The following is a 576,716-nucleotide window of genomic DNA, read 5'->3' as shown; positions in this document are numbered from 1 at the left end:
CCAAGACCCAGGTGCAGCCAAATAAATACATAAATATTTTAAAGAAACCCACAAAATTTGGGGACCTGAGAGGGACCCTGTCTTCGTAGAAACAGGCCTACAGCTGGTGAGTACCAGCCATAAGCTCCTGAGTGTCACACCCAGTGCTGGGAGAGCTATGGAATGTGCCCATGGAGGTATCATTTCTTACAAACACCTGCAATCTTGCTGAGGTTTGGGTTTCAACCCTTTTCCTAGACTCCATTCATTGTTCACTCTAGGTGGAGAATTTTGAGAATTAGAAAGTATCCAACTAATATCCTAGTGTTATTCTAAGGAAGACCAAGAAGACAAATTAGGAAGTTCTAAGCCAAGAAGTCAAGGGAAGCACAGTGTCTTGTAAATTGTTCTAATGGATGTATTCAGAAAGAGTAGTTATGAATTCATTTAGATTACTGAGGAAAAATGATCTAGCAAATCGGATTCCAGGTGGAGCAGGAAGGTTCACAGTTTGGTCAGGGCTTTGCTAGACACTTAAGATATGTGAAATATTGTCTTATTTCATGTTTCTTTGATAACTAGGGATATTTAATATCTCATAATGTTTATTTATAGACCAGGTGCGTTTCTCTGTTGTACACTGTCCATATTTTTACCTGTTGACATATTGGGGCATTTAGAGTGTTTCTTATTTGTTTGAATGTTTTAAATATTTTGTTTCTTAATGTTATGCATTTTTAATATAGAGAGGGTTTACATTTTATCAGTTTATAATGTAAATTTTAAGGGATTGTGATTTATCTTGTAAAAGTCCGCACATCAATTAGAACAAAAATACTCCTTAGGCAAAATTTGGTCTTTTGTCTAGGCATGTGCTATGTAGTTACATACCTATCTTTTTTTTTAATAAACTTTTTAATTTTAAGATAATTATAGATGAACATTCAGTTGTAAAAAATAATACAGAGAGAACCTGTGTACCAGTTTTTGCTTATGGTATCTTTAGTAAAACTGTAGTCAGTATCACAAACAGGATATCAACATTGATACAGGCAGGATGCAGACCATTAGCATCAGCACAACGCTCCCTCAGGTTGCTGTTTTGTACCCAAACCCCTCTCTCCCAGTCTTCCCCCTCCCTCGTCGTCAACATCCACGAAGCTGTTGCTCATTTCTACCACTTTTTCATTTCAAGAATCTTGTTCATTTGCCAAGTTGTGGCCGACTCTTTGGGACCCCATGGGCTGCATGGGCTTCCCGGTCTTTCACTGTCTCCTGGAGTTTGCTCAAACTCATGTCCAGTGAGTCGGTGATGCCATCCAACCATCTCATCCCCTGTCTCCCCTTTCTCCTCCTATCCTCGGTCTTTCCCAGCATCAGGGTCTTTTCCCATGAGTAGGTTCTCCGCATCAGGTGGCCACAGTATTGGCAGCTTCCGCATCAGTCCTTCCAATGAAAGTTATACCAATGATATTGCGTAGTATGGAATGTAAGACTGGCTTTCTTTCATGTGGCATAACTTTCTAAAGATTTATTCAGATTTTCTGTGTATTAATAGTTTTTCTTATTCAGTTTTGGGGTAGACAATCACACAGTTTCCTTTCTTCCTTGTATATCAGTATTCCCCTTTCTTGCTTTATTACACTGGGTAGAACTTCTAGCACTATGCTGAATAAGAGTGGTGAGAGGGGATAGCTGCCTTTTCCTGAGCTTGGTAGGAGGAAAGACTTCATTCTTTCATCATTAAGTATGATGTTAGCTGTAAGTTTTTCATAGGTGTTCTTTATCAAGTTGAGGAAGTTTGCCTTTATTCCTGTTTTGCTGAGTATTTTTTTCATGAGCAAGTGTTGGATTTGGTCAAATCATTTTTCTGCATTGATTAAAGTGACTCATGTGATATTTCTTCTTTAGTGTTAATATTGCATATTCAGTTCAGTTCAGTTCAGTCACTCAGTCGTGTCCGACTCTTTGTGACCCCATGAATCGCAGCTCGCCAGGCCTCCCTGTCCATCACCAACTCCTGGAGTTCACTCAGACTCACGTCCATCGAGTCAGTGATGCCATCCAGCCATCTCATCCTCTGTCATCCCCTTCTCCTCCTGCCCCCAATCCCTCCCAGCATCAGAGTCTTTTCCAATGAGTCAACTCTTCGCATGAGGTGGCCAAAGTACTGGAGTTTCAGCTTTAGCATCATTCCTTCCAAAGAAATCCCAGGGCTGATCTCCTTTAGAATGGACTGGTTGGATTACCTTGATTCATTTTTGAATATTGAACCAGTGTTACATCCACAAATAAATCTCAGTTGGACATACTTGTTTAATTCTTCTATGTACTGCTGAATTCTATATGCTAATCTATCTTATGGAGAAGGAAATGGCAACTCATTCAAGTATTCTTATGTGGGAAATCCTATGGACAGAGGAGCCTGGAGGGCTACAGTCCATGGGGTCACAAGAGTTGGACATGACTTAGTGACTAAACCAGCACCAATCTGTCTTTAACAATTTTTTGTGTGTCTATATCCATGAGAGATATTGGTCTATAACTTTCTTTTCTTATACTTGTTATTTATGTCAATTATTTTCATAATTTTATTTATCTTTTTTATTTTTTAATGTGTAGAGGTTTGCATTTTAGCAATTTATAAATTTTGGTATTAGAGTAATACTAGTTTCATGTAATGAATTGAGACATGTTTTTTTCCCCCTCTATTTTTTCAAGGAGATTGTATAGAATTGCTTCTAAATCTTCTTTATATATTTGGTAGCATTCTCAGGAAAACTATTTGGCCTTGGAGATCCCCTTTTTAGGACTTTTTAAGTCATGAATTCAATTTTTAAAATTACTTATATGGTTATTTATTCAAATTATGTATTTCATATCGAGTGAATTATAATAATTTGTGGAGTTTTTGTCTAAGTTGTCAGACCCATGTGTAGAGTTATTCTCTTATTATGCTTTTGATGTCTGCAGTATTGATTTCTGGTATTGGAAAGTTGTGTCTTTTTTTTTCTTTGAGCAGCTTATTTAAGGTTTGTCAAGTGACTGATTTTTTCCCAAAGAACCAATTCTTTGTCTCCTTCTCTATTGTTTTTTCTGTCTTCAGGTTCACTGATTTCTGCTCTTATCTTTATTCTCTTGCTTTGGTTTTATTTATAACTTAGATTATTGTTACGAGACCGTCCTCTTTCCTAGTGTACACGCTTGGTGCTGCCGATTTCCCTTCTACTTCTTGCTTCTGCTTTAAATGTCTCCCTCAAATTTTGATATGTTTTGTTTTTGCTTTCACTCAGTTGAATATACCTTTTATGTTTCCTTTGAGGCATCCTCTTTGACTCACGTGTTATAAAAATACCTACAGTTCAGTTTCCAAGTGTTTGGAGATACTTCTTTTAGCATTCTGTTATTGATTTCTAGTTTGACTCTTTAGTGGTTGGAGAACGTGTTCTGTAGCATTTCAGTGCTTTTCAATTTGTTGAGGTTTAATACCCAGGGTCTATTTTGGTGTATGTTCTGTGAGTACTTGAAAAGAATACTTATTCTGCTGACACCGGGTGGAATGTTCTGTAAATATCAGTGAGACCCCACTATCTCATGGTGTTGTTGAGTTCTTCCATATTCTCGATGTTTTTTCCTGTGCAGTTGTTTTTTTAGTTGTTTAGTAAGGAATGATGAAGGCTCCACCTGGAGTGAGTAGCTTTTGGATTGCTATGGCTCCTTCCAGATCTATCAGTTTTGCTTCACGTATTTCCCAGCTCTTTTGTTTGCAGCACACTACTTTATAATTGCTATGTCTTCTGGGTGGATGGACAGTTTTGTCATTCTGTAATGTCCCTCTCTGTGGTGTTGGAGAAGACTCTTGAGAGTGCCTTGGACTACAAGAAGATCCAACCAGTCCATCCTAAAGGAGATCAGTCCTGGGTGTTCATTGGAAGGACTGATGTTGAGGCTGAAACTCCAGTACTTTGGCCACCTCATGCGAAGAGCTGACTCATTTGAAAAGACCTTATGCTGGGAGGGTTTGGGGGCAGGAGGAGAAGGGGACGACAGAGGATGAGATGGCTGGCTGGCATCACCGACTCAACGGATATGAGTCTGAGTGAACTCCGGGAGTTGGTGATGGACAGGGAGGCCTGGTGTGCTGCGATTCATGGGGTCACAAAGAGTCGGACACGACTACTGAGCGATTGAACTGAACTGAATGTCCTTCTCTGTTGCTGGCAGTTATTCTTGTTGTAAAGTTCACTTCAATATTAATATAGACGTTCTTGCTTTCTTTTTTTTTGATTAATATTATCATGATATATATTTTTCCTTTCTTTTATTTTCAATCTGAGTATATCATTATTTTTAATGTGAGTTTCTTGTCAGCACCATATAGCATCTTATGTTTTTAAATTCACTCTGCCAATCTTTGTCCTTTAAGTGGTTGCTTTAGTGATTACATGGTGTGTGTGCAATTTATCTTAGTCTACTGGTGTGTCATTTTACCTCTTACCTCATGTTCCTTTACCCTTTCTCATTTGCAATATAATTGTCTTAAATCTTCTGTCTGCCTACACTTAGAACCATACCAGACAGTGTTATAATTTTTACTTTAAACATCAGTCATAATTTAGAAAATATAAGAGAAGTTCCAATACTTTGGCCACCTCATGCAAAGAGTTGACTCATTGGGAAAGACTCTGATGCTGGGAGGGATTGGGGGCAGGAGGAGAAGGGGACGACAGAGGATGAGATGGCTGGATGGCATCACTGACTTGATGGACGTGAGTCTGAATGAACTCCGGGAGTTGGTGATGGACAGGGAGGCCTGGTGAGCTTCGATTCATGGGGTCGCAAAGAGTCGGACACGACTGAGCAACTGAACTGAACTGAACTGAACTGAGACCTGTTGTATTTACCCAAATATTGCTTCCCATGTTCTTTCTTCTTTACTGAAATTCCAAGATCCCTTCTATCGTCCTTTATTCTGTGTTCAGAGAACTTAATTTAGCCATTCTCTTTGGGTACCTGTGCTGGTGACAAATTTTAAATTTTTTTCATCTTTGAATGTCTTGATTTTCATCTCATCCTTGAAGGATATTTTCACTGAGTACAGGATTCTCTATTGACAGTTGATTTCTTTCAGCACATAAAAAATATTGTGCCACTTTCTCCTGGTCTTCATGGTTTCTGACAAAAAAATCTGTCCTCATTCAACTTGTTTCCTCCTATAGGTAGTGTGCATTATTTTCTGGCTACTTTCCATATTTTTTACTTTTTCTTCAGTGCTTAGAAGTTTAATTGTGATGCCCTCTGATGAGAATTACTTTGGTATATCTTATTTGGACTTCACCTAGTAGGCTACAGTCCATGGGGTCACAGAGAGTCAGACACGACTGAGTGACTTCAGTTCAGTTCAGTAGCATCTCTGTAGGTGCTCCACCGGTGGCTCAGATGGTAAAGAATCTGCCTGCAATGCAGGAGACCCGGGTTCAATCTCTGGGTCAGGAAAACCACCTTGAGAAGGGAATGGCAAAACCCACTCCAGTATTCTTGCCTGGAAAATCCCATGGACGGTGGAGCCTGGTGGGCTTGACTGAACAACTAACACTTCACTTTAGCTTATTGAATCTGTAGATTTAACCCTCTTGCAAAATGTGAGACGTTTTCAACCATTATCTCCATCAAATACTTTTCAGCTCTTCCCCTTTCTCTTCTGTTTCCAGCAACCCGATGACGTGAATATTAGATCTTTTGTTGTAGCTCCACAAGTAGGAAGCTCTGTTCATTTTTCTCCAGTCTATTTTCCATCTTGTTCAGACCTGGTAATTTCTGTTGCTCCTTTGCCCTGTGGTCTTGCCTCTGTCAGTTCTGCTCTGCTGTTGGGTCCATCCACTGAGCTTTGAATTTCAGTTATTGCATTTGTTCCAGACATGTTTGTAATTGCTTGATGACGGATTTTTACCATGGCTACTTTAAAATCTTTGTCTAATAATTGTAACGTCTTTGTCATCTCTGTGTTGGAGTCTGTTGACTGTCTCTTTTCATTCAGTTTGAGATCTTCCTCATTCATAGCATGACAAGTCATTCTTGATTGAATCCTGGACATTTTGTATCATGAGACTCTGGCTTTTATTTAAACCTTGTGTTTTAGCTGGCTTTGTCTAACACTGCTCTGGCAGCAGAAGGTGTTACTTCCAGGTGGAGGTAAAATCAAGGTCCCTGTTCAGCGTTGTTTGCACCTAAGTGGGTGGGCTTGGGGGGTGTTTGCTGGGGTTGGGGTTGGGGGGTAGAGGGTGGTCCTTGTTCCTGCTGGACAGGCTTCATATTCTATTCTTAGCAGTACCTTTACTGACACTATGGTGGGGCTGATTTCATAGCTGAAGGATGGTATTACATCCTGACTCTCCAATTAAGCTATTAATACAACAAACAAGGCAAGAATATACAATGAGGAAAAAATAGTATTTTTAAAAAGTGATGCTGGGTAAACAGAAGCTACTTGTAAAAGAATGAAATTAGAACATCTTCTCACACCATGTACAAAACAACAACAACAACAACAAAACTCAAGATGGATTAAAAACCTAAATGTAAGACCTGAAACCATAAAACCCCTGAAACAAAACACAGGCAGTACACTCTGACATAGCTCTTAGCAACATCTTCTGGGGCTCTGTCTCCTCAGGCAAGGGAAACAAAAGCAAAAATAAACAAAATGGGATCTAATCAAACGTAAAAGCTTTTGCATAGCAAAGGAAACCATCAACAAGGCAAAAAGGTTACCCACTGAATGGGAGAAGATAGAAGGTATTTGCAAATTATAAGGGGTTCATATGCAAAATATAGAAAGAATTCTTACAACTCAATTTCAAAAGTCAACCAACCACCCAACCAAACAAAGACATAATTAAAAAATGGGTAGAGGACCTGAACATGCCTTTTTTTCCTGGAAGATGTACAGATGGTCAAAGGGCACATGAAAAGATGCTAAGCATCAATAATCAGCAGGGAAATGCAAATCAAAACCACAATGAAACATTACCTCACACTTATCAAGATAGCTATGATCAAGATGACAAATATGTGTTGGTGATGCTGGGAAAGATTGAAGGGGGAGGAAAACGGGACGACAGAGGATGAGCTGGTTGGATGGCATCACCGACTCAATGGACATGAGTTTGAGCAGGCTCCAGGAGTTGCTGATGGACAGGGAAGCCTGGTGTGCTGCAGTCCACGGGGTTGCAAAGAGTCGGACACGACTGAGTGACAAACTAAACTGAACTGATGTGTTGGTGAAAATATGGATAAAAGGCATCGTCCCCACTGTTGGTGGAGATGTAAGTTGGTGTAACCATCATGCAGAACAGTATGGAGTTTCCTCAAAAAAATTAAAAATAGAATTACCATATGATCCAGCACTCCCACTCCTGGGTATATATCCACAGAAAACAAACAGTAATTTGAAAACATATGCACCCCAATGTTTAGAGCAGCATTATTTATAATAGCCAACATATGGAAGCAACCTATGTGACCATCAATAGATGGATGGATAATACACACTGGACTATTACTCAGCCATTAAAAATAATACAATTGAATAATTAAAAAAAACAAAAAACATTTGCAGCAACATGAATGGACCTGGAGGGTATTATGCTTAATGAAATAAGTCAGACAGAGAAACATATATATGTATATTTTCACTTAAATGTGGAATCTGAAAAATAAATAACCAAATACAGAGTCACAAATACAGAGAGAAAATTAATGGTTACCAGTGGGGAGAAAGCTATGGGGAGGGGCAAGATAGGGGAAGGGGATGAATGAGTATAAAATAAATAAGTTGTAAGGATGTAATATGCAGCCCAGGGAATATAGTTCATATTTTATAATAACTTTATATGGTGTATAATTTATAAAAGTATTAAAAGTATGACTATGTTGTACATATGAAACTAATATAATATTGTAAGTCAAATATTCTTCAATCGAAATAAAAGTCCTGATTCTCCATTAGGCTTCTTCTGACACCACCAATTAAGGAGAAGAAGAGATAGGACTTCCTGGTGGTCCAGTGGTTAAGAATCCGTCTTGCAATGCAGGGGGCACAGATTGATCCCTGCTCGGGAACTTAGATCCCACGTGTAGCAGAGAAACTGAGCCCTCATGCCACACCTTGCCTGTGTGCTGCAACTAACACCCAAGGCAACCACATAAATAAAATTTTTTTTTTTTTTTAACAAAAAAAGAAGAGATAACTCATTAATGCTGGGCAGGAGTTGAAATCTGGGGACTTCACGGGATCTCTCCTCCCCTGCTGGTAGGGCTCTTTACCTCTCATTGGAAAACAAAAGCCATGGCTCGCTTCTTAGACACGGCTTCTGCAAGATGTCTACAAGGTGGGACACCTTGGTGCCAGCTCTGGGGATGGACGTTTTCATTGTTGTTTTGTGTTTGGCTGGAGTAGATGATCTCAACATTTTCTCTTTCTAGGCTGTCTCTATCTTCCTCCTTTGGATATAGATAACAGGCTTTTGCTGGGGATAGATTTTTTTTTTTTTGGTCTGTACTTGGCAGTCCCAGACTGCTCGCTTCTTTAGCTCCAGTAGTGGGATGTACGAAGCAATAAACAAACAGACAAACAGACTCAAAAAGGCCATTAATGTAACTCACCACCTTATCATTCTGCAGGTTCAGAGATCCCTAGCCTGTCTGCCTTCTTTGTACTTTTCAGAGTCTTCTTCTGTTTGCTTTGTACACAATGTCCAGGATTTTTAGTTGTAATTGGAGGGACGAATAGGAAGAAGTACATTGACTTCATGTTCTCTGAAGGGCAGTTCCTTAAATCTTCTTTTATTTCTTTCAGTTGGTTTGTTAGTACTTTATTTTTATTTTACAGGTGCCCTGTAGTTCTTGTTAAGTCTATAAATAGTATGTGATATTGTTACTATTTCTAAGCTGAGTCTCTGTGGGATCTAGAACACTTGAATCCTCCAGCAGTTCTTAGTTTCTTGGAAACTACAAGGAGAGTCCCAAGAAACACGTGTATATATGAAAAACATTCCAGATAGAATCACATTTTATTATCTGCTGGGGCTTTGACTCCACAACCCGTATAAATTGGTGTTCTGGTGATTGGGGCTTGAATGCATGTGAATCTTTGAAACAGTGGAGGCTTAGTTGTGGCTTCATTAAGCCCAGGGTGAGCTTACAAGGTGCCAGCATACAACCTGGCATCTTCAGTTACTAGCTGGGTGACCAGGAGAAGGTTCCTGAGTGTTTCAGGGCCTCTGTTGATTTACCTGTAAGGTGGAGATAAATGAGTACCACCGGAAGAGAAACCTGCTGTCATTCTGAAATGTTCCTCCCTATAGATAAGGTGTCCATTTTCTCTGGTTGTTGTCCAGATTTTTTTTTTTCTGTCTTTAGTTTTCAGAAGTTTATTTATGATGTGTCTCGGTAAGGAATTTTTTGGTTGATCCTGTTTGGAGTTCTCCCAACATTTTTAAAACTTTGAACTGTATGCTTGGGGCTAGTGCACTGGGACGACCCAGAGGGATGGTATGGGGAGGGAGGAGGGAGGAGGGTTCAGGATGGGGAACACATGTATACCTGTGGTGGATTCATTTTGATATTTGGCAAAACTAATACAATTATGTAAAGTTTAAAAATAAAAAAAAAACAACAACTTTGAACTGTAGCTGATTTACAATGTACACCTGTCAGTTTCAAGTTTAGAGCAAAGTGATGTCATTATATATATTTATTCTTTTAAAATACTTTTCCTTTATAGGTTATTATAAGATTTCAAATGTAATTCTGTGTGCTATGCAGTAAGTTCTTAAACCCTCGTTGTTTGTCCATTTAATATATAGTAGTGTATATCTGTTAACCCCAAAGTCCTAATTTATCTCCCTCACCTTTCCCTCTTGGTAACCATAAATTTGTTTTCTGTGTCTGTGAGTCTGTTTCTGGTTTGTAAATAAATTCATCTGTATTATTTTTTTAAAATTCCACATATAAACGATGTCATATGATATTTGTTTTCCTCTGATTTACTTTGCTAGTATGATCCATCCATGTTGCTGCAAATAATATTTCATTCTTTTTTTGACTGAGATCTCCCTGCTTCTTGACTTTGTAGATTTAAGTCTACAGTAGGATTAAGTGTGTTACTATGCATACAGCATTTATAACTATCTTATAAGAACAATATAAATGTTAGCCATTAACATAATTCGTACTCCTTTTCTCAAGGTAGCGCAGAAAGCAGAAGGCAGTACAGTGTGGTCAAAGTCTACCATATGACCCAGAAATGCCACTCCTGGGCATATACCCAGAGAAGAACATAATTATGAAAGATCTATGCACCCTAATGTCTACTGCAACACTATTTACAATAGCCAGGACATGGAAGCAACTTAAATGTCCATCAACATAGAAATGGAAAAAGAAGATGTGGTACATGTATGCAATGGAATATTATTCAGCCATAAAAAAGAACGAAATACTGTGCCATTTGCAGAGATGTGGGTGGACCTAGAGACTGACGTACACAAGAATGAAGTCAGAAAAAGAAAAACAAATATATATTAACCTATATATGTGGAATTGAAAAAATGGTACAGATGAACGTATTTGCAAAGTAGAAATACTCAGATGTGGAAAACAAATGTATGGACACCAAGAGGGAAAAGGGGGGAGTGGGATGAATTAGGAGATGGGATAACATATATGCACTACTATGTATAAAATAGATGACTATGAGAACTTCCTGGATAGCACAGGAACCTACTCAATGCTCTGTGGTGACAAAGAGGGGATATATGTATCCATACAGCTGATTCATTTTGCTCTACAGCAGAAACTAATGCAAAATTGTAAAGCAACTAAACTCCAATAAAAAAATAAATCTATCCTTCCCTTTGATAGCAGTATCTTCTAATCTTTTGATCGTGAAGACTGTTTATTTTCCTTTGCACTTTTCCTTTGAATATGTGAGCAGTTCCCTAATGTCACTGACACTGAAATCTTCATTATGTGATAAACAAATAAAGATTCTAATTTCTTTGTGGCTGTTCTGTATCTTGTCACCTTACTGCTCTCTCTTATTTACTCTAGGAGCTTTTTAGTTGATTATTTTGCATTTCTGGATGGCCAATTATTTTTTATGTAAACAATAATAATTTTACCTCATATTTAGTAAATATAATTATTATGTAAAATTATTATGAGACTTACTGTGCTGCCCAGACTTTGAAAAACAGATAATTTTCTGTGTTCTCTTTGCATTGATTCTCAATATAGTAAAACATGTATTCTCTCTTTCCATATCAACAACTTCTTTCATGTAATTATCACCTCTTTTGCTTTTCATCCAGGAAAGCATCTCCTTGCTCATGTTTTTTTTTGTTGTTGTTGTTGATCCCAACATTTTTATTGATGGTTTTATTGCTGGAAAGATATCTTAAAAGTAATTTCTGATAATGATGATATGTGGAGGAGACTTATTTTTAGACGTTGATGCTCCTTTATTACAGAATTAGGATTATTAGAGATGATGAGCCAAAATATTTTCCTATCATCTTCTGGCCCATCTGCATTTGTTCTGTGCATAAGTAAAGAAAACTCTACAATTTTTCTCTGTCCAATTCCTTGGGGCTACAATTACTGAAATTTCAATTAATAATCTTTCCTCTCTTATACTTACTTGCCAGCAGAGTTGCAATTTCTTGCCTTTTCATGTATCTTTATGATCTTTCAAGAGAAATTTAAAGATAGTGTATCAAGCATCAATTTTAACACATATACCCTTGTACCAAATACTAACTTGTAACTGTTACTCATCTGTGTGAACTTGAGTTATGTATCTTTCCAGACTCAGTTTTATATCTAAATTGGGGGAGGATGAGTGAAATAAAATTATTTATGATGTTTTCCATTGCTAATGTCCTCTTTTATCATAAGCTTATGTAACAGAAAGAAAGTGAAAGTTGCTCAGTTGTGTCCGACTCGTTGCAACCCAATGGACTGTACAGTCCATGGAATTCTCTAGGCCAGAATACTGGAGTGGGCAGCCTTTCCCTTCTCCAGGGGATCTTCTCAATCCAGGGATGGAACCCAGGTCTCCCACATTGCAGGCAGATTCTTTACCAGCTGAGCCACCAGGAAAGCCTAAGAATACTGGAGTGGGTAGCCTATTCCTTCTTCAGTGGATCTTTCTGACCCAGGAATCGAACTGGGGTCTCCTGCATTGCAGGCAGATTCTTTACCAACTGAGCTATCAAGGAAGCTGAATTATCTATCAGAAGCAAACAAAGGTGGGCTTGTCCGGGATTTGAACCCAGGACCTCTTGTGCCCTAAGGGAGAATCATACCCCTAGACCAACAAGCCACATGTTAATAGGAAATGTTTAAATTGTGAGGTAAATATAATGCAATTTAAGTAATGAAGAGTATATAAAAAATATTCAGTTCAAACTCATGCAACCCCCAAAGCTCAACTCAAAGATAAATACCTGGGTATGGTGTAACAATTCTGACAACACGGTGCAGGTATACTGGAATCGAACAACTAAGTACATAGATAATGGATGGAAAAACCCCATTTTCTCACTGTTGGGGTGGAAGTTTGCAGATAAACAAGAAAAGGAGGCTAGAATGATTCATGTAGTAATAGATTAGCATTAAAATCACAGACATAAACTTGTGTTTAGCTTAATATCAATGAAGATGGTTACAAATAGAAATAGACAGTGATACATGTACACTGTGATATCACTGACAGTGATACAATTTGTACAACACATATATTGGGTTGTCCAAAGAACTCATTTGGGTTTTTCCATAAGATGTTAGTTATTGAAAAATTTGAATGAACTTTTTGGAAAACCCAATATTTCCTTGCTCTGTCAACTGGAAGGGCCTGGGGACAGCACCCTAGGGGCAGTGAGCATATCTAGCATCCAGATTTGGTTTTTAATACCATTCTCCAATAGACATAATCTGGGCTCCTTGGAGAAATGGCTAATTCCAGGATTGGGGCAGAAAATATTTATGATAAGAAACCTGGAACATCTTTTAGTATCAAAATGTAAGGCAGTATAAAAAAAATAAAGCTATAAGGATGAGGGTGCATCAGAAGGATGTGGGAGCTGGACCATGAAGAAGGCTGAGTGCCGAAGAATCGGTGCTTTTGAATTGTGGTGCTGAAGAAGACTCCCGAGAGTCCTTTGGACTGCAAAAAGATCAAACCAGTCAATCCTAAAGGAAATCAACCCTGAATATTCACTGGAAGGACTGATGCTGAAGATCCAATACTTTGGCCACGGGATGGAAGAATGGAGTCATTGGAAAAGACCGTGATGCTGGGAAAGACTGAAAGCAAAAGGAGAAGAGGGCAGTAGAGGATGAGATCATTAGACAGCATCACCAACTCAATGCACATGAATTTGAGCAAACTCCAGGAGACAGTGAAGGGCAGGGACGTCTGGCATGCTGCAGTCCATGGGGTCGCAAAGAGTTGGATATGGCTTAGCAACCAAACAACAAGATCAAAAGGACACCAGCGCCAATGGAAAGATCTCTCAGTGGTCCAAACTGGAATAATTTCTGCAACAAAATAAGGTAATAGAGGATTATAATTCAAAGTATAAAATAAATATCTAAGAGTCCATATTGATAGAAATAAAATATTGAATAGGGAGTCTAGACAAATCTCCCATGCTGAAGAATTCAAAATAATTTATGTAGATGCTCAGCCCTCTAGTAAGTGGCGTGTAGCTCTCTTAAGGGTGGTCTATGGATAGTGACTTCTTTCCAAAGATAACGGTGTGGAATGAGAGGGGGGAAAGTAACTCCACAGAGGAGAACCTCAACAAGGCAACCTCAGCCAGATGATCAAGGTCAAAGTCAACAGTGATGAGTCATGCGGTTAATAGGTGCCCTTGATATGATGTGATGAGAAGAGCCCTTCACCTCTGTGATCTTCCTCCCAAAACACACAACTCCAGTCTGATAATAAGAAAAAACATCAAATCTCAAGTGAGGAAAATTCTACAAAATACTGGATTAGTTAGTATACCTCGAAACTCTCAAGGTCATCAAAAACAAGAAAAATTTGAGAAATTGTCACAGCCAAGAGGCCTCTGAGGAAACAATACAATTAAATGTAATGTAGTATTTTGGATGAGCTCCTGCAACAGGAAAGGATGTCAGGTGAACACTGAGGAACTACCTATAAAGTATGGACTCTGGTTAATAATGCATGCATGCTAAGTTTCTTCAGTAATGTCTGACTCTCTGCGACCCTCCTCTGTCCATGGGATTCTCCAGGCAAGAATACGGGAGTGGGTTGCCATGTGCTTCTCCAGGGGACCTTCCTAATCCAGGGGTTGAACCCGTGTCTCTTATATCTATCTGAATTGGCAAGTGGGTTCTTGACCACTAGTGCCCCTGGGAAGCCCCCTGGTTAATAGTAATGTATCAGTATTAGTTCATTAACTGTAACTAATGCACCATACTAAAGAATACAGAAATAATATTAAATAATAGAGAAAACAGGCTGTGGTACATGTAAAGATTACATTATCTTTGCAGTTTTGTTTTTTTTTTCTGTAAATCTAAATCTATTCTAAAACAAACCAAAAATTTTTTTTTAAATAAGTGAATGGAAGAAACACTAAAGAACAGGAAACAAGGATAGAGATTTTTAAAATATTATATAATGAAGGAAACTTTGTGGAAAATAATAAATTTGATTAGTTTTAAAGCATAGACTAGAATCAATTATTCTTTTATTTTCATTTGCAAAAATAGATGCAAATAGAAGGCAAAAAGTTTGGACACTGTGTAACTAAGTCAGCATGTGGCCAATAGCGTTGATTTCAGTTCATAGCTTATAATCACAATAATCAGACCAGAGCTGATGAGCCAAGCTATTGGAACTATTTTTCCAATAGAGTAATTACTTTAATTCGGACCAGGGAACTATTTGGGGGAGGAAGGGTGTGTGGTTAGGATAGTACATAGACCCACTGAAGTTATTAATTAGTTTACACAGCTATGGCCAAAAAGCAGAGGAATAATGGGCTTTTATGAGGGAAATAAACCAATAAAAAGAGGATATGAGTAGTTTTTCACAATTGTGCTGATCTGATTACTGAAAAGTGTATTTTGAATTCGTTTTGGTATTGAATCATTGCAAAGCAATGCTTTTGTCATCTAATTGTTAATTGCTTTTCATGATGTAGATAAATGATAATCAACTTTTTGCATTTGCAAATATTTCCCAGCAATGTGATGATGAAGGATAGTTTGCATTGTTTCTTTTTGTTAATTTTCAAGGCATTTTTACATGCTTAATGATTTATTTTTTGTCATTTGGAATAAAAGGTTTTTTCCTTTTTCATGGTTACACCTATTAATTATAAAATTTTAAAATATATTGAAAAAAAAGTTAACCATAATCCCATCATGTTAACTTTTTAAATATATTTCCCATTAGGCTTATTTATATTGAACTACAATTGTGACTACATGTATATTCAATTCACGTCTGACTTAACAGTTGAGTATAAGGATTTTCTCATGCTGTTTAAAATTTTTAATAGCCACTATTTTGAGTATGATAAAATATTAAATCACTTGTTACATGATTTATTCACTTATTAACCTATTAGATGTTTACAGGTTTTCCCCAGTGATATTTTATTCACCCATATATGTTCCAATACCAGAAGAAGAGGCCCGATCCACTGATTTTTTTCTGTCTTTGTGTATGCTGTGACCGGAGTAGTCTTACATTTGAAATTCAGGAAAGATAATGGGGTCTGAACAGTCAAGCATGCAAGTAAAATACAAAGGTATTTTTTAAAATACCACCTCTGTTTCAAATCCCATTCATTGAGCCTCCCAAAGATGAGGCATGGATCTGGTTAGCTATGTAATAAAATGGCACACATACTGCGTGCTGGACATCACAGGACAGTTGCCCATAAAACTAGACCTCAGGCCGACACCAAGACAACATTGTAAAGCACCTTTCCCCCAGTTAAAAATACATTTTCAAAAACGCCCAATTTAAGAAAAATACATATTGAGAAAATAAAATATAAACCTAAATCTTAGAATGTAATACCTTAAAATGTAGAACATAGTGTATCAATTTGGGGTTAAAATGAAGATATTTTAATGTTTCAGAGAAATTTTAATTTTGATTGACATGATAGAGAAGAACGAAACTTAAGACACATTCAAAAGAAACAAACCTAGACCTCGGACTTCAGCTTCCTTTACACTCAGAGTCTCGTCCTCTCTGAGACAGCTGTCTGAGCAGCCTCTGTGTTCACACTGAGTTTCTGAAACTGAATCTGTGACTGTGACTGGTGGGCCGAGATCATGCATGCCAACAGACTCCAAGTCAGGATTGTCAGTTTCCTACGAAATCAAAGGATAGTAGTTACTGCTGGCAGAAATCTCTATTACTGAAGATTCTCTTTTCATTAGAGGACAATGGCTTTTTCCTTAATTTCCCAGTCCTTCATATCCACTCTGCTGCCATCCTGGAAGACGGGGGTGTTTTCATGAATTCCTACCCGATTTCTATGCCACTTAGGTGCACCCTTGTTAACCCTTGATGTCACAGAAAGTGTTATAATGGCATGCTGGATTGGGAAGAATAGTCATTTCTCAGGCCACCAATGTATATCTAATGAATTGAATTTAGCAAGTCTCTTGTTGGTATGAAATGCAGGGTAATAGACCTCAGATCAAACTCATCAGTCAAATAATACTTTGAAAATATAGTTTTATCAGTCTTGTCATTACCAACCAATTCATATTTAAACAGAACTTGGGATTCTTTGGCCTTCCCTGGTGGCTCAGATGGTAAAGAATCTGCCTGCAATGTGGGAGACCTGGGTTCAGTCCCTAGGTTGGGAAGATACCCTGGAAAAGGGCATGGCAACCCACTCCAGTATTTTTCCTGGAGAATCCCCATGGACAGAGGAGCCTGGCAGTCCATGGGGTCACAAAGAGTCAGACATGACTGAGTGACTAAGCAGATTCTTTGGGGGCAGCCATCATGATGATTCTTCTGGAAGTGTCTCTTGTTCCTCACCTGGCTAAGTGCAAATGCATTTTTTGCTTGATTGTTTGATTGGTTTTTACATGATCTCTGTTAGTGATGAAACTGAGAACATTTAAAATGTCAAATATTGCAGCATGAAGATGCCTTTGATCTAAAGTTGGTGAACTTTCTTTTGAATTGAAAACAATTCAGTTCATAAATGGATGCCTCATTCATAGATATCTAATTCATTCATTCACAACATATTTATTGAAAACTGACAGTGTGCCAGTCACTGTTCCAAATGCTGTGAACAAAGCAGGTAGGAACAAAGCAGTCATGGAGTGTATCTTTTCACAGCCCAGAATCAATGAACCCCACTGCCTTCTGAGGTGAAGTTGGTAATACGGAGAAGATCACTATTGCTGAAGAAGGAATCTTGACTAGACACTAGAAATTCTTTACATCCCCACTCTGGATTCACCTCCACTTCCATAGAATGAGCAGTTACTGAGACAACAGAGGCATCAAGAGCTTCTGAAATGAGACAGGGAACACAGGGAACAAATTCTGCTGAAGCAAGGCCAATGAACAAATTCTACATTTTGTGTGTTGGGCGCAGGGGAGTTTATGGGCCAGAGGGAGCAAGGAAATTATTTTTCAAAAACAAAGCAAAAAATACCTGCAAGACTGAATAAGATATACTCTACAAAAAAACAAAAAAAAACAGTAATGTGTAAGAAAGAGAAAAACAAGGCTTAGATTTCACAGAGATTTGGATGCAAACCAGAGATTTAAATCAGAACAAGAGCCAAATAATGCTAGACTGGAAACAAATCAGAATGATAGGTTTTATGGCTGCTTTAGAACTATGAAGTTGCTCAGGATTTGGGGATCTTGTTATTAGTTTGGAGGGTGGATGAGTACAAGGAGTCACCAGTACTTCAGAAATTTAAAAAGAGTCACTGGGAGTGAGGAAAACTTATGGAATGTTAAGGACCCAGTACTGTCAGACTGGATCTTTTAATCCAATAAAAGCAATTATTAAATTTACCAGGTTCATCCTCTGCTTCATACTGCCCTTCAAGGATGAGAAAGAGACCAGAGCCACAGCTTTGAAAGTATTCTGTATCTTGTCTGGATGGGAATAGGAAAGCCGTTAGAGAGCCTGCCAAATGTATGGGAATTCAAAGGGGAGCTTAGAAGAAAAGAAAATAGATTGAATGTGTCCAAAGAAGACAGACAAATAAAAGGAAAAAAAAAAAAGAACTAGGGTTGAAGACAGACGTAGAACATATTAACTTGTACTTCTTGAGAAGCTAGTTTCTTATCCCATCCTTGAAGATATTACATGCACAATTTAGCACGATTGTGTTGAAAGAAGACAAAAGGACAGGTTATAAAAAGGGCTTGGGGGAAATTAGGAAAATGTGGAGCTTCATCTATCTTCCCTGTCATTAAAATATTAGAGTTTATTTGGAATGACTGGGAAGCCCTGGTGGCTCAGTGGTAAATAATCCACCTGCCAGTGCAGGAGACCCTGGTTCGATCCCTAGTCTGGGAAGATCCCCTGGAGAAGGAAATGACAATCCACTCCAGTATTCTTGCCTGGAAAACCCATAGACAGAGGCGCCTGTCAGGCTACAGTCCATGGAGTCACAAAGAGTTGGTCATGGCTTAGAGACTGAACAACAGTAATTGGAATGAAGCAAGACGAGTTGTGAACTTGGTTAAATGAAAGGAAATGGATTAAAGTGTGGTTTACTATTTGGTTTCCAGGTTGCCTGTGGAATTTTTGCCAAACTATATGCATGAATTCCCAACGTAATGCTCTTCTAGCAAATTTCTGGAAGACGGTATGGGCTGTGCTCACTGAATATGTCTTGGTGTTCTCTGTCTGCCGTTTATATCTTAACACATCAATAACTGTTTTTGTTATATACTAAGATTTTTACTCTCTTAGATGAGGATAACTCCAATCATTTTCCCTTGAAATTTGAAGTAAAAACATTATAAGGCGTGAATAAGTAATTCCTTCTGAGTTATATCAACTGATGATCTAAATATGCATCCTGAATGTGTGAAAGAGTATTTTGGAAAGATCCATGCCTACAAAACATTGATATGTGAACAAAAATCTCTCTGTTTTCCCCCATAAGGGGAGATCTTTTTAATGGTGCTCTCAAGCTGAGAAAGATAGGAATGGTTTCCTGGTTCATCAGCATCGCATGGATCCAAATATTAGCTGGATATGAAGAGTGAGGTCACTAGATCTGAAACAAGAGGCTTTTTTTTTTTTTTTTCCCCCTGGATCCTTAAGGTCCCACTGTGACCTAAATTACACACAGTCGTACATACATACCATTTCCAATGACATCAGTTGAAACTTCCTGTGAGCAACTGGGAAAGGGACTTGGCCCGGAATTCCAAGAAACCCAACCTGAGGTTTTAAACCATAGGCATTCCCAGTACTTTGCAACTGATTCAATTTCCAATGAAATTATTGTCGTCCCTGGTTCCAACAGCAAACTAAAGGGAGAATTGAATTAGAAAGGAGAAACATTTTGTGGGAAGAAAAAAACAACCCACATTACTTTGTGAGAACATTTCAGGAGGACCCCAAGGAGACAGAACCCCAAGGTGCTATTCCCAAGATCTGTTGGATTACCTGGAAACAGATGTTTCGTGTAACTAAGGTGGTGACTGCAAGTGAGCAGGAGTGGAGAAATGGAGTGAAGGAACCAACACCTCCTCTTTCCTTCAGTCTTCTTCCCACCCCCCTTCCTCCGAAACCCAAGCTTGATTTGCTATTTGGCTCGAGGAGCAGGAGAGGACAGAGGAAGTCACAGTGCATTTCCATTTCTTGTCCAGTTTCCAGTCCCATGTCAGCAGAGCTAAACCTTGGATGGCCTAGTAGCATCCCCACGGAGGGCTGTTTGGCAGAGAAAGGGAAGGAGCTGGCGTTGGAGGACAGCCGTCTGCAGCGCTCAGCCCGCAAGCTGTCTCTCCCCTCTGACCCCTGTCAGTACTACAACGGGGAGAGCAAGATAAAGAACACTCCCGTTCTCATCAAAAAGACAAGAGTTTTGTGTACAGCAGGCAGCAGACACTGCCTCCTTGGCCAGTGTCCAAGCTGGCTACAGAAATTCCTCTGCAACAAAACAAATCAGAGCTGCCCTGTGACTTGAACCGCAGGAAGCCCAAGTCCACCTACACAGCAGCTTCTCCAGGGCTGACGAATGTCACAATTAGTAGATTATGGGGCCAACTATATGGAAATGTATATATATATATATATTATAATGTAACATGGTTTAGAGTCACCATCACTGACGCTTCAGAATGCTTGTTTCTACCAGACTTTGGATTGCATGATAATGTGAAGTCATTCAATGGCCCACATTTATCTACTTTTGGAAAATAGGGTTCTGAATCCCAGGCTGTTGAACAGAATTGCCTGTGGTAAAGCCAGCTATTTCCAAAAGTAGCCAAGCCAGGAATTCAGATCTCTTGCTGGCTATTCCAGGCTTAATGATTCACCTTCTATAGACACGGTGCTTGTCCTAGTGTTGACATGCCGTCCAGAATAGTTTGGAGCAGATTATCCTCAGGAAATTTATGTCCTCAGGTAGGAATTTACTGAGTACCATCTACTGACAGGAGATGAATATGAGGGGCGTCGGTTCCTCAAGCTTTCTAGAGAAATCTGTGGATCTACCAAGGCTTGCCACTGTGTCCAATCAGCCTTGTCTGAAGGCTCTATTTCTTACTGAGGTAGCCTGGACATTTTTTTCTGGAGGAAACACCAAAGAAAGTCTACCATTCTAAAAAATTCTGAAGAATTTCTAGACTTGCAAAGAATATCCGCAGTGTTGTGGAAACTCTGATTTCCAACTGAACTCCTACAGAACTTCTTGGAGTTCTGAGACTTGTTTTAAAATAGCACGTGGCAGAGAGTAAAGTGTAGGCACAGTCTCTCTCTTTTTTTTTTTTTAAAAGAGCTAAGTAATATAAGAAAATTTAAAAAGAAGCTATAAATAATTTTGAAAATGAAATCTGAAATCTCAGTGCAATGGAAATGTTTAGAGTAAAAGATAGCTAGAATGTAGTTCAAATGGGACCTGGGTAAGAAATGAATAAGGCTAAATAATAAAGTAGGATGAATGAGATAGCATCACTCAGTGATTAAGACTGCAGATTCTGAAGTCAGACCTACCTGACTTGGATCCATATTTGGTCATTCATTAGATATGTAGCCTTAGGAATATTACTTAAAACCCTTTCACTTAAGATGTTCATTTGTTAAAGTCAGAGATTAACAAACCAATCTCATAGCTCTTCCTCAGGCTTTTCAAGGACATGAAGTGTGTACAAACTAAATATGAAGCCTAGTACAAATTAAGTGCACAATAAATGTCAGTTAAAGTTATCTTAAAATCAGTCAAAAGTCTGAAAGGAAGTGAAGAGAAGGTGCAATTTATTTGGTGGGCAGTAGCAGGAAACAATTTAGATATAAGCAATATTATGGAAAAATGCCCAAAGATATGGAGCCCATATTATCTGAAAAAACAAATTAGCACACAGGGCTAGAGAGTGGGAGACGTGACGGCCTATTGGGATGGCCATAGAACATCAAGGAAAGGCCATTTCTGCATGAAAGTGTAAATTATATTTGCAGAGGAGACAATTCTTAGGCTGAGGGCTATGGGAAATTAACATCTTCCCTTAGGCTATGATTTTTAGCTAGAGTCAACTGTAAATTACTTCATTTGCTATATTAATGTGGCTCTTTTTCCTTCTTTGCGCGTCGAGATACACAGATTTCGATCATTTGACTACTTGGTAACATTCCACCAAACATACTTAACGGAGAAGAGATGAAAAAGCAACTAACCTTGATTGGCCAGGTGCGTACAATGGCTTCCGAGGAGAAATGGCCACAGCAACCTCCCCATCAGTGTGAGCCCAGATTCTTGGGATTTCTTAGAGACTATGCCTGTCACTTGGTTCTGTCCCAAGAGCATGTGCCCATTTTCATGAAGACTTTGGGGGCTTAAACAATCGTCTCCCCTTTTCCACGGTTTCCCTTTCCTTGGTTTCACATACCGTGCTCAACCACGGTCCAAAAATGTTAAATGAAAAATTTCAGAAATGAACAGTTCCCATCTTCTCTTTTTATTTGGTGGTGTTGGGCCTTAGTTACAGCACACAGGATCTTTGTTGCATCATTTAGGATCTTTCGCTGTGGCGCACCGACTTTCTAGCTGTGGCGCGCACCAGCTCAGAGGTTGCAGCGTGCAGGCTTAGTTGCTCTGCGGCATGTGGGGTCTCAGTTCCCCGACCGAGGATTGAACCCTGGTCGTCCCCTGCATTGTAAGGCGAATTCTTAACCACTGGACCATCAGGGAGATTCCAAATCATACATTTTAAATTGCTTGCCATTCTGAACAGTGTCATGAAATCTGCTGATGTCCAGATCCACCCACCCAGGATGTGAATCATCCCATTATCCAACTCACCCTGCCTCTTAGCCTTCTGGGTTATCAGATTGACTGTGGACCGTTGCTATCACAGCTGGTGTTCGAGTCACTCCTGTTTTATTTCATAAGGGCCCCAAAGCATAAGAGGAAGTGATGCTGGCAGTTCGGATGTGCCAAACAGAAGCCAAAAAGTGCTTCTTTTAAGTGAGAAGGTGAGGCTCTTGATTAAATAAGAAAAACTTGTATGCTGGGGTTGCTGAGATCTCCAATAAGAATCTTTAATCTGTGAAATTATGAAGAAGGAAATAGAAATTTGTGCTAGTTTTCTGTTCCAAACTGCAAAAGTTATGGTTACAGTACAGGGTAAAGTGCTTGACTAAGACGGAAGTGGCATAAAGTTTGTACAGCAAGGTATTTCAAGAGAGAGATCACATTCACATTACTTTTATTACAATCAGTTCAGTTCAGTCGCTCAGTCGAGTCTGACTCTTTGCGACCCCATGAATCGCAGCACTCCAGGCCTCCCTGTCCATCACCAAGTCCCAGAGCTTACTCAAACCCATGTCCATTGAGTCCGTGATGCCATCCAGCCATCTCATCCTCTGTCGTCCCCTTCTCCTCCTGCCCCCAATCCCTCCCAGCATCAGAGTCTTTTCCAATGAGTCAACTCTTTGCATGAGGTGGCCAAAGTACTGGAGTTTCAGCTTCAGCATCATTCCCTCCAAAGAAATCCCAGGGCTGATCTCCTTCAGAACGGACTGGTTGGATTTCCTTGCAGTCCAAGGGACTCTCAAGAGTCTTCTCCAACACCACAGTTCAAAAGCATCAATTCTTTGGTGCTCAGCTTTCTTCACAGTCCAACTCTCACATCCATACATGACCACTGGAAAAACCATAGCCTTGACTAGATGGACCTTTGTTGGCAAAGTCATGTCTCTGCTTTTGAATCTGCTATCTAGGTTGGTCATAACTTTCCTTCCAAGGAGTAAGCATCTTTTAATTTCATGGCTGCAGTCACCATCTGCAGTGATTTTGGAGCTCAGAAAAATAAAGTCTGACACTGTTTGCACTGTTTCCCCATCTATTTCCCATGAAGTGATGGGACCAGATGCCAGGATCTTCGTTTTCTGAATGTTGAGCTTTAAGCCAACTTTTTCACTCTCCACTTTCACTTTCATCAAGAGGCTTTTGAGTTCCTCTTCACTTTCTGCCATAAGGGTGGTGTCATCTGCATATCTGAGGTTATTGATATTTCTCCCAGCAATCTTGATTCCAGCTTGTGCTTCTTCCAGTCCAGCGTTTCTCATGATGTACTCTGCATATAAGTTAAATAAGCAGGGTGACAATATACAGCCTTGACTCCTATACACCTTTTCCTACGCGGAACCAGTCTGTTGTTTCATGTCCACTTCTAACTGTTGCTTCTTGACCTGCATATAGGTTTCTTAAGAGGCAGGTCAGGTGGTCTGGTATTCCCATCTCTTTCAGAATTTTCCACAGTTTATTGTGATCCACACAGTCAAAGGCTTTGGCATAGTCAATAAAGCAGAAATAGATGTTTTTCTGGAACTCTCTTGCTTTTTTGATGATCCAGCGGATGTTTGCAATTTGATCTCTGGTTCCTCTGCCTTTTCTAAAACCAGCTTGAACATCAGGAAGTTCACGGTTCACGTATTGCTGAAGCCTGGCTTGGAGAATTTTGAGCATTACTTTACTAGCGTGTGAGATGACTGCAATTGTGCGGTAGTTTGAGCATTCTTTGGCATTGCCTTTCTTTGGGATTGGAATGAAAACTGACCTTTTCCAGTCCTGTGGCCACTGCTGAGTTTTTTCAAATTTGCTGGCATATTGAGTGCAGCACTTTCACAGCATCATCTTTCAGGATTTGAAATAGCTCAACTGGAATTCCATCACCTCCACTAGCTTTGTTCATAGTGATGCTTTCTAAGGCCCACTTGACTTCACATTATTGTTATAATTGTTCTATTTCTTATTGGTTATTGTTAAACTCTTACTGTGTCTAATTTATACTTTAACTTAATCATAGGTATGTATGTATAGGAAAAACACGTAACATACAGTAAGTCCACTGCATATGAACAAATTCTGTTCCAAGAGTGCTGTCGTAAGTCCAATTTGTCAGTCCAACAAAGTTAACCTAGGTGCCCAACAAACAAAATTGGCTATAGAGTACTGTACTGTAATAGATTTATAACACTTTTTATTCAAATAATACATAAAAAGCAAAAAAATAAAGGGAACATCTTAAATCTTACAGTACAGTATCTTGAAATGTACAGTAGTACAGTACAACAGCTGGCCTATCGGGGCTGGCATCGAGTGAACAGGCAAGAAGGATTATTGATTGGAGGAGAGACAGGAAGTGGGAGACGGTAGAGCTGAAGGATCATCAGCAATAGGAGAAGGAGGGCAAGCTGCAATTTCACTCGCACCTGATGTTGATGACCCAGGTACTGGGTGGGTCTTGCTGGGACCAGATGTACATTTGTCTGTTTGAAAGTTCACAGCTTGAAGGTTCATATGTAGGGGACTTACTCTATAGGGTTTGATACTATCAGTGGTTCCAGGCACCCACAGGCTGGTCTTGGAATGTATAACCCATGGATAAGGGGAGACAACTATATAAGCCTTGTGCCAGGAGCTAACCCCAAACTCCCAATTCCTCCCTCCCTCTGAGCAACCACAAGTCTGTTGTCTATAAATCTGTTTTTATTTTGTAGATACGTTCATTTGTGTTGTATTTTAGATTCCACATATAAGTATTTGCAGTTATTTTAAATCTTTGCCAGGCAGCTCATAGAGCTGTGTTTCTTCTGAGTCCATTTTTGGACTTTTCTTTTTTTCCCTTAATGACCCAGTGGCTCCCTGTTTGTATGCCTTGTAAGTTTTTGTCATGATTTGGGCATTTGCAAAAACAACCACTTGTCCAAGTCTTTGCTCACTTGTTTCACCCAGGGAATGATCTTCACCATCAGCCCCGCTGGAGGTTCTCGGACTTTTCAAACTCAATCTGTTCTCTTACTCACCCTGGCATCTCCTGCGGCTTCAGTCTTGCTCATCTCTGTGTTTCAGCACCTCCTAATCTCTTAACAGTGGTCCCTTCAGCTCTATGAGTCAGGCAAAACAGAACCTAGTTGCTTGGGAAGTCCCCAGAGAAGCCAGAATATTAGACTGGTGAACTACTGTCTGTTCTCAGCCAGGAGGAGGAGGCCTGGTGTGGAAGGCTTCGTCTCACTTACTTGAGGCAATTCTGTGTCACGGAGAGGGGGATGGATGGCCACGTCAGATGCCACGGTGTTCCCTGTCCCTTGTGTTGGAATTCGTTCTGGATTTGCTATCTTCTGGATGCTGTAGCTTCTTAACTGGTCTCTATTGTTCTCAGAGAGGTATTATGCTTCATCTATTGTTGTTAACTTTGGGTCTTTGTTGGGGAAAGAGGACATGTAGCTTACTAGTTCTCCATATGGCTAATGTCACTCGATTAATGAATTTTTGACCAAGATATGAAGGCAATGTAATGGAGAAAACACAGTCTTTTCAACATATAGTGTAGCAACAATTAGGGCTTCCTGGTGGCTCAGTTGGTAAAGAATCAGCCTGCAATGCAGGAGACCCAGGTTTGAACCCTGGATCAGGAAGTTCCCCTGAAGAAGGAAATGGCAACCCACTCCAGTATTCTTGCCTGGAGAATCCCATGGACAGAGGAGCCTGGGAGGTTGCAGTTCATGAGGTCACAAAGAGTTGGGCATAGCTGAGTCACTAAACTACCACCACCAAGGAGAAAAAGAAAAAGAAATTTTGATCTATATATAAAAGTAATTCAAAAGCAATCATAGGACTTCCCTGTCTGATTAAGAATTAGCTTTGGTTTTTCCAGTAGTCATGTATGGATGTGAGAGTTGGACTATACAGAAAACTGAGCACTGAAGAATTGATGCTTTTGAGCTGTGGTGTTGGAGAAGACTCTTGAGAGTCCCTTGGACTGCAAGGAGATCCAACCAGTCCATTCTAAAGGAAATCAGTCCTGAATATTCATTGGAAGGACTGATGCTGAAGCTGAAACTCCAATACTTTGGCCATCTCACGCGAAGAACTGATTCACTGGAAAAGATCCTGATACTGGGAAAGATAGAAGGCAGGAGGAGAAGGGGATGACAGAGGATGAGACGGTTGGATGGCATCACCGACACAATGGACTTGAGTTTGAGTGAACTCCGGGAGTTGGTGATGGACAGGGAGGCCTGGTGTGCGGTAGTCTATGGGGTCACAAAGAGTTGGACACGACTGAGCGACTGAAATGAACTGTCAGTGCAGGGGACACAGATTTGATCCCTGGTCCGGGAAGATTCCACATGTCGCTAGACAACTAAGCCTGTGGCCGCAACTACCGAGCCCTCAGCCCAGAGCCCTCAAGCCACAACTTCTGAGCCTGTGCTGTGGAGCCTGTGAGCCCCAGCTACTGAGTTTGCATGCCCGAGAGCCTGAGCTCCACAACAAGAAAAACCACTGCAGTGAGAAGCCTGCACACCATAATTAGAGAGTAGCCCCCACTTGCTATAACTAGAGAAAGCCCTTGAGCAGCAATGGAGAACCAGGGCAGCCAAATAAATAAATAGCAATCATATACCTAAATGTAAACTTTAGAAAACTATAGATGCGATTAGTTGGTGTATACAACTTCTTGATAATACCATTTATATGGAAATTTAAAGGTCTTGGAATAGTGAAAGCATCTTGAAAAAGAGAAACAATGTTTGAATACTCCTGTTACCTTATTTTGTGATTTAACATAAAGGTGTTAATACTATAGGCAAGATAGTATGGTACTGGTTTAAGGACAGAGAAGTAGACCAAAGAGACCTAATGGAAAGTCAAGTAATAGATCCACACATAGAATCAAAATTTTTTTTTTTTTACAAAGCTGTTATTGTTATCTACTGCTGAAAGAAAAATCTTATCAATCTTATTGTTCCAACTGGATATCTTTGTAGCAAAAAAAGTACACTTTGACCTATATTTCACCCTATACATAAATCTCAACTGAAGATGGATTATAGACCTAAATACAAAAGCTTAAAATAAAAAGCTCTTGGCTACCTGGAGTTTATCTTTGCTACATTGAAGTAGATTATTTAGAATATAAACATCACTAATAATAAATGAAACACTTGAGAGACTGGACTTCGTCAAAATTAATAAACAATTTGTTCATCAAAAAAGATTGTTAAGAAAATGAAAAGGCAAGGCACAGATGGGGAGAAAATATTCAAAATAGACATATGACACAAGGAACTCACATTGAGATTATACAAATCAAAACTTCTACAGATCGATAGCAAAAAGTAAACAACTCATTAAAAATAATAAAAATATTAAAATAGACCCTTCAAAAAAAGAGGATGTACAAATGGCCAATCAACACATAAAACATATTCAACATCTTTAGTCAATATGGAAATGCAAATTAAAAGCACAGTGATTACCAGTACATACCCATTAGAAATTCTGAATTTAAATTGACTATAAATTTCAGTTGTTGAAAAGGATGCAAATCAACTGGTACTCTCATAGAGTATGGTGAGAATATAAAATAGTCCAACAAGTTGAGACAGTTATTAGCATTTGCTTTTATAGAATTAAACATACATTTATCTTGAAAGCCAGCAATTTCACTTCTACTAATTTACCTCAAAGTAATGAAAGCACATGTCCATCCAAAGACTGGCACAAAATATGTACTGCATTTTTATTCATAATAGAAAAAATTGGGAACAATTCAAATGTCCATCAACAGGAGAATGAATAAATTGTGGTACATTCACACAGTGGACTGGTATTCAGCGATAAAAAGGAACAGATTATGGATACATGTGGCATTATAGACAAATCTCAAAAACAACATAGTGAGCAAGAGAAACCAGGCACAGAAGAGTACATACTATGTTATTCCATTTTTCAGTGGCATCTACGATTATTGAAATCCAAATGGTAGTTCATTTGGGCTCTGGAGATGGGGAAGGTAGACTAGAAAGAGATTTGAAGAACTTTTGTAGTATGATGTCAATGCTGTAGATCTTAACTGGGATATTATTTACATGGTTATACGTATTTATTAAAACTTATCACACTAGTCACTAAAGATTTATGTATTTTAAAAATCTGTAGGTGAGTTTCTGGAGAAGGGATTGCCAACCCACTTCAGTATTCTATCCTGGAGAATCCCATGGACAGAGGAGCCCGGTGAGCTACAGTCCATAGGGCTGCAGAGTCAGACACGACTAAAGGGACCTAGCGTGTACTCGTGAACATATGTAAGTTTACCTTCATAAAAATTTTTTTAAAGAAAAATAAAAAATATTTTTAGTTAAGCAAAAACAAGGTAATTCATTACTATCAGATGAGTTCTCATGGAAATACCAAAGGTTATTTTTCAGGCTGAACAGGTGTTGATGAAGATGTAGTTGAAATGCAGGAGCTGCAGATAGCAATGTAAATTGGTACAACTTTAAGAAACTATTCTGCCTTATCTATAAAACCAACAGGCCGGCAATTCCACCTCTCTTTACTGAGAACCATACATTTGTGATTTTTCAACAGGCTATATTTCATGTGTATCTGAAATGTTCAGAGAAGGTGGGAAATTTCAATAGCAAAGTCAAAGTATAAGAAGCAGTTAAGATCACTATTTAGACGGTAAGTCTGGTAGACATACACCTGTGACGGAAGCTGGGCTCCTGAACAGAGCTGGCAGTCAAGGAGGGTGAACCAAACGTAGGATGAAGGGAGGACTACAGACTCATCCCAGCACCACGTGACCTGGCTGGCTGGCTCTAATATTCCCAGAAGCACAACATCCAGCCGACCCCAGCATCCACATAGCCACAGCTCTGCACTCTCCCAGAAATGGATCAACACCTGCAAATCCAAGGCTATGGTGATGCCTCCAACTAGTCTTACTGCTGCTGCTGCTGCTAAGTCACTTCAGTCGTGTCCGACTCTGTGTGACCCCATAGACGGCAGCCCACCAGGCTCCCCTGTTCCTGGGATTCTCCAGGCAAGAACATTGGAGTGGGTTGCCATTTCCTTCTCCAGTGCATGAAAGTGAAAAGTGAAAGTGAAGTCACTCAGTCGTGTCTGACTCTTACCGACCCCATGAACTGCAGCCTACCAGGCCCCTCTGTCCATGGGATTTTCCAGGCAAGAGTACTGGAGTGGGTTGCCATTGCCTTCACTAGTCTTAGTATTTCACTTTGAATAAAATTATTTATTTATTTGGCTGTGCCAGGTCTTAGTTGCAACACACAGGATCTTTAGTTGCGGCGCGTGAGATCTAATTCCCTGACTCAAAGCATGGAACCCCGGTCCCCCTGCTTTGGGAGGGCAGAGTCTTAGCCACTGGACACCAGGGAAGCCCCACTCTTTTACTGTAATTAAAACTCTGTCTCTTCTTTAATGAAACAACAACAAAAAAAGTTACTGATTACAAGTGGCACCTTTCTGTATGAAATTTTTCTACCTAATTCCCTGTCTTTTATTTCCAAACAGTCAATTAGAATTTCCTATGTTCCTTACATTTTTCTGGCACAGCAGGCTCAATGGAGGGTTGCGATGGAAGGACGCTTGATGCGGAGAGAGCAGCAAAGTCAAAGGCCCTGAGATGAAGGAGAAAACAGCATAGTGATTGGGAATTAAAAGTCCTTCCATCTCACTGGGCTGTCTGCAGTCCAGGGAGCTGGCGTGAGAGATGATGAAGCGGGAAAGGGAGGCCAGCCTCAAACTGGAGGAATTTTGCAGATATGTTTGGATTTTCAACGTTTCCTCAAGTGGTCAGGAGTTGTTTGTTTGTTTGTTTTTACTACTTCACTCACAGTTGCAAAGATGAAAAACTCCAATCACTTCCTTTTTTTTTAAATCTACCTAAGATTTTTGAAAGGTAAACGCTCTCTGGATTCTCTCTATATAAATATATTCACAGGAGGACTATAAAGCTGTATTTTGGAGAACAGTGTGGTGTTCTTTTTGTGCTTTAATCTGTGCTCGACATAGAATAGTAAGAAAGGATCCAGCTTCCTCCTGTTGATCCTAGTTCTCGTACCAGAAGCACTGACCCAATTACTCCCAATGCCATTCTCCACAGACTTCATTATCTACTTCCTCTGCGGGTTTGTATTGGAACGTTTTAAACTCTATCCAGGGATGCTTTAGTGAAATGAGGATTTCACTAAAAAGTGAAAATAATTAATTTAATTCATTTGAGTCCTCTCCTGACTAGCTCATTCATTCTTTCACTAGTTTTTTAAATTTTTTTTTAGAGTTACATTTTTAAAAAACTTTATTTTTTAGCCACGCTGCCCAGCTTGTGGAATCTCAGTTCCTCAACCAGGGATCAAATCTATGACCCCTGCAGTGAAAACGCAGAGCCTTAACCACTGAATCGCCAGGGGTGTTCCACACTATTCTTTAACTTCAGAATCTCTAGTACACTGATCTTTCTTTCTTCCAATCCATCTATGACCTTCTGTTACCATTTCTTTTGCAATTTAGATAAGACCTATGAATCATGACTTCAAACTCTCTATGTATCCTTTAGTTTTTCACCCTCCTTGCTTTTTTTGTGTGGTAAAACCCCAATGAACCGCTTCATTCATCCACTGTGTGGATGCCTGGAGGTTGGAAGCCCGCCATGATGGTCTTCTTGTAACCTAGGCAAGAAGTGAAAGGAGCCTGCACTGTGGCAGAGGGACTTTATAAAACACTGGCACCAGATTCCAGGAATATCAAAGAAGTGGAATTATAAGACTTCATTTCTGGCTTTTTCAGCTAGATAGGGGCCAGCTGTTCACTAAGATTGGTAACAGTGAAAGGGGAGACTTTGGTAAAGAGAGAATCCCCTTCAGCCAACAAATGGAAGTCCTTTTGAGGTCTCCAGATGCAGCTTGTCCAGAGTTGAGGAGACAGTTGTGGGGTGCATAGGTGACTTGGGAGTCATGGCAGGTGAACAGTAACTGGGGCCATGGGGTTTAATTAACATACAAAAGGAAAATGTGTTGAGAGAAGAGAAAAGAAACCCAAGGCCAGAACAGAAGAGTCCATTAAATAAATGTGCAGAAGCCAAGGGAAAAGAAAGCATCAAAAAATTTAGTAATGAGATGAACCAAGCTCTAAGAGATCAAGAAAGGGAAAAACAGAAAATGTCTGTTGGATTTAACAATAAAAAGTTAATTATTGACTCAGAATATGAAATTATTGACTCAGATTTTTAACCGGAAATCATTTGCAATAGCTTGAGAAGTGAATAGAGCATGATAAAATGGAGAAAACATAGAAATTGTTGTTCAAAAAGCTCGGCTGAAATGTAAAAGAGCCCAGTTAAAGGGCAATGCATGGATGAGGCAGTACTTTAAAGGTAGTGATCATTTGAATATGTTTAGATGTTGATGGGAAAAACTCGAAGATAAGGAGAATTGGAAGGTTTAGAGTAAGATGGAAGAAATAAGTGGAGTAAGGATGCTGAGAGGTGGGTGGGGATGGAAGTAAGAGCAGAGGCAGGGAGACTGAGACTGAAAAAGATCTCCCTGTTGAACCCTTCTACACTGTTGGTTTAAATGTAAGTTGGTGCATCCACCATGGAAAACAGTATGGAGGTTCCTCAGAAAACTAAAAATAGAATTACCCCATGATCCAGTAATCCAACTCCTGGGAATATCCCCAGACAAATCTATAATTCAAAAATATACATGTACCTGTATGTTCATAGCACAACTATTCATGATAGCCAAGGCTGGAGATAACCTAACATATATCCATTCATCTGTCAATGAAGGGATAGAGAAGATGTGATACATATATACTACGGAATACTACTCAGCCACAAAAAAGAATGAAATAATGTCATTTGCAGCAGCATAGATGCAACTGGAGATTATCATATTAAATGAAGTCAGTAAGAAAGAGAAAGATAAATAGATATCACTTGTAAATAAGATATCACTTATAGCTTCCCTGGTGGCTCAGATGGTAAAGAATCTGCTTGCAATGCCAGGCACCCGGGTTCGATCTCTGAGTCAGGAAGATTCCCCTAGAGAAGAAGATGGCTACCCATTCCAGTATTCTTGCCTGGTGGATTGCATGGAAAGGGGAGTCTGGTGGGCTACAGTTCATGGTGTTGCAAAGAGCAGGACATAACTGAGCGACTAACACTTTCACTTTTTCTATATACAGAATCTAATACATGGTGCAGGTGAATTGATCTACAAAACAGAAGCAGACTCACAGACATAGAGAACAGATTTGTCTTGCCAAGGCGGGTAGGGGACGGAGAGGGATGGACCTGGAGTTTGGTGTTGGTATATACAAACTATTACATTTCGAGTGGATAAACAGCAAGGTCCTAATGTATAGCAGAGGGAGCTGTATTCTATATCCTGTGATGAACCATAATGGAAAAGAATATATATAGGCGTATAACTGAATCACTTTGCAGTACAGCAGAGATTGGCACAATTCTGTAAATTAACTGTGTGTATGTGCTAAGTCGCTTCAGTCATGTCTATTTGTGATGCTATGGACTGTAGCCCGCCAGGCTCCTCGGTCCTTGGGATTCTCCAGGCAAGAATACTGGAGTGGGTTGCCATGCCCTCCTCCAGGGGATCCTCCCGACCCAGGGATCGAACCCATGTCTCCTGTGTCTCCTGCACTGCACGTGGATTCTTTACCACTGAGCCACCAGGGAAGCCCTGTAAATTAACTATACTTCAATTAAAAACAAAAACTCCCTGTTGTTTTGATTTGAAAGGTAAAAATTAGAGATGAACACAGTTGTAGGCAAGTAGGCTGGGGGGATCTGGATTGGAACAGGAAGTAGCTGGAATTTCTTCCCCAAGGCATCTATTTCTAATATCAATTATTTTAAGGAAGTGAGGGGAGAAATTCAAGCTCAAAAGGAAAAAGGGACTAGGACTGAGGGGAAGGAAAACTGAAGGTGAAGATCCAGCTGGACTGGTCAGATTCTCAACTCTGCCTTCTAATAGCATCACCTGAGGAACTTTAAAAAATACTTATTCCCGATTTCCAACCCAAGAGATGCTGATTTAATTGTTTTGGGCAAAGTAGTTTTAAAAAGCTCCATAAGTCAGTCTAACGTACAGCCAGCGTTCAGAAAGTTCTGCTCGGACCCCTTTGTTTCTGGGATTTTGCACCAACTGGGTAGAAGTAGTGAAGGCAGATGGTTGAAGTGACCATAGTTAGAGTTTTGCTGAGCAGGTTTGGAGGAAGGAGAATGGAAAAGCGTTGAAGGCTGGTCTACGAAGTTTAGGCTGAAGTGAGAAAATGAAGATATGAGCTGATTTAAAAAGACTGATAGAAAATAGAGTAGCCAAGGAGGGGTGAACACACGTAGAAAGAGGAAGGGGGTGATTGATCCAGAAGCAATGAAAAAAGTAGAATTCCCTTTTAACTTTCTGATGATCTCAGTCCACTCCTTCAGCCACATGCCCTTGAAAATAGTGTTTTAAAATATTTCTGATCAAAACTATAGAAGAAATAGAAAATAGAGTTTGTAGGGAATTGGGATTATGACAGCACTTGAAGTGTGGGGGAGCAGAAAGTGTAGATGGTCGGGGAAAATTCTCAATTAAAACCTTTTTTTATGATTTCTCTTACTTCTCATGTATCAGTCTGAGGTTTCTTGCTTATAAATGAACACTTAGCACATAAGAAAGTGACTGGACTTTTAAATTTTAGTGGGTATTAGGTAGTAGTAGTATGGTTTGGAGATTATCCCTCCTCTGGAATTAAAGATATGAATAATGTTTTTCTTTAAAGAAAGGATGTGATTAATAGAATTTAGGGATGCTGGCTATATTAGGAATAAGTTATTGGAATGGTCTTAAGTTGTCTGCATATAAGGTTTTAAGTAATAGGAGTCCCAGAGAGGCATGATAAACAACGCATCAGTAGACCTCAGGACAAAACTCATTTACTCTAGATTTCTATAAGAGCCTAGGGAAAACCTCTGAACTATTCTTAACAAAGATGAAGTGGCAGTAAGATGGGGGAAAACAGCAGAGCCTTCACATCCCACAGCCACACAAAATAGAGTCTTGATCATGCCTCAAGAGAAGAGAAAGAAAAACGCATTCTGAGAACGCGCACGTTATTTCACAAGGAGTTTAGAAAAAAAGACGGCTGGAGCATTATTCATTGGAATTCTTTTTTTCCATTGTTCTCATTAAAACTGGCCCTGTTTTATCTTCCCCTGAGACTGCTTGAACTGTAGATTCTGATGTCCTTTGAACTTTGTTCTTTGATAAAAGTTGGGCAAAAAACACATGCCACATACAACTGGGGACCCGAGATTTGAGACTTGTGATAGTTCTGGGGAGGACTTCCTGTCCTATGCCAAAAAAGAAAGACAAGTGTTCAAACTGACCAGGGGGCAAAATATTTCCATAGTTAGTCATTCATATCTACTGAGAAGCATCAATGAACTACAAGTTTTTTTAGATTCAAGGGTTTTTCTTTTTTTTTAATCCTGTTTACTATCCCCATCAAGCTGACAGGGCAGAAGGAAACATCCCCTAGGATTGGTGTCCATCAACACATTTCCACCAAAATGGTGTCTGGGAAAAAACCACACTTCTTTATGTTCCTCCTTAAAAGACGGTGCCTTTTGAATAGCTCAAAAGGAAGCAAAGTGATGGAGTTTTGTTTTCAACTGTTTTTTCCACTCTGACTTTTTTTCTTCCTTCTTGCAAAAGAGTCTTTAAATGGAGGTATTTATGATTTTCAGTTCAGTTCAGTTCAGTCGCTCAGTCGTGTCCGACTCTTTGCGACCCCATGAATCACAGCACGCCAGGCCTCCCTGTCCATCACCAACTCCCAGAGTTCACTCAGACTCATGTCCATCGAGTCAGTGATGCCATCCAGCCATCTCATCCTCTGTCATCCCCTTCTCCTCCTGCCCCCAATCCCTCCCAGCATCAGAGTCTTTTCCAATGAGTCAACTCTTCGCATGAGGTGGCCAAAGTACTGGAGTTTCAGCTTTAGCATCATTCCTTCCAAAGAAATCCCAGGGCTGATTTTATGATTTTAGTATTCTCTTTGATTTGAATACTTTCATTATGGTGGTGGTGGCTCAGAGGGTAAAGTGTCTGCCTGCAATGTGGGAGATAGGTGTTTGATCCCTGGGTCGGGAAGATACCCTGCAGAAGGAAATGGCACCCCACTCCAGTACTCTTGCCTGGAAAATCCCATAGACTGAGAAGCCTGGTAGGCCACAGTCCATGGGGTCGCAAAGAGTTGGACACGACTGAGCGACTTCACTTCACTTCATAATGGTGGTAGCTTAAATTGATGGAGGTCTGTATTCCTTTTTTTTTTTTTTTTTTTCTCTGTGATTTAGTAATTTTATGGGGCTGCTCTATTCCAACTGGCTGGGTTGTGTTGCATTCATGTTACCCCAGATCACTCTTCTTCATAACTGAAATACATAAAAAGCTAAAATATGGCTCAAAGGATTTCAATTGGGTCCCTTCTATTTGAAGGGATTTTTTGAGCACAGAATGCAAAGCTGATCATATTCTCATCATGTGATAGAAAAACAGATTCCAGAGCAGTAATGCTGCTTACTTCCAACGCTAGACAACCAGAGGAGCTGACCCACTGAGCTCCAGTCTAGGGGAAGACAGAGGATAGGATCCAAGGCTGATAAACTTCACTGTACCCACAACCCAGGAAGTGAAGTAATAATGAGGTAATATATGCGGATAGGAAGTCAGGGAGTGAAGTCTGCATAAGGTCTCCATAAGGAAGTGGACCGAACTCCCCTTCTATACCTAATGGTGTAACATACTAGGGCGAAAAAAAGGTAGGCTGGACTCATGAAACATTAATACACTGGAGAAGCAAACACGGAAGTAAGGGGGTAGTGTGTTTCATTTCTAGATAACTGCCAGGAACATTTTTAAGGATAACCACCTCCTGCTGCTACTGCTGCTAAGTCGCTTCAGTCGTGTCCGACTCTGTGTGACCCCATAGACTGCAGCCCACCAGGCTCCCCCGTCCCTGGGATTCTCCAGGCAAGAACACTGGAGTGGGTTGCCATTTCCTTCTCCAATGCATGAAAGTGAAAAGTGAAAGTGAAGTCGCTCAGTCGTGTCCAACTCTTAGCAACCCCATGGACTACAGCCTACCAGGCTCCTCCATCCATGGGATTTTCCAGGCAGAAGTACTGGAGTGGTGTGCCATTGCTTTCTCCAAATCACCTCCTAACTCAGCACAATTAATTGAGTAATTGTCATGTGTTTTTTGAGTTCGCCTGAGAAAAATGTCTTTAACACATTATTGACTGGGGGATTATTGCAGAAACCAATGCATGTGGCCAAAGGCTTGTTATATAAATGAATATTGGAGCACTCCAGTCAATAATGTTTGGGCAGCAAGAAACATATTACTATGTCTCTGGTCAGTAAGTTGTTAAAAATGAACCCACCTGATCTAGTCAAAATTTGCTGTGTTTTGCAAGGCCATCTCATCCTTGAACTTTTATCATTATAGGCTTTAGCAAAGTATTGAATCACAGGGAAAAGTGAAACCAAGTGTCTGTCGCTCATCAAGGTACCCATGCTTTTTTCTTGGGTTTTGATGGTAAGAACCTCATGACACCTTATGTTGTTCAAAAGTGGGGACAACTACACATCCGTGAGAGCAGCTGAAATGAAAAATAGTGACAGTACAAGATGTTGGCAAGGATGGAAGGAAATAGATGCTGTACTTTCCTGGTGGGAGTGTAAAACTGTACGGCCACTTGGGAAAGTCATTTGCCAGTTGCTTAGAAAACTAAAAGCCATGAACCTTATGATTCAACAATCACACTCTTGGGCATTTATCTCAGAGAAATGAAGACTTATCCCCACACAAAGACCTGTGTGCAAATGTTCACAGCAGCTTTATTGGTAATAGGCAAAAACTGGAAACAGTCCAGACATCCTTCAGTGAGTGAACGGTTTAAATAAACTGTGGCACATCCACACCATGGAATACTACTCAGCAATAAAAAGGAACAAATGATTAACACACACTGCAGCTGGGATGGGTCTCAAGGGAATCGTGCTAACTGAAAAAATGACAGTGTAGAAAGTCACATAATGTATGATTCCATTTAAATAATGTTCTCAAACCGGTGGTAGCTACATGAATACACACATACGATAAAATTGCATAGAGCAATAGACACACACACAGGAAATCTGGTGAAATCTGAATAAGCTATGTGAGTTGTAACAGTATCAATTTCCTAGTTTCCCTTTGTGCTGTGGTTCATGTAAGATGTTACCACAGGGAGAAATTGGGTAAGTGTTACATGGGATTTTTCTAATATCTCTGCAACTTTCTGTGAATCTGTAGTCCTTTGAAATGAAAATTTGGAACAAATGCACTATAACATGAAATCAGGGCCACTCTTTGAAACATTGTCTGAAAACAATATGACCAGCTTTATTTTGTGGTGATAAGAAAGCCAGGGTGACAACCTGTGGATAGGTGATGGCTATAAAAATAGAAATCCCCAAATATAAACTGATTTAGTCTATTTTCGTGTTTCTGGTTGCTGAAACATCTGATTCAGTGTGTTTATTGATACACTTTTCTAATTGTGACACGTCAGTTTTTCCTAATGCAAAACATTGCAGAAGACCAAGCAACAACATATACTCCTATACAGCTTCAAGACGCTATTCTGTTGTTGACTTTGAACTCCGGCCGTATCCCCTTTCTGAAGGTGTGCAGCAGCTGATAATAGCCACTGGGGGTCAGACTTCCCCATGGCACCTACTCACACATCTTTCATACCCAGTACAACCGCAAAGTCCAGACTTACAGATTAGTAGGACTCAACCTTTCCTTTCTACTTGTAAGAGCTCACCAAAACAGACAGAAATATTTATATTCGTGGTAATCATCCAGCCTGGAACACAAACAGATCCACGGATAGTGGAAGAGATAGCAGAGTAGTTTTCTATAAATCCCAATTAAATAGATCAAAGTTAATGAGAAATCCAGCAAAGGGCTAGTAGTGTTTGCTCTCACTGGATGAGATACATTCTGCCTTCCAGCAATCTGGGAAAAGAGGAGCCCTACCCTTGGCCCCTCCCATTAGAAGTCCCACTCTGGCTCCCATCCAGCCATGGTCCTCACAATGGGACAAGAATCCTAATTACTTTTCAAATAGCTAAAAAAAAAAAAATGCTAGATTTCTTGCCAGTAGTTAGATATCACTATAGTTATAGTAGTTAGAGTGCAACTTTGATGATGAGCAGAAGATAGTTCTGAAAAAAACCTTAACCTAGAGAAGATATCAGCCTCCTAGGGCTATGGATGGAGGAGCAAATTTTAAGAGGAGAACTATGTCCCATGGGGTCACAAAGAGTCGGACATGATTGAGCAACTAACACTCTAACTTTTCATGATGAATCACAGGAGAAAATAAATCAGGCTCAATGTGGCCAGATTCTAGGCGTTTTGAATTTTTTGATTTTGAGCAGTGTATCACTGAATCTGATTGCCAGGGCATGGCACTGAAATGCCAAAAGCTGAGCTGTCATGTTGCAATATGATGATGCCAAAGGACAGGCACCAAACACCACCGCCAGGCTCACTGATCCAGAAAAGATGCTGGTGATCACCAGTGTGCTATCATTGCCTCCCAGGTAACGCTAGTGGTAGAGAATTTGCCTGCCAATGCAAGAGACATGGGTTCCATCCCTAGGTTGGGAAGAGCCCCTGGAAAAAGGAAATGGCAACCCACTCCAGTATTCTTGCCTGGAGAATCACATGGACAGAGGATCCTGGTGGGCTACAGTCCATGAGCTCACAAAGAATCAGACATCACTGAGCACGTGTGCGCGCGCACACACACACACACACACACGTCATTGTTGGTTGATGTGTGTTGGTTGCCTCCAGTTGGTTCTCTGAAGACAGGGTGGATGAGTCATAAGGGCACCTCCTGTGTTTCTGCCTGTATAGAAAACCAATGACTTGAACCCTCTCCCAGAGGGAGAAGAGATCTTTTATCTTCCCTGGGACTAGGGGTAGAAGTTCCAAGTAGTCAACTTCACAGATCAGGCATTTCTTGGTCTAGACACTTCAATGATCAGATCTCTTCCCTCTCTATATATTTCTAAGTGGAGTTCAGATTCTGGGACATACATGTCACTGAGATAATTCTGGAGATCTGTTCTCAGACTTTGAGAATCTAATTTGGTTTGAACTAAGGGCTTTTCAAGCTTCACTAGGGTCTCCTTTGCACACCTTCCAGCTCTTGCTTTGCAAGGTGGTTCGCGATGTCATCACTTAGGATTCGAGAGCACAAAGTGAACTGTCTAACCACAGATTCAAAGCAATTCCCTAAGATGACTGCCTTGGAGACCTAGGTGGCAAGACACACAGCTTGCATTAAATGGCTGTAAATACAGCGGTGTGCTAAGCGAAGCAATAACAACTAAACCCATCAACTTTAACTGAGGTTGAGAAAACAAAAGACCTTCTAGTTTATGGTGGCCCCATGCCAGGAGACTGCTGAGACTGGAGAAAAATCAGACTGCAGACTGAAGAATGCTATCTTCTAACAAGAATGTGCTCGTGAAAAAAACTTTAGGAGTGCAGTTTTGTCAGGCTTCTTCCAGAATGTTAATCAGCCAGGACTTCAAAGTATTACCAGTCAGGTAAATATTCTCTGGCAGGTGCAAGGAACAGAAACACACACATGCTCCCTTGAGCAAACTTAGAAGAAATAAGATCTGATGTTATATGCTGGCTCTTAATTTTTTTTTCGATAAATTAGCTTGGGATTGATGAAAGATTGAAATATCACCTGGACCTTTGAGGATATACGTAGATATAAGTATAGCTTACGGAGGAGGTAGAGGCAGAAAAGAAAAAAATAAATGCTGCCCTGAGAATGAACTTGGGGTTTTCTGACATACTATAAGATTAAATAAATGTTTCTTGCCACTGGCAAAAAAGTTAATTTTAAGTCACAGCTTCTATGAATTCTCATCAATCTCAAGTCATTTCTTTTGATATAAACTTTCTTTTGAGAGATCAAGTAAAAGATTGTAATTCTCAATAACGTATTTATCCAGCTATGATGAAGTTAAACTCACATGGAGCAGGAAGAGCAAAAATCCATATTTCAAAATTTACTGTATGGTACTAGAGAGGTGGGGCAGGGAGGGAGGGAGGCTCAAGAGGAAGGGAATATATGTATACATATAGTGGATTCATGTTGTGGTACAGCAGGAACTAATACAATATTGTAAAGTGATTTTCCTCTCAAAATAAATTAAAAAAAATCTGTATCTGAAGTCAGACACTGAGTTATAAGGCTTAAAATCTCGTTTTTACATCCCGTGGCATTCAGAGAGGTAAACGTCTCGATTTCCAACACAAAGTTTCCTATCTTGTGTTAACAGTTGTTCAGTATCTTTGAGGCCCCGGAGAGTTGCTGGGTTGGGATAAAACCATGTAACATAGGGGATTCACAGAGGGCTTTGCTTCCAGAATGACTGGGTATTGTTCTTGCTGCACGCACAAGCTGCTGAAGCATTCTGAAACTCAGTTCCAAATCTGCAAATGAAAAGAACACACCTCTCCTGGAGGGTTGTTATGAGAATTAGGGGAAACACAAGAATTTGCATGTAGTAGGAGGCATTCTGTGGATGGTACTTATCACCACCTGAGCAGACTGAATGAACACTTGACAAGTGATTAAACATTTCTTCTGGGGAATGTCTCAGGTCCTAAATTGGATTTGCTGACCTCACTCTGAGAAGCATTTTGAAAACCTCAGAAGTCCTTGTAATTGCATTTTTCCCCCTAGTTTTATTGAAACATAATTGACACACAGCACTCGATACATTTAAGGTGTACAGCATAATGATCTGACTTATGTACATCATAAGATGATTACCACAATAAATTTAGTGAACATCCATCATGTCATATAGATACAAAATTAAAGAAAGAAAAAAATTTTTTTTCTTTCTGATGAGAACTCTGGGTTTACTTGCTTAACAGCTTTCATATATAACCCAGGGATCAAACCCAGGTCTCCTGCATTGCAGGCGGATTCTTTACCGTCTGAGCCACCAGGGAAGTCCATATATAACACACATCAGTGTTAATTATATTTGTGTTAATTATACTAATCACATTGTACATTAACATCCCTAGTATTTACTTATAACTGGAAGTTTGTACTTTTTGATTGCTTTTGTCCAATTTCCCCTCTCCCTAGCCCCAGGCTCTGGTAACCAAAAATCTGATTTCTTTTTCTATGAGCTTGTTTGTTTTTGAAATATAATTGACCTTCAGCAATTTGTTAGTTCCTGATACACAGAACAGTGAGTCAACAGTTTCATACATTTCAAAATGATCACCACCATCAGTCTAGTTACCATCTGTCACCATGCAAAGATGTTACATAATAATTATCGACTATATTCCCTACACTGTACATTTCATCCCTGGGACTCGTTTATTTTGTAACTGGAGATTTTGTACCTTTTAATCTCCTTCACCTACTTCTTTCTTCCCCCTTCCTCTGCTCTTTTTTTTCTTTCTTTCTTTTTTTTTTTCTTTCTTAATAGTGTTTTCACTGGATTGTATAAGCCAGGTATAGAGCTTTCCTTTTTAAGAAATGCTGTTGTATTGAAGAGACTAGTTAAGAAGCATCAGAAACCAGACAACACAGCAGTGGAAGCTGAAATTGAAGTAACCAGAGGTTTCTGTTTATCTGTTTGATACTAAAGGCTTGCAGTATTCATTTATTTTCAAACTCCACATACATGCTTATCACAACTGTGGTTGCTTTTCTTATTGTCTGCCAATTCCTAGAATGGCCCTTTTCTTCTCTCCTCCTTACCATCACAGAAACAAATGTGACCTTGAAGCATTTGTGTGCCATTTCTCTTCTGGTTTGCTCTCGCACAGTCCCTGTGAAGAAGTGGAGGTGACTCCAATTCATCTTTCATTCCTTGTTTTTTGTCCTCCAAACTTGATAATGATTTCCTTCCCGGGAAAGATAAAATTCCAGAGTCTCTCCTCCCATCGACTCTCTCCTTTTCCTTCTGAGCTGTGAACCATCCATAATTATTATTCTTTACATGAAACTTTCCCCTTAGACTTCCTGTTCTTTTATTTGTGCTTGTGGATAAATTGAGCTAGAGGATAATATTATAAAATTCATTTTTATCCGAATGAATAAGGCACCAAAAGAGTTCTAATTAGGGCTACAGGGGAAAGCTGGAAGGATAAAAAAGAAAAAAAATATATATGTATATAAAGAGAGACATGTCTTCAGTAGGAGATCACAGGACTCTGGCCTGAATCTTGTCTTGAGTATTTGAATGAACACAGATAAGACATCAAATTTGCTGATAAACCAAAATGTGGAGAGATAATTAAAATGAAAATTGAAAGATGAAAAAGCCAAATTATTTCAGTGTATTATTGATGAATGCCAAGAGAACAGAATTGAGCAGGAATGTGTGCAAAAATCTGTATCTGGTATTTAAAAGTAGTTGACTGCAGTGTGGAAAATTAATAAAGTGTTTAAGAAGAAACAAACCACAATGGAAATATTTCCATCATTAGACCAATGATGGAAATATGTCTAAAGGACAAGGGAGCTAATTGAAAGAGCTCCCGAAATGGCAGAGCTGGAACAATTTGTACAAGATAAATTGGGTTATAATCCAAAGTATAAAATAAATATCCATGAGTCCCTGCTGATATAAATGATTGACTAACTGGGAGAGAATAGCCTTACCTCGACTATACAACAAAACCAAATTAAAAATTCTATATGAGAAGAAATCATTTATATTTTCATTTTTCCTTGGCACATAAAAGTCTTTTCTAGAATCAGCTTAGATACTAATAAAGTATTCCTGATATTTGCAATAAAAATAATATCACTTGCTTTTGAGAAGAATCTTAATCCGTGAGTTGTTGTGCTGTATGAATTGTATCTATTATTTCTATATATTTCTCTGCTAAAGTCTCCCTCTTATATTTATCATCCATGGGCTTTCCCGGTGGTGCTAGTAGTAAAGAACCCACCTACCAATGCAGGTAATATAAGAGAAGTGGTTCAATCCCTGGGTCAGGAAGATCCCTGGAGGGGGAAATGGCAACCTGCTTCAGTAGTCTTTCCTGGAAAATTCCAGGGACAGAAGGGCCTGGTGGGCTACAGTCCATAGGGTTGCAAGGAGTGGAACATGACTGAGGAACTGAACAACAGCATCATCTCCATCTCTGTCCTGATACATGCTAGCTTTTGCCCGATATTTTTCTTTCCATTTTACTGTATGGGAGAGAGTGTTTATTATTCCTCCAATGTCCACTGCCCAATTGAACCACAGAAACAGAACCCTTGATTTTTACTATGTATGTGACTAACCAAAATAAGCATTGCATTTCCCAGCATCACTTGTAGCTACATTCTGATATTTGGCTTGGTTCTTGCCAATTGGTTGTAAACAGAAGCTTGTGCAAGTTCCGGGAAGTATCCTCTTTCCAGATTTCTGGAATGTGGAAAGTAATTTTTAGAGTTCCTGCAAGCATCTGGGACCTTGAGGTGACTTTGGGGACCGGAAGTCATGCATGCAGAAATAGAAGATAAAGAGAGGCTGAGTTCCTGTCACTGAGGACTAGCATGTCAGCCCTGGATGACTGCCTACAATTTTTCCCCCCAGGGATATCATATTATTTATTTTTCTATAATTTAATTTATGTCTAGCATTCACATTCTTCCCAGCAGAGGAAAATTTAATTAATTCAGAGAAAACTCAGTCAGAACAACATATATAGTAGGCTGCTTGAAATTATAACACAGGTCATTGAAGCTCTGTCTATTTTTTCAGTCCTTTTTCTACTATTTTTAATGATTTTTACTGCATGTCTTTTTGCCCATTAATCTTTACTTTTTCCACATAGAATCCACTGTTAATTCCATCCAGAGTACTTTTTTTTTTTTTTAATTCTAGCTCTTGCATGGTTTGCCTCTAAAAGTTTTGTTTAGGTCTTTTTTTATATTTTCCATGTCTCTCCCTAATATGTTCAAGCATTATACTGCCTTCTTGAACATACAGAATATAGTTATAATAACCATTTTAATGTTCTCATCTGCTAACTGCATCACCGATGTAATTATAAATCTGTTTCTATAGCTGTTTCTCCTTATTATGGGTTATATTGGTCTACTCTTTATATACCTTGTAATTTTTCATTTGATGCCAGACATTGTGAATTTTACATTGTGTTAGATACTTTTGTATTCTTATAGCTACTCTTGAACTTTTCCCCCTTAATTGAAATTAAGTTACTTGGAAATAGTTTGATCCTCTTGAGGCTTGCTTTTAATATTTGTGAAGTGGGACCAGAGCAGCCTATAGTCTAGTTGAGATAATACCCTTCAGAGTACTTCACTCAATGTTCTGTAAATTTGCAACTTTTCCTTTTTATTTTTTTTCTGAAAGAAACACACTATTCCTGGTCCTGTGGAAATTCCAGAGATTGTTAGTTCTTCTCTTTTTAGGTGGTTCTTTCTTTCCCCTCCTATGGTCTCTTCCTCTCATGCCCAGCAGATCTAAGGGGGATCTGCTGCAATTGTGTACCTCTCTCCTCTTGGATATTTGGCCTTATGAATTCTCACTGGTGTCGACTAAAAACGATGTACAATGTGAAAGTTATGAGTTAAGTTTGAGGCAAAATGAGGACTATAGGCTGGGAGACAGCATCTCAGTTAGCTCTGAGAAAGCGCTCTAAAGAGGGGGAAGATCAGTGTATGTGATTTTGGTGAAGGGGGAGTTCATGCAATCGAACATGTATCTTACAAAAGGTTTTTTGCTGGTCATGAGCTGCTGATGTCATTGTGAAGGGATTTAGTGATTTTCTAGATATGGGGAGATGCAAGGATTCGGCTCATAAAATCGGGTCCTAAAAATACGTATCTAGAGACTTGTTCCACCAGTTTTCCTGGAGCACGAAGGGCCTCATTCTCCATCCTGAACTCCCTTCAGGGTGTGTCAAAGGTCAACAGCTACACAGGACTCAGTCCCTGCAGAGGCAGATGGCAAACGCCATTGGCAAGTTCCAGTTAGTAGTTGACACTGGTTTAGCCTAACTCTGTCTTCTTAACTCAGCCAGGACTCTACCTCATTTTCTCTCCTGCACTGCAGCCTGGAAACTCTCTGCAGTCAGTAAACTGAGACATTTTGTTTGTTTCCCCTCTTAGGGGCTTACTGTCTTGTGTTGTCTGATGTCAGTGTCAAAAAACCACTGTTTCAAAGACATGTATAATTGTTTACTTGTTTCAGATAGGAAGGTAAATCTGGTCTCTGTTCAGTTCAGTTCAGTTCAGTCGCTCAGTCATGTCTGACTCTTTGCGACCCCATGAATCGCAGCATGCCAGACCTCCCTGTCCATCACCATCTCCCAGAGTTCACTCAGACTCATGTCCATCGAGTCAGTGATGCCATCCAGCCATCTCATCCTCTGTCGTCCCCTTCTCCTCCTGCCCCCAATCCCTCCCAGCATCAGAGTCTTTTCCAATGAGCCAACTCTTCGCATGAGGTGGCCAAAGTACTGGAGTTTCAGCTTCAGCATCATTCCCTCCAAAGAAATCCCAGGGCTGATCTCCTTCAGAATGGGCTGGTTGGATCTCCTTGCAGTCCAAGGGACTCTCAAGAGTCTTCTCCAACACCACAGTTCAAAAGCATCAATTCTTCGGCGCTCAGCCTTCTTCACAGTCCAACTCTCACATCCATACATGACCACTGGAAAAACCATAGCCTTGACTAGACGAACCTTTGTTGGCAAAGTAATATCTCTGCTTTTGAGTATGCTATCTAGGTTGGTCATAACTTTCCTTCCAAGGAGTAAGCGTCTTTTAATTTCATGGCTGCAATCACCATCTGCAGTGATTTTGGAGCCCAAAAAAATAAAGTCTGACACTGTTTGCACTGTTTCCCCATCTATTTCTCATGAAGTGATGGTCCCTGTTACCTTATTTAATTCTTTTTATTTAAAAATTATTATTTATTACCTATATATTGTAGAATTGATTACAGATACATAAGGAGAACGTGCGTGTGTGTGTGTATGCTAAGTCACTTGAGTCATGTCCAACTCTTTGTGACCGCATGGACTAGCCTGCCGGGCTCCTCTGTCCATGGGATTCTCCAGGCAAGAATACTAGAGTGGATGCTATGCCCTCCACCAGGGCATCTTACTGACCCAGGGATGGAACCTGCATCCCCTGCAACTCCTGCATTGTAGACTGATTCTTTACCTCTGAGCCACCAGGGAAGCCCACGTAAGGAGAATTATTGTATGTCAAACTCCAACATCCTTAAACAGTATGGTTGAAAGAAAAATGTACATGGAAAGTTAAATCAAGGCCCTCAAGAATAAATTATTCTTCTTTAATAATCATTCTTTAATGTCAGTGTTAATTTATTAAAACTCCACAATCCCATCTCAATGTATAGAAAAGATACGATGGCTTTTAAAAGGTGTTTCACATGTAGCATACTTCTCTCTCTTTGTTTAAATAAACTCCTTACTTGTAGTCATTGTCTCTGACTTCCAGGAAGTATTATTTTTTGTCTTTTCCAACTAGATCACAATTATCCACTGAATGAATATTGGCGGGTATTTAGTTATTTTTAAATGAGAGAAATACACTTCTCTATTGTATGGCTGCTGTTGACATAATTCTAACATTATACTTAATTCTAATATTATACTTAAGTTGCATAATCCTCACTAAACGTGCCCCGTAAATTTTAGCTGGATATCTGTTGTTCTAAATAATTATCCAGGGATCAATATATTTGATGGGTATATTTTTCCTGGGTGGAGAAAATAGTCCATTGTGCATTTCTTGAGATGCTGTAGGTTACATAATATTTAGCCAGTGAGGAAAAAGATTTTATTTGAGGACTAATTAACAAATGATCAGCTCCTCTTACTGGGCTGTAATTGGGCTTTTCAGTAGTTAATAGGTTTAATTAGTGAGCTGGTTCTTAGATGTCAATGTTAACTCTCAAACTCTACACACACAGAGTAAAAAACAGAATTTTTTCTCCAACTGGATGGAGAACGTTCACATCATCCAGGCTATATGGTCATATTATTTTGCTGTAAGTTCCATCTTTCCCCTTCTGCAGGCAGTTACTCAAGATGCTTCTTTTTGTGTCTGTCTTTAACATCTCCTATTTTCATGTCTTTTTACTCAGTATAGTCCAGGCTTCAAAGATGATGTAATAAAAGGAAAATTGAAATCAGATCTGAATTTATCAACTACTTGGTTACTGCTTATTATTTCATTACTTAGTTTCATCCACTATTCATCACTTAGTCTTAGTTTATTTCATTTATAAATGGAATATCGCCTACATCATGGAGATGTTTAAAGAACCAAATGAGATAATTTAGTGCATACAAAAGTGTGCACTAAAGTGTTTAAAGAATATGTGTGTTGAGTAAGTGTTGATGGATTACAATTCAGCCTTCCTTTTTCTCTCTTTTACCCTCTGCTTTTCTAAGAGAAGCTTCATAATGAAATATTCAAAATGAAGGAAAATTAACGATTATCTTAGGACTTGAAGGGTCTATAGAGTAAGCTTTTATTTATAAGGATGCTCTAAGTGCATTTTATCACTATCCACTTTGATCTCAAATGCAAATGTCACTCAAATGCAAATATCAGATAAAATAATCTTTAGAAAATGCCAACTCAGAAAGTAAGAACTGTGGTCTCTGAGATAAGCATGCCAGCGTCCAAAAAATCACTTTAGAAACACTTCTGGCTTCTATTAAATCTCTATTCAGTACTAACATTGGCTTACATTTAATGCGGAAGGTAATGATAGCCCATTTGAATTGTCTCCTAAAGTGGCCAAGAACTTTTATTGCTGTTCTCAGAGTAGAGCCAAGAACTTAACCCTCATCTGTACAATGAAGACATTTGATTAGATAACTTCCAGCTGTAAAAATTCTATGACTTAGCTAATTATTCATTATAGAGGTCCAGCCCTTTAAATTTATCTCACATGAATCATGTCACTTTATGTCAGTTCAAGCCTGGTGGGCCTAATCCATAAAGTAAAAAGTTGGTTTTGCATTTTATCTTGGCTACACACCTATTTCACTACAAATAATAACAATAGCACTTTAATAAGAATAACTTGAAGATAAATTTTAAATTTATAGAGCCATTGATAGTTTCCCCAATATGAACTGTGGTTATGAAGTGTGGAGAGAGGGAAAAAGAAGAAAGGAGAAGGCTCAGAATCCTCTTTACCCATCACTTTGCACCATCTTCCTTCTGTTGGCAATGACTAGAATAAAACTTTTTTCCTTTTATGAGAGCCTCCTTTTTATTTTTGATGTGGACAATTTTTAAGTCTCTATTGAATTTGTTACAATGTTGCTTCTGTTTTATGTTTTGGTCTTTTTTGGCCGGGAGGCATGTGGGATCTTATCTCCCCAGTGAGGGGTCAAACCAGCACCCTCTGCACTGGAAGGCAAAGTCTTAACCACTGGACCACCAGGGAAGTCTCGATGATAGTCCTTTTTGGAGACAAGAGCAGACCTCTTATCTTTTTTTTTTTTAACTTTAAACTTTTTATTTTGTGTTGGAAAGCAGAGACATTACTCTGCTGACAAAGTCGGCATATAGTCATATAGTCAAGGCATAAAGTCCATATAGTCAAGGCTATGGTCTTCCCAGTGGTCCCATATGGTTGTGAGAGCTGGACCATAAAGAAGGCAGAGCACCAAAGAATTGATGCTTTGAAACTGTGGTGCTGGAGAAGGCTCCTGGAGTCCCTTGGACAGCAAGGAGATCAAACCAGTCAATCTTAAGGGAAATCAACCCTGAATACTCATTGGAAGGACTGATGCTGAAGCTGAAACTCCAGTATTTTGGTCATTTGATGTAAACAGTTGACTCATTGGAGTTGGGGAAGATTGAGGGCAGAAGGAGAAGAAGATATCAGAGGATGAGATGGCTGGATGGTATCACCAATGCAATGAACATGAACTTGGGTAAACTTCGGAAGACGGTGAGGGACAGGGAGGCCTGACATGCTGCAGTCCATGGGGGTCACAAAGAGTCGGACATGACTGGGCAACTGAACAACAAAATAGCCAATTAACAATATTGTGGTAGTTTCAGGTAAACAGGGAAGGGATTCAGCCACACAGATACATGTATCCATTCTTCCCCAAACACCGCTCCCATCCAGGCTGGCACATAACATTGAACAGTTTTATATGCTATACAATAGGTCCTTGTTTGTTATCTATTTTGAACATAGCAGTGTGTACATGACCTTCCCAAACTCCCTTACTATTCCTTCCCCCGGCAACCATAAGTTCATTTTCCAATGAATTGCCAGTCTCTTTCTGTTTCTTTTTATAATGGTCATCTGAGTTAAATGCACCCGTTCCAGTCCATTTTAGTTCGCTGATTCCTAAAATGTGGACGTTCACTCTTGTCATCTCCTATTTGACCACTTCCAATTTGTCTTGATTCATGGATCTAACATTCCAGGTTCCTATACAATATTGCTCTTTACAGCATCGGACCTTGCTTCTATTACCAGTTCCATCCACAACTGGGTGTTGTTTTTGCTTTGGTTCCATCCCTTCATTCTTTCTGGAGTTATTTCTCCACTGATCTCCAGTACCATATTGGGTACCTACTGACCTGGGGAGTTCCTCTTTCAGTATCCTATCATTTTGCCTTTTCATACTGTTCATGGGGTTCTCAAGGAAAGAATACTGAAGTGGCTTGCCATTCCCTTCTCCAGTGGACCACATTCTGTCAGACCTTTCCACTATGACCCACCTGTCTTGGGTGGCCCCACACAGCATGGCTTAGTTTCATTGAGGTAGATAAGGCTGTGGTCCATGTGATCAGACTGGCTATTTTTCTGTGATTATGGTTTCAGTGTGTCTGCCCTTTGATGCCCTCTGTTAGTGTCTACCTCTTACTTGGGTTTCTCTTACCTTGGACGTGGCGTATCTCTTCACGGCTGCTCCAGCAAAGCGCAGCCACTGCTGCTTACCTTGGACGGGGGTAGCTCCTCTCGGTCGCCGCCCCTGACCTCAGACATGGGGTAGCTCCTCTCAGCTACACTTCTGTGCCGTGGCAGCCACCTCACTACTGTGGGCAGTAGTACTGTGGGATTACTGTGGGCAGGAATTCCTTAGAAGAAATGGAGTAGCCATCATAGTCATCAAAAGAGTCTGAAATGCAGTACTTGGATGCAATCTCAAAAATGACAGAATGATCTCTGTTCGTTTCCAAGGCAAACCATTCAATATCATAGTAATCCAAGTCTATGCCCTGACCAGTAATGCTGAAGAAGCTGAAGTTGAACAGTTCTATGAAGACCTACAAGACCTTTTAGAACTAACACCCAAAAAAGATGTCCTTTTCATTATAGGGGACTGGAATGCAAAAATAGGAAGTCAAGAAACACCTGGAGTAACAGGCAAATTTGGCCTTGGAGTACAGAATGAAGCAGGGCTAACAGAGTTCTGCCAAGAGAATGCACTGGTCATAGCAAACACCCTCTTCAGACAACACAAGACTCTACACATGGACATCACCAGATGGTCAACACCGAAATCAGATTAATTATATTCTTTGCAGCGAAAGATGGAGAAGCTCTATACAGTCAGCAGAAACAAGACCGGGAGCTGACTGTGGCTCCGATCATGAACTTCTTATTGCCAAATTCAGACTGAAATTGAAGAAAGTGGAGAAAACTATTAGACCATTCAGGTATGACCTAAATCAAATCCCTTATGACTATACAGTGGAAGTGAGAAATAGATTTAAGGGACTAGATCTGATAGGCAGAATGCCTGATGAACTATGGATGGAGGTTTGTGACATTGTACAGGAGACAGAAATCAAAACCATCCCCAAGAAAAAGAAATGCAAAAAAGCAAAATGGCTGTCTGGGGAGGCCTTACAAATAGCTGTGAAAAAAAGAGAAGCAAAAAGCAAAGGAGAAAAGGAAAGATATACCCATTTGAATGCAGAGTTCCAAAGAATAGCAAAGAGATATGAGAAGGCCTTCTCAGCGATCAATGCAAAGAAATAGAGGAAAACAACAGAATGGGAAAGACTAGAGATCTCGTCAAGAAAATTAGAAATACCAAAGGAACATTTCATGCAAAGATGGGCTCGATAAAGGACAGAAATGGTATGGACCTAACAGAAGCAGAAGATATTAAGAAGAGGTGGCAAAAATACACAGAAGAACTGTACAAAAAAGATCTTCACAATGCAGATAATCACGATGGTGTGATCACTGACCTAGAAACAGACATCCTGGAATGTGAAGTCAAGTGGGCCTTAGAAAGCATCACTACAAACAAAGCTAGTGGAGGTGATGGAATTCCAGTTGAACTCTTTCAAATCCTGAAAGATGATGCTGTGAAAGTGCTGCACTCAATATGCCAGCAAATTTGGAAAACTCAGCAGTGGCCACAGGCCTGGAAAAGGTCAGTTTTCATTCTAATCCCAAAGAAAGGCAATGCCAAAGAATGCTCAAACTACTGCACAATTGCACTCATCTCACACGCTAGTAAAGTAATGCTCAAAATTCTCCAAGCCAGGCTTCAGCAATATGTGAACCGTGAACTTCCAGATGTTCAAGCTGGTTTTAGAAAAGGCAGAGGAACCAGAGATCAAATTGCCAACATCCGCTGGATCATCGAAAAAGCAAGAGAATTCCAGAGAGACATCTACTTCTGCTTTATTGACTATGCCAAAGCCTTTGACTGTGTGGATCACAATAAACTGTGGAAAATTCTGAAAGAGATGGGAATACCAGACCACCTGACCTGCCTCTTGAGAAACCTATATGCAGGTCAAGACGCAACAGTTAGAAGTGGACATGGAACAAGAGAGTGGTTCCAAATAGGAAAAGGAGTATAGGAGTCAAGGCTGTATATTGTCACCCTGCTTATTTAACTTCTATGCAGAGTACATCATGAGAAACGCTGGGCTGGAGGAAGCACAAGCTGGAATCAAGATTGCTGGGAGAGATATCAATAACCTCAGATATGCAGATGACACCACCCTTATGGCAGAAAGTGAAGAAGAACTAAAGAGCCTCTTGATGAAAGTGAAAGAGGAGAGTGAAAGAGTTGGCTTAAAGCTCAACATTCAGAAAACGAAGATCATGGCATCTGGTCCCATCACTTCATGGGAAATAGATGGGGAAACAGTGGAAACAGTGTCAGACTTTATTTTTCTGAGCTCCAAAATCACTGCAGATGGTGATTGCAGCCATGAAATTAAGACACTTACTCCTTGAAAGGAAAGTTATGACCAACCTAGACACCATATTAAAACAGAGACATTACTTTGTCAACAATGTCCGTCTAGTAAAGGCTATGGTTTTTCCAGTGGTCATGTATGGATATGAGAGTTGGACTGTGAAGAAAGCTGAGCACTAAAGAATTGATGCTTTTGAACTGTGGTGTTGGAGAAGACTCTTGCGAGTCCCTTGGCCTGCAAGGATATCCAACCAGTCCATTCTAAAGGAGATCAGTCCTAGGTGTTCATTGGTAGGACTGATGTTGAAGCTGAAACTCTAATACTTTGGCCACCTGATGCGAAGAGCTGACTTATTTGAAAAGACCCTGATGCTGGGAAAGATTGAGGGCGGGAGGAGAAGGGGACAACAGAAGAGATGGTTGGACGGCATCACCGACTCAATGGACATGGGTTTGGGTTCACTCTGGGAGTTGGTGCTGGACAGGGAGGCCTGGCATGCTTTGATTCATGGGGTCGCAAAGAGTTGGACATGACTGAGTGACTGAACTGAACTGATTGTTTCTAGATTCCACAAATAAGTGATGTCATATGATATTTACCTTTCTCTGTTTGACTTGACTCAGTATGACCCTCTCTAGGTCCATCAACCTTGCTGCAAATGACATTATTTCATTCTTTTTAATGGCTAATATTCCATTGTATATATGTACCACATCCTTGCATATTCCTCTGTTGATGGCCATTTAGGTTGCCTCCATGTCTTGGTTATTATAAAGTGATGCAATGATACTAGGGTGCATGTATCCTTTTGGACCATGTTTTCCTCTGGATATATGCCCAGAATCGGATTTCAGGGTCAAATTGTAGCTCTATGTTTAGTTTGTTAGGGAACCTCCATACTGTTCTCTATGGTGGCTGTACCAATTTACATTCCCACCAATAGTTTAGGAGGATTTTCTTCTCTCCACCCCCTTTCCAGCATTTGTTGCTTGTGGATTTTTTGATAGCCATTCTGACCTGTGTGAGGTGATATCTCATTGTAGTTTTGATTTGCATTTCGCTAGTAACTAGCAGTGTTGAACATCTTTGCATGAGCCTGTTGGCCATCTGTGTGTCCTCTTTGCAGAAATGTTTTTTCACATCTTTTGCCCGTTTTTTCTGAGTGGGCTGTTTGTTTTGATGTTGTTCAGCCTCATAAGCTGTTTTAGATTTTGGAGACTAATCCCACATTGGTCACATCATTTGCAAATATTTTCTCCCAGTCTTTGGATTGTCCGTTTTGTTTATCATTTCCTTTGCTGTGCAAAGCTTTTGAGTTTACGTAGGTTCCATTTGTTTATTTCTGTTTTTATTTCCATTATTCTTGGAGAGGGATCAAAAAAGGTGTCACTATGATTTATGTCCAAGAGTGTTCTGCCTGTGTTTTCCTCTGGGAGTTTTATAGTGTCCACAGACACCTTATCTTCAGGCTAAATTTTTCCCAGTCCTGAGTATTTCCATCTAGATGTCCTAAGTGAAGGAGGAAAGAAGATTATATAGACAATCTCTTTTCCAACATTCTAGCCCCATTTTCAGCATTTCTTCAGTGCTATATCACACGCAGCTTGGTCCTGAACACTTCCCCAGTCTTCTGTATCAGTGAGGAAAACAAAACCAAACAAAACAAAAAAAAACGACTACCCACCTTGGAAATCTGAAAAACTAAGAGGAAAAACATTAGGGAAAATGTTTCTTCAGCAGCCATTCCCTTTCTCTTTTTTTCCTCATTACCTTTCTGGAACAAATTAACTCTGTTACCATTTCTTCTGATTAGTAGTGCTATTTTTTACGCCACTCCAGGCAAGTTTAAGCATTTGGTGACACTGCAGCCAAGCTACATTGAACAGCCACCAGCATTCAATCTATCATTTACAAACTCTCAGAAGGAAAATGGAAAGACGATCCTGATTAAAAATCTGCATAATCCCTTCCTGTGGGGAAAAGCTCTCACAGTTTACCTAAATATATAAAGACCACCCATGGCAATCAATTTAATTATGGGCACAGAGATTATACAGATTGTGTCTCTCTCACCATGACCTTTTTCTTGTTAACCAACATGCTTTTCAATGACAGGGGAAGGATCTTGTTAAATGAAAGCTGCACAAGAGAAATAAAAAATGTCTTAAATCTTTGGGGTGGGCAATTGGATGTGACCACCTGAACTTAAGGTCAATCGTTGTATTTAAAACTACTCCTTTGTGGAAATTTTGATGAAAATAAACGTGCTTATTGGGATACACAAGTGGTCAATCCAAGAGCTTGCATTTTATCTTGAAGCAAAAGATGGCTCTTGAACAGAACTGTGCTATATATTCTTGAGTAGGTGTGGCAGTTCAAACTGCCAGTGTTTCTCTGGGCATTAAAATATATGCTGGAACTGAAGGATACTTGAAAGCACACTTTAATCCTTTTAACCTACAAATATTTATCAAGTACCTATTATGTGTCAGAACTCTTCTCAGCATTGTTTGTACTGTGGTTCGAAAAAAATAAAAAACAAAAATGAAAGCAGAAAAAGCCTCTGCCCTCTGAGAGATTCCTTGTCAAGTCTAATGGGAAAGGAAGGTATTCGAGATTTAAAACCCCCAATACATATAGAATTATAAAAGAATAGGTTGCTGCGAGAGACAGCAAATACAGTTCTCTGATTTGAATCGCTTTGGGGAGGGAGGTCATGTAAGTTCTTTCTGAGAAAGAAGTGTTTGAATGGAAACCTCAAGAATGAGTAGGGTTTCACCAAGACGAATGTTCAAGGGAGGAGTTGCAGGCAGAGGAAACTTTCACACCATTGAGTAGTGCACAGAGGTTCAAGTTTCACCAACAGAATCAGGCATCAGGTGAGAGAATTGCTGTCCTGTGTTTCCTGGATGATGTCACAGAGTTGGGCCATCCTTGTGCCTGGAATTCACAATGAAACTCTCCAGTAATTCTCTTGACTGAATAAAATTTGACATCTATAATGGCCAACAGTAAACTCTATCCAGTAAGACTTGTCCGCCTAATTTCATAGGAATTAAAGCCCCAGCTTCTATTTAAGATTATATTGTCAGACATATAGATCTTGCCAAGAGGGTCAGAAAATCTCAGGAAATACAGAATTAATAACTAGATGATTTCAGATGTGAAGGAGAGCATGCAGACTGATAGGCTTTTAAACAGACCACTTGGCCATTCAAAATCTGTTTTTAAAATGCTCAGTCTATAACATTAAATATTTGTTTTACTTACTTCTTATTCTGATAAAATTTGGTAATTATGCCTTGTTCATGAGTTTCCCAACATCCAGAAACACTACAGTATTTACAGAAGAAGAGTCCAAATTCTGTGGACCTTGATATCAGCTCCCTGCAAGTCATAGAGATTTCTATTATAAGTAAAACAGAACTGCTTGTCCCTTAAATGAGTTAAAGAATTTGTAGACATAATCTTTATTAACTTCATTAATCTTAGAAAAATATTTTCCAGAGTATATTCCATAGAACACCAGATTCAAAGAATATTAATAGATGTTACTTGAAGAAAAAAAAAAGATTTGTAATAGTATGGAAATGCCAAATTAAACAAAGTAAAAGGATTATTTTTTACATAACTCTTTAGATCCCTCAATATACAAGTGTTCATTGAAAATATCAAAGAGGAATCACTATGTAGTACTTCTTAGATGCATTTATCTAAGGAAACTTTTTCCATAGGTCATCAGTGGGGACTGGCATTCTGTGCAGCATTCTTTGGAAGCACTACCTTAATGAAGACATTTAAGTTGAATGAGTAAAGCATATATCTAGGAATCATGTTACATGGAGATTTATAAGCTGTTAGTAAGCAAAGTCTTGCAAGTTTTACTGTTCAAGTGAACTATTTAGAAAAAATTGATATCAATAAATGAATAATGTGCTGTAATTAGTCTCTCAGTCACGTCCTACTCTTTGTGACCCCATGGACTGGAGCATGCCAGGCTCCTCTGTCCATGGGGACTCTCCAGGCAAGAATACTGAAGTGGGTTGCCATTTTCTTCTCCAGGGGTATCTTCCCAATGCGGGATTGAGCTCCCACATTGCAGGCAGATTCTTTACCGTCTGAGCCACTAGGATATATTAATAATTGCTTCAGCTGGGTTCATGCAGACTTAAATAAGGACATATGAGACCATTACAAGATACAAGATGATCTGTGCTGCACCTACTGTTTTTATTGGAATGTAATTGCTTTACAATGTGTTAGGTTCTGCTGTACAATAAAGTGAATCAGCTACATGTATACATAACCCATTCCAGTGTCCTTGCCTGGAAAATCCCAGGGATGGAGGAGCCTGGTAGGCTGCCGTCTATGGGTCAGAGTTGGACACGACTGAAGCGACTTAGCAGCAGTAGCAGCAAACCCTCCCTCTTGGACCTCCCTCCCACTCTCCCATCCCACTCTCTAGGTCATCAGAGAGTATGGAGCTGAGCTTCCTGTGCTATACAGTAGCTTCCCACTGGCTATGTTACACATGGCTGTGTATATATATATATAGGTAGGATGCCTAATGATGGCAGAGTAGAAGGATGTGCACTCATGTTCTCCTGTGAGAACTCCAAAATTGCAACTCGCTGCTAAACAACCATTGACAGGAGAACGTTGTATCCCACCAAAAAAAATACCTCGCATACAAGGGCAAAGGAGAAGCCCCAACAAGATGGTCGGAGGGGTGAAATTGCATTCAGAATCAAACCCCATGCATGCCAGAGATGCTTGGAAGGCTCAAACACAACCTTATGTGCACAGGACCCAGAGACCCCACAGAGACTGAGCTAGACCTGCCTTTGAGTGTTTAAGTGTCTCCTGTGGACACATGGGTCAGCAGTGGCCTGCTGCGGGGACAGGGGCTCTGGCTGCAGCAGGCCTGGGTCACACAGTGCGTAGCATAAGCCCTCTTGGAGGAAGTCGTTATTAGCCCCACCATAGAGCCACTGAGCAGACGACTCACAAACTGCAGAACAATTATACCAAAGAAATTCTCGCACCATTAAGAAAGTTCTAGGACCCACAACAGACTTCCCAACATGGGGTTCTGGTGAAGGGATTGAGAACACCCAGTGAATCTGACTTTGGAGGCCAGTGGGGTTTGATTACAGAACTTCCACAGGCCTGGGGAAACAGACTCTTGGAGGGAACAAACAAAACCTTGTGCACACCAGGAGCCAGAAGAAAGGAGCAGTGTCCCCGCAAGAGACTGAGCCAGACTCGCCTGTGGTGTCCAGGAGTCTCTGGTGGAGGTGTGGGTCAACAATGCCCTGCTGCGGGTCAGGGTCACTGAATAAAATAGTGTGTGCATAAGTCCTTTTGAAGAAGGTTGGCATTACAGTCATTGCCCCTACCATAGTCTGGCCTGTGGTCATGTATGGATGTGAGAGTTGGACTGTGAAGAAAGCTGAGTGCCAAAGAATTGATGCTTTTGAACTGTGGTGTTGGAGAAGACTCTTGAGAGTCCCTTGGACTGCAAGGAGATCCAACCAGTCCATCCTAAAGGAGATTAGTCCTGGGTGTTCATTGGAAGGACTGATGCTAAAGCTGAAACTCCAGTAGTTTGGCCACCTCATGTGAAGAGTTGACTCATTGGAAAAGACTCTGATGCTGGGAGGGATTGGGGGCAGGAGGAGAGGGGGATGACAGAGGATGAGATGGCTGGATGGCATCACCTACTCGATGGACATGAGTCTGAGTGAACGCTGGGAGTTGGTGATGGACAGGGAGGCCTGGCGTGCTGCCATTCATGGGGTTGCAAAGAGTCGGACATAACTTAGTGACTGAACTGACTGAACTGAACTGATAGTTTGGCCTGAGGCCAAACAAAAAGGAGGGAACACAGCCCCGCCCATCAAGAAAAAATTGCATTAAAGATTTGCTGAGCATGGCCACCCATCAGAACAAGATTCAGTTTCCCCCAGTCAGTCTCTCCCATCAGGAAGCTTCCATAAGCCTGTTATCCTTCTCCATCAGAGGACAGACAGAATGAAAACCACAATCACAGAACACTAACCAAACTGAACACATGGACCACAGCCTTGTAGAGCTCCATGATACTATGAGCCATGCTGTCTAGGCCACCCAAGATGGATGGGTCATGGTGGAGAATTCTGACAAAACGTGGTCCACTGGAGAAGGGAATGGCAAACCACTTCAGATTTCTTGCCTTGAGAACCCCGTGAACAGTATGAAAAGTGAAAAATATATGACACTGAAAGATGAACTCACCAGATTGGTAGGTGCCCAATATGCTACTGGAGAAGACTGGAGAAATAATTCCAGAAAGAATGAGGAGACAGAGCCAAAGCAAAACAACATCCAGTTGTAGATGTGACTGATGATGGAAGTCAAGTCCAATGCTGTAAAGAGCAGTATTGCCTAGGAACCTGGAATATTAGGTCCATGAATCAAAGTAAATTGGAAGTGGCCAAACAGGAAATGGCAAGAGTGGACATCGACATTTTACAAATCAGTAAACTGAAATGGACCAGAATGGGTGAATTTAATTCAAATGACCATTATATCTACTACTGTGGGCAAGAATCCCTTAGAAGAAATGAAGTAGCCCTCATAGTCAACAAAGGAGTCTGAAATGCAGTAATTGGGTGCAGTCTCAAAAATGACAGAATGATCTCTGCTCGTTTCCAAGGCAAACCATTCAATATCACAGCAATCCAAGTCTATGCCCCAACCACTAATGCCAAAGAAGCTGAATTTGAATGGTTCTATGATGACCTATAAGACCTTCTAGAACTAACACAAAAAAGATGTTCTTTTCATCACAGGAGACTGGAATGCAAAAGTAGGAAGTCAAGTAATACCTGGAATAAAAGGCAAGTTTGGCCTCAGAGTACAAAATGAAGGCTAACAGAGGGCAAAGGCTAACAGAGTTTTGCCAAGAGAATGCACTGGCCATAGCAAACACCCTCTTCCAACAACACAAGAGTTGGAAGACTCCACACGTGGACATCTCCAGATGGTCAACACCGAAATCAATCAATCAATGCAATATTCTTTGCAGCCGAAGATGGAGAAGCTTTGTACAGTCAGAAAAAAACAAGACTGGGAGCTGGCTATGGCTGAGTTCATGAACTCCTTATTGCCAAATTCAGACTGATGTTGAAGAAAGTAGGGAAAACCACTAGACCATTCAGGTATGACCCAAATCAAGTCCCTTATGAGTATACAGTGAAACTGACAAATAGATTCAAGGGATGAGATCTGATAGAGTTGCCTGAAGAACTATGGACAGAGGTTCATGACATTGTATAGGAGGCAGTGATCAAAACCATCCCCAAGAAAAAAAGAAATGCAAAAAGACAAAATGATTGTCTGAAGAGGCCTTACAAATAGCTGAGACAAGAAGAAAAGCTAAAGGCAAAAGAGAAAAGAAAAGATATACCCATCTGAATGCAGAGTTCCAAAGAATAGCAAGGAGATATGAGAAAGCCTTCCTCAGTGATCAATGAAAAGAAATAGAGGAAAACAATAGAATGGGAAAAACTAGATATCTCTTCAATAAAATTAGAGATACCAAGGGAAAATTTCATGCAAAGATGGGCACAATAAATAACAGAAACAGTATGGACCTAACAGAAGCAGAAGATATGAAGAAGAGGTGGCAAGAATATATAGAACTATACAAAAAAGATATTAATGACCAGATAACAACAATGGTGTGATCACTCACCTACTACCAGACATCCTGGAGTGCGAAGTCAAGTGGGCCTTAGGAAGCATCACTACAAACAAAGCTAGTGGAGGTAATGGAATTCAAATCCTCAAAGATGATGCTGTGAAAGTGCTGTACTGAACATGCCAGCAAATTTGGAAAACTCAACAGTGGCCACAGGACTGGAAAAGGTCAGTTTTCATTCCAATCCCAAAGACAATGCCAAAGAATATTCAAACTGCCTCACAGTTGCACTCATCTCACATGCTAGCCAAGTAATGTTCAAAATTCTCCAAGCAAGACTTCAACAGTATGTGAACCAAGAACTTCCAGATGTTCAAGCTGGATTTAGAAAAGGCAGAGGAACCAGAGATCAAATTGCCAACATCTGTTGGATCCTAGAAAAAGCAAGAGAGTTCACAGAGTACACACATGTAACTCTGTGAACCTCTCTGGGTGTCCCTCACTATGGAGAAACTTTTCATCTTTAACCTAGATGTTTTATCAATAATGCTGTATAGAAGGATAAGTTTTGAGACTACTGCAAGAGAGTTCCCAGAAAAAACATCTACTTCTGCTTCATTGACTATGCCAAAGCCTTTGTGTGGATCACAACAAAGTGTGGAAATTTCTTCAAGAGATGGGAATACCAGACCACCTTACCTGCCTCCTGAGAAATATGTATGCAGGTCAGAAAGCAACAGTTAGAACTGGACATGGAACAACAGACTGGTTCCAAACTGGGAAAGGAGTACGTCAAGGCTGTATATTGTCACGCTATTTGTTTAACTTACATACAGAGTACATCATGTGAAATTCCAGTTGGATGAACCACAAGCTGGACTCAAGATTGTCTGGAGAAATATCAATAACCTCAGATATGAAATGACACCACCCTCATGACAGAAGTTGAAGAGGAACTGAAGAGTCTCTTGATGAAAGTGAAAGAGGAGAGTGAAAAAGTTGGCTTAAAACTCAACCTTCAAAAAACTAACATCACAGCATCTGGTCCTATCGCTTCATGGCAAATAGATGGGGAAACAATGGAAACAGTGACAGACTTTATTTTGGGGGTCTCCAAAATCACTGCAGATGGTGACTGCAGCCATGAAATTCAAAGACACTTGCTCCTTGGAAGAAAAGTTATGACCAACCTAGATAGCATATTAGAAAGCAAAGACATTACTTTGCTGACAAAGGTCCATATGGTCAAAGCTATGGTTTTTCCAGTAGTCATATATGCATGTGAGAGCTGGAGCGTAAAGAAAGCTGAGCACTGAAGAATTGATGCTTTTGAACTGTGATGTTGGAGAAGACTCTTGAGACTCCCTTGGACTGCAAAGAGATCAAAGCAGTCCGTCCTAAAGGAAATCAGTCCTGAATATTCATTGGAAGGACTGATGCTGAAGCTGAAGCTCCAATACGTCACCTGATATGAAGAACTGACTCATTGGAAAAGACCCTGATGCTGGAAAAGATTAAGGCTGGAGAAGAAGGGGACAACAGAGGATGAGATGTTTGGATGGCATCATGGACTCGATGGACATGAGTTTGAGCAAGCTCCGGGAGTTGGTGATGGACAGGGAGGCCTGGCGTGCTGCAGTCCATGAGATAGCAAAGAGTCTGACATGACTGAGCAACTGAACTGAACTGAATGTTGGTGGACTCTTTGAGATGAAAGAGAAACCATCATAAAATTTCAAAGCTGTGCAGAATGGAAACAACAGACTGAAATCTGGAGAAGCCTTAAATACACAGCCAGATGTTACCACATGCCAGTTTTCCCCTATAGGACTTTTCATGAACATTGGGAATCAGAGAAGACTAAGGGCTGAGCTGGAAAGATGGAAAGAAATTCCCTGCATCTCGCAGTGCTTAGAAGTTCTGAGATAAGGAGGGCATCACGATCCAGGTACAGTTCCTGGATATTTGAGGGGGAGTTTCCTGATAGAACCTGGGAGGTTTCAGAGGCTTCCCTCAGTGGTTAAGACTCAGTGCTTCCAGCGCAGCCAGCATCGGTTCTATTTTTGGTTGGGGAACTAAGATCCCATATGTCACTACTAGGCACAGTGAAAAATTAAAAAAAAAAAAAAGAACCTTGGGGTTTCAGAGTGGTAGAGACTAGAGTACAGAGTGACTGCAAAAATATCCCCCAATTTTCACACCTTTCTACATCCATGCCTTTTGCAATGTGATTTGCAGTCCATCCCATAAAGAGATATATTGTACACCTTGAAGACAGCTTAATCTCCTGACTTGCCTTGAACAGTAGAAGGTAGCTCTGTAACAGTGTTCCAGTTCCAAATTTTCAAAATGCCTGTGTATTCCCTCCCTTTCTTCACTCTTGCTCTCTCCTGAACCACTGCCTCTGGCTAGGAGAACAATCAGGGCTAGCCCCAGGAGCCATGAGAGACCACGTGGTGCAGAGCTGACATCCAAGTAATCCTACACCATACCGCCCCCAGCTGATCTGCCAGGTGGCTGCTAGTTCACCAGTGAACTCTACCACAATGGTAACAATAGCTACTGGATATAAATGAAAAGCAATTGAATAGCCATAGAAAGTGAAGAGGAACTAAAAAGCCTCTTGATGAAAGCGAAAGTGGAGAGTGAAAAAGTTCGCTTAAAGCTCAACATTCAGAAAACGAAGATCATGGCATCTGGTCCCATCACTTCATGGGAAATAGATGGGGAAACAGTGTCAGACTTTATTTTCTGGGGCTCCAAAATCACTGCAGATGGTGACTGCAGCCATGAAATTAAAAGACGCTTACTCCTTGGAAGGAAAGTTATGGTCAACCTAGATAGCATATTCAAAAGCAGAGACATCACTTTGCCAACAAAGGTCCGTCTAGTCAAGGCTATGGTTTTTCCTGTGGTCATATATGGATGTGAGAGTTGGACTTTGAAGAAGGCTGAGCGCCGAAGAATTGATGCTTTTGAACTGTGGTGTTGGAGAAGACTCTTGAGAGTCCCTTGGACTGCAAGGAGATCCAACCAGTCCATTCTGAAGGAGATCAGCCCTGGGATTTCTTTGGAAGGACTGATGCTAAAGCTGAAACTCCAGTAGTTTGGCCACCTCATGCAAAGAGTTGACTCATTGGAAAAGACTCTGATGCTGGGAGGGATTGGGGGCAGGAGGAGAAGGGGACGACAGAGGATGAGATGGCTGGATGGCATCACTGACTCGATGGACATGAGTCTGAGTGAACTCCGGGAGTTGGTGATGGACAGGGAGGCCTGGTGTGCTGCAATTCATGGGGTTGCAAAGAGTGGGACACAACTGAGCGACTGAACTGAAGTGAACTGAGTAAGCCCTGTTTACCAGGAGTTTAGTAAGGAAAAACAGTCCTCTTGGCTATATTCTTTACTTACCTTGCAGAACTTCAAACTCCCATTTATTTTTTTCTTGACTTTGTTCTTTCTCTCTCCTTTACTGGTTCTTCTTAATGTTGGAGAGGCCAGAACTGGTCCTTTGCCCTTCTCTTTAATTGTATCCAGGAGCTTATCAATTTCCTCCAGCCACTTGTATTTCAATTCCATCTATGTGCTTGACCTCCACATTTTATATCTTCAGCCTGCATATCTCTCCCAAAGTCCTATCCATTGTCTACTTGACATTACCTATTGGAAATCTAACAAGTATGGATAAGGAAGTTGTGGTATATGTATGCAATGAAATATTACTCAGATGAAAAGGAATGAAATGGAGTCAGCTGTAGTGATGTGGATGAACCTAGAGTCTGTCATACAAAGTGAAGTAAATCAGCAAGAGGAAAACAAATATAAATTAATACATATATATGGAATCTAGAAAAATAGTACAGATGAACGTATTTGCAGGGCAGGAATGGAGCAGCAGACATAGAAAATGGACTTGGGGAAGAAGAAGGTGGGATGAATTGAAAGAGTAGGATTGACACATATATACTGCTGCTAAGTCACTTCAGTCGTGTCCGACTCTGTGTGACCCCATAGATGGCAGCCCACCAGGCTCCCCCGTCCCTGGGATTCTCCAGGCAAGAACACTGGAGTGGGTTGCCATTTCCTTCTCCACATATATATACTATCAGGTGTAATAGCTAGCTGCTAGGAAGCTACTGTATGACACACGGAAGCCCAGCTCAGGACTCTGTGATGACCTAGAGGGGTGAGATGAGGGGCTGAAGTGGGAGATCCAAGAAGGAGGGGATCTATGTGCACATATAACTACTGTTCATGTTGTTGTACAACAGAAACTAATGCTGTACAACAGCACTGCAAAGCAATTATCCTGCAGTTAAAAAAAAAAAAACAATAAAACAAGCATCCCAAACTCAATGTATCCAAACCTGAGTTCCTGATCTTCTCTCTCATTCCTGGTCCATCACAGCATTTCACATATGACTTTATCAGGAACTTGATCCTCCTATCCTGTCCCTATAAAGTCTATTCTTGATTCAGCAATCAGATCAATGGGAGAAATGTCATCAGATTGTAGCAGACCAACATTTGCCAACCCCACAATGTCTTTTTGCAATTGCAGATTATTTTGAGCTGAGAATAACAAGACCCAGAAGACACGATTTTCCCCTTAATTGCCTAACAGAATGTAAACAGCAGTTCCAGGAAGGGAGGATCACCAAAGATCACTATAGTATGAACTGGCTGTGTAGACGGAGAGGAACCCAGCAAAGTCTGTTTGTTAAAATTCCACTCTGTTGTCCTATGGTCTCTGCAGGAGCCAGTAAACATGTGTTTATCAAATATTTGCTTTTTCTTCTTCATGTCAATGTCTTTCATCCCCTTTGATGTCTCAAACCAACATCCTCATTTGTCTTTAGCTGAAGATGCTATTGAAGCTGAGGGTTTCCTCCATTTTGGTGAGTTACTCAGTTCTGCATCTCACCCATGGATAAATGTTATTCAACTTTGGTTTGATTTTCCGCTGTTAATTTGTCTCTTGTGCATTTAACTCTTTAAACAATCAAAAAGACCTAGAAAGGTAGAGGAAAATTTCCTCCTCTTCAACAATGTCATTTTTCAGTTCAAAGTCTTGCAGTTGCTTCCCATTTTACTCAGAGCAAAAAACACTATGCTTTCTGTAGTCTCACAAGCTCCTATGACTAGCCCCCTATGACCACCCTGACCTCCTCCTTCTCTGTGCCAGCAGTTTGCACTCCGTGTCTTGCCTTATATGTGCATGCTAAGTTGCTCCGGAGAAGGCAATGGCACCCCACTCTAGTACTCTTGCCTGGAAAATCCCATGGATGGAGGAGCCTGGTGGGCTGCAGTCCATGGGGTCGATAGGAGTTGGACACAACTGAGTGACTTCCCTTTCACTTTTCACTTTCATGCATTGGAGAAGGAAATGGCAACCCACTCCAGTGTTCTTGCCTGGAGAATCCCAGGGACGGGGGAGCCTGGTGGGCTGCCGTCTATGGGGTCGCACAGAGTTGGACACGACTGAAGCGACTTAGCAGCAGCAGCAGCAGCAGCAAGTTGCTCCAGTCGTGTCCAACTCTTTGTGACCCCATGGATTATAGCCCTCCAGGCTCCTCTGTCCATGGGATTCTCCAGACAATAATACTGGAGTGGTTTGCCATACCCTCCTCCTCCAGGGGATTTTCCTGACCCAGGAATCGAACCTGCATCTCTTCCATCTTCAACACTGGCAGACAGGTTCTTTACCACTAGCACAACCACTTCTTAAATACAATCCTATCTCAGAGCTTTAGCTTAACCTGTTCCGTCTTGCCATTTTCTTTCTGTAACCCATGTTTCTGGCTTAGAACTTTGGTGAACTTTGCCTTCACCTGACCACTCTTCCCTTGAATTTCTATGTGCCTGACCCCCCTAGCACATTCAAGTCTTAGCTCAGATGGGATTTAAAATGACTCAACTAGAATGACACCTTCATAGGCACAGAGAATCTTGGCAACTGAGGTTTTCCTAGCTCTTAGAGCAGGGCTTTCCCAACTGGCCCTCAACAAACATAGGTTAAATAAATGAATGCATATTGTTGTTATTCAGTCACTAAGTTGTGTCTGACTCTGTGACCCCATGGACTGCAGCATGCCAAGCTTCCCTGTCCTTCACTATCTCCCAGAGTTTGCTCAAATTCAAACTCATGCCCATTGATTTGGTGATCCCATCCAATCATCTCACCCTCTTCTCCTGCCTTCAATCTTTCCCAGCATCAGGGTCTTTTCCAGTGAGTCAGCTCTTCATATCAGGTGGCGAAAGGATTGGAGCTTCAGCTTCAGCATCAGTTCTTCCAATGAACATTCAGGGTTGATTGCCTTTGGGATTGACTGGTTTGATTTCCTTGCTGTCCATTGGACTCTCAAGAGTCTTCTCCAACCCCACAGTTCAAAAGCATCAATTCTTCAGCACTCAACCTTCTTCATGGTCCATTTCTCACATCTGTACATGACAACTGAAAAAAACCATAGGTTTGACTATATAGACCTTTGTAGGCAAAGTGATGTTTCTGCTTATTAATATGCTATCTAGGTTTGTCATAGCTTTTCTTCCAAGGAGCAAATGTCTTTGACTTTCATGGCTGTAGTCACCATCTGCAGTGGTTTTGGAACAAGGATGCTTGAAGATGGGATGAATATCAGTGTATTGGAAAAGGGGAAGAAAAACAGCTACTGCAGGTATCTGAAAGTGAAAGTGAAAGTCGCTCAGTCGTGTCCGACTCTTTGCGACCCCATGGACTACACAGTCCACGGAATTCTCCAGGCCAGAATACTGGAGTGGGTAGCCTTGTCCAGGGGATCTTCCCAACCCAGGGATTGAACCCAAGTCTCCTGCGTTGCAGGCAGATTCTTTACCAGCTGAGCCACAAGAGAAGCCCAAGAATCCTGGAGTGGGTAGCCTATCCCTTCTCCAGCGGATCTTCCTGAACCAGGAATATGAAGCGGGGTCTCCTGCATTGCAGGCAGATTCTTTATCGACTGAGCTATATATCAGGGCTCAAATCCTGCCTCTTCTACCTGATGTTTTGTATGTTATTTTAACATGTCTGTGCTTCATTTTTTCTTCCATAAAATGGGGATAAACTACTGTCTCCTTGATGGGGCTGTTGGGAGGGCTCAAAGAGTACATTTATATACTAATTAATTAATAATTAGTACTAATTAGCATAATATACAGCAGATAATACATGTTAAAATAAATAGTGCATTTTTATTATTAATAGTACTTATTTCATAGATTTAGTATAAGGATTGGATGAAATAATCTGTATGAAGTTTTTAATAAATGTGAAATTGATATTAGCTGATGATAGATGTGAGAGCTGGACCATAAAGAAAGCTGAGCACCGAAAAATTGATGCTTTTGAACTGTGGTGTCGGAGAAGACTCTTGAGAGCCCCTTGGGCTGCAAGGAGATCCAACCAGTCCATCTTAAAGGAAATCAGTCCTGAATATTCATTGGAAGGACTGATGTTGAAGCTGAGGCTCCAATACTTTGGCCACTTGATACAAAGAACCGACTCCTTGGAAAGACCCTGATACTGGAAAAGACTGAAAGTGGGAGAAGAAGGGGACAACAGAGGATGAGATGGTTGGATGGCATCACTGACTCGATGGACATGAGTTTGAGTAAGCTCCGGGAGTTGGTGATGGACAGGGAGGCCTGGCGTGCTGCAGTCCATGGGGTTACAGAGAGTCAGACATGACTGAACTAATGATCCAGTTTCTGTGTTTCTGAAAAACACACTTCTCCTCCCCCATAAGGTGTTGAAACTAGCACTCAACTTACAGTGTACAATAGCTTTTAAAAACAATCTTTCCTTTATGAAAACCCATAATGCTCCCCACATCTACACTATTTATGAAATTAGCTAAGGTCTTGTTCCCAGGAATCTTCCTAGTTAATGCTTGTTGGCCAGTTTTCTTTTCTTAATGTACTATACCATGAATATCTGTTTTCTCCTAATATGTCCCTGTTTGTTTCTTTAATGAAGGGGGTGTGTGAGCTTAGTTGTAAAAGTTAACACTGACCAGCAGAGACCTTGAATTCAACAAGATCTTAAAAAAAAAAGAGAGATCCTTAGAATTGTTTCATTATGGACCAGTCTTTTGAATCCTGGAAATTAGCTCAAATTGATGGAGGCAGAATAATTGGCATTTTCTTAGTGTCTTTTCCTTATATTGTTTAGTAAGCACAATGCCTTAGGATACATATTGGTTTTCAGATTTTCTCCTGAGAGAAAAGGGAGGACCTTATTATGCTGCTAACATTCATTATTTTAGACATTATGCTGAGAGAGAGCAGAGAAGGCATTTGGGAGGAATTGCTTTTCTATAGGTCATTGGATCATCTGATTATTGTTCTCTGTTTCATTGATCAGTATGGTCTCTAACTTCGCAGATATGACCAATTACTAAATTCAATGAAAACAAGATTAAAAACCCCACCAAGAACTAGAAAGATGATAATGGAAGACCTCATTTTGCTGGTCCTGCGAAGTTTCCCATGAACTGACTAGTGGGCTCTTTCATCCGTCCCCCTCCCCAAGGCTACCATGTGGTCTTTCTTCCCAGAAGGGCTGAGTGTATGAGATTTCAGTTCCTGGAAACAATTTGCCCAGGCAGCATAACATTTACTACCAGTGCATGACGTTTAAGACACTCGTTTCCTCAATTCCCTCATCATAGTGGACAATGTTGATAACCTTTCTAGAGGGCTCATACCACTGAACAGGGAACTGAATGCTCCGAAATGATCCCAATTTTTAAGTCATTGTGGATGTTATAAATCCACTCCAGTATGTATGTCGATACGAGAACTAGTTTGTTGGCTACATCACGTGAATAGATTATCATTCATAGAAACTCATAACTGAAGGGAGTTTGAGTTTTCCTGCTGTCAACTTTATCACCTTTGTTAACATCCACATTGAAAACACTTCAGCCAGCTGATAGTGTGTGTGTGTGTGTGGTGGGGTGTGTGTGTGTTTTGTGGAATATCCCAAGAAAAAAAGTCAAACTTTTTCATATGTATGTTAATGGATTGGGCTATTCTTGAATCTTCCAAAGATTAGTATATGAATGTAGACTTTAACAATTTTCTTTTTCCACGAGTGAGAACTCAATTCTATAAAAAAGGAAAAAACAAGATGCATAATCCATTTTGTTGTTAAAGAACTTTGAGCTAATTGGAAAATATGGGGTTTTGATCTTTTTTTTACTTACCAGGTGTATGACCCGAGACAAGTCACAGTGCCTCTCTGGAATTCATGTTAGAATGATCTCTAAGAATCCTTTCCAATTTAAAAGTCTTTGATAGTATGATTTTCTGTAGGACTCAGACTTTTTCAGTTCATGGATTTCTTACAATACCACCGTAGACAACCTACTCACTTATGCATGACACAATTTTGGGACAATTTTTTGCTGGATAAGACAATTGATGCTCAAATAAAAGGTTTTCTAAATACATTTTTTTTAAAAATTTCAGTTATTGTATTCTTTACCTCTGTTTCGTTCTTTATATTTCTTAAAAATCTTTGTTTGGTTTCTCACTGTATACATCCATTCTTCTCTTGAGTTCTTTGAGCTTATTTATTCACTGACTACTCTACATGGCCTGTGGGATCTTAGTTCCCTGACCAGGTATTGAAACAATGCCCCCTTCAGTAGAAGCATGGAGTCTTAACCACTTGGGCATCAGGGGAAAATCCCTGGAATAGAAGTTTAATAAATTGATATTAGAAGTTGGTATTAAGTTGTTAAATTAGCCAGAATAATACTTATTTATGGGCTTCCCGGGGGGCTCATCAGTAAAGAATCCACCTGCAATGCAGAAGCCCGCAGGAGACATGGGTTCAATCCCTGGGTGGGGAAGGTTCCCTGGAGGAGGGCATGACAGCCCTCTCCAGTAGTCTCGGCTGGAGAATCCCCAGGGACAGAGGAATCTGGTGGCTAAAAGTCCATGGGGTCACAAAGAGTCAGACCCGACTGAAGCGACTTAACACACACACACACACACACACACACACATGCACATGCACACACACACGCACATATTTATGTAAAATAGCCAGATTTGTTCAGCTTTTAGTAGAAAGGTAAAATATGGCAAGATGATTTGGGTCGATGAGATTTTCCTGAAATAGCCACAGCTTGAAGTCAGTGTACATTAGCTTGGTCTTAATTTTCCTCTAACTGCCTCCTCTATCATTCTTTCTGCACAATGATTATAAATGTTCAGAATGATGACTTCAATATACTGCAAGATCTTCAGACATAAAAAAAAAGTCAAATAAACTATGTTAAAAAGACCTCACTTATTAAGGGAAGGAAGTCATCCCAGTATCTAAACAAATATATTCAAAGACATGTTTTTAAGAAAAAAAAAAAACATTATTTGGTGAAGCAATCAATTGACATATTTATTTAGCATGAGTTTTTCTACATATTACAAGGCATTTAGAAGTTTGATATATATGCTTGTTTGCAAAAAATTAAATATGAGAGTAGAGAACATGACAGTAGTTAATAGTAACGTGTTTACGGTTGTTAAGGCAAATTGCCACTCATTATCTCTTGTACACTGTTAGTGTGGTTTTCTGTGTTAGAGACTACAGAAGTGTAAAAACAACCTCCCCTAGCCTGTTTGAAAACTAGTTCTAGATGCAAGTTAGATTCTTCCAGATTGAGGCATTCCATGAGATTTGTAAGGCAGAAGTGGGAGAGGAGCCTTCCTATTACTGCTTATTTTTGCTTGAAGTAAGGTTGTAAAAATGTTTTTTTCTGAAGTACCATGGCAGTGTCTGGTCACTAACTTTGAGGTATGAAGAGGCATTGAAGAAATGGTAGTAATTCTTCCCAAGAATCTGAATTCCAGCTCCGCAGATAGGTATGGAGCCTAGCAATTCCCTTGGGGTCCTGTGTTTTGAATGTGGCAGAGGTAAATTTTCCCTCTGATGGACCAGTTAGAAACTTTTGTTGGAGGGACTCCTAGGTCCTCAGCCTAAAGCCCATTCTGTGAACCCTTACAAGTCTGTGAGCGTCCTCAGTCTCTGTATTAAGCTCCTTTCTACTTAAAATAGCTGGCATGCTTCGCATTTCCAGCCCCCAAATACTTGTAGACTTGTGAGTGACCCTGTAGTCAGCAGAGGAAAATAAATAGTGAGGACAAGAATTATAAAGTTTTATGGACCAGATGATCAAGCTGCAGCTTGAGGAAAAAATAAATGGACATCTGATAATTCTTTGTACATTTGGGGTAAAGTTTATTCATAAATTCATGCTTGTACTTTATGTATGTAATACTAATTTGGATTTTGTATCAGCATATGAATAAGACCATTGGCCCTAAAAGCCACTACTTTGGGACACTTTGTTTTACTAACTTTAATTTAAAGAGATTCTTAATTTTCCAGGCTCCAGTGCATGAAAGGATTCCCCAAAGAGCAGTTGCTGTTGGTTTAGCCCTAGACCTTTAGAGTAAATTATGAACGATCAAAAATGCATTCCAGATATTTTATGGATAAGGCTAAAGCCAACAAAAGCTGGAAAAGTATGGACTGAAGGATAAAAATACTCTTGTTCTGAAATATTCTAGGGATTTGAGTTTAGTTTTGTGCCTTGAAAGCCTCAAATCATGAAAGGTCAAATTAGGAAGTAGTACTGGGGGATTTTAGGAATGCTGCTGAAATTGACAGAAGCCCCAGTCCTGTTAGGAAGCTTCAGGGCACCGCTTTCATCTTCTTTTCTTGAACTGTTAAAAGAACTTTCTTGCTCCCTGAGATTAGCAACTCCAAAGCAACCTGGTCTTTTACTGGACCTAATTCTCTTAGTTATAGTAAGCATGTGTCCTTGGCTTCTTCTCCACAAGGTATAAAATGGTAAGCATTCCTTCTTTCTACTTAGCCTCCAAGTGACCAACCATCCTTGGTCTGACTTCTTCTTTAAAAATATTTCTTTCTTTATTATTTATGTGGCTGCCACAGATCATAGTTGTGGCACTTGAAGTGTTTTGCTTGAGGCGTGTGGGATCTAGTTCCCTGACCAGGGATTGAACCCAGGCCTCCTGCACTGAGAGCACAGTCTTAGCCACTGGACCACCAGGGAAGTTCCTTGACCTGACTCTTGGGTCCAGGTCTCCTCCTGACATGAAGACATAAAAGACAGACTCTTGATCGTTAGCTTCTGAGATCAGGGTTTTGGGGGCCACTGTGCCTCTAAACCTCAGACCAGTTACACATCGGCAGTGACAGAGCACCTCAGATTAGGTGCTGAGAACATCTGAGAACAGGATGGAGCTAAAGTGGCTTATTGTTCCATTTGCTTTGGACTTAACAACGGGTTGAGGTACAGAAAAGAATTTCTTCCAGGAACCACCAAAGAATCAAAGGATGTATATGCTCTACCTTTCTAGAAAACTCAACAAGTTCCATTCTTTGTCATTTATTGGCCATGCATATTATATCACTCAATCACTAGAACCATTTCGTATGCATACTCTGTCACTTCAGTCATGTCTGACTCTGTGAAGCCCTATGGACCGCAGCCTGACAGGCTCCCTGTCCATGGGATTCTCCAGGCAAGAATACTGGGGTGGGTTGCTGTGCCCTCTTCTTGGGGATCTTCCCAACCCAGGGATCGAACCTATGTCTACCTGCATTGGTAGGTGGTTTCTTTACCACTAGCGCCACCTGGGAAGCCCCTCACTAGAACCATTAGGAGATTTGTAAATGGCAAAGAGAGCAGAAAGTAACTATTGCTAAATAGCCCCATGAAATTGCTAATGTCAGTCCTCATATTCCAGACTGATCTCTCACTCATGGGCTTTCAGTTCTAAGTGGAACAGGAATGTGAGAAACAGATGATGGAGAAGCTGTCCTCTTTCTTCCAGAATTAACCGTGGGATAGCTTTTACAGATCACGACAAGATCACGCTCCCGGAATTCAGAACATGCTCTATAGAGTGGTGGTTTGCAACTTAAACTAAACCTTCTTTACTCTACTGCCTGGAAAGATCTTTGAATCCTGTCATACCAAGGGGGCTTCGCCCTTCTGCTCACAGGCTCTCATGTTCTCCACTTCTGCCTCCCTCCTACTCTAATGAAATCAGTACATTTTAATAAATAAGTGATCAGACCTTGAACCTTGGAGTTCTCCTTGGCGTCTCTGTGGGAGAAAAGAAGTCCACCTCTGGCCTGGCCTCATGCGTAGGTAGTTTTTATGGATGGCAGAGAGAGGCGTGGAAAGATTCAGTCCTCTGACACATCACCCCACTTTGAAGAGGCTGAGGCTTATTAAAACAAAACTAAACAACTGTCTCAGTTTGTGGAACTTTGACTGGCTCACTCAGCATGGTTTTAGTGTTTGTTTTGTTTTCTGATGACCGACGAAAGGAATCTTCCCTTATTGAGTAATAACCCTCTGTTTAATCTCCCTCCCTGCTGAAGATCAATCTCCAGTGAATGAAATTTCTCTTATTCTCTTATGATGAGGAGAGTAAGCATTTCAATAGAAGGAGAAGATGCAAATATATAAGCTTCTCCACTGCTACCCGGGATGAGCGTTTAGGAAAGGAAGAGAGGAAAAAGAGCAAAGGGCATCTTAAATATATACAGCAAGGTTATATAGCTAAGGAAAGTCGCTCAGTCGTGTCTGACTCTTTGTGATCCCATGGACTTTAGCCTACCAGGCTCCTCTGTCCATGGGATTTTCCAGGCAATGGTACTGGAGTGGGTTGCCATTTCCTTCTCTAAATAAAGCTAAATAAAGGAAAATAAAAGAATTTTGAATGGTATTGTCTTTTCTAAACTTAAAAAATGGATGGTAGGAAACATTTTTGTGAGTTAAATTGAGTTGTTTTAAAGAGTTTGCCTACGCTATTTGCTCTCAAAAACTTATTGCAAATGAAAAATACTATGTGTTCATTGCTTGGTGATTTATGTCTTTTCCCATTACTTCAAAGATGAATATGTTGGAAGATATTTAGATTTCTAAAGCTAGCTAGAGTTTCCAGAGAGAAGGTTTATCATATTGGAAATGTTAAAGGTAATGCTGGTTTTTGTGTGGAGTGTGGAAATTCTTTGAGTTGAAATGTAAGTACCAGGAAATCCCAGAGATCACCGCCGCAGGGGAGAAACATTTCATGTTTGTTAAATTAAGAAATGGCATTTGACATTGAGTTTTTCCTCCTTCACTCACAAGCTGCTGGGTTAACTCAAATCTGTACTAATTGGGGGTTGTGTTTGGCTCAAAATTACAGGCTCTTAAAAAAAGGGCACAAATGTCCATATATTATACACCATTTCTAATTATAAAATAAAAATGTCAGTACCGAATTGGCTCAGTTTCCCATTTCAGATATCACGTGTGGTATTAAGTTCAATAATGACAAAATATATTGAAGGTACTAGAAATATAAAACTTTCATTTGTCAAACATGCTTCACATATTTCGTCTTTGAGTTTCTTATCTTAGGTTTTAATGATACAAAATGAAGCCAATTTCATATGTATCCTGTGTGACCAGAAAATGACCCTTCTTGAACTTAAACGACTTCTGGGATTTTGTGACATTGTAACACTGGCAGAGACATTTTATTCTTTGAATACAACTTCTTTCTAGAGAGGTAATTAAACTCAACCAGTATGCCCCTGCTAGAACATGGGACTCAGAAATGGTTCTTTGGTCTTTAGAGAAAAGTATGAAAGGTACTTACCCTTGGAAGGAAGGTTTGATCACACAGCAACAACACCGGGTGTCCTGACCCTATTTGACTGCTGTCAGCAATTCTCTGCTGTTGTGTGGGATAACGGATAATGAAGACATGAGGAATGAATCTCAGAATCTCTGGTTGGGCAATTTATCCTCAGGATCCAATGTCTTGATCTGTTCTGTTATATAGGCTAAAATAAGGATGAGAAGAGTTCACTAACTGACAGTTACTCACTTGTGTGTCTACTGCCCTCCCTCTCCAGAAAATCCTAAGTTTCTGTCAAGAACACAAATCAGTTCAGTTCAGTTGTTCCATCGTGTCCGACTCTTTGTGACCCCATGGACTGCAGCACGCCAGGCTTCCCTGTCCATCACTAACTCCTGGAGCTTTCTCAAACTCATGTCCATCGAGTTGGTGATGCCATCCAACCATCTGATCCTCTGTCCTCCCTTCTTCTCCTGTCTTCAATCTTTCTCAGCATCAGGCTCTTTTCCAATGAGTCAGTTCTTCGCATCAGGTGGCCAAAGTATTGGAGCTTCAGCTTCAGCATCAGTCCTTCCAATGAATATTCAGGACTGATTTCCTTTAGGATTGACTTGTTTGAGCTCCTTGCTGTCCAAGGGGCTCTCAGAAGTCTTCTCCAACACCACAGTTCAAAAGCATCAGTTCAAGAACACAAAGAAAGAGCAAATACAAGAAGATAGAACTGACTGTCATGGGACCATTTCTTTTTGTTCGGGAAAGTCCAAATCCAAAAAGTCAAAGTTTTGGAGTTGTCACCATAGTCTCCTTTTTAAGGAAAAATTTGTCACTTCAGTTATTATTTTCCTCTACCTCAAACCTTCTTTAGTTGAGGCTTATCTTCAGAAACTAGAAAGACTGAACTTCTCTTCATGACACAGTTCTATAGCTCTCTCATCAATCTTGTCAAGGATGTGAGTCCTAGATTCTAAGAGTAAGGAGGAATATTTGAAAGCATCTTCAGTCTCCTAATGTTATACAGCATGAGGCCACCAAGGCTTGAGTATTCAAGTAATGAGTTCAAAGTGACTCAGACACCTAGTAATAGAGACAAAACCAGTTTCCACAAGCCCCTGTTCTGTATCCCCTACTTTTCTATATAACCTACAGTACATTTTTAGTTCTCCAGACTTTTCATATATTAGTTTATTTCTTTTAGAATTGGTCTGCATGAATGGATACCACTATCGGTCATGAACCCTGATAGATTCAATTCAAGCTTTGTGGGGAATCTAGATAAAATCTCAGTGTTGTCAGGGACCTCACTCAGTGTAGTCGGTTTTGGCTTTTTGGTTGTTTGTTTTGCTTTGTTTGCCTGTATCATTGTTGCATATTAGGCATCTGCCCTCTGCTTGAATTACTACAGTATCAGAGAATGCTTGAATTTTGGAGATAGGCCACTCCATTCCTGAGAAACCCTACTCATGTGAAGAATTACGTACTATTTTGAGCAAAACATGCTAAGCAATAAGTTCCACCAACTGGCCAAGGTTTGTTGTCCAGTAAGGGGAAAATGGTTCACTTCTGTACTCTGGTACAATAGAAGAGCAGAGTCTCTCCCTTGAGTCTCAGTACTTGAATCTTTGAAATTTAATAAGGCATGTCCATCCCAGGAGGCAGTCTAAGAGAAATCTCAGACCCAAGACATCTCTTCTGTTCCTGTGAGATTGACAGTTGCCATGGGAATGGAGAGAGAGGGAGGTGCTGTCCTCAGAGCCTCCATGATTTCATCCTAGCACAGTTCCTGCAGGGACCTAAGTGCCTGCTAAGATTTTTATAGAGGCCCATCAGCTGGGCCTTGTAGAGGAAATGCTGGGTCCCTCTGCACCAGAAGAGGGAACATGATTTATTTAGTGCTTTCTGAGTGGCTCTAATGTCCCTGCCTGGCCTCCCTCACAAAAAAACACAGAAATTCTCATTTTTATTTTAACTCCAAGCTCCTGTTTCCAGTTATAATTCTTGGGTGGATTTCAATAGTTTCTAATTAAAAGAAGAGAGCACTGTGATAAACCCTCAGCTGATCAACGACCCATAGGTCCAGTGGATGTATCTAAAGTGCAGATCAGATTCCAAATGGTAAGCCCTTAGTTTTTCTGTGGCTATAACCATGAGGAAAGCAGCTCATACTGGCTTCAGGAGGATCTTCAACGTGACTCACTCAGGCGTGGGAATTTCAGCTGAGGATACAGTTAGGTTAGTTTGCAAACTAATGGGAAGCCCGGCTCTGTCCTTAGAGGGAGACACTACTCAGAAAACCACATGACCATGTGTATGTACATAAAAGGGAGCCTGGGAGCCTGAAAGGGGCTGCCAGGAGCCACCTAATGTGAAATCCAAGGCTGGAGGTTGTATTGATCTTGGAATGGGGCAGTGAGGAGCATTCTATGATAGTGAAAGCTGCGACTCTAGAGACTCCGAGGCACTCTAGGGAGGCCTCAGAACCATCCATCATCATTATTTTGTCAGGAAATAGAATAATTGCACCTATGTTAAGTTCCTAAATAGATTTAACAATATCTTTGCCAGTTTACAGGCAGAACACCAGCACGCATCATCAAAGTCAATACCTTGCCTAGATACACCTGATTATAGCTATGGTCAGGAAGTAGACCATTTCTTAGACACTTCTCAGATATATTCTTACATCCAAAAGCCTCATTCAGTTCTCAGAGTGGCAGTTCTTGGAAGCTTCTAGTAATTCCCTGGAAATTTCAGAATATCCAGTAAAAAGCCATTTTTCTTGAATAATAAAGAGGTTTGTCATGCAGGGTGGGAATTTCCTGAAAACCAGCCAGTTGGTCACTATTAGACCATTGCAGGAAGCCTCTGATGTGCATGCCATATTATGGGTAAAGCTTAAAAAATTAGATACACAGAAAGATATGGTAGTAACACAAAGAACTCTCAAGATCCATAATGCAGCATAAGAAATAAAACATGATCCATAAATTTGAAACCTGTCTATATTACCTCCCCAAATCATCTTCCCAGCACCTTGAAAAGTAGTCTCTGTCCTAAATCATATGCTTCTTATTCTCAAGAATTTCTTGGTAAAATTAGTGCGTAGTATCAACTCAAATGTTTATAAACTTTATATAAAGCATATTCTGCACATCTTTTTCCATAATTTGCCCTTTTCCATTAAACATTATGTTTGAAAGATTCATCCATGTTGGCAAATATAATCTCAGCCCATTCATTTACATTTCTGATTAGTATTTTTATTTATTTTCAGTCTCCTGTTGAAAGATATATGGTTTTTATTTTGGTTAAAGAATGTATACTTTTAATTCTTTTAGATATTGTCAAATTGTTCTTGAAAATTGTTCTTTGTTCAGTCACTCAGTCATGTACAACTCTTTGCAACCCCATGAATGGCAGCATACCAGGCTTCCCTGTCCTTCACTATCTCCTGATGTTTGTTCAAACTCATGTCCATTGAGTCAATGCCATGCGAACATCTCATCCTCTCTCTCCCCATTCTCCTCCTGTGCTCACTCTTTCCCAATGTCAGGGTCTTTTCCAAAGAGTTGGCTCTTTGCATCAGTTAGCCAGAGTATTGGCTTCAGCTTCAGTCCTTCCAATGAACATTCAGGGTTGGTTTCCTTTAGGATTGACTGGTTGATCTCCTTGCTATCCAAGGGACTATCAAGAGTCTTCTCTAGCACTGTAGTTTGAAAACATCAATTCTTTTGGCTCTCAGCCTTCTTTATGGTCCAACTCTCACATCCATACATGACTACTGAAAAAACCATCATTTTGACAATATAGACCTTTGTCAGCAAAGGCGAATATAGTTACACTAATATGTACTCAGATGGGCAATGTATTAAAGTTTCTATTCTTCACATCCTTGCCAATATCTGCTATTGTCAACCCATTAATGTGTTTGCCAATCTAACGGTTATCTCATGGTTTTAATACTCATTTCTCTGAATTCTAGTGAGATTGAGCTTCTTTTTGGGAAGGTTTGTATTTTCAATACTAAATTTGCTCTCCCAATTTCCTTCTCCATTTTTTACTCTAAATATTGCCCTCTCTGGGTATCTCTCTCTCTGTCTCACACAGACACACACATACAACACACACACACATTCATATGTTGCAATACCTTCCACTGGTATGTATGTTCTGGAAGGCAGAAACATAGATATATTCTTCATTCTTAACATCAGATTTGATTGAAATAAAGTACTTCATAAATATTATCTGAAGAAGTAAATTTGTGTTTTTTCAACTCTGAATTCACTGCAGGTCCTGGCCCCAGAAATCACCCAGTCCAGTACTCTGGCTTAAAGAATTTCATGGCCTGAGGAACCTGGCAGGCTATAGTCCATGGGGTTGCAAACAGACACTGCCAAGTGACTTTCACTTTCACTTTGAAGAATATTGACGGGCAGAGTCTTCATCTTTCACACCTGGAGCACAGTAGGAATTGTTGGCTTTTGGATGAATAGATTGTGTTTCTTGATTTCCTGAGGTAAATGTAACATGCAGCATAAACCGAAAACTCAGCTTTAGTACAAAACTGATACAGTCCCTACTAAGGGATTCAAACTCGTGGAGTTTATGATGGCAACTTGCTTTAAGTAGGTACCAGGCACTGTGCTGTATAAGGGGCACGAAGAAAACTGTCCTCAGTTCTCTGTCCTGAAGAAGCTTAGAATAAAAACTAAAAATAAATATTAAATATTAGTTTCTATATTTACCTCTACATTCACACAAAGTACATATGGTTGAATATATGTACATATAATAAATATACATTATGATAATTATGTGAATATTTTAATATCTTTATCTACCTCTACTTTTACAACACGTATTCTACAAGCCCTGTTTGGGCTACTTCAGTTCAGTTGAGTCGCTCAGTCATGTCTGACTCTTTGCGATCCCATGAACAGCAGCACGCCAGGCCTCCTGTCCATTACCAACTCCCCGAGTCCACCCAAACCCATGTCCATTGAGTTGGTGATGCCATCCAACTATCTCATCCTCTGTCATCCTCTTCTCCTTCTGCCCTCAATCTTTCCCAGCATCAGGGTCTTTTCAAATGAGTCAGCTCTTTGCATCAGGTGGCCAAAGTATTGGAGTTTCAGCTTCAACACCAGTCCTTCTAATGAACACCCAGGACTGATTTCCTTTAGGATGGACTAGTTGGATCTCCTTGCAGTCCAAGGGACTCTCAAGAGTCTTCTCCAAGGCCACAGTTCAAAAGCGTCAATGCTTTGGTGCTCAGCTTTCTTTATCGTCCAACTCTCATATCCATACATGACCACTGGAAAAACCATGGCCTTGACTAGACAGACCTTTGTTGGCAAAGTAATGTCTCTGCTTTTGAATATGCTATCTAGGTTGGTAATAACTTTCCTTCCAAGGAGTAAGCGTCTTCTAATTTCATGGCTGCAATCACCATCTGCAGTGATTTTGGAGCCCAGAAAAATAAAGTCAGCCACTGTTTCCATTGTTTCCCCATCTATTTGCCATGAAGTGATGGGACCAGATGCCATGATCTTCGTTTTCTGAATGTTGAGCTTTAAGCCAACTCTTTCACTGTCCTCTTTCACTTTCATTGAGACTCTTTAGTTCTTCTGCACTAAGAACAAGTTGGGCTACTTAGACACCAACTAACAACCAGAGAATGAAAGAGTAGCTGGAAGTCATTCTTCGCTTTTTAAGGGTCAGCTATTTCTTTCATAAGATGATGGACTCACTTTGACGTGAGACTCAGAAAGGACTAAGTGCTGGTAGCTGGAACATTTCTTTCCTTCTTATTTTCAATGATCTGCCCCCAGAATGATGTAAAGCAGTAAAGGTCATTGAAATAAGAAGGTTCATATAGGTTGAAAAAGCCAGTGTCAGGGGCTTCCCTGCTAGTCCAGTAGAAGACTCTGAACTTCCACTGTCGGGGTGACAGGTTCCATCCTGGGTTGGGGAACTAAGATCCTGCATGCAAGGCAGCATGCCCAAATAAAAATGTCTTAAATAAATAAATAAAGTAAAAGATAGCAATTAAAAAAATTCTTTTTAAAAAGCTAATATGGGATGTAGTTACATCCCATACTAGTTTAGTTTTTCCTTTTCCTTTATTTTCTATTGGCACATGCACAATATTTCTTTCTTACTGTTAAAAGCAGGTGCTCTGTGTTGAGGGAAGGAAGAATGAATTCAGCAGAACACTGAGGTCCTAGTTTTGTTCTGCCCACTAATACAAAGGAGAAGTGAAGAAGTGGCCTTGTCCCCTCCTCAAAGGATGGTGAGCCCTAATGTTCTCTAGCTCAAGGAGTCTCAAGTCAGAGGTATGTTTGGTGCACATTATATTTATTGACAAATGCAGTGGCTTTAAGAGTTTTTGTATGTGTATTTCAAGTTTTGAAAGCACAAGTTTTTTTTTCAAATTTTAAATAGGCCCTAGAAACAGTAAAAGAATTCACTTTCATTAACTGCCCTGAACACAAGTTTTCTAAAAGTTTCAATGGGAAGGAATTGGGTTTTCCTGGAGCCTGTGTTTTCAAACTGAGAATTCTTAGCAAGTGGCTGTATGCAAGGTGAAGTCCAAGGGGAAAATAAACAGCAACCCCACTGTAAAAATGTCCATCTAGTTACATTCTGTTCAAAATTCTGAACCCTACTAAATGGACTGGCTGTACATCAAAATGCTGAGTGTCCTTGGTAAATAGTATAGGGAAAGGGAAATACTGTCAGTCATTGTTGAGAAAATTACTTGGTTATCTTGCAAGGTCTGAGACTCTGATGGAATGAAATAGAGAAGTCATTTGTATTTATGATGAGTGTAAAAAAAAAGACCAGTTGTTTTCTGGAAAACACAAGTAGAGATAAGGCATGTGGTATGTGTGGAGATCGTTACATGGCTTCAACACAGAAATGCTTACTTTCCTAAATAAAAGCGGGCTTGTGTAGAGGTTTCAAGAAATCATCTGAAATTAAAGCATCTTTTGTGTCTGTCCTGTTACTATAGACTTCAACTATTGATTCTGTGTCCCAGCCTCCCACAGGAAGAGAGAGGGGAAGGGAAATAAGGCCCACCTCTAAGCTGAGTTGAATCTCTTTAGAAGGAGACTTTTTGGCTGTTTCACATGATAATTCTGCTTTCATCTGACTGGCCAGACCTCAGTAGCATAGTCACCCCTAAGAGCAAAAGAGGTTGTGTAACATAGAGCCTGCACTGGGCATATTATGTTCTGGAATAAACTTAGGGTTTGGTTATTAAAGGGGAGGGGATACTTGATACTGGGCAGACAACTAGCAGAGAAATAAGCAGATGGAACATTAGGAAGGAAGAAGTAGTGCATGAAATTGGACAATAGCTTTTCAGACATCACAAGTTTATGTGTATAAATACTGTTGCTGGTGGGTCATTGAAGCTTCTAGACTTATCTACAGTACTGTGTTGAGTAATGGAACTGAGAAATTTATATGCAGGTCAAGAAGCAACAGTTAGAATTGGACATGGAACAACAGACTGGTTCCAAATAGGGAAAGGAGTATGTCAAGGCTGTATACTGTCACCCTGCTTATTTAACTTTTATGTAAAGTACATCATGAGAAATGCTGGACTGGATGAAGTGCAAGCTGGGATCAAGATTGCTGGGAGAAATATCAATAACATCAGATATGCAGATGACACCACCCTTATGGCAGAAAGCAAAGAATAACTAAAGAGCCTCTTGATGAAAGTGAAAGAGGAGAGTGAAAAAGTTGGCTTAAAACTCAACATTCAAAAAACAAATATCATGGCATCTGGTCCACCACTTCATGGCAAATAGATGGGGAAACAATGGAAACAGTGAGAGTTTTTTGGGGCCCCCAAATCCTTGCAGACAGTGATTGCAGCCATGAAATTAAAAGGTGCTTGCTCCTTGGAAGAAATGCTATGAGCAACCTAGATAGCACATTAAACATCAAGGACATTACTTTGTTGACAAAGGTCCGTCTAGTCACAGCTATGATTTTACCAGTAGTCATGTGTGAATTTGACAGTTGAACTATAAAAAAAGCTGAGCGCTGAAGAATTGATGCTTTTGAACTGTGGTGTTGGAGAAGACTCTTGAGAGTCCCTTGGACTGCAAAAAGATCCAACTAGTCAATCCTAAAAGAAATCAGTCCTGAATATTCATTGGAAGGACTCAAGCAGAAGCTGAAACTCCAATACTTTGGGCACATGATGTGAACTGACTCATTTGAAAAAAGCCTAATGCTGGGAAAGATTGAAGGCAGGAGGAGAAGGGGACAACAGAGGATGAGATGGTTCAATGACATCACCGACTAGATGGACATGAGTTTGAGCAAGCTCCAGGAGTTGGTGATGGACAGGTAAGCCTGGTGTACTGCAGTCCGTGGGGTTGCAAAGAGTCAGACAAGACTGAGCGACTGAACTGAACTGAATAGAATGAAAATAAACAGTCATTTTCACCTCTCTTGGTCTCAATTTATTTACCAAAAAATGAGGGCATTTATTATATTAATAGTTTTCAGTTTTCTTAGCAGCAAAATTCTTTCTTCTAACATAATTTTTTACAGATTCCCAGATAATGCTGCAGAGAAGGCAATGGTACCCCACTCCAGTACTCTTGCCTGGAAAACCCCATGGATGGAGGATCCTGGTAGGCTGTCGTCCATGGGGTCACACAGAGCTGGACACGACTGAAACAGCAGCAGCAGCAGCAGTTAATACTGATGAAAAGGGACACTTATGTAGTTGAAATGGGAGTAGTGAGCTGGCAGCCCATTCCACGGTCTTCCCTTTGTTCTAAATACAGTATGGCCTTGGAGATAGTCGAGAGTGAAAAAGTTGGCTTAAAGCTCAACATTCAGAAAATGAAGATCATGGCATCCGGTCCCATCACTTCATGGGAAATAGATGGGGAAACAGTGGAAACAGTGTCAGACTTTATTTTTTGGGGCTCCAAAATCACTGCAGATGGTGACTGCAGCCATGAAATTAAAAGATGCTTACTCCTTGGAAGGAAAGTTATGATCAACCTAGACAGCATATTCAAAAGCAGAGACATTACTTTGCCAACAAAGGTTCGTCTAGTCAAGGCTATGGTTTTTCCAGTGGTCATGTATGGATGTGAGAGTTGGACTGTGAAGAAGGCTGAGTGCCAAAGAATTGATGCTTTTGAACTGTGGTGTTGGAGAAGACTCTTTGAGAGTCCCTTGGGCTGCAAGGAGATCCAACCAGTCCATTCTGAAGGAGATCAGCCCTGGGATTTCTTTGGAAGGAATGATGCTAAAGCTGAAACTCCAGTACTTTGGCCACCTCATGCAAAGAGTTGACTCATTGGAAAAGACTCTGATGCTGGGAGGGATTGGGGGCAGGAGGAGAAGGGGACAACAGAGGATGAGATGGCTGGATGGTATCAATGACTCGATGGACATGAGTCTGAGTGAACTCTGGGAGTTGGTGATGGACAGGGAGGCCTGGCGTGCTGTGATTCATGGGGTCGCAAAGAGTCGGACATGACTGAGCAACTGATCTGATCTGATCTGAGGGCTTTAAGTTAAAAAAAAAAAGTAAAATTCATCAATTTTGATTTTTTCAGACTTGAACATTTTAGGGCTTAATGACTTACACCAAAAAAAGGAGTTCTGTAGGCCTTTTGTCCATAAGCTTTTGTCTTTCTCTTCTTAGAGACTGGGGAGAAGATTTCAACATTTATTTTTTATCTAGGGAGAAAATAAGATTCTTTTTGTTTATTTTTATTTGGGAAGAAAATAGAATAAAAATGCATATAGTTCTGATTTTGTATTTCTATTTGGGAGAAAAATTTGAGTAGCCTTCAAATATCTGACCCCTTTTTGCATAAAATGAGATATAAAATCTAATTCTGCTCATAGGGTTTCTTTGGAATTTTGTATGCATGTACACGTTGTGAATGCCTTGTTATTTACTAGAGTCATGTAAGTAACTACATCTAGATGTGCTGTTGTCAGAATCCTCTCCTCTCCCCACCCATAGTATGTTTCCTTCCATGAAGTGTTGCTTCTAAAAACCACAAAAGCATATTCCAGATAATCTTATGTCTGATCACACATGATTTTCTCTATATATTTTTAGTTAGTGCTTGGATTCTGTCCAAAGGTGAATATTGAAAGGAGAGCTTTGACTCTCTTCCACGTAGTCAATTTAGTAGAGTCATGGAGAAGGGGGAAGATGTTTTCCTATAGGAATTATAGCCAAAGTGTTGGAGTTTGAATTTCATGTGTGGCTTTTCCTTTATGAGGATTAGCTGCTGTGCAAGTCTGGAAAAAAAAAAAAAAAAACTAGCAAGAAGTAAAACCATGGAGATGGCGTAAAAATGGAGGGTGGTTTTTGAGTCATGCTTAATAGGAATCTAGAACTCTTTGCACTTTCCAAGTTTTCGCCATTCTACTGGGACTCTTAAACTGAAATAATAATCTCTTTTCCCCTTTAAATAATTCTTGTCCTACTTTTAAGACTACTAGGGGAATAAAATAAAACACATGCAAAACTTAACATCAGCATTACTAAAACATATGTAACAGCATGCTGAAACTCTGCAGACCTTGTAAAAAACCATTTAAGACCACAGAGAAAATCATCTAACACACACCCCAAAATGTATTTGAATGCAGAGTGTAGGTTCAGTGGGCAGGAAACTCAGGATTTACTTTTGGCTTTGTCATTGCCCACATCTGTGCCTTCTCTGTGAGCATTCTTATCCACCTGAATTTTTAGTCTCACCCTTTATATTGTTGGGCGATATTTTTCAGAGATACTGGGAATAGTATGGTCATTTTTCCTTAAAGTCTTAAGCCAAATGAGAGAAGATGACTAACTCAAGAGGGATAACTGCTGTGACAAACACTAATGAAATACAAGACAGTCTGGCTCTCACAGTCATGGAACTGGCCTTAACTCTACAGTCATTTGCAGAACATACAATTTGATGATGATCTACTGTTTTCTCTAGATTGTTAGTTCTATAGCCAGATTTCCTTTAGTAGATCTAGAGCATTGAATCTTCCTTTGACCCTTAACATCCTGGCTTTATTTCTTTCCTATTTAACCAGAGATTTTAAAAGATCAACTTCTACATGCAGTGGATTTTTTTTTTTTCATCCTAAAAATCTAATGGATTCCCCTTGTGAAAACTCAAAATGGTAGGAAATGAGGTGCTACAAATCAATGGACTTAAAAATTTCTCTCTTCAATGTTGAGGTCACTGGGGCCCTCTTCAATTCTAATAGTTCCAAGCAGCCAAACAGTCCCTAGTCCTTGACCTTGAAATTTGGGCTTGGGTCCACAATCTTCAGAACTGGGAGTCAGCCCAAGTATAGCTCTTATCTGGCTGCAGCCCAAAAGTTTGGTAAAACTCCTAGAAACAAAATATCTATAAACAAACAAAATGAACTAATATATTGCTTGTATGCCATTTGAATTGAAATCAGAGCAGTTACTTTAAAAATGTCACATAAAACTGTCTCAAGAATTTGCTAATTTGCTAAAAGCAGTTCTTTAGCAAACATGATGGTTTTTAGGAATCTAGCATGTTAGGTTTTAGAGGAAGTTTTGTATGACCTCCCATTAAACTTGGTTCTGCAACCACCCTTGACAACTACACTGTGTAAGGCTGTGGTCAGGAACCGAATCACAAGTAGGCACCCTCTGCAGTCTCACAGGGCCCCATGTGCAGAAGGGCCCCATGCTTGGTTGAATGCTCTATGGTAGCCTTCTTGAAATTGTTGATAATTTTATCTCTGAGTCTGGGTTTTGTAAGTAGTGTTTGATGGGACAGGGAAGCGTGAGCACGAGAAGAAGCACAACACCGTTTTTTGTCTCCCTCTCTGTATGCATTGTTCACCCATGAGCACACAATTTCCAGGGACCCACAGTACATGGGACGTCAGCGATACTCAAAAGGAGTCCAAGCCAATCTTCTTAAGTCTGTGACAGAGTCAGCAAGGATGCTGACAGCCCCAAGAAGCGACACTTTCCATTAGAACCAGAATTTGCTCTGAACTCAGAAACAAAGCACGTCCATCGAAGCAACACTGACAACCAAAGAAGGCTCTCAGATCCCTTCTTATTTGTGTTACCGCTCATCCAGCAACTTAGGCTGAAAATGATGACACGGTAGAAACGGTCGAGTTCCTTCACCTTTTCTTGTAGCTGTTGAGTTGCTAAGTCGTGTCTGACTCTTTGCAACCGCATGGACTGCAGCATGCCAAGGTCCTCTGTCCTCCACTATCTCCGAGCGTTTGCTCAGGTTCATGTCCACTGAGTAAGTGATGGTAGGTACCTGATCATCGTCCTCACCTTTGCTTACTCATTCATAAACCAAAGGTAGAGAGTGTGGGGATCAAGGAGTGAAATTTAAAAATTTGAATTTATTTTGTGAAATCAGGGTTCGTACCCTCCCCTCACTCTTTTTCTTTTCTAGGGGAGGGGAACCCTCAGGGATGGCATCACACACTTAATCATCACTCTCTACTTCTGTTTCTTTTTTTCCTGTTCATATCACAACCAGAACTAACTGCATCATTTGCAGCATCCAGTGCAAAAGTCCTCTTGTTCAAAAACCAGGAAAACATTGCGACAAAAGCCCCTATATGGTTTTCCTTGCTTCTGTGTTCTCTCTCTTGGTGCGGTATACTTTACGTGATGACTATGGATGTTTACCATTCATCTCTATATTTCACAATACCAAATTTTGAATGCAATCATAAGAGCATTTAACTTGTATGGTAACCTGCTCCATTTACACAATTTGGTTTTTGTAGCTTATACACATATATGTATTTTGTTGTTACCAGAACCGTGAAACGCTTCATAAAATGCCTTCCAGCACATTCTCTTCCATGGTGATGCCTCATCTGTCTGTTCCACTGCCAGGAAACAGGCTCTCTTCCCTTTTTAACCAAATCTGACTCAGAATCCAAAGTCCAGCTAACAATCTCCCTTCCTCTCTGATGTTTTTCTTCACTCAGTTGGCCCTCAAAATTGGTCTGTCCTTTTAAATTCATAAAGAATATATACTTATTTTATTTTCTATGCCTCTGCTTGAAATCTGCCTACACTCAGCTTTTGATTTAACATTTAATCATCATACTTTTCCAACATAAGTATTTCTTGAGGGTAGAGATTGTATAATTAAAAATATAGCCTCAATGATCCAAAAGTTCATTTTGAGCAAAGACAGTCTCCCCCCAGTTTTTGAATAAATAATGAACGTGAATAGTTTTTCACTGTCCTGTATCCTAGGATCTATGAGTAGAAGAGTAGGAAACAAATAATAAAAAGTAAAGAAAAATAAAAATTCTGTAGACGATCAATGTAGGTGGTTCATGGGAGGGCCAAATGGTTATGTAACTTCTCTTAAAAATTTTGAAGGTTCATTCATTCTTTTAACAGGTCAAATAATCTTTAGGACTCCATTTTCCTGAAACAGATTTCTAACTCTCTTTTGGTTTTTAAAAACATTTCAGACAATTATCAAACAATTCTGGATATTTGTTTTCCTCATCTCCAAAAAGATCTAAAGGAAATACTATAAAAATGAAATTAGACTACATCAAGATTTAAGGATCTACAATTGAATAAGTTAAATTTTTAGAGTAAATTCACTTTAATAATAAATTGAATTAATGCTCTTTTAAACAGAACTCTGCAATTATCCATGGAGCTGGAGAAAGTAAGTTCTTTCACAAACCTCTCACATATTAAGAAACTAGAGACCAGAGTTCCAAATGTATTTGAATTTCTCAGTTTCTTTCCTTCCCCAGAGAACTCCTATTCAAGCAGTTCCTTGGCATAGTAACCACGTTTAACTCTGGACGTTTTTCATCTTTAAATTTCTATGGAAACTTTCGCTAATTACAAAGCAAATTCTACTCGGCTTTTAAGAAATGATAAAACCATAGTTCAAGGTATTTTCAGACTGGGTTGTTTTTAGGGGACTTTTGACTTGCATTCAGTGGGTGCCTGGAATGTAAGCAAACTCAGCATGAAATGAAAGCTCAAGTGCTCACCAGTTTCACACTGCAGAGTTACAGAGACCACCAGGAGAGGTCCTGCGTGTGTGTGTGTTTGTCATTCAGTCACGTACAACTCTCTGTGGCCCCATGTACTGTAGGCCTCCCAGGCTCCTCTTCCCATGCAATTTTCCAGGCAGAAATACTGGCGTGGGTTGCCATTTACTCCTCCAAAGGATCTTCTCAACCCAGGGATGCATCTCTTGTATCTCCTGCATTGGCAGGCAGGTTCTTTACCACTAGCGCCACCTGGGAATCCCTAGAACAGGTGTTAGAGACACATTTACATTAAATGGGCTTCCCTGAATGGCAATCCACTCCAGTACTCCTGCCTGGAAAATCCCATGGACGGAGGAGCCTGGTGGGCTGCAGTCCACGGGGTCGCTAGGAGTCGGACACGACGGAGCGACTTCACTTTCACATTTCACTTTCAGGCATTGGAGAAGGAAATGGCAACCCACTCCAGTGTTCTTGCATGGAGAATCCCAGGGATGGGGGAGCCTGGTGGGCTGCCGTCTATGGGGTCGCACAGAGTCAGACACGACTGAAGCGACTTAGCAGCAGATAGCTCAGTTGGTAAAGAATCTACCTGCAAAGCAGGAGACCCCGGTTCGATTCCTGGGTCAGGAAGATCCACTGGAGAAGGGATAGGATACCCACTCCAGTATTCTTGGACTTCCCTTGTGGCTCAGCTGGTAAAGAATCCACCTGTAATGCAGGAGACCTGGGTTTGATCCCTGGGTTGGGAAGATCCCCTGAAGAAGGCTACCCACTCCAGCATTCTGATCTGGAGAATTTAGTGGACTGTATAGTCCAGGGGGTTGCAAAGAGTGGGACTGAGCGACTTTCACTTTCACTTTACGTTAAATACAACCAGGCCATCATCAGGATGGAGGCTGCATGTTTTTATAGCTTGTCTAATAGTTTTTACTATAGAAAACCCTATGACCATTTACAAGTTAAAGGTTATATGAGGACATTTCTGTATTTGAAGTAAAAAGGATATACCTCAACCATACATCAGATAGTGTTATGTGTATGGTGGGATCTGGATTCTAAGAAATGAGATTCTGAGTCACCTCACTGGCAACTTAAAGCTGAGAGGTGTCTAGAAAGCACAATAAAGGAAAATCATAAAAAATTAATAATGATCTGGGGACCAGCTAAGGGAATAGAGACTGTAGCTGGTCCCAGTACATCTTTTTTTTCCCCTGGATAAATTTTGCCTGGCCACAACTTGGAAGCATTCTAACACGATACAGTGAACTCAACGTGGACATGAGTGGATGTGAGAAGCATAAAGGATGGATCGGAGCTGATGTCTCTGCTGCCCGATTCACATCAGTTCAGTGCTCAGCATTCCCATAATCATCTGCAGGTTTCTACATCAAGCTCAGCTTCTTATTTGCAAGCACTCTGACTGAGAGCTATTTTTAGGCACCAGAACCTGTTAAGCCCATGGAGGACAGGCTGGAGGGGGCCAGGGCTAGAAGCTTTGTGAGCAGCTTCATTGTCGTCAGTAGACGACATTCAGGAAGGGACAGCTTTGAGAGATGGATTGCCATCCAGAGGTCATCACTGGGCTTGAAAACTAACTGCTCGTGGTGCTTGGCTGATTCTTGCCTTCTATTACCTTCTCTCCCTTCCTTTACCTTTGGAACCAGCACTAGATCCAGCTCATGGTCTGCTTCTATGGGAATGCAAATTTAAAACAAGAGACTTTGGGGACTTCACTGGTGTAGTGGTTAAGACTTTACCTTCCAATGCAGAGGGTGAAAGTTTGATCCCTGCTCAAGGAGCTAAGATCCCTCATGCCAAGACCAAAACATAGAACTGCAGCAGTATTGTAACAAATTCAATAAAGACTTTAAAATGGTCTTCATTTTAAAAAATCTTTAAAAATAAAATAAAGCAAGAGATTTTTAACCTAGGTGCATGTGAAACCAAAGAGTGGACTCATAAGCATTATGCTATCCTGAAAAGTCTCTTAAAATATAACCTATGGAATGACTGCCTTAGGATTACTTGGTGACCATGGTTGAAAATGAAGATTCCCAGGCAAATGGGTCTTGAACACCCTGAAACTTGAGACCCACTTTAGTATTTTGGGTCTCAGTTAAGATTTCCAAGGTTAAGGTGGATCCTCTTTTCATACGTAAAAAGTTCACAGAGCTTCAAGTTGCTTAGACCAGCTCTAATGATTTTCCACATTCTTATTTCTTGTACATACTTCTGTATGTTACTTATGCTGTATGCTTCTGCTTACAGATACATTTCTGTATTTTATAGTAGGTCAAGAGTCTCCTTAGAAAATAAAAAAAATATTTTAATTGTGGAAAACAAAATCCAGGGAGCAGAGAAAATGGCTTAAAGCTAAGGAATTTTTTTTTTTTTTAATTGGAGGATACTTGCTTTACAGTGTTGTGCTGTTTCTGCCGTACAATAATGTGCATCAGCCATAAGTATGTATATATCTATCCCCTCCCTCTTGAGTCTCCTCCCACCCCTCACCCCACCCCTCTAGGTTGTCAGGGCACCGAGCTGAGCTCCCTGTGCTGTACAGCAGCTTCCCACTGGCTGTCTCTTTCACACATGGTGGTGTATGTGTCAGGGCTATTCTTTGAATTGACCCCATCCTCCTTCCCCGACTGTGTCCACAAGACCGCCCTCTACATCTGTGTCTCTATTCCTGCCCTGCAAATAGGTTCATCAGCACCCAAGAGGCCTTGAAAAGACCAGTTAACCTCTTAGTGTCTGTATTTCCGTATGTGTTAAATGGGACTCGTAACCCTGGTGATGTAAGAGTACTAGCAGATGAATTATTTAAGGTTAGATGATCTATAATCTGCCACACAATATTATCTTGAAGATGCCCATCCACTATTCATTGCTGAATGCACTTATCTTACATTATTAGAGTGTGCAGTCCCTCACAAATTTCAGATTATTACACACAGTTTTTAATAGGTGGCAATGAGCTGCATGCTGTGGGCTATTTTTAGCTCAAGTGAGTTCCTCCTAGGTGACCCAGAGGGAGGTGTAGGGATCCATAAAAATCAATGAACCTAACCATCGTGGTAGATGATGAATATTACTGTATTTGTTTACAGTTTGGTAGACCCTTGGCGTTCAGGGGTTTAACATCACGCTTTGTAATCTTCAGAGGTACCTTCCGAGGTTCGTGTCGCAGAGTGATTTGCAGTTTTGTGGTGGCGTGAATTTGAATTGTACGCAGTAAACCTGGAGAAGGAAATGGCAGCCCCCTCCAGGATTCTTTCCTGGGAAGTCCCATGGACAGAGGAGCCTGGGGGAGCCACAGTCCATGGGGTCACAAAGCGTCAAACCGGACTTAATGACCAAACAACAAAAACAAGCCTGAAGCCTGGAGCCTGCCACAGCAGCACAGAGGAAAGTGAGCTGCGTTCTCCTCATCTGTGCTTCATCCTGCCCTGCCTTTCTCTTCTCTCGGATGTAGTAGCTGTGCTTATGTGATAAAACCTTAGTATATTTGTGAAAAATGGCTCTTCTGGGATAAATAAACCATTGCAAGTGCTGGTGATGAAACTGAAAAAGTCTAAGAAGTGCCTATACTCAGCCGGAAAAAAGAGAGATTTTAATAAAGAGTGGAATGTTGAACTTGGCAGATTTAAATCCATGATACAATCCAATCCACCTAATGGGTATAGGAAGACCAGAAAAAGAGCAAGATACTGAAGAGTATTAACAGCAAAGGTGAACTGAAAGAGACCCACTGAGGGGAGTAGAAAAACCTGCTTTATTCCTTCTTGATACAGACCTCCTTTCTTAAAAGAAGAGTTATTACACGAGAAAGGTAAAGCTAGGGGAAAAAAGATAAAGAACAGGCTTTCAAAGGTTAGGGAGCACCGTCAACCAAGTTTCTTCAGCTATTAAAAATGATTTATGTTAACTATATCCAGCTTTTCTTATGAAGAGTATGTAAAATATCCTATAGTTCTCTGAATACAATCCTATGTAAATGTAAGCTATTAGCATTACTTTATAAATTTCGTATGCTCAATCCTGACTCATTCTCCTCTAGCAAATTTCCATTTTTAAATTATGTCCTCGATTTTATGTTGAAGAAGATAATCAGTATGTTCATTATTGATGGAGGGCAGGTTCTGACATGGACAGGACTTTGCAAGAAAAAAAGGGCCTTGTGAGATTAGTTAATATAGTCATTATTACTGATAAGGGTTGTAACCACCAGTATAGTCTTCTTGACTCGTTTTTTAAGAGAAATTAAGCAAATAATTATAACTTTGGAACTATGATGGCCCTTCTTAAAAGAATCAGTACTTACTGTGAAAAGAGGAATAGATATTTTAAAAAATGTGATACCTTGATGAGAAGTTCATGGAAAAGAGAGAAAGATATTAGCTCATAGCCCAACCACTTATCTTCTGTTCATTAACCTCTCTGTTCATGTACTTTCTTATATACTACCCGTGACGTGGGAAATTTGTGGCTGATACTATGGTAGCGATGGTTGGAGAAGTTGATTTCTTTCCTAGACATCATTTCCCTGTTGTTTTGCATTTCATCTATTGTCTCATGACCAGGGGCGATGTCCTGCTGGTAAATAGAGTTTGTGCTTCCTGAAAGCCATCGTTTTAGCTATTCCACAAACGTCTCTAACTTCCTCATGCTGATACAGTCACTTCTGTGGGTGGTAAATAGTGTTTTGGTCATTAAGAGCATGAACTGAGAACCAGGAGAAGAAACAGTGAGGTACTTAATTGAAGCCCGAGGTGTTAAGCCTACCTTGTCATTCTGCAGCTCATTAAGGCATCCATAGACGTGTATTTCTCTAGAAGGAAATGACCAAATGAAATGTCCATTCTCTGCTATGTGTAAGCATCAATTTGTACAACTGGAAAGAGAATAGAAGGGGAAGTGCTGATGGTCCTGGAGAATTTGATAAATTAATCTGCTTATCAGATACCCCCAAACGGGGACATACTTTAAACTTTATTAATTTAAAAAATTAATTTTATTAAAGTGTAGTTGATTTACAATATTGTGTTAATTTCTGTTAGATACCCAAGTGTCTCAGTTATATATTTATATGCATTCTTCTCCATTGTGGTTTATCACAGGATATTGTATATAGTTTCCTGTGCAGTACAGTAGGATCTTGTTCATCCATTCTGTGTATACTAGTTTGCATCGGCTAATCCCAAATTCTCAATCCTTTCCTCTCCCACTCTCTTCCCCCTGGGCGACCTCAAGTCTGTTCTCTATCTGTGGGTCTGTTTCTGTTTTGTAGATATGTTCATTTGTGTCTTATTTTAGATTCCACATACAAGTGATATCACGTTGCAATTGTCTGATTTATGTAACTTAGGATGGTGATCTCTAAGTTCATCCACGTTGCTGCAAATAGCATTATTTCATTCCTTCTATTGGCTAATATTCCATTGTGTCTATGTCCCACATCTTCTTTATCTATTCATCTGTCAATGGACATTTAAATTATTTCTGTGTCTTGGTTATTGTAAATAGCGCTGCTATGAACATAGGGGAGCATGTATCTTTATGAATTATACCTTTGTCTGGATATATGCCCAGGAGGGGGACTGCTGGATCATATGGCAACTCTGTTGTTGTTTTTTGAGGAACCCTATTCTGTTTTCTATAGTGGCTGCACCAATTTACATTTCTTATCAGCTGTGTCGGAGGGTTCCCTTTTCTCCAGTATTTGGTTTTTGCAGATTTCTTAATGGTGGCCATTTGACTGGTATAAGGTGGCACCTCATTGTAACTTCTATTTGCATTTCTCAAGTAATTAGTGATGATGAGTATCTTTTCATGTGCCTGCTGCCCATCTGTATGTCTTCTTTGGAAACATTTCTGTTTGGGTCTTCTGCTTGATTTTCGACTGGGTTGTTTAAAACGGCATGAATTTTATGAGTTTGTTGCAGAGAGTGTGTATAACAAGGAGGGCCATCTCATGAATGAAAAATATTTAGATAAGCAGAGGCAACAGAAGCACAATCATGGCTGTGTGGCAGAGGCACAAACCTAATTTTCTGATGTCCTCCGTCTTCCCCCACCCCCACCCTTTGGCTAACCCAATTTCTTAAGATAAAATGGCTAAGCTGGTTCAGCAAAGACCAAGAACATCAGGGAAACAACTGTAATTTATTGACCTCCACTGTGAGTCACACGGAGTTGCATGTCACTTGGGAAACATATTAATATTTGTATTAATATTTAATTTACAGATCACCTTGAACACTGGATCCTTGCATTCTTCTTATGCTGGAACTTTTACTTTGGTTATTTTACACTTTGTAAGTGCAGTAAACAAAGACTCCACAATCTTAAGTGACTAGTCCTTTGCTTTGCCCCTTCTAAGCACAGAGCTGGGACCCAAATCCTGGGAGGGGGGAGCTCCAAATCCTGTGCTGTCCTTGCCTTCAGCAATTACCAAGGTAGGGGCGGTATGACCGATGTAGAGGCGGTCACGTAAAGTGGATACTGGGGTAAATATCTTCATTCTAGTGTCAAAGCAAAGCTGGTGGGTCCGGATGGCATGTTTGACCATTAGTAACTGACTCTGAAGCAACTCTGAGATTAGCTTGAAGGATTCTTAAGAACCTTATATAATGATACACCCATATGAAAAATACTGTTACTTACATCTGCCAAACATATATTGATTTAATCTACAAGCAGGGCTTAGATTCCCATTGCACCCATTATTAACCCCAGGGTGGATAATGATTCTTCGGGCTCCTTTGATCCTGGCTGTTCTCCACCTCAAAAGATGAAAAAAACCTTGCAATGCAACCTTCTCTTCCTTATGTAGTCAACTCATGTATTTTTAAAAAGCATTATTAAAATGCTTGAAAATTAGAGTATTCAAAAGAACACCCCTTAAAATGAATAACCAACAAGGCCCTTCTGTGTAGCACAGGGGACTCTGCTCAATGTTGTGTGGCAGCCTGGATAGAAGGGGAGTTTGGGGGGAGAATGGATACATGTCCATGTATGGCTGAGTCCCTTTGCTGTCCACCTGAAACTATCACAGCATTGTGAATTATTATACTCTAACATGAAATAAAAAGCTGAAAAAAATTAGTGGAAAAACTGGTGAAGTTCAAATAAATACAATATTTTAGTCAGTAATGTATCAAGGTTGATTTCTTAGTTTTGATAATTGGTCTGTTGGTATGTGAGATGTTATTAGAAGGTGAATGGTGAAGAGTATATGGGAACTCTCTGTACTATTCATGCAACCCTTCTGTAAGTCTAAAATTATCTCAAAATATAAAGATTTAAACATTTAGAAAAAGAAATCCCCCCACTGTGTTCAGAGAATTTTACTGAGTGTTCTCTGAACTTGGGGGTTAGACGTTTGGGACACTGTTTCTTATAACCATCATTGTTCTCTCCTGAATTTTCCCGAAAGGTGTAGGAATTGGTCCTTTAACATTCAGATTATTGAAAGGAATGAGCAGGTTTTCTAGGTAACTCCTTCAACCTGTTCCAAATTATTTGTCAGAGGAAGACATGAGTCTTCTCTCTAATGATAAATGCCAGCTACTGAATCATCATTTCTAAACCATGATTGGAGCTGTCCTGAGAGCTTCATGCCAGGGTCCCTTGGTTTTCTACGTTAGCATATGGATTCTTTGCCCCAAACAAAAGCTCTGTGACAACTTAACTGTCAAAAATATATTTTTCCTCAAGTGGGAGGTCAACAGCATCTCCGTATCCCCGACTGGGAAAAAGAAATGGGGTGACAAGTGAGATTCCCACTAATCATCTGCCTTTCAGGGCTTGATTGGGTAATTTTCTTCAGTATGAAGATGCTGACAAGAAATGCTGTCAAGATGGAAAGGGAGCTTGTAAACCTGCCTGACTTATTATTTTCTTCCTGAAAGCAATAAACATCTGTTTTCTTGATAAAGTAGCCAGGTTCCTATTTGAGGGGAATAAGGCTATTTAGTTGGCTTCCAATTATTGATTCTTCTTGAGAACATTACCCCGAGGGATCTGTGCAGCGAAACATTGAACATTACCCCAAACCCTCTAAATTCCCTCCGGCGGTCTGCCCATAGCCCAGATTCCAGCCCCGGAGGCACTTTTTCATACTAGACAATGTTGGCAAGTCTGTGGAGCTCATAAAGTAGGTAATGGCTGTTCACTTTGAAATATTGGAGGCCCTTCACTTACAGAGATGTAGATGGACCTAGAGAGTGTCATACAGAGTGGAGGAAGTCAGAAAGGGGAAAATACCATATATTAACACGTATTTGTGGAATCTAGAAAAATGGTATGTTGTTGTTTAGTTGCTAAGTCGTATCTGGCTGTTCGCAACCCCATGGACTGCGGCCTGCCAGGCTCCTCTGTCCATGGAATTTCCCAGGCAAGGACACTGGAGTGGGTTGTTATTTCCTCCTCCAGGGATCTTCCCAACCCAGGGACAGAACCTGTGACATCCCTGTTGGCAGGTGAGTTCTTTACCACTGAGCCACGAGGGAAGGAAAATGGTATAGATGATCCTATTTGCAAAGCAGAAATAGACACAAATGGAGAGAACGTATGGATACCACAGGGCAAGGAGGGTGGGAAGAATTGGGAGACTGAGACTGATACATATACACTATTGATACTGTGTGTAAAATAGATAGCTAATGAGAACATGCCAGATAGTACAGGGAACTCTACTTAATGCACGCTGGTGACCTACATGGCAAGGAAGTCCAGAAGGGAGGCGATAAATGTATAGTATGGCTGATCCATTTTGCCGTACAGGAGAAGGCAATGGCAACCCACTCCAGTACTCTTGCCTGGAAAATCCCATGGACGGAGGAGCCTGGTAGGCTGCAGTCCATGGGGTCTCGAAGAGTCGGACATGACTTCACTTTCACTTTTCACTTTCATGCATTGGAGAAGGAAATGGCAACCCACCCAGTGTTCTTGCCTGGAGAATCCCAGGGACGGTGGAGCCTGGTGGGCTGCTGTCTCTGGGGTTGCACAGAGTCAGACATGACTGAAGTGACTTAGCAGCAGCAGCAGCAGAACTAACACAGTGTTATGATCCAACTATATGCCAAAAAAATTAATTTAAAACGTCATTCCTTATATTGTTAGCCCCTTAGGAGAACAGTTAGAAAAGCCATAGATTTACCTGGTAGTGTTCACATCTATTGAGTCATAAAAAAGTATTCTTCTTCCTTTATCTTATTAGAAAAACAATGAGATATTGGAGGACCTCAAAATTTAGGGAAAATTGTCTTTCTCACTTATCAGTGAGTTCCACTTCTGAAAATCCAGAAGTAATTTTTTTGAACTTTGATAAGCAGGTAGGTCTAGAAAGAGATGGGACTTGTGTGTGTGTGTGTGTGTGTGTGTGTGTTATGTCTTAGTCTTATTATCATACTTAGAACACTTGGACTCTTGGTTTTTAATTAACAAAAGTTTATTTTATTATACATCATTTAAAACTGTAACAAAAACTATTCTTTTGTTCACTCATGTATTCAGCAAAACACTTTGGGTATCTCTACATAGCACTCTTTTTTCTTAAAAAAAGACTAGGAAACAGAAGACCATACTCCTCTCCTCCCGGGAACTTATATTCCAGGCAATAAATAATAAGTATAGTGAATAGAGAGATTCCATATTGCGGAAATGGAAAGAGGTAGTGGAAAAATAGAAAGAGGCAGTGAGTAGACAGTACTTGTAATTTTTAAAAGAGTGATCAGAATTGAGGATCATTGAGAAGGTAACTTTTGAGCAAAGGTTTGATGGATATGAGAAAGAAGAACATTCTAGAAAGATGGGAAAGCTTGTGCAAGGGCTAGAAGGCAAGAGTATGCTTGATAAGTTCAAGCAGCAAGAAAGCCAGTATGCCTGAAGAGGAGTAATGGAGCAGGGAGGTCTAGCAGAATAATATCAAGGAGTCAGACTGAAGGACAGGAGAAAGGATGGAATATGCAGAATTCTTTGACTCTATTGAGAACTTTGGCTTGTACTCAGAGGTGAAATAAAGCCTTTTCCAGGGTATTGAATAATGGAGTGTATGATCTGACTTGCATTTTAAAAGGATCACCCTATCAACCTTGTTAAAAGGGACTGTGATTGTTGGGTAGCAAGCATAGAATCAAGGAGTTGTTTCAGGAGGCTACTGCAATAGTCCAAGCAAGAGGCTCAGACAAGGATGGTAGCAGTAGAGGTGGTGAGAAGTGAGGGGCTCCGAATATATTTTGCAGAGTCCATAGGATTTCATGTTATGTTACATGTGAAATGTGAAAGAAAGAGTCAAGAATGGCCTTAAGATGTTTGGTCTAAGCAACTGGAAGGGTGGCGATGCATTAACTAAGATGGGGAAAACTGTGCATAAAATAAGATTGATGAAGAATATTGTAACTTCAGTCTTCAACATGTTATGTTTGAAATTATTAGTTATCTTAATGGAGATGTTACAAAGTCACCTTGATGTGTGGATTTAAGAAAACTCACATTGCTTTTCAGGACATTACTTAATCTCCGTGCAAAAGTTTTCTCATCTTGCAAATTGGATATTAATCTACATTAAACTAATATTTATAATAGAATAAATAAAGGTTTTGGTGGTAGTAGTTGCACGGTAAGTCCCCTACATACCAACCTTCAAGTTGCAAATTTTCTAAGATGTGAACACACGTTGACGTGTCCAATCATGTAAGTCAGGTGTGTGTCTGGCGTCATTGTCATGTGCGTGCATCCTTTACGAGAGGTTGTGCTCCTGTGTGCTTTACCGTGCAGTACTGTATAGAGTACAGTAGTTTAGTGTCTTTATTTCAAGCCCAGGCTGTCTCAAAGCAAATGTAAAGGAGCAGTGATATAGCTGGTTCCACTAAGAAGTGCTCGCTGTCGTACTAACTTTGCAAGGAACTGTACTGCAAGATTTAGAATGTTTACTTTATTATTTTTTAATGTATTATTTGTGTGAAAAGTGTTAAAACCTATTACAGTCCAGCTGACTGTGTTAGTTGGATACCTAGGCTAACTTTGTTGGACTTAAGGAAGAAAATGGACTTAGAAACGTGCTCTCAGAATGGAACTCGTTTGGATGTAGGGGGCTCACTGTATTCACAGTAGATAACATTAACTGAGGAATATATTAGTTGTCCTCTTGGCAGGAAACAGAATCCACTCAGATGTTTTCAGTAAGTGGTTCTCAACCTGTGGAGCTCTTAACGCAGTACCTAGACCTCACCCTAGGCTTGTTGCATCAATCTCTGGGGATCGGGGCCCAGGCACTGGTGGTTTTCAAAAGCTCCCTTGGTGATGTTAATGTTGCAGGAAGAGTTGAGAATCACTTATTTAAGCGAGTAGAGTTTAATGAAGGAACTACTTACAGAGATTTGGGAAGAGTTAAGGAAACAGAAAATGGGATGCTGAAGCACTCAGGGACCAGCAAGAAGAGGGGAAGGCGTTAACCTTCCTGAGCCGCGGGGACAGAGGGAGCAAACAGTGTCACTGCGGCAGTGGAGGAAGGGCCATCGGGTGGGGTCAGTAATGGAAGGGCTGGGTCCCTGCCAGACAAGTGAGCAGGGGCCGAGAAGGAAATTCCTTGTGCCCTCTCTGCTCCTCCTCCCGGGCTCCCTGACGCTTCCTCCCATTGACTGAGCCCAAACTGAAGCTGGAGGCAAGAGAAACTGGGCGCTTGCAGTCCTCCACAGAGGTTCCCTTTCCTGGAGTGGGCCAGCAGAGAAAAGATGGGAGAATGAATAGTGGGAGGACAGAGGGCTGCAGGGGGTCCAGTGGAGAATAATCCGCACAAGCACTTACCCTGGGCCGGGTTCCCTTCCAAGTGCTTTACGTGTATTAACATTTCAGTAAATGGCTTTATTCTTTATCATTAAAACCCAGTACTTTTTTATTGAACAAGGATACATTCCAGGTCAGTTAATTATTGGAGACAGTTAAATATTTCAAAGGCTTCAGAGGCACCATTGCAGAAAGTGCTTCTAGAGCCCAGAGCACAGCATACACATTCTCTAGAGCAGCCCAGCGCACCTAGTAGATTCTTTTATTTTTTAAATTGGGGTAGAGCTGCTTTGGGGGTTCCCTGGTAGCTCAGCTGATAAAGAATCCGCCTGCAATGCAGGAGACCCTGGTTTGATTCTTGGGTGGGGAAGATCCCCTGGAGAAGAGATAGGCTACCCCCTCCAGTATTCTTGGGCTTCCCTGGTGGCTCAGCTGGTAAAGAATCTGTCTGTAATGTGGGAGATCTGGGTTCACTCCCTGGGTCGGGAAGATCCCCTGGAGGAGGAAATGGCAACTCACTCCAGTACTCTTGTCTGGAGAATCCCCATGGACAGAGGAGCCTGGCAGGCTGCAGGCCATGGTGTCACAAAGAGTTGGACATGACCGACAACTAAGTACAGCACAGCACAGTATATATATATATATGTCAATCCTAATCTCCTAGTTTTCCCACCCTCCCCTACCCCCACTATATCATCGCATCTGTCCTCCTTGTCTGCCTCTTTGTTCCTGCCCTGCAAATAGGTTCGTCTGTACCATTTTGCTATACTCCACATGTGTGCTGTGTGCTCAGTCGCTCAGTCATGTCCGACTCTCTGTGGTCCCATGGACTGTAGTCTGCCAAGCTCCTTCATCCATGGAGTGAGTTGCCACTTCCTATTCCAGGGGATCTTCCCAACCCAGGGATCAAACCCATGTCTCTAGCATCTCCCGCATTTGCAGTCAGATTCTTTAGTACTAGTGCCCAGCTCTGTCCTCCCACATCTGCATCTCTCTCCCTGCCCTGCAGAGAGGTTCATCTATACCATTTTTCTATATTCCACATGTATGTGTTAATATATATGTTTTTCTGACTTACTTCACCCAGTAGATTCTTGATAATCAATTAGTTGTGGGAGTAATCAACCTCTGGGTGATGGAACAATTTGCATATTAATATATATGTTTTTCTGACTTACTTCACCCAGTAGATTCTTGATAATCAATTAGTTGTGGGAGTAATCAACCTCTGGGTGATGGAACAATTTGCATTCATCCTAACGACTTGGCTTTCTAATTTGTCTTAGGAAACTGACACAGTGCCCCCGGTTGCAGATCCTGCCAGAATTCCAAGACCCATTACATGAGCTACATGAAGAAGTCTATAAGATCAACTCTGTTAGTTCTTTTGTTCTCTGTTGAAAGATATATTTTTATATAATTAACAATAATCTGGGAAAACAGGCAGGAGAGGGTAACTCGGTGAAGGCCAGATGAGGAGTCCTGGTCAGTAAAGACAGCATAAAGGATAATCTGGGTCACATTTTAAAGCCATTGGCTTAATAGACACAAACCACTATCTGTAAAGCAAATAAGCAACAGGATATACTATACAGCCCAGAGAAATATAGCCATTAGGTTGCAATACCTTCAAATGAAGTATAATCTATAAAAATGTTGAATCACTATGTTGTATCCTGAGACTAATGTAACACTATAAATCAACTATACCTCAATACATTTTTTTTTAAATTAAAAGTATTGGTGGGACTTCCTGGGTAGTCCAGTAGTAAGACTTCCCCTTCCAACGCAGGGGATGAGGGTCTGATCCCTAGTTGGGAGCCAAAGTGCTACATACCTCAAGGCCAAAAAAGCAAAACATAAAACAGAAGCAGTGGTATAACAGATTCAATAAAGAGTAAAAATGGTCCATATAAAAAAGTCTAAAAAAAAAAATAAACAAAGCTATGGGTAAAAAGTTAACTGATAGCATTTTAAATGGTTTTCAATTCAGACACGGGGATTCTACTTATTTAGACCCACTGAGAGGAGGAATTGAAATCAAAGCTTTGTTGGATTCTGGCTTGACTCTGCTGGAACATAATGAATGGAGGGAAAAGGAACATGAGAGCAGGCATCAGGCAAGGCTCATCTCTGGCTCCAACTGCTTTCCTCTGCATTAAAAAAAAAATTGAAGTATGTTGATTTACAGGGTTTCCCAGGTGGCACTAGTGGTAAGAACCCACCTGCCAATGCAGGAGACTCGAGTTCGATCCTGGGTCTGGAAGATCCCCTGGAGGCGGACACGGCAACCCCCTCCAGTATTCTTGCCTGGAGAATCCCATGGACAGAGGAGCCTGGTGGGCGACTGTCCAAGGGGTCGCAAAGGGACATGACTGAGGGGGCTTAGAATGCACACACACGTCGATTTACAATATTGTGTTACTTTCTGCTGTACAAGAAAGTGATTCAGTTTTACACATAAATATGTATATACTATATACATTTTCTTGTATTCTTTTCCATTGTACTTTATCTCAGGATATTGAGTATAATTACCTGTGCTATATAATAGGACCTTGTTGTTTATCCATCCTGTATATAATAGTTTGCATCTGCTAATCCCAAACTTTCAGTCTAAACTGCCTCAGTCCCCTGCCTCTTGGCATCCGCAAATCTGTTCTCCGTGTCTGTGAATCTGCTTCTGTCTCACGGATAAGTTCATTTGTGTTATATTTTAGATTCCACATGTAAGTGACATCATGTGATATTTGTCTTCTGTCTTACTTCACTTAGTATGATACTTTCTAGTTGTATCTACGTTGCTGCGAATGGCATTTCATTCTTTTTACGGCTGAGTAATATTCTTTGCGTATATACCACATCTTCTTTATTCATTCATCTGTCAATAGGCATTTAGGATGTTTCAAAATCCTGCTTCCTTAAAACACCCTCCTTGCATGTCTGTCTGTCCAATGCAGGTTTCCCAGAGGCCTATTTCAAATTTCATTCCAAGTCTCAACCTTCAGAGAAAATTGATAAAATCTTCTTAAAGGTGTGTGTTGACTTATCATTTTTTAAACCATTTTAAAATTTATTTATTTGGCTGTGCTGGGTCTTTGTTGCTGTGTACGGGCTTTCCCTAGTTGCGGCGAGCGGCGGCCACTCGCTAGTTGCGGAGCCGGGCTTCTCATCATGGTGGATTCGCTTGTTGTGGAGCGTGGGTAGGCTCTGGGCTCAGGCGTTTCAGTAGTTATGGCATTTGGGCTTAATCATCCCACGGCATGTGGAATCTTCCCAGACGTGGGACTGAACCCACGTCCTCCGCATTGGCAGATAGATTCTTAACCGCTGGTCCTCCAGGGAAGTCCCCTGGCATGTCATCTTATTAGAACTTTCCCAGGAAAAGAAGAATCTTCTAGATTCATAGTCAATGTCTCCTTCTATACTTATCCAAGCACTGTGACAAGTCTACGGGAGACAGAAATTGCTCTCAAGGTTCGCCAGCACTTAAAACTGCTTAGATTGCTTTCGCAGCCAGACACTGTGCTAAAAGAGTTAATGACGACTGCCTCTCCTCGCTGGTGATGTTTATTTAACATGCACTATCATCCCAGCTGACACTGCCTAATGAGTTTATGGCTGCTGTGGAGTTACAGCTCCCCCACTCAAGAAGCTTCTGCTTGAGTGTCAAAAATGAAACATAGTCAGTCCTGACGCTTAAATGGCCCGTATCGATTCTCCGTGAGTCTGACTGCTGTAGTCTGGGGCCAGTCCTCTAATTTGTGTCCCTGAAGTGTACAGCCTCTCTTGATTTAGATGTCAGAATACGCCAGCCCATCAGTTTAAGAAATCAGCTGAAACATTCTGGAGCATTGGCCTGCATCTCTTCACCTTGCATTGTAAAAATCATTGCTCTTACATAAACAAGGGGCTATATAATATTATTCCCATAGACTTTGTGTGTGTGTGTGTGTTTTATCAAAGGAAATGTCCTCAGAGTCCAGGCTTGCTGGGTTTTGTGCTTTATCTGTACAGCAAATTCCATTTAGAGAAATTTAATGCCAAAGTTGTAAGATCTGCATTCCTAGAGAATGACTACTTAGGGTATTGTCTTCAACTATGAGGTAAACACACAGTCAGAATATTTGTGTGACGCTCTTTCAAGGGCCAGCACGGGCTCACTATTCCTAGGAGTCAAAGGACTCAGACGCCTTGAAGATGCTGAACATGGCCCTGACAAAATTGTGTTTTTCTATCTACTCTGCCTCAGAGAAATCAACTACCATTTCCAATGGAGTCAAAGACAGTAGTGGAAGAACTTGCAGCAAGGTCAGCCAGATTTCTACTTAATGCTGGCAAAACCCAAGGAAAGCTCATTATCTCCTTGAAACTCCAAGTAAAAAAATTCAAATACTTAGAATTATAATCTAGACTTGAGATGCTTTTAAAGCTAGAAGAGTCTTAAAGATCAACTCCTCTTTACGACAAAAGAGACAAAAATTCAAACAATGTAAAGTGACCTCAGCAAGTTGAAGAGCTTGCCAAGAGCTATGGAAAGGACTAGAATTCAAGCGGGGGACTTGACTCTGGCAGGTTGACTTCTTGCTAGAATGGTGTGGATTTACTTTTGTGCTTGGACTCGATGGCTTCAGTTGTGCCCAACTCTTTGTGACCCCATGGACCGTAACCTGCCAAGCTCCTCTGTCCATGGGATTTACCAGGCAAGAATACTGAAATGGGTTGCCATGCCCTCCTCCAGGGGATCTTCCCAACCCAGGGATCAAATCTGTGTCTCCTGCATTGCAGGTGGATTGCTTACCACTGAGCCATTGGGGAAGACCCGGATTTGCTTTTATCTTGTAATTTTTCGGGGAAAGCATCTTTACTTCCTTTCTGTTGAAATTTTGATATTCTTAAAGAGACAATGTTCTGAAAAAGTTGTTAGCAAATAGTTCTTTAGATTTTATGTCCTTAGAAAGCATTCTTTCTCAAGTTTCTCAGTTTATGGGTTCCTTCCAGTTCCCTTGAGATGAGCTATTTTGATAACTGCCATTTACTCTAAAATATTTGATCATGTACAGTGTCATATAAAGGCATAGTGTTAGCCTAATTCATACTCTTGTGGGTCATCAAACATGTAACCAGAAACCCAGAGGCTGCTATGACTGGTCTGCTAGTCAACCATTAGGTTTTTCAAGAAAGAACATTGAGTATGAGAAATGTGATTTCTTTATTTAAAGTAATGGCTAGTCAACTATTGGCTCAGATGGTAAAGAGTCTGCCTTCAGTGTGGGAGACTTGGATTCAATCCCTGGGTCAGGAAGATCTCTGGAGAAGGGAATGGAAACCCACTCCAGTATTCTTGCCTGGGAAATCCCAGGGATGGAGGAGCCTGGTGGGCCCCAATTCATGGGGTCTCGAAGAATCAGACACAACTGAGCGATTAACACACTCACACTCAGTCACCTAGCATAATAAATAGCAGAAATAAATTCTCTGTGGTTTCATAATTTATGAATAGAATAAAATGTTTTGGAGACATTTAAAGGGTATAGGAATGCAGCAGATTCTTCAGGTTTACTTAATAAGGGTGCTGCACTCCCATGTCATTCTGTGTCCAACTGATTATCCAGAGGGTTATGCCCACAATATGTCAGCCAGAAGCTTGATGGCATCTGGCTTCAGAATTCTTTCCTCAGCCACATGTAACTCTTTCCTTCAGAGAGTGCTAAGGCATTTAAAAGAAGAGAGCATAGAACTTTCCTGATGGTCCAGTGGTTGAGACTCTACCTGTCAATGCAGGGGACATGGATTGGATCCCTGGTCCAGGAAGATCCCACATACCACAGGGCAACTAAGCCCACATGCCACAAATACTGAGCCCATGCACCCCGGAGCCCATGCTCTGCAGCAAGAGAAGCCACCACAATGAGAAGCCCCATGCACCATGCCTAGAGAGTAGCCCCTGCTCACTGCCGCTAGAGAAAGCCCACGAACAGCAACGAAAACCCAGCGTAGCGCCCCCTCCAAAAAAAACCGTATTATTTATTTATTTTTTTTTAAAGAAGAGAGCATATTTGTTGTAACCAAAGGTCCTGGTTCACTCAGGACTAAGAAATTTCCTGGATTTGGGACTTCGATGCAAAAATTGGACAGTGCTGAGCAAGCTGGGACAGCTGGTCACCCTCCTTACTGCACGGTCTGTGAATTGTTATGTGCTCGCTTGCTAAGAAATGATGACCTCCGTGTCAGGCTTTGGTTTGACACTTGTCTTAATTTTACAGATTTATGCTAACAAGTTTGTTGTGGAAAAACCTATTCCTCACCTATTCCTAACTGTTGGCGCAACCAGTATCTCTTTTTAAAAACCTGACGGTTTTGTGGCCAAATTGATTTGAGGTCCCTCTACAACACAGGGAGAGGAATGAGAAGCACATTGTTCATGTCATACTGGCCTGGATATTTGTGCATCTATAGCATATACAAATATAAGCCTATACACTCAAACCCAAATACCAACAAAGACAAATGCAAGAAAATCCTCCATAAATAAAGATTAAATAAAGAGTATAAGCAGATGACTCACAGACACTTACCCGACCATAAATTATCTTATGATTTTATGGTTATAACCATCGAGACTTTAACTCTTTATATTATACAAATGTGCAGAGGAAGAAAAACTTCAAAGATCCCTTCAAATGAGGTTTTGAAAGTTGTTCAAAGTGTCTCAAAATGAATATCGATGATCACAGCTTGATTTCTCACAACACAAAGAATCTCCCTCTTCTACTTAATGTAATGCAAAGGTACAATTTGCTTTGCTTCTTTCCTTAAACTGTGATTATTTGTTTGATTTCTGTAACTTACACAGGGATTACAGAGAAAGGCAACAATAAACACCAAAAGAAGTGAGTGAATTTTCAAATATGAATACTTTTTCTTAGGTTTCATTAACTGGACCTGGTGAAATTGTCACTTTAAACCCTGGACAATTTCTGTTCTAATGCAATAGCATCATTTTGTTGTTATTGTTTAGTCACTAAATCATGTCTAACTCTTTTGCAACTCCATGGATTGTAGCCCGCCAGGCTCCTCTGTCCATGGGATTTCCCAGGCAAGAAAACTAGAGTGAGTTGCCGTTTTCTTCTCCAGGAGATCTTCCCAAACCAGGGATTGAACCCATGTCTCCTGCATGGGCAGGTAGATTCTTTACTACCGAGACAACAGGGAAGTCTGTAGCATCACTTACACATTCTAATCCAACATAGTCTTACTTGATCAGGCTGGATGGATTGAAGCTATTTCCTGTGATCCAGAGGGTCCTCTTGCCTGCCTGGCTCTTTCATTGTTTTACTGGTATGGTGTAGGACCTAGAACCCTTAACCCCACTGAAATTTCAGGAATTTTGCTTCAACTCAATGCTGTTAAAACTATTCAGTTCAGTTCAGTTACTCAGTCATGTCTGACTCTGTGACATGGATTGCAGCACTCCAGGCTTCCCTGTCCTTCACCAACACTGGGAGCTTGCTCAAACTCATGTCCATTGAGTTGGTGATGTCATCCAACCATCTCATCCTCTGGTGTCCACTTCTTTTCCTACCCTCAATCTTTCCCCGCAATTAAAATTACTATAGAGAAGATATCACGCTACAGGTTTTGTATACGCTGAAAGGCAGAACAGCTGCAGCCACTCTACTTGCAAATTGAATCCTAGCTGTGAATTTCAGCAAATTAGATGAATTTAGCTAATTGTCTCTACAGTTCATTACTGATGAGTCACAAACTATAGCATCTTTGAGGCATTTTCAGACTCAAGGGCATCTGTTTAACAGGTACCTGCTGAGACCAGACTATATTTTTGAAGTCTTTTGCTAAGCAGGTCACGCCAAGTCCTAGGTGGCCTCCCATCGCATCTTGGGATTTTTGTTCAGCTACTCTGTGAAAAGCGAAGTTACCAGCAAAGTCGCTCACCAAGTCTTGTTTTTTAGGGTTGAGAAATATATTCCATGCCATTATTCCCAGCCTCATCACAGGATGATAGTCTGCATGATGCACCTGATCAATCTCATTTCTCTAATTCATTTAGGCTTTTGAGGATGAAGGAAGAAACAATTCTGGGGGAGTTTCATCCTCATCCTCCCAGGACTTATCATCTCAGAAAAGGCAAGTAGGATGAAAGATGAAATCAAGAATTCCCAGTCTGTGATTGAGCTGGAAAGTTTATTTTCAGACAGAGAAATTCAGGGCTATTAGATGTTTTTCATCCATAGTACTGCGGTTTGGCTCCTCAGTTAGCATGGGTTTTCAATGGGCCATCAGGGAAATAAACCTGGATTCTGTGGGACTAACAGGTCCCACATGGCATGGCAGAAGATGGGAGGAAAACAGCCCTGCCACATACTTTGTTTCCCGACATCCCCAATTTCCATCATCAGGATGGAGCTATGACTATCCACTTCTGCCTATTCACAACATACTACCTCCGCTTCATTATACATGCTCCAGAAGATGTATTTCCCCAGTATCAGCTGTCTGAGATCTTCCTTTTAACCAGATTTCACTGGGACGGACGTATCACTTAATGTCACTTTCTTGGAGCATCTCATACCAGATATGATCCCATTTGACTTTAGTTGCAGTGAAAAAGAATGAGCCACCCACCACACATTTCAGAAAGATGACCTTGTTCTTCATGTTCATAACTCACTAACACATACCAGGCAGAAAAATGAGTCCAAGCAAGTACCTGCTTTTCATTAACTGGGTCACTCCTTAACTCTGAGGGGTGCTTAGCTAAGTGGAGATTTTATATAAATATGTGATCAGGTGGCAGTTATGAGATCTAACTTAATAACACTTGATATCTTCTCCAGTGAGTGGAAACTGAACAGATCAGGGGTTACTATAACTTCAGGAATGCAGTCCTTTTTGAGTTTGGCCAGGAGCGCTTTCTCAGATGTGATGTCTGAAATTGTAATAACTCACCAATTACATTGGACTTAACCGAACATCAACGAAGCTGCCAGTGTTAACATCCAGCGTGCAGCATAGTGTGTTGGCCTGAGAATCAGCCCTGTCTCCTCTGTGGTGGCCTTCCTAGACCTGGATTGTAGAACACCTGACTCAGTCTTTATTCCATGGGCTGATTCACTCTAACACATTTGTTGTCCTGTACGGGACCTGGAGAACACAGCGTCCCACGTCTATCCCAGAGGCCAGGTGGGGCCAACACCCATGTTTGATGTTCTGCAAACCTCTGTGGATGCTCTAGATTCTTTTGAGAGCCTGGGTGGAAGGAGTTCACCAAGGTTCTTCAGAAGTCACTTGGTCTGTTTTACAGACTCCCCTAAAGATGGATCTTACTATATACCAATTGATTCTCCATAGCTGGAAGATTGGGAAATATGTGACATGAGCTCCAGCCACGTTTGAGTTCTGTACCAAATATAAAAGCCTTCTTTCAGGCAAGGTGTAATATATATATAAGTATATTCATATATTCATACATATATATATGAAATATATATATATATTCAATGGAATGTTACTCAGCCATACATAAAAATAATGAAATAATTTGTAGCAACATGGGTAGACCCAGAGATTATTATACTAAGTGAAATAAGTCAGACAGAGAAAGACAAATATCATCTGATATTACTTATATGTGGAGTCTGAAAAATGATACAGATGAACTTATTTACAAAGCAGAAATAGAGTCGCAGACATAGGAAACAAACATGGTTACCAAAGGGGAAAGCAGGGAAGGAATAAGTTAGGTGTTTGGGATCAACAGATACACACTACTGTACATAAAATAGATAAATAACATGGATTTACTGTATAGCACATAAAATATCTTGTAATAAACCTATAATAGAAAACAATGTGGAAAAGAATATATATACACACATATATATAATGAGTCACTTTGCTGTACATCTGAAATACAATGTTGTAAATCAACTACACTTCAATTAAAAAAAAAAGAAACAGAAAATAAATTTTGAAAACTTGAAACACACAGAACAGCCTCCTCAGTGACTGTCTTTCTCTGAAGCTAAGGTGCCTGCATGGATCGTATTAAAAAAGCCACATCTTCCGTACTATGCTGCTGCTGCTAAGTCGCTTCAGTCATGTCTGACTCTGTACTACCCCATAGACGTCAGCCCACTAGGCTCCCCCGTCCCTGGGATTCTCCAGGCAAGCTTTCTTTTCTAAAAAGCAGGCGTGCCCCACAGAACATAAGTGACCCATTCATCTTGTGCTCCATCCTGTATTCTTAAAGTCATTCTTGGCATAATTTGATACTCTGCTCTGTGTTTGAATTTTCTTTTTCTTTTTTTAAAAAATCATATGAAGCATGAAAGTTGGGGTGTCCCCTAGATGTCCATTTAAAGAAAGTTCAATATGCAAAAATTCAACAGATTAGTTTAGGAGTGGTTATACATTGTTAAAAAGGGTTTCTTTACTTTTCAAGAAAGTTTAATAATATTTTTTTATTCATCCAACAACTTTGGTTTACTTTTTCAAATTCCACTTTAAAAATTCAGTTTCTATTAAGTGTTTAAAAATGAGGTCTATTATTTTTGTTGTGATCTAACCAGAATGATATTAATATTTCTTTGAACTCAATGGCTAAACCAAGCAATAGTACAATTAGAATAAAGCAGAAGTATTTCCTCATCTCTGAATTCTATGCTCTTAGGTTAAGTGTATCAGGGAAGAACATTGAGGAATTAATGAATTGTCAGACAATGCAACAGAGGCCAGCAGAATGGTGACCAAATGAAACAAAAAGAGAAAAATCTCTTTTTATGTGTCTTTGATAAGTTTTATCTGCAATCCTGAATATAAGACTGGGTATACTGATGCCAGAAAAATATTAGGTTTACTCAAGGGAGTTAAAAGAACAGGAACATATATGATTAGAAATAGGGAGAGTGATTTATGAGCAAAGACCCACAGAACTAAATACTGTCCATGTAGGTTACTCAAACAGGAGGCCAGGCGTGGAAATGACAGCTCAGTAATTGAAGAATGCAGGAGGGAGAATAATCTTTGAAGGGGGTAGAAAAAAAGGTTAAGTAGGGGCAATGAAATGGAATAAAATGCCTTTGTTTATGTATTTAAAAGACCCTCAGAGACAACCTTCTGAATTCCAAATTAGCTGAGTCATCACAGTGATCCCTTAAACTTAAAAAGATCAAAATACCTAACCATAAACCCTTGAGATGATTGTGTTTGCAGCTCAGAGAAGAAAAAAAGAGGTAGAGAAGAAAAATTCTGGTTAGATGTCGGGAAAAATCTTTCCACTTCCAGATGGTGAGAAATATTAGATCATGAAGGTGGTCCCTGAGGGAATGGACAGAAATCACTGTGAAGCTCTTAAAAATCAGGCTCCCCAAAGCGATAGAAAATCCAGCAGGGAGAGAATGAAATGACTGTATTAATAAAGAGATGAAACAGACTCAGTGAGGCCCTTCACTTCTCCCCTCTTCTAAACCACTGTTACTGTTAGTGGCACCAACATTTCCCCAGACACCAAGTACTTCAATGTCCTTTCCTCCAGTCACTCAGCTGCCAGCTCCAGGTTCCATAGTGCATTTTGGCAATCAATTTCTTCCTTTTCATCATCACCCTTTTTTTTTCAAGTCACCCATTCTCTCTCACAGAGATAACTTATAGGAATCCTGAATTTGTCTTTGCCCCCAGTCATCCTACCTACCTACCCATTTTTCATGTCACTATCAGATTTATTCTCCTAAAGTACAACTTTGATTATGTCACCTTATGCAAAAAACCCTTTTCCTTAAAAGAAGCATTCTGGCTAGTAAATCATGAAAGTATGATGGGATATATTTTTAAAATATATCCTGGAGCCTGTGCTCCCCAACAAGAGAAGGCACAGCAATGAGAAGTCCACGCACCACAACTAGAGAGTCGTCCCAGCTCACCGCAACTAGAGAAAAGCCTGCCCGGCAACGAAGACCCCGCACAGCCAATACGTAAATAAATAAAATAGAAAAGAAGAGAGACAAACTGCGTACTGATGGAAGTATACCACTTAACTTACAGAGAATTCTTACCAGTAATAAAAGCTGAATCTAATCAAATATCTAGATATAACTACCAGTTTCAAGAAAAGATAGGGACACAGAACTGTGTTAAACTAAACCCTGGTGGTGCAATCAGTAAAACCCAGAATACAGAAAAAATTTAAGGGATCAAGGACCCAGTTCCAGTTAATAAAAGGCAAGTTAAATGAATAAGAAATAGATGATGAAGCAGAAGACAAACCATACATACATACAGAAGGGTATAGAAGATTTGCAAAAAGGAAAGATACTTTTCTTTCCCTTGCTGCCAAGTCGCTTCAGTCGTGTCCGACTCTGTGCGACCCCACGGACTGCAGCCTACCAGGCTTCTCGGTCCATGGGATTCTCCAGGCAAGAACACTGGAGTGGGTTGCCATTTCCTTCTCCATTTCTTTCCCTTAGTTTATAATATCTGAGTCTGAAAAGAAGCAATAAAATGTACTGAAATTTTCATCACAGCTGGCTCAGTTTTGGCTCAGTTTTGATGGGTTTATCCATAAGAAAAATTTTCTATGTATTCCTTACTGCCAAATCCTATGTTTATGAAAACTAGAACTTGCTTTTTCTACCTATTATACTGATAAATAAGTTTTTGAATTCTTAACAAGAGGTTATTCTTTATTTTCTGTGTGGTCTGTCCAGACAGCATAGATTCCATAGCTTATCGTATAGTTTCCTTTAAATGTATTTAGACAAAAACATTATTAGAAGATGAGCTTTATGTAAGTTTCCTACTCTTGTTAAGCTTTTGTATTTGTGTGTCTTTGAATAGTAACCCACTACTGCCAAATCCAAACAGTCATCAAATAGGAAGAAATAAAAACAAGAGGAAAATGGGATTTCCCTGGTGGTTCAGTGGTTAAGTCTTCGCCTTCTAATAGAAAGGGTGTGGGCTTGATCCCTGATCAGGGAGTTAAGATCCCACGTCTCAAGGCTGACAAACCAAAACATAAAACAGGAGCGACAAATTCAATAAAGACTTTTTAAAAAAGAGAGAAGATGATGAATTAGGAAATACAGGCTAAAAAGGCAACAGAAATAGGAGGAGTCATTTATTTCTCTGTCTCATTTTGATATGAAGCTATAATTAGTAGCTTTGGGAAAGAACTGTAATAAAGAAAAATAGTTATTACCCATGTAGAAAACCTACTTGCATTTTGAAAGAGAATTTAAAAACAGTAATAGACAATAACACTACTTAGTCCTTAATTTCTTAGTCAATATGGATGTTAGTGGTACATTTGTTTCAGATGTCTATCTATGGCGTAATACTTTATGGAGAGCCAAGAGAAGGCCCTTGGCTGTGTGCTGGAGGAGTGCACACATAATTACTCCCGAGTCCTATCACCACCAGTAAACAGAGCATCAGTGTAGATCATCAAATTCACATAACAATCTGTTGTGCTGAGTTTTCCTGATGCATGTTAAAGGCAAATTGCTTTATAGAAAAATCAGAATAAATGAGAAAGAACTCATGGTTTTCATGTTGATAAATCAAAATTATACCAAATATCTAGAGACTTTCCTGGCAGTCCAGTGGTCAAGACTCCTAGGTTCCAATGCAGGGGGTTCAGGTTCATTCCCTGGGCAGGGAACTAAGATCCCACATGGCGTGCTGTGCAGTGAAAAAAAAAAAAAGAGAGAACGAATGAAAATTATACCAAGTATCTAAACAAACTCATCAGGCTAGTTATATGCAGTTTGGTACATCAATGTCATGGCCACTGCTACAAATAATTGTTTTGATAAATACAAGCTTTTTCACAATAATTTGCTATGCATTTGCCATACTAGATCCTGAAATGATACAAAAGGAAAAAAAATATATTAGATTTCTTTTGAAAGCTAGAGAGATTTTGGAAGATTGTCCTCAACCACTCACATAATAGAAAATAAATGAAGTCCAGAAAAATTAGGCAACTCTTCCAAGGCTATGTAGCTAGTTTTTTTGTTTTTTTTCAACAAACTCCAGAGTTCATTTTATCTGTTCAAATATGGGAGTGAGAGCTATATAAAAGTTTTAAGATGGTTTAGTCCAATAATTTATTTTTTTTGAGAATTTAAAGGATATGACATAACAATCATCTCTTTTCTCATTACTTCAAAACTGGAAATTGTCAACCTTTTCCCTTGTATTTGCTCCTATTTTTCTTTAATACAATTAAACCGTACTAAAGTAAACAATTTGTTAAATATCATTCTGACTGCTACTTCCTCCCCCTTCTGCTAAGGGAACCAGTTGGCTGGATTTGAGATGTAAACCTGTAGCCCAGCACTGTCCATAATAAATATAATAGGAGCCATATATGTAAATTTAAATGTTTAGTAGCCATATTTTAAAAAATAAAAAGGAACAGTGGAATTAATTTTAGAAATATATTTTAAATTACCCAATATGCTTAAGCTATCATTCAGTAGGTAATCAACATCAAAAAAGTATTAATAAACTATTTTTAAATTAATTTATTTTTTCTTGAAGGATAATTGCTTTACAGAATTTTGCTATTTTCTGAGTATTAATAAACTTTTTTGACTTCATTTTTTTGAACTAAGACTTGAAAATTGGTGTGTAGTTTCACTTACCACACATCCCACTTAGGATTAGCTGCTCAATAGCCACATATGACTAGTGGCTAGGAATTGACTAGCCCAGCTCTCATCCGTTTTTAAAGTGACCTTATATATGTATGTATGTATGTATAGAGATGAAGGAAATATGAAATCTTATAGGGGCAAATAAAGGAGGGAGTCAGGAAGAAGGATGCACAATAAGTCTCACAGGATTCCCAAGGGAGGATAGTCTCATCTCACATATGTGAGGGCATCACGGTCCTCCATGGTGAACCATGCTATGCTATGCTAAGTCACTTCAGTCGTGTCTGACTCTGTGCGACCCCATAGACGGCAGCCCACGAGGCTCCCCCGTCCCTGGGATTCTCCAGGCAAGAACACTGGAGTGGGTTGCCATTTCCTTCTCCAATGCATGAAAGTGAAAAGTGAAAGTCAAGTCACTCAGTCGTGTCCGACACACATACAGACATTTATGACGTAGTGTTGTTTCTGTATTGTGAGTTAAATGTTCATAAATAGTGATAGATTGTTGGTATCACTTTCTACTTTTCTTTACTTAACGTTGTCAGTTTAAGACCTATTTGTGATCCTGTGTGTAAGTGAAATTAATATATTTAACCTGCCATATTGTATCTCATTGTGTGAATATAAAGAATTTGATATGTTAATACCCTGATGACATGCATTTACGTTGTTCCTGGTCTTTTGCCTTTTATGGACAAACATACAATGAATGTCATGCGCCCATCTGCAACCTTCACGTTTTGCTGGCTAGGAGAGAGATGCTGAGAGAAATGAAATATCAAATGTCATAGGTCAAGAAGGGACATGACTATATCAATTGCTGACTTTAAGGAACTTAAAGGATAAGAGATTTTAATTTGAGAGGTACTTTTCCAAATTAAACAGCTCCACTTTTTCATATGTAGCCCAGGCTCTAAGCCCCAACACCAGGTAAGATCTACGAGAAGGTGGGAGGTGACTTTGCTTACCTTTAGCTGAACCCTTGGGTTTGACAGGGTTCTGCCCATTCACTCTGCTGCACAGTAGAACCCAACTTAACATTGTAAAGCAACTATGCTCCAATAAAAATTAATTAAAAATAAAATAAATAAAATTAAGTCAAATTGTGAAAAAAAAAAAAGAAGAAAAAGCCTTCCCAGTCGTTTATGTTTTGGGAAATGGCTCACCAAGGAGGACCACAATGCCCTCACATATGCGAGATAGGTCTGTCTTCCCTCGGGAATCCGGTGAGACTTACTGTGCATCCTTCTTCCTGACTCCCTCCCTCACGTATTGCCTCTAAAGATTTCAGATTTCTTCCATCTCCTTTTCAATGTTCCTCATTCATGAATATTCTCCCCATTGCAATAGCCTGAGTAAAATCACCCACTTCATTTTATAGTACGTTTGCCTTTCACAGTTCCGCTGTAATATCTTGAACAGCCTTGTACCTTGCTTTCAAATCCCCGTTTATTCCACCCAAGCCGGGAGGTCTCATGGAGACCTCTAGGCTCCGTTCCCACCTGGGATCCCCAGCAGTGTCTGTGCTTTGTGCGCTTATCCATTGGCAGGGATTTGACTTTGATTCCTTCTGAGTAGTCACTTGATTTCTGGTTTTGGCTTCTTCAGGTTTCATGACCATTTGGTGATTTCTGTAAATGAATGAATGGTTTATAAAGACCTTTCATTTGGGTGAGAAACAGCAGATAATCCGGTTTGTTAGTCTTTTCTGTTTGTCTACCTGTCCACATTGAGCTCAGATAAATTAAAAATTCATACCCACTGTGAGGAGAATGGCTCTTTGATATGGATCAATGAGTTTTGTAATTATGTGTTTACGCTTGACTCATGGCTGAAATTTTAGAATTGAAGCTATGAGGTATTTCTATGCCTGCAAGATTATGCATCTGTAATTCAGAAAGACTTTTACCTCTCATTGTTTGTGTAATATTTCTCTACCTCAAGACGGTATTTCTAAATTAGGTTATCAGATTTCCTAAAGGAGTGCAATCTGATGGCTTAATGCTAAATTAGCATTGTATAGATTGAATATTCCTAAAATTCCCAGAAGTTAAGGAAATTGAATTTCAAATACTTTCAATATACTTAATTTAAAAATATCTTTACAGGAACCAACTTGAATATGTTTTAGGAATTCAAGTATATGTAATTTGGATACAGTTTTGGCAAATAAGAACAGTTTAATACTTTAGGTTTAATAAAAACAGCTCTTCTCTCATTTATTAGGATTAAGCATAATATATACATAGATTTTTATTCTACTTAGGAATGTTCTGTGCAGACATACAGGTTTACAGGTTGATTAAGCTAGCATTACTAGTGTTTAAGATTGTGAATGTTTATAATTCTGAAAAACATAAATTTGTGTTTAACCAAATAAAGGCATTATAATGACAAGTTGCATTTCAACTTGTAATGGTATTTTATAATATGTGGACAGGAAGGTAATTTCTAAGATCTTTGGGGAACTTAAAACCTTAGATTTACGCTCAATTGAGTTGATAGTTATTAATTAAGTACATAGACCACTTCAAAGTAAGATGGAATACTGAAGCATTAATTTATAAGCATCATTTTAAGTTTATATACTTTTATCTTCTTATGTTATATGGTATAGAGAAACTATGTATTTGAGTCTGTCTGTGAATGTGTTCATTTTTACCACTATGAGAAGCTGTACTATGGGTGTGTGTAAGATTATAGATGTGTATCCATGAGCTCAGTTTGCTGAAAAGTATTGGTGTGTGACAGACCGTTCATAGTTATTTGCCTCCCAGTTTTCTTTGTGAAACAGAAGTCGTTGTGGTTAAATAATACATGTGCATGAAACTCTACCAAGAGTAACTGTGGCAGGAGGCACAACTTTGTGTTGAAAATGTGTAGGATGTGTTTCTGAAAGAAGATTGTGGTTTTGTCCTAAGGTAGGTTTTGTCCTAAGGTAGGGCTTCCCTGATAGCTCAGTTGGTAAAGAATCTGCCTGTAATAGAGGAGACCTGGGCTCGATCCCTGGGTTGGGAAGATCCCCTGGAGAAGGGAAGGGCTACCCACTCCAATATTCTGGAGAATTCCATGGACTGTATAGTCCACGGGGTCATGAAGAGTTGGACATGACTGAGCGGCTTTCACTTTTACTTCCTAAGGTAACCCGCCTGGCTCCTCTGTCTGTGGAATTCTTCAGGCAGGAGTACTGGAGTGGGTAGCCATTCCCTTCTCCAGGGGATCTTCCTGACCCAGGGATCCAACTGGGGTCTCCTGCATTGCAGGCGGATTCTTTGCCATCTGAGCCACTAGGGAAGCCCTCAGTCTTTCAAGACAAAATCTGAGTGGCTATAGAGAGTTCATAGAAAAGGAATTTTATTTACCATGGTTAATAAAGCTAATGTATGATGGTTCATTTATATCAAAGAGCTTGTGTTTACATTTGTTTTAGCCAAGAGATTATAAAATATTTCTTTTTTTTTCTGTGTCCTTCTGAGTAATCTGATAAAATGAACAATGATATTCTTCCTGAACACACAGAGAGGCTGATAATATTGAACTTTAATCCTCAGCCCCTTTATGTTCTAGGGAATGACAAAGTAAAAGGACCACTCTGCTCACTCATATTCCAAAAAAATGAAAGGCCTCCACCCTCTTCTCCATCCTGTAAGACTCACTGTCAGTTCTTCCTTATGGCTCTTGTTTACTTTACCTGCCTCTGTAAATCCCAGGTTTTCTCCCTCTTCTTTGAGAATCTTTATGAATGAATAGTCCCCCTTTGAAAAAAATCATAAAATCATATCTTTAGGGACTTCACTGGCAGTCCAGTGGTTAAGACTTCGCCTTCCAATGCAGGGGGTAGGGATTGGATCCCTGGTCCCAGAGCTAAGATCCCACAGGCCACGCAGCCAAAAAACCGAAACATAAAACAGAAGCAATATTGTAACAGATTCAATAAACACTTTGAATATGGTCCACAACCCAAAAACAAAAATCTCAACAAAAATCATCTTCCTACTCATCTAGGGTTACAAACCTTAAATTAAGTGACCTCACAAGTTAATACATGTAGCAGGTAATGCATCTAAAAAAAGATGACAAAATGGCATATTTTGTGGCAACTGTAGAAATGAACTTCAGAAAAAGGGTGACTCTGAGGTGGGGAAGAGGAAGTTTAGCCCACTTGTAGGTCCAGAGAAAAACAAAACCATCTTCCATACGGACCAGCACTAGGGAAGGTCCTAAAGAGGCAGAAACAAATTACTACTGAAATCCCAACACCTAATTACAAATTTTCAAAATATCTGAATAATAGCCTTTACTGCAAGTTCTTCCACAGTATGAGCTGGAATTTTTGATTGAGAAAAAAGATTTATTAAGTTCGAAAGGGTTGTTAGCCACCGAGGACTCACAGCAGAGCATTTATGTCATGAACCACAGAGTAGGGAATTATAAGTAATGATCCAAGAGCAGTTTCCTACCCTAAAAACAAAGGTTCATCCAATGTAGGAAGAATCAGGGGATCAGGAATAATGGGTAGGGTTCCCGGGTGGCGCTAGTGGTAAAGAATCCTCCTGCCAATGCAGGAGATGTAAGAGACAAGTGTTAGATCCCTGGGTGGGGAAGATCCCCTGGAGTAGGAAATGGCAACCTGCTCCAGTATTCTTGCCTGAGAAATCGCATGGACAGAGGAGCCTGGTGGGCTACAGACCACGGGGCGGCAGAGAGTTGGACAAGACTGAGTGACTAAGCATAGCACACACTTTAGAATGAATCCACAGTTGAGGATGGATTGACATAAGCATTGATAGAAACCCTAGGTTCTAGAAGAAAAAGCACATTGCCTGGGCTACCAGGGTGCAGCCTGGGGAACTGGAGGCATCAAAGTAGAGTGCCAAGTCAAGTCTAATGGAAGCTCAGGGAGGTATCTCAGAGGCACGGCATGGTTGTTAACATCCACAGTGTGGCCTGAAAAAGGCAGGTGAGAATTCTCCAGCCCCCAAGAAGGACCACTTTCCTGCTGGGCAGAATGTAGTCTGAGGTCCAGGCAGGGATGTTGATAACCACCATAGATGCAGCAGGGTTAGTAATGGATGGCCCAGACCAGGTGAGACAAGGGACAGGCTAAGAGGATGCAGGGCAGCAAGTGGACCAGTAGCCTTCATCAATCCCAGAAGCATAATTCACAATAAGTCAGCTTCCTTGAAACTTACATAACCTCCAGGAAGAAAGGCAGTGAATTTCTGGATTGTTTCAGTAGGCACAGAAACATACAGTTTTTATCCAGAAGAAAATGAATGACTGAATTCACAGGATTAAGGTTGTACCTACCTGGTGGAAACAGGTACTTCCAAGCTACATTAAATTCAGTTAAAAAAAAAAAAAAAACACATCTTTTCACACTTGCATACGTGAATGTGAAATGTTAAACCCACTGCAAATTATCAGGAATGAGAGAGATTGTTTTTGATGGAAATAAGGTTAATCATAGCATCCATAGCATAGGAATGATTCTTAGGACTTTCTGGATCATTATCCTAGATAAAAGTCCAAGCCGAAGGAATTCTATTTTTTAAAACGGCATGGTGCAAGGTTCATAGATCTCTTCTCTAGGAGAGGAAGCATAGAAGACACAAATGATGGATGGATCTGTTGGATCACATTCTAGTAGATGGTGTTTCTTTTTCTCTGACTCCAGGATCACCCAACAAACCTCTGTAGCTGGGGTGCCTTCCTGAGTAGATAACCTTACTAAAAGCATTGTGCTAGGTATAGGGTTGACATTTTCTGGACATTCTACCAACAATCTAGACATGTAGATCTGTAGAAGTGCATTATGTAGAAGACATGACTTAAAACTCGAAATTCAATATAATCCTTGAAAATCCAGGCTGTCTGATTATTCGACCCATGCAGATAAAAGATCACAGTTCTCTGGCCAAATAAGCATAAATAAGAGAGCTATCAATACCTGCCAATATAGAAGACACAGATTTGATCTCTAGGTTGGGAAGATCCCCTGGAGAAAGGAAACAGCAACCCACTCCAGTATTCTTGCCTGGGAAATCCCATGGACAGAGGAGCCTGGTGGGCTACCGTCCATAGGATCACAAACAGTGGGACATGACGTAGTGACTAAATAACAACAGCAACAACAATCTGATTTGTAGATGGTCCCTTGGATGCTTGGTTTACAAGCATGTGTTTCTGAAATTATTTCCCTTGGATTTTTGTGTAAATTGGAAAAACGATTGGGTTTTTTTGTTGTTTATTTCTCAAAAAATATATATCTGAACACATAGAAATACACACCCACACACACACCCTACCCTGACTGTTGTAGTGGCTTCTTCACTGACCTCAAGTCCATCATATTCTGTAGACTTCGGTCTATAACACCTGCTCTTATAAAAATCTTCACATTGAAACACTGGAGTGTAAATTGCGAACTGTTTGAAATGCACACCTCTTAGGAGGGGAAAAACCCTTTAATAATCACACAATGTGAAACTAAAGGAAGAAATGCTAATAATGAATTAGCGGGCTGCCTCCAAGTAGGTGAGAGAAGTCTCTGGAGACTATAGACTTATCCGGACTAGCCTGAAATCATGCTACCTATTTGGTAACCTCATCCATGAAAAAGTTGGCCCTGGTGGGATCATGAAACTTTTGTCTAGTTAGGGATCAATGTAAAGCTTGTTGGGAATGAAGAGAAAAGTGAAAGAAAGTGAAAGTGAAGTCACTCAGTCAAACTGACTCTTTGCAACCCCATGGACTGTAGCCTGGTAGGCTCCTCTGTCCATGGGATTCTCCAGGCAAGAATACTGCAGTGGGTTGCCATTTCCTTTTCCAGGGTATCTCCCTGACACAGGAATCGAACCTGGGTCTTGCACACTGCAGGAAGACTCTTCACTGTTTGAGCCGCCAGGGGCTCTTATGAAGAGAAAACAGTAGTGCAGTTGATGGAAGCTTGGAAATATATGACATAGAGTATATTAATGAGTCCACTGGTATTCATGATCATTTCCTAAATAGAAACAGAACTTTAAGAAAGAGTTCTTTATGCAAAAAAAACAGATCAAAAGGAACAGTGGTTGGTGGCAGACAACCTAATATAGCACATTTCTATTGGGGCATCTATACAGTTCTGTTGATAGACTCTCCATGAGTCAAGTCCCTCAGTGCAGGCAAGGCAGGCTTCCTTCCTAATAGAAAATTCCATGTCTGTGTTCTCTTGCCTAATGATGGCTTAGCCACAAGTATCCAAACTTCTGTGATCATTTTGATGTGGAAAACTTAGATTTTACTGAAAAAGGAAGAAGATTCCATGGTATCAATAATAATCCTGGTGGCATAAGACAACACAGCAACAGCCCTGGGAGACAGGTCCCATCGCATCGTCAGAACCCGAGGCTGCGTCACTTTGGCTCTGAGCCTCCTGCTCATCTTTCTTTTTTTCCTCTTTTTGAATTACATTGGGAGCCCAGTGCCATTAAAGTGCACTCCATCCGAGCAGCCTGTGACAAAGATGTATAGGCTCCTCGTGCAGGCTAATAATTTAACACTCTGAGCCCGCTAATACACTCACCCCTTCACACTTGTATCCTTGGGTCATTTGTTCACGTTATTTGGAGGAGAGGCTGAGAGCTTCTTGGGGGGAGGTCAGAGGAGGACCCTGCAGCTATGGTCAGACTCTCTGCCTTGTCCTGCACAGTTCTGAGCCTAGGCTTGTACAACTGTCATACCAGCACAAAACCCTAACCAGTCCTGGGCCGTCCCTGCTTAGCAAGGAGTTAAATGAATATCTTAAGTTTCAGGAGCATAACCTTGTGGATTGGAAGGGTCTCAAGCACCTTTCTTAGAGGTTTTTGAAGTACTTGTTCTAACGCCTACAATTCCTCCAGATTAACTCTCCTAGCTGTGTAACTCTGGGCAGTTATTTAACCTCCCTGTGCCTCAGTTTCCTCATCTGTAAAATGGGAATAATAATAGTACCTCCATCATTGGGTTGTGGTGAGATTTAAAGACATTAATATAGTATATGTATGGCTGAGCCCCTTTGCTATCTGCCTGAAACTATCACAACATTGTTAATCAGCCATACTCCAATACAAAATAAACAGTTTGATAAAAAAATAAAGTGAAATAAAACAAAACAAAAGACATTTATATAGTTATATAGTTAATGCCTGGCACAGACTGAGCTACATATGGGTGTTTGCTATTATTAGGGCAAATATTAGCATTATTATTATTATTATTGTTATTGTTAGGAAGAAGAATTGGGGGTAATGGCTTTTTTCTCAACCTCCTTTCATTTCTTGAAATGTTTGGTAATTTTTGTTGCTCCATATATATTTGCATCCTAAATATCTGCTTGACTGGCCCATCATTTAGGTTGCCTCTGAGTCCTAACAAATTGCCACGCAGAAATATTTATGTAAGAAATATGCTGGGGGCTGGTACACTGGGATGACCCAGAGGGATGGTATGGGGAGGGAGGAGGGAGGAGGGTTCAGAATGGGGAACACGTGTATACCATGTATACCTGTGGCGGATTCATTTCGATATTTGGCAAAACCAATACAATGTTGTAAAGTTTAAAAATAAAATAAAATTAAAAAAAAAAGAAATAATTAAACAAGACAGAAAGTACACTCTCTTTTCAGAGCATGGGGCACTAAAACGGTTATACAAAGCCAGTAATCCTTTCATGGGTGTAGGAAAAATTGGGAGAAAACCATTGGTGGTAGCAGAGTGAAAGGTCTTCAAGGGGCTATTTATGAGAAAATAAACCCAACCCTACATATTGAAATACTGACAACGTATGCATCTCTCAAAGGCTAGACTCTTCTCAGTGATGCTGCTATATTAAGAATTTTTTTTTTTTTTTGGAAATATGGACATTTTCAGAAAGCCAAATTGGAAATTGTTTATTAAAAGATCACTATTTTATTTTTTTCCCCTGATTTCTGTTAGGCAGTGGGGCTATTCCCTGTATTCACTGGACTTGTCTCTGAATTTCCTTTGGTTATTTCTAAAAAGCCAGAGGATGGAGAGGCACTTCCACCCCTGAGGCTATCCAAATCCGAGTTCTGAAAGTGCCAGCAGAATTTGAATAAGGATATTTAATTAGTATTTTAGGTTGTGGTATAGAATCTCTTGAATGTTCGTAAGGAAAATGAACTGCCTACTCTTCAGTCATTTTTTCAGCTTTGGATATCATTAAATGGCTACAGTTGACCCTGAAACAACACTGGTATTAGGGATGCTGATCCTCTGTGCACAGTTGAAAATTCCAGTATAACTTAGAGTTGATCCTCAATTTATATGCTTTTCCCCTGTACCCATGGTTCTGCATCCTAGGATTCAAGCAACCTTGGATTCACTGCTGCTGCTGCTGCTGCTAAGTTGCTTCAGTCGTGTCCGACTCTGTGCGACCCCATAGATGGCAGCCCACCAGGCTCCCCCGTCCCTGGGATTCTCCAGGCAAGAACACTGGAGTGGGTTGCCATTTCCTTCTCCAATGCATGAAAGTGAAAAGTGAAAGTGAAGTCGCTCAGTCGTGTCCGACTCTTAGTGACCCCATGGTCTGCAGCCCACCAGGCTCCTCCATCCATGGGATTTTCCAGGCGAGAGTACTGGAGTGGGGTGCCATTGCCTTCTCCGTGGATCCAGTAGTACTGAAATATTTACTGAGCTTCCCTAGCGGTCCAGTGGTTAAGAATCTACGCTGCAATGCAGGGGACACCTGTGTGATCCCTGGTCTGGGAAGATCCCCCACGCTGTGGGACAACTACTGAGCCCGTGCTCTGGAGCCTGTGAGCTGAAACGACTGAAGCCCGTGCCCCTAGAGCCTGTGCTCCACAACAAGAGACTCCATTGCCGTGAGCAGCCCGGGCAGCACAGTGAAGAATAGTCCCTGCTCACTGCTACTGAGGCTTCCCAGGTGGCTCAGTGGTAAAGAATCTGCCTGACAAGGAGGAGACACAGGTTGGCATCCTGGATCAGGAAGATCCCCTGGAGAAGGAAATGGCAACCCACTCCAGTATTCTTGCCTAGGAAATCCCATGGACAGAGAAACCTGGTGGGTTACAGTCCATGGGGTCCCAAAGGGTTACTCACAACTGAGCGACTAAATAACCACCCTGCAACTAGAGACTGTGTGCAGCAACGAAGACCCAGCACAGCCAAAATAAATGATTTTTTAAAATTTCTACTGAAAAAAAAATCCTAATATAAGTGAACCCGTGCAGTTCAAACCCATGTTGTTCAAGGGTCAACTGTGCTTTTTAGGTAGATTAAACTCAGTGACACGTGGTCCTGCCTCGAAAAATGAGCAAAATACAATTAACCAGGTATTTATTTCACAGCAACAGAGTACCTTTTAAAGGAAATAAATATTTGCAAAGTAATTCTGAGTTCTTACTCTGTGCATGTAAACCATCAATATCAAAGTTGGCAAATAACACAGCTGCCTCAAACGGAGGCAGTCAGGGTAAGAGCTTTAAGAGAAGTGTTTAAGGAGCTATTTCTCTTCTCTCCTTTGTGGAGAATAACTTATCCTTTGTACTACCTAGCTGACAGGAATGGAAGCGTGCTGCTCTGGGAATGCTGACTGCATTGCAGTTAAGTCATTTGTGACTATTAAATGGTTTGCATCCTAGCAAGACTGAGACATGGAGAAGGCAATGGCACCCCACTCCAGTACTCTTGCCTGGAAAATCCCATGGACGGAGGAGCCTGGTAGGCTGCAGTCCATGGGGTCATAAAGAGTTGGGCACGACTGCGTGACTTCACTTTCACTTTTCACTTTGATGCACTGGAGAACGAAATGGCAACCCACTCCAGTGTTCCTGCCTGGAGAATCCCAGGGATGGGGGAGCCTGGTGGGCTGCCGTCTATGGGGTCGCACAGAGTCGGACACGACTGAAGCGACTTAGCAGCAGCAGCAGCAGCAGGACTGAGACATATCAGAACTACGTGGGCCCACACATTTCCATGGCAGAGATGCTGCTCAGTGGACTTTTAGGCTTTTGTCGTTATAGCTTTCACCCTGATGAGGTTGTGAGCCAAGATTTGCCTTCAGATTCTGACTGGTATTGAAACCAGGAGCCTATCTATGGTCCTTGCCCCCCATGTCCTCCACCTGCCTTTTGTCTGTGGAAAAACTTTAGTCAAAGAATAAGTTAAATGAGAAGTAAGAACATGCAGAAACAAAGAAAAACATTCAGAAGAGACCACATGGTAATAATTTAGCCATGAAGCAAAGTCAGATCAGATCAGATCAGTCACTCAGTCGTGTCCGACTCTTTGCGACCCCATGAATCGCAGCACGCCAGGCCTCCCTGTCCATCACCAACTCCCGGAGTTCACTCAGACTCATGTCCATCGAGTCAGTGATGCCATCCAGCCATCTCATCCTCTGTCGTCCCCTTCTCCTCCTGCCCCCAATCCCTCCCAGCATCAGAATCGTTTCCAATGAGTCAACTCTTCACATGAGGTGGCCAAAGTACTGGAGTTTCAGCTTTAGCATCATTCCTTCCAAAGAAATCCCAGGGCTGATCTCCTTCAGAATGGACTGGTTGGATCTCCTTGCAGTCCAAGGGACTCTCAAGAGTCTTCTCCAACACCACAGTTGAAAAACATCAATTCTTCAGCACTCAGCCTTCTTCACAGTCCAACTCTCACATCCATCCATGACCACAGGAAAAACCATAGCCTTGACTAGATGAACCTTTGTTGGCAAAGTAATGTCTCTGCTTTTGAATATGCTGTCTAGGTTGGTCATAACTTTCCTTCCAAGGAGTAAGCGTCTTTTAATTTCATGGCTGCAGTCACCATATGTAGTGATTTTGGAGCCCAGAAAAATAAAGTCTGACACTGTTTCCACTGTTTCCCCAGCTATTTCCCATGAAGTGATGGGACCGGATGCCATGATCTTTGTTTTCTGAATGTTGAGCTTTAAGCCAACTTTTTCACTCTCCACTTTCACTTTCATCAAGAGGCTTTTGAGTTCCTCTTCACTTTCTGCCAGAAGGGTGGTGTCATCTGCATATCTGAGGTTATTGATATTTCTCCCGGCAATCTTGATTCCAGCTTGTGGTTCTTCCAGCCCAGTGTTTCTCATGATGTACTCTGCATATAAGATAAATAAACAGCCTTGATGTACTCCTTTTCCTATTTGGAACCAGTCTGTTGTTCCATGTCCAGTTCTAACTGTTGCTTCCTGACCTGCATACAAATTTCTCAAGAGGCAGATCAGGTGTTCTGGTATTTCCATCTCTTTCAGAATTTTCCACAGTTTATTGTGATCCACACAGTCAAAGGCTTTGGCATAGTCAATAAAGCAGAAATAGATGTTTTTCTGGAACTCTCTTGCTTTTTCCATGATCCAGCGGATGTTGGCAATTTGATCTCTGGTTCCTCTGCCTTTCCTAAAACCAGCTTGAACATCAGGAAGTTCACAGTTCACATATTGCTAAAGCCTGGCTTGGAGAATTTTGAGCATTACTTTACTAGCGTGAGCATTACTTTATTAGCGAAAAGCAAAGTCAGGGACATTTAATTCCTTCTCAAGGGCTATAGATATCTTCCCTGGTAGCTCAATTGGTAAAGAATCCACCTACAATGCTGGAGACCCCGGTTCAATTCCTGGGTTGGGAAGATCCCCTGGAGAAGGGATAGGCTACCCACTCCAGTATTCTTGGGCTTCCCGTGTGGCTCAGCTGGTAAAGAATGTGCCTGTAATGTGGGAAATCTGGGTTCAATCTTTGGGTTGGGAAGATCCCCTGGAGAAAGGAAAGGCTACCCACTCTAGTATTCTGGCCTGGAGAATTCCTTGGGGTCGCAAAGAATCAGACATGGCTGAATGACTTTCACAAGGGCTATAGATAGTATTCTGAGCCATATCCTGTGAGCTGTCTTGTATATACTGAAAACCCCACCCCCATTCGAAAAAGTTAACTAACTGATGACCGGACTATACCCATGACATAAGCTTCCACAATTCTGAGAACTGGCTCAAGAAATGGAAACAAACTGTCCCTGGAACTGAAGATTAAGTGTACTTCAAACAATCAAGATGACGTCGATCAGACCACCGATGACCAATTTCAAGATGACTGTCAGAGCTAACTGTACTTTTTCTGCATGTAGCCCCCTCCCTCAGTCTATAAAAGCTCCAGCCCACTGATTGTTGGTGGTGGGGGAAGTTGGCCTTTGGACATGTGTCTGCCCACCCACCACCACCCCTCTGGGTGGCTAGCATCCAAAATAAAGTGAATTTCCCTTTCCACTAACCTGGCCTCTTAAATGGCTTTTGATCGGCAAGCAGCCAGACCCCATTTTCGGTTACAGTGTGAATTTGTGGAAACAAAACAGGCAGGGCACATATATTAAGATGGCAGACCTGAGGAAAATTACAAGCAAAATCCACATCTTCTCATGCCCAACACCGTCTAATTCTGGAAAGTGTGAAGAACATGCATCATTAGACTGCTGTACAAACATGTTGGGACTTGTCTGGTGGTGCAGTGGATAAGAGTCCACTTGCCATGCAGGGGACACAGGTTCAACCCCTGGTCTGTGAAGATTCCACATGTCATGGAGCAGTAAGCCTGTGCACCCCATCTACTGATCACGGGCTCTAGATTCAGGCATGGCAACTACTGAGCCTGGGTGCCTAGAGCCTGTACTTTGCAAAGAGGTGCCACCAAAATGAGAAGCCAGTGTACCACAGCGAAGAGTAGCCCCCCATTCGCTGCAACCAGAAAAAGCCCGCACAAAGCCAGTAAGACTCAGTGCAGCCAAAAATAAATAAATTTTTAAGTGTAAAAAAAGAAACCCAAAACAACAAACACCCAAGGGTTGACCCTTGGAATGGCTATACACTAGCCATAAAGTTGGAGACGCTTCCTCAAGCTGATATATGGCTAATTTTAGACACCGGATATAAAAAGTGCCATCAGTCAGTTTGACTGGTAGGTTATATATTACTCTCTTAAATTAGGTTCTCCCAGATGCAAACCTTTAATGAAGGATTTACATGCATGTCTTTTCTTTGAGAGGTGATTCTAGGCAGGCTCCTTAGGGAAATGGGGAAGTGATATGAAGAAGGGAAGAAAGCCAATAATGCCCACATTGATGAGCAGATTATCTCTCAGAGTAACTGGGGCTCCATCCACGTGCGTTTCTGGGAAACTTACAGAGGGCACTTGTCAAAGCTGGAGTGAGCTACTTGGGGTGTCTGCCACTAACTGACAGCCTTAACTCCCTGGCTTAAATGGCCACAGAAAGCCCTCAGGCAAAGAGCTGAAGGTGCTTGCGTTCTGAAGTCCTGTGGAATGGCGAGTTCCAAAATGAAAAGGGGGTGGGCAAAGATGCATGGGGTTTGCTGCAATTGTTACCCTCATTTCACACACAAGGCAACTGAGGAACAGAGAAACCAAGCGTCTCACCCGGTTATTCGGGGATTATGAATATGTAGACGCTGATAAACACTGTTACTTAGCCCCCAAAATGTGTATGTGTGTTTGTTTAATTTTATTTTTTGGCCTTGCTGTGCCTAGTTCCCCAACCAGGAATTGAACCTGTGACCCTTGCAGTGGAAGCTCAGAATCTTAACCACTGGACCACTAAAAAATATATTTTCAGTGGTGGAAAAGGATAAATGTATTAACTTCTCATGGTGTTTCCTTGTGAACACATTTACTCCCCCTGGTGAGAAGTTGTTTCCATCTCCTCATTCTGCTTTCCTTTCTGTTGTCAGCTCTCAGCTCATCAGCTCTCCCCAGCTTATGGGACACTCCACACAGTCTTCAGAGGGCACTTTCTCTACCTTTTGTAGGATCACCCCCACCGGTTTTAACTCATCACCTCTGTAAAGATCTTTACTCCAAAAAAAGGTCACATTCTGAGTCATGGAGGGTAGGAGATGAACATACGACTCTGGGGGTGATACAATTCAAGCCATAACAGTACATACCTGAAGAAGTAATTTAGACCCATGGAATGATCGTTTATGTTAAATTTAGGAATAATCTTCATTTTTTGGTATTTCAAATGATTGTATATTTCAAAGGATTTGGCATTTTGAAATTCTGAAAGATTAATGTTACAAATCAAATGTAAACCATGTAACTGAGTCATTGATTTTGGATTTGGAATTTTAAGTTGAAAAGTATAAGTCTTTGGCTAAGTTTGTAAATAATATTAGAATGTTTTAAAGAGCTTGAGAGTCCCTACTTTTTAAAGTATAAATTAATAGATGTATATGGAATATCAAAGTATCTGAGAAAGTGTTGCTTGTTGAACATTTATTTTAAAATATGTAAAAATAGGATCTATTATGTTACAGTTATAAATGAAGTTTAAAACATTTTAAGACAGTGTAGCCAAGTTTGTAAACGGTACAGAATATTTAAGAGAATGTAAAGATATTAATCAAAGTTCCTGTGGAAGTGATCATTGAATGGTATTAAGCTTATAACCATAATAACAGTTTTCTAGGTTGAGCTTAAAAGCTTAAGCAAAAACTACATTTTGCAATTTCTCACTTCATTAAGTTGAATATTTGATTTTTAAAAAGCAGCCACCAATAGTATTTTCTGTGTATCAGTCTGCCCTCTAGAACACAAAAATCTCCTATTAGTATTAAGAATATCATGTGAAAAAAGAGTTGCCTCTTTCATTTAAAATTATAATCTTCTCTTATTACAAAAGCAACACATCCCTATTATAGAAACCTTTGTAAATTCTTTCTAAAGATTTGAAAACATTCATAAAAATTGTTACCATCCAGGAGACAATTACGACAGTAAACATCCTTGAAATAATAGTGTCTGCATGTGTCAGTCTTTGCAGTCTGTGGTTTCCAGGTCAGGGCAGCGGCGGCACTGGGACTAGTAAACTCTTTGTCTCTTCCCGACATCCCAGATGTACTGAAAAGATTCTGGGAGTGGAGTCCAGCAATCTGGTTATCATAGTGCTTTCCAGGTGATTCAGCTGTATGCTAAAGTTCGAGAACCACCCATACATGTCAGAATTGTATACTTACAGGATAAGTACCTGGGAGACATATTGTTTGGTCAGTGGAGTATTATTTTTTTTAACTAAACCAAACATTTTATTTAGATTGTACCAATTTTTCCACTAATGTCTTTTCTCTCCTGCGATCTAATCCAGGATCGTATATTAATTACCTTCAGTCATCGCATCTTTTCTGTTTCCTCTGGCCTATGGAAATTTCTCAGGCTTTCCTTGTTTTCATACAAGACCTCAATATTTTTGAAGGGTATTTTTGAGATGTTTGTTGAATGTCCTTTATTTAGGGTTTGTTTCATGTTTTGTCATGATCAGATTGAAGTTATGAGTTTAAGGGAAGAATACCAAAAAGGTAAGGTACCCTTTTCATTGTATCATATCAAAGGGTATGTGATATCATCCTGATTTATCCCTGCTGATGCTACTTTAACCAAATGGTTAAAAAAGTTACTATTCTTCTTTTTCTTTGAAAGCAAGTCACCAAGTCCAGTCAACACTCAAGTGATTGAACATTAAGCTCCACCTCCTAAAAGGTGGTAGTACCTGCATCTGTTGTTCGGAATTGTTCTCCCAAGAAGAAGCTCCTCTTCCCTATTGATTGACTGGTTAGTTAGTTTCTATCAGTATGGATTCATAGTAATTTATTTTATTCTTTGGGTTATAATCCAATACAATGTTTCTTTGTTCTCATTCTGTTCTAGTTTTGGCCAACTCTTTCAGATTGGTTCCTATCAATTTTTTTTTCCAGTTTTATTGAGATATAATGGACAAGCTAAATTTTAATATATTTAATTGTACAATGTTATAAAATGACATTTAATAACATGCATATATATTGTGAAGGGACTCCCAAGATCAACTTAATCAACACATCCATCACTTGACATAGTTACCTATTTTTTTTTCAATGAGAATGCTTAAGAGCAACTCTCTATGCAAATTTCAATTTTATGATACAATGTTATCGGCTGTAGTCACCATGTTATACATTCAGTTCAGTTCAGTCGTTCAGTCCCTGTCATGTCCGACTCTTTGCGACCACATGAATCACAGCACGCCAGGCTTCCCTGTCCATCACCAACTCCTGGAGTTTACCCAAACTCATGTCCATCAAGTCAGTGATGCCATCCAGCCATCTCATCCTCTGTTGTCCCCTTCTCCTCCCACCCTCAATCCCTCCCAGCATCAGGGTTTTTTCCAATGAGTCAACTTTTCACGTGAGGTGGCCAAAGTATCAGAGTTTCAGCTTCAGCATCAGTCCTTCAAATGAACACCCAGGACTAATCTCCTTTAGGATGGACTGGTTGGATCTCCTTGCAGTCCAAGGGACTCTCAAGAGTCTTCTCCAACACCACAGTTCAAAAGCATCAATTCCTCAGTGCTCAGCTTTCTTCACAGTCCAACTCTCACATCCATACATGACCAGAGGAAAAACCATAGCCTTGACTGCACGGACCTTTGTTGGCAAAGTAATATCTCTGCTTTTGAATATGCTATCTAGGTTGGTTATAACTTTCCTTCCAAGGAGTAAGCGTCTTTTAATCTCATGGCTGCAGTCACCATCTGCAGTGATTTTGGAGCCCAGAAAAATAAAGTCTGACACTGTTTCCACTGTTTCCCCATCTATTTCCCATGAAGTGATGGGACCAGATGCCATGATCTTCGTTTTCTGAATGTTGAGCTTTAAGCCAACTTTTTCACTCTCCTCTTTCACTTTCATCAGGAGGCTTTTTAGTTCTTCATTTTCTGCCATAAGGGTGGTATCATCTGCATATCTGAGGTTATTGATATTTCTCCTGGCAATCTTGATTCCAGCTTGTGCTTCTTCCAGCCCATCATTTCTCATGACGTACTCTGCATAGAAGTTAAATAAGCTTAGAGCCTCAGAACTTACCCATCAAATAGCTGACAGTTTGTACCATATTACCAATCTCCCCATCCATTTCCTTCCATCCCCATGACAACCACCAATCTACTGTCTGTTTCTATGAGTTCAGTATTTTCCCCCTAGATTCCACACATAAGTGTACTGTGAGGTATTTGGCTTTTTCTGTCTTCTATGACTTTTGTTTATTCTTTCTTTTTTATGTCATAAGATGCTCCAGACTTCTAAGAATTCCAATTTTTTCAGCCCTACAGTCAACCATTTCTCCATGGAGCCTTGATTCCTTTTAACTGGAAAATTGTGTTTAGTGACCGAGATCTGGGCACTGGGTGTGTTTGTTGCTATTAGGATGTTACTCATCCTAGATCTTCTGAGTGGGCAGAGCTAAGAGGAAGATACTTTTAAGAATTCCAATATTTTTTCAAATTGCCCTCTAATTTTTTTTGAGTTTACATTATACCACTAATATATGATAGAGAAGATTTTCCTATCAAAATTCCTATCAAAGGAATTACATAAATCTTTGTAAAAAATTACTATGATTTATTTTCACTTTATCAATAAGGTGCGTTTTTTAAAATGGTGTAACCATGCAGTTTATATTTCTGTGCCAATTAAATACTATCCATATACTTAACTGGATATTTTGTTTTCTCCTTTCATTAATTTTCTCTTTGTGGCATTTTCTTAATATATGTATATGTATTTTAATTGAAGTATAGTTAATTTCCCTACTGGCTCAGACGGTAAAGCATCTACCCAAAATGCAGGAGATCTTGGTCTGATCCCTGAATTGGAAAGATTCCCTGCAGAAGGGAATGGCAACCCAGTCCAGTATTCTTGCCTGGAGAATTCCATGGACAGAGGAACCTGGCAGGCTACAGTCCCTGGTATTGCAAAGAGTCAGACATGACTGAACAACTAACACTTTCACTTTCATAGTTAACTCAGTGCTGTGTTAATTACTTCTATACAGCAAAGTGATTCAGTTTATATATATATATATATGTATTTTTTAAAATATTCTTTTCCATTATGGTTTATCATAGGATATTTAGTATAGTTCTCTGTACTATACAGTAAGACTTTATCATCCTATATATAAAAGCTTTCTTTATGGCATTTTCTTATTCATTTTTCTACTACTGGTTATTTTCTAACTACTGTAAAATAAAATATTTAAATGTATGCTCTTCAGAGGTTAAGATGACAGAAAATGAACATACTAATAGCCATGTCTAATAGACCTCAGGGCTTAACATATTTAGGGAATGAACGAACAGCCGTTCAGTTATCTGTTTGACCTGAAGCTCACTTGGAAAGACAATTGTTAGAACAGACTCCAGAGTAGAATGAAATACTGCGGCATCTCTGGTTGACCTTCCGCTGCACTGGCCGCTGACAGCAACCACTAACATCTTCTGAGTTTGTATGAAGTATGGGGTGATTTGAAGTTCTTCTCCCCTCCTGGAGAAAAGTCATGGTTTAGCCGATGGCCTCATTTATGAGGATTGGCAGTCTGTACACACTTCTTCTTCTGAACCTACATGGGGCACGTGAATTTTGCTATACCTGCCAAAGAAAGTTAAGTCGGAGTCTGAAGCATAAAAGTGCAGTACAGAAGATCATAACCAGATCTTCATTTCATTTTTATTATAGTGACTTCGGTATAACATACTCAAGGTAATAATAAAATTTAGCATGGGCTTTAAATACGAAGATAATGGGCGTATAAGGTACAAGAACAGGTCCAGAGCCTAGAATAGTCTTATAAGTTTCTCTAGTCCTGAAAAATCAGGCAGTACCTTCTTTAACTTAATTCATCCCCTGTTCTTTGATCCAATTTTTTGTTGTTGCTCTGTCCCTAAGTCGTGTCCAACTCTTTGCAGCCCCATAGACTGCAGCATGCCAGGCTTCCCTGTCCTTCACTGTCTCCCAGAGTCTGCTCAAATTCATGTCCATTGAGTTGGTGATGCGGTCTAACCATCTTATCCTCTGTTGCCCCCTTCTCCTCCTGCCCTCAATCTTTCCCAGCATCAGAGCCTTTTCCAATGAATCAGCTCTTCACATCAGGTGGCCAAAGTATTGAAGCTTCAGCATCAGTCCTTCCAATGAATATTCAGGGTTGATTTCTTTTAGGATTGATGGGTTTGATCTCTTTGCTGTCCAAAGGACTCTCAAGAGTCTCCTCCAGCCCCACAATTTGAAAGCATCAACTTTGGCGTTTCACATGATATACTCTGCATATATGTTAAATAAGTAAGGTGATAATAAACAGCTTTGTTATACTCCTTTCCCAATTTTGAACCAGTTCATTGTTTCATGTAAGGTTCTAACTGTTGCTTCTTGACCCACATACAGGTTTCTCAGAAAACAGGTAAGGTGGTCTGGTATTCCCATCTAAGAATTTTCCACAGCTTGTTGTGATCCACACAGTTAAATGCTTCAGTGTAGTCAATGAAGCAGAAGTAGATGTTTTTCTGGAATTCCTTTGCCTTCTCTGTGATCAACAAATATTGGCAATTTGATCTCTGGTTCTTCTGCCTTTTCTAAACCCATCTCGAACATCTGGAATTTCTTGGTTCACCTACTGCTGAAGCCTAGCTTGAAGGATTTTAAGCATAACCTTACTAGCAGGTGAAATAAGTGCAATCGTCCAGTAGTTTGAACATTCTTTGGCATTGCCCTTCCTTGGAATTGGAATGAAAACTGACCTTTTCTAATCTTGTGGCCACTGCTGAGTTTTCCAAATTTGCTGGCATATTGAGTGCAGCACTTTAAAAGCATCATCTTTTAGCATCAGCTGGAATTCCATCACCTCCACTAGCTTTGTTCGTAGTGACGCTTCCTTCCTAAGGCCCACTTGACTTCACACTCCAGGATGTCTGGCTCTAGGTGAGTGATCACACTATCGTGGGTATCCTAGTCATTAAGACCTTTCTTTGTATAGTTCTTCTATATTCTTGCCCATTTTTCTTAACCTCTTCTGCTTTTGTTAGGTCTTTACCTTTTCTGTCCTTAATCTGCCCATCCTTGCATGAAATGTTCCCTTGATATTTCCTATTTTCTTGACGAGATCACTAGTCTTTCCCATTCTGTTGTTTTCCTCTACTTCTTTGCATTGTTCACTTGAGAAGGCCTTCTTATTTCTCCTAGCTGTTCTCTGGAATTCTGCGTTCAGTTGTGTGTATCTGTCTCTTTTTCCCTGTCTTTCACTTCTCTTCTTTCCTCAGCTATTTGTAAAGCTTCCTGAAACAACCACTTTTCCGTCTTGCATTTCTTTTTCTTTGGGGATGGTTTTGGTCACCACCTCCTGTACAATGTTACAAACCTCTGTCCATAGTTCTTTAGACACTCTGTCTACAAGATCTAATCCCTTGACTCTATTCATCACTTCCACTGTATAATCATAAGGTAGTTGATTTAGGTCATACCTGAATGGCCTAGAGCTAGCTGTAGTCCTGGGACGATGCCAGGTCATGCTTCTGCCTTAAGGCTTTTACACATACTGTGTTCTCTGTCTGGATCATTATCTTTGATTTCCCCCATTTAAAGTATGAAGTTTTAAATTTTTATCAACATTGGAGTAGAGTTGATTGAGGGCTTCCCAGGTGGCCCTCATGGTAAAGAACCCACCTGCCAATGCAGGAGACACAAGAGACACGGGTTCCATCCCTACAACAGGAAGATCCCCTGGAGTTAGAAATGGCAACCTACTCCAGTATTCTTGCCTGGAAAATTCCATGGACAGAGGAGGTTTGTGGTCTACAGTCTATGGGGCCACAAAGAGTTAGATGATTGTAGCCACGAAATTAAAAGACACTTGCTCCTTGGAAGGAAAGCTATGACAAACCTTGACAGTGTATTAAAAAGCAGAGATACCACTTGTCCAGCAAAAAGTATAGTCAAAGCTATGCTTTTCCCAGAAGTCATGTATGGATGTGAGAGTTGGACCATAAAGGAGGCTGAGTGCTGAAGAATGGGTGCTTTTGAGTTGTGATGCTGGAGAAGACTCTTGAGAGTCACTTGGACTGCCAGGAGAGCAAACCAGTCAATCCTAAAGGAAATCAACCCTAATATTCATTGGAAGGACTGTTGCTGAAGCTGAAGTCTAATACTTTGGCCACCTGATGTGAAGAACCGACTCATTGGGAAAGACTGTGATGCTGGGATGGGTTGAAGGAAGAAGGAAAAGAGAGAAGCAGAGGATAAGATGGTTAGATAGCATCACTGGTTCAATGGACAGGAGTTTGAGCAAACTCTGGGATACAGTGAAGACATAGGAGCCTGGCGTGCTGCAGTCCATGGGGTCACAGAGAGTTCCACGTGACTTCGCGATTGAACAGTAAGAGTTGATTAACAACATTGTGTTAGTTTCACTTGTATAGGAAAGGGATGCACTTATGCATATACATGCATCTATTCTTTTTTAAATTCTTTTCCCATTTAGGTTATTACAGAATATTGAGCAGAGTTCCCTGTGCTCTACAGTGGGTCCTTGTTGGTTACCTATTATATATATAGTAGTGTCTATATGTCAATCCCAAACTCTCAATTTATCCTTTCCTCCCACTTTCCCCCTTTGGTAACCATAAGTTTACTAAATAAAAGATCCTTGTTCCTTGGAGGAAAAGCTATGACCAACCTAGACAGCATATTAAAAAGCAGAGACATTACTTTGCCAACAAAGGCCCATCTAGCCAAAGCTATGGTTTTTCCATAGTCATGTATGGATGTGAGAAAGAAAAGTGAAAGTGAAGTCGCTCAGTCGTGTCCGACTCTTTGCGACCCCATGGACTGTAGCCTAACAGGTTCCTCTGTCCATGGGATTTTCAAGGCAAGAATGCTGGAGTGGGTTGCCATTTCCTTCTCCAGGAGATCTTCCCAACCCAGGGATTGAACCCGGGTCTCCCTCATTGTGGACAGACACTTTACCATAAAGAAAGCTGAGTGCTGAAGATTTGATGCTTTTGAACTGTGGTGTTGAAGAAGTCTCTTATGAGTCCTTTGGACTGCAAGGAAATCAAGCCACTCATCCTACACAAATTCAGTCCTGAATATTCATTGGAAGGACTGATGAAGAAGCTGAAACTCCAATACTTTGGCCACCTGATGTGAAGAACTGACTCATTAGAAACGACCTTGGGAAAGATTGAAGGCTGAAGAAAAAGGGGACAGCAGAGGATGAGATGGTTGGATGGCATCACCGACTCAATGGACATGAATTTGAGCAAGCTCTGGGAGTTGGTGATGGACAGGGAAGCCTGGTGTACTACAGTTCATGGGGTTGCAAAGAGTTGGACATGACTGAGCAACTGAACTGAGCTGAATCGTAAGTTTCTCCATCTACATGGTCACAGGGCTCCCTCCCTCTGCTCTCAATTGTCTGCTCACATGTTACCTTCTCAGTAAGAACTCCCTGACCTTGATGTTAAAAATGACAATCCCTTATTCTCAGATCTCTTTATTAATTGGGATTATGTTAGCAGCTATTACAGATACAACCTTAACTCTCAGCAGTTTACCATAATAAAAGTTTTATCCAGTCAAAAGTCCAAATGGTGAATTGCCCTAGAAATCAATAAAGAAAAGAAGGAAACTGATCATTGCAGCTTTTATTTATTTATTTTTGGCTGCGCTGGGTCTTCAGTGCTCTGCACAGGCTTTCTCTAGTCACTGCGAGCAGGGGCTACTTTTTGTTGTAGTGGGAGGGCCCTGGGGTGCATGGCTTCAGTAGCTACAGCTCACAGGCTTGGCTGCTTTGTGGCATGTGACATCTTCCCAGACCAGGAATCGAACCTGTGTCCCCTGCATTGGCAGGCAGATGCCCATCCACTGCACCATCAGGGAAGTACACAGCAGATTTTTATGTGCCAAGAAAGAACCCATTCAGCATCACTCTACCCACATATAATTGGCCTGAATTTGGTCCCATGACTGAATGTAACTATAATACAGACTGACAGATGAAGGCTGGCTGAATGCACAGGAGGAATAGCAAAAAGGATGGATTAACAACTAACTAGAGTCTTCCACAGACATGCTGCTGCTACTGGTGCTAAGTCACTTCAGTCGTGTCCGACTCTGTGCGACCCCATAGACGGCAGCCCACCAGACTCCGCCGTCCCTGGGTTTCTCCACTGGAGTGGGTTGCCATTTCCTTCTCCAATGCATGAAAGTGAAAAGTGAAAATGAAGTCGCTCAGTCGTATCCAACTCCTAGCGACCCCATGGACTGCAGCCTACCAGGCTCCTCCGTCCATGGGAATTTCCAGGCAAGAGTACTGGAGTGGGGTGCCATTGCCTTCTCCGAACAGACATGCTAGGGTTTCTTTAAATATCTCCTGATAGATTGAATAAGGGAATGGATCACGGCTGTGGGTGGTTCATCCCAGAAGGTTCAAAGGGGCTTTGAGAGATTCAATAATAAGCATGATTTCAGATTATTTCTAGGAATTTGTGTTAAAGTGGAAAAAGAACATGTGCTCCCTTGAAAAATTAGCACACCAAGCAGTAGATGAGGAACTAAAGAACTTTCATCATCAGGACCTCAGGAACTCAGAGGAAGGATCTAGCTTTGAGTACTGAAATGGGTTTCCCAGGTGGCTCAGGGGTAAAGAATCTCCCTGCCAATGCAGAAGACGCAAGAGATGCGCGTTTGATCCCTGGGTCGGGAAGATCCCCTAGAGAAGGAAATGGCAACCCACTACAATATTCTTGCCTGGGAAATCCCATGGACAGTGGAGCCTGGTGGTCTACAAAGAGTCAGACATGACAGTGACTAAACCACAACTAAAATGGTCAAAGAAGGTTTGGGAGGAGGTAGGACGCTCACGTTGAGTCTTTACAGAAAGGTTAAGAATTCAGTGAGTGGAGAGGAAGAAGAGGATTAGCCAGGTTAAGGAGAAAGCAAAGAACGTTGAGGACACTGGAAACTTGAGATGGACCTACTTATATACGTTAGGTCAAGAAGCATATCCATCAAGAGAAGCTACGTAATCTTATGGTAATACAACACCAGCATCTCAGAGCTCTTAGACAACAATGGTTTATTTCTAGCTCATATAACATGCCATTGAGGTCAGCTGGGGGCTCTGTTTACTTGCCACTGTCTCCTGCGGGGTGGGCGGGTTGATAGATTAGTCACTCATGGGAACATTGTCAGTCACTGTGGCAAAAAGAAACACAGACTTTTCCAGTTAACAGTTCTGCTTCAAGGTGATATATGTCACTTCCACCTAAACTCATGAGCTAGAACTAAAGTCACGTGGCCTATCCCCAAATGGAAAGAATCTGAATATTTGGCAAACAGCATCAAAGACCATCACAGAGGGCAGTGGAGACTCAGGTTAGATCAGATGTACCAGCATTGCCTATGTCTGTACAAACACCATGATTGGGCAGAAATTAATTCAAGTTGAAAAATCCGGGGAGAATCCCAAACATATCTTTTCACCTAGATCACTTTTTAAATTCTCCAGTTATTGATCTGTCTCCTCACTACAAATCTCCACTCAGGTATGTGTGACTGTTTCAATTTCTCAGTTGATTATTCAGTAAATATTTGCATACCGATTAGGCTAGGTGCTGGGAACACAGCGATGAATAAAGCAGTGATATTCCCTTCCTTGGATGAATGTGATAAACCACAGGTGAGTTTGTGGGTGAAGAAGGCACTGGTGAAAAAAACAAGACTCGTTAGAGGGAGGCACAGCCTCGTTGCTCACGTGTGCGTGGTGACCACAGAAGATGACTGTGCCATCTGTTAGGCAGGCTGGGTCTTACTTTACTTCTTCCACATCCCGTAAGATTCTAAACAGGATCCAAGGCACAGAGCAGATGCTTGTTGCTGCTAACTGTTCCCTCATACACCCTCATTTCTTCTCCTTTTGCTCTCTCCCTTCCTCTCCACCTTTCTCATTCTCTTTACTTGCAGTGACAGCACCATCCCCGATGAAATTCTGTTTTGTGAAAAGTACCGATCATTTTCAGAAAAGAAAAACAACAAAAAAAACTGGCCAAGGATTTTGGTTCAGCCTTTTCATTCCTTAAGTTGGCAGAATGATGAATTTACTTAGGAAAGAAAGTGCCAAAGACAGATTTTGTGGATAATAAAAGTTAAAAGCAGGTGGATTAATTTGGGTTCTGCCAAACACAGATGTCTTGAGGACCTGCCCTAATTCTACAACTCAATGCAGAGGGAGCCATTTATCCAGTGTTAGAAGAGTGGCTTAAAACAAAACAAAACAACAACAGCAACATCGTGACTGGAATTTAGAAAATAAGCTTGCATGGAGAGAAAAAGAACTTGAACCTTATCTCCTTTATTTAGGGAAAAAAATGCTAGATCTCATTCTTTGTCAAATCTGGTGAGAAACCTGAACTTGGTGCCCAATGGCTGATCAATATCGTTTGTTTCTCTGAATTTATGTTCTTGTTTTTATTTCTCATAAGAAGTATTTCCCTAATAGTACACATACACACATTAATACATACTTTTCAAAGGGCTCTTGAAATAAGAACCTAATATGTAATTAGGAACACCATGACAAAGTACCTCCATCCCATCCCTAAGAATCGGTAAGTACTATATTGCAGTAATGTCTTTTGAAGTCTAATTTTACAAAATTTACATTTTGAATTTTAGCCCAAGAGGTTTAGAAAATTACAAACTGAACTTTGCAGTTTTCCAAGATTCAGATTCATTTTCCAAGCAATGCTGTGAGTCAGCAACCTTAAATCTGTCATGTTAGATTACTAGAATATGTATATTCATGTTACTATTGCTCTAACATTAGAGTACCAGTTCCCTGCTATAATGAGCTAAACGTGAAAAACAATTAATTCCAAACAAGACAAATACGCACAACTTTCTAAATGAAGCCCATGCTGTGTAGCTTATTTTCATGGTCACATTTAATAAAATAAATCAGAGCATAAATAAACAGACAAGCAAACATACGTCAGCCCTTATGTTCGAGTTTCAGCAAGAAATAAGGACTTGGGTTGTTTATGGGGTACATGTTTATCCCTGAAAATCCTATAGCAAGGTCATCTGTAATTTCACTCCTCATAGGCAGAGATTTTTGTTTTCTCTTATTTGGTCTAGTTATCTCAGCTTTCTTTACTTCTGTAAAGGTTTTCTGAGCTCTGAGGACTAGTGGGTGCATTTATTAGCAGTGGGCAGTTTTAGAAGTAGGTGCAGTGGAGAAAGAGGTGGACAAGGGACGAACAGTAATGAAGGCTCACGAACCCTCAGCTGAATACAGAGACGGGAGAAGAAAGGAAGGAGCTCAGCGATGGGAAACGACAGGGACAATGGATTGGAGAGGGTTTGATGAGGTCCAAGTACTGTTGGTGGCTTCCCTGGCGGTTCAGTGGTTAAGAATCTGTCTGCCAATGCAAGAGATGCGGGTTCGATCCCTTGGTCTGGAAGACCCCCTGGGGAAGGAAATGGCAACTCACTCCAGTATTCTTGCCTGGAAAATCCATGCACAGAGGAGCCTGGTGGACTACAGTCCTTAGGGTCTCAAATAGTTAGACACAAATTAACAACAAAACAGCATCAACAAAGTACTGTTGAAGTGAAAGGTGCATCGGGAAGGTAGGAAGACAGATGCACGATGTATTAGGGAGTGAGCATCTGTCAACAATTTCAGAGGCAATGAAAGCTGGAGTGCTTCTGAGCACAGATAACACAGCATGAGTGGGAAAAAGAGATGAGGATAGGGTGCCTTCTCTGTGCCATCCTCACAGCTGCTAAAACCATGAGCTGCTGTGGAGAAGAGAACAGTGGCCCCGTGGACCAGGCGTGGGATTCCTCAGTGGACAAGGAGAATGTGTTTGGACAGTGAAAGAATGAGAGGGTACCCCCTGGCCAGGAGCCCTGCTTCTGCATATTGCCCCAGATCCACTTGAAGGCATGACAATAGACAGCATTACTGAGAAATTTCCACAAGCCAGACACTCACCTAAAAGCTTTATATTCATCTTCTCACTTACTCTTCCCAACAATACAAAGCTATATGGGGAATTCCCTGGGAGTCCAGTGGTTAGGACTCTGTGCTTTCACTGCCGAGGCTGCAGGTTTGATGTCTGGTTGGAAAACTAACATCCCGCAAGCTGTTCTGTCCAATTTTAATGAATAAACAAAACTGTTTTCCCCCTCAATTTTGCAGGCTAGGAAAGGGATCTAAGAAAGATGAACTTTGCTCAGTCAACAGGATTACATTCTGGACTCGTAATCTATTCCAGATTCTGTGTTCTTAAGCATTAAGCTGTATTGTCACTCAGGTTGGGACCCCATCTAGGTAAGACTAATGACCTTGAGTGAAAACTTTTTCTGGAACCATCGTGAGAAACTTCAACCGCCTAATCACTTGATCAAGACCAGTTTGCTAGATTTCAGAGGCAGGTGCTTAAACATGAAGCATAAACAGAGACCGTGGTGCTAAATAGTGTCCGTCTCTTTGTGACCCCACGGTCTGTAACCTGTCAGGCTCCTCTGTCCATGTGATTTCCCAGGTCAGAATAGTGGAGTGGGTTGCCCTTTCCTCCTCCAGGGGATCTTCCTGACCCAGGGATCAAACGTGCATCTCCTGTGTCTCCTGCATTGCAGGTGGGTTCTTTACCACTGTGCCACCAGAGAAGCCCTCAAACGAACCAAAGTGCTTTATGATAAATAACGGGAGAGAAGGGAAAACCTGCTTCCCATCCTCCCTGGCAGGCATCACTATTAGCCTGATGAAAGTGTGGGGATGGAAGAGAACACCATGTTGACCAAGGAAATTGCTTAAGTGGCCGTGTGGTTGCTGATTTGGCAATTCTGAGACTACCTGCAGCCCAGAAAGGGAGGAATAGCTGTGGAGGGGCATGGGGAGGGGAGGTTCCCCAAGCTGCAATATGCTCAAGCCTGAACTAGTTCAGGTTATTGCAGAAGATGATATTTGCTGCCCTAATTGATCTCTAAATGGCTATGAAAAGCTGTGGATTCATATCTGAGTCCTATTTTACATCTGTATAAATTTGAGAAAGTCACTCTCTTTTTTTGCCTTTGAAGATTTTTTAATGTGGACTATTTTTAAAGTCTTTTTTGAAGTTGTTACAGTATTACTTCTGTTTTATGCTTTGATTTTATTGGCCCTGAGGCATAGGGGATCATAGTTCCCCAACTAGGGGTGGAACCTGTGCCCCCTGCATGGAAAGTAAAGTCCATGGAAGTCCCAGAAAGTCAGTCTCTCTTAGTCTTCATTTCCTCAACGTAAAATAATAATAATATTGCCTATGGTTGTTGTGGTAGTAGAGTCGTATATGTGAAAGGACTTGGTTTGATGCCTGACACGGAGGATCTTAGACTTTAATTTCAATTTCCCTGCTAGCGAGCAAAATTATAAGTGAGTTTTAGTCAATCAAAATTAATTACTTAATTTGTTGGATACCAACCATCAGAGAAAATACCAGAACTGAGGCTTGAGTCCTGGAGGCCCTGTCCAGTGACCCTACCTCTCTGGCACTAATTTCCTATATGATCTTGAGAAAATTGCCAGCGCTTCCCAAGGTCCATTTTCCTTGCCCCTAAGAAGGTACTGTGTTCTAAATGAACAAGTCTCAACCTAAGGCTAGTTTTTGTATATATGTGCTTTTTAAAACAAGCTCAATGCAAATGTAGAGGACGGTCTTGTAGACACAGCAGGGGAAGGGGACGGTGGGATGAAGTGAGACAGTAGTGCTGACATATGGGCAGTGCTGTGTGCAAAGCAGAGAGCTAGTGGGGAGCTGCTGGGTAACTCAGGGGCACTCTGTGACACTCTGTGACAATCCGAGGGTGGAATGAAGGGGTGGGAGAAAGGCTCAAGAGGAAGGGGATATACATATATGGCTGATTTGTGTTGTATGGCAGAAACCAATACAGCATTGCAAAGCAATTATCTTCCGATAAAAAAATAAATAAAACCTATAGCTGTTAGCCAGTTTTCAAGGAGCTCTGTAATGCAGTCATGGATAGTAGTATCCTAGAATCTACATAGCCTCTAAAATTTCATCTGCTATCTAACACTCCCATTCTAGCCAAGCTCCTAATTGACTCGTCCTTTCGGTTCAGTAGTATCCATTAATATATTATAAGGCGATATAATATTTTATTGGTTATTTTCCAGTCAAAATGGAAAGGTTCTTTCCTGGCCTCCCTTCCTTCCTGCAGCATTCTCATAGCCGCTGGGAAAATGATGTAGTCCTGGTGTTTCTACACCAAGGGGTCTGATTACCCAAGCGGTTTCCTAAACTTGTTATCCTTCTTATCCTTCTTGGTTCATTTTTTTTTTTTTAATGTTCTCTCTTTTGGCTAATTCACCAGAATACAGATTTAATTAAAAGGTGGCAACATATTGCAACTCTCACTGCCAAGATACATGATTAATAAGAGAGCCTGTAGGCTTCCAGATCATTTGATTGTGTTTATTTTGAACATCTTGAAATGCACAAGATCACATTGAGATCAGTGTCAGATTACAACCTCACCATACTAAATAAATAACTGCTAATATTCAAAAGTAAACTGAGGACAAAATACTAGATGTAAATGAATGTGTTAGTAAGCAATATAGTCATTTGAAATGAAAATTACAGTGTTAAACAATTGCATCGTGGAGTTGGAAGAAGTAAAACATTCATTCTGTTAATATTTACCAAGTCAACAATGTGCTTTGCAAGGAGATGTAATGCTGAGCTTGAATCCTCCAAGAAATTAGTTTATTGCGATGTACAAGAATATGGTAAGTGTATGCAAATAACTAAAATATAGTGTTATAAGTGTTAAGTTCTGGCTCAATACTGATAGATAAACTGCTGGAGTTGTCAAAGGTCAGAGACAAAACTTTAAAATGTGGAAAGATCTCAGACAGACATTAGCCGTTGAGCTGATCCTTGAGTCACAGGTTGAGTTTGGACATGTGAAATACAGGTGTCGGCATTCAGATAGAGGCAATACGTGGACAAAGCAAAGAGAGAAATCTGGAAGGTTACAGGATTCTTCAGGATGTGCATTTACTCCTGTTGTCAGTAGTATGTCTTGACTTCCTGGAGCTGGGATTCAGAAATGGGAAGAGGCAGAAATAAGAGAAGCCTCTGTCTACTCATCTCAAAGGGAGACTTTGCTTGTGCTCTCATCTCAAGCGCTCTGATGGGATCCCTGTCTATAGGGACCATTTACATGATGAACTGCCGTGGGGAAGGTATTCAGAGGCGAGATTGTCCCTAACACTGAGAATGCACAGTCTCTGTCTGGAGGTCACCCTTCCTGTTACTTCCTGAAAGGCAGGAGTGATGAGTTAAAGGGACTAGTGACAGTGGAAAACGTAACTCAGGAAACTTCAGCTGAAACTTGAGCTTCTTTTTTTTTTTAATAAAAATCAATTTATTTTAATTGGAGGCTAATTACTTTACAATATTGTATTGGTTTTGCCATACATTGACATGAATCTGCCATGGGTGTACACGTGCTCCCCATCCTGAACCCCCCTCCCACCTCCCTCCCCATCCCATCCCTCTGGGTCATCCCAGTGCACCAGCCCCGAGCATCCTGTATCATCATCGAACCTGGACGGGTGATTTGTTTCACATATGATAATATACATGTTTCAATGCCATTCTCCCAAATCATCCCACCCTCGCTGAGCTTCTTTAAACATAGGAAGAACTAAGGACTTCCCTGGTGGTCCAGTGGCTAAGACTTCTCCCTCCCAATGCAGAGGGCCCAGGTTTGATCTCCAGTCAGGGAACTAGATCCCGTGTGCCCACAACTAAATACCCCACACAACAGCAATGAAAATTGAAAATCCCGCATGCCGCATCTAAGACCCAGTGCAACCAAATGAATAAATACATATTTAAACAAAAATTGGAAGATCTGGGAATTCTGGGAATTTCCCTCATTATGTTACTTCACTGGCCTTTATAGGAATTTGAGGTTTATCTCCGCAAAATAGAGAAATGTGACATCATGTGGGCCAGACTCAGGGGGAAAAACTACATGGAATGGGTGGGCTACGTGTGTTTGAAGACTCACAGGCTGAAAAAAGGGCTCCTGGGGTGGCACCAGTGGCAAAGGAACCGCCTGCCGGTGCGGGAGGCATAAGAGACGCTGGTTCAATCCTGGGTCAGGAAGATCCCCTGGAAGAAGAAATGGCAACCTACTCCAGTATTCTTGCCTGGAAAATCCCATGCACTGAGGAGCTTGACAGGTTACAGTCCATGACGCTGCAAGGAGTCGGACACAACTGAAGCAACTCAGCACATGTGAATTGAAGAAGCTTCTGTGATAAATGGTGAGCAGATCAGATCAGATCAGTCGCTCAGTCGTGTCCGACTCTTTGCAACCCCATGAATCGCAGCACGCCAGGCCTCCCTGTTCATCACCAACTCCCGGAGTTCACTCAGACTCACGTCCATCGAGTCAGTGATGCCATCCAGCCATCTCATCCTCTGTCGTCCCCTTCTCCTCCTGCCCCCAATCCCTCCCAGCAGCAGTGTCTTTTCCAATGAGTCAACTCTTCTCATGAGGTGGCCAAAGTACTGGAGTTTCAGCTTTAGCATCATTCCTTCCAAAGAAATCCCAGGGCTGATCTTCAGAATGGGCTGGTTGGATCTCCTTGCAGTCCAAGGGACTCTCAAGAGTCTTCTCCAACACCACAGTTCAAAACAATCAATTCTTCGGCGCTCAGCCTTCTTCACAGTCCAACTCTCACATTCATACATGACACTGGAAAAACCATAGCCTTGACTAGATGGACCTTTGTTGGCAAAGTAATGTCTCTGCTTTTGAATATGCTATCTAGGTTGAAAAATTAAGCACCTTGGGACATAATAAGAGTAAATCTTCCCTTTCGGTCCACCTTCCATTATAGCTGCTGGCCTCTGTTCCTTCATAAGCAGGCACACTTTCACCATACACACTTCCTATGAACTGCTGCGGCCAGAAATCCTGGCGAAAGTCCGAGTGATCAGACAGTTGTCTGTTGTTTGCCTGTTCTATAAAAACATTCGTCAAAGGCCAACGGGGAACTTTGCTTGGCCCTTGGCAGCCACCATTGATTGCAAACTGCCTTTATTTGCCCTTGGCTAGCATCTCTCTCTCTCTCTCTTTTTTTTCCTTTCTGTATTTTTGGCCTGAAATTCTAAATTTAATGAACATGATTCAATTGTTCTTTTTCACCGCTTGCTTTTTTTCTAATGAATGATTTCACAGCATTCTTTTTTTTTAATGGGGAAATTGTCAAAGTTTAAAACAAAGCTTCCATTTTGCAGATCCATTTTCTAGGTTAATCTCATTAGTAGGTCTAGATAAGGCGTAATATTTGTGTCAAAGAAAGGAAGTCAGCAAGCTCCCGTATCTTAAGAAAATTACATTCTCTGAAAGCAAGTTTGCCTCTATCTAATCACCAAAGACACCTTTTTTTTTTTTCTAGACAACCAAACACAAATTGGCTGATCCCTTGAAAAAAATAATTCAAGGGTTAGAGAAGGAGGTTAGAGTTTATGTAAAATAAAACAACCAGAAAAACACATTGTCATCCAAGTTACCAGTCATCTGAATAGACAGGAAATACACGCACGTATCATCTAGACTCAAATAGTAGAAGTGACGGCCAATATTTAGAAACACATAATTTCTTGGGTAAAAGTCAAAGCTCAGATTCCAAGCCAAATTGTGCTGCACATGTCATGATTTGTTATGGAGTTGATGGGGGGATAAGAAGGGGGAGGTGGTGCTCATAAAGACCCACAACTTCACTGGGAGGAACCTTATGTCATAGAGAGTGAGGAGCAGACTGTAGATAAAGTTGTGATGCTTGGCTGTGGGTTTCCCTGTGTTGATTTTTGAAGATGCCTGCTGGCTGAGTCAGAGTGGAGAGTGACAGCTAGCCACTCGATGGGGTGGGCAGTGCTCATGAAAGTCCAGGCAAACCAAAAGGAAACAGAGGACCAGACCCTAGAGCAGATGTGAGCGACTGGAACAGCCCCACACCATCCAGGAAGGTCCTGACTGCCCTGGGCATCAACTTGTAGGATGTGCTAGTGGGGAAAGGAGGGTTTTGGTCTTTTTTTTTTTTTTTTTTTAAAGAGCCATTCTTTTTTCTTAAATTTTATTTATTTAGTTAGTTTTATGATTTGGCTGTCTTTGTTGCTGCTGGGCTTCTCTCTAGTTTCGGAGAGTGGAGTCCACTCTCCAGTTGGAGTGTGTGGGCTTCTCATTGCAGCGGCTTCTCTTGCTGTCAAGCACAGGCTCTGGGGCCTGCAGGCTTCAATAATTGTGGCACGTGGGCTCAGCAGTTGCAACTCCCAGGCTGCAGGGCACAGGCTTAGTAGTTGTGCATGGACTTAGTTGCTCTGAGGCACGTGGGATCTTTCCGGAGCAGGGATTGAATCTGTGTCTCCTGCACTGGCAGGCGGATTCTTTACCACTCAGCCACCAGGGAAGCCCCAGGGCTTTGGCCTTGGCTAGCATTCACTTCTTACTCTTTCTTTCCTTCCCTATGCTCGTAGGAGCTTCCCCAGTGGCCTGTGTCACTACGTGTGTTACACCAAAAACTTCTGAACACTTATACTAACACTGGTGGATTGTAGCAGTAATAGCAGTCAGTGATATTAACAGCAAGTCCTCATACTGTACCCACTATTTTTTATTCACTGTTCTAATTACATATATTAATGGAGCTAACCCTTGTAGCCACTCCGTGAGAATGGTACAATTTTTATCCCCACTTTTCAGATAAGGAAACATGAGCCCAGAAGTGTTAAGTGACTTACCCAAGGGTGCACAGCAAGATTCACCACTGCGGGGGAAGTGGGATACTAGCTGGGAATATCTAGCCTCTGCCGTCTACACCGTTCACTCAGTTGCCACTCATGGCTGGAGTGGGGGGAGCATGAAGCCAAGCTGATGTCCGTGAGGACCTCAGAGCTCTGTCTTGTCATACCCCTGCCCTCACACCCCTGACACCACCGTCATCTCCAGGGTCCATTGGCAACGTGAGATGGAAAATGCCAGGCCTGGAGAGAGAGCCCTTAAGGGTGGACGGAACAGGAGAACTGACAGGCACGTGGGGGCCACTAAGGATGAACGGAAAAGCAGCGCTCTTGGATGGCAAACAAACACCACAGAGAATGGATTTCATGTGCTGAGAGAATAATTCTGAAGTCTACCGTTCACAGGGAGATCACAAACAGGACATGGTCACGAACAGATCCGAAACAGGACACACGGTTTGAAACAACATCTAAAAATGAATGAAGCAGGATATTTAGAATTGGGACTGTCCCCTCAGTGTCCTCAGGTTTGTTTTTTTTCACTTTATTCTTTTATTGAGAAGCAGACACAGGGTACACAGATTGAGAAGCAGCCTGACACCTCCCAGTGAGAAGCAGGACAACAGTAGCCGGAGTCAGGGACACCGCAGTGGCCAGGCCTAAGCCCAGCTTCCCCAAGGGAGGAGAGGAGGTGGAACCTCCCACCACCACTGTCCTGCCTTCAAGTCACCTCCTGAATGGCTGGCTGCTTTCAGCCAAGGAGCCAGGGGTGCCTGGTAAAGGTATGTATGTATGCATGGAGGCATAGGAGGTTCCAAAGGGCTCAGCCAGCCACCAAACCAATGAGCCAACCAATTAACAACACTCTTGAGAACTTGGGGCTTCCCTGGTAGCTCAGGTGGTAAAGAATCTGCCTGCAACGCAGGAGACGCAGGTTCGATCCCTGGGTTGGGAAGACCCCCTGGAGAAGGAAAGGGCAACCCACTCCAGTCTTCTTGTCTGGAACATCCCATGGACAGAGAAGCCTGGTGAGCTACAGTCCATGGGGTCGCAAGAGTCGAAGACGACTAACACGTTCACACAGTTTGCGAACTGCGGGCTGTGACACACGTCTTTCATTTGCTCTCATAGGCTGTTTGACTCATACTCGCCATCCTCACTGTTGAATCTCTACAAATGTGCAGTGAAAACAAAAACCAGAAGCCAAAGCACTTGCCTCGTATTCATGGCACACGTCTCTCGGGCTTTCGGGAACCTTAGGAAGATTCTTTAATTAATTACGACAGAACAATAATCCTGTCTGACCTCTCTCCCCCTGCAACTGCCTGCGGCTTCCGCCAGCAGCGTTCTGGAGAGCTTTGTCTTCCGATAAGAAGAGACACTTCAAAAGAAACGTCCCCTCTGACATGGAGAAGCGCCAGGGGAAAGTCCCTTCAGAACATCTCCCATAAATGCTTCCATTTCCTGAAACAGGGACAAGAGGCCACAAAAATGAGCTCCCCGATGAGGCGCCATGGTGGCATTTGTCACAATCTATTATCATCATTTATGTGGTTTTCTGTTTCTCCTGCGTGGGCCTCTGTACTAACCTGCATTTCACAGGGTAGCAGGCACAGAAGAGGTACTCTCTGAATTTTTTATCCAAAGGGATGAATGCATTCACTGGTTCTGACATGAAAAAGGATTTTAAGCTCAAGTGAAACATACACACACATGTGCACACACACACACATACATAAGGTACAAAACCAAAATAAATCTTTTACTTCATTAATTGTAAAGAAAGTCAAATTAGTAAACACGATAATTCCCACAGCTATGACAACATTTCTTTCTGGCTTATCTTTCTCATTTATCCTAAAAAAAAAAAAAAAATCCGGCTGATAGCTTTAAAAATTAACTTTTATTGTTAATAGAATACTTCTTCTAAGAAGTCCACAGTATGACTCTTCCACAGGGATAAGAGACTTTCAGCGGGTGCTAACCGATGACAGGTCAGTTCTCATAAAGAAGGCTCAGCTATGTCATTTGGTGACTGAGAAAGTGGGTCTAAGAGACTAAGACAACTTCCTCTTGGTCACAAACTGAAGTGGCAAAGTTGTGATTCAGACTCCAACATCTTTTTTTTTTTGACTTTTTATTATATATTGGAGAATAGCTGATTACCAAGGTTGTGATACTTTCAGGTGGACAGTGAAGGGACACAGCCATGGATATACATGCATCCGTTCTCCACCAATCTCCCCTCCCATCCAGGCCACCACATTGAACAGAGTTCCCTGTGCTATACAGGAGGTCTTCATTGGTTATCTATTTTAAATAAAGCACTGTGTACCTGTCAATTCCAAACTTCCTAACTATCTCTTCCCCACTTGTTACCGTTAGTTCATTCTCTGAGTCTGTGAGTCTCAAACTCCAAGGTCTTGGTTTCATCATTGCAAGATATGTCTTTGCCAGTTTCATAAACTTGCCTTTTTTAATCTCAGAGAAGAAATGAGAGGGAATCAGGAAGGGGTGAGGCGAGGGAGTAGAGGAGTAATCAGAAACAAGAACACTGTCTTGGAGGAAGATCACCTTAATAGGAAGCAGAGCAGACAGTAAGACCTCAAGAGCTAGAGGCCATGGGTCATTTCTGAAACGGCCAAGGAGTCATTTTAGAATGAGTGAATTTTAAACCTGGCCATAAGGATAAAAATACTGGAGTCATTTGCTCCAGGAGGGCACAGGAGAGATGATGACATCAAACAGCATTGAGCCCCAAACTTACTGAATGGTAATTCAAGGGCAGATAGTAGGGCATTGAAGCTGTGTGTTGGCTGGAGGGCTTAGAAACATAAGACTCATGTCAAAAACCTGAAAAGCTCCTTTAGAAGCGTAAGGCACATAAGAACAATCCTTTGGGAGGCAGAGTAAGTAACTAAAACAATCACAGAGGTGCTAAGATATACAGACTTCAGCACTTCTTAGAGACCACAGCTTGTGGGGGGTAACTGGGTCTCCTGCGGGTGGCACTGTCTGATTTTGTAGGTTTGGCCCAGTTGATCTTGGACACAGACACAGGTGGGTTTCAACCTGGTACAATTTTAAGGATGTCAAATGTCAGTTTCCAAGCTCAACTCCCCCCTCCCTCCCGCCCACCAAAGCTTGCTACAGCATTAAGAAGTCCATATCGGGAATCATTGTGGGTTTAAAGTATAGGATGCAAAAAACTTGTGTTGCTTTGCAAATTCCCAAGAGTAAAAACACACTAAATTATTTGCCAAGTAATATGGCCATTTCCAAGCAGAAAGTAAGTTGCTGATGCGACTGGGCAAGACAGGTGGTTTCTGAAAGAAGCCAGAAAGTATCCAAAGTACCCAGCACACAGCTGTGTCAAAGAGAGCAGGAGCCAGGAGAGAGCGTGGAGTGGGAGGCAGCTTAATGCAAATCATTCAGTCAACAGATATGACTGTCTTTGTGCCAAGAACTCTCATAGCACTGGACATATGTAATGGACAAAATAGGCAAAAATTCTGGCCCTCATATAGCTTATGGTTGCTTGGTTGGTTAATCACTAAGTTGTGTCTGGCTATTTGTGACCCCATGGACTGCAGCACACCAGGCTCCTCTGTCCATGGGATTTCCAAGGCAGAATACTGGAGTAGGTTACCATTTCCTTCTCCAGGGGATCTTTCCAACCCAGGGACTGAAGCTATGATTCTTGTATTGGCAGGTGTATTCTTTACCACTAAGCCACCAGGAAGTCCCAAATAGCTTATAACCAAGGATAAATGTAGATAGACCTTTCTTACTTGGCCATTTCCATTTGACTAAACCAACTCCATGATCTCAGAGTCCTTGACAGAGAACACCAATTATAATAGCAAAATCATGTATAAACCTGATCCCCTTTAGGCTGCCAGTGGTCTGTTAGTTATGTATCACCCCTGTTTCACCAAAGAGGAAACCAAGGTTACAGTTCTCATGAGGCTACATAGCGAGCAGAGCTGGAGTTACCTATCAGGACTTACTGGATGGAGAGGCAGCCCAGAGTGGGACATGGACTCTGGGGTCAACAGAACTAGATCTGTGTTCTGGCTCTGCTGCTCACGTGACCTTGGACAATGTATGCATTTTCTCCTTCACTCAGCATCCTGATAGATAGGCATAGTTGGCATGATAAAACCTACTTCAAAGACTGAAGATAAAGCTAACATGAAAAATGCAAGGAAAGTACATAGAATAGCTCTTGGCATGGACTAAGTGCTCAATCAGTGATGGTTATTGTAACAGCACCAATTAATCAGCGTTCCTTTTCTTGTTCATTACTTGGCACTTGGCACCTGGATCAGGGTCTCCATCATCCCCAGACCCACCTTGATCATCTCCCTCTGCTTCTGTGATCTGTGAACCCAGGAGCAGACTCAAATATGCCCAGCCATTTTGAGGCTCCGTTTCCCAGGCACAAGGAATTACACAACATCAGCCAACCTGATGTGCTTTTCTGTGGGCTAGTTTTGAAAGCTTATCCCTTTGAACACACAGAAGTCAGGAAATGCAAAATGAAGGTTCCCAGAGTAACCACAACTCACCCGCATTGCACATCGAGGCATAAATTTCCCAGGAAGTACAATAACATAAAACCCTGAGCTTACCAGTGTGGGTGAAGTTAAGGCTGTTGCTGAAGTCGTAAATTTGAATGTCCTGACTGGGGTGTATTTTCATTGTCACCCATGATACTGCATTAGCATAGTATTCACACTAGAAATGGCAACATAATTCAGAGGCCATTGTGCCTGTGACTGAGATAGTTATCTCTAGGGGGACCTCTCCTCAAACATTCACAAGGATTTCAAGAAAAGAACCCTGAGAAGAAACATTAGTCCCCTGGGGAAATGCAGCTAAATCCACCCAGCATGAAAGAATTGAGCCACATTTATTTTCTAACAAATTCTGGAAGCAAGCAACCTCTTTCTTTGCAAGTGCTACATCCCTGAAAGAAGGTAGCTTACCTGATTGCTGCCTTTATCTGAATCCTCCACCTGGGTCTTGAGGGAGTGTGGGCTATAGATACTCTATCTCCTTGCCTGGGATAAGGAAGATCAACTAAAAGAGAAATAGATAAATTGGTGCATGCAAGTTGATGATTTGTACATTTACAGAGAAATTGATCCAACGTTCCCACAGATGTAAAAATCAGAGTAAGAACTGTGCCCTCTGGTCCTCACGGTTTACTAACTCTGGTGAAGACTCATCGGATCAAGGGATCTGAAAACAAGTCACTACTTCAGTTCCGGCTCTTCTACCTGGGCCTGGGGGCCTTGTATCAGGAGGTCTAATGACAATAATCCTTCATCTTCATAGAAGGAAGAGGTCACAGGCGCTCTTGGACCTATTGTCTCTGTGATCAAATGTTCTTTGATCATAATGTGTTTCTTAACACCCTCTTTGCACAGATTATATTCTGAGACTAGCATATCCCCTAAAAGTTCACTACTCTTTATCTTGAGCGTTCTCTGTGTCTCAGAGAAAACACACACTTCCTTCATAAAGAGAATGCTTATTTCTCTCCGGAAAGACTTTCCAAGAACTCTTAGCAATCAAAACAGTCAATGGGGGTACTTATTGTACTTATCTCAAGTCTCACTCTTCCTTGTTGGATTTTTGTAAGGTTTAAATAAGACAATGTGTCTAAAGTGCCTGACACCCAGTAGAAGCTCAACAAATGTCAATTTCATATAAGTTACCTGCCCCAGGTTAATTAGTTCCTTCTGTACCAAGAGGAGTGGCCTCTTGTTCCTCTTCTGTATACTCCCCTCCCCATACAGAGCATGGACAGAAGAATTCCATACTATACCTTGGGCTTCCTCTGCTCAGAATATAAGCTCATCCTTAGAGGACTTCCAGAATCAAACTCTGTGATAGTCACTGCAGTCCGTTTTGACATTTTCCTCTTTCGTTTCAGTAACCAGAACACAAAATCTACTTGAGATGTACTTTCGGTCTTATTTGCTCTGGGTTCCATCAGGAGCGCACCCTTGGTTTTCATATTCCCTTCCATGACTATCACACATCTGTGCTTCTTGTATAATAAAAAGATGTGACAACTGAATGCTGGTTTGTTTTTGTTTTTTCCTCCAAGTTGCACCTGCCTGAGGACTGGGGCTGCTAAGTGCATTACGAAGTCAAGGAGAGTTCAATCCCTGATATCTCACCCATCACCAAGCACTTTCCCAAGCTCTGCAACCTTCCTGTCCAGCATTTCTCTGGCTCACCCTTTCCTTCTCATTTCCACTGCTCTGCCCCAAGACTGGTCATAAGAGATTTGTACTTGGCTTTTTCCCAGTTTTTTCACATACAGCCTTGTGACTCAAAATCTTCTTCAGATTTTTGGTTTGGGTCATGATACAACGCTTATTCAGAAACGGACAGAGGCTCTTTATTTCCCCTCATGTCAAATCCTGACTCCTAACCCAGTTCTCTGAGGCTCTTCGCTAGAAATAGCCTCCTCCCTAAGGACTGGGAACTCTTAAAGTTGGAGGCAAGGAGGTCAAGGAGTGTCTGAATAGTCATCCTCAAACACTTAGGCACTTCGTATGTGAAGGATGTGTTTTTGCTCAGAAGACATAAGAAGAATGCTTAAATAACCATAAGAATTGCCTTTGGTTGTGATAAAAGAGAGTATCTTGACCCTCAGACGTCCTGTCACTTCCATAAGGGTTTCCTTAAACCTCTAGCTGTCTCCATTTGTGTTTTACTTCATTTGACCTCATAGCCCTTTTCTGCACCATTTATTTTAAAGGGTCTGCCACTTGGCTTTCTGACAGCTCTTGTATTGTTGCTCTGCACACCATTTACTGTGTTCAATATGTATGTTGCATTTCTTCTAGGCATGTTATAAATTTTGTCATATGAAACCTCTCCAAAGCATTTGAGCTGCTGCTGGCTCCCACCATTTCAAATTGCCTTCCACCAAATTCTGTCGCTGTGGACTGCCCAATGGTCCTTAGAACTCCATGTCTGTTTCTTTTCATCCCTCGTGCCCCCTAAAAGCTCATGCACCTTGAGTGTCCTCTTATTAGTCAATTATTTTCTCATCATATACAAAGAAAATGTGAACTTTAAGATTGTGGGGTTTGGGGGAATCCATGAACTATTATGGACCACCTCACCTGAGAATTGCACTTACACACAAAATTTGGCTTCTATGAAGTCAGAAAATACTCTGTGATGAGATGGATCCCAGGAAATGAATGCTTGCTCTGACCCAGTTCCTGCTGATTGCATTCAAAGGACAGTCAAACTTATCTTCCTTCATGATCTCGCCTTTATTGCTTCAGATACTCAAATGGCTTGACCTTCTAAAATATGGTATTCGACTCCTGTCTTTGGTTAGTAAAGGATTTTTCTAATATTAATTTAGTTACTTACTGCATCATCCATATCTTGGCATTGTTTCTATACCTTAGGTCACAGGGAATTAATTTAATCCTTCTTCTATGTGATGTCTCTTCCCATATGTAAAGACATCTATGACAAACTCAGCTGCTTCCATCTCTCTTCTTAAAATGAGCATCCCTCAGATCTCTCATCTTTCTCTGACTCAGTAGTTACTTGTCAACATCCCTCTTAAAAATCGGGACCTACGCTTGATCACAGCATTCTAGGTAGGTTTTGACAGTGTAAAGTGAAGTATGATTCTGTCATCTCTTATGTGAGACATATAATGTCTTAAAATTACTCTGTTTTTCTCACTTGTCCTTCCTATTAAGACACCAACTAGAACTCCAAAGTCTTTTTCACAAGTGTTGCTTTTGAAACACATTTCTCACATCCTGTATTTTTATAGCATGATTCTTTTAAAATTTATCAAATTCATCTTGGTGATTTCCACCTAGTTGTCCAACAGCTAAAGTCTTTTTTTCCCCCTCAGTTTTATTGAGATATAATTGACAGGCAGCTTTGTATAAGCTTAAGGTGTACACATAACAATTTGATTTATATATACTGCTAATGATAACCACAATAGGTTTAGTTAACAACCACCATCTCATGTGAATACCAAAAAATTTCTTTTTCCTTGTGCTGAGAACTTGTATCGTCTTCTCTCTTAGCAACTTTCAAATATACCATACAGCAGTGTTAATTATAGTCATCATATTGTATATTATGTCTCTAGTACATTTTTATCTTATAACTAGAAGTTTGTACCCTTTGACCACCTTCATCTTATTCCCCCAACCCCCACCCAGGAAACTGCCAAAGTCATTTTTGAGTTTTTATTGTCCTTCATGTTTGTGCTGAAGCCCTGTGACATGCCCCTAGGAACATCTTCCGTTCTGATGCTGATTCATTGACCTCTCAGTTCTAGCAAAGAGCTTCTCTCTATGCAACAGTTGTAAAACCAGTTTGTCAACAGACATAGAGTGAAAGAACTTTGCAAGTAGCTGGTGGGAAAACAAATACACCGAAGGCAAAACTTTCTTGGTTTATCAGTTAAGAAATTCTCTCCCCCAAAAAGAAATTGCCCATCTTGTTCTTAGTGTTATTCCTATAATCACCACTTCACATATAATGAAAACATTAATCAATCATTCCTAGAATTTCACAAGAGATCCATTGCAAGCTCCTCAGATAATAGATGTCAGAAATTACCTCCCCCTGACAATTCTAAAATTATTTGTCCACATGTCAGTCTTCTGATACCATTCTCATTCTCCACGAATTCTCAGAAATGTGGTCACTGACCATAAATTCTCATCTGCAAACATTCGGGAAGGCTGGATAAACTCTGCATAGGACCTCTCTACATTTCTTTGTGCGTTCCTGTGAATCTGTAATCATTCCAAAATAAAAATAGTTTCTAAATAAGTCCCATCAGTTTTGTCAATATCTTGGGATATAATATATCTGGACCTAAAGCTTTAGATGTAGCTTTTAATTGAAGTATAGTTGATTTTTCAATACAACAATGTGTTAATTATTGCTGTACAGCAAAGTGATTCTGTTACATGCATATGTACATTCTTTTTTAAGTATTCTTTTCCATTATGGTTTATCACTGGATATTAATACAGTTCTGTGTGCTATACAGTAGAACCTTGTTATTTATCCATTTCCTATATAAAACCTCACATCAACTAATGACAACCTACCGTGCCATCCCTCTTCCAACCGCTTGTCCCTTGGCAACCACCAGTCTGCTCTCTATCTCCATGATTCTGTTTCTGTTTCATTGATATGCTCATTTGGGTTATAGTTTAGAGTCTACATGTAAGTGATGTCATATGGTATTTATCTTTCCTTTTCTGCCTTACTTCACTTAGTATGATCATCTCTAGTTGCACAGTGCAGTTTAAATGTGAGAAGCCTTTTGAAGTAGCTCACTTCTCTGAGGCTTCAGTTTCTTCTTCACCAGGTTTGTTTTCTTCTTTTTGGTTTGAAGGCAATTGTGTTTTTTTAGAGAAGCGTGAACTCCACAGGAGGAGGACAGCCCAGCCCCTTCTATGCCATCCACTCTCCATGCGATGCACCTTGCCTCCCCTGCCCTCAGGATCATCTCTTTATCACTGATTCCCAGCTGACACAAGATGGAAAGGGCTTCCCAGATGGCACAAGTGGTAAAGACCTTGCCTGCCAACCCAGGGGACACAAGAGACGCAGGTTTGATCCCTGGGTGGGGAAGATCCCTTGGAGTAGGAAATGGCAACCCACTCCAGTATTCTTGCCTGGAGAATCCCACAGACAGAGGAGCCTGGTGGGCTACAATTCATAGGGTCGCAAAGAGTTGGACATGAGCGACTTAGCACACAGCACACCCAGCTGTCACATCTTCCAATAACTTTTCTCTCCCTCTGGACCATCCTCTTGACTCTGTTTCTACCTTATTTCATGTCATTCCTTTTCATTTTTTCTTGACCACGTGCTCTTCACTCTGCCCTTGACCTACATACTTTAAAAACCCAACTTCTTCTGTGACTTCCTGGTGCTGAGGACACCGTGACTTACTTTCCAGGTGCCGTGACCTGCTACACCGACTTTGCTTCTCTTCTGTTACCATTTTAGTAACTCTTGGGTAAGGGTTTTCTTTTTATCTGTGCAGTTTAAATTATTTATATGCTAGAAAATTGCTCTGGCTTAAACAAAGAAAGAGGAGATTTTAACATTTTGTCAGTGGGCCAAGATTTAAGGCCTCCTGGAAATGGTAATTTTTTCTTCTGAAGCTTCAGACTGCTTTATCTAGACCCTCTTAGAGACCTGTCCCTCTGAATTCAACTTGTTCATGTGCATGTATTTCTGACTTCATCATTCTCTCTCATTAGGGGTCTGTGAAGCCCAGCTGAGACTCTTTCAAATGATTTCTCTCGTGAAACTGGATGTAACCTATTAGAAACCATCCATCAGGCCGTCCTGCAGCCATACATGGAATACTGAGAGACTTCTTTCTTAGCTAGACTTCTCCTGCTATGATTCCTGCTTTAGAGTGACTTCTCCCAAACATTGAACTGAAATCATTTCATTCCATCCACGTCCCAGTTGGGCTGTGGAATTCCTTAGAGTACATACTAAGGAGAGTGTGAATGGAGAGTTTCTGATAGGCCTTTATCTGAACTCCTTAAGAGCTTGATACTAGAAAAGTACAGATTAACATGTAGCAAGAAAATAGGTTCAGCAAACATAATCCCATCTGCAACTGCCAAAATCTTCCCTTGCTTTACCAACATCCTTGTAATAACATTGTTAAATGGCTCTGACACTTCTTAGATAAGCGCTTCATTCAGCTCCCTGCCTCCTTCCAGGAGGAAACAGGAAAATTCCAAATACAGTCAACCTGGTTATCAAGGTCTGCTTATCCACTCTGTGAAGTAACCAGGCCCTTTGTTTCTCTTCCTCCTCCCTTTGACCCCCTCCATTTGGGATGTATTAGTTCTACTCTGTACCAGCACTTCAGGGCACTTTGAGAGAAAAGAATAGGAGGTTGCCAGAAATGTTTTTATTTCACTTTTTATTAGCATGCCTAATAAAGGGCCGGGTGAGTGAGGTCTTTGGAACCAAAAAGCAAAATGAAGCCTGATGGATCCAAGTAAATTTGACTTGAAAATGCTTGGTTCCAAGATATTGTGACTTAGCAACAATAATAGCTACCCTAAAGGGGCCTCCTTCCCATAGAAATTGCTGGAGATTTTTTTTTTCCCTTTCTCTGCTGTGCCATTTTCTTGCTCTTTTCTTTGTCAGCAAAGATAAACTATGCATAGTGAAGCAAAACTTTATAATAAATAACCCGTGTCATTAGTCTCAAACCCTTGAATGGACTCGCCTGGCGACCTAGTGGTTAAGAATTCACCTTCCAGTTCAGGGAGAGCTGGTTCAGTCCCTGGTTGAGGAGCTAAAGTCCCACGTGCCTTGAGGCCCAAAACCAAACCATAAAGCAGAAACAATATTGTAACAAATTCAATAAAAACTTTAAAAATGGTCCCCATCAAGAAAAAAAAAATCTAAAAAAAAAAAAAATTAAAATAAAATCCTTGAGGATGTGGCCATACGTCAATCAGGCAATCCCCTCAATTTCCACCCAGCTCTTATTCTGTTCTAATTAAGGGATAAATGGAGGGGGCATAAAAGGGATAAACCAAAAGAAGTTGATTAATTCTAACCCCCTCCCACTCCACCCCAGTCCATGTTCTGTGTGATTCTGCAACGGTTGTTGAGTTTTTGTATAGTAGAGGGGGTTTGACCCGTATGTGGTTTATATTGACTTGGGAAGGTTTTGGGTTTCCCCAGGTGGTGCTAGTGGTAAGGAATCTGCCTGCCAATGCAGGAGTCGTGGCTTGAATACCTGTCCTTGGGTCAGGAAGTTCCTCTGGAGGAGGAAATGGCAACCTACTCCAGTATTCTTGCCTGGAGAATCCCATGGACAGAGGAGTCTGGTGGGCTCTGGTCCATAGGCTTGCAAAAAGTTGGACAAGACTGAAGTGACTTAGCACACAGCACATGGAAGGGTTAGGAGAGCCAGAGAGCCAGCCAAACTGTGTCTACCTGTTTCTTTACATAAAGTGTGCTTAGGTTTCCAAAGAAATGATTCATAGACAAAGTCTGGGACACAATTTGTTTATCACATGGAGTCTACGTAGGTGCGGGTTTTTCCTTGTTGCAGCAGCCCCTGTAAAGAGAGAGTCCAGGGCTTCAAGTCCCAGTAGAACTGACTCTGACATGTTTTAAAGAAAAGTTAGAAATTGATTTAGGCAGTTCGTTAGAGCATGCAGGCTAGGATGTTGCTAGAAGTTGTATTGCTTCCTATGGCACCTGGGACTGAGTTACTTTAAGTACATAAATCAGCCTTTTGAGAAATAGTATTCAGTTTCCTGAGCTTAGTTTAAGCTGAATTACAAGTGACCCTATAGAATTATTTTATTCCCCTTTTGCCTGAATTCCTGTGGAAAGGATTAAAAAACCACGTTGTCTGTTTTTATTGGCAAGTTTTCGCTCACCCCACCCCTTTTTAATAACTTCGGCCCTTTCAATCTATATTCTCTATGCAGCATTTTATAGAATTTTGCCAAACATGTAAATGCCCAAAGTGAACTAGGACCTCACTGTTTCTACAAAAACCGGTGCATATACAGAAGATGTGATGGCCCTTGGGTTACCAATAACTTCTCAGGAACATGAAAATGAGAATTGCTGCTTTTGCCAGGATCTCCCAGGGCTTTATGACATCACCAGGCATTTTGTGACACCATCACTTTAAAATACAGACTTTGGCCCTAGACTGGAAGCAAAGAAACATGTTTATTGATGGAGGCAGTGGAGTCAGAACTGGAAATTGGAAAGGAAAGACTCCGAAGGTGCCTGGAGAAATTATCCCAAGGAAAATCAAGACCTGGACACTTACAAACAGGAGCCGAGGCGGGGAAGAGCAGAGAGGGTTGAGGGTTAGGCAACACTGAGTTTAAAATCATCCAGTTTGGAAAATTCCAATTAAATACCAGTGCTTCCTGCTGGTGGTATTTTTGTTTTTCTTTTCTTCCCCTGTTTTAAACAAGACATGTGAAAGTGTCTACTCTGTTACCAGCTCAGATTCTAAAAGAGGCAATAAAAGAGAGGTATCTGCAGTAAAATATCAACTAACAAAAAATCAACTTTGATCTCTCCTCATTCACTCTCCACCCCCGCTCCCCGTTAATTCTAGATTCACTGGGTTGTGGACAGAACCCTTTTCATTGTGGAATTTCTGACCACTACATTCTGTGACCCTCATCAACAAGAATGAGGTTTCCCCTTCCTATCAAACTAAAGTTGAAAGTCTTTAAAGAAATATTGCTTTCCCGGTGGCTCAGATGGTAAAGAATCTGCCTGCAATGCAGGAGACCCAGGATGGATCCCTGGGTTGGGAAGACCCCCTGGAGAAGGAAATGGCAACCTACTCCAATATTCTTGCCTAGGAAATCTCAAGAACAGAGGACGCTGGTGGGGCTACAGTTCATAGGGTTGCAAAGAGTTGGACACGACTGCAGAGACTTAGAAAAGGATTATTTCCTAGAAATAAAAGCTTAAGAATTTATGAATCACATAGAGCACATGCAAACGTGTATAAAGTGTTGGTCTCTAATTACAGTTTTTTCATAAAGTAGCCAAAATTTACCATGGCTGGTAACCATTGAAGAGTATCTGGACTATGAACCTTTTTCTACAACACAGACAAATGAAATGAATATTAAACCAGGTCCAGCCTCATTTTTTTTTTAAACCAGAAGGCAGGTTACAGTTAATGTATCCAGATTTTATGAAAATGTCAGTTTCTCTCATCACATTCTAGATATGATTCTGGATTACGCCACCTATGGAGATGCTGCCACTGAAAGCTCTGTACTGTAGAGAATGGGCCTCCGACCGCTGGGGTAGTTCTTAGACTTTGTGTGTCGTAAAGAAGAACCTCTAAAGTCCCTGGGTCTTTCAGTTACAGACTCAGATTTCTGCCATCTCTCAGTCCAATCCTGAAAACAGGTAACAACGTAAGTATGAGAAAAGATGAAAAACACAATAGCCTCCACACAACACCCAATACTCATTCCCGCATACTTCTTAAATCTGCTTTACTGAGTGAACCCAACAATTCCCTCAGCTGTTGAACCTCAGATAAATCCATATTCCCTGTATTCAAATGACAGGTTGAGGGGGGGGGTCTCCATTTCCATATATGCTAAGTCGCTTCAGTCGTGTCTGACTCTTTGTGACCCCATGGACTGTAGCCCACCAGGCTCCTCTGTCCATGGGGTTCTCCAGGCAAGAGTACTGGAGTGAATTGCTGCCAGGGTCCAGCCCCGGCTGATCCAGGGTATTCGAAGGAGAGACGGCGTCGGCGAGGATCAGGAAACAACTGCTTAATTAAATGTTAATTAAGGATATAAAGAGTAATAGAATGAGGATAGCTCAGTGAGGAAATTCAGTGGAGAAAAGAGGCTGAGTAGCTTGGTTTACGTGGGAGACCAATAAAACTTCAAGACAAGAAGTTTGCACCACTTACGTAGGCCGCAGGCGTCCTTCCATTCTCCCGAAGGAGAGGAGACACTGAGGCCTCCCCGGTCGGATCTTAGAAGCCCAGGCATAATTAGCAAGCATGGCGGGTTCCACACTCCAGATGGAGACTCAGCCAGAATTTGAGAGAGAGAGCGACATGGGGAGACCGAGTTTTGGTGAACAAGGCCCGCACTTTATTTTCCAAAGTAGTTTTTATACCTTAAGTTGTTCATAGAGGATAATGGGGGAAGGGGTGGAGTCATGCAAGGACAGCAGTTCCTGGTCCTAATCGAAGCCAGGCTTTCAAACTTATCATATGCAAAAGTTCAGGTGAATTACATCATCTTCTGGCCAGGAGGCCTGTTAACATTTTAAGAAACTTATCTTTCTCTAAAGGTGATTATTCCAAAGTCAGGCACCAGCCTCCAAAAAGCACTGGACAAAGCTGCATTCCTATAGGGCAAAGGTGAGGTGGGCTCAATCAAGAAAAGAATTAACTCAAGGGTCCAAGGTTACAAACATTGAGGCTACTACTTACATTTCTATACACCCATTATATCAATCAATACACTGCCAAGGACACAGTAGGTAAGGGGTATGGAGACCTAGCAGCAAACATTGGCCCAATAAGTGAAAAACCCTTCACCAATACAATTTCTAATCAATCTTTTAACTACTCAAAGGAATCTGTGTTTAGACAGTTTAGAATATCTCCTGCCTCTCACAGTTGGGAGGCTCTGAACAATCACATGTGGCCGGAAAAACCTATTCAGGCAGGCTAGAGGATTTCCGAAGGAGTTTGTAGGTTAAACACTGTCACACCCAGGAATTATTAACTGGAGCTGTAAGCTAACTCTTTTTTCAGAGAGAGGTAGTGGGGGACAGCCCCCCGTAAAGTCAGAGGTGTAGGTGAAAGCACAAAGCAGAAAGTAGGCAGACTCTGGTTTTGGGGGTAGATGCTTGAGAATTTCCAGGGGGACTCCTGAGGCTCGATCCCGCCTTTGCGTATGCCGAGCCTCCTTCCTCATGACCTTTGCCACTGGCTCCCGGCAGTGATAGAATTCCAGTTGAGCTATTCCAGATCCTGAAAGATGATGCTGTGGAAAGTGCTGCACTCAATATGCAATATGCAATATGCCGGCTCCCGGCAAATTGCCATTTCCTTCTCCAGGGGATCTTCCCAACCCAGGGATCGAACGCACGTCTCTCATGTCTCCTGCATTTGCAGGTGGGTTCCCAGTAGCACCACCCGGGAAGCCCCCATTTCTGTATGGTTGTGCCCTAATCCCGGTCTTACTAACTCATTACTAAGAGACCCCAGCTTCTTGGTGAAATATCAGTGGACAGAAGGAGGGAAAAAAAATGCAGAGCTTTTCAGCCAGTGCTATGAGATTTGTAGTCTGGTTACTTTTCTCCCCTGCAATGAAAATAAACTGGAAAGAGAAAACCGGGTAAGTGAAGTAAAATGATGATGAGGTCTCGCCTCTTGATAGACTATCTTCAGGGAATAATAATGAAATTCACAATGGAGAATTTCATGACACACGATTTCCATTTGGGAAAATCTTTATGCTCCTTGGAGCAACCAGTTTAAGGTTTGTTTGGAGTTATTTTCTTCCTTTTTGAGGGGGAGAGTGAAATGCTGGTCTAACATTGATGTTATAAAATCCTGGGAAATACATAAAGTCTAAGAACCATAGCAATTAGAGATGGAGAAAGCCCATTATATCATCCCTCAGGCCCAGGGGAATCAGTGGAGAGTCTGTCCTAGGATAGATTTTCTAGTTCTTTAGTCTGTTGACTTTCAAACAACTCCTGGGATGGGGTTTCCACCACTTCCTTTATTACATGTTTCCCCAATCTCATAATTTTTGCTGTCATAATTCTTCAGGATGCTGAGTCTAAATCCTCCTTTTCTGAAAATTACAACTGCTCTCTTTACTCAAAGTTGTGTCCACTTGTTGGGATGAACACTTCACTCTTTTGAAGCTGCAAGCATTTTCCTTTTTTTTTTTTTTTTTTAAGCAGGATTCTCTGATTCTCTCTTCTCTACAAACCACTGTAGCGCAGGTGGGGCAGGGAACGTGTTCAAGGAATCTTGGCAAATGGAGTTTTAGCCTGTTTTGAGCTTTGATGTTTCAGAATTCCATCACCAGAGCTCCTCTGGATGCTTCAGGGAGTACGGTGCCAGGCTGAGATTTCTTAGTGCCACACGCGAGTGTGCAGTTCACACTAGCATCCCTAGCATGAACCTCAACAAACGTACGTCGTCCTACATCGGGTAGCTTATCCCTTCTCCAGGAAATCTTTCCCACCCAGGAATTGAACTGGGATCTCCTGCATTGCAGGTGAGTTATTTATCAGCTGATCTATCAGGGAAGCCCATACCTATATCCCCCCTCTTTTTTTTCAGATTCTTTTCCTGTATAGGTCATTACAGAGTACTGAGTAGAGTTCCCTGTGCTATACAGTAGGTCCTTTTTAGTTATCTGTTTTGTAATAGCAGTGTGTAGATGTCAATCCCCATTTCCCAATTTATCCCTCCTCACCCCCTTTTCCTCTTGGGAACCATAAGTTTATTTTCTATATGTGTGACCCTATTTCCGTTTCATAAATAAGTTCACTTGTACCATTTAAAAAAATATTCCACAGATAAATGATATCATATGATATCTGTCTTTTTCTGTCTGACTGTTTCTGATGCCCCACGTCCTGTGCCTTTGAGAGTGTCTTTCCCCTCCTCTGGTACTCAAGTTTCTTAAAGTCTGAAACAGAGAAGTTTGGCAGATAAGAGGTGGCAAGGGAATTTCCACGGAATGACTTTTCCTGCTGGGTTTACTCTTTTTAAATTGTATTTATTTTATCTCTGGTTGTGTTGGGTCTTCGTTGCTGCATGCGGGCTTTCTCTAGTTGTGGCCGGCTGAGTTTCCTCTCTAGTTGAGGTGCACAGGTGTCTCTGGTTGAGGAGCACAGGCTTTAGAGCACTCAGGTTTCAGTAGCTGCGGTGCACAGGCTTAATGGCCGCATGATATCTGGAATCTTCCTGAACCAGGGATGGATCCTGTGGTCCCCCGCACTGGCAGGTCAGATTTTTAATCACTGGACACCACCTGGAAAGCCCATGTTTTTTTTTTAAGTCAGTAGATTTTTCATATACCAATCTGGCTTTTTCAACTCTCCCAGATGCCCCCTGCTCACCTCCTCACATTCGTCTCCATCCCCGCTCCATCTTGTAGCACCATAGCTCTTGCCATCCACGCTGCAGGTACCCAGCTCTCAGATTCTGGCTGTATCAGCTCCTCCTCTTTGAGCAATTTTTTTTTTTTTGTTATTTGCTGGTGAAAGCCTTCTGAACCACTGGCTCATTTTCTAGATGAGAAGATCTGGCAACCCCTAGCCAAAATTTGCTCCTGGCCACAGTGAGCTGGAACCCGTAGGGGCTGCTGGCTGCTCCCTTTCAATGGTCTGTGTGCCCTCCAAACTCGGGGCTCAGTCCTCTCATTTGGCGACTCATTGGCCCTGGGGGTGGATTTTAGTCTCTGACTCCTGGTTAAATGATTACGTGCTACGTGATTTTATACAGTTGATGGATGTAGCACATGTGGATGTGACTCTGGGTGGGCATATTGGGATTCGGTTGTCTATTCAATTAGGGCAAATAGCAAGTTTTTCCTGACATGACCAGGCTGTATTTTTAACTGACCAAACAGACTGGTGGTTTTGGCACCGTGCCGAGGCCGCCTGAGTGAGGCTCTGCTGAGCTTCGTGGAGAACTAGGTGCCAAATCATATGCAAATTTGTGTTTTTCCTGGGAGCTGAGAGCTTTGGTGCTTAATTTTGATTTTTTTTTTCATAGCTAAGTATGTAGCACTGGCCAAGTTCTGCATGTTTAATCCTTTTAATCATTCAACATAAATCATGTTCTCAGCCCCTTAATCATTTTTGGTATTCTTCTTTGAACCTCCTCCAGTTCCCTTACATCCTTCATTGCATAAAGAAGAGTTTTTTAACAGGCCTGTTTCACTTCCAAGAATCCACTCCGTGATGGAAACGGTGGGGGTCCAGAAGATCCAATGCTGGGAGAGACTCCGAGGGAAATTCAAGGTTTGGTGCTTGGAAAGTCACAGACCTTCACGGCACAGGGATTGAAAGGTAACCAGAGCCCACTTCTTTGCCACATCTGACACAGAAAAGTGATTTTTGTATCCTTTTTCTCTTCAGGAATGCAGAGAAGGGTTTGTAGGATGACCCTTGGTGACACAGTCTAACATTTTTCATTGGATCATTTTTTTTTAACTTACTGAGCATCTACTATATGAAGGAGAGCATTGTTGCTTTTCCCATGTTGAGTGAAGAGAGGAAAATAGCTAGTGGAAGAAAAGCCACTTGTCACATATCTTAGGATCAGAGATTTATCATCGATCCACAGTTCTCCCTACAATCTGCCTATTTATCATGGTGCCAGAGAAGAGTCTCTCAGGGAAACTCATGGAGGAAAAAAAAAATAACTCTAGAGGAAGTGGCAGAAAAAGTTGATGGAGAAGGGTTAACATGCACCCACTTTTCCTTGTATTTGCCTTTTCTTCTGTCCACAGATCGTTCCTTGCTTCCAGCTAGAATGCAAGCTCAAGAGGAATTTTATCTTGCTCATCAGTCTATCCCAAAACCTAGAAAGGCATCTGCCCCAAAAGAAGTGCTCAACAAGTGTTTGTAGAATGAATAAACAATTACCTTCAGCTATCAATTTGTACTTTTGAGACAGGGTGGGACCTGGGGCCCATTACTGCAGTGCTTGCACCTGGACGAACGTCTCCTCAAGAAACAAAATACAAAGAAAACTATAACGTATTAAAATAATTGCATGTGTGCCCATTTGGGAAAAATTATGGACAATAAATTACTATGAAAAGACCAAAGACCCTGAGGAGGAGCTGGGAGCAAAAGCAGGGTACTGCATACTGCACTTGTATGCTGCACACAGCAGACCACCTAAACCACCCCTCTGACCTGATCCTGGGCGCACCCCTATCCTTACTCCATTTAAGAAACCAGCTCACCCCCTCTTGGAGAGCTAGGAAGCAAAGGAACCTGTTACTTGTTCTTGTTCCCCCCTGCTGCCACAGGGTCCCCAATAAAGCCTAGCCTAAATTTCTTGTTTGGCTTCTCATCAATTTCTATTGATTCTTAAGAGGCCAAGAGGGGCTTCCCTGGTGGCTCAGCAGTAAAGAATCTGCCTGCAGTGCAGGAGACATGGGTTCAAAATGGTAACCCACTCCAGGATTCTTGCCTGGGAATCTCCATGGGTAGAGGAGACTGGTAGACTGCTGTCCATGGCGTCACAAAGAGTCAGACATGACTTAACGACCAAACAGTGGAAATGAGAGGGCAAGAACCCTGGTTGGTAACAGTTTGATAAGGATAATTGGTACTTAATTTTATGTAAAGCACATTGCAAAATGGAGTTTCAAGACAGTTATGAAAGCCACACTCACTCTCCAATTTACCTTTTAAATTGGATTTTGACCTAAAGATACTCTTACAGAGAAATTTAAAGCCACCACTATCGAAGGCCATTTGGTCCAACTGATGCGTGGATCCCCTTCTTGGCCATCCTGCCAGTTACCCTTCAGCCTTTGCTTGAATACCTCTAGGAACAGAGGCTCATTTTTTTCAAGAGCAGTCTTCTTGTGCAGCTCTGACTGTCAGAATGCTCTTGCTTGAATTTAACTAATTTTTTTTTTTTTCTCTAGTCTTGGTTGTTGCTGCTGCTAAGTCGCTTCAGTCGTGTCTGACTCTGTGCGACCCCATAGACGGCAGCCCACCAGGCTCCCCCGTCCCTGGGATTCTCCAGGCAAGAACACTGGAGTGGGTTGCCATTTCCTTCTCCAATGCATGAAAGTGAAAAGTGAAAGTGAAGTCACTCAGTCGTGTCCGACTCCTAGTGACCCCATGGACTGCAGCCCACCAGGACTCTCCGTCCATGGGATTTTCCAGGCAAGAGTACTGGCGTGGGTTGCCATTGCCTTCTCTGAGTCTTGGTTATTAGGAGCAAATAAATCTTTCTTTCCACTGGGCAATACTTTAGATATCTTGAGACATGTAACACATCCCTCCCAAACTTTCTCTTCCATATGTGAAATGTTCCTTGTTCCTTTCTACACCTAGAAACATACCACAGATTCTCCAACTCAGGAGTCGCAGGTATTCACCTTGAGGACCCACCTGTGAACAGCAGGAATGGCCCTGCTGGGCGTCTGTTTATGGGAAGGACTGAAGAGCGTTATAGGGAAACTGGTAAGTAACTAGCTGACCAAGGACTAGTTATCTGTCCAGAGCTATGAGTCAGAAAGAGGGAGGAGGAATGTTAGAGGCCTTGATTCTGTGGATCAGCTTTCTTTCCTCCAAGAACTGTAAGCAGACAGGGTGAGCGGGTCCCCGAAGACAAAGAATTGGGCAAGGCTTTCTTGACAAAAGAGAAACCATTTTTAGCCTAAGCCATTTTGTGATCTAAGCCTGCCCACACTGATGGCCTTGAACAAGTGTTGGTAATTAAAGATCTTAAGGGAAGCGAGAGAATCCAGTAACAAAGACAAAGCAGTCAAGAAACAATAGTTCAGCGATTAAACAGAGTCCCAGTTCCTCCTCAAGGGAAATACACGACAGTCTGATATATGTCTTTAGGTTCAGTGGGAACAAAAGCCCTAACCCACGTGAGGATGGAAAGATAATGTTGGCCTTTTGTGACCTTCTTGACTTTAATCAACTAAAGCTTGGACTCTGTTGACCTTTACCCCAATTCTATGCTGAATTTTCTATCCTATGCTGAATTCTCCTGTGCTCAAGCCCCTTTAGGAATACGCATATATCCTTAGCCTTAGACTTCTTCAGCCTTGCTGTTGGGGACACACTGCTTTCAGAAAGATCTCCGGTGTTCTCTTTACTGGCCGCCTGTGATAAATCCTTCCTTCTTCTGCTCTTTGGCTTGGTTGTGTCTTTTGGCTCAACGCCCACCAAGGGGTGATTCCAGTTTTTCAGATTCAGGTAACAGAATCCAAAATCTACTTTTCAGGTAATAGAAATAGTGCCAAACTGGGGTAGAGGGAATATTGGGCATCAAAGGACAAAAATCTTTGGTCAACCTTGTGCTGACTTAAAGAAAATGCACAACATGAGAGCTGTGGCTTAAGTTTTCTTTGGATCAAAATGAGGACAATAGCCCGGGAGACAGCATCTCAGATAGTTCTCAGAAACTGCTCCCAAGAGGTAGGGGGAAAGGTCAGTATATATGTGATTTTGGTGAAGGGGGAGTACAGGCAATTAGGTGCATATATTTTTTGCAGAAGATTTCTTCTTGTCAAGAGCAGACATCACCATGAAGGAATTTAGTGCTTTTCTAGATATGAGATGTAAGAGTTGGGCTCATAAAAGCAGCTCCTGAAAACACCTGACTATCTAAACAATGTTCTGCCAGTTTTTCCAGAGCACAGAGTGCCTCATTCCTGATCTCCACCCTGAACTCCCTTCAGGGGGTGTTGAAGGTCGGTAGCTACAGCAGCACGTAATTTAACCCTTGCAGAGGTGGATGGCAAGTACCCAAGGTGAGTGTCAGTGTGTAGTTGACCCTGGGAAGCAAGGGGCACAGTTTTGAAACTGGGTGATGTTCCATACCACTGTAAGTGGAGAAGTGGAAGAGAATGTCAGATCATATCATATTAGAGTAGAAATGAAGACATCAACTTGGCAGCAAGGCGGGAATGAGGATGGAGATGTGGTGGAAGAAATAGCATCACAGCAGCAGATGATGGTTCAGGAACAGCTGGAGTAGGAACGGGAAATGGTGGCTGGGGTGACCGCTAGGAAGAAAGGAGTCTGCATGTGGCAGGCACTGCTGGGTAGGGTTTGAGGGGGTCTGGGGTCCTCATAACTCTGCTATGAGAGATGCTGGTTTGTTACTATTATTCCCCCAGCACTAGGAAACTTGATTATAAGTCATAATGATTCACAGTCGCTTCTATTCATTCTATTGAGTCTGTTTTATGTGGTAGGCACTGCAGTAATGCTGGGGTAACTCACAATCAACCTGTCCTGTAGGTACAATTCTTATTCCCATTTTACAGATGAAAAAAATTAAGACAAGTTATCACAAATTATACAGTGTGTCACGGCAAAGCTGTGAAACAAAGCTATTTTTGCCTAACTTTTAAGCCTGACTTCTGAAATGAGATTTAAAAGTCTTCATTTTAGTACCATTTCCTTGACTCACAGCTCAAACTGCAATAGTAAAGTGTTTATATTTCAGTTAAACACATTTGGTGCCCTAACCAAAGTATATTTTTTTAATTGCTGAATCTAAGTATTTACATACAGCGCGTCTTATGGAAAAACCCAAATGAACTTTTTGGCCAACTTAGTATATTCAGCACGTCGAGAAAAAGACATATGCAGGGAAGTGAGGTTAGTTGGTTTCTATAGGAACTGTTCTCATCAATGGAGAGTGCGGGATAGCCATCCCCTGTCCCTGAGCTCGAGGTTAGTGACGTGAGTTTTCACATCAGTACAGCCCTTTCAGCCCCAGAACTAGCAGTTTGCAACATGCCATTTCTCTAAAGCAGCCTCCGCTTGTTACCAAGGCAACAAAAGGAGGGAGTTAATGAACCTGGTTCCACATCTCACGTTTCCATCACCATCTTCTACTCCGTCAGCGATCCCCTGGACCGAGAACTTCTCGCTCTGGCCTAATGAAATCTGAATCTTCTCATGAGTATTCTGGGGCATCTTATTTTATAAAAACCTATCATGGGACCATAAAATGCTTCACCTCACTGCCTAAGAAGTGAGTCTCAGGAATCTTTCATAACAAGGCTTCATACGATATTGGTCACAATGTAAACTCTGTTTCCCTGAGCTAGACAAGTTCAGTAAATTGGCATTTCCCTGACTGAAGCACATCCAATGTCCTCATTGGATTACATGTGAAAGAAAACAATATTGTTTTAATATTTAAGTTGTAATATGCCTATAATTGTTGAACTTAAAAACTTCACAGAACTATAAAACTTATCATGTAGGAAGTGAATCAGAGATCATTTATTTAGGTCCCCTCCATTGTATGGCCAAGGAAAGCAAGACCCCAAGAGTTTAGATAACTTCTACAACGTCCACAATCTACCAGTAGTAGAAAAGGAAAGAAAAATTATTTTTTAAAATAGGAGAATTCAGTAATAAGACTAGAATTTTCTATGGTTACTTGATAACCATAGTTATCAGTTTTTGAAGACAAGTTTGCTTAGGAACTTCCCTGGTGGCTCAGATGGTAAAGCGTCTGCCTACAATGCAGGAGACGTGGGTTCGATCCCTAGTTCAGGAAGATCCTCTGGAGAAGGAAATTGCAACCCACTCCAGTACCCTTGCCTGGAAAATCCCACAGACGGAGGAGTGTGGTAGACTACAGTCCATGGGGTCACAAAGAGTTGGAAACAACTGAGTGACTTTCACTTCACTTCACTTCACTTGCTTAGGAAACAATGTTTTAATTGCAGATTTTTCTTTGCAACAAGCAGATCCTTTTAAGACTCACATAGTAAGCCAGGAGAGACTCTGGTATACAAAGCAGAAGGTTCTAGACGTGCTGATACTTTACCTGCCAAAGAACACGGCCAATTACAACCCAGAGGTACTTTACTGCTAATGATCTTTGAAGTTAACAAGATTTGCGGAAGCTTCTCCGCATGATTATTACTATTTATATTAATAGCATTAGTGATCCCTTTTATTCTACTAAGACTTAGCACCTCTAATTGGCATCAGTATAAACAGAGGTATTAATGTTCTCCTGCAATGCAGGCAGAGCCGACTCTGGCAGTTTCACAGGTTTAATATGGAAATGTTTGCTATCTAATGAGAACACAAAATGTTAATCTGCAGAACAAATTGTATTTATAGAGAGACTAATTATCATATGCAAATGTGACACACAGCACTTGCAAAATTCCTGTCGCCACTGCGCCAGGCCTCTGTGACCTTTTTGAAATGCCACGCCTTGGAAGCAGTAGCTGATGGTTTCGTGCACTGAGGCTGGTTGCTTTTATTTCCATACAGAAATTAGCTAAATGCGAGAGCCTCGGGATACACACAGCAGAGTCATCCCTTCTCTAGCTATCACTTGCACTCTGCTGATTTTTTATCCCTTCCTTTAAAATTCAGAATTTTCCTGCAGTTTTTTCTGTATCTGAAAAGGCAGATAATACAGACCAGACAGAAAGAACAAATATATAGATACCAAGGGGGAAGGAGGAGGGGGAGGAATTTGGAGATTGGGATTGACACCTAGACACTACTGATAGTATGTATGAAATAGATAATTAATGATATAGTGAATACAGATGCCCAAGGAACTCTACTTAATGCTCTGTGGTGACCTAAATGGGAAGGAAATTAAAAAAAAGAGAGGTTATATGTGTCTGTATGCCTGATTCATTTTGCTGTATGATAGAAACTAATGCAACATTGCAAAACAGTTATACTCCAATAAAAATTAATTAAAAAAAAGAATTATTATTGATCCCATTAATTATGTTATGAACCCCATTAATAAAAGAATTAAGGTGTTCTTATAAATGGAGTCTTATTGGGTAAAACCTATTTTGGTATTATTTCCATAATTAGTTTTGGGGGCATTTTTTGATCTTTCGTCTTCCTTGAATAAGAAGTGATTCTATGGCACAGATGGTTAAATCTAGTGAATATAGTGTTAATGCCTTTTCTTGATACTTTTTCCTCTTCTCTTTCAAATATTGCTGTTGTGTAGTCGCTGAGTCGTGTCCCACTCTGTGTGAGTCCATGAAACATACAGCCCTGCCAGGTAAGTCCTTTTATGGTTCCATTTTATAGGTACAGAGAGGTTAAGTTAGTTGCCAAAGGTCACAAAGTAGCAAGTGGCAGAGCCTTGATTCCACGCAGGTGTCTGGCTGTGCTCTGACCGTCAGGTGTTCCTGCCTTGAAGCACACTGACAAGTCAAGAGTGGTTTGGCAGGTCGTGTTAAAGTAATAGCTAGCATCACCACGTGTGAAATAGATGGCCAGTGGGAAGCTCCTGCACAGCACAGGGAGAGCAGCTCTGTGCTCTGTGGTGACCTAGATGGGTGGGGGGGACCCAGGGGGGAGAGGGGATACATGGATACATATAGCTGATTCACTTCTTGTACAGCAGAAACTAACACAACATTGGAAAGCAATAATACTCGAATAAAAAATAGTCATACCTCGTGTGATTGTTAGGGGAAGCACCCTGATTGAAACCGCCCACCCTGGCCAGGCACCATAGTAACCATTTGCATGAGGTGTTTTATGACAGGAGGTCCTGATAAGGAATAAGGAACTAATAAGCCACTACCAACCGGAGGAGTTTGGGAGAGGTCGAAAGGAGACACCGCATGTCTGTCCACTTCCCAGAATCCCTCTCGCTAGCATCCATCTTGGCTGAGCGATGCGTGCGCCACCAGGAAAGACTCTGAATCAGAGTAATTGGCCAAAGACCACCCAGAACCTAATCCCATCAAGGTAAAACCCGAGACTTCGGGCCATGTGGCAGAGCTGTTCTCCTGGGTTCCCTTACTCTACTGCTCTCCACCCAGGTGCCCTTTCCCAATAAAATCTCTTGCTTTCTCAGCACATGTGTCTCCTCGGACAATTCATTTCCAAGTGTTAGACAAGAGCCCAGTTTCGGGCCCTGGAAGGGGTCCCCCTTCCTGCAACATGATGAGGGTTTGAGAAAATAGGCACTCTCCTTTGCTACCTGTGAAGATGGAAACAAACCCTTCTATAGAGGTTTTAATAATATGTATCTGAAAAAAAATTTTTAACCACATAGTCTTTAATGTAGCATTTCTTTGCTGTTCTTTTATCCTGATGAAGACATTAGGTATGTATAAACATTTAATTGGCTTTTTAAGCATAGCTGTCAAGTTCCTCATAATAGCAAACAATCAAAACAATATTAAAAATGGAAACAACAAACCAGAAGCTACATCAGTTATTTTATATTCATTCACTCAGTGAAAGTCTATGCAGTTATTGTCACCATAGTTTATATTTTAGAGTATTAACAGGAAAAACTGTACTGTATATTAGGAACCAAAAGCAGATTGCCTTATAATATGTAACTGTCTTTTTTGTTTTTAAAAAGTTTGCATGTATGAATACTAAAAACAAGGTATGGCCTGGAAATATATTCACCAATTAAGTGTGATATATTCAAAAAGTGATAGAATTATTAGTTCAGTTGAGTTCAGTCACTCAGTCATGTCCGACTCTTTGCAACCCCATGGACTGCAGCAGGCCAGGCCTCCCTGTCCGTCACCAACTCCCATCACTCAAACCCATGTCCATTGAGTCGGTGATGCCATCCAACCATCTCATCCTCTGTCGTCCCCTTCTCCTCCTAGAGTTATAGGTGATTCTTTTTAAAGAAAAATTTTATTGTTAAGTATCCCTTTATTCAGTAGGTGTCATATAGTAAGAAAAAATAATGTAAATTTAATTAAATGCTCTTTAAAAGTCCTTTTATAGTACAGTTTGAGATCTACATTTTATAAGTTGTTCTGTAAAAGCAGTTCAACTGCATGCTGTGACATCAAGATTGAACTTAGAGTCTGGTGATCCATCCTCTGTCCTTGGCCAGGTTACACATTAAGTCCAAAAAGTTAAAACTGGAAGAGATCCTAGAAATCAAGTGGCCCAACACTTGTGTTTTTCAGATGAGAAAGTAAAGACCACAGGGAGCAGATGACTTTCCCAAGACTGACAACCAGTGTGGGGCTATCCAGGACTTGAAGGCAGGTCTCCATGCTCACAGGTTGGTACCAGTTATCACCACACTCTTTTTCTGGGTTTGAGTGTCTTTAGTTGTGAAATCGGAACCCCGAGTCAACAGTTTCTTGGGGCAGAGTGTGATCCTCATACACAGAGTTCAGGATCAAATAACCCAGTGCAAGGGCTTCCCAGGTGCCTCAGTGGTAAAGAATCCACCTGCCAATGCAGGAGATGCAAGAGATGTGTGTTCCATCCCTGGGTCGGGAAGATCCCCTGGAGAAGGAAATGGCAACCCACTCCAGTATTCTTGCCTAGGAAATCCCACGGATAGAGGAGCCTGATGGGCTGCAGTCCGTGGGATCACAAAAAGAGTCAGACACAACTTAGCGACTAAATAGCAACAATGCATTCCAATGCCAGCTCTTCTGTTTCAGAGAGATCTTAAGCAAGAAGATTGACTTTTTTGAGCCCTTTTCTCAACTGCAAAATGGTGATTAGAATAATCACCTCTTCATTCCACTGTTCTTGCCTGGAGAATCCCATGGATGGAGGGGCCTGGTGGGCTGCAGTCTATGGGGTTGCAAAGAGTGACATACGACCAAGCAACTAACACACACAGTTAGGATATAGTGATGATTCTAATATAATAATGTGTGTCAAGTTTTCAGCACAATATCTGGCTTTCTCGAAGTCTCAAGAACACAAGCTCTTCTCCAGCTATTTGGATCTCTGGGCATGGACCCCTGTGCTGACTCTGTCTTCTGGCAGGAGGAACACTGGAATGATGATTGGCTGCCAGGACCTCGGTCCCACTTCCGCATCTTTGCAGACGATTAAAAGCCTCATCCATCTTCCTTGGTGGAGGAGAAGTTACATTCCGTCTACTGCCCGCCCTCTGGGGAAATCACTTTTGCCCCACCACCGCAGCATACGCCATCCAGATTTACAAGGAACATAATTTATGATATAGAGGACGTCAGCTCCTGGTGTAAATAAGTAATGAGGTTGGCTAGTAAAACAGTCACTGAAGTTGGCGACTCTGGAGAATACAGCTGATGCTGGGGTCACTGCCTGCAGGACCTGTGCGAGTGGATGAGTGGATGAGGGTCCCACACACTCACAGCCCTTCATGCACCCGCCACTCCTGGCTTGTGCAAAATCACAGCAGTAACTGGTGGTCAGAACTAGGGTTACAGGGCAGAAGGGAAAGTGAAGGTGAAAATGTTCTTCACTTCAGTCGTGTCCGATTCTTTGTGCCCCCATGGATTGTAGCCTGCCAGGCTCCTCTGTCATAGGGATTCTCCAGGCAAGAATATTGGAGTGGGTTGCCATTCCCTGCTCTAGGGAATCTTCCCAACCTGGGAATCAAGCCTGGGGAAGAAACCTTGTCTGCTGTTTGGAGACAACAAAACAAAACCAATGTGATGCTATGTGCGCGTGCTCAGTCGCTTCTGTCATGTCCAACTCTTTGCGACCCTATGGGCTCTAGTCTGCCAGGCTCCTCTGTCCATGAGATTCTCCAGGCAAGAATACTGGAGTGGGTTGCCGCGCCCTCCTCTAGGGGATCTTCCTGACCCAGGGATCGAACCTGCACCTCTATGTCTCCCACATTGGCAAGTGGATTCCTTATCACTAGCGCCACCTGAGAAGCCCATGTGATATATCACAGCCCTAACCCTGTCTTCACTTTGCTCTGTTGTGTGGGTAAATCTGGTGACTTGAAGATGCAGGAAGTAGGCTTGATGGTAGAACAAGGCATCTTCTGATCATCTTCTGATCTAACATCTTATGATCGTACAATTCAGGATCTAAGGGTCTGTCCCAGTGCACTCAGAGTATGCCCTGAAGTTAGAGGGCAAAACCCAGTTGCTGTGGAAATGTGGGGCAGAAAATCTCCCTCACACAGTTCCCCAGCCTTTGCTGGCCTGCAGGTCAGATCTGTGCTTCCATCACGGAGAAGCTGGTAGAGTTTATCAGGATCTCAGATTTCCTAATCCCATTAGCCACCTGTCCAAGGATTAGCCTTCATTCTCCCATTGCCCCTTGTCCAATATTTACATGCAATTAGCTTCCGCTTGGTTGACTGTTGAGCTGCTATTTGGAAATGGTGATAAAAAGAACTCATCACATTTGGCTAAGTCATGTTGCAAGTTTTCCAACTGTTCAGTTATGCCTCTTATTGGTGCTCAGAGGAGTCAGAGGCTCACACCACCACCCCCACCACCACCCCCTCTGCAACCCTGTAATGCAACCCTTGACATGAGAGGAAGGAAAGCACTGTGGTCCCTGAACATTTGGGACCTGTTATAACCAGATGACTTCCAGAGGGTTTGGGCCATCAGAACAACTCTACACATGATTCTAATATGTCACAAAGATGCTATTTTTCATGGTCATTTCAGGTTTAGAAGAATTAACTGTTGAACACTTCTGTTGCTTGTCTTCCAGGTGAAATCATCAGTCAGACCCATTGCCTTAAAGCTCAGAAAACATAAAAAACTCACCCCCACCAGAGACTTCCTTGGTGGTCCAGTGGTTAAGAAATCTGCCTTGCAATGCAGGGGACATGGGTTCTATCACTGGTTGGGAAACAAAGATCCCACATGCCTTGAAGCAACTAAGTCCATGTAGCCCGTGAACCACAACGCCATGACGAAAGATCCTAAGACCCGACACAGCCAAATAAATCATTTTTTTTTAATGCACCCCTGCTGAAAGGTGAGCTTTTTAAAGATTCACAAGAACTTATAACCTTCTATTGAACTTCCAAGGGGCAAAGAAGATCAATTTTCACACTTCATGGAGCAGAGCAAAAGGCAAAATAAGTGACTACCTGATAAGTGCCCTTGAAAAATGTTCAAATAAAAGCTAAATGGTGTGAAGACTGCAGCTAATCCCCTTATCAATTCCAAGGTCCCAAATTACTAACATTCTGGAGAAAGTGGTCCAACTAAAGCCATCCAATCCAGGTGAAGGGAAACAGAGACACAGGGTCTCCAGGCCAGCATAGTCATCGAGATGGTCTAATTAAAGAAGACAGTTAGGAGGCTGGCTTCTGTCCTGCCATGATTCCCCCACTGATGAAATCCCAAGGAATGGCAGGGAGCCAGTATTGCTCAAGTGACTTCTTGTTTAACTCAGCCATTTAAGTGCTTGTCAAGTGTTAAATTTAAATGTGTGTAAAGATTATTACCAACTCCACCCCCCAAAAAACCATCAGGGGGAAAGTGGGAATATGTACACACACAGCCACACATATAGGTCAAGGGGGAAATAGCTTCAGGGGTATTTAGAGATTTCGCTTTTAGCAAAAGTCATTTTTCTCCCTCCAGTAAGCCTGTGAGCTTTTAATAGCCACTTTCCTTGATTGCTTTCTAGATCATCGTTTGCTGCCAAGTGGCCCAATATGAACACACAGACTGGAGGTCTTGAGGGGGAAGGGGACTTTGAGAGGCTCTTCAGACCAGAATTCTGAAAGCTTGCCCAGACTGAGTCAACCACGTCACTCTCCTAAATCATGTAATAAAATAAAGTCTTGAATATTTTTTGTTTTGTTTTGAATATTTTTCTATTCTGAGTAGTCCAAAGAAGTTTGGAAAAATGCCCTCTTCCAAGTTCCTTATACATTTCTGAAAATACAATGATGATATTGCAATTAAAATAGTTTAGGAATATCATGAGATTGCCTAGAGAGTGAATTAGTAAAATAATTTATGATCTTGAGAACTCCGGATACTAACGTGCTCTTTATTTTCTTATTAGTAATTTGATTTTGGGAGGGGTAGAAATTATTCAACCTTGGACAGTTTTTTGCTTAGCTGTTAAGTATGTGGTTGAACTAGATTCTGTAATTTGGCCCAGGTTTTTTTAAGAGTAGAGAAACTCTGGCATAATTTTTATTTTTAAAAAATATTTATTTATTTATCGAATTTTATTTATTTACTTGGCTGCACCAGGTCTTAGGCACACAGGCTCTTCCATCTCTGTTGCCCAGACCAGAGATTAAACCCGGCCTCCCTGCATTGGGAGGGCAGAGTCTCAGCCACTGGGCCACCAGGGAAGTTCAGTGTTTGTTTTAATACAAACACCAGTCAGTAAGGAGGCAGGGGACCTACCGAAGATCAAAGGCACAAGTAAGCGAACGCATTATCTCCTCTCTTAGCTCCTCCCCAAAGCACATGACTTACTTGCTTATTGACCACTGGAGAATTCTGTGGACATGCGCTCATATATACCGTTTAGTCCACATATCAGAGTAGGCAATGGCACCCCACTCCAGTACTCTTGCCTGGAAAATCCCATGGACTGAGGAGCCTGGTAGGCTGCAGTCCATGGGGTCGCTAAGAGTCAGACACGACTGAGCAACTTCACTTTCACTTTTCACTTTCATGCGTTGGAGAAGGAAATGGCAACCCACTCCAATGTTCTTGCCTGGAGAATCCCAGGGACTGGGGAGCCTGGTGGGCTGCCATCTATGGGGTCGCCCAGAGTAGGACATGACTGAAGCAACTTAGCAGCAGTAGCAGCAGCAGCCCACATATCACTTCCAGCCGCTCCAATCAGCACTCAGGTGTTCGGATGTGCATCTTATATCCAATAAGGGTTTCCTTGATTGACACTATTATATTCTACCCCTGCTTTGTTTTTTACCAGGACACAACAGGTTGGGCTACAGCAACCACTGTGGTGAAATAATAACCACCTTTGAAGAGTGCACTGTTCTTCCTTTTGAAACACTTGCTCATATTAGTTTGCTATAATCACTCACATCGTAGAAACAGCTAACAATTTTGAAAAGCATTTGGGGCTTCCCCGGGTGGCTCCATGGTAAAGAATCTGCCTGCCAAGGCAAGAGATACTGGTTCAGTCCTCTGGGTTGGGATGATCTTCTGTAGAAGGAAATGGCAACCCACTCCAGTATTCCTGCCTGGGAAATCCCATGGACGGGGGAGGCTGGCAGGCTTCAGTCCATGTGTGCGTGCTAAGTCGCTTCAGTCGTGTCCAACTCTGTGTGACCCCATGGACTGCAGCTCCTCTGTCCATGGGATTCCCCAGGCAAGAATACTGGAGTGGCTTGCCATTTCCTTCTTCAGGGGATCGTCCCAACCCAGGGATCGAACCCCCATCTCCTATGTCTCCTGAATTGACAGGTGAGTTCTTTACTACTAGCACCACCTGGGGAGCCATTCATGGGGTTGCAGAAGAGTTGGACAGGACTTAGCAGCCAAAGCAACCGAAAAGGAAGTCAATATTTGGGTCTGTGTCTTAAATGCTACATTTACTGAATACCTGGCACTAGAATGGGTATTGAGTTTCCTGCCAAAGTATCCTGAAGACAGATCTTACCTTGAGTACAGTTTGGAAGAGGAGCATTACCAAAGCCTTAATAAGAATCTAGCATTGCAAACCAAGGGGCCCACTTCTATTGAGCACATAGTATGTACCGGGTCCTGAGTGAAGCACTTTCCATATATTATTTCTAGTTTCCCCATCAGTTCTTCACAACAAGTTATAAAGGCCACTGGATAGATGAGACAAATTACATTCTAAGAGATTGTGACTTCTCAAATATCACATGGAAGATATCACTGTTAGGATTAAAATTAGGAATATTTCATCCAAAGCTGATATATCCTCCACTATACCCTTGCCTCTACACAGAGTTCACAATTCACTTTCCTATCTGTCCTTTTGAAAAACATCAAATAGTGTAACAAAAAGATGTTTACAATTTTTATTAAAATATTCTAGTTAGGATTTATATACATCAAATCATCGTGTTATACATTTTTAGTTTATTGTGATTTTATTTATCAAATATACTTCAATAAAATTAAAAAAGAAAGTTGAAAATAAAGCTTTATATATGTCACTCAGTAACTGATTTTCAGGTATTGATCCTCAAGCATTGAAGATTCTGTGTTATCCCCAAATGATGGTTAGTTATGCAACCTTCATTTGTTCTCATTTAAAGCCAAGGGTCTTTTGTCCTTCTTATTACTGATGGATGGGAAAAAGGGATTCATCCTTCTGAAATTTTATAAATTGTGTTAATAGGGATGTGACCAAATATTCTAGACTCCTGTTTTGGAACTTAGAACATAAAATAACTTAAATCATTGAGAGGATAGTCAGATACAGGCAGAAACTAAGGTCAGCAACTGTCCTGGGCTTCCTGGGACTGAGGCAAGGGACCCCTGAGGGGTTCCTAGGACACAGGACTTCCAGAGCTAAAACTGGTAATGTGTGTGTGCTAAGTCGCTTCATTTGTGTCTGACTCTGCAACCCCCATGGACTGAAGCCCACCAAGCTCCTCCGTCCATGGGATTCTCTAGGCAAGAATGCTGGAGGGGTTACCATGCCCTCCTTCAGGGGGTCTTCTTGACCCAGGGATTGAACCTGAGTCTCTTACGTCTTCTGCACTGGCAAGTGGGTTCTTTACCACTAGCCCCACCTGGGGAGCCCCAAACTGGTAAAGTCCCAGGCCAACCAGTTTAAGGTGGTCACGCTTACTGAAATGTGTGAGCTTCATATAATTCTGAACCTAGACAGGACTAATAAACGGAATGTTGAGATGAAAGTCTAGAAGGAGATTAACTTACAGTGCAGTTTAAACAAGAACAAAAATAATAGCATCCCACCATTAAAGTATTAGGCATCTTTTATATTTATGAAATGTCAAAGACTTTATATTTTCTTATTCAAAACTGTTCTCTATTTTTCTGAATTCCACTTGCCCTTTTGGGACTTTGGGATTAGACCACCTCTCCTGGTGGACCCCACACTTATATTCATGCATGCTGAGTTGCTTCAGTTGTGTCTGACTCTTTGTGACCCCATGGACTATAGCCCGCCAGGCTCCTCCATCCATGGAATTCTCCAGGCAAGAATACTGGAGTGGGTTGCCATGCCCTCCTCCAGGGGATCTTCCCAAAGCCAGGGATCAAGCCCAGGCCTCCCACATTGCAGGCAGATTCTTTATCATCTGAGCCACCTGGGAAGCCCCCACTTATATAACAAATGGTAAAATAAGCGCTAAGATAAACTTTGGCAAAGAGAGGGGCTGAATTGATCTCCTCGGGGACTTTCCTGGCTCCTGCATTGCATGGAAATCATCTGGAAACTCCCATTCATTCTGTGAAGGGATGTGGAAAGTAGCTGATGACACTTGTCTGAGGAGCGGGGCACTTGTCCTTACAGTACGAAAGAAGGTGAGGTGTTATTGCTAGGGAGTGGGTGTTGAATGGCAACCTTATGCAGACCTCAAGATTATATAACACTTCTAAGAGAAGAAATCAGGAACAGGTCGCCGACCAGTTGAGAGAAAACAGGCTCCTGGGCTGTTTATCAGCAACAGACAACAGCATGAGGTGAGACAGGCAGGGGCCACCACTTTCCAGAGACTGTCATCAACAGACTCACCCAATTCTCACTTAAGAGAGGCAAGGCCCTGCAGCATCTCAACAGACTGAAGATTCAGGACTCTTCTCCATCCCCCGCCAAGGACACAAGCCCCTCCTCATCCAGACGTCAAGACTCATCTTGGGAAGAAGAAAGATGGAAGGCTCAACTCTGAAAACTTGGGTTTTCAACTTATCACTACGAACTAAAGGAAATTGTTTAAAAAAGAAGACACTGAGATACTGTCAGTTAACAAAGTTGAGCTCCTCAGCTGTCCAGTAGGAAGGGGAGCATGTAAGGAAGAAGATGCAATAATAAAGAAATAAGCAAATAGATGAGGGAATGAATATAAAATTTGTTTTGATATTTGCATATCTAAGTAGCAGTGAGAAAATCTGCCTACTTGCTACAGAGCAATTCATTAGAGGATTTGGAAATTATAGAAAAGTATAACAAAATTTTAAGAATTGTATCTCAGTGATATTTTGGACAAATGGACAGATAGGGATAAATATATAATATACATGTAAGTAAGCTCTATACACAATTCTGTGTCTTAACTTTCACATATTAAGATTATGGAACCACGGAAAATGTGCTCTAATAATTATTATTGGTTTCATAGCAGTCAGTCATCTGGAGGGGCCACAGTTCATTTAGTTATTTTATTATTGCTGAGCATTCGTTTGTTTACTCCCACTATTATAAACCATGCTGTAATGAACTTGATGGGGCTTCCCTGGTGGCTGGCTCAGTGGTAAAGAACATGACTGAAGTGATTAAGCAGCAGCAGCAGCAATGAACTTGATAAATAGATCTTTTCCATATATTTAACTGAAATCATTGAATGAGGCGATATGAATTGATTTTAATCTCTTAATGGGTTTGGCCATGTATTTCCTGCAAGGCTGTACCAGTTTCTCTGTCAGGAGTGTACAAATTTCAAGGCATCATTGTTACCAATTCTAAAATCACTTGATGGGAGAAAAATAGTATCTAATTTTTGTTTTAATTTATACTGTTGGCTGTGATTGAATATTCTGCTTATTAGAAACTTGAAATATGTGAAATCATTTTTCTACATTTATTGAGTGCTTTTTTATTTGAACAGCCTAATTAAAAAGTGCATTGATCCTTGTTGCATATATTTTTTATATTTTCTTTCTCAATTTCTGACATGCTCATTTTTATTTCCATGTGGTCAAATCTCATCCATTGCCTTTTGCTAAGAAAAATCTTTGTTCTTAAATAACCTAAATAAATGTTCTTCTATACTTTGCTTTTCACATATAGCTTTTTAATCTATCTAGAATTTTTTCTTAGTATAATGAAGATTTAGTTTTCTCTAAATATTTAATTAGGTGTGCCAGCTGCTTTTACTTCCTTCACACCCAGTAATGTGAGATGACTTCTTTATCAGATACTGAACTTGTGTATGGGTTTTCCCATCGGCTCAGTGGTAAAAAATCCACCTGTAGTACAGGAGACATGGGTTTCATTTCTGGATTGTGAAGATCCCCTGGAAGAGGGAATGGCAACCCACTCCAGTGTTCTTGCTTGGGAAATCCCATGGACAGAGGAGCCTGGCGGGCTACAGTCCGTAGGGTCTCAAAGAGTCAGACATGACTGAAGAGACAACCGAAGCAACTCAGCAGTCAGGCAAGCTCGTGTATATGGAGGTTGTTTCTATGCCCTTTACTTCCTTGATCTGTCTGATGATTTCTGTTCTAGCAGGATATTATTCTATTTATTTTAATTTTATAATGTACATCAATACCTTCCGTTGCCGTTCCTTTTCAAAAATTTCTTGGATATTTATGCCACTTTATTATTTCACTTTGTCAAATTTCAGGGGAGAAAACAAGCTTTTAGGCTTTCCATTAAAAAATTCATCTGGGAAAATTTTTAATTGTCTACTTACCAGTTAAGAACGTGTTTTACCTCTCCAGTAACTCAATTCTCCTTTTATTTCCATCAGTAAAAAATTTAGGATATTTTTATATTTGTTTGTCAGGTCTCACATATATCCCTTGAAAGTTGATTCTGGTCACTTAATATTTTTGGCAACTATTGTAAGAATGAGAACTTGAAGATACGTATTATTGGCTGTATCTGTTACATAGAAAATACTTTTACAAAGTCCTTGACTTTATATGCCAGACTTTCAGAACTCTTCTTATCAGCACTAAGGGTTTTATGCAAATTTTTGAGATTCTACTCTGTATTTTCAACATGTTTCTGCTATAATCACCATTTAATTTTCTTGTTCTCTAGTGGATGCAAGGTTTTGCTACTCGTTAAATTAATTATAACAGGACTGTTGATGCTAAACTGTGTGTTAAATATTGAAATTTTAATTTCATATTCAGTTCAGTTTAGTTCAGTTCAGTCGCTCAGTCATGTCCGACTCTGCGACCTCTTGAATTGCAGCGCGCCAGGCCTCCCTGTCCATCACCAATTTTACTCATACATAATAAAAAGAACAACACTTTTGTATAGCAAACAAGTAAACTAGCATCATTATTTCAAGATTAATACTTCTCTAATCATTCATTGAATTTCAAGTAGACTGTGTGAAAAAAATAAGCCCCAATTAAATAGAGCTGGGATACCAGAAGGGGGAGCTCTCAAACCCCTGTGAAGTTAGCTGAACCCAAAGGGAAGAAGAAAGACACCTCTTCTTTCCTGGCTAGAACTCAGCCAAGGAAAAGTCACTGACTCTGTTTACTAGAGCCCTGCCACCTGCTTTTTTCTCTATAAAACTGTTCCCCTTTCCTTGTCCTGTGGAGGAATCACATGTGGTTGACTGTGCCTGCAGACCCCAAATTGCATTTCTCTGCCGATCCCAAATAAACCCATTTTCACTGGAGAAATATCTAGCAGTCTGTTTATTTCAGGTCACTAATTCTCACAGCAGAGCTTCCTGCAAACAAACTAGACATGCTTTCATATTCTGATGACAAGATATAGAAGAAATAAAAATCTACTAGAAGGAGCTTCACCCTCGTTTTTTATAAGAGATGATACAGATTGCTGTTCAGCCAACATGTTCATTCATTTAACAGATTTCTGTTTTTAACCCTCTGACCTATTTCATCCATTTCTCTCACCCCTACTCCCTACCTCTGGCAAGGCTGCTGAAATTTGAATATTCTTCATATTGCCTTTCAATAAATTTATAAATTTGCATGTAAATATATATATGTATTTGTTGAATTTATAATAATTATCTAGACTTCATGCATTAAGCTTCCTTTCAACGTTTCTAAGAATTGATGGCACAGTTCAATAATAATGCCAAAGATAATAATGTGAAATTTAGGGCAAACCATGAAATTTTTGAATGTGTTTAGTTTCTGATGAATTATATCCATAAGACACACAATTAGACATATTTTCGTGTATTGGGATATAGGCAGTTAGAGTGAAAGATCAATATCAAGGCAAAAGGTAAACATCCCTGGAAAGAAGCTTGTGGCCACTCTTTACGAAGCAATCTGGTGAATAGCCCAAAGGCACCATGTTTACAAGGTCATGAATTATTAATGTCTGGATCTAATTCTAGAAATCTGTTGGAAGTTCAGGTTACCTCTACCTGGACTAGCGCTCACTGCGGCTCATGCTGTATCCCATTGCACACGCATAGATGAAAAAGTATACCAGTGGACCCCAGCCAGGGATTTTTCATGCATCTCCTGTGCGTGGTAGATAGCAGAATTAGTTTGGAACATGCCTCTGTGTTCCTAGTTTATTCAATGTGTGTGTGTGCTTAGTCGCTCAGTCATGTCCAACTCTGTGCGACTCCATGGACTGTAGACCACCGGGCTTCTCTGTCTATGGGATTCTCCAGGCAAGAGTACATGAGTGGGTAGCTGTTCCCTTCTCCAGGGGATCTTCCCGACCCAGAAGTTGAACCTGGGTTTCCTGCATTGCAGGCAGATTCTTTACCACTGAGCCATGAGGGAAACCCGATTTCCTCAATACTTTCCTGAATAATTCTTTTTCTGTTGTCACTTGTTTGTTGGTTTGGTTGCTTTTGGCCACACATATGGGATCTTCGTTCCCCAACCAGGGATTGAACCTGTGCCCCCTGCAGTGGAAGAGTGGATTCTTAGCTGCTGGACATCCAGGAAAGTCCTGTCCAGAATAATCCTTCATTGAGCTTGATTTTTCTACATGTAACTATCTGGACAGAAAGATGATTAGCTAAGATGCTAGCTACATATGGACATTAGCCCTTCTTTTCATCAAAAGTTTATCAAGGCAGCTTTTGCTGCAATGGAGCTGCATAAAGAAACATCTCAGTTGATGGCGACAGCAGACACTTTTCTTCACTCTCAGTTCTGTGAGTTGGTGATGGTTGCTCTGCTGGTTTGGATCAGCTTTATATGCCTGGTCCTTCTCCCACCACAGTAGTGTGAGTGGCTTCTATCCAGGGCATGCTATTACCAGGATAAGGGCTGGAGTGTAGGAAGGCTGTCAGAAACCTTCAAGGTTGTGTAAAGCCTTCCTTACAACTAGTACAGTATCCCTCCCTATACTGTTCTTAGTGAGTCATATGGCCACATGGCCAAGCTGACATCCATGGGGCTCAGCAGTATTTTCTTCCTGTAGGGGTGGATAAGGAGAGAGTAAACGTTTGCCAGTGGAGTTCCTTCATCAGCTCAGTCTTAGATGGAACAGAGGGGTCTTGGGGGAGGGGGCAACTGGCCCAAATTGCGGGGGGGGCTGGGGGGCCTATGGAGACCTGGCACCGCACCGTCCACATTTCCCAGCCCACTGTGCTTTGGGGAACAGATTTGGGATGACAGTGGAGGTGAGCAGAGCTCACCAGCATCTACCCTCTTGGTCTCAACTATCGATAGACCTCTCTGCATTCAAAATAAACTCATATACTTCTGGAGGCAGGAACTCCAAAGGGCATCTGATTTGAAATTCAGGATCTTGTACTAGCATCTGCAGCAGGCCCAGATTTGATTGCTCTTGATCCAGACACTTATGAGCGGGAAACAAAATCTATTTATATCCTCTTTTGACCACATACACCACCCCCTCCCCGACACACACATACACATATATCATAGAAAGGTGAAAGGAGACCAGGATGACAGCAATAAACTGTCCTATTCAAAAAGGTGAAAAATGGGAGAGACACAGCAATCAATGAGCCATAACAATTCTGAATTGCCACTGGGCAAACATTTCTTATGAAAATGCTTCATAAGAAGCAACCCCAGGGGACTTACGTGGTGGTCAATGGTCAAGAGTCTGCGATTCTACTGCAGGGAGCACAAGTTCCATCCTTGGTTGGGGAACTAAGATCCTGCATGCCACAGCGAGATTAAAAAAAAAAAAGTCCATCTGTATAAAATCTGCCTGCAATGGAAGAGACCCTGGTTCAATTCCTGGGTCAGGAAGATCCCCTGAAAAGGGGATAGGCTACCCACTCTAGTATTGTTAGGCTTCCCTGGTGGCTCAGACGGTAGACAATCTGCCTGCAATGCAGGAGACCCAGGTTTGATCCCTGAGTTCGGAAGATCTTCTGGAGAAGGGAATGGCTACCCACTCCAGCGTCTTGCCTGAAGAATTCCATAATGGAAAAGACTCTGAAAAAGAATGTAAGCGTATGTATAGCTGGGTCACTCTGCTGTCCAGCAGAAATTGACACAATGTTTTAAATCAACTATATTTCAACTAAATAATTTTTTTTAAAAAAAGAAGCAACCCCAAATCTCAGAGGCTTACAACCGTTATATTTCTCCACATTCTGAACTGGTTTGCAGGTCAGTTATATCAACTTTCTACAGGCAACAAACCTGGTTCAGAACTACCCCACAAGTCTTCTTACTCAAAGTCTCAGAATGAGAGATCAGCTACTACCTAAGGCATATTGCTTCACTACAGTACCCAGCAGTGCAAGCAGAATGATGTAAACATGCATACTGTCACATCTGATTTCAGTGTCAACCATCTGGTGAGGTCCACGTGTAGCGTCTTCTCTTGTGTTGTTGGAAGAGGGTGTTTGCTATGACCAGTGTGTTCTCTTGGCAAAACTGTTAGTCTTTGCCCTGCTTCATTTTGTACTCCAAGGCCAAATTTGTTTGTTACCCCAGGAATCCCTTGACTTCCTACTTTTGCATTCCAGTCCTCTGTAATGAAAAGGACATCTCTTTTGGGTGTTAGTTCTAAAAGGTCTTGTAGATCTTCATAGAACCATTCACCATCAGCTTCTTTGGCATTACTGGTTGGGCATAGACTTGGCTTACTGTGATGTTGAATGGTTTGCCTTGGAAATGAACAGAGATCATTTAATGATCTATACAGTCAGCAAAAACAAGACCAGGAGCTGACTGTGGCTCAGATTATAAACTCCACATTGTGAAATACAGACTTGAAGAAAGTAGGGAAAACCACTAGACCATTCAGGTATGACCTAAATCAAATCCCTTACGAGTATACAGTGAAAGTGACAAATGGATTCATGCTGGGAAAGATATAAGGGAGGAGGAGAAGGGGATGACAGAAGATGAGATGGTTGGATGGCATCACCAATTCAATGGACATGAGTTTAAGCGAGCTGCGGGAGTTGGTGATGGACAGGGAGGCCTGGCGTGCTGCAGTCCATGGGGTTGCAAAGAGTCAGACACAACTGAGCGACTGAACTGAACTGTCACATCTGTTCACGCTCTATTAACCATGTCATGTGTTCAAGCCCAACACGAATATTCTATTCTTCCCATGCCAGGAGAAGGGAGAGAGAATATTTGCTAGACAAGAATAGAGTCTACCACAGAGGATGAGATATGTTTTAGAGAATATTTCCTCTTCCAAAGGAGCCCAGTGGAAATAATCTTTCCTAATATCAGAAGATCCCAGTGAGTAGCTAAATGTCCTTCATGTAAATTACTCTACAAGCACAACAGTAAGTTACACGTACCTATTGGAAAAACATAAAGGGCAAGCACATAACAGTACATAAATTTCACTTTGTATAGAGGGCTGAATAACATACAGTTCAACAGAGAATTGGAAATCAGTTTGAATTACCAAGAAAAAAAAAAAAAAAAGGCAACGAGACAGAATGAAACAGATGAATTTCACATAGATCTGGGAAAATCTGATTAGGTAACCCATAATTCTTCCTCTACCTGTGTTGCCTTAATGGAAAAAAGATAATTCCAGGGAATTGGACTGGGTTTATTTGAGGGGCCAGTATTGGAGTGCACAGGAGAATTTGAGCAGAAAAACTCACAGGAAGAATTAATGAAGTTACAGAAAGACCTATTCCATGGGTAGGGAAGTTATGTGTCTGTCTCAGAAGAGTCTGTCTGGATAAAATCATCACAATATTTCTTAGCAACCAGCTACTGGGGTGAGCCTCAGAATCTTAAGTAGGTTAAAACTATACATTAATGGGAGCTTGTGATAAATCTCTGAGACCCTTAGGACAGAGCAGAGTGTGAAGAGCTAAAACAAGTTCATTTTACTACCTCTTTGATAAATGCAAACATGGATCAGGCTTGCTCGAACATGAACATGTAGATATGAGAATCTGAGAGTCATATTTGTGAGCATTACAAATTATAGTGTCACAAATGTTAGAACACAAATAGAACACAAATGTTTAGCCCTGTGGATACATGGATACTATGATCATATTAACACATCAGATTTTGTGTATTTTCTGAGTTTGTCCATCCTTTATCATTTAAGACCAGTTATGCTGGCTGCGTTTCTGAGTCCAACTCTTAGCTACTTAATTAACACTAGTGTTAGTCGCTCAGTCGTGTCCGACTCTTTGCGACCTCATGGTCTGTAGCCCACCAGACTTCTCTGTCCATGGGATTCTCCAGGCAAGAATACTGGAGTGGGTAACCATTTCCTTCTCCAAGGGATCTTCCCAACCCAGGGACTGAACCCTGATCTCCTGCATTTCAGGCAGATTCTTTACCATCTGAGCCACCAGGGAAGCTCTTGGATGGGTAAAAATACAATTTCACATCAAGGGAGAGGTCATTGGGTAAAGAAACCACACAAGTGGTGAAGTCTTCCTGAGAAATCACTGACACTAAACTATATAAAATGTCTGTAAAATCTAAGCTGAAGTGGTGGTTGGGACTAAGGAAAGTTTGAATTCATTGTTGAGGAAACTAGATATGGTTATTTGCATATCTTCCTTCAGATTTTACAGAGTCCCAAGTTGAACTTCAAAATAACTTAAATTTTCATCTAGGAATAATATTGGTAATGCTTCCGGTACAGAGTGGTCAGACCTTATAGGAATACATCTTCCACAAAAGTGCCTATAGTAAGAAGGATAAGTCAAGGAAAGCAAAATGAGAGTAGAGAAGTTGCTTGCCACAGATAAGGGCACCAGACTTGCCTGGTGGTCCAGTGGTTAAGAATCTGCCTGCCTGTGCAGAAACATGGGTTTGACTCCTGGTCCAGGAAGATCCCATATGCCGCAGAGAGGCTAAGCCTGTATACCACAGGGACTGAAGCCTGCACACCCTAGAGCCTGCGCTCTGCATCAAGAGAAGCCATTGGCATGAGAAGACCTCTCACCCCAACTAGAGAAAGTCCTTGCACAGCGATGAAGACCCAGCCCAGCCAGAAATAAATTAACTTTTTTTTTTAAAAAAAAGAACACATCTTCTGCAAAGGTGCCTGTAGTAGGGAGGTTATATGCAGGCAAGTCAAGGAAAGCAAAAATGAGAGTGAGGAATTTGCTTGCAAAAGATAAAGGCACCATCTGTTTTCTCGTTCAATGTGTTTATTGAACAGATAATATATGCAAAGTACTGTACTGTATATATACATATGCCTATTTAGTATATAAGCCAAGGGAAAACCACAATAAGGCAAACATGGACACTCACACTTCAGGAGTGGAGATAAAACACACACAAACTCACACACGTGACTGTGATACAAGATAGAAAATACAAGCCTTTGGGAAAAATCAATCAGCAATTTAAAGTACAAGACATGAAATCATGATATTCTCCCAGCTAAAATGAAACCCAGATGCTGAGAGAAAGGTACAATATTAACCTAATATCCTGAAAATGCAGGGAAAAGATTAACTTTTAATAAAAGGTCATCACACATGAGCAAAGGGGAAGAGTATTGCTAGCAATGATGAAATAGGAGAAAATGTAGAGTGGGAGGAAAAACATTGGAAAGTATAGAAAAGAGGTTATTTCAATTAGTTAAGTATGTGAATGTTAAATTAATGATTTCTGCATATTGAGTGAAATTAATGAAATTATCAGTGCCTGACACTGCATTAGGGTCCTTAAGATAATTGCAAATGTGATTAGAATACTGTAAGCTAATAGAATTTCATGGAAGAGAAAAGAAAATCAGATCAAGAATGGATTTTCTCTATATATGTTTTCTGTATATATATTCAAACACATAGACACAAATTGATATAAATGAATAAGAATACTCACCTAAGGTGGGTTTAGAAATTAAACTGCTGGGAGATCTTAATACGTATAGATTAGTTGTTTAATATTTGAAACCTGGCATTTATCAGCATAATTGATACACCAATTTATAATCATTTCAAAGAACTCAGAATGCAATATGGCAGATAATCCTGCTTTTCTCAGTGTCAGGCCCATTTAGGTGACTTCTATAAGGAGATGACCAGTTACATAAATAAGGGAGAAGCAAAAAAAAAAGTATTTTATAGTATTCTGCTTAGCTTTTAGCTATGGTCTCACACGATATTTCCTTTCTATCCCATTCCGTTAGAAAGATATGGATGAAGTTCACACATTCAGCAGCCTAATTAGGTAATCAAAGGTAACTTAATTTTTTTCTATCATCTTAGAAGAAATACTTCAGTGTTGTGATTGTTTACTTTAATTCTTTCTTGCTAAAAAAATTTTAACTCTTAAGATAGTTTTTTGCCTATCTTTAGATATAACCTGCTTCAGTTCAGTTCAGTTCAGTCTCTCAGTCGTGTCCAACTCTTTGCAACCCCACGGACTGTAGCACGCCAGACTTCCCTGTCCATCACCAACTCCTGGAGCTTGCTCAAACTCATGTCCATTGAGTAGATGATGCCATCCAACCGTCTCATCCTCTGTCATCCCCTCCTTCTCCCACCTTCAATCATTCCCAGCATCAGGGTCTTTTCTAATGAGTCAGTTCTTCGCATCAGGTGGCCAAAGTATTGGAGCTTCAGCTTCAGTATCAGTCCTTCCAATGAATATTCAGGATTGATTTCCTTTAGGATAGACTGGTCGGATCTCCTTGCAGTCCAAGAGACCCTCAAGAGTCTTCTCCAACACCACAGTGTTGGATAACATGCTTATCTGGCTAATCTGGCTGCATATCAAAATATTGTTTTTATTTTTAAAATTTTTATTGGAGTACAGTTGCTTTACAATGCTGTGTTAAAACAAGTATATTAATGCATATATGTAGAATCTAGAAAATACTGTTTTTAATATATAGCCTCCATTGTCCTTGTATTACATGCAATTATTCTTCTACTTATAATTCCTTCTCTTACTTAGGAATTGTTTCGAATTGTGTTTTTTTAAATAGAGATTGAGTTTGGAGAGAAATATTGATTTTTTTGTACTACTAAAATCTGCTAATTTTAGAGCTTATTTTCATCTATAAATATAGCTTGCATAGTTTCTGGTTTTCAACATTTTATTTTGGCCCAGAATGGAACACAGTCTGTAAGCATTTCATGGATACTTGAAAAAGGAAGGTGAGTTTTTTCTTTGTGTATAGCTATAAAAACAAAGTTTATTATAATACCAATCTTCTGTTTGTTTCTTATTTATATTTGCTATTTAAACATTAAACATCTAGGGTTAGGCTATTTCTTTCCATAAACCCTACCCCCTCCCCTCCCCCACCCCAGCATTGTGTCATGGTTGGTTATGTCAACTGGAAGTCAGGCCGCCTCTCCAAAATCCTGGTTGCGGACTCACTAGCTGTGTCATCTTGATCAAATAAGTTAATGTTTCTAAATCGTAAAATCATTTATAAAATGAAAATAATAATCCTCTATTTCATAAGACCAGCCTCAGAGTAAAAGATATAATGGAGATACAGTGTCTGGCACATAATGTAGTCAATAAACATTAGTTTTATTATTACTGGTATTGTCATCATGCTCAGTTCATTTCTAACACTTTTTAAATTTCTTAATTTTCTTCGCCCCTTTATTGACAGGCACTTGCAAGGAGATGGAATGGTTGATCTTTGATCAAACTGCTCAGAATGCTTTCTCTAGAAAGCACAACAGAATGAGGGCCAGTAATTCCACAGCATCCATTTTACAGCCAAGCTACCAAACCAAAATATCCAGAGAAGGACCCTCTGTCCTGCTGCATTAAAGTCTTCTGAAGAACTTTTAAAAAATAATTATTGCCCCGGTATTTTTCAAATCGTTGGATGGACTGTTGGAGGCAAGAATTTTAAGTAGCAGAAACAGCGATAGCGGTGGTCCACAGAGAGAAGGCAGGTCTGGGTGAGACTTAGGAGCGGCCTAAACCTATCCATGGCTTCCCAGGTGGCTCAGTGGTGAAAGAATCCATCTGCCAGTGCAAGGAGATGTAGGAGACTCAGGTTTGATCCCTGGATAAGGAAGATCCTTTGGAGGAGAAATGGCCACCCACTCCAGTATTCTTGCCTGGGAAATCCCATGGACAGAGGAGACTGGTGGGTTACAGTCCATGCGGTTGCAATGAGCTGGACATGACTGAGCACAGCACACGTACACAAACCTAATCACAGCCAGCAAAGAGCATTGCTGTGCTGGAGAGCAGCCAGACAAAACAGATAGAAACCAGGCCTTCCAGTTGACTCATCAGAGCAGGAAAGACAGGGAAGGACCATGTCACCTACCAACTGGCCCTTGCCATCTACCTCTACAAGGATTAAATTGTGAGCTGCTGCAGCTGCTGACCTTCAACAACACCCAAAAGGAGTTCAGGGTGAGGATCAAGAATGAGGCCCTCTGTGCTCTGGGAAAAACTGGCAGAATAGGTCTTCAGATGGTTAGGTATTTTCAAGAGCTGATTTTATGAGCCCAAATCTTGTATCTTTTCATATCTAGAAAAGTACTAAAGTCCTTCAGGGTGACTTCTGCTCCTTCTGACTAGCAGTGACCTTCACGAGATTAGCAGAAATCTGCAAACATATGTGCTTGATTGCACGTACTCCCCCTTCACCAAAATCTCTTATATCCTGACCATCCCCCTACCTCTTTGGAGCAGTATGTCACACCTAACTGAGATACTCCAGGGCTATAGTCCTCATTTTGCCCCCCGAAAACTTAACTCACAACCTTCATGTTGTGCATTTTGTTTTTTTTTCAATTGTCAGCTGGTAGAGACAAATAGATAAAAACTGTAATAGCCTTAAGTCAGACCATGGATGGCACATTTTTTTTCTGTTCCAGCTGAGCCCACACTTTAGTTGGAAAGATCCATGTACCCTGAAGTCGTTACATTACCTGTATGATGGGGCTCTAGAACCATCAAGATGAGACAATCACTTGAGGAAGAGGATGACTCAGCGAAACCTCACAGAGAACCCGTGTTTCAACTCTAAAGGCTAAGTGAAGACTTCCCCACTCCCCACCCACAACAGCAAAATAAAAAAATTAAAAAAAAAAAGAAACAGATACAGGTACAGGAAAACCAGATAAAATCTGGAATGGATTAAAGTCAGCAAAGATAGCATCTCAATTTTGTTTATGTATTTGTTTATTTTTTTTCTCTTTTAGCTGGTCTACGAAGCATGGGGGAATCTTAGTTTCCTAGCCAGGAATCTAACCTGCACCCTCTGTATTGTAAGCATGGAGGCTTAACCACTGGACCATCAGGGACATCCTAAATATCTTAATTTTAAATGAATGAAGATTTGATAGGTTAGTAAATAGGTTAGAAATACGCATTCCAGCTACTTAAACTTGAGCCAGGTTACTTAACCTACGTGCCTGGATTTCCTCGTTTGTTAACTAGGCATAACCTGACACCTACCCAACAGGGGGAGAAGACCAGAGTTCGGGCACATCAAGTCTTTAGTCCACAGTAAGCGTTCAAGGGCCAATTTTCAGGTGGTGCTAGTAGTAGAGAATCTGCGTGCTGATGCGGGAAACGCGAGAGATGCGGTTTCAATCCCTGGGTGGGTAAGATCTGCTAGAAAAGGAAATGGTAATAACCCACTCCGGTATTCTTGCCAGGGGAATCCCATGGGCAAAGGAGCCTGGCGAGCTACAGCCCACAGGGTCACAAACAGTCCGACACGACTGAGCACACAGCACACAAGCAAGAAAAGTGTGACTGTTTTATTATTTTTGTTGTGTTTTTTGTTTGTTGTTGATTTATCATTAATATCTTTCAATTTGATTAGAGAATATGAAATTAGCAACCTCTTAAATGAAAATACACAGTGCCATTAAGGATTGAGTGAAAAGGACACCAGCTGTTGCTGGTGGGCATGTAACTATTTAAAAAAAAAATACAAATCAAGAGCCTGAAAAATTAGGTTTTCCACTTGAACCCACTCATTCTATTCCTGGCATCTATCCTAAGCAAATATTCTGAAATAGAAATAGAAAAATACATTCAATGCACAAAAAGGTACATTACATATCATTTGTAATAGCCAGAAAACTGGGAACAAAAAGATTTTAATCAGGCAACTATGAAAAATGATGTTTACCAAGCATTTACAACATCATAGAAAAGGCCTGTGAATAAACAAAACAAGGAGACACATTATAATCACACCACCACAACTCAGAGGATCAGCGCAAACAAAAAAGGTAAGAATCTGCTTAAAAGTGTTCATGGGGTTTCCCAGGTGGTTCAATGGTAAAAAAGCTGCCAAATAGGAGACATGGGTTCAATCCCTGGGTCAGGAAGATCCCCTGGAGAAGGAAATGGCAACCCACTCCGGTATTCTTGCCTGGAGAATCCCATGGACAGAGGAGCCTGGCGGGCTATAGTCCATGAGGTCTCAAAAGAATCGGACATGACTTAGGGACTAAGCAACAATAAAAATGTTCATGTCTACTTGGTGTGGTAGGATTACCTGTAGCTTTTCCCTTCTATTTTGTTACTTTTCCAAATTTTCCAAAAGGAACAATTTATTACCTCCATACTAAAATTACATTTTATGCAAGCCGAAATTGGGTAATATTAAGCCTTAGGTAGCTAAGGGAATATCTCTGTAGAGATGTGTGCTGGAAATAATTTGGAATGGCTCCCACCTCTATGTCTTCCAGACGGATTTCCTTATGAGTGTTTCCTCTCTAAAGCAAGACAGAAAGGACAGCCATGCGCATGCGCTCATGACCCTCAGCTGTTTCCACGGCCGGTGACAGGAACGACTGTGGCCTGGAATGGCTCCCAAGCAGGCTTCCACGCCAGCAGTGATACGTCACCAGGTAGAGCAGACTTGTGCAAGGACAGCACTCCCTGCTGCTGTGAAACTTCCTCAACGTGAAGACACACGCCGCCTGCCACCCCTCTCCCTTCTGCCTCCACTGCCCTCTTTCCCATCATTTCTCATGTCTTTGCATTCAGCTCCCCGGCACACGCCACATGCTGCCCTCCTGCCCTGAGCTCACCCCCTATTCCTGATGGAGACCCTGAGCTGCTTTCATGCTTGTCAGAACCTCATCCTCCTCCAGGAACCAGATGTCAAAAATCAAAGTTTATGTGGTCCTCTGTCACGGACAAGTGAGCTTTCTCATTAATTGGCATGAAAGACACTTGGTTGCCTTTCTTTAAAAAAATTTTTTTATTATAGAACTATAGTTCTTATATTAATCTCTGGTAAACAAACTTCCATAGGAAAATAACTCCTCCTATGACTGCCTTAACACACATGCTATTTGATTATTGACACTCTATAGTCTGGGCTTCCTCTGTGGTTCAGCTGGTAAAGAATCTGTCTGCGGGAGACCTAGGTTCTATCCTTGGGTTGGGAAGATCCCCCCTGGAGAGAGGAACTCCAGAATTCTGGCCTGGAGAATTCCATGCAGGGTCACAAAGAGTCAGACACGACTGAACGACTTCACTTCACTGTATAGCCTGTAATACAATGAATATTTTTTCTAATAAAAACAGTATTTAAGCAAGGAAGTGATGAAATAAATAGGTGTTTTTCCCCTCTCCAAGACAATTCCTTACTTATATTCAGTGGTTATATTTACAAGGCTAACCTCTGAATGTATGCAATTTTTAAATTTTATTTTATTTTTGGCTGCACTGGGTCTTTGTTGCTGTGCAGAGGCTTTCTTTAGTTGCAGCAAATAGGGGCTACTCTCTAGTTGCGATACACAGGTTTCTCGTTGCAGCGGCTTCTCTTGTGGGGGCGCATGAGCTCTGGGCACGCCGACTTCAGTGGTGGCATCGCTTGGGCTCTAGAGCCCAGGCTCAGTAGTTGTGGCACATGGTCTCAGTTGCTCCACGGCATGTGGGATCTTCCCAGACCCGGGATCAAACCCGTGTCCCCTGCATTGGCAGGCAGATTCTTAACCACTGGACCACCAGGGAAGTCCTTGCAATCTGGAAAATAATGAAAGTTGGAAAAACCTCAGGATTAATGTTCTAAATCTTTTTCAAGAGATCCGTAATGGTCAAACTTTGGAAAGCAAATGTCTGAATGGTAAGCCTCGACGTTTTCCAGGTGGTTATGTCCCAAGGCCTGGAGAATCTGAGAACCCAGCACCACATTATAGTTGAAACCTATGGCAACTGTAGTTCCTATCTTTAAGGTGCATGGTCTAGAAAGAAGTCACTGGATATCATGAGATTCTGTTGAAAACTTCTGTTGCTTTTCTTATGACATTACTGATTTTAGGGGTTTCTTCATTTCCTTATTTTAAACCGTTCTTTAACTTTGCACTTTTAAACAAATTTTCAGTTTTCTTCTGGGTGATCTGTATATATCACCAGAAGGAAGGATGGACGCTGCCCTGACAAGAACACCAAGAACATTAACAGTGCTGCTTTCTTCTGCAGGTGAGTGGCTGTCAGGAACAAGTGTTTCTCAGAGTTTTCAAAGCCTTTGGTCAATCTTTGGAGCATTCAAATGGCTGTTTTTGATAGTGCTGTCCAGCTTTATACTGCTTTTTCAAGCAAGTATTTATTGACCTCTTCAATATATCGTAGGGGAAATGATTCTCCCTCCTGCTTGTAGTTTTTAAAAGTGAAACTCAGGTTAGTAGTATAAGGAGAGGCTAAGATTGGGAGCAATAAGTAAGAAAAACAGAGAGAATCTTATTACCTGTTAGAGTATGACTGATTTCCCAAGATTTGACAAGCCTTCAAACAAGATATCTCTTACTCCTCTCAAACTTTAGACCAACCCAGAGTATATGAATCAGAAAGGATAAATTTATCTTTAAATTAGAAGAAAAAAACAACCCTTGTGCAACAATTCTTAGGGATGCAGCAAGGTATACTGTAAACATTCTGATAGAAGGCATCTAGTAGGTCAAGACTCAAGATAAATCTTGGCTATGTCAGTATCTCTTTGGGCAATTAAATGCAGCTTTCTATCTCAATTTACCAACTAAAAAAAGGAGGGACTTCCCTGGTGGCCCAGTGATTGGGTAACTGCCTACCGATGCAGGGGACACTGGCTCAATCCCTGGTCCAGAAAGATACCATCTGCCATGGGGCAGCTGGGCTCATATGCCAAAACCCCCAGAGCCCATGCACCCTAGAGCCCACGCTCCATGACAGGAGAAGCCACCGCAATGAGAAGCAGGAGCGCTGCAACGAGAGAAAGACGGCGTGCAGCAATGCAGGCTCAGCATGGTCAGAAATAAATGAACATTTCAAAAAGAAAAGGAGAATGATGTCTAGTTCATAAGGATGTTGGGAGGGTTACATATGATCACAATTATGAAACAAATTTGTTCATATCAGCAACTAGTAATTGTTTCACTGATATTTATTTCTTACTATACATTACCCACCCCCCACCCCCAGCCTTTCAGAAATTTAGTGCTCCTCTGGTTATCTTGACATCTAGGAAAGGGTCTACTTTATTCCATCTAGAAAGCCTTAATCAATGTTTCACTTTTACTGGGGGCATTCTCTTTTGAAATCACAGGTCTGAGTTTTGTATCAGAGCTCTGATGATGAAGAGAGGTTTTCTCTTAGGGAGTTTAGGTCTCAGAAAGAGTATAGTTTTATTTGCTTTGTTTTGTCTTTTTTTTTTTTTTCCCCAAAGCGCCCTTAAAATTGCATCAAGGTGGGCAAGATTATTAGGTTAAATAAAATGAAATTAATGATATTGCATCATTTCTGATCTACAAAAATGGCAATTTCCTATGGTACAGTATAATGTGTTGCAGAGAGAACTGAATTAGGGGTCAGGAAAAGGGGTCTTAGTCTACCACTAATCAGCTGTCTGAGAAGAGCAGGTCATATGCTCTGTGGTCCTGAAACCCTCTTGGGGAAGCAGCGTGCTTCTGATCAGATCTCTACATAAGCATTTCCCCTTCCTACTCTACCCAATTTGATTTCTAATAGCATTTGAACTGCACTCAAAGATCAATAGTCAGCCAGTCAGGGAAGCATAGGGAATTTGTAATGTCCTGTAGAATGACAAAATTCTTACCCTGACCAAACTTGAACCAAGCTCCTCTGAGCTCTCTGCTCAAGTAAGTATTAACCTTGTCCCCTATGGCAAAACCAATACAATATTGTAAAGTAATTAGCCTCCAATTAAAATAAATACATTTATATTAAAAATAAATAAAATTAATCAGAAGTAAAAATCAAGATAAAAATTAAAAAAAAAATAAGGACTTAACAAAAGCTGACATAGCTTCTAATAGTTCAAAGTCACATCCCTGGAGTGCTTGCCTGAGAAAAACTCTAGGCTCCCTTAAAATCTATGGTTTGTCCTGGCCAATACTTGAAGATGGGATCTCTGTCTCCCAGTCTCTGTGGGAGGTTTGTAGTCCAACTTTGAGACATACCAGGTAACATATCCAGATGGCTTTCACATGGACCAACCCTCCTCTTTCCAGTTTTTGTGACTTTTCACTTCCCTGACTACTCAAAGCCTCTGTTCACCTCCCTTCTCCTTCCCTCACCCTCCCTTTAAAACATCCAGTCACTTCTGTAAAAATCGAAATTGAATTCAATTGCATGCTGGACACACCCCTGTGTGGTAGCGTGTTATTGGTTAAAATCTGACCTTACTGTTTCAGCTGGTGTCTGGCTTTGTTTATATTTGATGCAAATGACCCTCATGTTTTGGACACTTTCTAGATAGGGAGGAAAATTAGCAGTGGCCTGTCATCTCCTACGAATTCTGCCAGATGGCTGGGCTGCATAGAAACAATAGATGTTTGGAGTGATGTGCACCATTTTTCTTCATAAAAGCATGTGATTGACTAGTGGATAAATCAAGAAAATATTTTTTTCAAAAATTGCTTTCTCAAGTTAAAACACGTATTTCCTTTATAAAAGAAAAAGAGCACTAACAGTATCATTATCCAAAGAAAACCACTATTTTCATTCTACATAATTACAATAATGACGTTTATATAAGTTGCTTACAGTTTTTCACAAAATACCTTGGCATCACCATTTTTCTGTGTTACTGCAAAAAATTACATAATGGTATAGTATTTCATCATCTGAAAGGAGTTGTACTTATTTTTGATAATTTTCTATTGTAGTGTATGTAGATTGCTTTTATTTTTTCAAACCATATATAATGTTGTGGTGAACATCCTTTGGCAAAATTTTGTTTTTCTTGCCATAGATCTATTTTGTTAGGACAGAGTTCTAAATATGGGTCAAAGGATGTGAACAATTGCTTATGTTGAAACAAATATTTATTGGGTCTAACCTGCACAAAGTTGAGATAGATTGGCATTGCATCTAGGGTAAATTATTCATAATAACAGAGACATCATCACTCAATCACTAGGAAAGATGAGGGGTAGTTTTGGGGACCGGGTGTGTGAACTAGATTGTACTAATAGCTACAGTTTAGTCTTCATTTGCTGGCACCAGAGATAGTTACATTAACTTGGTATCAGAGAAAGGAGTGAGACCTTTTGATCCTAAACTTAGGAAGTAACACAGATTTATTAGTTAATTCATAACCTACACAAGTGGTACATGGCATAAAACAATCAAGCCCAGAAATATCTCCAGAGCATGTAACCATTTGTATATCATTCAATCCACACCGTGGGGTGCACTCATGTAAAAAAGACCAGGATCAGGAAACAGTAATGATGAGTGTGTAGCAGCAATTACCTTGTTAATGATTCAAAGCTCATTTTTCTCAGGCAAGCAAGATTTATGCTGAGGTTTTACTGTGTTCATTCTTTTCCCTGACTGCAGGTATCTAGAAAAGAAAAGTGATGCGGGCATGCTGCTTTTGGGATCGGAGGCCAGCTCACTGGGGAAACTGGGACCTTCAGGCTTCCCGGCCTTGCTGCCCCCTCACTCTCACTCCATCCTCTGACACCTCCTAAACACCTTGCCGCCATTCTGACTGCACTTCACCCTGTGGACTCTGCTTCATGACGATCCCTCAAGAACATTTGGCTTAACCTTCTCCCACCTACAATGAAAATAATCGTTGTCTACTTCCTGGGCTATATTTCTAAGAAGGCAGAGATATTATCTCTCTCCTTCATGATGCTTTTCAGGCACACAGAGAATGACTGGTGGACAATAAGTCTCCAATAAAGATTATTGAATGAAACAAAAGAGCTATATCTGATTCTTTACCCTCTGATCTTTGAATTACCCCCTGATAATTCACCCCCAAATCTTCGTGCCTTCTTTTACTCCTTTCAAGTAATTATGGCATTTTACTAAAGCTATTCCGTACATTAACCCAAAGACGTAAGAAATGTGGGAACTTTAACTATAAAAGTAATATAAAGAAAGATGAAGACAGAAACGAGAATGATTTGTTCCTTTATTGTAAATAATTTGAAAAATACATAAAAGGATAAAGAAGAAAATAAATATTACCTCTCACTCTGCCATCCAGGAATATCCATTATATTTTTCTCCAGCTTCTTGCCCTAACAATCACATCAATCCTTTTCTCAAACTCAGTGGCATTTTGTTGCCTTTAAGAGTCTGTCTGCCTGCTTAAACAAGACTTCAAAGGCCATGGCCTCTGTAGTACAGGAATCAACAAGGCTCCTTGGGGGCAGAATATCACTGGCTTTGGAGTTCAACTCCTTTTACAATATCTCAACTTTGAGAAACTCACTTAAGCTTAGGGGGCTTCAGAGTCTCATCTATATGTGGGAAGACATAACAAGCATCTCACAGGCATCAAGGCTAGTGAGATGCTGCATATACAGGAACTCAGAGAGTGTGGCTTCCAGGGGAGGTTCTGACCCTTCTGGGGCTCCTCCTGGCTCCCACCATGCTTCTCAACACCCGATAGCTTGGCCGTGTGAATTACCACTTTCCTGCAGTTCTGTGCTGACCCTTAGGAATCTCATTCATCTGCTGTTTCTTTTAGGGGACCACCTTGCTCCTCATCATGGTCTGGTGCTTGCTCAGTCGTGTCCAACTCTGCAACCTCATGGACGGTAGCCCACCAGTCTCCTCCATCTGTGGGGATTCTCCAGGCAGGAATACTAGAGGGGGTTGTCATGCCCTCCTCCAGGGGATCTTCCCAACCCAGGGATCGAACCCAGGTCTCTTGCATCTCTTGCATTGGCAGGCAGATTCTTTACTGCTGTGCCATCTGGGAAGCCCAAATTCCTCATCACTGTCTTTATTCATTCATCCAACACCTATCTATTGACAGCCTACTACGTGCAGATCTCTGTGCCACTCAACAGACACACAGTGATGAATGAGAAAGACAAGAAGGTCTCTGCCCTCATGGACCTTAGGTGGCAACAGAAGATACAGAATTACAAAAAGGGACGATTTGCCCAAATTCCACTCAAGCTGCAGATCAAACTAGGTATGTTCTGACTGGACTGTTTTTTTTTTTTTCTTTCATGAAAGCATTTATTCTTATAATTATAAATAAGTGCCTGTTAATTGTAAAAAAATTTTTGAATAAAACATGAAACAATAAAGAAAATAAATACCACCTATAGGTCTACCCAGGGGCTTCCCAGGTGTCTCAGTGGTGAGTACTCCACCTGCCAGTGCAGGAGACTCGGGAAACTCGGGTTCGATTCCTGGGTCTGGAAGATCCCCGGGAGAAGGGAATGGCTACCCACTCCAGTATTCTTGCCTGGAAAATTCCATGGAGAGAGGAGCCTGGCAGGCTATAGTCCATGGGGTCACAAAAAGTCGAATACAACTGAGTGACTAAACCACCCCAGTAAAACACCAACAGATCACATGCTTTCCCTAAGATAGTAGAGTAAGTCCTGAAGTCTTCTAAATTTTAGTCATCATATCGTCTCTGTATTCTTATATTTTCTTTCTCTGTAATCCTGGAATATAGTATCATATTTAGTTCAGTCTCAAATAAAGCCAGGTTTTCTCAAATACCATGATACATGATCTCTGGTTTTGAAAATTTAAGTGGTGGGTCCCTCATATTAGAAAACGACTATGCTGCCATAGCAGGGCCAGGTTGATCGTGGGTTGCTTACATTTCCCTTGGCAGAGTCCCCACGGGAACCTTGAACAGCCAGCCTTCTGGATAGCCTGGCACTCCCTCCATCACACGTTGTGTCCACACGATACCAATACAGAAAGAGCAACAACAAACAGGGCATTTTTTCTGCTACTTGGTTTCGATATCTCCAGGTCTGTTTTATTAGAGCTGTCTTGTCCCAGAAGCTGACGGTGAGCCAAAGATGTCAGGGCAGTGATTTATTAAGGAAGAGGCCATGGAAGAAATCAGTAAGAAAAGGAGAGGAGAATAAAGAAAGAAGAAGAAAGCAAGGTGGACTTCCCTGGTGGCACAGTGGATAAGACTCTGCTTGCCAGTGCAGGGAACACGGGTTCGAGCCTCGGTTTGGGAACCCAGATCCTACATGCGTTGGGCCGACTGAGCCCATGCACCACAACGACTGAGCCTGTGCTCTAGAGCCCGCGAACCACAACTGCTGGCACCCAAGCACTAGGGCCTGTGCGCTGCAGCAAGACAGGCCCCCGCCGGCCCCAATTAGAGGAAGCCCACTTGCGGCAACCAAGAGCCAGCACAGCCAAAGATGAATAAATAAATAAGTTTTAGGAGAAGGAAGCAAGCAAGGTCATCTTGATAGTGTCAAGAATCCTGGTATGAATGAAGACTTGGAGACTGTTGCTGCACCTTGAGGTTAAGAAGCTGGAATCTTTTAGCACCGTTCAGGCATTGGCCATGGACCAACAGGAGGAGTAATGTGGCTGGATATAAACCCCCAGGCCCAGAGCAATCCTCTGAAGGCTGTGAGTAGAGGACATCAGCCATTTCCAGCCCAGTCTAGGGCATGAGAGTGCAGAGCTGGACAGAGACATGGGAGGGGACTGGGGCAAAAAAAAAACGAGTGTCTGATAGACTTTCTAAACCAGAGACTGCTGCCTCTGCTGTCCTGTTCGCCGCCGGCCCAGCAAGTTCACTGCTATAGTCTGCTCCTTCCCCAGGGGTCAGCTCTGGCTCTGACACCAGAAACCCACCTAATTGATAGGAACCCGAATCCTCTCCAAGTCTCCTGCAGCTTTCTCATCTGCTGACTCAGAGTTGGTATATATCTTACAAATGTGCTGCCTTGTGGGACGTCTATCTAAAAGTGTCCCACTAATAACCTTTAAATACCTCTGCAGAAGACTGCTCCAACTTGCGGAGATAAAGCAGGTCTGGAGAAGAGAGCCTACATTTCATTAATTTGAGCAACAGAACCATCTCTTAGGATTTCATTTGTGCCTGACAGGCTGGGGTCAAGGAGTCACTACTGAGAAGAAATATCAATAACCTCAGATATGCAGATGACACCACCCTTATGGCAGAAAGTGAAGAAGACTAAAGAGCCTCTTGATGAACGTGAAAGAGGACAGTGAAAAAGTTTCCTTAAATCTCAACATTCAGAAAACTAAGATCATGGCATTTGGTCCCATTGCTTCATGGCAAATAGATGGGGAAACAATGGAAACTGTGACAGACTTTATTTTGGGGGGCTCCAAAATCACTGCAGATGGTAACTGCAGCCATGAAATTAAAAGACGCTTGCTCCTAGGAAGGAACATTATGACCAACCTAGACAGCATATTAAAAAGCAGAGACATTACTTTTCCAACAAAGGTCCATCTAGTCAAAGCTATGGCTTTTCCAGTAGTCATGTATGGATGTGAGAGTTGGACTATAAAGAAAGCTGAGCACCGAAGAATTGATGCTTTGAACTGTGGTGTTGGAGAAGACTCTTGAGAGTCCCTTGGACTGCAAGGAGATCCAACCAGTCCATCCTAAAGGAAATCAGTTCTGAATATTCATTGGAAGGACTGATGCATAGGCTGAAACTCTAATACTTTGGCCACCTGATGTGAAGAACTGACTCATTGGAAAAGACCCTGATGCTGGTAAGGATTGAGGGTGGGAGGAGAAGGGGACAACAGAGGATGAGATGGTTGTATGGCATCACAGACTCAATGGGCATGAGTTTGAGTAAACTCTGGGAGTTGGTGATGGACAGGGAGGCCTGGCGTGCTGCAGTCCAAGGGGTCACAAAGAGTTTGACAGGACTGAGCAACTGAACTGAACCAAGGACTCCCACATGGGGGCGATCTTTTCCTTAAGACAGCTTTGGTGTCTTTTCAACTTTAGGCTGATCGAGGCAGGATGTCATTTACCAAAGAATCACACACTGATACGGTTTCCAAGTATATACTCTAATCCGAAGGGACCACTCAGTATCATCACAGTTGCTTTCAAAGACACACCCCTCTGGGACTAAAATGTAACAGAAAGCAGATTAAACTTTTTTTTTCCTTTCTATTTAAAATTTTAAATTTATTTTTTAATTGAAGGATAATTGCTTTACAGAATTGTGTTGGTTTCTGCCAAACATCAACATGAATCAGCCTAACAACCTAGACGAGTGGGATGGGGAGGGAGATGAGAGGGAGGTTCAAGACGGAGGGGACATATGTAAACCTTTCCTTTAATAAAACCAAAAGGAATTATAGTAAATAAAGCATGCACACAGAGATCTTATATTTCTCTTTTTTCCACTTGTCCTCTTTCCTTCTCTCATTCCTATGCCCAGGAACCCAAATTGTCTCTCCCTCCTCAGTCCAAACACCAACAAAACCTTGTCTTATGAACTCAGACCTGGAAGGGGCTGTTCTTTCTCTCACCCTTCTGTTTCCATACCTGTTGTCCTTCTGTGCGATCAGGAAGTTTCTCTAGCTACTCAAGTTCTGTCCTCACCTGTTGTCCTGATGTATATTACAAAGTTTCAGGAGACGATGAAGGGAGGATGGCCCAGTAGAGGATTCTCGAAAGTGTGGGACAGAGGGGTACATCTTGCCTCGCCAGCCATTCAGTCCCCCATGGATTCACATGAGCCACCAGGGTGCTGAGGGATGGACGCGTTCAAAGGCCCTGGGGTCACTCTGGGTTGCACGGTCATTCACAGTTAAATGAACTCTGAGATAGCCTCCTGCGAAGCAAGCCTGCAGCAGTGTCCTTGGGTCCCTCTGCTGACACTAAGTTATCTCGGTGAGATCTCTTTTTCTCATGACCTTCTTTAAAGGTAACTGAAGTGGACAACTATAGCATAGCGTGACCTCAGGGTTATTCTTCTTTTTTTAAAATTTATTTTATTGAGGTATAGCTGATTTACAGTGTTGTGCTAATTTTTGCTATACAGCAAAATGATTCAGTTATACATTAAACATATATGTACTTTTTCATATTCAGGGATTCTTTGTAAGGCTCCCTGGACCCACAAACACCTCATTCACTTGACTTTGCTGTTAAAAATCATTTAAAATTTTTAAATTGTCATATTGAAGTATAGCTGATTAACAATATTGTGTTATTTTCAGGTACATAGCAAAGTGGTTGTTATACATGTACATCTCAGAAATCTTGTGATTAAGCCAAAAAAATTATAGAAATGATCCCGGATGGAAGCCTGCTTAAAGTCTTTCCAGAGCAGAGCCTTACAAGTTGTGGAGTCACAGAGGTTGGGAATTTTCAGGGGGAAGTGCTCATTATGCTGGGGAAAAGGAAGAACAAAAGAAATGTTAAGATATTCAAGTACATTTTGTATCATATAGGACCTGTTTATTCCTTCCTTGTCTCTACCTCCATTTCTGGATTGATATCACATCTACGTTGGCTTTGTCAACTATGCCAAAGCCTTTGACAGTGTGGATCACAGCAAACTGGTCATTTTTTCTTTCTTTTTTCCAACTTATTGAGATATAACTGACATGCAACTTTGAATAAGTTTACTGTGTGCAACGTGCCTTGCTGTACATATATTTTGAAATGATACTATAATGAGATTAGCCGACATCTCCATCCCCTCACATGGTTACTACCTTTGTGTGTGCGCATGTGGTGGGAACACTGAGGATCCCCTAGCTTACCAATTTTCAAACTCACAACATAGTACTGTTAACTAGAATCACCCTGCTGTACATTATATCCCCAGAACTCATTCATCTTATAACTAGAAGTTTCTCTTGAAAGCAAATGTAAAAAGTAAATGTCTTCCATTACACAAATTTTGAAAAATATTTTAAAATATATGAAAAGTAAATTCGCTGTAAATAATATTTTTGCTATTAGCTTTAGGTAAAGGAGTTTTTAAGCATAACATACACATTTGCCTTTGGGACATTGGTACTGATGGTGATTGAAATTGGATCTTCTTTTCTTCACCTCTGCAAGCATCAATTTGCATCCTGTAATATGTATGGTGACTGTCAGTTCCCCTGGAGAAACATGGAATGGAATAGTAACACCAATTGTCTTCAAAAATTAAAAGGTTCATTGGGCACAAGAGTTTCCCATCAGCCCTCTGCTGGGTACCACTTTGTCACTTTGCTGCTACATACCAGGGGCAGACATCTCCCAGTGAGCATCATCTGGATACCCTCACATTCTTTGGGCATTTTTAAGATTATTTTTAAAATTTACTTTTGTCTTCTGATACCTAATATTACTGATGATAATTCTTGTGAAAAATAATTAAAAAAAATTTTTAAACACACCCCATGGCATGTGGACCTTTGTTTCCTGACCAGAGATCAAACCTTCACCCTCTGCATTGGAAGGCGGAGTCTTGACCACTGGCTCACCAGGGAAGTCCCACTCCTATAGGAATTGATTCTTAATGTTTCACTGGACTTCGGAGTCTTTTCCCTCTCAACTGTTGTTGCTCAGCCACAGACTGTATTGAATGTTTTGGCGACATCACAACACCCAAACGGATTTTTAGTGAGAAAGGGGGAAATGCCTCCCTTCCTTTGAGGTTTGAGTCTATCAGAGGACTCCCGAAACACAGCAGTGCTCTCCAATGTAAGAAATTAGTAAAGCAGATTTGTCTGTCCTCGTTTTGTTCATTTAGACTCTCCACTTTCTGCGACACGTCGGCATATATTCCTGTGATCCAGCTGGGAGACAGATCTAGATGACAGACCACACTGTACACAGGCCTCCTTGCTCCTCTGTTGGGTAAGGCTGTCTCCATGGGTCAAATTCTTGTTGCCAGGCAACTTCTTCCTTCAGAATGAGAACTGTCCCAAGAGGACCCTCAATCCATATGCAAACAGGCTCCAGGCAGCTGCTCTCACCAATTCAATAGACAAGCCCAGGCATGACTGACTCTCTCTTGAGCTAAATTGAGATTCCCCATTACATTAATTGAAGAGACCACAGATTCTTCTTTCTACTCTTTCTTTGGTGAGATTTTTTTTTTTCTTTTAGGATGTATTAGGTCATAATAAAAGAACAACGTTACAATATTATAATCCATCTTCATTTATAAAACCATCCACCTTCCCTCTCCCCCACCAACCCACATATTCTTTGGCCATTCATCTTGGGTAAGAGAAGTGTAGAGAAGACTCTAGAGTGAATTAAATTACTTTCTTCTGTGAGCTTTATGATCGTCCCTGTCGACAGTTAAGGCCTAAAGCGGTAGCTCTGAACAGTATTTATTAAAGACTTTCTAAGTTCCAGGTATAGTGCTAAACATTAGAGCTAAAGGTGAATCCAGCATAATCCCTAACATCTAAGAAATCACAATGACTTGGAGGTCTGCCATAAATGTAAGTTTTCATTTGACGCGGTGTGTGCTGCCATGAATAATGTGAAAATCAAAGACAAAGCAGTGTTCCAGTTCTTCTAGAAATAGTTGCACTGATTTATAGAGAAGCAATATTAAGTTGCCCCTCCGATCCCCCACCTTGAGCTCTGGAATTTCTTATTCATGGTGGTTAGGCTTACCTATCAGCTGCAGTAATGACGGTATTTTGATGGCCACCCAATTGCCTTCCATTGCCACTTTGACATTGAGACCAGATCCCCTAATTTTAATTTTCGAAACAGGCATGGACATCTCATTTTCAAGGCAGGGATGAATACGTGGGTGACGGAGACTTCCAGTGGCACTAATTTCACAGACCCTTATGTTCCATACATGCAAGTCACAGCTGAGGCATCTCCACCCAGTGGGAGGCCAGCATGGTCCTCCCTGACTGGGAAGATCTGTCTCTCTGCGAAGACTGAATTGAGATTCAAACTGTCAACTAAAAAAATTTTCACAACTTGGGACTTCCCTGGTGGTCCTGTGGTTAGGAGCTCACTTTTCAGTGCAGGGATCTGATCCCTGATAGGAGAGCTAAGGGGCTTCCCGGGTGGCAGTAGTGGGAAAGAATCTGCCTGCAAATGGAGGAGACACTGGAGACACGGGTTCAAGTCCTGGGTCGGGAAGATTCCCTGGAGGTAGACATGGGGACACACTCCAGTATTGGATGTGTGCATGCTTAGTCGCTCAGTCATGTCTGCCTATTTGCAACCCCATGGTCTGTAGCCCACCAGGCTCCTCTGTCCATGGGGATTCTCCAGGCAAGAATACTGGAGTGGGTTGCCATGCCCTCCTCCAGGGGATTTTCCCAACCCAGGATTTGAATCCAGGTATCCCGCATTGCAGGCAGATTCTTTACCATCTGAGCTACCAGGGAAGCCCAAGAATACTGGAGTGGGTAACCTATCCCTTCTCCAGGGAATTGTTCCAACCCAGAAATCAAACCAGGGTCTCCTGCATTTGCAGGTGGATTCTTTACCAGCTGAACTAGCAGGGTATCTCCACTCCACTGAAAAATTTCATAGACAGAGGAGCCTGACAGGCTACAGTCTATGGGGCTGCAAAGAGTTGGACATGACTTAGCGATGAAACAGCCACAGGGGAGCTAATACCACATGCCTGTGGCCAAAAAACCAAAACATAAAGTAGAAGCAATATTGTAACAAATTCAATAAAGGCTTTAAAATGATCCACATTAAAAAAAAATCATTCATGACCTTAAAGTTGAGAGTTACGTTTTAAAAATTCAGCAGGAATTTTTAGGACCTCAAAGGAGGGAACATCTCAAGTAACACAGAGAACTGCTCTGAGGAGGTGAGAGGGGAGCCAGGACGCATGGGTCCAGGAGTTTTGCAACAAAGGGCAGGCAGTCTGAATGTCAAAATATTACTCTTCGTTAAAGAAAACCAGATATCTCAAGTTAAGGAATTTAGCACTTTTCCTTGTATGGGAAGATGCAAGAGTCTGGGCTCACTGAAATCACTCCTTTGATATGCACCTCAGTTATCTAAGGCCAGTATCCTGTGTTTTCACATCCTGAGGGTCCTCAGGGCTCAGCAGTTCATGGTAGGCTGTGGTTGCAATCCCTGATGACTGTGACATCCTTTGTTTACTGATATGGTAGGCAATATTCCATTTATCTAAACCTTAATTTTCTGGAAGACTGGTGGGCAGGACCCAATACAGTTCCTCAAATTTTAGATTAAAAATAATCTGCAGTATTTTCAGCAATTCCAGAAATGAGAGACCCCATGATTCCTCTATGAGCTATCAGAATCCCAAAGGGGTGACACTTTTTCCATGAAAGTTGTTAAAATGGAGAAGAGCAGCACGAGAAGTTTCCAAAGGCATCCCAGACATTGTCAAACAATTGACAACGTGCCTGGCACAGAACAAGAAAGCAGAGAAGATCAGTAGGCTACTACCAGCTGAATGAATGAATATAGATCTGGGGGACATTGTGAGTTTCGTGCCTGGCTTAGTCAAATGTTGCTTCTATAATAAACAAATTGAAAGAAGGAGACAGCCTGGCTTCAGTCAACATTTTCTCTCCCATATTAAACCCAGGAAAAAAATCGGTTACTGTGAAGAGATATTATCTTCATTTGAAGAGGGTGATCCTCTTAAGTGGCTTTACAATATGAACCCTATAAGGTATGCATCTCCAAAAGAGAAACAGACAGAGGGAAGTGGTTAAGGGGAGGGGGGCTGACATCAAAAACATTTTTGGTTGATTTCCAGCTCCAGTGTTTGCTGGCAGTACGACATTAGGCCAGACTTTTCATATAGGTGAGCCTCAGTTTTCTCATCTGCAGTCTGAGAATGGTAGTACCTGCTTCAGTGGATTGTTGGATTAACTGCGGATATCCCTGTAAATGCTGGCATAGCACAATACTCATTGCCCATGGCTACAACCAGGATAGGACTGTGCTAATGAACAGGGTGTTGGACTGGTTTCAGCCCCTGCCCTGTGGACTCCTATAAACTCACAAAGGATGCTCCACTGAGTTTCACAGCCCAAGCTTGGTGACCTCCTTGGATCCTCTCTCATCTCACATCCCGTGTCTACTTGGTCATCAAGTCTATTTCCCTTCACTTCACAGATCCCCCTCCATTTCATTTCCCAGTCTCATCTTCCTTGTCTCTAGTCTAAATGAGGTGCTGACCATCATCATTAACCTACAACAAGACCTTCATCTCCTAATTCACCCTCTCTCTTTACTTTATTGCCCTAGTGCCCTGCTCTCCAGAATTAATTCTATCAATTTAGAGCCAGTTAGCCTCCTTCTTAGGCACCCTCTGTGATGACACAGTGGTCTCCTTCCAAAATTTAATTCCAGCTAGCCACATCAACCTTGCATTTCTATCTACCTTCAGGGCCACCTACTCTTTGCACCCTCCATACCAACCTGAATGGACCCTGCTCTTTCACTTCTCTGGGTTATTTTATCATGAAAATCAATTGATAGTCATCTTTCCTTAATTTTTTGATGGGTTAGCAGCAACTCTTCTAAAACCTGGCAGAACGATAATTCTCAAAGTAGCTGTCTGTTCTCTGCTCTCATCGCGCTTTGTGATGTCATTGACACAGAACTTTCAAATTCCCAGAGAGATCGTTACTGAGTAGCTACTCTGTGCCAGATGATAATTTGGAGATATATGTATATATACATATGTATATGTATGTATACCCCTAATGATATCGTTTGGAGACTATTCAACTCTTATAGGTAAATATACTAGGGTCCAAGAGGTTTAGTAACATGCCAAAATTCATATAGCACCTATGCAGCAGGGTGAGTGGTAAACATATGATGGAAGATCCAAGTGCCATGTTTTTTTATCATTAAAGCACAGCTCCTCAATTCACCAGTCACATTGCATTTGTTCATGCATTAGTCCCCAGAACTAGACCTGCTCTCTCGGAAGGGTTGCTGCTGCTGCTGCTGCTGTGTCACTTCAGTCATATCTGACTCTGTGCGACCCCATAGACGGCAGCCCACCAGGCTCTCCCATCCCTGGGATTCTCCAAGCAAGAACACTGGAGTGGGTTTCCATTTCCTTATCTAATGCACTAAAGTGAAAAGTGAAAGTGAAGTCACTCAGTCGTGTCCCACTCTTAGCGACCCCATGGACTGCAGCCCACCAGGCTCCTCCGTCCATGGGATTTTTCCAGGCAAGAGTACTGGAGTGGGGTGCCATTGCCTTCTCCACTTGGAAGGGTTAGATGTGCCCAAATGAGATGTATTTTATTCTTCTTTGCATCACCAGCTCTTAGCCCAGCATTATGCATGTTCCATGTACTCAGGAAATGTGTGCGGAGTGAAATAATGAGTTTCACGTCCGCAGATGAGATTTGAACACATTTCCTTCATGCATCTATTCTGGAAGGAGTGGCAGGACAGCGTTGGAGATTGATATTCAAACATCTAATGGGCAGGCAGTGTGGTTGTGGCTGTGAGTGTGAACAGAAGGGGATGTGTCTGTTCCAACCGGGCACATCAGTAAGTCTTGTGTCCTAGGCCATCTCTGGCGCTGGGTCTGAAGTTACAACCTTGTTCTTAAGTGGGATGACTGGTTCCCTGTAGCCTCTCGGGAAGTCATTTGTCAGTAAAGCCTTCCTCATTTCCATCTTAACAGAAAATCGTTATCGTTCATCCTCCACCCAGTCGGTTATCTCTCCATCTTCTCTGTCTGAAGATAGCAAGTGAAATGGATCCAGGGAAAAGCTATGCTCCCACAAGGATGCCTTTATATCCAGCCTGAACACAGCTGCCAAAATATCCTGCAACTTTAGGGCCTCGGGGTTTTTTTTTTTCCACTTTTGAAAAACAGTATCTGTGAAGTTTCATGTCCTCAGTAAGGGTAATCAATGTCAGAGTCTCCACACATCTGAAATCTTGCAAAGGCATGAGGTAACTCCGTGTCTGCCAGAATGAGAAAGAGCATCTTGGTCTCCTGACTTCTCCGCTTGGGCCTTGTGCCCTCGAGAAGCTTCCAGCTAAGAGGTCCTGGCTGTTCTGCGGGGGGCAGACACAGTTGATCAAAGTCCCAGACGGCTGGATTTAACTGCCTCCGTCAGAGTCTTCAGGGTCCAGCAGCCGCAGAATAATTTCAAGGTCAGACAGTTGTTTTGATGATTACTTCACTGTAAGCCTGTCTTGAAATGATTTGGTAAATGTGGAGTTACCAGGTGTCTGCACCCAGGGGAGGGAGCTTTCCCAGTCACCTTGCCTGATCCCGTTGAAACAGAAAAGGTTTCACTGTATTTTTCATCAGCTGACGAGTCATCCAGCAGCTCTCATACTTGCTCTTCTCTTAAGGTTGCCCGTGGGTACTTTGGAGCCTGTCCGGCAGAGTGATTCTCCCACTGAGTTATTACTGGAGGTCTAATTAAATGAAGCCGTAAGGCAGGAGAAAAAAAAAAAACTGCCATCACCGTCATAATCTGTGAAACCTTGACTCTTCTGCCAAGCATTGATTTCCTGAGGGTGGGGACTGCCACACATCACCAGGAGATGAAATCCTAAGGTGGAATTCGTGATTGTTTACAATGCGTGCAGGGATGCTGAGCCTCAAAACCAGAGAAGGAGTGAAGCCAAAGCACGAGGCGTGGGAAGGAAGAGTACACCGCCCACAGTGACCTTGAAATCCAAGGGAGCTCCTGCTAATTGGCTGGAGAGAACCGCTGTGTCCATTTCAGAATTTGTCAAATTGTTTTCTTCTCAGAGAAAAGGGAACATCTGTTCTACTGGGCTAATTCTGTTCTGAGTCACTTGGTCTCCCTGTGTTTTGGTGAGGCTGGGTGAGCCAAGGAAGGACTCCATGTGGGCAGCAGAGCCTGGGATCCAGCTTTCTGACAACACACCTCCTCAACTACCTTCACCCAGGGGAGCTCTCCCAGCCGGGAGGCCTGGCTGGGTCACTAAGCTTGGGAACACTGTCTGTCTTCTCACTGGCAGACAAGCTAGAATTCCTACCCAAGAAATTTGCCACCAAGTAAGATATAATATTTATTGAGCATCTACTATGTGGCCAAGCCCCATACGACAGCTTACACATATAATGATTTTCTCATTTAATCCACACAATGAATCTGAGACTCGGGGATGATGACTTGCCTTAAACGCCCAAGTGAAAGATGAAGGACTTAAACCCAGATCTCACTGGTTTCAGAGCTCATCTTCTTTACACTGTATTATTCTTGTATTGTGACGTAAGAAGATGCTAGGGGAAGCTAGGCAGTATTTCTCAGCTTCCAAAATGGAATGTGAGGGGGACTTCCAGGTGGTCCAGTGGTTAAGACTCCATGCTTCCAATGCAGGTGTTTGATCCCTGGAAGGGGAACTAAGATCCTACAAGCTTCAGGGTGTGGCCAAAAAAAAAAAAAAAGAAGAAGAAGAAAGAAATATGGATAATGAGCACAGGCAAGAAGGAACAGAAGGTTTCCACTCTGAACTTTCTTCAAAAGTTTTAAGGTCTGAGTAGCAGTGTGGCCTGAGGACAGGTGAATTTGCCAGTTTCTCTTTCCAGTCTTCATCTTACGGGCTAGGTGTTAACAAGCAAACCCACTCATTTGATGGAAGCTGTGTATCCAAAGGGAAGGGGTGTAATCATCTACATGGTTCATTCTGAACCTCTTGGTTCTTGATTTTATAAGGAAAATAAACCTCTGACATTACCCTGGAGCAAAAATATTTTGACTTCAAAGATTTGACCATGTACAAGCTCCCCCTGTTATTCGTATTTAAATATATGTTTGTAACCCTGGTGCATTTTAGGTGGGGATTTTAAGATGTCAGGAGTGATGTGGGATCTCCTGTCCTTCGTGATACATGTAACACTGGCATCGTAAAGCATCTGACAAGCACAGAGTTTGGTAGGGTTGCAACTTTGATCAGCTCAGTGCTAGTGATACCCCATTTCACCAAAATTTTCAAAAGTCTCTGTAAATATTTCCAATCCAACTGTCCTTCCTCAAAAGTTTAGAGTTGCCTAGATTTCCATTGATCAGTATGTAGCCATAACATTGGGCTTGTTTAGTCCAATAAAGCCTAAATAACTACATGGTTATATGTTTTTAATCTTTGGATAACTAAATTTGGGATCAGTCTTAGGCTCACAAAGCTATAAACAGCAACAAAAGAGCTTTACTTTTTAAACAGATAATTTGACAGGTTTTTTTTTTTTTTTTTTAATCAGTGAAGAAGACTACTTCTAGACTAGGTAAACTATTAGGAAAAGAAGTCTTGAATAATAGAAGGTAGATGCCCTTCCTCTGCCTTGCAACTAGTCAGAGTAGACCTAACTGTGAAATAGAATCATGTAGAAAATATCACTAAACACTTGGTCTTCCAAATATTCATTCTACCCTGATGAGAAATTATATATTCTACTGACTTATATAGTGTGTTGATTTCACATGTCAACACGTGAATGTCAACACATGTTGAATGTCGTATTCAACCTGGACATTCAAAGTTCTCTTCGAAAGCTTGTTATGTGCCAGGCTTCCTTGGTACCGTTTCAAAGGATGGGGGCCTTAGGTTGGCTTTAATGCAATGGGCAATGCAGGAGTTAGTGTTACAAGACTGACTTGGTTGAATAACACTCAAGTCAAAGACTTCATTTTTCAGGACCTTGTAAAGAAATGGGAGGGAAGAAGGGAGAATAAAGGGTTAATTTTAAGCCAGCAATCTTGGGCCTTGATTTTATAAGAAAAGTAAACCACTGGGGAAGAAGCCCAAACTAAAAGCACCAGGCACAGGTAGGATTTGCTACAAGATCTGGTTAAGCCATGGAACTTTCATCTCTTAAGACTTTTACTTCAGGTCTTCTGATCATGATTTAGCAAGCTTGGTTCCACTCTTTTCTTGATCTTGGCTTTTCAAAATGCCTGTGATCACCTAGGTCAGGGGTCTCCAACCCCTGGGCCACAGACCGCTCTGATCCGTAGCCTGTTAGACACCAGGCCACACAGCAGGAAGTGAATAGCTTCCTCTCTATTTCCAGCTGCTCCCCACACTTAGTGTGCCACTGCCTCCCATCACCCCCATATGGGACCGTCTAGTTGCAGGAAAACAAGCTCAGGGCTCCCACTGATTTTGTATTATGGTGAGTTGTATAATTATTTCATTATATATCACCATGCAATACTAACAGAAATCAAGTGTCCAATAAATGTAATGCACTTGAATCTTCCCCAAACCATCCTCCCAACCCAGTCCATGGAAAAATTGTCTTCCACGAAACGGTCCCTGGTGTCAAAAAGGTTAGGAACCCCTGGCTTGAATTCCTCACATGCTTGCCAACCCATGTAAATATCCTAGTCTCTGGTTGCCGATGATATATCTCTAGACAGCCAGCATCTACTGTTCCAGGCACTGTGTTAGGTATACATATAAAACAGCCTCTCTGCTTTGAAAGAGGACATGGTCTACTGAGGGGGGAATTTGGTTCACTAGAAGTTGTGAGCTAGGTGAAAATTTTTGTACAGAAGAATGCATGGCTTGCAGTGAGTCAGTAAAGGAGGAGCATTTATCTGGGAAAAGGGGGAAATTGTTATGGATGGATTTCCAGACAAGGTCCCTCTGTCTCCCCAGAGAAGGGGTAAGAAGCGTTTGTCAGCTTTCACTGTCATGGGCCTGAGTTTGATCTCTGGTTGGGGAACTAAGATCCCACAAATCATGTGGTGCAGCCAAATAAAAATTTAAATATATAATAATGCAAAATTGACTCAAACCTCAATAAATTTGGATAGGAAATAAAGTGCATCACACTAAAAATTTTATCAAAGGGTAGAAAAAAGGAGATGGGAGTTTCTATAAAACCACACATGCCCATGAAGGCAAGGATCTATGAGAAACAACACTATGGTTTTGTAAGATACGTGAGTGATTGAAGGCTGCATCCAAAGTGATTTTAGGATCTAGCATTAAATAATATTGAATAAAACAGTAGAAGTAACTCACTGTCAACTGCCTCTCAATTGTGGTTAATTCAGGGAATAAATCTTGTCGAGTTCCTGAATCTATTTCCCATTTATCTAACACCTGCCACTCTCCCCTGGTGTCAAATGGAGAACAGGCTTTCAGCTCGCATACTTTAGCAGGAAACAGTGTCTTCTCAGAGCTTGATGACTTTGTTTCCTTTTTATTATATTTATTTTTACAGTTCTATTTTCATTATGGCAACTGATCAGTTTTCCATTCACAGCATTGATACAATGTTTCATTGCAAATGATTTTATTTTTGTTAAAAATGCAATCAATTGAAAGAAAAACAATAAGCGAAAAATAACACGGGTGACCCATGAACATGGTAATCGTCGTGAAGTCGGTGTAGCGATGATCGGAGTTTGATAAACACTGATGGGGTGTATTTGGAAGACAAAAAAGCAGAAGATGGGGTGAGGGGTGAGAGGAGGGGATGAGCTAGAAGAGTTTGACAGAAGCCAGCCTGGGAAGAGCCGCTCACGTCAGGCTGAGTTAAGCTGTGAGAGGAGCTGTGGAAGGAGAACAGCTTGACAGGGTTGGCAATTGGAAGCTTCTGGCAGAAGGCGAAGGATGCCCTAGAGGAGCGGAAGGAAGCAGATCAGTTCAGAGGTGAACAGAGCCCTGTGATGAGAGTGACCCAGCAGAAGAGCAGCGGGGTTTGTGCAGAGAGGAGGACGTGTGTGTGACGAATCGGTGGTATAGTCACTCTTGTCATGGATTAGATGAGGAGGGAGAAGAGGACAAGGTTGCTGAGGTTCTGGCTGGCTCCGTGGGGGACATGGGGCTCCCTTAACCAGGGGCAGGGTTATGCTCCCTTAGTTGCTCCTTTGCTTGCTAATTGACATGATTTTAACCCTGAGTGGAGCCCTAAGCCTCATGCATTAACAGCTTAATGGGAAGGACCCCAGATTCTTCCTCTCACAATCCTGGCTAGAGATCTAACTCCTCAGACAAACAGAGCCATCCATACTCCTAACGTGGAGGGGAGTCAGCATTGCTTCAAGTCGTGAAAGAGTTTTTGGTCAAGCTAATGGGATGTCCTCTGACTCGGTCCAAAAATTTTCTGTGGTGTCTACAACAAATCAAGAAAGGTTTCCTAGTCTGATAAAATGACTTTAAATCCTAAACTCCATCATTTCTAAATTTTTGATCAAAATATGAAGACGCATGTCCCTATGACTCCAGAATTTGGAGTCAGAGCAATCAGAGATGGTCTAGGAACTCAGCAGCTATTAAGTGAGGGCTTTATTTTGAAAACAACAAAAAAAGGTTTTTCAGAAGGGAGGATGGGATCTTTGCAGGAAGCTTCTCACACAAGGGCAGAGTCATCTTATAATCAGCAGGAACCTGGGAACTGGGAATTGAGGAACTCAGAGCAAGTGGCTCTCACTCATAGCTTTTCCTCTCTTCCTGATCCATCATGGCAGAGAATCTAGGATCCAGGGGGGAAATTGCCTGTTTTGTTACTTTATTATCTGCTAAAGTACATACCCATGAAGACTCATTCTCTGAAGAAGATGAAAAGTTCACTTTGGGTTCAACTGTGGGAAGCTGGAGGGGCTCTCGAAAACGACCCTGGCTTGAAACCCCCAAGCCTGGGGAAGCATTCTAAGCACCTCACTTCAAGAGAAGGGCTCAAGGTCAGGCAAGAAAGAATCACCTGAGGAAAATCATGCAACCGAAAACAAGTGTTTGCTTAATTCCTGATTATTGCTAATAATGAACAGAATACAAAGCTTACATCTAGATTATTTCCTTAAAATTATAAGAAAACTTCCTCATATATATTTTTTTTTCATAGGGAGTCAGGATTATTTTCAATAGAATACATTTTAATTTAAATGAAGGATTATATATGGGCAATGATCTTAGACTTTCTTGCCTTTAACAGTAGAACTATATTAACTGTATCACAGATCTGATCATGAGTGTAATGACACCAAGTCACCCACCATCCTTAACGTAGGATGCAAATTTGAAGGGTGAAATCCAAAAGCTTAAGTCTATAAATTATTCATGGCTTCATACTCAGAATGAGAAAAAAAAAAGTATCCTGTAGTATATGCATAAAGAGTGACTGGAGCGTGAAGAATTTTGGGAGAGATAATGGAAGTGAGCGAGAACCATCCATAAATAATGTGGCTTCTTATATGTACACGACTTCGTCTGGGAGCTGACTCCTCTAATTTTGTCACTGCAGATCTTTGCCTAGGTTACAGTTTTTTTAAGGAAATGGACATCCGGGATGCAATTTAATGGTTTCGTTTGAACATCCTGGGTGCAAATTAAGGCAAATGGGTATGTGTGGGTGTTGTATCAACTTAGGATCCTTTTGTATTTATCAGCTGTTTGCAATGAAGCTTGAAGACAGTATTATGAAAACTCTATCAAGAGTTATGTTTCAGTAAATTTCCGTGAAATTATGAGACATTAATGCAATGTCATTAAAAATTAGAGACTTTACGGGAAGCAGTGTGGCTACACCAGAGGCACATAAATAAAAGAAGTTACTGGAGCTACAACTTTATATCTTTTAAAGTAATGCTGCTGCTCAACATACAGCTGTTATTAAAAACAGATTTGGCTATTGGTGCTAGATTGGAGAAATGATAAAATAAATTTCATCAGTTTGTGCCATATAGACTGTGTCATTTGGGACTGAAAAGTTTAGTTTCCAAAATAACCTGGAGGGGAAGGAGCAAATGGAAGGTAGCATTTGAGTATTCACCATGTGCTTGACGTTTTCTAGCTTCCTCCAAGTGTTCAAATGTAATTCTCACTACGCTATGGCTTTGTAAAGTCATTTGAATTCCTGTGTTAGAGATCAGGAAATAATCTTGCAGGAGGAAACTTTCCAAATTCACAAAGTCACTAAGTGGTGGGGACAGCACTTTGACAGCAAAGGTCTTCCCCGTTGTACCGTAGGATGCTACCAACATATTGAAGTTGTGAATTCATCTTCCTGGCTACACTTCATTTCCTTGGGAAGTGACTTTTAGGGAAAGAAGCATAGAGTTACTCAGCCAAGCAAATTGGGCTCCAGAGTAACTTGTGCTGAGCCAGAGGGGCTCATATTCTTTCAAGTAGAGACTTGGTTTCGCATGGAACTTGTACTGTGCACGTGATGAAGGGCTGAGAATGAAAGAGTTGTTTGTGCTCGGCTCAGGGGAAGGGGAGGAATACAATTAGAAAACCTGGGAAAACATATTACTTCTGCAACTCACTAGATGAGTATCCTGAGGACAGTTTTTTTTTTTTTTTTTAACATTTCTGAGCCTCGGTTTTCCTGATGATTTCACCTACCAACACCCCAGGGTATTAAGAGAATAATAAAGAAATAAAGGATGTTTTAAGTCATAAAATAGCATAAAATGTTATTGTTTAATAGTTTCTCTGCACAAGAGCAAACACATAAATCTATTAAAGATGTTTATGTTGACAAAGGTAATAATCCTCTAGCCTCTTTGACATGTTGTGGGGTGGGAAGAAGTGTTGTTTTTTTCATCAAATTCTATCCCCGAAAGTTCAGTTTGAAGGAAGAAGGTTAGGGAATGATCCTGGATGGAACTATTACTCTATACTCTGTCTCTTCCTTAGGATTCCTACAGTATTCCTCTTTAGGAATTACTGGTCTCCCTATCCTGATGTGTTTTTAAAAGGATTAGGTAGATCATGATAGATTTTCTCCAGGTTAAAAAAAAAAAGCCTTTTCCTGTCTCCCTGGTGGGTGATATTTGGGAGCTTGAAGTTCAAAACCAATAGCTCACTGGAGAGGTCCAACTGTTATGTCAGGAGATTAATAGGAGCCACAGGTACACACAGAAGTGGGTCTGACTACTCTTTCCAAGGTTAACCTTTCTTAAAGGTTAAGAATACGGCAGCTTCCTAGAGCAGCAGAAAGGTTCTCTCGTAAACGGAAAGCTTTTCTGTTTCTAAATTAATCTTTTGGAGCAAGAATTTCCATCAATTTACTTTATTCCATCCATTACAGAAAGAGCAAGTCAGAGTGCAAAGTGATACTACATGAGATCATCAACATTTTCCACTCCATCCAGCATCCCAAACCTCTAGATTTCAGAATTGCCTCACATCACCCCAAATCTCTGACATTAAGTCCCTTTGTCATTTATCGGAAGGACGGAGAGCCAAGAAATCTAATGATGGGGAGGATATTAGGTTGGAAAGACAGACTGTTTGCTAGTTTGCAAAGCTGGCCTGTGCGACATTCAGGTGTCTACACGGTTAAAATAAATGGAGGATTGTAATCATTATCCAGATATTGAATGTGGACGTGAGTGAATCTTTGCTGTCTCCACACCACCCTCCATTACCCATGCTTCTGTCTCCAATATCAATGTATCTTAAGGAGGGCATGGCAACCCACTCCTGTATTCTTGCCTGAAGAATCCCATGGACAGAGGAGCCTAGAAGGCTACAGTGCAAAGTGTCGCAAAGGGTCAGACATAACTGAAGCGACTGAGCACGCAAGGACTCAGTTATAACCCAAATGTCTAAGACAGCTGCCTGTAATTTTCAATTCCGGGGATGGACCAAGCCTTAGTTGAAAGCTGAATACAAAGGGAAGTGTCTTCACCTTTAATTTTTAAGTATTCTGTGCACTCCTTGATTTGCTCAATGGCTGCATGGGTGGACTGGACACGTGAGTGAATGTCATGACTTTAGCAGAGTGTGTTAAAAATTTGTAAGTGCTTGTGTGTGTGTGTGTGTTTATTTGTGTGCATATCAATGTTAACAGAAATATGAGGATTCTGAATAGCTTAAAAAAATTCAGTAATACCAATAGAAAAACCTAGCACAAAGGCCCCTCCTTGAATTTCCTAGACATCCAGATGGCTTTGGAAATGATGCTAGTGGATCTTTCACTAGGTAATAGGATTGCATACAGATACGGAGGTGAGAAGACTCAGGGTACCCTCAGACTCCAAAGGAGGCCGATGGTCACCCCAAAGAACTGCTGACCTCAATTGCATACACTTTGGAAGTCCCAACCCTATTTGGAATAATGAGTAAGATGCTTGAAATATACAAAAAGTATCACTCATGCAAATATCTATTTGCTAAAATATGGCTTTTGTTGAGGCTAATTTCAAGAAGAGAAGGAATATCCTCACTCCTATGACTGAGTCTTAGAATGCAGGACATTTCTCATGCCTAGGTCCTTCCCTGAGCAGTAAGATGGACACTGAGCTTGATTTACTGATAGAATGAGGAGGAAAGAACCCAATTTGGCCTTATTTCCTCTTAGAACTGCGAATCGCTCAATCATAGACCAGATGGAGAAAGCACACTTACTTAAGCTCTAGGAGAGCTTAGCAGGGCCCCGTTCTGACTGGCTGCCTTTGAGCCGTGGTGGCCACCGGATCCTCTGGACCACGGTAACATGTCTCCGTCTCACGACTGAATGGGTTTCCATACTGACATTTCCATGAGTTGGAAGAAATTACATGCTGTCTCTACAGAACATGGTGACAATCGGGATCCAGGCAATCAGGCCCTATGATGTCCTGTCTATGCTCTTATGTAAAAAAGTCATATTGCTTGGTTGTGGTTCCTTCAACAAGGAACACAGTGGTAAGCAGAACCGACAGGCAGGAGATGATGTGAGGACAGGCAGGGTGGCAAAAGCAATGGAAGACAAGATGAACACGGGATCCATCCAACAGGGTCCTGAATTAGCACAGCCATCACAGTAAAAGGCAAGGTGCTGGTCTAACAGACTGGACCCTTCGTCTGCTGACCCACACTCCCAGATCTCCGCAGAGTAGCATCTTTATTGCAGAATGTCTTTCATGGAAAATGGACAAAACCTTAAATAAATCACAATTACTTATTGCTTAGTATTTTGGATAATAAATTCTTTAGTTTATCAGTACCTCACGGCCTTCAAATGTGCATTCTTCAAATAGATTCAGTTACATATACATTCTTTCTCCTGAACAATAAATTATTCTTAAAAAAAAAAAAGCAAAAGGAAAAGATACATAACTTTAAAGCAAAGAAAAACCAAAAAACATATATTTTTGACATTTATCTTAAACTTATATGAAAACAACTCTATGTTAGATGTTTAAATATAAATAATAAAGGACATTATGTTATTTACAATGTTACACAGTAAGTTAAGAGTTAAAAAAAAAAAGAAACTGACATGAACTCATAAAGACAGTAAATGATTTAGGAACACATCCAAGTCATGTACAATGTGTATTTACAAAAGAATATATAAGAGAACTTGTGATATGTGGCCATTTCCTTTTGTCTGCATTTCTCTGCAATGTTTCATGGGCCTTTGTGGATAGACATCTTTGTGGCTGGTGGGATGCAGCCAGGACTAAAAAAACTAGGTATTTTATATTTTTACCAATGTGAGCCATATACCTTTCAACCCAGGCTAAAAAAAAAAAAAAGTTACAGAGCAAATGACCCTGGATAAACTCTATCATGACAGTCACACTTAAGGAAGATATGGCATATTGGTCTTTGGGACACATTCACAAATTCCCAGGCAGAGTGCCATTTTGTAGAAAGCAGGAGACTGTCCAGACACTCTCAGAAATAAAAGTCCTACCAGGCAAGGAGGGAGAGCAGGACGTGAAAGGAACCCAGAGTAATAAAAAGGCATTTTTCATATTCTACTCTCCCCTGCATCTTCCTCAATGGGACATGATCTCAGACCCAGGAAACAAAGTCACTGTCAAACGTCTCAGCAATTTCCACCATCTGAAGACCCAGAGAGGCTTCCCTTAGGCTGGGAATGTTGGTTCACATGCTTTCTTTGCATTGCCACTGCACTCCTGAGTTTATAAACAGGGATGGTGGCATTTGAACATCCCAGAGATGCCCCTGTGGACACAAATCTGGTGGCCACAGCAGGGAGCCCCGAGTAGCCTGCTGGCCTTTCCTATGAAGGAAATCTATCATTCTATGGACAGAAAGCCTGTCCTAACTGATATATGTCACCTTGATGAGTGACCAGAACCAAGTTGGAAAGAAAACTTCCTCTTGTCCTCAATTGTCATCTGTTTTTGCAACCTGAAAATTGACAGAGATTTTTCATACTGAGGAACATGTTGTTTCTTGCTCTCGATCAAAGATTTTATTTATTCCTGAAATTCTTCAGAACAACACTCCCATGCCTGAAGAATTTGAAACTAAAATTCTAGAGTTTTAATTATGGTAGGATTTTTTTTTTTTTTTTAAATTGAAATAGCCTAAGAAGGAGTCCAGGTCTTCAAAGGCAATTGAGAATAATTTGGAGAACTTCTTGGGGTTGACTTTTCTTTCCCCTGCTGTGAGCTTACTGATTTTACAGAATTGGGAAATCAGTGCAACTTGGGGAGTTGTCAAGGGCTCCTTTGGAAAGGTGAACAAGCACACGAGGACACTTCTGAGCACAGAGAAAGTGGCATGGAAGCATGAAGGACGCTTGGGATACGAAATGCCAAGGGCCCATAGACGCTGTCTGTGAACTGTAGAAACACTTAGGAGCTCGATGACATGACTCACGCTCAGCCTGCACTTTTCTTCTAAGATCTCTTTGCATGTCCCTTCTTCCTTTGGATTTTAACATAGAGATGTGGTGAAGAAATAGACTCCATTTACTTGCAATCAACAGAGTCCCTCTCCTTAAATTCACGGCTGGTATTTTGAACCCCCTGCTAACCTATCTCCCCACTTTGTCCCATGGCTCCTAGGAGGCCGCTTGGAACCTAAGTAAACCTCCAGCCCAACTTGACAGACATGGGACTACAATATTTTATAAAATTCTCTTCTTTTCCTGGATTAGCAGTTATTTCAAGTATTTTACCTACGGACCTTCCTTGGATTGCTTACCACGAGAGGACGTGCCAAAGGCGGACCCATCTTAATCCTATTTTTGTTGACAGTAAAGCAAAAAGTAAGAAAGGGGGAAAATGGATGATACAGCTGCCAACGGAGAGGTTAGCACACGTGGGGGTCATTTCTGCAAGGAAAGGTGCAATCTTTTAGAGACTACTGCTGTTTCTTGATGCATCCTTGTTCATGGGAGGTTCTTCCTAATCACAAATGACATGCACACGGGCCATTCCTGACAAAAATGTTCATGCATAGTACGATCTAATCAAGGTGAGATTGAAAAACAAGAAAAGAATAATGCGGACAAAGGAATGGGCAAAAAAAAAAAAAACTTAAAAAATGACACACCGGGTCACATGGCCACTCTTCCCCTGTGTCTTCCACATGTTTCCTCCTCTAGACAATCTACGGCAGAACTAGTCCTGTATAATGATGTCACCGCCGTATACAACAGGCACACTTCATTCCAGAAGTATTCCAGACAAATTGCTGAGTGCGCTGTTGAAGCTGGGGGGTTTTGTGCCATAACACGTCTGTCCTTGAGCCGAGAAGACACAACCAATCACTAGCTCCCAAATCAGTGAAAAAACACAAGTCAAGAATGATTGCACCTTTTCCAGCCATGGTTTGCTCTTCAATTAGATGAGCCGCTGTATCATTCCCCCAGAGAGAGAAAGTGAAAGCGAGTCCTCAGCTTAGGGCTGGACCTCACCCTGATCGCTAGCCAGCATCCACTTTGGTGCTAGCCCCAAAACTTGTTTTTTTTCTTTTGTTGAGAAAAATCAATCCGCATAAAGTAAATGGTAGCTCCTTTTAAGTCAGAGCAAGCTGTCTTCTGATGAATAATATAGTTTTTGAAAAAATCACAATATTACTTTCTTCCTAATATGTAACATGACTTAATGCAGTTTCCTGCTGTAATTAATAGTAGCATGCTGCTGGATCTACTATTATCTCAGAGCCCAGTGAAGCAAACCTTTGGCTGGCAGAGTAGACACAACTCATTTCACATACGGAAAGCAAAAGAAAAATCTCATACAGAGGGGGAGTATTGGATGGATGCGCCATTACAAGACATCCTGATTGAGTACTACTCGAAGCAAACAGAGCGACAGGTGCAAATCTTGTAAATCATACATCCAGTCAACATCATAATGCAATGCACGAGAAGCCAGCAAAAAACAGAATATTATGGGGTGGAGGGTTGCTGAAATACTGTGAAAAAGCAGTCACGGAATGGTACAAAACTTGCTCTGGACATAACATAACATAAAGGCACCATTGATATCTTTCTCGTTTGGAAATACTGTAAAAAAATTGCTACATATGGCACATAACACATTTGTACATACATATATTTAATTTATAAAAGTTTTTTTTTTCCTGTTTTCTATTTGCAGAACTGCTAAAATAAAATAAATTGTTTAATTTAAGGTGGAATACTTTATTATATAAAATAAAGTTTTACAGGTGAATCTATGGGTGTATTTCGGTTTTAGACAGCGATAGGGTCTTGGTTAGCGATTACACCGGAGAGCCTGGCCTGCAATTCTTCCTGCGGAGAGAAGCGGCCTGTTGGGTTAGTCCTGCTGTCGACCAGGCGGAAGGCAGGGGCCGCCTCGAGACTGGCTGCCAGGGGGTTCTGTATGGCCAGGAAAGGCGTATCTTCTCCTACTCTTTCATCCTCTGTTTCGCTCTCTGAGTTACTGCTGTCAGCGCCTGTGTTGTTGTCCATTTCCAACCTGTGGGCAATGTGACCATTGGGCTTGGTTCTTTTGGCCCGCCGGCTGCTGTTGGTGAGTTTCTTAACCGGCTCTTGAGCTGGTTCGTACTCCTGGGTCGTTTCATATTCCTCATCCTCCACTATCCTCAAGGGGCTGGGGGGCAGGCTGTTGCTCTCATGCGCGGGGTTGCAGTGGAACGAGTTGAATTGCTGGGCGTGGTGGTCATACTTCTCCCGCAGCCGTGGTGGCGTCACAAGGAGCAGGGGTCTCTCCTCTTCCACGAAGGGACTGACCGCCATGGAGGGCATGGAGACCGTCGTGCTGGACACGGGCGGGGACATTTCCGAAGGGGGTGACTTGGGGGAGCTTGGCGTGTGGAAATCTACAGGTGACATACGAGCCGGGGTGGTCATTGCTGATACATACCTGTGTGAGCACAGAAGACCCCAGCGTAAGTGCGGTGCAATGAGAGAGGCAGAGAGTGAGGGGTGGGGGGGTCAGGGGGCAGAGGTCATTCTCTTATCATCAGATATCATCATCAGACAACAGAGTAATTCTCTTCATTGTAGACATCTCAGGTTTTACACTAAGACATTTGGAATCTCCAATTAGGTGGTCAAGAGTCTCCTCACAGGAGTGCATGCAAAGATCAGCTAAATTGCCTGGCTTAGCAAAGCGTTTGAGATTTGTTTCCATCTCATCGTGATTTTATTTTTTTAATCATGATTTTCAATAAAAGCATGTGAGTTAAGACAAGAGGGCACAGGGTCCTGGAAACCTCTCAGTTTGTAAGGACCAAGGCTCGGGGATTTGGAAGGGGAAGAAGTATTACTTAAATACTATACCTTCCTAAAGGCCAAGGGGTCTTAGAGAATGAAGCCCAAATGGGGAATGGAAGAAGCTCTAAGATGAGTTGCGGAAAGCTGGATCTGCATGCATTTGGATCTGTGGGCCTTGTTTCTCCTTAGCTCAGCTATAAGGTTATGTCTTATGAAAAAAAAAGAGCATAGTAACTTAGATTTATTCCTGAAAACAGCGTAACACATTTGTGCGCTTTTAACTTTTCCATGAAATGCGACTTCTTAACATTCCATTTGCAACTCTATATCCCACTGACCATGACATTCAAAGATAGCTGACGCTTGGCTTCATCGTTATGTCCAATCCCTGGTCTACCTCTCTTCCAAAACCCACTGCTGTATCCAGCTCTGGCTTATCTTTACTGACTGCTCAAAGGTGGGCTGTACCATGTCACCTTATGTTGTGCTATGTTTGATAACGCTCAGGAAATCTCGTTGTCAAGACATCGAGTGCACTGTTTTTACCATACCGTGTTTTCTTCCCCCAAAACAAGAAGACCTTACGTGGCACTGAGAAAGATGTGGCTTATTCAGAGTCACATTTCTCAGCTTAGATAAAAATGTCACCAATGTGTAGCACTAAAGGACTCTTTCCTTCACGTTGGCATTTGCAGAGTCTAATTTGACATGACCTGTGATGACACAGGACACCGTCTTCTCATCTCCAGCTAACAGGAACAAGAAACCTATTAACCCTCCTGCTTGCCATCCATGATTCTGAGTCATACAGATGTGAGATCTGACTGTGTCTAAAATGGGAAAGTGTCTCCAGATGGAAATATCTGGGGCTCGAGTCTCCAGACTTATTATTTTGGGGATACTTAAATTAAGCTCTCTGAGAAATGCTAATCCAGATTCAACCAGACCATAGCACGGCTTCATTGTTTTTCTCCAGGATGCTAGGTACATTCTGATGGCCTAAATAATACCTGGGGTATAAAAGGAAGCCTATCCCAGCAGGAAAATGTCAACCTTTAAAGATAAACATCACCTGTGGTGATGGAGAAAGAATTTATCCCTATCTTCTCTCTCAAGTTTCTAAAAGGATTGAATCGAAACAGGCTTAATACATATACACTTACATGAATTTAAGGCTGATGGTTTAAACCAGCTTTGGACCAAGCTTACTTTTTCATAGATGAGTCAGAGCAATCACTAATTCCATAAAATTCTGAAAAGCCATTTTGGAGTAAAGGCCCTTGAAAAAGTAATAAGTAGGCTCTAAGTGACCTGCCGGCTCCAAACTGGTCATCCTTTGCTGTATGAGCGAAGGAGTGTACCCAAATCATCTCCACCCATGAAAACCAAGTATGACTTCGACATTATGTAAACCTTTTAGCAAGTGGCCAGAGATTGGACTGAGAAAACAATAAAGTAAACCAACAAACAGACAACACCCTGCTGGATTTGAAAACAAATGAGTAACAGCTTCTTGATGGACTAGGAATGCTGGGTGGGTATAATTTTCTCCCCCACTTTAGGTGAGAATGGATCGGGAGACTCTATGAATTCAGTAATGCTATTAAGCATCTCTTTCAGGTTACTTTCTTCTGATCTTTATTTTACGTTTGTCTTGACTTCCCCCACCCAACCCAATAGCCCCAGAAGAAAGCCAACACATTCTGGAATAAAAGCCACATCAAAGGCAATATCTGCTTTGAAAACCTCCTGTGAAGACTGCGAGCCGCAGTGGACAGGAGATTGATGGATGCATTCCTTGCTGGAATTTCACAAAGGGATACTGTCTGCTGGAACGCAAGCCATCCCCAGGACAGTTGGCAAGGTCACAGCCCTTGATCTGATTTAACTGAGGCTGGAAGGTAAGAAAGGGTTAGCTCATGAGAACAGGAGGCCAGATTGACCAGACTTTGGGTAACTGGCCACTTAGGATTCTAGAAGGGTCCTGATCGATCACTGAGGCCAGTGTTCTCAAGTTCCAGTTGAGGAAACTGAGACTCCCCCAGAGGGTCTGAGCCTAAGGTCAAAGCTGGGAACTCCAAAACTGCTGCACCTTCCACATCAAATCATTCCAGCTCTTTTAAGAGTTTGTTGCCTGTCAGCCACTGGGATGATGCGAGAAGCTCGGAAGAAATGAGTTCAGTCAAACCAAAAAATGCCTTCATCAACTAGGATCACTCCTAGACCAGGCAACTGGCGCCCCTTATTCTCATGAGAGCAGCTTCCTTAGGTGGGAGAGCAGGTGCTCACGGGGATTCTCTTACTGGGGTGCTTTCTTCTCTGCAGTAGCTTTGCCCTTCGGTTTTACCTTTCACTATGAGGAGAGTCTCGGTAGGAGTCAGGGGTTTCTCTGGCATGCCTGAGGAAGCTGTTACATTCACGAGGGCCTCCCAAGCCATTGAGACGTCCTCTCGGGCCCCCAGTGGGGCTGCTGTGCCTACTGTTTTCTACGGATGACATCACGATGACAGAGTGGCTTTCCGAAATGATGCTTTCAGTGTGTCCATTGCTCCAGCTACAGGGGAAGTGTGAGAGGCAGAGACAGAGAGGGAGATTTTTAATTCTATGCACACATGGACATGAAAGGGAGGGAAGTGACAAATCTTGCAAATGACTGATGTTTCACGCTGGCATTACTTGTCTCAGAACGGGACTGTCTATTAAGATGCTTGTGATGCATAGGATCGTGATTTAGGTTAGCTTTGCAAGGATACACTTTATTTACATGTTCACCCATTCAACACACATTAAACAAATGCCATTTTGTACTAAATATTTTTAGAGTCTCTCTGTTCTTGAGCGTCTTAGATTAAGGATACCCTGCTCTTATATGCTCCATTTGGAAGTCCAGTGCTGCCCTTGGCAGTACACGCTCAGATATCACCAGAGCGTTTGAGAGTTTGAGGTTCAGCTAGGTAACCCGTTTTCATGTGCTATTCCAGGGCAATCCAACCACTGGAAGAAGTCAGCTTCTAAGTATTATATAGTATCTTAGACAAACTCTTTTCAGTATAGCAATTCATTGGAAAAGACCCTGATGCTATGGAAGACTGAAGGTGAAAGGAGAAGCAGGCGCCAGAGGATGAGACGGTAAGATAGCAGCACTGACTCAATGGACATGAATTTGAGCAAACTCTGGGAGACAGTGGAGGCCAGAGGAGCCTGGCGGGCTATAGTCCATGGGGTCACAAAGAGTTGGACAGGACTTAGTGACTGAGTAACAATAACAGCAATTCTGCAAATGGTCAGGCATGAAAAAAGACAATCTCTAAAATGGGGAATAACAATACTGTAAGGTGGGTATTACTTCCCCTTGTTTTGGTGACAGAAAAGTTGAGGGTCAGATTCAAATAGCAATTAGTGGCAGAGTCAATTGGATGTCCAAAGCCTGTTTTTGTTCCAAATCATATGCACTACAGGACCGCACTGCCTTATAAGTACCTCCTGTTCCTTTCGTAGGCAGGGAGAACAAAAGGGAACGTGTAAATATTAGTTCTTGGAGAAATGTCACGCAGCTTTTTATTCTCATACCTGTGACTGGGAGTCTGAGTGACAGTAGTGGAATGATGAGCTGTCGAAGTGTAGTGACTGGTGGAAAAAGACGTCTCCGCCTCTCTCTCAACAATATGCTCGCTAGAGATGACATTTTTAGATACGTATTGCTGGATAAACAAAGAGACACAACTTGAAGATTTAGGGAAGTCAAAATTCTAACAATGTCACATACACACACAAATCTACTCTTCTAATACACATGCTGCATAATAAGCTCTATTTCTCCAGTGGCCATATGGCAAAGCCTATCCTGGTTAGTATGATCTTTAAATTAGATAAATAGAATTCATGAAAATCTCTTTGGATATACACACACAATGTAGGTTCTACTTTAACAACTACATTTTATCAGAGAAGACCTGTTTCTTCTCTTTCGTTTCCAACTGATAACATGACTAGAATTCAATACAAACACCTTCACAGTACTTACTTTGTAAGCTGTAGCAAGCACAGAAATTTTTGTCTTATTTTAAATTTTAAGTCATTAGAAGAATTTTTAAAATAATCTCTATGTTTTGAATCTACATTTCTCTTTCGATTTCCCAGCATCCATGTTGCTCTAATGGTATCATTGAAATTTTTACCTCATTGTCCGTGGTAAGACTAACAAGGCTACTGAGAGATTTGAAGAATTTATAACAGTGGCCAATGTTATAAACCTTGACAAGCCATACAATAGATAGTGGGTCTTATATTTGGTACAAATAGATTCTACTTTATTTTTTACCACTGAATCACAGTAGTTATTACCACCTTTATTAGTAAGAGAGGGACATTTTAAAATTTTCTTTTAAACACTGTTAGTATTTACACCAAATTGAGTTAAGTAATGGGAAAAGACATGCATAGGAATAGTCTTAGATGAAATAGGACATTTGATGATCTGATAGGTTATGGGCTCTAAAAGAAACTGATATATTCATGGAAACAAAAACAATACAATCTGAATTATACTTGAAACTCTAGCTGGTTATCTTAACCATAGAAAGGTTTATTCCATGTGGATCTTTGCTTTAAGGAAAAGATGGTGTTGTCATATGTAATGAGCTATTTTTAGTCTGTGTAACAAATGACTCTTGTTCCCTGGAAGGCAATGTAAGCTCAGTGAATCTAATGAAAATAATATTTAACAATTATACAACACTCACCAACTGCCACTGGGCTAATGGATTGATTATGTGGATTATTTTCTTAATGCCCACTGGAACTTTTTGAAGTAGGTATTATTTTTATGATGAAATAGGGGTTAGAAAAGTTAAAGCTCACAGTCATGTAGCTTGAGCCATGATCAGAATTCAGGCAGTCATTCTGCCTCCTCTATATTATAATACACACCATGACAGACTATAGGTATGTCAACAGAGAATGTACTTAGCAACTGTGCAGAACATTCTAATGAACACACTGGTAGGGGGAGGAAAGGATGTTACTTCATCCTTTCCTTAACTACTTCATCCTTAACTACTTCACTGGTAGTGAAGGATGTTAATTTATCAGCACCTAACAGTCTTCTGACTTCCTGGTGGTTGAACTACTAGCAACCCTGAACTTGGGTCTTTTGATATATTTGCTCCACACAAAATTCATCTTTGACTGTAAGACTGAAAATGGTACTGTCATATACTCTTCCAGCTCTGCTTATAAAAAGCCAATCATCTAAGGGAAATGAAAACAAAACAAGAATGATGGTGAAGTAGGAAGAGTAATACTCCAGAAACCAGGAAAGCTGAGTTCCGTTCTGCCTTGGCTCTTATGGTAAGTCCCCTACATAAGAACCTTCAAGTTGCAAACTTTCAAAAAGATGTGAACGGATTATAAACTTATTATAGTACTATATAGCCGGTTGTGTTAGTTGGGTATGTAGGCTAACTTTGTTGGACTTACCAACAAATTGGATTTACAAATAAGAACTTGTTCACATGGAACTTGTTCATATGTAAAGGACTTACCCTATCTGTAAAAAAACCAGGGGGAGCTTTGGAAGATGCTATCTAAAGATTCTCTGAATCTAATATTTAATGACTTCATTATATTTAAAAGCTAGATGATTGGTAAATTTTAAAAATACATCTTTGAATGGTGAAGGATATATTTCCTCCGAAGGGTTTGGTATCTTGTAGAAAGAGTCAAGGAATTAGATAGTATTAAATTCTTCTGTTTTGGCTACTGAGAAGCAAGTCTGGTAATGCCCTTAACATTTTCCATGGCCTAATATCTCCCTTCTCAGAATCAGTAAATCATCAGGCACCTCAAAATGCCTCTAATTAAAAAAAAAAGGATTCTAGAGCCTTTAGCTCAGTTATCAGTGCTAATTAGTTAGATAGACTCAAGCAGCCTTCATTTCCCAAGTATAAAAAAATAAAACATTTCCTTCTGATTCTTGTATCATGAGTTTTATTATTTTCTTTGTGTTTTTTTCTCTGCTCTATCTTCCGGTTATGGCTTCCTTACAGAATGTTGGGTTTCAACATTATTATTCCGACCCGTTAATGAACACTTTATAAGAGGAAATGTACTGGTTTTACAGTCACCAAATCCACTTTAAAAAATGTTCCCATTATTTTCTCTCGGCGAAAACTTGGCTTCCTGGAAGCCCTGGTGATTAATGGCAGCAGCTAAGAGCCTAAGAGCTTTAGAAAATAAACTTCAAGGTGCCTGAACAGAGGAGAGATGCTGAACTTTCCCACTGGGCAGAGTCAACATACATTCACCAGCTGCACGTTCTCGGGGGGCGGATTGGGGTGGTGGGGCCCGTTGGCTACGTTCATCATGGTGTTTCTTTCAGACCGAAGGCTCTGCCGAAGCCGGTCATGAAGCTTTTTCCGTTGTTTCCTGCATAGGGAAAAATGGAGCACTGATTTATTTTTTTTCTAATTATTTACATTTTTCAGTGCAGTCAGTTCTTTCTTCTACCAACACAACACTCAAGACAGTGGATTCGTGGGGAGAGAGGTAGAGAGAGGGCATGCCACCCCATCTCCGAAGTGGAGTCATCTGTTCTTGGCAAATAGACTGAAGAAGCCGGTGGGATTCTTACAGAAATGGAACTGGACTGCTGAGAGATAAGGAAAAAACAGAGGAGAAGACGAGATACGTCAAGTTGAGATTTGGCTAAAACTCAGCCTTTCATAATCACTCCATCTTTGCCCAAGTCTTACAGATGGTTGTGTGTCTTAGGTTACAATTCATGCTGTGCAATTGATAAAGCTGATTTCATTTATAGTTTTGCCTGTCTGTGTGTCTTTGAAGAAAATGGAGTTACTTTTGAATCTGTGTATCATAGTGTGTGTATGTGAGTGAAAATGTGTACATCTTTTGCCAGAAGATTTTGGCACAATTATAACATGATCCTATTCTAGTACATTTTTGTATAACTAGGTAATGAATATTCAAATATTGAGACTGAATCTAGTAAGACTCATAAGATGGATTCCATGAAGGTTTATTTTTCTCTATCGCTTGCTTGATTCTGGCAACACGCTACATCCCAGGACATTAAGGAAATGCCATCCATGTCCTTGTTTCTATGGCATAAATGCAGATTGTCTGTGTTCCTCAATTGAGATCATAATAATATTCCCATGACTAGTTTTGGCATGAGAGTTTATGTGATGAAACGACAAAATAAAATAAAACTGTGAATAGCATTATTTCAAAGTAGAAATTTTACATATGATACAAAAGTGAAAGGAGTTCATATCATATAATCATATTTGTTAACAAGGACCCAGCTTCAACAGCCAACAAAGTGAACACAAATCTATTTTCATGTTTTCTCTTTTATTCTTTCAAAGCAAGTTTTGCTTGCTTCTCCTCCCGTGAGAGTCCTTTTGTAAATCTCACACTGTGGGAGAATTTGAACTGGATGCAACTGACTGGATGCAACTGAAAACTCCATCATCGTTTTTAAAAATGCCTGCCTTTCAAACGCCACCAAACGCGTCCATTGTCCCCTATGTCTGAGTGCAGATTGGACGTGTCTTCAGAATTGAGATGACAAGCTCACTTGTGGTACCCACCACACTCCTTTCAGGAGGGACCCACATCCACAGACACCCGCGTGGGTCCCTATGTAACCCTGTCCCTCCAACCCTTTTCTTGGGTCATGGGACTGTGGTCCGTGAGCAAAAGTCTTCTGAACATTTTCGCACAAATAGGCAAAGCTTTCTAATGCCTGTGGTTAGGAAGGTCCTTGAATGGGTTATTCAGGACCAAAAATAAGGAGGAAATCCCCCTGCCCTTCTAATCTTCCAGGACAAGGCTGTGGAGCCTGGTTTCTGCCGAGCCTTTGCCACCCAGGCTGCCTGTGAGCTCAGGGGGAAGGAGGCCGGGGAGGTGTTTACTTGGTTTTGCAGTAGGCCACCACACACATGATGCCAACCACGAGCAGCGCGATGCAAATGCCGGTAATGGTGAGCACTCTCTTCTGGTAGAGCTCCTCCGCTTCTGGAAAGGGATGAGAACAGACGTCAGCGAAGCTAGGTCCCTGACCCTCGCTGGGACTTACAACTGAAGAGTTGGCATGCTGCATTGTCCATGTTCACAAGAAAATACACACGGGACAATTCATTCCTTCGGCAGATAAGACTTAAGGTGCAGCATTCTCTGCACCACATTTTGAGCATAAAGCTGCAAAGCCCATTGGAGGGCCATTTATAATAAAAAAACTACGATCTATTCAATGACTTTAATGTTAAGCCATAGATGCGTACTAAACTGACAAACCATAAACATTAATGGTAAAATAACGATTTTGGTTAAAATTGTAGATTTTATTAAAAAAAAAATCTCTTGCAAAGACAACAGGAATTGATGCCAATAAAAGGAGGTGGCATCGGCACCACTGGGACCTTCCCCTTCCCCCTTCTTCCCAGCTTCCTGTCCCCTCCCCTCCCCCATCCCAAGCCTTTTTTTATTTCCCAGCTAGGTCCTATTCCCGTGGTCTTTACAAAGAACCACTTTTAACTTAAAACAAAAAAAGAAAAGAAAACTCAAAGACATTTGCAAACATGAGCTTGACTTGTAGTTAGAAACAAAACTGAGGCAGGATTCCTATGATTTAATAGGAAAACGGGGACAGAAGCAGCTGGACATGGAGTAGCTCGGCACTGTATCAGAGAAACTCCAGTAAGATGGATGGGATAGTCTTGGGCCGCGAGGAAGACTTGTCCTTTGAGGAACAATTATGACTTCACCAGTTGTACTTAGAGATCTAGTTTATGACACTACAAAACCACTGGCACGAATGATACAAGATTTGGAATAGATTGTACCTCCCTGCATTGGACAAGTTGGAAAATTAGCTAATGTCGGTTGCACCACGGAGGTGGGATGTTTAGAAATTTCAGATGAAGGTACTACTATACTCCCACTGCAACCAGTTTCTGATTCACGGAAAGTTTTCGATTTGCAAATCGGCTTTGGAGGGGGATAAATTGCTTATAGAATGGTAGTCAGGTTCTTAGTAAGATTGGCTGATTTAATGGTGAACCTGATCCTCTTAGGAACGAAGCTTCCAACCAGTCTAGTCACACCCACTGGAAAATATTCACAACTTCAATGAGAAAGAGAAGTTAACCAATGCATAATAAGCAGTCTAAGCTGCATTTGCTATTCTGATTAACAAGTTGGTCAAGAACTGGGAAACATTTTACCAATGAAGGTCTCATAGCTGGGTATCAACATGGGGCCTTATGGAACAATTTCAATTTACATTCTCTGTCTCAGCAGCCACAGTTTTTTTCTTTTTCCCTCTACTGAGAGAGGGCAAGTTGCCGGAAGTCTTCTTGAAATGAAAAAAGGTGCAATGCCATTTCTATGATACAGCAGACTTAATCATTAAACAAAAACATTTCCTACAAGCCAAGCCCATGGTAATCAAATTCCAGTTAACAGGTCAGGAACATTGTCAAATCAAATTAATAAGATCACTGATTATTAACAGGAAGAGGAGGAGGAGGAGAAAATAGTCAGTGGGTAAAAAAAAGACCAGAATGCTGCAGAGATTATACGAAAACAAACAGAAAGGTTTGGAAGAGGAAAAGAAAGCAAATCAAGAGGCCAGACAGACTGACAGAATGACGGAGAGAGGAGGAAGCCAGGTAGGAGGGAAAAACGAGGTTAAAGAGTGAAGGAGCCATCTGAGGTTCCTGGCACAGCATGCCTGATACTAAGGGAGGAAAAATAAATACATAAAAGAAAACCAGAGGGAGGAAGTGCTGGGGTGGGAAGCAAGGTGGATATAGATTTGGAAGGGTTATCCCATACAGCATAACTCCTAACCTAGGCTGGCGGTCACGTGGCAGCCACAATTAGAAAGCAAAGCAGCTGGTGCATTGCGGGGGCGACAACGGACCAGGAGACATGGAGCCCTGTCACGTTATTTCTGTGCCGCGTAAGTCAAATGAGGACGTGGCCTGTGGATGCTTGTATGTTAATTGAGAGTGTCTGCTGCCTCCCTTCCCCTAGAGCCACAGGACAGGGAATTCAATTTCATAAGGTGCTAATCTGTGAGCTGATGTGGCTGGAACGAACGGGCACCTGGATGTTTTTAGCACTAAGTCTAAGCAGCAAAGGCATCACCCCACTGGTCCTTCTCTGGGGAAAGCAGAATGCAGAGCAGGAATCTTTTGTTTGGGATGAATTGGTTAAGAAAGAGGAGCGTAAAAGCGTCACTGCCTAGAAAGTGAAGACCCTACTGTACTGTTACTTACTCTATTTTTCCTTCTTTTCAAATGGCAAGCACTGGTAGTGCTTCCATCTTCCAATTCTATCTTTAGAAAAACCTGGGAAACTGCTTCCCCAAACTGCAAAAAGAGGACCTATCCAAGGGCTAAAAGTGGGGAAGGCATCGTGCCGTCTTTTGCAAGTTTTTTGGTGGTTGTTAATTCTAAAAGAATAGACTGACTAGGGTTCGTGAAGAAATGGCATATAATGACTTGCTCATTTTCCCCCGGTTATGTCAGCAGATGACTCTCCCCAGAAAAATCAATCATGGAACTGGAAAGGCAGCCCAGTCAAAGCCAAAGGACAAAACAGAAGTGCTAAGATGAGCCAGTTGAAACCAAGGCCCCTAGAGCATGGATGTGGCTTAGGACTCTATAGATGGCCTGAATGCATTACGTATTTTCAAGTTTCTATCAGATCTTTCAATGGTTCCCTAAATCAGGTGACCTTCACAAAATAAATATGTTCAAGGAGAAATACTTGGTGAACAATAATATAAAAAATGTTTTTTTTTTTTAAAAAAACCACCCTCCTTTTTCTCCCTTATTTTTTCCCTGTGGTACAGGGTCAACTGGACAAGAGCAAATTAGAGACAGCGTTGAAAAAAAGAATCCATCAGTCCTGTTGGTGGATCTGCCTTAATGAGTCGAAACACTTCTGAGCCTTTATGGTTTGGCTGGATGCATTAAATGAATCAGATCAAGCACGTTTTTCAGACTGATCTGGCCAGGTCGAGAGAGAGAAGCCTTGGCCGTTTCAATTTTGATTGGCCTGTAAGGTCTGATTTTCCTTAAGGATGGAATGTTCTGGCTGGCTGGAACCTCTGGAAGCCTTTCCTGTAAGAGGTGTGTGGGTATCAGCTCAGGGTGCCTTTACTAAACCCTTCAGGTCTTACCGAGGGAGGTCATGTATCTGAAAAAGCCATCACTCTACTTCATTGTTTGGGAAAACAAATATTAAATTTAATAATTAGACCTTAAAGTGATAACACTGGAAGGATGCTTTTAGGGAGAAGAGGGGAGGTGATGGTGGGATTTTTTTTTCTTCCTTTCAGGTAAGGCCAATACGCCTTTTGAAAAGTGGGATAAATTTCATCCCGAGGGAAGTAACCTGAATAGATAATGCCCCTCATGTAGACCACCTGCCACCCGTGGGATGTTGGTGGGGCTTCTCGTACTCCTTACTCTCGAGTGACATTCTCTGATGTGCAAAGGACCACTTACACCAATGTGGGGCTTTCCCTATCACATGAAGAGTTTTCTCTTGGAATTTTTTTTCTGGGGGGAGGGGAATGTACAAGTAATTGAGTTTCTATCCCTGGCAACTGACAGCTTGCAACACCCTCATTTTCCACAGATTATGGAAAGTACATTAGGTGTAGACTGTGATGTTACCATTGAAAAGAAAGCAACAGCTATAAGATGCTCTTGTTGCATGATGTCACTGACACTAGCTGATTGGGGGCCAGATAGTCCTTTATTCAGGACATTGCTTTATTGACTGATACGCACTTCCAGGGCTGTAGCATTCAGGAAGCCTGGGGACCTGCACTGCAGAGCCTCCGGGAGGACAAAATGGCTTCCCCTTCCTGCCAAGACTGGCTTTTCTCCCAACTATCTAGGATGTTGACTAGTCGCTAAGTCGTATCCAACTCTTTGCAACTCCATGGACTGTAGCCCACCAGGCTCCTCTTTCCATGGGATTTCCCAGGCAAGAAAACTGGAGTGGGTGGCCATTTCCTTCTCCAGGGGATCTTTCCAATCCAGGGATAGAAGTTGAGTTTCCTGCATTGGCAGGTGGATTCTTTACTGCTGAGCTACTGGGGAACAGTGTGAAAATTTGTATTTGATTACTTGGGATATGGTGACTCAAATTTAATTCTTTTATGGCTAGAATTTCCATCTAAAATAGCATAGGGTATTTTGTTCTGTTTTTTCTTTGCTCATAAGATAATGAAGCTTAGTGCAGTGCTTGTATATATCTCCAGAAAACTAGAGTAATCCATGTCTGAAAGTGAAAAGTGAAAGTTGCTCAGCCATATACAGTCCATGGAATTCTCCAGGCCAGAATACTGAAGTGGGTAACCATTCTCTTCTCCAGGGGATCTTCCCAACCCAGGAATTGAACTGGGGTCTCCTGCATTGCAGGCAGATTCTTTACCATCTGAGCTATCAGGGAATGTATGCAATATTATGCTGCGGTGTAAGAGCTTTCTAGGTTACAATATGAATAGATGATTTTTACATTGTATATAAAGCTCCTATTAGCTGAAAATGCGGAGTGTTCTTAAGTCTGTGTATGTGAAGCTTCTTTTGTTCTCAGGCCCCTGGCTTGGTTCCTCCTAAAGCCTTATGAATCACTCCAACTTACCCAGCTCTGGAATAACAGCATGGTCAGATCCGATCAGTGGGTCAAGGAACATGGGATGTATGTGAATTGTACCCAGTAAGGCGATTTTCAACTCTAAGTGAAGGTTTTGAGTCTAAAAGCTGCTGCCCTCAGTACCTCGTTGGTAAACTAACCATAGATCGAAAGCAAAGAAATCATTGTTATAGCTGTATGATCCCTTCTAAAGAGAAAGGAAATTAGTTAGGAACTGAAAGGTAAGAGTAGACAGGGGGGAAATATAAAGGTTTCAGCTCATAGGCTCTAAATTCTGCAGGCTAAAAGGAATGATGATTGGTCCATACCCATAAATTCAATCCCAAGATGCTCTGCCAATGCAGAAAGTTGACAACAAAAAAAAAGAAAGAAAGGGAAAAAGTTTCAGAAAAGAGCAATACACTGCACTCCAAAACACATTACACACGACTATTACGGCTCTGTAGGCGTGCACATCGAACAGACAAACGGTGGATGGTTAAGGAAGCAGTGCTCAGGTACGCCCCCACGAGTCCACAGAGGGAACTTCTCTTTCAAGAGGTGTGCAAATTCCAGCACACGGTAGGTATTTATTAACCCTTAAAAGACCTTACTGAGGGAGAAGTGAATGGCTGACCCCTCCTCTATGCTATGCATTTGCATTATCTGGGAATCCAAAGACCGGATTTATCATCAGAGATGGCATTTGGTATCATTTCCCCTGCTGCTTTCAAAAGGCAGGCGTGGAGTTCCAGGGAGGTGAAGTCATTTTACCCAAAGGCAGAGAGTGGCAGAGCAGGGAGGTGAAGCCAAGAGGAGCAATTAGGTTGGAAATTTTTGTCACATTAGATCGCTATTTTTCATTGGGGCTAGCTATGCTCTAATATTTCCTGCTGTATTATTTACTTATTTTTAAACTATTTCCTTTCCCCCCAGATCTTCCACTCTCTCCATCATGTGTATGACATGGAGAACACTTCGGCTCAGAAAAGCCAGCCAGGGCACTGAGGCAATTGGGAGCCTGCTTCCTAGTTTTCTGTATCATCTGCATGGGATAGCAGTGACTGCCTCACTTTTTCAAATGGTTAAAAAAAAAGAGGAGGCGGGGGAGGATGCAACTCCTGGGTTCTTTGGTTAATTTTAATTTACCACTTCCTCTAATCACAAAGAGCCAATTAGATGGGCACTTCCCAGTGCTGAGCCCTGATGCCCAGATGCTAGCTGATGGCTGTAGGCACCCAGGGGGCCCGCAGTGCTGCCCAGGGGAGGGGGCTGGAAGCTGTGCGCCCCAGCCCACAGTCCTAGCACACCTGACTGAGGACACATCAGAACTGCAGGACTGGCCGGACCTGCACAGGCTCAAGTGGAGAAGTGGGGAAAATCAGGCAAATTAACAAAAAAAAAAAAAACAATCGAGAAGTGACGCTTTCCATTCTTGAAACAAAAAACTGTTAACCAAATGTCACCGTCTGGGGCCCTTCAGGACTCCCTTATTTGTGTGTGGGGGGTGGAAAGGCAGGTGGGAAGGTGGGGCAGGATGAAAACAGAGGGGTTCTGTGGTCTGTATTTCTTTTCCTTGGTCACTGACTAGAGAGATACCAGGACAGTCCCAGAATCTGACAGGGCATCTCTTCAGTTTGAAAGCACACACTGGAGGGGTACTTCTCTTCCAAAACAGCTTGGACATGAACAGATCTCCTCATAGAGAGATCGTGTTTGGAGTCATCCTGGTTTCAGGTCCTTTCTCTGCCATTTACCTGTTCAGTGACTTTGGACAAGTTCATTTCTCATTGACAAAATGCTTATGGTATTGACACATGCCTCACAGGGTGACCCTGTGGAATAAAGGAGACGTGAAGTGTGTCGGCCAACAGTGGAGGGGTTTTAACAGCTTGGCGGACAGGTGTATCTGGAGATTTACTTTGGGCCACTGATCGCAGGCATGCAGGCTTAGTTTTGATTAATTTCCGGGCCCTCAAAACTCTGACAGCCTCTGTGATATATCAAGAATTTATATTTAAAAAAAAAACACAAAACTTGCCACCTCTTAAGGAAATGAAGTTTCCCAGATTTTATATATGTGTATATATATATATGTATAATATGTATGTATAAATACATACCAAATAGTACACTGACGAACAATGATAAAGAGGCACTTTATATAATAGAATTTTCTTTGCCTGAAGTCCGGGGTACTCAGGCAAATCACGTACATTTTTCATAAATTTAAAGAAAGAGGACGTAGAGTGACTTTGGTTGCACCATGTTCACAGCAAAATTAACAGTTTTTTCCAATCCAAATTTCTCTTGCCTCTGTGAAACACTGAATTGGACAAATTGACATTTTCCCCCAATTTGTTTCCTCCATATAAACTTCAGAACATCAAGGTACCACAATTCATTTTCTGAGGAAGTGATAATAAATTTCCGTACATGTTTCCATGAGCAACTGACTCAATTTTTCTCCCTAGAACCCCCTCCGTGTCTTGCCTTTTCCTCCTACGTCAGTAAAAATTTAAGGGTTAAAATCAACAGATGACTACAGAAACTCTTTCCAGAGAAGAGAATCATGATTCCATGCCTACATGAACACTGCTAATTATCTATATTAGTTGCATAGAAAGCTTGGTTAAGTCGTCAATAAAATTAGTAGCATGCTCATGCATACATATTACTGCATTTACAGTTTTATAGGTAAGTTGGTGAGCCTAACTCTAATTTCATTTCATGGGAAGTCATTCATATCAGGCAGCTCCAATTTCAAATAATTCAAAGGGAAATTGGTACTTAAAATTGTACTCTCTTCTGGCCATAAGCCCTAACAAGGAAACAAGCAGAAGAAGCATGCATCAGTCACCCAAGTCCTGTAGCAAACATTACTGTAATTTATTTGACTATTGGTGGCTACATTTCTTTCATTGTAAGTCAAGAAAAGCAGAATACACAAATACTTTTCATTTTCTGAAGAGGTTATTACTTTCTATCTGTTCTATTTAATCTAATGTTGGCTTAGGCTTATTACATATCATATGTTTCCTATTGAACATCTGCCTAGCCACTCCATTTTTCAAATTAAATTAATAATTCAAAAACACAAAGGTTACTGTAAACAATTTAGCTTCCTTTTCTACATGTGATTTCCTGCTGTGCAGTAAGCAATATAAAAAATTAATTTAAATCTGAGTCTTTAGAAACTATTAAGTATTGACTCACTAATCTTTTGCTGTAGGATTTTATAATTGTTTGGAGAAAACTGATTAACCTGTAGGTTAATTTAAATTTTCAACTGCATTAGAGAAAAGAACAAGAAAATTTCTTGAAAAGTTGAAATTGTCCATACATGCAATTATAATTTCTGTTAACATTTGGAGACATTCTTGGGTTTTCTTAAGCAAGTAATCTCAAAGAGGTATGTGTCCTCTTGACTTTTGCCCCCCTGAGGTTTCTAGAGGAGTCTTGTCAATGTCATTTTTACATGGGACCAATTTAGCCACTGACTTCTAATTTTCAACTTACCTTTACAATAGTAGATGCTTTTTTTTTTTTTCACATATACCAATCCACATTGCCACTGAACCCTTTGAAATGCAATAGGAAACTCCTTTCTTCCAAGTTTCCATATGCCATGAGCAAGTATGTTCATAAAAACACGCACAGTGAAATCTCACTAATGCTTAGCTGGAGTTAATAATTCTGTTATAGGCTGATGTGTCTTTATTTTACTTTTAGCAAGATACACATGTTTGATAAAGAAACTAATAACTTCAGTGAATTTAAAAAAACATTTGGAAAAATCAACACAAATAATTTAGGCACTAGTAAACTACGAATCAAAAATACTTTTAAGGCTATCTGAGTTTACTCATTCTGAGGATATGCCTGTAAGTTCTAAAACTGTACTCTTTTAAATAGTCTATACTTTGGGCTATTCTAGAATTACTTCCTATTAGATGTTAGTTTATATATGACCTATTTGCTCCATACTGCTTGAAACTATTGAAGCTGTGTGTTTTTTCCTATAGTCTATAAATTGATTATTGATTGTCTGTATATACAAACACAGACACACATGCACCCCCCCCACACACAACACACACACCATGATGAAAACAATGCTTTCAAGCAGGAACTCTGTGTTGAGAGGGGTGAAATCTAAAGCTTACTAACCTTGACAGTATTTTCCAAGAAAGTATTGTAAATGTTTTATTTCAAGGCAAATGGCTTCCTTCAAGAAAGCCCTATAAAAGATACATGTGTTCCTTTTTTTTTTAATATTTTAAATCAGTTTTTATAAATCAATACATGTCCCATAGGACACCCTGACCAGAAAAATTGTATTAAATCCTAATAATGTAAGTTATGGTTTAGAATCATTTAAAAAACTGTATGTTCTTTTACAATGTGATTCATCAACTGAAAATGTGGTTTGGTAAGTTGAACAATGTGTCTCTCTGAAGCTGGGGAATATTTTTTCTTTTAAAATGTATGATATGCATTTCAAACTTTATGAACAAAAATAAGAAAATTTTAAACTTTACCAAGATGGCAACACCTTTTAGCTTTTGCGTAGCTTTCATTACTAGTTGAACATAAAGTTCTTAGAGCAGCAAATATTTATTTCCCTGCCTTCGATGTGAAGGTCTGTGGAAGTAAAAACTGAGAATTTAAGACATGGAAGTTAGAAAATTAACTCTGGGCAAGACAATTTTGGAAAGCAGTTTCTGAATGGAAGCTCTTGCTTTTCCAGACACGAGGCAGGGCTGATGCACAGTCATTACAGACTTTGTTTATAAATGTGCTTCCTATCTATCTTTGTTAAATCAGGTTAAATCTGAATGCTGTTTTCCTGGACATCTTCCAAAAGTGCCACTGAAAGCTTACTAAAGAATTTATTCAAGGAATCACATTCCGATTAAAATACATAATGGCTATTTTTAAATCATATCTTATGAAAGAGAATATGGTCTAAAAGAGAAATTGAGAATATTTTTTCAGGTTCTACTGTCAGATCTCACTGCATCATTATTTTGGAAAATGCCTTCATTTTTACATTGCTTTCAGTGCACAATGATATTCCAAAAATTTAAGTACAATACACATGTTCAGAATTTTCATTAAAGTTTAAAATATAATTGTACTGAATTTATACAGTCACAGGGATTTGTAAATCCATGTCCTTTGAATACAAACATTTCTAAAAGGAATGGCTGTATTAAGTAAAATTCTATTATTTACCTCCTGTTTTTATGCTTCATCTTATCTAGCTTTATAACAATAATCTATAGCTATAGAGAGAACAATTCTGTCCAGTGAAAGCATTTTATTTAAAGGTTTTGAATAAAGAGGAGACTGTGTTTGAAAATTTGGCAATGCCAATTTATCACTTTTTCACAACAAAAAATGGTCTGTAACGTGATTTTTTATATGCAGCTTTTGTAAATACATCAGAAGTACCACCCACTAAAAAACTGATAGAATAGTATGGGTCCAATCTCCTCATAATGCATATGAAATTTCTTTTTTGATAGAATTTATTCTTCCCTAACTGTTAACATGAGAAACAGAAGGTTACTCTTTGCATGAACACAAATAAGGGTCAAATCTCATTCTTTTAGGGCCCCCAAATGACCAATTTCTATCACTGTTTCTTGTGTTACATGAATTTATACCACAATACACTATGTGAAATATTTTTTGGGGTAAGCAATTGACAAGCCGAATCAGAGGCTGACAAATCCATTATAATGCTTTTGTAAATAAAATCTGATAGCACACGGCCATACTTATGAATTGCTTTTGTGCTCCATAGGCTGAGTGTTCTGTGGTTATGACAGTAATGGTATGGTCTGCAAATGCAAAAGCATTTACTATCTGATCTAAATTTTCAGAAAAAAAAAATTGTCACCTTTGATCTAAATGGATAACTATATGGAATCTATTTTTAAAATAATGTTTTGAAAGTTCCAGAATTAAAAGCTAAAGTCCTTGTTCACAAAAGAAGGACAGATACGTAGTTTAGTTATCCATGCAGTTATATACAATGTAAATGGTCTTTTAGGAATGTTCAAAACTTCATGAAGCCACAGAAATCCAGCAAAATTTCCCGGTTCTCATTTTAAAAGTATACATCTAGCAGTGAACTGTGATATTTCATAGTAACTAATAAATATTTTTAAAAAACAACTTTTTCCTAAAATTATTATTGAGAGTAGAATAATATAAATAAGTGATTTAACAATTCATCTAAAAATCATTTAGACCTGAATCCCTTGTTTCCTAAACAAGGTCAAATAGAACCCAGGCTATCTCCTTTGCTGTGAAATGTTTGCTTTTAATTTTCCTACTCAGTGCTTTTTTTTTTTTTAATGCAAACTGTTTGGTTAATGAAGAGAAACATCTGAACTCTTTTTATTCTGTTTATTTGTCAGAAAGAACACATTCTGAACCGAAGCGAACTTACCATCATTTCAAGTGTGTACTGGTTACAACTTAACACACCTCCTTTTCAAGGATAGGGTCATTTTATAAAGAAGAGGGACTGTCCCGTGGAACGATTTTTATTTTCTCAATAAAAGTGAGACTTTTCAAGGCCTTTATTGTCATTGCACTGGGTGAGAGGGACTATCATGTCGTATCACAGTAATTCAAGATCAATTTCAGAAACACTGGAGCCTTACGCACCTACGAGTAGCTCAGAGCCCACTAGTCACGGACAGAGGAAGTCATACAATCGCTCGTGTTAATGTTCTCATGCGACAGGCAGAGGCAGTCAATGTTAGACCTGGTAAAACGCATCTAGCTCTAGGTGGAATCTGAGGGGAGATGCGGCAACAAGAAAGCGGCACCGACTGAGCATGCGCCTATTCAGGCAGAGACAGAAAGGGAGTGGACGTACTGTAGAAGCTGGCCATTACGTAGTTTTGGCAGCGATCACCAGTAAACTCATTTGGGCACCTGAGAGAAGAAACAAAAAAACAATGGTAGAAAAAAAACAGAGAAAAAAAGAGAAGAGGTGAATATATGCTAGAAAGAAGCTCCTTCAGTGTCATTTGACTGAACTTGGTGAGTTCACTCTCAGGAACTGAGTCTTTGTCCTCATCATGGCTTTTAGGCTCTGGCGTTTCCCCCAATGGGATAAAAATTTGGGTAAACATGATAGAAAGATCCCAGCATTTTAAGTGACCGTGTTCTCTCAAACGGAGCCACTTAAAATGAGAGCTGGGTGTTTTCTTCAACTAGGTTCTCTGCTTATGGTGCTGGTCCAACGCACTGGAAGGAAAGGAGTTTTGGTGGGCCCGCCCGCCATGATTGCCAGCGTCAAGGACCATCCTGAGGGGTTTTATGAAATTGATGACCTTTGTGGTTTGTTGTGGAGACATAGCTAGACAAGATCGTACTGAATGGGTTTCTGCCCTGAGTGGGTTAACCATGATTAGAACAAAAGGCATCAGTCACAACTGAGCTGTAAAGGCACCAAGCGGTAGCGACTGTTGCTGTAGTTTGGGGGAGAGAGCAAATTTCAGATTATTTTAACATACTTTCTTGGGTTTGGACTTTCATGGGCACATTCTCAGTACATCTCGCTCCAGTGAATCCAGGTTGGCACCTAGAGGGTAAAAATGTAATAAGCAATCGAACGCTAAAGACACTGAACTTTCAGACTGGCAATTTTCCTCCTATGGAGTATGGAGAGTCCTACAAATGACCTGGTGGCTGAACAACATAAAGAAAAGAAGACAAAACATTTAGAAAACCATGTCCCATGAAAACCGTGGGGTATATATTTCTGCTGTTTGCTTCAGTCTTCATAAACTCAGTTAACTGAAATTTAACTAGTGTGAGGCTGAAAGGTTGAAAGGGCTTGGCAAGGTATGGGCAGATAAGTCATTATCTCTTGGGCATTTCCGAATTTGTCAATGATCACCTGATGCTGAAACACTGGTTTGGTAAGAGCTTATATGGTTCCATCCATCATCATTTACCATTTAAATAATTTTGAGTTTTTTCTTTTGTAGACACAATTTTGTACTTCATTTTGTTGTTGTTTAGTCATTAAGTCATGTCTGCCTCTGAGACCCCATGGACTGTAGCCTGCCAGGCTCCTCTGTCATTGGTATCTTTGAAATCATCAAATTACAATAGGAGTCAAGCACTTTCACACTCTAATGATTACTGACAAGAAAAATGACATCCTCCTTTTTTTAAAAGATTATACAAAGTAGGTCTTATTTTTAATGGTGTAAAAAATCTATAAAGAGGCAGATTTTTAGTAGTATAAATTTCACTTCATGCAATCATCCCAAATCAAATACAAATACATTTTAAAAATTTAAAAAGTTATTCTTCCACTGAAGTATTTAATGAAAATCATTTTGTATTTAAGGTAAACTGTTTTGAAACTGTATAAAATTTACATTTTACTCACTCACATTTGCCTATCAAAATTCCAGAATCTTGGTAGAATATTGTTCTCAAGGTCTTGGGATGGGGCTGTACCTAGAGATGGAAGTCCTTTAAAACTGCTCTTTTTGTTGCTGTCACTCCAGTAACTAAAGCATTTCAGAATGGATTCATTTTACCCCAAATATCATACTCAAAGAAACAGGGTCACCAGAAAGTTCCAGGACACAAATATACTTCTTACAGGTGCCCCACACTGATAGCCATGATTATTATCAATAGTTCATCTAGACCATAAACATCATGCATGATTTCCTTTCCAGAATAAATAAAAATAAACACCACCTTTTTGGCATCAAAGAGATGTGAATAAAACTATTCATTTTTGCTAATATCAGGTTGATTTTTTTTTTCCATCCCCCTTAAAGCCAAATTCAGTGCCAAAAAAACATTCTCAAGTGATCTGGTACCTCTGCTTCACCAATTTCACGAAGAATGGCTTGTAAGAATAAATACTAACAGTTCTGTATCTTCAGCCCTATGAGTACTTGTGTCAATAAAGTATAATTATGATCATTAATAATAATATCAATAAGCTTAACAACAAATATCTTGTTATTTACATAGTTTTTTTTTTATTCTTCAAAAAAAGTTTTTAAATGAACTGGTTACTTTTGCTGAAATGAGTAGAGGAAGAACTACCTAGAGAAATACAAAAATAAGAACTATAACCTGTGAGGTTGGGTCATTTCTTATGAATATGTCATTCTACCTGCTTCAATTAAGAATGTCTTTCCATGTAATTTAAGAAAAACACATGGAACCATGTTTTCCATGTAACTTATTGGATGTAAAAATTTGTGAAGTATATGATATTTTATTTTTATATTTTTTCTGAACCAGGACTATAAATCCATATAGACATACAGTATAATTAAGCAGGTAATTCCAGAACTAAGAATATATTCTATAATGACCATTTCATCTTACCTGTTTGCACTCTTCGTAAAAATTTAAATTCTTAATTTGATCACATAATAACTCATTTGCTTCATGGAAAGAATATAGTATAAGATGTGTGACTATGGCCTGTGTGTGTGTGTATGTGTGTGCGCGTGTGTGTCTGTGTGTGTGAGAGAACTATTAGAGGTAAGAAATACCTCTTTAAGAATCATGAAATTCACAAAGAGCTCAAGAATCATGAATTCCTTAAGATAAGAAATACATTTATCAGAAAATTGCCAATTATGCATCTTAGATGACATTTTTGAAATAAGAAGGCATGGGACAACGAGATGAAGGGGAGCAAAAATCCTACCCAATCAATTTTCTAATTAGTACAAGATTCTAAAATGATGTTTCCTAGGAAACTAGTATTATAAGATGGTGGTTTATCTCTATCATAAAATGATACAGAATATTTGGTGCAGTAACAGTAGATCTGCATAAGGTATACCAATCCTTTTTGGAATTACCTGCTATGTCTGAACCAGAGCTATCCTTTCACTAACGTTTATCTTCACTTGGAGGCATTTTCTTAGTGTAAATCCTTATTATTATTCAAAGTGGGGTCCAAGGACCAACAGAATCAGCATCTGCTGGAATCTTGTTAGTAGACACGTAGAGTCTCAGGCCCCAGTCTAGAACTATGGAATAAGAATCTGCATTTTAATAAGATCCCTAAGAGATCTGTATGTACATTAAATTTAGGATGTCAGAGATCCTGACTTCCAAAGATGGAGACTAAGGCCCTCTATCCTGGCATTGCAGAATCTTGCTGTTTGGATGTGAGAAGTCCATTTGGCTTCACTGGGCCACCGTTGTCTTCAGTGATAAAATGTAAAGATTTATCTAAGTGATTATCAAAGGTTTCTTTTACCACAAAGGTTCTGGGAGTCACTCTCCTACATGGAATCACTGTGCAAAAACCTGGCATCATCTCTTCTGAATGTATTACCAGTCAGGGAGGACTCAAGAACTTTAAAACGATTCTTCTGATAGAACTGATATTTTAAGACAATCATGGAGGCAAAACAAATGTCAAATACCTATTCCTAGGCCAGTCAAGGGTTCAGAGCTATAATCATTAGGTAACTTTTGTGGACATCTGGAGTTGTTGCCTAATCAGATGGGAGGAAGTGGAAACAACTTCTGCATGAGCAAACTGCAGACTGCATTGATTGGGCAGAGAAAGCATATGCAAATGGAAATGCACTTGATCTATAAGGTGTGAGTCGCTCAGTCGTGTCTGGTGTCTGACTCTTTGTGAACCCATGGACTGTAATCCACCAGTCTCCTCTGTCCATGGGATTCTCCAGGCAAGAATACTGGAGTGGGTTGCCATTTCTTTCTCCACAGGATCTTGCTGACCCAGGGATCGAACCCAGGTCTCTCACACTGTGGGCAGATTCTTTGCCATCTGAGCTACCAGGGAAAGCCCATCTGATTTATAGGCTCTGATTAAACTCTACAGTATGACTCCTAAAAGAACAGGGTGACTGTCTGGCTGTTGGCATACTTTTCTGTTAGCATTGTCCTTTAAGCAGCCAATCTGTCACCTTCTTCGGAGATAGGAGTACAGTAGCTTTAATCTCATTGTGGACAATGTGCTCTGGCCTGAGTCTGAGCACCTTCCAAGAATTCTGTCTTAGAAGAATCTGTCTGAATAACAATTGAGCCCTTACTGTAGCTTCAAATCTATATATACCAATTGTTTTACCCATCAGATTAGAAGATGGAGATATTTTTAAAAATTTTAGTATTTGCTCTTATACAAAGATAAATGAAGATAAGCAAAGGTAAGCAATCTTTGTTCTATATTTGTTCTTCAGGAGATGAAAATTCACACAGTTTCATCTGAATGAAGCACTGTCTCTTCCAATACAACATCAACTCCTTCCTGAGTGTCACCTCCTCACCAACCCATGTCCACGCCCTGAGTGAGGGATTCCTTATTTGGCTCTCACTGCATGGTGCCTCCATCTCTTCCACTGCCCTGGCCTGTTGGTCTTGTGATTATCTCTTTGTGAAGACGGTGAACAAATTCTGATCATTTTATAGCTCTAATGTTTCACCCCAGTGCCTGGCTCTTGAAGGACTCTCATAAAATACTGGTTAAATTGAACCTGATTGAAGGTTAGAACATAGTGTCCAGTAAAGAACTCTATCAAAGAGACCCATATAGCAATTGATTGGTCAAGTACAGGTCAATATTGAACTTTGGCTTTCATTTCTATAGTTTGTGACCAACTCTCTCCTCTGTAGACTTCCAAATAATTTTTTTTAATAGTACCTTCCTCACAAACTCCTTCCCCTATACAGAAACCTTTAACATTGAGTCTGGAATTTGGAAAAGACTCCATATAACTCTTTAACAGTAAGTCTGTTACCTCAAATTTAAATCCCATTACTGAAATACCATTTAACCCAGGATTCAATAAAGCAGTTACAGTCTAGTAACCAAGACTTCTGCATAGTAAAATAAAAATGGTTCTTAATAATAACCTTAATACATGGTGATTATCCTGAAATGCTTACTGTGTAATCGATTATCAATTCATGTCATTTTCTGAATCAGTTTAGTGTTTGGTCTATTTTTTACATTCTAATTGAATAAATTATCCCCCCCCCCTTTTTTGGTGGAGATACTAGATATCATTAAAGATATTTCCAGAACCCCAAGAAACTTTCAGTTATTTAGGATTTGCTAATTTTATAAGCCATTATAAATGGCTTAGTGGTTTTTGAAATTTATGGTCAATTTATAAACCACCCTTACATCCCTTCTCTTCCTGTCTTTACTTCTTGGTTTCATTAATTTTCATTAGGTTCTCCCTTGATCCGACAGGAGAAGGGAAACAGATTTACATGCGGTATTTCCCCTCTATTTACGCATCACTCCACCAGGAGATGTTTTAGACAGTTATCCAAAAAAGAAGCAGCCTTACTGTCTTTTCGCTCTACCTCAATACTAGCTGGGTATTTCCTTCACATAGTACAATATCTGAAGCAATTTCTCTGAGGTCCATGTTTACAAACAGTAGGTAATGGAAAGGCCAACATATACGTGTGAAGGGTTATCAGTGAGTTTAAACGTTAGGCTTTAAGGACTTTGGCTGTTCCTCTGTAAACCAGACTTGGCAATGTACACGCCACAGTGCTGGCTTGTTTTTCTACAGGATCCTGTTGCAAGGGCTGACTTTTCACCCCTTCACTCAGGATTCTGACTAGAGCTCGCCCACTCACTGGCTGAGTATCTGTGTTGTACATTATTCTTTCCCAAATGGATTGTTACTATTAGTCTGCATTTTTCCAAGATGATCTGCATTCTGTTATCTACTGTGAAGTGAAATTTCTTAAGGTTCATATATGCTTTTCTAATTTGTGTTTTAGTGTTCCTTATGGTATCATCTGCAAAATACATTTGTTCCCTCAAGGAAATGCCTTCTTCAACATCATTAAAGAAAATATTAAATATAATATGTTCCTTCAATAACATTTCCTACAGATCCAACCTTAGACCTCCCCATCACTGTTCAGCTAGTATGGATCATCCCATTGCTTTTTTATTATGATCTGGGGACTAGTTCCCAATACTTGAGATAACGGTACACACAGAGTGGCCACAGTGGACCCATGGATAAATACTGAGGGGGGAAAAAAAACTAAGTCATCCTGGATCTGCACTGTTGGTTTTCAATGTCGAAGACATACAATCCCACTAATGAGGTGTCGGTGTTTATGAACTAACCTCTCCTTGTGTGAACCCTGGTGCCCTTCCCAAAGTTCTGTTTGTACAGCTTGTTCTGAAATGCTCATCCGTAGATGAAAATCCTTGCCGTTGTTTACCCTAAATGATGTATCCTTTACTTTGGGGTCAAACAATTTCATCGGATATGGGCTCAGTCTATAGCCCATACATCTCTCTGTCCTTGTGACATGATGACTTATGGACTCGGCTAATTTGTGGTTTGGTTTTGTCTCTGGAGGATGCCCCTATACACAGCATAGCGATTCTGAACCTTCCATCCACTCCAGCCCCATTTGATGATGAAACCTCTAAATACTCACTTTTGACTTATATCTTTCAATAGAAATATTTCACAATGATGCATTTTATTTTAATTTTTTATTTCCCCCCAGACTTACGGAGGTATTATTGACAATATTGTATACACTTAAGCTGTGCAAACTGATGATTTGATATATTATACGTTATTTAATGATTACCACCAAGAGCTAATTAACTCATCAGTCACCTCATAAGGTGACTATTTAAAAATTTTTTGGTTATAAGATAAATAACTTCAGTTATAAGATAACTTATAACTTCTTCAGCTATAAGATAAAAAAAAACCCTGGGATCTAATGTGAAATTAGTTCATAATGTGGTATTGTATACTTGAATTTTGCTGACAGATCATTTTATTTTAAATAGACTATATGCTTCTCAAGGTGAGGGCTGCATAAACGTTTTTTCCCCCATGGAGACTCTGCTTCCGTCTGGTTGGTGTCCTCCATGATACATTCCCTTAGCTCCCTAAATACTTGTCAAAGCACTCAGCACAACTATCATTTACAGTTTAATTAATGCTCTGAAATTTGTCTGCTACTCACAGGCCTACGGACTCCATGAGGGCTGAGACCATGCGATTTTGTTTACTACTTCATAACGAGCACAAGCACAGAATTTGCCTCGTGGAAGGAGATCAATAAATATATGTGGCTGCCTAACTGATATCAGGAGAAAAAAAGAACCAAGCTATTAAGGACACAATGCAACTGCCTTTAGGCCAAACTGCCGCTAAATTGATTTCCATAAGAACCAAAATATTTCCTTCCATCTGTCTTCAGGAAAGTCAAAATGAGTTAATAAGTACCTAGAAAGTACACAGCAGGACTGTAGATACAGAGAGGGACACAGAAGAAATGGGTATTCCTTCAATAACATTTTCTACATGTTACTGTAGGAAATGACTACAATGACCATCGCTGTAGGTAGGTCGTCTAAAGAGCTGACTCTCTAGATCTTTGCCATATGAGTCCCACCCACTCACAGAGGTTTGTCTCCCTGCTCAGTGTGATAGCAGGTAAGTGTCTCACTTGCTCTGAAGGATGAGGTCTCCCAGAGCTGGCTGTTCTTAGGCACTCCAGAACTAACCCAAAATATATTCCTTTGCTGTATTCCAAATGTCTCCTTCTACAGCCACGATGATGAGGCCACAGGACACAACTTGAATCTGAACCACCAGCTACTAATGTGCTATATTATTTTCATCATCATTTTTACTTGCATCAATTACTAAGCAAGAATTTTATAAAACCTTAACCTTAGCTAATGTCTTGACTTTTTCTCCCCATCTTATCTAGTGCCCAGGTGTCTCTAATCTGTATGGAAGTCTCTCCTCCCTAAACATCTTCTAGGTTTACGGTGTACCTAAACTGTTCCAGAAGGTACTATGACTCTTGATTAGTTGTCACAACGTCCAAAGTCCTCTCCCTGGTTTTCAGAGCTCAGAAACTGATTCTCCTGTCTAACTTGACTTTTTTTGTTTGTTTTGTTTTACTTCCCAGAATGGAGTTGCTGGTCTAGGTATGCATGTCACTGTGTCTAATGAGAAGATTAGATGGTATGGTATATGGTATATTTAATAGTATGTGGAAAAAACTCCATCAGTGATGACTATGCTTATAAAGTCTTCAACGTATTCCAGTCTTTTCTTTTCCTTCTTTAAATTCTTATTACCATAATAATCAGCACTCTGCCACCTGGGATAAAGACACTCTAATTGATCTACTATTTTAGTTACTCTATTTCCATAAATAGACTAAGTTCCCAGGGACCAGGCACCATGCTGTATATTTTCATTGTGTTTACAAAACTGCCTGGGATAGATGTAGCTGTTTTATAAACAAATTTTAATTAATATTTCATTTACTGAGTTTAATTTATTATAGCACATTTTTGTGACTTTATCTCCTATGGTTAAATTTTTTTCATAACTGTCTCTATAATCATGTGTAATACAATATAGGCCCTTATATGTACCACATGGTTTCATACAAATTAATTAGACAAAATGATAAGTTCATGTTTAAAGGCACCTCCCACTTTCCTATGCTTTGTTTGTTTTCTGTTTCTGTTTTTAAATATAAGGAAATTAACGATCAGAGATACTACATGATTGAATGAACATCAAATGCAAAGTTAGAAAGCTAGCTGGTGGCCCCAACAAATCAAATAAAAATGGCTAGTGTTAAATAAAATGAAGAATTGGGAATTAAACATGATAACACAGTCTGTTAAGACAGGTGTATATATTTTTCCAGTGTCTACAGAGAGAATGTAATTCTACCATTTATTTTTTTATTGTAAGGAAAAACTCACTTCCCCAAAGTTAGAAGTGCTTTCACAGAAATAAGTTCATTTAATTTCATTGACTCCTGGGAAGAAATTTGGAGAACATATTAACTCTATGTTATAAATAAATTGTCCAGAGAGTTGAAGTGAAAGAGCTCAAGACTAGTCACCAAAATTGGTGGTTAAAACTCTAATCCCCACATGGGAATGCTACATCTGTCCACAGGACAGCATCATGGGTTTATAAATATGGTCGGGTGTAAAGTCAGTTTTAGATTAAAAAAAATCACATCAACATGTTCCAAAAGAGTTCTCTTACTACTCAGAAGGGCAGATATACAAGAACAAGGGGAGAAAACCAAGAGGATAATCTGGACAATGTCAAGTTCAAAGTGTCTTGTTTCTTTGAACCATGTGACTACATGGGGCACCAGAGGGTAAAAGATGGAATGATTCTTTTCTGGCCTTTATGCAATCTTGAATAGAAACTGTTTTTTTTTTCTCCCCCTCAAGATAAATTTTAAATTACTAAAGAGAGAAGAGAAATACATAAGATGAGAAACACCGTGGAAATTCCCACACTGTTCCCAGGAGAGAAGTCCAAGTAACAGCAAAGGTCTCCTCAGAGAAGTGTTTAACTGTTATATGGTTAATCCATTTGGAACACCTTGTTCTAAATGGAGAGACAAAAGAGATTTGCTGTAAAGTCTTCCACTTCAGCTCCCAAGAAGACAACAGTGGATTAGGTGACCAGAGAGACCACTTGGAAACTTACACGCTTGTGGTGTTTCTGAGTCATGTCTTAAGTCAGGGATAAAGCTGACTTTGAACGATGTGGCTCATGCTTCAGAAATGTTTTGCTCTAGACAGATGGACCATATGGAAACTATGAACTGGCTTCCTACATAGGGCCATGATGAGCCAATGCAACACTTTCACGTTTTCTGTTTCTATTCAAGTCATCCAATCAACAACATATTATTGTAAGACTCGGTATATGATGTGCCTTTGTTTCATTTCTGACTAGTGATTGTTTTTAATGTTATACATATTTGCAACAGAGGGATTAAAAATATACTCATTTAACAAAAAAGGCATGAAATATTTTGCATATTGACTATACTCAATTCTTCAGTGTTCTGGCTTGCTTTCATGTATCAATAAAGGCAGTGCAAAAGGGGGATAAAACTTATCAAAATCATAGATGTCACAGTTTTCTTTCCAACAAAAGCTAATGATAATCTTTAACAGTTTTCTGAAAGATTATAATTACCAAAAAAAATAGATATGATTAAATCATAGTGCAAATTTTCTGAGAATTGGTACAGGATTCAGTTGGGGGACACAATATTTATTCGTGGTTTGCTGCTTTAATAACTATTAGAGGAATACCAAACATTTCTCATTAAGATTAGAAAAATATAAAAGTATTTCTTTATAGATTGGGCTTAATGTTTAATGAAAAGCTGTGTGGGTGAAAAAAAACTCACAGTTGTTGGCACAATACCAAAATGGAACCAATGAACAGCACTTAGACGATAGCATGTTTTGTATAGATCGTGGGAGGGCCACAGAAGAGCTGAAATTAATATGTGGGGAATAACTGCACTGGTTCCTAAGAGGTATTCAGAAACTATCATATGTACTCACTCAGCTTGCAAATCTTTTTGCAAAGGCTAGGATGAAAAAGATCATGTTTCATTATTATAATTAAAATCGAGTGGTCTCAGATGCTTTTTTAAAGAAGCAAAAAAAAAAAAAAAAAAAAGGCACAGATTTAAATAATCTGGGTATGATTGTTTAAAAAGGAGAAGCATCTAAGGAACTGTAATTTAAAGGTTTTCTTCCAAGGAGACTTACTGAAACATAACTAGATTGTATGTCTAAGACTAGGGCAGACTAGCAGGATGTACCCATATAGTAAATGTATCTCATTTTACAGATTATAATTCTCAGCTTCTGATATTTTCTATTTTGATTGGAGAAAATCTTATAGGAAATTACAGAATTTATTCATTTCCACTCACAATGAAAAATTCAGGGAGGGAGGAATGTTTGGGATATATTCACAGCAAACTGGCAGAACCAAAGGCTAAAACTGACCCATTTTAATTCTCTGCTATAGGTACATAGATTTGATATGCTGGTGACCAAAAAAGGTGAATTTTTAATTTTCAAACAATAAACATGTTGGCATAGGAAACTGTTCGGTGTTATGTCGCAGCCTCCATGGGAGGGGAGTTTGGGGGAGAATGGATACATGTACCTGTACGACTGAGTCCTTTTGCTGTCTACCTGAAACTGTCACAACATTGCTAACAGGCTAAATCACAATATAAAATAAAAAACATTTGACAGTCATAAAATCATTCAGACCTGAAATAAATTATTTTTTATATATATGTTTTCAGTTTTTAATCTTGCTTCAAAGTTTTGAAAAGACTCTTACCTATTAATTTTATCTTGGCTTATAACTATTCTCTATATTTATGAAAGATACAGCTTCTAGTTAACTACAAAATAAACATGTATTTTTAATCATTTCAATGAGACATTAAATATCTTTTAGCATGACAAATTATTTGAGTCCATGGACCACACAGACCCTATATATCAAGCATAAACTAAAAATGCATTGCACAATAAATGTGCTTTTAATGAGATCTACTAATTTTAACTGCAGGGTTTTAATATTTAATGTCCTGACAACATCTTTGTTTAATTTTGTCTGTTGAGAGAGAATAAGTGTGATACTTCGTAACGGTTCATCAACTCCTTCAGGTCATTGGAGAGGGCACCATTTTAAATATATCTATAAATAACTACAGTGCATGAAAAAACACTCTGCCTTCTACACGCAATGATGCTACACACACTAAGTGCATTTCCAAACTAATACACATTGCTGGTTTTTCATTAGTGAGATCAACTTAAACTCCATTTTTAAAAAGGAGCTATAAAGCTAATGCCAAGTTTAACAGATCAGTCAGCAAATAATTGCCGGCCCTTCTGCTTCTCTTAGTTGTCCTATCTGCTTCACAGGTGACACCAGGTAAAAGGGAACATTATCTTACAGCTTCCATCATACATTGGATGCAGATGCAGGGATCCAAAGTTCTAGGCGTCTGGGATATTTGCACATCTCTCTTAGGTAACAAGGAGGAAAACCACAAGGAAAGCAATTTTATAAATATGAAGGCAAAAAAACAAAAAAACAACCAAACACCCACATGGAAAAAAGCAAAAAAACATTCTGGATATAACAGAGTAGATAAATGGTGTGACCTTTCACAACACTCTACAAATAAAACAGCATTATTCAAAGGATGCAACGAAACTGGATAAGACAGCAACAATACATCATGAGACACGGAATCATCTGAAAGAAGCGGTCATGGACAGAAGTCACACAGAGGATTTCTTTTCTTACTTGCACAAGTATCTTGAGGGATTTGAAAGGTCTTTCACCATGAAGCACTCGCCTCCATTCACACAGAAAGTTTTCTCCTTCTCTGCACACTTGACAAGATGGCTTGTCCCAGCTGTAGATGTGGATGTGGCTGGATAAAAGATAAACAGGGAAAGTTTTACACCCATCTTTCCCTCTTCTGAGCAGCCTTTAAATACTCTTAAAAGGAAGAGCTCATATAAGATAAGATGTACTCCACTAAAGTTTCTGGCTCAATAAACAACAGCATTAAGACTTAAACACATTAAGTAATTTCTACCTGTAAATAAACAGAATACAATTATAAAAGGATAATTATAGTTAATTTAATTACAATTAAATAGGAAACAAACATTTCTTATAACCAATACTTTATCTTCTAAAGACGTGGAAAAGAGAAGATCTACTAAGAAAAATACATTTTCCATGTATGGCTGAGTCCCTTCACTGTTCTCCTGAAACTATCACAACATTGTTAATTGGCCATACCTTAATACAAAATAAGAAGTTAGAAAAAAAAAGAACAATTTTCCAAGAAGGCTCAAAAATAATGATATAAATTCATATCAGTGCAACTGAATTTAGATATCAATGTTAAATGGCAACTAATCGATAACATTATTTCATTTTGAAATGAAATATTACCTGACACAGTCTTAGTGATTTTTAACCCTTTGTCCTCTATATTAATTTCTATTTTAGTATTTGCAACTGGAATTCAGATCCTGCTATTTACTTATATTTGACCTTTCATGTATTTTCCCATTTTCTCCCGCCTTTCTTTTTCATTTGCTTCATCAGGGCACATTGTGCTTTGACATTTAACTTAATTGCTCCTCTAATTCTGCTTGATTGTTACTCTACCTGATCAAAATACTTAGCATCTGATTATTCACTTTCTGAATGATTCAATGCCTTTCTGGTCTCTTATTCTTCTGTCTAAGGCATGTTTGGGACCATTTTATGGTTCTCACCAATGGCTTTTAGGAGGAAGAGCAAAGGACAGTCAAAATGATTTGCACTTTGGAGACAGATCTGGTTCAAATACCATCTCCTACTAGCTTTGTGTTCAAGAGTAAGTTTCTGAACCACCCAGATGGTCCATTTTCCCATTTAGAAAACAGGGGACTCTTATAGGACTTTTACAGAGATTATCAATAATCTAGGTAAAGGATCACCGATTCAGTGGACACGAGTTTGAGCGGGAGATAGACAAGGACAGGGAAGCCTGGTGTGCGGCAGTCCATGGGATCACAGAGAGTCAGACACAACTCAGCAACTTAACAACAAGGTAAAGGAATTGGTGCTAAACTGGCATCTGATGAATAATAGCAGGTGGCAAAATGGAGCAGATATGGAAGAATCTCAATTTTGGTATCTATCAAACAGATATAAAGCTTAATAGAAATCAGAAGATTTTCAAAGATGCATGCTTTTCTTGAATCATTACTATGGTAATTAAAAATTGGATTCATTTTTAAATTGTTCCAAGAAAAAGTTCTTTTCAGAATGCTTTTCTAAATGTCCAGCTCAGGTCTATAAACCTAACCAAAGAATCACGGAGTGATTTTCTTACCCTCTCTTATCAGCTACCCTTTTATCATTTTTTTTTTTTTTCAGGAAGAAGGGAACATAATTTGCATCATTTGGCCTATAAAATCATTGAGTAGGCAATTTCTATATACCACTTAGCATGAATTTTGACATATATCTTCATGTGAAAAACTATATACTTAGGTGCTATGAATATTTTCATCCCTGGCAACTGCCTTTAAAAATATCAGGTGGGTGTTTGTCTTCAGTGTTAAAGGTTTTGTGCTTAAGAACTTTCACTGCTGACAGGGATCTATGGAATGACAAGCTGGGCAGAGTATTTCTGCCGAGGGGACCGCCCACAGAGTTCTGTCACCCTCATTCCTGCAACGGAGCTCTGAGCCTCCAACAGACCCCAGCGGCAGTCCCTGAATCCCTCCTGCCAGTCTGCTAAGAATTCCCCCTTACACACGCTGGGCAGCAAACACTGCAGCAGGCTCTTCCAGAACAAATGCTAAGGCTTTCACTAAAAACATCAAAACCAACATTCCCTTCCCCGCCAAAGCAGACACTCCATATTCATTGCAAACTAACAAAGAAAATTAGCTGTGATAGAACAGACAGATATATCATACCTATTCCTTGGACTTTCTGATCTTGTTTTATCAACTAGGTAGCATTAAGAAACGTGGGGTTAAAACTTGAAATAATCCATTTCCCCTCCCCAATCCTTTAAAAGTATTCTCCCTGACATGCATTATCCTTTGCATGACACCCTCAGTTATGACACAATCATTTGCAAAGTCCTTAGATCATGGAATAGGATCACTAGGAATAGGAATAGTTGATAATAAAATAACTCTTGGAGAAAATGAAGTAGCGGCTCTCTTATGCGGTCAGGGACTATCCTACTTAGTGCTTGAATCCTTTAGCAGCAGAAAGAATAAAAATGATCATGGAATTACAAAGCAGAAATTAACTCCCAGGAGACACAAAGTGTGGACTGACTTGGATACAACTGTTCTGAACCAACAGCCAAACACAGGAATAAGTTATAATTAATTGTCAGAAGAACCGGGGCTGGAAATGGTGATAAATGCACCTTTCAGATTTTTGCCAGGCTTCCTTATATTCTCCTTAGTTGAACCCTGTGCATGGTCAGCCCGAAGCAGATCTATAAATTTTGCAGTGATATCCTTTGTCTTTGGCCTATGCATGCTATATTGCTCAGTCAGTTTCCGTTTGGTAATTCTGCCAGAAATTAATGAAACAGACAGAGCAGGTTCCTCAGCCAAACTGTAGAAACAGCATTCTTTTTAAGGCAGCTGGCAGGAATTTATAAGAGGTAAAGATTACAGTTCTGCCAAGAGAATGTGCTTTTGATATCTAAAAGATGACCTTCATAGCTGCTTTTAAAAGAAGTAGGCAACAGAGATCTCACTTACTCAGTCCTTAATAAACTCTGCCTCATTCTGCTTTGTAACTAGTTTGTCAAAATTTGCTGGTAGAGTCAGAAACAACTTAGCGACTAAACAACGACAAAAGTAAGTGCTGACTGAACAGCCATTAGGAATATGTAACTATGACTTCATTACCTTATGTTTGGCATTTATATGGACATTTTATCCCAAACATACCTTCTCTGGAATGTTACCAGTTTCAAAATTATAAGGAACGTGTAAGTACAGTAGTTGCTTTCAAGTGTTTCACTCTCAACCTGGTCTGTCAGGACGGACAAGTGACTTCAGGACGAGTGACCAGTGACCATTTTGAGGAGGTCTGGACAGTTCTCTGACTTAACCATGGATGTGGAGACTAAAATTACCATTTTAAAGACTCCCCAAATCCTCCACCCGGCAATAGGATTCCCTCCTTTCTAGCCTGCCTGCCTCCCACTGCGCCCCCCACCCCCCGCCTTTCTTCTTTCCATCTATTCACAATTCTTTAATTGTGACCACCTAGACATAACAATAGCTAAAGTCACTGCAGTGGGAATTTGTAAGGCTGTAAACAATTTTCCCTAAAAGGAGATCTTTATAGATAAAAGGTAGTGAAAGGACCCTGGAGTTAGCTGAGAAGAATCAGGTGCAAGGCACAATTTTGCCAAATATTGTCTGCAGGACTCTGGTCCCAGCTACCTGTCGCAGAGTATTCAGCTACAAAAATGAGATATCATAGTATTGCTGCAAAGTTTGATAAAATGCTTTGCCAGCTGCAAAATTACACACAAAGAGATGACATGTTTCCATTACTAATGGCATAAATGTGGAACAAAGAGAAGCAAAAACATTTCTGTCCGGACTCTGTAATTACATATAATCAGCCTCGAATGTTGTTTCTTGGTAAATTATTCTTTTACAAAATGTGAAGAGATGGTTTGATTTGGAGGGGTAACCACTGAGTGATTACAAAACATGAAGTAAATATTAATAAATTATTGTCTTTCAAAATCACTGTCAATAATTCATACCTTTTCAATTTGCTTATAAAATAAAACTGAAGAACAATTGAGCTAGAAGAAAAAGAAACTATCTCAAATATGTAATTATTTTCAACTTTCCAGATCCACATAATTCTATAATAGTTCTTAAAATTTTTTTATTGAAGAATATGATTTACAATATATTGTAAGTTTCAGGTGTAATTCTCTAACATTTCTGACTGAGCTTCCAAGTTACATAAATTCAATGTATTTGTAATCTTTTGTGTTATCTGAATGGTTTAAAACTCTGAAATAGTTAAATATATTAATAGCAACATATCCACAGAATATGGGCCATAGTATCAGTAACTAAACATTTTGGAAATCACATACTATTGCACACTTTAGTAAACATGCAGAATAAAATTTTGAGGAGTAATTAAGTGTTGGCTGCTCATTACTAAATATTTTCCCATAGAATCACACAGTGTATTTCCTGTAGAATACTAGGCTTTTTCTGCTCAAAGACAGCCTAAAAAGAAAATACTGCTGGAAAGGATGGTTCACTTTCTTGCTTGTTTTAAGTGGTGTTTTCCTTATCAGTGAAGTAGATAGCACCAACAAACCATAGCTATTACACAAAAGCAAACTGCTGATAAGAAACCAGTCTATTCTTCTTTGACAATTAGCAGGAATTAGTATGAGTATATAGTGTTTACCCCAAGGAAGGATCATTAGATCCTGTCTTCCCTGAGGGAATGAGCCCTGACTAGGAGTTTTAAGGACAATTCTTAACAATTTACTTGCAGAAGATGAAATTAAATCACTCCATGCAGTTTCCTCAATACCATATACAAATACTAACAATTTTTATATTCTGACATGAAAATGTCAATTGCTGCAAAGTTGCAGGGTTTTTTTTTTCTTCAATCCTTACCTGTAATATTCTCCGTGGTTATGTATTTAGAAATCTGCATGCTTCCTTGATGTTCGATCTCCCAGTTTTTTAAAATAAATCTGAAATTATTATTTTTGCTTAGAATGTAGCACCTCAGCAATTATGTACCAGAGCACTTTGAACTTCTACTAGGAAAAAAATGCTTATGTTGTTCCTGAAAATGATGCTCTGGCTCAGAAGATGAGCAAGAAAAGCCACGCCACCTAATGCAGTTCCTATAGATGCCAACGGATGGGTGGGGAAGGCATTTGCTCTCCAAAGGAAGATCCAGAGCCAGACAGAACCACGGAAGCATCATAGCCCTGGGTTGGCATTTTTTTTTTTCAAGTAGTAATTCAATCCTTTGCTGAATAGCAAATAGATACTTGGGGGGAAAAAAATGATAAGAGAAGATCAAAAAAACCTATCCTGACCTGGGTATTCCCAGAGCCCATCTCCTTGGCCTCTCCTCTTCTCAACTCTGCTATAGAAACACTTCCCTCTTCCTAAGGGAAGAACCATCATGAGACCATAAATGGAACCAGAGCTTTCTAAAGTAGAATTTGAGCATCTCACTTCATGGACCTCAGCACTCACTAATAAACTGGAAGTAATGTTTTTTAAGATTATTTTTTTTACGGAGACCATTGTTTAAAGTCTTTATTGACTTTGTTACAATATCGCTTCTGTTTTATGTTTTGGTTTTTTGGCCTTGAAACAGGGATCGAACCCACACCCCCTGCATTGGGAGATGAAGTTGTAACCCCTGGACTGCCAGGGAAGTCCCAAGCTGGAAATACTTAGAAGCTGGTAGATTACCCAGAAGGTAAGCATCTGTCCAAAGAATAAGCTGATAAGGGCTGATGGAGGTTAATTGGTTAAGTGACAGACTTGAGCTTTAGTATCTAATGTCCCATATTGAAAAAGAGGATACAAATCATCTCAAAAGAATAGTTCTGCAGCCTTTCATAAAATTGCTCAAGCAAGTTACAAAAGTGTACAGGATGCCCAAGGTCACAGAAGTGAATCGGGACACGCTTATTTTCTATTTTCTTATATGTATTTTGGGGCTGAAGTCGGTTCATAGAATTGCCTTTAGATTCCTCCCACCCTTACAAGCTCTCTGGGAAGACTCTAGTATTATTTCTTCCTTCTTTGGCAGAATGAAAAATGACCCATGGGGGCTTCTGCTCGTAAAACAAAATTCTAATTTTTGTTGTAACCCTGAGCTCATTTGTAGCTAAACAGAAAACAGATTCTAAGTTGCCAGCAGTTGCTGAGCAAATGCTTGGGTGTCATTAGATAGTGTTATCCTTAGAAAAATAAAACTTGTCAAGAAAGGTTATTTTTCAAACAATAGATGTTGCTTTTTTTTTTTTCTTTCTTACAGCACATTTCACTCACAATGATCACAGGGTGATCATTCTAGTCAACTGCTTCTTAGAGCAACAAGTTAATGGCATAAACAGCTTTTAGGATGTCTTTAGCTTTGCTAAAGGAGTCTCCTACAGTGGATTGCTGGCTGGGTGGAGTCACACGAAAGCTACATTTTCTTCCTTAAGCCAGTAATCTTTTCATAGCGAAGAAGCCACTCCAGATATACAGGTCTGCTATATATTTTCTATTAATTGCTGACAGTTTTATCTGAGTATAAAATTTCCATAGCCAGAAGTCAACAAACTTTCAAGCTGTTTGTTGACTCTTTTCCTATCAATACCTTTCCTAAAGAAGTAAAATCCATATAGCCTACAAAGCAAATGCTAGCAGTACACTTGACTGGCTTAATTTGATGTATTTATAGATCTCGCCAGGCTAAATGTAGAAGGGGCACATTCTTTATTGTATTCTGCATTTTCTACCAGTATCAGTTTGGCTGGAAGAAGGTCATGCCATTGTAGAAAACGTTAAACTCTCATTTTCCAGATTGGCCAAAAGTTTGGAGCACCAAACCAATCACATCAAAACAAAGGGAACTGATCAAGGATTCAGTTATTCAGGGAGATGCTGAAATTACCATGTAACATTTAATGACATAGGTTATTTTATTCATCAAGTAAATGAAATGAAAGTAGATTAAAGGTTAAAAGACAGAAACTATGAGGCAAATTCATTATCTTATTCATCAAATTAAAAAAATCATGGCATATCAAAATAAAAGTCATGGTCATTTCAAGAGATAATCAACACTGATGAGATTGAAAATCAATTTCTATAAAAGTATCTATAAAGTATTTTTATCACCCAAATGAAACCTAATCAAGCATCCAGATACAGCTACTAATTTACAGGAAGAACATGGGTCAGGGGGAACATATAAAAAAATGTCACAGGATGCAAGTGGAAAAACCCAAACTATGGAGGCTCTATAGGGCAAATAACCCGATTTCTTTAAAAAAAATTAAAAAAAGATAAAAAGACAAAGACAACTAGAACTTGATACAGATCCAAGGGTGAGAGAAAAGAAAAACCTAAAATATAGACATTAAAAAGAGATACATAACCCAATTACAATGAGTAAAACTTATTTAGATCCTGATAAAAGGGGCACTCTGATCATTGATTCGATAATACATATTACTAAAGGGTTACCCTTAATTGGTATATGTGTCAAATGTATTATGGTTATGTTTTAAAATAGTCCTTATCTTTCAGAGATACATGCTATAATATCTCTACATTGAATAATAAGATGTCTGTGATTTACTTGAAAACATTAAGAGGAAAGGAAAGTGAGTGATCTCAGGACAAAACAAAACTGATCACTGCTGAAGTGGATGATGGCTGCATGGCAATTTGTTGCTTTATTCTCTGCACGTTTATATGTTCAGTATGCATGTTTATCTATAGGTACATGTTTAAATGTATGCTTACCAATGTTTAAAACTTAAAAATGCAAAATATAAATTTCAGCCTTTTTAAAAAGATGTCTTTATAAACTGGAATTAGAATGATACTCTATACGACTTAAAAATATTGACTCTGGCCACCAATCTAAGTCATACTTAACTGTGAAACTCTTGGGAAGGTGGTTTCCTTAATATCAAGACTAAGCCAAGAATGCTGACTACTGCTTTGAAAGTTCTAGCCAATGCAACAAGGCAGGAATAACAAATTGTGGTATAACTGTAGGAAAGACGAAATAATCATTATTGGAAAATGATATAATTGGATACTATCCATGGAGTCGGATGCCACTTCCTTCTCTGGAGAAGACTCTTGAGAGTCTCTTGTACTTCAAGGAGATCAAAACAGTCAATCCTAAAGGAAATCAACCCTGAATAGTCATTAAAAGGATTGCTGCTGAAACTAAAGCCCTGATACTTTGGCCACCTGATACAAAGAGCTGACTCACTGGAAAAGATGCTGATGCTGGGAAAGATTGAAGGCCAAGTGGAGAAGTGGTGGCAGAAGATAAGATGGTTGGATGGCATCACCAACTCAATGGACATGTGAAAGTCACTCAGTCGTGTCCAACTAACTCTGCGACCCCATGGACTATATAGTCCATGGAATTCTCCAGGCCAGAATACTGGAGTGGGTAGCCTTTCCCTGCTCCAGGGGATCTTCCCAACCCAGGGATTAAACCCAGGTTTTCTGCACTGCAGGTGAATTCTTTACCAGCCGAACCACTGGGGAAGCCCAAGAATACTGGAATGGGTAGCCTATCCTTTCTCCAGCAGATCTTCCTGACCCAGGAATTGAACCGGGGTCTCCTGCATTGCAGGTGGATACTTAATCAAATTTGAACAAACTCTGGGAGATAGTGGGGGATAGAGGAGACTTGAGTGCCACAGTCCAAGGGGTTAAAAAGAGTGGAACACTACTTAGCAACTGATGAGGAAATGGTTGGATACCTGTATTAACTAGCAAGAAAATCTAATAAAATAAAAGAATTATATTCACAACAGCAAGAGTAAATATCAGTCAATTAGGTCAGGCAGGTGTGATCCTAACAATAAATATGCAGAATGGGAGATACTTTGAAAGGGCAGTATAGAAGGGGAATTGCATCTGTACTTTGGGTAGAAGAAGGCATTCTATTAAAGGGAAAAGCAAATGAATTTGTGGATGTAGAAAACTAAATCTCACATTCAATGAAAAGCAGTAGTTGAGTTTGGGAGATGGATTGTAAATAGGGAGGTGAAGTTAATGAGGCTATAAAATAATAATACATCCATATTAAAGAAGCCCTGGCTGGAATTAATGTTTAATCTGTAGGTCATGGAGGGAGTTGGGCTTTTGCTCAGGGCCATCATTAATAAAATTAATGGTCTATTCTATAGTATTTGGAAGGGGAGAAAAATGGAGACCAGGAGATCGGTGAAGAAGCTGATGTGAAGGCCTAAATGAGAGAGAAAGACTGCTCAAACTAGCACAGAAGTGATGGGAGAGGAACTGGTGCCATATTGAAGAACTAATACTACTTCGTATGCATATACATTAAAATTAAGCAAGAACTAAATGATGAAGTTTGTATTTCACACCTTGTATTGCACCTCTTTCTAAAGCATTCAAACAGCCTAAACACACATTTTCTCATTACTCTTCACACAATCTAGGAACTACCACGATATTATTAGACAGAGGGACTGAAGCCCATTCTGAATACTCAACACTCATTGGTAAAATTAAAATGTCAAGTCTTGCAGCCAAACCAACATGACTGATGCTTTCCTAGTGTAACTACCACATGTCTGTTGATATCAAGGAACCTGTTACAAGCAGACAATATTCTAGTTCGCCCAAAATTCTAAGTATACAGATATGTAGGTAGTGATAGTCTTAGGATTTATGAAAGCATGTCCTTGACAGGAAATGACTCCCGACAAATCATTTTAAGTAATCTACATGTGCAGTATTTTGCGTAAAGGAGTCTCTATAAAAGTATAGGTAAAAAACAAGGTTCAGACAACACAGACATCATCTTTCAAGGGTTTCAGATTGGAGTCAGACCGCTTTGATCAGTGGATCTCTAACACAACAGACCTGAAGACTATCCCTTCAAATGGCACCTTGGCAGCTCTAAACCCCTAGACTGTCCATCACTACACGCCATTTAGCCAAATTACAGCAATTCTGTGTTTGTGTGATGACTGTAGACATAAAGAGCCAGACTCCAGTTCCACAAGCTCCGTATTTTCCACACTGAGGCCAAAGGTTGTTGCATATAAAGTAATGAAGCGGTAAAAGCATGTTTGATGATAGGAATCTTGCTGTCTTGCACTTGGTTAATTTCAAGGCACAGATTTTCTCAGAACTCCCAGGAGTTCCCTTTTCCCAGGTTTATGACCAGAATAGCAAAACATCCCTTCCTGTAGGATGATACATCCATGAAATGTATTTCTGCGGTTTTTAGGGTCCTAGCACAAATTCTAGGTCACCAAATAACACACAGAAATCTTTTTTCAATATCACTATGGCCATTTACATATGGCCAGAAAAAAAAGTTTCAAACACACAACTTTATTTTTTCTTCAATTTTTCTTTTATGGAAGTATAGTTGACTAGAAAAGGAGATGGCAACCCACTCCAATATTCTTGCCTGGGAAATCTCATGGACACAGGAGCCTGGTGGGCTATAGTCCATGGGGCTGCAAAAGAGTCAGACGTGACTTAGCAACAAGACATCATCATCAACAACAACAAATAGTTGATCTGCAATGTTGTGTTAATTTCTGCTGTGCAGCAAAGGGATTCAGTTATACATATGTACATTCTTTTTAAATATCCTTTTCCATTATGGATTATCATGGAATACTGAATACAGTTCTCTGTGCTGTACGGTAGGACCCTGGTGTTTATCGATTCTATAAATGAATCGATACATCTGCTAACCCCAACCTCCCCCTCCATCCCTTCCTAAGCCCATCCCCCTTGGCAACCACCACTCTGTTGTTCTCTATGTCCATCATTCTGTTTCTGTTTCATAAAACAGGGTCATTTGAGAAACACACATAATTTTAAATGCTTCACCTCCAGAGAACACTTTGCCCTGCTGCCCACAGGACTAGCTGGTCTCATAATACTTAGTTCACCCTAGGTCTTATTTTTCTAAAGAATATATTCTTTTCAGGTTAGAGGTGGGGATGGGAAATATGACAGGCAAATCCCGCGCCTTTGCAGAACTGGGCCAAAATTATAAATTAACCTCCACTACGTTATGCCTAAAGAAGCTTTCCTTCAAGACTTGGGATTTTTTTTTTCTATTTTGTTTTTCAATGTCTAGGCCTTCACGCTCAAGCTGAACAGACACCTGTTTTCCTACTGTTGCCATTAAACCTTGTTGTTCAATAAAAAGGAAACAGACAGGTGCATGCTTCATACTTTTTTTCCAAAGTACACAATATATTAAAAAAAAAACAAACAAAAAACAAAACCTGGAGCCATGTGTTCAGTGTCCTACTCTCATCATCTGGTCGAATTGTTTTATATACTGACATCATTTGCTTGTTGGAAAAACTTGATGGAAATCATCATTCCGCTTACAGCTAAACCAAACAAGGGCACCTTGAAACACATTGTAAAAGAAAGGCAGAGGAGAGGCCAGGATCTTATCGAAGCTGCCTGGCTGTTCCCTGCTCTGGAAGAAACAGGGAATATTAAGAAGGTTCACATGTAGGGTCTTAGTTATAATTTATTGTTTTTTTCACATTTCTTTTTTTAAATTAATTTTTAAATTGAAGGATAATTGCTTTCCAGAATTTTGTTGTTTTCTGTCAAACCTCAACATGAATCAGCCATAGGTATACATGTATCCCTTCCCTTTTGAATCTCCCTCCCATCTCCTTCCCCACGTTTTCTTTTTCCTGGAGGTGATATAGCTAGCTGGGGAATAAAACACTTTTATCTCCTGATGCTGTAATAATTCAGAATGGCTATAGTCTTCCCGCCTTTCAAATATAAGCCACAGACACTGCAAGTCTGTATCTAATACAGATCTTTGCTCTTTCCATTCCTCACTGAGGGCTCCATACCTAAATACTGATGGAGGAAAGAGTATACAGCAGGAAATCAGGGCTGTGTAGCCCCTTAGCTGTGAGGGAATTATGGCTCTGCAAAGCCACCCCAAAACATCCAAGCAGGCAGAACTCAACCGAACCCTAGCCCACGTCCACTTTGCCAGTTTAATTCCTCCTGTTCCCATGCAGTTTCTGGAGAGGTACCAAACGTCTTCAGTTGAAATTTGTCACTTATGCAAAAGTTTTTTTTTTTAATATCATATGATGCTAGGTTATTTATTTATTTAGCACTTGCTATGCAGTGTGTGGGATCTTAAGTTGCCTGACTGGGAATTGAACCTGTACCCCTTGCACTGGAAGCACAGAATCTTAACCACTGGACTGTCAGGGAAATCTAGGAAAAGCTTTAAAGAAGTCAAACACTTTGCAGAACCAAACGGTAAGTCTCAGTAGGAATCTGCGCTCAGATAAGCAATTCCAAATACCTAGTGAGAACTCGCCAGTTCAGTTATGACTGAATCCAGTGACTACCATAATGGGGAAATCCAGCCAGTGTTAGTCATGATTCTGAGCTCCACTAAGAGAAAGTTCACAGACCACAGGCAAGTTCTGGTTATATTTCTTAGTGGAAACAAGCCATCCTAGACAAAGGCGATCTTGTTAATAAGAAGAAACCAGAGCTTGAACCCTATTCTTTCAAAAGACCTGTTTGATTCATGGCTTGTCCCTTAAGAATGCCTTACTTCCTAATAATACTGAAATATAGAGCTCTTTTGTTAAAAGAAAGTTTTTTTGTGTGTGTGATTACACACCTTGCTAGTGTGTTCGATACTTAATCCCAGGGATGTAAATATCTTCATAGACATCAGTCCCAGATGGGTGATCTTTTCTGTTGAGGAGCTTGCTTCTCCCTGTACCTCAATGTCTCATGTTCTATGCCCAACATTTGAGTGCTTCCATTTTTCTCAGAGTCTAAAGAACTCACGGAAGTGAGTCATTATTCTACAGATGCCACACAAGTTCCTGGAATTACATGGTGATAATGAGAAAAGGATCTTAATTACCAGACAGATGTTGTTAGAACTCAGTAATCCTTCACCGCTCCTTCACACTGTTTTCCATTAAAAGGTTATCACAACCTGTCAAATGGCTGCATGGATCTGTCACAGCCACCAGACCAGGCCTGAGGTCCCTGCTTGGGAAGTTAATTCCCTACTCTCCAGAGCACTGTTCGCGCGCGTGTGTGTGTGTGTGTGTTTGCTTGTGACTATCGCTTTCCTTCCTTAGAAAATCAAACTGCACTCTGTTACCCAGTAACTTAAAGCTGCTTTCTACCTTTAGATTTTTTTTTTTGTAGAAAAAAGTGACAGGACCTGAAGAATTCATTTGTAAATAAGGACGGTGGCTATTTTGTCCTTAACACAATCTCATCTACCCTGGAATCAAAGCTCTTTTCTTAGAGCTTATAAACAGACAATGTGACCTATGCTGCCTAAGATATCCCATGATTTCCCCCCATTTTTGTTTTCTAGACTTCTTGTTTTGTTTCCAGTCTAATTAGTTGACGTTTTTTCATCATAAAGTCAAATACAGTTTTCAGCAGACTGAATAAAAACTAATTCATTGTTTACCAATACGGGTAAAATATCTGATTATTCTTTAAAGTGTTTCGAATTCAATGTTAATCCTCTGCCCGATGCAGTCCTTCAAAGAGCCACCTAGTGATTCTGTCTGTTTTCATTTTTTGTCTGTTTGTTTGTTTTCAGGATTTGAAGGCCATTTCATCTGTGAATTATTTCAGTTGTAAGTAACAAATTTTAGTCGCTCAAAGGTGAACAAGGAGAACACATGGAGGAACAGATGGAAATTGTAAGCGAATGCATAGTGTCAAAATATTTCTTCTAAAGTCAGAACTAGACACTGGCATATCCACAGTGATTTCCACCGAAAATGCTGGCCACACATATTTTTAAAATTAGAAAAAAATCTTACCCATGAATGTTAGAAAGTACACAAAAAAGTAATCCGATGGCGGAGGGAAGAGAAAGAGAAAACAAGAAGGATGTTGTTGGTTCTGGGAAAACTTAGCACTTGTTGGGCCCTAAAAGTGAACCTGAAGTTCAATTCAATTAGGAAGGTCTGGGATGCCAGTTCTGTGATATAAAGAAGGATGTAGCATCCTTCAGGGAATAAACTTAGTCACAGGAGGATTTATTGCAACTGGAAGGATTTTTGATGCTGAAGTGAAGTGTGGTTAGTTTCCTTGGCTTCTTTTTCCCTGTTGAATGCACCATATTCCTTGGGCTGAGACACTGGAAAATTGCAATTTATGAAGTTGGCGTTTCCTACACAGAACCAAAATAATAGCAACATGGCCGTAAGAAAACTTACAGAAATTGAAGAAGTGATGAAATGGAGTCTGTTAAACAGGCAACGTGACCTATGCTGCTGTCTGCACATTCTAGAGAAAGGTAACCCCAGGACATATTCACAGGTCAAAGAGAGAAGGGGACTGAGCAAGGAATTGTTCTTCATTGTTCAGTCACTAAGCTGTGTCCAACTTTGCAAGCCCATGGACGGCAGCACGCCAGGCTTCTTTGTCCTTTACTATCTCCTAGAGCTTGCTCAAACTCATGTCCACTGAGTCATGTCCATCTCACCCTCTGTCGCCCCCTTCTCCTCCTGCCCTCCATCTTTCTCAGCATCACGTGAGTCTTCTTACTTGTGGGACCAGTGCTCCAGGCTCTAAAATGACACTCCTGACCATTTGAGAAACTCTGTGAGAGAAGTCATGAATGACCGAACTCTAGAGATATGAAATATATCTGATTTATTGAAATGTCTCCTCTATTTTATAAGAAATTCTGTGACTTGGCATAAAATGAGGTCAGAACAGAGTTCCGACTGTTCTTAGATCAGACGACCAAGGGAGCAGAGGTCCAGACAGATAGGATCCATCACTCTCATAACTGATGACAAGAAATACCAGGGTTGGCACTGAAGTCTTAGTCACAAGTACCCTGAAAAACCATCAGGAGCATTTTATAATCCCAATAACAAAGAGATCACACCCTCATTGCTCAGCTAAACCTGATGACTTAATAAGGTAAAAATGATATGCTAGAAGCTGGATGAGAGAAGTTATCATTTCAGTGAGATTGACAGGCATCTGTACCAAATCCAAATATAGAACTTGCAACTGTTAGCATTTCCAGTTCCTCAGGCATAAATTAAAATAAGAGACAAGTACCTTAAAATTATTCAGAAGTTGAAGAATGGGCATGATTTGTGGCTAACTAGGAAGCAAATGCTAAATTCTCCATCAGGTTTCTTTCATTCTCTACTTCTACATTTTCTACTAAAATTCATTCTACTTAATTTTCATTCTCTACTTCCAACTCTTTTTTCATAAAATATATATATTTACATATTATATATATATATATAATGATAATAACAAATATGCTTGGTTATCTTTCTGAATAAGACTCCCAGACTCTTTAGATATATATCATCTAAAAGGGAAATAAAAAATGAAAAAAAAAAACAAGTTGTAAAGGATTAAATTGAATTGTCATCATTACCTGTGATAGAAACTGCCCTTCTCTGTCCCAGAAGCATCAATGTCAGAAAGACTGTCCTGATTCTTTAATCTTTTGTAGATTTGAGGAATACAAAGTACTGTTAGGAAACAGTTTCTATACAATGTCAGAAAAAAAACCCATCAGATTCATTAGGGGGTCAAAGAGAAAAGTACAAAGAAAAGGGTCATGTCAGACTTACTAGTTACTCAAGTGAATTCTCCTGCCCAGTATCCAAGTGTGAAATCTTAAAAAGCAGTGCTTTTCTGGGAATACAACCCTTCTGTTGCCTTTCTCATTAACAGAAGAAACAAATCTATCCATGATTAACAGTCATACTTCTAGAATATGACCCAGAATAAATTATACCACAATGAAGCTAAGAGTTAAACAGCAGAGATCAATTAACTATGTTCGCAACTACCATTTCTATTGGGCAAGCTATTTACCATAGTCTGGCTTTAAGGTAATCTTCAAGGTAGGTAAGGGAAAAGCACAAAAGAAATGAGAAGCAGAGATAGAAGACATTTTATGATTCCAAAGATGGAAGAATTCTCTAGATATTATATTTTTATTCTAAGCATCTTCCTCTTGATATCATAAAACTTCATCCTTCTCTTTAGTTATCTTCTCTTTTGCAGTAGAAATCATATCTGCCTAACCCAGTAGGTATCTAGCATTGATACTTCAGGATCGATCCCTGGAGAAGGAAACAGCAACCCACTCCAGTATCCTTCCCTGGAAAATCCCATGGACAGAGGAGCCTGACAGGGTGCAGTCCACCAGGTCACAAAGAGTCAGACACGACTTAGCAACTAAACCAGCGCTATCCTTTTTACAGATGAAGAAACTTAGGTTGGAAGAAAATGAACTGCAGGCCTGTGTTCTCAGAGTAATAAACAAAGTGGAGAGAAATTCTAAGGCAAGTTGATTGCAAGCCCATAATATATCCACAAAAGCTTTCTGTCTCATGATTCTTTCAGTCCAGAACTACCTGTGACCGTGTAGTAAAAAATAAACAAACAAACATAAAAAACTAACATCCTTTCCATAGACTGAGAAGTAATATTCTTCTCCCTTCCATAAAAAATCACTTTCTGAGTATGTCTGTATGTTGGAAATGAGACTCAAAACATTACTTTTACATCATGGATTCTTAGCAGAAGACAGGAGGGCAATGTTAAGTCACATCAATGCTATTCTAATCTTAATTCAGGTAAAATGTTCAGTCCATGTTATCTAATATAATATTGTGTATTTCATAATGTGCAGATAAAGTGGTTGTCTTTTCAGTTAAAGTTTTCTAAGAACCAGAAGACTAAACCAATACTGAATAGTCCAGGCTGAATTGGGAAAGTGATCAAAAAATTTGGCGATATGACCATCCGATGTGACAGTGTTGTAATGGGTCTTATCTAACCTCCATTCAAATTATCCTTATTTTTCTTTTTAAAGTTCATTTTTTGGAAAATAATCTAACTTTCATTTATTAATAACCTCCAAGTTAGAAAACCCAACTCATTTATTTCTTTCTGAAGCCAAAGTAAGAGAAAATTATGCAGGTACATATTACAAATGCGTGTACAAACATAAATACACAGATTTATAGACATCATTGGAGAATTATGGCAGCAGGAACTATTTCAAATGAAATGCCAAATTTAGTTATGATGCTTGAGCAATATTTAATATTTGCATATGATATCTGATTGACTTCAATGCAATTTAATACCACTAGATCCTTTAAAAGTTGATTGAATTCATCAAAGAGATGGAGAAAAGAAAAAAAAAAGTGTATCTATAAGAGATGCATGTAAATTATATAAAATGAAAATTATCTCCAGTGACATTTGAAATTAGGCTCATTTTGTTGACCTGTAATTTTTCTCTAACTTCATTTTCATACAATATCTAAATCACCCACAAGAAGGTTTTAAAAATGGGTCCTATGGTAGCACTCTTAATTGAAAATCAAACGCTGGGACTTCCTTGGTGATCCAGTGGTTAAGACTTCGCCTTCCAATGCAGAGGGTATGGATTTGATCTCTGGTCAGGGAGTTAAGATCCCAAATGCCTCAAGGCCAAAAAAAAAAAAAAAAAAACACCCAAAATATAAAACAGAAGAAATATTGTGACAAGTTCAGTAAAGATTTTTAAAATGGTCCATATCAAAACAATATTTTTTTAAAAAGGCAAATCCTGACTACCAGCTAGTTTAAATGAATAACTATTTTAAAAAATGGACTTTCTAAATAGTCTCTAAATGAGACCATCTTCTTTTGGCTAGATTTCACGTAAGCATCATCTAATCAAAACTGCTTTACATATTTATCCCTAACAAAATGAATGCTATATATCAGAGAGGGATGAACATAAAGTGTTCACTAATGACAAAGGACTGCAGAATTGAAGAAGAATGCAGTTGCTTAATTTTTGTCAACTTATTCTCTATTAGTAATATGGTAGGAGAAGGCAGTGGCACCCCACTCCAGTACTCTTGCCTAGAAAATCCCATGGACGGAGGCGCCTGGAAGGCTGCAGTCCATGGGGTCGCTGAGGGTCGAACACGACTGAGAAACTTCACTTTCACTTTTTACTTTCATGCATTGGAGAAGGAAATGGCAACCCACTCCAGTGTTCTTGCCTGGAGAATCCCAGGGACAGGGGAGCCTGGTGGGCTGCCATCTCTGGGGTCGCACAGAGTCGGACAAGACTGAAGTGACTTAGCAGCAGCAGCTCTCTTACTAATTTTTTATTCAGTTGACACTGTCAAGTCTTATCTTCACTTATTAAAAACTTGAAATATTGCAAATCATAGATTTGCTCAAAGTCAGTTAAATACTGTATATTTATTTCTGCAGTAAGATAAGACAGTTTTTCAAGCTATAAGTGTGCATAAGAGACATGACTAAATATTGAATTTTGTACTTCCAAATGCACCATTAACATTTTTAGGTTAGCATCCTTTGTTCCCTAAAAATAAGCAGTCAATGTTGAGCAGAAATGTCGAGAAATCAATAAAAAGTAATTAGGAAGAGTGTTTAATGTCCTTGAGAAAAGCTTTGAAGGCTGAAAGGGGAGCTTTGATGGAATGAACAGTCAAAATTCTTATGTTCTTCCCCCCTCCCTAATAAAAAGAAAAGGCAATCATGTAAATTACTTTATTTAAAAAATAACCATATAAGTGCCAAATGTCACCCTGGGCCATACTGCAGTTAGTGAGGTTTTCATTATAAAAATTCATAGCTGAAAACTGTCTTGCAGAACTGATTCCTCTACAAAGTAACTGGATATACCCAAGCACATTCACAGACAACAAAGAAAATATCATTTTAACACACAGATGCTTGGGTAACTATTTCTATCATCTCTGAGCAAAGACATTGAAGCAAAGGAAATAATTATTGAGTGACTTCAAGAGGCCAGTGAAAAATGACCTCACAGAGTTCTCCCAATAGCCTGTACGTTCTGTATTATTTCTCCTACTTATTGGAAAGCAAAATGATGTCTCAGAGAGATTAAAGAGTTTGCCAGCATTCTATATATCCTTATTTTCAAGTTGGGACTAGCATCACTTAGGGCTTCCCTGGTGGCTCAGTAGTAAAGAATTTGCCTGCCAATGCAGAAGATGTGGGTTTGATCCCTCGGTCAAGAAGATCCCTGGAGAAGGAAATGGCAGCCCACTCCAGTGTTCTTGCTTGGAAAATCCCATGGACAGAGGAGCCTGGTGGGCTACAATCCATGGGGTTGCAAAAGAGTTGGACACGTCTTAGTGGCTAACCAAGCAACCAAGCCTTATTTAATACAGAAACCCAATTTTCTAAAAGGCAGCTGCAGCAATAACTTTAACAAAAATCACATTCCTTCTAAAAGGAACAAAACACAAAGGCCACGAACTTCGTAGACATATTTTCACTTATGTGATTGTTTTGAAGCACACAGCTTCAAAAAACAAGGGGCTGTATTTAAAACTTCTTTTTCAATATATCTTTAATAGAAACATTGAAGTTGAATTATCTTAACATACAGTACAGGAAATCCACTCATGTAATTTCAAATATTGTTGGCCGTGAAAGAGAAACGTTATCGCCTGACAAAAGGTAACACTTTATTTCACATCCAGTTTGGAACAGTCCCTAATTTTTTCCTTCTCTTCTGAATCTCTCTGAAAACAATTCTGAGGAAGCATTTTGCCTTACTGACTTCTGTGCCTACTGTCCTTCTCTCAAGAGTATGACAAGATTGGAAAGAGAACCTAGCTCTTGAGTTTGTACAACTTTCTTACCTAGGACACTATTACAACTAATTTTAGGTAATATTTTCTTATTACTGCTAATCAAAATAAATATAACACTGCATGTTTATTTTATAGAAACAGATTACAAGTCTGCTGTATCTAATACTTGGCTATCAGTTCAGTTCAGTCACTCAGTCGTATCCGACTCTTTGTGTTCCCATGAATCACAGCACGCCAGGCCTCCCTATCCATCACCAACTCCCAGAGTCCACCCAAACTCATGTCCAGTGTGTTGGTGATGCCATCCAGCCATCTCATCCTCTGTTGTCCCCTTCTCCTCCTGCCCTCAATCTTTCCCAGCATCAGAGTCAGCTCTTCGCATCAGGTGGCCAAAGTATTAGAGTTTCAGCTTCAACATCAGTCCTTCCAATGAACACCCAGGACTGATCTCCTTTAGGATGGACTGGTTGGATCTCCTTGCAGTCCAAGGGACTCTCAAGAGTCTTCTCCAATACCACAGTTCAAAAGCATCAATTCTTCAGCACTCAGCTTTCTTATACTTGGCTATAAATTACTTAAATTAAGTGAATTCAAAGTATCATTTATCAAGTGATAAATAAGCACTGCATCCAAGCACAAAATTCACTTTTTCTTGAAATGTATTGTTTTCTCTTTATATGGATTGCTTTTAATTTTTCCAGAATATTCAGATAGCATTGGAAGAAAAGAATCAAAAAATTTCCTTCATAATAGGACTTTGTAAACTTAGTGAATAATTGAAACTATATTAACTTTGATAATAAATACCACTTATCTGTAAAAAAAGGTTCATTTCTAAAGCCTTTTTTCTGTTGAAATCCTAGCCCAGAGGATTAATTCTGACTATTGGTTTTAATGACCCACTGAATCAAGTTATACAAGTGAGACTAATATTTGGTGAAACATGATTTGAAAAAATTTAAAATTCTAAAAGAAAATCGCCAAGCCTTCCTTAGGTCTTCAGTTTAGGACTACTACAGAGGAATTTTAAAAATCTTTTTGAGGATCACACATTGTCATAATTAAAGGCTAAAATTCCTAAGAGAAAATGCTGGTTATCTTTTCCTTAAATTACTATTATTTTATAATTCTATAATCTTGGGAAATCACATACACACTTATGCACACTTGCAATGCCTCTTTTAAAGGTTTAATTTTCAAGTTTAACTTTAAAAAAAGCATACTGGCCGTCCAATGCATCAAACTCTTTTCTCAGGCATAAGGTCAAAATGATTCCATTTGACTTGCTCTGTAGGATATCACACGATGCTTCAGATCAAATGAGAAAACTATACGTACATTTTTTTTTTCTTGTTTGCCCACTCAGGATTCTTACAAGTCCCAGGAGAAGAAAGATCAATGAGGGAAGATATAAAATCATTCAAATTCATCTATGCCAACATAAGATCAACTTATAAACAGAGTTAACATTTGAAAATCTTCAGTGAAGTTTTCATCCATGATGGATTTCTCCCTCATCCATCACAAACTTTTCATCTCATGACCCTGCTACGAGCTCAATCAGTCCTGAGAGTCAGATGTAGTCTCCGTGAATCTAGTCTAGGTGTCTATAAACTTTGGTTTGGATAATTTTTAAAAATTTTGTTATATTTCTTTTGGTAGTACATGGGTTTAATTGTGCTGAGGCATGTGGGATCTTAGTTTCCCTGACCAAGGATCAAACTCACGTCCCCAGCATTGGAAGACAGATTCTTAAACCACTGGGCCACCAGAGAAGTCCCTGGATCATTTTTATGAGTACTGTTCATCTCATTTTGCTAGAGCATCTCTCTATAAGCCAATTCCTCTGACTCAGTTTACATCCTTTACATCCATGGGTGTCTCCTCCAGTCCCGTGGTCTACATTCAGGCAATCTTTCCCCGTGCTGTTCACTGCTGCTGCTGCTGCTAAATCGCTTCAGCTGTGTCCGACTTTGTGCGACCCCATAGACGGCAGCCCACCAGGCTCCCCCATCCCTGGGATTCTCCAGGAAAGAACACTGGAGTGGGTTGCCATTTCCTTCTCCAATGCATGAAAGTGAAAAGTCAAAGTGAAGTCGCTCAGTCGTGTCCAACTCTTAGCGACCCCATGGACTGCAGCCTACCAGGCTCCTCCGTCCATGGGATTTTCCAGGCAAGAGTACTGGAGTGGGGTGCCATTGCCTTCTCCAGTGCTGTTCACTACGCATTCCTATGTGTTTGGGTTCCTGAAGGAATCTCAGTCTTTCTTTTCTTTTCTCTAATTTACAGCCTAGGACTAAACCTTTTGTCTTTACTGATAAACTTGGTATTCCTGGCTCAGATCAGACTCTCCTCTCATTCTTCCTGGTCTTCTGGCTCCTTCTACTCCCAACCGCTTTGTAAAACCATCTGTCCTTTTCAGCCATAGCCCTCAGGAAAGGAAAAATCTTCAATGCTGGCTCCTCTGTTTGGCCCCAGCCTCCCAGCAGTGTGGGTTACACAAGAAGGCATGAGGCTTCTCTCGCCATTTGATAATCAGTAGTCCTTGTTTCTTAAAAGATAATCTCTCAAAGGCAGGGCTCAGTTTCCATCTCTAGGTCTAGAAGTACAGGCCCCTTCTTGGATCAAGTTGACAAAATCTGCCCCTCCCGCACCCTCCACACACCCTGGGTTGCCCCTTCCTTTGTGTTTTCATGGTCTCAGGATTCAAGTCCCAAGGCAGTTATAACTCCAGGGTTCATCATACTGTCAATGGAAAGGCTTGCTGTTGGGCTCTGAGCAGTCCAAGGACGGGTCATGCACAAATTCTTAGCGTCAACAATATTTATTCCATGTTTACAGGGCTCATTATGAGGACACGAAAGCCCATCTGGAGTTCACAAATTAGGCTGAGTTTGCAACAGAACTGTTATGCCTGCAGCACAAGGACCACAGAATAGAGAATAACCCTGTGCTGTGAGTCAGAGGGAAGAAGATGGAGACAGGCTGAGACAACTTTTCAAACTGTATGCTACGAACATAACTACCAAGGTTCCCCGGAATGGAAGCCCAGAAGAGGAGGCGAAATGCCTCAGTCATCACATCTTTATTTCACTTAGTCATTATGCATGTCATGGATACAGTCATAACTGGAAACAGTCTTCACACAGAAAAGAGTAGAAAGAATACTGGATAAATGGAACCAGTTCACAGGACAGAGATTTGTTTGGTTAAGGGGCTCAAATTTTGCCGTATGCAGAAGGTAGATGGAATTATCTTCAGGTAGATGTTTATTGCTGCTGCTGCTGGTGATGGTTTAGTAGCTAAGTCATATCCAACTCCTGCGACCCCATGGACTGTAGCCTGCCAAGCTCCTCTGTCCATGGGATTCTCCAGGCAAGAATACTGGAGTGGGTTGCCATTTCCTTCTCCATGTTTATTGCTGCTGCTGCTGCTGCTGCTAAGTCGCTTCAGTCGTGTCCGACTCTGTGCGACCTCAGAGATGGCAGCCCACCAGGCTCCCCCATCCCTGGGATTCTCCAGGCAAGATCACTGGAGTGGGTTGCCATTTCCTTCCCCAATGCATGAAAGTGAAAAGTGAAAGGGAAGTTGCTCATTTGTGTCCAACTCTTCGAGACCCCATGGACTGAAGCCTACCAGGCTCCTCCGTCCATGGGATTTTCCAGGCCAGAGTACTGGAGTGGGGTGCCATAGCCTTCTCCGTATTTATTGCTAGTGGTAATCAAAGCTGAACATATGAAACGATTACATATTTAAGTGGTAGAGACTGGGTTTAATTAATGGAAGCTATAGGAACACTAATTCTCAGCTGAATATACAAAGAAAAAACGCTGTAGAGCTAATCAAAGATAAAATAGATGTAGGCTGGTCATTTTTTGTAACACAAAAGAGTAGACTAGTTGACAATTGTTTGTCCATGGGACTCACTCAAACTCAAGATTGCTTCCAACTTTGAAGTTCTATAGTTTTATTTATTTTTGTGCTACAATAAAAACACAAAACTTATGGACATTGAAATTTACATTTCTCATAATTTTCATATGTCTTTAGTGAGGTTCCCTTCACTATCCACAGTTATTTGCCAATGGCACAAACAGAGGCTGTAAATTTCTGATACAGAACTTATCGAAGCACACTAACATTTTTTTTGTTCTTCTTAAAAATTGAAGTATAATTCACGTGTAATATTGTATAAGTTACAGGTGTACAATATAGTGACTCATAATTTGTAAATGTTATATACTCCACTTACAAAATATCAGCTATATCCCATGTTATACAATATATCCTTGTACTTTATTTTACACCTAAAAATTTGTACCTCTTTTTCCTCTACTTTTATATTGCCCCACCCTCCTAGGGGTTCTACGGTTTTAGAAAGTGGATTAAACAAGAATATCAGTGATACTAGTGGTTTGCACTAAACTCAACAATGTTCACATTTAAACATGATCTGACCTGATTATTACAGATCACAAAGTACTACATCTTAATCTTAATTTCAAGCGTCCTGATTCTAATTCCTCAACTTGCAACTGGTACATATTGGGACAGGAAGCCCCTCACATATTTCCTGTCTCTGCAAATCTTTAAAGTGAAACTGTGCCATTTTAGCAGGTCAAGGATAGCAGATGCCAGTTAAAATATGTTGTCATTTATCATATGCTGATAGCTATTCTTAAAAGCTATACTTTATTAACATTAAACAAATTCATTTGGCTACCAAAGAACACTTTTTTGTGTTCAGAATTTCAAAATACATATAACAATAGAAACAACTGCATTTTATTAAGTCAAGCTTATAGTTTCAGTGGTCATAAAAAGCACATCCCAATTATCACAAATCTAGAATGACAGGCATTAACTGCATCTCTGTCCCCACAGATTACTAATTTCATTGATGAGACTTCCTATAGCTTTTACTGGCCATCAGCAGATGAGTGGGGGTGGGGGTGACCAAATGCACCAGGACCAATAAAACCTTCCTATAAATGATAAATATTAACTTGCTTGTGCTCTGACTTGAAGAATCAAGTCACTATATTTTAGTGGTGATTTTCAAGCAGAAATACTTGAACTCACTCCACTAATTTTATGACAGTAGTGGCAAAATAAAGCATGGAATAATCAGACATTCTACAAAAACACAAGCAGTATTTCTGCATTTTTCTCAAGTCATAAACCGGTTTGAGCCTTGGGAAATCAGATTTTGCCTTTTAATACAGATTTTGAACTCCTTTTGTTAGTTTGTCTATTATGCTGCTGTCTCATCATAAAATATGTGAGAACGTGTTTCTAACTTTGTCTGTGTGACATGGAGATTCATCTTCTACCCATTACACAAAAATTGTTTTCTTGTGTCTTCTGCAAAGCAATTTATACAATTAAGTAAACTTTAGGAGACTTCAGCCTGATGGTCTCATAGCTCCTCAAAGGAAGGTATCCTGATAATAAATAGATTCTTTAAAAAAAGAAAGAAAGAAAGAAATGATCATTTCAAAGATGCAACTCTAAATTCATTCAAACCAGGTCAATAAATGGCCATAAAAATTCACAAGTCTGTCACACTTTCCATTTAATATGCACCCCCCCCCCCCACCCACCCCTTGCTCTAACCTGAACTGACTCCTAAGAGAGATAAAGGATAGGAGAAAAAAATATTAAGGAAAAGATTCTTTTTAGCCCACCTTGCATATATCATTCCTCTCTAAGATGGCTGGTGGGCAACTGGCAATTTGTTAAATTAAGTCATTTCCTTGGAATCATTCTTCGTGACGGAAGGGCCACATTTCTGGTCTATAATGAGCCATTAGTTTAAAAGTGCCTGTTCAGCATATTCCTTTTTCGCTGATGGTATCTGAAACTAACCAGTGTATGGCCATCAGCACATGCAAAGAAGTCAGAAGGACAGTGACAGTGAAACCATCTTTCTTAGGAATCACTACTGCATGAGGCCAGTGTGTTCCTATAAAAGACTTCCTTCTGCAATGGCTGAATGTGTTCTATCAATAGCTCAATGCAAACAATAGGTATTTAGTCACTGATCATCTTAAAAGTCCCCCAGTTAAAGACCAGAACATAAACTTTAAGTTGTGTGAATACTTTTATTCCAAATTCTTGGTTCCAGATTTTTTAAATAGCTTGCTTTATTAAGATTTTTTTCAAAAGAATCTATAGGAATAGATTTTCATCTTTATCATTTTCTTTTCTGTACAGATTTTCAGTTTTATCATTTTCTTTCCTGTGCATAGACTGACCAGAAGGAAATAAATTACACTTTGTTTACGTATCAACTTATCAAAAAAGGACACAAAAAACTGCCACCAGAACAGCCTCTTACTTATCAACAGCCTGAAATCCTAAAAGAAGCTATTTTAGAAGAAAAATAAGTAGATGTTAAAGAGAAAGTAATACAATAGTCAATTGTATGTAAGACATAAGATTTGTTTACATGTGTGTATTTGGTAGGAAAAATTCTTTTTCTTAATCATATTGCTATTGCTATTAGTACTATTGCTACTTCAAAGATATACACCTGATAGCCAGCTGATGAAAATCCAGAGATTTCTTTCACTGCAGGCTCCTCCCACTTTTGGGGGGGATATTGGTATCAGGTACAATTAAGAATATTAAACTAAGAAGTGAACTTTGCATGTCCCTTCATGAGCAGAATTTTTGGTTTACTGTTATTAGAGGGAAAAAGACTAATTTTATTTGATTCTGTTACTGATTTTCTGACTTTTGACTTGATGTCTCAGATCCCACTAGAAAAGCCTAAGGCATCAGAATAATGGTATTGCTTTGCACCTAAGTTTTGTAAGTATGGCATTATAACCCAGGTCAAATATTTGTGAAAAGAAAAGAAATTAAAAAATAAAATCATCACAACAGTATCATAGGACAAAAGAGATCAAAGTATTTCTCTACTCACTGGGGGGATGAAACAGATGAAAAGATGTTTCAAAACCAGTAGTATTGATGAGAGTATTCAGCCCCTCTACAGAACAAGAGAAAAAAAGGAAATCTGAAGACTCCTCGGAGGTCAGGGCAATCCCTATTCTGATCAGTCCTGTTTGTGTTCAATTTCTAATTGGCTTAAAATCCTGTGAGGCCCGAGGGCCTGCCAATAAGGGTACAGAAGTCGGGGATGCCGCTGTGATCTTCATTTAGTATCTCTGAACCCCATTCATCCTTTGACAAGATAAACACCATTTTAAAGAAATCCAAATAAAAACATATTTCTGTAAACAGAGAGCAAATATAATTAAATTCTACCCAGTTAAACTATTGATTCAAGTAAATCAACATCACACTCAAACAAATTTGCACTTCTAAGGTCTAGGTGGGAATATTTATGCTCGCTTGCAATACTATTGAAAAATTCAGTCATTAAGGAGAGGAAAGCATAAGAAAAAAACAAAAATAGGGCTGTGAGACCAATTAAAATAGTCTCAGCAGTTTTATCATTCACCTCCTTTTCTTGATTCTTCCATTCCTCAAGTTCCAAGAGCTGACTGTTTTGCAAATGAAAATGCACGATAATACTGAAAACACTACTAACATTTATTATACCCAGGAATCCATTCTCCTCTGAAAGCTCAACCCTACCAACACAAATGACCAAACAGCCTGTTTCAGCAGGTTCATTTGACTTTTCCATACACGTATGATTTCATGGATGACCATTAGGCTCATCTGAACTTAGGCAGACATGCTTTTTAGAAGCACAAATGTTTTCCCACGAGCTGCCTGAGAGAAATAATTGAGATTGATATCCTGGAGTCATTTTTTACATGTGGGCAGTCTCTGATCAATGTAGAACAGGTTTCTCTGTGTCCATCTCTTACTTTTTTTTTGGTCATAATTTACTTCTATTCCTACAGTAAGAAAAAGAATTCAAACATATTTGATATTAGGTGTACAAGCCAAGTTTCAAAGATGAGATAAATACTACCACAATTCTTTTAGCTGATGTTCAAGATTAACCCAAAGTACCACCTAGCAGAAGTGAAGAAAAGAAGGATTTATTGTTATTTGTGGTGAAAAGGAAGCATTTTGTTGAATAAATTTAAAAAATGGCTGTGCACTTCTATCTAAATTCTGTTTACATAAACAATTTGTGTAATAGTTTGTACATGAGTGAAAAGGTAATTACTTTATCTCTTGAAGAGCATTCTTTAACCTACCTAGATCACTTGATTTCCGTTATGTCAATTTTGAGTTACATAAAAGCATTCATTTTCTTTCATTTCCTTCACAATATGGCTAAATTACTTCATCAGTTATACTTATGAAAATATCCCATTATTCATTATCTCATTTCATTACAAAAGAAATGGAAAATAATATAATACACTATATATACCAATAAATATTTGGACTCGGTTGCATTGAACTAATAACATTTTTTCCAGCAACAAATGCAAAAGGCAGACGCAGGGCTTCAGTGAGAACAGCTGCTTCAAAAATGTCCAGAATCGCTGAGGGGCGAGAGGAAGAGGAAACAGGAACTAACCACATTGTGAGATTTGTTCTGAGGTGATGAAAATATTCTAAATTAGTGGGTTATGGGTTGTACAACTTCATGAAAATACTAAAAGCAATGAGTTGTACACTTTAAAAGGGTGAATTTTATGGTATTTTCATATATCACAATGAAGTAGTTAGCAAAAAATCTTTTTTTTTTTACTTGAACTCTTAAACTCTTAAGGGAGAGATGCACATTTGAATATTTTCTTATATACTTTGTCCTGTTGATAACAAAACCCCTATATTTTCAAATAAGGATTTCCACAGTGACATTACAGTAAGATTTGAACCGCTAATAATATTGGCACATTTCCAGAGAAAAGATGGCTGAAGACAATGAAAGACAAGAAATTCTAAAAGAATACTCTCAGCTATAATAATCACATTCAGGGGTGACATAAAACAAAAAATAAAAGAACCTATAACATTTTTTTCTCTTACATGTGAAGCCATCTTTCCACTCTTTCTTCAAGTTCCAATATTAAATTACATCTACATTTGACTAAGTTCAAAGATGGTTCACACAATCAACAACTGTCACATAACTCTATCACATTTAAGGTTCTCCTTCTTAATTTTAATTGAAGCATATTTGATTTACAATATTGTGTACAGCACAGTGATTAAATATATATATGCATATAAATATATATATCCTTTTCCATTATAGATTATTACAAGACACTGAATATAGTTCCCTGTAGGTCCTTGTGTTTACCTGTTTTATATATAGTAGTGTGTATCTGTTAATCCCAACTCCTAATTTATCCCTCTCTACTTTTCACCCTTTGGTAACCATAAATTTGTTTTCTATAAGTCTGTGAGTCTATTTCTGTTTTGTAAATAAGTTAATTAGTATCATTTTTTTAAGATTCCACATAGAAGTGATATCATATGATATTTGTCTTTCTCTGACTTACTTCACTTAGTATGATAATCTCTAGGTCTTAAAGGTTTTCTTCTGACTTCTCTAGGAAAATAGATTTTACTCTTTACAGCTGTATTACTCACCAACCCAGGCAAGCTGTTAACTAATCAGAATCTCGGCCTGACAACTGCTCTAATTTATTGATTCTATTTTGGTGCCACCATGGGTCCATCAAGCTCCTCAATCACTGTCAACTACAGAATAAGAGAAAGTAGACGAGTTTCATTTTTAATGATTACTTAATTAAAGGCCGAGTTTCACTTGCATCGCGGCTCTATGTATGCAAAATTACTCAGACAAAGCCCCAAACCAATTGACCATGGGACACACGCACTTATATGAAGTGGGGACCTAAAAAAGAATTCACGGGGATGAAACAGACAGAATGAGTATCATTTAAGATATACTTGGCAAAATAACAATGGGAGAGTTAGCTTTAAGGGTTTTATTTGCTTGCTTGTTTTTTGTTCGGGCCGCACTGCGTGGCATGTGGGATCTTAGTTCCCTGACTAGGGATCGAACCTGCATGCCCTGCATTGGAAGCATGCAGTCTTCACCGCTGGACCACATGGGAAGTCCCAGCTTTAGGGTTTTATCACTAGAAGCAGTAATAACAGCGGTTGTGGAGTTTCTCCTGGGAAGATTGATGCCTTATTTGAGAATGGATGCGCTGGATAATGTACTTCCTTGGTCTATCGAGGTAAAAGTTGTATCTGAAGGTACTGGTTAGACTCAGTGCCTCTGGAAATCCCTCCTACCTAGCCTTAAGATTGAGTATTATATGAAAAGTCAAACCCAACTAATTTTATCATCTCATCTCCATGTTATATTTGGGCTGAAAAGGATAGAAGAGAAATTCTCTGAAATTAGCCTTGGGAAATTGGAATGCCATAGAGGATGCAAAGGCTTCCTTGGTGGCTCAGCAGGTAAAGAATCTGCCTGCAATGCAGGAGACCTGGATTTGATCCCTGGGTCAGGAAGATCCCCTGGAGAAGAGAATGGCAACCCACTCCACTATTCTTGCCTGGAGAATCCCATGCCTACAGTCCATGGGGTCACAAAGAGTCAGACACAACTGAGAGACTAACACTAACACACTAGAGGATGCAAAGGCCATCCTAAAGTAAACTGGGACGGGGAGGGTTGCGTGCTTTCCTTTCTTACCCAGGTCTCCAGCTGACCTTCTCCGAGACTTTCATCTTGTCATTGGTGGTGGTGGTTTAGTCGCTAAGTTGTGTCTGACTCTTGCAATCCTGTGGACTGTAGCCTGCCAGGCTCCTCTGTCCATGGGATTCTCTAGGCAAGAATACTGGAGTGGGTTGTCATTTCCTTCTCCAGGGGATCTTCCCAACCCAGGAATGGAACCCGGGTATCCTGCATTGCAGGCAGATGTTTTACCAACTGCGCTACGAGGGAAGCCCCAATTCTGTCATTATTCCTTGTTATGGATGCTCAGGGCTCTTTCCTGGGCCCCTTATTTCCTAAGACTTTTTACTATCTGGGTTTTCTCTCCAGTGCAATGGGAGACAGGTGTGGCTGCTACTGTACCACCTTAAAGCTGCGCTTATGTTTATAATGTCCTTGCTTGAATGTGGCCACCTCCCAGACACTTCCTGTAGAGCTAGAATATCCTGTCTACCCTCATAATTCTTCTGCAATGAACTTTTCTTACAGTTGAATTACCAACATGTATTTCTTGATGCCACACTCCTTCAACCCATCGTCCCATCTTCCACCTGTCCCTTGAATGCTATATAAAAAGACAATTTTATTCGATGTGCTTTACTTACATGTTTACTCATTGAAAATCACTGTTATCTTTTCAGCACACTGAAGCCTAACAGACTGTGCCATATTACACTGAGGTATCACTGACAGCACTGAAATTTGTTTTTCTAATTCATAATAAGTCTAAACCATAATTCAGATGCTATAAAAAGCAACAGAGCCATACTTCCCTGATTTATGAAAGTCATATCAGCTTTTGCAATTTATTTTTTGTAACACAGTTTTAAACCGATTGCCATGCCTTTAGATTGGTTGCCTGTTGATATATACCAACCAGTTCCAACACAGACATATATAGGTTAGCTTTTCAGCTCTCAATTGGATCAGCTCTTTCAGAGAGTCTTGTAACTGAGCTGAAATTCTACTGCACTGTGCATTTATTCTGAAGGACTGTATCAGTCCCAGGAAAGAGTCTTGACACTCGAGGGTAATTCAACGTCACCTTGTCAGGCAGTAAGAAAGCTTTTCCAGTTCTTTTATAGGCTGAAGAAGTACTTCTTTAGCACCCAGCAGTCTTCTGGTGTTTCAAGCCAAAAATGAATGGTTAACTTTGGATATGAAGTAGGAGACATTTAAGAATTAAATTTAGAATTTATCTGAATTATTATGATAAAAATTATAGGCATGGCCAACACCAGGTTGATGACGAGTCCAGAACTATCTCCTCTGGAGTGCCATAGTAATTCTTCAATGGAAGAGACTGACTCAAGCTCCGCCCATGATGCTACCTACTTCAGTCCACGTTTATGAAGAATTTGCTCTTTCAGCTCTAAGGTTCAATGCCACCGTAAAGATGGGTCTCCAGACAGAATGGCAGGCAACATCCACGCAATCCTACAGTTTCCAGAACTTTTACTCTATTAACCCACATCAAGCACAACTCAGACATATGAAACAACCATTAAGGACTGACTGTGCTGCATTTCCAGGTTCTTGGAAAAGAATAATGAGAACCTGTGGAAAAAAGTTTTAAGAGAAAAACAAATATCATATACCAATACATATATAAGGAATCTAGAAAAATGGTAGTGATGAATCTAGTTTCAGGGAAGGAGTGGAGATGCAGGAGAAGGAAATGGCAACCCACTCTAGTATTCTAGCCTGGAGAATCCCAGGGACAGAGGAGCCTGGTGGACTGCTGTCTATGGGGTCGCACAGAGTGGGACACGACTGAAGCGACTTAGCAGCAGCAGCAGCAGCGGAGATGCAGACATAGAGAATGGACTTGGGGAAAGAGGGGGACGGAGAAGATGGGATGAATTGAGAAAGTGGCATTGACATATACATACTACCATGTGTGAAGTAGATAACGAGTGGGAAGCTGCCATAATAACACAGAAAGCCCAGCCTGGCGCTCTGTGGTGATGGAGAGGGGTGGGATGTGGTGGGGGTGAGAGGGAGGAGGTTAAGAGGGAGAGTGTGTGTGTGTGTGTGTGTGTGTGTGTGTGTGTGTGTGTACTTATGACTGGTTCATGTTGTTGTGCAGCAGAAATTAACACAACATTGTAAAGCAATTATCCTCCAATTAAAACATAAAGTAAAAGTTTTCAAAGACAGGAAAAGGTAAAAGCAGGAAAATATTTGAGGTTGCTTAACATAATCAATATAATCATAATCACAATCTCAATATTTCTGAGACAATAATTTTCAAGACTCTATTATTTGCCCAGAAGTGGCTATGAAAGTGAAAGTCGCTCAGTCTTGTCCAATTCTTTGCCATCCCATGGGCTATACAGTCCATGGCAGTCTCCAGGCCAGAATACTGGAGTGGGTAGCCTTTCCCTTCTCCAGGGTCTCTTCTCAACCCAGGGATTGATCCCAGGTCTCCCTCATTGCAGGCGGATTCTTTACCAGTTGTCACAAGGGAAGGCCCAAAGTGGCTGTGGATGGAGTTAAATGTGGATGGAAAACAACTTGAGACATTGAGGTGGGTTTTCAATTGGAGAGCACTACACCCTTTTTTCACTAAGGAAAAGAGAAATGTAGATTTCCACCACTTCTTTATTTTTGCCTCTCTAAGGTCAGTAGAGAACTTTGAAAGTGAAGAGGATCATGACATTATCCAATCTGATCCAGCTCCTGGAAAAGCTTTTCTAAGACATGAATGGTCTTTCCCTTTTCCTGTCTCCCTGAGACTGCTGGTTTTGATGGGAACATTTTCCTTCACATTATACTTCAGTGACATCAAGCTCTCTTTCAAACAAAACAACTGAAAAAACCATCCTCTTTTCCTCCTGGGGCTGGGGGTGAAGAGGGGAAACACAGAAATGGAAAACTGGAAAATACTCTTGGAAAGGAGGCTAATGCATTTTTTGGGTCAAAATCATCTAATTTTGTGGTCACTCTCATTGACTAGTCAGTCTGATTTTTATAGCATCCAGACACTGGTTTCAAACACTGAGGACATTCCTCTGCTTCACTCCTGGACTGTTTCGTGTTGTCTGATCACATCCTTATTCGGTTATTATACTTTGATAATAATGGGACATACACTATTTTGCTTCCTCCAATTATTTAAGTAGTCTCGTTTGTAAGCATCTGATTTTTAACAGATGGCATTTAATACTATTAGCAAAAAAGGAGTGGTACTTCTGATCACGTGGCATTTCATGAATCTGGAGACTCACACACGCCCAGCAGAGCATCACCACTCGACATCACAGTGACTAGGTGGTCACCCAACTTCAAACTGGATCTCAAACAATTGTGATTTCCACCGTTCTGTTTTTCAGTTCCCTAGTGAACATCTGCCTGGAACTAATTCTTCCCTGATTGCTCTGTGATATCTCCATTTACCAGGTACAGAAAGTACCAGTATTCTGCTTTTGAGTCATGTCTGTATTTCCCCATAGAACTATGATAAATATACACTGATAATCTCCAGTTCTGTCTAGCGGCTCTGGAGTTCCCATCGTTGCTGGTGAATTTCACCATCTCAAGATAGACTGGTAGGCTAAGACTTCACCTGCCCTCTCCTTGGGTATCCTCAGTAGTTAAGCGGGTGACTGTGAGGCAGTACTGCAGGTCTGATGCAGAGATGGCTTCAAGTAAAAAAGGATGGGATTAAGAGCAGCCATGGGAGACAGGTTCTAGCTCCACGTGCCCACTGTTGTGGGATTTCAGGCAAATACCATATTCTCTCTGGGCTGTAAGGTCCTAATCTGTACAAAGAATGCCATGTACACTGCAAAGCTCCTTTCATTTTCCTACAAGGACACCGCATAGGGGCTGTCTGAGGAAGTATTATCAGCATCACCGGTCGCGTGCTCGAATCCTTTCTTTCTCTCACTCTCTTGCTCACATGTGCACACACCCACACACATTTTGCTTGATTTGCAGGATGATTTCTTTGAGACATGACCTAATTTCATTTAGGCTCAGGATCTTCTCAGTGTGGGTTTTCAGAGTTGCTTTATATAATTAAAATATGGAATATGAGACCGGAGCTCAGACTTTATTACCATTAGTCATGCTCAAAAGAAAAATAAGGAACTGATCTAGTGCAATGATGGGTCAGAAAGAAAAAAAAAACCTCACAATAAAAAGAGTCCTTTAAACACTGAAGCACCTCATGAGACTAAATATTAGGAAGACTGCAATCTCTGACATGTCAGAATAGTTACATAGTGGAGACTCTTGAAAAGAAAACACACTGAAATTGGAACACTCATCTATGGGAAGCAAACAGACATATGAATACTGGCAAAGTCTGAGGATGAACATCTGCATCCTAGGATTTACAATTATGATAATAATTGATACTAACAAGTGTTGGATATAATCTAGTACATATATTTTTTAAATATGAGTTTTAACCAGATAAATTCTAGGGGTGAAAGGCAGAAAAGAAGATTAAGTTACAACCCTCTACCCTTTGTGAAAAGAAGACACTTGTTTCCACCTGGTAGAATGGGCTCCAGGCACAGTGTTTAAGAAAGCACAGCTGAGAGGAAGCCAAATCTGCTCCCTGAGCCAGATAGCAGGAAACCAGACACAAGGAAAAACAGACCAGCGTGAGAGATGCATCCTTATGTTAAAAAATGAATCAAAGTGCCAAGGAGTTGCTCTTGTTCTTTCCACAAATCAAAGTGGAACGTCTACACAGCTCAGCGGTCTTTTACATACTCATAACACCTCATGCGAAGAGCTGACTCATTGGAAAAGACCCTGATGCTGGGAGGGACTGGGGGCAGGAGGAGTAGGGGATGGCAGAGGATGAGATGGCTGGATGGCATCACCGACTCGATGGACATGAGTTTGGGTGAACTCCGGGAGCTGGTGACGGACAGGGAGGCCTGGCGTGCTGCGATTCATGGGGTCGCAAAGAGTCGGACATGACTGAGTGACTGAACTGAACTGAACTGAACAAATGTTATGTAGGAATAATGGAACAGAAAACTTTCCTTATCCTCGGAACATCTCTCTCTATCCCACAAAGGTTCTCAAGATTTTCATTTTTCTGGATCAAAGAGAAGAAAATGAACAAAGTAATCTACATATGAAACCACAGTTTCTCCAAGGGGAATCAACATTTTGTAGTTAGCCTCAGCACCTTCCATCTAATGATTTCTGAAACAGAGAATGCTGGATAAAAAGGAAGAGCATGTTCCTTCTGTCCTGTGCTCTGCTCGTGATACCAGGGCCACTTAAAGAGTATATATTCTTTGAAACTTTAAATATCCATTTAAAAATGAGTGACCTGTAGAGAAGACAAATTAAGCTGTCCTTGGAGCCATTAGCTAAAACGATCCTTTGTTGCATATAATGTAGCTTTTTGCATAATGAAATCTCTTCTAAGATTATGCATATGTGCAAGGAGCAGCCCCCACCTCAATATCCTCTTTAAGGAAAAAAATTCATTTTCCAGTGGTTCACAACGAGTCAAGGCAGCTACCATCAAAAGCACTGGGTGACAGGCTTCCCCTCCACAGGGACTGTGATGACATGCTTGTATTTTAAAACCTTGACATGGATGATGATGTCTTCCTCCCTGGTACTTAACTGCACTTGGAGGTCAGTGGAATGGCCCCTGGAAGGGAAATTCCATACATGACCATCTTGGAGGAGCCGGAGCGGAGAAGGCGTGTTTCTCACTCTTGCTCAGTCCTGTGAAAGTGTTAGTCGCTCAGTTGCGTCCAGTTCTGTGACCCCACAGACTACAGGGGAATGGAATCTCCAGGTAAGAATACTGAAGTGGGTAGCCATTCCCTTCTCCAGGGAGTCTTTCCGACCCAGGGATCGAACCGAGGTCTTCTGCATAGCAGGCAAATTCTTTACCATCTGAACCACCACGGAAGCCCTGCTTAGTCTTGGTCCCTTATCAAATGCACGGGGCGGACTTTCTTATGAGGAGCCACAGTGACTCTTCAATTCAAGACCGTGACTCAGGTTTATCAGCAAAAGCTATTCAGTTCCTTCCGGATATACCCTGCATTCATTATCTTCCTGCAAGTTAGAGTAATCCGGCCTCAAGGAATCAAAAGGCAAATGCTGTTGTTTCTTGTACAGACACATCTTAAGCCAATGTATTCATACATGCATATGTTTGTGACCCACTTTGGAATATCAGTGAATTACAGAGTCTGACTAATTTTTCCAGGAAGCTTTCATTACACCATCTTTCTTCCCATAGAGGGGACTTCTGATTCCCTGGACCAACTTTCTGGGGCCAAAGCCCAGTCGGAATCTAGAAATGCAGAAACAGAGAGACTCTGCTTGACACAGCTGTGCCAGGCAAAGAGCCTACATGACAGAAAATCGTGTGCTGCTGGACAAAATGACTTTGCTAAGAGGCTGAATGAAACTGACTCACTCATGATCCATTAGGCAACTGGCTGGCATCCAAGAGGCCAGAAAAATAGCTGCACAGGATAAATCTTTGTGTCTGTTGCCAGCGGCCAACTGTGCTAAATTCTCACAGTGGATGTATGTAATAGGTAGTGCTGGTCCTGTCTGGAGAACATTAAAAAAAAAACAAAAAAACCTGATTTAATTTGAAATATACTTAAAGTATGCATAGTATGCCAAGTATCTTATGCATATTAAAATTGGACTTTGGACGTTAATTAAGTTATGGAAATAAAGTAGGAAGAAGAGGAATTAGACCTCAAAGGTTGATTTGCTTGTCTTCCATTAGAACAGTACTGTGTGTACAGGGGCTGCTCAGTAAAGATGTTTTGCTGCTAACTATGAAGATGATGTGGAGAAGGCAATGGCACCCCACTCCAGTACTTTTGCCTAGAAAATCCCATGGACGGAGGAGCCTGGTAGGCTGCAGTCCATGGGGTCGCTAGAGTCAGACACGACTGAGTGACTTCATTTTCACTTTTCACTTTCCTGCATTGGAGAAGGAAATGGCAACCCACTCCAGTGTTCTTGCCTGGAGAATCCCAGGGATGGGGAAGCCTGGTGGGCTGCCGTCCATGGGGTTGCACAGAGTTGGACACGACTGAAGCGACTTAGTAGTAGTAGTAGTATGAAGATGATGATGGTGTGAAAAACTCAGTAACATTTTTTTCTTCAGGCAAAACACGAGATATCTAATTTAATTATCAAGGCAGAAAACAGATCAACTATTAATATCAAAATGTAAAAGAAGGATGCCACTAAAGTATCTCTTTTATACCAAACCTGAATGCACAAAATTAGTTAAATTACCAGGAAAAAATACAAATTTTACCACTGAATCATGCCGACAATTCTCCCAACTTTTTTTGTTATTCCTGTTTAACTTCTGCATAATAAAGCTGCTGCTGCTGCTGCTAAGTCGCTTCAGTCATGTCCGACTCTGTGCGACCCCATAGACAGCAGCCCACCAGGCTCCCCCGTCCCTGGGATTCTCCAGGCAAGAACACTGGAGTGGGTTGCCATTTCCTTCTCCAATGCATGAAAGTGAAAAGTGAAAGTGAAGTTGCTCAGCTGTGTCCGACTCCTAGCGACCCCATGGACTGCAGCCAGCCAGGCCCCTCCATCCATAGGAATTTTCCAGGCAAAAGTACTGGAGTGGGGTGCCATTGCTTTTTCCAAAGTTTTAATCAGTTAAACAAGAACAGATAAACAGGACTTCCCTAGTGGCATAGTCCGATTGCCAATGCAGGGACACAAGTTCGATCCCTGGTCTGGGAAGACTCCATATGCACAGTCCACAATGACTGCTGAGCCCACGTGCCAGGGCCCGGGAGCCACAACTACTGAGCCCACAGGCCTAGAGCCCGTGCTCCATGACAAGAGAAGCCCCCACAATGAGAAGCCTGCATATCGTAACAGAGAGTGGGCCCCACTCACCGCAACTAAAGAAAGCTCACACACAGCAACGAAGACCCAGGGCAGCCAAAAATAAAATAACACACAAGCTTTTAGAAAGTCTATCAAAATATATATGAATTAAAAAAAAACCAGATTAATACTTTTCAAGAAGTGCTTAATATGTCATAATAAACATCTTGACTCAGTAGTACATTAAACAAAACTGGTGGCTGCAATTAAAATTCTCTTATCCTCAGACAATATTCAGATTCTGTGTTTCTTAACAGCATGCCTAGTGCAAGCTGGAGAGGTGAGGGAAAGAGGGAGGGAAGGAAGGAGTGGGGAAGAGACAGAGATTATGACAAAATCCCTAGATTTTCACTTAACATTCGAAAGGATACCTCTCCAATAGTAGTCAGATGACTCCTGTCAGGAATCTATGAGAAAATAAAATCACCTCAAATTCCTCCATCCTTTGTGATGGCGCCCCAGACCCAATGTCAAGATCCCTGATAAAGGGTCATCCGTTCAAGGTTACTGTCGATGTTGAAAAGGTAAGAAAAGGGCCATGTGTGTGCATCCCTTGCTTTCTTTAGGTGCCCATGGAGTTTGACCTTCACCAAGAGACTTATGCTGGGTGATTTTAATGCCTTGGTGCCCTGGGTCTTTACTGCCTTGGAGCTTTACTGAACTGTTAGAGGATATTGAACAGGGCTTAAAATGCTGGGTTGAGGGTCCTGTAGGAAGAGCCCACGGGCTCTGAGGAAGGCAGCGCTAGGCATCTGACAAGCTGGGATCTCTGGATCTGTGTTGCCCTCACTGTACACGTGGACACGATGGGCAATCGTATGAAACCAGAAAATGCAGGGCGTCCAGCCTGGCTGGAGAAGAGCTGACACCTTCACATGGTGATGGGCAAGCTGAGGAGCCCTGAGACTTGCTGCAGAGAGTAAGCGCATGTGCTGTGGGGCACTGTTGTTCAGCTACTAAGTTGTGTCCAACTATTTGCGACCCCCTGGATGGCAGCACGCCAGGCTTCCCTGTCCTCCACTATCTCCCGGAGTTTGTTCACACTCAGGTCCATTGACTAGGGCCTTTGTGGGCAAAGTGATGTCTCTGCTTTTTAATATGCTGTCTAGTACTCATGGGGGCAATGGCATTATGGGTTCCTGGGGTCCCATCACCGCTTTGACAAGAGGAAATCTGATTCTATTGTTTTAAAGCAAAACCACAGGATTTCATTTGCAGAAAACAAGGATTCAGATACTTCAAAAGAAAAAAAAAAATTGAAAATCACTAGGACCTAAACTAGCATCGAGTAGCTAGCTCTATTGGAAACTGACTCATTCAAGGTGACGTGACATCCAGGTTCTTAAAGTTGAGGATATATTAAATTTGGACTCAGGAAAGGTCATGGACATCTCAGACCACTTAAGATAGACCTACAGTCCTAGACAGACCCCAGAATTAAATCAGTTTCCTACTGGATCCCCTCTCCTAGGCCAGACCAGACAAATAATACAATTCAAATGATTAAGATTAGGAGAGAAGCCAAAACATTTTCAGAGGCAAGAGGTTGGACTCCATTTGACTAGGGTATTATAATGAGATGTACAGGAAATCCCCACTTCTTTAAGATTTGCTACTCATGGCCATGAACTGTATTAATAGTTAAGAAAAAGATGTGAACCATTTCATAAGATAATGAAATGAAAATACAGATGTAATGTTAACACGTTTCTTTCTTAATAGGTAGGTAATCCAAACGGTGGGCTTCCCAGGTGGCAAAGAACCCATCTGCCAACGCAGGAGACGTGGGTTTGATCCCTGGGTCAGGAAGATCCCCTGGAGAAGGAAATGGCAACCCACTCCAGTATTCTTGCTTGGAGAATCCCATGCCAGAGGAGCCTGGTGGGCTATAGTCCACGGGGTCACAAAAGAGTCGGGGTATGACTTAGTGACTCGACAACAACAATCAAAGGGTGCCCTCACCACAGAAAGATGTAACTTAGCTATTAAAGAACACACACAATTGCAATCACTCCTGACTTACTGAGAAAATTCAAAAGACAAACCTTGTCAGGGAGAAAAACAGAAAGAACAAGGAAAGCGGCTTATTCACAGCTGCGATAGGCTATAGTTCCAAAAGCAATCTTTCTTCATTCTTTGTATTACTTGCAAATATCAGGAAAGGTGCTTTTTATCACATTGCATTGATCCAGAAACAATACACACTCAGCCCACAAACTCTTCCTTTTTTTTTTTTTGGTTTCTCCTGCTGTGGCTATAATCCTAGATTTATCTACACACTGCCAAACACCAAGCCCCTTCTAGAAAAGCAGATATTATGAGAATCTGTGAAGCGAAGTATCTTATCATAAAATTTTTTTCAAATTTCTACTATTTGATCATAAAAACCACAGTGATACAAAGAATAGGCTCATTATTTCTTGGACAACAACACAGTTGGCTATATGGTTGCTTTTTCAGTTCTATCAATCCCTTTGGGTATTCAAGATACTATCTTGCTTTTCTTGGCGGCAGCATCCCCTCTTGGAAAACATCTGGACCACAAGGCACATGTTGTGTTTAAGATTATGGTGTGACGACCCTAGGAGGCCGGCTAGAGCCTAGACAATACAAGAACAAATGCGATGCAGAGTAATTCAACATTTCAAAAGCCTAATAAATGAACCAGCAACAAGCTGGGCGTTCAGGAGTATCATAAAAACAGGAACCATAATTCAGAAAGAATCAAACTGATTTAACTGAAAAGAGAATTTTTACTTGCCTTTAGGAACTAACAACCTGGAGCAGCAATCATTTTAATAACTTAATATGGAATTTAAATAATTGTGGAGAAGCTGTCACTATTATTACACTGGGTCTCCTGGGGCTTACGAAAATGATTTTCTGAGAGTTTTACCAGGGAGGGAAACTCCTTGGATATATAGATTTGGGATTTGATCATCACTCAACAACTATATTTTGTGCATGTACCTCACAAGGGTTCAGGACTGGGCCCAAGGGGAAGCAGACAGGTGAAGATTAAAACTAATAAATGGTAGTGATAACAGGATTTCTGTCTTAAAGAGTTTACTGTCTACTAGGAAAGTAGGGAAAATTTTAAAAGAACCTTTATAAAAAGCAGCTTTTGGCAAATCCTTGTAGCTGGGAATAAAAGTAGTTTTGTTCTGTGCCTTGAAAGATGAGTATAACGCCGATTCAAGGAGACTGATTATGCATTCCAGCTAGGAGGAGTAACGTAGGTGAAAAAAAACACAAGGTATTTGAAAATTATAATGAGTCCTGAAGGACCATGAATCTTAGCCCAAGCTACAATTTTTTTATATAGTGAATATTTTAGTCAATTCGTTCGTTTCTTCTTCTTTCATTAAAAATGTTATTTGCAGCAACAGATTATCATACTATGGTGAAGTAAGTTACACAAAGAAAGACAAATATTATTAATATATATCACCTATATGTGGGATTTGTTGTTGATGAGTCACTCAGTCATGTCTGACTCTTTTGCAACCCCATGGACTGTAGCCCACCAGGCTCCCCTCTGTCCATGGGATTCTCCAGGCAAGAATACTGGAGTGGGTTGCCATTTCCTTCTCCAGGGGATCTTCCCGACCCAGGGATTGCACCTGCATCTCCTGCATTGGCAGGCGGATTCTTTACCACTGAGCCACCAGAGAAGCCCCAATAATACATGTTTTATATATTTTATACATATAAAGCCAAACCACTTTGCTGTACATTGGAAACTAACACAATATTGTAAATCAACTATACCCCAATGAAAAAAAATTAGTAGTCTTATTCTACCCTTTCACGATTTCCCTTCCTATATGCCATTCAAAGTAAACTGTTATTTTCTTTGTAAGAACTGGCCAGGATGTTGGGAAGCTCATTTCTGCTTCTCCTGCGACAGCTACATAACCACCCGTATCAACCTTTGCCCCAGGCCTGTGGATACATTACTTCACATGTGTACCTGCACGTTGCTCGGAGGATAACAGAAGAAGTGATGAAGACCGAGAAAGACTTTTCTGCTGGTGGTGCTTGCTATGTGGCAGACACTGTTAGAGTGCATTACATATAATTACTCATCTCAACAACTGCTTGAGGCCAGGCCAATTTTTATCCCTATGTTATCGATGAAGAAACTGAGGCCCCCAAATATTAAGTAAATTGTCTAGGGCCAACAGCTAGTAAGCCGAGGCAAGAATTGAACCCAGGCAGTGTGCGTTCAGTCTGTGGCCTTAAATACATCCCTATGTGGTCTCTGATCAAGATGAGTCAGGGCCAGTGGTGACGTAAAACACAGAAAAACACCACTTCTAAAAGTGACGACACCAGCTCTCCTTCTCCCCCAAACACCTAATAAAGTATTTCATTCACACGCTGTGATCATCAAAGTCCAGCACAATTACAACTGCTGTAAAAAAAAGGCGGGGGGGCTTGTGTGTACTCAGGAGCCACGGGCTGGCTGTAGCTAGGATTCTCTTGAGCCATGTGCTCCATTTTTCACAAGAAAAGTTTGTGGTTTGGACCCGGTGATGTTCTCATGATCGTCATGTAAGCAGCTATAACTGCTCCTAGGTGGACCCTGATCGCCTCTCCAGGCACTGAGCCGGGTCCCAGGCTGAGAGGATTACGGTCTCGGCTAATGGTTTGGAGCTGCTTGGTTTCCACTGGTAATGGATCATCTGTCTAGTTTGACAAGCTCCTTAATAGCTCTTCCTCCTCCCAGTGAGTTCAGGCTCATGCTCAGCTTGGCTAATCCCATATGTGGTTTCCGGTTTTTCCTTTGTTCTCTTTCCTTTTAGAATAACTTGAAGTGGGACTTTAGAGGCTGGTGCTCTGCTCCATTGTCTTTCAGTGCACATAACCCTTTAGCCCCCATCCATCTATCCATCATCCATTTATCCATCCATCCATCCATCTGTCATCTATCTGCCTCCCTTCCTCCTTAAAATAAGCTCATCTAAAATTCTCACTGATGATACCGGGGCAATCTTGTTTCAGGCACCTAATGAAATGCTGGTAGTGATAATATATTTTATTTATTTACTTTTACAGTTTTGAAATGTATTTAATACTTATCACAACACATTTTTTAAGTGTTGGGAGATAATCCTTTATGGGTCTCTTGCATTTCTTTGCTTCTTGTGGCCAGAGGTAATAATTGCTCTTTTGGGGTTCCTGTTTACCTTCTCAGCTGGATTATATAGTGAGCATCTTGGAAAATAGATCTTGTGTCTCTCTCTTGAGCCAAGAGCTGGCTTTTTTTTTTCTCCAGCACAATAAAGATCAATGATAATACATTTTAGATTTTACCAGTTCTTCTTAGCTTCTCTTGTCTCCCCTGCTAAGGATCCATACTATCTTTTCTAGTTTATTAAGATACAGTGGTGTGCTGAAGATGGCTGAACGTGGCTGATACATCTTTGTATAGATCTGGAGTTTTAAAAGAAACTTCAACAATCCCCGAGTCTCCCAAATCTGGCACTCATTCAGGATTGAGAATATGAAGGGTTTTGCAGCTGGCACCACCCAGGTTCTTGCATCCAGACGCAGACACTGGGTAATACAAATCAGTTCCTTACTTCAGTGGTAACTGCTGCACTTCCTGTTTTCTGCAGTATCAGTGGGTCATTAAAATCAAATGATTTGCCTTATGCACTACTCTGACGCTGCCCATAAATTGAGCACATGCTTCCCCTGAGTCATCACTGGATGCTCTCAAGCCCAGAGCTGATTTGCCCTTCCAGTCTCCAGGGCTCCCCCACTCAGACCTCTCACGGAGCATCTCATGTCTGAGGACAGCTGTGTCACTTGGCTTCAAGAATTAGAGGAACTTACTTGAAAGCAGAGGCGCCAAGGTGACACTGCCTTCCCTAAGCTCTGGATAGCTTTTAAATTGCAATCCCACGGGTGTCAAAAACAATGCTGCATCTACATACAGATTTATATATATGTATATATGTCTTTTTGAGTTATTCTAAACCTGGAGGTGATGGGCACGAAGGCCTGGCATGCTGCGATTCATGGGGTCGCAAAGAGTCGGACATGACTCAGAGACTGAACTGAACTGAACTGAAACCTGGAGGCTGACCCATGGGCAAATACTTTCCTCTCCTCCCTATTCCTAGCTTCACCTCCCTGTCTTGGCTCCTTCTAACGTGGGTCTAAAAATCTCATTTAGCTGTCATTTTGCAGACTTTATGACAGTTTCTGGCATCCCTTAATTTTTCTTTAACGTACCATCCCTAGCGGGATATAGAAAAACTTTATTTCCTTTTCTTTTCCTTGTCTCTTTGGTTATGACGTCAGACTAATTTTTTTTTTTGGTTCAACATTCCAATAAGTTAGGTGTAGTTTGACATCTTAGATTTTTTTCTCTCCCTTTTCCATATGTCCTGGTTTCTTAAGGAAAGAAATAGAAAGGAGTCATAGTGGTAACTTGTATCTGCCGCACTCAAGGAGAGAGCACCCACCTGAAGTATAAAACTAAGGAGGTTTAATAAGCTAGGCTGAATTCTGGAAAACAATATTTAAGACAGTCATTATCATGATACAAACAATGGTATCTTTCTTTTATGCTATAAATTTACAATGAATCTGTTTTGGAGATAGGTCATCCAAGTTATAGAGAAAGTTCTCTATTTCTAAAATCAAACTATAAACACTAAAATGTCTTTAAAAACAGACATCAGACAGGGTCTGAATAGGGTCGAAATCTCCTGTTGAGGGACTCATTTGCTTTACTTTCTCAAGCTGGGTGATTCAGTTTCTGTCGGAAATTCCCCAGTAACAACTACATTTCCTCCGATCCCTTTTCTCTAACTCACTCTTGGAGGCAGCCTTCCACAGACACCCCTCTGAACTTGGCTCACAGGTTGAGCACATTTTCCTCCACTCCTATGAGTCATCAGCTGGATGCTATAAAGTGGAAAGGTTTTCAGTGTTCTTTGCGGGTTTTTTTTTTTTTTTTTAAATCATTATTTTAAAGTCGAAAAGTAGCTAAGAGATGCTGGAGATTAGTTGTTGGCCAACTGTAAATCTACAGCCCACTAGTACCTTATCTAATTGTTACATATCCGATTTCGTAAGTAATTCTCAACGGAGGATGAGGGGGTTGAAATCCTGAAGTCTAGGGGCAAAGACAAGTCAGCATCTGCGTGTGATGGAGGGGGAGACGGACGCGGAAGTGGAGGGATGAAGGAAAAGGTGTTGGGCTGTGTCTGGAAAAGTCCTCCAACCCAAGATCCTGAAAAGCCTCCAGGAGAGGAGGAGGAGGGGACAGCCTTTCCTTTCATTCCATTTGAGAATGACTGATTTAGAGCAAGTCCCTGCAAAACGACGAATTAAAGCACCATGAGACTGTGCCTCCCCGGGAGTGATGAAGCCACTTATGGTGACAGAACTGAGAAGTGAATTCAGGGTCACTGACCCCGAGTCTTATCATTTTTCCTATAAACTCGTTAATTTGCCCAGATGGAAGGATATTTAGTACTAAAAAATTGAAGAGATGAGATAGTCCTCAAAATCTACTTGAGTGCTATTTTATAGCCACATTGCTTTGGTGACAGGAATGTTCTAAATCTTGACTGAATCAAGATCACTGTCCTACTTGTGATATTCCACTATAGTTCAGAAGTATGTTACCATTGGGGGAGACACTGGGTAAAGGGTATATGAGGATCTCTGTGTGTCATTTCTTAAACTCATATGTGGATCTACAATGATCTCAAATTCAAAAGTGACTTTAGACAAAAATTCACTTAATTATCAGCTGGATTCACCTAGACCTAGGGTATGTGTAAGTGTATGCTTTTTCTGCAAGGGTCAAAACTATCAAAAATATCACAGTATATCCCTTATGCTGCTGCTGCTGCTAAGTTGCTTGTTGTGTCCGACTCTGTGCGACCCCATAGACAGCAGCCCACTAGGCTCCTCTGTCCCTGGGATTCTCCAGGCAAGAATACTGGAGAGGGTTGCCATTTCCTTCTCCAGTGCATGAAAGTGAAAAGTGAAAGTGAAGTCGCTCAGTCGTGCCCGACTCTTCGCGACCCCATGGACTGCAGCCCACCAGGCTTCTCTGTCCATGGGATTTTCCAGGCAAGAGTACTAGAGTGGGGTGCCATTGCCTTCTCCATATAGGCAGAATCTAAAAAGAAATGATACAAATAAATTTATTTTCAAAATAGAAACAGACTCACAGACTTAGAGACTGAATTTATGGTTACCAAGGGGGAAGGATCAGAGGGAGGGATAGATTGGAAATTTGGGATTGACATGAACAAACTTCTATATTTAAAAATGGCTAACCAACAAGGGCCTACTGTATAGCACAGGGAACTCTGTTCAATGTTATGCGGCAGCCTGGAGGGGAGGGGAGTTTGGGGGAGAATGGATACATGGATATGTACAGCTGAGTCACTTTGCTGTCCGCCTGAAACTAGCACATCATTGTTAATCGGCTATACTCAATATAAAATAAAAAGTTAAAAAATAATTAGATAATGAACATAAAAATTTTCTTACCACCCACTTAATTACCTCTTTACTCTCACAGCTACTTTAGTAGGTATCTCACAATGCAGTGTTCAAATTGGTATGTTGTCAAAAGAAAAATCAATAGCAAGTGCTGACTAAAGAAGACTGTTTGAGAAACAGGTTTTTCCCATGCACATTTGAAGACCTAGTTAATTATCAAAAAACAATGTTTTAGGATTACTTCCCAAAATGATACTTCTCACTGCCTTCTGAATAATAGAAACTCTGTGAAGAAGGAAAGCAGACACATACACACAGGAGATGAGGAAATCTCAGTTGCATCAAAAAGTAAGTCATTCATCTATATAAATAACTTACTATTACAAGTGAAAAAGTAAATTCCTGCTGAGATCGCTTTCTTTCCTAAGACTCTTTTTAAAACTGGAATACCAAGGGAGAAAGCAAAAAGAAAACCCTCCTATTCTGATGAGATACAGCAGAAGCAAAAATTGTAGTGATGAAAAGTTCTTTTCCTATGCATTTATCTCGTAAATGAAAGAACTCCTCAAATGTGGGCAACACATTTTATGAATGTGTTGATAAAATAAAAATTTTAAAATGCTATGTGCCTTCTGGTCTGTTCCTTTGTCCCTCTGAGCTAGGGACTCCAGAATTCATTTTTCTTAATGAAGCATTCAGAAGAACCTGGAGGTTTGTAAGAAGAGTTTAGACCCAGGTTCCTGGCTACAGGGCATGATGAATCAGCAGGAAACATCAGCAAGATTCAAGGGGAAGTGAAACACGACAGCCGTTCATCACAGTCATTCATCAGCGTAAAGGTACGGCGGTTACAGAAGAGACTGGAGTCAGAGGGAGCTTTTCCTTCTAACCCTACGGAGTGGGAAGGGCTGGAAGATTTCCCTGTGGAGGAAGGAGGGGAAACATTAAAAAGAACTACAATGAGGCAACCCTTCTCCTGGGAACGTGGCAGGCTCCAATAAAACAGGGGGATGGCAGAGTGTCAGTGTCGGGTCTGAATGTCTATTGTGAATGAACAAGTGGGATCCTGTTTTTGTCTTCATGAAAGCAGTTACGCCTAACAGTGCATTCTGTCTGTTTGGTGGCTCCTCCCTTGCCATCACTTTTGTTCCAGAGCCTGAGGAGTGGAGGCCAATTTGCATTTAGAGTCAATTTCCAAAACTTGACACTGAATCTTCCTGCAGATGCTTTTCTTAAATTGTGCAGTTCTGCAGAGCTGAGCCTCCCTGACAGCACAATAGCCTGTGTTTCCCTGCTTTATGGCAATTTACATCAACATAAGCCTGAATACTGTCAACTGACAAAACACAGTCAGACAAGGAGGAAATAAACATGGAAATTGACTCTGTTGGCTTCTGGTCATACATGCAGGAACGGTGAGGTTCTCAAATGGCCTGCACTTAACGGGAGTATGTTTCTTGATGGAGCTGATCCCCCAAATTTTAAGCTAATTTTCAAGTCAGAATTCTTGTTATACGTGAACAACAGCTAAAGGGTCTAACCAATTAAATTGCTCACACTGGTTGGAATAAATTATTATTTTAAAAATAAAAGGTTAAGTATAAATTATGCTGAAAGTATTGTTCACATTGTTATTTATTTTTTGGTTTCAAAACTTACCTATGAATTTTTAGATATTTGCGAAGTATGTGCTCTATAAATCAGTTTAGAAAAAGTACATAATTTTTATTCTAAATTAAGTTATGACAAAGGACAGTTGCTTCAAGGAGAGCAATAAGTTTTCCTACATCAATTTTATATCAATTATAGATTTATAAAAATTTTCATTTCCATAAGCCTTCCCATAATTACTTATTATTCTATTATTTTTTATATGGGAAGATAAAAACCAGTATACACTTGGGAGATGGCACCAGCTGCCTTCCCTATGACAACAAGAGAGGTATTCCAGGAAGCATAATAATTGTTCGTATAGCTCTAGAGCATTTGAGATTTGACATCTAGAAAGAAACTGATATATTCAGAGAAGGAAAAGGGAGCATCAGACGCAGGTATTATGCAACTAATGGTAAGTCACAAAACTATTTTCCTTGTGACTAAGTTTTAATACACTGATTCCATCTTTTAAGCATCATAAAATCTTTTTAGTCATGTCATGCTGAAAGCCACAAGTCTCACAAAACTATATAATTAATATCCCAAATTCTAATATAGTGATGACAGCTTTTACTTTGCTGAAACTTAAGAAAAGAACACCTTATTCTGCAAGGAATTGAAATAAAAGTAATAGCCAACGACTATAAGCTTCAACACAATTAAGAAAAATAGGTATGATTGCTCCCATTTTATCACTAGAAATATAGAACCAAAAGAACTTTACAAGACTTCTGAGATTCTCCTTTTTGTTTGTTCATTTGTGTTTAGTTTACTATTTCCAAAAGAACTTTAAAAGTAGGTAGATGTTTGGAAAAAAAAATAAACATCATTGACAAAAATCTTGAGAAACACTGGATTTAAAAAAGTGTGTGTGCTTGTGGGCGTACTCAGATATGTCGAACTCTTTTCCACCCCATGGACTATAGCCTGCCAGGCTCCTCTGTCCATGAGATTCCCCAGGCAAGAATACTGGAGTGGGCTGCCATATCCTACTTGGGGGGATCTTCCCAACCCAGGGATCAAACCTGCATCTCTTGCATCTCCTGCATTGGCAAGCAGATTCTTGCGCCACCATTGCGCTACCTGGGAAGCCTTAAAAAGTCAGTAGATTATTTTAATTCAGAAATTCTACCTTGTGTATGATCGAGTGGCTTTGTGAATCTCCAATAAAGGGGGAAAATTGTCAAATTTTGCATTGCAAATTTCATTATTTTTCTGTAGTGTCCTTATTAAGGTGTGCTCTGATGAATTCACTGCCTGAAATTCTTCAATCACAAAACTGCTACCTGGTGAGGATACTCTGTTTGGCTGTTAATGTTGAATTTGAGTCATCAAAGTAGTGTTCTGCATTAAATACTGACTACTCGCCTAACTTCAGAACCCTAGGTTTGCTAGAGAACATGAGAAGAATTGGAATGAAAGCCACGCTGGATTGGGAGACAGAACAGCTGAGTTCAATGTCGGTTCTGCCTCTAACAAGCTCTGTGGCTCTGAGGACGTCATTTAACTCCGGCAGGCAGTAGTTTTCTGCTCTGATATCAGGAAGTTCAGCTAAAAATCTCTGTAGCTCTTCCCTGGTGATTCTTGCAATAGCAAAGAGCATGTGTATGTTCCCAGGGAAGTATTTCTTTATCCAGTCAACGCCTGACAGTTAATTAATCAGTGAATATAGACTGATAGCATTTCCATCGTATCCAAAGCTGAAGTCAGATTTCTCTGCCAATAATAAAAATGCCAGAAACAGGATGTTAACAAGCAATACACGATAATCCAGTTTCAGAGTAAGTGATTTCTACGGGTTGTATTTTTAATAATAAAAAAAAAATTCTTGACTGGTGCAAAACTTGTGTTTCTTACCTATTCTCAGATCAAGACTACTTTACAAGTCTGACCCTAAATAACATAGATCACACTTGCTTTACAATTTTTTTTTTTCTGGAAGCATAATGGTCAATATATCATAGAAGTATAGAAGTGTTTTTGCACATTACAAATTATTTTCTCAAGTATACCAGAATATGTTCATGTCTGTGACCTTGGACTGAAGGGACAATAATGCCATTTATAATTTCATAATCACATATGAAAATATGATATATAATAAGGAAGGATAACCACACAGAGTATGATACTACTCTTACTTATGCAGTAACAGTATAATAGCTGAAAAGAACAGAAAAAGTAGAAAGTCTCAGTTAACTGCTATGAGCATGCCTTTCATTTGACTCACTGGGATCAGCGTAACTGTGTATGATTATACATATAAATTAAACAGGCAAAGGCTATAATGAACACAAATGATTCTAGGTGTTGAACAAATCAGTGGATGTGATCTGTTCAAATGAGTTGAAATTCAACTGAAAACCAATAACAAATCTCAGAAAAGATTTTTTTTTTAAGTGGAAACAAGTAAAATGATGATGCACACTAATAAGAGAGAAAGATATTTGCTGTTAGAGTGGGCTTAAATTAGTATTGCTGCTGTTACTGAAAATTATAGCATTATGGCCGCTATTAATCTCCAGACATGGTAACTAGGCCATCACCCATCCAAGCATGGAATAAACACATCCTTTTGTTACACAGACATGATAGGGAAGTATGATTGCCCTATTTTTTAAAACTTTTTAAAAAACACATTTTTTTTTTTAACTGGCAAAAACAAACAAACAAAACCCAGCAGGACACTAGTTTTGACTGTCCATGCCTACAACTGACTTGAGGAGAGCCATCTGACCATGCCTATCCCTACTCTGAATTTCCCTCTATAACATCATCATCAGAGTCAACAGTGGTCAGGAGGACAGAGAAGAACTCAAGATATTGTGACACATTATCAAACGCTTCCAGTCACCGACTGGGACATAATGAATTCAGTTCACAGGAACGAACTGTATCTTATTTTAGTTCTTTATTTAGGAAGATTGGACAAAGAACTAGAGGTGCGGGGAAATAAATTATTTAAAAGATAAAAAGCAAGTTCTTCTGATGTCAAGGCACTGGCTGTTTTTTCCATGAAAAGAGACAGTGGAGAATTACTAACTACTTGCAAGCCTATGAAGAGTTACGAGGAAATGAAAAGAACAGTTAACTGTCCATCTGAAAGGGAGACAATGGAAATAATACACTTTTAGCTCATAGAACAAAGTACACTACTCAATTTTAGATTAAACACTTCCCTTCGGGGAAAATATATTTAAATTTATATTCTCCAAGTACATAATTCTTACATAGCTTCTCCAGTTAAGCTTAATAGGCGAAATACTCCAAACTCCCTTACTAAATAAGCATAGCATCACACAGTCTCCAATTCAACCCAGCATTTCAAGTCTTTTACAAGAAGATCCTAAATTTGATTCTAACCTTACCTTCCTCCTTGTCCCTATGGGGCTTCTTTACTTGAAATTATGTATCTTCCTGCTGTATGAAAACGGACTGTAGACTCTTCTGTCTCTGAATCTTGGAATTCTGCTTTCATTCCAATAATTTTTCCTTTTTAAAATGTGACTGTTCCATTGAGATCTCCCTTGACTTGTTTAATCAGATACGATACTATGGAGCATTCATCTTCTCCTTTCTCTGTCCACACTGAACTGTGAAATTCTAAACTCCTGAACTATGTTGGACATCGAACTACAAACAACTACAAAGTTCTCTGCACTGCCTCTCTTAAGTCATCTGAAGATGCTCTCAAGGTATTAAGTCTAAATTTTACTGTATTTTCTGCGACAGTGGTTAAGCAGAGGGACTCTGGAAGAAGACTGGTTGGGATCTACTGCTTATTAACCAGGTCAAATCTATCCCTCAGTTAAAAGAGTAACACGGTTAGTCATAGAATCTAACTCTTAGGGTGGATAAAAGGATTTGATTAGATGGCAAATATCAAATCTTTACAAAGAGTTTGATACATAAGGAAGTGTTCAAGATTTATTAAACTGGAAAAACTATCTTGGAATACTCTATTTTTTTGACTTTTTTTTTATCTTATTATTTAACTTTACAATATTGTACTGGTTTTGCCATATATCAAAGTGACTCCACCACAGGTATACACGTGTTTCCCATCCTGAACCCTCCTCCCTCCCCGTACCATCCCTCTGGGTTGTCCCAATGCACCAGCCCCAAGCATCCAGTATCGTGCATCGAACCTGGACTTAAAAATAAAAAAATCCATTGTTATACAAGGTTAGGTTCAGATAATCATTGACTTTTACATCTGACTCAAGTTCACTGTGCATTTTTTATGTGTAACTGCAAATTTACTATATATATATTAAATATATGAAATGAATGCAGACTGGACTTAAGGGAGCTTACAGTACGTTCAATTCTGAAGAAAAAGAGCAAAACTAAAACATTCATAAACATTCTGGAAGTACACAATAGAATGTAGCTTTTTAAATAGTGAGAAGCAATTGTGGCTTTTAGAAGTTACTTTGGGGGATTATATAAGTCTACTGTTTGAATTTTTTATGTTCTAGAACCAACTTTTAGACCTATTTTTATATAGAGAACTGCCTATTTATATTTACTAGCCTACCAGCAGGGGCTAAACAGGATGCTAGCTTGGGTTTCTTCCAGGCTTATTATATAATTTGACTCAGTAAAACAGATTACACTCATCAGTAGCTCTCAAGTTTGTGTATTATTGATGTTCATGTGAAGACAGATAACTGATCGGTAAAGGAGTAAGACATAGATACCTAAGTTAAAGTGCTGAAAATTAGATATTTAAGGTACAGTGTTGAAAATCTCAATATTATTACTTTTGCTTAATTCACATGAGTGGGCTTCTTAGTAGAATAAAAATAGCATCATTTCCCAAGATGCCAAATCACCTGTATAAGTGAAAAGAGAAAGTGTTAGTCACTAAGTTGTGTCTCTTTGTGACCCCAAAGACTGTAGCCTGCCAGGCTCCTCGGTCCATGGGATTCTCCAGGCAAGAATACTACTGGAGTGGGTAGCCATTCCCTTCTCTAGGGGATCTTCTCAACCCAGGGATCGAACCCGGGTCTCCTGCATTGCAGGTGGACTTTTTAATGTCTAAGCCACCTTGCCTCCCAAAAGGAATTACTCCAATTTTGATTATTTTAAAAGGAAACACTTTGCAGTGATCTTGTCACTGACAATACATTTCATCTATAATCATTTTCTTTTTAAATGTAAAATATAACAAATGAACATACTAACAAATTTAATTTTATTTGATTGCAGTTTCCATTAATACATTCCTGGAATGCAGTGCCCTGCCCATAGTAAGTCCTTACTATATAGGTACTAATATAATGTATTTACTCTGTGTACACGTTTACATGTTGTAGCTCATTTTGCACTGAAGATCTGAAACCTTAAACATTTAATTCCTGGCAAATATACTGTAATGTCTTTAAAGCCCCTACCGCAACTGCATAATGAACCTTAATGAATGGGTCACTGTTTCCATGTCATAGAAACAAGTCATATTTTCAGGTTTATTTTCAGATAGTTTCCTGTGAACATCCTGAATTTGCCTGAATCATCACACTTCTATGGTAACATTATACCAAGAGCTTATTATTATGAAGGTCTGTATACAAATGTTTTCTGAGCAACTGGGAAACTCTTTGTTTGGTTTGGTTTATTTTTCAGTTCATCACTGTGGGAAAGAAAAGGTGCTAGTATAAATATAGTCTTCATGCAGGTCTATGCTGTCTTAATATACTTTATAATACTGACATATTTTCTTATTTTGAGTCCCAATTTAATAAGTAAAACGATGTGATGCAATACATAGGAGAAGATGCAGAAGAATGAGGATGCAGTGAGTTAAGGTTCAAAGGGTTTCTTAACATAGATCTGGTTCATTGTGTCTAAAAAAAGGATTTATTAAAAACAGTATGGATGTTTATTTTTATTTTTTTAGTGTTTTCTTTTTTTTTAATTTAATTTAATTTTTTAACTTTACAATATTGTATTGGTTTTGCCATATATCAAAATGAATCTGCCACAGGTATACACGTGTTCCCCATCCTGAACCCTCCTCCCTCCTCCCTCCCCATACCATCCCTCTGGGTCGTCCCAGTGCACCAGCCCCAAGCATCCAGTATCATGCATCGAACCTGGACTGGCGACTTGTTTCATATATGATATTATACATGTTTCAATGCCATTCTCCCAAATCATCCCACCCTCTCCCTCTCCCACAGAGTCCAAAAGACTAAGACTAAAAGCAGAGGTACCATATGATCCAGCAATCTCACTCTTGGACATATATCCAGAAAAGATAAAAACTCTAATTCGAAATGATACATGGACCCCAATATTCATAGCAGCACTATTTATAATAGCCAAGATATGGAAGCAACCCAAGTGCCCATCAACAGATGATGGGTGTAAGAAGCTATGCATAGGATAAGACTATTACTCAGCCATAAGAAAGAAGGAAATACAGCCATTTGCAGCAACACTGACGGACCTAGAGATTATCATACTAAGTGACGTAAGTCAGACAGAGAAAGACAAACACGATATTATTTATATGTGGAACCTAAAAGTAAAATACAAGTGGATTTATATATACAAAGCAGAAGGAGACTCACAAACATAAAAACCAAACTTATGGTTGCCAAAGGGGAAAGCGGGGGTAGATAGACTAGGTGTATGAGATTAACAGACTGCTACACATGAAACAGATCAACAACAAGGATTTACTGTAGCGGAGGAAACAATATTCAGTATTTTTAATAATCTATAATGGAAACAATATAAAAAACCCAATCACTTTGCTATACACCTGAGACTAACACAATATTGTAAATCAACTATATTTCAATAATAAAAAGAAGTTTACTGGTGACACAAGAAAACAGATACAGAATCTTTTATTTTAGTTGTGTGACTGTAGCACGTATTTCGATTCCTCTGTCTAAACATACCAGCCCTGATTGTATTTTACATTTAGTCACTTCTTTTCCACAGTAATAACCTATAAAATCTATTATGCAGATTACCAGAAAAGCTTAATCAGTATTCATTACCAGACTAACAGGATTTTCATCGTATTGCTGATTCCTATTCGCATGGCTGAAAGAAGGGGTCTTCCAAGCATTGACAGTGATCAGTTATTTAACACAGAGTTAATGGAAAGAGAGGGCTTCCCTGGGGGCTCAGTGGTGAAGAATCCACCTGCAGTGCAGGAGCTGCAAGAGACGTGTGTTTGATCTCTGGGTCGGGAAGATCCCCTAGAGGGGGCAATGGCAACCCACTCCAGTAATTTTGCCTGGAGAATCCCATGGACAGAGGACCCTGGCAGGTTATAGTCCATAGGGTCGCAGAGTTGGATACAACTGAAGGGACTTAACATGCACATACAATGGAAAGAGAATGGGCTCTGCAATCAGACAGATGTGATTTTCCATCTTGGACTTCATTGTTTTTCAACACTGTGTCCTTATGCTTGTTATATAACATCTTGGATCTCTGAGTTTTTAATCAGTAAAATAGCGATAATAAAAACCATGTATTTTACTGTAAAGTAGAAAAAACATAGGTAGTATATTGTAGAGTAGAAAATACATAGGTAATTCATTCATTCATTAGACGCTAGATACTTGGGGTCCAAAGATAAACAAAAAAGGCTTCTATCTTCCTCAAGAAGCTTACAGTCTAGTAGTGTTCAGTTGCCAAGTTGCATCCAACTTCAAGCCTGCCAGGCTCCTCTGTCCATGGGATTTTCCAGGCAAGAATACTGGAGTGGGTTGCCTTTTCCTTCTCCAGGGGATCTTCCTGACCCAGGGATTGAACCCGGGTCTCCCACATTGTAGGCAGACGCTTTACCGTCTGGGCCACCAGGGAAGTCGCAGGAGACAAATAAACAGTGAAGTTCATCAACACTATAATAAACTTTAGGTAGAGGGCATATTGGGTGTAAAAAAGAAGAAAAGGTAAAATCTGAGGGAAGGATATCAAGAAAGGTTTCAGAGATAGTCATCTTTGGCTAAATTTCATAAAGATTCAGTGCTATGATTACTAAGTGGTGTCCTTTGTTAATACCATCATGGGAATCTAAATCATATGTCTCCTTCATTAAGCAAAATCCTTTATCTTAGTTGTCAGTGGTTAAATCTACAAGTTCATCGAAATCATATTCCAGTAGGGGCGAATCAGGTGATGGCTAGCAAACTCAATTCATCGGAATTACCTTGTGCGGTAAGCTAGGTGGGGTCACTCACTCCTACTTGCCTGGGACTTTCTTGGTTTTACCACTGAAAGTCCAGCAACCCCGGTACCCTCTCAGTCCTAATTTTAAAATGGAAACTCCCCTGGGCTGGGAACGCTTACAGGCAAACAGGTGCAACTGGTCACCCTAGGTCTACGTTAATAGTGAATATAGTGTAAATAGTGGATTTACCATTCTGTTCACAGTGTATTCATCTTGAAAATGTGAAACTGGAGAGTATTTCTAGTCAACCAACCATCAGACCCATGAACAATAATAACCTTTCACTAAAGACATGGCAATTATGTTAGACACCGTACCCAATTAAACTCATTACCTTAATACATAGTTAAATGTTATTGAAGGTAAATCTGAAGGATTAACAAAAAGGTAAAATGTCATAGGTTAATTTATAAAACACCATCTTCAATGTCTAAAAGAATTTGACATTTTTACTGTTTTGAAAGCTATCAAATTTTCTTTATCTCTAAGAAATTAGAAAGGAGCCAGGTTATAACCTTGTGAGGCTGTTTAGCTCATAGAAGTAAAGATTCCTAGAAATTCATTAGCAAAATTTCCTTTCATTCTGATCAAAATGGGCATGTGTTCATTCAAGAACCTCTGAACTTACTATTTTGCCCTCAAAACAGTGAGTGTGTGAGACTGGAGAAATACAATAGATTAGGTCTGCAATTTAGTCCTTATTCACTATATGTTGAATTAAAACCATTTTGACTGACTTGATTAGTCAACTTAAAAAATAAATATCAGATTATTTTGGTAACAAGTGCTCCAATAGTCAAATTAATCCCAGATAGTAATGTGGTATTTTGTAATGCACAGTAAGTTGGTATTATGCTATAGTACCAGGAAGGGGAGAGGAATCCATTTAATTTGTCAGTGTATTAGGGTAAAAATTAAAGTGACTGTTTTTGAGAGAGCTAAAAGTTTAATTCTTTTTAGAAAGACAACTAAAGTTACCATGCTAAGATGATTACTGGGTCACAGAAATAAATAAAAGGAAAATGGCTAGAATTTTTAAAAGTTAAATTTCAATTATAACATTAGAACTACTATCTAGCGAATAAACATATACTATACACTGTTATGAATTTTACTAAACTATTCATTGATAAATTTAAGTTGCTGCCATTTATAGCTCTGAAATTCTGAAAACCATGATGGCTACAAGACATTTCATCTTTCATGCATAAAAATAAGCATAAAAACACAAATCACTGATTTGTATTTTCTGAAAAATGCAATGACTGTTTAGAACTGATAGCTTATTTTCTAATGGAGCATAAGTATTTACTTTTTCCTTTTCTACACTATGAAAAAATATTTTTGAATCTTTATACTGCTCAAGCAGTTGTCAGTATTTAATAGCCAGCGTATTACCCAGCTCCATTCACCAATGAACTGAAACTTTTTAATCCTGAGCAATTACAATTAATGACATATCTCTTGCAATATATTGATTGAAAAGATATTCAGCATGGGGTAACTTTGCACTACCCTGTTCGCTGCACATGTGATAATCTCTTGCAAATAAAATAATGAAAGTGGTTATCTACTTTTTGTCCCCACTGGTAAAATGATATTAATTAATTTCACCAAGGCCAGGAAGTCTAATTTAACCTCCTTTATTCTTATGTTAATTGCTTTGAAGAAGATGAAGCAATTGATCGAGACAGAAGATTATTTGAAAAGCCTAGCATATAATGAGAGTGCTTCTGAGCACTCATTAAAACTGACCACCACATAATGCTAGAAATGAGAACTTTAAAGAAATTTTAATTGGAATCAGAGTAAGAAAGTCTACACTAGACATTTCAAAGACGACCCGTAAAAAAAGTACCAGATGGAGGCTGTAGGACCACCAGCCCAAATCCCCTACCCGCCAGTGATCCTGGACCACAGGTAACGTGGATATTATCCTTTGTCTCTGCTTCCCAAATCTACATCCCATTCCTTGTCTCCAGCCAACATCCCCTGCCCAAGAATCCTCTTTAAGCAATCCCTTTCCAATGATATCAATGGTCATGAAAACACCAGAATGAGAGAGAGGGGCTTAGCTCTACTGTAGTATTGATCTTCACAGCTGTGCTCTGTGCTCAGTTGTTCAGTCGTGTCCGATTCTTTGTGACCCTTAGACTGTAGCCTGTCAGGCTCCTCTGTCCACGGAAATTTTCAGGCAAGAATACTGAAGTGAGTTGCCATTTTCTCCTCCAGGAGGTCTTCCTGACCCAGGGATCAAAACCATACCTCCCCGCGTCTCCAGCATTGTAGCCAATTCTTTACCCGCTGAGCCACTGAGGAAGCCCTTCAGAGCTTCGCTCATCTATTACGGCTGTTAAAATAATAATCATTGCTATTCTTATTATCAGCTTTATTAGTTACTATTACTGTCATGCTCTCAGTTATACAACCTGAACAAGTTAGTGAAAAGAGTTAGCCAAGTATGCAAATATTCTGATCCTCTTAATTTGTAGTCAGTTAAGCAGAAAAGGACTAGAAATTTACTTTTGTTGACGAAGCTCAATGAAGTCCAGATGAACATACTAAAGTAACCCTTGAGTACTTTACAAACAAAAGATTATGTTTCAGTTCAGTTCAGTTGCTCAGTCGTGTCCGACTCTTTGCGACCCCATGAATCACAGCACGCCAGGCCTCCCTGTCCATTGCCAACTCCCGGAGTTCACTCAGACTCACGTCCATCAAATCAGTAATGCCATCCAGCCATCTCATCCTCTGTCGTCCCCTTCTCCTCCTGCCCCCAATCCCTCCCAGCATCAGAGTCTTTTCCAATGAGTCAACTCTTCGCACGATCAAATAATAAATACTGTATCTGCCCTCACTTAAAGCTTCATTGTATATAACATGTCTCTTACTCTCCTCAATAACCGGATATACCCACCCATGTCAAGCAGGTGATTCCTTCTCTCTAATCTCTCCTCTTAAGCACTTAAAATAGTTGTGTAAAATAGCGACTGTTATAAAATAACAATAAAAGATGGACTAAAAATATGTCATAACTAAGCAGAAATGATAAAATTCAAACAGCCCAAATTGGATTTAAATATTTTACTCTAGATCTCTGAATACAATCAAGATGTTTTTATCTGTAAACTACAGGTAAACCATCTTCATTCAAATCAGGGCAATAAGCATTTCCTAAACAAAAGACTCTGATGAAAGATCAGATTGACCTAGACTTAAGCAAAGTCAAGCCCACAACAGTCATTCTCTTAATTAATTCGTTAAGTCTTTTTTGATTAAAACAGTAGAATTCTAGTGCAAATAACTAGATATACATGAGGGAGGTTGCAATCCTTGTTGGTGCAAAAAAAAAAAAAAAAAAAAAAACAAAACTAGGAAACACTGAATTCAAAATTCTCAAGACAGATGGCTTAATTTGGGTGGGTGACAAAGGAAGATGAGAGAGTAAACTTCAACCAGAACACTGGTGGCTGTGGTCCTGCTCTTTTCATGGCCAGCAGAGGAGTCCATAGGCTACAGTCCATAGGGTTGCAAAGAGTCGGACATGACTGAAGCAACTTAGCATGCATGCAATAGCGCACCGGGCTGTTGTCCAGTCTTCAAGTCAGTACTGGGAAAGCCATTCTTTCTTCCTTGCATTTTTTGGTGAACTAGTGCAAAAGGATGGAATGCACCCTAAGGAAAAATGGTCACTCTTACTGTTTGCAGTGACATCTCATGTAATACAAAATCCAACTGCTCTGGACGCTTGGCCCACAGATATGATTGAGAAATACCTTAGTGTAGCAGATAGGGCGCTAGATTGGGAAGCAGACTTGGGCTCAATTGAAACATGTCACAATCTCTTAGCGGGATGAAACGCAATGACTGCTCAACACCTCTGAGCCTTTGATTCATCCCCTTTAAAGTGCCCCAGGCCAGGGAGGGAGGGGAGGAACTGTTTATACTAAATGACATCATTTGCTATTTTTTATAGAGGTAAAATTTACACCACTTTCAAAATGTTATTTGTTATGAATAAAAAAGGCATGTATCCAGTATCATGGGTGTGTGCATGCTCAGTCATGTCTGCCTCCTTGTGACCACATGGACTTTAGCCCAGCAGGCTCCTCTGACCATGGGATTCTCCAGGCAAGAATACTGGAGTGGGTTGCATTCCCTTCTTCAGAGACTCTTCCCTATTCAGGGATTGAACCCGGGTCTCCTATATTGCAGGCGGTCTTTACCACTGCATCACCTGGGAAGGCCTATGTATTCAATATTACATTCTGTAATTTCTACCTTGCCTGGGTCCTTTGGATATTCAATGCTTTTATTTTGTATCAGTCACTCTAAAAGAACATTGGAGAACTTATCCATGCAGTTTCCTGAGGTCTGAATGAAATTATCCCCAACTTTTCTCAGTTACCACATGCCAAGTTACTAGAGAAGTTTTTTTTACAATGCATTGAAAATCATTGCCTTCACTCTTTGCTCATTAATTTCCTCAATAGTCTTTTAAAAGGGGGCAAAAATTGAAAGGAAATTCAGACTATTAATGAAAAGAGATTCTGGTGAAATTTTTCATGAGCTCTTCAGCAAGATCAATGAGCTTCAATTAAGCTTTCTTTGATTTATTAAACATTACCATTTAGATTTTGCATGTCTTGGACTTTGATTTCAGGTTTGTTTCATAAAATAAAATTAGACAGCATGGATAACTCCTTAGATGTGAAGAAATAGTTAAAAAATCAAACTGAACTACAGTGCTAAGACAAAAATACATACAAAATTATATTTAGCTCTTCTAAGATATTTGTATAATATAAGCAAATATTAGATGCTTCCATAGACATACCTTTTGCTCCTTTGTATTAGCATAAATACACAGAGTTGGCATCACACATGAGTAAAATATATTAAAAGGGATTAAGATTGCTTTCTTCAATTTTCATCATGATACAGTAAATTTCCGCCTCCTAAAAGGCATGTCATAGCATTTTACCATACACACATGGAACCTTACATGTATAAGTGACACGTTTCATCTGTGCTCTTATGGCAGCAGACAAAGAGCATTCAGCTCAAATGTCATGGTGGGGGGTACAAGGTCAAATAACCTCAATTCTGAAACAGAACACTTTCAGCTCATTGCCCAAGTCATGGGTCCTTAAAAATGATGTGGAGGGATGTGAAAGATCTTCGAGAGCAAGACAGTCAGCAATTCATTGTAGCACTCAGCCAAGAGTAGGCTCTTTTTCCAAGGGCTTGCTGTCTCTAGATAGGGATGGAGCATATGGGAGAAAATACTGGACTGAATGGGTTTGTTTTTTTTAAATCCATTTTCCACTGTCAAGAGCCATAATTGAAGATTACAACTTACTATTCTTCTAGCCCATCAAAGGAAGTGTCAACAGTGGAGGACAGTGATTTGTAAAACACAACCATTTTATAATTATTTGCTATGTAATTAAACATTTAGCAATTGTTACTTAAAACAATTGTTATCATTCATTGCATGAATATCATGCGATCTACTCAACAACAGAAAAACTAGAAGGCTTCAGAATATCAGATTCTATTGTTACTGTACTCAGAGGTGTCTTACCTGATAAACTGAGAGATAAACTGTATCATCTACTTCTTCTTAGGACTGTATCACATCTATTACTGAAAGAATCAATTTAAATGAAAACTTTATGAACCTCTGAAAGAGATTTTACTTTATATAGTATGATATACAATCAAATCACATTGACAAGAAGGGCGGTTATCTACTCTGTTGCTGAGCTCATCTGGCTGCTTTAAAATCATTTGCTTTGTAGTCTCTGACTGACACTAAGCCATGTGAAAGACATGTTTTTGGCTGGTTCTTTGAATTGTATGGGTAAATAGTATGGTCATATTGAGAACTTATTCTTACACACAATTTAAACTTTTTAATTCAGTGGGAATAATTCGCACATTCCTGTTTTATAAAGTAAATAATTACTTTGTCATCTGTAGCTAGTTAAAAAAAGAAAAAGGAGTTCTTTGCATACATGCCTAAGAAGAGGAGGGATGGGTTAGGGTTAGCACTTGGGTATTCTGTAAACCCATTTCATTAAGTTCTCTGGGCTCATTCCTCCAAAGAACATAATAATCATAACCACAGCTGTTGTTATTGTTAGTGTTATTTTAATAGGGTAGCACAAGAGTCATGTTGTAAGGTCAATATTGCAAGATTTTTTTCTTTTTGGTCTTCAGATGAAAGATAATGCATAAGTGAAAAAACTTTTTAATTAAAAAAAAATGTACTAATCCATCCACTGTGTACATATGCAATTGAATTTCCATTTAACTAATGAATGGTAGACACTGGATTGGTTGACACTATCAACTGTTTATACAGGTGTTGTCATAAACAGTCACATTAACTGGAGGCTGATCTGTCTAATCTAGAATTTGGGGGTTCATGAGGGATAATGTCATGATGAAGGGATTATGGAAATGACAGCAAAATGATGAAATCAACACAAAGAAAAAGAAGATGGGAGAAGTAGTGAATATAAAATGACTGAGAATGAAAAAAGAAGTGGATGAAAATCACACATTGGAATAGGGGTCAGAAAAAATGGTCCTCATTTCAAGGCAACCAGAGGAGAAGTTAAATTCAGGGGAAAAAATGACAAGATACCTGTATCTTATACAATTTGATGTCAAAAGAAAGTTTGGAAACACAGTGTAGAAACTGGGATCTTCTATTTTCACTTCAAGTGTATATGATGACTTTCTAATCACATAAAGATGTTTATGTCTCATTAGTTTGCTTTTTATTGAATTAACTAACCAAGTTGCTGCTTAAATAAAAGTACTTTATTCATAGGATTTCAGGGAGTCCATCTTAAACGCTTACTCTTTAGGAATCCACTGTTAGTTTCTTTGAGGATTTTCTTTGCATTTGATCAAAATAAGAAAAAGATTTGAATACATACACTGTGTATGTGTATGAATGTGTGTGTATGTATGTTGCTTAACATTTATTTTAACATTTATTAAGTATTTTAAGATGAAAATCACCTTGTTGATTATGAAGATGACTCTATTTCATGATTCCATCTCAGCTTTAATTAATTAAGGCAAGGTTTTCCCTATAGTGTAGATCACAAATTATCTCCAGGAAACCCTTAATCCGCCTCTCTCATTTGTCATAAAGGCTCTCTGATGCAAGATACCTGGAACAAAGAAGTCTCTAATCAAATCAGCCTTTGCATTTCCGGATAAGGCCCCACTTGTCAACTATTCCTTCTGCTTAAAAAAGCAGAAGGAATCCTGAAACAGAATGCACTGTAACACAATGAAGATGAACAAAGGCAGACATAAAGAAAGCAAAATAAACCCGGGCCTTTGTCACTGAGCTCTGTTCCAACCACCACTAGCCAAAACAGTTAAACTAGAAAACATTCAAGGATGATTTTTCCTTTTAATCAGTTTAAGAATACAGCAGCAGAAAAACAAACCCATGAACAGGGAGTGTTCAGCAGAGAAGGGATAACAACTAAACAACACAAATGTCCTAAGTGATCGTCACCGCCAGTTTCCTTTGGTAGCTGTCCCAGCCCTCAGGGGCTAATAGAAAGAGGGCCTGGGCTGCCCTCCTCTCACTGGGAGATGGATGATTTGAAGCAAAACATAGACCCCCTGGGAGGGATGAGGGCTCTAGTCTCCCGGGTCAAACAGCTTCGGTGAGGGCTCACTGCCTTCGCAAATGCTCTCTGAACCTTCTCCACAGGCTCAGAGGTAGTATGTATAAAAACACTCTAATATTTTTAAGATGCTGCCCAAACAATTTTTAACTTTTCTAAACTTGCTGATTTTCCACTCTTTCTGCATGCATCACATTTATGACTTCTAATATGCTTTCCTGTTTTCAGAGATGCCGAGTTTTGATGGAAGCGGGAGGGTAGAGGTGGGCAGTGGAGAAGGCGCTGGCACCCCACTCCAGTACTCTTGCCTGGAAAATCCATGGATGGAGGAGCCTGGTAGGCTGCAGTCCACGGGGTCGCTAAGAGTGGGACATGACTGAGTGCCTTCACTTTCACTTTTCCCTTTCATGCATTGGAGAAGGAAATGGCAACTCACTCCAGTGTTCTTGCCTGGAGGATCCCAGGGACGGGGGAGCCAGGTGGGCTGCTGTCTATGGGGTCGCACAGAGTCGGACACAACTGAAGCGACTTAGCAGCAGCAGCAGCAGAGGTGTGCAGGGTGGTGGAGACGAATGGAATAATCCATGGAAGACCATACAGAACGTTTACATACAAAGGCACAAGGAGATCGCTTGGACTCCCTTCAGGTTGGAAGTTAGAGGGAAAACTGAATTTTCTATTCTTTCATTTTCTAAAACATGGCCATGGTTAAGGGAAATACAGACCTACAACCTCAACAAATATTAGACTTAAACCGTTTTTCTTTTTCAAAAAGAATAATCCTCAAAATATCACTGACAGCCTTTACAGCCATTCTCTTAGGAGCAGATGGAGTGGGGAGAGAGGACTGGGAGTCAGGTGAAGAAGGTTAAGGGAAAGTTGTGGACTGTGTTTGGAAGGACCTTCTGTTGACTCAAAATTAAGTGAATTTTCAGCTTCCAAACCCTTTCTCTCTCTTGGTCCTCAAACTCGTACAAGGTTCAACCTTAAAATCCCCTTGCTTAAAACCCTGTGTATATCTGCACTTGATCAAAGAGCCAAAGAGCTTGTTTGTGCTGGAGTGTCGTGGCGTGATTCATCTAGCAAGGCAGAAGAGGAGCAGCAAGTGTTTTAATTAAAAAAGAGAATCCTTCTATATCAACAGGAATACTTGGTTCTACAATACATCAAATGTAAAAAGTTCAGTGTTTTGAAAATTTAATAACATTAAAAATGTTCAAAATAGAATATTCAATTTTTAAAAGCTAGGAAATTGAATATATAGCTAGATATCATTTTGGTAGACACACACAATTTCATGGGATAAGAATAAGAGACATTGGAATGTACTGTCATTTTTCTTTTTCTTTTTTTGCAATTTTCACTTTTCCAATCCTCTCTAATGAATATATAAAAAAATAAACAATATTTCTAAACAACAGGTTTAGGGTTCACTCTGGCTAGATACATCAAACTTCCCTGTATTAGCACATGCCATGAGCCAAAGCTATGGATTTTTGAAAGCCATGATTCAATAAGACTAACTTCAATCATTTCTCCAAAGTAACAAATGTAACCACATGCCAGATGAACTGTAATATGTTAAACAAATCCTTTAGAAACCACTCTATTACCTCAAATGTCAGTACACAGCAAAGAAAAGCTACTTAACTGGACACCTGACTCTAATACAACTTGAGTTGGCTGATCCACTTTCTGGACAGTGGACCATTGGATTTTAAACACCCTGAACAATTCAAAATAAATGTAACCTTCAGTGTTCTTATTTTTTTCTTTCTTCTTAAAACTTCCATAGGAAGTGTTCTGTATTTATAAAATGTGGGATTTGCTGATCTACAGAACTTTTTTGCTATTTCCTTTTGGGTCTGGGGTAGGGGGTGGCGCATGGGATGGGAGGTCTGGAGTGGACCTCGATCAGAAGAAAGTGCCAAAAGATGCTTGCAGAAGATTCAACACATCTCAGACATGATGAAAGGGTCCAAATCAATACTATTGGCAAAAACATCAGGTGGTATGCATGCCATATTCTATCTTTCACTTTCTGCCTTTTCCCCCTATAAATTTTGCATATTGGCCCTTTATCAATCTCATCCTCATTATGAACGAGAAATTGATAATGAACATCTGCTGCTGCTAAGTCGCTTCAGTCGTGCCCGACTCTGTGCCACCCCATAGACGGCATCCCACCAGGCTCCCCTGTCCCTGGGATTCTCCAGGCAAGAACACTGAAGTGGGTTGCCATTTTCCTTCTCCAATGCATGAAAGTGAAAAACTAAAGAGAAATCGCTCAGTCGTGTCCGACTCCTAGCAACCCCATGGACTGCAGTCCACCAGGCCCCTCCGTCCTTGGGATTTTCCAGGCAAGAATACTGGAGTGGGGTGCCATCGCCGAATCATGTAAAATAAGCAGTATGACAACAGGGACATTTTTGAGGCTTAAACAAGTCATTTCCAGAACGCATTCAGCTGTTAAAACATCACTCATGTTACCATATACATCAGCAGTACACTGTGCCTTGCAAGCTGTGAATATTTTACTTCCTTATATTAAAGGGAATGGGCTTCCCCGATGGCTCAGATGGCAAAGAATCAACCTGCAGAGTGGGAGATCTGGGTTCAATCCCTGGGTTAAGAAGATCCCCTAGAGAAGGGAATGGCTACCCACTCCAGTATTCTTGCCTGGAGAATCCCATGGACACAGGAAACTGCCAGGCTAGTCCATGGGGTCACAAAGAGTCAGATACAACTGAGCAACTTTCACTTCACTTTCATTACAGAGAATAGTCTTTATCAAGAAATGTTAAGGAAAAAGGTTCTATTTTCTCTGCAAAACCCAAAGAACACTGTTATTAAATGGGGGAAAAAGGACTTTATTGTTGGTGGCAGAAGTTGGATTCATACTGATTATAATAATAAGGGCCATGGACACCAACATGTCCTCCTCTTTTTTTCTACTTCTAAAGTTGTAGGTTTGTCAGAGTCAACAAATGCTTACAGACAAGTCACCTATCTATGTCCTCAAAACAGCAGGAATCTTATACTAACAGTACAGAATTTAAAGAGAAGACTAATGCTTTGCTCTGGAAAGTAAAAAAAAAAAAAAGAAAGAAAGAAAACAGCAAAATATAAGAGTGATGCTTGGTCTAATTAATGATGCCTAAATGTGCTCTGGGATTACACTCCGCCTCTGGCAAGCGCACACCAAGAAGCAGTCCCAGTACACCAGGTGAGACATCTGGGTGGTGACAGTGGTAATCCAGGAGTCTCGCTAACAAGAAGACTCCCTCCACGATTTTAGTCCTCGTCACGCTAGCCAAGACCAACACAACTGGACACTTCAATCCCCTGCACTCTTATTTTTCCGATCCAGACCCACGACCGATATAAAAGGATGACTTTCATGAGCTCGGCTGCACAGAACACTCTGCTGACAACACAAAGTACAATGCATCTTACCAGGCACTCCTGGCTGGGGCTGAGGAAGGGGGAATGTGGATCTTTAACCAAGGCCCCACATGTTAAAAAAGCAGCATGGTAGCCTCTCCTCCCTTCTCAGCACCAACACCACGTTGAAAGCAAGTCTTCTGCCCCTTTCCTGTTTGCCCATTTCTGTCTCCCTCTAACCTTGCTGCTGCTGCTGCTGCTGCTGCTAAGTCGCTTCAGTCGTGTCCGACTCTGTGCGACCCCATAGACGGCAGCCCACCAGGCTCTCCCGTCCCTGGGACTCTCCAGGCAAGAACACTGGAGTGGGTTGCCATTTTCTTCTCCAGTGCATGAAAGTGAAAAGTGAAAGTGAAGTCGCTCAGTCGTGTCCGACTCTTAGTGACCTCATGGACTGCAGCCTACCAGGTTCCTCCGTCCATGGGATTTTCCAGGCAAGAGTACTGGAGTAGGGTGCCATTGCCTTCTCCGCCCTCTAACCTTAAAAGGACCTAATCACATGACTGAGATCACCAAACAATCGAAACTAACTCCTGATAATGCCTTCCTGAATGCACACCATGCCTTGTCTAACCTGTTTATTCTTTTCCTAGATAAAAAGAAGCAAGACGGGAAAAGTAAGCAGTTAAAAAATGACTAGTTTTCCACCCCCAAATGCCTCCCCCCCACAAGAAATCCTGCAAGCAGATCACGCAGGAATGATAACTTCTGAAGAGGGAGCTAGTCTGCACTCAATGGAAAATAATGCAGAAGCCAACCTCCTGCCTTGACTGTTCAGAGATTCCTCTCCTCTCTTGACAAGCTGTCCTGGCTGTGCAGAATCTTCTGTTGGTCTCTGGACACGAGTTCGTTTTATCCCCAGGTTGCCAGATTTTCTAATTAAAGCACCTTTCTTTTCTACTGACATTTGCCTCGAATTATTGCGGCTGAACCTGCTTATAATGTGTGGCCAAATGAGAGCAGACCCTGTTTATAAAAAATTCAAAGCGTCAAATGCATTTCAGAATGGATAACCTGTTTGAAACAGTCTGGGTGTGTCAGTCATCAACATCAGTCAGCCAGTTTTAATGATCAAGTTGGAGAGAAGACCTTAGAAATGATCCAGTAGAGTAGGAGGAAGAAGAAGTGAACAAGTGAAGTTCCTCAGTCGTGTCCGACTCTTTGCGACCCCGTGGACTGCAGCCTACTACGAACCTCCATCCATGGGATTTTCCAGGCAAGAGTACTGGAGTGGGTTGCCATTTCCTTCTCCAAAGAGGAAGAAACGGGTGAATTCTAGGTCTTTGCCCTAAAAAAAAAAATCCTTCTAGCAAGCACTAACTTCATCTCCACCTATCCACAGTACCTTTATTTTATAATTTTATTTATTTTATCTAGTCTATTTTATTTTCTTTTACTTAAAAAAATAATTTGTATTGGAGTATAGCTGTTTTACTGTTGTTGTTAGTCTCTAAAATGAATCAGTTATATGTTACATACATAGAAACAGGGGTAATTTTAATATATGATAAGGAAATAACATTTATCACTACATTTCCCTAGGAAATTCTACTTTTTCACAAATTTGACTAGCTTTGTTTAAAAAAAAAACAACATACCTTTGTTTTTAATCTTCACACATTAGATGGACAAAAATAGACTGAAAAATATCATCTAGAATTTGGGTGAAGTTTTCAGAGTTTAAATTGATATAATAGGAATAGGGAATGAGGCTCTCACTTTTTTCCCTTGAAAAATATGAAAAGGTTGCTTTTATTTGAAACCAAAGATGGAAATCAGTGAATCTAAATAGAATCATTCGTGCATTGCTCCTCCAGGGGTTTTTCACTTGGACTTATGGTGACTTCCATTCTTTTCTTGTGCAGGGCACACGAGGGTAGACGTTCAAATGCTAAAGAACAGTCAGTCGCAGTTCATGTTCATCTGAGCAAGTGATTTAGAAGTTTCTCTGACAAAGAGTTCCATAAACTTCTAGAGTTTACGTACTCAATATGCAGAAAGAGGAAGTAAATAGAACTAAATCCTAATTTCCAAGCTAACCTGAAGAAATTCAGCTTTCTCTTTCCTGCTTTGGACCCTAAGAAATTTTGGTGCAAAAGTCAAAGAATTATTAACAAAATAAGTTCCCTTTCAAGAAACACAAGGTCAAGATCAGACAGCAGATAAGAAGGAATAGAAATCAGAATTTTCGCATTGCAGAATGAATTTTAATTCAAATGAGAATGTACCTTTGGATAGAAAATATTAAATATTCTAACCATATTAAAATATGACATGCAATTTCTTGCTCAAGCTTTTCCTCATTGTTTAAACCAATATAAGTATTTTCATCATACTTAAAATTATTTCCTTATTTTTACTAACTTAACAATCACTGCTTGAAATAAACAACTCAATAAAGAAATGTTTGTAATATTTACTGCCTACATCTGCGGTCATGCTATGTATGAAGCACCTCTAATATCCATGGCTTGTTTTTGAACAGTGCAGGTAGAAATTATGTTGTCTCTTTCCATTTACCAGTTTTGAAAAACTGAATAAAAGCACCAACATGTGAACTGCCTCTTTAATCTTAAAATGTTCCTTTCCAAGGAACGTACCATATATATCACTAAAATTACATGGATGAAGGAGCTACAAATTGAGAATGTTATTATTAATAGGCTGCCAGAAATCTTATATTAACTGCAGTACTTCAGACCTCATACTTTGAATAAACCGAAAGATCTAACTTGTGGAATTTAATGAATATAGAGCCTTATTTGAATATTCAATGAAAAAAGAAAAAATATTAATAATGATTTTGGAGAAACAGTACTTCCTGTAGTAGCTGTACAATTATAAGCTAAGAATTCACACACAGCATTACTAAATATAAAAGAATCTGTAAGGCTAAAGTAGTATGCTGTGGAGATAATACATAGGGATCTTTAGTAGAATGGGCTGACTATAAATCCAGTATGCAATTCCATATGCAACTTCTACATCAAAATAAACCTCAGTACACAAATTACTGGCACTTACTAAAGAGGCTAGATTCAATATATTCCCCCCAAATTCTGATTCACCAGCATCAGTCAATAATATAAATAAAAAGTGAAATAAAAGTGCCTTTAAATTTTGAATTTTATCCACTTCAATTTTTAAATAATATTGAGGGAAGAACAATTAATATTATTTAACTGACTGGCCACTTCAGGAAGCAACAATGAATATTTCCTGGAAGCACAAGTCACTTATTATAAATCTACTTCATTGTGTAAATGTATAAATATGCAAAGACGTAGCAGAAGACAGTAAATACATGTTGAATAAATATATGACCTTGTCATTCAGAAACTCATTAATTTAACAACCTCTAAATCACTCAAGTATGCATAATCATTTCCTTCCTTCCTCATATTCAATTAGTGTTGAGGAATTCTTTACTTGTAGTCTCTCTTATGGTTTTCTTCCCACTCTCTTGCACTATTCAGATCATCATCATTGTCATGATCATCATCCTTCTTATTATTTTAACTTCTGGACCATCAGTTTCTTCTGTGCCATAGTTTTTTACAGAAGAAGGACAAGGACAGCATTTAGCCAGTGTTTTTTGTGACGACTGGATAATACATGTGAAAGATGGAGCATACAATTCATGCTGCATGCTGCTAAGTCGCTTCAGTCGTGTCCGACTCTGTGCGACCCCACAGACGGCAGCCCACCAGGCTCCCCTGTCCCCGGGACTCTCCAGGCAAGAACACTGGAGTGGGCTGCCATTTCCTTCTCCAATGCATGAAAGTGAAAAGTGAAAGTGAAGTTGCTCAGTCATGTCTAACCCTCAGTGATCCCATGGACTGCAGCCTTCCAGGCTCCTCCATCCATGGGATTTTCCAGGCAAGAGTGCTGGAGTGGGGTGCCATTGCCTTCTCCGGCATGCTTCATAAATACTGGCTATTAACCAAACCCTCATACCAATCAAACTGGTCTACTATGTGCCCAACATGTCCATTTCACTCTTGACCTTCCTTTCATCTGAAATAAAACTAAACCCATCAAAACTGCATATATCTTTCAATGCCCACTGTGATTCCTTTATCCGTAAGTGAACTAAGTACCCTCCTTCAAGTCTTTATTAACTGCTCCCTTCTTGAGGCAGCCTACTCTAATCATTCTATTTAAAATACTGTGCTTCTCCCTGAGAACTCTGACCACCTTACATGAGCTATTTTCTCTATACAACTTGCCATCTTCTAAAATGGTTCATGACGGACTGACTGACTTGTATCCTTTTGTATGTTTTCTCCCTTTAGAAATAAACTCTTGGAACAAAGTTTATTGAGTCACTCAACAAAGAATAGGTAAGAATGGAAAAACGGAAGTTTTTACAACTCTAAAAAATTAACATTTATGTAAAAGTAGCATTGTTGTTTTGTAGCTAAGTCATGTCTGACTCTTTGCAACCCCATGGATTGTAGTCCGCCAGGCTTCTCTGTCCATGGGATTTCCTAGGTAAGAATATTGGAGAGAGTTGTCATTCCCTTCTCCAGGGCATCTTCCCTTGAACGTGAGTCTCCTGCACTGGCAGGGAGATTCTTCACCACTGAGCCACCTAGGAAACCGAAAAGTAGCATAGCTTTTGGGGAAAAAAAGCACAATGAGGTGGCATCGCCATTTTTTAGGTCAGTCTCTGTTTCTTACAAAGAAAATACAGAAGGCCCAATCATTTCACATTTCCATATCTTGGTTTCCTCAGTAGTAAAGTGAAATATTTCAACCAGGTTATCTGAAAGAACTCTGACATCTTTGAAATGTCAATGGTTCTGCTGTGATCCTGTTTCATAAAATTCAAATACCTCCAAATCACTGTTATCACATCATGGACAGCTCTGATCATCACATTCATTTATTGACTCCTACATCTGGGTAATGAGTAGATTTCTGGCCTGCTGAAATGAAACCATCATGGAATCTGAAGCTTCTGCAATTGTTCTCCAGCACTGAAGAGAATTCCATTGCCTCCCTCCCTATAGACTTGCACACCATTTTATGACAAAGTAAGAAGTCACAGCAATAAATTTAAGCAAACACCCACGTGCTTGTTCACAGCCATGTCAACAGATGACAATTTGCCAGCGAGGAGGGCTTCCTGTCTCAACCCATCTATACCACGCAGCTCTACTTTTGGCTGACAGGTGGAGTGATGATTATCCTTCTCAACTCCCCTTCTAATTCCTGAGAACAATGCAGATAAGATGGTAACACAAATCACACAAAGGAAAAAAACCCACACGAGCAAACCAAATGAAAACGGTAGTACAGCCACAGCTTTGTCAGTAGTTCCTTGAAGTCCCTATTCCTTTCTTCAAGCCTGCTATAAGCCATAGCAAGGTGTCAAGTTTGGAATTCAAAGAAATGCAGTTTAAGTTAAAAAAACCCTGCATAATGGCAGCTCGGGATTACATTAGTATACATTATACATAATGCTTATATACCATGGGTGACTCTAAATATTTATATATATTAACTTATCTGATCCTCATAACAACCACAAAAGGGAGGTATAATTAGTGCCACTTCACAGACAAGGAATTGGACAGTTTATATTATTTTTCTCTCTTCTGAAAGAAAAGATTTGGTTTAAAGCCTTTCCCTGAGGCCTTAAAGCTCTGAAATTCTAGCTGCATCCATGCAATAACTCAGTGCATTTAAAATATATATAGGTCTGGGATTAGAATACCCAATATAACTCAAAATGTCCTAATGAGCTTAGTTTTCATGAAAGTTGTAACCTAACCCACTGTGTCCTCAAGATACCACAGGATTCACCATTATGAAGATCCTATATTGAATAAATCCCATTAACAAGTAGATTATCAAAATGATGCTTTTGAACTGTGGGGTTGGAGAAGACTCTTGAGAGTCCTTTGGACAGCAAGGAGACCAAACCAGTCAATCCTAAAAGAAATCAGTCTGGAATATTCATTGGAAGGACTGACGCTGTAGCTGAAGCTCCAATACTTTGGCCACCTGATGTGAAGAACGGATTCATTGGAAAAGACCCTGACACTGGGAAAGACTGAAGGTGGGAGGAGAAGGGGATGGAAGAAGATGAAATGGTTGGGTGGCATCACTGACTCGATGGATATGAGTTTGAGCAAGCTCCAGTCCGGGAGTTGGTGATGAACAGGAAAGATGGGTGTGCTGTGGTCTATGGGGTTGCAAAGAGTTGGACAGGACTGAGTGAACTGAACTGAGAGATTATCAAAAGATTTTTATCCAAAATGGATAAAATTAAAGTTTCAAGGTGACAAAGCATCAGCTATTTAAAAAACTAGGCAACCTGGAACAACTAATTCTCAAGGATTTTGAGAGGCCAAAGACTTACTATATTGATCCCACTGTTTTTATAAATAGTTTACTGATTAGTAAAATGTAGGTCATGGGCTATGTGTACCTCAGGTTTCAGAATGCAGATAAACCATAATTAGAGGATTCAGTCATATGAAACTGAACTTCCTAGGCAGGAGTTAATGTAGATATCTCTCTGCTGTCACTGAAGTAAAAAGATAAAAAGATTGAAGTAATTATTTTATATAGTGTTTTTTTTTTCCCTAAGTAAACCCAAGTCTTCACAGATGACATGATGTTTTTTCTCTTCTCTTTGAAAAGTCATGAGTTGTTTGATGGGAAAACTGTAAAAACCCAGCCTGCTCAAGGATTATAGGCAGGAAAAATCAGAGCTGTAACACTCAATGCTACCACTAATCACTCTTAAGATTTGCTTTGTAGGCAATACTTAGCATCATGTAACAATCAATGGTTACTGATTCCTTTTGCTCCCAGAAGAGCAAGCAATTATGACCCAGGAAGCTCCACCAAGGGATTACAAACAAATGCTAACAAGAGTTCAATTCCACTGTCTTTAGATCATTCCATTTATTTATGGAGCTTTTATTGCATGACACGAACATATTTCATAAAACAAATACTTCCTGTTACTTAGCAAAGGAAGAGGCAACAGTGAAAGTCATCAGGCTGTTCGTGGTCAAGTCTGCGGTTCAGGTCTCATTCACTCTCCATCCCCCACCCCATCTAGGGAGAAACCACAGGTCTGGACCATCTGCTCCACATCCTCTGATGCTCTGAGACCCCGGTTTCTGAGCATGGTGGGAGAATTGAGGAGGGATGAGCAGAAAGGCCACTGGAGAAGAAGAAATGGTGAGGCGAGTAAAGAGAAAAGAAACTGTAGGATAGCAAGGAGAGAGGACTTCCCTGGTGGTCCAGTGGTTAAGACTCGGTCCTTCTACTCTAGAGGGCATGGGTTTGATCCCTGGCTGGGGAACTAAGATCCTGCATGCCATGCGGCATGGCCTCCCCCACCCCCTCTAAAAAATGAGAGGATGGAGAAAGACAGAACTATTAGAGAAATAAGATTATATCACCATCAGACACCAACATTTAGACACCAAGCTGCATTTTAAAAAGGCAGAGGAACCAGAGATCAAATTGCCAACCTCCGTTGGATGATAGAAAAAGCAAGAGAATTCCATAAAAAACCTCTACTTCTGCTTTATTGACTACGCCAAAGCCTTAGACTGTGTAGATCGCAACAAACTGTGGAAAATTCTTCAAGAGATGGGAATACCAGACCACCTTACCTGCCTCCTGAGAAATCTGTATGCAGGTCAAGAAGCAACAGTTAGAACAAGACGTGGAAAAATAGACTGGTTGCAAACTGGGAAAGGAGTATGTCAAGGCTGTACATTGTCACCCTGCTTATTTAATTTATATGTAGAGTACATCATGTGAAATGCTGGGCTGGATGAAGCACAAGCTGGGATCAAGATTTCCAGGAGAAAAACCAAAAACTTCAGATACACAGATGATACCAGCCTTATGGCAGAGAGTGAAGAGGAACTAAAGAGCCTCTTGATGAAAGTGAAAAAGGAGAGTGAAAAGTTGGCTTAAAACTCAACATTAAAAAACAAAGATTGTGGCATCTGCTCTCATCACTTCATGGCAAATAGATGGGGAAACAATGGAAACAGTGACAGACTGTATTTTCTTGGGCTCCAAAATCACTGCAGATGGTGACTGCAGCCATGAAATTAAAAGACACTTGCTCCTTGGAAGAAAAGTCATGACCAACCTAGACAGCATATTAAAATGCAGAGACATTACTTTGCCAACAAAGGTACCTCTAGTCAAAGCTATGGTTTTTTCAGTAGTCATGTATGGATGTGAGAGTTGGACTATAAACAAAGCTGAGCAACGAAGAATTGATGCTTTTGAACTGTGGTGTTGGAGAAGACTCTTGAGAGTCCCTTGGACTGCAAGGAGATCCAACCAGTCCTGAATATTCATTGGAAGGATGGATGCTGAAGCTGAAACTCCAATACTTTGGCCACCTGATGTGAAGAACTGACTCATTAGAAAAGATGGTGGGAAAGATTGCAGGAGGGAGGAGAAGGGGATGACAGAGGATGAGATGGTTGGATGGCATCACCAGCTCAATGGACATGAGTTCGAACAAGCTCTGGGAGCTGGTGATGGACAGGGAGGCCTGGCATGCTGCAGTCCACGGGGTCGCAAAGACCTGGACATGACTGAGCGACTGAACTGAACTGAACTGGGATACCAACACAGATAGCAAAGCTCGTAACTCGAAACTTCTGGTGTCATTTGCTTGCCTGTTAATTGCGTTTCCTTCGTGGCCACCATCTTTGTCTTCAATGTGGTTGCCATTTTCAAATGCATACGAATAAATGGACATTTGCTTTAATTTTAAATAACAAATTTTTAAAATAAAATGAGTTTGGAAGACGCTTTTTTAAAGTAGCGAGTTACTTCAGTATTAAATTTCATAGTAACTTTTGATTAAAACAGAGCTCATAAATTTCCCCTTTGGCTGGGACGGCAGTACCTCAAAGAAGGCAATTCAAACACTCAAGTGCATATCACTGAAAATTACAGTAAATCAAGTCTCATCTTGTCACACCATCTTTGTGATGCAAAATAAAAAATGCTTTATTGTAGGAAGCTTTCCATGATAATTCATCAAATTTCATTGGATCTATCAGCTTATTTCCACTGCACTGTCAGAAAAGCCTCTGCCCTAGTATGTTATCAAGTATTTTTCCCCTTAAAAGTGGTGGCCTCACTGCTCCAATATTGATTCAGAGTTCAATTTCTGCAGCAAATCAATCATACAAGAATAGATAAGAATCAAAATGACCAACACACAAGTTTTCCCATGTCTCTGGTTCTACAGTAAAGAATAAATGAAAACACATATACTGTGCTGATTATTATACATGTTGGTAAGTGACAAGCTCTTAAAATTACATCTCTGTGCAAGAAAGATCATTAGATGTACAAAAATATCAAAGGCCCTTAAGTGCATCCAGAATTCCTTATTGTTTTCTTTTTGTAGTACAGGGACCAATATCTCAGCTAATAAGATTTCATTTTAAGTTCACTGTAGCAGAATCTCTAGGATATATTTAAGATATAATTATCCTCTGCTGCTGTAACAATTTTTTTTTTTTTTTTGCTTCTTTTAGGTTTTACAAGCCTCTAGCATTTAGATACAGGGCTAGAGTTTTGATTTTATTTGTGTTTTTAAACTTATTGAAAAACAACCTGTTCCTCTACACTTTAAATGATTTTATGTACCAAATTTTAATTATTAGGTAACCATCAAATCAATTCTCCTTTTACTCAGGATATTATGGGCACAGATGAAACACACATATTATTTGTAGAATTCATATATATGTTTATGTTATAATTTTAACCAAATTAAAACAACTGCTATGTTTGATTTGGCTCCTGTAAAATTAGGAGAACCCCATGGACAGGGGAATCTGGTGGGCTACAGTCCATGGTGTTGCAAGAGTTGGACACGACTTAGTGACTAAACCACCACCAGCCACCACCAAAATTATTCTACATAATTTATTATTTTTTATGGGTTTTGCAAAAATGCTGAGAACAGCTGAATTGCTATCTTTTGGGGGTCCAGAAATTCCAGTTTGGAACAATGAAAAACATTTGGTGAACATCATTTCCAGTCAGATAAATAAAGATCCATGATCCTTTGGGTCCAGCTCCTCCCAGGCACCATACTTACACTATAAATTCCTGTTCGCTACGCTGACCTTCCCTAGAAGGTACTTTCTTGACAAAAACAACTTTAGTTACTACCTGTCTTTTTTTCTCTTGCAAGAAACTCCTTATCATTCTCCCTGTAAGAAAGTCCCTCACAATGTGACTTTTTGACATTACTCAAAGAGAATCAATCTATGTACCCTAACAGTTTTTATGGGGGAAAATCACTCTTTTATGATACCAGAGTTCAAGAAATCAGTAAAGTTCTATTCATTCTAAGACATAACAAATTAATCCATCTGTTAAGACTCTCTACAAGTTACTCCTAGGAATGTTAACACATGTAGATAGTGTTTATATGAATGGTGCTAGAGAGAGGAAGGAAGTTAATATTTCTTAAGTCTTGTCCTAATATCCTAGTATTTTTTACCATAGAGTAATTTATGTAGCCCTCAACACAATCTTACGAGCATTTAAGGGATTAACATTCCAATTTGTTCCGATGTAAAAACTGAATCTCAAATGGTGATGTAATTTTCTTGAGGTCATACAGCTTATAAATGGTAGAACTGGGATTTGATGACAAGTTTCCAGTACAGTTTCCACAGCACCATGATGCTTCTTCAACTCTCATCTTCTAAGTTTTTTATAAGCTTTCCCAGACTCCCAAACTTATTCTCCAGATTTTGTTATAAAACTATACGTTCAAGATCAAAAGGAGAAAAGAATAAAGTGAAGAAAGGAGTCTAAGTAGAATGAGAGAGAAAAAATTGGTATTGGTTTCATATTTACTGTATCTTAGGCCTAGGACTTCTTTCTGTTTTCCACTAAGTCACTGATTCCCCCAAACATCCCCAAGAGAAGCACACTACTGTTCTCACGAATAAATGAGGAAACAGATTCAGACAGATGATCTAACTTGCTCAAGCCTATGAGGAATGGCACATGGGATTAAAATTTTGGTCTCTTCCTCACAGCCATAGAGAAGAAATGTATGGTAACCAGAGGGGAAAGGGGAGATGGAGGCATAGAGTGGGAGTTTGGCACTGACACACTACTATACTTAAAACAGATAATCAATAAGCACCTACTATATAGCACAGAGAACTCTGCTCAATATTCTGTAATAATCTAAGCAGGAAAATAATTTTAAAAAGAAGAGATACACATATACATATAAATGAATCACTTTGCTATACGCCTGAAACTAACACAACATTGTTAATCAACTATGCCCCAATATAAAATAAAAAATTTTCAAAAATTCCCAACTAGACAGCTAAGGCCTAGGGCAAGACAAAAATCAAAGCTGTAAAAGACATCAGTAATAAACATATTTAATAACCTGCTAGGAGCATGAATGTCCCTCAACAATGTCACTGACTGAATATTCTATTAAGAAGATACGAAATTCTTTCCAAATAAGGAGCACACTTCACTTGGCTTTGATTGTTAAAAAATTCTCCCATATCTAGACCAAAGGAAGAAGATAGAAAACTTAGAGATAAACACACCAATGGGCACTGTATCTTTGACAAAGGAGGTAAGAATATACCATGGGGAAAAGACAGTCTCTTCAATAATTGGTGCTGGGAAAACTGGACAGCTACATGTAAAAGAATGAAATTAGAACACTTCCTAATACCATACACAAAGATAAACTCAAAATGGATTAAAGACCTAAATGTAAAACCAGAAACTATAAAACTCTTAGAGGAAAACATAGTCATTACACTCTTTGACATAAATGACAGCAAGATTCTCTATGACCCATCTCCTACAGTAAAGGAAATAAAAACAAAAATAAACAAATGGGACCTAATTTAACTTAAAAGTTTTTTAAGAAAAGCAATCCAAAGAGAAAACTATAAACAAGGTGAAAAGACAATCCTCAGAATGGGAGAAAATAATAGTAAATGAAACAACTGACAAAGGATTAATCTCCAAAATATATAGCAGCTCATGCAGCTCAGTACCAGAAAAACAAATAACCCAATCAAAAAGTGGGCCAAAGACCTAAACAGAGAATTCTCCAAAGAAGACATACAGATGGTTAATAAATACATGAAAAGATGCTCAACATCACTCATTATGAGAGAAATGCAAATCAAAACTACAATGATGTATCACCTCACACTGGTCAGGATGGCCATCATCAAAAATCTACAAACAATAAATGCTGGAGAGCTTGTGAAGAAAAGGGAACCCTCGTGTACTCGTGGTAGGAATGTAAATTGATACAGCCACTATGGAGAACAGTACGGAGTTTCCTCAAGAAACTAGGAATAAACCTACCATAGTACAGTATAGTGTATAGTGAAGTCGCTCAGTCGCGTCCGACTCTTTGTGACCCCATGGACTGTAGCCTACCAGGCTCCTCCCTCCATGGGATTCTCCAGGCAAGAGTACTGGAGTGGGTTGCCATTTCCTCCTCCAGGGGATCTTCCTGACCCAGGGATCGAACCTGGGTCTCCCGCATGGCAGGCAGACACTTTAACCTCTGAGCCACCAGGGAAACCCCAAAACTACCATATGACCCAACAATCCCACTACTGGGCACATACTGTGAGAAAGCCATAGCTGTTCAAGGCACATGTACCCCAACAGTCACTGCAGCACTATTTACAATAGTTAGGACGTGGAAGCAACTTAGTTGTCTATTGACAGATGAATGGATAAAGAAGCTGTGGTATACACATACAATGGAATATTACTCAGCCATAAAAGGAATGCATTTGAGTCAGTTCTAATGAGGTGGCTAAACCTAGAGCCTATTATACAGAGTGAACTGTCCGAAAAAGAAAAACAAATATTGTATATGAATGTATATATATGGACTCTAGAAAGATGGTACTGATGAAGCTATTTGCAGGGCAGCAATAAAGACACAGACATAGAAAACAGACTTATAGACACAGTTAGGGAAGGAGAGGGTGGGATGAACTGAGGGTAGCATGGAAACAGATACATTACCATATGTAAAATAGATAGCCAGTGGGTATTTTCTGTGTGACTCAGGGAGCTCAAAAGCGTACTCTACAACCTAGTGGGGTGGGATGGGATGGGAGGTGGGAGGGAGGTTTAGAGGGAGAAGACATATGTATACCTATGGCTGAATCATGTTGATGTACGGCAGAAACCCACACAATATTGTAAAGCAATTATCCTTCAATTAAAAATAAATAAATGCAAAAAATTCTCCCATATACTTATGTTTTTGGGAATGGCCAAACTGATTTCCTATACAGATCAAAATCAGAAAGGGAAAATTGTCTTCTTTAAAGAAGAGATCTGTAGTGGAGTGATGAGTCTTACTAGTTAGTATTTAAATAATAAATAGGAAGGCACACTCATTTGAATTAAGGCAATACATACTATTTGAATATAAAGGCTAAAACTAATTTGGACAAGAAAAGCAGAGTGTAGAGAAGACAAGAATTATTTCTGTTTTAATCTTAGCACTGACAGCACTTAGCTATAGTGTTTTGGGTGAGTCGCTTCACTTTTCCAGATCTTAATTTCCTCCCTCTAGCAGACACTTGGATCATCTCTCCAAACGTCCAATATATAAAATTCTATTACTACATAATATCAATTATATTTGTCAGAAATAATCTTTGAATGCATATACATACACAACATTAGGTTCAATTCACTGCAGCAAAGATGGCAACAAGGTTTGAGATAATGAAGACTGATCACTCCTACTCATGTGAATGGTGTAAGAACCTAAGTTTTACTTCAATTTGAGAACTAAACAACTTAATGACAGATTCAATCCTTTCTTTGGACAATGAAACTAAAAATCCTCGGGAATATTTTAATACCCTTGGTTCAGTAAGCCATAAAAATACATACAAAATATGATTAAAAAATATTTACAGCTATCAGGTTGCTAGAATCTACAAGCAATCTTATAATCTTTACATGGTGGAAATATGGAAATATTTTCTATCTTAGGGATTTCCTCATGGTTTAGCAGTAAAGAATCCATCTGCAATACAGGAGACACAGGTTCAATCCCTGGGTTGGGAAAACTCTCTGGAGAAGGAAATGGCAACCCACTCCAGTATAATTGCCTGGGAAATCCCATGGACAGAGGAGCCTGGAGGAATACAGCCCATGGGGTCTCAAAGAGCAACGAACACACTTTCCCATTTTAAGAGAGTGTTCTTAAAAGGGCTAAACACATTTCACCTTCCTGACCACGTCAATGGTTTGGTTAAATTATGTCATACAGGTTAAACAGGAATCAGGCAAAGTTACCAGTAGCAGAGACAGAAGTGGTTTCACTTTAAGATACACGATATCATTGGTTATGTGTTCAGTGTTCCACAAATAGGAATAGTAGCGAACAGGAATGGCAGTCAAAATGTGAATAAAACGAAAATGAGGAGAAGAAACACTGAATTCAGTATTTATGCAGCAAAGTAAAGAAACAGAGTTGTGCTAATCGATTCTAAAAATCCACTAGAACAGAAGCTTTATGAGGGTAAGGGCTTTTATTGGTTTTTATGGTGATATGATGCATTTAGAACCATGCCTGGCACATAGTAGGTGCCTGATATGTATTCACTGAATAAAGATAAAGAGGAAACAACAGAAGCAAACTGAAACATGAACATAACAACAATAATAAAAATGGAAAAACAAGCATAAAAGCAGACATGGTATCATTTATGGCCTGGAAGAAAGTTCAGGATGAGAGTTATAGATCTAGTTCTCAGGGGCTTCCAGCTCAACATCAGACAAGTCATAACCTTTTAATGTCTTTGTTTCTCAATCTACAGATTCTCTCTTCCTTCATGCTTTAAAAGGATACTATGAGATATTATTTAAAGGGCAGGAAGACAAACAGAGATGCATAGTCTGGGACATGATTTTCTGGGAATGTGAAAATGCTGATATGTATATTTATATGTCAATATAAAGGAAAAGAAGAAGGTGAGATAAAGAAAAGGGTCAAATTTTCAATCAGTGGTGGCTGTAACAAACCAGTATGTTGTTCATCAGATGAAAACATTTTTTGGTATGTGTTTTTGTAAAATGTGTAAGTATTGTTCAGTATTAAAATGTAATAAGTTTCTATAGGAAAGAAAAGACAGGTGAAAATGCTTTGATATCTCAGAGTGTAGCAGAATTTTGACACAGAAAAGCCAACACGGCATAATTAGGAAAATAAGAAAGATTCAAGATACAATTGGGAGTGTGAGAAGGGAGAGGAAGGAAGCAAAACTGGGTATCATAAAGGAATAAGGAGAAATAATTAAATTGGGATGTTCAGGAAAGAGGTGAGCCATATAGCCATCTGCTGCCTGTCAGGAAAGAGGTCATCTGAGAAAAACTAAGCTGTTTTCTCAAAAGCAAGCTGAATACTGTATGAGTGATGAAATAAAAAAGATCATATCTGCCGAAAATTTAGTAAGAACAGAATGAGAGAATGAAAAGAAAATTTAATTTTAATTTTTTAAGTGGGAACTCTATACACATGACCAGTGGTCCCACTTGAAGTACGTCCTGTAACTAGCAGTGAGATGCCACTTAAACTACCAGATTTAGTCTCCAGCTCTAACTCTCTTGGACTTCCCTGGTAGCTCAGATGCTAAAAAATCCCCCTGCAATGCAGGAGCCCCTGATATGATCCCTGGGTTGGAAAGATCCCCTGGAGAAGGGAATGGCTACCCACTCCAGTACTCTTGGACTTCATGGTGGCTCAGATGGTAAAGAATCTGCCTGCAATGCAGGAAACCCGGGTTAGGAAGACCCTTATCTAAAGAGTCAGACATGACTGAGTGACTTTCACTTTTCTTCACATCTAATCCTCTAGAACAGGGGAAAAATGACAGGGGAAAACAGCCCTGTGGGGATTAAATTCTGGGAGATGGGACATTGCTCTATTTTCTACTATTAGGGTTTCCCTAGGAGAAGGCAATGGCACCCCACTCCAGTGTTCTTGCCTGGAAAATCCCACGGATAGGGGGAGCCTGGTGGGCTGCTGTCTATGGGGTTGCACAGAGTCGGACACAACTGAAGCGACTTAGCAGCAGCAGCAGCAGCAGCAGCAGCAGCAGCAGCAGGGTTTCCTTAAACTTTTCAGAGTTTTGTGAATTTTAATAAAAGGGTTCATTTTACTAAACTGTTCAGAGTCTGGCTTTCCTCATCAGTAAATTAATAAAATTACTTAGCTCACATCAAGGATCTACCCGTTTCTTCCAGTTTTTAATGTCTTAGGCTTTCAATGAATATGGTGAAAGCAGAGAAAATCTGGAATCACCATTCTGGAACAACTATAGGTACAGTTGCAAGGAACTAGAAGAGTCTACTGGGCTTAAAGTGAATGCCACTTTTCAACAGAAGGGGAAAAATCCTATAGTATAGTCAATTGATCATGTTGAATTTTGCATAGTGTAGTAATTCATATTGTTACTCTGGTAACAACAGTGTGCCATGAAACTCAACAGTACAAAGAGTTAAGAAAAAGCAAAACAAGTTTGGCCTAAGATGAAAATACTAATACATTCTTTGCGTGTGTGTGTATGTGTGTGTGTGTGAGTGTGTATGTGTGTATATATACACACACACACATATATATATATATATATATATATATATATATACACATAATTTATTTATTCAGCTGCATTGAGTCTTCGTTGTGGCATGTGGGATTTTTACAGCATATACGATCTAGTTCCCTGCAGGGGCTGAACCCAGGCCCCTTGCATTGGGAGCATGGAGTCTTAGCCACTGGGCTACCAGGGAAGTCCCAGAAAATACTAATACATTCTTATACCCAAGACTCAGTTGTCAAGCAGGCTGCACCATTCAGAAATACATTTTCTTTCAGGATGGTACCCTAGTTTCCTGGTTACAACTTAATTAATCAGCTCTTTTTATAGTCATCTAAGTTTGCAATCTCCCAGCGTCAGATCTTTCCAGATAAACAAAAGGTAAGAAAAATGTTAAAGCCCAGGCAAAGGAAGCAAATGAATGGTTCCAGAATTGCCTTGATGAAAACTATAAACTATTAACATGATAGTGTAATTATGGTGGGAAACCACTAACCACACACAGAAAAACTTTAGAATTACATATACCTGTTTTAATGTTTTCATATTTTATGTATTGTCTAAATAGTAAATTCAAGCCTTGTATTAGATTGCTTACTCTCTACTTGTACGCATTGTTGAAGATGGTAAGAACATGCAATTATATTGCCTTATGAAAGAAATGCTCATTTTAAAATAGCTGACATAGTCACTATACCTCTAGTCTATTTAAAAGGTGACACTTTGCCTAATATAATAAAGACAAAGAGTGTCTTGATTTTAGAAGAGTCAGTAAGGGAGAGAGTAATTCTAGTATTTACGGAATAAAACCCTGATGTGCTAATAGGTAGATTGGTTTGGGAAATAACACAGCAGACACAATTACCGGGATTGTCTCTGTTCTACTCTCACCGGCTCCAGGATAAAGAAGAATCAATTAGCCCTCCACAGACTATGACCTTGAAGGCTACAGCTCTGTGCATAATACACTGAATATGCTGAGCCAGATAGAAACAGAGAATCAAGTTCTAAGACCACGGAAGAGCGCAGATAATGTCTTTTTAAAACATAAGCTGTGACAGCTTCAGGCATGTCAAAAGCATGCAGGATGATGAAAGAAAAGCCCCGTTCTTTCTGTGACTAAGCGATAGTTTCTTAGCAGAAGAGCAAAACGCGAAAGGGACTGCAAAATGACTATCTAATGCCAAGCTTTTCTTTCTTTCTTTCTTTTTCGCCGTCCTTTAGTTAATGGTTACAAGCTTTTAAAACAGCTAAACAATCACTTAAGAGTGTTTAAAACCAAAGCTCCCTGGACCAGTGCCTTTCCAAAATAAAAGAAATATAGACTCATAATTTTTAGGATATTTATGTTTTTGTTGTTTTCAGGCACTAGTTCAAAAAAGGAACCCTAAGGGTCTCACACAGCAAACCCTATAGGTGGTAAAGTGTTAACCAACTGTCTAGCCCTAACTTTCCAGAAAACTACATCCCAGACAGCTTTTGTAGGCTTATCTCCAATGCACTCAGAGTGCTGCAGCTGTGTATCTGGCCAGAACTGGCTACTATGATGCTTTTAGACAGTAGTAAATCTTTTCCACTCAATAGAAACGCCAGAAAAATCAATGTCCTGCCTTGGAAAAAAAAGAAAAGAAACTGTATGGAATGTATAATCTATTAAAACACTTAGGAAAAGAATTTACCTTAGAAAAGAATTTCTCAAAACATCACAAGATACTTTTTAAAACAGTCCTAGATCAGGAAAATGTGCTGGAGGTTTCTTTGTTTGCTTGTTTTCCTCCAATGACAAAATTATAGGATTGAGTCAAAGAGTTTTTCAAAGGGTCTTCTTTCTTTTTCTGAACAGCTGAACTGATTCAGGCACATTTTAATTCAAGACTGAAGCTGAAAATGATAAAAAGACAAAAGAAGTAACCTTGTCTTCACGGTGAATTCTGCTTCTCTTTGCAGGATCTGTACTTGCTTTTTATAGCCTGTCATTTCATCTGGGTATTATTTCCCGGTCACTTTGCCAGGTGGGAAGAGGCGGTGAATACAGTGATGGCTGTCAGATCTTTAATGATGCTTCAGGGATTTGATAAAGATACAAAGCAGTGTCTGCAGAAAGGAGGTTCTTCCCTAATTACACCTGAAAAGCAAGCCTCTTTTTTTTTTTTTTCTTTAAATCTTTGCCACTGAAACTGGTGTGTATGAAATGAGCCTGAATCACAAGCACAAATCAAGTTTTTCTGCATTTCTAGAACATATGGCTCTCCTGCATACTGAACAACATGTCTGCAAAAGATATTTTTAATCTTCATTACCATCCAGAGGGAAACAGTAGGGGTATTTCACCACAGAATCTTTACCCTCACCTCTCCTTTAGAGACTTTACACATGGTCTTCAAACAGAATTCTCTGATCTTTTACTTTTTTCTAAGAAAACAGTTTCAATGCTGAAAATAAGACAGTGAAACAAAAGTAAATTAGAAACTTTTTTAAAAGCTATAGAAAATGCCTCTCTTCTATAATGACGTTTAAAACAATCTTAGTCATGGTTTGATCCTTGTCAACTTTTCCATTATAAAGCATTGCAACGACCCAGTACAGACGGCAGTAGGACTCCTCTGTATTGTTTTAAGAGCATGGGCTCTCTTCACTCACAGATTATTAAACAGGATTGCTGCAGTCTTATGGACAAAAAAGACGCATCTGAAAAAAAATGATTTATCTTACTAATGAATCTTGTACTTTCTAATGACTGTCAAGGAAGCTATTTAAATATTTGATTCCAGAAGACAAAACTAATTTGGACAAACCATAATAGGCAAGAATATATATACATATACATATACATATATATATATGTGTGTGTGTGTGTGTGTGTGTGTGTGTGTGTGTATGTGTATATATATATCTCTATACCAGAGTCACTTTGCTGTACAGAAGAAATTAACACAACATTGTAAAATCAACTATACTTGAATAAAATTTAAAAAAACCTAATTTGGGGAAAATCTTTTCATGTGGAATTGTACCAGATCCTGAATAAAACTGCCCCTAACAAGTGCTCAGCAACTTATACTATAATCTGAGCATGACAGCAACCTGCTGGTAAGAGGTGAGTGCTGTAAACATCTAAGACTTCATGTGGTATTGGGAAGAAGCAATTAAAGTACAAACGTGGGGAGAAGTGGTTTAGGGAACAAGAAGAAGAGATGGAGAAAGATAACTGGTAACTTGGGCTGGCTGGAAGGCAAAGGATAACAGAAAGGTGAAGAGAGGTAATGGAAAATTTACATGGGAAAAAAAATCAGGATCCTACTCACTGTACAGAAGTCATATATATATATATATAAATATATATATATGTATAATGGTCTGATGTTTTCATCTTAAAAAGTGTTAGAAACCAATGGAATGGAACTGAAAGTCAAGCATGGCTCAGAGATGCTGCAGCTCTGGGTCCTCACCCCAGATTTCACCATCCAGGAAGAGGGAGTTGCTGTGATAGCATCAGTTCTAACCAGCAGTTTGTAAGGTCTTTTCACTCATCTCTCCCGGAGCAACCCAGTCACATGATGCGCTTAAACCAAACCCTGCTATTCAACTCCGAGAAGACAAGGACCCCGCTCTACGCTCTAGAGAACACTTCGGATGACCTCAAGCCCACCCATCTCCTCTACACATCCTCACCCGTCTCTCTCTACTTACAAAGTTTAGGAGCAGTTTGGAGATTAGTTTCTGTTGATGGTGGCTGAGTGGCTGCCTTGGGTGTTCTCACATCAGGGCTCCGAGTGGGTGAAGGGAGGGATGGAGCAGTGGACGGCCGGAAAGAAAAAGCGAAGATACGGTTCTTGGGGGTGGGGACCGCCGAAGGCTCGGAGGACCCAAGGGCATTGTCAACTTGCACTGTAACTCGAACCTCAGTTTCAGACTGAGCCCTGGAGACAGGTGAAGTGTACGCCTTGGCTGATACCCACACAGCAGCTGAAGCTGCAGTTGGATCCAGAGAAATAATAGGATCCTGGCCTAATCCCCCAGGGTCAAGGTGAGTGGGAGAGTCATACTCAAAAATCTTGTCCACAAACACCCACTTGAGGCCAGCGATGCAGAGGCAGAGGCTGACCAGGCAAGCCAGGATGGGGACGATGCAGATTTTCTCTGAGTTGAGACAACCTCTCAGGCGCTCGGTTTCCAGGCAGACGCAGCAGGGAAGAGTCAGGCCCACGAGCCCTGGGGACCTCCCATCTTCAGTCTGGGTCTCCGGCATGTCTTCGGCTGCCGGAAGCCCGTCCAGAGATGGGTCTGCACTCAGCTGAGTGGAAGGGCTCGAGGACCTCTCAGCAGCTCCCTCGGACATGTCTGGGGAATAAATCTCCATCGGCTCACCTCCAGGAGGCCTGGCCTCTCACACTGTCCATTACCATGCAAAGCCCCCCCCAACCAAATGATACAGCATCTTACAGGGAGAAATCGATAAGTCGTCCAAGTCCAAGGCCATTATCAAAAGCAAGAGGAGTTCAGGAGGAAGGCAGGGGAGGCCAAAAAAAAAAAAAACAACAACAACAACAAACCTCTAGCAACAACCAAATAAAAGTATATTGTAATTCTTGACTGCTGTTTCTGGGCCACTTTTGCAGTTCTTTTATATGCTTCTCCAAACCATCCTGGCTGGGTCAGGAAGACGGGAGGCCAGCGGAGAAACCCAGGAGCTGATGTGGCGGCGGTCGGTTAAGTAAACCAGTAGCCCAAACTGAAAGGCATGTTTCTCACCTCGAGCAGCTGGAGCTGGGGTCTGCTCAGATGGAGAAAGCAACTGTCATGCAGAAGAAGTAAAAGCAGGAGCAGGACCAGCGGCGGCGGCGGCGGCGGCAGCAGCGGCGGCGGCAGGAGCGGCAGCAGAGACAGTAGCAACAGCATCCTGTGGTGTGAGCGCGGCGGCTGAAAGGGGCTGAATCATCACAGAGCAGCAGGTGCCTGCCCTCCGAGCATCACAGCGAACCGTCTCATCGCAGAGCGAGCTGGAGGCGAGAGCGCGGCCGGGAGGGGCGGTCACCGCGCTCGCCGCCCTGCCTTCTCCCCCACCCCACCAGCCACTCCTCTTTGTCCTTCCTGAGCGCTCATTCACTTTCTTCCTCTGCGGCTCCTGCCTTCTCCACAGTCTCTTCCCCTTGCCGTCCCCCTCCTCATCCAGAGACTCTCTCTCTCCCCTCTCTCTTTCTTTTTTACCTCCCTCCTCTCCCAACCCCCACCCCTCTATCCGCACTCTGGGGCTGCTGGCTGGTCTGAGTAGAATCAGGATAACCCAGCAAGGCGGGACTGCCAGTGACTTCCTATTTTATCCAATTAGAAGGAATAAAGGCCATCAAATCAAAGAGAAGCAGGCAGACAGCAGTTAAGCTGAGTCCCCATGGCCCCCACCCGGCTAGCCTCCTTCTCTCTCTCTCTCTTTTTTTTCCTCCCTACCAAAGCTGCCCTAATCTTCCATCCCCACCTCCCATGCGCTAAAGTCTCCCTGGTTCTCTCTTCTGCACCCACTGTTGGGTCAGAAAAAGCCAGCGATCAATGCTAGCAATCTAACAAAGCTAGGATGAGGTGGGGGGTTGGATGTAGGTGGGACCTCATGGGTTGGACCTGAGGCTTGGCAAAGTCTGATATCTGATTCCTCCCTAGAGAGGTAAGCTTTTCAACAGCAATTTCTTCCTGCCTGCTGCAGAGAGATAGCATTCTGTCCCCAGCCCTCTAATAAGTTTTGTTCACCGAGAGGACTGTTATTGCCTGGTGTTTCAACCAACGGCAAGAACATTGTTTTTTTTTCCCTCCTAACCATGGACAGCTCTGCCTTCAGCCCTTGTCGCAATGATTGGGTAAGACTTGGTGATGCCCACGTGTGAAGTGTGGAATATACATTGGAGAAGGGGGTGCTCAGGGAGGGAAGAGAGGTCTTTATGTACCTACACTGGTCACCTTTAAATTTCCATCCTTCTGTCCCACTCACAGCAGTCCCGGACTGACGTCCAGCCAACAAGGAACACCAGTAAGTAACAGCTAGAGAGGAGGCTCCCGCTTCGCCTTGAAATTAGCCTTCATTGTGACTCCCCACTGCGGAGGTTGAATTCCCTGAGCGCTGTAATGTATACCACATGTCCTCAGCTATAACTGCACTGCAAGGATTAAGAAGACTTTTCTATAAGAGCACGCCTTTAGGGTTAAGTTTCAGGAGCTTTACCTTAAAGATAGTTTCACTGCCGACTCTTTTCTTTTTCCTTTTAAAACAGCAGTGGTTAAAAGGCTGGAAGAAATGCACTGTCCTTAATACAGAGGACAGGCAGTCCAGACCCTCCTGTTCACTGCATGTCTGCATCTGAATCTTTAATCCACACTTTACTGTGACTGGACACCTGAATGGTTTCCAAGGAACCATTTTGTTCACCTATGTCAATAGGAGTCTTAAAAACTGTCTCTAAATCCATACTACATAACCATTATGTGAGTCCCAGAAGCAATAAAATTTAAAGTTGAAGTCCGGAGAGAATCTGCTTTTTAAGCACGTTATATTTTGTAAAACACAATCCCCACTGCTTTGAAATATTTTTAAGCTTCTAAGTGGGCATGAGATAATATTATCATTCTTGCAAAATGAAATTAGCCCATAATTATAAGTGATTTAAAGGGTACTGATATCTTAAAATGTGTTTGCAGTACTATAACTAACAACAACAACAACAAAAGCCTGAACCAATTTGCATAATTGTAATTATGGCTCTGACAAGCTTCTGGGCAAAATGAATTATCCTTAAGTTCACCTCTACATAACCTGCATTTATATAGCAGTAACTTGTACTTTAAAATAATTCCTATGCCCACTTTCTAACTTTTAGCTATTTGATTTGAAAGCAGAAAGATTTTTCTTAAAGATTCAAGCAACGGACATGAAATTTCACATCATCGAAAATCTATAGGGAGGCATTTACAGAATTCAGACTGAGAGGAATTAAGATTTTAATGATCATTATTCATGGAACGCTCAAAATCAGTTAGGCAAGTAAATGCTTATGCTAAATTAGGATCATTTATAATTCCTTCAGATATCACCCAGGTTAAATTTGTGGTACTTAATTTCATGATTCTGCACCAAACCAGTATTTCACGCAAGTATCATACATTGGCATTTCACCTACAGCCAAGGTCACCTGGATTTCAAAGACTAACACAGAGTTCAGAGCCCAGATCAGGTAGGGAAGCGAAGGGACTGAGAAGAGTAACCTGTAATTAAGAAAAGTGCTCCTTCAGTTGCGCCAATACCAACTATTTGCCTTGCCTTAATCATTAAGAACAAACATATTCAGCAGACAAAGTAATTACTGGGCACTGCTCTAGCCATCATATTAAAGATGACCAGCACTTACAAAGGAAAAGAATGGATTATGTAAAGGATAGGAACTTAAGAGACAGACTACACAAATCACACTGTGGGATATATATGTGTCCTCCCTGGAGAGGCAAGTGGCTTCTTGGAGCTAAGATCAGTTTGCAGAGAGCCAGCCCCCCATGGTGTTTCTTCCTATGCAGTTGGAAGGTAAATGTAATTGAGAACGGGAGTAGGACAGGAGGTAACGAATAAAAGGAATTCTCCATTAGGTCTATACTTGAGACGAGGAGTCAGAAGTTGCCTTTATCCCTTTAGCAAGTCTTACTAGTAATAAAGAAGTGAATACAGGATGATATGAATGGGATTGAAGGTCAGAATTTCTTTGACTAGAACATACATGTTTTTAAGAAGAATTGCAAGCATATGTCACTTTAACCCTTTAGCCTCCATCTTCAATAAAGCTCAGGAACACCCATATTTCCATGTCCCCTTAAACAAACAATGAACAAGAAACAAACTATTATTACCTTTTTAAAACCACATAACCACCTCTTCTATAACAACAAAAGCTACCTTTGTAGAGCTCCACTGTGATTCCAGGCGCTCTGCTAGGTTCTTGCCATACATGATTTCTGATCTTCACTAAATTCTATACAGAACATATTATCTTTTATGTTTAAAAAAAAAAAAAGGACCCAGGCAGCTTATATAACTCAGCTATGGACACATAGCTTTTAAACAATAGCACCAATAGCACCGATTTTGAACAAAATTGTGACTCATGCTATTTCTACCAAATAATACTGTTTCTTGTTTTTAATCAAAAGAAGGCATCTGATTACATATTGTTTACCTATTACTTCAATAGGAAAAATAAGAGAACCAGAAAGTGTAACAATGAAATAGGCATTTTAATTTTACTTTAATGTAGTTGCTAAATGAACTTAAAGGTGCCAAGTTTCCAGAACAAGAGCCTTCTAAAATTCTGCCTAGTGATCTTTAGAAGTTGCAAGAATTAAGCATAGGTTATTTACATATGATCTGTTTATAGTTTAAATAGAAGAGATCTTCCACAGTCTCTGTTCTGAGATCTTGGGAAGATCTCAGGATTTCAGTTACATATTGCTATGAAACAAATTGCCCTGAAACACATTACATTTGTTGTTAAACTAACAACCACTGTATTACATCTCACTAGCCCGCAGGATTACTGGGTTCAGCTGAGTGGTTCTTCTGCTCCATTAGATATCAGCTAGGGCTGCAATCCATTGGAGGTGTAACTGAGCTGAAAAAGTCAAGATTCACACACATGACTAGCAGCTGATGCCAGATGTCAGCCAGGAACTCAGCTGGGACTGTCAGACGGTGCACCAACATGTGGCTTCTCCATGTGGCCTGGACTTCTCACACATGGCAGCTGCGTTCTGAGAGGATACAGCCCAAGAGCAAGGAAGCACAAGCTGCCAGTCCTCCTTAAGACTGACTTTGGAAGTGGTACAGGCTCATTTCCATTGCATCCTATTGGCCAAATAGTCACAGTGCCAACTGAGATTCAAGGAAAGGGGAGATAAACCTTGATGGAGACAGTGACAAGGAATTTGCAACCGCAGTTAATCTACCACAACAGTTAAAGTCAATGTTAGTAAGTCAACCTGGGTCAAGAGGCTCTGCGGTAATGTAGAATGAGATTCAGCAGAACCAAGTCAAAACGCACTTATATTTCTGATACACAGTATTCCAGCCTCCTTCTAAACCAGCTTCAATGAAGAAAACAATCCCATTATGTTGTGCATACGTGAGTGCTTATGCTCAGGTGTGTCCGACTCTTTGCAACCCTTTGAGCCCGCCAGGCTCCTCTGTCCATGGGATTTTTCAGGCAAGAATACTGGAGTGGGTTGCCATTTCCTTCTCTAGGGGATCTTCCTGACCCAGGACTGAACCTGCGTCTCCTGTGTCTGCAGGAGTGCAGGCAGATTTTTTACCCACTGAGCCATCAGGGAAGCCTTCTATTATATCGTCCAATAGAAAATACTAAAATTCCTCTGCTACTTCAAGTCAAGCTAGGCTACTACATCTGCATCCCTTTTATTTATTTTATTATCAGAAATATTTAGCATACCTCCAGGAGATGAAAGAGGATGACCATATCACATAAACTTGCTTTCTCTTTTACTTTTTTTTTTTTTTTTTTGGTGTATTGGTTATTTCCCACTGAAAACGTTTATCTCTGAAAAAGTCGACCCTTGCTCTGTATGTTTATGGCCAAAACATAGAATTTACTTTGTGATATCTAATACCATGATGATAGCAGTGATTTCATTTTTTGGATTGCAATCTTTGAGGATGACTATGTATAAATTATAATGATTTATTCATTGCTAATGAATTAATCACAATTTTCACAAGAAAGCTTCAGGACTTAAAAGGATCCCTAAAACTTGCTGCTTCTTATAAGAGGACCAAGTACTCAAGTGGATCTGTTAGCTTCTCCCCATCCATTTGAAAATCTTCCCCCAGCTCACATCTCAGCCCCTCCATGGAACTCCTTCATGGTCCCAAGTCAAAGATACATCATTCTTTAACTTTATTTTTGTTGGGGTACATCTTCCCAGGTGTTACTACTTAATTATGTGACATACATAGGATGGATGGGGAAGAATGCAATTTCTTTGAAGGCCAGGTCTATTAGTATCTGGCTGTTGCAAACTAGAGCTATGCTAGCCATTCAATACACACATCTTGTTTGGTTTTATTTTTAATTGCAATTCAATTACACAGATCATGGCACCTCTAATAAATTGGTAGACTTTTTTCATGTCCATCTATCTATTTAAAATGCTCTCTATACTCCACTCTATTTTTTCACATCTTCTAATGATCAGTTCAGATACATGCTTATCAAATTTATGACTGTTTCCAAATATGGCTTTTATGAATTTATTTTCATCTAGGGAAACTTTGTTACCCCAACTATATTAACTCTCAACTGCCATGGTATTTTTCAGGCAAGAATACTAGAGTGGATTGCCATTTCCTTCTCCAGGGGATCTTCTTGACCCAGGGATCAAACCTGCCTCTCCCATGTCTCCTGCAGGCGGATTCTTTACCCACTGAGCCATCAGGGCAGCCCCTTATTATATCATAGAAAACACTCAATAGAAACACTCATATATCAATAGAAAACACTCAAATTCCTCTGCTACTTCAAGTCAAGTTAGGCTACATAATCTTAGTTTTGCATAGATCCTTTTAGGAGATGGAAAGTTAGGAATAACCCAATATTGAATTGTTTTTCCTGCAGTTCTCTCTTCACCTAAACAGAAAAGTTTTCTCAGGGCAAACCAAATTCATGGGCTTGCCAATGTTCTTCTATATTACTCATAATGCTAAACAGGCTAAGATGAAACCCATTTCACTTTACTGGGCAAGTATTTTTCTCCCCACTTTGAGGGTGAATCAAGACTCTGATTCTCCTTTATTTTTACCCAGTGAAAATTATTTCAGTAAAGACAGTTTGACTTACTTGGAAGAATCATGTTGTGAGAAGCTGTACTGAATGTCTGATACTGACTCTGGGATTGTGTCCTCATTTTGTAACAAATGATCCATTTACTCTGGCACATTTTGTTCTTTATAAGTTTAGGTCCTTTGATCTTTAGCTGCAGTTCAAGAGACAGTAAAGGATCTCAAAGATGAGGATATGAGAATTTTATACAGACATGATTTTTTTTTATTAAATCCCATGTTTATAATCTGATTACTTTGAGAGAAACTATTAGTTTCTCACTCCCCATGAGTAAAATCATTAGTTATATACAATGATTTTCTTCTTAGTTTTACAAGTCACCTTTCTTTTAATATTATCTTGGACATGTTTGGAACTAGACGGAGATCACTGCACATCACTGTGATAAATGCCAATGAACTGTTCCTAGTAAAATGGTTAATTTTATGTTATGTGAATTCCAACTCAATAAAAAAATAATACTACACTGCACACTCATCATGGTTTCAGCTTCTCTAACATTTACTTTTAAAAGGAAAACACAGTCAATCTGACCAGTTTTTCCAGTGCACTGCACTAAAATAATCAGACTTTGTCAGGTATAGATTGCTCTTTCTTCTACAAAATCTAACAGGTCATGTAGCATTGAATCTCTGACAATTCTTAATTATCTATGGACTCTAAATTGATGTTGATGATGCAATATTACATCCCAAGGAACTCAAAAGCACAAATAAGGACATAATAAATTGATCTATCATTGAGAGTTTCAATACAAAAGTTTTATGAGAAAATGAGCAAAGGCTTATAACTCTAGCTCATTTTATATACTTAAAATATTATTCCTCATTCTTCAATGCCATTCCATTTATATATTTAGAATACATTAGAAATATAAGCCAAAAGATGGGTAGACAGTAGCGGGTATTTGAATTATCTGTATTTTCAACACAGTGTGGTTTGTTATGGAAAGTGTGATAAACTCATTACCAGAATGTGAGCTCCATAAGGGCCAGCACTTGTGACTGTTTCCATTAACACATCCCTACTACCTAGAACATGCCTGGCACACAGAGGCCGGTAAGTAAGTATTACTGAGTTAATGCATCAACATGGAAACTACTAAAGAAGGATGTAGTTTGGAAGGACTGATGCTGAAGCTGAAGCTCCAATACTTTGGCCACCTGATGCAAAGAACTGACTCATTGGAAAAGACTCTGATGCTGGGAAAGATTGAAGGCAAGAGGAGAAGGGGATGACAGAGGATGAGATGGTTGGATGGCATCACCAACTCGATGGACATGAATTTGAGCAACCTCCAGGAGTTGGTGATGGACAGGGAGCATGGGGTCGCAAAGAATCAGACATGACTGAGTGACTGAACTGAACTGAAAGGATGTAAAAACTATTGAAAAAATATCTTAAAAGACACGGATACATCATCAGTTCAGTTCAGTTGCTCAGTCATGTCTATATGGATATACCATATAGAGTTTTATTTGTGTGAATGAAGCAAATAATATTAAATTAATGTATGATGGGAAGAAGAAAAACCAAAAGGAAAATCATCTTTATAGGGACTACTCTGAGGTTATATGGATGGATGGTCATTCATGATTATTAGACAATACATGTGGAATTAGTTACCTTGAACAAGTATCTTTGCTTCACTTCATTAATATTCACTACTATAAGCTCCCAGCACAAAGCAACACAGCTAACAGAGAATTTTTGTTTGTTATATTCTTAGGTATTGTGGCAAATTGCACAAATATACAAGAAATACTCTGTATTTTTAAGTGCATGGATATGTATAATAATATTTAAGGAAAACTGTAAAGGCTATACTCTGGTGAAGTAAGAGAAATTAAATATAATAAATAATTAACTAAACATGAAAATCAATGCAAATGTAATACAATTCAGTGCAGTTTCAAAAAATGGAAGTTGTTGAACTTGATTTATACTTAGGCACTAGCTATTTGTTTATAGTTGGGTTGCTGATCAGCTGACTGATCTCCAGAGGAATTAAAAAAAAAAAAACGCATTGAGTACATCACCCTTACAAATGCCCTAGCAATCTGTTAATTTGTTTTGAAAATCTTCTGTTTCAAACAGAAACTGTTAAGCATGAGATGGTCCACATGTGAAGGCAGCTGTGAATTACTTACAAAAGAGTTCCATCTATTCAAGACACTCTGAAATGTCATAAAAAGCCATGTGTAAAATAAACCCTCAGTTTTCCTGAAATAAAGGAAGCTTGGGAAGGGGATGATCTGAATTGTTCTACTTTTCAACACAACCCAAACCTGTACATCTGAGAAGACTTCAGCCAGAGGAAACATCTTAAAAATATACATTTTCCACAGAATCTACACAGTTCTCTCTCCTTTTTGCTGATTAAAATGAAAATGCAAAGTTGTGCCAAAGGGAAAAAAAAGAGGGATAAAAATATATGCATTTTCTAGAACTGATCTGGCATTCCAGTGAGCCATCTAACCGGCAATTCTGCTGTAAGGTCATAAGCCCTATGATACTCTTACAAGCAGAAGTATTCCATTTAAAATCAGATGCCAGCTCCATATTTTCTGCAGTGTCTCAGTTCAAGGGGTGGAAACTTTTTCTGCCTTGTGGGACAATTTTTATTACTTTCAAAATATGAATTTGAAAATTGTAAGACAAAAATATCTTATGATTGGAACACCAGTTCAAAACTTTGTATCATAAATCACACCACACCTCGTATTGTTAGTTAGATTGGTTTAAGAATGACTTGTATCTTTTCTATTTCAGAAATCATCTGGAGTGAAAGGATGCAGGCTTAATGCAAAGATGAACTGTCATCTTGAGAATAATTAGGTTTTAAATTTTTCATTGGCTGACTGTTGGAACTGGAACAGCCTTGACCCATGAATTTTATCTTACACAAAAGAGATCTCTGGAGATAAAAAATAATCTGCCTGGAGCACCAACATTAATTTCAGAGACAAGACTAGAAGTCAAGGATATTGCTCCTTCCCTTTCAACTCATTGCTACAAAGTGAAGCTTTTTAGTTTCTCACTAACCATATAGACACCCTTTAGTAACTGCCATAAAGTGAACGGTTCAATTTCGTCACCACTACCGTCAGTTATCCCTATAGCAATACCTTACATGAACTTTTACTGTGACTGTTTCTACTTGAAAGTTTAATCTTTTTAATGCTCCTCTGACTACTTTTGGTCACAGCTCTACTGAATATTCAGACCCTTTTTCTGGGAGTTATTAAGAAGCCAGTATTCATATTTAGACTCGGTTATTAACATTTCATCACTAAGGGATGTAGAGTGCAGAATGTAGGCAAAATGTAGGCTCTAATCACTTCCATGGGAAGGTGTAGAATCAAGAGACTCTAGTGGATAAAATGGAGCTTATCTTCTGGAAAGAAGACTGTCACCCCAAAATAGTGATCAGGGGACTCCCTGGTGGTCCAGTGGTTAAAATTTCACCTTCCAACGCAGAGGGTACAGTTAGATCCCTGGTTGGGGAGCCTAAATCCTGCATGCCTTGTGTCCAAAAAGCCAAAACATAAAACACAAGTGATACTGTAACAAATTCAATAGAGACTTCGCACATGGTCCACATCCAAAGAAAATCTTTAAAAAAAATAGAGATCAGTCCAGTATTACTGCAGTGACTCAAACACATACAATGTCAGTCTGAGAATTGGAGAGCCAGGGTTACATCTTCTTTTAATCTGGAGAATTAGAAATCTGGGACAGAGGAAGGAGTGATCGTCAGAAACAGGAAAAGGAAGGCTTCTGATGACTGAGTTAAAATCTGAAATACGATGACTAGAAAATTCCAGGTCCAAATATGATGACTTATTCCAGGGAAACACGTGTTCTGTTTGTTGACATAATCCATCAAACATACATTATTTTAAATAAAGCAATTAAACATGTACATCATTCATGCCAGGATATTTGGGGATAAGATGCATTCACAAATGCAACTTACTTCAAACTGCCTCAAAAATAAAAAGCTGACTGATAGATAAATGGATACACATTTGACAAAGCAACTATGGCAGAAGTTAACTGTAAAATCTAGAGATATGGCCTACATTGTTCACAAGTCATTCAACTTTTCTATATGTTTCAAATTTTCATAATAAAAATGCTAGAAAAACTTAAAAAGATTTTTTCATGGCTATTTCTGACCACGACATATATCGTATGTTTTATTATAAAACCTTGTAGTGAAAGTGAAAGTCGCTCAGTCGTGTCCAACTCTTTGTGACCCCATGGACTATACAGTCCATGGAATTCTCCAGACCAGAATACTGGACTGGGTAGCCTTTCCCTTCTTCAGGGGATCTTCCCAACCCAGAGATCGAACCCAGGTCTCCTGCATTGAAGGCGGGTTCTTTACCAGCTGAGCCACAAGGGAAGCCCAAGAATACTGGAGTGGGTAGCCTATCCCTTTTCCAGCGGATCTTCCCGACCTAGGAATTGAACTGGGGTCTCCTGCAGTGCAGGCGGATTCTGTACCAGCTGAGCTATCAGGGAAGCCCATAAACCTTGTAACCTGATGCCAAAGAAAACAAATAATCTACCAATCTTACATTCAGTAACCTTCACTGAATTATTTTCTTTCCTCTATTGCATAAGCCCTCCCCACCTACCCTCCCCTACCACACTTACTCTAAGATGAATTCCAAAATTATATCAGGAATATAAGTCACACAATTTGAGTCATTATCTAATGGCAAAGGAGTATCTTTCTATGACAAACCATTAGCTGCTACAGAAAATCTAAGATCTCTTCCTGACCCCTCCTTCCATACCATTCCTTTATTGAGAAGAGATTTTGCTTAATGTGATTCTTTAATCACTAGGGAATTGAAACATCTATGAATAATGTGAACAGGGAAATCGTAACATTCATTCTACTGACAAAATCAGAAGGGTTGGACAGTAAACTTCATTTTGTTGGGGGAAAAAAAAAGAATCCTTTTATTGTTAACGACACTCCCATCCTGAAGATATCTTTTTCAAAGGTCAACTGGTCAGTGGACACTGTGAGGTCAAAGGCTTTGATGCAGAACTTGAGTTTCTCCACTGCTGTATCTCCCTTCCAGTTTGGCATACAGAAATTTTATAAAACTATTAAATATTTATGATGCAGTACAAAGCCCCTCTAAAAGCATCTGTATTTAACTAAATCATGTCACTGACAGCAAGAGGCACGTACAGCAATTTAACCTAGCAGGAAAAGTACTTCTTTTACATAACACTGCAGTGCAGAGAGTTTCAACCATATGCTTCTTTCTGTCCCCACATACCTCCTGTAAGAAGGGAAAGCTTAACTTAAATGGTTCAAAGGGCTTTTAGACAGGCTTCTCAAATGAAACATAAATCTTTTGAAGTGCTCCTCAAAAATTCTTCCCTGAGGCTTTGCCAGGACTCTGTCACTAGAGGTCAGACAAATAGCCCATCCTCAGGTTAAGCCTCCTTAACCCCAGGTTAAATACCTGGATTTAGTCCCATCTTTTCTTCTATCACCACGTCCTTCCAAATGTTTACTATAGTCTATCACTGATTGATGTTAAAGGCACCTAAAATGTATCCATGTCCAACTGGATCCCCATCAGCCTTCCCTTTACTCACAAAAAGACTCCAGGTTTTGTCTGGGTATGCATGCTAAGTCACTTCAGTCCTGTCCAACTCTCTGGGAACCTATGGATTGTAGCCTGTCGGGCTTGTCTGTCCATGGGATTTTCCAAGCAAGAATACTGGGGAGTGAGTTGCCATTCCCTTCTCCAGGGGATCTTCCCAATCCAGGGATTGAACCTGTGTCTTCTGTGTCTCCTGCATTACAGGTGGATGTTTTACCGGCTGAGCCATCGGGGAAGCCCCTTGTATGGGTCTATCTAAAGTTAAATTATTGTTAACCATTCATACCTCTTAATACCAAAGAATCTATTGAGATATGTACTACTACTTAAGGATTTTTTTAAGCTACCTAAGCATTGGGTGATGCAGAAGAACAGCAGAGAGAGATCTCTAAGATGAAAAAACATTTTTAAGCATCTGAGGCTTAGAACTAGCTGTACTTACTCCCGGAGACAGGAGGTTTCAAAATAACTTCCGGCTGGGGAAAAAAATGGGTACAGAAATTATTATTTTAGTGATGTGTATGCTGTCAAAAATCAGGGCTAAATGCTTGAGTTGTCCAACTTGAAATGATATTACTGTAATTCTGCCAGCATACAGCAAGTGATTAGGAAATTTGCTGCTCAGCATTTAAACTAACTTCTTTTCGCGGTCTGGTGGGAAAAAATGGAAAACCTCAGGATGACCTGCTTCTCAAAAGCAGGTTTCAAATTTTAAGGCCACTGTATTTTATATAATGAAAGTAACTTAAAGCCCCATGATATATGTTAATTTATCTACCTATCCATCCACCCATCCATCCAAAAAATTGTTTACTAAGTGACCAGTTATGTGCCTGGCATTATGCTGAGGCTTACAGATTGGGTAGCAAGAAAGTAAAAGAAGTTCCATCCCATAATCACCCTCTTCTCTGAAGCAGTAAGCGAGGTAATCTGCTGAGAGAGACAACATGATTCAAATTTTGAGAGTGGTAAGGTCTGAGTCACCTTGGAAAACAGAAAAGAAGGCTAACTGTAAAAAACAGAAGCAGGTCAGATATTGTGGCAAGTTGTATATACTCATCTGTTGCTGCTGCTGCTGCTAAGTCGCTTCAGTCGTGTCCGACTCTGTGAGACCCCATAGACGGCAGCCCAGCAGGCTCCGCTGTCCCTGGGATTCTCCAAGCAAGAACACTGGAGTGGGCTGCCATTTTCTTCTCCAATGCATGAAAGTGAAAAGTGAAAGTGAAGTCGCTCAGTCGTGTCTGACTATTAGCAACCCCATGGACTGCAGCCCACCAGGCCCCTCTGTCCATGGGATTTTCCAGGCAAGAGTACTGGAGTGGGGTGCCTTTGCCTTCTCCATATACCCATCAGTCCTTCCTTATTTGCTGTCCTCACTCTCAGGATTGTAAATCATTGTCTCCTCTTGAGAATTACATTTGGAAAGTGCAACCAATGGAAGAAGACTTTAAAACAGTCATTGGAGGGTAAATATATGCCAAGTGAAATAAGTCAGACAGAGAAAGACAAATACTGTCTGATATGACTTATATGCAGAGTCTAAAAAATACAATAAACAAATGAACATAAAAAATGCATAATATAAAAAAGAGGCAGACTCATAGCTACGGGGAACAAGCTAGCAGTTATCAGTGTGGGAGAGGATATACGGGGTAGGAAGACTAAGAGGTACAAACAGTTACGTGTGAAATAAGCTATAAGGGTATACAGTACAACACGGGGAAGATAGAGGAACTTAGCAATTATTTTATAATAATTACTAAGGGGGGATAACCTTTAAAAATTGTGGCTCACTATATTGTACGTCTGTAACTTATATATCAACTATAGTTCAATAAAAAATAAATTTAAAAAATCATTGATGACATAAGAAACTACTTTCTGTTGAGCTCTACAGAACTTGAACTCAAACAAGACTGAAGTGGGGATAGGAGGAAGAGAAGAAAACAAGAACAAATGAGATCATGAGAAGGTGAAAGTTCACATGCATATCACAGTTTCCACTTCAGATTTACTTCTCAGATCAGTGCACTTTTTCCCAGCACCAGAATTTAATCTGCAACATCGGGTGATCCATTTCATTCTGCTGTGTGGCTTGACTCTGGCCATGATGAATCCCACCCATTCAAATGATGTTTCCAGGAAGCCCATGAATCTAAGAACTTTAACCTATAAACAGTATGATGCCCCTCTGTTGCCTATTTCTTCTGTGAATAAGATGAGAGAAGAAGATATACCATAAACGCAGAGTTCAGCTGCTGCTGCTGCTGCTGCTGCTAAGTCGCTTCAGTCATGTCCGACTCGGTGTGACCCCATAGACGGCAGCCCAGCAGGCTCCCCCATCCCTGGGATTCTCCAGGCAAGAACACTGGAATGGGTTGCCATTTCCTTCTCCAATGCATGAAAGTGAAAAGTGAAAGTGAAGTTGCTCAGTCGTGTCTGACTCTTTGCGACCCCATGGACTGCAGCCCACCATGGGATTTTCCAGGCAAGAGTACTGGAGTAGGGTGCCATTGCCTTCTCCAACAGAGTTCAGCAGGAAAGTTTAATTTCTCTCTTTCAATGATTACTTGGGAGAAATTAAATCAGTATTTGAAAACATTGTGCATTTACAGCAAGTTCAAAATTATTCATATTAAACTGAAAAGCGAAACTTTGGTCTTTAATGACTCTTCTGCCATAGATTTTCCATATATTTCTCTCTTTTTTGGGCACTTTATTTCTATTTTTAATTGAAGGGTCATTGCTTTAGAGAATTTTGTGGTTTTCTGTCATACATCAACAAGATTTCCCATGTCTTTCTTAAAATGTGTGCTCTTTCTCAGATTTTCCAGATGTGTTCTAGATTGATTTTGCCCCTACTGCCTTTGGGAATTTCATTAATTCATTCAGTAATTGTTTGGTAAGTGTCTAGTACGTTCTAAGGGGTCACAAAGAGTGGGACATGGCTTAGCGACTGAACAACACGATATGTGCCAGGCCCTGCACAAAACTGAGAAGAGGGAAGGGACTGCAGTGGTTCCTGCTTCCAAGGTGTTATATTCTAAAAAGGAACTTCGTTTTCTTAATCCCAGTCTGGCACAAATGCCAGCACTGCAGAAGTGAGAGTCCGCAGTCTTAGAATAGATTCTATTTGTGTGGCAGACACATTGTGGAGTGATTAAAAGGAAAAAAAAAAAAAAGAGCCCAGCAAGAAATACTATTTGTTGTATAAGCATGCATAAGTTTCTCAGATTTTCCTTCACTGAGGATCCAGTTATGAAAGCGATTACCTCTGAAGAGTTTTGTTTTGATGAGTATTGGAAGAAAAATGCAGAAATTCCTTTCCAGAAAGGACCATGCCCTAGAGGCTTTGGAATTACTGTGACAATTATGCTATTAGAAAAACACAATCCATCTTTTTCATTCTCAGTCACTATTAATATCAAAACAAAACACCCATCAACCCAACTGGGCTGTAATAGAAAATTAATGGTGGGTTGATTTTTTTTTTTAAGTTTTTAAAAAAACTTTATTGCTTGATTGTTTCTGGCAGATAGAGTAAAATTAAAAAATATTCATACATTTTATTATTATCTTTTTTGGGGGCCACACCATGTAGCATGTGGGATCTTAGTTCCCCAACCAGAGACTGAAACCATGCCCCGCTGCATTGGAAGTGTGGAGTCTTTTAACTACTGGACCGCCAGGGAAGTCCCTTTTCTTGATGAAGGCTTCTTAGTTACTGATGAGGCCAATGCAGTTTTAAATTTAGGTAGACAAGTTTCCTGAATTATTCAGGAAATGTTTTAAATGCATAGAAATTCTGACATTTCAAAACATAAACATCAAAAAGAAAAAACCATATTACATACATATAGATAGAGATCTGATGATTTGATTTAAAAAAACTGGTTTCTTGTAGAAGATAGTGTAATCAATAAGGAAGTTATTTGAAGAAATAAGTATTAAACATTTTGACTAACATTAGTTCTGATAACTACCTAGTCTCTGCAAAAGTGCTGACCTGGCAAGACTAAAGATGACCAAGTGAGTTTTACTATTCAAGTTATATGTTATTATCCTCATAAATATATCAGCTCTTCAAATATGAATGGATGATTATTAAAGAAACCAACAATAAAGTGATCAGAATTAATTTCCTTTATCAAATTAGAAACATGATTTTTCCTTTTTTCAATTAATTGATGAAAATATATAGAGAAACCCACTTATTCAACATCTAAATCAATTTAAATATTTTATTCTCATAATTTTATAAGTGTTTATAAGCTAAACATTGTCAGAATGTGAATGTCCAGTGACAGCATATTCAATGAAGAGAAGGATATATACTGGGGTGAAACTTTCTTATTTTATATTAACACTGTCTGAAGGTGCATTTGAAAGAACATTGCAAAAACAGTTTTCAGTTTTAAAAAATGGTGTCTCTTGTTTAAGTACTAATATCTTTTGTGTTCAAAAATAAAACATTAATTTTTAATCCTAAAAGTAACAACTTGAGTGTTAAAAGTATGATGTACATTTCTTGCTTTGCTTTTAATTGTTTTTGGGTAATTTTTGGCTGCCCCAACCAGGGATTGGACCCACACCTCCTGCAGTGGAGGGCAGAGTCTTAACCACTGGACCACAAGGGAAATCCCCATTTTTCATTAACATAGTATTTTCCCTTCTTCATTTCAAATCCAACAGTGTGTTACACCATCAAGATACTTGGAGCATCAGGTATTATCTGTACCCAATATCTCATCTCCTTATTGTTCTTAAGGACAAGTCTGCACACACCCAAAAAGTCAATGAATTCTGTGCAAACTAAAAGACGTTCTTAAAATGAGGAGCCAATTAGATCTAATTATGGGTGATAGAATTTTGAAAGGTCCTAGATTAACATTACAAGCACTTTCCATGTTAAATTAAGCGTGTAGTTTAGTCAGCAAAGATATTCTTTTTATATATCTTGTTTATGTCTACTATAAATATCATAAGCATTCCATTAGCATCTAACCCAGTGATTAATGCATATATGATCGAGTCAGGTTCCAATCAGTGACAATAACTGCCTGCAAATATTTCCACAACTGTTCATCTCCCAACTCTTTTTCCCTGACTAACAGTGACATGCCTACCAAAGTCTAAGGGTTCATGTAGTTACAGGAAACCAGATGCATTATTTATAAGGATGCAGAAGCTAGAAAGTTCGGCTATGCTGCCTACCCCAGCAGTAGTAGGCTCTAAGCTATTGGCGACAGGAAGCTTGCCAGTGCATTAGAAGATGAGATTGAAGGGATCCCTGCCAAATAAAATAGCTAAGTAATAACAAATGGTAAAGAAGAGCCTTGGGGGTTGCAGGGAGTCCTGAGCTCACCACTGAAGCACAATTCGGATCACCAAGCTTTTGCAGTCAATGCAGAAAGAGTTGTAATCCCAATTAATTCTTTGTCTCATCTCTCTTGAGTGCTTGCTTTTTAATTACAGTTATACATTAAAAAAAAATAAATAAACCAGTCGATTCTAAAGGAAGTCAACCATGAACATTCATTGGAAGGACTGTTGCTGGAGCTGAAGCTCCAATACTTTGGCCACCTGATGCGAAGAACTGACTCATTGGAAAAGACCCTGATGCTGGGGAAGACTGAAGGCAGGAGGAGAAGGGGATGACAAAGGATGAGATGGTTAGATAGCATCACTGACTCAATGGATATGAATTTGAGCAAACTCTGGGAGACACTGAAGGACAGAGGAGCCTGGTGTGGAAAAGAGCTGGACACAACTTAGTGACTGAATGACAACAAATAGAATCAGTATACAAATGAGAAAATTACAACTGCTATACATTAGGCATGGTGTACAGTATCGCGTTTCAAGTTCAGATAGAATTCATTCTGTATTTGTATAGTCCACCCTATTTATAACTCCACTTCACTGTTTTAGTGATTCTGCGCAAATTGGTATATTTTCCCTTTTTGATTTCAAAGAAAAGTAAATCTGGCCCCAAACAAAAAGCCAAAATTTTTTATTCTTCATGTATTCAAAACTGATATATTGCTACAGCGATACCTACATGACATTAAGTAGATTTTGAGGTAGTGCCATTCAAGTTTCATTTTCTGTTTAATCATTGTCAGGCACTTGGAATTTATACCACAGTGCAACAAAAGGCTGCCTGCTAAATGTTAACAGCAGCAGGGCATGAGAATGCCATCTTGCCTGGGGAGAAAAAGACCCTAAGGATGGACAAAAAAATTTCAATCTAAATACACACACAAAATTTACTGAAGGAACTGTTAAAACCAAATAACCTTCCCTATCACTCTAATATATAAACAAAAAGCTATGGTTTTTATTCTGTATCTCAAAAAAACTGAAAATTATCATCAAAATCAAGTAGTTGAAGCTACATAGCACATACTATGCTTAGTCTTATCTTGAGCAAACTGAGTTTCAGATATTTAATATTTAACAAGATACTTTTTTAGGTGGAGGAGGAATGGTTTATGGAATTCCTTCTATATTACCCATGGGCTTCACCAGTGGCACAGTGCTAAAGAACCCACCAGCCATGAGGGAGATGCGGGTTCCATCCCTGGGTCAGGAAGATCCCCGGTGAAGGAAATGGTAACCCACTCCAGTATTCTTGCCTGGAGAATCCCATGGACAGAGGAGCCTGCAGGCTACAGTCCACGGGGTCACAAAGCGTCAGACACGACCGAGCGACTGAGCACAGGATCATCAGTTCAGGTCTACATTATCCAAGTATCTAACAAATATAATTTGTTACCAAAAACCATCTAGTTTTAACTCCTTTTATCATAGTAAATGTGCATATATATTTCTGTACCTTGTTCAGGAACCCTGATCCATAGAATTGATCTGGTCCAAGTGATCTCAGTAGGGGAAAAGAGCGTATTTAAAGGCAGCTGCAATGATTATATGGCCTTAGAGACACATGATGGAGGTCACAAAAGGAACCTTCTGAAGGTTTTTTTGTTCACCTCGACCTCTACTCTCAGTGGTCAAAAAGAACAGAGGACATGGAGTCAGAGAGGCTGGCGTGGAATTTAGATATTAAAATAACCTTGACAAATACTGAGTTATCTAAGCCTCTCAGTGTCTTCATCTATCTAATGGGACAAATACTATCTGTTCTCAGATGAAAGTAGCTGACACATGGTAGGTCTTCATTAAAAAATATTATTATACTTCATTATTACCTTTTTAATAATAACAAAAGAAAAATCCACCTTTTTAATGCTGTGGCATTCCCTCACTCCCAAATGACTCTTCAGCACCACAGGGAGGAACAGCGACCAACCAGTTAACTTGTAGATTTTCAGATAATTTGCAATAATCCCATCTAAGATGAAACGGGGGCTTCCCAGGTGGCTCTAGTGGTAAACAAACTGCCTATGGATGAAGGAGATGCAAGAGACAAGGGTTCGATCCCTGGGTCAGGAAGATTCCCTGGAGTAGGAAATGGCATCCCACTCCAGTATTCTTGCCTAGGAAATTCCATGGGCAGAGGAGAGGATCCTGGCAGGCTACAGTCCACGGAGCTACAAAAAGTCGGACGTGACTAAGCACACACACACACACACACACACGAGCGCGTGCACACAAGGTGAAACAGTCTTATAAATCATCATGTAAAAAACTGATCATAAATGGAAGAAACCTTCAATCTATGATTTAAGTCAATGTGATCTGTCATTGTGAATTTATTCAACCTTGATTTTTAAATATTTAAAAGTATTTAAATATTTAAATATATTTTTCACGATTGAAGGTTAGTTGGTTTTCCAATAATTACACCTATGTACAACTTTTAGAAATTATGACAATCTAACTAGAAAAATCATCTCACTATTAATGATCATTTCCATTTAAAAAAATCCTTCCTAGGAATCAGAATCGTGGTGTGTTATTGGAATGGAAACACAAACCAAAATTTATTCATTCAAGACCTTACATTCCAGTTTGGGAAGTGATGTAGACACCTGTGACAATTAAAAGTGGTAAGCTTGTTGTCTGAAGCAAGAGCAAGGAAGTCACCAAGACAGTAAGGCTGGGCATTGGAAGATAGATCTAACATATGGGTATAACAAAATACAGAGTTCACTTTTATTCTTTGATTACAAAAAGACTTTTTTTTCCCTTACAATTTCAAACATCCTTTTTTTTTGACACTTAAAACTTGTTTTATTAAAAACATTTTTTGTTAAAGAGACTGCCTAAAAATGTCTGAAATTTGCCTTTAATAAAATTATAAAGAAAGTTTGGGGATGGTTTGTGTGTTTTTAAAACACTCAAAATTTTTTTTCTTCTTCATTCTTACTTTCTTCTTCTTCTTTTTTTTTTTTTTCATTCTTTAATAAAATATACCAAGGTCTGCACCTCTTCTAAAAACGTGGGAGAGAATGACCTTTTAAAAATTATGTAGACTATAGCTGACCCTATTCTTCATGAAGTCTCTACCAGAAACTTCAGTTAGACTTATCCTTGATACCCTTTTTACCCAAAAGGTCACAGCCAACATTCTAGAAACTTAAAAAAAAAAGAGCAGAAAAATTTGCCATAATACTTGTTCCTATGTGTACACACGGAGTGGATGTGATGTTTCATTCCTATTTTTGTACTAAGCTTAACAATTTTAAATCTCAGTTCCCTTTACCTGCACCGTAAAGACACTTTTAAAGGCTCGAATAAACCGCTTATGTGCCCTTGAGCTACCTATTTTCTTCCTAAAGCTTATCTTGCTTTCACACAGCCTCATTTGCACATACAAGCTAATTCTCCTGCCCCCATGATCTATTCATTCTAAAACATACCCAAGGACTCTTTGTGTGGTTTATTTTTTTGCAGATAGCTTGAGTGAACAAAGATGTATTTCTGCTTTGGAGCATTAGGGACATGAAATTAAGAAGCTTCTACAAGGAGAGAAGAGGAAAAAATTCATCTAGGTCAACTAGAGGGAAATGTACATAATTTATAAAAAATATATTATGGCCACTTAATTTTTTTCTCAGGTATATGTAAAGTTACTCTTCTTTATATTCCCTTCATATCATACTTTACCATAAAAATATCCTGTCTGACAAGGTGGGTTCCTCCGGGCACATTTTATCAGAAGGAGGATATGTTAGATTTTACAGCATTAAAAAAAAATAAATGTAGCAGCTTCCTTCTTTCTTATAGCTCTGTAGGCTGAGAATTATAAATAATTATGACTTGTTCTCAAAGTTACCTTATTTTTGAATGACACAGATTTCTGCAGGTTGACAAAATGTATCTCTGAGTAAAAATGCAAGACAACAGTTGTACAGAACATTATAAAAAATTTAACATATTATCTCCTGTAGATTATTCTGTTAATATATCTTTCTTCCTATATGGGGAATTTATAGTTAAAAACTTGATCAAATGACCAGAAGCTTGTCAATTAATCACTGTTCTTAAGAAATGAAGTTTAATAAAATTGAGAGAGAAATCATCTTAAAGGATAATTTTACTTTTCAATATTTAATAAGCAATAATTCGAATTAATTTACTATTTTAATTTACTAGAGTATCACTCCATTATAACTAAGATACATTTTAAAGTTTGCCATTTCTGATACCTTTGGACCAATTAAATGGCCAATTTATTTCCTTTAGGAAATAAAAATAAAAAACAAACTTTACCTAATGAAAATAAAATTCAAGAAGCTCCAAGCTTTCCATATACATTTCTTCTGCTGCTAAGTCACTGCAGTCGTGTCTGACCCTGTGCGACCCCATAGACGGCAGCCACCAGGCTCCCCCGTCCCTGGGATTCTCCAGGCAAGAACACTGGAGTGGGTTGCCATTTCCTTCTCCAATGCATGAAAGTGAAAAGTGAAAGTGAAGTCGCTCAGTCGTGTCCGACTCTTAGCGACCCCATGGACTGCAGCTTACCAGGCTCCTCCGTCCATGGGATTTTCCAGGCAAGAGTGCTGGAGTGGGGTGCCATTGCATTTCTAGGCCACCTAATAAAAAATGTCTCCTTAGATATATCACGTATCTTTGTAAGTCCATTTGTGTATCATGGAAAAGTTTCTGATAATCAAAGAGTAATCTCACTGCAGTTAAACTCCTCTAAAATACCCAGTTAAATTTCTAAGTTCTTTAGAAACTCTCCAAACTTCTTTCAGAATCCTACATTGTATGACATAATTTCTGATGCCTCTTAATCTTAGACTCCTACTTTTTATTTTATTTTTTAACTTTACAATATTGTATTGGTTTTGCCATATATCAAAATGAATCCGCCACAGGTATACATGTGTTCCCCATCCTGAACCCTCCTCCCTCCTCCTACTTTTAGTGGCAAATGATAGATTCTCATCATCTTTTTAAATGAGATAAATGCCAGAATTCTGACTTCTTGGTAAAATGACAAAACTTTAAATATGAGGCAGAAACAACAATTGACTACTTAAAAAAAAAGACAACAGTAAAACAAATCATTACCCAAACAATACTTCGTTTTAAACAATACTTACCACAGAGTGAATAAACATGTTCTATCTGAAGCAATATTATTTAAAAAAATAACTTGATTTAAAGCAAATCACTGCCCAAATGACACTTCATTTTAAAACACAGAATGAATAAACATATTCTATCTGAAGCAATATTATTTAAAAAATAACTCGATTTAAAAGTCTGTGCCCCATGTTCTACTTTGTACTGGTGCACTGGGATGACCCAGAGGGATGGTATGGGGAGGGAGGTGGGAGCAGGGCTCAGGATGGGGAACACATGTACACCTGTGGCGGATTCATGCTGATGTATGGCAAAACAATACAATATTGTTAAGTAATTAGCCTCTAATTAAAACAAATAAATTTAAAAAAAAAGAAAAAATAGTAAATAAAAAAAGAAAAAATAAAAAAGTAAAAGTCTGCACCCCACGTTCTACTTTGTTATACCATGTATTTTCACATCCAAAGAGCACAGTTAGCCGCAAATAAGCTCTTCTACTTTACTGCAAACTCCTTCAGCCCCAGGACTATTCTATACCCACCTCTCCCACCCACCTCCTCCACCAAGAAACACACATCACAGTTCCTAGCACTGTGCTGGGACAGAGTAGGAACCGGGTTATTGACTATTTGTTTATTTTAATTAAAGGGAGGTCAGTCCTCAGTGGTCTAAGAATCAAATAGTAGAAACAGGCCCATCAAATCTGCATCGTAAATTTACCACTTACTTGCTGTCTGACCTTAGTAGACACTTAGCTTATCCCTATCTATATATTATTATTCTTACTATTAAAATGGAAATATTAATAGCTCCCAAATTTCTTTTAAAACTTAAAAGAAAAACTGATGAAACAGTTTATCATTACAGATGAAAGTTCCTTTATTTAACAAAGCCAGTCTGTCCTTCCTTCTTGCTCCCTCTCTTCATGTCATGTTTTACAAGGCTTGAAGAAGAGGTTCTGGAATACCTGAGCAAAAACCAGAACAACAGCTCATGTTTGATGAGCTAACCCAATCTAAATACCCAATCTCCTAAAAAGAGACAGTTATGGACTTGAAGGAAGATGGGCACAGCTTTAGGCTACAACCCACACTGGCCCATGTTATCGGTTTTTAAGATTTTGTTGACCTCTGACAGAGATAAAATGGAAAGCGCCATTCCAGCATTTCTTTTATGATTAGTTGACCTATGTATCCACAGCCTCTCTATTAAAGAAATGAAGTAAGTACCCAAACAATGGCTACGCTAGAGGCATTATAGTAAGAATAAGGCAGAGAACCGTGGGAGATGCTCACGGACGAACTACTAGAGACATTATTCCCTCTGGGTTTTAGTCTAACATCTTTGAGGTTGATAAAGCCTCAATCAGTGTGAGTTCACACTTTTCAAAAGACCTGCTGACTGTTCTATGCAATCTTAAATGGAATGGACTAAGCATGCTTCTTTTCCTTTTCTTACTGGAAAAAAAAGAAAATCCTAATCAACATGCAACTACTCTAGTGAAAGAAACTAGTAATTTCTCAAAATCTACTTAATCATAGGTTTAAAAAAAAATCTGAAGTACTTTCTGGCTTTTAACTCTAAAGTCTGAACATTTTACTGATTTGAAAATGCTTCCCATGCGTTCAGGTTTGAAAACTGTAACCCATTTTTCTACTCTTTTCTACTTTCTTCAGAAGAGGCTAAAACAGTTTTGAAATTAAAAGAGGGCATTCCTAAGAATGATGATAGCTCTTAGGTACTAATAGAGTCCTTTAAAAATGATATTTCAGTTGTCTTCAATTTTTTAACTCATTATTTTCTTCATAATGGTAAATTTGTTTTAATTTTGTTTGCCCAATTAAATAATTTTCAATAACATTTATTGCTAACTTTCCTTTAAAATTCTCTCTCTCTTTTTTTTTTTTTTGAGCCCTATTTCCTGACTCTTCTAAATTTGTCTGCTCATCAGCTATAGAGGACCATGTTGGTTTGGCCTGGCTGGTCCACTTTCTCCATGTTTAGGTACAGAACCCTCCTCTCTATAGTGAACCCACAGCGTGCAGTTAGTTCCCAAGGGACTGAGCCCATCTGTCCCACTAACCCAAACACACACACAGCAGTGGATATCTGACCCAGCCCCCACCCAATTGGAGTCATTAATCTCCTTGGGATACAGTCATTATTTTAGGGGTAAGTATATGAAGCAAGCAGAGCCAATCAGATTCTTCCTTAAAATCTGGTATTCGCATAAGAAGTGGATTTTCTCTTCTTAGATTATGAACCAAGAGGAAAGAGGCCTCAAGATATGAGCAGCTATACCCCTATCAGACAGAGAAAACCCACTAAGAACAAAGCCAACATTTGTAGAGAAGCAAAGCATAAAGACTGAGAAACTGTCATATCATATCATTTGAGCCTCTGGATCAAATTGGGCCAGTTTTATGAGCCAGTACACTTCATTTATATTTAAGCTCTTTGCAGTTGAATTTCTATCACCTGCAGCTGAGAAACTTCTAGTTGAATCACCATCCATATTTCTTACTGCTTTATGACGTTGTTCTTAACCCTTCCTGTACCTATTGCTCCTTTTTGAGGGGTGGGGGTACTGCTTCCTATAGCATGCAGGTCTTTTAATAATAGATAGGCCCCTCTTCCCATTTTTTTCCCCCTCTTCCCATTTTTAAAAGATCCCTAGACAACTTGAAAAAAAAGTGAAGACTGAAGAAATCCACCAGGTCAATCATTTACTTTGATAAGCAAACATCAAAATCCTGCTAGCTCTGTTTTCCTTGATGTTTTCTTTGTGCCTCTCTGACTCCATTCTCTTGTCTTCATGTCACCACTTAATTTTCCTTTAATTTTTACATATAATCCACTTCACTGCTCTATTCCTAATGATTAAAAACACTTAATTATAGTTTTAATTCTTCTCTAAAAGCAAGAAAAATAGAGATGTCCTTCCTCTCCCAGCTGATAAAAAGATGGAGGATCTTTTCTAATGTTCAAGGGAATATTCTAATAAAAAGCCCCCCAAAGAATGAAATACAGGAAAATAATTGCTTTGGGGCTGATAATTTTATACTAACAAATATAGCTATCATACAAATTATATCTAGGATTTATGACATTATGCAAGGCTTCCCAGATAGCTCAGTTGGAAAAGAATCTGTGTGCAGTGCAGGAGACCCAGGTTTGATTCCTGGGTTGGGAAGATCCCCTGGAGAAGGGAAAGGTTGCCCACTCCAGAATTCTGGCCTGGAGAATTCCATGGACTGTATAGTCCATGGGGTCATAAAGAGCCGGACATGACCGAGGGACTTTCACATCACATGCAGGAGGTTAAACAGTAATCATCCTAGAATAAGGTTACCCATCTACCCCCAACATCAACAACCACTGGGGAAGATTTCCCTGTTTGTTGAAAATCCGATTCCTACTAGCACAATGGCTCTTAATCCCACTTCTGTAAATAGCAATGTTTTGAAACAGGTTAATTCTCAAAGTCAAAGAGCAAGTCATTGGAATGATTCTAGGCTGTTTTCTGTCTCCTTTATAGTATTAAAACTTTGAATTATGTTGCTAGTAACTCAGCACTTTCCTGTCCATTTCATTATGTAGGAGATTGTAGAGAGTATATTATTTCACCAAAAAGTTGACTCTGAGATAATTGGTATAAGTGTGATTATACACCTAGACTCCATTTTGATGCTTTTTTAAAAGAAGCTCTCTTTTTCCCTTTTTTAAAGAAGTTCAAGTTACACAGATAGACCTAGAGACTGTCACACTGAGTGAAGCTAGTCAGACAGAGAAAGACAAATATCATATGATATCGCTTACATGTGGAATCTGAGACAGTATAAGAGAACTCATCTACAAAACTGAAATGGAGTTACAGATATAGAAAATAAACGTATGGTTATCAAGGGGTAAGGGGTGGGGAGGGATCAACTGGAAGGCTGTGAATGACATACACACTATTATATATAAAATAAGTGACTAATAAGGATCTACTGTATGGCACTTGATACTTCACAATACTCTGTAATAACCTATATGGTAGAAGAATCTAAAAAAAGTGCATATATGTGTAACAGATTCACTTTGCTGTACAACTGAAAATACCTCAATAAAAATTTAAAACTTTTAACTATTAAAAAAAAAAAAAGAAGTTCAAGGTAGTTGCATGGATCCTGTAAGACTTTTTAATTTAAAAAAACAACATGATTTAAATCAGATGATTCAGGCTTAAATTTCTGTTTTACCACTTACATAGTTTTTGAATTTGGATATGTCAGAAATTTCTGAGTCTCAAGTTCCTTATCTAACAAATGGGATGAAATCTAAGTCATAGAATTATTGAATTTATTGTGTGAATAAATGACTCAATATATGAAAATATATCTTATAAAATTTACAGTATGATACAAAAATCAGTTATTTATATATACACAGTACACACATATTTGTATGGGTCAAAAGAATAATTTTGTAACAGATTAATTTCAACAGAATACAAAGGGTAAGGATAATTTAGTTATAAGCTCGATGAAACGTTTTATCAAGTAGTGGAATGCAATGAGTGACACTGAATGCCTTTAGAAAGGCAGAACTGAGGAATGATATTCCAGTTGCAGGGAGTACAAGGGAAAGCTGTAAGGGAAAATGTAAGACATGTTCACATAGAAAATGAAAGAAGTGAGCATGAAGGTAAGAATATGAACACTGACATACAAGCCCTGACTTTTTCCCAAGTCCCTCTGTTGCCCTAAAAATCTGCAACTCACTCTCCAGGCAAGCAGGAAAGTGGAGGTAATACCAGTTGGGCAATCTCCTTTGAAAGTTTTTCTTTTATTGCCAAAGAGCATGCAATTTTTTTGTCATTCTCCTAAGACACAGAATTACCACACCCTTGAAAAGACCATGTTTATAGAAATCTGGAAGCACAGTTTGCATTCAATCAGAAGTAGCTCTTCAACCATCACAGGACAGAGTTCATATTTGGTACCAAAAAAGATCTGAAGTTGGAATGACATTTTTTTTCCAGCTGAGAATCATTTAGCAAAGGTCTGGGCAGTTCTGTCTACATTTAGAGTAGGTCAGTCAGTTATAGATGAAGGGGGAAGTAAGAACCGTAGCTCTGAAGCTCACGAATGGGCCAGTAGACCTGGTCCAATCTATTCAATCCAGAGCACCAAGCTGTCTCCCAGGGAACATGCTGTAAATCGCATTATAACAGAAATGTTTCTGCAGACAAAAGGCATTCTTCCTTCAGCTAGCTTTTTTAGGTGCCAAATTAAAGACTGAGTTGTTCATTTCATTCAGAGATTTCAAAGAGGACTTCCTGGATAAGTTCCTTTCCAGTGCAGTCTTAGCTAAGAATATATATTATTTTGGAAAAGACAGTGATTTCTTGGCATAGAACTTCCAACATCACCATTTAGACTGAAAAATCATTAACTCCTTCCTGCTCCAACAATAAGGATAATTTCTTATGTTGCTCAAATAAAATGGAAGGACTCCCTTCATTTCTATTTTCTTCAGAGACATGTGCATTGTTCAAGTACTGGCTCTCTTCTGTCTACAGGGGAAGACCATCTAAGTGCTAAACGATTCACATTCATTCGTTCATATTAGGCTTCTCAGTATAGTTTAAGATAAACATGATTATACAGACACAGTGACTGAGCCTTAAGGACACTGAATCACTTGCCTAAGAATACACAGTAATTAACAGCACTGGTATTTAGACTTAAGAACATGAGTCCATCTGATGTCTGTGTTCTTTTCATTTCCCTTCACCACCCTTTGATGGGTAACATAAAGATTACATGGGCTCAGCTGGTTCAAGGCAACGCATTTACTTTAATCTACTACACATACTTTCAATCCACTTTGTATCAGTGACAACTTTTCCACCCATTCACAGAATCTCATTCCTTTCCATATTAAAGTCTTCTTCTTTTTTTTTTTTTTAAAGGCAACAAAATGTCATGTGTTACAACAGGCTAGCATACTGCCTGGGTTTGAATCTTGCTTGAGAAACTTTAGATAAAATACATCAGTTTCATCATCTGAGAAATGGAAGAAGGTTTTATGAGAACCATGAACCATGTAAATCACCTTATATGCTGCCTGGCATGCAGTGAGCCTTCAATAAAGGTTTGCTATTACTATTAGTATGATTCGAAACATATATTACTATTTAAGACTGTTTTCCAGAAAGTTCTCTTTATTTTCTTTCTTGTTATTATTCATTAGACTTTCTATTTTTGTTTCTCTCATTTTTATATTCAATTGGAATGGATGGGACTTAATTCAGTAAAGTGGTTGGTATAACAATTATATTTTTTATAGCATTTGACAAAATCGTCTGCAAAATGGGGTCACCAGCAGCTGGCAATTCAGAGAGAAATCGTTAAGGTTTGTCCTAAACAATCAATTTACTTTTTTGCTGATGCTGTGTAAAAGAGGAACAAGATAGTCCTACTGACTTTTGCAAATTTGAAGCTCTTCTTTTCTACAACCTGTTACTTATGTGTAACAGGACACTCATTTAGCAAAGTATTCATATGTTTTAAGTCACAGATGCCTCCTTTACAAAAGGATAACATAAAATGAAGGAAAACAATGCTAATTCTTACCAAAAGATTATTATAAGGCACTTTAAAAGAATTATAAATGAACAACTCTAAAAAGAGTGAATGTATAATGCAAATTCACAGAGGAAGTAGTTAAAATGAGCCTTACAAAGGGAAAGATTAGTATCATATCTTTGCTATTTCACCAAATTTATGAAATGCTAGGAAAAACAAATAGAGGGCAAAAATGATAAAGTGTTTGTAGATGAAACATGAATCTCTTAAAATCTCCAGTCACATACAGGTGTTTTGCATGTCTCCTTTCTGGCTGAAACAAAGCAAAAAGAAACCTACTCAGGGCTGATTATTTCTGACCTGTGGGAACTTTTCCTGGGCCTTTGACACTTTTATATATTTTGAATTTTTAAGTCCAGGGTATTATGATTGCTGGTTCTTCAAGTTTCAGCTCCAGCCTTTACTAAACTGAGATATGCTTGCATCAGAGCCCTGCCCCAGTGCAGAATTCCACTGAATATGGCCTTTGGAGGAGCTGAGTATTGCATGCTGCTGGCATGGACCTAGGACCCTGCCACTATTGGCTTATATTTCCAATATACAGAACATAATTTTGAGATTAAAATATGTATTCATTAAATGGATACAATATGCCAAAAAAAAAATTCATTAATCAACTCAGCAGTATTTACTGAGACCCCCCCAGGAGTGGGGAGTGACATACGGAAATGGGTCACTGAAATGTTTTAACGCAACGGTACACAAAGCCTTCTTTCTTACTTTTAAACCCTGACCAAGTATCAGGAACTAATTCTGCTGAGAGTTAAAGATCAGAGTCAAATTTCAAAATGACTTCTCTCTCCACAGTGTTGCAGTGAACAGAAATGTAAACTGAGAGATTCATTTCAGTTCCCTAAGTATTTCTTCCATTCCCAAACTACTCAGATATACTTAAGAATCACATCCATCCCATTAATGATAGGATGAAGGGTTCCAATTACAAGAGTTTCAATAACTTTTTTCAGTGAATCATGCAGGGGGGAAATGATTCCCAGACAAAATGACAGAGAGAAAATCCTAGTGTTTGCTTTTGCTTAGTAAACACTCAAAAATAGAAAACAAGGCTCAATATGATTCCTCAACACTAGTTAGCTAAAATCTACATAATTATTCTAATCTTTTCCTAATGAGAATTAAATAACAAATATCCTAAACTCCCCAGAAAGGATTATCATTTTGGAGAATGTAATGCTTATCCTTAGGGGAAGTCAATCTAATCTGAGCATTTCCTTTCCTGTTTGATCTTACTAGATTATTGCCATCAATCCAGTTAAACAATGCTTTATCTAGTTAAAGTATAGTCAAAACATCATACTTCATGTAATAAAAATACACTGACATCGTATTGTGACAGTCTGGGTATCACCAACCCAAATGGATTTTAAAATCAAACTGGATATTTAGACCGATTGGCAAAACAATGGAAATTGCCTCAAGTAAGTTCAAGTATTTTATACAAGGCTGATAGAGAAAGGAAATTGTTCATTAAACACACTCTCTGGGCTAGAATAGAATAATTACAAGCTTTAAATAAAGAGCTACAATCAGGGACAGAAAGACTGTAGTTGTAAGTTTTATTTTCAAGGCCTGATAAACTCCCCTGTTGCATATCAAAATTTAATTCTAGGCTATTCACAATTTATAAGTATCAAAACTATTTTTACTAGTCCTTGCTAACTTCTTAAGTTCCCCTGATACAGCGCAAAGCACCAATCAATCTAACAGTTGTAGACCTCCACAAGCACAAAGCACATTTCACATTAAACATTTGAAAACTAATCTGAGATCTTGCCTAGGGACTTGCTTTCAAACATTTTCATAATTAGTCACTTGCTATCAAATTTGAATCAAGGGCATCTATATATAGTTTCCAAAATCCATCACAACAGACTTTATATGAGAACTGAGGAGCTTTGGAATAAAGATCCCAAACAGCTGGGTATTACGCCTTAGGCAGTTGCTGAAGGCATCACGAAACACTAAAAAAACAAAAGTAAAGAGACAAAGAACAACCGACAATGTTCTCTGTTGCTCATCCAGAACTAGGCCTCAGAATGGGTGCAATTATATTCCAACATTCACAGACATTACATTACCTTAAAACTGTATGTATGTATCTCAGGGGGAGGGGATATCTGGTCAATCCCAAGCACAGCAGGAGTTCATTTCTATCCAAACAGCAAACACCATTCTGTTCCCAAACTTGATACCCCATTCCCCAATAAGGGTAGAGGAGAGATATGAACATGATCTTCAGAAGCAGATACTGTCTTGGGTTAAACACTAGTCAACAGAATATTTAAATATACTTACATGAAGAAGTATTTGTTCCTTCTGTTGATACTGATATTCTAATGGGAGACTCTATAAAAAATAAAAGTGGAATGAAGCTTTATTGAGTCATGCCACTTGGATTCTTAAATTAGAAATTTTGCCAGCCTTGGGTATCATCTAGAACAAGAGATCTAGAAAATGGTGCAACAGAAAAGCTGAAAGCATCTCAAAGTCAAAGGAAGGTATATGCAATATTCAAAGAATATCTGAATATTCCACAGAGGAATGTTTCTACAGTGTGGACACAAAGACTTCTGAAAGTTGCAAAAGGTACCCATCTGCAAAGATACCCCTCCACACACCAGCTGCTCTCTTCAAATTTCCTGGAACCACTACTCTGAACAGATCCACACTCCAGGTAAGACAGACAATTCCTTTTCTTAGGTTGGTCTTGATTTTAAGAAACATGAAACCAAAGAGAACACTCTCCACATTCAGAGAGAATGAAAGGCAACTTTCATGCTTAGAGGAAAAAAAAGAAGGATGAAAATATTTTCAGGCAAACTGCTCTGCATAAACATTCTGGCCAAACACGATGCTGAATATAGTCCATGCAAGGTCCACTAGAGCGATTACATTAGGATCAAACAAAACGTACTAAATAAATACATAATACAATCATTGGGGTTGCACAGCAGCTTGATTCTCTTAGATGGTAAGGCTAAAGAAGGAAAACCAGTATTTAGGTAAAGCAGAGCGTAAAACATACTTCATGCAAAAAAAAAGCATGAGACCATATTTAGGTAAAGCAGAACATAAAACATATCTCATGCAAAAAAAAAAAAAAAAAGCACGAGACCTAAAGGTTTTTATGAGTAAGAACTAAGAACAACTCAGTATCAAAGAAGGATTGAAATTCAGCAACCATAAAGCTATAAAGATTCAAGTCACATAGCCGAAAATAATAGTTACAGTCATTCCAAATTCCCAAGGCAAGCAGCCCATAAATCTAAAAGCTCAGATTTGTAACAGCACCAACTGGGGTCAGAAAATGAAGTCCGTACATTAAAGAAATGTCAGAGTGAAAGGTGAGGAAATTCAGAAACTCTACAAATTTTTTCTTATCTCCATCTCTCTATATTCCTTCTCTCTCTCTATCATTCTTTTTCTGCTACTCAGAAAAGTGAGATCCTCTTATACTCCAGGATCATACCACCTTGCAACACAAGCATAAGCCCTAAATACGGTCAAAGTGGCTAAGACATAGAGAAAGTTAGCTCTTATGATTTTGAACAATGGCTTTGAAGAGAAGAGGCTAAACTGGGGAAGGTAAGATAGAAAATGGCTGTTAAATCACATGGCCTCTGAGATTAAATATTTATTTGTAAATATGCTAAAGGTTTTGTTAACTACAGAATCACAAAGGATAAGAAAAAGTAAAAAAAAAAAAAATTAAATTCACACCAGATGAATGACATTCACGGCTAGTGGAGAAATCAATGAATTAGGGTTATACATGGGTTAGTAGAGTTGGGTTTTCAGTAGCTAATATATGCTCAGATCACAACTGCTATCAGCAAATATTACAGGCAAGTGAGAAACAAACAAAACCAAACAAACCAAAAAGAAAAAAGCAACAGCATTTTAAAAAGTCAGGCCTATAACAGTGCTTCTGCCCAACTTCAGTGACTGACAACTGAGCATTAAGAGCCCAAAGGTCAGAGGTCAGACAGTGATACTTTATCCAGGAATGAACTGTGATGGATGAAGGAGGGCACAGCCCACTAAGAGAAACTCCTAGAAAGATGTAAAAGCTGAAGTTACAACCCAGATATCTCCTTTCCTGGTGTAGTACTCCTTAAGTTGCATCTAGTTTTCTTTTTCTCATGCATGCCTCTCAGGTCCAAGTTCAGACACACAGCAAGAACTGTACTCCTTTAAAGAAAATCCAAAAAAGGCAGAATGAACTGGAGAAAAAATGTTGGCGCAGAAAACAGGAGCAGCTGAAACGTGGATGCAGAAGGGGTTCTGATTAGTAGAAGGAAGAGCCAGCTGTGATGCCTGTCGTTCTGGTTAGTAAAACTCGACAAGCTTATTTTCCTTACCTGAAGACACATACGCTGTCTCAGTTGAGGCTGGCATGCCAGTGGTGATCTCTGCAAAAAAGAAAAGTTGATAGGACATTACGATGTACAGTCAGGAGGCCGGGAGTCAGCTCCACAGCCTGCCTGCAAACCAAAAAATGTGTTTAAAGAAGGAAGTATTGCAAGGAGGTGATGAAAGCCCCGGCTTTATCCACACAGAGAGTGAGAAACGCGAAAAGAAGACTGTCCAAATAAGTAGTTTTTCTTTCTTGGGCCAAGAGCAGGAGATGGGCTGTGACAGAATAATTAGCAAGAAGTCCCTGCCCCCACTGGGCTCAGTGGAGAAGAATATATATATAGCAAAGAGACAGCGGGCTCCTCTTCAGAAAGGAAGATAGAAACGGCCAAACCAGGAAAAATCAAAGCCGGGGGATCAAAGTTGTGGTCAATATTTTTAAATTAGGGAGCTCTGGAGAATTCCACTTCTGCCCAAATCAAAAGCAAGTAATGTTTCTAGTTGGGATTGATGAAAAACATCAGATTCTGGCATCAAATGCTACATAAAATTGCCAATGGTAATCATACAAGTGTCTGATCATTTCAGCTACTCAGGGCAGGGTACAGAGCAAGTAGGCAGCTTCCAACTCAAGGACATGCAGAACTGACCTGCACACTTCTGGACACACCATCATCATGGGAATTGTGACAGTACTGTTCAAACTTTGATGTGCTTTCTTACTGCCTTTTATGATGGCCTGAAGGATGAATATGTTGTCTAACTCTGTATTCATTCAGTCCTTCCAAAAAGAGCTGTTAAAATCTAATGTTTTCAGTAAGGCAAAGGTTTATGAAGCCTGGCAAGATGTAGAGATGCAACAGTGGGTATTATTTAACCATCACTGTGTGTATTATTATTGTCAGATGACTTAATGATATTCTATTATTCACTATTACTAACCAGGACAAAAAGAAAAGTTGAATCTGTGATATATATATATACATATATATATATATATGTATATATATATATTTTAAAAGTTACTAGATTCTACTAAAATACTATGTTGTTTAGTAGTTAAGTAGTGTCTGACTCTCTGGTGACCCCACGGACTGTAGTCCGCCAGGCTCCTCTGCACTAAAATCCTAAGTATGTCATATATTATCATTTTATGTTGGAATTAATAGCCTGTTAATCATGTAGTTGGAAAAGTTCATGACCAATAGAATCATCTTTAAATACAGATATGACCACTTAGGGTTTCCTTGTTAGAACTAGACTAGTAGGTAAGATGAATTAATTTAAGTGGCAATATTACTTCAAGTTCAGAGGCTCTAAGGATAAATGGTTTGTGGAATTGGAAAAAAAAATGGCTTCTGAGATTCAGTAGGTATGTTTAAGAATAAGCATCAAGTTAAATGAGTATATATAAACATCAGAAATACATCTTTAGTAAGACCAATTATATTTTCTCTCTTGCAAATTAATACGGATGGTCCTCTCGAATGAGGCATTAGGAAGACACACCACTCAAGGTGCAAGATTATCAAGCCACCAGTGGCCTATATCAGCTCTTACACCTACTGAAAATGGGACACAGTGAAAGGAATCTGTATGTGAGGATGTATAATGTTCTTGGGACATTCTCAAGCAGCAACCACTAAAGAGGATATTCCAGGGGTTTTGTTTTTTTGTTTTTTTCAGTCAAGCCATGTAGAAGGTGAGACCTTAGTTCCCCAACCAGGGATGGAACCCATGTCCTCTGCATTGGAAGAACAGTCTTAACCACTGGACCACCAGGGAATCATGAACCCTGGACAGGAAAGCCATTGGCTTTATCCTCTTTAGAGTTAGCCTACTGGCATTGGATATAAAAGACGGGGTCTGTAAAATCACTCTTTCTTGGAAATTTATTTCTTGGCTCTGTAGAAATGGTTTTATTAGATGTCCTGTATCATTTCATAATATACTGATGGACTAAAAGATATAAGTGATATATAATATCAGTCAATTATGTTGAACTGACATGTCTGCCGAATTGTGTTTGTCATTAGCCTGAATAGGAAGGCCTTTAAAATTGATTTTTTATGAAAGCCTTTGAATACATCTTGCTTGGTATTATAATCATTCAGTAAAATATTTAATCAGCACTAAGTGTGAACTAGACCCTGTTGCTAAGCCCTAGCAAGCAATCATCCCAGGTAGAGTTAAACCCTTAGTAAAACTGCCATATTGCACATCTTAATGATGTCTGAATGTATACTCACTTTAAATAAATAAATTGTATACTCACTTTAAAAAAATAAAACAATAAAGAGGATACTCCAAGTTGGTAATATGGCAATAACTTGTTTCTGAAGTGGGTACAACTAGCTTTCTTGATATGGGCTGCAGAAAATAAAAATGTTCCTTTTGGGGGAAAAAAATCTAATCGAAGAAAAATATTATGAAAGATTCACAGCATTTGTCTTTTTCTATAAGTTTCCAAGCAAGTACCCACATGGGGAGTGATGCTTCCTCATTCTGTGCTTGGACTCATCAGTGACACAATAGCCAGCCAGAAGCAGGAAGCTCAGGGTCACAAGGATTGGGCCAGAGTCCCAATCCTAGTATGAAGATCAAGACTCTCTTAAAATTTATTTTTGACAAACCAAGTAGTTGTTCACTGTGACCTTCCAAAACAAACCAAAAAAACCAAATAAAGAAACCCACAAACCCACATTCAGAGCTATTCTATCTCAGAGCATAAAAGATATCTCAATGGGAGGAAAGGTTAAAAATATTTCCTTTTTTAGTTGAATGACACATAAAACTACCAGAACAGGAGGTTAGTACAAAAATGTGTCTACACACAGAAAACTTAAAATAACCTCCTTTCCTAAAATTAGATATTTATCCTGGAGACCTTAAAAATATCTTTAATGATTATGGTTTCAAATAAAAACCTTTTGAATTATCTTGGAGGTAATACAAGCTCATGGGCTTCCCTGGTGGCTCAGTGGTAAAGAATCCGCCTGCCAATGCAAGAGATGTGAGTTCGATCCCTGAGTCGGGAGGATCCCCTGGAGGGGGAAATGGAAACCCACTCCAGTATTCTTGCTTGGAAAATTCCATGGACAGAGGAGCCTGGCGGGCTACAGTACACGGGGTTGCAAAGAGTCAGACATGACTTAGTGACTAGATAACTACAAGCTAAGAACTTGTACACATCTATACTAAAAGAATCTTGCTAATAAAAATCTTTTTGATTAAAGCCACTCAGGAAACATTTCTATGTGTATTTGGGGTAGAATGTACAGACTGAGCACATTAGCTCTTGTTATAGTGGTGACTGAAAATAATCTTGTAACAATTACAGATTTTTTAAAAATTATCAAGTCCTGCAGTCTCCTTGATATTTAAGCAACATATCTTCCCCCTGAGTAATTTGGTAAATTTTGTTAATTGATAAAGAACACCCCCTTCATTAGGGAAAATTAATAAAGACTTAGAATCATAAAGAATTGAACACAGCTGAGCAATTTATGCTGCATAGACAGGTAAACATATGAAACATTAATATATTTGTATGTTTGCTTGTTTAATAAACTGGACCTGGTCTCAAGAAAAATTGCCCTGTCTTAAAAATAACACCTTCTGGAAAGGAATTTTTCTAATTATTATGTATGCATGACTTGCTTGAGAATTCATTGTGAGCACAATATACTAAATATAACTATTTAGCAAAATACATAAACAAATATAAGCATACATATGATGTGTCTGTGTGTATTTAAAATCCAATTATGTGACTCTTTATTATTCTAAAATTACAGGTCATTGCTGTACATTTGAAAATAGTGATAAAGTATTTTTAAAGATTTAAGATGGGCATACTTATTTATTAGCACTAGTAAAAATGACTTCAGGAATATATTTAAGCATCTGAATTCTTGCTCATAATGAGTGTTAGTTTTAGCATGGTATTGACTGGGGGATTTTTGTAGAAACTAATGCCTGTGGCCTGTGATTTGTTATGTAAGTGAATACTGAAATGTCTCCAGTCAATAACACTTGAGCAACGAAAGACACTTTAATATGTTTCTAGTCAATAATGAGTTAAGCAATTGAGAAATTTTGGAATTAACAAATGGCATAGAGGCAGGATGAATACTATGCATTGAAAAGAGAGTTCTTTTCCACTCAAACTTCTCTTGCATACCACCCTTCATGGGAATCCTATGTGATGCAATATACATGGAGATTGCTACACAGACTCTGTACTTCTTAGTATCACTATAGGTTGCTCCTATAGTCAAAGATCCATCTAGTCAAAGCTATTGTTCTTCCAGTAGTCATGGACAGATGTGAGAGTTGAACCATAAAGAAGGCTGAGTGTGGAAGAATTGATGCTTTCAAACTGTGGTGCTGCAGAAGACTCTTGACAGTCCCTGAGACAGCAAAGAGATCAACCCGGTCAGTCCTAAAGGAAATAAATTCTGAATATTCATCGGAAGGACTGATGCTGAAGCTGAAGCTCCAGTACTTTGACCACCTGATGCGAAGAGCCAACTCACTGGAAAAGACCCAGATGCTGGGAAAGATTAAAGGCAAAAAAAGAAGACGGCGACAGAGGATGAGATGGTTGGATGGAATCACCGACTCAATGACGTAAGTTTGAGCATACTCCAGGAGATAGTGAAAGACAGGCAAGCCTGGCTTTCATGGGTCAAAACTTCACGACAGAACAACAATAACAACATAAGCTGTTCACCAATATCATGGCATTTCTAACAACACTGTCAATGTTGGTTATCCATATGAGCCAACTCTTTAAAGGAACAGTTGATACATTAATCAAATTTTGTGGAAATAATTTTTTTCTGATCATCTAAAATGAAACAGCTATTTTATTGCCAGGAGCCCCATGGCTCCTATGGGATCTTGAATCTCACTCAAATAATTTTTCTCCTGATTAAAAAAAGAAAACCTAGTAGAAAATATGATTGATTAGTTGTATAGTCTCCTGTATCAATCTTTGAAAAGACAGCAGTACTTAATTAATTTGAAAACTAGTTAGGTCTATTATTCTCTCCCCTAATCTGATGCCCAGGAGTTTTTAAGAGCTTCTTAGATACGAAGTCATGGCTAAATTAATGTTTCCTCTATAAAGACCAAGCCAAATAAAATACAACTGAAAATGAACATATAGCGTAGGGTCTATTTGAGCATGGTGTATGCGGCCTTTTAAACCACTGTATTTGAATTCATGAAAAGAATTCACCTATAATCTATCATGTAATGATGACCGCCTTTGAGATCCTTCTTTGTATGAAAACTCAAATGGACTGTTAGACTGACATAGTCTCAGAGGTCATCAGCAGACTGCACAGGTTTATATATGTTTCTGTATGACAGGTTCTTATTTCCAAATAAGGTAGGGGTTAAAAGGCACTGGAAAAGGCAGAAAACATATAAATTTCCAAAATACTTAAAAAAATGACTAGCCGAATCTACATTCTTTTCTAAATGCTTGAAAACATTGGAAATCGGATCATTGTATCACTCACGCATATAATGATTCAAGGGGAATTTCTCAGAGAATTTCTCAGTCTTTTTCTATTATTTCATTTATGTCTAGTTGTTAATCTAAGCAGATCTAAACAGTGAGTTTCATTTTAGGATGTTTATAACATTAGATGGAAGATCTTTACGATCGGTGCTCATTTCATTCTAATAGTTACAGAGCTGTCATAATGGGATTAAAAATAGTGTCCAACAGTAAGCTCAACTTGCTAAATTTTTCTTTTTCTCCTAAGGAGGAAAGAAAACACAGTCTCTCGTGTATTTCTCCCTCTCACTCCTGCCATTTCTCCTAGAATGTTGTCCTAAAATATATTCTAAACATCTTAATGCAAAGAAAGCACTGGTGTGAGAATTTAAGTAAATCAAAAGAAATCCTTTGCACAGAGCTAGGATAATTAGCTCAGGGCTGTATTCCAGGATCTTTCATCAAGCCAAGCTACATAGAAATTATCAAGCCATAGTTATATATTTATTGGAGAAATATGGGAGAGATGAGTGAGACCATGCAAAACAAACAAAATGACTAATATTCCACAGACAACATAAAATCTCAAGAGGAGTTCTACATCATATAATATTTTGGCAACACGTTCTTATTTTTAAGACCTTTTTTCCCCCTAACACTCTCATTATGGTAGGGGGTGGGGGAGATTCTTGAGAATTCTACTCTCTCAGCCCAAGTCAACGGTAAATACATATCTAAGAAGAGATGGTTTGGCTGAGTGACAGCTTACAACCACAGTAGAGCGTTCTTTTTCTCTCTGAAAGAGTGTTTCTGTGCAACCTCTGCTCAGAATCTTGGAAGACAGGAACCTGACAACATGAAGGTAGTGAATTTGAGTCCCTGAGAGCTCAGGATCTGAGCTGAGATTTCTTGGATAACCAACCTTGAGCTGAATATAGCAAATTCATAGATCACGGTAGAAAAGGGTGAACATCAGAATGATTACATATTTTCCTTCTGGTGGTGCTACAACCAAGCTGCTGAGATGCAGGGAGAAAAGAGCATTTCCCAATGTGCAGGATGCTCTGGCCCTGTCTGTCCTGGTGCCTGAGAGTACAGGCCCTGATGAACTGCATGTCTGACCCACAGCCTCGGAAAAGAGGAGCATTTCTAGGCAGCCATGTTTCCGGCTTCACTCTCCTGGGTTGGGGCTGTGGTGGGGACCTGGGGAGAACACGCTGATGAGCTGTAAGCTCTATGGATCTTCGGACATGATCAGCTCTGCCAGTAAGATTCTTATGGGGAATCTGATTTGGCCCCTGAGGCAACAATCACATAGCCGGAGTCAAAACTGAAAGGATGCCTTCAAAAGAACCATGAAGAAGAATATGGCCAAATGGAGCCGTAATCAGGTCAAAGTTTGGAATTATAAAGGCGCATAAGTGAAAGCAGGAGAGGTTGGAAAATATAAGAAAGAGTCGGCGAGTCAAGAATGCATCTGGGCACCTGAAGGGCAGACTTGAGAGAAAAGCCAAAAATTCCTGATGTTTAAACTTGTAAACATCCCTAGGTACCACTTGCTAGGTACCACTTTCTCCTGGAGCCCCAGTTATAATGAAGCTCTAGTTCATCCCAGTGGAATCCTTCTCTCTTTCCGCCTCACACCATTTTTGTTTTTTCCAGTTGTTGTCCTTCACAAATCGAAGAATCGACCTTAAACATTCACAAACACACAGTCTGGTATTGAGCAAGCTGTACTGAACCAGGAAGTAAGGAATTTAAAACAAATCTTAGGTTTCTATTTCTTTTTAAATACAATGAGAAGGTTGGATATGGAAGAACTAGTCTTAACGTTTTAAGAAGAAAATAAAAACAACCACCATGCCCAGTAATTGAGATTCTTCATTCCTCCCTTCTAGTCCTTAAGGAATTTTAGTTGATTGTTTTAAGGATGATTTCCTGACAATATTTCATAACCTTCTCTTTTTTCTTGTCAGGTAAAAAAGATTGATTACCCAAAACATCCCTATTTTCATTTCTCTACACTTTATAATTCAATACTACATTCAAATTTGAGATCAATTCTTAAATAAATTAACATGGAAAATAAGCTGAATATCTCTCCCATGAAAGGGATGTGAAAAACTGTTACCAAAACTTCAGCACCCCCAAATTAATAAAAAGAAATCCTATGAGTTTTTGCCAAGAATAAAATAGTGGTAAGTAATTCACTGCTTAATACTGCAATTCAGAAAATGTGGAATATTAAATATAATCCTACTGTATACACTCAGTGAAACTATGACACTTTAATTCTATTTTCCTGGGACTTTACAGTATACATAGCTACACAAATCTAATCTGAGTGTCCAAATCATAATTCAGGAGCCTTTACCAGGAGAAGATGCACTGAAGCAAGTCACTGACAAACTGAGAAAAAGCTATTAAACATGGTATTATAGAAAGAAAAGATAAGTCACTGAAATTTCAAATTTGCATTTCTAGTTGCATTGTATAAAATTCCAAGTGGAAAAAAATAACACAAGCAAAACCCTGTTGCTTTACCTATGCTGATTAAAAAGTAAAGTGACGTTATATTTACTCACATAAATTTTAAATGGCTTTTACACTTTATATACAGTAAACATGGCCCCTAAAAATAATCATGGAAACCAGTTTTCACTGTTGTCTTTTACTTTCTGTGGAGGGAGGTATTTAAAATGAAAGAAATGAATTTTGATTACACTGCAATATACAGCAATGCATTGGGAAGTCCACAGAAGACTAGGAATTAACCTGAATACTCCCAACCCTGGTTCCATATTTTTATCTCACTCCCTTCTCTCTATCCTGTTATCAACTGAATCAAACCACACCAGTCTCCTAAGGAGTTAACCCCTAAGAGTACTTTCGTTCTTCCCTTCTTGGCTCTGTAATTTTATCTTATCACTTTAAGAGATCAGGCCTTTGCAGTGGGCATTCTTTCTCATCACCTGCCTAGAAGTGGTGCAGTCATGCTTGGTTTTATAATAGATGACAAGGCTTGTGAAGACAGCAGTCCAGCGCCATCATCCAAAACAGCACCAAAGGTTTCAAAGCAGTATTTTATTGTTTCAAGAGATGCTCACTGCTAGCTCGTCATCAGCTTCTACAGATGAATGACTCCATCACTTTGTGGAGTACTAAGGGATCGTGAACAGAGAGCCACCAGCTATGCCCTTCCTTTACGCTTCCTCAGATAACTCAGAGAGGTTGTCAGAGGATAGGGGGCACCTTCTGTCTCCAAGGTATTCATTTGTTTAACAAATAGTCCCTGGCACTGCTCTTAGGAAAACAGAAGCTGAAACCTATATAATGCTTATTTATAAAGCCTATACAAGTGAGTAAAAAAATGCTTTGCCTCTAAGACTCTTGATTTCTGAATTAATGGGCTCAAAAAAGCCCTGATAACCTTAACTTTCTACTATCTAGAGCCAGACATATTGAAAACATATATAAGAACATAAAAATTGCCAGGACTAAGTCAGGATTGTATTCTGTTTACACATCCACAATGTACATATATTCATACATAATACACATTAGCATGAAATATATACAATATATATTCTGTATATAAATTATATATATATATATACACACACATACATACATACATATTCTGTTTCGACAGAGCAAAAAACTTACCTGCTGTCCCTGACTAACTTAGAGTGGATGTATAATCTCTTTCTTTTAGCAATCCATTCTCTCTCTGCTATTCATGATATTATTCCAATCCTTTTTAAATAATCTATATATATTTCAGGTCTATTTCACCTTATGGAGTGAAGAGCTTTACAGGAGGACCCATAAGATATTTCAAACATGGAGTTTTCCTTTCATGATTTTTATTTGTTCACAATGAGATTTCACACACCTGCGTGATTCAAGTGTGACCACATACCTTGATCACTCCTCTTAGAGACTGAGAAATAGCACGCAGTAGGCATCTCTTACCGTTTGACTCCACAATGGTGATGTTGGCAGAGGCACTGTCATTTCCTAGTTTGCTGATCACTTTGCACATATATTCTCCAGAATCAGCCAGTGACGCTTTGCTAATGCGAAGTTCTGACTTCCTACAAGATCAGGACCAAAGCGGTTTAAGTATATTTCACAGAACTATGATGATCATCAAAATACAGTCTCTGTAGTTTTAGAGTTTTCAAACTCCCCCCTTCTCACTCTACACTCACACAACTGACTGGACTTCCCTGGTGGTCCAGTGGTTAAGAATTTGCCTGCCAACGCAGGGGACATGGGTTTGATTCCTGGTCTGGGAAGATTCCACATGCCTTGGAGCTACTGAGGCAGTGCACCACAAGGAGCAGAAGCCCCTGCTCTCTGCAACGAGAAAAAGCCCTGGCGCAGCAACAAAGACCCAGCACAGTCCAAAATTAATGAATTAATTAAAAAATGGTGTCCATCCAAAAAATCTTTAAAAAAACCCCCCACAACTGACTAGTAGATATATATACATATATCTATATATACATTCATGATTTTACCAAAATCACACCAAAAGTGAGATACATCTCATTTAAATTACACCCTGGACATAGTCTTAATTTCATCACCCAGATCAGCAATTTGAAGGAATTCTTTTCTAAGTTTTCTTTTTATTCCTCTAACACTACCACTTATTCCTCTAACACTACCACTAACCACATTACATTTCAGAATATTTTTTTCACCCAAATGTTAAGTTTTCTTTCCTCTCTATATCTCAGTGTCAGTAGCCAATAGGGTTAATTAAGGAAGTTAAAAGTGTAAAGCTGTTTCTTATAAATCTGGTAAGGATAGATACTTCAGTGAAGGCTAGACTAGATTAAAATGCTCTACACTTCCTTTCTTAGTAGAATGACATCAAGAATTATGTTAATTTTGAATGAAGAGAATTTAATACTTTCAAAAGCAAAGGAATTTGTCATTCTTTGAAATGATTCTCATTGCTGGGAGCACCATACCACACAAATGGTTCTTAATATTGAAATAAATATTCGTGCAACAATAACACACACTTTCATAAAACTACATATTAAATCAATATTTGGCACTCTTTCTGAACATGGGCAACACTGTGATTTGCATCTGTCTATGCTTTACTATTGCACAAGCCTATAATTTAAGCAGTGCCTATGATTTAAAAACTTAAAACTACTGGGATTGGCTCAGGATTTATTAAAGCCTTTCTAAAGTGTCCTTATATACAGGAGCCTGATATTGACAGTCTGGATTCCTGAGAGGAAGACAACAGGGAGAAAACAGGGCAGGAAGCAAAGATAGCAACTCAGAATTACACGCAAACCTCCTGTAAATTTGTTGATGGTGTTATTGAGTCGCTAAGTCCTCTCTGACATTTTGCGATCCCCTGGACTATAACCTGCCAGGCTCCTCTGTCCATGGGAGAGAGGCAAGAATTTCCCAGGCAAGAATACTGGAGTGGGTTGCCATTCCTTCCCCAGGGGATCTTTCTGACCCAGGGATAAGAGCCACGTCTCCTGCATTGACAGGTGGATTGTTTACCGCTGAATCACGAGGGAAGTCCTCCTGTAAATTACACCTTCCTAATTTTAAGTGAATTTTCTGGTTCTTCTTGTCATATAATATTAACTAATCAGGTTGGATCAATTGTTTCAAATTTAATTTCAACTCTTCTCCTCCTCCAATCTACTGAATTAATCCACCCTCCACGACCTGCATGTGTAAGATTTATGCCCTGCCATCTTCGTGCTTTTTGGCTTGTGTATTTCTTCTTCCTAAGAATGCAGACCCTGTATTCTGACCCATCCAGATATTAGCTGATCTTAGTGAAAGTTGCTCAGTTGTGTCTGACTCTTTTTGACCTCATGGAATTCTCCAGACCAGAATACTGGAGTAGGTAGTTGTTCCCGTCTCCAGGGGCTCTTCCAAACCCAGGGATTGAACCCAGGTCTCCTGCATTGCAGACACATTGTTTACCGTCTGAGCTACTAGCGAAGCCCCAGCCGATCTTTAAGGACGACCTCAAGTGCCAATTCCTGCATCAAGCCTCTCACGATCATGTGGCTGGAGCTGCTCGCTCGCTCTCTCTCTTTGATCTAAATTCTGCCAGCCTTGAGTACCTCTCTCAGGAGAATCTTCTTAAAGAAATAAGGTAATGAAATTTACAGTTAACATTAACTTATAGTTAATCTGACAGGGATAGCTCTTAAACTCAAACTTCTCCTAAAGACCTGGGCAGTGTTTATTGGAATACTCTTCCAGGGAATGTAAATAAATGTTACACTTAAAAAGAGAAACAGAGACACAGATATAGAGAACGGACTTGTGGTCACAGGGAGAGAAGGGGAAGGTGGGATGAACTGGGGAATTAGAATTGACATACATACACTACCATGTTTAAAACAGAGAGCTAGTGGGAAGCTGCTGTCACACAAGGAGCACAGCTTGGTACTCTGTGATGACCTGGAGGGGTGGGAGGGAGCTGGAGGGAGGGAGGCTCAACAGGGAGGCTGGAAATATATATATATATATATGCATGTATATATTTGTATATATAGATACATGTATATATAGGTATGTATATGTAGATATATGTATAATAGATACATGTATAATAGATATATGTATATATGGATATATGTGTGTGTGTGTATATATATATAGCTGATTCACACTGTTGTACAGTGGAAACTAACACAACAATGTAAAACAATCATGCGTGCATGCTCAGTTGTGTCTGACTCTTTGCAACCCCCATGGACTGTAGCCCACCAAGCTCCTCTGTCCATGGGATTTTCCCAGGCAAGAATACTGGAGTGGTTTGCCATTCTAAGCAATTATACTCCAATAAAAAAATTAAAAAACAGAGAAATAGAAAGACAATAAGAAAAAAAAAAGAAATTTTCTGCGCTCAAATGTTTCGTTAAACAAACAGATTTCTTTACAACCTACCTCTTAGTCATTTTTATACAGTTACAGTGAATTTCTAAGGCAGGCATGAGAAGTGACTAAGAAATCTGTTCTGTAGAGACACCCTTGGGAATTCTAGGACTGTGCATCAATGGGCCAAGATCAAGAATCAGTGTAATCAAGATAAGCATAACAAATACATTCAGGTTCAAAAATCTGTAGAAGAAATACAGGTTGGGAAAGAAGAACCTTGACAACAATGTATACAGAAAAATATATTTCCATCAGCCACATGTTTAATATTACTCCATTTTAAACAACTGTTTAAAAAAGAAGAAAAAAGTACCACTGTATGGCCAAATTAATATTAAAAGAGCATAAATCAAATTGGATAAAAGTCTCAATACACTGCTCATAGGCTGGATCGTATCTGGAGTATTGAATTATGCTTCAAAGTGGCATTTGATTAAAAAATAATATCAACAGCTAGAGGACTTTAGAAGGTGATCAGAATTGAATAGGGCCTAGATATCTTAACACCAGAGAAGATGCTATTAAAGTAAGAGAGGTTCCACTGGCAGGGAGCTATGAACAAGATATATATAAATATATTCCATCTTTATTATCTGGAAAAGGAAATTATTTGGTGAAGCTCTTGAAGGTAGAATTATGTCTTACAGGAAAAAGAAGGCATATTTTGGATGATATATAAGGAAGGACCTTTACAGTGTTCAAAAAGGATAGGATATCATATGAAACAGGTTTTCTCTTTAGACAGATTTAAGTCTGGACTGCCACCTGTCAAGCAGTTCCTAACAAGAATATCTCTATGCAGAAAAGATTTAATTAGATCAGTGGTTTCAATTAGTTTTGAAAAAATAAATCCTGTTTTTAAACGAAAGCTTAAATGAGAGCTGCATATTTAAAAACATTATGAAGAGAGAAAGCATTTATGTTAAAGAGGTTGGCAATCCTTTTTGCAGTTCAATGGAAACTCAAATTTCTCTAGGGACACAAAAAACTCCTTTGAACTATAATGATATATTTAACTGTGAGATTCTTCAATCCGTGGGTCTTAGAGCAGGAATGGGAAATACTGAGAGAGTAGAAACAGACAAACCTTTCTTGAAAATTACACATTGCAACCATTTGGGGCCTTAATAAATATGGCTATAGTTTTATTTTACTTTCTTCAATAGGCTACTATATCTTGTCTATAAGAATAAAGTTAACTTGGAAGAATGAATGAACTCCCAATCACAAAATTAACCTTTTGCTCTTTAATTGGTGAGTTATCTGGGGTTCTGGGAGGGGTGCATGTTTTGGTGGATTTTCATTTTCTAAAAGCTTTCAAAGAGTTAATTCATACACAGTGTTTAAAACAATGCTTGAAATAGAGTAGTCTCCCAGTAAGTGTCCGCTACTATTATAATGACATTCTAAATTCCTGCAATTTTTAGATTTTCCTAATAAGCATGCATTGTCTTGGAATAAGAAAAAATGATACAATGTAACAATAAAGCAATAAAACATTTATATATGGAAGTTATAAAGATTAACTTCATTTTTTATATCAAAATGCAATCTGTGTTCTTTTAATTAGTTCTCACTCACAAGATAGATTCAAGGTTTCCATAGCTGCTTATCTCATTTTTCATACTTAATTCTTCCACCATATTTTACAGGTAAAGGCAACTTAAATGCATATAGAAAGGATCAACTCAGTTTATATAATCCCATTCTTCTGATCCCTAAGGAATCATATATGAATTCTCGTGTGTATGTTAACACAGCTCAGATACTGTTGAACTGCTGATAGTGAGAAGGGTAAAGAAAAGAGAGAGGGATTTCATGGTGCAAACTACAGAATGTCCGTCACCATCTGGTTCTACCAGAATGAAGTCACTTGCCACTGCAGCACCTATGAAACTCTACAGATCAGACACTGCATAAAATGCTTCACATAAATGCTATGAAACAGACACTGGTTATTCCCATTTTATACCTAAGGAATCTAAGGTCTTCTTACATATAAAGTTAAAATGACCTGTTGGAGTAGCTCAACTAATAAAAGAAAGAGATGTGTATAAACCTCTTCTATTAAGAGTCAAAAACCCTGAAACAATTGATAACAAGAGAAATCATTCCTTAATTTTTTTTAACTTGACCAAACCAATTAGAATCAATTTTAAACAAAATTATAATATGTAAGAACAGGGTATTCCTTGGCAGTCCAGTGGTTAGGGCTTTCACTGCCGAGGGCCTGGGTTCAATAGGGAACTAAGATCACACAAGCCACAAGCTGAGTCCAAAAAAAAAAAAAAAGCAAGAACAGGAATGAAGAGCTGATACAAAATTGTTGTTGTTTAGTCAGTTTTAACTTTGATGCATTGAAGAAGGAAATGGCAACCCACTCCAGTGTTCTTGCCTGGAGAATCCCAGGGATGGGGGAGCCTGGTGGGCTGCTGTCTATGGGGTCGCACAGAGTCGGACACGACTGAAGCGACTTAGCAGCAGCAGCAGCAGTCACTGAGTTGTGTCGACTCTTTTGCAACCCCAGTGACTGTAGCCCACCAGGCTCCCCCATCCATGGGATTTTCCAGACAAGCATACAGGAGTGGGTTGCCATTTCCTTTTCCAGGGGATCGTTCTGACTCAGGGATGGCACCCACATTGGCAGGCGGATTCTTTACCACTGAGCCACCAGGGAAGCCCCTGATACAAAACTAAGAGCATCCAAAAATGTATACCATACACAAACAACAGGAAGTCAGCCTTTAATAAGACTGCTGATTCATGTCAATGTATGGCAAAAACCACTACAATATTGTAATTAGCCTCCGATTAAAATAAATAAATAAAATTTAAAAAACGACTGATACAAGACAGATACGCAAGTGAGGCCAACAGGTTGACCTGAAATATAACCTGTCACACAACCAAACTCTTTAACCAGTTTTCTTGATCAAATCGTCCACCAGGCAAAGGAAACAAAAACAAAGGGATAAGTAGACACTTAAGACCAGGGCAGTTTCTATTTCTTTTAATTGGTCCCACATCTTGCTCAGCCAAATAAAACAAACAAAAAGGCTCACACATGAATGCAGAATCATAGGAAGAACATGTAGGAATGTCATTTATTAGTAGGAGCAGGGCCTGAAGAGGGGATAAGACTTTACAAAATAATAGCGAGTCCCTATTGGTGTAAAATCTTTTCATAACACTAAGGGATTAAAAGGAAATTCTGACTGTTACAAACAATCTAGATTATAAAATGTGAAAAAGAAATCTAGGCGAAGGATTGGAAGAGAGTCAACATTTTACTTTAAATAAAGAGGGTCCCAAGGTAATCCTAAACCTTACACTAAAATTCACCTCTGCTTGTGATCATAGCCTAAGAGACAGTTTATCCCTTCTTGGCCTGTGGGCTAAAAGCAAATGTAGTAAGATAAAGTTAAGTAAGCAAGTAACCACTACAAATTGTTAACATTTTGAAATGTCTTCACAATGAAAAATTATGAGCATGTAGAGGAAGCTGACAAATAAGAATGCTTTTTATTAAGCAGTTTAAGCCCAAACAGGTCCCTTGCCTTAAACATGTTATGACTTCACTGGATACTAAGGCAAAATCACAAGTAGTTGTGAAAAGACATGAGACGTGGAGTGAAAAAGACAAAAGACATAGATACAGATCAATTTCAAGTCCAAGAGTAACCATTTATTAATATTAGATCTACAGGAAGAAACCGAATTTCCTTCATTCTCAGGATATTAATTTTTTAATGAGTATAATAACAACAGTATCCATTCTCTTATAAGTTGAAAGCTGAAATAATAGAGCATCTTGCAAATGTTAATTAAATTTAGATTCAGTTTGATCCCTTAAAAAAAGACAGCACTAATTTTTTTTTTTTAAAGATACAACCTCAGAAATGATCAAATACCCAATTTTGAAACACAATTACCTGATCACTTATCAGTGGCTGCCCACTTTACATAAAGTGTCTTATTATTGGAAGCTCAAAAATGTTCAATGCTTTGCCAAGACTCATCATTTGCAGTCACATTACCTGAATAAAAGTCTTTTTTTGTTCCTACTTAATTCTTTCCAGCAAGGCTATTGTTTAAAAGAAGTAATTTCTGAACATTGGCCTTTCCAGGATAATGGGATTTTATTAATATGTAGACAGTGCTCTTAGCTGTCTGAGCCTATGAAGCCAACATGGAAATGCCTTTCTGAATACTAATGACACTTTTATATGTCATCCAAGCCATGTAACAAATTAGTTCTTTACCTATACATGTGCCTTTTAGAACCATACTCATTCCGGGGGGTCTCTCTTTTTTTCCTGTTGTTCCTTTTTGTCATCTTATTTACTCAACCTATTCAGCTTCTTCTCTTCAGGTATCCTCACCTTAAACACCTGCAATCCGCAGCTGCTTCGTTCTGTTCCTTCAGCCTGGATAATCCTCTCCTCCTTCTCTCCTTCCCCCCCTTCTTTCTAGGAAGCCTCCACAGTCCAGGACTGGGTCCCCTCCACCGTCCTTGTGAGTACCTTTCTAAAGCATCCTGTGATCATCACTATCATCAAATTTAAAACTGAGAATTATAACTGCTTATATTTCCCTTCCCCACTTGAGACCAAGCCTCTGAGACAGCACACACTTCTTGTTCATCTCTCTGGACCCAGCTTCTAGCCCAGGGCCAACACAGAGCATCTTATCCAAGGCAAAATTTCCCATCCACACTTTCACTGGCCCAACTTGATTGGCCTCTTTATTGTCCTATAAACAGAACCTGCTACTGCTCTACTCTATAACCCACCCTACCCATCCAGGGGGACTCTCTCTCTTTAGCAGAGTCAAATCCACCCTCTCACAGTGACTCCTGAAGCTCCTGGGGTCTTCCCCACTTCCCAACTCCCACGGCACTTAGCATCAGTAACCTGTAATTCAGCACTTAGGTTTACTGTTTGATATTAGTGTTAGCTATTTTGTTCCCTAATTATTAATAAATTTTAACTTCCCACAAGGTAGAATTTACCTCAGCATAAATAATCAAGTTTTTAGACCACTATTTGTAAATAGATGGGCGGCTTAAAAATCCTGAAGCTCCCCCAGCCCTAACAGGGTTTCAGCACTTGATTGCTTCATATAAGGCTGTACTAGATAATCTCTCTACAATCTTTCGATGCTCTGAGTATAAAATGCCCTAGTATTCCTTCAATTCCCCATATTTCTAGCAATATAAGCTTTTCACGGGTTCTTAAATATTTTTTCTCTCAAATAATAGCCACATAGAAACAAATGAGACATCACTCCGCTTATGCAGATAACTGTTTCTTACTAACCTGGCTAATTGATGAAAAACAAAACAGACACCAAAACCTAGCTAAAAGTAATTTTTCTTTGTTGTTAAACTTCTCAAAAAGAATCATGCTTATTTTTTCAAGTTGCTCTCCTCCCTTCCCCACATGGACACATGTGATAAAATATGTCTGCTTTCCATTTTTAGAGAAGGAATGAGACATTAAGGAATCTAAGACATTGATTTGTATTCCAGCTTATTCATATCTAGTTGGGTGACTCAAGGAAAGACAACAGTTTTTTGACCCTTCATTTCTTACCCTGCAAAATTAGAGTCACCACGTGCAGTAAATTGCCCTTACTACTAGGGGAAACTTGTTGAAAAACCAAACAAATAAGATTATATACAAAAGCACTCTGTCACTTCACAGAATTATTATTATTTTTTTTTGTATATTTGAAGTACCACCTGCTACAGTGATATTCCTTCTGTATTATTCTTTCAAATCAAGACATTGTACTGACACAATCAATAACAAGGATAAGCAGAGTAGTTACTAAAACCATAGAAACAGGAAAACAGCCCTAATTATGGCTCTCACAGTCATTAAACACTTTGGTAAGATTAAATTCACTTCCCTTATATCGCTTTATTTTTTCTGGCTCATGTGTGTTTGATGTTTCTGGTATTTGCCCTATAAAATCAAAGTCTAGGAGGTGATTCTCATTGTTGCTTCATATATCATCTCTGGGATTTCACTGGAATCCTCTGAAGTGTAAATAGAAGATTCTAAAAGGTCACCTTGGAGCTGTGAACCCCTATGATACATTTCACACTGATGAAAGGACTGTTCACAAGCAAAAACCTGAGGCATTTAGCTCTTCTGTAATTTCAAAATGTAGTTTGAGATTAGAAGTAAATGTTCTTAAATAAGGAGGGAAAAAATGAAGAAAAAATAAATAAAAGAGCATCATTTTAGAGTAGGAATAGAATACACAGACGTTATAGGGGGTCACATGAAGCCTTCCCAAATAGGGATCTCCTCAAGGAGGGCATTCTTGCTACTTAGGATTACTAGATATTTTAATCTGCTCTCACGGTGATGGAGCTTAATGGAATTGTCAGTTACACATTACTTTTATGTATTAAATTTACTGGAGAATAGTTCAGATTCAACTGATTACATTCTAACTCCTCACATGATGAAGTATGTTTAGTCGCTAAGTTGTGTCCGACTCTCACAAACCCACAGACTGTAGCCCGCCAGACTCCTCTGTCCATGAGATTCTCTAGGCAAGAATACTGAAGTGGGTTGCCATTTCCTTCTCCAGGGGATCTTCCCTATCCAGGAATCGAACTCAGGTCTCCTACACTGCAGGCAGATTCTTTCCCAACTGAGCTTGATTGTGTAAGGCACAGGTATTCTATACATGATTTTAGGATCTCATGTATTACTTACTACTACAATAGCTCCTATTAATATTTTTTAGTTTTTGAAAAATTTTTGATTTGAATTCTTTTTTTGATTTATTTTTTAATTGGAGTGTAACTGCTTTACCACTTTGGTTAGTTTTTCTGCTGCACAATGAAATGAATCTGATATATATATATATATATATATATGTATATCCCTTCCGCTAGGCCCTCCCTCGCTCCCACCCTTCAGGTCATCACAGAGCATTGAGCTGAGCTGCCTGTGCTATACAGCAGCTTGCTATTAATATTATCTTCTCTCACCTCTTCTATTTTAGCCACATGTTACAGTTCTTTCCATATCCATCCTTCCTTTGTCCAGAAGTTTTAAGATGACATACTTTGAAATTCTTTCCTATATAATGACCCAATTTCTAGCCCCCGTATAACGAAAAATCTTTTCACTTATCATGTATCAGGTTTGTTGATGGTATATTTATTTACTAAGCTGTTAGTAATTTTTATATTTTATACCATTGTATTGCTAGGCATGGCCCCTGCTGTGACATGCAGGATACTCACCCCGGCCTTTTCTGTATCTTGATGTTTTGTGGTTTGTTCTTTCGGCTTAATTCACTCCCATTCTTGAACCACTTGAACTTGAGAGAGGAGTATTCAGAACTGGTCTCGCACCGAAGCACTAGTTTGGAACCTGCCACAGACTCCTGACTCTTCATCTCTTTCAAGCGGGGAGGCAAGGCTAAAAAAGAAAAGAGAAGGAAGAAAGTTCTGATCACATGGTAACCTTTCCAAGAGAAACATGTTCATTTTGGTGAGCCCGATCAAGAGACCATTCACAGAGGTTTTACTAACTGAGAGACAAAAGAAAAAGGGGAGGGGGGTGTCCGTCAAAATGTATCTCTGCTTAGAGAATAATAAAAATGCTCAGATAAAATATATTAGGGGGAAAAAGAGAACTCAGGTTACAAAATTATTCTTTGAAACAGACACACAGATATAAAGAAGAAACCAGTGGTCACCAGTGGGGAAAGGGAAGAGGAGAGGGGCAATATATGTGTAGATGATTAAGAGGTACAAACTATTAGGCATAACATGAGCTACAAGGACATATTGTACAACACAGGGGGCACAGACATTACTTTATAACAAGTATAGAATATAGTGAAAGTCGTAGCCGCTCAGTCGTGTCCAACTCTTGGTGACCCCATGGACTATAGTCCACCAAGCTCCCCTGTCCATTGGATTCTCCAAATAAGAATACTGGAGTGGGTTGCCATTTCCTTCTCCAGGGGATCTTCCCCACCCAGGGATCAAATCCTGCTCTCCTGCATTGCAGACAGCTTCTTTACTGTCTGAGCCACCAGGAAAGCATAAAGCATAAAATAGAGTACACCATTTAAAAATTGTGAATCACTATATTGTACATCAAGTCTACTTCAATAAAAATCTATTCTTTAAAAATATTCTAAAAAATACATATATATATATATACACACACACATATATACATATATATATTTAAGATAGCAATTCTTCCATCTTTACATCCTCTGGTACTATTAAAAATCCTGAAGACTGGTCATTTCAAAGAATCAAAATCTTACGCTAAAGAAGAACAGGCAACTGGGCCATTATTTCTACAGCACAGTCACATCCCAGATCACAATTAATCTGCATGACTGTTCTGTGAATAGGTACAACAGGTATCACACACGTTTTTTCAAATAGGAAGCTTATTTTCAGAGACAGGTAAGTGTCTCTTGTCCACAGTTACAACACTCTGGAGAGTCAGAGTTAGACTATGCTATCAACAGTAGTAATCCAGAGAACAAAGAGCACTCATAAATCTTAACAACACTCATTTCTTCAAGACAGGGATTCTTTGGTGACATCACTCTTCTTTGGTGACAACACTTTTATTGGGTCTACAGATACTCTCCCACAAACAACAAATGCCCTTTCCAGAAGACCACCGCACTCCCATCAGATTATCAGTTCGACTGGATTTCACCCTTCTAAATCTTCTCAACAGAGACAGGAGAGCGCTTATACTGTGCATTAATTTATAGGACATTTTATGTGGCTCAGCTGGTAAAGAATCCGCCTGCAATGTGGGAGACCTGGGTTCGATCCCTGGGTTGGGAAGATCCCCTGGAGAAGGAAAAGGCAATCCACTCCAGTATTCTGGCCTGGAGAATACGGTCACAAAGAGTCGGACACGACTGAGTGACTTTCAGTCATTTATTCACTTATATTAAATGCTTACATACCATTACTATTTTAAGCAAGACTGCTTCAAAGAGTACCTATTCTCTATGGAAATCTTTACAGATATCTGAGATTTAATTCAATATGGAATGGTAGTGGGGAATGTGCTAAGTTGCTCTTTGTGACCCTATGGACTGTAGCCCACCAGGCTCCTCTGTTAATGGAATTCTCCAGGTAAGAATACTGGAGTGTGTTACCATGCCCTCCTCTAGGGAGTCTTCCCAACCCAGGGATGGAACCTGTATCTCTGTATCACTGGCAGGCCGGTCGTTTACCACCAGTGCCCCCTGGGAAGCCAGTGGGGAAAGGTTAGGCATAAAAATGAAATAAATTCCCCAAGAAGTTGACTGTGGTAAGTCAGTCAATATATAGAAGCAGGGATTTAGTATAAGATTCTTTTTTAAGATTTTTTTTAAACATAGGCCATTTTTAAAGTCTTTATTGACTTTGTTACAATATTGCTGTTGTATGTTTTGTCTTTTTGACCGAAAGGAATATGGGATCTTAACTGCCCAGCCAGGGATTGAACCTTCACCCCAGCACTGGAAGGCAAAGTCTTAGCCACTGGACTCAGGGAAATCCCTACAATACTATATAGAATGTCTGGTGTGTTTTTTTTCCCATAATAAAACAGTTTAAAAAATAAAAGCATATTGAATGGATTTTCCTCTGCACGCCTAATTTCACTTAATCAACACCGCAGAAGGTGATGTCTCAACATCTCTGTTTCAATAGAGTCTTAGAAAAGCCAAGTACAAAGTCTATTTCTGCTCCACTTCAGGACTTAACGAGAAGTTAATTCTTCAAATCCACCAAAGGAGACTGCACCTCTCAGATCCAGTGAGCAATTATTCACTATGTGTAGCATCAAGACTCCAAGGATGGCAATCAGAACCATGTTAGGCACGCACAGGAAATGGTGTACCTTTCCCACTCTGCATATATTTATTTTTCTACCACTCTGCCCTTACCAAGAAAATCCCTCCAAAAATGTCAGGAATGAGTATATAAATTTTCCATTAAATTACAGCAAAAACTATTTGAACACTGTGACTTCTTAACAGTGTTCCTACAATTACACATCCCCCTTTTTCTTATTTAGAGGCTGGGAGATGAGGTGGAGAAGCAGACACTGAATGTGAAGACACAGCAGCAAGCTAGAAAATTGAATCAATATTTCAGCTGTTCTTAGCCTCTGACACCTGATGATTTTCTCTGGTTATTTTTTTTGGACAGTTTGAAAATAAGATTTACTTCCTGAAGAGCTTTCCTAGGAGACTTCCCTTTAAGATGTGGTCCACGAATTTCTGTTCTGGAGGTTTTAAAAACAGACTAAATTCTCATCTATCTGGTATAGTATTTGTATACTGACTATATGGACCTGAGTCTGGGTGAACTCCAGGAGTTAGTGATGGACAGGAAGGCCTGGTGTGCTGCAATTCATGGGGTCGCAAAGAGTCGGACACGACTGAGCAACTGAACGGAACTGATTTAACTCCTTAAGATCATTTTCAATTTTGTAAACCTAGTAAAGGGTTTTAAATGATACCCCAAAACTAGTTTATATCTATTAAGAAAAATAAACCACCTCATTCTTTTATGTACAGATTAAAAGAACTAGTTTGAATTTTTGTTGTTGTTTTCACTTAATTTTGTGTTTAGCTTGGCATACAGCCCAGATTTTCAAGGTTCATTCCCTTATCTCTATCCAAAATGTTCTAAACACAATATCTGAGATGTCCTTAACTCTCAATAAGTACCATGTTCCCTCACCCGCCTCTCCATTCGTTTGCTTACCAATACAGCCTGAATACAAATCTACTAGATCTTGGCATCTTGTTTGAAATCTTCATGAAGTCCATTTGCATCTCTTTTTATTTTCTTTTCTCTTATTCTACTCCACTGTCTCTTTCTGTCACCTCTCCTTCCCCATTACCCTCCTATCTTCATTTCTTTACTTATTATGACTTTAGTAAAGAGTCTTGATTTCAAATGCAAGGAAACAATTGGACAAATTCAAATTGAGGGATATTTGACAAAACAGCTGGCCTAGGCTTCAGGAATATCAATGTCACGAAAGATAAAAGACTGTGAAACTGATGTAGATTAAACAAAACTGACAATTGCCATAGACTTTGACTAGTGATTGGATCTTGCTTCAGGGGAAAAATAGTTATAAGGAACATTATTAGGACTACTGGGGAAATCTGAATAAAAGTCCTGTATCAAAATTAAGTTTCTCAAGTGTGATAACTGCATTGTGGTCATGCAGAAGATGCCCTTGTTCTTAGGCAGTATTTGCTGAAATGTCATGATATCTACAACTAAATTTCACATGATTCTGCAAATAAGGATATACATACATACACGCATGTGCACGCGCATGCACACACACACACACAGAAAGGGAGGAAAAGGAATATTGGTTTCTCTTAGTTTTCATGCCTTTTTAATCTGATCTTTCTGCCATTAAAAAAGTTTCAAGCTTTCAGTAAATACTTTTGAAGTCTTGGCTAAATTTGTAGTCATTGAGATCCTTGGGAATATCTGTGCTGTAACTTACAAATGTAGCTCTTAAGATTATATTCTCCATTAAAATTCTGTGAGTGGTATGGCACTGAAATCCTCCTACATTCAACCTGGTAACCATGACTTTGGGGCTTCAATCCCACTAACCCTTTGATGGAAGGAAAACAGTCTCTTATTTGGCAGGCCAACACATCTGCCCTCTCCTTTGGGGGTTCACATGCAAGACTGGTACATCTTTGTCCTTAAGAGATGATCTATGACATAATGAGGCACAGACCTTGAGAGACAAGGCCTTTCATAACTAGAATATCCACTCCTTAAGCTGACCCCAACGTATAAACATTTCTTGGTGTTTGGGATTTGGATATACCTCTATTGATTAGCCTAAGCTTCTCTCTTGCATGTAGCTTCAAGACTGTCACAAGCACAGAAGCTTCCAACATCCCTGGAAGTCCACTTGTCATAATGTTTCTGCTGTGTCTTCAGGAGAAACCAGCTATGACGTGAGGATACACAGCTTTTCAGGGAACAGCTGTTTTGAGGCGTTAAAATTCTCCGTAAATGGAAAAACAAATCTGTGACCCACTAACCCAGCCACACGACTGTACTGCTGGCCCCTGGGTATTCTGCGGTCGGTGATACCTTCTAGCAAAGTACACATGAAGTTCCTCGCTCACTCCAGGTGGAGCCCAAAGGGAGGCATCCTGCTGCACTGGGCAACAACATACATTTTTCTTTATTTCTTCTCACATAACCACCCGAATGGAATACCCCTGGATATTTCACAGACTCTTGATAAGTGTGCAAACTAATGTTGACGCCATGGTCTGTGTGCTTTTTCTCCTCTCTTCATAATGAGACAACTTTCAATAGAATCAATTTCCTTCCATTAGATTATAAAATAATACGTATATGTTACTAGAATACATTTTAAAACTATCTGTGTTTCTCACACAGTTTACTCATATAAAATAATCTCATTTATTTCACTGAGAAAGCACTCCACTAAGCACTTTCTAAAATTCAGATATAACTTTATAAGACCAAGGGTAGCTTCTAAATCATGGGCAACATTTTAAAGCGAGTACTTGGATTTTAAAACTGTAAAAAAAAATTTACATGGCCTTCGATTCTTGTTTAAGAGTAAACAGTTTGTTAATTAACCACTGCTGTGCGTGCTAAGTCACTTCAGCTGCGTCCAACTCTGTGCCACTCTGCACTGCAGCCTTCCAGGCTCCTCTGTCCATGGGATTCTCCAGGCAAGAACACTGGAGTGGGTTGCCATTTCCTCCTCCAGGGGATCTTCCCGACCCAGGGATCGAACTTGTGTCTCTTACGTCCATCTGCACTGGCAGACAGGTTCTTTACCACTAGCGCCACCTGGGAAGCCCTAATTAAAAATTGATTGACGGTAAACACAATGCTAAGTTACTGCTGCCAGTGTAGTAAATGATCTGAACATCTTTGGAATGATTTAATTGCATTTGGTCTACCACAGTTCATAATTCTGCTTTCACTGTGATTCTGGGAGGCAGCATTTCCACACCCTGAAACAATTTAATGACAGAGCAAGTTTTAAACAGTCATTGCTTATATCTACTTCAAACTTGCTTGACATTAATATGAACCTATCCACACCCTTAGAAATGTATCAACAGAGACAGACAGTAAAGTGCAAAAAGGAGCAGCCTACAAAAATAGAAACCCCCAAACCCTCAGAGCGATGCCACGCGTTTTACAGGCACTTGTTTTTACAGGCTTTAAGGTTTTACAGGGCTTTCAAAGATCACAAACATGCTCTTCCGACTCTAAGTCAACGCAAGCAGGTATGACTGTATACTTAAAAAGGCTATTTTTGCATGTCTACATTTTTTATTTGATACGTTGTACAATGGAGAAGAAAAAAACCATGGCAGTAATTCAAAAACAATTATTTTACATGCTGACCACACAAAAATTGAAGGCATGATGCTTGTTTATTCCAATTCTTTAATGTGCGAATGAGTATTTGTGATAAAGGTGAAGAAGAACTATCCATCTAAGCAATCCTCTCATCTTACTTGTCTACTGGGTACTTATTTTTTTTAATATGTTCAATACTGCTATTATCAAATGTTGTACTGTATTGTTAAGAACAAGGAATGCATTTTAGCGTGTGTGTGCTGAGGAGATATGCAGATAGCATGGGACACTAGATGAATTGTTTCTTTCTTTGGATGTCCTGATGGTGCAAAACTAGCTCATAACTCTCCACATTTGACGGTACAGTGAAACTGAAGAGCCTTGACACTGAACAAATTAAACAGGAAACCTGCAAAATATTATCAAATCACTGTGAGCTTTTAGCTACGACCCCCAGTGAAGTCTTCCTTGCACAAAACCATTTAAAAGCCTGATACCACACAGGTGCAGATCTCACGGTGAAAACTGGTGACTTATCATGTTAGTTATCATGTTAGTTAAGGAAAGCCACACGAATATCATGAACGAGTCTTCTACACAGAAGGATGCCCTACCACACAGGTGCAGATCTCATGGTGAAAACTGGTGACTTATCATGTTAGTTATCATGTAACTTATCATGTTAGTTAAGGAAAGCCACATGAATATCATGAATGAGTCTTCTACACAGAAGGATGCCCTGTTTTTATAGTCATGTTAAAGGTAAATAAGAGAGAAAAATCTCTGTAAGTCCTTTATCGAGAAAATTATGGTCACAATGTACAGAATGGATAAAGTTTATTATACTTAGTCATCTGGTCTTCTCTTCTGAATTGTACTCACAAATTTGACTATAAAAGGGAAAAGTTATCAGGTTTATATTTTGTAAATATAACTGTGTATAAGGCAGCAAGGTCTAGCAGCAATGGTGTTTCACAATACACCTAGGATTAAAACCACTGCTACTGAGGCAGTGTGTGGGCTTAAGTTATGTTAGGGACCATCTCACAGGTCACTATTTGCTGCCACATGTGGTGACTTAAGGCTCACGCTGCCTCAAGTCCAGCCGAATCATCCTCCAGATAGACTGTCCCTAACTGCAGTTAACTAGAGTTCCCTGTGAGCCTAAATGGAAACCTGCTACGCGTCCCTGTGTGTTCAGCAAGGATCTTTGGAGGATGAGATAAAGCATATGGGTACCTGCACTCGTGAGAAAGTCACTATATACCGTTCAGGGGTTTATTACAAGATATTCTCAAGCTTACTCCATACCACTGGCAATAAACTAAACCAGTCAACACACGAAGACTAGGCTTCAAAGTATAGTTAACATAGTTAGATCCAGAAATACCATTTTAGCAGTTCTATGCCCAACTCCTTATACAAGGATGAATGTGTATCATCAAATAATATCTTTACAAGCGTTTGGAACAATCCTCATAACATATGCACAGAACATGTCACTATACAACATATTATAATACAATAAATTCAGGAGCAAAATTTCAGCATTTTACTTCTCTTACTCACAGCGTAGGACCACTAAGGCAGCGCTGGCTTCTTACTAGTGCTAACCTTCATCTCTCAAGCATTTCAGTCTTCAGCGGGGCTTTTCACATAGAGACCTGCATGAAGTTCCACATCCCCCAGTTCACTGCTACAAGCTGACTGAAACAGCAGGATTCTTCTAAATGTTCCTTTCGAAGATAGGAGCCACAACCAGCTCAGTCAAAAACTATGTTTACTCTTTTTTTTTTTTTTTGTCGCTCAGGCATGTTCGACTCTTTGTGACCCATTGGATTGTGGCCTACCAGGCTCCTCCATCCATGGGATTTTCCAGGCAAGAATACCGGGGTGGGTTGCCATTTCCTTCTCTGGGGGATCTTCCTGGCCCAGGGATCGAACCTGCATCTCCTGTGTCTCCTGAATCGCAGGCAGATAGATTCTTTACCTACTGAGCCACTGGGGAAGCCCATGCTTACTCTAAGGCTACAGAAAATGACTGATCACATTCTACAGCTAAACATCATACCCACAGGCTGCGCTAAAGAGGCACATGTACAAAAAGAGGGCCATTTAAGGAATCTGTCGCTACCCAATCAAAAGAGGGGCAGGAGCAGTCTTGAGCAGGTGGTCACAGTCCCCACGTGGAGGCTCAGGCTTGTGGTGGTGGTGGTGGTGGTGGTGATGGGTCTATTTTGACTGGCACAATATGTGAACCGTGAACTTCCTGATGTTCAAGCTGGTTTTAGAAAAAGCAGAGGAACCAGAGATTAAATTGCCAACATCCACTGGATCATGGAAAAAGCAAGAGAGTTCCAGAAAAATATCTATTTCTGCTTTATTGACTATGCCAAAGCCTTTGACTGTGTGGATCACAATAAACTGTGGAAAATTCTTCAAGAGATGGGAATACCAGACCACCTGATCTGCCTCTTGAGAAATTTGTATGCAGGTCAGGAAGCAACAGTTAGAACTGGACATGGAACAACAGACTGGTTCCAAATAGGAAAAGGAGTTCGTCAAGGCTGTATATTGTCACCCTGTTTATTTAACTTATATGCAGAGTACATCATGAGAAATGCTGGACTGGGAGAAACACAAGCTGGAATCAGGATTGCCGGGAGAAATATCAATAACCTCAGATATGCAGATGACACCACCCTTCTGGCAGAAAGTGAAGAGGAACTCAAAAGCCTCTTGATGAAAGTGAAAGTGGAGAGTGAAAAAGTTGGCTTAAAGCTCAACATTCAGAAAACGAAGATCATGGTATCCAGTCCCATCACTTCCTGGGAAATAGATGGGGAAACAGTGGAAACAGTGTCAGACTTTATTTTTCTGGGCTCCAAAATCACTGCAGATGGTGACTGCAGCCATGATTTTAAAAGACACTTACTCCTTGGAAGGAAGTTATGACCAACCTAGATAGCATATTCAAAAGCGGAGACATTACTTTGCCAACAAAGGTTCGTCTAGTCAAGACTATGGTTTTTCCTGTGGTCATGTATGGATGTGAGAGTTGGACTGTGAAGAAGGCTGAGCACCGAAGAATTGATACTTTTGAACTGTGGTGTTGGAGAAGACTCTTGAGAGTCCCTTGGACTGCAAGGAGATCCAACCAGTCCATTCTGAAGGAGATCAGCCCTGGGATTTCTTTGGAAGGAATGATGCTAAAGCTGAAACTCCAGTACTTTGGCCACCTCATGCAAAGAGTTGACTCATTGGAAAAGACTCTGATGCTGGGAGGGACTGGGGGCAAGAGGAGAAGGGGACGACAGAGGATGAGATGGCTGGATGGCATCACTGAGTTGATGGACATGAGTCTCAGTGAACTCCGGGAGTTGGTGATGGACAGGGAGGCCTGGCGTGCTGCGATTCATGGGGTCGCAAAGAGTCGGACACGACTGAGTGACTGATATGATCTGATATTCCAAACATCCAAATGTCCAGCGTAGTGTTAGTCTCTCAGTCATGTCCAACTCTTTGTGACCCCAGGGACTGTATAGCCCGCCAGGCTCCACTTCCCAGGCAAGAGTACTGGAGTGGGTTACTATGTCCTTCTCCAGGGGATCTTTCTGACTCAGGGATTGAACCCACAACTCTTGCGTCTTCTGAACTGCAGGCAGATTCTTTACCCGCTGAGCCAATGGAGAAGCCAATAAACATCCAGATGTCTAAGTGTATTAGATACATGGGATCTCAAGGACTTAGCACAAAATTTCCTTGCTGAAAAAACTAAGTAGAAGGAAGGATCTAGAAGATACTGATAAAGAAGAGATCCAGGTCCAAATATTACTTCAAAACCCACACCCACTTTCTCAAAAAGGCTTTTTTAAAATTTGAGATCAAAGGGCCCCACTGACATTATTTTCATTTTTATGCATTCCACTGGATCAGGACTCCTATGCTCTTCTGCCATATGACGCTAATAAAAAGGAAATGTAAATCTAAGTGGAAAACGGTCAAAAAGGCATTCCTGCCTTGACTTTGCCATTTTTACATCCTCCTGGATTTTTCTCATCTGGTCATCGTCGTTAAAATGTCCTCTACTGGAGGCAGCGACGGGGACACAGACATAGAAAACAGACTTATGGCCACAGGGGGTGAGGTGGGAAGGAGAGGGTGGGGCAAATGCAGAGTCGCCTGGAAACACACACATTACCATACGGAAAGCGGATAGTCAGTGGGGATTTGCTATACGACTCAGGGAACTCAAGCCAGGACTCTGTGACAACCCAGAGGGGTAGGATGGGAGGTTCCAGAGGGAGGGGACACAGGTATACCTACGGCTAATTTATGTTGAGGTATGGCAGAACCCAATACTGTAAACCAATTATCCTCCAATTAAAAACAAATTAAAAAAATGTTTTCTACTTGATTTCTGCAGCAGCTAAGACCCCAGTCACCACAACCACATTCCTTCCCATCTCCTTTTTTTTAAATTATTTTAAATTTTACTTTATTTTTAAACTTTCCCATCTCCTTTAATGCACTTTATCTCAGAGGCTCCTGCAGAGGCCAGGCTATTATTCCATTTTAAGAAGAGCAAACATTTTAATATGATCTCCTCTGCTTTCAAATCAAAGTTGATCAACTATCTTCATCGATTGACCCCAGTCTACAAGGTCTAAATTTGCTCCTTAACTAGTCAGAAACTATTATGATCAATGCACATCCCCAAACTTACCATTTGGGTCAATTTCCCTCTTTCTTATTCCTTCTATGTATTTCATATAAAGTGGATAACCATTCTTTCCATTTTATAGGTGAGGATACGGGGGGTTTTGCCAACATTTGTATAAGGTCACAAGGCTGTCAAGCTGCAGACAAGGATTTAAAGCCAGGACAGCTGACCAAAATGTAGGAACTATTATTTCATTTCATAGCCTCCACAGTAATTTTATGTTTCTTACAGTCAGATCACCTCTCCATAAACGTCTGTGAGAGATTTACAACACTGTACAATTCTACAAGGGCAATAAGCACAGATTTACTAGGTAAGAGAATTTTTCAACCCGAAAAATTAATATTATGTTTGTTGAAATTAGCAATCTTCATCTTCTATACAGCTCTGTAGGGCTGTGCCCAGTATTTCATAGTAAAGGTCAAAGACAAAACTATAAAACTACTATAATAGTGGTCTTAAGACTTACAAGGTGAAGTTACAATAGTACTTTCAACAATAAACTCCCTTAGAATAATAATAGCTAACACTGGTTGAGTAACCTAGTATGTATTAAATATTAAGCACTGTCTGTCCTAAGAACATCATGTTTAATTAGTCTTTTAAGTTTTGTGACAATTCCAGAAGATATGTGCATTGTTCCAGTTTACAGACAACCAAACAGAAACAGAGAGGTAAAGCAACCTCCCACAGTCACGGAGCTGGCATACTGGGGCGCCAGTATCTGGACCCCAGAAGTCTGATCCAGAGCTCCTGCTCCTTTTTTTTAATCGATGTGGACCATTTTTAAAGTTTTTATTAATTTGTTACAATATTGTTTCTTTTTTTTTTTTTTTTTTTTGCCAAGAGACCTTTGCTCCCAGACCAGGGATGGAACCCACATCCCCTGTACTGGAAGGTGAAATCTTAACCACGGCATTGCCAAGGAAGTCCCAGCTCCTGCTCTTAACTCCCAGGCAACCAACTGAACAGTTTGCTCTGTCCAACAGGTTTATAAGTCAAATGTAAGATTTATCTTATTGATGTATTAAGAGTGCCCTGATAAATCCTGGCATACGCCCCATGATAGATCATTTCTGCATATTCCAAGTGCAAAACATATAGTCTGGGGGAGAAAGTGGAGATAAGCGGATATGAAAATGGCTGTCTCTTTTAAGCTACCTTGATGATTTACGGGGAAATAAGACAGAATTCTTAAAAATGGTATAATACAAAAAATATATATATTTTTAAACTGTGCAATTGCCTATCGTCCCCCAAATGCCACAAGGGTGGAGCACACTGCGTCTCACCCCAGTGTTGTCTCACTCTAGCGTTCACTGGAACGAGACAGCTCCCATGTGGGAACCCAGCACCGAGTGGGTCTGAAGAGATTACTGATGCTCCGTCAAGGTGTAAAGGCAAATGGCCGTGACCATGAATCTGGAGTCAATCACAGCAGCCGCACCGTTATTGGCAGCTTTAAGGTAAGTGTTCAACAGGCCTGCCTGATTAGTCCTGTCGCCACAGCTGCCCCCAATTACGAGAACATCTCACCCAGGAACACAGAGAGGCTAACCTGCAAGCCTCATTTAAGGCCATCAATACACAGGGTTAAAACGGATCCATTATAGTTTGACCTAACTGACATACAGCGAATTCCATTTGACATATGTTTATAAATTTGATCTTTTCTGTTGTCAAAAGCTATTTTTTTTCTTTTTCATTTGCTGTCCATACCTGCCATATTTATCCCCACAAGCCACTTAAACAGAGACTTTGAGAAATATCCGGTTACTGAGAATTTGATATTATATTGATTTCTTATGGTAATGGAAAATGTGCTTTCTGATGTGCTTAAGTAAATTTTGGACAGGAACATGACCTTGAAGTGTCCATATTAATATTAATTAATATTTAGAATAACAATCATTTAATTAACGGATGTCACTAAAATTCTTTTTTTCTTTTGAGAGAACCTCATTCAGATGTTCTAAACTGGATAAAATTCCCAGGTAAGATGAATAGGTGCATACATGATTAGAAGTAGTTTTAAACAATAACAGCTATGGGAAAACTTTGACGCACTGCATCAAACATAAAACTCTGCTTTTGAACAAAGCCCTAATTTATACCAATAATAGCACCCTATCGTCTACTTTTCACGTAGCCCCTTAAAACCTGCAATGAAGAAGAAAACACTTTAGCAGAGCTAATCACAAAATCAGTGCGTCCTTTCAGGACCTTGAAAATGTCTTCCTTTGTTATTTAGGCAGGTCAGCTTTTCTGGTAACCATGTTTCTAATTTTTTTTTTTAATTCACGGATAACTTATTAAACTGAATGACACTAAAAAGTGAATGCCAGGATCGAAGGGAAGCTTCCTGATGCACTGAAGCCAATCCGATCAAAGTTAAATTTTTCTATGCTCTGCTCACTACAGTTAAATAACCAGCTTTGCATCCTTCCTTAAGTAGGGCCCATGTTTGACTTTGGAGTATCTTCAAAGCTTGTGTAGCTTTAAAGACTTTTCTTCGCAATTTTGAGCTGGTCCACAGACAACCTAACAGCTGAATCCTTATCATTTTACTGCTCTCCCACAGGAAAGGTTAAGAAAGGCGAGTTTCTTATCTTAGGGTTCCCAGTGTCATGAATTTGTTGAAGAGACAGAAAATGACCAGAGTCAAAGAAACGTTACAGTGAGAAAATCTGTGGCACATCATTGATCATCAAAAGCAGTCTAATTCTGTGACCCACCTAACAGAGCTACAAGGCTGTGATATCCTCCTGTACAGTCCTTGGAAGTCAAAGGATCAGATCAGAGTGAAAGGAGTCCGGTTTTAGACAACACACACAATCACAATAAGGAAGGTTAGAATTCACAGTTTCCCTTATTTGGCATAAAAAATTAGCTCACTAAAGCATCTCTTGAGAGTACAAGTGAGCTGCTTTCTGTACCTTCTGAGAGAATCCACTGGTTCCTAAATTGCAATCGCATCTTCTCAGCACAAAGATTCACACACATTGCATAAAATGAAGCTTACTTAGCATGACAACATGTGACTTTCACTTCCTCCATAGGGACAAGCACGCCACTAGAAAGGCTCTTGTTTTGGTTGTTTTTATTTAGGAAGAAGTTTAATTGGCTTCTTTGCTAATAGTTTCTAGCTCATGAATTTAAATGACTAAACTCCACATGTAACATCCTGTGCTACTGCTCATAGATTTTTATAGTCTCCTTGAATAGCAAGAATCAGGAGTTTGCAAATTCAGAGTCTAAGGCTTGTTTGGTCTGTGGGACTAGAGAGGCACTCTGAAACTCAATCATCTTATCCTTTAAAGAAGTAAGAGTGGTTTTCCCTGGTGGTCCAGTGGTTAAGACTCTGCTTCAACGCCAGAGCTCAAGGGTTCAATCCCTGGTCTGGGAATAAGATCCCACATGCTGTGCAGTGTGGTCAAAAAGGGGGGGGGGGGGTAATTATACTCCAATAAAAAAATTAATAAAAAGAAGGTGGCTATGGGTACTAGATCTGCCATATCTATTTCACACAGCTGTAAAAATCTAATGAAAGATGGTGGTGAAAATATTTTGCATCTTTAAAATAATTACTTTTCATTCTTAGTGCTGATTTGACTGCCAGCATCCATAAATCATCTGAAAAGTAAAAAAATACTAGCTCATATGAATCCAAATGGCACCTAATCATATAATTAACAGCTGAAAAACTGCATGTGGCTATGGTCATTCCTCAAGACAAAAAAAAAAAGCACCTGGAAACTATCAAGAAGGGTCACTAAAATGTTCAAAGGGAAGGGCTGCCAATGTAAAGGAATAGACTAAACATTCTAGGAACCTAAAGATTGATACAAGGAAGGCCAGGAAAGGAAAACAATGGGCCTTTAAAGTCATAAAAATTTTAGATTCATAGAATACTACAATGAGTGGAAAACCCTCCAAGCATAAAGCAAGAAGATTTAGAATAAAAAAGGAAATGAAGCACTTAGATGCATGACTTCATTTTAGCAAGAAAGGTTATAGTCATGATGGCAAAATCAGAATAAGGCCTAAAGTTTAGCTAATGGCATTGTACCAATGTTAATTTTCAGTATTGATCAATACACCAAGGGAATAAGGAGCTGGATGAAGAGTATATAAGAATTCTGTCCTATCTTTGCAAATCTCCAATAAATCTAAATTACACCTTTCCCAAAATATATTCAAGATGACCAGCCCAATTGAAGTATTTTTTGGGTATTAAGTTAAGGGTCCCTCTTCTGTATTCCCATAAATCCACTATTATTCCATTTAATACAATGCATTTTATCTTAATAAGTATTTGTTTTAACCAGGAGAGAGAAGACTCCTTTACATCATGAACTTTTTCTTTTAATTCATCTTTTATCCTAGTAACTAGCACAGTGCCCAATAATATTTGCTGAACAGGAAAATGAATAAAGTAATAAAGTCGGTACAGGAGTCAAATACTTCATATTAAATAAGCCACTTGTTTCTCTCTGATGCACAGATTTATGCAAAAACACCTTGGCTTTATCAGGGTTATCATGTACCTTTCCTACTCATATAATATGAACCTATTACATTGTCTTTCAGCCAAACACATTAGAATATTCCATATTGAAAAGACCTTCTGAAATCCAACTAGTAACCAGATACTGGCTCATTCATAGAGATGGCCAGCTTTATTCTCTTAGATAGTTCTCAATTTCCATTCTTTCATCCAATATTTTGAGTGTCTATTGAATGGTTTGTTGTTGTTCAGGCGCTGAGTCACATCTGACTCTCTTGCAACCCCACTGACTGTAGCCCGCCAGGCTCCTCTGTCTGTGGGATTTCCCAGGCAAGAATACTGGAGTGAGTTGCCATTTTTCTCCTCCAGGGTATCTTCTCAACCCAGAGATTGAACCTACATTGGCAGATGGACTTTTTACCACTGAACCACCAGAGAAGCCCATTTGAATGGATGTTACTGTTTTATGTACTCAAGAAACAAACTTGAATAAGAAGAACAAGAACCCTGCTCTCCACAGTGCTTACATCTGGGGTTGGGTCAGAGGATAAGACCCTGATGCTGAGAAAGACTGAAGGCAGGAGGAGAAGGGGATGACAGAGGATGAGATGATTGGATGGCATCACTGACTCAATGGACATGAGATTGAGCAAGATCCAGGAGATGGTGAAGGACAGAGAAGCCTGGTGTGCTGCAGACCATGGGGTTGCAAAGAGTCAGGCACAACTGAGTGACTGAACATCAACAACAGGCGTGGAGGGAGAGCGTATTAATCAATTAAGCTATGATAAAACTTCTAAAATAAATTCTTTACCTATAGAATCTAAGAGCACTAAAAAATGTTGAAGGATCTATTTACTTTCAGCTTAGTCATGCAAAATAGCTCTCTTTTCTATTTAAATGAAAACTCTGAGAATTCATCATTAAATCTTACTTACAACCAACCAATACTAATCAGTTAAACATAGCTCATTGGTAAAATGGCATATTGAAAGCTTTTATTCATGGTAAAAAATTATTTTTCATATTAAAAAGAACTATCATGGAGGCTTTCTCTACATAAATTATACTCTCAATATTTTATTATACTCTGTTACACTTTTACCACTAGATGATTCAGTGTAAGTAGAGAAGCTTACTGGATAAAAGGTTGAGTCAGACAGACCTAAATTCAAATCCCATTCTGCCGCCATATACATTATGCAACCATGAGCAAATTGTTAGAATCCTTTAGACCTCAGTTTCTAAACATTCAAAATGAGATTATAATAGAAACTACCTCATAGGTCTGTTAAAAGGATTAAATAAGATCATGCATTTAAGCACTGAGTAGTCAGCGTCTTTTGCAGTGCAAGCCCTCAATAAATGTTGGTAGATATTCTTATTATATCGTTAAGTCTTCAGAAAGTTTCAGCAGTTTATAAAGTCTTCTAAATTAAAGTTTTTAAAATGATTGCCCACTTAGAGCTGAGACCAAAGAGAGCACATTTCTTCCTTTGGTAGGCAGAATATTGACTCCTAAAGAAGTCTCAATCTTAATTCCTAGAGCCTGTGAATGGGTTGCCTCAAAAGGCAAGAGGGACTCTGCAGATGGGATCAAGGGGAGGATCTGGAAGTGCAGAAATGATGCTGTTATCAGCCAGTTCACCCAATCTACTCACGTGAATCCTTAAGAGCAAATACTACCCCCGAGGTGTCATTGGTAAAGGAATGGGCAGAGGTGTAATGTTGCTGGCTTTGTAGTCAGGGCGATGGGCACCTAAGCCAAGGAATGCAGGCAGCCTCTGGAAGCTGGAAATGCCAAGAAAACAGACTGCCTCCCAGAGCTTCTAGAAGGGAATGCAGCCTGGCCAACACTGTGATTTTTAGCCCAGTGAGACCTGTCTTGGAATTCTAACCTTCAGAACTTCACGATAATAAACATGTGTTGTTTTAAGCCTCTAAGTTTGCAGTAATTAGCTACAGCAGCCAGACACCTAATACAATTTCCAAAGAGAAACTGAGCCTATTGATTTTCCAGTATGAAGAATTGTGCAACTGTATCTCAAGAAACGATAGATAGGACCTTTGTGTATAAAACTAGATAAATCAGGGTGAGTAGAACCACTAGCTGTGCATCACATCACCCTTCACAGCCTCCTACTCAGGGCCGGAGAGAGGATCCATGCCAAAAGAATCCCAGACCTCAAGGAACAGAGGTTGGAAATCATTCGGAGCTCAGGAACCAAGTTCAATCCCAGAGACTGACCCCAAACAATCATGGCCCAGATCACCATTTTCTCTCTTTCTGGACTCAGCTTCCTGTTCATAAAATGAAGAGGTCGGGTCATTTTTCAGTGTTGCTAAGCTCCAAAGTGAGTCAAGGAGACCTTTTCTTCTTTGTGTACATAGCGTTTCAGGAATTTATGAGCAGAAAGTCATCGACCTAATTTTTATATTTAAACATGATTTATGAATTCTAGGGATCTCTTCAAGAAAATCAGAGATACCAAAGGAACATTTCATGCAAAGATGGACCCAATAAAGGACAGAAATGGTATGGACCTAACAGAAGCAGAAGATATTAAGAAGAGATGGCAAGAATACACAGAAGAACTGTCAAAAAAGATCTTCACGACCCAGATAACCACCATGGTGTGATCACTGACCTAAAGCCAGACATCCTGGAATGTGAAGTCAAGTGGGCCTTAGAAAGCATCACTACGAACAAAGCTAGAGGAGGTGATGGAATTCCAGTTGAGCTATTCCAAATCCTGAAAGATGATGCTGTGAAAGTGCTGCACTCAATATGCCAGCAAATTTGGAAAACTCAGCAGTGGCCACAGGACTGGAAAAGGTCAGTTTTCATTCCAATCCCAAAGAAAGGCAATGCCCAAAAATGCTCAAACTACCGCACAATTGCATTCATCTCACACGCTAGTAAAGTAATGCTCAAAATTCTCCAAGCCAGGCTTCAGCAATATGTGAACCGTGAACTTCCTGATGTTCAAGCTGGTTTTAGAAAAGGCAGAGGAACCAGAGATCAAATTGCCAACATCCACTGGATCATGGAAAAAGCAAGAGAGTTCCAGAAAAACATCTATTTCTGCTTTATTGACTATGCCAAAGCCTTTGACTGTGTGGATCACAATAAACTGTGGAAAATTCTGAAACAGATGGGAATACCAGACCACCTGACCTGCCCCTTGAGAAATCTGTATGCAGGTAAGGAAGCAACAGTTAGAACTGGACATGGAACAACAGACTGGTTCCAAATAGGAGAAGGAGTACGTCAAGGCTGTATATTGTCACCCTGCTTATTTAACTTATATGCAGAGTACATCATGAGAAATGCTGGACTGGGAGAAACACAAGCTGGAATCAGGATTGCCGGGAGAAATATCAATAACCTCAGATATGCAGATGACACCACCCTTATGGCAGAAAGTGAAGAGGAACTCAAAAGCCTCTTGATGAAAGTGAAAGTGGAGAGTGAAAAAGTTGGCTTAAAGCTCAACATTCAGAAAACGAAGATCATGGTATCCGGTCCCATCACTTCCTGGGAAATAGATGGGGAAACAGTGGAAACAGTGTCAGACTTTATTTTTCTGGGCTCCAAAATCACTGCAGATGGTGACTGCAGCCATGAAATTAAAAGACACTTACTCCTTGGAAGGAAAGTTATGACCAACCTAGACAGCATATTCAAAAGCAGAGACATTACTTTGCCAACAAAGGTTTGTCTAGTCAAGGCTATGGTTTTTCCTGTGGTCATGTATGGATGTGAGAGTTGGACTGTGAAGAAGGCTGAGCACCGAAGAATTGATGCTTTTGAACTATGGTGTTGAAGACTCTTGAGAGTCCCTTGGACTGCAAGGAGATCCAACCAGTCCATTCTGAAGGAGATCAGCCCTGGGATTTCTTTGGAAGGAATGATGCTAAAGCTGAAACTCCAGTACTTTGGCCACCTCATGTGAAGAGTTGACTCATTGGAAAAGACTCTGATGCTGGGAGGGATTGGGGGCAGGAGGAGAAGGGGACGACAGAGGATGAGAGGGCTGGATGGCATCACTGACTTGATGGACGTGAGTCTCAGTGAACTCCGGGAGTTGGTAATGGACAGGGAGGCCAGGCGTGCTGCGATTCATGGGGTCGCAGAGTCGGACACAAGTGAGCGACAGATCTGCTCTGATCTGATCTATGAATTCTAGCATCCAATGACAATAGTATTGTCATTCTACTAAAAAGAGAAGAAAGGACTTCTACAAAAGTTTCCAAGGCCCTTAAGAACCCAAACCTACAAATCGGCAGAAATCAGCTTAAATTTGACAGTGAAGCTAACAAAATTATTTTTCAAATAACTTTATTATTTAAGTAGCAGTAATTTTTCTTGAATTTTGGAAAAAGTGATTTATGGATTTTAATAAAAAGTTAAAACAAATCTTCAAACAAAAACTTTACAGATTTATATTATACTCACTTTTGATTCACTTTGTTATATGGCAGAAAATAGCACAACAGTGTAAAGCAATTATACATCAATTAAAAAAAAAAGAATGGGTCAAAACATGATGTATATTACCAAGTTGTCTTTCAAAAATATAGGCAATTAGTTCATCCATTCTCCTGTAAAAATTAGAATATTATCACTTTTTTAATATTCATGAATTTAATAGGTGAAAATGAAGCCTTGTTCTTGTCTTTTTTTTTTGGCTACTAGCTGTACCAAAGCTTATTTCACATGTTTATTGGTTGCTTATGTTTCTTCTTTTAAGGAGTTTTTCCTTTTAACTATCCACTATTGAGATCTTAAGACTTACCATCAGTTTCTATGTACTCTGTATATATTAAGTGTAATATTACTTTATCGTATTTGTTATAAACCTCTTGCTATTTTTATTTATGTTTAAATTGTATTATATTCTTTAAGTACATAAAGATATTTTAAACATTTCTGTATTCAAATCTGTAAAACTTTCCATTTTCAAGCACAATATATTTCAAAAAAGAAACTTTACCTCACCCCCAGCTCACTTGGGGTTAAAAAAAAAAAAAAAGGCATGGCCTGGACAATAATTTTAAAAATGACTACCAGACAAGCTTTCTTCTGATTAAAAAGATGGCTTCAGTAATACATGAAGATCCTATGAAAAAAAGCTGATATACAGACGTGCATTGTGAGTTGCAGCTGGTTTAGTGGCTTCAAGAATTGCTACATTTTCCACTATGACTGGAGGAGCTGATGGCACAGATGAAAAGGCTGGAAAGACATTTCCCTATTTTTGTAAGAAGTGCTATAATGATGGCATGTCAATCAGTCAGTTCAGTTGCTCAGTTGTGTCTGATTCTTTGCGACCCCATGGACTGCAGCTCGCCAGGCTTCCCTGTCAATTACCAACTCCCGGAGCTTGCTCAAACTCATGTCCATCAAGTCGGTGATGCCATCCAACCATCTCATCCTCTGTTGTCCCATTCTCCTCCTGCCTTCAATCCTTCCCAGCATCAGGACCTTTTCCAAGGAGTCAGTTATTTCCCTCAGGTTGCCAAAGTATTGAAGTTTCAGCTTCAGCATCAGTCCTTCCAGTGAATATTCAGGACTGATTTCCTTTAGGATGGACTGGTTGGATCTCCTTGCAGTCCAAGGGACTCTCAAGAGTCTTCTCCAACACCACAGTTCAAAAGCATCAATTCTTTGGTGCTCAGCTTATTTATAGTCCAACTCTCACATACATACCTGACTATGGAAAAACCATAGCTTTGAATAGATGGACCTTTGTCAGCAAAGTAATGTCTCTGCTTTTTAATATGCTGTCTAGTTTGGTCATAGCTTTTCTTCCAAGGAGCAAGTGTCTTTTAATACATGGCTGCAGTCACCATCTGCAGTGATTTTGGAGCCCAAGAAAATAAAGTCTCTCAATGTTTCCATTGTTTCCCCATCTATTTGCCATGAATGCTGGGAGGGATTGGGGGCAAGAGGAGAAGGGGATGACAGAGAATGAGATGGCTGGATGGCATCACTGACTCGATGGACATGAGTCTCAGTGAACTCTGGGAGTTGGTGATGGACAGGGAGGCCTGGCGTGCTGCGATTCATGGGGTTGCAAAGAGTTGGACACGACTGAGCGACTGATCTGATCTGATCTGATCTGAATGGGACCAGATGCCATGATCTTACTTTTTTGAATGGTGAGTTTTAAGCCAGATTTTTCACACTCCTCTTTCACTTTCATCAAGAGGCTCTTTAGTTCTTCGCTTGCTGCCATAAGGGTGGTGTCATCTACGTACATGAGTTTATTGATATTTCTCCTGGCAATCTTGATTTCAGCTTGTGCTTCATCCAGCCTGGCATTTCACATGATGTACTCTGCATATAAGTTAAATAAGCAGGGTGACAATATACAGCCTTGACGTACTCCTTTCCCAATTTGCAACCAGTCTGTTGTTCCATGTCTGGTTCTAACTGTTGCTTCTTGACCTGCATACAGATTTCTCAGGAGGCAAGTGAGGTGGTCTGGTATCCCATCTCTTGAAGAATTTCCCACAGTTTGTTGTGATCTACACAATCAAAAGCTTTGGTGTAATCAATAAAGCAGATGTTTTTCTGGAACTCTTGGTTTTTCAATGATCCAACGGATGTTGGCAATTTGATCTCTGGTTCCTCTGCCTTTTCTAAATTCATCTTGAACCTCTGGAAGCTCATGGTTCATGTACTATTGAAGCCTGGCTCGGAGAATTTTGAGCATTATTTTGCTAGCATGTGAGATGAGTGCAACTGTGCAGTAGTTTGAACATTCTTTGGCATTGCCATTCTTTGGGATTGCAATGAAAACTGACCTTTTCCAGTTCTGTGGATGGTGCTGAGTTTTCCAAATTTGCTGGCATATTGAGTGCAGCACTTTAACAGCTAATGGCAAGTATCGGTCATTAAAAAAAAATGTTGATTAAGAAGTTAATACTGATCTCTGCTAGAAGAGAATGCCCTCAAGGACCAATGCCTAAAAAGAAGTACTGGTCTCTAGGTTTAAGGGTATAAAGAATTGACTGTGTTGTTAAGAACAAATGTTTTTGGAGCTGTAACTGGGCTGTGCTGTGCTCAGTCACCTCTGACTCTTTGCGACCCCATGAACTGTAACCCGCTAGGCTCCTCTGTCCATGGGAGTTTCCAAGCAAGAATACTGGAGTGGGTTGACATTTCCTACTCCAGGGGATCTTCCTGACCCAGGAATCGAACCTGAGTCTCTAACATCTCCTTCATTGGTAGGCAGATCCTTTACTACTAGCACCACCTGAAAAGCTCGTAACTGGGCTAGAGTTTCTTATTATTCTTATGAGTGATCCAGTTACTTTTCACTTTTCATACCTTTTCACTTCTCTTCACTCCTCCCTTCCTATCCCAGAAGACCTGTTATTTTTGGTGTATGATTTTGCACAATAAGGTTTTTTTTTTAAGGCATATAAACATGGAGTTTCGGCAAAAATATCTGTAAATAGGTCAGGGATCTGTCAGTGGTCTAGCAGACTGCCCTCTCCCCAGCCAGAGGTTCTCAAACCTTGGGCCCATACAAGTCACCTGGGCAAGTTTACCAAAACAGATATGAAATATTCATAGACCCATCAGAAGACTCGGATGCGCTAGAGTCAGAGAAAAGGCCAAGAATGTGCTTTTTCAAAAAGGATCTCAGGTGGTTTGGACACGGGTTATCTGGGCACAGTATTTTCAGAAATAGGACAGTTCTCTACAAAGTTGCTCAGCATTTTCAGAGTTAATCCAGTCTCCACTAAGTCTTTCCAGTATGGACATCTTTTTGGGGAAGGCTTAACATTTATTTTCCTAGGTAAATTACAAAGAAATAAGACTTCATTTCCCTTATGGAGAAATTCAGAATCTTACAGAATGAGACAAAAGTAAATTATGAGAAACTTTACATTCTCATGGGAAGTGTTCTAAGTACATGCTTATGGGCAGTGCTTATGGGTGGCATCTAATCAGTTACCAACAAGGCTCAAATTCTAACCCTTGATAACCAAAATAATAGTTAACTGTTAATAGGTACTTGATTTAATTTGCTTTTCAAAAACTTGATAAAGAAGAGAAAATGAGAAAGGGCGAATCATATATTCCTAAAAATTTCTTCTGAACTAGACATCTGAGTGCTTCTTTATATGTTGGGAAAGGTAGACTATTCTCTATGTAAAGGCAGAGCCATTTCATCATATTTAAACAACTGACTTAAAATGTATTGAATCAATCAGGCATGCATTTATTTTGGAGAGTTCCTATCGAGGTTGCTTAAAAATATTTTTTCCCTGGTCTTTAAAGCTGTGTAAGAGAAAGAAACAACTTCCAACTTGTGCTTTCTTTTTCTTTTTGCAAATCTCTTTAATGTCTAATTTTTAAAATTTATTTTTAATTGGAGGATAATTGCTTCACATTATTGGGTTGTTTTCTGCTGTACAAAGATAAGTATATATACCCATCCTCAGACTGGACTGGCTAGATCTAGAAAAAATAGTTAAGAATCATAAAATATGGTATTAAGAATTTTGCATTCTCAGACCGAGTGTACCCTTCATTCAAACATTTAAGCTCCACCTCAATGTCACCGATCTTTACAAAACACTACTTCTAAATCTTCTCACGCATCCTTCTCTCAGAGGTGACCATGAGCATGAATACCTGTGTGAATATGAGTGTATCCAGCCTAGATCTCTTGGTTGACATTTAGACCTTTATTCGTGTTGCTTAGTTAAAAAACAAACAAAAAATGGCACAAACATCCATTCAGTGGAGCAAATCTGAAATTTCATTTTTTTTTAACTGGGCTATAATTACCTTACAATACTGTGTTCATTTCTGCTGTCAAACAAAGCAAACCAGCCATGTGTGTACATATATTCCCTTCCTCTTGGAACTTCCTCCTATTGAGTGGGGTGATTTGGAAGATTGGGATTGACACATATAAAATTTCATTTTCTCATCACTTCACACCCTACATCCAGTCCACCATAAAATCTAGTCAACTTTACTACCACCTTCTGCCATCCCCCCATGCCCCATCCCAGCCCGTTCCTGGAAGGGAAATTCTGAACGAGAAATTAAGCAATAAGCAGAGCCAGTGGACTAGAAGTGCGTCAACTGTAAAGCAACCACAGAAGTTCAAAAGAGGGGAAAGAAGAAGTAGGCCAACCGCAAGGGCAATTAAACACCAACCAAATGTCAACCTGGTTCCAAGGAAAAGGGGAAGTAACCAGAAAGGAACTGTGCCCGTGAAGGATGGTGACATCCGTTATGGATCCCACACCAGGGACAGAGCCAGTGTGGACACTGAGCAAAGGTCAGCTGTGAAACCTGGGGAAGGGTTAGAAGCTGGAGTTGGAGGAGTATTCCTGGGTGGGGAGCAAAGAGAAGGACTGATAAGCTGCTATTTAGCTCTGTTCTACATTTGGCCCTAAATGTGTGGTTCGCTTCTGTTTCTGAGTCACTTGGTTTTCCCTAATAGCATAGGACTCCATGCCTTTAGGGCTGCAGCATAACTGGTTCTCTTACAACAGCATGGCATCCTGAGCATAGTTCAAGGTTCAACAATTATGAGAACAAATGCAGGAGAGGTGGGCGGTGGACTTGTAGCATAAACTCTAAAATAAAGGATACTGGGACTTCCCTGGTGGTCCAGTGGCTAAGACTCTGAACTCCCAATGCAGGGCTCATGGGTTCAAGACCTGGTCAGGGAACTAAGATCCCACATGTTGCACAGCATAGCCAAAAAATTAAAAATAAATAAATAATATAAAATAAAGGATACTCATTGATCTGATCAATCTCTTATTTTGAGATTTTTTAAAGAACTATATTGGAATAAATTTATCAAAAGCCTTTTGAAGGCCTCATGGGAACTCAGATTCCTAGTAAAATGCTAGAATAGGCCAGGGAATATATGCAATGTCAGTTAAGAAAAAATCAGAATAAGGACTGCCAGAGAAAATAGCAAGGATATATGTTTATGAAAGAATATGGAGATGACAAGTTTCCAACTTTTCAACGGAGATTATAGAGCAGAAGAAAGCTAAATATAGCCCTCAGGTCAAATCCTGTCCACCACCTGTTTTTGTAAATAAAGTTTTATTGGGACACAAACATCCATTTGTTTGTATATCATCTATACCTGCTTTCACGCTAAACTGCAAAGTTGGCTCTTCACAGAAGTATTTGCAGATAGCTGTTACAGAGCATCAGCAAGTCATGATAAGGAATCTACAGAATTTCATCTAGCAATTAGAATTGGCTGGTTTCATAAAGGCAGATTGCAGAAAGGGAGTAATTCCTGTGGGATCTACATTTTGAGGTCTAAGAATGAAGTGAATATACAGAATGAAATGTCCAAAATATTACCTGTGAATACAAAAGAAACCAACTTCCCATCCAGATAAGCAGAGGAGGCTATGATATGCTTATGGTAAATGCTGGCTATACATAGTTTTCAGTTCAGTTGCTCAGTCGTGTCTGACTCTTTGCAACCCCATTAACTGGGGCACACCAGGCCTCCCTGTCCATCACCAACTCCCAGAGTTTACTCAAACTCATGTGTCATTGAGTCGGTGATGCCATCCAACCATCTCATCCTCTATCCTCCCCTTCTCTTCCTGCCTTCAATCTTTCCCAGCATCAGGGTCTTTTCAAATGAGTCAGTTCTTCAGATCAGGTGGCCAAAGTATTGGAGTTTCAGCTTCAGCATCAGTCCTTCCAATGAATATTCAGGACTGATTTCCTTTAGGATCTCCTTGGATCTAAGGAGTCTCCTTGCAGTCCAAGGGACTCTCAAGAGTCTTCTCCAACACCACAGTTTAAAAGCATCAATTCTTTGGCACTCAGCTTTCTTTATGGTCCAATTCTCACATCCATATATGACTACTGAAAAAGCCATAGCTTTGAATAGATGGACCTTTGTTGGCAAAATAATGTCTCTGCTTTTTAATATGCTGTCTAAGTTGGTCATAACTTTTCTTCCAATGAGCAAGCATCTTTTAATTTCATGGCTACAGTCACCATCTGCAGTGATTTTGGAACCCAAAAAAATAAAGTCTGTCACTGTTTCCATTGTTCCCCATCCCATCTATTTGTCATGAAGTGATGGGACCAGATGCCATGATCTTCATTTTCTGAATGTTGAGCTTTAAGCCAACTTTTTCACTCTCATCAAGAGGCTCTTTAGTTCTTCTTCACTTTCTGTCATAAGGGTGATGTCATCTGCATATGTGAAGTTATTGATATTTTTCCCGGTAATCTTGATTCCAGCTTGTGCTTCATCCAGCCCAGTGCTTCTCATGATGTACTCTGCATATAAGTTAAATAAGCAGGGTGACAATATACAGCTTTGACGTACTTCTTTCCCGATTTGGAACCAGTCTATTGTTCCATGTCCATTGCTAACTGTTGCTTCCTTACCTGCATACAGATTTCTCAGGACTCAAGTCAGGTGGTCTGGTATTCCCATCTCTTGAAGAATTTTCCACAATTTATTGTGATCCACACAGTCAAAGGCTTTGGCATAGTCAATAAAGCAGAAACAGATGTTTTTCTGGAAGGCTCTTGCTTTTTCAATGATCCAGCAAATGCTGGCAATTTGATCTCTGGTTCTTCTGCCTTTCCTAAATCAGTTTGAACGTCTGAAAGTTCACGTACTGTTGAAGCCTGACTTGGAGAATTTTGAGCATTACTTTGCTAGTGTGTGAGATGAGTGCAATTGTTCAGTAGTTTGAACATTCTTTGGCATTGCTCTTCTTTGATACTGGAATGAAAACTTACCCTTTCCAGTCCTGTGGCCACAGCAGAGGTTTCCAAATTTGATGGCATATTAAGTGCAGCACTTTCACAGCATCATTTTTTAGGATTTGAATTCAGCTCAACTGGAATTCCAACACCTCCACAAGCTTTGTTTGTAGTGAATCTTCCTAAGGCCCACTTGACTTTGCATTCCAGGATATCTGGCTCTAGGTGAGTGATCACACCATCGTGATTACCTGGGTCATGAAGATCTTTTTTGTTTAGTTCTTCAGTGTTTTCTTGCCACCTCTTCTTAATACCTTCTGCTTCTGTTAGGTCCATACCATTTCTGTCCTTTATTGTGCCCATCTTTGAATGAAAGGTTCCCAGAGATCCCACAGAGACTGAGACAGAACTGTGTCTGAGTATCTCTTGAGGACGTACGGGTCAGCAGTGGCCTGCCATAGGGGCAGAGGCTCTGGGTGCAGCAGACATGGGTATTGCATAAGCCCTCTTGGAGGAGGTGGCCATTAACCCTACCATAGAGCTGCCAGAACTTTTGCAGAACTGGGAAACAGACTCTTGGAGGGCACAGACAGAAACTTGTGCGCACTAGGACCCAGGAGAAAGGAGCAGTGACCCCACAAGAGACTGACCCAGACTTGCCCATGAGTGCCTACTGTCTTGCTGGGGCTTCTCTATCACCTAATTTAGGAAAATAAAAAAATGCTTGCAACTAGGGATGGGATATAATGATTAGAAAAGGATGATGGAGAAATCAAATTCAAAATTAAGAAAATAAATGTTATAAATTTGTGAATGAATACTTTATTTTGGTATACAGTTATTCAGTGTATATAATTCCATTTAATGATTTCCTACCTAGAAAAAGAGGACAGATTTATCCAAACCCTGCTCATAGAAACCCCCCTGGTGAGTATAGTTATCAGAGCAGAGCAATGAGGTCTACAGAATAGAAAACTAGAGATATAATCATGAAATATCTCACTCATTTAGAACCTGAACAACTGCATCTAATCAAAATAAAAGATTTTGGGGATTTCGCTGGTGGTCCAGTGGTTAAGAATCTACCTTGCAATGCAGTGGACATGGGTTTGATCCCTGGTTGGGGAGATAAGACCCCACATGCTGCAGAGCAACTAAGCCTTCACACTGCAACTACTGAGCACAGGCCCACAGCCAGGGAATCTGTGCACCACAGGGAAGATCCTGTGGCTTCAACTAAGACCCAACACAGCCAAAACACACAGAAAAATCAGCATTAAAAATTCCAGTATCACTGTGTTAGTAGTTTATAAAGTTGTCTATGCTGTTTAAATTTGGGAAGTTATGTCAGTATGTCCCTAATGACTCAGTGATTTTCAACTATAGTCAAGATGACTGGGAAAGATATAAATGTTAAGTGGGAATAATACATTGTAGTTAAGTAGGAACTATTCCAGGATTGTGACAATGAATTATTATTTTAGAAAGAATGGACTTTTGGTTTAAGGACTCAAATTGGGACAGTAACAATATTAGGAGGCTCTCTAAACTTTATCTCAGAGACTTGATTCTGTACCTTGATTATGCTGTCTGGAAGACAATTTTGTTTCTTTCCAGGAGAACTCTGAGACCATTTATATTATTTACAAAATTATGCTGGGTTTCCATAATGGGGCTTAGCAGGAAAGAGATAAGTGACTTTAAAATAAAAAATAGAGAAGTTGAGGAAAACAGATTTTAGAAAGATTTGGAAGTGTGTCATACATTGTAAATATTTCTAAAATGTGTTGCAATTATTTCTTTCAAAGGAGGAAATGAGAAGTAGAGAAGTAGATTGAGATGAAATACTTGAGTAAGATGTCAAATGAAAGACACATTTTAAAAATGCAGGCAGCATAAGAATATAGGAAAGATAGAAGATAAAGATGAACATTGAAGAAAAAGGGGGAATAACGAACTACAGAGAAAAAGCACTTGGGTTTGGGAATCAGACATGGTTCAGGGACTGAATTTCCTCAGTTTCTTTTTTATGGCCATTTATATATTTGTAATTTTTAAAAACAGAAATATGAGGATTGCACACGTGCGATGATTTACTAACTGTGAGTTGTATTACCATGGAATTTATTTCTACCCATTCCTTCTGAATATCTCTGTTGGTTTGTGTGAAGGCAAAGGAATCCAAGGCTTGCACATAAAGGCTGAATTGAGAAGGTGGGAAGACACTGAGGCAGCACCCAAGCAGGAAGAAGACACAAGTCAAAGTCTTGCAGGCAGAATCTCAAAATCAAAACCTCTTCACCTGTGCTGTAAATCATGACATTGCAGATTACTGAAAGATAGGGCCGGACCCTCAGTAAGAGAGTGGTGCTGAACATCTCCTGCATGCACATCATTTACAACAGAGCAACATGAATTTATAGACATTCAAACTGCAAAGGAACTGAGATCCTAAAATAGTACCAGTAAGTAAGGGATGCTAAACAGAAAGTAATAAGAGAGCCAGCATCCATTATTCCTAGTTTCAAACGTATGTGTCATTTTTGTTTCTTTAATGAGGAGAACTGTCTTTATTGTTTTGTTTTATTTTATTGCCCATAAAAATATTTATAAAGGCTATGACAAGTTCACTCCCACCTTGAGTCCAGATGACACAACTCTCCCACCATAGGTTTTTCCTGTACTTAACTGGGCAGAGCTCACATGTTCACTGATAAACTACTCCTCTCATGTAATAAGCAATAAGGAAAGCACTTCTTCTGGATTTGGTTCAAAGATCAACTTTCAAGGTACGGCAAGCTCAATGGACATTACTCTCAATCACCTACATGCTTGTCCTTTCCTGATACCTTATAACCATAATTCATATTAATATAATCACCTTCTCATTGATTACTGAAACATCCAAAATCATCAATAATTCAGTTATGTATGTGGTACTTTATCTTAAAAAAAGGTTTCTTTCAAAACAAGGGTTGATATCCAGGGATTTAAGATTAATTCTTAAATTAACTGGAGAACAATTAGCAATGATATTATATTTGAAAATAGTTTGGTTGAGATTTGTTCATATTAAAAAGCTTAATTATAGAATGCGGCACAATACTTATTTAGAAATTCCCATTTAATTTTTTTTTATGAGCTCATGAAGTTCAAGTAGTGGGTAGTACAAAAAAAAATTTAAAGCAAGAATTACCCTTCTTGGATTTTTTGTGTATAAGAGTTTTGTTAGAAAGTATAGAATCATTAGACTAAAAATTACCTTCTCCTTTGGGGTAAGAATCATTTCTGTTCTATTCCTTGTTTATTCCCGGCATCTGGCACAATACAAGGAACTACTAGGTACATATAATTAAGAACTATTTGCTGAACAAATGAAAGCAAAACTTCCTGTAATAAATCAGTAATTTGACACCAGCTTATCTTTCTGATGCAGTAAAAAAGCCTTAAGAAAATGAACTTGAGAACTATCATAGCTAAGTAAGAAAAGAAAGGACATGCGTTTCACCTCCAATGGTCACCGTTTTCATATAATTTTTCTGACAGATGTTAAATATGATGATTCTTCCATGAAATGTTTTCTTTTTTAGAGGGAAAAACTTAAAGAAAAATATATAATAAGCTTATAGTTTTCTACTGAAACAATCTTGACCTAGATACACTCACTCTTTATAATATTGCTAAAGTAAGCCTTGAAAAACACACTCATGGACACACACATGCACACACACACACACAGGAACACACACTTAAAACACATCTTGGTCTTTGTACATAATTTTATCACTTCCAAAGGGTACTGTGAAAGTCTTGGCTCTTTTTTCTTTGTCAAAGCCTTTCATCTCTGCTTCTGTGTCAAGTGGCTCTTAGATGGATTACTCACATGCATATTTATCATCTTTCGGGTTTTTAAAAAAACTCCCCGTACTAACAAGACATCATCTGCACATGACAATTTGCTTGAAACTATACAATCACAGCAGTCTCTCAGATACAGGTATCACTTTCAGACAACTCTTCTGACTTATCCAGATAGACAAACGCCTATATTGAATAGGTCCCTCCATAAGCACGATCCCCAAAGTTGGGTAGGCATCTGAATCAAATCACCTGAAGGGCTTGTTAACACACAGACATCCAGGCCTCATCCCAGACTTTCTGATTCAGGAGGTCTGGGTTGAAGCCAGATGATCTGCTAATGCTGCTGCGCCAGAGACCACGCTGGGTTTGACACATCCTGAGGAATAAGAACAAAACAGATGACACAGATCTGATGACAACCCATAAAAAAGAACTGATATTAAACATATTCAGGATTCCTCACAGAATAATGGCCGCTAATCTAAATTTCCTACAGCTACAGAACAGAGGATGCAGATGATGCCTAAAAGATCTGAAGGATTTTCCTCTGACCAAAACTTGTACAGAAAGAGCCAAACCAAAAATTCTATTTGACAAAGACTTCCTTACCAGGAGAATGCTTGCATGGTGCAGCGTGAGAGGGGCTTTTCAGCTGACTTTTATGTGGGTCTTAGCTTGAGGACTTTACTGGAATAGGAACAAAAGTTACAGACAGCCATAGAGCGGACAGCATGAATGATGGTCAAGGTCAACTTCTAGGAAAAAGTCATGGTGTCCACAAAGGAACCATTACTCAGATACTTTCATTCTTTCAACATGCACGGGACACCTTCTCCACACGGATACGGTGCTGGGATATCAAATGATGTCCTTATCAGGAGAGAGATGGGGGAACAGATTTTTTTTTTTTAACTTGTAATAAGCAAAAAGAATCCCCGAAGAGGTACAAGCGATGGTACCATGGAAGTAGAGGGGAAGATGTAGTCAACTGTGTGAAAGAGTTAGAAAGGCTCTGTAGAGGAGGGACTTAAGGTGACTTTGAAGGATAAGGAAGAACTAGATAGGTGGAGAATGGGAGAAAGACCTGCCAGGCAGAGACAACCACGTGATCACAGGCACAAAGCTCTGAGACCACCCTGCGGAGAGAGGTTCCTGTGGCTGAGGCGTGAAGGGGTGTGGCTGGAGATAAAGAGCAGTGGAAAGGAAGCCAGAAATGCCTGGGGCCTTGCAGGCAAGTGCCAACCTTAGGAACAGAAATCTCAATCTGTAGGTAAAGAGAATTAAGAAGACTTTTAAAGCAAAGGACTGTCATGTCCCAGTTCAACTCTTAGACAGTAAGTCTCTCAGCAGCACAGAGAATGAACTGCAAGTGGGGGCGAGGCAGAAGAAAGGCAGGGGAAATGAGCCTCCTAAGCCCAGCAGGGCTCAGGGAGAGGTAGGGAGGGTGGAGAGAGGAGGTCCCCTTTGAAAGGCATTTCGGAGGCATCACAGGCAGGACGTGGTCAACAGGCAAGTGTGGGCAACACCGTGGAAAGAAGAGTTGGTACTCACGCCTTTTAACAACACTGATTAATGAATCATTAATTAATGGTCTGTTCAACTTGCTGACCCACGGGTTGTGTTTCATATTTAAGGAGCTCTAGTTATATATAAGGTGGGGGAGGGGGTCTTCCCTGGTGGCTCGGAAGGTAAAGACTCTGCCTACAATGCAGGAGACCTGGATTTGATCCCTGGGTTGGGAAGATCCCCTGGAGGAGGGTATGGTGACCCACTCCAGTATTCTTGTCTGGAGAATCCCCGTGGACAGAGGAACCTGGAGGGCTACAGTCTATGGGGTCGCAAAGAGTTGGACACGACTGAGCAACTCACATTCACTCAATTATATATAAGTCACAGCTGTAAATACCTATAGCTGTGCAAGACACGCTCTCTGCCACCAAGATGATGATAGTCCAATTTCACTTTAATTTGGAGCCATGCTCTTGCCCTGCGAGAAACTTACTCTCAGAAAAAATTCTCTGCAAGAGTGCAGGCTGCCTCAACAGGGAATTCTCCAGAGAGGATCACAGAGTTGAACAAAGTATTACTCCCTTAATTTTGTATTTAATATGAGGAGAAATTGGGGTGGGAGACAAGGAAGGGGAAGACATAGATGACACAGTCATGGGACATCTATCTCTCCCACCTCATGCCAAAATTACATGCCAAAGAAAGACATAACTTATCCTTCAGGAATAAGGTTGCTTCTTAACCATTCCTTGGCGGCTCAGACGGTAAAATATCTGCCTACAATGCAGGAGACCCAGGTTCGATCTTTGGGCTGGGAAGATACTCTGGAGAAGGAAATGACAACCACTCCAGTATTCTTGCCTGGAGAATTCCTTGGACAGACGAGCCTGGAGGGCTACAGTCCATGAGGTTGCAAAGAGTTGGACACAACTGAACAATTATCACACATACACACACACGCGCGTGCGCGCACGCGGATTAAGAACAGCTCTCTCCTATACCCGTATGAAGTTCACACCTAGATTGAGCTTCAACAACTGCCAGGCATTCAAGGTTAAAAAAGGAAGGTATGTAACCCTAGAAAATTCTACAGCAATGGGGCTAGGATAAAATAAGCAGAAGTTGTAAAGAAACACCTGTCTTAAATGGCACTACCCTTCATGGGTAGTAACCCAAAGGTTACCCTTCATCTTTTCTGACCCTGACTTAGGAATTTGCAAACCAACATTTCTACCGTCAAAAGCATCTCCTGGAAGATGTTCCATGGTGTTATAATTTCTCTCCTTTACTGCATGGACGTATTTCTACAGCATATTTCTACCATCCATCATTTGGTAATACTTGAGATTTTTAAAATAAGCATAATGATTTAAAACATCTTCATTCTGGATTTAACTTGGAAACCTGTAGCTACACCCATGCAAAGTCCAAATTCTGCAGGAAAAAGCATAAAACACTCAAAGAGGTTGACTGAGTGAGCGTCCTCTTGAAGACAAAAGTGCTAACCGCTCACTTGGAAGAACAACTACTATTGAAACACTCACTCGAGATTTATGGTGCATTTTCAACATGCAGGAGCAATTGTCAAGAGAGAACAGGCTCTATTACAAATCAGTGATTCCCAGGCAATGAGTGACCCATTCCCTCCTCTTCATATCCTAAAACACATTATTTTTTGCTTTAATAATACTTAGGCAGTAAGAATAACGGAAACACCTGGAGTTGATTTTAACACGGCTTCGCTGGCCCAGGGTAGAGTCCAAATCGCGTCAGGCTAAATCTCACCCTTGACCCGCCAAATACGATTACCAGAGTCCAACCACTTCCCCACGTCCTGCAGCTGCTCCCTGCCCCCCACCCCTCAATAAACATCACATCTACTTTTCTGCCCAGAACTGCAACAGCAGCGAGAGCACACACTGCCAATTCAAGTGCAAAAACCATCTCTGCAACGGACACTGAAAAGCACAGAGGCCTGTGTTTACCTCTGCACACTATCAGTCCACGCCATGCACACACCTGCAGAGTGTTACAGGACACACTCATTCGTGACGCCCTGAAGTAGGCCCTGACGGAGTGCAACACCAGCAGCCTCAGAGCCCTACAGCAACAGAACACAGCCGCTGGACATATGTACATTACCACGTGTAAAATAGCGAGTGAGAGGCTGCTCTCAGGCCCGGGGAGCACCGCTCGGTGCTCTGTGATCGCCTAGAGGGATGGGATGAGGAAGGTCCAAGGCCGAGGGGATATACGTGCACATATAGATGCTTCACTGTATTGTACAGCAGAAACCAAGACAACATTGTAAAGCAATGGTATTCCAATTAAAAAAAAAAGTGAGGGACCCATGAAGTTAAGGCCCAGGCAAGGCAGGAAGTGAAGTGTCAGGCACGCCCACTTCTGTAGACAGATATCCAGGGGCACCAGGTAATCGGCTGTGAGATCTTGGTCAAGTCTTCATTTTTCTCTTGATGACTGAATTCTACCAGAAGACAAAAAAACAGGTTTTTAACCTGATTCCTTGGCACACTGGTAATGTCTTACCCCTTCTCTTGTAAACTGGGTAGCGACCACAGCAATTATATTCAGTGGGATTTAAACCTTGTCCTATTACATGTTTTGTGACACTTTCTCCTTATTTCATTGAAGTTTTCAGGATTAACCTTTTGGTTTATAAAGCCCATCCCTACCTCCACCTGAGGCATTTCCTAGAGATGCCTTAACTCGAAATTGGCCAGATATAAGATTGCTTAGATCCCAAAGGTCAATGAAATGCAACAATTCATCCTCAAAATGTTACCTTCTGGAAAATCCCTAACTTGAGGGCTCTTCAGGATATCAAATCTCTTGTGAGGCATTCATATCACCCTAAAGTTTTTAGTTTCTTACTGATTAATGATTTCTAGTAATAGAGGGTGAGTTTTCCATGCTAGCCCTCTGCTGCAAACAACTAAAAATGTTGTTACGTATAATAAGCATCACCTGAAAAGGATCTGACACAATTGGGAACATTTAGGACAAAGTCTGAGGAAAATCTTGAAATATAAAGGAAATAATCTTGGCAGTACACACACACAGCTTCTTTAAGAGCATTTACCCACCTGGAGATATAGGATCCAGAAGTCAAGACCCAGGGGTGGCCTGAGGTGGGAAATATGGGATCCTCTCCATATTAACCCAGGCGCCAAAGGGCTATTCCTATGCAGAAGCCCCCCAAAGCTATACTTACAGGTAACCAAAACAAAATTCACGTCTCCTCCAACCCCAAAGAACTAAGGGACACTGTCTTAACCCTATGAGAAGCAGGAAGGGAAGGCTGAGGCTAAAGACAGGTTCTGTAAACCCAGATAAGCAGAGTGAGAAGCCTTGGCATTTGCAGCCATGAACTTGGTAGGGTCCTAAGGCATCCCGCAAGAACAAACCCAGACCCAGGCAGGCATGCGTGTGCTTTTGCTCTGTCTTTTTATTTTTTGTCTTTATTGAATTTGTGACAGCATGGCTTCTATTTTATGGTTTGGTTTGGGGGGCTTCAGGCATGAGGGACCTTAGCTCCCAGACTAGGGATCGAACCTGCATCCCCTGCATTGGAAGGTGAATTCTTAATTACGGAACCACCAGGGAAGTCCCCTTTAAAAAAATCAATTAATTATTTAATTCATTTTCATTCCATGTCTTGAACAAGAACTAGCACAGAGTCAGAGACAACTAAGCACACACACACACACACACAAAAAAAACAAGCTGTGAGTGAGAACCAGCATTTCTAAAAGCATCACACAGAAATGATGAAACAAGTGTGCTCATTCTGCTAAAGTAAATAACAAACTTGAGAATATCTCCAGGGACCAGGAGAATATAAACTGCTACATGGAAGATTTGAAAGGGGGTCAGCCAAATGAAACTGCTAGGAAAAAAAAAAAAAAGGGTTGAAATGAAAAATCTTAGTAGCAGACCATACACAGCACAAGAAACAATGAGCGAAGTAGAAGACAGATCAGAAGAAATACAGCAATGGCCGGAGACAAACAACTGGAACTTTAAAAGAGGTATAAAGAGAAGCGATTAGGGTGAGAGGGTCCAATGCACTTTTAATTAAAGTTCCAGAAGGAGAGAAGAGAATGGGATCAAGGAACTCTTTGAAGAGACATGGGTGTGAATTTCCCAGAATAAAGCAAAGGTACAGGTTGAAGAAGCCCAGTGAATCCTGAGCGGGATAAATACACACCTAAATACATCACAGTGAAACCAGAAAAAGGAGGGAAAAAAAAAGACAAAATCTTAAAAGCATTCAGAGAAGAAAGGCAGATTACTTTCAAAGGAGTGGCAGTGAGAACGACAACTAACTTCTCAACAGTTTTTGATTGATTAAAGTACAGTGACAACTCACCGCATCTTAGTTTTAGACCGAACTGTATATTTTATCTAATACCATAATTGCACGCTGACTAAGCCCTTTCTCTTAGCTCTTTCTCAGAGAGGATGTAAATTTCTGAAAAAAGTTCTGAAACATTTGGCAGCTTTTAGCTTTATTACCCAATAGTGTGGTAAAGCCACTGGCCTAGAAATAATAGTGCGTGGCTTATAAGTTCTGTGTGTTAAAATCTTCCCACCAATCAATTAAAATTCTTTCCTGGAGCTGTGCCACAGAGAAAGAGAATAAGTGGAATTGATCCTCTCCTGGTAATAAATGGACCTCTGGATGATACACTTAAATATATCTCTAGGCCACAGTGAGGCACCCAGGGTTTACCCAATATTTTTTCACTTAGATTAAGTTTTTGAGAAATAAGTTTTCTTTTATACACTTCTCCTCAGACCCTTGATTTGCACTTTATATCTTATCAATAGATCTTTGAAATGCATAGTATGCAGAAAACATTTTTTTGTTTCTATGTGAGGGACCCAGTGTTATAGATGTCAAAAAAGGCAATCAAAATGACTTGTTCACACGTTCACAGCAACAATCACAATAGCTTAATCCACTTCTCTTAAAATAAAACAAAAAAAAAGAAAAAATAATAAAACTTCTTTAATAGACAAACAAAAAAAAAGAAGTCTGCTGCTTTTCCATAAAATATTTGCTTTATCAACAGGAGAATAGATAAATCTGTGAATCTTCATAATGGAAAGTTTACAAGTATCCTTGATGACAATTCATAGTTACGACAGAGAAAATATATAGTACCTTAAATTAACTTAATATTATGATCTTCCTGTTAATAAGATGACTGACACTGTTAAAACAACATGTTGTGCATTTTAGTGCAGGAGATCATTTCTGGAAAAACAACAGAGACTATAACAAAATAAAAGGAAACGTCTTACACATAAATCTGAAGAAAAATCAACACAGAAAAAAATTAAACAATGTTATCATGTTTAAAGCAAACATGTTAAAAGTTTCTCAACTCTATCTAATCTGTTTCTTTGCTGCTTCACACTTGTTGGTCTTGGTAGAGGTAAAATCTCATAACTCTTAACTATATCATATCCTTTTTAGGAACAGCTACCTTAAGGTTATCAGAGTTCATAATTCACAGCCAGCACCCAGCTCCTCCTGGGTATTTCACATGAAAGGCTTCTGTATTAGTCATTTATGGACATATTTATTATCATGCTCTATATTTTCAATAAATAATTCACATACCTAAAAAATCTTCCAGGTGTTTCCCAAGATAAATTAACCACATTACTAGCTCACCTGTCAAAAATTACAGAAGACAATTTCCTACATACAATAGATTGACTTGCCTAGACCTTACATGACTATTATTTATCGAATACCTTAAGATTTCTGTAAAGGTATTCACTATAAAATGTACTGGGAAAGCATTACACAGGATACGGCAGGACAGTCTTATAGAGACCACTGACAGACACAATGCAGATTTTGAATCCTCTGATAGCTTTATTTTACATCTAACATGTTTACACCTTCAGTCTAGGGTCATACCACCCTGAATGTTCCAGATCGTGTCTAAAATGTTTACATTTCATCTAAAAAAAGTCACAATTTTGAGATAAGACAATAAAGCCCAGGTATTTTAAATGATCGTGTCTGTCTGTCTGTGTGTCTCTGTTCCGCCCACCTGAGCAGCATCCCTTCCACCCATCACATGGGGATTCCTTCACCACATCTACTGCTTTCCTCTTTCTCTCAAAAGACAAATGATTATTGGACAGTTTTACAGGTTCACACACATACACACACACACACACATGCGGAAGCCAGGCTTTCACTCTCCAGCGCTCCCAGCCAGTATTGCTTCCCTGGGAGAGTCTTTCAATCTGTGACTGGCTGGGAATCAGCATTGTCTGCCCTCCCAGCTCCTTGGATGGGCTCCAAATGAACTCTTCAGTCTCTTCTATCCACTAATTAAGGCCCTCATTAAAAGGGCCAGTTGAATATGAATCAGCCAAACTTTGTAAGTTCCTTCCACTCTCAAAGGATCTGCGCTGTCCTGCAGGCAAAGCCCCTCCCTGTCCAACCTGTGGAGAGAGGGTTATTCTTCTGGGAAGCCCCAGTTTAATGATGGTTCTTGGTAACCTTGAGGACACCGTAGGAGGCGCAGATGAAAACCACCCCGTGCTGAGGCTTGGGACCCTCCTCTCTTTTAGGATTTTAGCAAAATCCTCCATGTAAAGGTCTGGACAAAAGAATAATCCTTTAAGGGAGGAAAAGACAACAACTGCATCTGTCTTTCCTCCTGTTTCCCTCGTTCTCCTCCACAAAAAGCTAAATAAATAAACATAAATAAATCTCCTAAAGCAAATTGAACTACCACTCTGGAAATTTAATAAAGGACTAGGAGGCCTTTGACCCCCTGGGTCTCTGGGTCAAAGATAATTCAGGTTGTTAGTGGTAAAATGTCACAGTGATCAGTGACTGGTCAGGGGCTCACAGATGCAAGGGAGTCACTGGTGGCCTCCGAGCAGCTGTCAAGGCACAAGTGTTCATGGCTCTTTTTGCCTGAACATCTTTTCTACAGAATACTCAGCCCACAGAGGTCATTCTTGTTGCTAGAGCCTGTTGCATCAAGGTATCAGTGCTAACAAGGTTTTGGAGCACTGAGACAGCTCACACACATACCATCTGTGAATTCACACCCGCTCCCCTCCGCCCCCCCATACACACACTACTCCCATCTTTCAGGTTATGACATTAGGACGACTTCCTTTACTAGTCATCTTGTCAGTTAATATTTATTGAACCCACATGGGCACCAGATACTATAACAAGGGACAATTAGATACAAAAATTTAGCAGATTTAAATTTACTGCACCCCTCAAAATGATTAAAATCATATCAGTGATGTACCCCAAACAGCTATCTGATGATAGAAATATTATCTCTCTTACTTGGAAGCATAATAACACCTACAGTACTATAAACATTGAATTCATATACGGTGTCCATCTTAGATTTGAAAATGTAGCATTACAGTAATTCAAATGGCTACCATGAAATCTGGACACATGGGTTCTAGTACTGGGACAGACATTCTTGCTGGATTTTGTGGTTTCCTCACTTTAAAAGAAGTGATTCAAGGACATGACCTCTAAGATAACCTTTTCAGTTCTGATTCTCCCCCAGAGCTGCTGTGGTTGTATTTAAGAGCTTACTTTTTAGGCAATATTAATATTGTTTAAGATTCTTTTCACTACTTACCAGGAACGACTGTTATTTATTTACATAACAAACTCCTAACATGACAAACACAATGTTCCAGGCAATGGTCTAAGTATTTATAAATATTAATTCCTTGACCGGCATCAGCTTAGTTTCTTAACTGCCTTTACGTTCTTAAGAGAAAATGTAACCAAAACAATTTAGGGTCGAATAAATTTTGAATTCCTATTTATTAGTCTGAATAATTCAGTACTGATTATTACTCACTGAGAACTTGAAGATAAAACGTGCAAATTTAAAGTAGGAAAACCACACATGGTCAATTTAGGAACAAATCCATGAATTGCTAGTACTGCTGAATTTCCACTCAGACTTTCTTATTAACTATTAACTAATAGAAACATAATAATTAAACTGATCCTCATAAACTCCCACAACACATTGTTTTAAGTAAATTAGAGATATTTCCTTCTTAATTCGATCACTGAATAAATTCTTAAGACCAACAACTATGTCCCCATCACTACGCTGGCCCCTGGTGATAGGAACAAGTACATGGCAGACATGACCTTGAGAGGTTCACAGTCGGGAGACATGAACTGCTAAAATGTGCATGTATGATTGCTCAATTAAAAATTCCTCTGGGTGAGGACACTGGTTTGTTCTCTAAGAATCAAAAGTATATAAGTGACCAAATCAAATGCTCGAAGTAAAACTGAGACTGTTTTGACCTCTATCCTGCAAACCAAAAACGAAAACCAAAGAAGGATAAATTTAAAATAAATAAAATAATCAAAGTCAATAAAATAGATAAAAAATAGCCCAAGTATGCTTTTTGCTTTATAGAAACTAAGGGGATAGAAGATAGAAAGTTACCTATTTTTGTACATATGCTTGTACATATGTCCTTACAATGTAATGACTCCATTCTTATACCAAATCCTGAATATTCATAGGATGAGTAATCACAGAAGTAATCCTATAAAATGTAAACTTATCTGACTGGCTAAAAGGTAATTGTAGTCCATTTTAAATACAATTATTTATTAATGCCTTTTGGAAGTAATTGAAAATAAAGCTTGTTTCCATAGAAAGCATATACCCACATATTAAGTCAACCTGCGAATTTAGAACTTAGACCTTTGAATACGTATATCAATATGTAATAAAATTTCCCATTTCTTATTTCCTCAAGTGACCAGAAATATAGTGACTTTGTCCATGAAACCATGTTTTTACTTAAATAAGAGGCTTTTAGTTACGAATGGACCATGAAAAATGATAACTGAAAGGATATCTATTATTTCCTTAATTTGTCAAGGGAGCTTTAAACAAAGAACCACTGTATTCATAACAAAAAATTAGATTCTTATTAAGTTCTGAGTAGGGAGTCTATTCTTATATTTTATAGGGAGTTGACATATTGACTCTAGCAAAACACTGAATCTTCCAGAGGGTGACTTCTCTCTGAGCAAATGTGAGAATTGTAAGACCACTGGGGGATGGATACACTGTTCTCCTGATACACTTATAACTTATCCTGCTCAAGAGCAACAACATTATTCAAAAGCCATGCCATCTAGCCGCCTTAGAGTTTCACAGCAACAAATCCCAAATGGGCATTTGCATTAAGGTCAGCATTAACTTTACAAAGTCACATGTCTAAAATGACAAAAAAGACCATTCAGCCTCTGGCTGCCTCTCTCAGGGAATCCTATGATGTCTGATGGTATAGGTGCCCTGAAGTTTTCCCAAACATGCCTGTCCAGATGCAAATCCCTGTAAGACAGTTGCTACTACCCTTCTGGCTCCAGGGAGTTTTGGTCCCAGATTGATGGGCTCAGGGCAAGGTGGCTGCATCCTGCCTTTTCCTCACGATTTCAAGAGGTGAGATGAAGTAAGCCTACCGTCAGTGGAGGGGTGCAAGGAAAAACTGAAACCTGTCTTTATCTTAGAGTGTGGCTATGGTCACCAAATTCAGATACCAGGCTGTCACTGACCTTTTTATGTTTTGTGAATATTTTCTCTATTGCGAGTGGCATCTTGTAAGTGGTGACATTTTTTGCCCTGCACAGTCTAACTCAGATGCTCTCTTGGTGAAGGGCGTGTCTTGTACATTCGATCTGAGAGGGGAGAGAGTCTGTGGCTCTCAGAGACTATACTCTCTACAGGGTCCCTTAGTTTCTGCTAATTACCAGTGGAAGATAACGGCCTTGTCTTACCTACCTTCCTGTTATATGTATAACTCTTTCCTCAAATGGATAATGCACGAGCTGTTCTCTCTCCCGTGCCCCAGTGGAGCCCCGTCTCTTTATTTTGGGGCCACTCTGTGTAGCATGCAGGGTCTTGGTTCCCCAATCAGATATCGAACCTGTGCCCCTATAGTAGTGAAAACGTGGTGTCTTAACCACTGGACTTCCAGCGAAGTCCCAAGCCAGTCCTTTTCAATAGGGCGTGAATAATGAACACAATATTTAAAACTCTGACGCTGCTTTCCAAATACCAAAATATATAAAATAATTCTTTCTATCCATATTTCTCCTTCCTGTCAGGTTAAGGGCAATGGAGAACACACCATACAATCAACATGTGAAAACAAAACCCAAAAAAACAACCATTAGGACCCAAATCTCTCATTCTTATTCAACTTAATATATGGAAAACTATGTATTTCATTTTCTATTCAACTCAGTATTCAAATAATTGGTTTTCTCTTGACAAACCCACCAGCTCATTTCCATAATTCTTGTACATGTATAACTCTTTCCCAAAATGGATAATGCATGAATCGTTCTCTCTTCTGCTCCCCAGGGAAAATTTCAAGCATACAGCAAGGTGACCTCACTAAAGAAATTATAACCAGTGTCTATTTTCTGTATTCAAACTAACCCTTCTGGGGGCAAAGTACCAGTCTTCAGTATATTTCTCAGATAGGTAAAAATAATTTTCAATACTACTGCTATTATAACTGTTTAAAAAAATCTGCCATTTCACAAGCTTCAAGGCAGGCTCCCCTTCTTTATTTACTGAAAAACCATTTAAAGTGGAAAATGTAGAAAATTCCATAATTTCAAACAATGAAACATCATGTGCTTAATACAGATATTGTCACTCTGTTGGCAAAGAAAAGAGAACATACCAAAATATAAAAGCAGGCTTTATATACATATACACATATATACATATATATACATACACACACAAAATAATGTTAACTTAATATACAAATGGAAAATTTTTTCAGACAATAAATTACATAGTGCAACACAATATGCTCCAATTAAAATCAATTCATCATTACAATTATCTATCCTTGTAACGCAGGAAACATAATAGTCAACAAATATATACAAATGATTCTCACTCCTTAATTTTATAAATATTTGTATGCAAAGCACTCTGCTAGGCACTACGTGTAAAACAAAATTATCGTTGACCATCAAGGCATGGGAGATTAGCAAAGCAGAAGTTATAACTAAAGAATTAACTGGCATATATTTTCAAAGAAGTATATTATTAAAAACACAAGTACACTAAACTGTTATTGCCCCATCTGTTAAAACATCACTCCTAGTATTCCTCTGTTCTCCAAAAATACGAGTTTATCCACAGACCAAAATTCAAGGGAAGTTCAAGGTCAAGAATATCTGGCTGCTCTTTTTAGGAATGTGTTATATACATGGCATCCAACTCTCAGCAAGAGTCCAAAGCCATAGAAGGTATGCCTAATAAATATTTGACATGTATTATCAACAACACAGTGGTTATTTACAAAGAACCTCTGGGTACTGGACCCTGTAAAAAAATGTACAGTATTTATAGTTATTTTTGGAGGACTTAAAGTTCAGACAATATTGATACAGATGCATGAAGTAAGAAGATACATTGGAAAAGTGCTTAGGTTTTGTTAATAATTAAACAAACAAACAAAAAAAAGCGATCATTTAGTTCTTACTCTGTACCCAGCACAATACTCAGCACTATTCCTAGAATAACCACATGAATTATGTCATATTTCCCACAGCGTACACACACAGAAAGTGAGGCTTACGTGCCTGCCACTGTCAGAGTTCACACCACGCAGTCCGAGGACAGAACCAGAGCTTTGCCTTTTAACCACTCCTCTGGCGGACTAAAACCAGCACTTCTCAACCCTGGAGCCACACAGCCATCATTAAGACAGGGCCACCACGCAAGTGCCCCAGAAACCTCTACTCTGGGATGCTCAAGGTCAAATTTTCAGGCTGGTATATTCTGAATCACACTATTCAAACATGATAATTCAATTCTCACTTGGACTATTGGTCAGGGAAGAACAGAGCCAATTTTTTCCCCTCAGTGGTCACATTCATTCAGAAATGGGGTTTTTATTTTTAAGGCGAACAGGCCAGAAAATGTGGGGAAAAGGCAAAATATTGCTCAGTTCTAAAATGCTGCCAAATGTCAAGATATTGCCTATCAGAAGTTGGCTGGATCAAAGGTGTCAGGAGTGGGACCACACCCAGGAGGGCTTAAATCCAGGTATGGGCTTCCTTGGTGGCTCAGTCAGTAAAGAATCCACCTGCAGTGTGGGAGACCTGGGTTTGATCCCCAGGTTGGGAAGATCCCCTGGAGAAGGGAATGGCAACCCACTCCAGTATTCTTTCCTGGAGAATCCCCAAGGACAGAGGAGCCTGGCGGGCTGTAGTCCATGGGGTTGCAAAGAGTCAGACATGACTGAGCAACTAAGCATAGCACAACACACATGGGCTTTTTTTTGCAGGGGTAACGGTTCATCCCATCCCCTGTGGAATATATAGATGTGGATTCCAAATGTCATCCTTCACTGTGTACTTCCTTTACTCCAGTGGGTTTGGAGAGCAGAAAAGACAACCATCAAAATGAGGAATTAAAGCATTCATTTGGGTTATGCTGAACTGCATGAGTACATGTTTTAGACTCAGCTCAGCCCCAACCGAGGTTACAAATGGATAGAATGTTGGCCTCCGTCCAAAGAAGTCTTCCTACCGTATACTCACATATTACATGAATACAGAACACAAATACAAAACAACCCTTTCAGTTAAATGTTCGTAACCATTAATACAGTATAAACTCGTAACTAAAAAGTCAAGTTTCCAAGTTTGGAGAAGAAAGGGAAAGGAAATTCCACACACACACAAAAATGTTTTCCATATACCAGTTCATGTTAAACATCCCAAATGACCTTTTTGGTCAACCCAACGCAAGTGTTCACATTGCAGACATGACACCACAGTGTGCTGTGTGTCCCAGGAGAAATCTGCAGCCTACTTCATGTCAACATCTACTACAGCAAGTCTCGGATCCTCTTCTGCCCCGCCTCACTTGTCTCTCAATACAACAGAAAGTCCACTGAACACCATGAGGAAAAGGGAGAAGAAACACATCCAGGGAAAACCAGAAACTTTTGTAACTCCCGATAAACTTAAGGACAGAAAGAGCATTCAATTCACAAAATCCACATTTCTAAATAGCAATGCATGCATTTATCTCTAAAAAAGAAAACTCTCTTATCATGGGCATTAGTTTATTTTTAAATACCTATTGACTATCTCCACTTTTTTTCTGCTTTGATTTTTGGATTTATTTCCTACCAGTTCATGTGTAAATATGATTTCCTATTATTATACACCAGTGGAAAATTTCAAATAGATGATGTACTAAACAGTTAATTGGTTGGTATGGAGATGGTTGGGTGGCATCACCGGCTCAATGGACATGAGTTTGAGTAAGCTCCAGGAGTTGGTGATGGACAGGGAAGCCTGGTATGCTGCAGTCCATGGGGTTGCAAAGTCAGACTCAACTGGGTGACTGAACTGAGCTGGAAACAGTTAATTAAGATAAAAAATTCTCTTTAGGGCTTCAATAGAGAATTTTTTTTAATGCATAGTTAATATCCAAACCATGCCTTATCTAGGATTGAAATACATTTTTGAAAAAGTTACAAAATATACAGGAATTTTCACTTTAAATTCTGGAGTCCTTAAATATAAAACTGTCAGTATTCAGAATATTTTGGTAAATGCATAAGACTTATTTGCTCTGAAAAAAAACATTTCCAAGTTAGAATTCAGACATTTCCTTTTAACAACTGGTTTTACATTTAGTGTGGAATAGTTAAGGAGACTGACATATCCTTTAAAAATGGAGTTTGTCTTTACAATTGTGAGCTTATATGTAACAAACAGATGAGTTACAATTGCAAACAGATACATATATACTTTAAAAATCTGGCTTTGTCTAATATTATCCTTCTTTACAAAGTAATAGGGGCCATTCATAATGAACACATTTTCACTTGACAGTAAAATTCTATTAAAACTACTGGAAAAACTGAATTGCTGTAGTACAGGGAAACTGAGTCAAGTTTTTAAAAATATTATTCCATAAAATAAGGCCACGATTGCTCACTAGTCACCAATACTTCTCACTCACATCTCTGTAGAAATATGGTGGGTAAGACAAAGCAAAACAATAGTTTGCTAAAAGGTTCAAAAAAATCTAAGTGATATGTTATGGTAGAAATGTATTGCTTTTCTCTCCAAGGGAACGTGCTCTTTGTCCTGGCACCCTACGTTTATGGTGAATTCATTTTACATGGATATCACATGACCTGGTCTATTTATTGAAGAAAATGCCACTGGTTTAATGACTTCCTAGCCCAGATTTCTTCTATACCATATATTACTTTAACCTCACTTAACTAACAAAACTTCTATGAATTTTTTTCAAAGTTGGCATTCTTCTATTTTCAAAAACACTATGTAAGGCATAAAGTCAAGCTACTAAAGAGAGTCCAAATACAAAACTATAAGACACTGACAATATCCAGTCGTGCATCATTTACAGAATTGACAAGTTCCGATGGTTCAGCCTAATACAGCATTTCCCCGACTCTCTCACATCACTGAAACTAAAACTCAACAGCTGCCCAGAGGACCCAGCTGCCTGCGACTGAAGCTATAAAACAGAAGGCCTGGAACACCAACGCAGAGCAAAGGCTACTTTCCATCAGTGATACCTTACCTAGACCACAACAATGTGAACAATATTGTCCTTTAAAAAGAGAAGGGAGTAACAGACTTGGAGGAACTCACGCTGAAGGTGATCAGCGCAGGGTGGAATAAACCATGAGCAAACACCAGTGCCTCTGTGACAGTGTTATAACATTAGCCCATAGCCAAAAGAATTGGTCATTCCAACCCGTTTTCAAAAATGTGTAGTTTAATCAAAGTAAGGTTCATAAACATTTAGCTAGGGGTTGCGGATACGGTCTGAAGACATGACAATGGACATATCCCTAAAGATCCTTTGTTTAATTTTGATGTGTTCATGTGTAAGTTTCCAATGCTATAGTGAAACTTTTCAATATGACTAAATATCTTTGTAGATACTGCCCGAACTTATGCCAAAGAAACTGCTCTAAAAGGCAACCGAAAGATGCTTATAAGATGCTAGTTCTTTGAGGGAAGTTTCTGGCTGACATATACACACTGCTACATATACAACCGGAGAAGGCAATGGCAAGCCACTCCAGTACTCTTGCCTAGAAAATCCCATGGATGGAGGAGCCTGGTGGGCTACAGTCCATGGGGTTGCTACAAGTCGGTCGCGCCTGAGCGACTTCGCTTTCACTTTTCACTTTCATGCATTGGAGAAGGAAATGGCAACCCACTCCAGTGTTCTTGCCTGGAGAATCCCAGGGACGGCGGAGTCTGGTGGGCTGCCGTCTATGGGGTCGCACAGAGTCGGACACGACTGAAGCAACTTAGCAGCAGCAGCAGCACATATAAAACAGATAAGGAATAAGGACTTACAGTATTGCACAAGGAACTCTACTCAATACTCTGTAATGATCTATAAGGCAAAAGAATCTTAAAAAACAGTTGATACATACATATATATATATATATATATATATATATATGCGTATAACTCAATCACTTTGCTGTACACCTGAAACTAACACAACATTATAAATCAACTATATCCCCATAAAATCAAAAGAAAATAAAAGTAAATTTCAGAGATGCGCCCTTGCAAATTGACAACTGCAGAGTCATCATCAGAATAATGTCTTGGAATGTTCTGATTCAGAGTTCTTAGCAAATTTGGTCTATTTTGGTCTAACTGGGAAACAAACTCCAGTTGAGGTAGTAACTCTGAGGAAATCCAGATCCCCTTCTTCCCCAAAGATTGCCCAGAATACCGAAGTCATTTAAGGAAAGAAAAAAGGAGTCATTCTTTGGGGAATCGCAGTGCAATGCTCTTGGAGCACCCTCTGGAGGCCAGAAAAAGGCGACACTGGTGAACCAGAAAGACAAGAATTCTGACCACATCTGACCTTCCAAAGGCAGAGCTCCACAGACCTACTGGAGCTGGACTCAAAAACGCACTTACTCAGTCCTAATAAGGTGACCTAAGAAACATGCACACTTAATTTATAGTTTACAAATGCAAAATAAATCCAAGGTATATGTAACACATTCTCAAATCATTGTTCATTCAGTTTAAAAAAAAAAAAAAAAGGAAGGCATTGATGTGTATTTTCAGCCTGCCTCCTAAATTCCTTAAGGAATGAACTGCAGAGACATCTTTTCATATTTAGAAGAGAGGGCTGTGAAAATGTGATATTTTCATTTACGAAATGTAAGAAGTAAGGTTGCTGCTGTTGTTCAGTTGCTCAGTTGTGTCTAACTCTGCAAGCCCATGGACTGCAGCACACCACACCTCCCTGTCCTTCACCATCTCCCAGAGCTTGCTCAAACTCATGTCCACTGAATGCCATCCAACCATCTCATCCTCTGTCATCCCCTTCTACTCCTGTCTTCAATCTTTCCCAGCATCAGGGTCTTTTCTAATGAGTCATCTCTTCACATCGGTGGCCAAAGTACTGGAGCTTCAGCTTCAGCTTCAGAATTGATTTTCTTTAGGACTGACTTAAGTCAATCCTAAAGGAAGTAAGGTAACAAGGTTATAGAGGGTATTACTAATTGTCAACTTTTCAAAAGTAGCCAGCTTTATGTTTATCAAAATTGAGAATAAATGAAGGATGAAACTTTTTTTTAGTTCTAACACCTCACTTTTTCTAAAGCAACAAACACTGACATCTATTGGCATTCTGGTAGCTTGCTTTTAAAAAATCTCTTACAACCCACATAGGACACGTGTGTAAACATGTAGGATTAGGATGAACCCACCAAAGCACATGTTCCTTTAAGGAAATTCATTTTATGTACCTGATAGTATACTTACTATTTCCCTCTCATGAAGAGAAAGAGATTTTAAGCTAATACTGTATATCAGTTTCTATATTTTCTGTTTGTCAAGAGGAGAATTCAAGGGTTAACCAAAATACTAGAAGTCCACTTCTCTGTTTCTTTAAAAAAAATTTAAATCACTCATCCACAATATTGACGTTTGCTCTATTTTCTCCTGTCATATAAAAACAGGATAACTCTTGATACTGTTAGTGTCAAATTTCACCTGTGACTTTGAGAATGCTAATAAAACATTGATGTGCTAAGATTCACACTCCTAGAACTTTTAAGCATTACCTATAGCACTCAAGTACCCATGCCTGGAGAACCCCATCGACAGAGGAGCCTGGTGGGATACAGTCCATGGGGTCACAGAGACTGAGCACAGACATGCAGCCTATAGCCATTCTAGAGAGGGGTAGGGGGATAAAATAATGAAATATATAGATTTTTTAATATTAATTATTTTCTTTATATTTGGAGATACCTGCACTGTATTCTATTAACCTTGCTGGCAATATACGGTTACACTTGATTAAAAGATAACCAAGAGCATGTCGATACACAGTTTCCTTTTCAATTGGTACTAGTCCCCAAAGAGAAGACTACACTTACATTCTATATAAGCATCGACTCTTCAGTGTGATCAGAAAAGGACTCATGTTTCAAACCTTCTCGAGCTTGAAACCTCAACCTTTTTCAGCCAGAGATAAAATGATGTTGCACCTCACTCTACTTTCAATATTTAGACTCCATTCAGGACTGTTTTCATAATACATATATGCAGTGATGGTATTTGACATACTTATCCACTTTTCTCTCTATTTACAGGTAGTAGATATTAATATTTATACTCACTCTCATCTAAGGCCAGCTGTGGATTATTTTTTACCATAAAAGGTGAATTTGGAAAATTTTAATCAAATATCTTGGCAAAGGCATAGATGCTTTGGATATTGATGGGGCACTTACTACTGCTGTTATCTCGTTTAAGCCTCAGAACAACTTTACGATAATATGATTATGATCCCAATTTTACAAATAAGGAAACGGCCATGGAGAGATTAAGTAAGTTGACCATGACTATACAAGTAAAGAGCAGCAGATCTAGGATTTAAACCCAGGCAATCCGGCTGTAGTGCTAAGGACTAGGGATCCTGTAATAGTGAGGCAATTTCATACTAAAGGACAGGAGCATGTGTTACATTGCCTGGAACATGGTAGGGTAGTGAATGAATAGCAGCTCCCTTATTAAGAAGTATAAAAGTGTCCATCCCAGTGCCTGGCATGTAATAACATGTTCACTGCTTTCACATTGGTTCAATATTTTCTAATTACATACATATTTTGTGTTTCTTTTCTCCCCATTTTTCCATCAGTATCCTCTTCTCATTTTGCAGATAGCACAACAGTATCTCAAGTTTCTCCCACTCTTTCTGCTTTAAAACCATTCTCCAAAATAAACCCAACTTCATTCTAAAATGAACATTTAATGCATTTCGTAATACATAATCTAAGCGGTTACAAGCCAGCAGGCTGAAAACAGATCACGGGGCATTCTTTCTGTTCTGAGAACACATGCTGCCCTAATCGTGACGGCGCACTTTATACCCAAGAATGTTGACAAGCACTTCAGCCTGGGGAGACACCGAGTTAACAAAACAGGTGGGTGATGTCACCGGGGGAGCACCTGGCCAGCTTCTACTCATTTGGTATATTAAGGGTCTTGATGTATCCACCACCTGTACTTACAAATGACCCCTGATGCCAGAGATGAAGGGAGACCTAGTAGTTCTAGAACTAAGCTAGGCTTGATAATGAGTTGGTTCCAGGTCATTTAAGAGGAAAAAAGAATACTTTGCGTGTTTTAAAGAAACAAAAACATCAGCAAGCAGAGGTTCATAAAAGAAGCTTAGGGCCAGACACCAAATTTGGGGAGGAGGGTGAAGCTCTGGGTTTACAATTCAGGCTTCGAGAGACAAAGTCTGTTGAGCTGAATCAAGATGAAGAGCCTGGACATGGGAAGTCCGTGCAAGAGACGAAGGAAGTTACAGGGCTCTTGGTACATGGATTTGAGTTACAAAGCCCAGGATAATGCTGAGGGTTTTTTTTTTTTTTTTTTAGCAAAGAAGAAGAATCAATGACCCCAAGGGCTTGGGACCTATTAGAGCCATTACTGCAGCAGAGATAATGCTGCTGAACATCTGCAGCCCCAATAGTATGCAATTCAATATTCAGTTAATTGTAGAAAAATGTGATGCTATGAAACATAGCTACGTATGTATCACGTATCAGTCACACATGTCGCATGAAAGTTAAAGAAACCTTTTCCCCCCCGAAACGATCCCTCCAACAGATGTGTTTATGCCTCTGCATATAATACGGCACACAGCAGGGCTGAGTGGCTGAGTTCTCTGAATCTTATCTCTCCCTTGACTGTCATGAAGTAATATTATAACATCCAAAGGGAGGCCTGGCTGCTGCATGGGCTTCATAGAGGACAGAAAGTTTCAGCGGCTGTTTAAAGAAAGAGATGAAACTTGGGATTGAAGGACACTGATGGGGGAGCTATTTAAGAGTTGGGTGTCCTCGTAAGTCCTAATTCGAGCTGGTACTACAAGTGGCAATGTTATAATCATGGCCTCTAGAGGTCATTTCCTTTGAGAATGCCTGAGGACTAAAGAGTGCAAAAAACCTTGACAAAGAGGTGTGTTTTTCCTCTCGCAAACCACTGTGGCTCTCAGTTATTTATTCTCCTAAGATAAGGGAAAGTATGCTGACAGCATTACAAGGGAAAGGACAAGAAGCAACAAACAGTGATTTCCAAGCAGTACTACTTAATGCCATGTGCTGTTACCTAAAGCAGGTTTTCAGTTGATGGCTCTTTTTGAGTCCAATGAAGAATAAATATTCTTATCCGGTTTTTAGGGTTTAACAAGCACAAGGGGCCTTGGAGGAGGGGTAAAAAGTTACTCCCCAAAGAAGACAACCCACCCGATGGAAAAGAGACAAACACACCAAAAGCTAATCTAGAGCCAAGTTCACCCCAGATTCTCTGGGAAGATGGTAAAGAAAACATCACTTAACTATCCCTTCCCCTCATTCTTCCCCACCCCCATTGCCCTGGAGCGGGCAACCATAAGTTTCTTCTCTAAGTCCATAAGTTTCTTCTCTAAGTCTGTGAGTCTCTTTCTGTTTTGTAAGTAAGTTCATTTGTTTGGGATGGACAAGTGCAGACTGCTATGTTTAAAATGGATAACCAACAAGGACCTGTGCTACTGTACAGCACAGGGAACTCTGCTCAGTTACTTGGCAGACTGGACGGGAGGGGAGTTCAGGGGAGAATGGATACATGTGTATGTACGGCTGAGTCCCTTCGCTGTTCGCCTGGAACCCTGACAACATTGCTAATTGGCTATACCCCGATACAAAATAAAAAGTTGAAAAAATAAAGAGAAAATGTCACTTAAAGATGCCAATCTATCTGGTTTAAAGGGGATTACAGCGATGGAACTGCATAGCACAGTGAGAGTCACCAAGGAAGCTCTGCGACCCCGTGTCAGGAGACAACATTAGATGGTCCTCACACAGCTGTCGACCTAGTAGAGGAGGTCTGTAGGGCCCAGAAATGCCTGCTGGCTCTTAAAGTATCTCCCACCTCCAGGGGTGCTTATCTGAAATGCCTATGTTAAGTAAGGCACTGCTGCCCTGAAGCCTTGACAAAGTGCAGACTGAAAGAGATGCTACTTCAAACCACCATCCCCTCCTTAATTCATCAGACCACCTCCAGAGGACCCTAGAAACTTCTGAAGGCGGGGTCTTCCCAGGCAGGACAGGACAACACTTAAAGAGCCCCGCAAAAAAACTCTGAACAACTTTACCCTCGTGGTTAGGTCTAAGAGCTCTTTCACTCACTAGGCTGACCTATGAAAGGGCAGTAGAGAATGTCACTTAGGGAGGTTGCTAATCCAGCTCCCCCATTTCAGCCCTGCTTGAATAAACCGCGATGGAGTATCTCCAAAATTGGGGGAGGTAAGGAAAATTTCAATTACACCCTCCTAAGGACTAATGCAAGGTAAGGAAGGTGAAGCGGATCAGCAGTATCTTATCACAGAAACAGGCGCAGGAACGGTCGGTCAGTGGCCAAACAATTACTCTCTGTTCAATTTGTTTTGCTCAAAACCTGCTTAAGGTCTCTGCCAATAAGCCCGGCTCTGAAATGCTCTCAGTGATGCCAACAAGAGGACTAGGCAAACCTTGTTTTCTTCCTTAAAGGAACAGGCAAATACCTCTGTTATCTTTCTCAGTCATGGTACTACCAAGTGCTATTGAATTAATTCCTCACAAGCGCTTTATAAACTGTGCTGGGGGATGTTCTAAGTGACTTACTGGTATTTGGATCAATTAAGAATTGGGAATCGCAGAGGCAGAAAAAAGCCCTGATATTCTTCTCCCTCCCCCCCCCCCGCCTTTTTTTAGCATCTTCACTGAATCACTCATAATCAAGTATCTATATGGAGTGCCTCCTAGGTCCAAGGTAATGTCTACAGCATCAGACCTTCTCAGTGAAACAGACGGTGAAACTGTCACTCACGTCCGTGTTCTGATGACCCAACAGTAGACTTTTCTCTAGAAAGTCTCAACTGCGCTTCCTTTTCTATTACAACCAGCGAGCAACTGGGTTCAAAAGTTCAGGTGAACTTTTGCCTTATGGGCATCTCTTGGGAACATAAATTAACCGTATTGATCAAAGAGGTCACGAGAAATAGAACTGCAAAGCCGAAAGTTTGAGAACCGTTTTGGAGTGGACCTGAGTCCTGGCACTGGGCTGGGTTTGATCTGCTTCGCTGACCTCCAGGAATCTCTCTCCGCTGATCCGAACACCAGTACCGCCCGGCTGACGCAGGGTGAACGTCCGTGCACACCCGGACCCTGCAGTCCCTCCCCGGAGCCCAAAACACCGCTGCGCGAGCGCTCTCGTGGCCTCTCTCTAGAGCACCCCTTCTTCCGAGCCAGGCGCTTGGAAGGGGGGACACCCGTTCCCGCTTTTCTCGCTAGAGGGCAGGCGGGCCCCGTGCAAAGCGCAGCTGGCGCAGAACCAGCGCGCACCCGGCCTCCGCTCCGGCACGCCAGGTCCGGCTCCCGCTGAGGCTCTGCTCTGCGGCGCTGGGCAAAGGCCGTGCCAGGGAGCGCGGCCCGTCCGGATCCTCCCGGGGCGCGGGCCCGGCTGCCGCCCTCACCCGGCGCGCGGGGCGCGGACGCCCGGGTGGGGCTCGGCGCCCAGGTAAGGGGCGGCTCCAGGGAGGAGCGAGCATCGCCCGGCCCTGCGGACGCCCGGGAGCAGAGCCAGGAGCCGGGTGCACAGGGCGCGCGGGCAGGCGAGGGAGAGGCGACGGCATCCGAGAAGGAGGAGGAGGGAAAAAAGGAGGAGCAGGCTCGCGGAGCCCCGGCCGCGCGGCGCACTCACCTGGGCTCGGGCCGCCAGCCGCGGGCACGGGCTTCTTCCCGGAGCCTCGGTCCTTCTTGCCGCCCTTCCCCTTGCCTTTGCCTTCTCTGCGCTCCGACATCTCGCCCGAGAAGTGCACGCTCTGCGCGGACGGCTCCCGGCGAAGGCGACGCGCGACAAGTTTGGGTCCGAGGGCTGGGATCGGCTTCGGGAAAAGTTTGTCCCCGGAGTGGAGGCGGGCCAGCGACCGGGCCGAGGCGCGCGCGGCGCTGGGGGGGAGCGTCTCCTGTCGCCGGCGGGGAGCGCGGGGACGCAACGTGCGGTCCGGGCCACCTGGGACTGGCGGGCGCTCCGTCCCGCGGTCGCGCGCGCTCGCGGGGTGGCTCCTGCTGGCGCGCCGCTGGGGAGTCCTCGGTTCCCGCCGCGGTCCGCTCCTGTCGCTGCCTCGGTCCGGCGCGCTCGCAGCCCGAGGAGGGAGAGGCGATTACCGTCCGGCCCGCGCTCGCATCGCCTGGGCAGCCGCCGCCGCTCCGCTCCTGCCCTGCGCGCGAGCCCAGAGTTCCGACAAGTTGGGGGGGGAAACTCCTCGCCGGCTCTTTTTCAATTGCCCCACCGCCACCCACCCGCAGGTTGGACGCTGGCGCCTCCTTCTCGCCCTCCCCTGGCCTCGCCCCCTCCCTCGTCCCCACCACACCCCCACCCTGAGGCGCGGACACGCCACCGGGAGGAGCCTGGGCTCGGCGCTCCCGGGCGCAGCCCCTTTCCCTCCCCGAGCCCGGCCGGGCGGGGGGCGGCGCGCGGGGCGGCTGCCGGGCACCCCCGACAGAGGTCGCTGGAAGCTGCGCGCAGCCGCCGGGGCGGCGCCCGCAGGAACCGGGGCGCGCGGCCCCGGGAGATCCTGAGACCCGGGAAGGGACGCGGGGGCTCCCGTTCCTCGCGCCCCTTCCCCGCCAGGCAGCGCCCCGGAGGGCTGGTCCCTGCCCTGCAAAGCAGAGAAAATTACTGGAGTCAAAAGTTTGCCGCTCTGACACCTGCCCGCCAAATCAAGGCTTGGAACCCGTGGGAAGGAAAGGAACGGTTGCTGTTTTTCCCCTTGGAGTTTGGCTTTCGGTCCTTTCTGACTTTCGTGAAAAACCCTACGCTCACGCAGGGCAAAGAGAAACTCCTAGGTGGAAAGGGGACTGAGTGAGGCAGTTGTGGATAGAGGAAGGGCTCAGGGAACCGTAAGGATGATTAGAGGGCTCCAAGGTCGTTCAACTGCTCCTCGGATGTGTCTGTGCCCCGCTTTCCTGTATTTAGCAACGTGCCTGCCAGAATTCTCATCTTCAGCTTTTCCTAAAAGAATAACCTGTTCTCTGCAACGGGTAGGATGGGGGGCCCTCCCAAAGTGTCTCTCACTGTAACTTACTTAAGTTGTAAGTCAACTGATAAAACCCTGGTTGAAAAGCAGTCCGCGATAAAATTACCGAGATAGCTGGAGTCCCTCCGTTCTGCTGTGAAAGAGTACAGGGAGGTGGAGTGGTGAGACAGACCGGAGATCCTTCTAGTTTTTTGGGATTCAAAGTTCCCTCAGAACTGCGGGTGAAACCTGCTTCGCTTCCCTTGTCCTCCCTCTGGTGGAGAATTCTAAAGAGCAGTGAAATCCAGAAAACGTTAGCACCCTGCCGCGAAGGACAACAGGGAAAGGTCAGGGTGATCCGCAGGGCGGAATGATCCAGAATCAAGTAAAGAAAACGTTCTGTTCTAGTTAAGATGACAGCTGTGGCTAAGTTAGAACGGTCATGTGCAGGCTCCCATGGTGTTGTCTGTAAGAGGTGAGTACCAACCATCCCTATGTGAAATTTACTTCCTTCTCTTTAAAAGGGATTTGCTCCTGATTTTCCATCCTCTGGGATGAATGCTAAAGGAACCATTACCTACATACAACCTTCTTAGTGTATTTTTTAAAATGTCACCCTTCAAATAAAGATGAAATCTGGGTGCCTTCTTGCTATGTAAGGCACGGAGGACATTTATTTAAAACCTGTCCTAAATTAAGAATGATTTTTTTTCACCTTTAATTTGCATTGTTTTAAACACCAATTCTACTGGGTGAATTAAGTTAATAAAAGATATTTTAGCAGTAGTGCCATCATTATTTATTGTGAAAAATGTTATGTCCAAATAGCTTCTGATAACGTTCCAACAAACACCACATATAAATTATACTGGGCCATAAAAACAGCAAAGTCTGGGAGATTATGAATATTGAATAGCACTATAATACTCCACAGAGTCTAATGTAAACTGAGAGTGAATGATGGCTGAAATAACTCTGCTTTCCCAGGTGGGGCCACTACTTAACAAACAGGAAACAGCAAAGCTCAGAAAAGGGGAATCCTTTCAAAAAGGAAACTTTTCCTCCAGGATTGGAGACCCTGTAAGTGCTTAGTATTTGATTGCTACAGATTAGCAGATGTAGCATTATTTTAGAATTGAAGGATATAAAGCAGAAATGTATTTTGGAATTAAAAAATGAAGTTTCAGATCTTTCCAGATAAAATAGGAAGCTGTTAGAAAACCCAATGAGATGATTCTTAAATTATTCACCTCTGTGGTCAGGAAGTAGCAGATGAATTTTTTGTTGTTTTACATTTTTATCAAACTTTGGAAATGATCAGAACAGGATGGAGAAAGGAGGGAAATTTTTTTCCTTTCTTGAAAATCAAAATATGAACCTCCCTTTAGAAATAATGACTTTTCTTCATAGTATACGTTTGTTAACTTACTGTGTATTGTTCAGCTCTTAGAGGATATATTATACGGGGTATATCAGTTCTCAGGTAATATATTGTTAGCCTGTCAACATATGTCAACTCCTGAAAAACAGAGTGGAGATTTATAAATAAGCAACTTGAGAAATAAAGACAAAATGAGATGTTATAGTAAGTGACAGCTTAAAATAAATGCTATCATAAGCTTTAACACTTTTCTTTGGCTATGTTTTAGCTATTAGAAGCACTCTTAGAATCTATGAAACTGGTCAAATATACCTTTTCTCTCATTCATTCCCATTTGGAAAACACTTCAAGAAAATTTTGCAAAGAAAAAAGAAAGAAGAATGAAAGTACATTAACATGTGACCATATTTTACATTTTTGCAAAGTATTGTACATATTGACAGTATGGGAATCTCATTTAAAATTCTGCAGACATTTTGAACTTTAAAAACTAACTAACAAGATAATTTATTATTTTTTAAACTTTGCAACAAAATAGTTATTCATAAAGATGCATGGATACAAAAGAAAATCTCCCTTACCACACACATTTTAGTGTTGTTTGAATGTTACCTTTTTTAGGATTTTTCTTAGGATTTTAAACTCAAAATTTTGTTATCAGACTGACTCTTCACAGCAGATAGAACATGATGAGTTAATAATTTTGTTAAATGTTTCCAAGTGTAATAGTAAAGGCACATGACTTATTCACTAATTCACATTTACTGAACTAAATGCTAGATAGTAGACAGAAAAAAAAAATTGACCCATTTTCATAAAGCCAAAACGATATAAGAAAAGCATAAAAACAAATTAATTATTACAATACAGATGAAAAGCAGACCCAGATAAGTTTTCTAAGACCTGAAGCTCTTAAGATTTGAGAGATTTTTTTAAAAATTAAAAATACAAATTTAGATCCAACACTATTAAAGGAAATCCAAGGCCCTGAAACTTCCTTAGTTTCATGTGAATGGCAAATTCACTACTAGTGATTCCAAGTATATTCCACTATCTGCACAATTATAGTGACGATCAACAATTATATACTAATTCAGAGATTAGATACTACTTTCACATACTATCACTACAGAAAAGATATTAACAAGCAATCAAAGGGAAACACACAAAACTGAAACAAGCAAAGACTATTGTGTAAGGAGGATGAAATAAAAGTAGCCTTAAGAATTCACTGATTAGCAATTGTCTTCTATGTTTAGTTAGACTCTTAGAATAAACACCCAAGCTGAGTTTGTTAAACAAAAGACTTCTGACCAACAAGATACCCTTGCAAAACTGGCGATGGTGTCCTCCAGTACATCTGGAAAATATTCAACAAAGTTATGAACCAGTCATGTTCGGTCTGCTGTGAAGAGTCGGTCTGCTGTGAAGTCAGTTTGCTAACAAATTGTGAGTTTAGAATCCTAAGAAAAATACTAAATAGGTTAAAAAAAAAGGTTACATTTCAACAACACTAAAATGAAATCTGCATTTACGCTTTTCTGCTGTGTATGATTTGTAAACATCCCACACCAATGATTGTTATTATTATTATTTATCATTATTATTAATGATAGGATTACTCTCATGATTATCGGGATACATCATAGAATAAAAAATGGATTATACATCTGAATACTAGAGTCTAATTCTTTTTGTGGACACTTCGAAAAACAGGGCTAAAGTCATAAATCTGATCTGTAATAAGTTGGAGATGTAAAACTTAATAGTCTTTGAAACATTTTAATTTCTTTTAAGAATACAATCTCACATAATTTTTTGATTTATCTTTCTGAACTCCACACTAATTACTTATTTTTATATTCTTCATCTCCTTTCAATATATACTTAATATCTGTGATACAAATACCTCAAATATATATACACATATATTGCACATGTTGTTGTCATTGTTTAGTCACTAAGTCGTGTCTGACTCTTTTGTGACCCCGTGGACTGTAGCCTACCAGGCTCCTCTGTCCATGTAATTTCTCAGGCAAAAATACTGGAATGGGTTGCCATTTCCTTCTCCAGGGGATCTTCCCCACCCAGGGATCGAACCCATGTCTCCTGCATTGGCAGGCAGATTCTTTACCACTGAGCCACCTGGGAAACCCATATATGCACATATATGCATGTAGACATACATGTGTGTAGACGTGCATTTGTGTATAAACACCTATGTTTGTGGCATATAGTTTTTATTTCATCTATTAGAAGGGAGAAACACTATTTGATTGTGAATCTATAAAAGGTAGAAATTATATATATCACTTTATCTACTAAAAGGTGGAAATTATATATATCACTTTATCTACTTTTTTTTTCATATCGCTTATCCATGAGAATTCCCAGCACCATACATTGCTCCTAGTAAGGACTAACTGGTTTGCATAGAATGAATTTAAATAGAATAAGGTGAACATAAAAAGCCTGGTTCTCATATTAGCATTTCAATCAGTCAATTACCAATCACCTACCCTGACAATCATCTTTGACACCTCCTTTCCGAAGCCAACCCCTTCCCAAGTCCTGTCATCGTAACTTGTCTCCTTTTATTTTCTTCACTAAGAACCACCCAAGTCCAAGCCTTCATCCTATCTTTGCTTTGATCATCTTAAAGCTTTCCACTCGAACTCGTGCTCCCTCCAATTATTTTGCTACAGACAGCAGTCCATGTCTTTTTGAAATGCAAATCTAACCCAGTCATCCTTTGCTTCCCAGAACCACAGGCAGTGTCCTTGAAGGGCTAGGCACTAAGTCCAGCCTGAACTAACTATGCTTCATCTCTCACTCTCTGTGCCCCATGCATGAAGGCTTCTTGGAAACATGCCTCTGATGCTTGTTGTTCTTTTCGGCCTCAGTGCCTTTGCACTTGCTGTTTCCTCTGCTTGAATTTTCCCACATCTCCCATTTTGGGTCTAATTCCACTTTCTCTCAGGCTCCACCTAAATTTCAATTGTTTAGAAGAGCTTTCCATTCCTTTGAAACCAATTTTAATCTCCCACTCCATTCTTATGTCTCCTCCATAACATTTCTTCTAGCTTGTAATTAATTCTGTGTGTGGTTATTTTTAATTTTTTAAAATTAATTATTAATGCTGTGCTGCACAGCATGTGGGATCTTAGTTCCCCAACCAGAGATTGAACCCATGCCGGGCTGCATTGACAGCACAGAATTTTAACCACTGGACCACCAGGGAAGTCCCATTAGTGTGTGTTTTTTATTTTTACAAGGATCTTTTTGTGACTTTTTGTACAGTGTTTTTGTGATTTTTTTTTTTTTTTTACAATGACCTGTTCCCACTGGACATTACTTTTTTTGAGGGCAAAGACTATTTTATATTCTATGGTATATCTCTAGCACTGTGCTTATTTCATCATAGACAATTACATATATTTTGTTAATTGGTGAATAAGTGAGGATAAACAGAATTGCTTTCATTTATAGTATATAACACTATATATATATGTATATGTGTGTTTGCTTATGTTTGTGTGTTAGTCACTCAGTCGTGTCTGACTCTTTGCAACCCCATGGACTGTAGCCCACCAGGCTCTTCTGTCCCTGGGATTCTCCTGGCAAGAATACTGGAGTGAGTTGCCATTTCCTTCTCCAGGGGATCTTCCCGACCCAGGGATTGAACCTGGGTCTCCAGCATTGCAGGTGGAAGTTTTACCATCTGAGCTACTAGGGAATCCCATGCTTATGTTTATTTGGTCAAATTTTTAAATAATGATGCTTGTGGTACCAGGCATGACATTTTGGGATAATTTCTATTGAATAAGCCTCCCCAGGAAGAAATGTGCAGAATAAAACCCCTGACTAATTGATCAGATTTTGATAACTTCTCAAAACTTTAAGAGGTGAGGTGATAATTTCTGTGAAATGTTAAAATCCCACAAAAATACTTACCTTTTCTACTAAATTGCCTCTGCAAACTTCACCTGTAGATTACATTTATTGGCTCCATTTCCTCCCTTGCATTTGTATGATGTGACAGAGAGACCAGGTTTTAGCAAGGCTGTTCTAACAAAATGATAATGAAAACCTTTCAACACATTATTGTTAACAGAGAGTTAAAAAGCCCTTTCTAGCCTTGGCATCATATAATCCCATAGGATTATTTTTCACTTTACAGACTAGTGGTAAGTCCATATACAGCCACTTTAGTAAGTTGCTCCAAGTAACCACCTTGCAATTATCTTTGTGTTTAAATTTAACTCCCCTGATATTTTCCTCACTCCCCACTAGGTATGTCCATATAACAATGGATCTGTCCGTACATGCATGGAGTTTGGACTCTGAACATCTAATATACAGCCCAGAGAGAGATTCAGATGCTTCAATGTCTTTTAAGAGTCATCCCACAAGATCATCTCCAAGGTCAACATCTTTCCTTTCAAGAGTCACTTTATTCATTATTGTGGAAAGATTCACCCCTGTTGAATTTATAATGATGTGAAAATACAAATTTAAGGTCGTGAGTGATGAATTAGTACTTCAAATATTTGAACAGTGTGAGTAATTTAACAGATCAACTCCTTGCTTTGGTATGTCCCAGAAGAGACACCTGGTAGAAAGCATTTCCAAAACAGATTATAGTATATAGGAAATTGCTTCACAATGTCATCATGATAACTGGTTTGTATGAAATGAAACTCTGACCCACAATATTATGTACCTGGCCCAGGCATGTAATAACACCACAGTTATTCTTTTTCCTTCTTTCCCACATAATTCCTTCTAACTTCCTTACTAAATCTTTACGAATACTACTCTCCCCGCCTTTTTTTTTTTTTTTTCAGTTCCTGTTCAAGTTAGAGCCCCATACTTCATGTTTCTGACTTGATGAGGGATTTTTCGTTTTGAGCTCAGAGCCAAGAGTGAAGCTCTCAGTGGAATGTTATAGTCATCTCCACCCCTGGACCCTGGCCTAGAATTCTGGTTCCTTTGCAACGGACCAACTTTCAACACACTAGATGTTTGGGAAATTTTGTATATGTGTGTGTTAAAAAATATACATCTTTCAATCCTCATTCATTTGGGAGAAGAATTTCACAAGTATTAACAACTCAAGAAAGCAAGTCATCCTGTAAAAATGATTTAGCAGAATAATTAGCTAACTTGACAGAAACTAAATGACCATCCAAAAAATAACTGGGGACCAACCATGCAGAAGATTACATTCTTATGGAAAATGTTGTCTTTTCTGCTTAATCATAAAGACTCAGTTTGTTCCAACTCTTTCCCATAAATACAAGATGGAGATTACCTCTTTCAAATGGTCTTGCCTAGTGTCTTAACTAGCATGTAAGATTCTTTGGTTTTTTGAGAAATTCTGGGGGTGTTCTGGAACCTAGATATTCAACTGAATGTCTAAGAAGTTCATTTGGATGAGCATTTGTGAGTGTTCTTCGTTCAATCCTAAAGCGATTTGAACTCTGTGAGATCCTGTGAAGCAGGTACAAATAATTCTTTCTGTCCATCTGGGACTTACATCTTCAAGACTGACCAAAACCTGCCCTGGTATTGTAGGTATTGTAGGTTGGAAGAGAAACTCTCTTTTACTTAGGTGGTAAGTATCTTGCTTTGGAATTCCACGATCTTTTTTTTTTTTTTTCCTGTTGTATCTGTTGTGGTTTCCAAAAGATCATCTAATAGAATGAGGTGGAAATCAGCTGTCAGCTTTATTTTCATAATAGTAAGTAAACCCCTGAGAGCCTGCAACGGGCTAGGATTTACATCTGTGTGTGCTTATTATGGGTACGAAAACTACAGTTCTATCTCAGAAGTGCAAGGTAAAGAATAAATATCTTCTCTCAACTCATTTTCTTTTAAAATGTACTTTTCCCCCCTCTTACCTAAGACCCTGTCATCAAACTATTACTAATTCTTTCCCTTGCTTGTCCTACTGCTGAATCCGCCCACCAATCTCTAATGCCAGGTCACTCCAATTACTCAGTTTTCTCCATGAACACTCTCTTTCTCCATTCTAACAAAGAGCTGGGACAAAAAAAATCCTCTCTTGTCCCTTCCTTTCCCTTTATGACCAAACACTCTCCGTTCTTTTCTATCAGCTCAAGGAATCTATCTGCTCTCCCAATTCACCACCAACCTCATGGCACTACTCAGAATTCACCAGTGCCATCCTAATTGTCATATGAAGCATCATCCTCTTAATCCTCATGCTTGGAACATTGATACAAACATCATCTTAAAACCTTCTCCTAGGACTCATAGTAATATCTTGCATGTGTACATGCTAACTCACTTCAGTCGTGTCTGACTCTTTGTGACCTTATGAACCGTAGCTCACCAGGCTCCTCTGTCCATGAGATTCTCCAGGCAAGAATACTGGAGTGGGTTGCCATGCCCTTCTCCAGGGGATCTTCCCCACCTAGGGATCTTCCCCACCTAGGGATCAAACCCGTGTCTCTTTACGTCTCCTGCATTGGCAGGCAGGTTCTTTACCACTAGCGCCGCCTGGGAAGCCCAGAGTAGTATCTTAGTGGCAGAATTTTCTCTGTCTCCTTTTCCTGATTTTTTTTTTCCCCTACTTGTATCATAAATGCTGGTTCATGACCCAATACTTAAAACTTTTTTTCTTTTTTTAAAATTTAAACTTTATTTTCTATTGGGTATAGTGGATTAACAATATTGTGATAGTTTTCGGGTGAACAGCAAAGGGCCTCAGCCATATTATATGTACATGTATCCAGTTGTCCCCCCTCAATCCAGACTGCCATGTAACATTGAGCAGAGTTCCATGTGCTGTACAAAAATCTATTTTTTTTCTTAAATACACAATAGTCTTAGAAAAATGTCACTCACTGCCACAATATCAAATGTTGGTAATTCACAAACGTGTGTGTGTGTGTAATTTTTATCCTAAACTCCAAGCCTCTGTTTCCAGATACCTCAAACTAAACAATCAATTTCCATTCTTCCATTTCCCACTCCCCCAAAAGCAGACATCGTTGAAGATCAGAAACTAGGTGTCATTTTTCTTCTCACATACCCCTTTCTTCTCCTGATTTCACCCATTTGGTGCCCCAGTCCCAGCACTCTTTATCAGAAGCAGTTTTTACCCTCATCGTCTGTCTCCTTTGCTTCTCCCCTGATCTGGGTGCGCAGTCATTCTGTAACAGACCTTTTCCAAATTCCCCTCTTACTGCTTCAGTTTCCATTCTCCCAGGCAGCCATCCTCCTTCCTGCTACTAGAATTAATCTTCTAAAATACAGCTATTATCTTGTCATCCTTTATGTAACATCTCTATTGGCTTCCTGTTGCCATAAAGTTGAAACTTCTCCTTAGAGGGTAGTCAAGTCCTTCCCAATTTAAGTGCTGCATAAATATTCAACCTCTTTTCTCTCTTCTCCTGGTGTTTGGTATACTCTGCTCACACTGAACTATATTTTTCTTACTTTTGTAGCTTTAAGTCTGTTTTTCCTTCTCCCTAGAAATTCTTTAAAGAATCCTCCTGTAGTATGGGAGACCTGGGTTTCATCCCTGGGTTGGGAAGATCCCCTGGAGGAGGGCATGGCAACCCACTCCAGTATTCTGGCCTGGAGAATAACCATGGACAGAAGATCCTGGCGGGCCACAGTCCACGGGGTTGCAAAGAGTTGGACACGACTGAGTGACTAAGCACAGCACAGAAATTCTTTCCCTTTCCTGCCTAGTAGGCAGACCCTACTCAAAACCCACCTTTTCTGTTTTTCTCCGATGCTCCCTCACAGAATTGGTTGCTGCTGTGTGTGCATCTTCCTTATACATCTTCTCAGCTCAGCACCTTTCTGATTGTCATTGTTTGTTTTCAAGCCTGTCTCTCTGCTCCACAGGAATGATGCCTCAGGAATCATCGCGCTATCTGATCAAGTACACATCTGACATACGTTTATTAAAATGAATAGGATGTAAATGTATTCAAAGAATTCCCAATTTACATGAAATTCCATTTCAGAGCGATTGAGCAGCAGTTGCAAGAGTTTGGAATCTTTCCAAATTTACCTTTTTACCCCAATGCAACGGGGGCTTTCACAAAGTAATCAAAACGTTTCCCAGCTCTGCAGCTATATGAACTCAATCTTTTTTAAAAATTTTTATTGGCGTATAGTTGCTTTACAGTGTTGTGTTAGTTTCTGCTGTACAGCAAAGTGAATCAGCCACATGTATACATATATGCCCTCTTCTTTCAATTGCCTTCCCATTTAGGTCACCACAGAACACTTAGAGTTCCCCGTGCTATACAGGAGGTTCTCATTATGAGCTCAATCTTAATTGACTTGTTCAACCAGAGGTATAGTTAGCAGGACTCAAGAACAAGGCAAGTTGGTTTCTGTCACTACATTTTTATGTTCTTATCCATTTGAGCCCCCGCATTTACTTACTCTGTGCCTGATTTGCTCATATTAAAAAGAAGCAAACATATAATAATATCAATAATTTTCTCATTAACCATCATAATGAGGTATTATAAAGGTCAACTCATCCCTTATCTGTAAATTCCCCTGTAAAGAAAAACAACTTTACGATGCCAAGCCTTCATCTTGATTTCTGAAAACTTTAATGATAACTCTAGAAGGGAGATGTAGGGTCCCTTTATAGAGTTGATGTTTTACGATTGGTTAAAATAGCCTCTGTCTCAGAGACTGCTGGTTACTCCCCAGCCCCATCTACCATCCTCTACTCTCTGTGTAAGTGTTTGAGAACCTCTGAGAGTCATGGTCTCCACCTTGAACCTTTAGATGGAAGCCTGTCTTCAAGAGAGCACCAGCGAAGCAGACACAACTTTGAATTCTGACTCTGCCCCTTCACATTTGTCTCCTCAACTGTAATAGGGGGACTAGGCCACCCACTGTAACCGATCACTGTGGGGAGGATTAAATGAGCTCATGTGAGTCAACGTCCCGCCTGCAGGAGGCACTAGAAAAACAACACCTCTATTGATCGTCACCGTCCCCTGAATTCTAGCTTCTGCTGCTCCTAACAAACCTCTCTGAATCCAGGCCAACTTTACTAAAAGAAGCATTGTGTCAAGAGAATAGGTGATTTTTTTTTTTTTTTTTTTTTTTTACCATTCAGTTATGACTGAATAGGCAATTTTGATTTATGCTAGGTCATCTTGCCTGGAGAATCCCATGGACAGAGGAGTCTGGCAGGCTACAGTCCATGGGGTTGCAAAGAGTCAGTCACGACTCAGCAACTAACAGTTTATCAGCACTTAAGTCTGCAAAGAATAAGTAAAACTAATAAACAAATCAGATATTTTTATGGACTTGAAGTTTTCATCTCACTGCTCCTAATTCACCTCCTCTTGTCATCCCTTTCTGGGTTTTCAGGGGGACAGATGACTCTTAACTGACTCAATGGGAGGCAGTAAAGGGGAAAAGGAGGTTTAAAAAAAAAAAGGAAAATGAATATTTGAATGATTAGGTTTAGTAAACAGAATCCCAGTTCTAATCACAAGATTCCCATCCCTGTATGATCCTGCACATACCCCGTATGATCCCTTCTTCTTGAGCATGGGTGGGACCTATGGATATTATTGGTTATGGCTCCTGTGATTAGGTTGGGAGATTATCCTGGGTGGGTCTAACCCAATCAGGGAAGTCCTAAAGTGGAGGGCTGAGCCTTCCCTGAAGAGAAAGATCATCCTACTGACTCTGAAGAACTAGCTGCCATGTAGTGAGAGGGTCACGTGCCTAAGAATGGAGGGCAGCCTTTAGGAGCTTAAAGCAACCCTGGCTGACAGCCAGCAAGAGAACAGGGACCTCAGTGCTATAACCACAAGGAACTGAATCCAGCCACCAGCCTTGATGAGCCAGAAAGAGGACCTGAGCTGTAGCTCATAACACAGTCCAGTTGATGGCCTGATTTCAGCCAAGGTCTTTCTTCTAAGACCTGATACAGAGGACCCAGTTATGCCCTGCTTAGACTTCTGGCCAACAGAACTGGGAGCTGATAAATGAGTGTTGTTTTTCTGTGTAAGACTGGAGTGATCTGTTACAGAACAATAGTAAGCTAATGCAGTTATAAAAACATTTTAATTTATACAGTGCTTTAGACAGCAGATATTAAAGAGGATAGATAATGACAAAGAGGAAGAAAGTCTGGAAGCTGCAGTGACTCTCACAGCTCTGCCACTTCCTAGCTTCATGGATTTGGGGAGTCAATTTCCCCAGCCGTAATTTTCCTTGTCAGTAAAATGAGGAGCTGAATGATGGAGAAAATGCGTCCACGGTGCTCTCCAGGCTCTAAAAGTCCTCTCACATGATATTTTACATCCTCAGATGATGAACCTCTCATTTTCTGAGGATAAAACAAGGCACATGGGGAAGTAATGTAGAAACTTTCACAGGTAGAAGATCAAGCCCAACTCAGAAATCCTAGCTCCTCCATCTGTAGACCATCCCATCTCCAGCCCTTTCTCTGAGCTTCAGCCAGACTCACAGGCATTAAATGGACTCCAAGAAAGTTTATAAGCTTCACTCACAGGTCCAGAGGGGATCTGAAGAGTTGTGGCTTTTTTTCTATTTTTGGAGGGTGGAGGTTTGTTTTTATTTCTCACAGGGAGATTTTTGGTATATGTTCTCTGCCAAAATAATCAGTAAGATAAAGCGCCTGCCATGGAGATGAATGCTCTGTAAACTTTGATGTGCATTCATGGTGGACATAAAGAATTTTCCTATAAATAATAACAATTTAACTCAAAAATATATCACAGCCTAAGGATTCTTTAGGGAAATGTGTATATGTTCCTAAGGAAGGTCCATGGTCCTGAAGAAGCGAAATTGTTGGCATGGAAGAGAGGGACATTTAACAGAGCTGTTTCAGCTCTAGTACATAAGGCTTTATCTGTTGATCTGTACAAATAACCCAAACGGAAACTTCTTTATGAGACAGAAAAGCAGAGTGAAATGTTTCAAGTCCACAAAATCAGTTGGAATGAAATTATAGCTGTGTCATTTAGAGAATGGTTCCTCTCAACAAGATTTACTACATTACTGTGACTAGATGAATTTATCTCCTTTTCTCAACCTTATTAAAACATAAAACACTTCCCTAAAGCCACTTTGGCTCAAATATGTTTTTCAAGGAAAGTTGTGGTATGCATTAGCTAATTCCAAGAAACCAGAGTAATTTAAAATTTTCAAATCCTGGAACAATCTCAAAACGCTCAATAATAGAACATGCTTTAACTCAGCCCACAGACTACCTATAAAGGCAAGATGAAATGGATGATGAAAGGCCATAGTGACCCCAATTTTGACAAACTGAACCCCAATTCTGAAGGAAATGTTGGAATTGAGATCTGAGCTAACCAGTTTGGTCAATCAGCATGGGTGAAATTGTGTATACAAACATCAATGATATTGTAGACAAGAGTTTCAGGTAATAAAAGCCACTCATGAACTATCCTTCAGTGTTTTAATGGGATAATAGAACTAATATTTAACTGGACTTATATGTCTTTAATCACACTTCCTGTGTCTTGAAAATATCTGTGAATTCAGGTGGAATTATGGTGAAACCAACAAAACTTTAAGTTTCATGGCTCCACACTTGCAGGAGTCCCTTCCAAGGGCTGTGACTAATTTATATTAATTTTCTATTTTTTAAAAGGCCCTCCAACATTTACTCCTATTTGAAGGATACTATAAATATAGTTTGAAGAATATAGTAAAAAGGCAGAGAAGTTTAACAGGGTTCACTCTGTTGACGTTTGACTAAATAGTTGGGTTTTTTCTTACATGATCAACCCTGAATGGTTGAGATTATCCTTCTCTTCTCAGTGCAGAGAGCATCCTCTGTTTACCACGCTTTGAGCACGTGGGTTTGCACAGCTTCTTCAAGAGTTTTAGGATAAGGGGCACCTGGCTGATAAAGGGAATGTCCTTTTTTGTGTCACAAGTATGGTATCTGTTTGCTGACACCATCACTGACACCATGAATGGAACTGCCCAAAACACAGTTTTGTTCCATATATTTCTTATCAAAATGCTCCAGAGTACAAAAAAAGAATATAATTTTAACCTTCCTCTCTGGCCTTAATCTTTCTTCCTTATGGTGCAAACCCTGGAAAATAAGGACCATGCCTGATTATATTGCTCATGTATCATTGACTAAAGTTCTCTCTACCTTCTTGATGATGAATGTATATTTATGTACATGTAAACAGAGGAAAAAGGTCTTTGAGAGCAGATTCTGTGTTATCGAATTTTATCTTTCATGGTACTTAAAGAGTGATTTATTCCTGTGAGTTATGTTGAAAATAGAGGATTCTGTGGTTTTTTCTAAGGAGGAAAATAACACAAATTAATCATTCAAGTTAAATTGACTAATAAATTAATCTAGTCAAAACATTTAACTTGTTATCCAGTGTAGACCTAGCCTAAAATTAGAATATAGAAGTATTTCATAGCTGCATAACTAATCCAAATCACCTTTATCTTACTTAAAATTCTAGAGTTTCATATCCTTATTACATGCTATTTCCAAACAGAAGTTTAAGGTTATACTTTTAAGGTCAAGTTCTTAATAGCAGTAATGGTTTTTTGTTGTTGTTGGTAATGATGTCTCCAAGTGTTATTATCATGGGAAATTGCGTATGGCTTCTATTGTCTGTATATATGCATATATACACAAGACAGTGTTTGCTATTTCTCCTGATTCTATGGACCTAAACTATGAAAGATCAACAAAAAGAGTGTTCTTATGCGGAAAAAGAAACAGGGTTTTTTTGTTTGTTTGTTTGTTTGTTTTTCAGGTTTTAAGAAAACATCAGCTAGCGATGCCAACATGTAGTAAATTAAGACATAAGTTGTACTTACAAAACACCAAAACATACAAATAAAAATGAAAATAAAAATTAGCAGCTTAGAGAAATGTTTTTTCTAGACTATGGAAATTATCTGCAGTTTTTACTTCGGGGGAATTTTTAAAAATTCATGCAGAAGTGATTTCTATCTTGAGGCATTATAATAATTAAAATTTTAGCATAATCATGAAGAAATCATATCTAGTCAGGAAATGAAAATCTTGTTGGGAGACCTTCCACACACAAGCCTTTAAGAACAACTCTTCACAAAATTCCTATTAATATATGATCAAGTGAACCTGCCATGAGTTATAAAAATAAAGATTCTCTTTGTAACTGAAGAGATATTGGAATGAAAATAACATTATCTACAATGTCAATGATATTTTTTAAAAATTATATATCCTAAAGCAAATGTTTCTAAAAGATAAATTCTTATACCATTATAAGCAGCTTGATAAGTACAGCTGTTTTCATCTTGGTTAGAAAGAAAAAAAAATAAATAAAAACACCTTTTCTCCAAGTTGGTTTAATTGCATTTCAAGTGAAAACATGTTTTGTTCTCATTAAGCATCATTTTAATTTCTGATAGAAATCATGGGCACTTTGAAATGACTGCACCTTCACTGCAAGGATAGCTAAAGAAAGAAAGCAAACATTTTGAAAACATTTGTAACATATATTAGCTTCAATAAGCCAGACAGTAAAACCATAGGGAAATTTCTGTTCTGTAAGAAGAGTGGATATAAGCCAAGTGACCCTGTGGACATATTTGAAGAATCATTGGTGATCTTCAGTAAAGCCAAGCTCTGATTAAACCATAATCCTAATAAATATTGTTTATTGAAATTTTAGGTGAGTTACTGATACATAATTGAATCAAGATTCTGCTTGTATTGCATATATGTGATCTCTGGAAAAGAAATGTTTATTGCTACCTATGATAATTGATTCTAGATAGAGCAACCACACATTCTATTGGGTTGGCCAATAATTTCACTTGATATAATGGAAAAAACCCAAATGAGCTTTTTGGCCAACCCAATTGTATTCCTAGGACTCTCCTGGTTTATACTTGTGGTTCAGGTATAATTACTAATAGCATGTTTGCTTATTCTCAAAAACCTTGTATTGGTCCATAAATTATAGTCATTCTAGTTATAAAGTACTTTTGTTTAAGGAATTTATTTTTTAGCCATCACTAATGTAGCATCAGCTTGTATCTCAGGCATTGTGCTAAATGTTTCATACATCACTACGTCATTTAACATTCAGAATAATTCTATGAGGTAGGTATTATTTTCTACTTTATAATTTTTTAGATGCATAAATTAGAGTTTAGGATTTCAAAATCCCGTACTTTGAAAATTTGCCTAAGACTGTGTCTATGCAATACCCTTAATAATATCAATACAAAATCCATTTCAAAAGTTAAAAACAAAATTTAGGTATTTGAGCATGTAATATCCTTTTACATTGCCCCATAACATTTGAAAATGGATTTTTTAATTCAACTTGCATAGTTTCCCTTTTTTACATTCTTCTTTTACAATGTTGGCTGGAAACCTTTGGCAAAGAAACTTCTCTTTTCTTGACCATATTATCAGAGCAATCTCTCCTCTTAATGTAATTAATGTTTAATTGCTTTTCAGGAAAAAAAGAAAGTAGAAACATAAAAATGGACAGAATACAGTGATTTTCTTGGAAGACTTATAAATGACTGGGGTTTTACTCTCCTTAATTAAGAGCACTTCCTGCAGATGACAGGGTATTATCAATTTCCTTTCTTCTCTCACTCTCTCCTTTTTTATAGATTTGTTTTTCAGAATTTTCACTGAAATATCATGGTTAGTACTTTCCTGGTTTTCTCATTCCACTAAATCCCAGATAGCATTTCCCAAAGATAACTTTTAAGCCCAAATATGTAATTGCTCTTAATATGTAGTTTGGTTTGAGGATATAAAAATAATTACCCACTAGAAGTAAATGCCTAACTTTGACTAGGACAACTTTGCACAATCTCATTTGTTAATCTGGTTACTAAAAAAGATAGACATCAATTTTAACTGAGACACCCAGAAGACTACCTGATTATTGAAGTCATTTTCAGCCTGTAAATTGTGTATCTTAATTTATTATTGAAAATGGTGTTTGGAAGTATAGACTCTGGACTATTCTATAAAGCTGTAGTTGTCACACTAAGTGCCACTCAATTATTTAGTAGACTAGTCTGCCTATGTTTCTATTCAAATTGTAAACTTGGGATTGGAGGCTGGGATTGGAGTGAGCCATGATAGAGTCTCAGGATAGTTCATCGGATTTTTCAAGGTCAAGGTCACTTCTGACCTTGACAAGAACAGTTTTGTTGGTGTTATGGGGGGTGTAATCTTGATGGAATTATGTGTGTTCAGTCGTGTCTAAGTCTTTGCAGGCCCATGAACTATAGCCCAACAGGCTTTCCTGTTCGTGGAATTTTCCAGGCAAATGTAGTTTGGTTTGGGGGTGGGTTGCCCCCAAAGTGGGTTGCCATTTCCTACTTTCCATCTTCCTGACCCAGGGATCGAATCCACGTCTCTTATGTCTCCTGCATTGGCAGGGGGGTTCTTTACCACTAGCACCACCTGGGAATTACAGGCTTGATGGAAGGGAAAGAATGAGGACTTCCAGTTAGTAATGAGGACTTGGATCCATGTGTTCATCACTGATGCATGCTACGCCAGGCAAATCCTAAGACAACCCCCCATCTACCTCCTGGTATTTACACCCTCCTGTAATAAATACCCTTCCCTTGAGTGAGTGCTTCTAACCAATAAAGTGTGGGAAAAATGATATCACTTCTGTGATTAGCTTACACAAAATAACAATTTCTAATTTACTAGGAAAACTCTTCTCCATTGCTGACATTGATGAAGCATGCTGCCATGTGGGGAGGGGAGGGCCATGTTGCAAGGGACTGAGGGTGACCTCCGGCCAACAGTCACTAAGGAACGTAGGCTCTCAATTCAGTAGTTCACGAGGAACTGAAATGTCAATCATTACCTGAGCATAGAAGAGGATGCTTCCTCCTTTGAACCTTTACATAAAACCTCAGCTCTGGCAAGATCCTTGACTATAGCGTTGACCCTGAAGTAGACCCAGTTAAGCCATGAAGAATAATCCTGATGCACAGAAATACTGAGAGAATTCATGCGTGTTATTTTATTCTGCTAAGTTCATAGTGATTTGTTACTAACCAATAGATAACTTATACACTTTGTGAAATGCCCCTAAAATGAGGGTCAGGAAAGGAATAAAAGGGTATTGAGTTAAGGGCTTCCCTGGTGGCTCAGACCATAAGGAATCTGCCTGCAATGTGGGAGGCCTGGGCTCAGTCCCTGGGTTGGGAAGATCCCCTGGAGGAAGGCATGGCAACCCAGTCCAGTATTCTTGCCTAAGAGAACCCCATGGACAGAGGAGCTTGATGGGCTACAGTCTTGGGATTGCAAAGAGTTGGACACAACTGAACAACTAACACTTTAAGCCACCAGAAAAGGAAAGCAAAGCTAGAAGATAAAAAATAATAAGATATATTCAAATTTTGTAAGATGGGAAGCTGATGGATTTATAATAACTAACTTAGTAAAGCCACAAAAGTTGTTCATATAAAGGTGGAAACCCAACAAGAGGAAAATGTAGCAATGCTAAAGAAACTACAGAAAGGCCCTGGAATGGGAAGCACCAGATACACAGGAAGGTAGGGCCAAAAGAGGCCAGTGTGGTGTGAAAACAGAAGGACCAAATGAAGGAAAGTACGAGTAAGAAATATTTAGATACACAGGTCTGTTCCAATACCTTGAGTAGCAAATAATGGCATAGCCTAGAAGAAGCTTCAAACAAGGCTCACTCAAGTTTTCAGTGGTAAATCTATCTGTGAAAGTGAAGTCACTCAGTCTGTCCGACTCTTTGCGACCCCCTGGACTGTAGCCTACCAGGCTCCTCCATCCATGGGATTTTCCGGGCAAGAGTACTGGAGTGGGGTGCCATTTCCTTCTCCAGAGGATCTTCCCGACTCAGGGATTGAACCTGGGTCTCCCGCATTGTAGGCAGACGCTTTACCGTCTGAGCCGCCAGGGAAATTCGTCTGTAGAACTCAACTGTAGCTAAATGTTAGGATTATTTTGGGGGGTGGTGGAAAAAACTTTTCCTGATTTAAAATAAAAGTTGAAAACTGGTGATTTTGATGGTAATTCTGGTTGAAAGTGTAGGGGAAACTAGGCAAGTGAAAGTCTACGTGGGTAGAAGGGGAAGACAGTTAATAAAAACTATAGATTTCTGATGATAAGCTTGAAAAGATGCACTGTCTCGGAATGGTTGGGAGAAACACAGAACAAGCAGACGTACACGTGAGGTTGTGGGAAAAGGAATAAAAAATTACTCTGGAATTTTAAGATTGGGTAACTAAGAGAATTGAGCCTCTATAATAGAAGAATTTGTTTTTTAGACCCATTGACTGAGATACAGGTTTTCAGCTGGCAACTGGAATGCTTTTGTTTCACACCATGAGAAAGACTTCAGATCCAGAAATGTTAGGAAAAGAGATAGGAAAAAATATCTTTAAGGATAAGCATGTAGAGGCCACAGAGAGGAAAAAAAATGCCAGGGAATAGGACCCAAGAGAGAGAGAAAGAGGGTGTAATCATGAAGGTACTGAGAAAATTAGAGGGGTTTGGTGTCATAGAAGAAAGAATTTTAAGAAAAGAGAGGTAAGCAGTGTTAATCATTGCTGAGAAACAATCAGAAATAAAAAAACTGGAGAAAATTCTTTAATATTGAAATAACTTTGAAAAATCTGATGTAGGGAATCATGGGGCTGAGATAAAAGAAAGAGGGGAGAGTGATGAGAAAAAAGGACACATAATATAGGCCTCCTCTTCTCAAGCCTTTTTTCATCTCAAACTCCTTTTCACTCTTAAAAGTATGCAGGACCCCTAGAGAGTGTTTCATTTTGTGGGTCATCTCTACCAATACTTAGCCTACTTGAAATTAAAAATTAAGGAAGACATTTTCAAATTTATTAATGCATTTAAAAATAAAAATGCTAGGGAATTCCCTGGTGGTCCAGTGATTGGGACTCTGTGCTTCCACTGCAGGGGGCACAAGTTCAATCCCTGGTCAGGGAACTAAGATTCTGCAAACTATGTGGTGTGGCCAAAAAAAGGAAATTAAATAAAAAAGTGTAAAAAATAATGCTAACTCCATTATATGTAAAACATAAATAACATCATTTCATTAATATGAAAAATAACCACACTTTCCCAAGCAAAAATAATTTTAGTGAGAAGAGAGCTTTCGTTTGCTTTTTTGCATATTTTTTAGGTAGGAGCAATATTGGAGGCTTGAGTAAACATTGCTTGCAGAAGGGGAGTTAAAAAGAGAGAAGTAAAATCATGATTCAATGAGCTGCATATGTGGAGATGAGTGTGTTGTATGCTTAACTGCTCAGTCGTGTCCAGCTCTTTGCAACCCCGTGGACTGTACCCCTGCAGGCTCCTCTGTCCATGGGGATTCTCCAGGCAAGAATACTGGAGTGGATAGCCGTTCCCTTCCCCAGGGGATCTTCCCAACTCAGGGATTGAACCCAGGTCTCCTGCATTGCAGGTGGATTCTTTACCAGCTAAGCTACCAGGGAAGCCCTCATATGTGGAGATACATAGCAAGTATCTAGCCCCTAAGGAGTCCCTGTGAAATGTTGTCTTAAACGAAAGGGTGCCGAAGAAGGGTTCACGGCGGAAGACGCTGAGCGAGGAGCAAGCCTCTTTGGTGATCTTGTGTGTGGCTGAGATCCAACACAGCTGGACACACTTCTTCTTTCTTGGGGTGGCTTCACAGACCCACGAGGACTAATGCTTTCACTGACATGGAGTCAGCCCAAATCATATGGGGATTATTTACAAGAGAAAACAACCCCTGGGTATGTCACTAAAATGCGAATCTGTAGTGCTATTCTCTTCCTCTTCTTTTGAATATAATTTGAGCAAGCACTCTACTCATCTGTTACTTATTTCAGGGATCTCTTTCCAACTGTCTGTCATGTATTTATTAATGACTCATATTTACCTAGAGAATAAACTAAAATAAAGTAGAAGATAGAGGTGAAACAAAGAAGTTTTTCTAATTACAGCTAAATGGTGCCCACCCAGGATCACTTTGAATTGAAGGGTTAAAGGAGCCATTTCATTCCACAGCTTTAGAAAACTATACTTGAATACACTTCTTTTTCTTCAGGAATAGCCGAAGCTCTCATTCTCCTGAGATGTTTTCACTCAATTTAAATCTTTCAAGCTATCATCTTTCTCTTCAATATCAGACTTTGTTTGAGGTCACTAATTCCTAATCTTAAACAGTTTTAAACTTTTTTTTAAGTGTCCCTTTGATTATTTCTCTCATGAAAATGAATGTTATTAAATCTTCTGTTTGATTTTTATTTTCACGATTTATCTCTAGGTAAACAGACTTAAGTTCCTTCTATATTAATTGCTTTCCATGGGGGCAATGAAGAAATAGTCAACTTGGTTTGATTAGCACAGTCATTTTTCTATCATGGACTTGTTCTGTAATCAGGAATAAGGATTTCCAATCTCAGCACCTTAACTTCTACATTTTTAAAATTAAATATTGGTAATCTAAGCACTAAAAAAACAAAATATAATAAATCTATGTAATGCCAAAATCAATCATTTAGATTTTCCTAATTTTTTAAAATTTTAGTTATTAAGATAAATTAATAAATCCAAAGGATATTCTATATCCATTTGCCTTTATTGTCATATAGATATAGCCTGCAATTACATTTTCAGTGTGTATCCACATGACAATATTATATAAGAGAGTAAAAAGAACAAATACCATTTATTGCTCCTTTATTATATTGCTGGCTCTGTGGTAAGAGCTTTATATACATTATCCCATTTTAATTTCACAACAACCCTGTAACATATTCAGTTCAGTTCAGTTCAGTCACTCAGTCATCCGAATCTTTGCGACCCCATGGACTGCAGCAAGCTAGGCCTCCCCGTCCATCACCAGCTCCCTGAGTCTATTCAAACTCATGTTCATTGAGTCGGTGATGCCACCCAACCATCTCATCCTCTGTCGTCCCCTTCTCTTCCTGCCTTCAATCTTTATAACATATTGGGTTGGCCAAAAAGTTCATTTGGGTTTTACATAACATCTTACAGAAAACCCCAAACTTTTTGGCCAACACTGTAAGTACTCTTATCTCCAGTTTAATGAGTGAAGATCTTGACCTGAGTTAGCTGAGTTCAGGCCTGCATTCTAGCCCCTCTGTTATACACTCTGTTACATTGTTTCCAGTTTTACTATTTAGACTGTAACTCCTAAAGATAGAAAAGTTGTGTGCAGCTGCAGAGTATACACATGTGTACTGCAAACACTGACTACAGAGAAAACTTGTGAAAATGTGAGAAATACAGATCAAAGTCTACCCTGCTTGTACTTTGCTTATGTGTCTTCAGCACACAAGAAATCCTGGTTACACAAAGAAGGAAATACAGGTTTGGGGGAACTTCTGACAGTCACTTTGATGAAACAAGGTCACGAGAAAATGCAAGCTTATCTATCACAGATTTCAAATCTCTATGAGTGAAACTGTTCTGCTTGGCTTGAGTTTGATTTGATCTTGGAAGTCTCCTGTGTTATCTGACAGAATGCTTTGGGTGTCCTTTATAACATCAGGTAATTTAGAATTTAGTAAATACAGCAACACAATATGTGTGCTACATTGTTGTCAGTTTTTCTTAGGCTCCCCCACTGGAAATCTGGTTTGTGGAAATCTCCTTCCAGATTTGAAAATGTTCCAAATCCCACATGAAGCTCCATTATTATAATATTCTCATAAATATTATCTGAAGCCATTTGCTTCCCTCTGTCCTCAAAAAAATGTATAAATGATACATTTAGCTTAAAAACATCCCAGCCTTTAATTTGTGGCAAGGGACATCCATCAGATATACAGTCAGCCTTCTCTATCCACATGGGTTCTGCATCTGAGCATTTGACCAACCAGGGATTGAGAATATTCAGGGGGGAAAAAAAAATCCAGAAATTTCCAAAAAGCAAAACTTAAATTATCCACGCACTGCAACTCATAATTGCATATCCTTTACGTTGTTTTAGATAGTGTAGGTAATGTAGAGATGATTTAAAGTACACAGGGGCATGTCCATAGGTTATTTGCAAATACTACACCATCTTAAAAGGGTTTCTCTGGTGGCTCAGTGGTAAAGAATCTGCCTGCTAATGCAGGAGATGGGGGCTCAATCCCTAGGTCAGGAAGATCCCCTGGAGAAAGAAATGGCCACTCACTCCAGGATTCTTGCCTGAAAAACTCCAAGGACGGAGGAGCCTGGTGGGTTACAGTCTAGGGATCACACAGAGTCAGACACGACTTAGTGACTGGCAAAAACCCCATCTTATGTAAGAGACTTGAGCATCTCTGAATTTAGATATGAGAGGGGAGTGGGTTCTGGAACCAAACACTCCTGATAATGAGGGATGACAGGATACATTTTAAGAGTTAGTGAGTTTTAGTGTTGAAGGTAAGTATTCATTGAATAAACTGGTTCTGATTATTTCAAAGCTATCCCAAGTTTTAAAAACAAACAGCTCATGCTTTCCAAGACTTTGAGAAAGTCCCATTATCTCAAGGAGCTTAGTAATTCTCAGAACTACATTAACTTTAATTAACTCTGAAATAATAGCCACATTGTATGGCAATATTGAAGGGTCTTATAATGCAGGTCTCTCTTATAACTGTAAAAAAATTTCAACGTCTCAAAAAATCTCAAAAAAAGGAAGAAAACAACACATTGTTATTATAATAATAGCTTAATTTTATAATGTTATTCATTAGAATGCCAAATATTAAACTGGCTCATATGAGAGAGATTATTTATAACTTAATAATGCACAGTGTATTTAGTAGTCTGCCAGTTGATACTCCTGAAAATAACTACTCTCAGTGATGTCAGCCAGATTTTTAATTATGTGCAAAATTACTATGGCCATAGAATCCTATTGATATCTTTAGAGTTAACTTTTCTTCTTTTTTTAAAAATATCTTTACACTATATCAGATGTTCTTCTTTTAACAAACAGAGGCACTTTTCCACCTTCTTGCCTTCTTATGAAACTTTTGCCTGGTAATATTTTTCTCTCTGAATTTTCATGGTAGCAGACTCCTTCTTCTGTTCCTTTTTCATCTTTTCCTTATATTTTGACATCTATGCCTTTTCTGTTACATAGTGTTTCCCTGTCCTAAATCCCATTTCTATATATTTATTTTCTTCCCCTGTTTCTCTGTCCTGGATTTGATCTTTGCTAGAGAAGGCAATGGCACCCCACTCCAGTACTCTTGCCTGGAAAATCCCATGGACGGAGGAGCCTGGTGGGCCGCAGTCCATGGAATCGCTAAGAGTTGGACGTGACTGAGCGACTTCACTTTCACGTTTCACTTTCATGCATTGGAGAAGGAAATGGCAACCCACTCCAATGTTCTTGCTTGGAGAATCCCAGGGACGGGGGAGCCTGATGGGCTGCCGTCTATGGGGTCGCCCAGAATCGGACATGACTGAAGCGACTTAGCAGCAGCAGCAGCAGCAGAGAATATTTAAACCAATTTAAGTTGATAAGGTAATATTTTAATACATTTCTATTTTATTTATCTTATGGACAATTTAGTAACTATATTGGATTAACCCAATGAATCTTGTGTGCAAGTACTACAAGTTAGACACCTTGTCTCAGCTCTCCAATGGCCCCATGGAAGCCACCCCTGTACCTGTCATATGATCTAGCACCTCATTATATCATACCCAGTATGAGTCTATGTAGAGTGGCTCTGTGTTATTTCTCCAAATAAACCTCAAGCTTTAAAAAGGCTGTATCCTTAATCTTGTATATTTCACAGAGCTATAGATATGTTAATATCCACACATTAGGAGACTTCCCTGGCAGTGCAATGGTTAAGACTCTGTGCTTCCAATGTAGGGGGTACAGGTTCCATCCCTGGTCAGGGAACTAGGTTCTCATATGTCACACTGTGTGATGAAAAACAATTTTTAAAATTAAAAATATGTTTTAATTAAAAAAATTTCCACACATCAGGTACACAGTGCTCATTAATGCAGTTTTCGCCAATACATAAATAAATGCCTTTAAGAAATACAGCTAAACACAATCATTGTCTGATAAAGCTTCTTACACTTAATCCTCTTCCTCTTGAATGTGATACCAAATACACAATCACCCTCTTTTAGCCTCAACTGACATGCACAACTTGGAAGTTATATTTTGGATGCTATAAGAGTGTTTAAAAGGAGGACTCAACCTAGTCTTTATTACAAAGAAAGTTTTTCAAGGAAGTGAGCTTAAATGGAGACCTGAAAGATAAGGAGCACCTTCCCACATGAAGAGAAGGGGGAAGAGCACTCCAGACAAAACACAGCAAGGGGGCTGGTGCATGCAAGGAAAAGACAAGACGGCAACATGGAGGAAGGACAGTGAAGTCACTGCAGACTCCAGCTGCTCGGGGTAACCACGCAAGCAGGCTGCACATCTCCAGTAGTGGGGAGCAGACTGATGGGGTAACAACACAGGTTTCAGCCAACCTCCTGATCTTAGTCAGACTGAAAATCACTCATTTTTACGTATATAATTGCTCAAATATATTCTGGTTGCCACCATCCATGAATAGAGTCTCTTTCTGATCTAGGAGAGAGAAGTGTCAGCTATCACCTGGGTACAGCAGTTACTCACCACACAAAACCATGAACTGCTGTTGATTGATTCTCTAGTCACAACTAATGATAACTGATAACTCTCACCTGAACAATAACCAAAACAGAACAATCAAAAATAGTTTTACTTAAAGCAATAGGCTTATTAGTCACTATGCGTTAACAATAAAATTTTCAGTGTATTGAATTTTTAAGCCTAGTCAAATCTTCAATAGTCATCCACCTGATCCCAAATACTTGGCTTTTTCCTACATATTGGGGAAAAAGCAATCATTAAATGATGCTTTTACCTTAAAAAAAACACCCAGATGCATTTGGTAGTATTTGAAAATCCAGCTCATGTGGCAATAAAAACTGACAATGGCTTACTTTGCCAAATGTGTGTAACCTATGTTTTGGGATATAACACAATTTTCCATATAATAATAATCAGAACATTTGTTGTATGATACATGCACCGTATAAATTTAAGTATCAAATGTTTTTGAACATGAAGTCTATTAGAAACACTGGATCTCAGAAAAGATCAAATGATATTCACATATGCAAGTGCTTTGAAAATGCTAAAGGGCTATAAAACATATCAAGTAAGGTATGAAAGTAATATATACACACAATAGCAGAAACCAAATGTAAGTGCATGCAGCAGATGATGCAATGATTCTTATTTGTCTAATTTGCATTTTCAGAAAAGACTGTTCCTATGTTAGAGCAGCAGCGAAGTTTACAACAAGTTTTCTTTGTTCCTGGCAAACAAAAAAAGGTTAAGAATTTGCAGACAAGTCTTGGCAAAGAGACATTCTGATTCAGCCTTGCCAATCCCTGGGAGCTACAATATACAGCTGGAAAATGTACATAGATTATGGACTTGTTCAAAAATTTTTCAATTAGTGTTGCCAATCAGTACCTCTTTAGGACATCATTGGGTCTTGAGGACTATGAAAATACTTCTAGAGCATTGGAGACCATAGTTGGTTCCTCCCATCCTTATTTCTATGCAAAACTGCTATTTGCGTTGAAATAGGAAAACAGCATAACCAAGAGCACTTTAGTCCACCTAGATAAGGCATCTGATTTGGAATACCACATTTTCGTACTTTTAGAGATTAACTAGACTGTTCCCCATCACAAAGTTTTGTTTTCATTGACATGCAGAAAAAAACTGTTAATTTTATCCTCAAAAAAGATACATTTTTTTTTTTTTTTTGGTATCTGATGATACTTCTGGCTGCTCATGCATATCAGTAGACTAGGCCTTAGAGATTCAAAGGATGGTGTAACCAAAGGGAAGTGATCAGACATGTAATTGATCAATCATGTAATTGATTCCTCTGACCTATTACCCCATTAAACACATAAAGCCTGAACCTCAAAGCTGTATTCGCAGTATACCTTTGTTTCTAGAGCTTTTATTTAAAGTGACAAATCAACTGCTATGGAGAAATAATGGCCACTTTTTTTTTTTTTTTTCTGAAGAGCTAAATGTTTCAAGAATTTTTCCCTCTCCTTTCTCTTTTTCTTGCTTGCTCAGACAGGATGATACACTTCCTCTTTGTCAGCCTGCCTCATAGCCTCAAATTCTTTGGCCCCTTATATGGAAAGATACCACTTGCTTAAACATGTCAAGAAGCACAAATAAAAAGAAATCACTAAAAAGATTTAAATGTATATCTTATATGTAAATACATAAACTAGGTTCAGTAGACCAGCCAGTACCAAGAATTACCCAAAATAATGTATTACACAAAATAGTCGACCATGACCTGACATTAGACTTATGTTATTAAAATGGTCTTATACACACTTCTTTGTTTCATCTGCTTATTCCAGAATTACAGATTCCTTTACAGATAATCGCCTTTCTGTAAAGGTCATAATTTTACAGTTCCAAGTTTTCACCTCTTATATCTTCACTTGAATCATTTTAAAACTAAAAGAAATAAAATGAAAACCATCTATACCAAAATAGATATCCCAACACTGTTTTTTAAAACTAGCTTTTCTACTTCTTTTTGTTTGAGTTACAAAATAAATGCATGCTGCTTATAAACAAATGCAAACAGCTTATGACTATAAAAAAGGAAAAATGGAAATTCCTCCTTCAAAAGCATCCTCATAATCTCTCTTCCAGAAACATCCATGGTACCTGGGAAGCAATACAGTATTGTGTTAAAGATTTTAAGTGCTGAAATCAACCTACCTGGCTTCACATCTCTTTCACATCTCTTTCACTTAGGGTTTATAAGTAGCTCCTGCATGCGTGCTAAATCGCTTCAGTCATGTCTGACTCTTGCAACCCTTTGGACTGTAGTCCGCCAGGCTCCTCTATGAATGGGATTCTCTAGGCAAGACTACTAGAGTGGGTTGCCCTTTCCTACTCAGGGGATCTTCCTGGCCCAGGGATTGAACCTGCGACTGTTACATCTCCTGCATTGGCAGGCAGGTTCTTTAGCTCCTACCCAATCATAATGTACATGTTTCTCATGAGTGTATGCACAGAATCGTGTGTTTGTATGTGTGTGTGTGTGTGTGTGTGTGTGTATCTTGATGAGAAAGAAGAATGGCGAGGCAGGGTCATATAAGTTTGCTTATTGATATGTTTGTGGATAAAAATCTGTTGCCTGTCATTTCATAATTGTTTGAATGTGCCTGTCTCATTGCTCTGTGAATTGGAACAGTTTCCATCTTATCTGGTCTGGTAGGTAAAAATCTCAGTCCATAATTCAAAAAAGTAAAAAATATACCCTCATTTTCTCAAAGTTGATTTAAATCTATCATCTCTCAGATGGGAGAGAAAAGTAACCTTGGTCTTCCTAGGATCCTCTATGCAGAGATGGTTTTCCCCTGGGTACTGGGTGGAGGGGACAGAACCAGAGCAGAGGAGAGTCCTTGGTCCTGGGATCATCTATCTCCCTAGAGTGCTGAGAAGACACCATGTCTCAGCTTGCACGGCCCTTACGGTGTGGTGGCCCCTGATGCTCTGGCATACAAACTTGAAGCTTTGTTGTGGCTTCCAGTGAAGCCATCAGCCTCAACAGAATACACAGCCTTTTGTTTCTCTGGGGTCACTCTTCTTGTAGCTGTGTGTCTGCCCATCCCGTCCACCCCACCCTTCTTGCCAAGATGAAGGTCCCTATTCATGAACGTGTATTCATGAGGGCCTTCGAACTGTGGGTGCCTTCCTGTCTTCTTAGCAATAAGATCCAAGAAGTGGAGGGCTGATTTTTCATCTCGTCTTCCCAGGTACCTGTAAGCATTTCTCTTTTTTTTCCTCTTTTCCTCCATCTTATTAAAATCTTTTTTTTTTTTTAAAGGTCTAGGATAGCTATGTTCTTTCACCTGTTCTGGCCAAGACATTTCTTTCCCAACAGTTAGGAGTCTTCTCTCTCTTTTGGGACTAAGCTTGAGTGGGAAGTTAAACCGGAAATAGCATCTTGCATGCCATGCTGTGTTCCTTCCTTCCTGTAATAATTTCAGCCTCTGAATGAAAGTAAAAGAATCAATGCAGATAGAAATGTTAATTTCTAAAAATATCAACATCCCCCCCCCATGTACACACAAATTAAAAGACGCTTGCTCCTTGGAAGAAAAGCTATGACAAACCTAGACAGTGTATTAAAAAGCAGAGACATTAGTTTGCCAACAAAGGTCCATCTAGTCAAAGCTATGGTTTTTCCCGTAGTCATGTACGGATGTGAGAGTTGGAGAATAAAGAAGGGTGAGCAACAAAGATTTGATGCTTTCAAACTGTGGTGTTGGAGAACACGCTTGAGAGTTCCTTAAATGCCTCTGTCAGATCTCTATAGTCAACAGAACTCTCATGCAACAGACATTGCAACTAACATTCCATAGACCAGCCTCAGTCTACCATTTTAGTTTTTTTTAGATATGGACTCCCACAAATCTTATGCTTCTACCACCTGAAGAATCTGTTTATGCTTCAAAGATGTGACAAATACTCTACCACTAACCTGCTTCACATTCCACCTCCTGGAATCACCTCCCCTCAATCTAAACTCCTATTCTGCTTCAGAATTCAGCTCTGAATGTAATAGGCTGCATGCTCCTTAATGGGCCCACTCTGAAGGGAATCAGAATACAGATAACCTTGTTTGGGGGCTTCCCTGGTGACTCAGTCGGCTATTGAGCAATATCCACTCATGCCAGATCATCCCGGTACTGACTTTCCATCTTCAGTGAGTCACTTTTTCTGCCTTGGACAGGGCCAGTGGGGTTCAGTGGTAGGTAGCACCTTCCTCAAAGGGAAATTTTTCCCCACTTCTTTCAGGTAGATAAGGGGAAGGCAGAGAATTCTTCCTGTATCTGTAGATTCCTAGCTGCCTTCAGTTCAAAATAATCCTTATTTTATTTCACACTCGTAGGTTTGGAGGTGGCATATGGGTATACCTTAGAGATATTGTGGGTTCAGTTCCCAGCCCATCACCGTAAAGCTAGTCACAATTTTTTTGGTTTCCTACTGCATGTAAACATTAAGTTTACACTATATGGTAGTCTATTAAGTGTGAGAAAGCATTATGTATTTAAAAATGCACATAACTTAATAAAAATATTTTATTGCTAAAAAATGCCAAAACAATTACAACAGTAACATCAAAGATCACTGGTCACAGATCACCATGACAAATACAGTAACAGTTTCAAATCCTCTGAGAATTACTTAAATTTGACAGAGACACAAAGTGAGCCAATGCTATTGGGAAAATGGCAGGAATAGACTTGCTATATGCAGGATTACTACAAACCTTCAATTTGGGGAAAAAAAAAATAGTACCCATGAAGGGCAATAAAGCAAAGCACAATAAAACTAGTTTGGTGGTGGTGGTACAGTCACTAAGTCGTGTCTGACTCTTGCAACCCCATCTACTGTAACCCTCCAGGCTCCTCTGTCCATGGAATTTCCCAGGCAAGAATACTGGAGCAGGTTGCCACTTCCTCCTCCAGGGGATCTTCCTGACCCAGAGAGATTGAAGCCAAGTCTCTTGCATCTCCTGTATTGTTAGGTGGATTTTTTTTTTTTTAACCACTGAACTGCCTGGGAAGCCTAAGTACTATTATACCTAGTCTTTAATATATAAAGGCAAGATTCTAGGACTTGCCGGTTCTTTCCCAAGCTTATTGAATTTAACTTGGGAATTAAAATAATAATAATAAAAATGCAAGTGGGTTCTAATATGCATGAGCAGACATAGAAAAAATTGAGAATTCCAGTGACAGACAAGCCCTACTTGAGCCCATGTACTTTGGTCAATCGCCTCGCCACATCTTCACCCTTTCTAATTTTAGATGAAAATTAGCAATTTCTCAAGAGTTCAGGGGCTATCTATGGTGGGGTAATCAGATAAAGTCAGCCCAGACAGAATAACAAAGCAACTGCTTTTCTTTAACATCTTTTTTCTTCATTACCTACTGTTCAAGGCAAGAGCTGAAACAATAGGAACTTGTTAAGACATTTGACCTAGTGTCTGGGGATGTTTGCTAAAATCTTCAGGGCTTTAATGACAAAGCTAAACAGCTACAGTAGAGGATTTCATTCCCTTATTACTTAGAACTATCTGTCCAGCTTAATAGCATAGATTTTTATAAAACTCCTGGAGGAGTAGTTTTTAAATTCTTATAAATGTATTCCATTCAATCAGACCACCACAGAGAGGTGATTCTGTTCAGAAAGAACTGGTCAACTGATGTTGACCACCATAAAAATCCTATTTGACAAATCAAAGGAAGTAATCTGAGAAAAGGATAGACTGGCCCATGAAGGTCCCTTTTCCCTGTGATGCTGTGAAAATACAGAACCACTTGTCATTGTCAGCTATAATTATCAGTATCACCCACTGACTCAGTTTCAGCGTTGAAGCAAAGAACCAAAGGGAAACATATCAGACCCACAGAAGCGATGGGAAATTTTACATTTTCTTCTGTACTGTTTCGTCTCTGACTTTGTCTAGATGTACAATGCCTAAGCAGTATTTCACTTATCTGCATGCTCTTCCCCTGGCTAAGAACTACGTGTATGCAGGACCGGAAGTACATACTTTGTAATTTTACACAAATTATTTGAAGGTTTGGAAATAGGAATTGTACTAAATTTACCACTAATGACAAAATGTATCAAGGTACAGGCGCATGGAAGAGCTAAAGAATTATTCAAATGTATGGAGGCCAAGGGCGGGTAGGGGGATGAACTGTGTGATGGAGACTGACATACACACTACTGCGTATAATACAGATAACTAGTGAGAACCTACTGCATAGCACAGGAGGCAGAAAAAGAAGCTACAATCTGTTTACAGGACATAGATTGTTAACCTTAAAGATGCATTCCAATATACCTTAGGTGCAGACAAATACTGTTTGATTCCACTTATATGAGGTACCTAGAACAGTCAAATTCATAGAGTCAGAAAGTGTACTGGTAGATGCCAGGGGCCGAGTGGAGGGCGTTGGGAGCTGGGGAGGGGGTCGGGGGTCTTAGTGTTTAATGGGGACAGTTTCAGTTCAGGAAAGTGAAAAATCAGGAGATGGATAATGGTGAGAGTTGTACAACAGTGTGAATGTACCTAGTGCTGCTGAGATGTATACTTGCTGCTGCTGCTGCTGCTAAGTTGCTTCACTCGTGTCCGACTCTGTGTGACCCCATAGACTGCAGCCCACCAGGCTCCCCCGTCCCTGGGATTCTCCAGGCAAAAACACTGGAGCAGGTTGCCATTTCCTTCTCCAATGCATGAAAGTGAAAAGTGAAAGTGAAGTCGTTCAGTCATGTCTGACTCTTAGTGACCCCATGGACTGCAGCCTACCAGGCTCCTCCACCCACGGGATTTTCCAGGCAAGAGTACTGGAGTGGGGTGCCATTGCCTTCTCCGATGTATACTTAAATGTGGTTAAAAGAATATGTTTTATATTATGTGACTTTTACTACAATAAAGACTTTTTAAAAAAGGAATTGAATAATTCTTTAAAAAAAAACTTCCAGGGTAAGAAATCAATCTGAGTAAACCTGGACACTGGTTTTTCTAAGCTCTGATTTTCTTTAAAATCTATTTTTTTCTACCTTTATTTTTTGTTGTCCATCTCCTTTTAGTTTTTCCACATGGCCACTAAAAGAAATTCTTTTCTCCATGGTTGATTTGGTCATTTGGACTTTAAGCCCAAGTACATAACTGACCAAGTGAACAGAGGATAAGTCCCCTCCCCACAGAGATGCGCTCCTTTTTTGTCCAGGTCATCCAGGTAGGGTTTTCAAAATACTAACAAGTGCATCACTTTGGCTCTGTTTTGAGACACAGTTCTGTTTGATGTACAGTTATATTACAAATTGAAAAGACAGGTTAAAATAGGATACATGGTATGGAAACGTAGTGCAAATGTGACTGAATATATATATGGAAGAAATATACCGAAATAGTAGAACTTCTACTATTTGATCTTCTCTAGTGGGACAATTATAGGTTATAGTTCCTGGTAGCTTCCAATGTTCTACAATAAACACATACTACTTTTATAACCAGAAAGATTAATTTTAAAAGAGGAGCTTATAAGTAAGCTTTTTTAAAAGGATAGGATCCCCTCCTTTTATTTTTCATCGTTGAATTCTTCAGAGTGTATTTAATTGGAAAGTGTTTTATTATCGTAAAAGCCACTTGATTATAGCATTGCATTTGCCACAAACAGGCAGTTTAAAATAATTATTACAAAGCGAGGTGACCGCTTACCTGCAACTAAAAACATTTTCTCTGCATTTCCCCTTTCATTATTCTATTACTTCCTTGCGAACATTTAAAAAAATTCTTCTCTTAATACAATGATGGATTTTGTAACCATACTCTCAGGATTAGAAAGAATTTTCATGATCATCTATTCCAACATCACCTGGAATTATCCAACTAAAACTTAACGTCCTCTAACAGAGGCAATTTCATTCTCTTTCCAGAGAGTTCATCAACGTCAGCAAAGTTAACAGCAACATTGTTTGATCTATTTGTATGTATTAACCGTTTTTTTCCTCACAGAGAATAAAGATATTTGAAATGGATTTTCGCTTTTTAATAACAATATACTCCACTATATCAAACCAACTCCACTATGCTAATTACCACATGGGAGATTGCAATTTCTAAATGAAGCATTTACAAGGATGTCATTGTGTCTCTTTGAAATGCATGACCCTTCTATTCCACTTGCTTTTTCAAGGTGTCTCAGAGTTGGACACGACTGAAGTGACTTAGCAGCAGCAGCAGCAGAAGATGGAATCCTCCATTCTGAAGTCACAAAGTCGCTTCTCTTATTAAATTTAAGCAAAGAAGAAATAATTCAGCTATATGGATAAAAGGCAGCTGCTCTTGGCCAGTCATTCTGAGTTTATTTTCTGAGATAGGCAGTGGGAGCCGGAGGCAGCATCGCCCAGTGAGTGGTCTGCTAAACAGAGCTAATCCAGACCCTGCTTTCACTTCTTTGTGGGTCTCAGGACCTTTCATGAAGCCTCTTAGTTCAGCTATTCTAATGGGTTTAGAGTCACCAGTCCAATGTCTTAGGAGATTTTTAGAGCATGATTAACAAGAAAAGAGGCTCTGGCACACAATAAAAATCTGAAGCTTCCTCACTCCTGCAGATACCTAATTTAACACACAGAAGGACTCTTTAATTACCTCCATTTGTGTAGAGATAAACTTACCTTGAATGGAAAGTGAAAGTTGTTCAGTTGTGCGTGATTCTTTGCAACCCCATGGACTATATAGCCCACCAGGCTCCTTTATCTATGGGATTCTCCAGGCACGAGTACTAGAGTGGGTAGCCATTCCCTTCTCCAGGGGATCTTCCCAACCAGGGATCAAACTGGGGTCTCCCACACTGAAGGCGGATTCTTTACCATCTGAGCCACTGGGGAAGCCCTTGAATGGAAAAGCTCTGCTCTAATGAGAACTCTCTTTCCACCTTACTATTACTACTTTTTTTGTTGTTATGCTACCATATGTTTTGAGAAACACTTCCAACACTTCTTGTTAATATTGTTTACTCCAAATTCAATAAATTTACCTCCCCATCACCCCTCCTCTCTCCTGAACCCACACACTCAAAAACGTATTTAATGAAAACTAGTTCAGTGTCACAACAGACTGGACCGAGACAAGCAGATGTAAGAAACTAGAACTGTGAGAGTACAAGGCCTCTGTTGCTGCTGCTGCTAAGTCACTTCAGTCGTGTCCGACTCTGTGCGACCCCATAGACGGCAGCCCACCAGGCTCCCCCGTCCCTGGGATTCCCCAGGCAAGAACACTGGAGTGGGCTGCCATTGCCTTCTCCAATGCATGAAAGTGAAAAGGCAAAGTGAAGTCGCTCAGTCGTGTCCAACTCTTAGTGACCCCATGGACTGCAGCCCACCAGGCTCCTCCGTCCATGGGATTTTCCAGGCAAGAGTACTGGAGTGGGTTGCCATTGCCTTCTCCAACAAGGCATCTAAAGAGTGCAAATAAATGGAAATACTGGGTTGGCTGAAAAGTGCATTCGGGTTTTCCATACCGTCTTATGGAAAAACCCCAAAGGACTTTTTGGCCAACCCAATACAAGGATGTATACACATGTGGGAACACAGGGACAGAAAACAAGATCCATTCAAAGTTTTTCTTGGTTTCATGTACTTTTCTGAATCCTCATATTTTCTTGAAAAATAAGAGATTTGTCCTAGATCCTTAAGGATGTTTGTCCATAGTGAAAGATCAGTCAGCCCTTCGACGTGTTTCAAGGACTAAGTTAAGTGCTGCAAACAGTGCTGGGCTGTACTGGCGGGGATTTTATACGGGGATGTGTTCTTTCTCATAAAAATAAAAAAGAAAGGAAAAGAGGAAAGAGAAAGTTAGAAGCAAAGGACCTATTGTATAGCACAGGGAATGCTACTCAATATTCTGTAATAACCTACATGGGAAAAGAACCTGAAAAAAAATGGATATCTCTATTTATAACTTATTTACTTTGCTGTATCCCTGAAACTAACACAGCATTCAACTCAACTACAATCCAATAAAAATTTTCAAAAAGAGTAGAAACAAAATTCGAGACTATTGGTGGATGGGAAGAAAGCGAATGCAAGATTACAAAACCAAATGTCACCTGGGTCAACTGAAAGTCAGTTTGTCAAGGACTCAAGCTCTTAATTTAATGCTTGGCGCAGTAGTTGACTTCCATATAACTCAATCCCACAGGGGCTGGTTGGACATTCCAGCATGTGCTCAACACTGGGTAGTCCCTAATGAATCAGAAAGACAATTTGGTCGCACTGACTGTTTGAGGAGAAAATTGCTTTTTCATGTCCTGCCTCAAGTTTTCATATCTCAGCTGGATAAATCCCTCTGATGGGTGAAATAATTATGGGGATGACAAACCAAAATGTAGACGTATGCCTAATAAATCATATCTTGTCCTGACTCTTCTTGGTTATTCAGCATATTTGACTTGACATTACAATATAGACTTGACTCCAGTTTTCCATGTTTTCAGAGAATAAGCTGTAGAGAAACTTTTATAGCATACAAGGGAGAAAGCCACTTCACCGCAGTCCCAGATAATCAGAAGCAAAAGCAGTCCCTGGGTATATCTATTGGATTTCGTGAACCCCAGAGGAAATGGCTCAAGTCCAGGAAGCTGTTATCCATAGACCAAGGATGTTATGGTGGATCTTGTTATGGAAGGCATTCTGAACTGATTTCCATGAATATCATGTAATTCCCAGAGACATTCTTGGAGTCAGTCGAGGTAGCCTTCTCCAGCATCTGTGCAGATAAGCAGGGCCTGGGAAATGCGTCTAAGCCAGGCTACCTGAGGAGCCCATCTCTAGCAAGTGGTACATCTCAAATAATATGGGGTTGATTAAACTGAAGGGAAGAAAAGCTTCTATTTTGTTAGAACAAAAGGACATTCCACCCCAATCTTCTTGGCCTCAAAAGCAAATTAATGTGCTTGTTCCCTGGTCTCCTATTACAGTAATGAAGGAGTAAAAATCTTCTTCCACATGATGGGAGTGATTAGGAAATTTATTTAAATGGTAATTTTTTTTTTTTTTATGAGCATGCCAGGATCATAGATTCAAACACTAATGTCCTTGAGCATACTGTATCTTCTTTGTGTAATAACAAAATAAGACAATTTTCTTGTGAATTGGTTCCCTATGACTAATTCCAAAGATACTAATGTGAAAGAGACAGAGAAGTTTCAAAGTATGCAAAATAATTGTGTTGGCATCAAATAATCAGTCATAATTGGGGTCTGTATGGTCAGACTCTGTGGTAAGTATCTTGGGGGTGTTTTTCTCCTCATCTTCCCAAGATTTCCATTGTCAGCCTACTTATAGAAATTACTTAGAAACTATAGGAATTATAGGAAACATCGTGAGATTAAGAGAGGCCTCCCTAGGACTTCCCTGATGGTTCAGTGGTTAAGGCTTTTTCTCCCAATGCAGGGGGTGTGCAATCCCAGGGTCTAAGATCTCACATGCTTCATGGCCAAAAAACCAGAATATAAAAAACAGAAACAACATTGTACCAAATTCAATAAAGACTTTGGAAATAGTTACACACACACAAAAAAAAACTTTAAAAAAAGATGCTTCCCTTGGGATGAGGAAGAAAAAGAAAATATAGTCCCCTCTGCCCAGGTGGCTCAGTGGTAAAGAATCAGACTGCCAGTACAGGAGACGTGGGTTCCATCCCTGGATCAGGAAGATCCCCTGGAGGAGGAAATGGCAACCCACTGCAGTATTCTTGCCTGGGAAATTCCACGGGCAGAGGAGCCTGGTTGGGCTACAGTCCATGGAGTCTCAAAGAGTCACACACCGCTGAGGGACTGAACGGTTGGAATGTTTGTGAACACTGACCCTGGATTTACTGGAGTCTTCTGATAACATTCACACAAGCATATTAAGAAATACAAAGGATATAAAATGGAAGATTGGGAACGGTAGGGGGAAATCACCATAGTAGTGCTGAACGACTGTGGGCAGATAGAGATCAGAACAAAATGGTCAAGCGCTCCTCCCCCAGGACTGAATGTGTGGTTGCTGTTCTTTGCTTTTCATCCTTGACTTCCTTCTCTTTTTAGAGGTGGGAAATAAAACAAGGAGCTGAGCGGCCAATGTTGGTAAAGAAATGATACAAGTAAACAAATTTTAAGCAAAAGAGATGTTAAAATAGCTCAAGACAAAGGGTCCTGATCTTTGGTGGTTCTTCCAGAACTTGCAGAGACCTTGGGCTCTGACACCCTGATCTCCGTTCATGTGGCCGCGAGTGCGAGTAATGCTGCTTATGCTCTGTATTTAATACGGATGATAACAACAGAATGCTTCACCCCGAGCAGGGACTGAATCAAAGTTGATCAACTATTACCTACTTTATGAATCCCAAAGGCTGCCTCCAGAACGGTCCTTCGAGTCATCATGCCCTAGAACCTGCTCATTCCCACAGAGCAGCAGTTCTAAAACCTGAGTGCACAGCAGAATCACAGGGAAGCCTTGTTAAAAAAAAAAAAACAAAAAACAAAAAAACAAGCTGGCCACATCCCCAGCTTCCGATTCAGTAGGTCTGTGGTGGCCTTAAAAATCTGCACTTTTAACCAGTTCCCAAGTGCTGCTGATACCGCGGGTCCTGGGGTCTGCACATAGAAAGCTACCGCCCCATAGGTACATACAATTTAAATGTATTTAGAACATCCAAAATCACAAGTTAACAAAGAAGAATGAAGGGAAGCGGAGAAGTTTTTCAATTGGACTCCCAAGTACAATTTTTTGGGGAAGAGTCTTGAAACATTAATCTCTGAAATATTAAAGGGATGGTGATGACAACATTCTGGACGAGCCGAAGGTTGGCTGGATTTTCCACTGACATAATATTTGCCAACTATTGTTAAATGAAAGCCTGTTACCGACATTTGGAGAACGTTTATGAGTTATTAATTTAAATATTTACCTTCTATTAGTTAATGTCTTTGATTTTCGGCAGCCCTAGACTCCCACAGTCTTAGTCCTTCCCCAGGCACACGGCTGGAACCCTCCTTAGAAAAAGTCTACCCTGCTCCCAGCCCTGAAATGGTGTTGCCATTGCTTTCAGCTTTGAAGGGTCATTCTCACCTAGGTGCTACAGATTTCTGTGCCTTCTAAGACTCCACCCCTTGTCTCTCCACTTCTGCCTCTTTCTTCCGTTGATCACACAGTTCAGTCCCAACAACTCGTGGGACTTTTCAGCCATTTCCTTGGGACTGCTTCCCAAATGGTCAGAGGGATAAAGATCTCTCTCTCCAACGGCCTTTCATTTGTCCCTGCATTTCATTTCCTATGTGATGATTACAATTCCAAGAGAACGATTACTTTCCCATTCCCAGTCTTCCATGAATTCCTCTGATGTTGCTTTGGCAATGCACTTGCTTGAGTAGAACTTCTAGGCAATAGACAATGCTGCATACTTTGTCATGAAATTGAATTCTTTACTATTTAGTAATGTTCATAGGGGGTGTTGAAATAAATGAAAACCAAATTAATCATGCTGTATGTTCTGACACAGGAGTTGAAAAAAACAGGGTAAAATATATCTTCCAAGGATCACAGAGTTTTGGGATCCTTGAACTGATATGTGAACAGAGAGCTAAAATTTTCAAAATCATCCCTCTACTTTTTAAAATCGGAGGATAATAGCTTTACGATGCTGTGCTAGTTTCTGCTGTGGAACATGAGTCAGGTATACATATAGCCCCTCCCTCCATCCCCCCACCTATTATCTTGATTCTACCTTCCCTCCATTGTAAGAATGAAATGTAGGATAAAAGCAATGAAATCAGAGTGGTTGATTGAAACTGTTCGTCCTAAAATATTTGGGGGAAATAATAGAAGATGCCATCAGCTCTGCTAAACAGGGTCTGGGATTAAAACAAAAAAATCAGGACACAATAGAGAGGAAAGAGCTGCAAGTTAATTAGCCAGCAGGATGCTTTTCATTTGGGGGTAGACTGCGGAGCTGTAAGAAACCATGGGTCTCTGGAAAGATTCCGTCTAATGGGGCCCAACAATTAGAATCACGACCGCCTTTGTAGCCTGTTACACAACCTCATGGCTTTAAAATAGATCTGTCAGGAATGACTGAAGGCTGCAGGCAATTCACTTCCCTCCACAACCATCTGCTGAGTATTCTCAGTTCAGACTCCGGTTGAAAGGGACCCATAACGAGTCTCCTGAGTAGACCCCCCCCTCTTTAAAAATGCTTTAGACCCTAGTGTTTAGAGAAATGCTTCCAATCCACAAAAACCAGGCTGTGCTCCTCAACAGATGCTCCGGGCCTGGCTTTTTAAGGTTCAGTGGCATCAAATGCTCCACGGGAGAGTCAGGACTCCAGGGGACAGACTCCAGGCGGAAGGAATCCATGGATGAAATGGTGCACATTTCATTTGTTCGGGGATTTCTAAGATCTCATTTGCCTCTTATCTCTGGAATGGCAGACCACAGCGACATCCACCAAGAATCCTAGAATCATACTTGGGAAGGGAAATTAGGAACCTGAAGATATCAAGCCGTCCTTTATAAGAAGTATTAAAAAAAAATCAGTCTCCAAAAATCTATCTTTTCAAAGCAGCTTCTTTCTCAGTCAGACATCAGAAGTCAAATGAATATCCATTTTAAATATAGCAGTGTGTCCCTGTCCATCTAAAGGTCTTGGTGTGTAGCACAGGGAACTCTGCTCAATGTTATGTGGCAGCCTGGATGGGAGGGGAGTTTGGGGGAGAATGGATACATGGATATGTATGGCTGGGTCCCTTTGCTGTCTACCTGAAACTATCACAACACTGTTATTTGGTCATACTCCAATACAAAGTAAAGAGTTAAAAAAAAAAAGAAGTCAAGTGGGTCAAAGTTACCTCCTGTGTCCTTTGGGTAGAGTAAAAACTGAGCTATTGGCTGAGTTAAAGTTGCCCCTCCAGCCTCACCTCATTTATGCTTTCAGTGGCAGATTTGAGGCAGTATCACAAGTTTCAGTCAAAACTGATTTTTATTCTTTTTTTCCCCCAAGTTAAAAAATATATAATCCAATAGGTCACCAGGGACATACACATACCGTTCTACATGTTACTATTGGCAAGAGTAGAAACTCCGAAATTTAGAAGAAGAGATTTTGTTTTGCCTATTATGTTCATTTTACAAAAATGTATTCTATATGTTTTTAATTAAAAAGTCATCCTTTCATTCATTCCAAATTTTTCAGTCCCTTCATTAATGTGTATCAGGTACCTACTCTCTACTAGGCCTGGAAAGAAAAGATGATCTAGAGTTGACATTACATTTTTGGCAATTCTTTAGCCTCTTGAGGAAGCCTCTTATGGTACCTTAAAAAGACTGCTTTTACTCTCTTTTGACATGAAAGGCCAAGAGTAAATTTTATCATTTCTGAAAAAGAGAAAAATTAGAATATTTCCCATCATGTTTTATCACACCAGGAAAAAGCAAAATGAGCAACATGGATGGGCTTAGAGAAGATTTACTAAGTCAGACAGAGGAAGATAAATACCATAGGACAGCACTTCTATGCAGAATCTAAAAGAGTGATACATATGAAAATATTTGCAAGACAGAGATAGAGTTAGACACAGTAAAAATAAAGAACAAACAAAAAAAAAAGCTTATGGTTACCAAGGGGGAAAAGGCGGGAGAGGAATAAATTAGAGAGTTTGGGATCAACAGATAAACACTACTATATATAAAATAGACAAACAATAGATTTAAAAAAAGCTAAAACAACGGATACACAAACAATAGACAAAAAAAAAATAGATAAACAAATAGATTCCCCAATATATCACAGGGAACTATATTCAATATCTTATAATAACCTATAATGGAAAAGAATCTGAAATCCACCTGCAATGCAGGAGACCCAGGTTTGATACCTGGGTGGGGAAGAGCCCCTGGAGATTGAAATGGCAACCCACTCCAGTATTCTTGCCTGGAGAATCCCATGGACAGAGAAGCTTGGCAGGCTACAGGCCATGGAGTTGCAAAGAGTTGGACTTAGCGGCTAAACCACCATATATAAAATTGAATCACTTAGCTGTACACCCGAAACATTGTAAATCAACTACACTTCGATGAAAGAAAGATTCTGTCAAAATAAACACAAACAGCAGTTCCTATTATCTCTTGTAGAGCAAAAACAAAAGAATGTAAGGCATAGGTATCCTATGGTGAGGCACACGTTGGCTTGGCCAAAAAGTCAGTTGAGATGTTACAGAAAAACCCAAACAAACTTTTAGGCCGTATATATGGGGCCGGTGGTGGGGAGGAGAGGAAGCGGGGGTGGAGGATACATAGATTCTATCTCATCTGCCTGCCTGCTGGGTAAGAAACTTGGATTTGGACTTCATTGGTGGTTCAGCGGTTGAGAATCTGCCTGTCAATACCAGGCACATGGGTTCAGTTCCTGGTCCAGGAAGATCCCACATGTTGAGGAGCAACTAAGCCTGTGCACCACAACCACGGGGCCTGCACTCTAGAGCCCATTAGTTGCAAGTCTTACTACTGAAGCCTAGAGTGTGCCTAGAGCCCAACAAGAGGAACCATCGCAATAAGAAGGACCCACACCGCAACTGGAGAGTAGCCCCACTTGCCGCAACTAGAGAAAGCCCACCCACAGCCAAAAATAAAACCGATTTTAAAAAAGGAAATTGGATTTCAAATAGTGATCTTGACCTTAAAGCTGAACTCATCATGTCACCAAGCCCATCTGAACCTCTCTCTTTTCATTAATGTTCAGTTCAGTTCAGTTCAGTCGCTCAGTCATGTCCGACTCTTTGCGACCCCATGAATCACAGCACGCCAGGCCTCCCTGTCCATCACCAACTCCGGGAGTTCACTGAGACTCATGTCCATCGAGTCAGTGATGCCATCCAGCCATCTCATCCTCTGTCGTCCCCTTCTCCTCCTGCCCCCAATCCCTCCCAGCATCAGAGTCTTTTCCAATGAGTCAACTCTTCGCATGAAGTGGCCAAAATACTGGAGTTTCAGCTTTGGCATCATTCCTTCCAAAGAAATCCCAGGGCTGATCTTCAGAATGGACTGGTTGGATCTCCTTGCAGTCCAAGGGACTCTCAAGAGTCTTCTCCAACACCACAGTTCAAAAGCATCAATTCTTCGGCACTCAGCCTTCTTCACAGTCCAACTCTCACATCCCTACATGACCACAGGAAAAACCATAGCCTTGACTAGACGAACCTTTGTTGGCAAAGTAATGTCTCTGCTTTTGAATATGCTATCTAGGTTGGTCATAACTTTCCTTCCAAGGAGTAAGCGTCTTTTAATTTCATGGCTGCAGTCACCATCTGCAGTGATTTTGGAGCCCAAAAAAATAAAGTCTGACACTGTTTCCACTGTTTCCCCATCTATTTCCCAGGAAGTGATGGGACCGGATGCCATGATCTTCGTTTTCTGAATGTTGAGCTTTAAGCCAACTTTTTCACTCTCCACTTTCACTTTCCTCAAGAGGCTTTTTAGTTCTTCACTTTCTGCCGTAAGGGTGGTGTCATCTGCATATCTGAGGTTATTGATATTTCTCCCGGCAATCTTGATTTCAGCTTGTGCTTCTTCCAGTCCAGCATTTCTCATGATGTACTCTGCATATAAGTTAAATAAGCAGGGTGACAATATAGAGCCTTGACGAACTCCTTTTCCTATTTGGAACCAGTCTGTTGTTCCAGGACAGAGGTATGGCAAAACCTCTGCCGATATTGGCTGCCTTTTGTCTTGTTTTCTCTCTGTAAGGCTGTCCCTTGTTGTGCAGCCGCTCAGTCGTGTCTGACACTTTGCGACCCCCTGGGCTGCAGCACGCCAGGCTTCCCTGTCCTTCACTATCTCACGGAGCTTGCTCACACTCGTGTCCATTGAGTCGGTGATGCCATCCAACTGTCTTTAAGGCTGTCCCTAAAGCATGCTAGTTCCAAATGGATGTTACCACTGTCTATTCGTCCTCCTGCCCAATGACGGCTACACTGCATGGCTGTCTAATACTTTCAGCCTGAGCACCGCAGTAGCCCACCATGGCTTCTTCACCACTTTTTTTGTTTTTTGTTTTTTTCTCATTTGCACAGAAATGAAGTAGTCCCATTGAGACACCATTTATGTTCTATTTACCATCTGAATCAAATCCTTAAATGGCTTCTCTTGAAACTCTGTGGTTCTGCCCAAGCTTTCTTATGGTTAGTGGACAATTGAGGCAGTGATTTAATACTGTGAAAGGGAGGAAGTTATTTCTGGAGGTCCCTTTCCACCTGCTTCTCCCCTTCTCAGTAGTGAAAGGAAAATGATGGGACAGCTGTACCACCCACCTGAGAAGGAGGAGGTCAGACATTCAGTCCTTCCTGTCTATGCTTAAGTAGGAACACACACACAAAAGACTGAGCAGAGTCCCTCAAATAGGATCATTATTAGCTTGGCATTGGAGAGAAAGACCTCTAGGAAAAGATTGTAAGGGGGAGGATGGGGGTCTAAGACATGAGCATCTGTGGTCTGTACTGAGGATAAGTAGAGTCACTTGCTCTGAGTCTAGAGTAGTGACCAAAAGGGACCTGGGAACGTGACATCCATGGTGAGAGAAGAGGCTGAAGATGCAGTAAGAGTCAGATGAGTTGAAATCCTTCCAAGCACTATGATTCTTCCGGTTTACTATGTGAGCATCCCTTGGAAGGCAAGGGAAGTGGAGAATTCCTACAGGTCTTCCTGAAATAGCTTCCATCTCAGATAAGTGACTGGTCCAGCCAGACTATCCCTTGAAAAATGTAGGATTTAGTCAGAGATGTGTGGGTGAGTAAGAAGACAGTGACCTGCAAGAACTGGAAGATCTGGGAGAAAATGCTCTTTCACCATTCAACACACACACATGTATTTAGACAGTAACAGGCTCCTTTGGATCATGCTAACTCAGTGTCATCCAAGCACGGATTGAGTGTGCATCATATGCAAAGCAGGGGACTGTGGGAAGACACCTGGCAGCCTAACTCTCATTCTCCTAACTCCCTCTCCCCCTAGATCAAAGGCTTCTCTCAAATTAGTCATTTTGCACTCTGGTGTAAATGAGTTTTCAAGCCAGGGCTGTTCCCTAACAGCCACTTGGCTTAGAGAACTCCTTATTGAGAAGGAGAGCGTCTCCGGGGCTTTGGTTCAGCCCATCTGTCTGTAGGTTATTCTGCCTCACTGTTCCCCTCTCCCTCCCCCAATCCTTCTGGCTGGACACTCCAGAGAATCTTGGAACCTCAAGCCCTCTGGGTTTGTTCCTTTTCCCTGCTCCAGGCTTCTCCTCCCATGGACCAGCTTCTCATGTGTAGAAGATGAAGGGGCTGGTCTTACCCAGAATGACCCACAGCACTGGAGCAGTCCCTTCCTAATCCCACCAGAACAATGGAGGGAGATCAGGTCAGGCTGGTTCAGGGCAGCGGAGCCCTCAGGACACAGAGGTCTCAGCAGAGATCTGCTCTGAAGGACATGCAAGCTTTTGACTTTGAGCATGTTATCAATGATGTGCAAAGAATAAACTCAAATACTCCTTACAAATACTATTTACAAATACTAAACAGAAAGAAAGCAAACCCATCATTTAAGTTGGTTCTAGAAAGGTGATGAGGGGCTTCCCCAGTAAAGAATCCACCTGCAATGCAGGAGTCGCAGGACACGTGGGTTTGATCCCTGGGTCCATAAAATCCCCTGGAGGAGGGCATGGCAACCCACTCCAATGTTCTTGCCTGGGAAATCTAATGGACAGAGGAGCCTGGCAGGCTACAGTCCACAGGGTCACAAAGAGTCAGAGACAACTGAAGTGACTTAGCATGCATGCATAAAGGCAATGCCAATTACCATCATTTTTTTTCAGATCCATTTACGTGTACCTACTTACCTATAGGCATACAGATGATACACATACACACAGATGATGACTTATCATCTATACACATACATGCTGTTGCTACTGCTGCTAAGTCGCTTCAGTTGTGTCAGACTCTGTGCGACCCCATAGACAGCAGCCCACCAGGCTCTGCTGTCCCTGGGATTCTCCAGGCAAGAACACTGGAGTGGGTTGCCGTTTCCTTCTCCAATGCATGAAAGTGAAAAGTGAAAGTCAAGTCACTCAGTTGTGTCCGACTCTTTGCGACCCCATGGACGGCAGCCTACCAGGCTCCTCAGCCCATGGGATTTTCCAGGCAAGAATACTGGAGTGGGTTGCCATTGCCTTCTCCGATACACATACATCCATATAGTATAACTTAGGTGCCTAGTGTGGGGGATATAGAAGAGGACAAGAAATAGTTGCTGTTTTCAGGGAGCTCATTTTGTGCTCATAGAGACCAAGTAGGAGGCAGTGCTCACACCTGCTCACAAGAGCCATCTGTGCAAGTGTCTTCCTGACTCCCTGCTCAGTGACATCACTTTGATAGTTTCAATTGACCATGATAAGAGTATTTACATAAACTAAGATTTTGTTTTTAATCTGGAGAGGTGGTTACCAGCACACCACTGATTATGCGTATCATTATCTGGTAAACTGATTTTGTTGTGAAATTGTTGTCAGATTATAGGTACTTAATTCTGCTCATAGTTACATACAAGTAACAAGTTAGTTACACACAAGTGTGTTCTATTACGTATACAGCACCATTACTTGTCTTACGAGGAAGAGAGGGGTGGGAAATTGTCTTATAGAATGGAAAAGAAACCCCTTGTCTTAGTGTTCAGGGTTAACAGTCTGATCCCCATGAATCTCACTCTCATGGGAGTATTCTGGTCCAGTTACAGATCTTTTTGCTACATGCCCCAGACAAGCCAGGCATTTCCCCATCCCTGCGTTCCCACCCGTCACTTCATAAAGTGTGGTAGCTTCACTCTCCCTATCCTAAGACAAGACATGCTTCAAGGCAACCGGAAGGTCCGGCTCCTTCACCAAGTCCACCAAACAGGGGTCTAAGCTCTTTCTAACTTATTGAATCCTGAGAGCAACTATGACAGACTACTATCAGCTCTAAGTCAGAGATGAAAAATCAAAGGAGAGAAAGGTTAGGTAACTTCCTTGAGGTCTTATAGTTCTTTGTGGTAGGGCTGAGACGTCAGCCCATGCAGCTTGACTCCAACATCCAGACATTTGACCGCTGTGTCATCTCACCCAAAAACCAGGGCTCAGTGTACCATCTCCAGACCATAACCATGGCTCACTTCTTTTGACACCACGCTTGTATTCTTGATCACTCATTTGGCACATGCTAGCTAGTGGCAGTTCCAGCTATGTTGCCTCGTGTTCTTAATCTTTCCTCCATCTCACTTGGTCACCTTAAACAGTGGGGCCACATGTTCTGCTTCCTCCATGTGTATCCTCCATACACTGGGTACCTAATGAGCACCTGCTCAGTGATTCAGAATTATCTCCTTAAATTCCTTTTCATCCTTCTACATCTCCTCCGTAAGCTTAGCAGAATGTTGAAGTTACATCGGACAAATCCTTGTGTGTCCTTGACTGACCTCAAAGAAGATATGCGTGCATGTTAAGTTGCTTCAGTCATGTCTGACTCTTTGTGACACTGTGGACCATAGCCCGCCAGGCTCCTCTGTCCATGGGATTCTTTAGGCATGAATACTGGAGTGGGTTGCCATGCCCTCCTCCAGGGAATCTTCCCGACCCAGGGATCGAACCCAGGTCTCTTATGTCTCCTGCATTGGCAGGCGGGTTCTTTATCACTAATGCCACTGGGGAAGACCCCAAAGACGATACATATACATATGTATTCAAGTAGATATGTATATGTGATATGTATATGTGTGTACACACATATCTATTTGAACTTTCTTTACTAGAAAACAATAATTCCAAAAAATTATGTAAAGAACTGAAAGGACAGCGATCCTCTAGACTTTCAAGTGTGCTACTCACTTGTATCAAGCCCCTTTGTAATACTCACTCCTTTGAATTTGACAAATAAATTGGATTCAGTCTGTTGGATTTCATGAATTCATATTCCCCATGAGTTACAGGGATGGGGAATCTGACTGAGATTTCCTGGGACCCTGCCAGGATCCATCCCTTAACTTAATTTTCTTTGACATTACATCTTATATGAATTAGCTGTAGGTTTCCAGTTCATTTCTGGACCCTAGGGCAGGTGGGCATAGTCCCTTCTTAGTAAATAGGCGCCATCATGAGAAATCTCCCCAGTGGAACAAAATACAGCTGTTTTCAGGGAGTTGAAATAACAGGTCTGAACAGGTAGCCCTGCAGATAATTTCCAGATTCAATTATATTCTTTGCCGAGGGAAATACACACACCCCAAAGAGGCAGTTTCAGTTGTGGGCGTCAAATGAAACCTGAAGTATATTGAGCGTTACTGATTTCCTTTGACTTGAATTCAGGAAGAGTTTGAATTATTTTAAGGCCAAAGGACACCTTGGATGGTCCAACCCTTGGCTCTCAATTGCCTTCAACTCTGCCTGCATTCAGCCATCACTGTGTGGTTTCTGCACCGGTCTCGTACACCTCCTACTTCTGTGTATAATCTACTTCCATTCTCATCTCATGGCTGATGGTAGATGATTGCTTCTCCTCTCTTCACTGCACTTACAGTCCTGTTGGATTTGAGGAAACAACGATCTTGATTAAGCTCTGAAAAGTGGTTTTGGTCTATTTGCTTTCGGCACCAAATAAATAAGTAAATAATACCTAAAAAACAGCCATCATGATCTCTCGGCAAAGGCGTGTCCTACATAGTCATTTTCATGGCACTGTATTGGTGTCCTAAAACATTCTGAATGCAGCACGGACAGTAAAGCAATCATGGGACAGTTAGCTCATTGCAGAAGGCCTTGGCCTGCAGAGACTGCTCCTGCCAAGTCACCTAAAAGAGCCCCCGGCTGCAAAAAGGCCCCCCACACAGAAGAAGCCCACTGGGCAAATACCTCCTTGCTTCAGGGCTAATCCCAGCCAGGCAGCTCATAAACACCATTAGTAAAGCCTACTGCTGAGTTATTATGCAGCAGAAGGATGCTTGAAATGGCTGGTTGGTATTGTTGTTTTATTTCTCCTTTGCCTGGGTCAAAGTGGCGCATTCACTTGAAAAGATCAGGCAATTTCAACTTCTTGATTGTTGCAGAGAATGAGACATATACAGAAATTTATTATCTGTTGTGTTTTCCCAAATCTCCAGTGTGTTGATAACTCAGCTAGCTAAGCACAAATGAAGACAGTAGAATTAAATTATCTCTAGTAGCACCTTTTCCAAGATTGGAACCAATAACCAAAATGAGGGATTTTATTCACTAAACTGTACAGACAGTGAAGTTACATTTTGTGACAGATTAAGGAACACATGCAATTATTTTGGTCAGGAGACACTAAATTAATTTTTCTTACCACTTAGCTCTACTTTTTAGATTTACCTTTTTTTAAAAAAATTAACATTCTTTCTCTACCACCATCCCAACTTACTATTCTTCAAAGTCATTAAGAGTCGAAATTTTGAAATAGCAATTGAGAGATGCAGGCGGCAAAACTAGGCCAACAGTTGATTTAAAAATATATATTTCATTTTTTTACTGCATTATGGGTATACTCTTCAAACAAGAGAACCTATCCCTTGTTAACATACCCTTCTGTCACCGGAGTCATGGCATGAATCTATGAAGACTTAAAAAGAACATCAAAGATGTGTGTTTCAGCTCTCCTTCACTTTTCAGGTGAGAAAAAGTTTCTGAAGAAGTGAACCACCCAGTAATTTCCAAATTGCTGCATTCACTGGTGCTCCTTGGTGTTGATGACGCTAAACCACTCCTGCTGAACCGCAGTTTGAGCTGTATTCTTTACGAGGTCAGATGGGATGAACTCTCAGTGGTAGTTGCTGACCTCTGATTCAGGCCATCTTGCAGCCGCCTTTCCGGAATGAGAGCATCCTTGATAGCTTTGTTCTTTCCTTGTGTAGAACTTGAAAAGCCAAGGAAACTTCCTAGAGGGATGGGTGCCAGTGAGCCGATGGGGCTTGTTGCTAGAATGAATCTTTAACTCGATTGGCTTTCTGCTTCCATAATCATCAATCCTCCCCTGGAATTGTATTCACATTTTATGAACTCTCTGTCTCTTCAGCTCCTTTGATCTGCAAACATTGTCTTCCAGTTGGGTATTTGCTGGCCTCCCAACTCATCAGCGCCGGAGTCTACTAAATAATGTGCTACATAAGAACTTAGTGTTTCTCCAATAACAAAAGATAGATCTGAATGCTTCAGTGCACCATGAAGGCTGTTGAAAACCATCAATCTTGCTGGCTCTTGTAGAGGTCAAGAGACGGCAGGGCCAGCTGGCCAATCAATTAACCACAAAATTCAGTTTGGAACTTAAGAAAAGCTGTCCTGTGTTATTCTTTCCAGCAGCAAAACTGTCAATATTACAGCAGGTTGTACATAAAAAACAAAGGAAAAAAGGGGAGCTACTATCATGAGCAGCAAATGCTCTAATCAGTGGTAATTCTCATGTGTTAGCAAAAGGAGTCAGCTTCTTGAATCAAAGTGAACATGGAAAATATTTTATTGAACCTTCTGGAAACAAAATTGCATGGTGTCCACCCATACAAGTTTATGCTTAACTTTCAGCACTGTTATCATGATTGTTTCCATTTAAGTCAGAAAGAAACTCCCTGTTTACCCTCCTGGAGTAAAAGTTTTCTATAATTGTATAGGATCAATTGTATCCTGAATGCCTGTGAGTATACCGAGGAGAAAAATAAGTTAATTAACTGACACCTTGTGAAAGGTGATAGTATCAGTGGGGGAGGACCCCTACAGAGTGAATTGTTTCTTTCATATATGACCTTCTGCTCTATTAGTTTCAACCCTAGAATACTCTATACATACCTTGCTCTTATTCTTCAGGTAATTTGTCCTTTTGTCCTCCATTTGTCCTTGAGCATACAGATATAGATATCTTCTCTAACAGATTTTCTTTTTTTTTTTTTTTTTACAATTTCTGTCACATATATCTTTTTTAATTTTTTTTAAATTAAAAAAAATTTTTTTTTCATTTTTTGGCCACGTCATGAGGCTTGTGGGATGTTAGTTTCCTGACCAGGGATTGAACCTGGGCCTTGGCAGCAAAAGTGCTGAGTTCTGATCCCTGGACCACCAAGGAATTCCCTGTCACATATTTTTTAAAATCAATTTCCCTTTCCCTCACACCTACATAATCAGACACTTAATACTGTTACCACCTTTGATGTTATCGGTCTAATTTTTACTACTCTTCAATGAGATAGGCTTATTTGGCCTTATTTTTTAGAACAGATACAAAAACTAGTGTGCTGAGTTAGTTGAGAAAAAGCACTTAAAGTGCCTAATTTAATGCCTGATCTATAAGGGTTAATAGATGTTCTGTGATATTAATGACTGTTAGTTTTAATAATTTAACTTGCCAAAGATCATGTTACTTGTGAGTGACAGAGCCAAAATTTGAATGTAAATTAATTTAACACCTAAGCCTCATATTTTTGCCCCTTTACCCCACTTCTTAAGTTAGAAATATATCCATTCTTAAGAGAGGACTGATCTCAAAGTGAAAACATGAAAGGAGGGTATGAGAAGGGACTTTCTAAAGAGAGGGTCAAGCAGTGGTACCCAGGAACCCTTGGAATGATGCACGGAGGCAGGGTAGCAGATACCGACCCTTGGGGCTTTTTGACAAGGTGGTGAGTAAGGTCCAGGAAGCAGGCAGGGAAGATCAGTGCCAAAATCTTAAAGATGATGGATTTCTAGAGGAAGAAACATTATTACCTGTAAGTCTTCTTGGCATTAATACTCTGTAATGAAAGAAAGGGAAAGTCGCTCAGTCATGTCAGACTCTTTGCAACCCCATGGACTATATAGTCCATGGAATTCTCCAGGCCAGAATACTGGAGTGGGTAGCCTTTCCCTTCTCCAGGAAACCTTCCCAGCCCAGGGACAGAACCCAGGTTCCCTCATTGCAGGTGGATTCTTTACCAGCTGAGCCACAAGGGAAGCCCAAGAATACTGGAGTGGGTAGCCTATCCCTTCTCCAGCAGACCGTCCCAACCCAGGGATCGAACTGGGGTTCCCTGCATTGCAAGCAGATTCTTTACCACCTGAGCTGTGTTACAGTGGTAGCACTGAGAGTACTTCCTGGGCAGAACTGCAAGTAGCATCATCAGCATCCTGTTGGGAGGGGGTACTCTGGGGGGAATCTTTGTGCCTGTTCCCCAGTGGCTCAAGCAGTAAAGAATCTGCCTGCAGTGCAAGAGACTCAGGAGATGCAAGTTTGATTCCTGGGTCGGGAAGATCTCCTGGAGGAGGATATGGCAACCCACTCCAGTATTCTTGCCTGGAGAATCCCATGGACAGAGAAGCCTGGTGGGCTTACAGTCCATGGGGTTTCAAAGAGTTAGGTATGACTGAGCATGCATACACCTCAACATAGAATAGAAACCTCATGGGAGAGAGTGGAAGCTGAGGTTCCTGGAATCTGCCTTCAAATATAACCAGTCTCCTCAACTTCCAGAAAAAATCTTCCTACCACAGTCATTTCTCAATGCAGAGATTCCAAGAAGTTCCCAGAATGCTTTGAGAAATGGACAATATTGTTAGAATCATTATATAATAGTCAAGATCTCAGGTGGGCACTAGTGGTAAATAACCCACCTATTAATGCAGGACACATAAGAAGCAGGTTCAATCCCTGGGTCGGGAGGATCCCCTGGAGAAGGAAATGGCAACCCACTCCACTATTCTTGCCTGGGAAATCCCATGGACAGAGGAGCTTGGAGAACTATAGTCCATGGGGTTGCAAAGAGACAGACACAACTGAGTGACTGAGTATGCATGCAAGATAACTATGCTAAATGAAACTGCAATTTTAATTTCACATTATTATTCTATCTACAAGTATGGGAAGAACATGTCTGTGTTCATTAAAACATGGGTGCTGTCCTCTGTGCAAATGTGCAGGAATACATTACTATACATACATGTGGTAAGTAAATAAGAAAAGTATTAAGTGAAAAGACATCTCAATAGTATTGTGTGCAGAGGTTGGGACGCCAAGAGAGAACATGTAAGGAGGGGACGTCAGGATGCTGTAAGCCTCAGGAAACCACACAAAAATGGGCCAGGTTTCTCACTGGTCAGCTACTTGGAGATTAAGGGATTGAGTGAATTAGATTGGGTCTAGAACCCAGGATTGCACTAGAACATAAAAGACACGAGCATTAAATTAAATGGGCTTCTCTCATGGCTCACATGGTAAAGAATCTGCCTGCAATGCAGGAGATCTGGGTTTGATCCCTGAGTTGGAAAGATCCCCTGGAGAAGGGAATGGCTATCCTCTCCAGTATTCTTGTCTGGAGAATGCCATGGACAGAGGAACCTGGCGGCTACAGTCCGAGGAGTCATAAAGAGTCAGACTTGACTGAGTGACTAACACTTTCACTTTACATTCAGTTCAGTTCAGTTCAGTCACTCAGTCGTGTCTGACTCTTTGCGACCCCATGAATTGCAGCACGCCAGGCCTCCCTGTCCATCACCAACTCCTGGAGTTCACTTAGACTCATGTCCATCGAATCAGTGATGCCATCCAGCCATCTCATCCTCTGTCGTCCCCTTCTCCTCCTGTTATTTCCAGCTGGCACTAGTGGTAAAGACCTGCTTGCCAATGCAGGAGACAAAAGAGACGCAGGTCAGGAAGATCCCCTATAGGAGGGCATGGCAACCCACTCTAGTATTCTTGCCTGGAGAATCCAATGGACAGCAGAGCTTGGCAGGCTACAGTCCATGCAGTAGCAAAGAATACTAAGTTCTTCATTAACTTGTATCTTTCAAATGGCAGAAAGTCAAAACAAAGAGAGGGGGCATTATCAGAAATCCAAGTAGAAACTTCATGGTAACAGAACTGTCAGGGGACGTTCATTAAATAAATAAGGACTCAGCCTTCCATCCTTGCTAGATGACTCCCGCCCACTTCCATTCAGGTCAGCAATTCTTTACAGTGTTGGAGTGCGACGGGGAGGATGGGGAATGAAACAAACAACAAAAATACCACTAAGATCCATATTGCAAAGTACAATACACACCTACAGATGTTCCATCTGAGCCTACAGAGTAGGTATTATTATCCCAAACTAAAGGGAGAGAGACTTAGGATCAGAAAAGTCAAGACTTACTCAAGGTCATAAAAATAGGACTACAAAGAATATGGTCTTCCAACTATTCCGGTGTACTTTATATTATTTCAGCAACAGAAAACCATGCAATTAAAAAAGATGAATGTGTACTAAATATATTTCATTAAGGATTAGTATGAGGGCGTATAATTGATTTTCTTTGCTGCACAGCAGAAACTAATCCAACACTATAAAGCGACTATGTATGCATGCATGCTCAGTCTCTCAGTGTCTGATTGCGACCCTATGGACTACAGCCCGCTGGGCTCCTCTGTCCAGACAAGAATGCTGAAGTGAGTTGCCATTTCCTTCTCCTGAGGATCTTCCTATGCAGGGATTGAACCTACATCTTTTGCATCTGCTGCATTGGCAGGCAGATTATTTACCACTGTGTTACCAAAAATTAATTTAAAAATTGTATTATGATTCATGTGAAAACAATTATTAAAAAGTATTGATTTTTGTATTATTGGAATAAGTAGTCAATTTTTATATACATTTTTATGTTCTCCAAAAGGTTAGGTATTTTTTCCTTGTTGGGTTTAGCATTCTTCATATGTTCTTTTAAATATGCTTATTAATTATGTTGTTCAGATTTCCTATATTCTTACTATTTTTTGGTAAGTATATGTGCTGTGTGCTTAGTTGCTTCGGCATGTCCAACTCTGCGATCCCACGGGCTGGGGCCCACCAGGCTCCTCTGTCCATGGGGATTCTCCAGGCAACAATACTGGAGTGGGTTGCCATGCCCTCCTCCAGGGGATCTTCCCAACCCAGGGAATGAACGCAGATCTCCCATATTGCAGGTGGATTCTTTACTGTCTGAGTCACCAGGGAAGCTCAAGGATACTGGAGTGGATAGCCTATCCCTTCTCCAGGGGATCTTCCCAACCTAGGAATCAAGCCGGGGTCTCCTGCATTCCAGGCAGATTCTTTACCAGCTGAGTTCCAGGGAAGCCTGGTAAGTATATAATAATCTAATATAGCAATGGCTAAAAGTGTGTGATAGTTCCATATATAACAAATATTTTATATAATGTATAATTCCTTATATAAAAATTCTTCATATATTGTCAAACATTAAAAAAAAAAAAACAAGATTCATAGGGGAAATAAAGAACGGAGGCCAAGAATTCCATGTCAGGATTTTTAGAAGTAACTTCCTATTCCTCTCTCTCTGCACCACCGTTTATCCCTTGATTAGCCATGTGGAAATTACAAGGGGGTTTTAGATCAGTGGAATCATCCGATGGGAAACCATGGGCACGTTCAGTCCTGTGGCCATAGGGGAGAGAGTGAGTATGCCACCCCTGCTTCCCCTATTGAAATACAGGCAATGCTGACTGTCCTCAGGTGTTCATGGGTGCTTACTGCTAATTTACCCCTGTCCCCATCACTAGCCTTCCTTTCATACTTAGTCTCCACCTGTTTTGAGCATCAGCCCTAAAGTAGGCTAGAAAAGAGTCAAACAACTGTCCAGGAGTTAGAATTATAATTTAAATAACATTTTTTAACCTTATTTGGGGCTTTTGGAGCTGAGAAGGCAAGTAGACTCAAGGAAAGACTTTAAGCAACAAAATCTTTTTCGTCCTTTGTTTTGGTTTGTTTTTTATTTATTTATTGACCACACTGCACAGCATGTGGGATCCTCGTACCCCAGCCAAGGATTGAACCCATGCCCCCTGTAGTGGAAGTATTGACCACTGGACTGCCAGGGAAGCCCCTTGTTTGCTTTTTATTAAATCCAAGTAGCGTCTACCTGGATCATCAGTTGTATGTAAAACAAGCACTTCTAAAGGAAACCTAGAAAGAAGAGTACTTCTCACTTGCTAGGTATAATGACTGATGGTGATTGACCTATCACAATCCTCTTATCAGAAAGTCAATTCAAAATAAGCCACCAAAAATGTAAATGTGATAAATTACAAAATGTAGGGGGAAACACAGACCCACTTAGGTTCGAGGAAAAGTGATTAGAAAATAGATTTTCTGAAATAAAAGAAAGCAGCTGGTCAGGTCAGCGTGCCCTTCCATCTACTAAGCCATAGAGATAGAGAATCCAATTGATGCTGAAAAAGATAACTGGATAGAAGCAGAGATAAGCCCATCGATCTGAGTCAAACTGAAAGAGAATCAGTGCTCCCGTGGAAATGGACAAGTCCTGACGGGAACTAGCTGCTGTGTGCGTCCAGGCAGAAATGGCTCCAAGTGCTGGTGACTTCTAAAGAAGACCCAGTAAGGGCAGGTAGACACTTGAGTTGCCAAAAATTCCTAAAGGATTAGGAGTAATAATAATAATAATAATAATAATAATATTAGCAGCAATATGGTGAAAAGTTAGTGCATCAATCAAGACAGCAAGAATTCTAAAATAATTAAAACTATACTTCATCTCTTTATGATTCTGCTTATTAAAAATCAACAGACCCATTGTGGAGACGCAGTCATAGAGGACAGATTTGACGACATAGAAGGGAAAGGAGACAGTAGGATGAATTGAGAAAGTAACATGGAAATGTATACATTACCGTATGCAAAATTAGATAGCCGGTAGAAACTTGTTGTATGACTCAGGGAGTTCAAGTCCGGTACTTTGTGACAACCTAGAGGGGTGAGATGGGGTGGGAGGTGGGAGGGAGGTTCAAGAGGGAAGGGACATACGTATACCTATGGCTGATTCATGCTGATGTACGGCAGAAACCCACACAATAGTGTAAAGCAATTATCCTCCAATTAAAAATAAGTTTAAATTAAAAAAATCAATAGACCCATTGTTAGGTACCACAGTTAGTATATCTTTCTAAAGGGTGGTGAGAACTAGTTTTAAGTAGATGAAAGAGCAAATAGCTAAATTCTGACATGGAAATAAAGATGAAAGCAGAATGCAAATGTACTAAAGGTCATATCCCAAAGGGGGCAGTTCTCTGCTTTGTGGTCTGAATGATGGAGCCAAGAGGAATTTTTCTTTGCTTTATTTTTTTTAATTGTTGGATAATTGTTTTTCAATGTTGTGTTGGTTTCTGCTGTACACCAACGTGAATCAGCTATAAGTATACATATATCCCCTCTCTCTGAAGCCTCCCTCCCACCTACCCCCAGCCCACCCCTCAAAGTCATCACAAGGCTGGGCTGCCTGTGTTATACGCAAGTTTCTCACTGGCTATCTATTTTACACACGGTTGGTCGTGTATATATGTCAATGCTAGTCTCTCAACTTGTCCCACCCTCTGCTTCCCCTGTGGTCAAAAGAATTTCACTGCTGAAACTAATGCTAAGATTTCGTGAATCTGTATATATGGAGATGCTAATTAGTGACAGCTTGGGAAGATAAGTATGAATAGAATAATAGATGGACAACAGAGAAGTTGTTTTTCTGACGTGGCTGGAAGTGGTTGAAAAAGCACAGAAAAGAACTTTTCCTAGAATGAATATATAGATTTTTTTTAATGAAATAAGGGGGATTTAAGTTATTCAGAGAAATGCAAACAGTAATTGAAAAGTTCAGCTAACCTGGATACTTCTGGCAAAATCATGGAAAGCTTTAATTCTGAGTGATGCAACATTGAGAATCCAGCTAAAGTTAAGGAGATTCAAGTAACTGTAGGGATTTTTTTTTCCCCACTAATACCTACATTTATTTTCTTCCTTTCTTTTCAGTCTCTAATCTGTTACCATTCTACTTAGCTTTCAAATGGGGATTTTTTAAAAAGAAACTTGAGTCAAGATTTGGGCCTGGAAATATGGACTGAAAGGATTTTTCTCAAGAACCAAAAGAGTTAACGACAGTTGACCCCGGGTTACAAACAGACAAAAGCGAGGAAGAAAAACAAGATTTATCCCTTAACGGGAGGCGGAGTGGACTCTCTAATTATCTTGTGTCCCTGTAACTTTCTAAGAGTGAGTGTCCCCCCACCACCCCCCTTGCAGGAGGGTCATTTCTTGTGCCCTAATGGTTGGCTAAGTGTGATGCTCCTGAGGAGACAATAAAGAGGAAAAAGACTAGGGTTTAGGAGACAATCCCAGAGCATGACATGCTATTTAATAGGTTGTGTTTATGGCTTGCTTGTAGGTGGATGCCGAAGAGACAGCTTCCTGGAGGCTTCTGTGTCGGGTCCAGATGTTTATCATGGGGATTTTCAAAGTATCCAAGAGGTACTATATGCATCAGGCTACTTCAAGCAGAGGAGGGAGAAGTCAGCCGTCCCGAAAGGCTGCCCTCTGTGAAGAGCTGGGGTTGGGGAAGCCAGACCATAAAATCTTGGGTCCCCTTTCTAATGCCGTTGACCTTTCACACCACGCCATTTCTGGCTTCCATAACCTTCTGACAGTTTGCTCCTGTGACCCTTACTCACTTGTGCTTTAGATTTTCATTATTCCTACGGAGTGTGTAGTTTTCCTCTACACTATATACCCATAAGGACCTAGGTTCGGCTTATCTTTATATCCACTTTAGCACAATACATGGCCTCTACTGGAAACTCAAAAGGTGCTTTTTGAATGAATAAATGATTTCTATGAATTGAGCTCTTTGAAAAAATTTCTCACTCATGGGAAGAAGCTGTCTTAGGCGGCGGCTGTTTGTTGGGCTTGGGGATGCACTGAATCTCTCAGCATCTGTTATCGTAGGATTCAGTCAAGCAGGTGAGGGATGTACACTAGTGGGCTCAGGGCAACGGCCGAGGCCGACAGCACACGTGCATTTGGGTTGTAGGAATAAGAAGGCGATTGTAAAAGGGGCAAGTTTTCTTCCTAATCACTTTGCCAAATAGCTGTTGAAATTCCAAGAACATAGAATCTAGAACCACAGAGGCATATTCACTATCTCTGGATACGGTAAGAGCTCAAGCTTCTTCTCTCCATTCTTTTGTCTTTATGTCAAATTCACTCTAAAAAGATACAGCATATCTTTGTAAATTTTATATCTGAAAGATCTGTCTCTATGTGAAGCAAGGTCAAAATGGGGCTAAGTGAAAAAACAATGAAGGGAGGTGGGAAGTGGGAGGGAGGTTCAGGAGGGAGAGACAAGTATACGTATGGCTGATTCATGTTGATATATGGCAAAAACGAATACAATATTGTAAAGCAATTATCCTCCAACTAAAAAAGAACAACAAAAAGGGATGGAAGTTGAAGGGCCTGGAGATGCGATCCCGAGAGGGCTTGTGTTGCTCTAGGCACTTCTATTATTTAGTATTTAGTTTTATTATCTATTATTAGTTATTGCTTCCGATCCACAGCAAACTAGGTTCCACAAGGAAATGGAGGGGAAAGAAGGTTGGTATTGTCAGGACACCATCCTGAAGGTCTTTAGACCTCATTGTCTAATACTTCTTGCAAAGAATTATAACATCACAGTTGCAAGAGATCTAAGGAACAAACCAGCTTATTTTTACAATCACTTTACTTTTGAAGAAATGAAAGCCCAGAGTATTTAGATGATTTCTTTATGTAATGTGACTGGTGTTTACATTGGAATCAGAACTCAGACATATACTCGGATGTAATTTTCAATGCCACCAAGGGATCATCCAGCCATTGGATTTTTAAAAAGTTGAAGTAACATTTAGTATCATCAGAGAAAATTTGGAATATATAGAAGTATAGAGAAAAGTAGAAGTTTGGGATTGACATGTACACAGCTGTATTTAATACAGATAACCAACAAGGACCTACTGTATAGCACAGGGGACTCTGCTCAATATTTTGTAATAATCTAAATCAGAAAAGAATTTGAAGAAGAATAGATACATGTATCTACACACACTGTATACACACACTGGTGTATACATATATATATACACACACTGAAATAACTGTGTTGTACACCTGAAACTAACACATTATTAATCAACTATGCTCCCTTTTAAGAGAAATTTTTTTTAATGACATAAAGGTCCATCCCCTTAATTACCATTGATATCAGTTCCTTCTTGTATTGACACACTTTTACATATTTTTCTGTTTTTTCTTATACTTTTTATATTGTGATATATTTCTATCAGTATTTCTCCCACCACAATTTCATGACTGTACAATATCAAGGAAGAGTTTTTGCTATATTTTATATAATCATTTTCTTAATACTGGGTATCGCCTCCATCTTTTTATTTATTTATTTATTTTGACCATACCACACAGCATGTTGGATCTTAGTTCCCCTATCAGGGACTGAACCCACAACCCACACACTGGAAACTCAGAGCCTTAACTACTGATCCGCCAGGGAAGTCCCATCTCCATCTTTCCCTGTTCATAAATAATAGTGCCCCAAAGACCCCTATTTAGAAAATTCTTTGCATGAGAAGATAATAGTCTTATAATTCTTAGTTTTCCAGAATAGTAATTCCTAGATTAGGAAGTACAAACATTTTGAAAAATCAGAATATATTTGTCCAAAAAGCTCACTCACTCTTTCTCTCTCTCTATATATATATTTAAAATTATTGTCTTTGATATAGTCATATCCTCTCAGAAATAAAGCATATTTTTAAAAAGTCCTTCCTTAACTGGCCTGCTCACCAGTTTGGGAAAGTTGACGGTCAACAACGCCAGCTATGTACCCCCAAACTATTTTACTTAAAGAAATAAACTTGGTCAAGGAGCATTCAACTGGCATCTATTAGCCCTGAATCCTGCAGCTACCACACAGGTCTGAGGGCCTCTCTCTCTATCTCAAAAAACAAAGGAAAGAGGCAGGCTTAAGATATGATGGCAGGTGTGACAGCACGAATGGGCCTGTGAGGCAGTGTGATCAATTGCAGAGAAGCTGCTGGTGCTCCAGGTGAGCATTCTTTGCAGTGACACATGATTTTGTGAATGATGGCAGGCTTTTCCTTGTTTTGTTAATGTTGTATAGTTGCTAAATGGCATCTGACTATTTTGCAACCCCAGCAGGACATCCATGGGATTTCCCAGGCAAGAACACTGGAGTGGGTTGCCATTCCCTTCTCCAGGGGATCTTCCCCACCCAGTGACTGAACTTGAGTCTCCTGCTTTGGCAGGTGGATTCTTTGCCACTGAGGCACAAGAGACGCCCTTCCGTTGTTAAGAGAACCACTTTACCTGGGACAAGGTGGTCTGATAAAAAACAAAACAAGGACTGAACATGGAAGAACCTCAGGATTCTAAAATTTTACAGCTGGAAATGCTCTAGATATCAGCAAGTCCTGGTTTATGGACAATATTTAATTTTAAAAATGAAGGCCTGGATGGATTTAATGGTTTGTATAAGTAATGCAACCAGTTAGTCACAGAACCTCTCAAAAAAGGACATCTCAAACATCATCTAAAGGAAAAATGAAACCATCTCCTAGATTTTACCGGAAGCACAGGTTGCAACAGCGTTAATATCTCTGGGTTCAGAAACTGTGTTTTCTGACAAGAACATAATTTTTCTTCTGCAGCATCACTTTAGATGATGTTTAGATCAAGGGTCACTTCAGGACTGCATGAAAGAGCGCTGAACTGGGATTCTTACCAGGATGAAGCCTGCCTATGAACCAGATAAATTCCCCAGCTCCTCAGTTTCCTAATCTATAAAACAGGCCTGCCCTGGCTACATCAGGAGGCCAAAATAAATTTAAATTAGGGAATGTATGTGAAAGTCATTTGAAAACACCAAACTGTACTTGAATGTAAGGGATTCAGCTATTGATAACATTTTCCCCATTCATAATGTACCACTGAGGCTGGTCAATTTCAAGTTAAAAGAACTTGAGTTTGAAGCTCCCTTTTTAGAGGTGGTGGTGACATTTACTTTTCTTGAATTTATTTCAGGGCTCCAGCACCCTGACTTTAGAATTTAATGGTGGAGCACAACTGAAAACTGAGTTCTCCATAATACGCAAGTGAAAGAAAACGTTAAAAAAATCTGCTTCAAGAAGACAAAGTGCCAGGTACACACAGCTTCACTTCCTTTCCTAGATTTTAGGGAATTTAACATTTAAACATTTTCAAGTACAAGCCTCTTATTTGGAAGCCCAGAGACTCAAAGCGTGATTTTACTTAGCTTTTAGAGGTCTGTGGCTATTTTATTTAATTTCTCTGGTAGTTGAGGAGACTAGGCAATTTAAAAATAGTTGGTTAAATAACTAAACATTAAAAAAGCACAGGAGGTGTTCAGGGTGATTGCTACTTGAAGTTAGTTACAGAGGAAGGTAAATAATTAGAGAATAACATGTCTAAGCTCTTCTACTGAATGCAACACACACACACACACACACACACACACACACATCTTTACTTACAGACAAGTGGCTACCCTAGTACACCAGGATATTTTAGAAAGCCCTTGTTTTCATCCCTCTGTGGACTGCGATTGAAACTAGACCAGAAGACAAGTTTTTTTGCTAGCTAATTTTCCATAATAAGGAAATTTCTTGTTTATACCTCAACTTTCTTTTAAAATGAATTTTAAAAAAGTGTTTTTAGCACTGTTAAAACAGGAGACAAGAGGGTCAACTTGAAAGATATGAGCTTCATAGGCATCATCCATGATATTTTTCCATTATCTACCAATCAGAGCCAGCATTTTTGAGAAAGCTGTATTTTAATGAGAAAGGAAAATTTTTAAAAAGTGCCACTGAGCTCATAAAGATTAATCACAGAGCCCTGTATTCAAAAGTCAGCAATTCTTGCTATTATATCTATATATACATATATATTCTCTGTTTTTTTTCCTTCCTTAGCTCTATGAAAATTTACAGTGTGATAGACTATATCATCTATTAACATTTAAACATAGGTTTCATGCTGGGGTGTGTTCTGCCTATATGAATAGAATGATTGGCTTTTCTTTATTTCTTGGATAATCTTAAAGTGGAGACAAAAAAACAAAAAGAAAAGAGGAGGAAAGCAGGCTATATTTGGATGAAGTACTGAGAATAGTATCCCTTATTTTTTATTGTTGTGGGCTTTTGAAAAGTATTTGAAGGCAGCATCAGTGAAAAACAGGTTTTTTACCCCCAAGCCTGCCGTTACCCCCTTATATTCACAAGCTGACAGAGCAAAATGCTGACTGAATTTATAAATGGATTTAGAGAAACTGATGATTCAGGCCCTAAAACTAAAAGATGAGTGGATCTAGCCAGCAACAAAGTGAAAGCGAGGTGATTTCTCAAGCGTCAAATGTCCCAAGTTGAAAGGCATTCAGGTTCACTTACATTTGCTCTCAAATTGTAAACTTCGACAGGTACTTAAAAGTCCATCCCAGAAAGTGTTCCAACAGATCGTCTGCAGTCAGTCATCACGCTCACAGCCTAGAGCAGCTGATGACCCACTGCTTACTTCAAGTTAAATGTTTAGTTACTTTGCTCTGTGAAGACACAACCCATTTGCTCATCAGCTCTGCAAGGAGTGAGACAGCTGTACACAGATAAACAGTTTTCAAACTGCCACTAATCACCATGTGTGGGAAGCCAAATAGATGGTCTGATTCCTTTTAGATCATGTTTTCTGAGATTTTCATTGATGCACTCTGTAGGTTTATTGGGTCCCATCTACGTGACAAGCACTCTTCCCAGGGCTGGAATTACTGCCATGAACAAGCAGATGAAGTCCTTCTCTCATGGAGCTTACCTTCTATTTTGAGAGGGTTTTTCTTTTTTTTTTTTTTTAGCACTATTAAGAAAAGGGGCAGGAGACAGAAAAAAGACAAGTCAGTAAAAGCAGCGACAAAGACTCTGCATAAAATGAACATGAGGTGCTCTGAAGGTCAAGGACTGAGGTCAGAGAAGGGTTAAAAATCCAATAAGTGAAATGTAACCTGAGATCTGAATGACAGACAGCCCTTTCTGCAGATCTGAAAGGAAAGAGTTCTAGTTATAGAAGAACAAGTGCAAAGACCCTCAGGTCTAACAGGAACAGCAACAAATAAAAGCCAGTTATGTTGGAGTACAGCAGACAAGAGAGAGAATGATGGGGGTAAGGCCAAATCCAGGCCAGGATAAGGAGTTTAGATTTTATCCTAAAAGGAGAGAAGAGCCATTAGAGACTTTACATAAGAGAGCAATGGAATTCATGCTTTAAGGAGCTCATTGTGGCTGTTCTATGGAGGATTCATCAGAAAGGGCAAAGTAACATCAAAAAGATGAGTTTGAAACCATTGTGAAACTAGATAAGAGGTGATCATGATTTGGGGTAAGGAGAAGTAAAGATAGAAAAAAAAACTGGAAGGATTCAGGGGAGATTTGGAATTAGATATTACAGGATATGGACAGATTAGATGTGGGCAAGGGAAGATAGTGAGGGAAAGAGGAATAACACCCAGAAACCTAACTTGCTTGTCTACCTAATTCCCTGAGTAACCGGGTAGAGAGTAGGGGTATTTATGAACACGTACAAGACCAGCAATAGAGCTGCTTGGAGGAAAAGTGATTTTTTTTTTTTTTGCTTTATTGTTTATTATTTTTAAATTTATCTTTACTTTTGTTTTTTAATTAACTAGTGTAGGATCTTACTTCCCTGGTCGGGGTTCAAACCTGCACCCCCTGCAGTGGAAGCTCAGAACTGTAACCACTGGATCACCAGAGAAGTCCCCAAAAGTGGTGTTTTGACTGAAACTAGAGATGCCTAGGTGGACATGGACCTGTGAGTCTGGAGTTCTCAGGGACATGAGCTCAATCTATGCACATGGTATCTGCAACCACTGGACTGGGTGTAATAAGTAAAGAGAAAAAGGCCTTGCAACTCTTGGACATTTGGAATTTCAGTAGCAGAGAAAGAATAAAGGACCCAGAGAATGAATAGTCAGTGACTGAGAAAGAAAATCAGGAGAGAGATTTCCTAAGAGAAAGACACAGCCGATCCTTCATTCCCTTTCAGCTGTATTTTGAGGGGACACAAATACAAACTCTAGAATAAATCAAAGTTTTCTAGGAATGCTAATCCGTACAAATAACATTACTTATTGGTTTATCATGGATGATTTTTTTCTGGAAAGAAGGGAGAGGAAGCCCTGACATTAGGAAACAACAAAGATATACAAGATGTGGATGATGAAAACATTCATACATACGATGGAAATTTCACACCAAAATTCACAAAGCCAAACGTACAGGAAAACCAAAGAAAACTGGGCAGAATGATGTTAGTCATAGGAGCCTTCCATTTTTCTCCCTGAGCCTATGAGTGATCAAGCTTTGGCTTTTGACATCTGTCACAATTGGGATGAAGTCTCTTGTGATTTTTCTTCTCCTTTTAGCTTTTGATCCATGTTTTAGAAGTTAAAGGTGTGGAAGGTCAGAGTAAAGATCTCTGAACCTTGATCCAATGCACCTTTAAAATTCCTACATGTTGAGGGCCAAACCTTCTGTAGCTAGGAAGCGTGAGTGTCTGAATAATTTGCATATACCATATTAATTAACCATGAGGCCACACATATATATTCGCTCTGTATATAAATACACTAACTACAAACCAACCTCTCCTGGTCATTATGCCCTGTTTGGTTAAGACAATACCCATTACTTTTCAGCAGTGAGTAACAATAAAGATGCATATTTTTCTCAGGTGCTTTTAGAAAAATAAAACCCATTCTTTTTTGGGAAAAGAAGGGAATATGAGCAAACCACAGTGCAAATTATGAACACTATAGGTGAGAACACATTGCTGGATTTGTGTGAAACAGAAGGATGCAAAAAGCACTGTTTTTCACTTAGAGAATTTTTCTTGTTAGGGAGAATAAAATTCTGTTGAGCCTACAAAGGAAATAATTTTAAAATTAAACAAAATAGCTCTACGAAGAAAAGATTGGAACTATTTTTCCTTTAAGGACTGGCATCTGATGAAACAATTAGTAAAGATCAAGGGACATTAGTCATAAGTAAATCCCCCTATTCAGCTGCGATGTGATCTTTTAAGAGGTTTAAAGCAATACATTGTAATCTGGCTGATTGGGTTCCTCAGCTGTGATTATCAGGCTCGTCTGATTATTAACCTAATTGCTATCTAAATCAAGGAAAGCTATTCAGTGATTGCTTCTTGATTTAAAAAAAAATATTTTGACTGGTTAATGCAGTATCTTTTATTTGCCTTGTATCTTGAGTAGTGCCTGTTCTACTGTTGTTTTGATTCAACTTGGAAATACAATTTATTGGTAAAAACACGAAAATTAGCAGTTTGTTATTATTTAAGGATCAAATTAGGCCATGATGAAATTCACAGAACTCAGAAAATCAACAAATCATCCACAGGGAGTTGATGCAAGGGAAGGGCTCTGTTATAACTGAATTTCAGAGACAGAGAGGTGCTTGAGATAGTATACATCCTTTATTTTATAGGTATAGAAAGAGTGGGTTAGCATCGAATGTGCACTTATTTGGCAGATGTTTTTCTGGCTGTATTATGTATGGTACCTCATTTCATGCTCCCAGTAAATCAAATAAAAATAACTAAAATTCATAAAGGTAGGTGGCTTACTATGCTCAATCATGTTGTCCAGTGAAACTAAATCAAGGCTTGAATTCATTTTCTCTTCCTTGTACTATAGTGTTCTTTCCACTAAGAGCACTGCCAATGGTATTCTTTCTCGAATGGAAACCTGATTGAGGTCAGGGGGTGTTTTTTTTAAAAGGAGTTTAGATCAAGAAAAACCTGAAAATGGTGAAACTTATTCTACAGGAAACTGTTTTCAGAGCAAAGGAGGGGAAAATACATCCAGATACTAAATGAGAAAAAAAAATAAACAAAAATTAACTTTGTGATGGAAAGTGGTTCATGATTATTTGTTCTCTGTCCCCTCCTGAAGTGTGAGCCCCAGAGAATCAGTTGTGGTTCACCGGCTGAAGACAGTCTGTGGTTGATGCATCAGAAGAGAAATGGGGGGAAAGAGTGCAGAATTCAGAGTCCACAAGCTCTGGGTCAATGCTAATTCTTCCCCTTGCTGAGACTGAAGTGTTTGACAAGTTTTAAATTTCTCTTTTAAGTCAGTTTTCTTCTTTTTAAAGTAAGTGCCTATCTTATAGGTCTGGATGGAGATCAAATAAAATAATGATTTTTAAAAAAAATAAAGGCCACACATTAGTGGAGGTGGTGCAGTGGTAAAGAATCCACCTGCTAATGCATGAGACTCGAGTCTTGGGTTTGATCCCTGGATCAGGAAGAGCCCCTGGAGGAGAAAGTGCAACCCACTCCAGTATTCTTGCATGGAGAATTCCACGGACAGAGGAGCCTGGCGGTCCCGAGTCAGTGGGGTCACAAAGAGTCAGACCGGACTGATCAGCTGAGCACACATATATATTGGTGGTTCTTTATTCACTCAGACCCAACATCTCCTTTTAATAATAGCTTGTTAAGCATCTTAACTATCTCAAAACTGAATTTGTAGATGCTATGCTTTACCTACAAAGATACCTTTTAAATAATCAAAATCATGTCTGTCACATAAAAGAAAAAGAGGGAAAATAAATCTGTAATAAACAGTACAATATAGATCAGTAATCCTTCCACAATTCTACCACCCAAATGACTCAGAAATTCAAAAAGATTCTGTCGCTCATTTGACAGTAAACCCTGACATGAACATGTATGAAACTGATGTGGTCTTTATTTTCCCCAGTTAAGGTTAATAGCTAGAAGATTTTTCTGCAGAAAAATGTATGTGTTTGATTATAGGTGCTCTCCTGGTTTCACTAATAAAAGTTACATACTATGTACAGAACATGTACTAGCTTATCTGTAAAAACTCTTCAAAGTATTGAATTCTAAAGTGCAGCCAGTCCCAAGAGTTTTAAAGAAGGAATGTGAGCTTGTTATAATTACTAAAGCTTTATTATGCTTACTATTAGGTTGGCCAAAAAGTTCGTTTGTTCAATGAACACACTGTTCAATACAGTTACTGGTGAAAATAAGAGATGCGTCACTTATTTCTACTTAAACCTGAACAAAACTTTTGGTCAATCCAATATATGCCTGGCATTGATTTTAGATTTCACTTTTTAATATCTACGAGTTAAGTACTAGTTTTATTCCCATTTTGCAGATAAGGAGAATGAGACACAGAGAGAGTAAGTAATCGGCCCAGCGTCACACAGCTCGTGTGTGGTAAGGATGGATGGGAAGGGTATGCAGGCAGTCTGCAGATTCCATGTTTTTGCCACTGTATTCTCCTGTGTTTCAATAAGTACATGCTCAAGCATGCTGGCTCTGAAAACCACAAAGAAGTAGTCAGATGCCCGCATCTCTGCTTAGAAGACTTAAACATTCTCACATCATAGTGATGACTTGACATCAGTTATTAGTGTGATATGATTCCCTGAAATAGTGAAATATGTAGAAAATTTCTTAGTAAAACAAAATACATTTTTAATTGATTTACATGTTAATTGCATGCCAAAAAACTCAATATATACTATGTAATTAAGATGACGTATAAAACAGGCCCTTAGTATAAATGATTATAAATAAGTTTTTCACCGACATGAGTATCTGTTGGAGATCAAGCACTGGCTGGGATGTAGGATGATCCTTCACTGTGTAGTGGCTGTCTTGACCACCCTTGACCCTGCCTACCTAAGGCCAGGAGTCCTCCAATACTTGCCAATAAAATAAACCCAGAAATTGGCAAAGGATACCTCAGCAGTAGACACTTGCCATTTTAGAACCACTACGGTAAACCATAAGCCATTTTATAATGACCAGTTATGATTAAAGTACTGATATTAATCCAACCATTCTGCAATACAACTTTAAAGATTGGCTCAATTAAAATCTACTAGTGGGACAGTAAGACTACAGAGGAAAATGCAGACAGAAATTTTGACCATATAGATTTCCTTATCTCCCATCTTTACACTTTTAAAAGCTTTGTATTTTATATTTGTTTTATGTTGTTTTATAAAAGATTCTGTCTTACTGACAAAGTGAGCTGTAAACAAAATGCAGCATAGTTTGAGTCACGGACAAGGAAGAGACCAAAAAAGGGAAAAAAACAAAAAATAACACCATTACTTTTGGCAGTCAAGTTACACACACACACACACACACACACACACACACACACACGCACACACGCACATGCACACGCACACACATATATGAAAGAAAGAAGGAAGAAAGGAAGACACCCAAGAATAAGAACAAGGTGTTCTCTTGTTTATGAGTTCTCTGGGTTCTTACTTCCCTTCTTTTTATGTCTTGAAATCAAGCTAATCCTACTAAAGACTACTCAAAAGCCACCTCTTCATGAAGCTGTCTTCATTCTGTTGCCCATACCTCTTAGAATCAGTCTTTCTCTGGTTTCTGCACTTCCACGGTACTTTTTCAGTACCTGCGGTGTAAAATGTATCACACTGAGTGTCTGCTATAGTTTCTGTTGACCTTTCTAACATGCATTGTAAATATTTTAAATTTTAAACTTTTCATTCATCTCTTTAACTATCTCATAACACCTTCCAATAAATACAAAAACATAGAAAACAGAGACAAGTGTCTCTGTGTGTGTGTCGTTGGGTGAGGTGGGGGATCTTTTTGAGATAGAAGAGATGGGGCACACAAACCTCGCTTCCTTTAGTTAAGGGAAAATGACAAATGATTTATTTTCCATTGACTGTTCAATAAACTTTGGACAAAAAAATTAATTGAAATGGAGTTATTCTTAAGGGATTATACCATCAACACAATGTATGTAAAAAATATACAAGTCTGAAAGGCGCTCAGAAGAACCTGCCTAAGGTTTTCTTGCCATGGTGACTTTCTGAGGGCTAAACTAAGATAAGTTTTCATCTTGTCAGTGTGAATGAGTCAGAGAACGTGGCAAACAAAGGCCTTGGGACTAGGTCTGCCTCTTCATTTGCTAACCTCATTCACTGCAACTTGAATTTTGAGAAACCAAGAAACCCTGTGTCTAAGCTAATCTGATGGCCACTTAGAAAGAAATGCTGTCTTACTATCCAACTAACACCTTGTTAATGCCCAGGCTATATCTGAGACACTTTTCAAGGCATAACAGGCTATACATATTGGAAATGAAAGCCATACCCAAGCCACTGAATAGAGTTTATTTTCTTGCTCAGTTTGCTCAGTCGTATCCAACTCTATGACTGCATGGACTATAGCCCGCCAGGCTCCTCTGTTCATGGCTTTTCCCAAGCAACAATACTGGATAGTGAAAGAAGTTGTGAAAGTCACCCAGTCGTGATCAACTCTTGGCAACCCCATGAACTGTAGCCCGCCAGGCTCCTCTGTCCATGGAATTCTCCAGGCAAGATACTGGAGTGGGTAGCCATCCCCTTCACCAGGGGATCTTCCCAACCCAGGGATCAGACACAGGTCTCCTGCATTGCAGGCAGATTCTTTCACCATCTGAGTTATCAGGGAAGCCCAAGAACACTGGAGGAGCTTGCCATTTTCTTCTGGGCCCAGGGATCAAACCTGTGTCTCGTATGTCTCCTGCATTGGCAGGCAGCTTCTTTACCACTACACCTGGGAAGTGGCATTTTCCTAGAGAAAATAAAATAAAAATTTGCAAAGCCCCAAGGTGGAAAACCTGAAGGTGGATTCTATCCAGTGTTTGCTTTGAAGGTTAGTGCGCGTTTCTCTGGGGCAGGGGTGCATGGTGTGTAAGAGCCACAGCTGACCAGAGAGGGCGGGTTGCATGGGGGCAGCTGGTTCCCAGTAGCTCTAGAATGAACCTCGTTTCTTAAGTTCTTCTAAATGTTTTAGATTGGTGTTATTTGTTTCAGGAGTTGAATATCAACAACAATGTTTGAAATGACAAATAACTGCGATGGGAGGACCATGTGTTGCCTAAAATTTAACCAAACATTGTATCACAGAAAAGCCTTCTGGGCCATATGGTCCTGCTTGCCTCCTGAAGGACATTTGTAGTTCTCTCTTTGCTATAAACAGTTTAAAGTAACCGTGATAAACATTTTTGCAAAAAGCTAAACTTGCATTTGCTCCTCTCCTGTTGATTATTTGCGATAATAAGAACATGTTTACGCATGCAGAAGCGAAGTTTACGTGGGCAGCCCTAATGCATATAGTCCTTTATGCGGTGACTTACTGCTCGTTTATATTGAGAATGAGAAATGATGAACGTAACTTTCTGGACTGACACAACATTTCAATAGCTTCTGTGTATTGGGCTCTAAGTCTTAGTAAGTCTTCATCAGTAAGACATTAATTCCCAACAGACCATGTTATTAAGGAGAAAGACACATGTCACCTCAGTTATTTCCCTTTTTACTTCCATGGTCGACCACAAAATGTTTTCCAAGGAAAGAAGTATCATGAAAATTTTCTTTCCAGAAGCATTTGGAATTTATAAGGAAAGACCTAGAACCTCAGGAAATTCTCTAAAGTCATGGTGAGGTTTAACTGAGTTATAGGGACTAAATCTGATTCTTAATATCCGAAAAACAGTACACATACAAAGTAGCAGAATTTTCTCAGGACTTTTTAGAAAGTTCTAGTCAATAAGAGTTAGATGCCAATGGAGACTAATATTCCCAAACTGCATATTCCGTGAAGATCCCACCCACCCTGCTCATGTTACTTGCTATGGTGATAGTGTCTATTTGGGATAAATGTCTATCTGGAACAAATATCTACTGGGATAAATTAAAGAGAAAATAGTAGGCATTAGAGTGATTTAACTCTGTATCTGAGAAAACACTATTATTTCTATTCTTAAATGATTCAAAAGGCATAAACAGAATACTGGAAATGGGGCAGACATACTATGTGCTGCTGGACTCAAAGCAGAGCTTTATCTATTGGAACAGCATTATCTATATTTCTGTTCTTTCATCAGATCTTTTGAAACATGTAATGGTTCATAGTTGCCATGAGATTGAACTCAAAGCTTCTCAGTGTGACACATAAAGATTTCTACAACAAAGTCAATCTATCTTTCTAGAATTAGCTATTCCTACTTTCTCTAACCTCCAACATGCACCCCCCCTAGATGCTAAGTAGCTCTGTACTATGTATTATCCCTTGGATAAGATGTACCCTTCCATGCCTGTACCTTTATCCATACTGTCTTCTCATCTTAGAATGCCCTTCCTCCTTTCTATATCAAGAATACCACTTTTCAAAGTCCAACTCCAATATCACCTCTTCAGTAATCTCAAAGTCCCAAGTGTCCCCTCTTCAGCTTACAGCATCATTTTTTACATTTCCATCGTTGCACCAAGCATAGCCCAATTTTGATCAACACTTCGCTCCCTATGTGTCTTCCCTTCAGCTAGATTCAGAGTTCATTTAAGGCAAACATTGTCTTGTTATCACTGTAGTAGATGCTCAGTTAAATGTTTATTTTCAGAATTCTCTTGACCAGAAAGAAGTCTGTTTGATAGGTGAACATTCAAACTTTTAATTCCCCAAACAAGCAAGTAAAACATAACAAAACACAAAATTGAACTGGAATTTAAGGATATGAAAACTATTTCCCAGTTTCCCTGATCCAGAGTTAAATATACAGCCAAATAAACCTGAAGAATCTTCTCAGGTCAAGAAGTAAAAAGTTGCTATAAACAGCTTGAACTATTTCATCTCTGTCTTAAAGGAGTCAGAACTGCAGTCCTTCCAAATTTCCTAATTCAATTGCTAGAGACATGAAATGTTATTGGAAATACAAAGAACCACTGGATAGAACATGAGTGTGATAAAGGCAACTACTGAAGAGAGAAGGAAGATTCTTCCTCCAAAAAACAGCCCCCCGCCCCTGCTCCTCTGCTGGGAGAGCTCTGCTTTCAGATTTCCCATTTCCTTCTCACTGCTACTCTGACAGAAGTCAATATCTGGAAGCAATCCAGGTTTCTGGATAGAGCCCATGGCATGGTTGCTGCAGTAGCTGGGTATAAAAATGACATCATCAAGCAAGGAACCAGATAACCCTGATGGTGAGATTTAAGGGCAAATTAGACAAGAGATTTCTGCAGCAAGTCCAACAGGGGTTCAAAAGAACATCCTGCATGTCATTTTCTGCAAGGTTCTACTTTGGGGACATCTAGAAAATTATAATTACTATTATATCAAGATATAAAATGGTACTAAAAGATGTCATGCATTGAAAGGTCAAAAAAATCTGTGCATTCCTTTATTTTTTTTTTAAATCTGCTCTTTTTGTTAAAAAGGAATTGAAGGCAAACCCCAGAGATAAGTTTTCCTCCAAATGGTTATGGGAGACCACTTACCTTCTTTGCTTGCCAACTGACTCCTCTTTAGTTCAAAAAGTGGACAGGCACCCAGATAAGTGACTAAACCATGGCAACCAGCTGACCATCACCCCCTCTCTTTCTTAAAGTGCCCCTCACTTTCCTGATATATAGCCCAAGACAGAGATTTCAGACACTCTATGCCCTTCATTGAACACTGCCTTTACTTACATCAACCTTAACTTACAAGGCTGTGGAGAAAATTAAAGAAGGTGAAATACATAAAATAAGTGATGTCCACCCCACATTAGGTGCTCAACAAAATTATTCTATTTCTCTTTAGGTACCTGACAGCCTAAATGATCTCTCTTTGCTCTCAGTCACCTACACATCATGTTGCCAGATTTCTTCCTTTTTTTTTTTTTGCATGTTTGTATTCTTCTATTTTATTAAAAAATTTTAAACAACTTTATTTTTATTTATTTTTTTATTGGAATAGAGTAGCTTTACAATGTTACCAAGGGGGTAAGGGAGTTGGGATGGCTTTGAGATTCAAATTGATACATATACACTATTGATACTATGTATAAAATAGATAACCAATGAGGACCAGTATAGCACAGGGAACTCACTGCTTTGTGGTGATGTAAATGGGATGAGATGGCTGGATGGCATCACTGACTCGATGGACATGAGTCTGAGTGAACTCTGGGAGTTAGTGATGGACAGGGAGGCCTGGCGTGCTGCAATTCATGGGGTTGCAAACAGTCGGACACGACTGAGCGACTGAACTGAACTGAAATGGGAAGGAAATCCAAGGAAGAGGGGATATATGTAAATATACATGTGGTGGATTATACTTTGCTGCACAGGGGAAGCTAACACATCATTGTCAGATTATAGACCTTATCCTATCTAAAATTCAGTTCAATTACTTTGATTCGAATGATCGCTTTGCATGCCAGTCCATTCCTATTGCAGAAGTTTACATGAGAGCTATGTTGAACTGCCTACCCTTCTGAATATATGGTACTCTGCCGTGACTTCACACTGTTGCATAGGTGGTTTCTTCCCAGAAGTACTAGCTCCCTCTTCTTTTTTTCTGTGTTACATTCCTCCTGAAGACCTAACTGAAATACCCTTACTCAGTCATACTGCTATATCCAAATATTTACTGCCACATATATTTCCACTCTTTGCTTTTATATCCCTTCTGTTAGACGGTGCATTCCAGCACATCTTATTCATCTTTGATGGTACATTGCCTGGTGTACAACAGGTGCTTAATGAATAAATGAACGAGGGAATTTTCTAATGATCTGGTCCAACAAAGTACACTGTCCATGATTACATTATTTTTATTTATTCTTGTGCTTTTAATTTTATTTAATTTTAAAATTTATTTTATTGAAGTATAGTTGATTTACAATGTTGTGTTAATTTTTGCTTTACAGCAAAGTGATTCAGTTATACATATATATTCTTGTCCACTGTGGTTTATTATAAGATATTGAATATAGTTCCCTGAGCTATACAATAGGACTTTGTTGCTTATCTATTCTATATATAATAGCTTGCATTTGCTATATGATTATATTGCTTTTAATATCTTTTTAAAAGCCCCATGCCTAAAAAAATTCAGTGTCAGCCATTTTGGAATCGAATTTTGTTGTTGCTCTAAGGCTAGAGACACAAGCAAGTTCTTGCTGAGCTCTTGGCATATTCATTTCGTCAACAACTAATTTTAATTTTAAAATCACTTTCCTTAATATTCTTCTTTCAACTTGTTATTTACTTGAAATAACAATCCGGCTTACATCCTTCCGAAGCATCATAAGTGCACGCGTGCGCGTGCACGCACGGGCGTGCACACACACACACACACACACACACACACACACACACTCTCTCTCTCTCCTGAAGATTCTCCCAAGATAATTCAGTGTGCCGATGACCTTCAAGATGAAGTCAGAGTAAACAAGGAGCACTGTTGGAGAAAACATGTCCTGTTGTCAGCTTACGTGGGGGGATTAAGGGGTGGGGGCGGCAGAAGAGAGCTCTGGGAGGGGGCTGGAGGTACAGAGAACATCTCCCGTAAAAGCTATAACACTGCCACCCCCCACCCCAACTTGTTTACAGAGAGAAAGAAAATAGCTAATTGACGTAGGATGTGGGTGAGCTCGGTTTTCATCTCAGTCTGTTTTTCCTCATCTTGCGGTTGTTTTAGGAGCACATCAGAGCCAACCATTTCCAGCGCTTTAGGGGGTAAAAAGAAATAAAATCAAATAACTCAGAGACTTTGGATCCTTCTCGCAGACTTGGGCCAGCTAAAAGAGCAGCTTCAAATCCCCTGAAGCTACCATTATGTAAAAATTATTAAAGTGTCATATTCAAGATCTTGAGATATTACGCTAATTTAAGCCTTGGCTATTTTATGTCTAGTGATTAAATAAAGAACCTGGTTAGAAATCCCTTTAAAAGCAAAATCTTGAGCCAGTGGCAACACACGTTGCGTATGTGTGTGCTCAGTCGCTCAGTCACAGCCGACTCTGCGAACCCGTGGACTGCAGTCCCCAGACTCCTCTGTCCATGGGATTTCCCAGGCAAGGATACTGGAGTGGGTTGCCATGCTCTTCTCCAGGGGATCTTGCTAGCCCAGGGATCGAACCTGCATCTCTTGCATCTACATGCATTGTCAGGTGGACTTTTTTTTTTTTTTTTTTAACACCGGGCCACCTGGGAAGCCCCTGGCAACACACATTAATTGTGTGTTAAAAGCAAAAGAAAATCTTGCATAGGAAAATTTCAAATTCTTTTGCTGGTTTATGTGGTTTTCTTCATTCAGGTGTGTACAACGATATCAATTTGCAGGTAAACATAAATCTATTTTCCTACTTTAGACCCAGGTAATAGTACATTACTAAATATAGCAATGATTTCACAGTTGCCTCTATAATGTTAAACTATGGTGTTAAAATCAGACTTTTTAAAAAATTTTAAAAATATGGCAGAGACTCCAACTGAAGAGAACATACAAGCTCTGGAGAGCCTGTGTCATATCAACTCATTAAATACCTAAACTTCAAAATAATGTTCTACTGAAGTTAATAATCACCCACAAAAATATTAATGCCTGAGATGTACATTTCAGAAAAAAGTCTTCAGAGAAATTCACAATTTCTTTTCTCATGCAATCCATTGTAAACCAACTTTTATCTTAAACTTAACTTTTCAGTTTTAGCGAAAACTAGAACTGGCTGGCTAAGAGAATATGCGAGTCAAACATAAGGTAGATCTGTCTCTTGGTATTCTTATACACTGATGGCCAACGTGAACTCTTTGTACAAGGGTACACGCTTTGTTTCTCCACAGGGACTACTAACACTTTGTGATTTCATGCCAGTAGAAGGAGTGTCAGAAGGTTTTTTTTAAAACTAACTTTGTGATTTTTATTGATGACCAACCCTTTATACTCCTCGCTATCACTAAGTGTGTACAGTCAGACATGTGGCATTTTAGAAGAGCAGACAGCAGAATTAAAAAGATCCTTCTCCTGGGGATCTTCCCAATCCAGGGATCAAACCCGTATCTCTTGCACTGCAAGCAGATTCTTCACTGCTGAGCCATCAAGGAAGCCCCTGAATCAAGAAGAGATACTCGTCAAATCATCGAGGGCAAGTTCAAAGTTTGGAGTTTCACTGATGCTGCCAACATGGACATCTCTTCTGCCAACAAGAACAGCCATAAATGTCAATCACATGCCAGATGATGTCCCTTGCTAGTCTATTCAAATCCTGAGGCCTAGTGAAAAGGGAAACTTGACACTCAGCTGCTTTTAAAGACACACTCTATTCACATCAGGAAAAAACAGAATAGGTCCTTCTGATGCAAGGGTGCAAGTGAACCAAGTGTTATTTCAAATCTGTTTCCATGTGCAGCAATTCTGGTTTAAAAGTTTTGCCTGATACAAACAGTTCCTTGTATGTGGTATGATTTCAATAAATATCTGGCAATATGCAAACAAACAGAAGTGTAGTACAGAATACAACAGATTAGCCTGTTGATTTGAGATCTGATTTCCTTTCAAGTATGGAAATTAGAAAAATAACACATATGGATTTTATGGTTTTTTAATTGCAGTGTAGTTGATGTACAATATTATATTAGTTTCAGGTGTACAGTACAGTCATTTACTCTTTTTACAAATTATACTCCATTAAGAGGAAGCAACACTAGGAAGTGGAGGTGATGGAATTGCGGTTGAGCTATTTCAAATCCTAAAAGATGAAAGTGCTGCACTCAATATGCCAGCAAATTTGGAAAACTCAGCATGGCCACAGGACTGGAAAAGGTTAATTTTCATTCCAACCCCAAAGAAAAGCAATGCCAAAGAATGCTCAAACTACCGCACAATTGCATTCATCTCACATGCTAGTAAAGTAATGCTCAAAATTCTCCAAGCCAGGCTTCAAAAGTACGTGAAACACGAACTTCCAGATGTTCAAGCTGGATTTAGAAAAGGTAGAGGAACCAGAGATCAAATTGCCAACATCTGCTGGATCATCGAAAAGGCAAGAGAGTTCCAGAAAAACATCTATTTCTGCTTCATTGACTATGCCAAAACCTTTGACTGTATGGTTTCCTCACAACAAACTGAGGAAAATTCTTAAAGAGATGATGGGAATACCAGATCACCTCACCTGCCTCTTGAGATATCTATATGCAGGTCAGGAAGCAACAGTTAGAACAGGACATGGAACAACAGACTGGTTCCAAATAGGAAAAGGAGTACGTCAAGGCTGTATATTGTCACCCTGTTTATTTAACTTAAATGCAGAGTACATCATGAGAAATGCTGGGCTGGATGAAGCACAAACTGGAATCAAGATTACAGGGAGAAATATCAATAATCTCAGATACGCAGATGACACCACCCTTATGGCAGAAAGCAAAGAAGAACTAAAAAGCCTCTTGATGAAAGTGAAAGAGGAGAGTGAAAAAGTTGGCTTAAAGCTCAACATTCAGAAAACTAAGATCATGGCATCTGGTCCCATCACTTCATGGCAAATAGATGGGGAATCGGTAGAAACAGTGACAGACTTTATTTTTGGGGGCTCCAAAATCACTGCAAATGGTGACAGAAGCCATGAAATTAAGATGCTTGCTCCTTAGAAGAAAAGTTATGACCAGCCTAGACAGCATATTAAAAAGCAGAGACATTACTTTGCCAACAATGGTCGGTCTAGTCAAGGCTATGGTTTTTCCAGTAGTCATGTATGGATGTGAGAGTTGGACTACAAAGAAGGCTGAGTGTTGAAGAATTGATTCTTTTGAACTATGGTGTTGAAGAAGACTCTTGAGAGAGTCCCTTGGACTGCAAGGAGATCCAACCAGTCCATCCTAAAGGAAATCAGTCCTGAATATTCATCGGAAGGACTGATGCTGAAGCTGAAACTCCAATACTTTGACCACCTGATGCGAAGAACTGACTCATTTGAAAAGACCCTGATGCTGGGAAAGATTGAAGGTGGGAGAGAAGGGGATGACAGAGGATGAGATGGTTGGATGGTATCACGGACTCGATGGACATGAGTTTGAGTAAGCTCCGGGAGTTGGTGATGGACATGGAGGCCTGGTGTGCTGCAGTCCATGGAGTTGAAAAGGGTCGGACAAGACTGATTGAACTGAACTGAAGAGGAACGGATAATAATAACAACTACATATTTGCCTTGTTTGGCGTTGAGAGGGGTATTTCCTAGACCAAAACAGTATTCCTGAAAAAAAGATTCACCTGAGCTTTTCCTCCTCTTATAACAAAGCCACTGTGGAGTCCTGTGATTTTCAAGTGCTTAGAGCCAAATTTAAAGTAATTAGGAATCCATATGAAATATCCTCAATTTTGATGAATTCTGAGGTGGTTTGTGACAGTCAGCTAGGACTTTCCTAATTGATTTCAATAAATAAAAATCTTGTTCTATACATCTGTGTCTTTTTTGCTATCTCGCATACAGGTTTATTGCAAAGTAATTAGCCTCCAATTAAATAAATTTTAAAAAAATCTTGGACATCATGAGAAGAAAAATGAGCCTAGGTCATTCTAACAGGAATAAATGAATTAATGAAAAGAGAGGAATGAAGACAGAGCAGAAGCAGAGCTGCGGCATAGTTGTCCATCTTTTGGGTTAAGTTCATTTTTAATAAGGACTAATGTTCAGTCCTTCAATCACCCATTTGGAGCACACGTGTCACCCCAAAGAAAAGCAAACAGAGTAAAGCTGTGGAGAAGTTGTAGAATCAAGTGGTTCAATAATCTTGTGAAACGAAGAGATGAACCAGCAGAACTGTTAGGGAGATTCTTCTGTAGACAGGGCACATCAGCAAATGCCCTGATTGCTGGCTATTCCTATGTGGTCCTCGGGTGATGCTCCGACTTGGTAGCGCCTTTCAAGAAACTCCAGGGATGGCTGCCTCCCTCCCCACATTCTCTTTGAATCACCACTATAATTATGGCAGCAGCTAGGAAAGACTTCTTTCTTTGGTCTAACTCCAGAAATCAATTGATTGATTTATTTATCAATTGATTGATTTATTTATCAATTTATTTATTGACATTTAAAGCTCCCAGGAATCTTTGAGGTGAGTTAGTCCCAGCTCCTACTCTACAGGGGAAGTGGACAAGGCCCAGAGGGGCAAAATGACTTGTTCATTTTTTTGGCTGCATGGAGTAGCATGCGGGATCTTAGTTTTTAAATGGGAGCTAACCTGCACCCCTTGCACTGAAAGCGTGGAGTCTTAACCACTGGATTGCCGGGGAAGTCCCCAAATGATTTTTAAAGGTGGCCTCTTTGGTTAGATATGCTCTTTCTAATTGCTGGATTTCCACTGCTCAGTAGCATCTCTTCTACTTTTGATTTTGAAAAACTGTCACACTTCTAAGGAAAACCATGACGCTCTTCCTCATGGCATTGGGGAGTAGACAGAAAAATACTGTGGAAGTGCATGGGATTACCCAAATATGGGTTCACCCTTTGGGAAATGCTTGAATCACGTCAATCCATTAATAAGTCAACTGGTTTAATGACTTGGCTGATGGTGCCTTGGCACTTTCACAAAGTAGAAAAGTGGAAGACGAAAATGTGTTTCATCTATTCAAAATGCTGTGCAAGTAAAATGATTCATCAGAGGTAAACATAGGGAAGTTATGCTGTGTATCTCAATCTCCAGGCAGTATGAAAGCATTTTGCCATTGATTCAAATCCAAGACAGGAATACATGGAGAGTCCATGATGTCAGAAATTACTAGACTATTTTCTAGAGCCGCACTTTTTTTTTTTCTTATTTTGAATTTAAGAAACTTCGTAAACAAAATACATTCCGGGAAAGCATGACTTCCTAGCAAAGGCAGGACCAGGTTGATGTAAATAACAAACAATCGTATATAGTCCTCTCTCTAGGAAAGTTTAGTATATAATATGTAGATTGCTAGCTGTTATTGTGGGGGAAAAGGTACATAAGCCCACAAGGCAATCTAGAATCCTTACTAGGAATTTGTGTTCATGCAGAGAAATTCTGGTACAATAGGGAAACTGTAAAATCCAGCCTTCAGTTCTTCCCCCAGACCCTGTAACCACCGCTGTCTTGCTGTGTTAGCTGCCGCTTTTTCCAAGTTCCCTCCTAGTTGAGCTCCCAGGTCTATTTCTTTCTCTTGCTTAGCTCTAGTTTTTATTTTTTACTGTATAGATTTCAAGTGTGCACTGTTTTAATTAAATAACCGCATACACTACAAAGTAATTACCACCACCAGTCTAGTTTCCATCCATCACCATACAGTTGACCCCTTTCACTTAGTTTGCCCATTCCCAACTCCTCAATTTGTTTATAATCATCTGTACTTCTTTTCTTTTTAATTGGAATCTAATTGCTTTAAAATGTGTTAGTTTCCGCTGTACAACGAAGTACCAGGTCCATCTTGTTGCATCTGTTTATATGTAACAATTCCCTTATTTATCTCTCTCCCATTATTCCTTTACTTATCTTTCTAGTTGTTTATCCACCATGGTTGTTTGCCCCAGGGGAAGATTTGATACATTATCAACTTAACTGTTTAAAGTAAGGGGAGCAGATAGGTGAATGGCCTGGTTACTTGTTGGGCCCCAGATTTATGAGGATGTAAAAGACAATGGGAAAATGATCATTTAGTATAAAGACAGATGTATGCTTTCCTGCTTTCAAAGATACATTCAGCATCTTCCACAATCCTCCACCAAATATTATTGTACTTTACTGAATACAAAACTCACTTTATTCCCTAGTTTGGAATCCATCACCTACCTTGATTAGACTAGTTTAAATTTAGCTTGGCAACCCTCTGAAAAGAGAGTAGATTCAACAGAACCTGTTTTTCACAGCATGTCCTCAAACAATTTCTAATCTTGATTTTCTCTTAGTCAAGGTACACTATTTTGGGTACACAGTGAAACAAGCCTTTTGGCCCGATCACAAGCGTTTGATCCACTGTCAAGGAGGATTTTGAAATTTCACTGAAAATTTTTCAAAAGGGAAAACAACTGGGATTTTGGAAAATCTCAGGGGCAACTTGGGTTTTACTTCCAAAGCTTTCCTTCCAGGGACTTCCATTGTGCAGCAGCCCTAAGTGAGACGGTTCACCTTTTCCTTCAGTGGAAAGAAGCAACAATAGGACTGCTTTGTAAGGCACAAAACGATGAAGGCTTTCCAAAGGAGGAGGACGTGAAGGTGCCAGAGAGCCGGAGGGCCACTGCAGCGGAAAGTGGATCTGACTTCCTCTAGCTCATAATGAATGCAATTCTTTTGAGTTGAGGTTCAGGTAAACCTGCAGAAGGAACACAGTCTTGGAATTGGTGCAAAGCAGGGGGTGGGCGGTGGGGGTGGACCGGAGGGGTTCAGTGTATAGTGGGGAGAAGTGGACCATCTCCTCCTTTGTGTACCTCTGTCTTTCCTGTGTTACACCAGCTGGGTAACAATTGTGTGTTCTGCAATTGATAGAAATGGCGAAGAATTCACCTTCTGTATGCTTTGGGCGTGGTCAGTGAAATTCATCCTTCTTTGAGCGAAACATGAATGTGATCAGACCTTTCTGACATCTGTGGTAGAGAGGAAGAGTAACTGTCATTCATTAAGAACTGACTTTATCCATGCACTCAACTGAGAGCTTTACATATATTTTATTTCTTTAAACTTTTTATTTTGTATTAGAGTATAACTGATTAGAGCTTCCCTGGTAGCTCAGCTGGTAAAGAATCCGCCTGCAATGCAGGAGACCCCGGTTCGATTCCTGGGTTGGGAAGATCCCCTGGAGAAGGGATAGGCTACCCACTCCAGTATTCTTGCCTGGAGAATCCCATGGATGGAGGAGCCTGGTGGGCTTCAGTCCATGGGATCGCAAAGAGTCGGACACGACTGCGCGATTAAGCACAGCACAGCACGTAGCTGATCAACAGTGTTGTGACAGTTTCAGGTGAACAGGGAAGGGACTCAGCCACGCATATACATGCATCCATTCTCCTCCAAATCCCCCTCCCATCCAGGCTGCCACCAAAATGTTTTCTTTTGAAGTTGCAACAATCCTGTGATACAGTTAAAGTTTTTTACAACTCAGTTTTTATGAGAAAATTAAGTATCAGAGGTGAGGGTCCTACACTGGTAAAATGCAGCCTGTAACCCAAGGTCTCTGATGCCTTTTTCTTTTGGGGCCAACTGTCAGCATTATACTTTTAATTTCTGTTTGAAAAACCAGTTGGCTGTTGGAATGTTCTCTCTTAAGCCTCCAAGGGAAAAGCTACTTTCTGAAATCTTCAAGTTCCCTTGAAATCAGAGGAATTGTCTTGATATTGACAGAAAAAGTGAGAGGAAGGTTTGCAAATTCCCAGGTGGATAAGCTAAATGGATTCGGAGAGCCAAGTATGTGCTTCCTGTGTAGCCTGGGTGTTTGCTACCACGGAGATGGTACAAACATCAAGCAGCCCACGGCCACTGCCAATTCATCTACATGTGCTTATGTCATAGAAATCTAGCCTAAAGCGTGTACCAACCATAACTGTCAGGGAAAATGCCTAATTTTAAATCTAAAACTGTTTTATTAATCTCTGAGTATGTGACCACTAAAGATCTCTTCTCTATTGACTCAGTGCCAATATTTTAACCTGAAAAACAAGATCATTAAATAAAAAAAGAGTAAGGATACTGATAAAAAAATTTTTCCTGGCTTTAACTGTGATTAATGAATGAGACAGCTTTTCAGAATGTGAGAAGAAAAGGTCTTTTCTTATGAATACACAATTCTAAGTCAAATTCTCTTTATGAATTTTTGTGTGTGTGTGTTTGAAAAATCTTTCATTTAAAACCAACATAGCCATGTTCAGGCAAGTCTGAATACATGCAATAATATCTTTATATAATCTCACTAGGAGAAATATCCAGCCTTTTATTTTAATTAATAACATCATATAAAGTGAAGATGGCATACATCCTGGTGAACTCCTACCTTTTATCCTCTGTCTTAATGTTCATTGAATCACATTGAATTACTGGGTTTTTGACAGCACAGTCTATCACATGGAAACAACCATGATGACCCATGTTATCCTGTGGCACGTTAGTCCTCATTTGGTTCTCTTTGCTAAGTTCAGCCAAATCAAATTCATTTATCTTCACAAGTTAAAAAATGCTCTCTATAATAATGACCATGACAACCCAAAATGATGATAGTTTTTAAAGTACTCAGACACTAGTAAAATTAAAAACATAGAAACAGCCATTTATAATTCTACCTCTGCACTTTTCAGTGGCTAACTTTAATTATTGTCAAACATGCATTTCATTTTCACATATTTATAAACATGGCACTGTAAAATAGCCTTTAAATTTTAATATTACAAGTAGGTTTCAATAGTGCTTAGTTATGATGACTTTTTCTGTAGTTCTGATGTATTCTGAAAACAACCTTTTATGTCCTAAGAATAGGATGGTTTGCTAAATAGGGTTTAAGGAGTAAAAGTCAAGATTGTGAGAATGTTCTGTTTTAGAGAGGGACATACAAGTGATTTCATTTTATTTCTTTAGGTTCCACAGTTAAAAGCAAAATTAAGGCCTTTTTTTCTCTTTTTCATCATAAATCAGTGAAGATTTAGCAAACAAGACTATCATGAACTTTCTGAATGGAAATTACCAAATAAAAATTTAGATGTAATCAAGCAAACCTAAGTGCCTAAAGCAAATAAACCACAAATTATGAGTTCTGTATCATTATTACTCAACACAGAGTAGGTACTCAACAAATGTTATCGGAAATAACTTTATAGCAAAAGCTTTGAGGAAGTAAAACAATTAGCGAATTTATAAGTTACGATTCTGTTTCCATTATTACTGTGAAGGCTAAATTTGTGTGACATTAGAGGAGAGAGATCTCGTAATACATAAAAACAATTTTACATGATCTTGGACAAGTTTTTCCATAGGTATCTGGTTATTAAGTATAAAAAATTATTTTTATCCAAATTAAAAACTTTTGCTCTGGAAAAGACCTGGTAAAGAGAAAGAAAGGATAAGCTACATACTGGGAGAAAATATGTGTAAACTACATATCCAATGGAGGACGGCTCTCAAGAATACGTAAAGAACTCTCAAACCACAACAGTCAAAAGCAATCCAATTAGGAAACAGGCAAAGGCAGGAAGAAACATTTCACGAAAGACAACATACAGATGGCAAATAAGCACATGAAAAGAGGTTCAGCACCAGCAGCCATTGGGGAAATGCAAATTAAACCCAAAATGAAATATCCCTATACACCTACCATAATGGTTAAAATAAAAAGGTGACAACATGAACTTCTGGGGTGGGGAGAATGTAGAAAAACTGGATCGCTTTCACATTGCTATTGGTGATGCAAAATGGTACAGCTATGTTGGAAATATTTTAGCAGTTTCTTAAAAAAAGAAAACTAAATATGCAATGACCCCTCAATTATACTCTTGGGCATTTTCCAAGACAACTGAAATTTTATGTTCATGCAAAAACATTAGTACATGAATATTTATAGCAACTTTATTTGTAACAGTCCCAAATTGGAACTCATCCAGGTGTCCTTCAGTGGCTGAATGGTTCAACAGCCATCCCATGAAATACTATTCAGCCACAAAAAGGAATGAACTATTGAAATACACATAATCTGGATAAACCTCCAGATAATTGTGATAAAAGAAGCTCCAAATATTTATGCTGAATGGCAAGAGTCAATTCCCCAAAGTTATAGACGGGATGATCCCATTTATATAACATTTTTGAACAACAATATTAATGTTTGCCAGGATTTAAGATAGGAATAGGCAAGAGAAAAAAGCACATGTGGCTATAAAATGGCAACAACAAGGGATTCTCACCGTGATGAAAATGTTCTGTGTCATGACTGTATCCTTGTTAATATCCTGCTTGTGATATTGTAAATAGTCCTGCAAGATGTTAACATTGAAAGAAACTGGGTCAAAAGTACACAGGATCTCTCTGTATTATTTCCTACAACTGCACACGAATCTTAGTATCCCAAGTTTAATTTAAAATGTTATTTCTAAGGTGGATGCTGTTTTAAAATTTACTAAGGGTTTCCACAAACAACAAAACATTTAAAGGAGTTACCTATCAAAAGTGCCTATCATTATCCTGGGTGGGAGGGGAGTCTGGGGGAGAATGGATACATTATAGGTTATGGCTGAGTCCCTTGCTATCCATCTGAAACTAACACAACATTGTATACTCCAATACAAAATAAAAAGTTTTTTTTTTTTAAAGTTCCCATCATATTTCCAGAGTGAGATCTGCACATTGAGAAAATGTAGCTCATTAAGTGTAATAAAAATATTCAAAGAAAATGAATTTCAATCAAATATTTCCTTTTGAAAACAGTACTCAAAACCATAGCAATCGCCTAAGAAATGGTGATGTTACAATAGAGAATGAGAGTAGTTAAAATTCTGAAATTTACTTTCAAGGACAATCTTTATTGATAAGAACTCTGAAATGACAGTTTCCTGTTCATCAGGCAGAGCTAAGGTGTTTTATAAGATAATGCTCTTCCGTCCTCTTTCCCTAAATCTTGGCTTTGTTCAAAACCAACCAGATGAAATGGAGACTTCTGGTGCAAATAAAGAAGCCCCTGTGGGATTTTCAAAAAAGTATTTTACCATCCAATGGAAGTTTCTTCAGAGTTTATTATATAGGCAGGCCCTGGGCTGGCCATGGGGAGACAAGATAAACATGGCTTAGTTCTTCCTGTTAAGAACTGCGTGCATAAAGGAAGGAGAAATACTTCCCTAATAATAGACTTTTTACAATATAATGTAATAAGTGCCAGGAGAAAAGAAATCACTAAGGGGAGCACACAGGAGGGACACTGTGTTCCAACTAGGAGCTGGGGCAGGCTGGGGAAACCGGGGACTTTCCCAGATGAGTTGGGTCATGAGCAATGCATCAGTGTCAGCCAGGTTAAACAAACACACACCCATGAAGAGTTCTAGAAAGAACCTAGAGCCTCGATTTGGATAAATTCTGCATCTGAGTGAGCTTAAAGGGTAGAAGATACCCTAATATGTCGGAAAAATGAACCCCAAATCTCTCCCATTTACTCCTGAACATTATTATGCTTATTGGAACACATCCATGAATACAGTCCCAAACACTCTGCTACTGCCTGGCTAGGACGCACTGTGACAGAGCTGTGATGAAGGTGTTGGTGCTGAGGCTGCCATAACACAACAGAATTTTCTTTAAGTGTGTGCATTTAATATTTCCAGAGAAGGGAATGACAACCCACTCCAGTACTCTTGCCTGGAGAATTCCATGGACAGAGGAGCCTGGGGGGCTACCGTCCATGGGACCACAGAGTCGGACATGACTGAGTGACTAACACACACTTTCATATTTGGTCATTTGAGGTACAGCTTTGGTACACTGTGACTTTGACCCTTAAACGATTTTTTTTTTCTGTATTATTAAGCACTATTAAGTCATTGGGATCTCCAATCAAGAAAATATACTATCCTTATATCATCATCTATAATGACTCACACAGATCCAATACACATAGCTTCATCCTGACTCAATGATGACAGCTTAATCAATGATGGTTTTACATCCAAACAGACCTTGGCACAACTCTGTCGAAGAAAGAACATCATCTCAGTGATCAGACTCATGCTCACATAAGCAATGAAAGATGAAGATGGAAAAGATAAACTCTGAAATCTAGAGGTTCCTTCATAAATCATTGTTGGGAGAAAGCAAAAGGTACTTGACAACTATCAAGCCAACTTCAGCTTCTCATCCTTGTACCAAGCAAATCATCTGTTGAAAACTTAAGAAATTAAGATTGGGGAACAAAATGAAAGAATACACGTTTAGTGACAGTATTAGGCTTGCACCTATTCCAGAATTCAAAAGATGGTAGATAAATAAACATTATTAAAAGAATCTTTATTTTTGCCAGGAAAAAAAAAACCTATTTTGTCAATAAAAAATATTTTCCTGTAGAAGTAATGGTATGTGTCTATGAAAACAAGCAACAGCTGGATTTTCCTATGTTAGGATATACTAAAACATCCCAAAGTATGTCTAGAATAATTAAAAATGAACTATTCGTGAGTTATCTTGACTATTAGAACTTTGAAGTTGTTTGATTTTATTTTATAGTATTTGATTAAAAAAGTATCTCCTGACAGTGTGTTTGCTGTGGCAAAAGAGCTTTTGATCTGTATGGCAAAGATACAACACTGAGGTGTGTAAACTGTTCATCAGACACATTGACAGAATTACTGATCATTCTAACAGCATGACCAGTGATATAATAGCTCACATTACAACTGCAGAAGGGACCCAAATGAAGTGTCTGGATTATACAAAATGAACTTCTCCAGCTCTGCCAGGAGACAGAGAATTGTTTTGGTCAGTCCACCAGAGCAATGAAAACAACAATCCCCCACAAAGCCACCCACTCATTGACTTGAACTAATACGGTATTTGTGAACTTTATTTTCCTTCAGTTTGGCTAAATAAAGGTGCCTTTAAATGTGTCTTCCTGGCTTCTTGGAAGAAATCCCTTCAGAATACCTTTGTCATGCAGGGCTATCTTTGCCCACCCAACCAAGGAAGAAACCGGTGAGACTCTGGGTTGCCATGATGTCAGCTCCTAGAACTGGGGCCATAGATTAAACTAGAAAGAGTCTGAGTCAATAGGCATGTCCCCACACACCTGGCTCCCATCTTGCCTACCTGCCATCTTTCGTCATCCATCTCCATTTTTAACTCATCAGATTAAAACACCAGCACAGTATCTCCAGAAGGCCACTGTTCAAATGCAGCTGGGAGGGGATGATCACTGGCAGTCTTCTCTAGCCTCATCCCTTTAAATTTTGTTGTCAAATTAGGTCACTGTCACTCTGGGAGGCAGAGAGTATCAGCAACTGAGGCTTTAGCCTAAGTTGCAGTGGTGAAAAGAGAACAGAATGAGACAACAAAGTCTAGGAGCCTGGGCACTGGAAAGTCCTGCTCCAGGACAGGGGATCCAGGAATAGGTCTTGATCTGGGCTTCTGGAGGCATTAAGAGTTCAGTAAGTTAGAGAATTCCTAATAGTTTGATTCCCATCTGTCACATGTTAACTGCACAACTCTGTGAATGTCACTCCTCTGAATCCCGGATTTTTTTCACTTGTAAAATAGGTGGCCATTCTCCTCTTTATTTTCTGGAATTAAGAGACAGCATGGTGCTCTCAGCATTCCAGGGTTGTGCCTGACATACTGTGGTTGCTCAAGACCAGTTGTTCTGAATGAATAACATGTGAATAACTAGCTCAGTGCCTGATTCATAAAAGGTTCTCAGTAGATTAAAACATTGAAAAATGCCCAAGTTTTAACAACAAGAAACATTCTAAAACTGGGATACAGCTATGATGTGTAGGGAAGGTCATCCATCTCTCAACCCCAGGGAGAAAAGGTGTCTATGCTATCGGAAATTCTTCTTACTCTTGACCAAACTTAGGACCCTTCCTGATCCCAGTATCAACCACTGAGACTGAAAATTGGCCAGCTGAAAAGAGGGGTGAGTTCTAACATCCATTCAGAGTTGCATAGGTGAGAACCGCTCCTTCCTGTTGCCAGGAACTGGAACAATACAATTTACAAGACAGAACATTTTCCACTTCTCTGCTACACGCATTTAGCCTTTTCTATTTTGGTTCACTATGAATCTCTAATTATTCCCCTTCGTGGAGTTGAGAAATCAGAGCACGAGGCAACACGGCTCAAAGAATGAACCCTTTCCTGAACAAGGACAATTGGAAAAACTACAAGCCCCAAAGGGGAAAAATGCCCTCCATTTCCCGAAGTATGCTGAAAAGGCTGCAATTAGCTCCGTTTCTAATAGTTTCCACAGCTCTGCTACTGGACGTATCTCATCTTTCCGCCACGAGCCTGGTAAGAATTGCCTGCATTTCTAATCTCTCCCCTAACCTTTTGGTCCCTTATCACCTCCTTCCTAATTGCAGGGGTTGGGGAGTCTGTTGGAACCTCCTTTAGAGACTTTCTCATTCTGACACCTCATCACATGTCCCTTCCAATCGATGCTGGGCTGCTTGGTCCTCAAATAAAGGTAATAGGAAACAGAGCCTTAATATGTCTTTCCCAGCCCACCGGAAGGAATTTTCACTCCCCGCACTCTGGCCGTCCACGTTGACACAGCTCTGTGGGCAGACAGCATACACGATGAGCTACCACCCCGCTCTGGCCTCACCTTCTGACATCCTCTCAGGGATATATACACTGTTGTAGATGATGACCACAAATATAACAAATCTTTCCCCTGAAACACAGTCATCCCATTCTTTCCACTTCCCTTTGGCTTAAGTCCGTAAATTAAATTTAATCATTGTTTAACTGACCACCACTGAAAATGCCTCCTCCCCTAAATGAGATCTGCCAAGAATATCCAGGGTCAGCCCAGGAAGAGTGGACAGCACAATTAATATTAAATATCGTGTGATATCGTGGAAAAGGCAAGGACTGGAAAAATCGGCATCAAATCCTTCAGATGACTCTATGGGCTTCAGCAAATCACGTAAGCCCTCTAAGGTTCTGTTTCCTTATTTGTAAAATGAGGTTAATGAACGGGGCTTACTTAATAGGGTTGTTGAGAGAATTAAGTAAATGAATACATGTAAAACAAGATGAGAACCTGTTTCGTGCATAATCGTCATCTATTTATCAATATATCACTAAATATCAACACATTTAATTGTTATCAATATATGTTATTTGTTTTGATGCCTATCATGTTGTCCTTGAATTTTCTATCTTTAGGGGGCTTGGCCCAGGGCTCCCTAATGATGAGAGGTATACCAGGTGCCTTCCAAGAGGCCCACCTTGCATACATGCATCCTGCCAAAATCTACCTTTCGTGGAAACAGAAGAGGACAATTCCACAACTAGAAATTCACTGCTTTCTTCACTCTGTATAATAGGCTCCAGTTTCATCCACCTCAAAGAGAAACACCAATACAGTGAAGAAGGCTGAGCACCCAAGAATTGATGCTTTTGAACTGTGGTGTTGGAGAAGACTTTTGAGAGTCCCTTGGACTGCAAGGAGATCCAACCAGTCCATTCTGAAGGAGAGCAGCCCTGGGATTTCTTTGGAAGGAATGATGCTGAAGCTGAAACTCCAGTACTTTGGCCACCTCATCCGAAGAGCTGACTCATTGGAAGACTTTGATGCTGGGAGGGATCGGGGGCAGGAGGAGAAGGGGACGACAGAGGATGAGATGGCTGGATGGCATCACTGACTCGATGGATGTGAGTCTGAGTGAACTCCGGGAGTTGGTGATGGACAGGGAGGCTTGGCGTGCTGTGATTCATGGGGTCGCAAAGAGTCAGACACGACTGAGCCACTGAACTGAACTGAACGCATATATATGGAATTTAGAAAGGTGGTAACAATAACCCTGTATGTGAGACAGCAAAAGAGACACAGATGTATAGAACAATCTTTTGGACCCTATGGGAGAGGGAGAGGGTGGGATGATTTGGGAGAATGGCATTGAAACATGTATAATATCATATGTGAAACGAATCGCCAGTCCAGGTTCGATGCAGGATACAGGATGATCGGAGCTGGTGCACTGGGATGACCCAGAGGGATGGTACAGGGAGGGAGGTGGGACGGGGGTTCAGGATTGGGAACATGTGTACACCTGTGGTGGATTCATGTTGATGTATGGCAAAACCAATACAATATTGTAAAGTAATTAGCCTCCAATTAAAATAAATTTATATTTTAAAAACAGAAAAAAAAAAAAAAGAAATTCACTGCTTTAACCTTGGTTTGGTTACTTGCCTTCCTTTAAAACACAAATGTTTTGGGCAAGGGCAACATACTAAGCTAATAAACAGTAATATTTACCATTTGTGAAGTAATACCTTTTAGGTACTTGTGGCATTTATTTTAGCCTGCTTAATAATCCTGTAAGGTAAACATTATTCCCACTGACAAAGTTCAAACATTTATGTTTGTGAGGATAATCAGAGCAAATATGGTGTCACCTAATCAAGTTTATTTTTCTTTTCTTTTGTAAAATAAGTGATGGAATAAAAACAATCTGAGATAGTGATAGGCTAATAAAATACAAAATAAGTCTCGATTGGGGTATATGGAGACCCCCTTTCCAGGTGGGCTCTGACCTTGGAAATAGGTATTTCTGAGGATCTCTACTTAAACGCCTCTGTAACAGTTTTGCTGTTAACACATTATTTACAGAAAAAAAGAAAAGCATGTCCACATTTTCAGTGATGAACATAATATGACAATGCAAGTTGCCAGATACTACAAAAAAGTGTGTGTACAGGGGGCTACTGGGAGGCATTTCAGTCCTGAGTTTGAACAGAAATGCTCCTATAGCAGACTTTCTCTACAGCCACCCCTAACCTCACCCAGAACCTTCAAGCTCCCATTACTCACTGAGGCTGTGCCCATGTGTTCTTTAACCATCATCCAGGTTTGTCCTAGGAGAACGCAGAACATATCATTCATTGCCACTCATAGATATGTTACTAGATTTCTCCTTAAGCACAATGAAGTAGATGGAATATTACAACATCCCCTGCTTCGTTGGTAAGAAGAAATAATTCTATATTCAAGAAATTCAGGATTCTTAAGGGCATTGTGAGGACTTCTCTGGTGGTCCAGTGGTTAAGAATCTGCCTTGAAACACAGGGGACGTGGGTTTGATCCCTGGTCCAGCAACTAAGATCCCACATGCCCTGGATAAACGAAGACCATGTGCAGCAACTGTTGGGCCTTTTCGTCACAACTACAGGGAGTGTGCACTGAAACGTTTCAGTTTCATGCATGATGCAGTGAAGGTACTGTGTGCGGCAAGTAAGACCCAGAGCAGCCAAACAAATAAGTACATAACTTTATTTTTAAAGGGCATCTTGAAGAAGACTGTAGCTCTCATCACTTGAAAGGGAATTCATGTGGCCGCAGGTGATTTAATGTGGTTCATTAAATGAGTCAAAATTAAGTTGCAAAATCTGCCAACAGTAATAGTAGCACTGTCCTAAGGCTGGAGACACGCTGATTTGAAAATGCAAGTTATGGTAGTACAGTCAAGAATGGGACTATGTGATTTCACTAAGCAACTTCCTTGCCCAATGGAACCTACAGAGCATTCAATTTCCATACACACAGGTCACTCTCAGACTTAAGTTATTTGACCTGCAAGAAAAAAAGATTAGGAAAAACAAAAAATTATGCACAGACACCATGTAGATATATACTTGAAATAATAAACTTTAATTAATTTACATTTGTTCTTTTAAAATGTACATGATGACCATAATGAACAATGATAAGGACACAGAATTCTGGACAGACAGGAAGTGGATGGATGGGAATCCAGGAAACAGATGTAGTAGGTCTGATGTCTGAGAAGAAATGGCCACATTGTAAGAACTTCTTCTATTGCAGTTTATGATGTTTCATGCATGGGTATCAAAACAGACAAACAGAGAGAGAAAGGGAAAAAAATGATCAAAATGAAGTTCTCATTTTCTTGCATTGGAAAACAAAGCTTTACTTCTGCCTAGATTATTAATTGTATATCTCTAGTCCAAGTCATGTACTAACAATTTCCCTATAATTAGACACATACATATCTGCATAAGTTATTGCCCAAGGGTCTAGGTATTTTCTAGCATTAGTAATCAGCAGATAGCAGGTGATGTACCGCCAGTGGGCAGAAGGCCTCATTATGTTTGGGCCAACATGGTAAAAGGAGGGCATGGATGTTTATGGTGGGGCTAGAATTCTGGCAAGGAAGCCAGAATCTCAAAACATTTACCGTCTCATTTTGGTCCACTTCACCAAGCATGAAGCCATTGCTACTTCTGGCCAATTTCCCTGTTTGGGCTCCATCATTCTATAACGCAAAGAGAAGAGAAACTCTGGATAAATATTCTGTATATTGCTGATCCCATTCGTGTTGTAAAACATACAACTTTTTCTTTAGTTATTTTTTTGGGGAAAAAAAAATACACACATTTCCTTCCACTTTCATTGTTAGACCACTAAGGTCCAATATCACTTTGCTGACTTGCATAAGGTTATACCCTGGTGTCAACACAGCCAATGATCATTTGGAAAACCTAAACCCACTGAATGGAATAAATGAGCTTCCATATGTAATACTAATCTAAGCTTTCTAAGAGTGGATGAAATATGACTAGGTCCTATGCCCAAAGCCAAACAAAAATAATTAACTTACCTGGTATGAGACAGTCTGTAGACATTTCTCTTGTCTTGAACCAACTGCCCCAGAGACAGGACAGATCCAACCAAGAGACATCTTCAGGTGAGCTGAGGGGTCCAAGAAAACCCATTACTGTTGCTGAAACAAGCTGAGTTTCCATCACGGAGTGATGTGGTCCTTGGGAACTACCAGGGTGCTGTCATACGCACAGGTTCTGTGGACTGGCTGAGTAGTAGTTACTGGGTCCCTGGTTCTGGTAACTTATTAGAGGAATCCAGCAGCTGATAGAGTAGACAGGAGCTCTGGTCCTTTTCGTGAAGAGGGTTCTCCTCTTGTGCGTAAGTGTGGAACCATCAAGCAGAAAATCCTGTAGTTCTGTGGATGGTGCCTGTCCTAAAACCAGGTTATTCATTTAAGTCTCAGGTTGATATCTGCTAACAAGGTCACACTACACATTCCAACAGTGAAACCCTTGCTTTAGAACCAGTGAAGCTGATGTCCATAAGCACTGTTTCCTGATTGATGTTTTAAGAGGGATCTATAAAGGTTAAAAAAAAAAAGAGAAGAAATTGCTCAAATGAAGAAAAGATATTGGGATTGAGGGAGTGGTGGATTTTACTGTGATTCACTCCTACCTGCTTCCCTTCATGGGGGGTTAATTATATTTTCCCAAGACACTAACATCAGACTTGGATTGGCCTTCACTTCTGCGGAAATAGACAGGAGAGTGGAAGTGATTCCCAGGTAGAAGTTTAAGTCATAACTTGTATTGATAGTCCACCAATGTGTTTGATGTAATACACGTTGGTATTAAGAGATTCCTCCACCACTGTGGGCCTTTCAGACAAAATACCATGGAGCAGAACTCCCTGCTAACTACTGGGCATGTAGTATAATTGGAAAATAAACTTTGGTTGTTTGCAAACTGCCAAATTTTGGAGTACTTTGTTGCCATGGAACAATCTAACCTGCTCCAGCTGAGAAAGATAACTTGGAGGAAAACAGCAGTGTGGTTGAATCTGTCTCCATTCCTATTTTGTATATAAGCTCATCAATATAAGTAAACACTGTTTAGTTCCTTTGCTGTTGAGCATCTTTCTCCAACAGATGACTGAAAGAAACATTATCCTGCCTCACACATTTGAAGTATCTCAGAGTCAGTTGATAAATTGGGATTCATCAAAACCTCATTGCTCATTTTTTCATCACTGCTGAAGGAGCTGTCAAATTGAAGGTAATCAAATGGATTGAAAACAGGTCTACCAATGTGCTGTTACCCCCAAAATGCTCATGTAAGAAAATCTAACCATCTATATGTATGTAATGACATCTAAAAGGATGGCAGATGGACAAGGTTGTTGGGCTAACCAGCCTTTGTCTCTTTGCCCCACTCACAGCTCCTCTGCTACAGAGATTTGCCCATGAGGCCCTGGAAAGGCATCTTTAAAGGTTTCTCTGAGTTGGTAAAAAGAAGCTCTGAGTGGCTGTGCTCCCAGGGGAAAATAATCAGGGCTATAGAAAACCAGAAAGAGCAGTAAGTGAAGAGAGAGAAGCCATCACATTTAATGCTATTTATAAAGAAACAGAAATATTTAATGACTTCCTTGAGTTTTTTCTTTTTTTTTTAATGGAAAATGATACACTGGAAAACAGTGTGGTAGGAAAAAGTAACTAACATCACAATGGCTTTCCTAGATTTTCCATCATCTGAAAGAGTTAAACCTACCCCAGATGGGAGGCACAGCAGATGGGGGCATTCCGATGACTTATAACCTTGGATAATAAAATGACCTAAGACTCTATTTAGAGAAATAGAACAGCTATACTTGGGCTGTTTATAGACTCAGAAATATCATGATAAGCAAACGCAGGCAGTTCAAAGGAATGATGAAAAAAAAAAAGATAAGTGGATAAATAATGATCCGATGTTGTTGCGAAAAGGCAGCGTAGCTGTTGCATTGTTAATATAAACACAGATGACCTTTCATTTGCTCAACTTTCGTCTTCAAGACAGGAAACAGCAACTGATTTTTATCGGGCAAGTAGAATCTTCCACTTGCTTCTGCTGGGCTGACTTTATGGTGTATGTCAGAGCCCAGTCATGTCACTATCTCTTCAAAGCCCATGCTGAAAGCCTGATAGGAGCTTGAAAGGGAAGCTTATCCCAGGCATAGGCTTTGCGGGCCCCAGAGATGTTGCAGCTCGCGTCACAGGTCATAGGGTGGGAAGGCAGGGTGCACGTGTGCGGGGGCATGGGGAGTGGAAGGTGGTGATCAGACAGAAAAGGGCCTCGATTGCATTTCCGTGTACGTATTTGACGAATTCATCTTTTTCACAAACTTAAACATCCTCTAGGATAATGTTTATTACTTAACAACAGATAAACACACCCTGGAGCAATTGTTTTGTACATGAAGGGAGCTAGTGAATCCTATATTCTAGACATATGATGAACTAAAACACTCACAAAGAATTGTTTATGGATTACACAATATTTTTGCGTCAGAAGGGTTTCAAACATCTGAACGACATTTTCTGTTTCTGATCACGAGTCAGGTCTTTTTCCTTTTATGGGGTACACATAAGCCTGCACTCATCCATCCTGGACACAACACTTTAAAAATCCATGCAGGTAGTTCACGGCAACCCATGGTGATGGATGAACATTTTTTCCTATCTCTTCACTGGAAATCTGTCACGTTGTGATTTCATAACCTTTCCCCCTAAATGAAATCACCTAAACTGATCTTTAATTTTTTGAGGTACAGTCTACTTGGTCTGGGCTCCAAAACAGATCCTCTCAATACAAAATACATTCTTACTGTTCTTACTAATTAAATATTTCTCACCTAGCATAACACTTGTAGAAAATGCTTTTATATTTCTCTATAGCCATTACGTAGTCATATTCCTGTTTCCTTAGACACATGATGGACTGATTTTGATCAGGCTGTACCCACTCTGGGGCTTCGTAAGTGGCTCAGTAGTAAAGAATCTGCCTGCCAATGTAGGAGCCAGGGGTTTGATCCCTGGGTCAGGAAGATACCCTGGAGGAGGAAATGGCAACCCATTCCAGTAGTCTTGTCTGGAAAGTCCAATGGACAGAGGAGATTGGTGTGCTCCAGTCCACGGGGCTGGACACAACTTAGCAACTAAACAACAATAACAACCCACTGTGACCTGGCCAGAGACAGACAGTATTTCTCGTGGAAAGGACTTCAGTCACATCTTCTAGCTTCCAATCCTACCTCTGTATGTATCCACATAAGAATCATTGCTAATCAATATATTTCCACATAGTTTTTCCCAGGCCGTAAGTAGTAGGAACTTTACATGCCAGTACTAGTCACTACTTATTTAATCAGAAACAATGCTACTATCATCTAAATCAAGGGTTGACTAAATCAGTTGTTTTCCGTAAAAGGACAGATACACATTTTCAGCTTTGTGGGCAATATAGTCTCTGGGCCTCTGCTGCAATTGAACAACTCTGCCATGATAGTATGAAAGCAGCCATAGATGTAAATAAATGATTGTGTTTCAATAAAACTTTATTTACAACAGATGGAAGCAGGTGGTTTTGGCCTGTGGGCTGTAGGGTGCTGACCTCCGATCTAAATCAGACAACTTTAGCCATACTAACAATCGCAAATCAGATTGTCATCCTGGTAATATCACACTCACTAATGGCCTACACATCTCCCCTTAGATTTATGTAAGAAATGTAGAAATTCAATACAGTATAGTTGCAAGTTGCTAAGAGAATAAATCTTGAGTTCTCTTCACAGGTTAAAAAAACACCACAATTCTCCCCTTGCTTTTTCTTTTTCCCTTGTATCAGTATAAGATGGTGGATCTCAGCTAAGTTTAATTGTGGTAATCATTTTGCAATGCAAGTTAAGTTATGCTATACACTTTAAACTTATACAGTGTGTATGTCAGTTACATCTCAATAAAACTGAAAAAAAAGTCAATATGGATATAGAACTATTATTTTCTAAATAGGTCCCAACCAAAACTATAATTCAAAAAGATGCATGCACCCCAGTGTCCACAGGAGCTTGGCTATTTATAATAGCCAAGACATGGCAACAACCTAAATGTTCGTCAACAGACAGATGAATAAAGAGGATGTGAATTACACAATGGAATACTACTCAGTCATGAAAAAGAAATAATGCCATTTGCAGTAACATGGATGGACCTAGAGAATATCATACTAAGTGAAGTAAGTCAGAAAGAGAGACAAACACTATGTGATGTCACTTGTGTCTTGAATCTAAAATATGACACAAATGAACTTACCTATAAAGCAGAGACAGACTCACAGCCAGAAAACAGACTTGTGGTTGTGGAGGCACATGGGAAGAAAGGGCTAGGAGTGTGTCCTAGTTTGTCCTGGGATTAGCAGATGCCGACTATTACACACAGAACAGATAAACAACAAGGTCTAACTGTATAGCACAGGGAACTCCATTCAATATATTGTGATAAACCATAATGGAAAAGAATTTTATAAAGAATATATACATGCATACATATATATACATATATATAACTGAATCACTTTGCTGTACACCAGAAATAAATACAACATTGTAAATCAACTATACTTCAATAAATGAATACTACAGCTGTTAAGAAAACTGACGTTCCATCTTCTGCCCCAAAACACTTATTTTGTGGCTGTTGGCTACTGATGCAAATGCCACCCAAAAGAGATGCATTTAGATGTTTTCTTTTAGACTTTTCTTTGCAGCTAAGATAGGATCATTTCATTTGATGTCTTTTACATTTAGTAGTACCTGGCTAGTCAAGATGGGTTAGAGAAATGCTACTGGTAGTCAATCACATAAATGTAAAGCTGTGAAGGGATAAATCATGACAACAGCTACTTCTTAATAAATATCTACTGCTGCTGTTGCTAAGTCGCTTCAGTTGTGTCCGACTCTGTGTGACCCATAGACGGCAGCCCACCAGGCTCCCCCGTCCCTGGGATTCTCCAGGCAAGAACACTGGCGTGGGTTGCCATTTCCTTCTCCAATGCATAAAAGTGAAAAGTGAAAGTGAAGTCTCTCAGTCGTGTCTGACTCTAGCGACCCCATGGACTGCAGCCTACCAGGCTCCTCTGTCCATGGGATTTTCTAGGCAAAAGTACTGGAGTGGGGTGCCATTGCCCAAATATTATGCCAGGCCAGGCACAGCCATATAGGACCTCATTTATCTTCACTACAGCTTACAGATGAAAAAACTAACACTCAAATATGTGAATTGAATCACCCAAGATTCTAAAACTAATAAGAAGCAAAGCTAGGACTTAAACCAAGTCCCTTGATCCACTCAACATGCTCTTTGCATTAAAAGGTCTCATCTTGATCTTCATGTCAATGATTTTCTTGATGCCTAACCACAAAATTGATGATCAGTGTTTCTGATCTAACTGAACCTTAAGAAAAGTACCTTTTGTTAACTCTCAAGGAAGGATGTTTGAGAAACTGAGAGCGAAGTGTATTGGGCCAGCAGGACTAGGGAGGAATATGGCATCTTTCAAATGGTAATGATGACCCATCTCCTGGCTGGTGTGGGACTTCTCAGCTCTAGAAGCTAGTGTGCCCTACTCACACTGCCCTTCAATGTCAAGTTTGTGTAATGGATTGTGGAAGTCACAAATACTGGAAGGAAACAAAGGACATAGAAGCTTAAGGAATAGATGGCAGCAGACAGTGTGCACTCTCAAGCACAGTAAGTAATTAGAAACACACAGTAGGGCGTATGGACATCCGGCCCAAGTCAGCTGTGTGATCAGGGTCAGTCACTGCTGGATGGCTATCTAGAAAGAGGGCTGAGGAACTGAGCAGAAATCATACACTTGCAGACGTCCAGATACCAGGCGTCCCAATACTGGCTCAAGATAATTTCTTATTCCTCATTATGCTACTCTCTTAAAGGGATTTGAGGAAAATATGTTATGGCAGGGTTTAATGGCAGGGTTTAAAACTGATTAGTTGACATCCAATCAAAAAACTCCGGGGTGATGAACTTGCCAGAAGGTAATTCAGCGTAAACTAATCACAGGTGTCTTCATAAAAAAACAAAACTGAATCCAATATTTGAAAACAATATTTTTAAACAAAGAAAAATGAAAAACGCTGGGGTGTGTGTGTGTGTGTGTGTGTGTGTGTGTGTTGAGGACTTGGCCTCTTGGGCAGTCAGAAGAGGGGAAAGTCCTAACTTTTATATTGGAATAACGCTGACCCTATGGCTTTGAATTATTTGAATCTTTGCCCAAACATGTGTTTGCTTTCATGTTGACCAGGCCTAGTAAATTTCAGCATAATCTGTCAGTGAAAAGAGAAATATGTTGCCTTGTGTGTGGCTGTGTGAGAAAGATGAAATGCTTCTGATGAAGTGTGAGGGCTCCTCAATTACCTGTCCTGGTCCTGAAGACAATAAGCTTTAAAACATGTCAAAACTGTGAAATTATTACTGCTGAAGGCAAAGGCCACCCAATGGAGCAATCTCAGTTGTAGAGCAGGGCTCCTTCCAAGATGGTTCTCTTGAGGGTGGTCTTTGGGTCAGAACAATCTCTCCTTTGTAGAGAAGTGCAGCTAACCACTTGCACTGGGTCACTGGGGGCATCTCCAAAGGGCTTCCCTGATGATCTAGTACATTGGGAGTGTGAATGAGTAAGTAATTTAAACCACGTGAAAGTTTGGCTGCTTTTTCAAAACGACAGGAAAGCCTCATTATATCATCGTCAGTTATTACACAGATGCAAACAGTGTGCTATGAGTTAAACCAGGTCCCCGCCACATAACAACTGTATTCAGTTATAGTCTGATACGCCATGCCTAGAATGTAATGTAAAATCATCAGACATTCCATTCCCCTATCAGTCCTGCAAAGATCAAAGACACTGACAATACCCCGTGTTGGCAAGGCTGAGGGCAAGCCAGCAGGCTATTACAGCATAGGTGGGAAGGAATCTGGTGTGAACCTTTTGGTGGGTAGATGGGTGAAATGTTTAAAAATACATCATCTCCAAGTCTTTTCACTGACTAAGTCCACACCCAGGGGTTTATCACAGTGGGAAAATTGGTCAAGAGCTCAAAGATGTGTGCATGAGATTCATCAGAACACTGTTAAGAGGGCAAAAATGCTGTAAACACCCACAGCATCCATCCACAGGAGATTAAATGGTTTAGCAAATAGTATATACCATCTATAGGGCTTTCCAGGTGGCTCAGTAGTAAAGAAACCACCTGCCAAAGCAGAAGATATGAGTTCAATCCCTGGGTTGGGAAGATCCCCTGGAGGAAGAACAGGCAACCCACTCCAGTATTCTTGCCTGAGAAATCACGGACAGAGGAACCTGGCAGGTTACAGTCCATGGGCTTGCAGAGTCGGACACGACTTAGCAACTAAACAACAACATACCACCTATGAAATATTTTGCAGATGAAAACAATATTGATATCTAACTGACAGGAGAAATCACCCATGATATTGTTATTTGTGAGGAGTAGAGCAGGGAAGTTATAAAACAACATGGTTAATATGTAAGTGGATCATGTGCATGGCATACAAACACTAGCTACTTCAGAGTAAACGAATCTGGAATGATGTCTTACTTTTATCCTTCTACTTTTTATGTCTTGATTCTTCCACGTATCTGTATTAATCTTTGTAAATCAGAAAAAAAAACAAAAGAAACACACAATCAATTTAGTTGTATTTTTCTTTCCTCTCTCTAAGCACCTGCAAGATGAAGATGCCCCACTGTGTATGTTAAATGATTTGCTTTTTCCCAAGGAAAGCATCATCACAGGGCACAGACACACAGGAAGAAGGAAAGCTTATTTTGGGGTCTGTGGCCTGTTGATATGCACTGCATTAGCTACTCTAAAGACAGAAGAATCAATAACTTGGCCCTAATAGCTTGTTAATCATCGTGCAGAACTCAAGGTGGTTCACTTTTATAAAATAATCTTGGAACGGTAATAGCCCTGCTCTTTCACGTTGCTTTTCTTTCCAAGGGCTTTATTAACATGACCTCACTCATCACGGGGTGTAACTGTGAGTTCCAACCGCCCCTGGGCAATTACCTTCCATTTTAAAGACAGAAGCTCCAGGTTCAGGGAGGGGCAGAGTTTGGCCAGAACCGACAAAAGCTATGCTAGAAGTGGACAAGTAAACTATTTTTCTGCACTTCAGCCACTGTTCTATGGTCAGTGTTTTCTATTTGTTGATCCACTGACCAGGGAATCAATGTTTGAGCATTTCACATTTGTCGCTTTCCCTATATGACTCTTCAAAACCAGTAGTTTTGATTCAGATAGAATTTTCTCTTTCTCTCTCAATTCGGGGGTGGGGGGAGGCCTGTGGTAAAGGATTTAGACAGTTTGGTTGGGAAAACTATTGTATTTCACATCACCTATGGATTTAGAAAAGGCAGAGGAATCAGAGATCAAATTGCCACACCTGTTGGATCATAGAAAAAGCAGAGAGTTCCAGAAAAACATCTACTTCCTTTGATTGTGTGGATCACAACAAACTGGGAAATTCTTCAAGAGATGGGAATACCTGACCACCTTACCTGCCTCCTGAGAAATCTGTACGCAAGTCAAGAAGTAACAGTTATAACTGGACATTGAACAACAGACTGGTTCCAAATTGGAAAAGGAGTACGTCAAGGCTGTATATTGTCATCCTGCTTATTTAAGTTATATGCAGAGTACATCATGTGAAATGCCAGCCTGAACAAAGCACAAGCTGGTATAAAGATTGCTGGGAGAAATATCAATAATCTCAGATATGCAGATGACACCACCTTTATGGCAGAAAGCGAAAAGCAACTAAAAAGCCTCTTGATGAGAGTGAAAGTGGAGAGTGAAAAAGCTAGCTTAAAACTCAACATTCAAAAAACGAAGATTATGGCATCTGACCCCATCACTTCATGGCAAATAGATGGGGGAACAATGCAAACAGTGACAAACTTTATTTTCTTGGGCTCCAAAGTCACTGAGGACAGGGACTGCAATCACGAAATTAAAAGATGCTTGCCCCCTGGAAGAAAAGCTATGACCAACCTAGACAGCATATTAAAAAGCAGAGACATTACCTTGCCGACAAAGGTCCGTCTAGTCAAAGCTGTGGTTTTTCCAGTAGGCGTGTATGGATGTGAGAGTTGGGCCATAATGAAAGCTAAGAAATGAAGAATTGATGCTTTTGAACTGTGGTGTTGGAGCAGACTCTTGAGAGTCCCTTGGACAGCAAGGATTTCAAACCAGTCTATCCTAAAGGAAATCAGTCTTAAATATTCCTTGGAAGGATTGATGCTGAAGCTGAAGCTCTAATACTTTGGCTACCTTATGCGAAGAACTGACTCATTGGAAAAGTCCCTGATGTTGGGAAAGATTGAAGGCAAAAGGCAAAGGGGATGACAGAGGATGAGATGGTTGGATGGCATCACTGACTCAATGGACACGAGTTTGAGCAAGCTCCAGGAGTTGGTGATGGATAGGGAAGCCTGGTATACTGCAGTACCTGGGGTCGCAAAGAGTTGGACACAACTGAGCAACTGTACTGAACTGAAAGATGAGCAAAGGCATCTGATGGTATATTAATATCAGAAGGCCCTATGTGGGTTAAAACGTCACACATTCCTTGTTGTTCAGTCACAAAGTCGTATCTGATTCCTTGCGACCCCATGGACTGCAGCACACCAGGCTTCCCTGTCCTTCACAATCTCCTAGAGTTTGCTCAGACAAATTCCTACATGTCTGTAATTCCATTTTTAGCTGACAAGTGTGACCAAATATCCATCAAGCAGCAGAAACTAAAGGATGGGGGGTGGGATCCATCTAGAGAGCTCTCTAATATCGAAGCCACAGCTAAGGATATCAACTCTTTGCCATCAATTCTGGGTGAGCCCCCTGGAAAAGGCTGGTTGTAGAAATTGTGTTGGATCTTCACGAGGAAATAAGCAAAAGGAAGTGTTTGCAGTGTCTTCTTCTCTTGCAATGTCAAAATAAAATGAACAATAACCAAAAACAACCCCTTTCTCCCCACCACAACCATTAAACACAAGACAGCATAACTCTCCCTGCAGGGAGGCATATACTCCTTCTTGACTCCTCCAGAGGAGTCTTCACACCAGAAGTTCTCTGCTTGCATCCTGTTAGCTGGACATAAACACAGGGAGCATGAGGCAATCATGTGGACTCTGGGCCCTGACCTTTATAAGAGGATCGCCTTCCAACAGAAGAATTCTTAATCAGAGTCAGGCACCCTGAGTTCTCTGATGCCATTGACATCAGAGAGATGTCACAAGAGACAAGAGAATAAATAGACACTAGGGTTATGATATTTATTTATTCTCTTCTGTATGTGCAGACTGAACCTGGTCTCTCTGTCCACTCTCTAACAAATCTGTGGAGTAAATTCTCATTGTGTCCTCACGCCCTGTTAATCTTGAGCTGCTTCTGTTGTACCAGTTCCAATAAAGAGATGGAAACATGAAAGGACTCAGTTCATGGTGTCAGTCATTGGACACGACTGCACGACTTCACTTTCACTTTTCACTTTCATGCATTGGAGAAGGAAATGGCAACCCACTCCAGTATTCTTGCCTGGAGAATCCCAGGGATGGGGGAACCTGGTGGGCTGCCGTCTATGGGGTCGCACAGAGTTGGACACAACTGAAGTGACTTAGCAGCAGCAGCAGCAGCAGCAGGGTTATGATAATGTATTTTCACCAAGCTTGATGTTGTAATGATTCTAATTGCTTATTTACCTTTGCATGCAATACTATTGGAATTGATATTTTTTAAAATGTTTTGAATTCTCCAAAAGACAAATGTGAGATTATAAAAACTAATAAGAGTTGAACTATTACCAAAAAAGATGAATAATTTTAAGTAATTCAAATAGACTTAGAATGAACTGTAAATTTGGCTCTGTGTCCTGACCATCTTTTCCTTGGCTCCTTTATCTCTCTTGCCTAAAGGGATTTAGAGCTTGGTCTAATAGAACAAATTCACTGAGGGTCTAGTTTTGCTTTTATGTGAATGTAGGCCAGCCACTCTCAATGACTCCTGGAGGAAGGCAGTGGTGCAGCAAACACACTGCACGCATGATAAGTCGCCTCAGTCGTGTCCAACTCTTTGCGACTCTATGGACTGTAGCCCACCAGGCTCCTCTGTCCATGGGATTCTCCAGGCAAGAATACTGGAGTGGGTTGCCATGCCCTCCTCCAGGGGATCTTCCTGACCCAGAGATCGAACCCACATCTCCTGCAATGGCAAGCAGATTCTTTACCACCGAATACCACCTGGGAAGCCGCAGAAAATACACAAGATGAGCTGTTATTATGGTGTCTTTTTAGAGAATACATTCATCATCCAGACATTGCTAGCTCTTCTACCATAAAAACGGGAAATTTCAGTCCAGCAGCCTCTGCAGAACAGTATGTAGATATTAACAAGGTCAAGTACCATAAGATCTTACTCACTTATATTCCCTGAGACTGAAGTGGAGCTGGAATTAAAAGCTGTCTTGTATCTCCTTCACCTTTGCTTACCAAGTTAATTCCCCTGTTTATTTGCCTGTTTCCACCTTTTAGTTCTGATCGTCCATAAAAACTCTAAGAAATGCATCTCTCAAGTGCTGAAACATATTCTCATAAACACAACCAACCAATGTCCAACAACACCTTCTGAGTTAAGAAGGACATAAAGTTTAAGAAAAAAGTACAACTATAATAATGTACACATTCATTGTGTAAGATGTGTTCTGTGTTCATAAATGTTGATATATGAAGAGTGTATCTCAAAATCAAGGGAATATAATGCTTAGGAAAGCTCCTCAAATTTCAACATGGATGGCATGAAAACATTTCACCTCCAAATATGTATATTTATTTGTCAACTGAATTACAATGCTGTCCTTTAAGGATAGTTTGGAGTCAAAGGAAAAACTGTTTCTTAACACATAGAATTACTGACAAATCAAGAGCTTTATATTCAACACACTTCTGTCTTGGCAACAATTATTTGTAGGTGTATGTATTTCCATCTGATGACCTATTATATTGGGGGGTACTTTATTTAAGATAGCATCTTACAGGCTTAACCTTTTAATGTCCAAAACTGCCCTGTTTGTGGTCACAGGTGGCTACTGAAAAATTGAAATGTGGCCTGCTGAAATTCAGATGTGCTGTAAGCAAAAAATGCATACTAGATTTCAAAGACTTAGTGTGAAGAAAGAATGTAAAGTACCTCATTGATATTTTTTAGATTGATTATGTGTTGAAATACAATATTTTGGGTACACTGAGCTAAGTAGTTTGTATTATTAAAATTAAGTCCATCCATTTCTCTTTCCTTTTGTAATTTGGCTGTCAAATTTTTTAAATTATATATGTAACTTACATTATACCTTTATTGAACAACACTAGGCTAGAAGAATTCAATTTGCCTTGAAGTACTTGCCGATGAGATGGGAATACCAGACCACCTGACCTGCGTCTTGAGAAACCTATATGCAGGTCAGGAAGCAACAGTTAGTACTGGACATGGAACAACAGACTGGTTCCAAATAGGAAAAGGAGTCCGTCAAGACTGTTTATTGTCACCCTGCTTATTTAACTTATATGCAGAGTACATCATGAGAAACGCTGGGCTGGAAGAAGCACAAGCTGGAATCAAGATTGCCAGGAGAAATATCAATAACCTCAGATATGCAGATGACACCACCCTTATGGCAGAAAGTGAAGAGGAACTCAAAAGCCTCTTGATGAAAGTGAAAGAGGAGAGTGAAAAAATTGGCTTAAAGCTCAACATTCAGAAAACGAAGATCATGGCATCTGGTCCCATCACTTCCTGGGAAATAGATGGGGAAACAGTGGAAACAGTGTCAGACTTGATTTTTCTGGGCTCCAAAATCACTGCAGATGGTGATCGCAGGCATGAAATTAAAAGACGCTTACTCCTTGGAAGGAAAGTTATGACCAAGATAGCATATTAAAAAGCAGAGACATTACTTTGCCAACAAAGGTCCGTCTAGCCAAGGCTATGGTTTTTCCTGTGGTCATGTAGGGATGTGAGAGTTGGACTGTAAAGAAGGCTGAGCGCCGAAGAATTGATTCTTTTGAACTGTGGTGTTGGAGAAGACTCTTGAGAGTCCCTTGGACTGCAAGGAGATCCAACCAGTCCATTCTGAAGGAGATCAGCCCTGGGATTTCTTTGGAAGGAATGATGCTAAAGCTGAAACTCCAGTACTCTGGCCACCTCATGCGAAGAATTGATTCATTGGAAAAGATCCTGATGCTGGGAGGGATTGGGGGCAGGAGGAGAAGGGGACGACAGAGGATGAGATGGCTGGATGGCATCATTGACTCGATGGACGTGAGTCTGGGTGAACTCCGGGAGTTGGTGATGGACAGGGAGGCCTGGCGTGCTGCGATTCATGGGGTCGCAAAGAGTCGGACACGACTGAGCGACTGAACTGAACTGAACTTGCAGATGAACGAATTTATCATTCTGATTCAGTATTGTTGAGCACTGTAAACAAATACTGCAGTTATTTTTGAGTGCTTAAAGAACTTTATATGAGGATCTTAACTTTCAAAAATGATGTATTTCTCTCATTTTTCTCTATTTCTTCTATTGATTTTGGTGACTCTGAACTTATCACTAGGATTTATCTTAAAGCTATTATTTCAGTTTTTCAAGATAAGTGCAATAGAGTTGATTTGGAAAAGGTGACCAGAAAAACACATCAGTGACTAACAACAAATACAAATATACTTTCCAAAGCATCAAAGGAAAAAATATCCCAAAGAGGAATGGCATTAGAACTTCATCATAAAATATTTTAGCAGAAAATTAAGTCTTTAGATAAAGGGCGTGTAGCTTCTTCCATTTTCTTTGCTGTGGCCAGTACAAATCTTGAGAATATGCTAACAGGTTGTTCTCTCCAAGAGCAAGAAAGGAAGTCCACTTAAAAAGAATAAAGTTCACAGGGAGCCCAGCCTGGCACTCTGTGATGACCTAGATGGGTGGGATAGGATTGGGGGAAGGAGGTTTAAAAGGGAGGACAGAAATATATATTTATGACTGATTTGTGCTGCTGTATGGCAGATACCAAAACAACATTGTAAAACAATTTTCCTCCAATTAAAAAATTAATTAAAAATTACCATAAAGAATTATATCTCAATTAAAAAAAAATTAACTGGTAGAGGCAGTTTTCAAACCCAGAGAGTTTGGTATCAGATTTATGTTATTGACCACTATTCTATGCAGTCTCCTGAAGGCTGATGCATAAACATTTCTGAATTATTGACCCCATTCTCATTTCTCGGGTTTGACACTGTCTTTTAGCTCTTTGGTTCTGTATCAACATACAGCAGTTTTATTCATTTCTGTTTGTGTGTATATGTGTGTGTGTAGGTTAATTAAAATTATTTTCAGGCAGAAAAAAAGAAAAAGAATAATGTTCATGTATCAGATGAGACATGTGTGAGGGATTGTAGTCAACAGAAAATGTATATTTAATGATTGAACATGAAGGTTCCATGGAGTCTTTCTGTGTATCTGAATGTACGCTAATATTGTCATGGTCGCTATGGTACCAGACAGGTCTCCTCTTGGGTCTCACCCTCTGAGAACATTTTGTTTTACAATACTATCCAGAAAACCAAGAAATACATCCCTCAAGGAAGACAACGAAAGATTGGGCATTTAGTTGCTCTCTGTTACTCACCAGTTCTTGCTGTCGTATTCTAATACTTATTAAACTGGGGAGAGTTCACAGCTCCCATTGCCAGTTACCCAGGAACATGTTTGATCAGCACTCCCAGGCTGTCTAGTTACCTGAGAGTGACTAAATAATTACAGAGCAGCTGGTACGAGTGCTGTTTTTCCATCTCATTTACATCTTGAGTAGAAGGCACACCCCCGACAGACTGAGCTGCTCAAGACCAAGCTTTTCTAGTAATTCTAACAGGGTTTCCACGTCCTGTCATGTTGCCCAAAGGCAGCGTAAGCCAAGGCCTTTCCCTTTTTACCTTAACTGGAGGCAGAGATTCATTTGCATGACTTAAAACCTCACACCAGAATCTTCATATTCAAGATCATCTGGCAGGCTGGCTAAAACACAGAGAGCTGGGCTCCAACCCCAGGGTTTCTGATTCAGGCGGTCTGGGGTAAGGCTGGAGGACCTGCTTTCCTAACAAGTTCCCAGCGATGCTGCCCGTGGTGGTGAAGAGACCACACTTCCGAACCACTGCCTTAGACATCCATTCTGTTAGCGTTCCCAAGTATGTCCTTAGGAAATGGGCTGGGAAGGAAGGAAGGGAAGGAAGAAGGGAGGAAGGAAGGGAAGAAAGAGAAAGAAAGGAAGGAAGGAAGAAGAAACAAGTGACCAAGAAGCAGGGAAAGAAAGAAGGATGAGAAAAAGAAAGGAATGCAGGAGGAAGGGAAGGAGGTGGGGAGGAGGGAAGGAAGGAGGAAGAAGGTACCTATCCAAATGTCAGTAGAGTCTGTAACACCTAACACTTTTATTATCTCAAGGTCATTTAATACTTCAGATAACATGAAGTATTATTATACACTTTTCCAGGTGATGGATATGAAACTTTAAGTGGATAAATAACTACCCAAGCAGTTATATAGTCAGTGGCACAATCATCATGTGAACCCAAGCAGGCTGGTTTCAAAGCCTTCACCACGATGCTATGCTGATTGTTCGGCAACTTGCTCAGCAAAGTGTCTAGAGTCTGAACTGTCACCCTGGTCATTGTCCTATTAGAGTTCACAGAGTAATCTCTCTGCTATCAGGCTAATTACACAGCAATCGGCAGAAGCAGAAACTAAATAATGAGGAGATGTGCAAGGGTCTGTCTATAATTCTGTTAATTTGTACTTGGCCAGCCATAGTTTTCAACAGGGTGAGTAATTTTAACACATAGGATGTGAAAACTATAGACTGTGATGTAGGGATCAAATGGAATGAGAATGAAGGTTGCAGGAACTGGGGGGGGGGGGTGATGCAAGGAAAATTAAAAGAAAAAAAGTGTAGGATATATTGGAATAAACATGGAAACCTGGGAATATGTATAAAGGTAAAGACTAGAGAATTTGTAGCTATTTCTATGAACTTTATATGGTTTTAAGTATCTACGTTCATAATATTGTTTTCCTGTTAGAGATACTGACAAGTCTATCAGGGAATAAACTGGGGCTAAACTGTTTCCTTCAGGATTCTCTGGTGGCTGGAAATAAAGAAACTGCCCGCCAATGCAGGAGACATGGGTTCAATCCCAGAGTTGGGAAGATCCCCTGCAGGAGGAAATGGCAACCCACTCCATTATTCTTGCCTGGGAAATCCCATGGACAGAGGATGCTGGCGGCCCTACAGTCCCTACATGGGATCCCTACTCACAAACGAGTCAGATACAACTTAGCGACTAAACAACAATTGTTTCCTTCACATAATAAACACAATGATTCAGATATAAGAAAGAAGCAAGGAAAGAACTGAAGAGAATGTCAAATTCAAAACATTCAGCTAAACATAAATTGACTGTGCATGTTGCAAATTCCATCGCTTCACATGTCCTTTTGTAAAGTAAAATCTGCCATTTATAGACCATATTCCCTGTAGAAATACACTGCAGAAAATTGACCCAATATAGTAGAGTTTTGTCAAATACTTTCCTTCAACAGATGCTTTAATTTGCTGAGAATATATCATTGATCTTAGTTTATCTGTTTCGGGAACCCACCAAGACTTTTGGCAAGGGCGTTTCCTCTTACCCTTCTTCTGCTATTGATATATAGCTGTCCTTTCTAATAATTGTCTTGGGGTTCAGGAGAAAAGAGAGGGATTATTTATACAAGTGAAGGTTTTAGAGACTTGAGCCCAGCCCAGTTTGGATCAAGAGGGCCTGTGAGGTGACACATGGTCTGTTCTCACTGGCCGAAGTCCTGAGACCTTCTATCAGGCTCCTGGGCTTCATTGCCTTGAGGGGCTCAGAGTGGCTGAATTAGTTTCAGGATCGTTGGAAGCGCTACCATGGCTGGCTCTGTCCACTGGTCCTCCAGCCTTGGCTCATCTGCATTAGGGTTAGATCTGAAATGTCAGGAAAAACACAAGACCCATCTGTTCCGCTGCAAGTGGTTCAGACCACCTCCATTCAAAATGAGAGTAACCAGGGGGTCTCCTTAACTTGTAAGGGCAATAAATCTCCCCAGTGTATTTTTCCTGCTTGTTGCCTTTTTTTTCTTTGCCATTCTAAATACCGATTCCTCAATACAAGGTTGCAAAAAGTTTTGGATTGTCACTCACTTAAGTTATCCTTCCAGTTTGTGAAGCAGAAGGATCAGGTTGAAGGCTTTCACAGGCAACATGAGTCATAACAGAATAGCCTGAAAAAAATGCCCTCCCACATCACCTCTGACAGAGAGAGAAAGGAATGCTTCAGAGACTCTCTTGGCAGAATATCTTATTTTTGAAACCACCTCAATCTGATTTTGCTCCTTTGGGTCGCCATTGTCTCTCTTCTGATTGTATGGAGAATGGGTCTGAAAAAAATTGATTTTTAACTTGGATTTCCCTTTAAGCCATTTTTCACAATCTGAGGGTCACCAGATGTTTGAGTTTAACACAACCCCCTGATCTCAAACAGAATTGCATACAGAAGCCTGAGACGTAGCTCATGTAAGTGTTAAAGTACTTTGGTTGAATTCAGGTAAATTGTCCAAGACTCTAATCCAAATCTGGCCCCTTGAGGACTTCGAAGGAGCTTTTAGGACTCCCTAAGACACAGTGTGAAAACACGTGATCTTCTTCAGGTTCTTCATTTTAGTGATGAGGTACCTACGGTTGGGAAGATCTCCTGGAGCAGGAAATGGCAACCCACTCCCATTCTTGCCTGGGAAATCCACGGACAGAGGAGCCTGGTCAGCTACAGTTCATGGCGTCACAAAGAGTTGGACATCAACAACATAAGCTTGGAGGATTTTGTTCCATGGTCACATGTTAAATTAGTGGCAGGTTTAAATCAGAAACTAAGCTTTGTATTCCCTTTTAGCCCTCTCTACAACACAGTGAGTCCAGTGAAGGTATGTTTTCAGATCTAAGAATTGTCTGCATTAAGAGAATTATTCTGGTTAAACAAACAAACAAAAAAAAACAGCACTTCTTGTCTTGAATCAAACTATGGGAAAACATTCCCCCTAAGCAGAAATCACACTGTATACACCTTGATCACCTGTGCACGGGTAAAGGAGCCCTGCCCTCTGGGATCACTGTAGTCTCTAGCTGACACCGGGACTGACAAGGCTAGCTCCTGGCATGGTCCTCCCTCTCCTCTGCTCCCGGTGTTCTGCTCCACAAACTCTCTGAAGACACTTTTGTCTGTTTTCCCAAATCAGTTTATTTGCCCAGCTAATCCATGCAAATGCAATAATATGGAATAAAGTGTTAAAGGGTTACTCTTCAGGGAATATATTTTCTAATTATCTTTAAATTAAAGGAGCATTTTAATGGCCAGAGTTTCAGACACTGTGGAAGGAAATGGGAGTAATCAATTTAAAGCTGCATTTATTGTTTTCTTTAAATGAGATAAAAATGCACATTCAACACTGAAAACTTGGAAAACAGGAAAACAAAAAATATCACATTCACCAATCCAAAATAATTCCTGTTAACATTGTGATTTCTTCCCTCTCATTATTGCAATGCACTTATATATGAATTCTTTTTCTCTATAAAGAGGATATCCTCCTGAATATAATGCCTTGTAACTGTCTGAAAATAATTTTAAAATTTTAGAATAGTTTCAGATATACAAAAAAATGTGATGATAGTAGAATTACCATATACCTTAAGCCCATTTCCCCTTATTTTAGCATCTCATTAATAATTAATATACTTATATTAATTAATAATCTAATGGTTATAATATAATTGATATGATCAATTACTATATAACATAATAATATAATTAATACACTATTAGTATACAGTATATTTGTCACCATTAATGAACCAATTTTGACACATTATCCCTAACTAAAGTCTAGAATTTGTTCAGTTTTCTTCAGTTTTTACTACTTTAGTTTTCCTATTCCAGCTTAAAAGCATGTTATAAACATGATAAGGAAATGATAAGGAAACACGATAAGTAAATGAAATTCCAGGATTCCATCCAAAATATCACATTATATTTAGTCATCATGTTTCTTTAGGCTTATAACATGCTTTTAATAGTCATATCTTGTGAATGATTACCCATGTAAATAAATAGTCTTTGAAAGCACAGTTTGTAATGAATGTAGTATTTCACTGAGTAACTCTATCATAGATCATGTAACCGATCACCTACTTTTTAGTATTTAGGTTGTTCAAAAGTTTTTACTGTTAGAAATGTTTAGAGATACATCATTATAATTACACACTCATGCGTAATCCTTAGGGTAAATTCTTAGAATTAGAAAGCTACGTCAAAGGACACTCATATGCTGAAGACTTTGAAGACACATTAGGAGAGTGTGTCATGAGCATGGAACATCAGGATTCTGGGGAAATTCAGGCTCCTTCCAGACACAGGGTGCAGCTCTGGGCAAGTGACTTAACCAGTCTGAGTGTAACTTTCTCATGTTTAAGATACAGTAACAATAATAATGATAGCAACAACAACAGTATCTATTTCAGAGGTTCTCTATGAGGATTAAGTATAAAAACATACTTGTATTAATCAGAGTTCTTCAGGTCAATAGAACCAATAGGATGTGTGTGGGTAAACATATTTTTAAATAGCTAAACATTTAAATATATACTTTATATTTAAATGTGGATTTAAAATATATATTTAAAAAATATATATCTATGAAGAGATTCACTATAAGACATTGCTTCATGTGATTATGAAAAATTCCCCAGGTGTGCCATCAGCAAGCTGGGGACCCAGGAGAGAAGACGGTGTAGTTCTATCTAGTCTGAGTGCAAAGACCTGAGAAGCAAGAAAAGTGATGGCATAAGTTCCATTTCAAAACCCAACTAGCTCAAGATCCAAAAAGAGCCTCTGCCTTAGTCTGAGTGTGAAGGTTAGAAAGGATGGATGCCCCAGTCAAAAGCTGTCAGGCAGCAGGAATTCCCTCTTACACACCCCTTTTGTTCTAGTTAAGCCTTCAACTGGTTAGATGAGACCACCCACACCAGGAAGGACAATCTGCTTTCCTCAGTCAGTCCCCCCATTCAAATGTTAATCTCATCAGAATCACTCTACCAGAGATGCCAGAATAATGCTTATCTCAATGTCTGGGCACCCTGTGGCCCAGTCCAGTTGACACATAAAATTAACCATTACAGCATGTATCAATAAACAGCTTAGCCTTTAGTTACCACTTGTCCATGCTGCCCTAGTGAATATCAACTATAGAGGCCCACAGTACATTAAGGCTTCATTGAGTGACTAATATTGTTCCTTCCTTTTATTTTAGAACTTACACTCCTTGGACACAAAATTGGACTGAATTGAGGTACATGGCCCCACCCTCTATATTATGCAGAATAAGCTGTTGATATTTCAACTGTGGATTCTGGAGTACTACGATACTTGGAACAAACATGATTTCTTTTTCTACCTTATAAAGGTTCACCCTACAATGACTTCTCGCTACTTGTTGCTGCTGCTGCTGCCAAGTCACTTCAGTCGTGTCCGACTCTGTGCGACCCCATAGATGGCGGCCCACCAGGCTCCCCCGTCCGTGGGATTCTCCAGGCAAGAACACTGGAGTGGGTTGTCATTTCCTTCTCCAGTGCATGAAAGGGAAAAGTGAAAGTGAAATCGCTCAGTCGTGTCCGACTCTTCGCGACCCCATGGTCTGTGCCATGGGGTGCTACCAGGCTCCTCCGTCCATGGGATTTTCCAGGCAAGAGTACTGGAGTGGGGTGCCATTGCCTTCTCCATCGCTACTTGTTAAGCTTCCATAACTAGAGAAAAGCCCAGATGAGAGTTATAGGCCCTGGGTTCTCATTCCTTCTGTGGCCTTGAATAGGTATGAACAAGTGGGTAAGACACTTGTATTCTTGGAGTCTCAGATTCCTCATCTACAAATAGAAAGTGTGGACGATGATCATGCAAGCTTTTCTACATCTCCATGATTCTGGGCAAATACGTAGATTTCCACGAACACACCCACAACCAGAGAATAAGCACACTGTGGAAGGTCAGTGGCCCATTGTGAGGCTGACTCCTCAGCCCGGTGGCACTCAGGTGGACAGACGGGGCAAGCAACTGGTTCATTCAAAGTCCAAAAGGAGTTAAATTCTCTCTTGAAGGCATATACTCTAGAGCGCAGAAAGGTAAACGAGAAGACATGGTGATGTGCTGAACATAGAATTCCTCAGGCAAGAGACATGCACATTTCTAAGAATTTTGAATGCATCTCTTACTAAATTGTCCTCCAGAAAGTCTGTAAAAGGTATATTCAGGAAAGAATATTTTTTGAAAAGCTGTTCTTCTCAGGATGGGAATGGTAGGCATTATTGGTAACTTGGCCAACATTCCTGTCTCCTGGATATCTTTCCGCAGACAGAGGAAAATGAGACATGCTGTTCCTGCCTATCATGAGCAGAACCAAAGAATCATTTCAGAGAACAGTTAAAAGCTGCTTAGAGGTAAGGGTTCAGAGGGCTAAGGCTTGAGGAGCCCATAGAGCTAGTGGTGTTACACCGTGCTGGTAAGACCCAGTTAAAAGGGTCAGTGGAGGGTCCCTCTCCCTGGGAGTCGTCCATCAGCGGTTTTATTGAGCGTTCCCATCACCCCCGCAGTTTGCTCTCATTACTCAGTTAATCCTCACTTAGTGCTTTCCTGTGAAGAGAGTCAATGTCATCACCCAGGTTACACAAGAAGGAAACAGAGACAGAAAGAAGTTGATTCGAAAGCTCATCTCTTAGGAAAAACCTAAGGGGGAAGGGGGGAAGCAAGGGGGTTACCTGAGACCTGCTTGGTCTGCATCCCCTTTGCATTCTGGGAGCAGC

At 40.0% G+C, this 576,716-nt stretch overlaps 2 protein-coding genes, 1 long non-coding RNA gene and 1 other non-coding gene across 18 annotated transcripts; all 4 read right to left on the bottom strand.

Annotated features, from left to right (window-relative positions):
• Positions 1–224,953: 224,953 nt before the first annotated feature.
• NRG1 (neuregulin 1) lies at positions 224,954–460,389 on the bottom strand. 15 transcript variants are annotated; one of them, XM_070781364.1, is made up of 13 exons: positions 460,162–460,389; positions 405,296–405,473; positions 395,056–395,177; positions 385,574–385,624; positions 383,508–383,558; positions 263,231–263,360; positions 250,936–250,994; positions 244,367–244,390; positions 239,294–239,396; positions 237,656–237,782; positions 234,927–235,057; positions 233,704–233,910; positions 224,954–231,003 (listed from the first exon to the last, which is right to left on the bottom strand). In XM_070781364.1, the coding sequence occupies exons 1-13, from the start codon at positions 460,259–460,261 to the stop codon at positions 230,349–230,351; spliced, it is 1,938 nt and encodes a 645-aa protein (XP_070637465.1). In that variant the 5' UTR covers positions 460,262–460,389; the 3' UTR covers positions 224,954–230,348. The 15 variants fall into 15 exon arrangements, with proteins under 15 accessions (XP_070637465.1, XP_070637466.1, XP_070637467.1 ...); XM_070781371.1 differs by lacking the exons at positions 244,367–244,390; positions 250,936–250,994 and adding exons at positions 231,423–231,564; positions 251,579–251,646 and having other exon boundaries at positions 230,826–231,003; XM_070781372.1 differs by lacking the exon at positions 244,367–244,390 and adding an exon at positions 231,423–231,564 and having other exon boundaries at positions 230,826–231,003.
• On the bottom strand, positions 343,417–343,489 carry TRNAG-GCC (transfer RNA glycine (anticodon GCC)). Its single transcript has one exon. It is a non-coding gene; the product is annotated as a tRNA-Gly (tRNA).
• On the bottom strand, positions 352,239–352,664 carry LOC139180109 (uncharacterized). The gene has a single exon (XM_070781376.1). The coding sequence runs from the start codon at positions 352,440–352,442 to the stop codon at positions 352,254–352,256; it is 189 nt and encodes a 62-aa protein (XP_070637477.1). The 5' UTR covers positions 352,443–352,664; the 3' UTR covers positions 352,239–352,253.
• Positions 460,390–553,729: 93,340 nt separating the features above from the next.
• On the bottom strand, positions 553,730–556,029 carry LOC139180107 (uncharacterized). Its single transcript, XR_011564424.1, has 3 exons — positions 554,679–556,029; positions 554,256–554,333; positions 553,730–553,873 (listed from the first exon to the last, which is right to left on the bottom strand). It is a non-coding gene; the product is annotated as an uncharacterized lncRNA (long non-coding RNA).
• Between the last annotated feature and the right edge of the window lie 20,687 nt (positions 556,030–576,716).

Source organism: Bos indicus, chromosome 27 (genome assembly GCF_029378745.1).
Source record: "Bos indicus isolate NIAB-ARS_2022 breed Sahiwal x Tharparkar chromosome 27, NIAB-ARS_B.indTharparkar_mat_pri_1.0, whole genome shotgun sequence".
In the NCBI taxonomy this organism is placed as follows: domain Eukaryota; kingdom Metazoa; phylum Chordata; class Mammalia; order Artiodactyla; family Bovidae; genus Bos; species Bos indicus.
The sequence above is the reverse complement of the archived record's forward strand: the minus strand, read 5'-3'. Positions and strand labels throughout refer to the sequence as shown.

Coding starts and splice junctions, on each gene's coding strand:
- NRG1 (XM_070781361.1), bottom strand. CDS start 351,903: ATGGAGATTTATTCCCCAGACATGTCCGAGGGAGCTGCTGAGAGGTCC. Junction 237,783..239,293: donor GTGGCCTACTGCAAAACCAA/GTAAACACCTCC, acceptor TTCCCTATGCAG/GAAACAACGGAAAAAGCTTC. Junction 231,004..233,703: donor GACTCTCCTCATAGTGAAAG/GTAAAACCGAAG, acceptor GTGCTCACACAG/GTATGTATCAGCAATGACCA.
- LOC139180109 (XM_070781376.1), bottom strand. CDS start 352,442: ATGCTGTTGCTACTGTCTCTGCTGCCGCTCCTGCCGCCGCCGCTGCTG.